Here is a 576,716-nt window from a genome sequence, read left to right as displayed (position 1 = left end):
TGGACTTTATATGACGAATAGCGCTATCTGACAGTCGTGAAACGCAATGATAGTGTTTATCCTACCAATAAGTAATAAATAGCTAATTTGGAACTTATGTAGAACTTATCCTTACATTATAAAACAGACCCTAAGGGTCTGTTTCACAATGTATGGATAAAGTACCAAATGGCTATGCAACACATAAATTATTTGGAAGATAAATTGTGCTGTTTGACATTCATCGGACTCTTAACTTATGATGGACTTTATGTGACGAATAGCGCTATCTGACAGTCGTGAAACGCAACAATAGTGTTTATCCTACCAATAAGTAATAAATAGCTAATTTGGAACTTATGTAGAACTTATCCTTACATTGTAAAACAGACCCTTAGGGTCTGTTTCACAATGTATGGATAAAGTACCAAATAGCTATGCAACACATAAATTATTTGGAAGATAAAAGTTCCGAATAAGAAACTTTGCGTTTCACAATCATATTTTATCCGGCACATAACTATCCGACACATAAGGAAGATTGTGGTAGCAACACCAAATTCGTATGTTCCGTTTTTTTGTTACGAACAAATAAAGTTACAAAATTCTATAGAAAAACATAGAACCTTAACCTTTTTGTTGGTCATTTAATATTACTTGTAATGAAACGGGCTGTCATTTTCACATGGCATTTTTGTTTGTTAGGTTATTGAGTATTTTAGTACATATTTTAGTTCGGTGCCTTCAGCTTGACCTTTCCGTTGTTTCTGTGATTCGAGGTGGATTCTTTAACTTAAAAAAATGTCTACGCAAAAACGTGAAAGAAGCGTCAATTTCAGCCGGGAAGAAGTTGAGCTTCTAACTTCGCTTGTTGCTGACCATAAAAATATATTAGAAAATAAAAAAAGTGACTCAGTCACCTGGCAGGAGAAAGAGCAGTGCTGGAAGACGTTAGAGGCGCTGTTTAATAGCACAAGTGGGAAAAACTTTCGCAGCGCTAAAACTTTAAAAGCTAAATACGAAGGCTTAAAGAGGGCTACAAGAAAAAAGTCTGCCTTGATACATGCTGAAACGTAACGTAAAGGAGGTGGCCCTAGTGCTGCTACTCCTCTTACCCCTATCGAGGAAAAAGTCAAAGACATGATATTGTTGTCTGTCGAAGGAATTGAAAGTCAATTTGACTCCGATCGCATTGGTAAGATATACAATACAAATTACTTTATTTTCTCTCACAAATGAAACAATATTACATACATATTATGATATAATTTTAGAAAGAGAATCTATCCATTCAGTTGAGGCAGACGTTTGTACACAGAAGGAAGATTCTAATGAGGAGCAACCTCCAAAAAGAAAAATAAGTAAGTAATGCTTCAAATTGTTATGCCTCAGAGTTGTTGGTAAGTTAGTCGGACTTTACCTTTTATGTTTCACTTCAGGTGAATGTGGTAGTGCTACCCCAAAAAAATTGGCAATTGAAAAGTGGACCAACTGGAAGCCAAAATCTCTACGTTCCAAAAAACATCCCGCTTTATGTAAGTTATTTGTATTAAAGTAGATTTATTTCATTATTAGGTTTTGCCTATAGTCACCACGCTATATCTAAAACTCGCGGATAAGCCCTAAGTCGCTTTCATCGACACCCACAAGCAAATATTGGGTGGTACTACTCGTCTTTGCTGCCACCACACGGCTAACCAATCAATCTATTTTCAGCTACTCCGAAGATGAAAAGGCCATTCGAAAAAGTTGCTGATTCAAAATTAGAGATTGCGGATCTGCAAAAGAATATTCTGGAGGTAGAGCTTCTAAATAAGAGAAAGCAATGGGCATTTGAAGAGGAAGAAAGAGAGAATAAAAGATAATTATGGGCCATAGAAAAAAATATGTTGTTAAATAAATTAGAAAAATAATCGATTTTGTGCCTGGAGCGAGGATGTATTGTAATAAAAATTTGTATTTTTATTTTAATAAAAGCATTGAATGTTTATTTAATTTATCTCAAAAATTTTGTAATTTATAAAATATTATAGTAATAAAGCAAAATAATCACTAATAAGATTACTTCGCACACTTGCATTTCCCACGTTGTCAATTGCGCTTTGATCAATATCATCAGCAGGTTCATCTACTTGTTGCAGTAGTTCAAAATGTTCATCTCGCATATCAATAGCAATATTGTGCAACACCGCACATGCCACTATCACGGCTTGTACACGAGATACATGAAGCAAAATCTTTTTTGACAAAATGGGGAACCGGTTTTTCCAAACACCATATGTCCTTTCCACCACATTTCTGCTTCGAATTTGAGATTCGTTATATAGATGTTCTGCTGGAGTCGTGGGGTTTTGGAGTGGAGTTAGAAGGTATGAAGTATTTTCATAGCCTTTATCACCAACAATCAAAAGGTTTCCAAATTCTCCATTTATCAGTCTTTGTTTTAGGAATGAATTGTTGAAAATTGTTTGGTCATGTGCTGCTCCTGGCCATCTAGCCACTATGTCTAAAATCTTCAACTTTGCACTCACTACAGTTTGAACATTAAAAGAAAACTGTGACTTTCTGTCTCTCCATTCTTCTGCATTGTCTCCACCTAAAATGACAAAAGTTATATTATACAAACTAGAAACAATAATCGAATAAATAACAAAGTACAAACTACATAGTTTAATAGATAGTTTTTATATGGTTATTGGATCTTTTACCTGGAGATTTTATAGGAACATGGGTACAATCAATAGCGCCAATGAGTCTTGGAAATTTAGCTAAGTTGTAAAACTCTTGCTGTATTTCTTGAGTATCGGTTGGAAATTTGATGAACTCAGGACGGAGCTGTGCAATAGCCTGTGAAATCAAGGTGACAATGCGACTGGCAGAAGCTTTGCTGACACCAGAGAAATCACCGACTACTGTGAGAAAACTTTCTGTTGCATAATATCTCAAAGTCAATAGTAGACGAGTAATCGGCATTATAACATGATTTCTGAAACAAACATGGCTTAGATTTGGTACATAAGGAATTCGTTGGTTAGGTAAATAGATTCCTATTCCTACTTATTTTGTCTAGGAAAACCAGACACAATAGAAAATCTATTGTTAAGTGGATCCAGCAGCGCTCATCTGGTAGCTAAACCAATCATTGCGGGTTGTATGTATGTAGGTACTTACCTTTCTGTAGGAGCAGAAATTGTTTCTTCAATCATTGAATAAACAAACATCACGGCTTCTTTAGTAAGTCTGAACCGTGTCCTAAAGTCCGTTTCGTCCAATGTCTCCATATAGTTGGTTCTATTCTGAAATACGGGATTCCTGCGCGGTGTTGTGATGCGATCAAAGTATTCATCAAACTCATCTTCAAGAGTTTCAAAAACGTCCATCATATTATTGAATCACGACGTTTTCTTGTCTGACATCAGTCAAACACACTTATGTTTCAGATAAATTGTGCTATTTGCCACTTCATCCGACATATAACTTATGATGGACTTTATGTGACGAATAGCGCTATCTGACAGTTGTGAAACGCAACAATAGTGTTTATCCTACCAATAAGTAATAAATAGCTTATTTGGAACTTATGTGGAACTTATCCGGACATTGTGAAACAGACCCTTAGTGTCATTCACTACGCCTTCTGTCTTTTGCAACTCATAAGCCGTTTTTAATTTTTCTCTGGCCAAGTTAGTTAGTTCTGTGACGAATGAGTTTTAAACTCGGCTTTCATTTAAACCTCTGAATACGTTCAACATAGTTAATAGTTATACAAAGTGTGCGTCCTAATAAAAGCCATGTCCACGTATTTGTTTAGGCACTGTCGACCTGTAGTTATCCAAGTTGACATCTGCAATATTAAAAGTTCTATTTGCTCGCAGGTAGAACTAAATAAACAGCTCGAGGTGTGAAGACCACCCTCAGAGGGGGCAGTGATTGTTTATACAAAAGCCAAACTAAAATGTCAGCTTGACAGATAATATAATTTTACACGAATCTTATCTTATCAGTGGCGCTACAACCTCTTTAGGTCTTGGCCTCAGATTTCTGAATCTGTTTCATGATCATTTTTAAATCTTAAAGGCAAGTAGGTGATCAGCCTCCAGTACCTGACACACGCCGTCGACGTTTTGGGTCTATGACATGTCGGTCCTCACGATGTTTTCCTTTACTGTTCGAGCAAATGTGAAACGCGCATATAGAAAGAAAGTCCATTGGTGCACAGCCAGCCAACCAACACTGCTCTCTATATTTTACACGAATAGCACGTGAAAAATGATATGAAAATGTCATTGATATGATTATTCAAAAGTTTGTCTTTAAAATGAATAAAATATGTTTGCAACAATGTGTTATTATTTTTTACTAAACATCAATATAAATGTTACTTACTGTAATAATATTTCTTTATAATATTTCTCAAGGAAAATATATTAAAATATCTTAATGTTAATATCATGTATGCGGGATAGTATTAACATTCCTGCGAAACAATGTTATAGTTAGTAATTGCATCGATTTTACGTTCCTTTTTTACAACGTGATCGGGATATATTTGAATATTAAATGCAATTTACTCCTTGTTGATGGTCACAATCGAGTATTTAAATAGAAGATTCTGTAAATTTTAACTATTTACAGTAATTATGTATTAACATAATAATATTTTTTTTTAAACACAATTCACACCAATTGACCTAGTCCCATACTAAGCTGGTGAAGCTTGTGTTATGGTTACTAGGCAACGGATAAAGATACATATTATAGATAGATAAACATATAAATACATATTTAAACACCCAAGACCTAAGCACAACACCAAATGCTCATCACATCGATGTTCGTCTCAGCCGGGGATCGAACCCGGGACCCATGGTTTCGCAGTCAGGGGTACTAACCACTAGACCAATGAGTCGTCATTTATACCATAAATGTTTATTTCCGAGCAATGAATAAAAATTTCAAAATGACACAGTTAGTTTGACTACTAATCAAAGCTTCATTGCGTTGCCAAATCCGTAAAGGTGTTCTAGTATTCGGAGAGGATTTTTAGGATTGTATTATGTGAGTTCTGCAATCGCAACCAACGCAATGCAATCCAAAACCTAATAATGATTCAAAACATACAATGTAAGTTGGACATTGGACATTATAACTTTAATAACTAATATTCTTAACTATACCACGTAAAAGGAAGTAATTGCCAGCTTTTGTGCCTTCCCCTTCGCTTTTATTATACCGATGTGTCTGGAAAATTGGTTTTTTAATTAGCCAAGTGTTCTCGTTCTCTTACATTCTAATTTAGGGTTAATCCCACCGTATCTTGTAGGGCAGATGCTTTTTAAATTAACCCTCAAATTGTACTACAAAAGGTTTTACAGAGTACATTATTCTGTATAATATAGTTATAAATTTTACTTGCTTGGAGAAATGTAAAAAATATTTGTTTAGAAAATTTAAATTTGCATTTTAACTCTCAGCAGTGTTGGCCTAGTGGCTTCAGCGTGCGACTCTCATCCCGTTCGGTCGCCGGCTTGCCTTAGACCAAAAACATCGACGGCGTGTGTTATGTACAGGAGGCTGATCACCTGCTTGCCTGTTTGACAAATGATCATGAAACAGATACAGAAATCTGAGGCCCAGACCTAAAAATGTTGTTTATTTTTATTTTTTACTTTTAGGAATTATATACTTTTAGAGTTAAGTAAAGCGGCGTTCATCAATCGTCGGGACTATGTTTCTAGAACATTTCCAACTGGTTGAGGATGTCAGTTTTAAACTGGGCTTATAAATTAAGTGGCAAAAACGTGGCAGAAAACCATTATACTGAAAAAGGAACGAAATTATTAAGTCTATTGGAAGAAGCCTTCTAGTGTTTGTAACAAGATTTCTTCTCCTCTCCTCTGCTGTAAGTATCCCAGGATCCATAAAGAAATCTAGCATCGTTCAATGTATGTCTAGTAGTTCACGAAGTACCTTTTTTTTTGTTGTTGTATCTGCTTCATGGCAATCTGCTATCCAGCAATAAGCCACTTGTTTGTTTGATTTTACTCAGTTCATGTTATCCTCAAGAGCCATACTTGTATGAAACCTCTCACACGACTCTCTTGATGTTAAGAGGTAAATCTTTTGTATAGGCTCGGTACGTCCCTTCTTTTTAGCCGCTTATGCTGAAGACCGCCTTCTCCGCTCAGAGCGTGTGCCAGTTTATTTACATGGGAGATCAGCTTCTCTTGGTATTTCAGGCTGTTTGAGCTATTTCCTGCCGAACTGTTTTTAGGCCGAGGTCGAGGTATATGTACCTATTGCTTATACAATGGGGGATGCCAAACATTGTTCTCAGAGCTTTGGTCTGGAATCTCTCCAAGATATCTATGTCACGAAGTACCTAATTTCTTTCCTAGGATAAGTTATTAAAGTACTATTGAATAGTTTTTGTCAAATCTGAACATTATTTGTCATCGCGTGGCCTTCGAAAAGCAGTAGGACCCAACGCATCTGTCTTAGTTCAAGCGACTTCCATATTTCATTTAAAATTGAATATCTATAATTACAAATTTCAACTTTTGATATTTTCATTAGCATTTCGATAACAAATCATAATTCCGTTACTTTTTATAATTTCTATATCAAATCCGAATTAATGAACGCTTCTCGACTATTAAAAGCAAACATAATAAATCATCACGGTGTAATTGTGTTTTGTTTTGCCCGGGGTCATCGTAATCAAAACGGTTTATTTATGTTCCTACGTCGATTTTATATTATCATTAATTAACAATATATTTCATATGTACTATACGTATATAAGATTTGATTTCAGTAAGCAAGTTTTGTAAGTCTTTCTGAATGCTATTACACCGGGCGTCTATGGAATGACGAATATAGCAAGAAAAAAGTATGTTTATAAATGAATAATACATGTTTAGAAACTACAAGAAATTAATCCAAATATATATACACAGCATCAATTAGATTTGAGTATAACAAGGTAACTGGCATTAATCGTAGAGTGAAATTGTTATTTAATTTGAGTTCGTATTGTATTTGAATATGGGTGTGAGTTCAACACTTTTATTACTAAACGGATTACTTTTTTGGCATAGAACAAGATAATAATCGTGAATTGCATTACGTGTATACTATTTCATGTATATTTCATATATATATCTCAATAAATCTACTTACCAAAAAATAGTTGGTTGCTTATAAGAGTACATATGGCATGACATCATAGAATGTTGGTAGACGAGAGTAGACAGCGAAAAACGAGTAGTTCTATTAAGTATGACCAAATTCATACCTACTAGAAGTACAAAGTACAAATATACTTTTAAAAAATACGAATTTCAACACCGACAATTCTATAGAAGGCCATAACTTAACAAATAAAAATCATACAAAAAACTTAACTTTTTTGGCTGTCCACTTCACGTGTAGATTTTAGTGGTGTTTGAGCTAGCTACCTTACTAAAACAAATCGTTCTTCTATATTACTGTAGAAACTAGTCTTAAAACAAAGAAGACTAAAGCTAATTAGGTGTCATGTTACCAAAATGTATCCAACATGTCGTTTCCAAAGGTCATTCTCACATAACTTGGCTAATTAATTCCCAACTAATCCAGTTGATCGACGCTATCCGATCTTCAATCTATCCGTAGCTAACATTGTTAACTATAGGAATGACTGCGGGCGTTATAGTTTAATTAGACTATGTCAACTCGGGGAAATAATGTAATAATAAAACTATATCTTTCGTTTATTAAAACCTAAACATAACAATCAAATGTACGATATTTATAATTTTCTTAACCTAGCAATGGCAAGCGGCCGGATGAGATGTCGTTGATCCCTTGAAAGATGGAACGGGCTTTGGTATGGGATGCTGTTTTGTGGACACGTTAGCCCCGTCTCACATCCCTCGGACAAGCAAAAAAGCTGGGGCGGCCGCAGAGCAGGAAAATAATAAACGGCTCAATTATAAGTGTCTATCCTCCAACTTCGATTTTGTTCCCTTTGGCGTAGAGACTCTTGGGCCTTAGCGCCTGGTAGATAGTACCGATGACCCCAGAGCTGGTGCTTTCCTCGCTCAACGAATAAGTATCGTAATATAGGGACCAAACTTTTTGTTTTTTTTTTGTAAAATAATTTTTAATTATTTTTAGTGGTGCAGACATTTTTTGCGTCTGTGTCATTGATTATAATTTACACTATTCGGCTTCTACTAACCCAAAACAAGAATTGTTGTAGCACCGGAAATTTAAAGCGGGTGGCAACTGAGACACGGAGAAGAATTGACATACTAAAACCAATTTATATAGAACACAATATGATTTTATATGCATTTTCAGATGTCACAAATAATGGAGGGTAGGACGGTCGTAAGTAAAATAAAAGGTAGGCTGTTGGCGCGCTGAGTTTCGTCGTGCTGTGCGGTCGTTACTACATTTGTTGAAAGTGATATTATCTAAGTAAATTTAGCGATGCCGTGGTTTTATTACGTAAATTTGGTTTTAGTGTTTTTTTAATTGTCTTTTTTGAGATTTCTAATAGTGTAATTAACAGCCGTTTATTCCACATTTTACGTGGAATTTATTATTAGCATGAATATAGTTTATAAAATGTTATCTGTATATCACCAATAATACGAATCCTCTGGCGTATAATTAAAATTTAAATCTGTGATATTTACTACCATCAGCTACCATATAAAAATAAAATGGTTATATAGTCAAGACACACAATCCATGGTGGATTACAGACAATAATAAACTCGGGATCTGTCCAATGATTTTGACACATGACAAGTAGTTTTATTTACACTTGTATCTGTCAAAGCCTAAATTGTTTTATTATTTAAATTAAAAAGCGATAAATACAATTATGTCTCAATTAGCAACCGTTAGTTCTGTCAATAGTTTATTGGCACGAGATCTAATCGCTGGCGAAACAATAACATGCCACGGGGTGCCCGATAGTAATTTGTAGCTTAGCTCAGCTGGATGCCGATAGATTGAAATAATTTATATCCTAAATTTACGTGTTCCCTTTGCAGTATGGGGCATCTGGTTTGTGCTGTTGTACGTTGCGTGCTGGTAATGGTTTGAAATTACTCACAAGTTGGCAATCTATAATCTGATTTGGTAACTGCATTTTTATGTTAGATAACATTCCTTGATAAATGAGCTATCTAAATAGATGTTAATAACCGGAAATTATTACAATAAAATATTATAGATATATATATTGGTGCTGTTATACTTTATGTATATTCTTCTAGTAGCATTGCTCATTTTTGTTTACTGTCAATAATCAACCAAATATTCAAAAAATTCTTTTACTGATATAACTTTTACACAGAAAAACACTTTTTTACCGGATTGAAGTTATGTAATTTTTTAAATTTACAATTATTTTACATAATTTTAAATCTAACCGACGTTTCGCGTGCTTTACAGCGTGCGTGGTCACGGTGACTGAAGACAAAAGGTGTTGAATGTCAAAAAGTATCACAGCTATAGAAAAAGTTGTAATATTTGTATTTATTTTCCCGGAGTTGGTATCGACTAAAAGATGGAGGGTTTTGGCAGAAATGGCTCAAGGTGTCCTCTATTTTCGCGGATTGTTTATCTTGAGATTTTAATTTGGATATTATTGGATCCCAGGTTTTTGACAATTTTAAGCCGTCTTCTCTATTGAAATTGGAACCTTAACGTTGTTTCAGATGTTTATTACATCACAACAAAAACCTTCTCTGACAAAGATTTTGTTAATTTACATAGTTTTTTTAGAATGATCACTCAACATTTCATTCAAAAGGGTGTTATATTATTTTTAATCTAAACGTAATCAGTATCAGGGCAATGGTTAAGTATCACTGTGACACTATTTTTCTAACAAAATAATCGGATCAAATCTACGAAATCGATATCTTACCATCACCCCTCTCCCAAATGGCTCATTGTGGACCATAATTAGTTTTTGTCACTTCACGTTGACAAATCCCGGTCGGTTATGGCTTACAGCAGAGGTTTCCAAACCATCGTCGGTTCCGTAGACGTTTAATGAGTTTTATTTAAAAAAATACATCTTACAAACGTGATGTTTTTTAAGTAAACTGTAAGGTTAACTTACGTTTAACGTTTCTAGTGCTAGTTTAGTCAAAGAGAGACCACAAATAAATAAGTAAAGAATGTCATGAAAGTGGATGAAGCGAGAGAGGTATGTCAGGACCGTAGCAATTGGAAATCCGTGGTCTCTGCCTTCGGAAAAAAGGCGTGAATGTATTAATTAAATATTTCTGGTATTTTTGGTAAAATCTAAATAAAATCACAGACATGCCCGCATATATTATATAAGATAATGTTAGATATATTAAGTGTAACTCCCAAGTATAATAGTGATTAATATCTCTCGGGATTCCCATTCAGACTTAAATCTAGAAACTTCACGCTAACATTGAATACGTACGTGACCAATCCACATGTTTGCTGTTTTATCATATACCTTGATTATTTTACTTAAACACTTTCAGAATCACTGACTCGGTCCCTACTTGCCCGAACCGGCTCTTATCAAAGAGAATATTATTTCAAACGCCCCTGTCAACCCTGCGCTTCGGAACCCCAAATCCAGTTTGTTATGAATGAAATTACAGAAATCGAATAAAGTAAACACAACTGAGAGGCAACAAAAGCTTGCTCGAAAAAAAGCTAAATTGAATTCAAATTGGTTCTGTATTAAGAACAGCCGGGGGACTTAGGCCTACGGTGAAGAAGCGTTTGTGTGAACGCGACGAGCCAGAAGTGATTGAATCTAAACAGCTATTATGTTTTTAGATAAACATCAAAGAAGATAGTAGATAGGTAGGTAGACAAGCATGCCGGTGTTGCAAACTTCAATAGAGGTAGGTACAGGTAACAAAGAGAGGTAGAGACAGATATAAAAGCAATCTATTTATTATTATCACACCTCAGTGCATTACATTGGTATAAAGGAAATAATAAGCTATTTTAATTTGTTTTCATATAACATCTAGCTTAATGTTGGGGCACTTAGTTTACTGCGTTTAAAAAGATGGAATTTTAGTATCATATCAGAAATGTGTAATGAGCGCTCCATGGCCGACTTGGGGCTTCACAAATTCAAGTAATTAGCTTAGGAAAATCTTTACAAAAATATATAAAAGTGTTTATTACATATTTATTAGGAAACTTTAATTAGATATCTTATTTAAAAACAATTGTGATAGATATTCTTTGTTTAAAATGAATGCGATGGTAGTCAAAATGTTCATAGCTCGTTTGTACAAATTACAAACTTTCGCCACTACTTTATTGTATTCATAGTTTTTTTTTCCATGACCAAGTCCCATGCTAAGCCGGTGAAGCTTGTGTTATGGGTACTAGGCAATGGATATACATACATATTATTGATAGATAGACATATAAATACATATTTAAACACCCAAGACCTAAGCACAACACCAAATGCTCATCACATCGATGTTCGTCTCAGCCGGGACCCATGGATTCGCAGTCAGGGGTACTACCACTAGACCAATGAGTCGTCATAGTTAATGTCTACTAAAGTAGAATTTTTTTTCTAACACACAAAACAAAAGCACAATTTCGTACATTGCAGATTTTAGTACAATTATCCGAACAGTTTCAACGAATCTAAATCAAACTTGAGACAAATGGAAACTAAGTAATGGTTAAAACTTCAAACACAAAATCAACTGGTATGCAAACACTTTAAAACTGATGTAACATTTGAAAAATTGAAAGTTACTTTGTAACTTGGGAACTTCACCTGACATTTGTGGTTAACCACTCAAAATGATTCGAGTCTGCTTTCTCATTTTATAACGGTTTTGTTGAATTGAATTTTGCGGTTGTTTAACTAAGGGCATTATTTAATATTTGATGATATTTTGGTAATACTTGGTTTGGAGTTATAATAGTGGTGAATAAAAACTTTAGGGTAGAAATAATATCGCTTAATATTGACAAGCTACTAAGAGTAAGTTTATAAGATATATTAAAATCCTATATTTTTGACTATTGGGAATCAGAAGTATCGTTTCTGAATCTTATTACGTACGTACGTAATCATATGTTACATAACTTATGATATAGCGAAGTCTGATGTTGTACAGGTATGTGACAGATATTTTTACGGATTTTTGATTATTTTTCGTATGTAGTATGTTTTTTTTTATATTTTTAAACTTAATCGAACCCATCATCATACATTAGGGTTTACATTAATAACAGATTCTGTGTAGAACTTGATTTTTCATATTCATTAATTAGTCTAGGTGGTGTTGTAGAGCAGTGTTGGCGCTTGAGCGTTTGATCCTTATTCCTGAGGTCGTTGGTTCGAACCTCGGCTGTGCACAAATTATTAAAAATTTGGTCGGGAAGGAGAACATTGAAGATACGGCCTTGTCTAAACCTATAAAGTCGACGGCATGTCAGATAGAAGGCTGATTAGATATTCCACTATTATAAGAAAAAACAATGATTAAGAAACAGATACATAAATCTGAGGCCAATAACAAGGGTTGTAGCTATGTTTTTCTAAAGTCTATTGGACAAATATCTTTCTTTGAAATAATAAGAAATACTATTTGTAGTATTTATCGTGTATAATTGAAATCTATTATATTTTGTGTTTATAGGTCCCAACGCCCATAATTTTGCGTCTTTACACCACCATAAAATAGTAAGAAACAACTCATTTTTATTACTAACATAAATACATACAATAAAATAATTTTGCTCCATACAATTGGAATGGGAACAATGATTTCAATATACCTTATAATTCGTGCTTAAAGCAATAAAATTAAAATATGATCGTCGAAGAATGTTTACATATAAAGAAAATTGTTATTCTCTGATGTGTGTACAAATGTATGATTGGACTGAAAATCAGTTTGTGGTCACAGGGTTTGCCGGAGTGTTCACAGCGAGAGTACTGAGTGAGGACAAATTAACAAAGGTATAAATAAACACGTTTTCTTTTTCTCGCTATTTGTTGTAATGTTTTTTGTATTGATTGTATTTTTGTTTTAACTCTTGAGTTTATAAGGAATTAAAATACATTTGTACTGGGTTTGTCCTTCAGGCCCCAAGGTGCTTAGAATACACCTTTTACTAGAGTTAGTAGACCCCTTAGTGGTTTTTTGGTGTTATCTGTACTTTTAATTTATGTAAAAATGTGTTTGTGTAATTTGTGGGCGTATTAATAAACATGTCTTTATTTTCTTTCTTATTTTCAAATATTAATTTTAACCTTATAATGACAATAGACAATAAATGTTCAATGTTTTAAATTAAGCGTTCGAAAAGATCTAAGACCAGCAAAAGTAATTTGGTTGTATTGCTTCAAATGTTGATTTTATTGGACTTTGGACTTACAGGCTTTTCAGCTCCGCACAAGCAGTTTTGTACACGTACTCAGGATATATGCCTAAGGGTGAGATTCGAAAATCAAAAGCCAATACATTTTTGACGTAAAAGAGTCCGATTAAATTAGTTATTTTCCTTAGTGTCTAAATCAAGACAAGTTAGGGAGCTTTAAACTTAGAAGTATCTTTATTCAAAGTTCACGCGAACCCAGTCAGTTTGCCAGTATGAAGTATACAATAACAGTGTAGTTTAAGAGGATTGCAGTGAGCTAAATAACCAAGTAAGGTAGCATCTGTGTTGCCATAAATAAGCTTATCTCTTTTATAGCCAATTTCAAGAGCTAAAAGATCGTTAAAAGGAGGTACCATTAGTATAATCATTCGAATAACGTCATACAGACATGCAAACGTAAAACCATTACCGACATTTACTGTTCTTTTATCTAACCGGTAACCAGCCGTTGACAGAGGGAAATATAATTGATTTGGGTTTTTAATTAATGGCGGTACTGTGAGATAACAGTCAGTTTTTGTGCAATTTAAACTATTTCTTTGTTAATGGTATGTGTACTTTTTGATGTAACAGGGGGAAATGATAGTGATACCGCGCATAGACAAGAACTGGTACACTCTTTTCTTGAAGGATTCTAAGTCCTATTCAAAACCGTGACTAAATATTGATCATAGTAAATACTACCAGGAATCTTATCATAAATATAGATGTCTAATTGCACTTTTAACTAGGACTCTTTCGTCTCTTTCTCTTAAATTGAGTATACATTGTGGTAAATAGAGACAGGTAAGTTCTTTAATTAAAATGGTACGATTATATTGATTTAGTTGTTATCAGTAAAGGGGGTTTGTAATTACTACACGAACTACTTTAGAAGACTCAAAGATTCAATTGAATATTTAAGAAAAAGAATTCACACAAGATCTTCCAAAATCCATAGACCACTAAAAGCCTTAAGCTGTCATTTAAAAATGTCATGAAAATCGTGGCATCATCGTGGTGGCGAAACAAATGGATGCATTTGCATTTTATTAGTATGGTTGAATTGCATCACGTTTAGTGCTATATCGTTCTGAGTAAATTGCGATTTAAATTTTTAATTAAAAACTCCGCCAGCGCTTGATTTAATCATACTTTTATTACGTTTCATTCAGTTAACGACGGAAAGCTGTCTAAATAAGGATTTTACCTACCAACGGCTTCATGAATATAAGTTAAATTCGTAGAATACGGTCTGGGGTTAAATTTAGTCCGAGTACCAATGTCGCAGTTCTGGCTTTATTTCTCACTTATGCAAAAGTGTGATCGATAAATTGCGTATGTATATTCAGTAATTGCCTTTTTCACACTCAACCAGGTTCGTAGCTTCATTAGTCACGTACTACAATATCAAGATGTTTAAAACATTAAAGGAAAACTAATGAAGTCTCATTGGGATGGCTATAGAGATTACACAGTAGCGGGCAATTCCGCTCTACACAGACAACTTTTTTAATAATTTTTTGTAGGAGGTTTGATAATTTACATAAATAAATAAAGAAGTCATGTATATTAGTTACTTCAATGTTTTATTGTAACAACATTAAATCCTAAGAACAAACATCAATAAATAACTACGCCAACCAACATTTATCAAATCTTTATTTGATGCAAGGCATGGCGAGGAAATCTTTTCTTATTAGCACAGAAAAGTTGGTGATTATATCTATGAGTCATCTATTTTTCTATTCCTAATCTCTTCCCATATAATACGTGCACTAAGCTTACTAAGCAAAGCGATTCAAGCCTGCGCTGGTACTCAGTAACTCTCAATAACTATAGCGATTGCAAATCTTACCTTCATTGTACCGATTCCAAAGTTACAACATGAGTGCTACGGATATTGAGAGGAAATTCCTTACAAAAACGTTAAGATGGATATCGTTATACCTATTGAGTGTTAGCTGTAGGCGTGCCCAGAAATAAGATTTTATTTCTCCAACCTAATACTCTATGACATTAGACAGTGTCCATAAAAGATTTATCATAGTGTTTGAAACTACGAAACCACGATACAAGCAATACGTGACGTCACGTAGTGCATCGGTTTGCCCCAACTGACACGTGTCTAATCCCACTCTGGCATTTCCAATTTATATGGCAAAAATAAAATTATATCTACCGTCAGGAGTATTCACTGAATTTCAGCGCAGTTTCTATTTGAAAGACGAAAAGTAAACGAAATTTTATATTTGTTTAAAAACTAGATTTATTCTTTTTATACCTGTAAATGCATTATCGCTTCTCCCAATAAACTAAAATTATAGAAAACTAGCTGTACCCTGCCAAGCTTTGCTGTGGCACATTGTGATTGAATGGTTGAGAAATGAGAAGCAAAACAAAGAATACATTTCATATAAGTTTAATTTTGTTATACTTCTGGAAAAAAAAGAAAAAAAAAAAAACAATATATAAATGATAAAAAATAGATAAAAATCCTCGAATTTCAGCTCGATCGGTGCAGAACTTTTTATGTTTTTGAAGCGTACACAAACCAACATAGCATTTTTTATATATTAGATATGTCGATCTAGCATCAGTTCAGGGAAACATTGTCTGCCATGATTATTAAGAATATAATCGCGCCATGGCTTCATGCAATATAATACACACACACCACAACACTGACAACTATACTTTAAAACTGTAATAGTACCTAATGCCGTATGACTTAAAATAATCATTGTAATGTCTTAGATTTATTAGATTTTAATTAGGTATCTTTGTAAGATGAATACCCTTGTCCGTAATCCCTATGGATTTTACACTTTAGGGAATGTGTGGGGGGAACTATGTTGTACCATAACTTAAGAACTACAATGCTTTATGAATATAAAAAAAATTGCCAATGGGCATTACAATATACTCTTACATCTAATCTATCTAAACAAATGAACAAAAAGTAATTGCACACTCAAACAAACAAAGCATGCATTAAATGTACTTAAAAACTAATAGAGTACTCAAAAAATAAAAAAGAGTATCTAAAGTAGGTGGTGTTTCAATTCATTAAAAAAGATATTAGGTAGGGGACGTTCCAAGAATCTAGAACATCGACCGCATATAAATTAATAAATAGCAGAATAAATATTGCCTGTTTACTTAATTGTATCTTTCATTGCTCTCGCCAAAACTTCAGACATAATTGGTTCGCGTGCTATTTGCAATTTCGCTGCGGCTTTCTGATTTGAAATTAAGTTTTTATTACTTTACAAACTTTAATACTAGATACTTGAAAGTTGTTCTGTCGTCGAAATCTTTTTAGCTATTACTGTAAAATTCCTTATAAAAACTAAATCGGTCTGATAACACTGTTTTAACACGTTCACTGCGCCATCATTTTCAAAGAACTTTCAGCTGGTGCTTTGGAGACCTAAAGGATCTCGAAACAAGCCTCTCCTTTGATGCGTTTGAGACCTAATCAGTCTCCTAAAAAATACAGTTTTGAAAATAATTTATATCTTCCAAAAAAACAATGACATATATTTTGAAGTTTTTGTGGGAGAAAGATAGGTAATTGCTTTATATTTTGCTAGGTTCGCAGGCAGTTACGACATTTGAATAAACTACTAATACCAAAAAAAATTGATATCAAACTCAAACTCAAACGACAACTTATACGATATTTCATTACTTTCCAATTCTATAATATGTTCATATACCTGAAAACCACACATAACCGATATTACCCGCATCGGTTAACCACATTGTGCGGGCACTATATAATCATCGACGTCTCATATGGGATAAATCACTAATTCAATTTCTCTGTCATATAGTACAATACTTCATTGGTGTAGTGGTTGGCATCTTCACCTGAAGATTGGGTTCAATTATCGGGTGAGAGTCTTGGCGTTTTTTCTAAACAAATTTAGTGGTAACCTTCACCTGTTGAAGATAGAAGTTGCATATTTTTATTTTGTTTTAATTATGATCTCCAATATCACATATGTTAAAACGAGGACAATATACACATATGAAATAAAAGAAAATGAAGAAATAAGATACACACGTTTGATAATGACGGTGGTGAAAAAAAAAAGCATTTTCTTAGAGTAAAATAAAAAAGTTGTTTATCTTAAATCTACCCAGTTGTTATATGATTTAAAAGCTCAACGTGATATCAAACCATTATCATTTGCTTCATAATAAAAACCTATAATATCAATTGAAGGTCCAAATCCCAATATTAAACATAAAGAAACCCCGGGGGGCAAGTGTGTCACCCTTTATTCCTTTATGAGGAATCTATAAAAAATCGTTTATTGCATTTCATCCGATTGATTTATGTTTATATTAAGTATTTTTATTTCGGTATCGTCGTAAAAACTTAAATATTTTTTATGTTAATCACGTGTAACTGTATTAATGCTCATTTGTTTAAGATCGTAAAACTCTGTTTTTAATTAAAAAAACGTTTACGATAAAAACACCCGAATTTATGTTATTTAAGCGAGTTTCACACATTAAAGTAAAATACTGCCTTGAAATTGCGAATTTTTAAATTTTTTACGTTATGACCAAAATTAAGTGATACTTGTCGGTTATTGGCTAAAAAAGTATCTTAGTTCGAAAAAAACGGGAAGCGTATGAATTGCATAGGCGCATCTGAATGCCATGCATTACGCTGAATCGAAATTGCTCTATTCTTTTGACAGCTGCCTCTTGACATTGACATGTGACACCTGATATAGATTTACGTCAGTGAATCATGCAAAATATTAAAGATTATAGCTAATGAAAGAACATAATTGAATTATTTGAAAACTTTCGGATGGCAACACAGAATGTCTTTGAATTTCTTAGATTAGTATGATTTATTGTTTTGATACTTCATGCAATTACTCATTTTTATTGCAATTATATATTTTGTCCGAATATTTAACAGTTATAATAGCCTAAACTTTGTTTTATTGATTTTTTGGATTCTGATTTTGATTATTCTGAATAAAGTTGTGTTTTATAGTAATTATAGTTTTAGTTTTCCATGCAATGCTAGTTTTTAAGTATCAATAGTAAAAGACTAAATACGTATAGTATTTAATTTCATAGAAATACAGTACAGTACATACAGTTACTATCAATGTAAAAAATAATAAAATAAAATCAAGTATCAAGTAAGTTTAATCCACAAAATATATCAAACTTTTAGGGATAGCATACTAAATTTATTTGAATTTGTCGCGCTTTTTCGTTATCTTCTTTCATTAGCCAGACTCTAAACGTACTTTTGATTTCCCTAAAAATGCCGAAAAAGTTTTCTATTTTCTGATTAGAAATGCGCGTGACGGCGCATGCGGTGTATCACTAAACAATCGGTTGATATACCAGCGCAGCATATTGAATTGAGTTATGCCAAAGTTATGCTTATGAGTTCCACTTTATTTACTAAACACACTAAAATGTGTTATAATTTTTATCTATAGCAGTAGTCAAACGAAGTATAATTTTTCGTCTATAGTTTGGTGTCACAGCTTACTACTAAAGCCTGTTTAATACAAATTCTATTATTAAAACTTCTAACGTGAAAAAACGTAGTGGGAAACGCTTCCCACTAAATTTTTCTTCAAAGACTAGCGGGGTTTCGCAAAGGGTTGTGCTATACATGTTAATTAAAAATACACTCATGTTTATGTGAAGGACGAAATTACTTTTAATAATGGAACTACTTTTATTACTGACGAGTATGGGCGATCTAAATTAAATTCCTTAGATGACATAACAGATTCTGCAAATTTTTACTCAATAATCAAGGCACATCATGATGTAAATAACAGGGCCAGTAATAATAAGCTGCCCCGTTTGAGGTCCTCTCAAATTGCTGTTATTACATTCTACGGAAGCTCACCGAATATTGAGGTAATGCATATTTTACGGATATAAAATTATTTTGGCGAAATATGGTAATATTACGAATTTTATTTCAAATTCGGGAACCTAAAGTGCTAACTAACAAATTTATACGACACATTTTGGCTAACATAAGTATTAAGTACATAAGGTACAAGGCGACAGTATAAAATAAAAAAAGAATATAAAATATGTCTATTATGGAACATAAGATACATGTATCACTTATTCCACGTCATTAAATTTGAATTTGTAGGCATCCCTACTCATCGGCAAAGAAGTCAGAGGGTGTAGGCCGAGAGAAAAAGCCGGCGTAAAAAACTCTCGGTACTCTTTTAAAATAGCAAATCATCAAACAACACTTATTTTAAAACAAATATCGCAAATTAATTAGAAGTAGCCTGTCTAGCACTAGTCCCAGGCCCTTTTATCAACTAGATAATCGTTAACTTTATAGTAAGCCTTTTTACACAGCTTTTCTTTAATACATTTCTTAAATTTATTAAAAGGCAGAGATAAAAGAGCGTCTGGGATTTTTTTAAAAAAGTATCCCTTTTCCCAAAAAAGAATTACTAACTTTAGATAGTCTAGTACGGGGAAATTGCAGGCTGCGTTTTTTCCGACTATTAATATTGTGCGTATGTTCTATTCTAGTAAACTTATCACTATTTTTGTATACATATATAATATTTTCATAAATATATTGCGAGGGAAAGGTAAGTATATTAATTTCCTTGAATTTATCTCTAAGAGATTCCCTACATTAATATTATAGATTTAATTTATAGTGCAGTAAGATAACACCCTCAGTTCAGTTCCAGATGAAAATAAGAATAATTTTGATATGGGTAACATAAGTAATACATAAGCGTAAGAAATACCTAGCTATCAATTGTGAGAAATGTGTGAAATTACCATAATTAATTCAATTTTATTTTTCCTTATATGGCAGTTACATAAATAAACTGAAGCCTGCTTATTAGCATCACTTTATATAATGTTAGCTTACCTGTCAAGTAAGTCTCATAAAACTTAACAGAGTTGAAGGAGCGAAAGCAATCAATCACGTTATAAAGGTCTTTTATACAAGTATTTATAAATGCTGTAAACTTTTCCAAAGGCTTTTAAAATGATTTCACCGTCCATAATGAAATTATAATTATTGAATTTTAAATTAATTGGAGTCTTTATAATGTTATAATATAACCGGATTTTAATATGATGACGATCTTTCACATAATAAAAATATTAAATCTATTAGTAGCCAAAACTATGGTATATTGTTGTTCATACATTTCGGCAAATGTATGTAAACAAGAATTTATTGTAAAACTATCACTGTAAAGCTTGCTAACTCAGCTAGGGGCAGATATATTTTTGTGTATCGTAGTTTTTTTTTGTTTTGCAGGAAAGTACTAACCGGCCAGTCACACGTTATAAATTTTTATGTTTAAGACATGTAACCTACATCTTAAAAAACCGTTGTAAATTTTCACCGTTCGAGCCAGTGATAATTTTCATAAAAATTGTGGAGCAAGAATCTTGTGCGCTTCCTCCGACCTAAAGGGCTCCTCGACCAGTCTACCCACTAACTGGTCTGACTAAAGGCCGCATTGTATATATATCCTTAGCGGTCGGAATTTATTTGTTAGCGCGCTTCAGGAAATGACAAATGACAGGAAATGTCTTTGTAGCTTCAAACTATAAGTGTCGCTACAAATTCATAATGTATTAAAAAGCGTACTAGTATTTATATAATATTTTTTTCTTAAACAAGTAGGTGATCAGCCTTCTGCGCTGACTCACACCGTCAACTTTTTTGGGTCTAAGAGATGCCGGTTTTCTCATGATGTTTTGCCTTTGCCGTATGAGTGAGTGTTGAATACGCACATAGACAGAAAGTCCAGTAGTGGACAGCCGGGGATCGAACCAACGACCTCAGAGATAAGAGTCGCATGCTGAAACCACTTGGCCAATACTACGCTATCTAGTATCTATAACTCACACAAACAAGGGAAGAACTGTGTTTTTCATTATTGTTTATTTCTGTCTTCAATCTGATAAAAACAGTATTATTTAAACTTTTCCCAGTTGTTAAACATTAGATACAACTGAAATTCTGTGGGGGTCCAACGCGATTGAAATTCAGAAATTCAAATTGCTTCGCGACTAAGTTTAACACAATTGTGCCTTGTAGTGAAACAGAACAGTACAAAGGCCTTAATTTATTCGTTAAACTTTAAATTTAGGCGTAAACAAACCTCTTTTAAATCTGACGGTTTCGCACTTTTGAATATTTGTTGTTCGAATCACCTTTTTGGTAAAATGTAATGTACTTAGTATTGTCACAACCAACCTTTTTATACCTTAACTATACCTCTATTCCTAGGTTCGAATCCAAGTTCGAACTGCGCTTTTTTATTTAACTACAGTCAATATCTGTTATAACGACATCGAAGGGTCATATTTGGTCGTAAAAACCGATAGCCGTAACAGCCGATGACGTTGTTATTAAGTACCTAATACATAGAATTTAACCGGGACCTTGAATATTGGTCAATATAACCGGTATGTTGTTCTAAACGATGTTGTCGTAAACGGTTGACTGTAATTTGCTGTCGGGCTGTAAGGCCTAAATGAATGATCAAAGATCTCACATGGGATGGTAAAATTTAACTTTTCGTTAGCGTACGTCTCACATGCAACCAGACTTACTCATTCACTAAAATGCACCCACACTCACACACACACTCATGCACATAGGCGTGTTGAAAACAGTTGAAAAAACCAAAATTAAGTTTGTTATGGAAGAGCTGGGAACACTGACACAGCCCTGCGATTCTGTAACTCACTTCACGAACTCACACAGCGGTTTTCGCATCGGCGGTCTCTCTCAAATCAGTCGTGAAGCAGTCATTTTATGATTTGCGAAAACCGCTGTGTGAGTTCGTGAAGTGAGTTACAGAATCGCAGGGCTGGTATTTCTTTACTTAAAAGGGTTCCCAAATCTTACACATTATAATGAATTTTTGTCAAATGAATAAACACATTTTTATTTATTAAATTATAGTTTTCCCAAGCATTTGTATATATTCGATAAGGTTAGCCTTCATTGCTTAAATATAGAGATTTTTCATAGATTTGTTAACAACCCAAACAACATTTGATTAATTGTTTGTTATTCCATTGTTTGTTAATGCCTTGAGAGTTTCAAATTTATACACAACTAGCTGACCCGGCAAACGTCGTTTTGCCATGTATATCATTTATTATAAAAAAATAGGTGTTGATCGTAGAGGGGTGAAAGTTAGGGGTTGTATGTATTTTTTAATGCTGTATCATAAAAAAATAAAAACAGAAAAAAATATCTAAAAATAAAAATAAAAAATATTTAGGGGTGGACTACCCTTTACATTGAGGGGGATGAAAAATAGATGTTGTCCGATTCTCAGTTCTACCCAATATGCATACAAAATTTCACCAGAATCGGTCAAGCCGTTTCGGAGGAGTATGGCAACGAAAACTGTGACACGACAATTTTATATATATAGATAAATAGTTCTAGGAAATTATTCATCTACAACTGTCCTTTGCGTGTATCATTAAACTTTGTATAAAAACAAAAAAACATCATTAATCATACAAAAATTATCCACGCCAACAATTTCATAGTTGACATGTTGCTCGTAAGACAGTCAATTTACATCAAATTACTTCAAGTGTCATTAGTCCTACATTTTTAAATGCATACAAATTTCGACCCTGTTACGTATCATTACGGTTTATAATGCATTAGGAAGTGGGAGGAGGCGATTTGAATCGCCACAATCTAAAAGTGCAGCAAAAACCTGGGCCCAAAATGGAAGTCGGATGACACTGAGGTGGCTTTAATGACAATTTAATAGCAACCTGAGAGGGAACGTGTAATCAAGAATATGATCCTATTATTACTTTTTGTCGAAAATGCGTTTCGTGGAAGCACGGTTTATGTAATTATTTATAAGATATTAGATAGCACTAAGGACTTGTATGAGAATGACCCTGGTTGGTTTTGACTGGACTTATTTTTACCGACTACAATGTATTTATCTACAATAATTATTCTTTTACATCCTAAATACATTACAGTATATTTATAATTTGCAGGCGAACTTTTTTCAATAGAATAATTTTAAACTACAATAACAATTCCTATTAATTAAATATTATTTTACTTACCATTTATAATTTGAGTATGTAAGTTGTATACTATGTATAATTTTAAGTATAACCAACCACTAAAGAGCTATTCAAGTATTGGATTCTATAACACTAATATTATAATAATAATCTGTGGCGCTATAAATTTATCAGGCCTGGGCCTCAGATTTCTGTATCAGTTTCATGATCATTTGTCAATCTAAGCAAGTAGCAAGTAGGTGATCAGCCTCCTGTGCCTGAGACACGCCGTCGACTTTTTGGGTCTAAGTCAAGATGTTACGATGATGTCCTTACGATGTTTTCCTCCACTTCGAGCAAATGTTAAATATGCACATAGAAAGAAAGTCTATTGGGGCACAGCCGGGGATCGATTCTACGACCTCAGGGGTGCGAGTCGCACGCTTTATATTTTAAAGAAAGACTTTTATTTTTATATGCTTGTAACGAATAAATTCAAAACAACTAAACGGGGTTAGTTTTTCATTAGAATGCCCTATTATTCCTGAGTAATATAGATGGCATTTATATCCAAAATTAAAAAAAAGGACGAAGGCAGACTATAATTATATATATGATAAAAATTTGCACAGTGATAAGAATTTAAAATTAATAAATCTATTTATCGGCAGAAATGTTCCCTGCTAAACTTTGTAAATAGTAAATGTGTTCATTCCGAAGATCAGTAATTACCTCAAAGGTCAAACGTGCTCGACTGATCTCGATCAATTCCCTCTCATTTTGTTAAACAAAGATGCGCTCCATAAAACTAAAGGATTTCAAAAGTCCCTAGAATAATATTCTCGTTAAAATAATGTTAGATTCTCTCATAGCGGTACGCCATTTGGAATAATGCCACATTTTTATGCTTAAAAAGTCCGATAAAAGATTTTAGGATAGATAGTACCTACTTGACGTTTTATATTCACTCCAAGTTCCCTTGTCATGCGCGCGAGGTATTAGTATGCAGGTCTTGTTGGGTCTTATTAGTACGAAAAATCCCAAGAATCTCCCTTTTTCAAACATAAAATGTTCGAATTTCAAACTTGTACCTGATGTTTAATACATAGCTGATATTGCTTTTGATAAAGCTAAACGAATCTAAAATTTAAAGTGCGATCGAATAAATGTTTCTGTATCATAAATATTAATATGAAACGAAAAATATGTTTACACTGTTGAGGTTTTTTAGAGTCTTTATCTTAAAAATATGTTTTAAGTATTAGACTGTATTAATAGGGGTTTGTTGCATAGATTTTAAAATTAGAATATTATGCTTAATAAGGTAGATATATATATAACATTTGGTTCTGCACTTCTCGCACGCATCATGTTTCTTTTTTAGTTTTTCTCTTTAACTAGGGTTGCCCAGAAGAGATCGCTTATTAGCGATAAGGCCGCCCGTTGCATCCCTTATAATTTTTATGTATTGTGTTTCTTTTATTTGCAACGAGGTGTAAATAAATAAATAAATAATGTGTTAGTCACCTTCGTAGGTATAAACTAAAGACATTTATAGGCGAGTTAAATTATATTGTTTTCAATATAAACGTAAACATGTGATAACGAAAATAATTATTTAAAAAACAACACTATGTACAAAAGTGCTTGTGGTTGTACCAACTAAATATTATATATAAAAGATATTAATCGTGACATAAAATGATTAATTCAAACATAAATTTAAGTTTAGTAATAATAGCGAATAACAATAATAAAATTGTAAGTCGAATTAAATTATTCAAACTCTTTCATTGTTCTATGATGACCCACGGGTTTAGGTACATCATCGGTCATGTTTTTTAGACAACTAAATGTTAATTCAATCTTGTCGCATTCATGTTATAATGTTGAATAAAAGTTGTTTTGGTCCGCCTCTTTTAGATCACAGTTTGAATAACGATATACAAACATATTCCAAAATGTGTTTCTACTTTCTAGTTGATCGCACCTAACATTAAGAAAGAATAGTTTGAATTTTTTAATACATACTCACAGTTTTTCAATAAATTTGATAAAGTACAAATATTTAAATAAAACTTGGTTTTTACCGGAGTACTGTATTTATCATTCAAAATTACGAAGATGTTTTAGTCTAAGACATTTTTAACTTGCGATAGAAGTTTAGTATGGGTTTACGATTTTCGTGTAGTGTAAACCAGCTGACTTGGCGATCTTCGTAACTCCAAAGTAGTACAACAATAAATAATAGTTTAAAAAAACTAAAAAACACGCTTTTAAAGCACATCAAACTAAAAAGTGAAAAATAATTCCTAATTTAGTTAGTTTTTTAAACTATTATTTATTTTCTATTTTTTTCATTTTTTTTTTCGGATTATTGCATTGTCATCGATCTTTGACAGGTGCGCAAAGTTTGAATTTAATCTGTCCGTTAAAAGTGGGTCAAAATCGAGTCCGAAGGAGTCGGTTACATACATACATACATACATACAGGTGAAGCTAATATAAAGCGTGTAAAAAAGTACAACAGTCAAAGAATTTCGTGTTACAGATTAGCTTAATTTAATTTATAATTTTATAAAAGTACTCAAGGAATAAAAAAAAAATTCACTACTTTTTAAAGAAATTAACACAAAAAGAATATTTTACGTATTAAGATTTTCATATTACCAAATACCAAGACAACAAAGAAAATTTAAGATTAGTTGCTCTTCGGATAAATGCTTCCTTCATATTCATCCACTCTAACCTGACGCCGTCCATCCGTTTTACTTTATTCATGTTAACCATAAATTTTGTAAAAAAATTATGCTGTCCATTAAATAACGAAATAGAAGCAATTATATGTTGTATTCAATATTTGTCTTTAGTAACATGCGAAAGCTTGATAGAATTGTCATTATATGAACTTAGTCAAAAGCAATGGAACACAGCGCTAGCGGAGTAAATCTAGCCTAGGCTTGTGAAGCTGGCGAACACCACCTCTGCCGATCGCGACTTTTAATTATGGGGAAATGAAATAATCGGGCTTAGTCACAAAACCTATTCAATAGTATAGAAAACCCAATAGGCATAAATATAAAAATTTAATCGCTTGTGTGAAGTGTTTCTTTGGAGAATTTTATTACGTTTTTGCAATTTAATACTTACTTTATACTATTGTATTCGGAATTACCTCGTGATATGAGCCATGCAGTTTTAAATAAATATACGTATTTATTAGTACGCAACATAATAGGAATAATAAAACAAGTTATAGGTACTGACTTTCGTGTAATTAAATAAAAATAAACATATGTTTATTATGGAACATAAGATACAGGTATCACTTATTCCACGTCATTATATTTGAATCTGTAGGCATCCCTACGGCGAAGAAGACAGGGTGTAAGCCGAGAGAAAAAGCCGGCGTAAAAAACTCTTGGTGCTCTTTTAAAATAGCAAATCATCAAACAACAATTATGTTTAACAAGTTTTGCAGTAATAACCAAAACTATCCTTTAATTTATTAAATCATTATAACATAAGTTAATATTAAATAATAGTTGTAAAAATTATGACTTTTCCAAATAAGTATAATACACACTTGCACAATGCTCATTCCCGACGCCTTAATTCCCAAGTGCCTCAGTGCGACTCAAACGTGCTTCTAAAACAATTGTTTCACCCGTAACAGTCCAGAATTACTGGAAGCCACACGTTTCTACCTTTTATAATAATTTAGCGATAATGCGAAAAATACGTGCCTCTAGCCGTCTCTGTTACGTGAGTATTATTGGCACTTATTGCTCGCGAGTTCCGAATAATCTTTGTCTTGAGTTCACGGGTATTTTAACAGATTGTTTATAAACATTTTTGAATACAAAAAACCAGACGAGATGGTACTTCACTTCTGGTCACCGCTTGCAACTGTATAAAGCGCAAATTTGGTCCCACATGGAGTACTGTTCTCACCTCTGGGCAGGAGCTTCCCAGTACCAGCTCATTCAATTTCACCGTATTCAACGTACGATTCGCATCGTCCATGACCAGTCTTCACTCAGTCAGACTTTCCGAGAGGCTTGATGTCTTGGCGTTGCGTAGAGATGTGGGGCCTTTCTGCATATTCTAGCGCATTTACTATTTTTAGTGTTCAATGGAGTTGTTCAGATTAATATCGGCGGCTGAGTTTCATCATCGGACGTCAAGGCAGAATACGAAATTTCACCCGTATCACCGTGACGTCCATCGTTTACTGAGCGTTCCTTAAGGCAAAGCGCCATTTTTAATTATATTTTAGAGTAACATTTAAAAACAGTACTGATGTTTATGTTTAACTTAATTCTAATAAAGGAACAGAAAGTTCGCCAATAAGAACACGCACAAAAAACTAGTATCACCAGTTCGAAATCAGAATAATTAATAATGCTAGTGGTTATTAGAAAAAAACCATTAAAAGTTATGTATACACGTAATAAATCAAAATAAAGTGCAAATGCAGTCAATATGGCTATCAGTAGTTATATTTAGACTTTACATTTTATCCAAAGCACTGAGGTAGGTGAGTAATCTGAGCCAAAACGGAATATTTCAATTCAAAGATTGACTTCTCCAAGCACTCTACGTGTCGATCTAGCGATATCTATGATAAATGATTGTATTGATAAGTAGGAAATATCATCTTTCAATCATATCTGTTGCATTTCACTTACTTCTGTTTGAAGATAAATAAAATTATTTGAAACTTTAAGTTCAGTGATTTATCATGCCCGCTCCGCAAAATTAAACATTAGTTATGCTTTAGCTCTTGGCTTACACAAAGAATAAATAACATTTTTATAATTGAAATGATTGATATGTTTGGGATTGTTCATAAGTTTTTTACCTATAGCGGTATAATATTTGAATGTATATATACTTGTATGTTAATTATGTTCTATGATTTTTTCTTTTGTGTGTGAAATATTAATTAAACTTACAGGGTACATTTTAAATGGTACTTGTTTCGTTTTTAAACGTAATAAACTAAGTTCTCTGTTTATACCATTTCAATACAATACGTTAATATTTTTCATTTAAAACTGTCGAACCAAATCAGAATATTCTATTCAAACCCACGCCACATGGGAGAACAATGTGTGATTTTAAGTCGAATGCGATACATTTTTAGTCTTCTTAAATAATAAAATCAGAAAATGTTATAACTGAATTATATATATTATGTTATGTTACGTTACATTTGTGTCTTATAGCTCAACGTCAAAATATAATATAAAACATAGTAACAAAAAAATAAATTTTAGTTCTTTGTTTGATTTATATGAAAATACAAATAAGACCCAGAAAACATTATAATCACATTTCGATCAGCGATTTGTCTTTGAAATATGACAAAGTACATCACGACACAATTTATTTTCGAAACAATACAATGTTATTCTTAAACTTCAAGAATCTATAGCGCAATAAATCTCCACTCATCTATTTTTGTACATTCCTGGCAGAACCTTGCCATAATTTTATATGGAATTATATTTTTAAATGCGTAGTAAGCAATACTTGAAAACATAACAGCATGGCCTTTTAGTTGGTAATAAAACCTCTGGTTTTGAACGCAAACTTTTCAAATATGTCCGTTGGTTGCTTTTTTCCAAATTGTTTCCAAAATTGTAAGATAGTTTTACACATACATTTTTAAGACATTCTGGTTTCCTCATGTTGATTCCTTACCAGGAATTAATTTGCACATAAAAAAGTTCATTAGTCAGTGTTCGAACGCACGGCCTTTGAGTGGAGAGTCGCATGCTTAACCACTCTCACATCTGGATTAGAGAGAATTACGCTATAAGGAAATACCCTTAATATATAAAAAAATACATACAGAAGTTGTTTTATATTGAATAGGTACGATTGAAAGTTGAATAACTATGATTTAGATAATTAACTTTTATCTTTCAATGAAACTTATCTCTCAAGAGAATTATAACCTACCATTTGGCAAGTTATCTTAGACGATCAAAAAGATAACGATTTGTGTGGGATATTAAATGGGTGTCCAATGGTCATAAATCCAAAGACGCTACGGGCTTTTTAACCGGCTGTAGGAGATGGATAAAATTTTAAGCCGATTGAAATATAAAATATACATTAATTAAAACTGCATCAGTCTCTATTTACACACAATTGTCAAACACATTCGTTCATTCCTTTCTATCAAATGGTGTTTTAGCTGTGAGAAAAGGAGACAGTAGAGTACAAAAAAGCCACGACTATTAAAGGCTTATTAGTGCTACTGAATAAATATTTAATAATAACAATGACTTTTATATCTTTTGAGTACTAAAGCGTGCTTTTTTTAAAAAGATATTAAATCTAAAGTTTTATCAAAAAATTTTAGAAATTCTAATGTACGAAATTACACAGGACCAAAAACCCACGACTATTATTAGTGCTACTAGAATAATATTAAGTATAAGGTTACTATGACTTTAAAATCTTTGGAGTTCTTAAGACTGATTTTTAAAAAGATAAGAAATATTTAACATTCTCAATTTTTTTTATTTTTTTTTAAATTAGTAATTTTACAGCTGACAAATATTATAAAACAAATAAGAATTTTCTAGAATTCCTAATGTAATTAATTCAACAAGTAAGTACCTCGATCGTTAAGTTTCAGAACACAAGTCTTGCTCAACTCATGACAGCAGCCTTTATAAGAATAACGTAAATCATTGTTCCACAATATATGCAATATTATAAAAATGTCTCTCATATTTCGTTTGAATATATTTATGGATTCGCTTAACTACAAGAATATTTCTCAGTTTTGTCTACAAAATACTGCAATACAGTCTGCCAGTTGCATCGAATGCATAAAATATGAATCTTCTCTTTGAATTTGTCATAACATAAAATTATTTTATGCTATTTTTACCTTCAAAGCTCTTGGGTATTATCTCTGATAAAATACAGAGCTTTTAATATTTTTTCATAATTGGGATCTATAGAGAGGTGTAATGAGTATCTTGTTGTTATTTTCAAAAATAAATCAGTGGTATACTACAACCTTTTTAGGTCTGAGCCTCAGATTTCTGTATCTGTTTCATGATCATTTGTCTATCTAATAGGCAAGTAGGTGATCAGCCTTTTGTGCCTGACGCACGCCCCCGACTTTTTGGTTCTAAGGCAAGCCGGTTTCCTCACGATGTTTTCCTTCACCGTTCAAATGTTAAATGCGCTGTCACGCGCCTTCGCCAATACTTCTTTTTTTATATGCGGAAGCTAAAACAATTTATTAACAAATCATCAGACGCCGCATATATATGATTATGATAATAATTTAATTCATGTAATTTAATCAATCTCCACCTTTGCTAGGCCGATTTGTAATAATCTATAATTATATTATAAAGAGGAAAGATTTGTTTCGCTATAACGAATTATCTCAAAAGCAACTAAATCGATATCAATTTCTTTTCGTTTTTTCAAAATCTAATATATAAAATTCTCATGTCACGGTGTTTGTAATTAAACTCCTCCGAAATGGCTCGACCGATTTTCGTGAAGTTTTGTGTGCATATCGAACATCTATTTTCCATCCCCTAAATGTTAAGGGTAGTCCTCTAAAATTATTATTTTTGTTTTTATTTTTTATGATACAGCATAAAAAATTAAATACAACCCTTAATTTTCACCCCTTTACGATCAACCCCTATTTTTTAATAGTACCTAGATAGTTACTTTCACTGAACTAAAAAAATGTTTCCAAGAAATTATATAAATATAGATAAATGCTAAATACCTACCTACCTATATAGATGCCTACGTATATAAGACGTCTAGCGGACTGTTTTTACGGTTTATAAATACTACGGTAATATACGCATTTTTTGTATTTTTTAACAATTAAAGTTTATGTTTAAAAATAAGCACCGGTATAAGTGAATTGCTTTTTATTGCTCATAACTTCGACTGGTTATGACAGTATGTTTGTATGCGCATTATTACGCCTTATTATTTCTTCAATAAGGACAACTGAATTAATGACGCTTTGTTCTCTTGTATCTAATTTAAACTGATCGCTCTCAGGTAATTATATTTATTTATATATACATTACTAGTAATAGAGTGGCATTTGTGCAAAAAAATCACGTATGGCATTTTTGCTACATTGTGTAAAATTTATAATTAGTCAGATCTAGTGTTGTTTCTCTCGAATTTTCACTTAGGAAATCAAATATTTATTTGTAACACGCAATCATTAAATTTAAGCCTTATGGTAACACACAATTTATATGTTCTTTTTTTGGAAAGGACCAAAGGGAAGAAGGAGAAAAGGGCGCCCCTAAAAAGGTGTATAGAAGAAATAGAATCTCTAGCAGGAAGGGAATGGAGAAATAAAGACATTAATAGAGATGAAATGAAAAAAGCTGGAGGAGGCTTTTACCCGAAGAGGTTTCGATCAACGCTAGGTACTGAAGGAAGCTAGGATATTAGGATAACAAGAAAAAGAATGTATAGAACAAATGTAAGCTGTCTATTCCACTTTTGTATTTTTTATTATTATTATGTTTTTTTCAATAACGACAGTCAATCAAGTTATTCAGTCACGATATTAACTGTAGATATGACGTTGACTTGAATGTGTACGCATTGTGACTGTTTTTATAGCAGCTATAAGATTGTTTCACATGAATTAAATTCTTCGAAAGTAAATTAGCTGTTTTAATAAAAATATGTTATGTTAACAATGTTCGGCCGTAACAAGTTTTTTGATCATCAATCTTAATCTTGATCAAGTTTTTTCGTGTTGTAATATTTAATGCATGAAGCTTGAGTATAACATGTATTCATGTATCTTTATAGTACATATATAGATCTAAAGAGTCCAAGGCCAGAAAATTGATATGTGTGAGAATTAGAGCTAAAATGCTTAGAGGTGTGTTGTGTGAGTGGATAGACGAAGAACTCTTGAGGCCGTGCATTCAAATCGCAATAAGTACATTTTTCTTGCATTGTTTAAATACATAAATGTAAAATGGTGCTAATAAATACGTTTTCAAGATTGTAAAATTTATCAAACTACTTCTTTGTAGTTGGTGAGTTATTTACGTTTATAAATAAGGGAAAACATAAATCGTTCGTGAATATTGAAATTAATTTCCCAATCTGAAGAACACAATACCAATACAAAAAGCCCAAACAAATTTTGACATTCAATTTTGAATAAAGCTTTCTCGCTATTTATAATCAATTGAAATATTTACGAAATGATTGACAAACGTTTTCAATGTAAAAGCCGTTTGTGGTATACGCCATTCAAAACACGCTATTAAACGCCTCCAATTGTCAATTTTCCTTCAAATGATTTATTAGCTGAGTAGATTTTACGATAATACAAATCTTATACGCCCGTATGACTGGAGACTATGACAATTGATATTGTGTGAGGAAGTTCCGAGTTCTTGAGTTTAATATGATAAAACAATTAGTAAAAAGTAAAGGTATGCATTACTTGATAAGATTAAAAAAGGTATCTTTAAATCAGCGAATTTACTAACGGCAGCTTTCTATAATCTAAAATTATTTTTAATCCAGCTTTTCCCAAATTTAGATTGACAAATGTCAAAATTCGATTAGTCGAGTCGAAGATATTTTACAAAAACAATCCATCGATCGGTTATTGAAAAGTGTTTTATGAGAAATCGATTGAAATATCAATTTCTAGTAGTAAAAATTGGATTTGGATAGAAATCGGCCGTAAGTCGATATAAAATTTAGTTAATGTTACGTATAATAATAGCCCTATTAAAATCATAAGACAGAGTGCGATTGTCAACGTCAAGATCGTTCAAAACACAGGTTTAGACATCTGACCACTACGATAAACGTGACGCAAGTAGCACGGAAACAATCACTTTATTACCATCTCTCTATATTTATTATCTCTTGCGTAAATACTTCACGTATGTAACACTCCGTACATGGCAAGCGATGTTGGTAGGTGATGAAACGGTCTAGTAGGCTGTAGCCTGTATGCTGCTGTCTAACGCGGTCCTGGTATGACATGGTGTAGAGGGCAGACTCCTGAACTCTCGTGCCTTATATGTTGGGCCTAAAATGTTATATTTTGTTTGTATTGTATTTGTATAGATGTCGTAATGGAAAGTAGATAGTGACAATAATATTCGTCAACATATAATCTATCGTAGATTATTCGAACCTATGATCGCTGAGCGTATTGAATATTAAGCTACGGAAAACTCATTAAAATTTTATATGAACAGAATAAAAGATTAAGGTTCGATTAAACATAAAATACTCGCCCGGGCAGCAATTAATATTTAGCGAAACGGCAAATCCAATTTTATTGATCATTGTAAAATCGCACAATTTATGTTCGGTCATTATAATTTAAGACTAAACGCCTACACGTATATATTAAAATCTGTATCGAAGAATCAATTATACTTTCATCATAATTTTGATCTTGTGTTCATTTACTCATCAATGTGTATATTTGAATACAGTTTCATTAGAAATTATTGGATAATATTAGGTTATTTATTAGGTTTTTAGAAAACTATGATTCATTTTATTTTCCCGTTTAGTTTTTTTTTCTTGGCATCACTCTATTTATAAAATTCAAAACGCAGTTTCGCAAAAGAAAACACAATGCGTTTTTGGCTCTCTGAGTAGCGGTATGTTTGAGAAAGACGAACTCTTGAACAAGCTTGGGCAAGCAAACGAAATTTCTAAAAAATTGTCAATAAATTGTCTTTTAACCAACTTCACGGTGAATAGAATTTATATAAAAACTGGCTATTGTCATTAGCTAATTCAAACAAACACACAAAAAAAAATTCTGATATAGATTATATTCTGAATCAAATTACAGCAAAAATCTTAACGCAAAAAATACTGAGTCATCTTAATAGCGAAACCCGATCATTAAGCTTGCTCATCACCAATTTTTGATCGATTTCTTTATCCAACTACAATAACAATGATTAGTCTTGGTTATTATGTAATCTTATTGCAATTTAATTTTATAGAGTTTGTCAGCTTCCGGCTGCAGACCGAATAAAAAAACTATAGACCAGAATTAATACACGATTTATATTATGATTACATCACCGGCGACTTTATAATTTTAAAGAACAATGGTTCTAGCGTACTTTATTACTCAATAAAATAAAAAATACAATAAGCAGTTTGTACTTCCCAAGAATAAAATATTGCAATTTATGACGAGTATAACTTAAAATAAATAATCATAAAACGTATTATCTGTATCAAACTAAAACAGTCAGACCATTTACATAGGATTATATACCGTTATATAAGATTAAACTTTGTATGTAAAACAAAAAGTTATTGAAAATTCAATATTATCCGACAAGCGTAATGTCAGTTTCACGCATCACTGGCGAACCCATTTCAAGGTGAAGGTAAATACCAAAAAGTCTTTAATGTTTTACATACATTGATGCTTTCGTTACAATACTCCCATGTGCCAAAGTAAAGTTTTACAAACAACGCAACGTATAGCACTCTATACGTTTTTGTAAAAGACCTAAAATTTGGGCATCTTGTTCCGGTCGTCACGTGCGAAACTATCTTCACTTTTATTTTTAGCGGATCGAATGAAAAACGTGCTTTGAACTAACAAAGGCGTACTTCGATGTTCTGCTTAGAAAGCGCGACTTTCGCGTTAAATATTGACAAAAACGGTTGCGAATCGATAAAAAGTTATAGGTAACTGTTTCTTCGCGGTATAAAAAACTACCGTGCCAGTAATTGAAAATGTTTCTAGTATTATTTTTATATTATTATCGAAAAATAACATATTCAGAGGGATTGTGGAAACTGCTTTGGTATCTTGGGTCTAACCTATCTCTCAATTTCTCTATTATAACGGTCAACAGAGCTATAGTTTAAAAATTTAAAGTCCTTGTTCTATCACAAAAGCACGAACTAAAAACTGAATATTTTAATACACAATTCACCCGATGAAAGCTTTCAAAGCTCACAATTAAGCTGTGCTGCAGTGGATAGCTAAACCCCACAACTACCGTACTGACCCTAATCCCGTATCTGAAACTACTGAAATTTCATGTATAACAAAATAGTTTGGATTAGATAGGAGCGTGTTGTTATACACCATCAAAAATAAATGCAAATTATAGGTGCAAAATCCCAATATCCCAACAACTACACAGCATATTATGTATGTAGAAATATTTAAATTTCGAATCGTCAGAATAGTCTCATCAACACAAACATAAAAGAACCATGAAACCATCGACAAAAACTCGCCCTGGCTATACAAATAAAATCAAACATTATTTTCAGTCTGTGGCATTTTAAATAAGCCATTTGAATTTGGAACACTTTTTAATCTAAGCCTAGACACGCAGATATATTCGTGGGCACTTATATATTGAGTAATTTTCAAAGTATCTGAGGTATTTCTGATTGAATACTGAAATTGGATAAATGGAACGAATTAGGGCTTAACCAGTCAGTTACAGCAACGTTGTCAATTTATAAAGATACAATCGGGATATTGATAAGGCAACTAACATTTAGAGCAGGTGCATAGTGCCGTTAAATGTAAAATTTATTCACTATTTACATAACTGTATTGCAAATGAACTGGACTATGTACTAGTTAGGCACACGATTACATCTTCGTACTTTTGGAAATACAGTACTTTATCTGTGAAGTCTTCTATCCCCTCACTGTGGAATGGGTGAAATTGGAAAATTGTGCCATACACTTGAAATTATACTTTCGCTAAGATTTGAAATCTGGGCCGTCTGTTTTGACTTCAGCCCTGCGATTCTGTAACTCACAATAAACTACAAGCTCCCACCTTTTTAGAATGCCAAATCATAAAATGACTGCTTCACGACTGATTTGAGACCGACCGCCGATGCGAAAACCGCTGTGTGAGTTCGAAAAGTGAGTTACAGAATCGCAAGGCAGGACTCTGGTCCGTCTGTTTTTAATTCAGTACATAATTAGATATTGTATATTCTATAATGTTCAACGGTCGTAATATATTACGTAATAAAACTTACAATTTAATACTACCATTTATATACCGAAAACTTCCAGTCAACTCCAACATACCTTTACCACAATAGCTTACGCTCTTCCGAAAACTATATCCTTGAAATCCCACCTCATAACTCTTCCTTTCTGGGCGAATCCTTTAAGGTCACTTCAGTGAGGCTATGGAATTCACTTCCCGTCCCTATTCGCTTAGCTCCTTCTCTATCTTCCTTTAAATCTCTACTGTACAATCAACCTACCCACATCGGATCCCTAACTTTCGTGAACTACTGATGTGAAACTGATCTAAAACTATCGTGATTCATGTGCACTTTTTCTTTTTCACGTGTCCTTTTTTAGTTTAGTTTTTTGTTCCTGTTTAATTTTGTTTAAATAACTATATGCAATATGTATTATTGCACTTCTTGCTAACCTTGTCTAATTTAAAAAAAACACAGTAGTTCACTTGAAAGCAATAAGGCCTCCTTTTCATTTAATTATGTCAATTATATTATATTTCTGTATGCCATGAAGTGTAATTAATAAATAAATATATAAATTAAGTAGTTGCCAAATATTTTTTACTGATTAACATTTTGTAATAATTTCCGTTACAGTATCGTCTAAGTACGACATTATTGATTTCAATGATTTCTATTCGATTAATACAGATTACGAATTCACAGTACGAAAGTCACGCCAATCAGCTTAATAAGCAATTCAAATTCTGTTTAATCGTATCACTTTGATGCATTATGTATGCAAGCCCACCTCAACACGGAATATTGTTAATTCATTATCGGATGCTATTTTGTTAATGTACTCAAATTAATCTCGAAGCTCCAAAACCTAGTTTCTATTAATTGTAATTTATAAATTAAGTTTTCTGATGTGAATTGTAATTGAATTGTTTTAATATCAAATGGCCCGATAATAGATTTCATTACTATTTTTATATCATAAAAACAACTATAGAGGCAAACGAGCAAACAGAACAGCCATAAAAGGCAGCCCATGGTCATCCATTTTAGTGGGTACATTGCTGTGCTAGACAGAGGAGTATGCTCTTCTTTTTTAAGTTCGGACGTAGTATAGGTACAATGTAAGAGTTTGATGGAAGAAGAAAAAAAAGTTTGACTGCCCCTTAAATGCAGATTTTTTTACTAGCATACATTTTAATATATGATCGGGCAACATATACAATATACATAGTATTGTCTTTTATTGGCATAACTTTTACACATTTAAAGTAATCATTTTTTACCGGATTGAAGTTATGTATTAGGTAGTATTGACGCCACAGACCCAGCCTGCAGTGTTAAGGACTACAAATATCATTTATAAATCTTCCTTCTGAATTGTTGGTTTATAAATCTACCTTCTGAATTGTTGGTTTATAAATCTTCCTTCGTAATTTTAACTGATTTTTCTATATATTATAGCTTTTCTTTATTTTTCTAATATACTACGAGCAAATGGGCAGGATGCTCATCTGATGTTAAGTGATACCGCGCTCATAGACACTAACATTGACATGGCTCGCAATTACGTTGCCGGCCTTTTAAGAATTGGTACGCTCTTTTCGAAACGACGAAATCCTGGGTTCAATTTCTGACAATACTATTATTATGGTTAGTCACAAAGCCGTCGTAGTAGTACCAATGCGAAGATATTTGTCTGCTCTATACGGAGCTTTTAATACTCATGTATCATAAGCTTTTGTGTTTAAGAGTATTTCATAAAACCAAGAAGTAAAAAGAAACAGTTCATCAGTTTCAAAATTTTCAGTTCAGTCTCCAACCATTCTCGTTCAAAACTAACATGAACAATAGTGAGGTATCAAATACAGTAGAGCCTCGTTAAGTCGAACCTCGATAAGTCAAAAACCTCCAAATCTCGAAAAAATGTTTTGTTCCCTTCCCTTAAAACACCAAAACCTCCATTACTTGAAATCTTGACCCTCTGTTAATCGAAATAATCACCGAGTCCCTCCAAGCCATTTTGGTACATATTTTCACTCTATAACTCGAAAAATTAAATTTGACCTCTGTATCTCGAACATAGGAACGTTTTATTTTACAACCTTTACAACTTGATCATTTGGAATTTATTATCTCTATTGTTCGAACAAAAATAAGTTACCGACTTTAAGAACTTGCCGACAATGTGAGTACACTATTGTTTCTTAGAAAACATTTTAGGAGTATACAATAATAAATTTATGAGTCATGGAAACACGTGTTTGCTTGCTTTGTGTCAGGTGTTCAATTTTTTTAAAATTTATAAGAATAAACCTCAAACTCTTTATGTCGAATCAAAATCCGCCTAAGTCGAAATCCTCCATAAGTTGAAAACTCTATAACTCGAATTTTTTGGCGTCTCCCTTGATGTTCGACTTATAGAGGTTCTACTGTAATTAGATTTTCTCGAACTGGTTCAATTGAATACAAATCGCATCAAAACCGAATCAGTTATGGAATAATGGCAAAAACACAACAGCGTTATATAGAAAATGAATGCAAGCGGCGTGATAACATAATTACTTTTATTACCGGTGAGACAGGACGTTGGCCGCATTCAGGGTTGCCTATTCGAAATTTTACGAACCAAAAATGTTTACAAACGTAATAATTGGAATAGTTGCAATTTTTATTAAACTCAAACTCAAAATATCTTTATTCAAGTGGGTAACCAAGTACACTTTTGAATCGTCAAGTTAAATTAATCGTAAATTTACATTTACTACCAATTAGTATTATACTATTGATCTTTGGCGAAAGATATATTATGTTATATGTTACATCTGAAATAGATTTAAAATACAATTTTATATACCAATAAATTTGGAAGTACCCACACTTTTAAAAGACGTTGGATTACGACACTGAATGATTGAAATGTCATAGTTATTTTTTAAGTAATTATTAATAGTAAGATAAGATGCTCTATAAAATAAGGAATGCATAGAATATTTAATCATCACTTAACTAAATCCTTAAGTGTTTATGGAACAATCCAAAAAAGTAATGAAAAATAAAATAAAAATGTTTTTTCTGAAATTGTATTTTTCTTTTTTTTATTATTTATGCTCTCAAACGTCATACAGGTTAGAACTAGATCAATCAAACACTTTTAAAATATGTAAGAAATAAGTATAAACAATACACGTGTGAAAATAACATGAAAACTTACGAATCAGGCGCAGCAGATGAGGAAATCCATGCAATTTCCTCATAATCGAGTAGCCCGCGATATCGCGGCACAAAAATCCTGTAGGGACGTTTCTTCCGTCCTATTTTTACCGAAGAAGTCACTTGGGTCCGCCAAGCCTTCGTGAATATACAAACAACAATGTTAATTCATAAAAAGCTATGAGTTAGGAATAAAACAAAGCAAAGAAAAAAATAATAAACAACTAAGAATGCTACGACTCAGCGAAAGGTCTCCATGGAGTTGCTGAAAAATCCATCGCTTCATTTTTAATCACAGTTTTATTGTAATCCCGACAAAATCTATAGCCCAACGGATAGAATATAAAAATCAGCTGGTGGTAACAGATGGTGCCCGATCTTCGTATATTTTTCGTATAATTGAAAAGTAAAATAAGCAACGCGACTTAACTCGATAAAAACTGCTTTAGATAACTGTGTAAATTGTAAATTGTGTTGTGTTTGGCGATTAAAAAGAGTGGCGGAAAGTTTCTTGCCAGTTCTTCTTACCCGCTCTACGCCCTTGACTTGCGAAGTGGTAGTAAATGTAAATTTACGATTAATTTAACTTGACGATTCAAAAGTGTACTTGGTTACCCACTTGAATAAAGATATTTTGAGTTTGAGTTTGTAAAGGGTCAAGGAATGATTAAAAATAAAAACATACATTTTTAACCAACTTTGTGTTAGTATGTGGCAACCCTAGCTATGCTCTATAAATCACTGATGCCGACAAAGTAAGGAGGATGCTACTTTGATTGTACAGTGGTTTTTAATTTTCTTTTTTTACTTCTGGTGTTGCTAGATGGCGTAAAAAATTGGGTATCGTGATCATAACATAATTGTGTCTGTCATGTCTGTAACATTATATTTGCAATTTTTTTGTTACACTATTCTTGTACTCCATATTAGATATATCAAAGTTTATAAGTCTATTTGTAGGAAATAAACTGTGAAACTGTGTACAGATAAAAATAATAAATTTTTACAAATTAAGCATATGTATAAGTGTGTGTGTGTAGTGTGTTTTAAATAGAGTAATGCAAAACTTAAATATTTTACTGTACCGCAAACAGCAATTGTAAAGTTATCTTTTTGGGTAAGATTCAAATTCGATACCATGATATACAATACCAATATATATTGGTCAGCTAACAGAAAATAACTTAAAAGTAATCAAGTACCTACACCTTAAAACCTAACTTAGCATACATAAGAAAGTAGACTTAAACTTAAAATATATATATATATTTATACACTAAAATAATATAAAATGATTTCAAAGTTTAGCGCTAGTTTAATTTTGTAAATATGACGAAACTGTGACCAGGATATGGCTCTTTATCAAAAATACAAATATTGTAATTTAATATGCGGGAGTCATAAAGCGTGCTTTGTTGACCTTGAGTTTAACTTTTAGTCTACCGACACATGAAGACAGTTTTATAATGTTCTAAATTCAAAATTAATAATTATATAACTCCATGAAATTGAATATTCCTTGCTTACAACACAAAAAGATCAAACGCAAGTAGGTGCTTTTCTCATGTTATATTTTTACAAATCATTTAATTATTCATACCTTCCCGTTTCGCACAAGTAACAGAGCATGAACAAAATTGTATTTTTATCATTTTGCATGATAAGAATAGCATTAACATAACGAAATCCATGAATGCCTTGTGATGTTTAGAATCTCCTAATTGGTTATAGGCAAACAACCAAACCAAAATAATTATTTCAATGGCAATCGAAGTTTGAACCAGGCTAAATAAAGCTGAACAGCGACAAGAAATAACTTAGCTTTGCTATTACGGTTTAGCTAGTTTAGTAATCTTTAGACGAGAATAGTTAGGAAAATTATCAGTCTAAATCTCATCCTATTCCTCATTTTAATATGTTGTTTTAATATATCAAACTCACTTATCTGAATGAATATCCACGCTTTATCTTATTTATTATGGAAAGTCAAGTAAAATGGCGAGCCCTCGGGCGGATTTCCGATAGAATGTGATCTTGAAAATTAAATGATCTACGCTCTATAGTAGATGTTACTAGTGACTGCCGCAAACGCGTCATTTTATTTCTTATAAACATATATACTTAACAGTTATAATAATCAATCCATGACGCTAAAACGCTCTACGTTCCTGGTTTCGGTTTGCATCTGTTGCTTTGATACTACTGAGTACTATGACGTGCCTATATTGACCCATAATTATATAGAACAGACTCAATTGCGTATAGGGTCAGACAATCTATTATATATTTAATTAAGTATATATTTTTACGGTACACATATAGGATTTGAACTTTCGACGTCAAGGTTGCGAGTTGTTTTAAAAACTATACCTTTACTATCACACTTTTACTGTATTTAAGTGCGTGCTCCTATTTCACCACGCCTCCTGCTGATAGAGGACAAATCTTTGTTTTTAATTAATTTTACTATTATTAATTAACTATTAATTACTTAAGAAGTCATGTGGAACAATGGTGTAATGGTTGCAGCTCCTTACAAACATTGTATAAAACAACAACTTGGCGATTAAAAAGAGTGGTGGAAACTTTATTGCCAGTTCTTCACTTCCGTTCTATGCCCTTGATTTGAGAACTGGTAGTAAAAAAAAAAACATGGCGATTAAAAAGAGTGGTGGAGAGTTTATTGCCAGTTCTTCTCTTCCGTTCTACGCCCTTGATTTGAGACCTGGCAGTAAATGTAAAATTAGAAGCATTAATATATATTTCTTTAATGACGAATCACAAGTGTACATTGTGTTACCTACGTGAATAAATGATTTTTGAATGTTGAATTTAGTAAATGTAAAATTAGAAGCATTTCTATTTCTGTCATATGTATTTCTTTTTTGACGTTTATAAGTATACATTGTGTTACCTATATGAAATAAATGATTTTGACTTGACTTGACTTTAGATATATAGGTAGGGATTGAAGAACACGATACAACCATTGTTTAACAGTGTTTCAGCAATCGCGATGCAGAATCGATGAAATATCGTGTTTGCGGAGACCGCTGATAACATCACTACGTTGCAAGTGCGTGGGTAAGACAGTGTTTTGCTTAGCGATCAGTTTATCGTGTAATCTTTAGTTTTGGTGTTAAGTAATTGGTGTCGTTTACATAAATATCGTCTAAGCATTTAAATCAGCTTATTACAGTCGTCCTACGCCCATGCTTCGAGAATATTCCCACATTGAAAATTGTATTTAACACCTTAAGTTACTCTTGTTATCTGTCAATAAGATATATTTTAGATGCGTCTTTATATTTTCAAAACAATTGATTACGACAGATACATAAACTTCAGACCCAGCCCAAAACCTTGTAGCGCATATTTATTATATATATTTTTGTAGGCAAGACCACCTCTGTAGCTTAAATTTTATATAGTACGTTAAACAAATATTTATTATTTAAGGTAAGCAGTGAGCTAGACCTGGCTTTAATATGGATTTCCCCGTGCTCAGGTCATATATATTTAATATAAGGTACATAACTTAACTTTTCAAGTGTTTTTTATTCCATAAATTATATAAAAAAATATTTAACATTTTCAGAAGTTTTTCGATACAAGTTTCGTTCAGGTTTTCAAAATCAAACGCTTTTGCCAAGCACGTTTTGAAGAGTATTGTCAGTATGCCGTGAACCGGACACGACAATGTGCCTATTTTAACTTATTGTATGAAGAGACTTAATTCAAGCAAATTTAAAAACTTTTGAAATTCATCATTGATTTTAAATACATAAGTGTATCGAACAGAAAATTATGTCCACACTCCCCAAGATCACAAAGATGTCACGTATGTCATCAATTCGACATTTGATAGCTCGTTAAACATGAATTGCTATGAACCACGCCTCAACACGACCATGTCGCCGCCCACAACGCCCATCACTAATTATTATAACCGGTTTTAACTGCCGTAATTAGTGACCTGAGGGCTTACGTATTTGTAGCACCAGGATTCAAATCCCGGAAACCCCCTTTAAAAACTAAATTTTCACAGTATTTGTGGTTTTTACGAAAAAAACACTTTGACAAAACAAGCGAGAGTTTCAAGAGAGACTGTTACAAATTCTCTAATTATAGATAGATAATTTTTTATTATCTTGTCGTTCGTGTTATGGAGATTCAAAGTATTTTGGAGTGTAAATGAACATCTATCACCTTATAAGCGTGACGTACGGTATAATAGGTACTATAGATATTTACTAAGTTTGAATGCTATAATATATACACTATACAGTGAGATATAATGTTTGGTTAGAGCAGTGTTGGCGTAGTGGCTTCAGCGTGCAACTCTCATTCCTGAAGTCGTAGGTTCGATCCCTGCGAGTGCACCAATATACTTTCTACGTGTGCATTTAACATTCGCTCGAACGGTAAACGAAACCATCGTGAGGAAACCGACTTGCCTTAGACCCAAAAAGGCGGCGGCGTGTGTCATGCTCAGGAGGCTGATCACCTGGCCTATCAGATTGATAAATGATCATGAAACAGATGCAGAAATAAGAGGCCCAGACCCAATTAGGGATGTAGCGCCACTGATTTTTTTATAGTCTGGTTGGTTAAAAGCGCTAACCAGGAACTACTGCTGGATAGTCTATTAATGGCAAGGGATAAACAGCATGCTACGACCTATAGGACCAAATCAAAGCTGGTGAAACCGCGACCACAGCTAAATATCTAATAAAGTTCTATGCGCAGTACATAATACATTTTATAAAAAGTCTGTACAAAATCTATTGTAGGATAATCAAGCCCCACAGATGCTTATCATATAATTAATAGAGGCATGCATTTTGAGATAATCTCTGCTTCCGAGAAATTATTGATTGATTGAACCAGTTATTTCAAAGGTGAATGTTCAATGCGTCTAATGCTATAGTAGGTTATGGAATTGAAATTATCTCTGCTTTAGCGAATGTTTGCGAAATCTGTGACTGAGTATGAATATATTCAATTGGTTAATAGAATGGAAATACGGAGACTGAATCTCTTGATCAAATATATTCGAGATATTAGTAGATTAGAGATTCTGACTAATATTATTAATGGATATTGCGGTTGCTTGGCCGACTGCCCCCAATACGGTATGACATACTAGATACTATATAATTCATATCTGAACTATAGATAATATAGAGTTTGGTTCTTGTCAACTGTCAAAATCGAAAACAGGATAGACCGGTGCTGCGGTCTGTGCTATCGGTTATTGGCAAAATGTGTTCGCACGTTAATATACACGCAAATTAGAATAATTACGTTTTAGAAATCACTAAACTTTTTATACTCTTGTTACTGCAACATGTTAGTAGGCTGTACAACTTTACTTAGAAGTTAAGAAGAAGAGTTACGCCGGTTTTGAACATTTTGGACTCTGGAAACTCTTTCTTTGAAAATAATAAACGTGACAAAACATTTCAGCTATGTCTTGCTAAGAGAATAAGCAATAATTATAGAGTAATAAATGTGTATTTCAATGTCGGACGGTGCAAATCGGCAAGTGAATAACTAACGATTTATTTACAATAGCATAAAACAGTGAGAATTGTTTTCAATTGTACTATATTTTCCAAATAGCTATTTGAGTAATCGTTAACCTCATTACGTCGACTATCTCTACATATATAAAATTCTCGTGTCACATTGTTCTTTAACATACTCCTCCGGAACGACTCGACCGATTCTTATGAAATTTTTTATGCATATTCAGTAAGTCTGAGAACCAGCTACTATTATATTTCAAACACCTAAGTGATAAGAGGTGTCCACCCCAAAAAAATTTTTTTCTTTTTTAGACAATTTTTTTTTGTTTTTATTTTTTTATGATACAGCATACAAAAATACATACAATCCTTAATTTTCACCCCTCTACATCCAACCCCTATTTTTTTATTATAGTAGATAGTTTTTTTTATTGAACTAAAAGCTAGTATATGTAGCTTTATAAATAAAATCGCTACTTTATAAAATATATTTAATTAGTCTATCACGAACTTTATTCGAACTTAAAACAAACAGCAATTAAATGATTGGTTCGCCGGGTAACTTTAGCCGAAGCATTGGGGACAAGTAGGAATACAAGCAGTTGCCACTCGAAGCTTGCAGCTTGCAAGCATCCGGCGCGACAGCCTCACATTTTCAAGGCGGCACAAGAAACATCCGCAAACTAAAAGTAGAAGTGGAAACTAAGATTTTTAGTTTGTAGTTTACAACATAACTCGTAATTGAAAATACAAATTACTTACGATAAAAATAAAAGCCATGGCCAACCTGCTAAGATGCAACGATTTCTTGTAATAGATCTTAAATTCAATATAAAGCCGGCGGGTCTGTTTGAATAATTACAGTAATTACACTGAAGACAAATATTTACCAGTATTTACTAGGTGATGTTTAGCGATCGCCCACACGTTGACAGCCGACTATTAAACCCGCAGCTCCCTCGGGCCGAGGAGAGCAAAAGGAATGCACTTCGTGAGTGCAATTAGATACTTGATTGTACAATATTATAAGTCATGCTGTGCAAAGATAGTGTTCTTTTTTAAATTGAACGTAGTGATCTGTGTTTCTCATTAGAGTTCTGTTTCTTCTCTTCAGTTTTGTTTCTATAAAATGTATAATTAAGATACGAAATCTTTTCACAAACTCCCTTTTCAAAATAAGTGACAGATATTGTAAGTGTAGAGGAAGGGTATTTAACAATTATATTTTTAAGCTCAATCAATAACAACAGCTAAAATTAGTAAGCAAAAACTGAATAGTTCATATTGATTGATTTTTATGGAGTGTACTGAACTTACCATAGGTAATTTTGACAAGTTATATAATATTTACCAAATACAAATAAGTTCTAAACACTAAGTTGGCTAACCGACTTCCAGCTTTGACATTTCGTTTAATTATTTTAAAAATTAATATTTTTTTAATTTTAGGTTATTAATTGCGTGACTGAAGGAGTGATGTTCGGTTCCCGGTGAAGTCTAACGTGGCGAGGCCAGCTGTTTTCCAATAAAGAAGTGGTGAAATTGACATTGGTTTACTTATTCAATAGGTACTTAGAACCCAACATAATATTCTCATATAAATAACATATATATTTTTTACTTTACATAAACCAAGATTTAATAGCAAGAGATCTTTTATTGCTATTAAAATACTGCAAATATTGCGAGTGTCTGTCCAGTTGTCACTTTATGAGATATCCTGTGATAAATGTATTGCAAACACTGTGCATCGTAGGCTCAATGTCTACCTGACACTCCTGACACTACTTGCTAGAGCAGTAATTGCGTAACGTGAATTTCCGACACTGCGTCACTATTCCGATGGTCACAGATAATTCTATACAGCCTGAATCTGTGGCCTGTCAGCTTGAAATGTAGCTGGGATATACTCTGGTTCAAATATAAATTTATATTTCATCTAGGTATAAATTTTTACTTTATAGTGTAACGAAGTTGAGGCTTATCATATAATAAATAGGAAAGGAATTTGGTAATTTTTTAATCTGATAAATGTTAGAAGCCTTTATTAACTAAGGATTTGAAAGACTCATATCATACTTTAATATGCTAAATGTTAGATTTTTTTATATTTTTTAACTAAGGATTTGTAAGGCTCATACTGTGAGTTATAATGTTACACTTAGAATATGTTTAAAACTAAATTTGGTAGTCCTTCATTCTTACTGCACTTACGTATAACTTAGAAGTTGTGCTTGTGGTTTGAAATTATCCTGGCTTTTCTAGCAATCTTGTCTATGATAATTAGGTTGTACGCATATCATTCTACTTTATATCATTTGCTACATTGAAAATTTAACTAGGAACAGAAATGACGCAAAATTGTTTCTATGTATTTTGTCGTTTTATTTTTAAGTGCTTACATTTAAAATTACTTATTGGAGATTCGTTAATTATTTAAGATATAATTACCGATTATTGTGGTAGGTTATGGGGTAATTTTTCTTAGCGGAATGTGAGATATGTAACATTTAATAACTTAGTAGTCGTAACCCTGTGTAAAAGAGGATGGAGTAAACACTATGTGTTAGTTTCTATATGTATTTTAGGCAAATTTGGTTCGATAGGCACTGAGCGACGAAGACGAAAGTTAATCTATAGAACTTACCAGTCAACTTAATCTCATTTCTTTTTCTTCTAGCTATAAAAGAATATACACATATAGATATATAGAAATTTCAGTAAGTCAGGAAGCATAGAAAAGACAACAACGACTTGATGACCATACAACATACAAATATAACCGAGTCACTTTCTACCCAGTCTATTTCACTATCATACACGTTAACAAGGGCTGTCTTACAGCCCAGCAATTAAGATAAAATTGACGTGAAATATGTGGATTGCATTTTATATCTAGGGCCTATCTTCGAGGTAATCGTTAGGTTATCCTGTACATTGGTTCAAGTTGTATACAACTTATCTAACACAGAATCAGATGTAGGTATATTTTATCTAGTTGAAAGAGCAATATGGACTTTATATTTGTACTATACAATTATTAAAAACCACGGTCCCTTGAAAAGATTTCTCTTAAGAATTAAAATTGCATGTTTTATTAACATTTAGTGCAACAGTCTCAGGACTGTCAACTTTAAATAATAATAATCTAATATTATATATAAAATTCTCGTGTCGCGGTGTTTGTGGTTAAACTCCAACGAAACGACTCGACCGATTCTCATGAAATTTTGTGTGCATATTGGGCATGTCTGAGAATCGGACAACATCTATTTTTTATCCCCCTAAATGTTAAGGGTAGTCCACCCCTAAATATATTTTTTTTAATTTTAGATAAAAAAAATATTCTTTATTTTTTTTATGATACAGCATTACAAAATACATACAACCCCTAATTTTCACCCCTCTAGGTACGATCAACCCCTATTTTTCATTGTAAATGATATACATGGCAAAACGACGTTTGCCGGATCAGCTAGTTTTACTATAAAAAAGCCGACAGCAGACAACCATTAGTATTTAGACATTTATTGTGAATTAATATTCTTCTTGCAAAACAATGTTCGTTATTTCTTCCTTTATAAAATTCAACTTCGAAAGCTACAAAAACGTAAAACAAACCAAATAGAGTCAAGGTACAGCGCCTCCCTCGAAATTGTTTTAAAGTATGCGTAATTTCGATCCAAAGTATTCAAATTTGAGGGACTATCGAACAGTAGGGAAGAAATGCTCTCAAGTTCTGTAATAAATCTTTAAAGAATGCTTTGCCGTTCCCGAAAGGATCCCTATAGGAGCATTCACCTTCTATTTCCCGTTATTTATGAGCCCATGCCTTACAACGAATAAAACGGGTAACTAAAATAGTGTATTCAGGAAAAACAGTTTTTTGTTATACTAAATTCTTGGTTAGGTTAAGTATTTGTAAAATTGTGTTATGTATGAAAATAAAATAAATAAATCAGTGGCTACAACCTCTTTAGGCCTCAGATTTCTGAATCTGTTTCATGATCATTTTTAAATCTAATAGGCGAGTAGGTGATCAGCCTCCAGTGCCTGACACACGCCGTCGACTTTTTGGGTCTAAAACATGTCGGTTTCCTCACGATATTTTCCATCACAGTTCGAGCAAACGTTAAATACGCACATAGAAAGTCCATTGGTGCACAGCCGGGGATCGAACCTACGACCTCAGGTATGAGAGTCGCACGCTAAAGCCACTAGGCCAACACTGCTGTGTTATATTGTATGATATGAAAAAAATATACTAATATTTTACTTTAGGAATCTCTTAAATCTTCTACAGATTTTCTGTTACTAAGACTGTATAGCGGATTGTGATACACAATTATATAGGATCCGTACATACTTCTCTCCCTTTAATTAATTAAATTACATATCAGTTAGGTGTCAAATTCTTCGTTTGGTGAAGGTATTATAATGTCACATTATTTTAATTAACATGTACCAACCTCAGAGGTGTATAAAAAAGAGCATAATGAATTAACAAAAGCGTTGTTAATGAAAATATATGACTATAGATTTTAAATTTAATTTATAGATGATTAGAATAGAAACAATATCTAATCTTATCTCCAATATTTATGGAGACAGAGAGATGGATTCAAACGGAGTTATCTCCTACACGTCATTTGTAAGAGCTTCCTTCATTTCCATGACCTTCTTAAGTAGTGGCTGGTATCGATTAACCTAATGGATTTCTCAATTTAATGTATCCTTAACTATAATTGGCTTTTAAAAAGATATCGTTTATTTGTATGCGTCGATTACATTCTTGTGAGCAGTTTTTGTCATAAAAATGAAGTTAAACTGGTTTTGTGATAATTGACAGTTAAATTCAAGATAGGTGGTCTTATCTAAAGTCGGCGAGTAGAAAGAAGATTGAGGGTTGCCGTTAAATCTGGACCACATTTACTCATAGATAAAATTGTATTGGAATATAATCTAACTCTGGTAGATTTATTGACTCTTAAGATCTTTTAATAAAATAAATACTTACTAGGAACTAGCAAAGTTTTGCACTTTTTATTTAAATTGCTTATGAATAAGAAATTTGACAATTAACGTCATTGGTCCCATAGATGAGACAGTAGCGTCTATAAGATAGTCACACACATGCTTTTAAACAATGTGACTCTATATTGTGGTTGGGCATTTAGGCAGCTAAAGCTGGTGCAGTGTGGTCTATATCGAAATGTATCAAACACCGCCTCATTGTTGCTTTTAATTCACAAGCGGTATTCATCTGTTTGTGTCTTCACCAATTCATTTTACTTCCATATACTTTTTAAGTTTATTAAGGTGAGTTGGCTGACATTTTTACTGTACATAAATCACATTTGTATTCAAATAATGTTATTCATAATGTCAAAAAAGAAAATTAGACAATTGAAATGGCGCTGGACCGGGCACATGACGAGAGATGGAGATTGAAATGGACAAAATTTATTACAGAATGGCAACCACGCGATGAAAAAAGGCAAAGACGAAGACATAGCAAGAGATGGGCAGACGATACAAAGTGAATAGGAGGCACAACGTGGACAAGAGCTAACATCAGAAAATAATGGAAGCAGCAGAGGCCTATGTGTCACAGGACACGCTGATTACCAAAAACGGGTCATACTCGTATGATGTATTAGATTAAGTTAGGTTATGGAACTTAAATAATTATTAACATATTATTCTGGGTGTCAGCAATACAGGCTTGATAATAATTTAAATTATTCAATCTGGATAAAGTAATTTTTAATTTAAAAGAGGCACGAACCACAAACTTGGTCTAAGAGCTTAAATATTAAAAAAGATTAAGCGCGACGAGACCGTTATTTTAAATCGTTTCAGATTAAAACCTACGCCCGAGTTGACAATTAAAAGGGTTCCTTAACTATTGTTTGACAAATTCGTCGAAGATAATCCCAACACAATGGTCTTTTTCCGCCTGTCAAATGCCGGACTAACATTCCCCTTTTATCAAAGTTAATATTTGTTTAAGGGATTTTAGATTTTGGTTTATTGACAACAATGCGTGTAAATAGAATATGGTTTAGTCTACATCGATGACTCTGTTCTACAACAGCGGGTGTGGCGAGATGGCGAACATTCTGTGAATTGCTTCCATTGAAAGTTCTAAGTAATATTTATAGCAAAATGTTAAAAATAATTATATGTGTTGCATTTGTAGTAATGTGTATTTACTTGCGAACAGTACTCGCAATTTTTAATATAAATAAAATAAACCGTTTCAAACTTAGACTAATAGACTGTTTTTAAATATTTATTGGAACTTCATTAGTTTTATACGTATATTCAATTATTTCTGATTTCAATACCTATTAAATATCAATCAGGTTTGATAGACCATCAATTTTACATTCAGATTAAAATAAAAATCAATATAATTTGGCAGACATATTTATTCATTAAAGTTTAGCTTCATCAATTAGCACTATTTACAAATTCGGATGAAGATTTAAAATAAATTAATTTAACTATCGCTAATATGAATTTGGTCAAAGAACCAAAAATTGTTAACAACACAAAAGTAGTTTTGGCTTATCACCGCTAAAATAACTTTTAAGTACGATAGCTAACATCAATGAAACGAATGACTACTAACAATTTATTACCGACCATAGGACTACACATATGTTCAGATTTTCATTAGACACTACACGACAACTGTGTAGGTCTCCCTACAGATAATTAAATGATACCTAAATATCATTAGATATATTTATGTCGCCTCCAAGAAAAATATAATTTCTCTGTTTTTACAATAAATCACTCATATTTACAAAACACGTATTATTATTGCTGAAGAAGTAGAGTTAGGTCTACGTAATGAGGTCTTAGGATATCTAATTAAATGATCATAAGGACTAGGTGAAAAGAGTCAAACATGTAAAGTTAATCGAAATACTTAACCCCAAAAAATTATACAGTATTAGAACGAATTGTGAATGAAATTAAAAAGGAAATTACTCGATATTAGAATAATTAGAATACAAAATATTTAATCTTTGTAAACCATTTTAGAAATTGGAAAGTAATTATATAATTGGGTTGAACGTTAGATTTGGTTATTTTTTTACATGGTTCCTATATAGCAGAATAATTACCTATAGCATATTATTTCTACGAATCATAGACAAGGATGAAAACAGCACGTAATATTCAATCTTTGATTTTGCATTGCAATACAAAGAAAAGGTGCGAAGGCACCTATATTTACAACACACAAATTGAATAATTAATAATAAAGATAGTATAGTCTTAAATATTTACAACTAAGATTCCTGGTGTTGTCCTTACTGTGTTTCCATAAATACAATTATAAGTACAATTTTTAATTTACAATTTGTCTAAAACTACATACAAAATTTATATAGTATGTTCTCATAATGCTGGTACAGTGATTTAATGTAAGAGTAGTTAATATAGATCACAAAAAATAAAACTTGCAGATAGATATTCGCACCACCACAATTCAAGTTCAAACTACTTTTATCACATTCGAAAAAATCCTTTTTTTTTAAATGACACTACGCTTCATTTCACACTATAAGTCCACTCTTTAGGAACTGAATGCCCGATCCTCTACCGATAACATTTCGTAACTGTGACGTCACACTACTACATCCCGTGGAGGGGGAACGTTGGCGGTATTTTGAGGGGTAAGGACAGGTTGAAAACAATGCGCATTGGGAGTAAAGTCCTCGACGAGCTTTCTCTTTAGGACAGATGAGGATCCTACATAGACATTGGTTCCTGGAAAGGTACCGCGCCGTCTTCGTCTCCAAATGACAGCTGCGAGTACAGCTAATCCAAACGCAATCATGGCGGAAAGACATCCTAGAACTAGTTCTGAATCAGGTGCTCTTTCTGGGACGCGTTCTCCTCTCATTGAACTAACCAAAACAGACATGAGTCGGTCACCTTCACTTACTTCAACATCTTGTACACTTTCCGTTGAAACACGCTGGGCACGACTAGTATCTATTGTCATCATCTCCGATTTTTCATTATCAACGCCCGGCGTGCGAGAAACAAGTTCCACTTGAATATGATAAATTGTATCTGGCCACAGAGATAATGTAACTCTAGTGGAATCTGTGAATAGATTTCCTTTTAAGCCACCTCCATCAACCTCCCACGTTACAAGATACACACCTCGAGCTATCCTCGGTTCCCAAGCGATTTCACCTATGACAAGAACTTTTTGATGAATGAGCGAAACTTCTTTCAGAATCCATTTATGCTCATCGTGATTAGATGTATTGCTGTCGTGTGCTACCCAAGTTTCATCTGGGCTATAAATTGTCACGAGACCTAAGGGATCGACTACTAGGACACGGAGTAAAGCGCCTTCATTGTTTGAGGGTACACGAGTGGCTAAGGATTGGGTTTGTATTATTTGTCGCCAAGGACCTTCTGCAGCTCTTCGCATAACGACGTATACCAGAGGAGCGGGTCTGGCAGCCCTTGGGGTTGGAGGTGGCCAACGAGCAACTGCACCACTTACGCGCATAACACCTTCGCCTTTCGTGTGAATTACGGGTTGTGTTTGTGACGCCCTCGCAGCTTCCGTGTGAAATTCACACGCAACTTTACATCCAGGGAACTGTAAACAAGAAAGTTTAAATTAAATCACTACACAGTTATCTAAATGTGCTTTAATTACACATAATGAATGCTTCAACTTACACAAATGTCTTTCTCATCGCATACCGCACCCCAGACTTGATAGTTTGATTGAAGAAGTTCGCAATTCTCCCAGCACTGCAACAACAAATTTCTTTGTTGATTCTGTTTTTAGAATAAAATGTATATTAAAATAGATAGAATATTGATAAATGTGTTTAATAGTATAAACTAATGACTTTCGACGAAAAATTACAAAAAAAGAGAATAAACAACTACGATGTCAGTCAAATTGTTGAGTATCGGATTGCTCGCGTGTTGATACGATCGTCTGTCATTACTTTCGGAATTGGGACGCGGTCGTTACACCCAACGAAAAAAACGAAAAATATAATAATATTACTTGTGTGTTCACAGCAGTAATACGAATTTCATTCTGCTTTGTATATTTATGAAGATAAACAATTGACAACTATTTATAAAAAGAATTACATTTCATGAAGTCCCAAAGACCACCCACCATTGTATTGTATTAACCTAATTACGTGAAATGTTCTAATGCAGGCAATTGCACCTTATCATCCGCAAGTCTGATGACAAATACGTCCTATTAGTAACGATCTCCTATTAGATTGCTATTCCTTTGGCTTGACAGCTGACGTCTAGAAATCCTCTGATGGTCGGCTCAACATTTGTCATTGGGAACACTCATTAGTTGGAGCTGACGTTAACTTGACGCCCACTCGCCCGAGTAAGCTTTAATAATTATAAGAACGATTAATTACTGGTATTGACAAAACGTTCCGTCGCTCGGAATCGGTGCGTTTGATGTTAATTCTATTGATTTAACTAAGTTATGATTTGCTTTGGCAGTTTCGCGTTTCCTGTTAGCTTGTACTGTGTATAGACATAAATTTTGTGTTGGCTCGCTGAATGCATTACGTTTATTGGTGGAGTAATTCAGTTAATATTCAAACGTAATAAAATTCATTTATGTGTAATGAGTATTTACTGCGATGTTATTGCTAAAAGGCCTTTTATCGGAAATGGCCAATAGCTTTCCAAACACCGAGCCAAGAGCTACATCAATAAATCTTAAATTACTATTTGTGATGATGGCTATTAGTTGCGATGTTATTAAGTTTAAGAATTTATACAAATACACTGCTAACCAAAGTATTTTTTGTAAATTAGAAATATAGTCCTTGTATACCTACAATACCAGTACTTCTGATACGACACTATCTTTGAACGGTTGTTTACATACACAGACCAAAGCTCCTATTTGTCGTAATTCTGAAACGAAACGAATAAAGTATATATATTTTATACGTACCATAAAACAATCAGGGCCTTGCAGACAAGACGACTCCCCGCCGGGTCGAGGCGTCGCGAACTGTGAACAAACATTTCAACCGTTTAATTATGTTGTTATATAGAATTTATGTAATACATAAAGTACATTATAAGCCATTAATTTCGTACATAAACGTTAATAACTATAAAATTTTGTTAACGCGCCGCACTTGGTCATCGTTTTGATGATTGAATGTTATTATAATTTGAAATCACATTGTTTTTGAATGTTTAATAAAGCGTACAGTACGAGAATATTAATAACAAGGGTGTCGCCAATTATTATAAAATATTAATCATAAAACTCGGCGTAATATAAAAAGGTTGCTGACATCATTCGAATTGTTATTAAGTTTCATTTCAGGGTGATCATTAAATAATCTTCATTGTAAATGACAAATAATTGTTTGCAGATTTTTTTTTTTTTAATTTATTAATCCATAATTCACAGGTCGCAAGTTTTTAGAATTATTGTTGCAAATGAGATATGCAAGGTTTCCTACAGAACATATTTTCAAGAATAAAAATAACTAAAATACTACAGTATTATAAAATAAAACCTTTGTAATGAGAGAATCTTTGAGGCAATTGTTATACGATTTTCACATGCGTTTATTAGTGCTAATTATAAGGTATGTTCTTAACAGACTGCGTACATAACTTTTTAATGTCATTAAAAAAAAACGTTTAGAATAAAACCTTCTTGCCATAACCGTCTTGGTTATAATCTTGTTTTATAGCTAGGAATAGACTAGATGGAAATGACAACCGGCAAAATTGTAGGGAATATTTAGTTATGAATTTGATTTTAGAATATCGAGAATTATATCCTTCACGACAGTTTTTAATTACATAGATTATATCACAACTTTAACGAGTTCAAGACTTTTATTTTCGATTACAGAGGTTTGTTCGAGATACATTACATCTTTCGAAGAATAAAATAAAACTCGAATAAGATACAGTTTATCCGTACACTGTGACCGCAAAGTGCCACGACTAGACTTTAAGACTTGTGGTTTATCTTGAGATGAACTTACATAAAATGAGAACCCTCAAGCTTAACCATTAATGTTACGAGTGCTTTTACTTGCACACAATACATTCTTCAGAAGTTATGTTGTCTGTATTAGGAACTGTGTTACTATGCACAAACATATTTTGTTGTAATGCAATTGTTTTATATAATGATCATATTTGTTGTTAAAATTGCGGCCGTAACTAATGATAATTTTAAGAAAAAAAAACAACCCTAGAACAAACGAAGTAAAAAGTCAAACTATATATAACATTTATTTACTTCTTTACCCATAATCATACATATAAAAACAGGTTACATATAGCATTAGGGCGGCTTTGTCGCTTACAAGCGTCTTCTTCCAAGCAACTCTACAACAGAGTAAAACAAACTCTTTTTTTTTTATTCTAAAATTGTAAGTTAAAAAGTATTTTTCATAAGCTCCCCGGTATTAAACACACCATAGGTATCTAACGAAAAACATAAACACGCCATTAAATCTAAAAATTTATTGTTAAAGCAATATTAAACATTAATGAACCTGCACTACGAAATGGTCGTTTAATTATACACAGAAGCAATACATTACTCGTTATCTCACTTGAGAGGTTTTATATGATTAAAAAGAGTCGGTAATGTAGTGATAACAGACAGATGCTTGCTTTAATTGCTTGGGGACAGTGGCTTCCATCTTGTCAAAACCGTGATGAAGGGCTTTTAAGAAATGTCATGGTGACTCAGACGTTTTCAATAAACGACTTTTTACCGACAGTTATTGGAATGTCGAAGATAATTACTTGTGAGCTTTGAATAGTTATACTTTAATGGTGGTTAGCTGTAGGTTATAATTTAAAATCGTTTTGAATTTAACCGGTTTTTTTAACGTCCAAAAAACATAGTCCAAACGACAGTTGTATATTTGTATTCATTTACTTTAAGACGTTTGACCGAAATAAGGATTATTTTGTTGGGTTTTTTTTTAAATAGGATCAACTGTTTCACCACGTTAAACTTATCACAGTAAACCGTAGTGTATTTATCACTTATCATATTACCCAATTTTCAAACCTAAATTACAATAATCAGTCATCTAAAAACATTTTTAATGATAAATAGAAAGTCTCCATACATAAATCATGCTTTAAGCGTCAAGGCGGTAAGAACTATAAATGTTATAGTAGGTCAAAATCACTGTAGATAATGATGGCAATACCTCTCAGTGGCAGCACTGGGTTATTAGGTGTAATCAAAGTAATTTTTCACACAATTTATTTTTTTGGATCACATCACCGTGTGTTCACCTTAATGACAACAAAAAATGCCGTGCTATTTATATAGAAAATTACATTAACCTTTTTTAAGAACGCAAACAGGTTGTCGTAAAATGTAAATATAATGCAAGTGCATTAAGCGCGAGATTATAATGACACGAGAAATTTTTCTATAAAATTCTTTTTCACCGAAGCATTTCTTTTCAACCAATTAAATGTTTATACATATAACTAGCTGACCGGGCAAATGTCGTTTTGCCATGTATATCATTTATAATAAAAAAATAGGGGTTGATCGTAGAGGGGTGAAAGTTAGGGGTTGTATGTATTTTTTAATGCTGTATCATAAAAAAATAAAAACAGAAAATAAATATTTAGGGGTGGACTACCCTTAACATTTAGGGGGATGAAAAATAGACGTTGTCCGATTCTCAGACATACCCAATAAGCACACAAAATTTCATGAGAATCGGTCGAGCCGTTTCGGAGGAGTATGGCAACGAAAACTGTGACACGAGAATTTTATATATTAGATAAACCTCCTTCTATTAAAATATATATTTGTTTTTATTATTAGGCCTTTATTTATTTCTCTCTACTACTCTAGTTTTAAACGTTATATTAAGTAGATACTCTTCAGTGACAGTATAGTTTTTCAGATTGATTAGATCTGCTATTAAACTTTTAGTACTACCAAAATTAAACTATTCTTAGAAGTAAACCGTTTGTAAGTTTGAACTTCCGCCCCGAACCTTCAATTACACATTGTATGAAAATATATCAAACAATGCATTTCGGCATTGCAAAGGGAAGTATGGTAAGTAAATAATGAATGGTGATCGAAATCAGCGCATGCCAACGAAAACAACGAGGACTTCATAATAATAATAAAATCGATTTGTATTCTAAGCATTCGAGTATGTAGATTTGGTTAAAACTGTGGCCCAGAATTGATCACTTGATGGCGTGATTTATGAAGTGGTCTACGAACCTACCACGGCATTATTTACTTTCCCCAGAAGACAATACAACGATAGATTTTATGACGTGAACTACTTAGCTGAAAGTTAATTTTGTAGTTACACACAACTTTCAGTTACGAACACGGTAATTTGTCATTAAACAATAAAGATCAGTCTTTAATAATCTAGCACAAATTAAAAACCGTACAATAGATTGAATGTTTTCCCATCTAACGCAAATAAACCTCAACTAGTTCAGGCTTATGGTATATGAATAAAACCGTTATTATAACTCATACAACTTAATTCTTCTTTGTTTTCTCATGTTCATAAGGCTTTAGCCTTTTTATATGTGCAGTCAATAATAAAACGTTATAAAACAAACATTCATTGATCTAATTAATCTTAATTTCACTTAAGACATCGGTCGAAATTAAAAACGCCCATGAATAATGTATTAGAACTCCATCAATTTGTTGGTTATTAAAGACAGCTATTAGCGTTCCGTATTGAACTCATTTTTAAAACGGGATAAGCTAACATTAATATTCGAAAGCTGTTAATGTATTGGCCTGGAGGCCTTGGAGGTGTACCGGAATGTAATTTCATCCTGAATGAAATTTCGTTGAAAATAATGTGTTTTTTATTAGATGAGTGAATCATTTGAATAAAACACTTTGCCGCCATTAAATACGCTGAATTCATACTATTTATTTTGAATTTAGAATCTTTTAAATTAACAATACATCCATTATAAATTGTACATGAAGTTGCTATTAACAGCCCACAGTAAAATAGGCTTATATCGCAATAAATAGTAGAAGCAAACAAGCAACAAATTTAAATGATTTTCTATCATTAAATGTAATGCCTATTGTCGGTATGGCCTTATTAGCGTGGCTCTAGTATAATCGATTGACGCGCACGCGGCTCTTTATAATCTATCAACGTTTATGTATCGTAAACTACCGATGAACGTCATTTATCATTTTGTTTTTGTGGGTAGCTAGCGCTCTTGGGGGTCAAACGAAGTTTGAACATATCTTACGAAATGTTTAAGTAAATAAAGAAATAAATAATGAAAAAAAGAGTAATGATCTTTACACAATGCGGTACGGCTGAGACGTTTTGACACATTGAAATAGAAATTGGAAATTATTTATATTACAACTAAGTAATAATTTTCTATTTAATTTTAATCTACGAAATGATTTATCATTGGGTTAAATGTATTAACTTTAAAACATGAAAGTATACATAATAAAAGTAATATAACATATGCTTAGATTTATGTCCGTGTAGTATGTCCGTGTTTGTATAAAAGTACACGGTACAAATCAATAAAATATATACCCATAGAATTCTCAAACCAAATGTTTTTAAATCTGTGCAACGGATAGGTCAGTATCTTTATTAGATTGAGAAAATTATATTGAAAAATTAGATGTTTACTCCAATCTCACACAAACGTCTACGGAATAATTTTAGGGATATTTTTAAAAAAGTGGCAACTGACTCATGAGGTTAAAAATAATAGGTAATTTTCATCTTTAAGGTAACAATACTGATATTTCAATTTTAAAATATATTAATTACATAAGTGTACTTTCCTAAATTGAAAACAAAGTAGCTATTTACCAGTGCGTAAAATAAATTTACGCCGATCAAGATATGGCATAACGCCAGCGTGTAACACAGAAGAATCAAAATGTTTTCACGATAGCTTATCTAGCTCAATAAAAGAAATAATATTACTTGTGTTAGGGACATGGGTGGGAACGTTAAACGTATAACAGCCTCGAGTGAGCAAAAACATCATGAATTATGATTTCGCATAAAGATAAAATACAATCTAAGCCACCGCGCCAAATGGCGAAGAAAAAATGTAATTTTCTGAGCAATACACAAGCCATGTCTTCACCTCGAAATATAAAACATATATCATGAGGAAAACGTAAGTGAAATAAACTATTCATTTATATATTTCATATAAACAGTTTCTGCCCTCTCCTTCGCATTTGAGCAATTAACTGAAATTTAAGTAAACAACAAATCGTTCCTTAATTATTAAAAAACATGTAATGTAAATACGCCGATGAACTCTTGATAAAATTCCACATAACTATTAAATAATATAAAGCTTATTAAAGAAAAACTTTGTATGCCTTAAGTACCAATCAAAGCTTCGCTGCTCAGAATACATCAAGCAAGGGGTCTTTGTACAATGATACCGCAGTGATTCAAATGATAATTTTATAATTTAAATGTTAATTCCACTTTGATTGTTTGCTTATCGTACTTTATGAATGTAAATTATAATTGTATAATTCTGAATAATTACGCTACACGACTGCTAATAAGATGTATCACCCAAGGTACATTGACTTTATTTAATAAATGCAGTAGAAATAATAAAAGAGCAATGTTTTTATACCAACGGTATTTAAAGAAATTATAAAGAGAATTAAATTTATCAGATTTTGATTATTTATTCATTAGAGGGTTGATCCTATTAAATTAAGTTTAACGACATAAAGTTGCTAATGCTAATGATATATCCATACAACTTTCTAATATATATCTAATATCGTTATATCGAGGCTTCTATACATAATAGATTCTAATGCAGTTAGAGTTCACAGCAACGACCTTTCCTTACGTCATACATAACGTGTATCAGGTACAAGGTGTCTAAACAAATCTTGATAACTTGTATTGCAATAAATCAATAGAAGAAATAGAAACTTGGTATCTTGTAGTAATAGGAAACAATAATATTTACCACGTTCAATTGCACTTTAATAATTTTCTAATATGGGGTACATCTTAATTCTTACTAAAATCTAGATATAAATTTACAAAAGTTGAATTACGATTGAATATTAAATTACGTTAACCTTTTCTATTCCTATCAATTAAGAAACATTGTCGCCTCGACATAAATGTAATCTTATATTTATTACAAAGAATTTATAGTATTATAATAATAACCAATTTCAATATAAAAACGACGTGACATAATAGTAAATTAATAATGAAAGCATCAGTGGAATTTGAAAGGCAATCAGTTAAGACAATTTATCACTATGGCAGTATAACCTAGTTTCGTCTAAGAACACGGCGGAAGCTCAAATTCAATTTCCACTAAAAAAGGTAGACTACCTTATACCAAATAAGCGGCGTACGGTTGAAATTAAATAAGTACTTTTTGCACTAGGGTTTTGATTGAATTTATCTTTTTCGGTGTGTTTTACTGTGTGTATTTACACAAACTTCGTTTGGTTATCTCCGACAAAACAAAATCATGTGTTTTTAATGTTTCAATATTTGTTTAACGTATGATAATAATAACGCTTTGTATGTTAATACTAAAGAAAATGCAAAATGATTTGTTTTAAGAACAAAAGTGGGAAGCTCCTATAGAATGCATGTTGAAATGGAAGTTGTATGAGGAGAGGTTTGAGGAAAATAACGCCTATGTTTCTACCAAAAAATTATTTACATTCTACCAACGTAGCAATGAAAACGAACGATTAATGAAATATACGTCCCCGTTAGCAATAAAAGATGGCATCGACATCATTAGGCCTCGGTTATGATATGAATTTTTCATAAAATACGACCTACTACGCGTTTATCGTCGGCGGAACCGCGTTCGTATACCATCGATTTCTTCCCACTTTTTACACTCTGACAGACCCTTACAATTTTATCTTGTATTGCGAACAAGGCTATAAAATGTCATTCGATATCGTATAGACGTGCGTAGGAATTCATTAGTATCTCGTAACGAAACGAAGAATAATGTTTGTCGCAATCAACATCTAGTGTTTATCGAATGTTTTATTTATATACCATCCGTTAATAGTTATTATAAAAGCGTTTATCAGACACATCCTGCCAATTTGCTTTATGGATGTTACATTATAGCGTCATTATGTTTTTATGATCGGAGCCTTTTCGTATGTAATTACCGATAGACCTTCTGCTATTAAATTGAGTCTAAAATACATTTTTATGATAAAAGGATAAACGCTTGGGTAACTTGATTGGCACCTTCGAAGCCATAAATTTAAACATTCATTATGTTATTAACCAAGCCTTTGATTCGGTATGCCTTTTGTTGATAGTAAAATGCATAAATTCATAAGTCCGTACTAATAAAGCTTCGCCCGGTGCGAAAGTGTTAAGCATTTAAATCAAGTTGAAACGATGCTATAAATGGTCAGGACACGTACCAAATTTGATCATACAGCGAATAAATTAAATAGGAACACAATCAAGGATTAAATAACTGCTTCATTCAGCATCCCACACAATTGCGAGGCTCGACAAGCGACACTTGCAACCGCGTATGTATGTAGGTGCCTGGGTATATAATATTGTGGCACATTGTACTCGGCGACTGCATATAAATGCATTGAGAGCAAATAAAACGCTGCTATAATTTCAAATCATACGGACAGAGAATGGGTGTGGACGGCGCTCTCATTGTGTGGAAATGATGTAACCACTATTAAAAGTGTGGGCTGTATAGGGTCTCCGACGTAGGGTCATATCGCTATTTTATATCTTGGAAACAATAGCATTTCCAACTTCAAAAACTAAGTGGTCGAATTGTTTCTAGCTTTCTTCATATTCCATAAATATGCACCACCTACGTAAACCAGTAGCAACAAAGACCTCGGGAGGCACGTGAACAACAATAAGAAATTGCATATTTCCAGCTGTCTAACACAACTACTATACGACGCACACTCTTGTGGCCATAGATCGGCTACTCTTGTATCTAATCTTAATGATTTGCTCTTATTATCTTATAGATAAATCATTTTCATTTTCTGATCACCCACTTTCTATATGACACGGGATGAGATTGTAAAGTGATAGAGGATATTATGATGGTTTGTTTAAATCTGATAAACAGTATTTATTCTTGATGATTAAGGAGCTTCTAATCCTACCGTACACGTGACAGATTATTATTTATTTAACCATTCACAATCCAAAACACGCCATTGATTTCTCCTCTCATTCTTTCTTTGCTTATTAAGTTCATGGAGGCTTTTTATGAAACATACACTCCTACACGAAGAATCTGCGATTAAAAAGCTATTCGATTCAAGAAACCTCGAAAAGCACATTTTATTAGTGACAAGCTGTCTCTCAAGATAGATACAATAAATTAAGCTTTATGCGTGCCACATACTCATTCGTGGTACAAATTTTGACCACGAATGAGTATTTGGAATGTGATTTTAGCGGTGACGACACCAAGTTCGTTTTATTATAGTGAAACTTTTATTACGAATTAGAAGAAACAGTCTCTCAATTTAATCATCAAACCAGTTTGACGCAATACTTAATTGGTTTTGGGCATGGAATTATTCCAATTTGACGTAGATAAAGCATCCGCAATATATATTTGTGGTACCAATATAAAAACATTAGAATATTTCTTATGCACATTAGGAAGCGCAAACAATTTTCAGTCCAAATTCTTTTGTATAAAAGTCGTTAAACCCTTTTCATAGCTTAAAGGAATTTCTATAAATCCCAGTAACAAATCAGTTCCTTTAACGAAAGAAAGGATTACGAGAAACTATTATGTTCTAAAATTCCCGGAATATTCCCAATTTAGTCTTTGTGAGATAAAAATATCTTTTTCTTGAGACAATGTGATATGCTTACAGTATTTTAATGAATCGTTCGATGCTATCTATTTCTAAACTCATAATAATTCATTATCTATATATATCATTCTCTTAATGTCCCTGAATCAATTTTATTACCGAGACAATGAAAGACGAATTTCTGCGTTGCCCACTGTTTCATTGACAACTTTGGGCAAAAAAGAAGATCGAAACACGAGCCTTAAGGTAAAATACTACACAATGACTTACCAATACTGATTATATGACATATATTTTTTGCCTATTTATTATATTTTTATTGAAATCAGTTAAGAACCAACTTTAATTTTACTAACATTGTATAATATGCGGCAGGACTACCCTCACTGATTAGTATTTCTATCTCTTTCTTACGCTAGGAAGACCATATGCCTATCTCTAGGCGTCAGTTTTTGTAAGTCTCAAAAGTTCCCTCAAGCATGAGGCAGATGCTCGGATGAGGTTCGTAACGAACCGTTTCGATAATCAATCAAATCTCGATTTGACCGGTCACCGGATCTAAGCTTGTTTTTAAAGGAAATGATGGCTGGCTTTTAAAGATGAAATAATCTATGTAGGATATATAACAGTAGAAAGAGATATAAACATGTTTTCTTAGGTGTTTTATTCCTGCCTACTGTTGTGGGTAATAAATCTAAACATTTGTTTCTACTATTTTTTATTATTGCAATTTGGTACTGCAATATGAAGCATGGTTTACATATATCCTGACCAATGACTTGGAAATGGCAACAATCATTATTGTTTGTCATTGTCGACCTGTCAAAGTGTTGTGTGTGGTCTAATTCTTGGATATTTTGAGTTATAAGTGCGTTTAAATGCCGAAAACTTAATAGTTTTCGGTTCGGTATGTAAACAAAGTATTTCTCGAAAAAAGTCTGATGTAACAAACTATGAATAATGTGTCAAATGGCATGCTTACATGTGTATTACGAAACTTAGTGTTGCTATAATCGTAGGTAATTTAGCACCCTATAGCAGGTTTTTTGGCTTAGCTTTGTATGTATAGGTACCCTAAGTATTAGCATAGATTACTAATAGAGTAAAAAAGTAGATTTCTATTATTTATTTACTGTTTTTTATGTAAATTTAGGTTTTATTTAGCAGGCAAATGGTTCCTCAACATCGAGGATCTGACGCCTCTTCAATTTTTAAAATCAAAATAGTTTTAACTCCCCTATCTTCCAAGTCGAATGCTTGTTAAGAAATTATTAAGTTATACAAAATGAGATTCTCCCATACATTTTCCGCTATTCGAGAAGCCGCTATCCGCAGCAGTGAAAATTGTTTTCACTGCAACTGGGTTATGCTAATAATATTGGATTCTGATTTGAATTCATCATGACTGCTTCAATGTTTATTGTTACTATTGTCCAATGATTGGATTTTATTACAATTTATTAACACTGTTTAAATATTTGTCGTGTAATGAAAATTTGCTTAGCGAATGCTCGGGGAATATCGGAATTTATAGTTAACATCATAAATATCTATATTAGTCAAAAGTCATTTTCTCTTTTAGTTATGTTTTTAATTCGCTCAATATAGTCATTTTTGTTGTTTGTTTTTTGTTTTAGATTAATCCCCACAAGTTTATTTGTATTAATTCTCTCATTTAAAATCGTTATATAAGCTTCAAATAGCTACACAATGTTTTCTCTTTATCTCTCTTCACAATTACTACAAGTGTAAGCTTATATCGTCGTAGTACATATTTAAAAGGCTTTTGTTACAATAAATTATCATTTAAAGTATTCAATACCAAGTACATCTGTAAGATGGCCACTTGGAAACGAATTTGTTTGTCCAGTCTAAGAATCGAATCTACAACACATGCGCACTAGACGTTTTGTAAAAAAGTACAGCCAACAATGTCCATCGTATCACAATAATATAAATGTTCGTATAATTTCTTTTGACTTTTTTATTAATGAAAATACAGACATTGCGGTTTCTACTATCTAATACGTAGTGTTAACAATTATAGAAACAACAATTGATGCATCAAATTTTACTACAAATATAAACATTAGATAAAATCAGTTATCCATGTAAACTAGGGCTGAAGTCAAATACAAAATAATCGTAAATTCAAAAGCACTATGGAACTATTATCGTAACAAGCCGACAACCCTGGCAAGTGCAGCGCGGGCGTAGAACGACATCGAAATGGTTGCGTTTCCTATGTATCTGATTTAAGTTGTGACACGTCGTTTATTCTACTTACAGTTTGCAAGCGCAGATCCGATCGATTTATTGCCATTTCTCTTCTATAATAAGTAATAACGGGTAAACAAATGATATTTTCTGAAATTGTTACGAAACCTTGGAGTTCCTGACACCATAATTTAACGGATATCTATATAACTTCGTAACGCACAATCGTTTGATTATGACCTTCTACAATTCTAAACTATTACGACATCATGCCAAAATATTCTTGTGTTAAATGCGCTGTATCCAACAAAATAATTACAAGGACAGTAGCATTTTATTTCAACAACCATCGAGTATGACGTGATGTTTCAAATTAATAACTCTATACCATATATAGCCTGTGCTTGAACACACGATTAAAAACAGCATAATTACAGCTGATGCGAGTGCCTTTAGCCCCTTTGTAACATACTACCGCTGACATTGATTGTGCTACAATCTAGAGTGACATTTAAAAAGCTCATCTCGCAAGCTCGTTTATTATACTAATTACTAAAGAAATACGAAATTTAAATATTTACTTCGTCTAGTCGTGGAAATTCTTGAAATTGTTGCTGGTAATTGCATTAATCGCAATCCTTTATATTAAAGTCCTTCATCTAGCAATAAATTCACTGCGATACTTTGCCTCAGCATTCTGCTTTAGGATTTATCAATCTAAAACGTGCACGGTACAGACTTCAGAGAAATGAACAGTTACTTTATCAACGCATTATATCGCAAAGGCCCGATCGAAATCGGAGATGAGATACACACGACCCACATCAAACTAATGCTCATATAAATAATATCATTCCACTTATTTTTAACTAATCTAGAACGGTTTTATTACATCGTTTACGATCGCTTTTATCGCGGCGATATTTCAAATAGTAAGTAATTAAAGGGTTCATAACTGAATGGGCAAATGGGTGGTTCAAATATTTATAAAGGTCGAGTAAACAGTAGCGTTAAAAGCAAAGACATGCGTTTAATCCAAGGCAAACAGGCTAAAGAATTACTGGAGAGGGACACAAACAGAGGTCTCTTTACTTGATGGTAAATAGAGTGAAGTGAGGTAATCCTTCCATACAGGCCATGTTAGGGTACGTTAAGGCAAAGTGCCGTGCCTTCAAATGTAAATTACTTGCTTAGAAACGCTCAACGGGATTAAGACATCTGCATATGTATGATAGCTTTTGTGTATGGTAAACCCACCTTAATAAAGACATTCTCATAACGAAATTTTAAGCCGTGATTTCATTAAAAAAATCTATTATACTATCATTTTAAAATCAGTTTCCTATTTTATATTCATTAGGCAATTTGCATTATACGATATCGAATGTGTCAAAGATAGCAAAGGTCAAAATAGTTATAATCAATAAAGAGAAATCGTGAATACTAAATTTATCATTATATGTTAGAGCATAATTAAGTTACTCCGGCAACTACAATGTATATCTAAAAACAAAATGTAGGTTTAGTTAAGTGCTGCAATAAACTGACCCCACCTAAATTCTTAACATCCTGGTAGATAACCCCCTTATCTCACCGATGGGATAGCGTATACAGCCGGGAGCTAACCAACTTGTAAGAACTTAATTTATGGCCAATTAAGGTAGTGTTAAGCTTAACAAACACAAGTATAATTCAAGTAGCTAATACAAGTTTAGCAAACTTAAGATACATAAAATACTCTTATAGCTTTAGATTGGACATGAGAAGTGGATTACTTAGAAACTTATCCCGGGAGTAATAACTCTTTAATCAGTCAAGTATCGATTTAAAGTTATTGGTGATTCGTTTGAAGTGACTATAAAACAAAGGGATCGGCTTATAGTCTCTTTATTGCTTATTGAAATGACTTCCAAATAAGTCTAATAAGGATTTATGTGGAAATAGAATTTAAATATCAACGACAATTCTGTCCAAGCAATAATAACGACGTTATTCACTTGTCAATCATGGAATTGTTTAGGTCTTTCGTAAACAGGTGTATCAATAAATGTATTGAAAATAAATACTTCGTTGGATTTTACAGTTTTACAAAGTAGCTTACAGTCATTTGTAACACTAAAAGACATTTTCAACCGCAATGAACGTATATATAAAACAGAACTGCGTTTGGTTTTAAAATGTACATAAAAACTTCACATAACAAATAGATGCAAAACTTTACTTAAAGAATGATAAAGTTTAGGGTAACGACCGAAAGAAGCCAGATGCTACAGTTTCCAACAAGCGGCAAAGTGAGTTTTGTAAAAAGTTCGCTTTTTAAACAGTGCTATAAATCAATGAAAGAGTACGAAAGAGGATATTTACGATGATGGCCGCTGCTGCGATAAATGAAATGCTTTGTAGTTGCTTATGAGAGCGATTATCAAATAGAACACTTGATTTAGGACAAAGGATTGTGACCCCGATTTTAAAATGCTAATGGTCTGAAGCCCTCGGGTTACTTCCTTTGAAATTTCCGTCAGATCAGTTATTTATCCATAATGGGCCACAAGGTATTGTGCTATTGAAATTCTATCCAAAATTTCTGGGATTCTGAATTTTTTAAATAAAATTTAGTTTATATTGCACCTTCTCATTACTACTCATCAAAATAGGGCCAATAAAAACACAGAACAAATTAACTTCCGCTTTTATAAAAGGATTGGTTGGCCCTTCGTCGAAAGTTACCAACAGGTACCATTGTGTACACAAAATTAAAACAGGTTTAATTTTTTGTCAAAATCGTTACGGTACAGTAGATGTTTTTAGACCAACTATTGAATTTATTTGACCGACATCACGCTGGTCTCTAAGAGTGCATTACTTAATAAAAAACCTTTGAATTAAATTGAATCGAGATACCTTTGACTTGACTCTATAGATGTCGGTAGCCATACCGGTGTAGCGTCGGTTTATGGCCGTAAGTAGTTATGTAACAACAATAACGGAATGCTAATAGCCCAAGCTAATTTCTTTAAAATTAGAAGGCACTTTCAATTGTTTGTAATTTGTACAGTGCGGATAGTTATAACTAGTATAACATGTCAAAAGCTCGTGTTTACAAATCAATAGAGATTTAGAACAATGTTATTGTCTGTACCTAGTGCAGAAAGAACCTCTTGAGAGTTGCGTACAAAATTCGGCGAAATAATGTTTATAATAACGTTAATACAACTCAAGTACGAGGATAAAAATACATATCTGAAAAAACCAACTTATACAACGGAAACCGTTCATTTTTAATAATTACCGCGGTAAACATTAAAATTATCTAAGTAATAATTTCCAAAGATAAGGAGCTCTTGATCCTAAAATCGTTTCGAACATTCGAATGAACAAAAAATGAGTACACTTACGTTATCACAAAAACGATCAAGGTTCTTGGCTCCACTTCAGTAAAAACTTTTTTTATACATATACTTTTTATCTGTAAATAGACCACATTAGAAAGGTATGATATTTCTATATTCTAATTTTGCTTCATCGGAATGTTGCAAAATGTATGGAACAGATTTTTCGTTTGCTTTCATTGCAGTATATCAGGGATTTGGGAAGTAGTCTTTAGATTTATGTACCTACGTTATTTTAGCGAGTCTAAGTCTATAATATACCTATATTAGTAGCATCAGTATAAAAACTGGAGCAGGTCACAAATACGTAATACGTAAATGCTAACAAAACTTGTGATGTTCTTAGGTATTAAGCAAAGCTATTCCAATTAGTATACTATTAATTAAATAAAAATATGGTGGTGGCGAATTTAAAACGGGTCACTCGTAAAGTTTTTAAATGAATAGGTACTTATATTACTAAATGTAGGTTGTATTTCTGACGGAAGTTACTTCAGTAATACGTAATTCAGTAGTAAGTAAGCTTACTATCTTATATCTAATGACAAATTACATAATATGGTCTATGTTATGCAGTATTACTCGTATTTGAATCCAACAAAAGAGTATTTTATTTCAATAACTTAGAAAAGTCGGAGATAGAATCTACAGATATTCAGTTGATAGCAAACAAAACTAAATCCAGCTTTGTTAGATAAGGCGGGTTCAATGCGGCTCAGCCTGACAAATGGTCCTATCTACTACAACTGTTGGGAACTATAAAGAATATAAGTTTTGCGTACATGATGTATTTTGTATAAGTTGAAGATATAAGATGTAATTTACGACCCAAAATAGTGAAATTCATCGCTTGTTCTTAAATATATTTTGTTTTATTTTATTTAAATTGCGACAAAAGACGAGACGGAACCAAAAATGGATGTGCATAACATATTTACGGAACACAAATAAAGAAAAAATGTTATTAAAAAAAGGAATACTAAAAACAAATGTAAAACAATGTTTCTTTTGTTTTTAAAAAGTACTAAATACAAGAGTACACAAAAGTTGCCAGAATTTAAAAATTTCGAAATCTTTACATTAAAAAAATAAATATATATAAAAAAGCTACGTGATAATATCAAATCCATTTGGTGCCAGACAAACACATCTGTTAGACTTATGTGACGTGACTAAAATATCAATGAGCAAATATTAAGTAATAAAATCGTAGTTAACATTTAACGGCTACCCCACCAGGAGGTCTGTCGTCTCGTCACGATAATCGCATAGCCACGTATCAGTGTAATCTAAAGGTTTAGGCGTACATTGTTTACTAGAGGCGTCACGTAATATCGCAAAGTATTAGTTAGAAGATACATTAGAACAATGTGTATTTACGTGTAGAGTATTAGACAATATACTGATGTTTAGACGACCTCGCGAGACTCCTTACTGTATAAGGTACATGGTACCTACGCTTCATTCTGAAACTGCTAAGCTACTTTTAATATTCATAACGTGAAGATCCATTAAAATCATAAGGGTTATAATCCTAATTTTGATTACGTCATAAATTGTATTTTATAATTACTAAAATGTAGATATAATTTAATCCAACGATGTAACTACGACACTTTGAGTACCAGCGCAATGTCACATTTAATGTTAAATGACCCTGACCATTAGTTAGTTTATGTTTTTTTAAATCATAGCGGAAAAATCGTTATCTGTATAATAATATGTATAGGCTACTTAACTGTGCGAATCAAAATAATAGTATTAACCAGCCTCTCGATAGAAACAATTCTAAATGTAATAATTTAACAAAAAAGGGATGTCATAAAAACATCAAGAAAGCTTTTGCGGTATCAATAACCAAACTTGGTGTCGTTAATTCGGATAAATACGGAGTTTGTTAAACTCAATTATAACAGGACAAAAGCACGGACATTGGGCGCGTTTACAATGAACGTATTATAAACACTTGCTTGCTCACATTTCCTGTGACATTGTCGCCTCGCAATAGAATTTTATTGAAATGATCCTATAGGCATTTTATTTGTGGGTTCGACCATTTTTATACAATATCCGGGCGGTCGAAGCTTTGGGTAAATTGAACACAATGTCTTACAGACTTTTGTGACTTATCACGTGTGACAATACTAACAGCTTCCGGTTAGGGTTTACCTGTAACAAAAAATATAATTTAGTATATTACGATTTGTGAAGCGTGCCTAAATTGCAAACGTTTGAAAAATGTATAAATAAGATGAATTGCATTGCGAAGAATTCAAATGCGATACAAAGATCATTACGGTAACAGCTTAAAATAATTTGTGTGAAATATTTTAAACTTTTTCAACGTTATCGATACCCACTTAGTTGTTTAAAGTTCTGTTCCACATATTAGTACTAACACAGTAACTAATTACACCGAGCGCGTGAAAACCTCTCATACCCAACCTATGTCAGTCGTTTTATGAGCTTTCGACACTTTGTTAAGCTCGCATTTGCAGTAAAATGTACGAAAAACGAGCATTACCGTCGTGTTTGTAATATTATGAGTACAGGAGACCTAAAACGTTGATTTTGGTCATTTAACGGAAATTACGGAAACGTGTAATTAACTGTACTGGTTTATGTCTTTTAAAACGAGTCATTTAAATATATTGAATGTTATTTAAACTATAACACACATATATTATTTATTGATTACTTAAAATAAAAACTATAAAAGTAGGTAAGAAATATATATACAATTCAGTGCAACTTCCAGCCTTATTATAAATGAGCGATATTCCAGTTATATAAAGTTAGTATATTTATGAGTTTATTTAAGAGTCAAACCTTTGGAACTACAGATAGAAGGGTATGGGAAAAGTTTTCGTCAGTGATGATCACGAGTGATATTGATTGTAGGTACTATTTAATCGTTTCATACTTTTTTTAATACTGTAAACTTGATTGTAATAAAAAAAAATCGTTTATGTATGACAGTTACGTGGGGGTTTTTAAGAGTAGCGTTTAAGAATTGTCTAATAAAAAATATGTATTTTAAATTTATAAATAAATGTGAACTCAAAATTTAGAATATTTTTACACTAAACTTCTATAAGAAAGTGCGAAAAAGCACTCGAGCATTTAGTTATGTAGGTAATGTAATAAATTCCATTTTATATCCGTTAAATAAGCTTTATTTATACATAAACCAATGACAACTTCAAAAATTAATATAAGCAAGTGCAAATATTGCATTATGACAACGTTCTAGCTAAGAAAATTATGCGTGCATCTGTTTGGTATGTACAGCGTATCTTTAACCACGCAGTACTCTATTGATTATGTATGTAATAACTACTCATTGCCGATATTCAGGTCAACGAACTAGGTACCGTTATCAAGACAAATCGAAGATATAGGACAATTAGTTCAAAAGGGCAGAACTGTTAATATCTCAATCATTAGAAGAAGAGACCTTTGAACTTTGAAGTCTTTGATGTGATCGGTTGTTTCGTATTGGCAGACTTATGGATGATTCCGGGCAGATGCTGATGTGTTTTTGTTTTTTGTGTTAAATTGGCCATGTTCATTTGTTTTTTTATTTTCGTAGATAGTAATAAACAAGGCTTTTACCTATCAGTCAAACTATCAAATGGATTATACATTATCGGAAAGTAATGCGTTAAATAGTCTCTCGTCAAATTGTTCGATAGTTTACAATCGCAGTATATATGTATTAAAATGTAACTTATAATTTTATGGTGAAAAATAATATATACGTAACGTTGCCACGCAATTGCAAAAATGCCCGATCAGTAAGCAACTGATTTAAATAGGTATAGGGCACTAAAGAACCTTTTTTAACTGACTTAATATTTTCAAAATGGCTCAAGCATTCGATCTCTGAGCGGTCCGGCTATATGCGACGTACTGAGAACTCAGAACTATTTTAAAGAAAAACAATAATTCCTCGTATACAAAAAACTAAGCCAAAAGATATACAATTATAGCTTAATGAGTCGATAAACGTGCTCAGCACAAGCACAATCAATCATTACTATGATAGACATTCCATGAAGTACCACAATAAAAACCATGAGAAACACACAGTAACGTGGCAGTAAATATCATAAATACTTAAGTAATCGATTTGTAAGCAAAGCACATACAAGCCAACGTGACGATACGTGCGTGACTCGACGACTGTATGTGCCTTGCCATTCGAATAATCCTAATGAAGTTTTGACGCTTAAATTAAATTAATTTTAAAGCGATATATTGTAAAACAATTGACTACAATATTAACATAAAGGTCTATAACGTTACAAAGGTAAAGCATACATAATGTATATGCAACGAAGTGTTAATAAATAAATAAATAAATAATTGCATTTGTTTCTTTGGTACGTATTATTTATTATTTAATTAGTGGTGTCAATTCGTTCGGCTATCTGGCGTATACGCCACTAAGCCACAGGGATTAAACTATTTATTAACGTAGTAGAATCCAAAAAGCTAAAAACTTCGTATATAATCATCACTCAATGTTAAAAATATGAAAAACAACCTCTATAAAGCTTTGTAACAATACATTTAAAAATATAAATGGAAATAGAACCTAAACGTAAAAGCACCAAGGGGTTGAGATTAAAAATGTAAATCTTTGTGAGCTGTGCAAATTATACCTAAACAAACGTGCTCGCATGAGACCCACAGTTTAAAACCTTAATTAAAATAAAACCTTCAAATAATTTATGCATTGTAAAAAAAGTCGGAGTCACATAAAGTGGGCGAACGACAGTTTGAAAAAAGAACGACTTTTTAATTTTTTTTAAGCAGACAATGAACAAACACAGCTGGCGGAATGCAAAACGATTGCGAATGAAGACACGTGACGCAGCCGAAAGAAACAGTAATTTATGGGAATATCCTCGGTTGCGGAATCGCACTGTATTTTTCGGAAATGTTAAATAATGTTGTACGTAATCGAGTAATAAGCTTTTAGTAAAACTAAAGTAGAAGATGAGGAAATCGTCTTTCTTTGCTGCTAACTGTATCATTCAGAATAGCAGCAGATAGCGCCTAATATGAACTTTAAATACTGTTTGTGATACGGTTGAAAATTGTATTCCTTTTTTAAATTTATTAATATTATTTGTTTTCTTTTATAAAAGAGGTTTAAGTAAAAAACTGAACGGACCATGTGATGTTTGCTTACTTTTTTCTACAGACTAATTACTACAATACAACAGGAATACAAGTGCTAATTTTTCTTGCTAGATAAACAATCCGATTTCTCTGATAGGAGTTCCAATCAGATTATCTTACCAAGCAAGGAAAGGAAACATATTATTGTTGCGACTACTGCCAGCCATAAACATAGCCTGCCTTTAATTAACAAGGAGCGTTCGGGATTTATAAAACTACTAGTTTATTTACAAAACCATTACTCTTATAGATAACGATCGGAACTTTAAGAGGACAATAGTTTAACCAATTCAATTATTTTTAAATTGGGCTAACAATAAAGTACCCATTGCTGCCGCACTAGAATTGATTATGAGATCTCGCAAGATGTTTTTTCCTAGAATAAAGTTCACAAAAAATGCGACTTTACATAAATTACAATCTAGACTATACAATAATTATGGCTAATAAGTAATATTATGTTGCTGATTTGAATGGTTGCAGCTCCTTACAAACGTTGTGTAAAACAAAAACTTGGCGAATAAAAATAGTGGCGGAGGGTTTATTGCCAGTTCTTCTCTTCCGTTCTACGCACTTGATTCGAGAACTGGCAGTAAATGTAAAATTAGAAGCATTTAATGTATATTCCTTTTTTGACGTTCATAAGTGTACATTGTGTTACCTATATGAATAAATGATTTTTGACTTTGACTACATTTTCTACAATACTAATGAATAGCTTCAACTAAGGTAATGTACATTTACAGTCTTAGAGTTCTATAATGTTTTGACACTATGTTCGTGTGTCTAAACATAGTTATTTATACTCGACTCTGGGACATAGTCGTTAACACACATGGGGTATAATCCGAATAACTTGAGATCAATACTCTTGAAAAACAATAGGAGTTGGTTTTAAAAAATTACAATGAAACAAATTCGGTAAACCCAAATGGCCGGTCCATAAAACACAGACGCACCTCCACTTTAAAATATTTCTAGATTTTTAAGTTTGACTCGTGGTGAAAGAATTGTTTCGAGGTGACAAGTATGATCAATCTATCTATAAATAATACGCACAAATGTGTCCACCCCATGCTATCGGACGTCAGGAGACTTCACACAGACCTACACAATCTGTAACACGCACATGTGTTACAACATACAAACTCACTTTACCGAAAGATATATTTTTGTTGTTATGACTTCCATTCCATTATGATATTAATTTTTTGTATAACCACAGATCATTACAAAGATATATATAGACTATAATTAACATTTCAACATGACAATTGTCAATCCTTTTGTTGAATGTGAGAAGGCGTGGTGAAAACAATAGGTGGATTTTATATTCAAATCGTATCATTGATTACAGGTTTACATTTTAATGTATTGTCTAGCATATATTTGTATGTATTATTTTCGAAGATATTTAAAAATGAAAGTATTTTGAATAACTTACATTTAATAGAGAATCAAATTGGTAATGGCACTAAACCAATGGAACAGTTGACGATCTAGTATACTGTTTGTTTTTTGTAATTTGCAGCATTGATTTGAAATGACGTAGGAAGGTAAGATAAGTATGACGATACCATAAGTTTATTTCCCGTATTCTATTAGTTTAACGTTTTGTTTCAAATCAAGTTTTTGTGAGGTCAATTTCTTCAAAATATATTCCGTATTTTACCTTTATCTTTATCGATCTCGTTTGTATTAAAATACAAATGATACAAAGGAAACAAAAAGGAGCAATTTCAAAGCGTTACCACGGCTATTGTAACTCGATATTTTTACGACTTAGGAAGCCATATGAGCTCACTGCGCATTGATGTGGGCTTCAAAACACCGAATACTTGCGGTATATCACTCGGAATAATCGAATATTCTAGTACTAAAATGTTTGGGTACGGTTCGTTGAATAAGTTTGGCAGCATTAGTAGGTTACTTTTGTGATATTGCCAATTCCGTTCTACTCATAGTTCAGGCAATTTTCCTAAGTTTTGTTAAAAATATATCTATATAGTTTTAGCTGTACACAATTCTGGCTACAACTGGTCCTTTCAAGTTTGCGATCCGGTTTCTCAATAGGTTTATTTATTGGAAGGGTTGTATGTAAAATACATTGTAGATAATTTATAGTAGTCAAATAATGATATAAATCATGAATATGACTGTATCAACCGGTGCGAACGCGGGATATAAACTTTATTAATTTAAACGTTTAATAGTAACTGCGAAACGCAAATAAAACCATCGGAAATAATATCCTCAACTCAAAGTATCAAATAAATCGAGTCAAATATGTCACAAAATACCTTTCATTTGTCTCGAACTGAACGAAAAAACCGAAATTACACCGAGTATCGTAAATATTTAAAGAGAATCTCAAGACGTGTCAAATCATCAAGCTCTCCCCTTCAACATATACGAAAACGTCAATTTGTTTACGAATTACGCATAAATTCGTCCCCAAAGACAAGACATCTCGTGCTGCGATCGCTGTAGTGACATTTCAATAAAATTTACGGTTCCGACCACGTCCGTTCAACAAAAAATGTGTTCCGCTTATATCGACTTCGTTAAAATATCTGTAGAGATAATATGTCCTATTATTTATTGTATCCACATCTGGACTGTAGACTATTGAATTTCTTATAATTGTATACAATTTAAGGGACCTAATGATGTTGAATAAACGTGCGAGTTTTGAAAATAGAATAGGTGTTCGAAATTCAAAACATCAAGTATCTTGGCAACAACTACCGGTTAATTGAGAACGAAATTAACCACTTGGTTTGATGACCATAGACCATAGGGCCATTACCTAGTGCCGTTTGATATTCTGTGTAAGCATTAAAATAAATACTAGAGCATAACCTTTTTGAGATTAGCATGGTATTTCAACTAAATTATTCTATAGAACGTTTGGGTGGCCCTTTTTGTACGAAAAATTAGATCTTCAAAAATTTTGGTACCAGCCTTCATTATTTTGGCCCGTTTCTTTTTTATGGAATCATAAATTGTTGGAACAAAATGTGATACTTTGACAACATAACCTTTGCAGTTTTATGTAAGTCGTTTTTTAAGGATTTTATGTGAAGGACAATAAAGGCGTATCTTCGTAGTAATTTTCGTGGAATTTTGACATTAGAATTGAAATACGTACCATTACGTAGCTGAGGGGTTGTTGGTACAGTGCATAGCTGTAATATAATTTTGTTTTTGAATTTAGAACATAACATTTTTGAATAAAATCTTTGATAAAACATGAAACTAACTTTACTGAAAAGTTTAAGGTAGGTACTATATTAATATAAAGAACAAATTTTTACAAAACAGGTTAAATTAATACATTGTTCCCGATAATATATAAATAAAAGTTATATGTATAAAAACAACGGTGTGTTCAAATGTTGCAACACATAATGTTTTCATTTCGAAACCCACAGACTATATAAGACACTATAAAACCATAGACATGAACCTCAATATTCAAAATACTCGCCTGGTATTGTAAACAAGACGTGTAGACAATGTACGAGGGTGAATTCCAAAATTAGTGTGTTCGCTGAGTGGCGTGGCCAAATGCACGGAACATTGATATGTGTTATTGGCCATGACATGCGTCTACGCATACTATTCGTATTTTTGTCACCGATGTTTATTCAGATGAATGTTTAGAGACGAGAATTCGGAAACGAAATTAGTCTTGGATTTATTGCCCCTGAATTTTAAGCAATTCATTTCGACTAAGATATTTTAAATAAGGCAACAGGAGGTGTGTTAACTATTTATTAGATATATTTCACAGTTTATTGATAATGTTAAGCAAACGAAAAGCTAAAATTTTTAAACAATAACATTTCACTAAACTAATTAAAAGTAACGTCGTTTTTTTATTTGACTTAGATTGAATTTTAAAGTAATAATTTAAAGTTATTTGAGTTTGAATTATAATCCATTTTAAGCTGAGTTTTTTGTTTCTTTGGTTAACAAAGACCCTTTCTCGTGATCCATTAAACTTTCCACTAGAAAGTTGTACTTTTTGTCACAAAAAACTAACAAGCTTCAGCTGGCTTACAAGTTAACAAAAAAAAAACGAATAAAAAGTTATATCGATATCAGAAGTGACGTATGTGACGTTTTTGACAGTTAATTAACCTAGACAATTATAAGTAGGTGAACAGAGTTCTATATAATTTAACAACCGTTAAAAATAAACTCTCACTTCTCACGTTACCACTCTTAAAGCAGACTTTAGCTTAGAGTTAAACAAACGCATGATGCTTATTAATTTAATTTATGATAGAAATAAAATCTTATAATATAGAAAATAATTGGATTTAAATCAATTCGAAAATTACCGACGCAAACCAACTTTGAAAAATTATTCTTGTCAAATTTTATGCTTCTTTATTTGTATTCTCATAATGTATTGCCAAATCACACCAATTTGTTTTAAATAACAATTTATATTCTGTTTCGAGTGCCGTTTAAAACAACATTCGGTCTTCAGTTTTATGCGCTGCAGGGTATTTTAAATACGACACTTAAAACTAATAAAAAAGCTTCGAATGGGCATAATTCATTATTTTTTCTCTAAAACACCAGGGTGCCATGTTTTTGTAGGTTTGATTCGTCCCACGCGCACAATCGTTCACACTTTAAGTGTTTCCAGTAGTAAAGTATATTGTAATGTTAAATATAATATTTAAGATAATACTATGTTTTGAAGTCTAGTCAGTAATCAGCCCAATAAAGATTATCAAAGATTTATGAAGGATCTACATACAAATATTAGACTTTTAAATCACAGGACTAAGGGTTGAATACTAACTATAAAATGAAAGTCTGACGTTACGTTTATTACAAAAATTGTTAAAGATATTACGAGAATGTAAACCGAGAAGAAAACTTTTAGAAGAAAGCCAACTGATTTATAATGAACTTGAATTAGGAGTGCTAAGAATCTTGGCCACATATTTCTGCACCAATTTTCTTGATCATTTTACAGAGAAGGCTCAAGCCGATGTTTTGGTTTCCATATTCGTTAAAATCCTTCGGAAAAATCCGTTGATTCACCTAACCCCCTAGGGTGAATGACGCTTAATAACCAGTAAGTTTACTTTAACTATTAATTAACTGCTTCAACTGCTCCAAAATGTCTTACTAAGTTATAAACGTTTAAAAAAAGCCCCCATTAGCTGGAGTTGGGTATACCAGTATATTCCATACGTTTATAGTGCTTTTTTCTTGTATCGACACCTCTAGGAATTTTGATCCGGTATCTAGATAACGTAGCGTACGATCAATTTTGTACAAAATATTTGTTAAGATGGGATCGTTTTTATAGCTTTCAAAAGATTAATGAGATAAAAAGATCGGACAGTTTCGATGGAATTTGAGAAACAATAAATTTTGACACCTTATTTGGATAACAAGAGTCGTTTGTTTTACGATGCTTGTCTTTTATATTATTAGGTTTGTTTGTTTGAAACTTGGATTCAAGTACTTTATTTATTAACATGATAATAATAAGAGAAATGAAAAAATATGACATTTATTATATTGACGACTCATTGGTCTAGTAATTAGTACCCCTGACTGCGAATCCATAGGTCCCGGGTTCGATCCCCGGCTGAGACAAACATCGATGTGATGAGCATTTGGTGTTGTGCTTAGGTCTTGAGTGTTTAAATATGTATTTATTTGTCTATCAATCTATAATATGTATGTATATCCGTTGCCTAGTACCCATAACACAAGCTTCACCAGCTTAGCATGGGCCTAGGTCAATTGGTGTGAATTGTCCAATAAAAAAAAAAGAATATATTAGTTATCTCTCAAATCAAAACACCTGCGGCCTGTATCTCAATGCACAATCTCTTCTTGCGCGCTGTCAAAAATGTCAAACTTAATACAGAAAAAGTTGTTTCACAGATCTTGAGCCTAGATTTGAGTATGATAAACATTTTAAACGGGCCTAAATGATTTCAAAAACTGACAATCTATCAACTAAATCTAAAAAAAAACTAGTAACTAAAAATCTTTTATAATTCAGCTATAAAAATATATTTAATTAACATCGACATTATTACGTCTATAAAGGCGAAAACTTAGATTGAACGTGTAAAATACTACGGCATTGTCTAGCTGTTTGGAAGGGTAACCTAGTTTTTATAACCCTAGACGAAAATCTTTAACTAGGGGAGAAAATATCCCCACTTGAATTGCCCACCCTTTATGTTGCGTGTACGCAGGCCCCGCCTACAACACATCCTACTGGGCTTTGTTTAAATTATGAAACTGGCGATGCGTGAACATACACATTTCTCATACATGTCAAAGAATGCTTGACAAATTATAAATAGCTCGATGTTGTTTTGTTTTTAGCAGCGCTTATAAAAATATAAGCGCGATGATATTTACGCAGTTATATTAAACACAGAAAAAATATTTGAATACTAAGGGTCTGTTTCACAATGTATGTATAAAGTACCAAATAGCTATGTAACAAATAAATTATTTGGAAGATAAATTGTGCTATTTGACATTCATCGGACTCATAACTTTTGATGGACTTTATGTGACGAATAGCGCTATATGACAGTCGTGAAACGCAACAATAGTGTTTATCCTACCAATAAGTAATAAATAGCTAATTTGGAACTTATGTAGAACTTATTACCGTACATTGTGAAACAGACCCTAAGTCATATTTGAAATCAAAAACGTTTCTAAATAAATATAGAATACTTAATATTCAAGGAATCGAAATCACTCTCGAAGTTACGTATTCATAATACATATATCCAATTGAAATATTATGAAATCACTGTCTGAACATACGTTATCTGATAAAACAATAAATCCACATCTATTAGGGGCAGCGAAAAATGTATTGCAGAGATCGCTCTAAGTATTGTAATATGAAACTACATCTTTGAAAAGTAATTTTCTCGAGTGCATATGATGCATCAATTTTTTCACATAACTTGGTCAAACAGCGGTAATCCGATCGGGGAACGGAATTTACGAGCATTAAAACTATCTCCGTCGGAGGCTTCCACTAAAGCCTTATTCGTATCCCAATCAACTTCGTTAAATAGTTATGTATTAAATATGTAATCAAAACTACCGCTTTCACAAAACTATTAAACTGATCATATATTTTGTTAATAATCCATGGTTTATTTATAATTTATGATTGTAATTTCGATTCTGATTAGATTTTATACGTCGTGATTTAATGATTGGAAATCTGTGTAAAAGAAAACGCTCTTATATGAACAAAATTAAGCGACAGTGTAACAAATACGTTCACCTGTGTCTATGCGTGCCTGTGTCTATGAACAAGTTATCCTAAGAAGTATAATACCTTTTTTTATATATATTGTCTCTGCACAAAGACACAGTGTAACATTACAATCTAGCCTAACTTAAGACTAATAAGTAATTAAAAAGTAACCTAATTTACTATAAAGGATATTCCTGATAAAAAAACAGCCAAAAAAATTCGCATTTCTTGCGTAGGTACTTAATATTTTTTAATACAGTTGCTCAAAAAGTGGCGTATTTCAGGGACGTATAGCGTTCGGGATGTGGGCTATTACACACTCGTGCTTTTTCTTTACCATTTCCGAACTAGTGCGTATTCTTTCCCAACTGTCAACATAATGTCTTTAAAAAAGAAAAAACCAACCACGAAGTTTTTACTAAAATAAAGTCAGAATTTTTTATGAGTCATGCAAATATTTCTAAAAAGAAGCTACTAATTTGTTTCAATATCAGATTTAATGATTTGATTCAATGAGTTATGTTAGGTTTCAAATCATTTCATCTCATTAAATTTCATTTTCATTTCATATAAAAAAAATCTACTGAAGACTTGGCTGTATGGGCATAGTTCCCTTTGCCTACCCAGAATGGGTGAAGAAATAAAAAATCTCTGCTTATATTCTTTTACAGTTGGCGCCATTTTCCAGAAATGTTCTTTGCTAGTTTAGTTGTTTGTTATATTATATATATTAAATATAGATGAACAACCATACGAAATTAATAATAGGTTGTCTCAAACAGTAAATAAATATGCAATCTAAAACTTCTCCAGTTAGTATAAAAATTGTACCAATTTCAATGAATATATATATATATATATGAATTATAACTTTTATAAGAAATAAATGATTAGTTAGTTGAGTTTATTGTGTTTTTATTATTTTATTAAATTGCTTAATTTTTTCGCAACTGTATTAAAAATAGTCGTTCAGTACACGTGCGGAACCGTCATTGCAACTTGTTCCGACTGTCAACCCTCACCTTCGGCTACGCCTCGGCTCGGGTAGACATTTGTCGGAACTCTTTGCAATGTCAGTCTTTCCGCACTCGTAATGAAATATACTATTGTAAGCTATAAAATTAGTTCTTTAAAACGAAACACCATTCGTAGCTTAGTACATCAACGGTCCCACGAATGACGCTAGCGATTGATCGTGAGAGATAAGTAGTGATCATTAATAAGTACGTAGGTGTAAGAAAACGGTTATGTCAAAAATTGGACAGGAACACAATGGAAGGAGGATTAAAAGCGAATCGCTGTACCAGTAGCGGACACGTCATTTATCAGGACAAGTTTAAACTCCAAGTTGGTCTGTTTCTTTTAACCATATTTGTTCGGTTGGGGACAGTATTAATTGCTGTGGTAAAATAAAGGGATATATAAATTTATCAACTGAATTTAATATATTTGGAAGAAATTGAGAACGGTATTGCGCAACAGTTTTTTAACCGCGTAGAAGTCAGCCATTCTTTGTGTTGTTTAAAATATATCAGTGACGCTTTTTAGGTCTGGGCCTCAGATTTCTGTATCTGTTTCATGATTTGTCAGTCTCATAGGCACGTAGATGATCAGCCCTCTATGCCTTACACACGCCGTCGACTTTTAAGTCTAAGGCCGGCTTCCTCACGAAGCTTTCCTTCACCGAGCGAATGTTAAATTCGCATATAGAAAGAAAGTCCATTGGTGCCTAGCCTGGGATCGAACACACGACCTCAGAAATAAGATTCGCTCGCTGAAATAAAAAACTAAAATGTTTGCCTTTCTGTTCGTTTATATTTAGGACGAAACTATTAATGTACAAAAAGGATATGATTAAGTATACACGGGTACATACTTATAAAATCGGAATAAAGATCTACATATCTTATTGTATCTTATTTTGTTGCATGCGTAAGAGACACGCTAACAAACAATAATTCAAATCGTGTTTCTTACAGATAATTAGGTGACTTATCAAGCCCAGATTGTATTGGAATCCAGTCACGGTTTTATTAAGGACTCTTGTTCACTTCAGGAGTCGATATTTTCTTAATATGTGTAATAAGAAATAGCAGTTTTCCATATTTAAATTTAATACCGATTTATAAAAAAAAAGTTAACAAAGAAACAGTAAGTACAATTGGAGTTTTTTTTTATAGTGCGATTACTCTTAGGTAGACCAGAACCATTGAGATATACAGTATACCCACTGAATACTGCACCCAAAAGCTCTAGTTTTATGGCAATGATGGCATTGCCGTCCAAATTCTAAACATTCTGATACTTTAAACTTAATTAATGAAAATCAAAATCTATACAAACATTCTTGTCCGCAAAAGAAGCTTTGATTAAAAAGTAATTTCTTTTTAATTCAATGTTTAATACGTTTTTAATGAGGCGTATAAAAAGCTTTTTCTGTGGCACAGGCTTAAAGTGAGCTTTATCGTCGAATTGCGTGACAATACACACTACATCAAGTTTTAACCAACGGTACGTCATGTAATTCCCAGTAACGATGTGTTTCTTTTACTGTCACATAGTGCCGACTTGTTAAGGCACCAACTGGTGAATGTATTGGGAGGTATTTAGTGAAAAATATAGGCTCATTTGCAGCTGTTTCGAAAGAGCTAATTGTGTAAAAAAGAGGTCAAACAGAGAGATGTAAAACACATGTATTTCATTATATGCATTTTACGTTTATCGTATTTATGAGACCGTATGTAATTAGTGTGATTTTCAATTTTCAATTTCGGAAATTCACCTGATTATAAATTTAAATGAAACTATTCCAAATTCGAATTTTAAGCCGTAAAGTACAGAATTATTCATAGGCATGGAAATTGAATAGTCGATATAAATCGACTTCATAAGCGGATTGTAACATCAGCTTATTACCACGAGACAAATAAATTCCATCACCTCCGTTATCTTAGATCTTTAGGAGAAATCCGAAACCGTAAACATGCACTGAGCATATAGTGTTAACTATTCATTCGGCGTCTTGGGAATATATTGAACAAAAGACACAGCATCCGACTACACTATTTCTCACTACTTCGGTGCGATGTAATCAGAGAAGACGACGTGTCGCGTTTATTTATGTATGAACAGGGCGCTGGCGAGGGTGGGCCAAACGCGAGATACAAACAGAATAATATTGATGACACTACGAGGGTCATGAATCATTAATCGTCTGGTCCTCTACGGCTCTATTACGACTGTGGATAAGCCACCCTTCATGAGACACCATACACTTGCCTTTTTCATAAATTATGAACTCACATATTTTTATCGCCTTCAAGATTTTATATCTTTCCGCGAAAATGTTACCTGGAATTTCTAAGGCGGAGGTAAGCTATTAAATAAAGTATATTCTTTTAATAATACTTTGTTTATAAACCTGATAATAAGTTTATAAACAACTATGACAAACCGGCCTTTTTTGTCAGTTACAACTGTGATTGAACTGAGATAAAAAGATTAGAAGTTAACCGGCAGTCTTATACCTGTCCATCGATGAATCCTTTTCACTCAAGTGATCCCATCAATGTCGACTGTTTCCGGTTTCAAGCGCAAATAGAACATAAAAGGAAATGAAAAAACATAAAACTTCATCAGACCCAATTATACTATTAAAAATTTCAACGGCTGTGAAATAATCAAAAAGTATCCTCAAAGCGAGGGCAATTTAATTCAGTAAGCATAGCTACTTCCAAATGAACTCAATCGTAACAAAAACGACAACAAATGGACAAAAACGCAGGTCATTTTCGTTTTTTAAGCGCCCAGAGGACGTGCATCCGAAATTTCTGAACAAAATTTGATTATACGAAACGATGAAATAATAATGCTCTGAGTTGCTCGGAAAAGGGATGCCGGAATGATACTAAATTTCTAATCGGGATTGTTTTGGGATCACGGAGAGCTGGTCACTTTTTGCCATACCTTTAAGCCATTAGCTTGGTTTCCGATATGTTGGTTTCCGACATGGATTACTAAGTGATAGAAATGTCTAGATAATTTTATATATAGAGGTTTATGTCATCTTTGTATTTAATTAAACAAATATGTACTATTATGAAAAGTACTGGAGGTATGTGCATACAGAGTTCGTGTTGCTTTGATCGTTTCTATAGAAGCTCAGGCAAATTAATTATTATTTCGATGGGAGTCGAATCCAGTATCTCTCGAATTATTACCATGCAATCAATATTAATTGTAATATTTCTAGTATTTTTTTGATTTTACAACAAACAAAAAAAAAACAGGTTTACGCTGTGTAAAGGGTAAATGTCAATTGTATTCAAAAGTACATTTTATACGTTAACGTTAATAAAGTAGAAAACTTAAAGCGAAAAAAGGGACCAAAAAAGTATATCGCAGGATGTCGGTGCGCACCTAAATTTTTAATCGGGATTGTTTGAGATCACAAGGTTTTATGAGCACTTTTTACAATACTCAAGGCGAGACGATGTTTTTCAGGTCAATTGCTTTTGCATAACTGATATTTGATACCTTCACTTTATCTACTAAGGGAGAGTTCAAGTATTACGTCACGCAATTTTTGGAGATTATTGACACACCCCCCCCCCCCCATGTTACGCTCCGTAACGTTTTTCTGTACCCAATAGTAAAACGTTTCGTGACCACCCAGTGATCTTTATATACCTAAAAGTTACCATTATGTGCTGTAAAGTACCGGAAAGTCGAAAATAATATAACCTATAACGCGTAATCCAATCCCCGCCCCGCATAGATACGAATGTAAAAAATGCCTTTTATGAAAAAAAAATACATTACATTCAACTTATGTATTAATTTAAATATTTAAGAGGTTCAAGCAAAAATCTTACACAATCCATAGTCTCTTAAAACTTGCCTTTGAATTTTTGACAGAAAGTTAACATGACAAGTCATTTTAGACTAAATATTATCTTACTACTTAGAAGGCATCTTAAAATTCATCACGCGTCCCCACAGCTATGGAGGCACGAACAAAAACGTTAAAAAAGTACGGACATTTTTAAAGACGTCACAAAAAAGCGACCAGTGCATGATAATGACGTCTCAGTTGGGCATGTTCAGTGAATTTTAAAACGTTTTCAAAGCTACACATTTTCAGCAAATTACAAATACACACAAGTACAAATACATCAGTTTCATTATTTTTTTACTGTGGTAAAAAACATAATTCCGAGAAATGTATATAAAATGTAAATTGCATTATGACCTCACATAAGGTGATATAAACATGATATAAAATGGCTGCCAACTTTTTTACAATATCAAAACTACTTCTAAAGCCTCCTAGAACTTAAAATATACAATTACTGATGATTCTTTTTATTGGTATGAATAAGGTTTTAAATTTAATTGAATTTATCAATTTTTAATTAATATTATGTAGTTAAAAATATTGAAAATACTTTATTAGTTATAAAATATACTATTATGGCTAAAAGTTAAATATGTATTTCTAAGTTTTCAAAATGCACAGTTTAAGTAAAGCAAAAGAAGCGAAACAATTTGGATAGCAACAAATTCCCTTGTTAGACGCCAACCCAAACGGAGGTATTTTTTTAGATAATTGGCCCATTTTAAAGATCATATCAGAACAAAGGCTAACTACCTATCCTTCCGCCCTTGGATACATCACGCACATCCCTTCACAAATAAAATAAAAAACCTAACGCCATTGTGTCCCAAGCAGGTAGACTCAAAAAAGAAGGCTAAAAGGAAAAATGCAAAAAGTGGATTCAGGATTAAGAGCAGATGTCAATTTTTGAATAGTTTGATATGGATCATTTTTGTATTGAAAATATTGTAAATACATACAAAAAAATCCGCGCCGCCTTTGGGTATGAAAGCGCCATCTAGATTTAGGAATCACAGTTAAGTAGATATTTATGTTGCCTACGAATGTTGATTTATTTACACCTACGCGTTTAGACTATAAAAATAGGTTAGAGCTAGATTTGCGCTTTTTGACTTGATTTAGTTTTTAATTTTTGAAAAAATACTCACCTTCTTATTAAGAACAAACTTGTTGAACAAAACCATTAAAAACATAAACAATATACTAAAAAGGTCTAACTTACTAAACTAAAAAAAGGAAAGGTCAGGTTTGTTAATTTATATGCTTCTAATTTACGTCCCGATAGCCGATACTTTATGTGCCATTGAAATCAAACTCCCAACTCGTTTTTTAAAGGCCTTTTCTTGAATTATTTCGTCAATAACAGTGGACCTTTTGTTTGTCGTCTAGACTCATTGTTTCTGAGCTAAAGCTCCAAGTTTAAGTTTTAATAGCAGTTTTACGACTTATTAAACCTTTGGCTGTAAAATTCTGGTATGCAGTTGATGAAGCTACGTCAATATGTAATATGTATTATCCATATAAATTTTTCGGATGTTTCCAAAAATTGTTTTAAGAAAGATAGTACGTATGATCACGCCAGTCCAAAAAAAGACCGTACGTGTATCTTGATGTAATATTTTTTTTATTAGAAAACTACTTTTTTACTGGAACTTTAAATAAAACTTCTATAAGCCTCAAGTCTTCTATAGCTTTTGAATGTGTGTAAGGATAAATCCTTACCACTCTCTAGATAATGATAAGGTCACAAATCGGCTGAATTAATTCTAAGTTACATTAGCATGATACAATTATTTCGAATTTGATATTTTAATATTTTACGTAATAAGTCGCCATTAAAATTAATGGTTAATCTATATCTTAGTCCTAAATCAAGGCAGCAAAGCTGGTTTTAGTATAATTAATCAACCTGTTAGTAAATGGAAACGGTCAAATACTGGTTAACATATCTATTGAGCAATGATAAATAATATTCATTAAATTCTGTTTAACAATAATACAAACCTTTAACTGGTGACTACGCCCTTTTTAAATAAAATATGCGTGTACATATCCTGAAGATTCGAGCACTTTTTGTGTGTATTTTGATAAGATTTTAGGTCAAATGACCGTGTGTTACGCTAGATACCTATATTAAAGATAGTCAGGTTTTGTAATATGTACTTTCAAAAGTAGGTGTATATAGAGACATTAAATTAAATTTTTCATGCATTTTCTTTTCTCATTTAATTTATTATAGTCGACTAAATGCCACATGTAATAGCACAAAAAACTGATCTTAATATATTTGATTTTTTAAACATTAAGTTGAATAATCATCGTATCTCATTTTTTTAAGAAAATATTTGTTGGTACAAAAAAAAGGAATATTTTACTATAGAAATAGTACTTTTCAGTTTTAAAAGCTATTCTAAGTCCCACATTAAGAAATCTGTCCAATAGGTGTAACGAAAATAATATTAGTGTATTCTCAGACCTCCCGAATATACACAAATAATTTAATAAAAATCGGTCAAGACGTTTCGGAAGAGTTTTATACAACATAATGCAGTCGGTCAAAAACAAAACTTACGACCATTAAAAATAACTACTACATTCAATTTACACAATGTTTCTGATAGTTTCAAGATGGGTCGTTGCTAAGCGCTATCCTCATGGTAGCTGTACACACTCGGCGAGACACCCCGAGACAGGTCGAGGGCGAGAGTGTACAGTAGAGCTCTCGTCTCGCCTCGCTTCCTCGCAGTCGGTCTCGCCTCTCTCGGTCGCCTGTCGGTTTTTTGCGCACGAGTCAAAGGGTCTCGCGAGTAAAACGAGAGCGACCTGTACACACTCGTTCAATCACTTGCTCGATGACTGTGGTTGTGACAGGACGTATCGCACAATGTGGTCTAACGAACGCGAATTAGAGTTTTTGGAGTGTTACCAAAGGGAATCGTTGTTATGGAATCCGAAGGATGTAGGACACAAAAATAAACAATCTCTACATGATGCTTGGATGCGAATAAGCCGGCCGATGGATATCCCAATTGAGGAACTAAAGAAAAAGCGAGATTCACTCATGGCTACGTACCGTGGACGTAACTTTATGAACCTAATTACCTATTTCTGTTGCGGTGCATAGTAACCATCCACCATCTTCTTCTTCGCCATGGCTTCGTAATTTTTTTTTATGGTAAACGTGAAGAAAATTATAATAACTTATTGCACAAAGACAAACAGCAGCAGCGGTTTCCACGTCCATTATTAACGGTGTTTTAAATACAAATAACGTAACGAGTGTGTACAGGCTGCGCTCTTCTCTCGGTCCTCTCGGTCGAGACTCTCGGCGAGAGGCTCTCGCCGAGTGTGTACAGCCACCATTATAAATTTATAATTATTACAGTACCTTATACTTATTTATTTTCAATCTACCATGAGTCTATCAATTTGCAATGCTACAGTATTGAAAACCATAATTTACTGCATCAAATTACAGACAACCCGTCCGTCGGGAACCAAGACATTGATAACCTAACTTGATTGATTGCAACTGAATTCAATGTTACCAATAATGGAATATAATAATGATAGAAATATAACAATAATAGAAGTATAATAATGATACAAATATAATAATGATAAAAAAGTGAACTATGACGCTTGTAGATTCGGGTAGCGTTAACAATTAACTAGCGATAACTGACCGTTTTTGTGCGTTTTCAAATTTTGCGAGGAAGGGTGGAACGTTAGTTTCTGTGCAATGTGCATCTATCTTCGATTGTGTAATATGCGCAACGAGTATTAAAAAGTATTTTTCAATTAATTTATTGCAAAGCAGTGTTTTCAGTGTATAGAAGTATTTAATCTTACCTTTTGCAAGCACGTTGCGCGACATTGTGCTACTCTCAGGGGAGAAGATACTTCCTCTTCAGCGACCACAATCCATGACAGAACAGAAAACAAGGAAAAACTAAATAACATTTTGGCACACATTTTCTTTGGTATTCCCGATTCAAAAATCCTTATCATAAACACAGTAATCCAAATAATATTGTCATAATAATGTCTCTATGCAAAACTCGCGTTTTAAGTTAACAGTACAATAGCATAATTTGATAATAATCAAATAAGTGAAATAAACGTCAAATAAAAATACGAAAACGCACTGAAAATATCTAACTTAAACTCGCGACACTCGTTCATAGAAGCAACACTCTCCGCACCGCGTTCGAAAGCGGACTAACCACCCCGCGGCTGCATGAGGAAGCTTCCCCCCTCACTCGCTAGTTAATTTTTCTCTCTCCCTTCCACACGAGGGATCTCTCTCACTCACACTACAGAGTATACGTTGTACTAGCTATAGCGTTTTCTCTGTCCTCTCTATAGTGCATATATTTTATTCCATCTCGTTTTATCTCGGTTGTTTTTCCTTGATGCAGTTTAGCGGATAGTAGACAAAGATGGTAGAAATTTAGGGTTGTTCAAAAGGGGTGACAAAGAGGCTAATTCAGGGCTCGAGCTTTATGGGAGCTCGGGCGGTAAAAAGTATCCCGCCTCTCTCGTTTGTTCAAGTTTATGGTCGCGCCATATTAATAATATTAATGGCTGCCGCATAAATACTATTTTGATGTTTTATTAATTTGTAAAGAGTTGTATCAACTCGGGAACAAAATGAAACACGGCTTTACATCTCCAAGTAAAATACGAACAAGATACATTTCCACACAATAGTCATTATCTTTAGTCCAGGATTTTCGAGTAAAGGACTGTAGACAAAACCAAAAGGATTAAATAAGAGTACAGTGAACGTGACAGTACACAAGCTTTTCCACGTCACAGGATTTTTCTTTTTTTTCTAGGCTGTTTCTATTCATCCCAGTGTCTTTAATCTCCCAGCTCCTTGCAGACTTTGTCTAGACGATCTGCGCAATTCTTATATAAATAAAATACTGTTTTATCGTATTAAAAGCAGTGTATTGTTTATAATTATACTAGCAGACCGGCCAAGCGTTGCTGTGGCAAAGGTTTTTGTTATACTACATAGTAGCAAACTATTAAAGGGAAACGGTAGGAGAACACCAGTCATGGGGACCACCATGCTTTTTGGTGGTTATGCCATTAAATTGTGCTATCAAATAATAAACAAATATTTTGCAATAAAATAATATTGCGGGTATAAATTGAGATGTAAGCTATCCTATCTTTTAAGTTAGATCAAACTGCACACGGTGTGCAAATTTGATTGATATCGGTTCGGTAGTTTAGGAGTCCATAGCGGACAAATGTGACACGTAATTTATATATATTAAGATTGGCTACAAGCTTGTTACTAGCTCTTATTATTAAACAAATATGTCACAAATACTCATTAAAACAATACCTATGATCTCCTAAAACATTGCACTACTTTTTGGCGTAAAATTATACGTTGACAACCGGACCCACCTCGATGTCCGACATTCTATATCCTATTTTTTGCGCGTCATTTGAGACGAATAGATTTCCAAGATAACTATTGACCTTTTTAAGTGTTTGCCTAATTAAAACGGACACTTAATTTGTGATCATTCATGCGTAAGAAATTAATCATGTCCGAGAGAAAACTAGACTGGTTTGTTTTATATAACCGCGAGCTTTATCAAATTAATTTTAAGTGTTTATTACTAGAGCCCTGAATTATATTATCAGGAGAATAATTGTTTTAGTTGTGTTGCAGTTTACACCTGGCCTTTAATGAAATTAAAACTAATAACTGTCTGCCCGCTTGTGGATTACGAGACATTTTTTAGATAACATTAATAAAAACGATATGTTTTAAAATAGTTTACTTCAACTTGGATTGGCGGATTCCTTTTTTGATTAGATAAATGGTGGATAGAAGATATAGGAAGCGAATGGAGAAAGAAAGCCATGGATAGAGGAATTTGGAAAAAGCTGGAGGAGGCCTTTACCCTTGAAGGGTTTCCGATCAATGGTACTGAAGGAAGGTAGTATTACGAGTACAACTACAACTCTAAACTGTATAACTTATATTCAACATTAATTGTAACGATTGGAAATAAATGGGCTTTATTTATTATCTTCTTTCTCTACGTGGGGATAGAAATCCTTTTCCCGATTTCAATTAATTTTGGTACAGATAATAGACAATTTCATGATAAAAATTGTATTGACATGTACAGCAATAAACCCTGGATGACATAGTTTTGTTCTTCGTTTAAACAATCTAGTTTATGGCCTGGTTTATAGGCTACTAGTGACAATCCGCAATTGTACGAAATGTCGAAAGGTTTACGATATCGTAAAATGGGGTAAGGGCCAAGGTTGGGCTATATAAAATATTAGGACTGTTAATAAAACTATTGCTTAAAGTAAATAAATCCCGCTGATGTTTAGAAATCGAATATGTACATATATAATATATATAAGTACCAGCAACGCAATCGTGAGCTTTCAGTGTATGTATTTGTAGGTTTTTATAATCATCACTACCATAATATTCGAAGCCTGATATAAAAATATCAGTATTTAAATTAAAACGTCAATCCAAAAATGTGGGTAGAAGATATATTTTTTAAGGTGGAAATATTGTATTAATAACAACGTTTTATTCAAATAACCTATATCAAAGAGTAACTTATGCCTAAATATGGCTTCGTCCTACTGGCCTCATGGCTAAGTATAACCTCTATCTATGGCCGCAACACAAATTATATTAAAAATTTTGATTGTTTCTGGTGTTGTGAGGCCGTTAAATTGTCAACGTATCAAATTCTGTCTTGTTTAGTATTATGCAGAATTCCTGTAGGACTTCGAGGGATACCTTTAAGCAGTTTAGGTATTTAAATCAGTCTGATTTAATCCCCTACAATGCAGATTCATTAGGCAAAATAACCACGTAATACGTGGAGTACATAACGCTCAGACAGTGCAATTTTCAAGCCAGTACGTTGTTGGCATGGTTAAGTTGTACAGCATTTGCCCGTAAGCTGTCCGTGTTCCAGGGACAAGTAAAATCTCTAATTAGCTCTGTAACAAGAACAATATTCTTGCACAATCCGAATGTAACAAACAATAGATTGTATAACGTTGACAATGTAGGACTTTATAATCAACTCTAACGATTTCATTGGAAGAATTTGATATGTAGACCATTTCTGTTATAACAGTAAATATTGTGAAACAGGTTAAGGTCAATGGTCAACAGGTAGTAACGGAAACTGTCACAGATTCTCAGTATAACTTCACAATTAATGTAAAGATCAAATCCTTGTAATAAAACAGCTGAAGAGATGGTTCATTTCCTGACTTTCCAACGGATGGCTTCGAAAGCTCACTGAACAAATTATTAATATAGACATAACAAAGAGTTAAGAGTTGTTAGTTAAGACCTGCAGCTGAGTTTCATCATCGGACGTCAAGGCAGTAGACGAAATACCACCCGTATCACCTCGACGCCCGTAGTTTCACAACTGATCGTTTCTTAAAGCAGTTTTTGCCGCGCACCATCACTATGTGGAACCAGCTGCCCACTGAAGTATTTCCGAACATCGACTTAGGAACCTTTAAGAAAAGAGCCTACCAATTCTTAAAGGCCGGCAACGCACTTGCGAGCGTTCTAGCAATGTGAGTGTCCATGGGCGGCGTTTTTACTTAATATCAGATGATCCTTTTGTTATTTGCCCCCTGTATATAAAAAGTAAATATAGACATATATTATACCTACGACAGTGTTGTTTTCGGGGGTACTGTATATAAGTTGGGGAATTAGCCAAAGAAAATATATAAAAAAATTGGTAGGGCAAAATTTTTGAGCACGAATCCATGCGGGCGAAATTTACAATTCCTCTATGGAGCGTTTTTTAAGTTATGTAATATAAAGATTTACAAAAACAATTTTTAATACTGTTAGCCTATTACAAAATTCAATTTTATCAGTTTTCTAACGGCACCTTACAAACTGCAGCTTGCCTCATAAATTTCGATTCATTAACTAAATTAGTAGAAGTTGGTATCATTCCAAGAGAACACTCCACCTTCGAACTTGTTTGCGCTTTAGTGCTTTAATAAATTTAATCTATTCCATTATTACTGTACTGTCTACATCGTAAGATATGTCTGGAGATTTTACTTCAAAACTAATTGTAAACCTTCAAATAAATATGTATTATAAGATGTTTTTTTTAACCAAGTTTTAAAAAAAACAGTCGCGTACACCCTTTTAGATCTGGGTAATAGTCAAGTCTATCAGTCTTCTGTACCAGATCTTCACCGTCAACTTTTTGAGTCTAAGTTTATATAGGTTTACTCACGATGTTTAACCGGGGATCGCACCTACGACCTCAGGAAAAAGAGTCATATTATTTATTTAGTCTAAGTTTGTACGGAGATGTGGGTCGCCTTTTTAGGAGGATATATTTATGGGCTGTTAGCCCAAGTACAATGTTATGTAAAAGTTAGTTTCATTTTTCAAAATAGTTTATGTTATTTATCTAATTTTGAACACGAATAGACGTCGATAATATGGCAATATTTTTCTTATGTATTGCCAACCTTTAAGTCTTTAGTGACTCGAAGTTTCATTCCGAGTTATAAATAAAATCAGGTAAACATCCGATAAGTATTTTAAGACATTATTTTTTTTTAAATAAGAGAAATATAAATAAACAACTCCATACATTCGTGTCCAAAATCGTCATCAAAATAATGCATACTTTCCTTATTCCTTCAGTCTCAGCATTTTTATTTCACTCGGAGTACAAACGTTTGAGTGGAGAGACATTCTGAACTAATCTGCAGATTAAAAACTGATACTGGGTATTATAACATTTTCCGCTTTTCCTAGACAGTTTTCCGCTTATTGAAATGAATCGATTTATTCTTTACAAATAAAAAGAATATTTCACAAATCTTATTATAAAATCTTCTCTAAAAAAATATTTATTAATTTTAATTTATGAATTTATTTATTTAAAAATATCAAACTTACATGGTAGCTAATCATACAGACGCAATATTGGGTAATATTTTTGGGAAGAGTGATTAAATTTACTGTTCATAGAAAAATAAAATAACCATAATAAAAATAAATAATATGAATAATATGACTTTCACAGTCTTAACTAAATAGTCTATCACTTTTCCTCAAAGTGAAAACACAATTTGACAGAATGAAACAAAAGAGTGTCCATACTTGATTTATATTTTATGAATGAGCTGTCATTTTCTACCTACTTACTCTTCGAAAGCAATATTTTATTACTATGATACAGTTATTCTTAAAACATTGCCATTAGTATTTTAGGCAGAATAACATTTTACAGTCCAATATTCTATTCATTTTCTAGCGATCTATATAACAATGCGTTTGAAAAAAGCTGTCAAAACCTTTTGCAAAAAATGCCATAGCTACTAGTTTTTTAAAACGTTTATGGGTCCCTAAAACAAAAACCTTTTTTAGTTTCCTCACAAACATAATAAAATTACGTTCGTACTTTCTAAGATCTATTTACAATTCGCAAATACTGTATAGCGAATTCTTAAGAGATTTAATGGCAGGCGTGGAACGTGAAACCTATTGTTTTTGCAAAAACTGAGAAATTAGTATTTTATTTTACAAAAAAAATTAAATAAAAAGTATTTATGCGTTCTCGAGCGTCATAATTATATTGGTTAGAAAACATAAAATATACTTGCTAATAAAGAAATATCAGTAGTAAATTAGACGCGGAATTACCTGGTTAATTGATTAGATATTTTAATACTACCTTAACTCGGCCGTCATCGTGAGTTATTAACAATTTTGAAATATCTTCGCCTAATATTACGCTGTAGCAATACAAAATAAATATGCTTTAAATATGTGTATTCGTATAGAATACTAATCCTTACATTTTTTAGACATTTAAACGTCGGCAACACACTTTCGAGCCTTCTGTTAGTGTGTGAGTGAGTGTCCATGAAGACAAGTGCTGCGGTAGGTATCAATGAACATCAGTTGAGACTCTTGTCCTTGCAGGAATAAATTTAAGAACGCATCAAGCACTAAAAGAATTATATATAATAAGAATGCACAAGCTTAGCTTTCAAAAAGAAAGAATGTTCATAAAAGTTTACATCGCATTAAATTATCACAGATTTGTGACAATTTAAGCTGAATTTCAAAATGTCCCAACGGCATTCTGCATTTGTTCGCGTTCGTTAAAATAGTATGGTCTTTTAAATGATACTCACGTAAGTATAAGACACTGTTATACATACAATTAAATATACGTAGAGAGATGTAGAAGACGTGGTATAATAAATAAATTACAAAGAAAGTCATAGCAAAGAGCAAAGCTCACCACCGTGAAAATTAACCCTGAGAAAAACGTGTTTCAACTTTCAAACTTCCAAAGTTCGTCTTTGTGAAAAGAGTTTGTGGCCTCAAAGGAGATGATAGAGACGTTACTTTGATTAGAACTTAGTTACTTGCAAAGTTTGACCGACACGGAAAGTGTAGCCATCTTACATTGTGTTCGAAACATTAATTGAAATTGCAAGGAAATAGAAACGCCTCGTGTCTAAGTTTTTGAGTTAACTGTAAACCGAATTTCACGTATAGTAAATAACTTATATCCTGCAAAATTAAATTTTACGTTTATATTTGTAAATTGTAGTTATTGACTCGATAAGTCATATTTAGTTTTTATCTTTACCTACCCAGGTAGGGTAGGTAAAGATAAAATCTATAAAGAATCTTTGTTTGTAGTCGGTGGGTTTTGCTACATATAAAACCACTGTCATAATAGCAAGTCATTTTTATGAAACGGCCTTTTATTTATCTAGAAAATTCACCCCCTGACGAACTCGTTGTGGAGATGCAATTTCCATAAATTTTACACAACGTGAACATGGGCCCCATCCGAAAAGATTGGACATGACCGCATGATTATGGCTGACGTGTAATGCCTATATTATGAGATTCATGGCAGCGTAACCCCGAATGCATTCTGCAATCAATATTAAAAATATTTACAAGTAAAATTTATGCCATAATTTTTTAGCTTCTCAGTATTCCTACAGCTACGTATTATACAATATCAAAAAAAAAAATTGTAAAGATCAAGAGTTTTTTTTCTTTAGTTGGAGGGTTTAATGTCAGGCATTTTCTGTGGAACTTAAAATGGTCATAGATAGTCCATTTAGGTTATAAGTTATACGGCCAATACTGACCTTGTAAAGTCGCATCTCCGTAGAAGTTTAAATAAATATTTGAAATTACAAAAGCACACCAAAAATGAGTAGCGCGACTGTTCTTTGTCGTGATCATGTTTCTTTCTAATATGCATGTAGGTGATCAGCCTTCTAAGCCGGGCACACTTCTTTGCCGCTCACATAGACAAAAAGTCCATTGGTGAAGAGCCGGAAGCAAGGATATGAGATCCTTGCTCTCTGAACCGAACGAAGAAATCTAAAAATGTATAAGTAAATAACGAATTGTAAACATGTTAATCTTTTAATATACGGAAACTATTTATATATTATTTCGTATGACAATTTATCACTCCTATTTGAAATAAACAAAACAACGCAGTATCTATGTATATGTATAAGAAAGTAGCATCACAAATAAATTATAAAAGAGATCTCGAGCGGAAGCAGGGCTTTCTTCAACAAGTCGTAAATTTAACGGTCGAAAGACTCCATTCTGGACTATTCGCATGTAAGCAAAACCATGCCTTTATGGGGAGTAAAATTTTCTTATCAATGCGACTTTGCTATGTGTGTTAATTATATATTTTGTTAGAAGAACTTAGGAACCAGATCTCTCAAACGGAATTTATGAAACCACATAGATAATTGATTGTTTTTTTTATTATAACCTCTTTTCAAAGTCGAAAAGGTTTACAGGGATAAGGCTGTATTCTTTATAAATATCATAAAATGCCATTGTCGTATCGAATGTTCTAACAACAAACGTGTTACATTTTTTTTATAGCGAAAATAATATTGCGTATAATGTGTTACAACATTGTTAAAAATAACATGATTTTTTACAGATATTTTACTAAAATGTTAAAAATCTCGTTGAATAGGATACCTCCTTCTAGTTTTTTTAAAAGCGGTTAAAAATGTGATTATGTTGTATTCAGAAATATTGTTACCGCGCCAATTAAATATAAAGTTGCAAATGAAAACGCAAAGCTTCAATGAATATTGGTGCTGGGATTTGAACCCAGGACTTTCAGCATGCGAAGCAGACACTCTACCACTGAGTTACACCCCCCGTGAAAATCTTTGCAAAAATAAGCATCGTTTCTAGATGTAAAATTATCGTACAATAAAGTGGGCTGCAATGTACCTAGTATCTACCTCATGACTACAAAAATAAAAGCCTGCCGTACAATATTGTTTTGTTTACGTATAAATATTTGACTACGCATTTATTTATAGGGAACAGACCAAAAGATTTTGACACTATTTGATTGTCTTATTTTGACAATCTTTATGTTGCCTAACTTTAAAAATCGCATTACAATGTATTTATTTATTTCTAGAAAATTCTTGTATTGTACCTTATTGCCTTTATTAACATAAAAAAAGTATGTCAAAACAGTATTCATTTCATTCAACGCATCGTAAAGATAATATCCGTAAAAAATAACTTCATTAAATTGTAACTGCAATAGACTCGACCTAAATCACCGTAATTTTCCAATTCGCCTCAGAAAAAGTCCTATTGTTCAGATTTTAATCCAATATACTACAACTTATCGACTCGCCTGGGTTCACGTTTTAACGATTTTCCTCGAGTAGATATTCCTCAGTGTACACAACAGTACTTTAAGCTGAGCTATAGCTGAGTAAAGCGTCTTTAGTTTATGACAGTTTTTGACAGCTCATATACAAAATGGCAGCCGCAGACGTGGTCCGTGATTTCCTATAAAATGTTCATAGTTTATTACTTCTATTCCAACGATGTATGTTGCCCGTTGCAAATACGATCAAAGAGGAATATATCTATTAGGGAGTCACTCGCCTGTATACCCATACCCATAGAGTATTGCTATTTTCATACAACAATCTATGATACCTATAAAAATAATAATTTATTTTAATTTTGTTTATGATAACACTCCAAGGCACTTGGTATGAATTACAGGCTTCAAGTAATTTCATTTGCTAATTTAGTTTGAATGGTTAAACCGAAGCAAACACTTTAATACACCAGAGAAATTCATTAAATTAAGTGAAATAATTGAGCTCTGGCTTCTTAGATTCAAAGTAAGAAATATGAGAATATTTTGTATGAAGCAAATAGATACTTAATCGCAAAATTTCTTTTTGATAGTTGGATATAAAAAATTCATAACAACTCCTGCTCAACCCAGTTTTATAGACGCTCAAACTATTTGTTGTATTCACACACACCTTTCAATTCTTTTGTATGTATTTATTGGGGAATTATGACTAATTTAATTAAAATATTAATGCCGATTAGTCACACGATCCGTTTGGGCGTAGTAATTTGATAATGGTTTTATAACTTTCCCTACCTCCTACGAATCGGCCAATCACAAGCAAGCTCTTCTAAGGTATCTGACGCCTTACATTTTGTCGGATTCAGTAATCCATTTACGTATAAGCTACAAGTACAAGTACATACCATGATTTGTAGAATGTACAGTTGCACCTTAATTGGGCTTGGGGTATGGGACATAGGGTGTATCGGTGCATTTGTGCGACTTTTGCAATGTCAAAGTCACCTCATAAAGTTTAAATCAAAGAAAAGGTAACTTCGCTTTCCTTCACACATTCACTCACTACACCACCTTTAAGTTGAATTTAATAATATTACTTGCAATTAAAACCTACCTATAAAAGGTTTATGGTTTATCGTTTTCTTTGATATAAAGTTACTTTCTTTAGAATATCAATTAGTCTAGTAACCTTACATTTACTAACAAAAACCAAGTAGATTTCAACAAAACTCCACATTGAATTGTCAAATTTGACATTTCGGCTTCGCCAAGCTTAAGCGAATCAAAGAGACGGGTACACTTTGAATAAGAAGGATGTCAGGCATGTATATAGCCTTATTAATATAGTTAAGTACTTGTGAAGTGCTAATAAGATCCTTATGTCACTTGACTCAAGACCATTATTTTTTAAGATAGCATTTTCAATATAATTGCCCTGCTTCCTTCAAGAGGCTGACAGCTCAAAGGGCAGTCACTGACGTCCTCATTGTCGGAACGCCCAGTATTCAAAGATTTGCAGTTTTTTATTTAAATATTTAATACTGATACTGGTTAATAAGCGTCATTCATAGATTTTGATCGCGTCTCCAAATGCTATTGTTACTTATCTTGTAATTTTACACCTCATTTTTGTGAAAGCAAATTAATAATGAATTTTTATTTGATATGATTTAAATTTGCAACAACTAATTTATCTTAGATGGTATATTAGGAGACAAACGAGGCCACTTAGAGTAGTGTTTCCCGCCAGCCTGGGACACCTGCAATACCAGACTTAGGGTCCTTCAAGAAAAGAGCGTACCAATTCTTAAAAGGCCGGCAACGCACTCGCGAGCCCTCTGGCATTGAGAGTGTCCATGGGCGGCGGTATCACTTAACATCAGGTGAGCCTCCTGCCCGTTTGCCCCCCGTTCTATAAAAAAAAAGCAGGAGATTTGTAAGTGCGTTTTTTGCCGCATGGTTTGCTAAGGTGGTTTCTGTTCTCGTGAAGGCCCCGTGGTTCAGAAGTCAACCCCAAGTCGTAACGGTTTGGAACTACCTAGAGTGGCAGCTGTTTCCATAAAGCGCTCTGTCGTGGAACGCCAAACGTCAAGGTGAAAAAGTAGATTCGCATTCTGAAAATGTATTCAGTTTTAATTTCCTGCCGTAGTAAGGAAAATGCATATGTGTTTCTTATTTATATCTCTTCGTTTAATATATTTAAGTCAGCCTGTGGTCAACGCTTTACTAAGGCTATGTTGTTGTGAAGAGTGTAAAGTATATATTATTTAGGATAATATACTTTACACACTTCACTTCCTCAGTTAAACGGAGGGGTTAATTCCAACACAATTATTTATTCCAAGTTTCAGTGCAATTACAATAAACTTCGCCATTGTCTACAAACGTTTTACAACATAATTTTCAGTTTGACTCTACTTTCAACTTTTATTAGTTTAAATTACGATTCGTAATAATTTCTTTATGATCGGTTGCCGTATAGAAAATTTTCTAATAGTAATAAAATTAAATTGTGGTTGTAAAATTTCGTAATTAGTGAGACTAATGGTTACCGACTTCTTTACTCAAAATGTTTTTTGTTGAATAATTTTAATTAAGCCATACAAATTGATTAGTTCGTTACAAAAAACGAGATGATTTACGAGGACAAACAAGTTTAGTGTGGATTAACCTGTCTTTGATGGTTTAAAAAATATTACATATTCCCTATGTTTACGTATTGCTGTAGTGATTAAAAGTTATTAAGTTATTAAGTTGAAAAAAAACAACTCTTTTATAAGTATACGTTTCTCGGACACATGAACATAGTGGTAAAATACTAAGTCTGTTAATGAACATAACCTTAATTTAAGCTATTCACTAGTATTGTAGAAAATTAAGTCTTCATAATATTACTTATTAGCCATAATTATTGTATAGGCTAGATTGTAATTCATTTAAAGTCGCACTCTCTTTTTTGAACTTTATTGTAGGATAAAAAAATAATACACGTTTGTTACATATGTTACATATTTATTGTTATAATACTCAGTCAAATATAACGTTTTAACTTATGTATTTTTCGGCAAAACCGGTTATACATATTTAAGCTGTGATAAAAACGGAAAATAAATACATTAAATTGTGTGAAATCAGACTGATTAATTTTTATGAATAATCCTTACTAATAAAATGACTTCAATATGCCTCATGGACTCATTTGGGACTAAAGATTTCTTTTTCTATAATTTATGCTAACCTACCTACTTTCCCGTGACATTGTCTAGCATTTTCCATCTTATCAAAACACTAAATTTACAAAGAAATCGTTTGACAGGCACCGAAAAAGAGCAAAGAATGATTCTGTATAGTAATTTGATATTGCTTATTCGGTTGTTTTCCGCCTGTTTGGGTATAAGATTACAAGCCATTTATTTCAATATGCCAATTGAATTTACGAGGCTTTCGGAGACGAGAAATATTTTACGACAATCCTGATTTTGCACTGTGCAGGAGTCGAAGTATTTTAATAAACACATTAACGTACATTGACCTTTATACTTTTGACATTGTGTTGATAGTTTTTGGTATACTCAAACTCGAACTCAAAATAACTTTATGCATATAGGTAATCAAGTACAATTATAAACGTCAATAGAAAGGATGTTACATTGATTCTTAGTTTACAATTATTACTACCAGTTCGCAAGTCACGGGCGTAGAGCGGGCAAAAAGAACTGGCAAGAAACTCTCCGCCACTCTTTTTGATCGGCAAGCTTTGAGTCATACAAATTGTTTGTAAGGCAGAGCAGTCATTAATATTTTAACTTTAGCAATGCAACCCCAAGGATTAGTACAATTTAAATAATCAATTAATATAAAATATAAGTGAAATTTATAAAAAGCTTTATTGATTAATTTACGTTTAACGAGAGTTTTGAATTTATTCTGTAATAATTCTCTAATTACGCTTGGGAGTTTGTTGTAAAAACGTGTTATATAAAAGTGTAAGGCTCCTTTACCGCCCAATGGGCCAAAGGCTGTTGTAGGCCTAAATGTTTCATTGATCTATTTCTGTATAGTACATCAGCCTTTTGTGCCATATGTCTTCGATTATTGGGTTTCAGCAGACATGCCGGCTTCCTTACGGCGATTGTCTTGAACATACCAGTGTTTATATAGACAAAGAATTATTAATTAATCTATGGACGCATAGCTGCAAAAAATGTATTAATGGACGCATAGACTTTAAACAACGAAAGAATACTAAAAAATTGCCAAATAAATTAAGAACGAGAATGTCCCCAAAGTTCTGTGTGTAAGAGATAGATGATGTCAAAATGAAATTAATAAACTTAAGTGGATATGGGCGGGGCACATGGAAAGAAGAACAGACCAGTGGAGCAACAAAGTATTAAATGGTGCTCAAGGTGAAATAAACGCAATAGAGGAAGACAATTTAGAGGGTGGATAGACCAGATTAAAGAGGCAGAGAGTGGCACAGTATAGCCAGAAATGGCGCGATTTGGAGGAGGCCTTTGCCAAAAAACGGGCACACAGATACCTAGGAATGAGATAATAGATAAAGTAAAAGGCGTTTATTATTATTTTCTACTATAGTCTATGCACACTATATCCATTTATATATATAAAAATAAGCCTGTTCATAAACCCGTTCTGATTTCAATAGATATCACACTTCTTCCGTAAATATTTGTAAAGTTGTAATATCAACTATCCTTTTATGTGTTCCACAAAAAGAAAATGGTATAAATTTATTTCACAATAGAAATATATACGATTATAGTAAATAGGAAAACTCGTTACTCCCTAAACCGATTCAATTTAGTTTTAAATCTTCTGGTGGATTCTTCGGTTCTAGGACATCGATATCGGCACAATTATCGGTAGGTAGACGATTGCAATCTCGCTAGGTTAGTTTAATCCGTAGATTTATAGCGCTGGTGACCGCGCGGTAATCTATAAAAACTGAATTCGTTATTCGATTAAGTTTTTACTTACATACATTTATTTCTCTAGTGTAAAGTGATTTGAACAGTATGATTTTATATATCTATATACTTAATATTACAACTAAGGCGCTTAAACTCTTGTTCGTGACTTCATGGTAAGATTAAAAGAGAATTAGCACTGACTCCGGTATGTCAAAAATGTATAAGATTTTGTCATCCGGATTCAGAGTTTGCGCTAAGTCTCCTTTCTGAATCTCTACCTTAGAACTTGTAGTTTTTACAAGTAAGTACCATACCATTGGCATTAGTTTCATCACGGGTTATATGAGTATGAAGAAGTATTAATTGCACAGATATATATCCAGGGTACAAACACTTAATTAGGGTTGAGAATCCAGCAGATATAGACAGTAGACACTATGCTAACACTACTGATATGTTATGACGTAATGAGATAGAAATACTATTTTTATTATATGACAATAATATGTCTTAAAATCGACTTATATTAAATTAATCTTATAGACCCAAGACCATTCGTTAAAGCACGCAATACCGGGGCTGATATAATTAATCGAATTAATTATAAAAAACGGCATCTTTTCTAAGCTTTAGGTAATAACGACGACAGATTTGAATTAATAAAATCACTTTTAAAACCCAAAACTTTCTCACAGTATTCAAAGCGAACACTAATAAGAAAGATAAACCTCGCAGCCTCTTTGTCTTACTAATACTTATAATTAGCGCATTCGTTTATCCGGTATCGTATTTCGAAAAAACCTTATTAGAACGATTTCAAAACCAGAGAACATTCGTTTGATCTTTGAGTACCATAAAGTTTGGTTGTTTTTTATGACGGAGTTGCGTTACGAACTTTACAGATATTGCTAGTATAGTATAGCTTTACGAAGTTTCACTTATAAATACTGGCTATATGTTTTTGATATTATAACGGGAAGATTATACAGATCTCAGATTCTACCTACGTTTTCTGTTTAAGTTGTAGAAAATAATAAATATACATATATTATAACTACATTTATTTGTATACTACATATTTAATGCATTTTCTATAGTATAAGTTACAATATATCTATTCTAAATTACATGAAAATAAACGAACATAAATTTTTGAAAAAATAATAAAAATATTACACTTATTTATTAATATTAATTTAGTTATTCTTGTAATTTTGTATTTAAAAATACTTATTCGCTAACAATGCGGGTTATACTAGAAAGGTGCTTAACGCTTTTTTAATTGTATGCCTATATATTTATTGAACTTTTACTTTAATGTACTAAATATAATAGGTACATAATATATATATACCAAACCTAACACACGTAACAATAAGCTTCGTAAAACATGTACTGGCTGTTAGGTAGAAAAGCCGCACTAATTCTGGAGAATAAACTTCTCATTTATAAAACCGTCATAAAACCAATATGGTCCAATGGGATACAGCTCTGGGGGTCAGCAATCCGCTCTAATATCGAAATCCTGCAGCGGCTACAAAACAAGAGACTGCGAAATATGAGCGGTAGGTACGCCAAGGTTAACACGAAATGCTGAACCCATAAATATTTGGGAATTACCATTGTCGAAGAAGACATTAAAAGATCAACCGAACAATACAAAAGGAGGCTTCAGCAACACGTCAACACCCTAACTTCGGGCCTCTTGGACACGGCTTTTGGACTGCGTGTTGCGGAGGGAAAACAAAATATTATTGGATTTTCATTCCCTAATTGTCTCAAAATGATATCATAAAATCTGATAAAAGAGGCTGATTGCAGATGGTTAAAAAAAACCTTACACGTCGCTTCGAAGGTCCGCAACCGTCACGATTTTTTTTAGTTTTGTAGCTAAAGTAAGAATACACGACCTCAAAGCTTACCACTAAACCACTATGCTAACACTAGTAAGACTTGATATGGCGACGATATTTGAATAGTACTAAGGTAGGTGGTAAAAACATCAGAATAAAAACATTCCAAACAAAAAATAACAGCTAAAAGTCGAAACCAGCGAGCAATTAAAAATATCAAACTAAAGGATCCTCAAAAAAGGTCGCAAAAACTGAGCACGAATCGAATTTGATGGCTTAATAAGAATTTCACGTAATTGGTCTCGCAAATCGCTAAACAAACATTCAGACATATATAATTATTTTAACTCATACATTACTGGAGGCTTACGATGAACGTCCGAAATATTTAAGTGTTTAAACATTGTTTAGTTTTGTTTTTATTGTATTTAACAGGTTTTTGGTCTAAGCCCATGACCCAGAGGTCCGTGGATTGAAACCACGCTCTGCTATGTTCATTTTATTACTCTACTGAATGTTCAATAAAATTGTGTCTTGCTCTTTGACTAGGTTCTATAGAAGCAGAGTGGCGCAGTGGAAGCGTGCTGGGCCCATAACCCAGAGGTCCGTGGATCGAAACCACGCTCTGCTATATTCATTTTATTACTGTACTAAAAAGTTTAACAAAATTGTGACTTGCTCTTTGACTAGGTTCTGTAGAAGCAGAGTGGCGCAGTGGAAGCGTGCTGGGCCCATAACCCAGAGGTCCGTGGATCGAAACCACGCTCTGCTATGTTTATTTTATTACATTACTAAAAAGTTTTATTATACTGTGTCTTGCTCTTTGACTAGGTTCTGTATAAGCAGAGTGGCGCAGTGGAAGCGTGCTGGGCCCATAACCCAGAGGTCCGTGGATCGAAACCACGCTCTGCTATATTCATTTTATTATTCTACTGTAAAGTACGATAAAATTGTGTCTTGCTCTTTGACTAGGATCTATATAAGCAGAGTGGCGCAGTGGAAGCGTGCTGGGCCCATAACCCAGAGGTCCGTGGATCGAAACCACGCTCTGCTATATTCATTTTATTATTCTACTGTAAAGTACGATAAAATTGTGTCTTGCTCTTTGACTAGGATCTATATAAGCAGAGTGGCGCAGTAGAAGCGTGCTGGGCCCATAACCCAGAGGTCCGTGGATCGAAACCACGCTCTGCTATATTCATTTTATTACTCTACTGTAAAGTTTTATAAAATTGTGTCTTGCTCTTTGACTAGGTTCTGTATAAGCAGAGTGGCGCAGTGGAAGCGTGCTGGGCCCATAACCCAGAGGTCCGTGGATCGAAACCACGCTCTGCTATATTAATTTTATTACTTTACTGAAAAGTTCTATAAAATTGTGTCTTGCTCTTTGACTAGGTTCTGTATAAGCAAAATGGCGCAATAGAAGCGTGTTGGGCCCATATTTTTTATATGTACGATTAAGCAATATTTGAATCTTACTTCAGTCCCGTTATACTTAAAATCCGATTCAATGCCCGGTGAAACAATATTTTATTCGGTGAACACTGGCGGCCGATCACAATAGATATATATGAATGTCTGTTTACGCAGAAATATTTCTGACTCATACCCTATTGGAGTGTCACGGAAGTCAAAAACACAAACTGAATTTCTAACAACTTATTTTAAATTCATAAAACCGAATATAATTTAAGAAAAATACTTTTGAAACCTTTTTTTTATGTAAATACAAAGGCCAAAATCAGAATTACAATATTCTGGGAACAAACTTTGAGGTAGTTAAACGCTTTTTCTTGTGTTTTTTTTTATAATTATTAACTTGGGTAAACCTATATCGAGCAATAACGAGAGCAAATATTTAGACTCGTTGATTGCCTCTGCCTTCGTCGGCTCCTTTACATTACGACCTTGTTACCTGACGCACAATATGTCGGCAGTTTCATTAGGCCGGTAATAATGTTTACAATGCCGAAGTTCTAGAGGATTACGTAATATGGGACGTTTTGAAAATGGTTTTTATAACGTTAAAATATTTCATGCAAAAACTGATTGCTGTTATTTTTTTTGTTCTAAAGAAGGTTTAGGTTTAAAGACTTTATTTCTCAAAAAAGACAACAAATGTCACTTACATGAGAATAATACTCTAGATGACATAACATTGTAGTCGTTCTTAAAATAATCACAATAAAATATAGCCGTACATGCAATAAATTTAAAAAATAAAAGTAAACAAAGAAATATGAATTAAAAGTAAGTAATAAGAGATGAATTTAAAAGTAATTTTGTTTAACATATTCACTTAGCTTCGATTTGAATGAATTGATAGAAGTAATATTTTTTATATATGTGGGTAGTTTATTATACAGCTGTAAAGAATGTAATAGTTATTTTTTTAGTTATGGCTACGTTCATGCATTCGTAATGGGCTATTTGACTCTTTGATATATCTATTAATCCGAATTAAACATCACTTTAAAACGCTCTAAAAGAGGATTATATAGTAAAATACCTTAAAAATAATCATTAATTTATCATAAAATCCTTTATTAAAAATGTAGAGTAAAATGTATTTATAAAACTTAACAAAATTAAAAAATATACAATTGTATAGGTTCCATGATGACTCATAAATAATCAGAAATATTAAAAGCAAAACAAAAAGTCCATCATGTCCTGTCTTGAATTGTCACCGAGGTCACTATCCCAAAAATCGGTAATCAGCTAAATTCTAAATCATAAAAGATATAGTTCAGACTAAGTCTTGTTTCTAATCTCACCCTAACTTGCAGACAATCAAAAACTTAGGATCAATAAATCTGGTACTGGTAATAACTGTTAAAAAGTGTTTCTCGTAGATAGATTTTTTTAGAACTCAATTTTATGTCGTTAATATTATATTATACTGTAAAGATAAGCAGCTCAGCTACAAAAACATATTGATATCGCTTTATGTCAATTGTCAGATATTTATTAGAAATATTCTGTGGACTCGAATTCGAATTTTAAAACCAGTCCATAAAATGTACAAAAAAATATATATATTCAAGTATTTCGTATTTATAAATATTATCCTTTAAAAACGCTTAACGAATGGTTCATAAAGTCCAAAGTCCAAATCAGCGCTTTACTTCGAATTATATTTTTAACATAAACACTTTTTTTAAGTGCTTTAAATCTATATTCGTTTCAGGAACTGACATACTAGGCATAGTAAATGTACGGATGCATTATCGACATCCATAAACACCTAAATATAAAAACACGGCAAAGCCATCAGGGGCTTTAATAGATCGTAAATTTGGAGGTTCTATTTCTGCAAAGCTAGCCTTGTTGAAAATAACTTTACTCTTAGAGTAAACTAGACTAATTAAGCATTTCATTTGAATAGAAAAGCATGATAAATAAAACAAATAAAGTAATTAAAATAAATTCAAGAATTAGTACTCTCGACTTGGCTCTGGTGTCGCGATCGGTGGTAGCGGGCAGACTCGCGGCTCGCGGCCCCGCCAGATGAGTCCCCTGGTTGTCCCGCGGCAGGCTCAGCGGTCGAAGCTGCGGTTCCTGCCCTGGGGTCAAGTCTGGTGTTGTCAATACCCGCGGGTACCGTAGACGATCTGGAGGCCAGGAGTGCCACGGCGCGATGTTTTTGAGGGGGGATGCTGAAAGACGTCCGCTCGGTCGAACATCCCCTTCGCGAGCCGTGCGCCGCGGCCGGACTCGTCGATGCACTCGATGGTGGCGTTCCTTACGTAGCGTGGGGGGGCACTACGCCCCATAAGGTTGTGTTTTATACGGCGCGCAGTCTCTGGCGATTGTACTCTTTTGTTTAGGAGTACCACGCCGGTGCCGCGTACGTGAGGTGAGGGTGCACATAGAGCTTATGTAGCGCAAGTTTAGTGCGGAGAAGTAGGTTCCCGGTGAAGAGCGGGTTAATTATAGAAATTGTATGTAATGTCAGTAGTGTTATATTGACGACGTTTTTAGTACATTCCAACAGCACACTCGGGCCCTAAGAGGTTTACATTCCGAAGTGCATGTTTTTGGGTATGTTAATACCTACTTATTTATCTTAATAATAAATATATATTATGAAAATAATAATTTTATTTTTATGACGTATTTTAATAAGTACATGAACTATTTAAAGGTCTTTCCCTTATTTCAGAGAAAAGTTTGAAGCATTGTACGGCTAGGTTTTTTTCGCATTTTATCTGTAAAGCGGTTAGAGAAACGTCATTATTGAAATGTCTGAGCCGGAGACCACCCGCGACACACAGACGGACAAATGGGTGAGCTTTTTTTAATCCAATGATAAACACCTAGTTTAATGGTTTAAGCGGAATCTTAGTATGTTGTTTTAGTAAAGGATTTTGTAGTATACTTATCTATTGTGATATACGTTTGTAATTATTAAGCATACAAAAATAAAAATATTCTGAAATATTATGAGATAATAATATAATATAACATAAAGCGCTAGGACCCCACGGACCAAGGGTCTCGACACCGAATGGGACAAAATCATATTCTGAGCCTAGAAAAAAAGTTTAGTCGACATCACAGGAGACCGAAGATCTGGCAGCTACCTCGGACAAAGAATTAGTCTAGCAATTCAAAGGGGGAACGCTGCCAGTATCTTCGGAACCTTGCCTAAAGGGACTCCTTTTAATAATATATTTTAGTTTATGTTAAGGTTAGTTATATATTTCAATGTATATTATTTTATTATTACGTTTTTTAATTGTAATTTATATGTCTGGATATTAAACATACTAGTAGCTAATATAATGGAGCAGCAGGTCAAGAAGGTCTTTAATTATATAACATATATAAATAATATATCTTTAATTTGATTTTTAGTTATTAATATGATTAGTTCAATTATGTTGAGTGATTAAAATAAAATTCAGCTTTAATTAAAACTTGTAATTATCACAGTTACGGTTATTTTCGTTGTCAAACCATGCTTGCACGCAATACCTCGCGTCATCACAAACCGTTCAAAAGTTATTATAAAATTACACAAATAAACACACTTTAATCAAGTGAAAATTTCCTGTTAAGCAAATATAAAAGTGTTAAAGGAGCTTGTATGCGTGTTCTATTGTATACCTTAGTAAGTCGTAACTATCACCGAATCGAAAATAAAATACCTAGTAGGTGCTCTTTATTCAATTGTTTTAATCAGTAACAAATAAAAATAAAATACTGATACTTTGATTACATTTAAAAATTATCGATGTTCATAGCGTAATCGTAGCATTGATACTATGACCTATACAGATTATTATTTTTCTGATTTTGCGATCGAAAAGTCTGTGTGGCCCAAGAATCGTTGGTGGCCAGCGGGACTATTCCAAATATTTTATAATTTACGAAATTCCCAACAACGATACGACGTCTCGTGTCTAGCCATGCTATCAGCAATTCTCTGAACGACTAAGTAATTGACTGACTTTTTGTGGACAGTTTTTAAATTTGTCTTCTTTTGATGTCATTGATATCCTGTTGGAAAGTATGCGGAAATTTTTGTCTTAACTAATATTATAAAGACGTTTAGTTTATGAGTTAAGTAATTAATCTACTAAACCTATTTGAAAAATTAAGGCCATAGATATGTTATTGCAGACCATAATGTTGATAATTTCCATAATGTTAAAAATTCATAATCTCTGCATATAACGCCCGTTTTAAACTTATTATTGTTACGTATCTTGAACTTTCGTAAGCATTTTTGCAGTGAAACTTCTTTAGGCACATGAGGGTAAAATTTTTACGGAACGTCACGAAGATGTGCAGCGTTTTTGCTAAAGTCAATCTGTCTTCATCTGTGATTTTCTATTAAAACGAGAAAACTCTAGTAAATACGACGATCATATCAAGTATTATAAACTTTTCTTACATTATGAATACACTTCGAACCAGCGTCGAAGTGCTGTTCCTGATTACATCCATATGAAATGGAAGTTTTCAATAGTTCGCTTGAGATAAATCAAATAACTCTAGTTCCGCTGTCGCTGGCAAATGTCTTTCATGATAGCGTCGTAGCTCATCTTTATAATCTACTTAAGAATATCATAATCTATGTTATTATAATCTGTAACCTTTTGACATATTTTAAATATAGAACAGTATTTGCATAGCGCATTGTTTCTTTCAATTTGTCTTCTTAATAGTTCTTGTACAGTGAGCAATTATGCTTGAGCAAATCTGCAAGCGTTAGATAATGATTGTTAGGCACAGTAGGCCGATCACCTATTTACCTAACGAAAAAAAACGTAACAGGAATCTGAGGATAGAACCAGAGCAGCAGAGAATCATTACAACTACCGTAACCATCTTTATTCTATCTTTATTGAGATTCAAATACTAATTATGTGTAAGGCAAGGGATTAGTAACTTTTCTTATTTTTTAATATCGGAAATCGTTTATGGACTTCTGCGCCGGGGATGTGCAATTGGGACTGAGCCCCAAAAGCGGATGCCTATGCTCGAACTGAAACTCCTCTGTCCCGTCTAAACGCACGGGTAATTCCAAAGCAAGAGCCTTTAGATATATATGCCATATATTAAGTGCATTAAACACAGAGACAGCTGCTGATTAAAATGAGAATAGTTATAAATAAAACTAGTATCTAAAATGCATAAAGGTAATTTAAATTTTCCGTATGTGCAATTCAGTGACGGACGTGGACAGCGGTACGTGAAAATAGTCTTGAATACAATCTGACCGACAATGCATTCATTATTGAGACGACACATCTGCGCTGCTTCAATTTAGATTCTGTGAATAGAAAATATAGTTTAGTCTACGGACTGTTCAGTTGACAACTTATGAAATGTGCAAACCGTTTTCTAATTTTCCTTTTTTGTATTGTTTGTTCTAAATTTAAAAAGTGGATAATAATATAAGTAATATTATGAAAAAGTTTTATCTATGACATAATTCATTTTTTACCTTCCTTGCATAGCAAAAATATTTAGAGAGACATAAAATAATTCAAGTTTTATAAACGAATACCACACTTGTAAAGGAAATAAGCAATTCCTTATAAGGTATTTCAGAATGTATTTTTTTTTGTGTCTCCAAAACCAATACACGAATAAACCATATCATATTAGTTACTTATTCGGGGTGCAACGTTTAAATTGTTCGGGCATTTTGTCAGTACCACAATTTCAGCAGACATTGGAACAGCCATAAGTTTAAAAAAAAACCCTATTTCAATATATATAAGTTTCAAAATCAAATAGCAGCTTCCATTTTAGATAGCTATTCAACGTCTACAGCCATTTTATCAATACCTCTCATCTATCCATCGTATACTATGCGGTGCAATCTTAGAACAAAACGCAACAAGAATTAAAGATCACTGTTCGACGACCGAAATAGTATTGGACTGCATTCAAAACTCTTCGGAATTACAATTGTAGATGCATCCGTTCATTCAGTACCTTTGTGTTCTATTGTAAGAGATATTTGCAATCTTTTATTTGTGTAGGCGTCAATTTGTTAATGGAAACACATTTGTGCAAAGAAAGATTGGTTAAACAGAATAAAATCAGGGTAGGTCTTAATGTCAGTTAATGCGACTAATTAAGTAAAACTTCATTTATGAATCCGAATTAATACCGTATGGCTGAACATTGATTTTTTATATTGTTTAAATAAATAAAATTACAAAAATCATAGCAGAGCGTGGTTTCGATCCACGGACCTCTGGGTTATGGGCCCAGCACGCTTCCACTGCGCCACTCTGCTTATACAGCAACTATAGTACGGACGCGGAGCACGAAGAATTTCGTACAATGACCTTTGGGCCTACTGCCAGTGGTTAAAAACATTTTTTTTATAAGTACGAATATTAAAAACGTTAGTTTAGAATTTGAGTTAGCTTTGTAAATAAGATCATCGACATCGATAGCTTTTTACCCGACTGCGCCAGAAGGAGGGTTATGTTTTTCGAGTGTATGTATGTATAATTCTTTGGCACGCTCTGCAGCCTGAACGGCTTGATGGAGTTTCGCTTGAGAGGTGTCGTTAGATTCGTATATACTGTGATAGTGACACTGGGTATATCATAACAGCAAATAAATTCAACGACCAAACACACAAACTTAACCTCAAAAACGAAACTACACACGAGCGTATCCCAGCACGGAATGTTCTTTTATTTCAGGGTTAAAAAAAAGAATTACTACTTATAACAAAACAAACCAAAGTACATGTGCACCACCACAAGTCTTTATGGTTATGACTACAAGGTTTACAATCTCTGAATACGGCGGTCACTGCATCTGTGTGAGCGCAACGGCAATATGTTTATGCGCGAGCGACAAAGACATAAGATGAGGGGTCTATGTACGAAATTCTTCGTGCTCCGCGTCCGTACTATAGTCAAAGAGCAAGACACAATTTTATTGAACTTTTTAGTACAGTAATAAAATGAATATAGCAGAGCCTGGTTTCGATCCACGGACCTCTGGGTTATGGGCCCAGCACGCTTCCACTGCGCCACTCTGCTTATACAGCACCTAGTCAAAGAGCAAGACACAATTTTATTGAACTTTTCAGTACAGTAATAAAATTAATATAGCAGAGCGTGGTTTCGATCCACGGACCTCTGGGTTATGGGCCCAGCACGCTTCCACTGCGCCACTCTGCTTATACAGCACCTAGTCAAAGAGCAAGACACAATTTTATTGAACTTTTCAGTACAGTAATAAAATTAATATAGCAGAGCGTGGTTTCGATCCACGGACCTCTGGGTTATGGGCCCAGCACGCTTCCACTGCGCCACTCTGCTTATACAGCACCTAGTCAAAGAGCAAGACACAATTTTATTGAACTTTTCAGTACAGTAATAAAATTAATATAGCAGAGCGTGGTTTCGATCCACGGACCTCTGGGTTATGGGCCCAGCACGCTTCCACTGCCCCACTCTGCTTATACAGCACCTAGTCAAAGAGCAAGACACAATTTTATTGAACTTTTCAGTACAGTAATAAAATTAATATAGCAGAGCGTGGTTTCGATCCACGGACCTCTGGGTTATGGGCCCAGCACGCTTCCACTGCGCCACTCTGCTTATACAGCACCTAGTCAAAGAGCAAGACACAATTTTATTGAACTTTTTAGTAGTGTAATAAAATGAACATAGCAGAGCGTGGTTTCGATCCACGGACCTCTGGGTTATGGGCCCAGCACGCTTCCACTGCGCCACTCTGCTTATACAGCACCTAGTCAAAGAGCAAGACACAATTTTATGGAACTTTTTAGTAGTGTAATAAAATGAACATAGCAGTGCGTGGTTTCGATCCACGGACCTCTGGGTTATGGGCCCAGCACGCTTCCACTGCGCCACTCTGCTTATACAGCACCTAGTCAAAGAGCAAGACACAATTTTATTGAACTTTTTAGTAGTGTAATAAAATGAACATAGCAGAGCGTGGTTTCGATCGACGGACCTCTGGGTTATGGGCCCAGCACGCTTCCACTGCGCCACTCTGCTTATACAGCACCTAGTCAAAGAGCAAGACACAATTTTAATGAACTTTTTAGTAGTGTAATAAAATGAACATAGCAGAGCGTGGTTTCGATCGACGGACCTCTGGGTTATGGGCCCAGCACGCTTCCACTGCGCCACTCTGCTTATACAGCACCTAGTCAAAGAGCAAGACACAATTTTATTGAACTTTTTAGTAGTGTAATAAAATGAACATAGCAGAGCGTGGTTTCGATCGACGGACCTCTGGGTTATGGGCCCAGCACGCTTCCACTGCGCCACTCTGCTTATACAGCACCTAGTCAAAGAGCAAGACACAATTTTATTGAACTTTTTAGTAGTGTAATAAAATGAACATAGCAGAGCGTGGTTTCGATCCACGGACCTCTGGGTTATGGGCCCAGCACGCTTCCACTGCGCCACTCTGCTTATACAGCACCTAGTCAAAGAGCAAGACACAATTTTATTGAACTTTTCAGTACAGTAATAAAATTAATATAGCAGAGCGTGGTTTCGATCCACGGACCTCTGGGTTATGGGCCCAGCACGCTTCCACTGCGCCACTCTGCTTATACAGCACCTAGTCAAAGAGCAAGACACAATTTTATTGAACTTTTTAGTAGTGTAATAAAATGAACATAGCAGAGCGTGGTTTCGATCGACGGACCTCTGGGTTATGTGCCCAGCACGCTTCCACTGCGCCACTCTGCTTATACAGCACCTAGTCAAAGAGCAAGACACAATTTTATTGAACTTTTTAGTAGTGTAATAAAATGAACATAGCAGAGCGTGGTTTCGATCCACGGACCTCTGGGTTATGGGCCCAGCACGCTTCCACTGCGCCACTCTGCTTATACAGCACCTAGTCAAAGAGCAAGACACAATTTTATTGAACTTTTTAGTAGTGTAATAAAATGAACATAGCAGAGCGTGGTTTCGATCCACGGACCTCTGGGTTATGGGCCCAGCACGCTTCCACTGCGCCACTCTGCTTATACAGCACCTAGTCAAAGAGCAAGACACAATTTTATGGAACTTTTCAGTACAGTAATAAAATTAATATAGCAGAGCGTGGTTTCGATCCACGGACCTCTGGGTTATGGGCCCAGCACGCTTCCACTGCGCCACTCTGCTTATACAGCACCTAGTCAAAGAGCAAGACACAATTTTATTGAACTTTTTAGTAGTGTAATAAAATGAACATAGCAGAGCGTGGTTTCGATCCACGGACCTCTGGGTTATGGGCCCAGCACGCTTCCACTGCGCCACTCTGCTTATACAGCACCTAGTCAAAGAGCAAGACACAATTTTATGGAACTTTTCAGTACAGTAATAAAATTAATATAGCAGAGCGTGGTTTCGATCCACGGACCTCTGGGTTATGGGCCCAGCACGCTTCCACTGCGCCACTCTGCTTATATAGATCCTAGTCAAAGAGCAAGACACAATTTTATTAAACTTTTCAGTACAGTAATAAAATGAATATAGCAGAGCGTGGTTTCGATCCACGGACCTCTGGGTTATGGGCCCAGCACGCTTCCACTGCGCCACTCTGCTTATATAGAACCTAGTCAAAGAACCGTTCAAATAGACAGAACAAAAAAAGGAAAATATACACGCCGCAATATTAAAACCATTCGGTACTTTTAGGCACAATTACTAAATCGCATTGCTGTTTAACATTGTGTTATGTGTATTTGTTTGTTTTCATGCGTCAATAAATAATATATTCATAAAAAATTCTTCAACACACTTTTAAGCCTTTTTGAATTTCACCTTGTTCCTTCGATACAGAAATTTTCTAGATTGGGACGGTACACGTTAACGAATGATTTATCGTCGGCTCGGTTCGAGAGCTTTGATGCTAACGCGAAGTGCAAAATGGAATTCTAGTTTCGCACGCAACAAATGTTTCTACTATCTGATGAATGCCGTACAGTATAATTAAGTTACGAGAGACTTTTCAGCATAATTTACGTCACAATAGAATTGACTGTTTGTTAAATTACGCAATGAAATTATTAATCTTTGAACCATTAGCTTTTAGGGTTATAATATTTTACCAAAAACATTCAAAGATCTCCAAATATAATTTAAAAAAATATAGACTTAATATATGCTTCTTTAAGAAATGTTATTCTATTAATCATTATTTGTGTGAAACTATATAATTAATATTAATTTGATAATGTAATATATATTTTAATAATGATTAATATAAGATGATTGATAATGTAATATGTAACTACTATATAAAATTCTACCTTTGAATAGTGTGCAAATTTGCACGCCATTATGTGTGACAGAATATGCGATGTTTAGAGTGTACCGCCATAATATTTTTATACGAAATAAATAAATTTTATGTTATTATTATGCGCCAAATACTATTCCGAAAGTTATTCGAAGTGCTTCACCGAGTTGTGTATAGAATATAGCTTTATTAATAAATGCAATGCCATCAGTAACATTCAGAACTATACGGAGTTACTATGAGATTTGTTTTCTACAATAATCCAATTCACATTTGTGATTTTGAAATAAATAGTTATCAAATTTGATAATAGTTAAACTTATAAACATAAACTAATAATAATAAAATAATATACATTGAAATAAATAACGAAACTTAACATAAACTAAAATATATCATTAAAAGGAGTCCCTTTAGGCAAGGTTCCGAAGATACTGGCAGCGTTCCCCCTTTGAATTGCTAGACTAATTCTTTGTCCGAGGTAGCTGCCAGATCTTCGGTCTCCTGTGATGTCGACTAACCTTTTTGAAATTTCTTTAAAAAGCCTTAAAGCGCTAGGACCCCACGGACCAAGGGTCTCGACACCGAATGGGACAAAATCATATTCAGAGCCCAGACCCCTGTATTTGCATGCTTTATTTTTTTCAGCCGCTTCACAAGCCGCACCAGCTCTGTAGTTGGTTCCATGTAGATGGGAAGGGGCCAGCGTGTCTGAACAGGTTGCATCCCATACCAGTACCCGACCCATCTTCCATGGAATCAAACTCATACCGTCCGGTCTCTTGCCATCGTCTCTTGCAATACCGCTTGGCTCAAGAAGACTTGGCACGTTGACGGTGGCAAGGGAACGGCGTATGATATCGTTAAGAGCGGCATGTCTCGAGAAGCGGCCTGCACTTTTTTGGCATGACAGGCCGTGATGTCCTAACTTGTCGACATCACTGCCACAGGGACATATATGAGGAGCGCAGACCGGAACCCCAAGCCGTAGACAGGTTGCGATTCGAAGCGTGTCAGGCTCAAGAAAAGTTCCTGTATTTGACGATGGGTAAGCGTGAAGCCAGTAGCCGGCCTCATGCGTACCCACGGCCAAAAGCCTAGCACGCGCCGAACCTGTACTACGACTCAAAAGATCGTCAAAAGTCAACTTGCAGTGTATGTCATCCCAGCTCCTCTGTGAATTTAGAGATAATGGAAAATTTTGACCTGGGCATGCAATCAAGAAAGCGTTTCTAGCTTCTTCCAAGCCAGCAATCTCAAAGTTTGAAGGGGATGCCCTTAAAATTTTACTTATGAGATTTGCTGAACTATGGACAGAAGATAGAAAGGCTGGTAAAGCGACACTGGAAATTTTGCGAATCCCTAAACCACCATAACGGATGGGTAGGGAAGCTTGGGTCCAAGATTGCTCGTTCAGCTGCATATTAAGAAGTGATTCTAAGCTAATTTTGATTAAGTCGTCTAATGGTGTTAAAATATCTGGGTGATTCCAAAAGGAGCAGCAACGGAGCACATACGTAAATTTTGGGAGGAAAAGACAAAATTTTAAGATGCAAAGTGCATAATGTGGACTAATTTCAAGGAGACGGTCAGCAGAATTTTGAAATTTAGTAATTGAAGTATGAATATAATCAGAAATAGATTCATTAAAAATTGGAGAACCTAAAAGGTAAAGGGAATTCCTGTTAACTATTTTAATATTTGGAGCCAAAATTTGAAATTTTTTTTTTACATCATTTAAATTTAAGTCGCAGTTATTTATGAAAAGTTCGCATTTGTTAAAATTAAGCTCCAAACCAATGGCTTCAAATTTATTTTTGATTAAAAGAAGGTCCGAAAACACAGTATCCACATCACCTCCTAGGGTTCCGTCGTCCAAATACCAAACATTGAAATTAGAATTTAAATTTTTGATTATGGGATTTATAGCCAAACTAAAAATTGCAGGCCCAAGGGGATCACCCTGTTGACAACCTACTTCCGAGGAAAGTTCATTAGAACGATATAACAATTTAGTTGGATCAGCGTAACTGAGAAGAAGATAATTGTATATTTCCGGTATATGTTGTTTTATTTCAGTCAGCAGGGTATCCCTATTTACCGAATTAAATGCATTTTTCACATCAATTTTGAGCAACACGTCTGGCTGTCCGTGACTTAGGAAAGAGCGTAGGGCATGGACGGCTGCCTCACACCCTCCTTTCACACCGAAGCCTAACTGTACAGGTTCAAATTCTGAATTTAATTTTGGTAAAATATGTCGAACAGCAATTTTGGAAGCCAGACGTCTTAGTGTTGAACCAACAGCAATTGGTCTCACCCCTCCGTCCTTTTTGGTGAGGGCAATGAGGTTCGCGCCGAAAAGAATGGGAACAATTTCTGTATTGACATCCCCGGAAAACATAAAATTTATTAATTTTGTGATCGAGTTAATAAGTTGCTCGCCTGCATCACCCACAGAATGCGATGTTAAATCTTTCAAATGTTGGGGTGAGATTCCATCCAATCCTGCTGCCGAACCTGGTTTAAAAGATAAAATTGCATCAGTTACATCTTTGTTTCGAATTTGAAGGCATGCTTGCCCTGCTGTTGGTGGGTCGAGAAAATATGGGTTTACTGGAGCTGGGGGATGTTTTGTCCGTAATGCCTCAAGGGTGTCAGGCGTATCTGGTGATAGCACGTCATTGGAGAACAAAAGACGAGCGGCACCTTTAAGATCTCCGTCACAAATTTTGTTCTCGATGAGTTTTTTGCGATTAAAAGGGGCATCATGTTTAATTTGAGGTGCGGGAGAAGGTGAGGAACTTACAGCACAGTTATTCTTTATCTTTTGTGTCAGGGATAAATTCGGTTCATCAGTTTTTATTATGTGTAGTGTACTGTATGAAAATAAAAATAAGTTCTGCCAGTCTTGAGTACAATTGCTTATATAACATTTCTGGATTAATTTTGACAAATGTGTAGCAACAGTTATTCGTGCTCCGCGAGGGATTCTTTTAATAATGGGTATACTATTTTTCAAATGGCTAAGTAATGTATGAAAAGGAGTTGGAGCGTTGGCTGCAAAAGTAGGCGCACTCGGAATAATGGGATGGATTTCTGAAGGTGAACTGGTTTGGCTAATACAGTTCCTGTGTATTTTGGAAATGTGTATTTTGAGGCCTTTCAAAGATTTGAAAGACTTGTTGCAAAATGTACATGTATGGGACGCGATCGACGTGCCATCACAAGATAGGGTCACGGCCTGCATTCACAACAGTTAATAAACTAACATAAAAAAACAATAACTAAAAACAAATTTAAAAACACAAAAAAGTAACTTAAAAAGGACACATAACAAAAAATAGGACAAGATCAAAAATAAAAATGAAGGCTGCTTGTTTTTGTAACTCGTCGTTTCGTCACAGGATGAAAATAAAATAAACACACAGGCATCAGCAGGAGCACAACACAAGAAGAAGCAGGAGCACAAGCAAAAGCATAAAGAGCACAAGCAAGAGCACTGAGAAAAAAGGGTTCAGGTTTAGGCATAAGCAAATTTTGTCTGACCACTATTAAATTGTCCGTTTCTTAGACTTTACGTAATTTTATTTTATTTTGTTCTTGTTTATTTCCATTTTTTACGCATTCAATATCATCATTTTGCATCATATTCCATTTAATTTAATCAATTTTTATTTCTAAATTCTCATAAATATTTTTTTCATGTTGTCACTTTGACAACTTTTACTTTTTAAAATAAATTCTTGTTAGTATAGTTATTCTTACTTTACGGATCAGTATAGAACCTTGTGGCACACCTGCGATCAAACATCACAATGACCAGAGACCAGCTACTGACGCACTTCACGTAAGTCAGCCCACATTTTGTAACCGTAAATGTCCGTAAGGTACGTATCGAGTTTATAAGTATGTAAATATTCTATTACAATAAATGAGTATCTTTATATACATAATTCTTCTGTGAGTGTGTATGTCACTGAACTTCTCTCAAACGACTGGACCGATTTTGATGAAATTTTTTGTGTGTGTTCAAGGGGATCTGGGAATGGTTTAGATTCAGCTTAAATCAAATCAGTCCGCCAGATGGCGCTGCAGTCGGTACTTTCATACTTTGCTTTACTAATCGCTTGAAATATCATGCAGGATAACGTCTGTCGGGTCCACTAGTCCACCTATAATTTTAACACTTCAATCTAAATTAAAACACATCATTTGTCTTCGAGAGAACCAAATACTAGAACTTATTCTAGAAGCCTATAGTTAGATATATACTAGAACTTTCTACCCATAGGATTTCGCCTGTTTTAATGGTAACATAGGATTCTTAAGGATATTCAACTTCATAAAAACAGAACAATGTTTACTGTTGAACCTAAAACCAAATCGCCAGTCACGCGTACAACGTGGAATACAATAAAAATTAATATATTATCTAAATTACCCATAACCTTTCCAATAAACACTTGCCTGTGCCCCTGCGTGACTCGTAGCGAGTTCTCGATTGCGCCGATACATCGCGTAATGGATGTCCATTCCGATGGTCACCTCGAACACACTAAATATCATTAATTCATATTAAACCCTGCACGCGACGCTTAACAAATTGCGGATATTTTGAAGAATATCCTACCATGATGCCATAGGTATTTATTGCAGTATTTATCTCTCTTATGCAATAAAATAATCAATTTTACTGAAATAATAAATCTAAAGAAACTCTGATGTTATTTTAAATAAAACTTCTAGATTTATATGACCACAATGATTATGTAAGTAATGTAAGAAATTCGTGGTTATATTCCTTAAAAAAAACTCGGTTACGCAAAAGATGAAATCAAAAAAATGCTATAGGTGAAATTATTTGTTATGTAATCCAAGTAATACTAGATAAACAAAATAAAGAAATGAAAACGAAATTAATTCCTTACTATCTTCCCTAAGGCAGAGTAGCCTTCATATATAAATAAGTTAAGTAAAATATATAAACCTCGCTCTTGAGGTCTGGGTCTCAGATTTCTGTATCTGTTTCATGATCATTTGACAATCTAATAGGCAAGTAGGTGATCCAGCCCTCTGTGCCTGACACACGCTGTCTCTGGGTTTCGGGAAGCTGTTTTCCTCACGATATTTACCTTCACCGTTCGATCGAATGTTAAATGCGCACATATACAGAAAGTACATTGGTGCATAGTCAGGGATCGAACCTACGATCTCAGTGATGAAATTCGCATGCTGAAGCCACTAGGCCAACACTGCTCTGCACTGCTATAAATGTCTTACATTCCTAAATAATGCATATAAAAAATTACCATAATATAAGAAATTTCGCATGTTGAAGAATATAGTCTATTCTTTTGTAATATCCTAATCGGTTTTAGGAATTCGGTAGCGTTCGCAATATACGCCTCGCGGGCATTCAAAATTAGGGCAAATGAAAAATTTATAATGACCTATACATGCACTTCGAATGGAAATTACTTAAATTACGTAAATTAGTCGAATTATCCAAGATGGTTACGGTGAGGCGAGCATCAGTCAACATTAAGTTGTGCCCTCCGGCGCTCCTTGCATGACAGGAGCAAAATAATAATAATGGAGGAAGCTCGGGTTTTATGCAAAATTAATTTTACATGGCATAAAAATTTAAATTACTGATATACATAGATATGAAAGAGCAGTGCTGGCGTAGTGGATAAGCGTGAGATTTCTGAGGTCGTGTGTTTGATCCCGGCACTGCACAAATAAATTCTAATGTGTTATCACTTGCTTGGTACATATCTTGGAAACCGGCAAGCCTTTGAGCTACTTGTGTCAGGCACAAAATGCTAATTCCCAACCATGTAATAGTATGCATCGAACGTTCAGTGTCGGTAATACTCTTAAAGTCTGCTTACGCTGTAATAAAAAGACACAAGGGACTGACCAGTATGTACAACGAAAGACTAAAAGACTACGCGTGCCGATTGTTTTTGATTGGTCCACATTCTAGTAAGTGTATGTATATCGTTACGTTTGTCCAATCACAATCAATCAAAGTCCAATTTTATAGAAACTTAAAAATAATATAACAGGAATTTAAATAGAAGCAAACAATGAAACTGCACTGTACTTGATATTTTAGTTATTTATAGGCCATTTTCAGAAATTACCTAAAAACAACGAAAATACTGCTGTTATTAACACAAAAACTTAAAGAACGCTCGTTACATGTACCTAATATTTTGAATGCGGTGGAGAAACTGAAGGGATAAATCATTAGCAAAATTGATACGAGATTGTACATTAATTGCACGCGATATCGAATTCCTATATCAAAATAATTGGTTTTATGATCGTTTTTCGAGGAAGTTTTATCTTACAATAAAATCAGATAATTTAACACTTTCCGCAATTTTCCTTTTGTGTTTTCGCATATAAAGTGGTGATAAATATTTATATTCAAAAATTTAATGACCCGTTCTTCATACACTGTACGATGTTTGTTACGATTTCACGTTTACACCGCTAGACTGATTTTCTTTTTTAAACGGTTTTATTTAGCTCACCCCGTTTGTTTTATTTATTCTTGGGTCAAATTTAGTAATTCAAATTTCACCCTCTTCCTGTCAACCGATTAATCTGAAATTTTGTATACACTTTGGATTTTGGTGACAATACAATAAACTAAATAAATAAAATAAAAATAAATAAATAAATAAATATTATATAATATATAAATATATATTATATATACAGGGTGGCCAAAAAGTCGTGGATCAAACGCAAATAGGGGATAGATGAGGTCATCAGCGGCAAAAAATTGTACTACGGGAGGTCTCTAAGGTCAACCCCTGCAGAGTTATAATTTATTTTGCGTTTTTATAAGAAAATTGACTTTTTTTCTAATTATTATTAAAATTCGAAAAAATCTACATCCTGTATCTTTTTCATAATATCCACTAGATTGGTACTGATGAGTTCTTGCGTTAGACATACTATTTATAGTTGTTTATTGAGTGTATTGAAGATAATATTAAGTTATACGATATAATTTTTTTTCAAATCAAAACTTTTTGTTTATTTCGGACCCCACTGTGAAAAAAAATTACTCTACCGAAAAGTGACCCTGTATAACAAGTTTTGGCGCATTTAATATGGATTCTGAAAAGGTATTACACATGGCCATGAGTCGCTCTAATATCTTTCTAGGACGAAAAAACAACAACGATTCGGACTTATGATAGATTATTTACCTACCTGTGACCAGTACTGTGTGAATCGGAATAGATTCAAAAAATTGGACAGATGGCTGGAGGGTTACGTAGGAATTTGATTAGACGGTGCAGATTAAGTATTATGGTCAGAGTCAGGAATTTTGAGCATATTTTATTGTAAAATATTTTGTTTCCCACAAACAACCATTGAGAAATAATTGTTTTAATACAATTATTATTCCACAATCGTTGTTTGTAATTCTTCCTAGAAAGATATTAGAGCGACTCATGGCCACGTGTAATACCTTTTCAGAATCCCTATTAAATGCGCCAAAACTTGTAGTACAGGGACACTTTTCGTTGGAGTAATTTTTTTTCACAGTGGGGTCCAAAGTAAAGAAAAATTTATGATTATAAAAAATGTTATGCCGTATCACTTAATATTATTTTGAATACACTCAATAAACAACTATAAATAGTATGTCTAACGCAAGAACTCATCAGTACCAATCTAGTGGATATTATGAGAAAGATACAGGATGTAGATATTTTCGAATTTTAAGAAGAATTAGTAAAAAAAAGTAAATTTTCATATAAAAACCAAAATAAATCATAACTCTGCAGGGGTTGACCTTAGAGACCTCCCGTAGAACAATTTTTTGCCGCTGATGACCTCATCTATCCTCTATTTGCGTTTGATCCACGACTTTTTGGCCACCCTGTATATATATATATATATATAACATTATATTAAAAACTGTATCTATTTTATTAATTAAATATATATTATATTTATATTATAGAATTGATTTATTTATATAAACTAACGGGCAAGGAACCTTGCAATAATGAAGCACTAAATGAATTAAACAGAATGCGAAATAAAAACTAAAAACTAGAAAATAAAAATAGGTAAAAAAACCTTTTAAGTTAAACGGTTTTATGTTAAACATACATTGCAATGTTTAAGATAAATGTACTAAAAACCAAAAAATAATAAAATAGATACAGTCGTGGGAATTATAAACATATGCATAGACTAGACTAAAATAAAACCGTAGGGCACGTCAATTGTCTTCAATCGTTGATTAAAATGTTTGTTTTGTAATGTTACACTATAATTAGGCAGTTGTTCAACCGAGAACGATGGACGTGTGATAAGTAGGGCTAGAATGTGGAAACAAGCTAGCTAGCAAGCTCGATTATAAGCGAGTTTTAGGGTTTCATAGTGGTGAGCGAGTAGTACTTTTATCATATGTTTTGTCGATTAAAGACAAACTACGAGCAGTGAAACGATTCCTCGCCAGCCAGCAGTGTGAATGTCCAACGATAAACTAGTTGAAACATCTCTTTTATTTACATGGAGTGTATAACTATTGGAATTTCCATGAGCAAGAAAATAGTAAGTAATTTCCTCACCGTCTGCGGGCCAACTGCCTATTTTAACGACGAATTAAACGATTCTTCTATCGCACATTAAGTCGATAATTTGTAGACAATTGACGTGCCCCACGGTTTTATTTTAGTCTAGTCTATGCATATGTTTATAATTCCCACGACTGTATCTATTTTATTATTTTTTGGTTTTTAGTACATTTATCTTAAACATTGCAATGTATGTTTAACATAAAACCGTTTAACTTAAAAGGTTTTTTTACCTATTTTTATTTTCTTTTTTTTTTTAATGGAGCGCATCGTGCAATCAGTCTTCTGACTATGAGCAGATGAGTTGTAGGATGGTTTTTTGGTAGACTGATTTTCTACCGGCTTTAAAATGTTAGATTTTTTTTGAGTTAATTTTGTATTCTTGTAGATAAGTTTCTGAATATTAGCTAAATTGTTACACAAATTTTCTGATATTAGGACATTAGGTTTACCTTTTTTTTATGGCTCTGGCACGATTTGTGCTTTAGCCAGCGTCAAGTATAGGATTTTGTATAATTCGTGCTTGTCTTTAGAAATTCGACCGTGTCCTCCATGTACGGTTTAGGCACTCGCCCGGTACCGTACAACCCTCCCAAAGGCCGAGAACAAATTTAAATTAAATTAAAACTTGCCCTCGAACAGGGAATCGAACCCGGTACCCCTCACCTAGCTGCCACTTAATAAGACCGCTAGGCCCCTAGGTTTACCTTTTAGTGATTAATTACGAACGTAATAAAAAAATATGACGATCATATACAGGTACCAAAGTCGTAATTAAAAGTTTTAAAGTCCCATGTATAAATGATATCAATATTTGCATAATCCAATAAAGAGAAATGAAACAATAAGGACTAACTCAGGTGGATTTCGTTACATTCCCTGAACAATAACAATGGTTGAGGTTCACAATATTAGAAGACAAAAGGAAACGGGAAACCGCCGATCAAATGATACAATGTGTAATGCTTACAAACAAAATACTAACTTACATATGTGGCTTCACTCGACGGTAAAAGCCAGGCGATACGCACCACATTTTTTTTTGAAGTTATACTTCTTTGGCGCGTTAAGAAAAAATATGAGAGTAAATTTTTACCATGTGCGCGCACCATCACAAAAAACCGACACCCTGAAATTAGCAGCATTTTAGTTTTTTCTTTTGTTAGTTTCGTTTTTTCTACAAATATACTTACGCCAAAGAAGTATAACTTCTAACGCGTATACATAAGAACACACACGTTTTTATTTTTTATTCAGTTGCCGTTGCGACTGTAGCTATGGTAAAGAACACAAAAATATTTTCGTAATATACAAATCTAGATTTATGTATTTCATTAAGGGAAGAACATAGAACGTGTGATATTTCGGCAATTTTATTAACATTAGTCGGCTACCATGAGAGCTGTAACTAATCCTACAACCTAATAGTACTTGAGGACATCTCTTTCTATAACAATAGGTCACATTTCAGTAGTAAAATAATACTTGATAAACATGCTCATTTAGTGAACCTGATAAAAATTCATTGCCACAAAAGTCCCATTTAAGTCGTCCAACTTCTAAACTTTTTTGTGTGGTCTGATCGTTTCTGACGAAGATTTACTTAAGGGATTATAACCCGTTTCAAGTTTTGAAAGAAAAAGTTTTAAAGATCACTGACAAATTTGTAACAGAACAATGAATCGGATATAGTATCCTCTTTCATGACACGGGCGAGCGGATGGGATCCTTCGGGCATGTTTATGGTGACAAGAGAGACTTTCAAACAATATACATGTAGTTGTAGTTGTTTATTAGAAAAATTTACATATTCTAGAACTGGTTGCATAATTTTTGTTATTATGAAATTCAAACCATAAATAGTAATAAAAGTTTGCCAAACGGATTATGTTACTATATTGGCCATTTACGAAGGAGACAGTGACCATTAGTCAATCGCTTTCATACTCCGATGTGGACGGATGTTTATCACGGCTGGAGTATCGCAAGAGACAACACCGGTGTATGAACACCTCTTTATAACTTAATAACATTTTTAATCATCATAGTTTTTCACAATACCTTAATAGTCAATATTTTCTAATACGCACATTTAAACTCTCAATAAGCAGTCGCAAAATCATAAATTTCAGCAACCGTAATAAATAATCCACGCGGCCCGAACCAGTTTCTATAAATTCATTGTGAAATATCATCAGGTTGAAAACTGCAGGCAATATTTTATCCAACTGTAAGCTTAGTATTGTCAGGCACGAGACCAGTGCGTGACGTCTTGTAATATCTAGAACTAAATCGTAAAATAATACGATAAATTTTCTATTTCGAGGTAGATTTAGTATTACAAAATCGGAAAAGCTTACCTTGCATGTATTTTACATGTTCAATTTCCATTTTTTTTACATGAACAATTTCCATTTAAAAAATATTAATGTATCGTAGCTACAAAAAATATTTCTCTGCTGTATTAAAGCACCCTAGTTCTAATAATTAACATTTCAACTGTTGTTAATAAAATATATCGTAACTGTTGTTAATAAAGTGAAGGTCATTCGGCGCATCTGTATGAACGAGATAAAATAAAAAGTACTGAATGGATTTTTGTACGGCACCATGTGATTCCTGTTGAAGGTTTAACTGTGTAATTTAATAACTATTGTAGAAAAGACTGAAATATTACAATTAATGAAGCTACAAATGAAAACCAGTAATATTACTTAAAATAATAATTAAATATTAGAGATATTTTGAACAATCTCTGGATTAGTAGTACCACCTAATCAAAAGTTTAGATTAAAAGACAAATTCACCAAAAGGTATAATTTTGTGTGATATTACAAAAATGCATGTATGATATATTTTCGAAAATCGCTCTCGCGTCTCCTATCACCGTACACTCAAACCGACCGTTGATCCTCGTGTTAAACGTATACGTCGCCTTATATCAGGTTACCGTACCTAAGGCGTGGGCATTGACAACTCTTACCTGTTTTATTTTGTTCAGTCGAGCATCTCGAAGGTTGACTCGAGGCATCGGTGTGATTACTTTAACTTTTAGGACACCTGTCATTGTACACTGAGCCGTGAGATTATTGAAAGGTGATCTAGCTTTTAAATATAATTATCGTTGACATTGTCTATTAGCAGTCATTGCTCTGTAATAATCCCACAGAGTAATTAATGTATGATTTCTTTAAGAGAGATATTTTGGTCTATGGCAATACTTGAAATAGGGATGCATGCGAAACCGGTCCCGATATATCTGCGATACTTTGAATGAAGATTATTCGCAACTGTGAGATTATTTTGCACTGCAGAAAGACACAGAAAGACTTGCGTAATCGACTTTCTCGCCAAAACATGAGAATGCTCTGTTTCTTAAACAAAAATCTTATCAATGTTAAGTTTAATTATTAACAGTTATTTATTTTATTTTAATTTAATTATTACTTTTAATTCTTAAATTTAATTCACTTAGCGTTGTTAACGGTATCGACGATATTTCTATAAAAGTATCGGCGTCGGTATCGTATTGGCAAAAAGACGTATCGATGCATCCCTAACATGAATGCACTTAGGGAAAATCAAGTAGTATTTTCTTATGTCAAACCCAACGTTCACGAATCGCCTGTAAATCTGTCTTTCAGAGTTCAACAATTGTTGTTTGAATTTATCTAAATAAATACATAGTAGAATAAAATTTTTGAAAAGATTTTTATCTTGTTACGCGAAGCAAGTATAGCTTCTAACGCATGTACATAAGTACACACACGTTTTTTAATTCTATTCATTATATTTTTTGAAACTTAGATTGAATTCTATTAAATATTTTGTAATCTAAGTAGGTACTTTATTTTTGTAATTCGTGACCTGTTTATATATATTTTTAGTTATGTTATATGTAACGAATAGGTAAATTCCACTGGCGCTGGTTGATCACCTGCTTGGATTGAAAAATAAACAGTGCATCAGCTACGTAATCATTCCGGAACTCAAAGATAGCTTAAAACAAAACAACATAATTATAAAGCACTTTGATTAATGCGTTTGTAACACATTCGGGCAACATACTCGAAAGTAATCATGTGAAAATAATCATGTGTGTACTACGTCATGCTGAGTCGACACGGGCCTTCAACTTATTAAGATGTTGCCCATTACATGTACCATTGTTGGCGAAGATACGCCAACTGATAACTCAGTAAAGTATGGGACGAGTCATTTAACGCCTGTCGCGTCGGATTACGGGATTACGGAATTATAATGTCGCACTTGAGGATTTTTTATTTCTTAGAGATCTCGCTATAGACGTTTTTAATTAGTCGATGTAGTTTTTGAGTGCGATAAATTAATATACTTATTGAATATACCACAGTCATTTGTTTTCGTGTGTATTTGACGGATATAAACGTGAATTTTAACATGATTGATTGACCACAACTGATGTGAAGTATTTAAAATTTAGATATAATAATTCTTTAAATTGTTAAATAACTTTTGTTTGAATGATTGATATCTTTGTCGATAAACCGGTTAAAAACTTCTTAGTAAAAATACAAATATAATTCTTACAAAATCGATTTTTTTTCTTAGCAACCTATCTAATATTAAATAAATAAAAAGTCACTAAAGCTCTGTCAATAGAATTTGCCATTTTAAAGGTCAATAAATGTTTGATTAGTTTTTTTTCCAGTGCCATAAAAATGTGGTTACAAAGATGTCTATAAAACAAAAGTCTTGGTATAGTCGATCAAAATCAATTTTATTAATTGCATTTGCTTATAGGTATTCAATATACCTACGTCACATTTGACGTCAATGCAGCTACAAATTACTCAAGAAACTATTTATTTCTTTGAATTACATCCCATTGTTAGAAAATATTGCATAATAATACACATTTGAATGTGAACTCCAATGCAGTTGTTAGTAACCACCACTATGCGGCGCCACTAGCTACGTGCGACAATTCGTTAGTTTTCCATACAAGTGAACACGTGCAAGTCAACCTTATCCTAATGAGATAAAGTTCAAATTCGCGCGTCAAAACAAAGCTTTAAGCGTATTTACTGGAGCTGAATACATATTCTGATATTACGTTAACATCGCAATACTGTTAGTAGCTAAACGTGAATAAAATTTAATAAACGCAATCAAAGTGACATTACAAGCACATTATGTGTAATAATACTAGCAATTGAATAATGATTTCCATTGTTAGATTAATATTTTATTATTCACTTCGCATCTATTTGATTTTTGATAAAACTAATTCAGCAGAAACGACGGCAATATATAAAGTTTGTAGGATTTAAAGGCTCTATATAATTATTTAATAAAGAAATACTAACAAAATTAGTTTGCTGAAAAAATAAAAATTCAATCATAAATTTTATACGAAAAACACGTCTAAAATATAATTATTGATGTAAAATTATTACTTTTTCGATTGACCGAAGAAGAAGTAACCCAGTTTAAAATGTTTGATAATTAAATCCATTTTGAATACTTTAAAAGTGCATTTTTAACATTAAAAACGTAAACATACATAATGTATTTGAAAACCTATTTATTGTCAAGCATAACTCTTATTGGATCGTTAGAATAAATAACCAAAGCTCAATAAAACCCTACTTGCTTATTCAATAAGCGTTTACAACGAGCGATAGTAAAGTGGGGTATAACTTTGTTCTAAATAAAGTACAGTTATTTGTCAAAGTGCATCTGTATTCTAAAGGCTAAGTAGTGTCGTACAGGAATGGTCTATTCGAACATATTTGAAGTTTAAAATAAATTCGAACGCATGTTGAATTTAAATTCGTTCTAAGTTTAAAAAACGAACGTGAGGGCGTAAGGTCATCTTTCAGGAGTACTTGTGTAATAATTTATGTAAATCATTTATTTCGAATTTTTAGGTGTTTAATGACATATGATCATTAATGAAATGGGTAGGTCATTAAGAAACGAAAGCAGTTTGTATATTTTTCTGATTCCATTATTCATTATATTTTTATGACACATAAGGCTGATCTATAAAGAAAAGGCTACATAGTGTTTTCTAGTATAACGCTATAGAGTGATAGTTCTTTACTGGCCTAGTTTTCACAAAAAATATCGGAAACTGGAATTCAACCCATCGTATCATTGCGTAACGTAAACAAAACATGGACATATTTTAAATAAGAAATGAATTAGTATTCTGAAAAAGGAAAGGATTAGTTTTAAATTTTAATAGTTACTTGAGTCCACAGCGAAAACCTTCAAAACTACTTAACCACACTAAAACAATAAATGTAGAAACGTTATATCCAATATAGAACAAACCATTCGAAATATGAATGTAATATTTCCTTAAGCAAAGGAATTTTCCTCGAAGGTTCTATCTGTGGTAAAACATCAAAAACAACAGGTACAGTCGTGTACTAAAACAAATGGGATTCAATTTTTATCCGTCCCGTAACGTAGGAGCGTATTACATCTAAATTTTACAATACGACGGGCTTTCACAAACAAATTCTAGCCATTCGCGAACAATTTCACGCCCTATTTTATTCCTACGAAATTTCACAATTGAAAATCGACCGTAAAACCGTCAAGGCTTTTGTATTTTGAATTTTATTGCTGACTGGTTGAGATTCTAGTTGGTATTGATTTGATATACGATCATTATATCACTTTTTATTGTTTGTTTGATAGTTCGCATTTTAATATTCGATTTAAATTTGGAACGGCAATTTGTTTAATAATAATCGAAAGTTGTAATATTTGCGAAGCCAATCTAAATTTAAATTTAGAATTACTTTAAGTACAAATGACGGAAATTTTTAATAGAATGAAAACTATGATCGCCCCGGGACTGTTTGGTAAGACCTTTATGAGGTGATTAACCTTTGTGTCATTAAATCTTTTTGAGTTAAGATACCGATGCCATGAACTTGGTATTCAAGAGTAGGATGAGTCCTGCAAGTTCCTCGTCCTCATAAAGAGCCTTGCGAGGTTTTCGGTCACGGTAGTCGCAGTGGAACCTTTAGCCGTTCCTGGTCCCTCTAATCCTCCACAAAAATAGCTCGTAAAACCTCTACTGTCTGAGGGGTTATTGCTTCTAATATTATTTAAATAAATATGTATATCAAATTATACGGTGGCGACATCTAAATAAATTTATGAAAACTAGCAAAATTTTTGAGGGAAACACTGTCGGTAGGCAAATCATGAAATGTTTTAAATTGATCGTTGAAACTGCAAAGATTATAATATACAAAGAATATTCTCGTGAATATATTTTTATCCTTATATAAGCTAACAAGAATGTTAATCAAAAAGTTAAAGAACAATTCCTTTTTAACTTCATGCGAAATACAAAGAAATTAAGCGACTCCGTAAAACTTCCTTTCTACCTATTTAACAAGCTTAAGAACTTCTCGCAAAAATCATCTATATTAAAACAGAAAAATGTACCTACTTAATTTTTCATAAATTTTAAACTACACATTTTTTTATAATTATACTAGCTGACCGGGCAAACGTCATTTTGTATATCATTTATAATAAAAAAATAGGGGTTGATCGTAGAGGGGTGACAGTTAGGGGTTGTATGTATTTTTAATGCTGTATCATAAAAAAAATAAAGAATAAAATTTTTATCTAAATTAAAAAAAAAAAAATTTTGGGGTGGGTTTCCCCTTAACATTTAGGGGGATGAAAAATAGATGATGTCCGATTCTCAGACATACCCAATATGCACACAAAATTTCATGAGAATCGGTCGAGCGGCGAGCCGTTTCGGAGGAGTTTAACCACAAACACCGCGACACGAGAATTTTATATATTAGATAGACGAAGGTCAGGAAGAGAAAACTTGTGAGGAGCAGTTGTGAATTAAATGCTAAAACTAAGCAAATATCTATTTTAAATTTGAAACAGCTTTTCTTGTTCTAAACTCAAACTGTCCGACGTACATTAAGGCAATAAGAATTGTAACTTAAGTCATATTGTATTTTCATATTTAATATTAGTATTCTAACTTGTATTTATTCCTGTTTCTAATATAGTGGTATTTAATAAATACTAATAAGCTTTAAACAGACACACTTATGTATTTAATACGTGTTTTAAATATACCATAGATTAAAGTTTTAAGATGTGTTCGACTTTCGCTTAGGTTAAAATAAAGTTACTTAAAAATAACTACTAATACTTAAAAATATTAACTCCGAATCAGAGAGAGTTTTGTTTATTTATTTCTTATGTCAAAGAAAAAAGATAAAATACACTATACTTATAGGAAAATAAAATGTGTGCGTGTACTAGGTGTACACACGATAAAAATCGATAAAAATTCATTCTAACGCCGATAAAGAAGTTTGACTTCAAAAAGCAACATGGCGCGTAACCGAAAAACGTGACGATTTGCTATAAAATTTCGCCCATACATCGATAAACAACTTTCATTCCAACGCCGATAAAGAAGTTTGACTTCAAAGAGCAACATGGCGCGTAACGTAAAAATGTGACGCGTAACGAAAAAATGTTACACTAAATTTTTTTTCCAACCCCGATAAAGAAGTTTCACTTCAAAAAGTTACTTAGGAACTTATACAATTAATACATTTAGGGTGTAGTTAAAAGCACTGTCGTCGCCGATTTGCCCTTCTGTAAATCAGAATACAGAATAATCCAAGTTTCATAAATTTTATAAATATCATCAAATAAAGATTTAAAGAATCAAGACTATCTTTTTTATAATTTATTTTGTCATTGATATAATACAGTTTGAAATAGTTCGTTAAACGCACACCGCAGGATGCCACTCAACTGCTAAGTGATTTTATTTGTGTACATTCCAATGTGTATCATATTACGTTGCCTTGTGACCAGCTGTTTGATCGATTGCCGATCTGCTGAAAGCGATGTATTCACTAAAATAATTGTTTACTGTGAAATTAACTTATCACAAATATTCATTGTTAATAATTCATACAAACTCATTCGGTCTTTATTTCTTCTCTTGTCTCCTTTTAAATGACGCTATAATAAAAAGACAGATGTCGAACGCTGAAGAGCGCGGAGTCCGATTGTGCCTCTCTGTCGCTTCGCGCTCTCGCTTGCACTTCAAGCCTTAAATGGAATGCCTCAGAGCGAGGTAACGCCTCAGAGCGAGGTAACGCCTCAGAGCGAGGTAACGCCGCATGAGTCATGTTTTTTCGTGCGTGCAGCCGGCTCCATCGATTTATAAGACGTTGTCACGTCAAAACTATAATTGAACGGCTTCAGTTATTATGCATCCATTAGAAGTGTTGACCTAATGGCTTCAGACTGCTACTCTCGTCCCTGAGGTCTTGTGTTCGAACCCCGGATGCGAATGGACGTTCTGTCTATGTGCGTATTTGTATAATGTACTACTAATAGGCTACTATTATAATTGCAATCTTCAAATGGAAGGGTTTATATATACATAGTAAGGCTTTGGTAGTGTAAGCAAGAATTGCCTATAAAGTAAATAGTTGAGGTTAGAAGTAGAAGAACATCTTTAAAGTAAAACTACGTTGTCACAGTGTACAAATAGAGTTGGTTAATCTGATTTTGTATGCTGTATGAGTTGAATATGAACAAGAAATGTCTTTGACATTCATGATGAATCGTCTTTATGAATAAATTGAGTCTGACTCGACTGGGTCTTATGGTAGTTTAAGTTGAGGCTTAACACTAAAGAAATGCAAAATGTCTTTAAATTACTTTTACGATAACTTAGTATGCCGTCTATTCGGCCTATTCGTTTATTGTACCAACATCTTAATATACTATATCTTAATATATATATTATCAGTTTTAAAAACCGTATTTAAACCAGTTTTTTTCATATATATCAAATAACAGCGTTTTTAATTAACTTAATAATTTTTGATACAACATAGTTTTAATAAACTTTACTTATTTTCCTGAAATTGCATTTTGGAATGATAAAACAAGCTTTCAAATAACTGAACCTTATTTGGTCTTAACGCCATCTACGGACAAAAAGTATAACTAAATTAACAAATAAACATATTTGATCATTTTCTTGATTAAATTATTAATTGGCTGACAAGTTTAGAAACCCCAGTTAGCCTAACCATTATTTTGTAAAGCTTCAAGTGTATTTTTTAAATCTAAACTCTATTAAATAAGATTGTGCTATTGAAGCGAGCCATTTGTACAGATTTCTATTCAGTATTCCGTATGCAAATCTTGAACGGCTCCACAAACCTTATCTAGAAATGTCACTCTCAGCTGCAATCGATTTGAGTGTCAGGATGTGTATTGAGACTGACATGCGGTGTACGACACCCGGAGTAATATCTTTTCTTACTTTAATGCTACGCTGAGTAATTTCTTTTATGGATTTAGCTTCCCTCTTCGGTTTTTTTAATGGGATGTCGCCGTTGGCATTAAGGGCCTTTACACGTCAGCACGGGCTGTATTGGCGAGCGTAGCTTGGCCGAAGCCCTCCTCGGCATCACTGACTAATATTAATTATATTTGCGTACATTGCCTTATGTTTGTGGCAATGGTAGTAAAATAACAAATACGTCTTTAAATTTGCTACCATACGGGTTCAATCCAATAAATCCTACTCAATATAGAATCGAAAAAAAAAAATTATATCACAAGATAGCTAAAGGATTCATTACGATAAGTGAGAACAGTGACGCATCGCGGGCATTGGAGGGGGAAGTGACGCCATTTTGACGTTATTTAGCTGCGCATCAAGATTTGTAATTGGTATAACTTTTGAGTCAGAGAAGCTATGTTTTAGTCGTCAAAGCCTATCGATTATATATAAAACATTAGTTTCAAATAGTGACTATAATAGGTGTTAATAAGTTAAAATATTTACATAGACCTATAATTAATAAACTTATATTGTATCACAATAATTATTTGTTTCGTTGTTTTTATTACTAGTACATAAATAAAAGTATTTTATTTAAAATATTACCTATTAAATAAAGGTATTTACGAACCACCTACGGCCGTGTCCATGCACATGTTACATACACCCCTTTTTTATGTTACATTTGGTCGCAGCTCACCATATCACGTTTGGCGTAGCTTTAAGACTCTGAGGTCAATTCATATGACAAAAGAATAAATGAATCGAAGAAGAGTAAGCACTGGCCAACAAAAATAACAAGTAAATATTCTTTATTCAAATTCGGAGAATTAACCCGTTCTCTCCTATCTAAAGGAATTATCTTCATTTACTGACCCTGAAATTTCTGCAAATTGTGCACAGTCTTTGCCGGGAGTCGGATTAAGCAAGCACACTTGACGCCATTAAGATAAACCACTAAACCACGGAGGTGTTCAATGAAATTTATAATGTACCATGTTGTTGCAAAATGTAAATCGGACCAGTTAATCTTAATACATATAAATCTCGTGTCACAATGTTTGTCCTCCATGGACTCCTAAACTACCGAACCGATATCAATCAAATTTGCACACCATGTGCAGTTCGATCCAACTTGAAAGATAGGATAGTTTAAATCTCAAATTATAGTCGCAATTTTAATTTATTGCTAATTATTTGTCTGTTATTATTTGATAGTCACAATTCTAACACATGGCGCTGTGTTGAAAGTACCAACGTTTCACAGAATCTACATTTTCAAAGGCATAACCACCAAAAGAGCACGGTGGTCCTCATGACTGGTGTTCTCCTATCATTTCCCTTGAATAGTTCGCTAACTATATACTATGTAATATAACAAAAACTTTAGCCACAGCAACGCTTGGCCGGTCTGCTAGTAATATTATAAAAACAAATGCATCTCTATACACAAAGAAATTTTAATTTTAAATACATATAATCCAAACTGGCTTTATAAATCCCAATTCCCATGCATTTCACATGGTGCTCGCAGCACATGGTGATGCTTAATTCAGTAAAGCTGGGTGGGCTCGAAATGACGACGGAATTATTGGGAATCGCCCCTACATTGTCAGACATTTAATTGACTCTTGAAATGTTAATATATGTATTCAATTGTTGTGTTTAAACTAAATTGGTTTTCGACTGGTTTTTGCTCGTCTTTATTTTTCTGAGAACTCGTTTATTCAAAACAGCTTTGTACGGTTTGTAATCGTGCTGAAATAATTGCCGCTGTGTTGATGCAATTACTAAAGTATTATACAAAAAATTTAACTATGTATGTACTGTTCTAAGACTCAGAACATTTATAAAAAAATTACTATGACTCCGTTTAGTCACAGCATAAATACAATTTGACAGAATAAGATGATGGAGAACTTCAGTAAAGAGTGCAATTAGACTGATTTAGTTTTTATGAATGTATTTATGTAAAATAATCCTGTATGTAATCCTGGTGTTTGTAGTCTTCTGAAACGGGTCAAACCAACTTTTTTAAACGTTTTCGAACAAAAAACACTTCGACTCATAAAAGAGAATGTATCTTGGAACGAACTATAATGTAAGAAGCATAAAATATATGACATTTGTTTTCCTTTTAGAGAATAATGAAAGGCTACTAAGGGCTAAGTCAGATAATAACTAAAACTTAATAGAAGTCATCAGTTAACTCTAGCAGCAGATTTGCGCATTTGCTGCCGTTGATAGTATGTTATAAGCTATGTGATGTGTAAGTTCATAAGTTATTCTTACAAGTCACGAATTATTGAGTTTCTTAAACTCGAAAATCAATACACAAATTTTACTGAAATATTATCTTTACCCGTTAATAACGGCACGTTACATATAGCACTTTTACAGTGCACCCAAGAGGCTAGATTTTAACTAGACATCCTACACTTCACACGTAAAGCGTCCCCGTAGCAAGCTAGTTTCTGATTGGCGGTCCCACCCCATACGTAACACGTATGAAATTTCACGACGCATTTAAAACGCATACTTTAGGTAGAATATTTTTATAATTTTGTATTAAATATTTATAAGCTCTTTGCTTGGTACATGTGAATATTCATATTGCGCCAACGAAGGCGATTTAAGGTTAGGTATATTGTTTAGATGAAAATTTCTTGTAAAGGTATCTATTTATTGTATTAAAAGAAAGGATACATCTATAAATTGTATCCCTTATACAGGTTAGGTAAATATAATAACTGAAAGAAATAAACGAATACTTTACCTACCTGTATTTTTGGTATGTTTATCTTTAACCCATAGGTTTCAGGCGAGAACAGGTTGTAAATAAAAAAGTAAATATTACACGGTACAAAATTAGAAAACCGAAAAAATTACTTTAATTTATGTTAAACATTTACTTCTGAATTAATTTTATAACTATTGACGGACTTACAATATTTAACGTAAATTAATGAGTCGTGTTACATGTATTTTGTTACCAAATGTATTCAACATATAAAACAAAATCGTTTTGAATTTATTGTCATCGTATAGGGAAATATTATTTTATTATAAATTTGATATGATCAAAGTAACGCGCTCGTAAAGTCGAATGATCGAAAGTACCTAATACCTAATGATTTTTTTTCATAAATTATTATAAAAATATTGGTTGTTTGTAAAGTAGGTTTACGATCGAGATGTTTACGTGATAACGTCTTATTGGTGATATAAGTTTTTGGGAAGTAAGGAATTAATGAAGATAACAATTTTTTCAAATTTTAAATTACATCTATCGTTTTATTCACACTTTTGATGATAAATTTCGGGTGTAATATATCTTTTTATCGAATCATATAAAGCTATGTATATTTTAGGCCCATGAGTAAATAATAGTACTACCATTTGATCACTATACCTAAGCTACTCATGGGCATTTTACGAGACATTTCTAAACGTTTTCAAAATACTCAAAAGAGCTTTTATTCGCTTAGAATTAGTAAAAAATAAATAATTTATTAATAAGGTTCCTGGGAATACTATTATCGAAAGCAATACAAACTAAAATGCAACCTTAAAGGTCAACTAGACAATTGACAATCTAGATCTTATCTAAAATCCAAATGTTAGTTCAATCAATAAGTCATTTTACGATGGTATTTACGAGAATATTGATCTAAAATTATTTCAAAGAATAATATTTGAATTCTCTAACATAATCTTTTGAAACCCCTACATTAAAGATATTTCTTTAGTTGAGTAAGAGTTTATTAGTAATCCACCGCATTCAAGAAAAAAGTGTACCAACTCTTAAAAGGCCGGCAAGGCATTCGCGAGCCCTCTGGCATTGAGAGTGTCCGAGTGAGTCTCCTGCCCGTTTGCCCCCGGTTCTATAAAAAAAATACATATATACAGCATCTATCATCTCTCTGAGTCTCTCTCATCACCTAGGACAGGTACGGAGTGAGGCTGTGCACCAATTGACTTTCTGTCTTTGTGCGCATTTGACAATCACTCGTACGGAGCAGGGAGGAAGAGACGGCGTGCGTCAGGCACAGAAGAAAAACAAATAATCACGAAACAGATACAACGATCTAATGTAGGTAAAAGGTTTTAGAAAAGCGCCACTGTTTATACAAGTTATAGTTTAAAACTGAAAAGGATTACCTACATCATTTTCGTTTATACAACAGCATAAATACAGATTAAAGTAAATAATAAGAACATCAACATAATGTCATAATAGCAAGTTAGATTATCTAAATATTAGATAACAGTAATCATAATTTAACCTAGCTTAAAAGTTTGTTTAAAAAGCTAAAATACAAAAAAAAAGAACAATGAAAACAATAACTAACCTTAAAATATAATAACAAAAATATGTTATTAAAAGGAGTCCCTTTAAGGAAGGTTCCGAAGATACTGGTAACAGTACAACAGTTAGTAATAATATACCATATTCTTCATATTCCGAGTAAATAAAACTAAATACTAATCATGAGCTTGTTGAGATATGGTTCATTGATTTTTTACCCGATGTTTATTTCAGCGTTTATTAGTAGGTTCATCAAACAATTTGTCATCATAAGTTCATTTTTGTAAATCTTGAAAAATATACTAAGCCATTTCGAATCATCCTAGATATTGAAAACCTCCGTCCATTTTTGAGTTTATCGTTATCAAGTTAATATATAGCCTATGTCACAAATAATTATGTACGAGCCAAGGCTGTACATTTTGCTCACTCAGGCTTCTAAGTTTATAAGCGTGGCGACTTCCTAAATCGTCGGAGTTACGCCCTGAGAGCATAGTCAGACGAAGGCACTCTCTTCAACTCATACATTCTATTGTTGTACGCGAGTGATTCATATAGAGTAAAAATAAAATCCTCTATTATTTAAAGCACCCAATGACCCAGGAACATAACCTTTCGATTGGTACGACCCCTTACAACCTAGTTTACCTCTTACCTCTACCGTCGTTATATCAAATTAGTTTTTTAGTGAATATAATCCTTAAGAAGGAATCTCAGATATGCATGCCTAGGCTAAATTAGAGTTAGAATAGCTAACAATATTCTTATGTAATTGAACCTAGTATAGGTAATAAAGAAATAACTAGTTCCATCACTAATAGTTTTTTAATTACAATATTAAAAAGTACCTTGAACCTTCGCATTTCTTACAATTTTATTTGCTAGGAGTAATTTAATTTGATCGCTTCATTGCCAGCGGGCACACGCCAAACTAACATTATGCTTTATAGCGTCACAATAGCGCAATATTTTTTTTAATGAAATCAATTCTAGACACATGTTTACGCTAAATTAGTCATAAGTGGTAGCTGTCTGTTTTGACTTTGATACTAACCAATGCAACTACGAAGTATAGTCTAGTCGACAAGTTGAAAATGGTACAAAATAGAGATACTGCTCTTAAAATTATGTGCGTAAAATATTAATAATTTGTTAAATAGTGGCAAAAAACGAAATGCCCTTTTTTTTTCATCTTTAATTGTTTATAACTTTTGCAATTTTTTATGTGCTAATACACGCTTGGCACATTTTTCTAGACGTCATTCCAGATCCAATGAGCTATCGCACATAATTTTAAGAGCAGTATCTCTATTTTGTACCATTTTCAACTTGTCGACTAGACTAGTAGTTCATTGGCAGCAGCAAAGGCGCTGTGGTTGCAGCAACGTGACCGCGGCTCATGCTAATTTTATTATATTACTGTAATAACTGCGTTTTCGAAATAATAAAGGGGAAAACAGCAATCGTGACGTGGAATCACCATCTTAGTTTAACTTTAAAAATGTTTTTTTTGTACAACGATAGAAATAAATGTATATATAATTTATTACATTAATATACCCAGACCTTAACAGTACTTAAAAATCTAATAAGATGTGATTCATATACACGACTTATATGAATCAATACTTACACAAAAGATTAGAAAATATGGTAAATATCTTTGCTTTTTTTATTAATAGGAAATATATTATTCCAAGATAAGTCAAAGGACTTAAAGAAATTGTACAAAACAATGGTGATCTGTAACTCCCACACAACAGTTTTTAAATATGTAATTCCTTAAAATCGCTTATTCACTCATTTATTCTTTATTAATACAATAAAGATGAGTTATCTTTAGTCCGACAAATCAAACTGTAAAAATACTAAAGAATAACGACCACTAGGCAACATCAATATGATATAAAAACAGTAATAAAGCAATATAGGTCGTTTCACAAAACTTTGGAACATTATAGCCTATTGTCATCGAGACGCGAATACCACACGGCGCGGCGTCGGGATAGAACTATACGATCCGATAACGGTTAAGCTTTATACGGGGCGATTATACATATGAGCAGGACAATAACGTAAACGTAACGTAACATAAGGCAAACGTATATTTTTGCTGGCGAAATCAAATTGCAATTTCTTTTTTTATGTAACTTTTTATATGTATGTTGTATGTTAAGATTAAGAGTATTATGTATGTTAAGATGCAAACGGGCAGTAGGGTTCACCTGACACTTATATTGCCAGAAGACTCGCAAGTGCGTTGGCGGCCTTTTAAGATTTGGTACGTTTTTTTCTTCAAGGACCCTAAGTCAAATTAGTTCGAGAATACTTTAGTAGCCAGCTGGTTCCACATAATGGTGGTGCGCGGCAAGAACTGCATTAAGAAACACTCAGTTGTGGAAGAGCGGATGAAACTCAGCTGCAGATATTAGTCTCAACAACCCTCTGAACACTCTCCATGGTGAATGCGGTAGAAAATTAAAGGAAACCCCACATCTCTACCCAATACTTAAAAAGCCTATAACACTTAAAAAGTTGTGATTTGACAACGTAAGATTATATTACAACATTTCTATACAAAAATTTACGTAGTAATGAAACAATCCTGATAATTCGGAACAACATGCCTATAGAAATGTTCTTCCAATCCGAAGTACAAATGTACAGTTCATTGAAATTCAAATCAGTATTCGCGCATAAAATTTGAATTCAGAATATTATATTACACTTTAATTAACGGTAATAAAAATATCGTATCGTATTCGTGTCGTGACTATAAACGTTATCGCAAGCGATCGGGGCGGATCGATTCTTGATTCGCCTCACGAAATTAAGGAAATCGCTCATGAGGATATTATTCTCGTGATAACATCTGCTCTGGATAAAGAAGATTTACGCAGTGCTTTACGAGTTTTTTGTTCAACTTTGCCAAAGTTTCCCTTAGACTTTTGTTATAGGTACATTAGATTAATTGGCCAATGTATGGAGACTTTGAGACTTGTAATATATCGCCCACATTATCACAAATGAAAAAAACTATTATTTTTGCAATTATTGTCAAACAAATATCTAGTACTTATTAAATATCAATGTTATTACTAACTTTACTTGAATAAGCTTAATCTGTGAAAAAATATAATACATTCTTACCACAGATAAAAACAACCATAAACGCGTATACTATTCGAAAACTAAGCAAACACAGTCGTGGTATAATGTTTCTACAACCGAAATCCTCATTAAAAACCTGACAAATTCTAAAGCGAGTTATCAATATTTATAAAGGATACAGTATTTTAACTTGACAGGTCGTTGACAAGCCGATCCGGGTGGTCCGCTAATTGCCGCCTACCTTTGGTGACAAATCGTTCTATCATAGACAAGATTGCTTATTAAACAGCCTCCGAGGTGAATGGCTTTTGATATATTTTTTATTCAGAGATTCCATATCTATTCAACTCGAAGTTGCCGCTTACGGGATAAATTGCGTTTAATTCATGATATAAAAATAAAATTAATAAATAGAATTCCTCTTTAATTACGACTTTATTAAAAAGTGTATGTTTTTATTGTATTTAATTCATTAATATTAAGAGACAATTTACGTTTTTCGGCGTAATTCGCTAACACACTAAATAAATGTAGTTATATGATAAAGAGAAGTGTTAGTCTAGATTCTAGTAGCTTCATCCCTGAGGTTCGAACATCGGCGTGCACCAATGGATTGAAAAACATCGTCAATAAACCGACATGCCTTAGACCGAATTTTTAGGTATTCCATGCGTCTGGTACAGAAGCTGATAACGTACTGGCCTATTAGAAAAAATCTATCACGAAAGAGATACCAAAACATTAAAAAGTAACGATTGTAGTGCCAAAAAAAAAACAAAAACAGTGGCGCTACAACCTCTTTAGGTCTTGGCCTCATATTTCTGTGATCAGCCTCCAGTACCTGACACACGCCGTCGACTTTTTGGGTCGAAGACATGTCGGTTTCCTCACGATGTTTTCCTTCACCGTACGAGCAATTATTAAATGCGCACATAGAAAGAAAGTCCATTGGTGCACAGCCGGGGATCGAACCTACGACCTCAGAGTCGCAAGCTGAAGCTACTAGGCCAACACTGCTCCAACCGCTACACTGATTGTAGAGCCGCTGTTTTTTTATGTGATAACATATTATCCTAACGTAGCTTAGACATATAATAATTTTAGTAGATTAACATAGTAAAATGACTTTCAAACTCTTGTGCATTTTGAATCATAAATTAAATTGTTCCTGGTACAATGCTAGATTAACTAAATAATTTCTAAATGTAAATTATAGAGTATATTGTCGAATAACTATAAAACGTTAGTTAGCCCCCTTGAGTCGTTTCATAGTCTCATATATAAACGTCTCCAGTCTGAGAGACCGTCAACCCCGTCTGGTCACATTATGAAAGTTGGGGACTTTCGACGAACAGATACTGATCATGACTTTAATTGTACGTGGCGCTAACGTAACGTTTCATCCACAAGTGTCGTTGTGATGGGTTTATATGGCGCTCAAAATGTTAACTGTCTCATTGGAACACAAGATTGTAAGTTGTCTTATACTAGCAATATATAGCTATAAAAGCAATAGCAAACTTTACTGTGATGTGTGTTGCCTATATAAAAGCTTTCGATTAAAAGACAAAATTATCTCTTTTTATTCAGAGGGAGAGTAGGTATTTGTTGTGTTGGAAAATATTTTTTTTTTAGAAAGTTTAAACTAATTCTGTAATTCTTAAAAAAATATATTCAAATCGTAGTAAATAACTTAAAATATAGCACAACTATTCTATTAAAAATTACAATAAATTTAAAAAGCCTAAAAAGTAGGATATGCCCAACTCCAAAACTTATAAAATAGTGAATTTAACAATGTTTTTTGTGATTACTACTGAAGTTTTACATATTTATTTATCTATTCACTCACACCATTTTATGTCAGATATGACAGACTACGGATCAACATTAAAGTCCTAACATACCTCTCTCGGTTCATCCTCTTACATGACATTTACCATGCATGCATATTAATAATCATATCACCATTAGTTCGCACTAAATGAATTGAAAATAAAATGTTTCTTATATAAACAATTGAACCCTTTCTCAAGTATAATGGAGATAAATGTTTCAAGATAAACACAACTTTCGTTACTTTACAATCGATTGTTTAAAGTTACGGACTATTTAACAGACAGTTAAAAGGGGTGCGACGAAGATAATTGAAATAGTCCATTAAAATTATTAATTGAATGTTGCTTGATAAGAGTAACATTATTTATATGAATAATTATGACGTCATTAACTGGTTGGTTAATCGGTTTTCTGTCCGTGATGTGGGATAAATACATGAAAATAAGTTTGGCTTTTGATTGAAATTAATTAACTTTTAAGTAAATTGAAAATATATGCCGATACACTAAGATAAATTCAGTTAACTTTTATACAATATAAAGCTGTTTCGTATATTAAAAAAATAATAATATGCCTAATTAGATGGAAAGCAAATCAAGACATAGAGCAGGTGAAGGCCTAGTGGCTCATGCGCCTTCCAAGTCTGAAATCGTTAATTAAATCATGGCTTTCTATGCGCGCATTTATCACTTGTTAGTATGATAAAGGAAAATATGGATAGTAAACAGGCATGTGTAGATCGCCTATTTAAAAAAATAGAACTCTGAGGCCAAGAGGCAATGCCACTGTTTTTTTAGTCAGCGACATGTAATCCTACCATCGGTTGCGTCTAATTTAGGCCAAGTTGATTTTGTCGTTTTCTCATTACCGAATGCCCGGGTGGCCGCCACTTGACAAGAGGAAATTGTCCTCAGGGATGAATAAAATTTCATTCGTTTCAAATTGTTTCGCATTAATATGCTTTATGTCGCACTTAAAGTTATTTCTTAGAAAGCCGTTTGAAGTTTCAGAGCAGTCATTGAAGTATTATACGACAGATACATATATTTAAATGTTATCTCTGTCTAAATACATTTAGCTGTTCGAATTATGAATATCAAAGAAAAATGACAAGTTACAGAATATCGCAAATAAAAAACATTATAACATCATTGCTCAAGTAACATAATATAGAATATTTTATTAGAACATCTTTCTAAGTAATTTCCTCGTAAATTATTGATTATTGTTGTTTTCTCATTTATTTTATCTATTAATTAGCAAATGTCAACTACTAATTGCTAAGAGGCGACATCTTAGTCTGTGGCTACATTATAATTGGCAATCTCAAATTTCTTGTAATCTGTGCCTGCTTCAGTTTTGGCGCCAATCTTACTTCTTAATTATTAGGTTCAATCTCAATTTATGAGGATAAATAAAGTCGTAGGGGCCTCATAGCCTAGCGGTCTTATTAAGTGGCAGCTAGGTGAGGGGTACCGGGTTCGATTCCCGGTTCGAGGGCAAGTTTTAATTTAATTTAAATTTGTTCTCGGCCTTTGGGAGGGTTGTGCGGTACCGGGCGAGTGCCTAAACCGTACATGGAGGACACGGTCGAAGTTCTAAGGCAAGCACGAATTCAAAAAAGTCTAATACTTGACGCTGGCTAATGCAAACCGTGCTAGAGCCATTAAAAAAAAAAAAAAACAAAAGTCGTGTATGACACCGAACATAACTATTAACTATGTATTAGAATATACGTGATGCTATTAAAAAAGAAATGTTATTATTTCATTCACGGAAACTTATTAACATAATCGTTCGTGTTGATAAATAAGCACCTTATTTGTATTATAAGCCTTAAATAACTATTTAATTTTTTGTCCTTTTCAGTTTCGTACCATATTCAAAATAAATGAACATCCCTTTTTAGCATGTTAAGGGTAATATTACAAAAACATAATTAAGGAATCATTACATTGCTTATTATTACTTTAATGTATGTTTGACGAATAAAAAATTATGATGTGTAAAATAAAAATCTTTGTTCTTTATAGCTTTGATTCTTAGTTACATAGTATGTAGCTTGTCAAAACATGCTTAAAATGTCAGTCTCGTGAATTTCAAACGATTTCCAAACAGCCATAATTGTTTTAGACAAGAAAATTAAGCGTTGAACTATAACATTCATTTCCCGTAATAAAATTCAATTAAAACTTTATATGCAATTGTAATAAAATTCGATGAAAGTTAATTTGGTATTGGTTATGCATGGCAACACAGAACATTAATACTCGTATTATTTTTGGCAGCCATTTTGCGGACGCAATAATAAACGCTTAATGAGTGACTATTTTTGTTACGTGTGGGAATTGAGATTCAAAAAGTATTTATATGTTTTAAAACTATAAATATATCAAGCATATTTTAGGCAGACGGTAATTAAATTATTATTCTTATTTTGATTGAGTTAAACTACTTTTTCTATAATCGATTATGTTATTATAACTGGCACCAAATAGTTAATTAGGGAATTGTCAAATGCCATAATTTAAACTACGTGAACAAATACCAACACTTTTATAACGTGATTTCAAAGAATAAGTTTTTTTTAATATTTTAAACCCAAAAATTATTTTAGTTTTATCTTAATGCCAGAACAATAATGTATTATAGAAGGACAATAAAAAGTATACTACTGCGACAGAATCCTATTTTTTTTATTAATAAACGTCGGCGAATGTCGATGCCGTTTAGGGGGCTTAGTCAAGATGCCTTAACAATAGTGTATGTTTGTCGACTCGAGCTGTCATTTTCATACAAATTTAGTTTTCTACTTTCTATTTACACTACAGCTGTTAAGACATCTTGACTAAGCCCCCAGTTCCTTGACACCACGAGGCTAGAGTCGTTTTAGCAACTACATATAAGTGTAGTGCGTATTAGAGTGAAAAGATAAGGTGCTAATTAAAACTGAAAAGTGTTAGTTTTATCAGATAGTTCTTTAAAGACATAAGTGAATGGATTTTAAATTAAGTAAATACATTAGTAATTTACGTTAGACTTAAAACGATTCTGAGCTTAAATAGGCTAGATTACTATAGAAGTTAAGGCAAAAAATACAATCACGTAATTTAAACTGTACTACTTTTATATTATATTTATAAAAATATATTTTATCTACTTTAATAAACTCAATTTTCAAAGCAATCTTCTTTTCATAGAAATAATGATCGTGAATAAAAAGCTAATAAGAAAATTCCTTAACATTCCAACTATGATTTAGTCTTTTTATTTTGTTTCGTAATAAGTTTATAAAACAAATGGTACACACGATTCAGTATAGGTATTGTGTTAGAACGTAAAACATCACAGTTTAGGAACTAATTACTACGATTTTCCTAAGATCCGATACTGAATGTTACCTTGTCGTATAAGGTATTAAAAATATTATAGATAAATTTATGGGTTTTTGATAATGAAGGCTCTTATGTAAGATTCTACATGAAGTTTACCATACTAACAAGAGTTAATTTCACATTTTGAAAAAACAGTCCAGGGCTTAAAGCTGGTAAACGCACGACCTAGGTTAGTAACGCTTTACCAAAATCCACTTTCACAGTTGACATTTAAGTTTTTTGTCGCACGAAATTGTATTTTATCAACTTTCAATGAAACATCCATATATATACTCGTCTAAAGTTTATATAATTGCTATATTCAAGAGAATCTTATCAACCTGAATAAGTAACTTATTAAAACTAAGATTAATAAATTAGTACTGGCTGAGTATCCTAAACATATTTAATGGTTCAGCCACCTCAGTGTGTTTTCAATAATATCAAGAAGATATTTTCTAGTTTTATTTCTTTTAGTTTTATCACTACTGGATTTAGTGTTAGCAAACACAATATATCAACTCTTACAACGTGTGGTTGTCAAGATACCCTGACCGGCGCTTATCTCCGTGCGCTGGTCGTTATTCAATAAAATGTCGCCCCCATATTCTGTGACATAACCCCTATTTCCGCAACCCGTGGGACAATTGTACTTAAAATACAATTTATTGTTGTACGAACCCCTCTAAGGTAAAACGGGTAACGGTTTAAAATAAAGATATTACTCCTTGTTTTTCTATTAATTCCATAAACAACAGCAGAAATAAATAAATATAGCCTTTATTGAAAATCTTTTAAGTTAAATTTATCTTATTTCTTATTAGTTAATAATGAAATTTAGTTAAAGTTAATGTAAATATTATCATATTATTTCCTATTAGACACCGGTTTCTTGATCGTCTTGCTTTTCAGCATAGGCCTCCCCAAGTGTTCACAAGTGTGAACAAAGATCTATCTTTTGCTTTCCTCATCCATGTCGCTCCTGTCACCTTTTTAATATCATCTTCCCATCTACGATGTTACAGCAGAAATAGTTTAGTCAAATTGAGCGTACGATTTGCAACCATCGTGCACTGGATCCCTAATAGATCCACTAAGGAGTTTAACGTTGGTGCATGAAGGGTGACGCCACAGTATATGTTAAATTACTTAAAAATAAGGAAGAGGAAAGAAGTATTGCATACAAAGACAAAAAAGACATATTGAACATACAGAGAACTAATAAAACCTTTAAACCCATATATATATATATATATATTTCCATCATATAAATATGATAAATGGAGCCAAACAATGAAATCCCAGGTTGCCCAAGAATTAAACATGGTCTTAAAGGTCTTAAAAATCTTCTGCAAACCCACATTTTGCCCGCGATTTTGGCTGGATTCGATTTGGATTTGGATTTTGGCTTAGAACACAATAACTTTAGAGTGAAATGTAATTCATATCATCATCTAGTAGGCAACAGCTTTCATCAGCTATCTGTTCTTTTATTTCAAAGAGGATTTCTTCATGTCAAACATTCAAACCTTTTTTTTTTGTAACGAATAAACTCGAGAGTAAAAAATCTTCTTACTAAAAGTATTAATTTTATATAGTAGTGTACAAATGTAATGAAGTTGAACAAGTTCTTTGAATTATTTAACAAAGTTGGTTGTGGTCGCTATCTAACCACACCTGCAATATTTATAAGATTGTTTTCCAATCCACGATAAATTGTTCCAGATAACAGTACCTGTTAAGCTAAAGCTTTTGAAACATCGGATTAGTGCAGTTTGAGAATCTATACCTACAATAAGATCGGAGTTTGTAAATCGGAGATATTAAATTATTAGAAAAAAATACTAAAAGACTTCATAGATACTTTTTACTGCAGAAAAAATAGTAAGATATAATATATTCGACTTTGTACAATCGAACATAGATTTTCTTTAAATATGGCTTATGGATAATATAAAATTTTAATGGGAAAAAATTAAAGAAATTGATTTAGTATTTTTTGAGAAAAATTCAAATGATTCCTCTTATAATAGAAGTATAGATGTAAAAGATATGTAAGAACAAATATCCAACAAGACTTATATAAGAGAATTTTCTAATTTATTATTTAATTAAATGCAATATTGAAGCCCATAGGAGAAGCAGTGAGCTAAAGTTAGTAGGTACATAAAGTTCTCAATCGTTAAAGACAATTCGACCTGTTTCGAGTTGGCGTACATTTGCGCATATTGGGATCCTTTAATTTATTCCTTCCTAGATCAAGAAATAAATGGATTTTGCTCTAGGAATTCGATGGAAGGAAGTTTTAGACTTAAGACTTATTATTAGATTGTAATATGTAACTAAGCCTCTACGATAATCTAATAAATCAGTACAATTTTTTTTACCATTTAAAATATTACTCCAACGTAGGTCATGTTCGAATGGCTACAATTGAATGCCATTACTGTTGGTCCTCGCGGATGAAGTAGGCCAAAACTCTTTATCAAGAAAAAACGGAAGCAGTTAATTTGTTTCTATGAATTGTTAGAGAATGTACGGTAGATTATGAAACATATTTTACGCAGTTTGGCACACTTTATCATGTTGTTTAGAATTATTGATCATACCAAAGATTTTTTGCTTACTGGGTGCTAACATTGACGTGTAGAAACAGAATAGTTTCGACCTGAGTGGCCAACATGTAACGAAACATTTACAATAGTATAGTCAAGTTTCAGAAGTATACAAGCTAATATGTTTACTAACTCAAATGGGACAAAATACTATCCAATGTTTTCAGGTTCAAACACGTTTACGTAATTTATTATACATTTGAATTAAAGTACTTCTTTAGGAATTGGGAAAATGTGGGATCTCTCTGCATCTTCTACCGCATTTACCATGGAGAGTGTTCAGAGGAGTTGTTCGGTCTAATACCTGCAGCTGAGTTCATAATACGTTCAAATACATTCTAATACGTCATCATCGGACGTCAAGGCAAAATACAAAATACCATCCGTATCACCTCGACGTACGTCGTTCCACAACAGAGCGTTTTCTTAGGCAGTTTTAGCCGCGCACCACCACTATGTGAAACCAGCTGCCCACAGAAGTATTTCCGAACCAATTCGACTTAGGGTCCTTCAAGAAAAGACCAATTCTTGAAAGGCCGGCAACGCACTTGCGAGCCTTCTGGCATTGTGAGTGTCCATGGGCAGCGGTATCACTTAACATCAGATGAGCCTCCTGCCCGTTTGCCTCCTATTACATAAAAAAAAATGGATGTTCCCATTTTGATATAATTATTTGTTTCGTTTTTATCGATCACTTTTGCTAAAGATTGCTTTACGACTAGTTTCAACCCTATACATAAACAGGGCCATACGGATTGAACGCCTTCAACACAAAAATTCATGTCATTTATCGTTTTCGTCTGTATTAGTTGGTACATGGTGTTGTATAGGTATGTTATGTACAACAAAAATCGCTTGCCGCTAGTGCGAGAAATAGGATTTCATTGGAAGAATGGAAGTTATATCTAATAATGAGACACATAAGCCGCTCTCGGAATTCGATTAGACTGTGATTGATTGAAGCGAGTTGTCTTTTGCGACGTGCATTTTATGATCCGTTCTACTTCTTCAATCACCAACTTTAATAATATAGTATATGGGAAAATTAGATTTCTCTTTCTCGTGAGCCTAGGATATCTAAAATCTGATTAGGTTCATGTAATTGAAAGTACTCTTAGATCTGGGTCAAAAACTTAGTCAATAGTAGTAATATTGATATGGATATATTCTAGTGTAATCATAAAATTGTTAATATTAATAGTAAATAATAAGAAGAATTTTAAATATACAACATCAAACTCTGGTATAGATATCTGTGTCATGTCAGTTTTCCAATGTTCACTCTCACAGCACAAAGAAGAAAAAAAACGTTTTTGCACAGCCGTTGTTTTAACACACCACCTCAAAATTGAGAATCGGTCGTATCTAGGCTAACATTGGTATTTTTACTATTATTATTGCCTTTTGAATATTATTGCATACAACTTTTTATTTTAAATTATTATCCATTTAGTTTTATCTGAAAATTTCCTCTATACTTCACCATAGCCACGTGAAGCTTAATGCAATTTGCGGTAATGTATCTCACGAAGCGGCCTCGCGCGCCTTCAATGCACACGTCACTACAATTTCGTACTTCGAAAACATCGAAATTGAACCTGCAATACTTTAATAATATTCGCTCGCTACCTACACTCAGTTAAAAATTGAGGATTCATATAATAATGGAACATGAAAGTATAAAACTGGTACCCAAGGTAATAGAAGGAAAAGAGGAAGACAATTTAGAAGAGAACAATGCAGATAGAAATAGCGGAATTTGGATGAGGGCACACAAATGCCAAGGACTGAATAGTGCTACATAGATGATAGGATAATTAATATATTGAACTATTTAAAACATCACCTATCAAATTCTTTAATATTATTATATGAATGCCGTCGTATTTAGAGACAGGAATAGGATAGACCTAATTCTTGGCCTACTGTTTAAATGCCATGTGTATTAATGGTCAGCAAGCTATAAGTTTTACATTAAGTTATTTCGAATTAATTAAATTTTCTCTTTAAAAAAAAAGCAGTTTCCTTGAATAAGCCAGTAATCCGAATCAGTTTAAGTGTGTCGGGGACTCCTAGGGGCCTTATAAGTTTGTTGTACTATCGTTTCGCTTGCTTTGAAATAAGCATGGTTTAACTAAGGTTGTAATGATGACATTACATTTTGCATGATTGCAGTGTTAGAAATTTATTGATGATACCGCCACTACACTAAATACTTCCTCGGAGGTATTTAGCGTGATAAATTATAGAAACATTGGCATACGGTATTAAAAAACTGGTATATGAAATTCTTTTACGTGTTAATGTTTCTTAAATCGCTATATCTTTATATATATAATTCTTCTGTGTGTGTGTATGTCACTGAACTTCTCTCAAACGACTGGACCGATTTTGATGAATTTTTTTGTGTGTGTTCAAAGGGATCTGGGAATGGTTTAGATTCACAAATCAGCCCGGCAGGTGGCGCTGCAGTCGGTACTTTCATACTTTAATATCCTAATAGCTTGAAATATCATGCAGGACAACGTCTGTGGGGTCCACTAGTTTTTTTATATAATATTAGGTACCTTGAAAATCATCCTAGAAAAGTATATATTACACAGTCTTTATTTATTAATGACAAACACGTAGAATCATTCCTTACAAAATGTAAGGTGAAATTCAACAATAAATTGAACATAAGAAGGATTTGTAGACACAGAAGTATTTTTATATTCATCCCATTGAGTTTACGATCTCCTAATGCGAGTCTTTTATTGCTTTTATTGCTCTATTATATTTTGGATTTAAATAATTTTATTTCAGTAGAGCGGTGAAGGCAATAGGCATCGGCTTAAAGTCGTTCGTTTAGGCATAGTTCAAATCGATAAATTGACAAGGAGAACAAAATATATAGGTATGTATTATATATCAGATTAGAGACGTGTATGTCTTATTTACCTTACCTAAAAACGTATAAGAGGATTTATCTGTAAAAAAGTTAATACTATATTGGAGTACTAACACGTGATAGCAGTAGGCGCTTTCAAACATTTTGTAAAAGAAACCTTGGCGATTTAAAAGAGTGAAGGTGAGTTCATTGCCAGGTTTTCTCATCCACGCCCTTTATTTAAGAACTGTAAATGTAAATTTAGAATCATTAATTTTTATACGTTCAATAAGTTATCTATATAAATGACATTTTGTTTTGTAGATTTTTGTGTCAAGTCTGCATAGATCATGGTAGAGTTATGTACAAACGGACAGGAGGCTCACCTGATGTTAAGTAATACCGCCCTCCATAGACACTCAATGCCAGAGGGCTCGCGAGTGTGTTGCCGGCCTTTTAAGAATTGGTACACTCTTTTCTGTGAGTATAAAATATTAAGACAGCTGTTTATTAATTACTAACTAAATCCAATGAGGTAAAAAGAACTGCGGTAACTTGTCCGCTTATATATTTTCATACGTTGTAAAAGTATTTTAGTTAAAACAATCTAATTTGTCTGACTTAGCATACTAGTATACAGGTGACGTACTTAGGTTTAGCAATATGTAGGGCAATGCGAAAATAAATTATCTTTTAGGTAATCAATCATTTTTATATGAATTTATATACATTATCCAAAAGCATAGTAGTAAATAAACACATTTCAATCCCCTAAAACTGAAACTGACTTTAATCTTATATCTACCGAATTACAATTGTGTTATATAGTTTGATTCGGAGCCGTCCAGATTTATGTGTAGGGCATTTTTCCACAAAAGCACGCGAGGTCAGCTTAAGAGGGAGGAAACGACTTTGGCCTAATCCGCTGACTTTTATTTATTCAGTGAATTAATCTCGACCGGGGACATGGACCCTTACTACCTGCCATTTATTACTATGAGTTCTCGAATAATCTTCAAGCTTTCTCGAAGGTAGAATAGTACAGAAAGAAATGCTTGAAAATGCATATGAGCTTGATAATTTAGTAACATTTATATTATCACTATTTTAATATGACCCGCTTTACTGCGCGGCTTTTTAAATATGGTACAGAGTAACAGCTATAGTATGGTGTTTGATTTTGATGAAAGCCTGTTGTTTAGTTGAATTATTATCTTTGCTAGTTCTTAGTCTGAAAGCTACGATAGAAAATTCATTATAATATAATTTAAGATAAATTAAACCCAATTAAAAAAAAGAGGTAAAAAAGAATTAACGATATAAATGTATTATTTTCTTAGGTGCCTATAATATTATACATATAAAAACGTGTGGCACTCGGGGACTGCCATGCCGTGGTAAAGCTATTGCATAGCATTTTTTTATTAACTTATGCAATTATAATTATTTATTTATTTTTTATTCATGCGGTATTTTCTTTGATATTAATTCAATCTACCACTCTACCAGACGTTCTGTCCCGCTCTATCGCGTATGCCCGCACCTATATTACGTCATCGTGTAGTAGGTTTTTTCGTTACGGAATTTCTTGATTCGGTCGCCGCGCTCACAGCCCGCGACAAAAGCTATGCAATACCTTAAAATATTATATACATATGTCGCAGATAGCATTCTTCTAAACTCGGTTAAAAGTGAATATGACATTAAATTTTGTATTGGTGTTAAGTGGTAGTATTCTCCCTCGAAAAAGCTTCGATAGTAGCTTAAAGCAATCATATCAGAAATACAAGGAAGAAAACATTGCGTGGGCACTGAAATTCTTTTCGAAGGCCACGCAAACGGAATTATATTTAGCTAAAATATTTTATTTCTTTACGGTTTAATTGTGTTAGTCAATAGCTTTAAGTGAGTAATGGACTTTTTGTGTTAATGTTTGTTCTATTAAAAATGAACATAAAATTTATCACAAATAAACTGTACAAAAAGCGTAGGATTTTTTGAATTTATCGCCAAGTCGTAATTTCTTACGAGTATATGATACTAAACCTTGCAAGTAGAATCGTAGAATTCGAATCGAAATGTAGAAAGAAACATCGTAGAAGTTTTTAATAAAGGTTTGTTCCTCTTGATATTACGTTGACCTAGTCTAGTTGTAGGTCTCTTCTTTGAGATAGTGTTCAAGTCACGGCGCTGCACCAATTGATTTTTATTTTAATGTGCATTTTAAACTTGCTCTTGTAGTTGTGGTAAATATTGTGCGGAAACCACAAATCTTTATAGAGCATTGTTAAATCATAAATGCCAAACATCGATGACATTTGTGATACCCTATACAAATGCTCATTATCTACTCTCCTACAAATAAAACTGATCATGATAATAATTGTCTAGAGTGTGACGATTTTTTTATATTTTTTATTCCTAAAATTACTGATACTTTGATAATAATATTAAATTCTTTAACCATTACAATTCTTTATTATTCCTTATTCTATAGATTAACATAGGCTGTATTTATTTTTTCATATATTTTTAAAAAATATACATATCCAGCCGTGCGAAGCCAGTACCGCCGCTAGTAATATATAAAACAAAATGCGGCATCTGTACGTATATAGAACAATAATAATAACCCCGAATGCTACATTAACTGTTATGTCATCAAGAATTAACGAATACATACACCATCTTACGACAGAAGAATTTATGTTATATTATAATACAGATAGAATTCGGTTTTATAAAGAAGGTTCTATTTAAACAATCTCACAATTCTGATTCGGAAATTATACCCAAGCAAAATTAAAAGTATTTAATTTATCGCAAGTGAAGCCTACTTATAAAAGTAGGTACATATTACAAATTGCCTATTTAACCAGATACCAAACAGTAAATACAAAGTATAAGTTTTACTTTAACAACCTGTAATTCTTTGTTTAATCTGCTCAATATTTACTATGTACACATTTCAAGTCATAACAGATTGCAGAAGTAGATTTGTTCCAACTGTTGTTTTAAAATATTGTTCGCAAACTGGGTTAACGTCTAAAATAAAAATTCTACGAAACGCTTGTAAAAGCGAATGGATTGTTGTTGTTGATATATTTATTATCGCAACAGAATCGAAATCTATTCCTGAAAACAAGTTACACTGCTGGTTTTGAAGAGTTTCCGTCGTGTGCGGTCTCTTAGTTGTCAATCGCTAAAGCCATTAAAATATATATCTTAATATATATAAATTACGCGTCACGTTGTTTGTACGCAATGGACTCCTAAACTACTTAACTGCTTTTAATCAAATTTGCACACCGTGTGCAGTTTGATCTAACTTAAAAGATAAGCTTACATCTTAATTTATAGCCGCAATATTTTTTTATTGCAAATTATTTTTATTATTTGACAGTCACAATTCTAACAGATGGCGCTGTGTTGAAAGTACCATCGTTCCACATAAGCCACAATTTAATATTATTACCACCAAAAAGCATGGTGGTCCTCATGACTGATGTTCTCCTACCGTTTCCTTTGAATAGTGTACTACTACGTAATATAACAAAAACCTTAGCCACAGCAACGCTTGGCCGAGTCTGCTAGTAAGTGTATATTTTCCAAAATGTACAGGACAACAGACCTAGTGGGTATAAGTGGGTATATATTTTTGTTTAATTTATATTTTTATAGGCAAGTAGGTGATGAAGCTTCCATGTAACCGAAAACCGAAAGAAAAACAAGACCTCAACTTAAAAAAGCCAAGTGCTACTAAGACACGGTGTTTCAATAAGTATTAAACCATAATTCTAGATTTATCTTAATTGTAACTTAATATAGATTACATTAAACTAAACTTGCAAAAAACTTATAAAAAACCACGCCATAGGTGTAATAACTTCCTGTCTCATTTAATCTCATTACAACTGGACAGTTAAATACAATTGGCGAAATACCAGTAATCATGGTATAGAAGTGATTATAATATTGTGTTGTGTAATTGAATTGAGATTTAGTTGAAGCTTAATTAAGTTTTAGTGTGATTTTAATTTGGTCGCTTTAATACGAGAATTTCTGTTAAGAATATAATTAATTTAAGTATCTTAAACCGTATGTTATTTAATTTTATTTACATGGGAAAGCTTTAGATTCTAAAGATTAACGTGTCAGTTAACTTTTAAATAGCAATCTATTTCACTTCTGCCATCAAAAAATTACTACCACTTTCTGTAGTACCTGACATTGCGAACGAGTTTTAGATAATGATTTTAAAAAACCACTAGTACACAGCAGAAGTTCGAACGTACGACCTCTGCGTTAGAAATTGCTTTCCTAACTAGACTAAAACTGTTACACTCGTGAAATCGCGCTACTTATATTCAACAAACCATATGAAGTGTTCGGCACTTTCTGTTTTTATCGCGTCGAGAGAAATTACATTTATAATGCAAGAATAATATATTAAGCCTGCTATCGCATTAAGATAAAATTGTATAAGGACACCACCTGGCACCCTGCAATAAAAGTAAAAGCTTAAAAGAACATCGAAAAAAAGATTTGCATTTTAATTATATAGTATTTAAAATAATAAAATATAGTCATTTATTTAAGAGATCTTAAGATATTTAAAGCCTTCAATTAAATAAAAATGGGTTATAATAATCAGGCACTGGATGCTGATTACGTACTTGGCTATTAGAAAGATACACGAAATAGCCTACGATGAAGCCGCTCTAGTTCTTTTATAATACATCGGATTATAAAGGAAAATTACATTGTTAAAATTGTAAAGAAATTTCATCATACTTCGTGAATAATTAAAGAACATTTTTATACTAAACTGTACCTTTCATTCATCCGGGAATTACGCCCGGGTACTCCGGTCGAGATATGCATTAAGTAAATTATAACTTAATGAGCTAATATCTTAAACGTAAGAAGAATAAAATTACCTTAGAAATAACACACGAATAAACTGTCAAGTGTATGTTTACCGAGGTTAGCTAGTTGCTTAAATTTAAATGAGTTTAAATTCAAAATACACAAAAGTTAAAGCAATAAACTATCGCAAAGTATTTCATGATAATTTGGACCGGTTACGTAAATTCGCGAATTCGTTTAACGATAATGGCTGTCTCATTTCGTGCAGATAACGAACATTGCCTATAAAGTTGCAGATTTATGACATTCGTCCTAAATAAAGGTAAAGACCGCGCTGCATTTAAGCATGGCTTTAATTCGATTTCAAAAATGGAAATAATTTTTAAAACGTAACACAGAGCACACGTTACATATTGTAAGTAAATGGAAGGACCATGAGAAGGCTTTTTTTTAATGTAACAGGAGGCAAACAGGCAGGAGGATACCGCCGCCCATGGAAACTCACATTGCCAAAAGGCTCGCAAGTGCGTTGCCGGCTTTTTTTTGGTTACTAGTATGCTCTTTTCTTGAAGGAACCTAGTGAAATTGGTTCGCAAATACTTCAGTAGGCAACTGGTTACACATAGTGGTGGTCCGCAGCATAAACTGCATTAAGAAACGCTCAGTTGTGAAACGACGGACGTCGAGGTGTTACGGATGGTATTTTGTATTAAAAAAGTCTATGTTTTTTCAGGGAACATATCTTTTTTTTGATTTCGTACGACACAAGAGATAATTGGGATTTTTGTTTTCATTTTCAGTCGGCTGCTGATATCAACAGAATGGCGCGTTTAAAGAGACACTTGCACAAGTTCCAAATAGCCGCAAATACTATCACAAGATTGACGAAGGTTCTTACGTTTTGGAGGGAACGATTCACAACATTGAAAATTAATCTAATAATGCTTAAAAATATATGTGTGTAACAATGCTGTACATTTTTTTACCATTTGTGGCTATTTTTAAACACCTGTAGTTACTTCCTTTCAAAACCGCAGACTAGTAAATAATTTAGCTGCCGACAAGTGACTTCACCACAGGAAATGCATTAAAGCACTTGTTTTTATAACAAGGAACACCTGCGATTTTTATTTATTATTTTTTTCAAATCCGACCTCAATAATATTTTAGTCACTTCAAACGTATTTTGGGTTCGTATTTAGATAATTACTTGTAAGACCATTTTATAATCCATAGCAATTATCTTTATACTTAGGGTCTGTTTCACAATATACGGATAAGTTCTACATAAGTTCAAAATTAGCTATTTATTACTTATTGGTAGGATAAACAATATTGTTGCGTTTTACGACTGTCAGATAGCGCTATTCGTCACATAAAGTCCATCATAAGTTAAGAGTCCGATGAATGACAAATAGCCTAATTTATCTTCTAAATAATTTGTGTTGCATAGATATTTGGTACTTTATCCATACATTGTGAAACAGACCCTTAGTAAATTGTCATTAATTACTTCATTATTTCAAATGTTTATAGTCATAAGCTACCTTGACTAGCTGATAATAGCATCTTGACTGTAGTGTATTATGATTTAAAAATTTCCTGTTAAAGCTTTAACAGCTGTCAAGATGTCTCGTGGAATATGACTGTGGACTTTTACAGATAAGGATGGAACAAGATTTCCAGAGAGAATTGGTCACACTAAAGAAAATAGTATTGTATACGTACATATAATATGGTACTGTAACTTGGGACATTAAAGTCTATCTTATTTACATATGCGAACTGGTAGTAAATGTAAATTTACAATTAATTTAACTTGACAATTCATAAGTGTACGAGTTTACCTACATGAATAAAAAAAAACTGTTCGAGAAAACTTTTAATAAGACATAACCATTTGATTCATCCTACTATAATATTCTTAGAAATCACAAAATTGGTGAAATCAAAAAAGTGGAGATTGTTTTCCAAGAATATCTTAATACATTTCTCGTACCTTTGTTTTGAATATTGCTTCTTGAAAGAATCGAAGGCCAGTAACAATAAAGCCTTAAATAAAATTAAGATCAAAATTTTATAAAAAAATAATAATCTAGTAATATATTTTTTTGGCCATGACCCTCAGCCAACTAATATCAATAACAAACGGGTCACTTGGCGATGAACAATCAAAATATGCTTTAAAGCCAACTAAATTTAATAATCACTGTATAATTTAATTTAAGACCCCACTCGTGCGTGGATGATGGCCAATAAACAGGATTTTATGGCATTTTTATTATGATGCATAAGCTTGAATATGGGAATGGAGTAAAAACGCAAGCTGGCGTATTTTTAATTCTTGTTAAATAGGGTCGTTTTGGAAAAAATAAAAACTAAGCTGCATTGGTGGTTTTATTACCAGTTTCTGAATACGATATTATTCTGCCGCTTATTTTCGAAACTGGTAACAATACAACTTGAACAAACTAAAACATGTATTTTTATTGTAATTTAAGTATAAATTAATTGTTATTACGTAGAGATTTTAAACCAGGCTATCGTGCTATTTAACCCAATATATAATAATTACAATATAATATATAATTAAACTCTTCGTGATCCGTAAAAAATATAGTATATTATGTAAAGTACTATAATGATAACAACTCAAAAAGATATTTAAGTTACGCACTTCCAGTGAAACTCATAATAACGCATTATTCATTTGAAACCAAAGTTTTTAACGGGAAACCTTTTTAACAAAGTTAAAAAAAGGCAGAGGAGGAAAACTTTACGTTCATAATTAATTCTGCCCTCTAAGGACAGATATTTCAGATGAACGCTCAGCTGCGATTTAGAATCAACAAATTTGTAATCCAAGCAGTAGTAATAATAGACCAGTAAGTCTTCTAAGTTGATCTTTATGCTTTAGATACCAGTATTTTTAAATTATTTTATTATTATTTATTACTTAAGATGTCATGTGGAACATGGTGCAGCTACTTACAAACGTTGTGTAAAACAAAAAACTTGGCGATTAAAAAGAGTGGCAAAGAGTTTATTGCCAGTTCTTCTCATCCGTTCTACGCCCTTGATTTGAGAACTGGCAGTAAATGTAAAATTAGAAGCATTTAAATATATTTCTTGTTTGACGTTCATAAGTGTACCCGCCATCCCGCCAGCGTGTTCGATTTCGACTATGACCTTAGCACCAAATTTGTAGCTGCCCTTTAAAACATATGGGAACCCGATTCATTTAAACTTTCTTAATCTGATTTTATCATTTGAAATCCGGAAACTAAAATGTCACGTACTTAACCAATAAACAGTATAAAATAATGCTTACTGAAAAAACTTTCACATAACGGAATCAATATTATCAATTATGTAATTACTTGTTATATGACAAACCACTACCGACACGGTCTAGCCAATTACGGTATGTGAGAAATATAATAATTTACCGTTCGACAGGCGTAGTTTGCGATCCTTTGTTTTTGTATCCTGTTTAGGTATCGCTGTTCCTATACTTTACTGTTACGTGCCATACCTATTATAGTGTTCGTAATACTTCAATTGTCCATACATTTTAACTCTCTGTTTCTTACGTCCATTAGTGGATTAGTAATAATCCAGCGGCGCGGCGCTACAACTTTTTACAGTGTTCTTTTATGGATCTAATTTTTTTTAGAGCAGGTGCCTATCAACTGTGTTTTGCGTACTTAGTCGAACTTTAAACATACTAGTCGCATGGTGCATCTTTACTGTACGAAATAGTTCTAGCACATCAAAAAAAGTGATGCAAAGCCGACGTCGCAGAAGTAATTGTCGTAATAACGTATGACATTTTAATTGAACAAAATCTTATGATAGATATATGTATATGTAACTTAACTAATGTAAGGTTACATAATTCTCGGCAAGATTTATATTTATATTTTCACTAAAATTTATTACAGTTACAATGAATAACGTTGTGCTACTTTATAACTAGAAGAAACTATATATCATCTAGAAGAAACTGTAGGCAGAAGCTAGTCAGTATTAACCATAACTCAAACCAACATTACAAAGCTAGCACCATTTATCTTAATTCGGATTGTTATACTTACCATTTCTGCGGTTACGGAAGTACATTTATAATGACTTAGAATAAAGGAATGGCAACAATTGCGATATAATCTATACAATTAAAATTTATGTTTTTCCGCGTGATCACATTATTTATTATAGACCAGCGAGCAAACGGCTCACCTGATGTTAAGTGATACGCCGCCCATGGACACTCTTAATGCCGGAGGGCTCGCGATTGTGTTGCCGGCCTTAAGTCGAATTGGTTCGGAAATACCTCAGCAGGTAGCTGGTTCCACATAATGGTGATGCGCAGCGAAAACTGCCTTAAATAATACTCAGAAGAACGACGGACGTCGAGATGATATGACTGGAATTTCGTATTCTGCCTCTAGGCAGACGTCTACGTCTGATGATGAAACTCAGCTACAGGTTCGAACAACTCTACTGAACACTTTCCATGGTGCAGAAGAAGAAGACCCCACATCTCTACTTAACGCCAAGGGCTCGGAAAGTGACTGGTCGAGACGATTTGAATCGCTATTTGTTGAATACGGTCAAGTCAAAGAAAGAAAGAACTCCATGTGGGACCGAATTTGCGCTTTATACAGTTGCGAGCGATGGCTCTGAGTGACCGGGTACCGTCGCGCCCTGCTGAGCACAATTAGCTTCTTAGACGGTAATTTAGCCTTTCATTCAAAATGTCCGCGAAACTTGAATAACGCCGTTCGATATGCCAACGCCAACTACCCTGATGATAGCTGTGGCATGATCATAGGATCACAATGATAACATTGCAAGGTATTAACATGAAATGAAATATAAAATGAAAGCAAGAGACCCTGCCTCGTTATAAGTCTTTATTTATATACCGCTAATAAATACACTGATGATAATTTTTGAAAGTAGAACGAAGAAATAAAACGTATAAAGTGTTTGCTTTAGTAACAATATGAACGTACTCTTTTTTAACAAAATCCAGTGATTTATGAGCAAAACGACAAATCTCACTACTATGAGACTTTTTGGCAGCGTACGGATTACAGCGTAACCCTTTCAAAAACATAGCAACTATCCTTTATAGTAAGACAATGGTAATTTTATAGTTTTCTAATATGCTCTTGGTGTGGCGTATTTTCATATAAACATAGATATCATACCTATATGAAAAGCTCAATTTGAGGTAGAATTTAGCTACACACTTCCTTTTCTCTGTGCAGAGTTGAGTGGTATTCACCTGTATTATTTATCGCGTTACATTATTGCCTGCACATACCCTAGATGGGTATCGTGTGTACACGCCGAACTGAGGTGCACGCGCTTCGAGTACGATACGAATCGCGATGATTTCCACTGTTTGGACGTCATAACACACCCTTACATATATAAAAATATATCTATTAAGTTACAACACATTCAATACAATACAAATTTGCACAGAGTAATAATTTAAAATAAAAATAAATACAAATTACGTTTGTAAGCTTGCTTTGAAAGCATAGATAAATTACGCTGAAATAGGCCCAAATATTATATATTATTAATAATATATATATAGTCAAATCTGTAGTCAAAATCTGTTATAACGACATCGAAGGGCCTACTCATATTCATATGGTCGTAAAAACCGATAGTAGTAACAGCCGATGAATAAGTACCTACCTAATACAATAGAATTCAGGATCTTTGATTTTGGTCAAAATAACCGGTATGTTGTTCTAAACGATGTCGTCGTAAACGGTTTTGATAAATTCTTCATTTCTGCAAAAACACTTAATCTTTTAGTCGATATCAACTCCGGGGTAATAAATACAGATAATATAACTTTTTCTACAGCTGTGATACTTTTTGACATTCAACACCTTTTGTCTTCAGTCACCGTGACCACGCACGCTTTAAAGCACGCGAAACGTCGGGAAAAATTAAATTATGTAAAATAATTATAAGTTTATAATAATATGTACACAGCTTCAATCCGTTAAAAAAGTGTTTTCTTTAAATGTATTATATTTCTCGTAAATAATAAAACGTTTTAATGTAAATCATAACTTTACATAATTATTTTGCAATTTGTTCTAAAAAAACTATTTAATACACTAATTTAAAATAAAAAAATCATCCCGAGTTCTTGGTTTTACACATACGCGTTAGGTAATTAATTTTAGTTTTAAATATGAAATGCCGTTCATAATATCATAATGGAAACATGCACATTTGAACTTCTCACACTCATAATTCTTTTGTCGGAGCAATTATATTTAAAAATATTGATTTCATCTCCTCGTAATAAACTTTTATTGGGTTGCTAGAAAGCAATGTTTTATAAACTTACGTGTAGCAACATCGATAGAAATCAAACCCTTCCTAGAAATTAATACTAACACAAAACATTATATTATTAAAAATACATTAAGGAAAACCCTTCTGATCTGATACTCTGATAATTACCTCTACACGAGTACACTCTGATAATTATACTACAAAATACTAAAGTGTACAGCTATTGACTTCCTTTGTTGGATGTAATGACTTCAGACGACCTGGGCGTGCTACCATCAGTAAATCAATAGAAACCTATCTATTTAATTAGTTTTTAATATTTTTTTTTATTGGACAATTCACACCAATTGACCTAGTCCCATGCTAAGCTGGTGAAGCTTGTGTTATGGGTACTAGGCAACGTATATACATACATATTATAGATAGATAGACATATAAATACATGTTTAAACACCCAAGACCTAAGCACAACACCAAATGCTCATCACATCGATGTTTGTCTCAGCCGGGGATCGAACCCGGGACTCATGGAACCACTAGACCGTCAATTTTTTTATTATTTAGAGCCGTTTATTTTAGACTTCTCATTTTGCCACATATTCTTAAAACCTACTATATTGATATTTCTTAGTCTAATAAAGTCTAAAGGAGCAATATGAGTAACAATACTTCTTTGAATTGTGTATTAAACAACCAAATAGAAAAGTTATAAATTGGATTGTTCAATTAAATTGTAACAACATTTTGTAACGATTTCGCTCCCTGGTCATATTACCAAGTATTTAATTTTGGTAAAAATGTCCCAGTAGCAATATACCTCAAATCTAAATCCATTGAATATCAAAATACCCTAATGTAGTCACGTAATCCTCCTTCAGTCATTCCGAAGGAATTTCAATCGGGTTGTGATTGATTGGAACGAGTGCCCGTCTCGATTGATTTTAAAGTAGACCCAAAGAAAAAGCTTTAGGCCTACAAACCCATGCGCGTACGTTCGCAGCTTTAATAACTTTTCAGTTCAATATACATACTAAAATACGAAGTAGATCTTAAAGAAACATTATCAGCATCCATCAGCTTATTTTTTTTATTTTTTTTTAAAGACAATTCACACCAATTGACTTAGTGGGACTAAGTGCTAAGCTGCTAAAGTGCTTACCTAGATAATAATAATCTCTTCAGAGTAGGTGTTTGATACTTTTACGTATATGATGTAATATTCTTTAAATAAACTACCGCATGATCATCGCACGATTGTCTGCTGACATTAAAATACCCATTTTTGTCTTAGTTTCTCGGTCAAGGTTTAATCATTTGTTCATTTTGGGCGCAAAATAAACATTTGAGATTTAAATATAAATACTCTTTTGAACGCTCCAGTGACTTTTGAAGTTATTGCGTCACCAGAAATGTACGATAAGTTTGTCTATGTAAAAATGTATACACCGCTAGTAAATTATAAAAAAATATTTGTGAAACAGCACTGACTGCATTTATAACTGAAATTGAATATTTGACATCGTCCACCACCGAGGCAGTCCGTGGATAGAAGGCCTTAATAAATTGAGCATTCGATACAAAGTCACAAAGAGATGAAAGTGGGGATTTGAAAGAAATACGATTAAGGATTTGTGAGGTCGTCAAATTACGAATTCAGTTAATGTATGAAAGATATTTGCAGTTCGAAACGATTTTTGTGAATCGTGATATGTTGAATGTTTATTTAGTGAGGTATAAGTGAAAGGGTATATACAAAAATGTATTTGTTTTTTTAATTAAATGGTTTTGGGTGTAATTACTACTATTGGCCCAAACATGTGTTTATACTATACTAGCTGACCCGTCAAACGATGTTTTGCCATGTATATTATAGGAAAATTTTTTTTAGTTCAATAAAAATAACTATCTACAATAATTAATAAATAGGGTTTGAGAGGGGTGAAAATTAAGGATTGTATGTATTTTTGTACGATGTATCATAAAAATTATCGACAAAATAAAAATAAACTTTTAAGGGTGGAAACCCCTTATCACTTAAGGGTTTGAAAGATAGACAGTACCTACCTGATTCTCAGACTTACTGATTATGGAAAAAAAAATTTATAAGAAACGGTCGAGCCGTTTCGGAGGAGTATGGGAAAATTGTGACACGAGAATTTTATATATTAGATTTTAACTATCTTGTATATGTTGCATAATGTCTGTATATTTCTATCGACTGTTTGTATTCTCCGTAATCTTGAATCACACAGAAGCTGATGGGTACAGGACCAATCAAGGCCAAATTAACATTGGGCACTTTTGTGATTATTCTATGCACTATAGTATAGTTTCTATTACGTCTAACGTATAACGTCTCTTTTTTTATTTTTAGTTAATATTACTGTCTCCAAAGCTCAGGCTCACATCAGGCCTAGAAGCAATTATGGGTATGAATCATTAAAAGTGACATAAAATTAAATTTATTCGTAAATGAGTATAGAAACGGGATTCTATATAATGTTTTCAGTAGAGTCGTGGTCTAAATGTATGAATCTTATAATAGATAAACATAAAACTTAATTGGGGTATAATATTTATTTACCCAGGGGCCACATTAGACCACTAACATTAAGGTAGTACCGGAAATAACGGAAATACAGGCCTCAAGGGATTTACGCACGAAACAATGAACTAAATGTATAGGAATATTATTTTAATACGGCTACATGAGTCTATTCGTTAATCGTTAGTATGCTCGTCTGATGATCTGATCTGATCTGATCAGAGTACATTTCTGCGCACACATCTGTATACACTCTCGCGTAAATATGCTAATTATCATGATTAAAATAAAATCAATGGCGCAACCTTTTTAGGTCTGGCCTCAGATTTCTGTATCTGTTTCATGATCATTTGTTAATCTTATAGGCAAGTAGGTGATCAGCCTTCTGTGCCTGACGCACGCGCTTCACTTTTTGGGTCTAAGGCAAGCCGGTTTCCTCACGATGTTTTCCTTCACCGTTCGAACGAATGTAAAATGCGCACACAGAAAGAAAGTCCATTGGTGCACAGCCGGGAGTCGAACCTTCGACCTCAGGGATGAGAGTCGCACGCTGAAGCCACTAGGCCAACACTGCTCAATGCTTTTTACACGCGTTATATTAGCTTCACCTGTTGTGCTATGTATGTAACCGACTTCTTCGGACTTGCTCGATAGACGAAAAATATGGCACAGAGCGCCGCACGTTTTTTCACAATAATACCAGTATTTTTTGTTCATTACCATTTTCAGCCTAAATTAGGAATTATTTTTCACTTTTTAGTTTGATGTGCTTTAAAAGCGTGTTTTTTAGTTTTTTTAAACTATTATTTATTATAAACCAAAATTAATATCGCTTTGTTTATAGAACCTGTGTTTTTTAGTATATCCTTTGATCTCTAGTTTAAATTCTAATATTATAACTTATTATTGTCAAATATTTTTATTTAAAAGTAATTTAGGTCTTTCATGCAAAATTTTATCACTTCTAGTAATATTAACTCAACGATAGTTCCCAACCCTGTAATTACGCATACGTTGGGCCGCAAGCAAAACCGCGTGTGTGCATAGTAAATAGAGGGGATCACGACCGAATCGAGGCGTAAAAATAAATATATCTCGTTTATTTGTACATATTTAAATTAAATGTTTACAGAAAATAAATTTATAATTACAAACATCTATCGGAACAAATATTAATCCTACCAAGTCAAAGCTTTTGGGTTCTATTTTTAATAGAAAAATGCCTATAAACGATTATCATTGAAAATCTCACTCAAATATGTTTCCTAATAAGCGGGTATCATCCTATTTATCGAGTAAATTTATTTCATAAAACAACCTCTTTTATCGCAGAAATTAAAGAAATTTTTTCCTATACAATATGTTGGTTTTAGATCTAGATAACCAACTTTTTTTTGTAATGATACTAGTCAAAGGGTACCTTAATCTCTGGAACTTAAAGCTAGATTTGGACAAGACAAAAGGACACCACAGGGGTTCATGTATAATACAAAAATGGTTAAGGGGAAAATTAATGGAAAAAAAGCAAATATAACCGTAAACATAATAATATTAATTTTAATATGCATAAATATTTAATTTTTATTAACATCGTTCGATTTATGAAACAATCATGATTTATCATGCATCTCTTACATTGATTAAATTTCAAACACTAATATTTTACCGACCAATAAATTATTTATTCATTTACCCAAACAAACAACCAAAGTTACGGGCTAACCGAAGCAAACTAAACAAAATATTCAATGAAGCGGCAATAATTTCAGCTACACTGTATTATTAATAACTATAAGGGTAAGGTTCATCGCACACGACGTTCTGAGTTCAGCCGCTACTTGTAAGACGCAGTTTTTGGTTTGATTTTATAAATTTCGCACCACCACACTGTACTGTATCGGAATCTTAATTTAGAGGACGTCGCAACAATAGTAAAAAAGACTGCTGGAGCCCATTAACATAGGCTCCACCATCACGTGAACGTTGAGGCTACGATATTCAACTCCTTGACAACACGGGCCTAGTAGGAAGACTGAAAAGGACAAAACCATTTGAACTAGGGAATCAGTGTTAGTGTACGTTAGTATTAAGTGCTTAACAGTGGTAAGTGAAAAAAATATAACACAAGAACAAATTGTCTTCCATTTATTAGAGACTGTAAGTTACCTAGTGGACACTTTCTTATGTTAAATATTCTGATTAGTAAATAAGTTTACACTTAAAATACTTATTAGTCTTAAGTTAGGTCATAATTTTCCATGATGTTGTCCATGTTGTCCATGATGTCTTAGTCATTACGAGAGTATTAAAAAAAAACCTTACTGCATAACCTAAGGATGGCTGATATTTGTGGACATTATTAACCGGCTTCAGTAAGTCCCTAAAAAGGGACATTTCAAGATAAAACTCTATCACGCACTGTTAAATGATTTTGCTTTTTTATTTGATTTATTAACAAAATAAGCTACCACAGACTACTCCAATGCGGAAACTATATACATTTTATACAACACAACATTAAACAGTAATAGATTAAAATATTCACAAAAATACTATTTCTTACAGTATAGGAACTGACATGAAGCATTTTGTCAGTTTACTCAACGGACAATTAAAAAATCAGTTAATCTATCTATCTATGCAGTCCATTAATTATTTCTAATAGGTTGTCTTAGGCCTTTTTTAGCCTAAGAACCATTTTAGACCTTTACATATTTGTGCGGATATGATCTGCCGTTTCGTACTTTAAAAGTGGATTCTTACCCAAAAACGATCTTCCAATCGTATTGGTCGACTATTCTTAGTTATACTTAAGCGAATCCAATGCATTTAGGAACGTCACGAAGCAATAGCTGCCTACACACGTCATCTTTGTCAACGCCAAGCATCAGAATCGTCTTATCGTTGACCAAAGAAGGCTGTTGTGAGTAGCTCGTGTGCGCAGAACCTAATGCTAACGCAGACACAACAGTTTTAGCTATAACGCTAGAAAATTTACATACTGCAGTACAAGCGCAAAATACCGTTATGTGGTACAGGGAACTTTATTACCTTGTCTTTGGTGTCATGCAATTCTAAAAGCAGTTCCAATTATATAAATCTTAATTGAAGTTTATTTACAGATTTTTGTTTAGAATGTTACTAATCCACTGTGTACGAAAACTTAGTCGTGTATGAATTCTATCGTAACTATTTTCTTTTAATTACTAATATTGTTACTTAAATAAATATGTTGTCAGAAATGTTGAATGATGTTTAAACCAAATATGACTGACAATTTCCTTTACATCCATAAAACAATGTTATGAAGTATATAGCAGAAATTTCTACAAAGTCAGACAAATATACAATACTCTGAATCTAGCACGAGTAAACAAAGTAATGCTTTCAAGAGAACTCGCAAGATATTACACATCCATCAAGTGTATCATAACAAACTACGAGTGTATTATTGAGATGTAAATTAGGCCAATAAATAATCCGTAAATAGTACTGTAATATATTTTTATTATGTAAACAATGCTGGTACAGTGCGCCCCATTAGTTTGCGGTAGATATTGTATATTGTTGGGACAACCCTAAAGCCACGTGCGTGTTAAATGATCCGAAACAGGAAGCAATAAAGCAATATTTTGTTAGCGTTTATCAATACTTAACAGAGGATCGAACAATAGTTTTCATTTTATTGAAATTTAAAGTCATTTTCTGTGGCTGATAAAAGCGTAATACATATATTTATTGCGTAAAACCATCTTCCAATATTACAAAACACAGAAGGTATACCTTGATAATACGCTATAATTTTCTTATTTTGGTTTAAGATGTATAGGGTTGCCATTGTAAAATAATTCATCGATTAAATTACCAATTTCATTTCTTGCATTTACTTATGAGCTATGTTTTACATCTATCCAGATGTTAGAACACGCTTTCTAGATTCAGTTTTTTACCAACCCAAGTAAAAGTATATAGTACATAAACTATAGAAAACATTGTATGTACTCGATATTGTAATGCATTAAGGCTTATAAAACAAAATAAACGTCTCTGATTGGCCAACCATTCAACCCCTTCTGGATATCAAGTTGCAGACATTGAGCCTAAGTATCTGTTACCAAGATGGCTGCCATGTCACCGTGACAGGTTTGGTGAATCTGTCAAACTCGATTTGTTTCAACGCCTCGATGTTGCCAGTGAAATTTAATATTTGATACTGAATTAAATGTTACTTGTGGATAGATATAAACCTGTAAGTCTTATAAATATGGTAGCAGTGGTTTAACCTTTAGAAAATAAAGTATCAACTAAGTTTATAACAGACTATGTCATATGATATAATATTGATAGTGATTCCTAGCAACTTTCTCTCTGTACTGTCTACAGAGAATTAAAAATATTATTGTATACTGTAAGTGACAGTTTAAATCAAGTTAAACGTTTAAATATAGTTAACTGAAAGAATATAATGCTTATAATCTAGGTACCATGATAGAACATTAACATAATAACATACTTCATTTCCCTATACCAATGGTGTAAGGCACACAAAACACAAGACGAATATTAATTTCGTTAGGGCTCAATAGGCAGGAACAAGACCTAAGGGTAAGGCTAGACTAGAACAATGTGGATGCTAGGGAGCTCCGAACCAATGAGAATGTCAGGATCTGAAGAGTACTTTATTATAATAGCACTACGCGGGATTAGTTTTTAAGTAGTGATTCTAAACAATGCCAGGGTAGGGGAGTTGGACGCCATTTTAAAAAGTGCAGTTAAAAGGTTTTGTGCTACCCTTTGTTTTATTTATGTATTGAATTATATGGTTTTTAAAAAGGATTCTTTATTTATGTCTGAAGTCCCGAAACCTCTAAATGGGGTAGACACATTTGTCAGTAAAGTGTCTGTTTCATTGATTTTTTTAGGTATAGGCAAGGTACGTCATCACTCATCAGACAATTTGTAAGTGTAAAAATATACACAAAAAAATAAATATTTACTCATTATTATTTTATTATTGATAATTGAGAAAGCACTACAAACTCTCTTGATTAGTCAAGAACATGTTTACTACATACAAAGGCCTACTTAGTATCTTTAACCAAACGTTAAAAAAAATATATTATAAAACAAAAGGAATATTTTAAAATTCTCTCTTTTGTTCTGAAGCAACCAAATCTTATAATAATATTGTTTTAGATGTATCCTATTATTATGCGGAACACGAATTCTAAATAACAACGGATTTGGAATTTCGCCAAAGAAAAATGAATTCCACCTGACATAGTTTACGGGTCTCAAAAATTCTGGCGCAATTACATAAGAAAACAAGATTTTAAATTAAGTTTTCAAAATACTCAAGTTACTTGCTTATCTGCAAAATTATGTTTAAGATGAATCCCTCTAGATATAATTATTACTGAGAAACAAACAACTTTCTGCGGGATGATAAAAGACAAAATTTACGGGTGTGATTCAGTCCCAGTTTGTTTTCAAATTTTGAAATAAAATTGTGAAATAAGATTGGTCAGATTTTCAAGACATATTTTTGTGTCTGTCACCACAAAAATTTTAAGAAAAATTACTCTTTTGCCGTTGTAGTAGGCGTTTTTTTATTTATCCAACAGCATTGATACTTACACATCTTTATTTTGTTATAAAGAACTCCACTATATCTGTGAGACTATTTTTATCTTACAAAGATGTGACTACTGGGCTGATTAAAATGTTTCTTTTATTATTAGAATATATTTGACGACTCATTGGTCTAGTGGTTAGTACCCCTGACTGCGAATCCATGGGTCCCGGGTTCGATCCCCGGTTGAGACGAACATCGATGTGATGAGCATTTGGTGTTGTGCTTAGGTCTTGGGTGTTTAAATATGTATTTATATGCCTATCTATCTATAATATGTATGTATATCCGTTGTTTCCATAACACAAGCTTCACCAGCTTAGCATGGGACTAGGTCAATTGGTGTGAATTGTCTAAAAAAAAAATTATTAGAATGCTACTTTCTTACTTAATACGCTACATAATTATTTATACCCTAAAAAGGAGAGGACGCGCGCCAGAAAGATGTCGTGTACTAGTTTATAATTATAACATAAATTTAATCTAACTTAATTATTGTATTAGAATAAAGGCTATATATATTTTTTATTTATTTACACTTTGTTGCTTTATGATATAAAAATTTAACATAATTACATGTAAAGGAAAGGCAACTGGCGGCCTTATCGCTTATTTATTTAATTTACGCATTTCTTTATTTCATCTGATTAAAATATCCTTTTTATAATTTCCTGAATTAAGTAGTTTATCTCGTATATATACTGTGATTTATAAACATCCACGATAAAAAAATTCCTTCGGTCTGTATTATTTCTCTGTATGGCAAAAATTCATATTTCGTAAATGCGCTATCTAAAAACCGCTTCAAAGTGAACTGAGCGATTAGTATCTCCGTATGCAAGAATAAATTTGTCGTCAGCTGGTGACTGTTTGATGAACAGATTAAAAAGTCGTCCCAAATGGTGCATTCTGAGTTAGCACTTTCGAAGATAGTTTTTGCTGCAGTGAAATTTTGAGATAGGTTTTCGAGATATAGCTTCATTTTAGGATCAAAGGCTCGATACCGCATATTTTCTGTTCATTTAATATTTGCTAAATTGAAAACCCGTTAAGTTTGCCGTTCTCCTCGATGAGGCCGAGTTCCTGAAGAGTAAACTTAAAAGTGGACTTGTAGGAACGTTTTCAAACCAAACAAACCTAAAGTTTTAGCTTTAATATGACTTCATTGTGATGTTTTAATTACTATTGAAGCCAAAAAACAATCGTGTCGATTAATTAATTGTTTGATTTTACCCATTCCCTATAAGGTTAATCACTGAAACATCATTATTCTTTGAAAAGTACAGTTTTGTCAAAGTTAGGCTAAATATTATTTCCTATCCGCAGAGTATCAAAAAGTACAGATTTTCTGAGATTACATCATGAAAATGTATAAGATAATTTTGAACGCCAAATCCGAGTAATGTAGGTAACCTGGTTTTTAAAATTTATACGAAAGGAAAATCTTAATCCTCACATGTAGGTTGAGAAATATTTTATCTAGGTTATGTGTGACTAGTGATGGTTTAACCTAATGCTTAGGGAATAACAAAGATGTTTGGCAATTTAATTATTATGGAATTGCATGTGTATGGGGCAGACACATTTATGCTTTTGTTTTTTTACCAATTTAAACACTTTTGTGCCCGACATATAATTTTTCGTCCTACAACATTTTTTGACACTTCTGATATTGACAACGATTGATTTGATATTTCTCAATTCGATAATGTTAAATATGGAAGAGTTGTTCAGATGAATCCCTGCAACTTAGTTTTATCACCGGACATCGAGGCAAAATACAATATTTTTTAGCCACTTCGATGTCCATCGTTCCACAACTAAGCGTTATTTAAGGCAGTTTTTAACACCAGCTACCCGCTGATTTACGGGCCACCGCTAACAACTGTATGAAGTCCAAATTCGGCCCCACATGGAGTACTGTTCTCACCTCTGGGTGAAAGCTCCCTAGTACCAGCTCCTTCCACTTGACCGTATTCAACGAAGAGCTTGTCGAATCGTCGACGACCAATCTTTTTCCGAGAGGTTTGATCACTTGACGTTGCTTAGACATGTGGGGTCACTCTGCATCTTCCTTCTACCGTATTTACCATGGAGAGTGTTCAGCATCTGCAGCTGAGTTTCATGAACGGACGTCGAGGCAGAATTCGAAATTCCACCTGTATCCGACGTCCGTCGATCCACAACTGCGCGGTTTTAAAGGCAGTTTTTCCCGCACACCACCACTATAATATGGAACCAGCTGCCCACTGAAAAAATTTGGTTGCGATGTGTAACATTTAGTTGCAAAAGCATTAAACTTTCCCTGGCACCCGTCTATCATTCGGCATCTAAAATTCTCAACTGGCACATACTACATGTACTACATATAGATTGATACGGAAATAGACATATTGCAAACTGTAATAAAATTTAAAAGAACTCAAATCTTCTGATAATTTAAAAGTTACAAAATCTATTTTATAACTTTAAAATCTATTTTAGAAAAAAAATCTTATTAATAGTCTTGTCACTAGTTAGGTACCTATAGTAACATTGGAGGTGTTCAGTGCTATAATAACCTTTCGCAATATACCAAAGTACCTAAATAACGCTTTGAACCGTCCTCTCGATTCTCAATCATCAAAATTCTAAAGTTTGAATACAAATTTTAACTCAAGGCATCTTATTATGCAAACTAAAGCTACCCATATCCGACGGAGAGCGTAATAAGTAGTATTACTACACTTATTTAATTGTACCAAAGCTGTAAACCACATCAGAGGGTTTTAACTGTTTGAGGGATAATACACTCTCGTATGTATGCCCTAAAGTACCTTAGGGTCCAATTTCCCCTGGCAACTGGTGATTAAGCGAAACACAGGGTACAATATGCAAATTATTTTGCCTTTAGCAAACCATAAGAGCTGTAATGCTTCTACTGTGCAGTATCCTTTGAATTTTAATGCAGTAAGTGGCTATTGGACATAGCAATTTTTGTTTGTAAGGGTGCATGGTGGAACTAATTATGAAACGTAACCTAATATTATAAATGGGAAACTGTTTTGGTTGTTAGTAACGAATTTTTGTTCAACTTTGCTATATGCCTAGGGAAAGGAAATCGGTTTTTCAACTTGTATAAGAGTTCAATATATCTCTAAGTTCAATAAAGTTATTTATATATTCACTGGCCCCTTCCCATCTACATGGAACCAACAACAGAGCTGTGGCGGCTTGTGATGCGGCTGGATAAGCTAAAGCGTGCAAATACAGGGGCTAGGCTCCGAATATGATTTTATCCCATTCGGTGTCGAGACCCTTGGTCCGTGGGGTCCTAGCGCTTTAAGGCTTTTTAGGGAGGAAGGAAATATCAAAAAGGTTAGTAGACATCACAGGAGACCGAAGATCTGGCAGCTACCTCGAACAAAAAACTAGTCTAGCTATTCAAAGAGGGAACGCTGCCAGTATCTTCGAAACCTTGCCTAAAGGGACTCCTTTTAATAATCTATTTTATTTATTATATTTTAAGGTTAGTTATAATTTTTATTTATAAATTTGAATTATTCATAGGAAATAGAGAAAAACATTTGTGATAATGTAACAATATTTTTATTTTCTAAGTCAATAAATATTTTTGGTCTCTGAAACTCGCTTATAAATATCAAAGGAAAGATTAATTTCTATACCTTATACAAAGATTAAGACCGTAGAGTGTTCTCAGTTAAGACGATTACGCTTTTGTTAAGTCCCTGTGAATAAACAATGGGTTGACAAATAATCTCTTTTTGTTAAGATAGTGTTGCTACAAGAAATACAAATGTATATGTTTTATTTAAATATTTTAATAATGTTCTATGAATAATTATAAACTGTGTACCATATTTATTAAGGTACCAAACTGATTTGAAATAGTTTGTGTTGTGTTGCGTTTGTCGTTGGTAACATGGGAGATTTTACTTACTTCAAAAACTTAAAACCCTTTTATATAAATTGACTTTGTATATATCATCAACTTTTTAACTTTTTTGTAAAATATTTACGAAGACTTTAATGTTTACTTGTGTATAGTCGTCTTTATCCATATCCAAAGGACTAGGGATGGACATAAAAGACGTTGGAGCGTTCCGTTTGGCTGTGATTGGTCAACAGTACAACATGCGTTGACACGAGATAGTCTTCATAATATAACGTCCGTTTGTTCAATCATAATAAATCGCGCGGAATCTGTTGTTTTACATTCTCATCCCACAAGAGATATTTTTTGGCTTCTTAGCGCAATTCCGTGTATAGATGACGGGTTAATTTGTTTAGGTCATCATTGCAACTTTTAGAATTCTACATAAATGTTAGTTGAAAACATAAACATTTGAAAGGCCGGCAACGCACTCGCGAGCCCTCTGGCATTGAGAGTATCCATGGGCGGCGGTATCACTTAACATCAGGTGAGCCTCCTGCCCGTTTGCCCCCTGTTCTATAAAAAAAACATAAATAACAAAAATCCTTTAATTTTTTAAAATACGAATCAAGTATAATTGTAATAACATTTGTTTGATTAAACCGTGCTATAAAATATATAGGAATGCCTCGGAATGTACGTAATAACATACGCCATTTAACATTACATGCAAACATAATTTCATTTGGGCGTGGCGAGTGATTTAAGTGACCATTTTACATTTACGGCTTTTATCACGCTTATATTTTGTTAATTGTGCCATTCCGATGTGTTGCCATAACAAATTGTTGAGAAAATACCTATTTATTGGGAACCAAATAGTTAATCTTAACGTGTTTTTGGTATGATTGTATACATTTAAGTGTCCGTAAGTTTTAAGGTTAAATTTTATAACATTTTCATACCTCCTTAGTTATAAAAAGCAAATAATTATGTATTGATTCACTTGTTTCTGTCCAATTATGTTTAAGCTATGATAAAAATTAAAAACACTAAAGTTAAAATAATGTAATAAAAAATAAGATTTTAAGTTTTCAAAGAAAATACTCATATCGTCTGATACGTCTTTTATGACAAGTCGTTAGCAACAACTTTTGCGTGTATCTGTAGATTTACGATGATCAATATACAAAAAAATATAATAATTTTGGCGTAACAAAGGTTTAGATGAACGATATATTCTTCATCGTTCGCATTTATTGCGTTTGAGAGTTCCATTGATATTCAAATACGCATTTTGAGTAAATAACTCAACCAATTCGCGAGGTATGAAACAAAAGAGAATTCATCGGTGAATCGCCACAGAGCGTGAAATTGCCAAAAAAATCGAAATCCATCACGAATCAAATGACACTTTGAAATTGTAAAGCTAAAGAACAAATTGGACCCCGAAAACAATTAACGGTAGCGGGCGATGCGAAACATTGGGAATAATAAACGAACAGTGTGAATAACGTTAAAATTTTAATACAAGTAATTTTTATAACGCGCCCGACACTTGAACGGATTTTCCATCGCAATTGGTCTTCCAATTGGAAACAACGTATCTATATCCATTTTTATACGTTTGTTATTGATTCTGACTTTCAAATAAAAAGTGTGGCAAAACCGAAAACCGTTTTGTAATTAAGTGAAAAAAGCTTTTTTGTACTACTCCTGGGAAAGAGCTCCTCTGTCTAAGGAACTTATCTTAAACTTTATTGAACAAAAACAGAAAAGAAAACTTATAATATGTTGACAATTTGAGAAGTATATGGTCAATATATATTACATATATGTATTTTGTATAATATGTTCGACGTCCTGGTAGACAGAAAAACTGTGTCCAGTTTGGGTTTCCACCACACCACTTCTTTTCAATTTAATATTATGTAAGTATACAAAAAATAAATAGAAACATAATATTTATATTTAGAGGTACTTCCAAGTTAATATTATTAAAAGGAAATATAGATTGTTTAAATGTATCAAGTAAGTAGTAAGAAATTTTACGATTTAATCTGAATATCAAAACAATAGAACTATTGCATAAAACTATAAATTGTAAAGGCATAGAACCGACTTCAATGCTGGAAACTTACCGTTAATTCAGTTTAATTCACAAATAAAACAACATAATACCACATAAAAATAAAATGCAATTAAACCTGTTTAAAAAAACTATGATCGAATCAATTCTTCAATCAATGTCTAGCTGCAAGGCATAAACTCTGCTCCTAATGAGGCTTCCCGCTCCGACGGGCTCAAATAAATCCCTCGATATCAAATTATAATGGTCCATTGCTTTTTTCAACATCACTAGTATTCATAATTAATGTCCATGTAATTGCCTAAGCTGACCCAGAGCCGGCTTAACCAGCGATATTGAAAGCCCCATGAAAGCTCAAAAATTGGGAAAAAAAATTTTATAGCCTATATTTTCAACATCATTGTAGTTAAAATAAAACATATATAGTATTAGTAAACACAAAAGATTAGAACGTGTAGGTACTTTAGACTTTTAAAATCTACTGAGGTTAGGTTAGTAACAAGTCCGTTCCGCACGAAGTCTTGAAATAAAAGTGAGTCAACGCCGGTGTTGCCACGCTTTATATAGCATATCATAGGTTTCTGCTACAAGATGGTGTTAGTCCGCTAACAATAGTATAATTTGCCAATTGACCTTTTAAACCCTTGAGATGGGTTTAGTAAACTTATTTTGACAACATCTTTTAATAAATTAATTTTATAATGTCTCGTCTCCTTTCAACGGTTGAAGTACAAATGAGTTTAAATATCGCGTTTCTGAATATCGATTTGGTGCTTGGACGAAACTATTTTAAAGTGAAACTTTCATTACATCGTCTCAAACTTTTTCGTCTGTGTGTTGCAAGTCGCGTGACGGTCGGCCGCGGAGTAGGGATAAAGTCAAAGGCGCTCGTCATAGCAGCCAAGGGCAATATGGCGGCGCCTATAGTTCGCAGCAGCTGACCGTGTAGTGTATAGACTATTAATAATATGTGTATATAATCTAAATAATTTCACTTTTACCGTGGTTTCATAAAACCACACAATCCTTTTTTTAAATAAGCATTAAAAAGAATAGATTAAACAAGAGCTACAGAGAACTCAGCTAGGGCCCCACCCTAGCTTATCCTAAAACTAAGCTGACCATTGATGTTAAAGGCTTGACGTCCAGGAAATTGAGCATAGCGCTCTCATTAATATTTCAACAAGTTCCTGGCGATTAAAATCTTTAATTTCGACAATCTAGTTTGTATTCTATGCTCATTAGTATATGGTTTGATTTCGAAATAAATTTATATGTGCATGCCGTGACGCATTTCGCGCACCCCAAAGTTGGGCATTTTAATACCCCGGAATTAGAGAGCTCTGTACTCATCGGAAGCCGGATTTACTCCTAGTGTTTCACAAACGCTTAATTAATAATTAATATTCATTTATACTCATTATAAATTACGTAATTAGATTAAGTTTTTCAATCTTTGATTAAACTTTTTCAATTTGCAACACACAGTCGAGAACAGGGTAGAACAAATGGACGAATATTAAAGTCCCATAAAGCCGAATATTATTAATATTGGGCATACTGTAAGCATCTTATAAGCTGTCCTTGTTTTATATTATTATTCACTTCACTAGTCTATCTAAAAAAGGTTCGTTTCTATGCAATTTGACGTGAGGAAATTAATATACTTACCTTTCCCTCGCAATATATTTATGAAAATATTATGAATGTATACAAAAATAGTGAAAAGTTTACTAGAATAGAACATACGCACAATGTTAATACACGGAACAAACGCAGGCTGCAATTTCCCCGTACTAGACTATCTAAAGTTAGTAATTCTTTTTTGGGGAAAGGGATACACTTCTTTAATAAAATCCCAGAGGCTCTTTTATCTCTGCCTTCCAATAAATTTAAGAAATGTATTAAAGAAAAGCTGTGTAAAAAGGCTTACTATAAAGTCAACGATTATCTAGTTGATAAAAGGGCCTGGGACTAGTGCTAGACAGGCTACTTCATTTAATTTGCGATATTTGTTTAAAATAAGTGTTGTTTGATGATTTGCTGTGTTAAGAGTACCGAGAGTTTTTTACGCCGGCTTTTTCTCTCGGCCTACACCCTCTGTCTTCTTTGCCAATGAGTAGGGATGCCTACAAATTTAAATTTAATGACGTGGAATAAGTGATACATGTATCTTATATTCCATAATAAACATATTATTATATTATAGTGTGCTAGTAGAAACTTATGTAGTACCCACGCAGCGTCAGGGGAAGAGGTAGCCATAATAACATTAAACATGATCTTTGTTTCAGATTAATTATTTCTCAAGCACTTAAAAGCTAATTAAAGCGGTCGTAGTCAAACAAAGAAAGTTGTTCGGAACTAGCAAGTCAACTAGAACTTGACCAAGTTAATTATAAACTGAGTGATCAAGTCCTGAGCACAATCAAAAACTTGGATTATGTCGGTGTTAGTTTAAGGACTTTTATGTACTTTGAAAATGCAATACAATTTATGGTACTTAAACTTAATGAGGCAAAATTTCAGAAAAAGTAATTAAAAAATAAAGCTTTTTAAACAAACCTTAGTAGTATCAATTGGCTAATTCAAGTACTTTAGTTTATTTTATTTATTTATTTGATGCACAAAACACATTATAATCTTTACAAAAATAAACTTAAAACTAAGAGTTATGAACATGATTCTAATGTAAAACTATGTGCACACTGCAAAATTCATGTTACAATAATGAAAAGGCTCATAACTATTAAAGGTAACATAGAAAAAAAATAAGAAGTTCCTTGACACCAGTTTAACGTTGAGGGTGGGTCAAGTCATTTAGGTATAGCAACCAGGGCCACAAGGGTCAGCACTTAACCTACGATGGAGGATGTCTTTAATGACACTGATGAATTTATTAATATTGTGACAGAATATGTCCACAAGTAAGTGATTGCTCTTTGCCATCTCGTTATATTGACGAGCCATCCTGGTCAAAGGGTTGTATACGAGATGTTATTTTTATAAATTTGTAGGGAAAATAGATTGACTTCATTAGATCTGCCAAATAGTGGCCTCGCTTTGTTAGCAATTGAAGTATGATTTAGAAAAACGAATTAATAAAATTAATTTTTTCAAATGTTTTAAAAAATTTAATGTTAAATATATTTCCTACCAGAGCCCTTACTCTGACTTTGAGTTTTTATTCCGCGCGATCCCAAGGGTGCGACATCAGCGCTTTGGATATTGAAAGAACTACATTAACATTGCATACAAAAACATCGGGATCACTGTCGCTATTGAAGGTTACAGAGTAAGCAGTTCCCAAATCAAGGGGCGTAGAGCTTGTAAATTAAATGGAACAATTATTTTTTGTGGTGCAAATATATGTCAGTGGCATACGACTAAATACTGCTATAAGTACTATATATGAATTCTCTATACATATGGTCATGTACGTTTCGTAATAGTAAGGTCACTTGTATTGGTTAAAGTCTAAAAAGTATATTTGAAGTATAAAATCCCCCAAGGATTTGTTCCTTTCAAAATGATTGTCTTGAAAGTATTTTGATGCGCATTATTAAATATGCATCTCAAGCACGAACGTAATTTAACAATATTCGGTAATTTATACACAAGTAGTATCCAGCCTAGGAATAGTAAAAGAATTTTAAAAATTATATATGTAGTTGTCAAGATGAGGAAAATAATTTACATACATTGTAGAACTATGTTCTCGAAATAAAATTGCGTCCTCCAACTGACAGATGGGGGAACATTTTTTGAATCGCCTCGAGCTGAGGTTCTGTGAAGCAATTTTCTTGAGTAAATAAAGCCTGTTTCACTAAAGCAAGTTTCCATTTTCTTACTCATTTCAAATTATATTATGCGACATTAATACTGGAGCTATTTGAACTATATGATGCCAGCGACTTCCAGTGTATGATTTATTTTCAAGTGTATAACACAATATATGTATAAACAAAATATATGTTTAAGGAAAATCGTCATAATTTGGCTTTAAGTTGAAGTTATTTTTTGATAACCGAAGTGGATATGCATTTGCACATCCCCTGGTCCCGAAAGTAGCAAAGGTATGTGGGACTCGACTCAAAATCTCTGCTATTCAAAGACTTAGTGAGTAATACCCACTAAAACTACCTCGGGCTCCTACAAGACCGCGTTAGAGAAGCTCCAAGGTCGTTCTTGTATTACTACCGGGGCTGTTTCTGAAGCCTTTTTTTATATCCGAGATGGGAATTCATAAACGCATCCCCTGCACTTAAAAGTTGCAGGGGTATGAGGGACTCGACCCACGCCAAAATCTCTGCTATTCAGAGACTGGGCGATCAATACCCACTAAAACCACTTCGAGTAGTTCCTACAAAGCCACGTTACAGAGGCTCCGGGGTCGGTGTCGCATTCTACCGGGACTAAAATATAAATTAAGAACTTAGATGGATTGGAACCCCAACCTCGCAGTGCAATTTCCACTATATGTCTCTCAGCGACGCGTCGTTAAAAAAACCTATAAATATGCTTGTCGCCCAGGATCGAACTCACTTCGATTAGATAATGCGATAGAAACTTTATGTACAGAGCTGACGTTCGTCTGTTTCTGAAGCCTGCAAACTAGGCGCAATAAATTCTTTATAACATTAGTAATCTCATACTGAAATAAAATGTACAAATCTCAAGGAAATTCGGCAAAGTCATGTTAAAAGTTTAAACCGTCAACCCACTTTTAACATTTCGATGTTTTGGGCGCACAATGCCCTCGGTATGTCCAGGTGCTCGGTACTTTTGAATTTTACTTCTAAATTTTTAGCGTGAGCTCTTGTGCTTTTAAAACGTTTTTAAACACAATAGTGGTGTTGCAAACGCTTTTGACGCCTTTTTGTGAGTTTTATATTGTTTTATTACTTGGTTTGGCACAGAAATATATTTAATTGGTAAAATAGTTTTTAATTTTTACTGAATGAATACGTTTATCACAATATACATTTAGATTTTTTTTTAATAATACTTAATATACGCGATACGAAATGTTAATTTTAACTATAAAAAACAAACTGACGGCAGCTATTTTAGTTTATATTTTAAGTTTAGTTATTGTTTTTTTTTAATATCACGTATTTAATGTTTATGAAATTGAAATAATATGAGCTGTGTTGGCCTAGTGACTTCAGCGTGCGACTCTCATCGCTGAGGTCGTAGGTTCGATCCCCGGCTGTGCACCAATGGACCTTCTTTCTATGTCCGCATTTAACACTTGATCGTACGGTGAAGAAAAACATCGTCGGACATCGGAAACCGACATGTCTTAGACCCAAAAAGTCGCCGGCGTGTGTCAGGCACTATAGGCCGATCACTTGCATATTAGATTAAAAAATGATTATGAAACAGATTCAGTAATCTAAGGCCCAGACCTAAAGAGGTTGTAGCGCAACTGATTGTTTTTTTTTATATTGAAATAATATAACGAGTTTTTTCGACAAAATAAATATTGTCAAACAGTTCTTCTTCTTTTAGTGCTTCTACATTACTGGAGGTTGGCCGTCAGTCTCCTGAAGCGTGTCGTGTCCTGTGCCAGATGCAGCAACTCTTCCGCAGTCGCAATACCCGTCTACTCCCTAACGTTGCGAAGCCATGATTAAATGTTAATTAAACGCAATTCTAGTTCTAGCAAATTCATTTATAATATATGATAAGCGTGAAAATAAAAGGCAAACTTATAATTAAATATATGTATTAATATTATGTATTGTTAACATAATATCAAAAGCCAAAAATCATGTAGGTAACACAATGTACACTTATGAACGTCAAAAAAAGAAATGTACATTAAATGCTTCTAATTTTACATTTACTGCCAATTCTCAAATCAAGGGCGTAGAACGGAAGAGAAGAACTGGCAATAAACTAGGTTTTTGTTTTACACAACATTTGTAAGGAGCTGCAACCAATACACCATGTTCCACATGACATCTTAAGTAATATATAATAATAAAATAAATTAAAAACCAACATTTGTCCTCTATCAGCAGGAGGCATGGTGAAATAGGAGCACGCACTTACATTCTCGTGGTAACAACACGCATAGTCGAAACAACTAACATCACCGCATACACGAATTCAAGTACGACCAGTCACCACAAGTAGCACCCGTTCACGAGTATGACGCATGGAGAGAGACAACCCGACGCATGGACGCCGCCACAAGCAAGAAAAATATGTAATTGAAATGCAGTATAATTACCGACCATTTAACTCGATACCACTAAACTCGATCTATAACGAATAAGTTTTACTTCAGTAGGTTTAAAGAAGAAAATAATGAAATCACATTGTAAACCTCCACTAATGATATAAAACTATTAATTATATCCTATATAGAACAAGTTAGTAGCAATACCATTAATTGTCGCTTAGAAAGTCCCGTCGGAATAGCGCTAATGAAGTTTGAGTAACAGGTAGACGTGCTTTGAAATTAACTTTCGCTATAAGTATGCAGCTTATCACTTGTAGCTTAAGATGCATAATACACCTGGCAATTCTTGTAGAGTTTGGACTAGACGCATGGAACAGCCATATTTTTACGTCTGTCATTTATTATTTTAAGGCAAACCTACGACTATTACTTCATAGCAATTATTGTCTTGCCAAACCATCCTTCAGTTAAATTAAATTCACAATCCAAAACCATTGTTAAAATGCAGCTAAAATGAAATGTTCAATATCAATAAATAACATTTCGTATAGGTTTAAACACAATTAAAACAATTTTAAACAGCTCTTAAGTTGCTTTATAAGTAACGGGATGGATTTTAAGAATACAATTTTCATCTTCCCAATACAACACGTAAGTTCTAGAAATTAATTTGTATAATAATATTAACTGGTGTCCGCCAAAAAATTATGTACAAAATAAAAATAAAAAATATTTATTTCGGTCTATACCTACGTAATACGGTATACGTATATACGGTGGTACCTCGTATATAATGTTAACTATCTAAAAAATTAAAATACCATTTTAATTCAGGCGAATCCATAAACGCAAAAGCACTTACAGTGTAATCCTGAAAATGAAAAAAAGCTATCATTTGTAGACTTTTTTTATTCGCAGCAAAAATAAAGGGAATAATTTTTGACGTTTATCATTTACATCAAAAGGATAGAGTGCCTTTGAGATTAAACAAACGGGAGCTATTTTTTATTCCTCATGAAAGTGGATTGTACTTGTGTACACAAATCCGTCGGTTCGTCTGCTTTGACGTCCAAATGACCGGCCCTCGACCGAGAGCTCTTCAGACCCCGCCGCTCGATATTACACAGACGTTGACTTCACCTGAATATGCTGTAATCTATCTATATTATAATTAAAGTAGTGTTTTTACCATGAGATAGAGCGTAGCAAAGGTCATTGGCTCTGTAGGACAACCTGGGATTGTTGTATCTTATGATTCTATCGATCTGATATAATTTTAAAATTTGGCATTTAAAATAATTGAGTTCAATAATTCTAATACATGATGTATGCCTATCACATTACATTAATAACACTAGTTAAATCATATACCCTACTATACTATTAGTTGGCATTGGCACTTCCCACCTTTAAGAGATTTAGCAAAGCTGACATAAAGAAGAGGCGGAGAGAGCCAGGGAGGTCGATCTCGCAGCCCATCCGCACACCACAGCAGGCTGATGTGAGTATGGCCCTTGCTGTGCCAAGGTCCAATCCACATCAATCATGGCCATAGGTGCCATGATTTCGACGTCTAATCTACGGCGGGATGCAGATAAGTCTACGCTGTTACCGTGTCCTGCTTTGGGCGATTGCTAGTGGCGCCGTGGGCTTTTTGTGGGTATGCACAGTAGTGAGTCCCACATAACCTTCCACCACAAGGCAGTCGCGCCGCGGGAGGGGATGCGCATTTTCCGACGAAAAAGGAGAACTGGCACTTCCTATCCAAGACCTGATATGATAGGTATTTTATTTAAGCCATCGTGTGACAGGATAAGAACGTAGTAATAAAGAAATATACATTTAAGATTTTCGACACTCACGAATCTTGTAGCCATTTATTCCTTAGAAATCGACACTGTTGCAATCAGGGATCCATTCACTGTACACTTGTGCACACGATGTCGGCGGCACCTTGATACTCACACAAATGCGGGTACATTATATTATCTAAATCATTGTGTTATGTAAGACTTTTATTTGTTTTAGTTTGGTGTGTTGAAAAAATTTTACGTGGAAAATTCGTAGTTATTAAAGATATAGAAAATAAAAAGACTTTATTTGTTAAATAATGTTTTTTTTTGTTGTCCTGCCCTGCGATTCTGTAACTCACTTTTCGAACTCACGCAGCGGTTTTCGCATCGGCGGCGGCTGTAAAGGTGGGAGCTTGTAGTTTATTGTTTATCAGAATGCCAAATCATAAAATGACTGCTTCAAGACTGATTTAAGAGCGACCACCGTAATTAATATATTGGCGTCATTTTTATCACACTTGTTTATAATAAAACGAAATAATAAATTTGGTTGTTAAGGTCCAGGTATTGTTAATAATATATTATTCTCATCATAAGTATATTACGTAGGTATAAATTTAATGTTTAAGACTGGATTAATTAACAAACTTGCTTTAATCCAATATAAGTTTAATTTACAAGTACGTGAACGTTTGTACTAAGGAGCTTAAGTTTAATTCGGGACAAAATTTAGCTCAAATTTGCAATATATTTTATAAATAGAATTTATTCTGACTTACTACAAGGCGAAATGATAAAAATTTAAATCTACATACAGATACAAAACTATTACTGAATAAAATACAGTAAATTTTACGAAATCTTTAATTTAATAGCGTTATATCAAATCATTAAAATTCTATCCTTATATCAAATTGAAAGAACATCTTTCTAGAACCCGAAGTAAAAGCAGAGAGCGAGCGCACTTTATGTTTATTAAGATGATGAAATTCTATATTTGAATGATAGCACAGACAGAAAATAGATTCACATTCATTCCTCTATGGATATATTATATCTACAATTATGAAGTTATACTTCTTTAGGTGCGTTATGAGAAATTGATGAGAGTGAAATTTTACGATGCGCGCGCCGTGACACAAAATTAACAGAATAAAGTTGCCCACAGAAGATGCTACGGCATTGGACATAATTTAAAAACAACATTCGAATAATATTAGACTTTATGTTACACTTAATGTAAGAGAATAATAATATATATTTATTTATTTAATTTTTCAAATGTAAACTGAACTTTTTTGACTATAATGACTCCTTTTCCAGTCTTTGATTATTTAATTGTAATTAATTATTTGCATGCAATCAAAAACTATTTTTAATAATGCCAAAGAAGTATAACTTCTTACGCGCGTACATAAGTACACGCACCCTTTTTTTTCTGTTTTTACCAAATGCCTCTGTAAGGGTTACATACTTCGTCGTTTTATAAACAGACGCAGATATTTACGTACATAATTTTAGTTTTAACAATATAATTTACTAAAATAGCTGAAAAATTTCATTAAACAGTAGCTACTGTACTCCTTTGTCCTATTGACTTTGATTGATTGTCAGTCGGCATGTGCTAAACGAGTTGTGCCAAATAAAAGCAAATGTTCACAACCCCTGTCGTCATCTGTCACGTACACGAATCGTTTTATTGAACGCTTCAAACATTATTAACTTTAGGTGACATGGTTTCGATACACTTGGCTTGACTACCCGTGTCAAAAGAATCAGATGTATTGGAGATGTCTTGATCACTTGTTTTTAAACGTGACGGAAAGATAGTCTTTTGTTTTATTTTCATAGAATTATATACGAGTTTGATCTACACAGCTTGTATATAGGTCGTCTTTATTTTAAACCCAGCGGTAAACGGTCTCACTACATATTTCTATCATAAAAACAGCTTAATGACAGCAGTCTTCAGGATTATTGTTAGCCGTAGTGAATTGACTTTTTTTTTCAATGATAACTGTAGAACCGGAAAAACAACGTTGACCTGAGATATTATAACTTTAGTTTTTATTTAATTATTTTTGTTATAATTGTCAATAATTATAAAGCTTCAATAATATTGAAATAACTTAAAACAGTTAATTATCTCGTAGTAATGTTCTCGGAATCTATCGAACTAAAAAGAGATTTAAGATTTTTTTTCATAAAAGTTCGTTGGTTACCCCTGGCCCACTCGAATATAAACTCGAATCGAGTGCAACTATAACAATCGTGATGAAAATAATCGAAGCGAAGAGGGCTTCAGTTTTAAAGTACAAAACGAGGGTTCGATATGTGAAGGATTGTACAGATTAAACCTACGAAACGTATGGTCAAAGACTTTCATAATATGTACTTACATTCTGTAAATTGAAGTAAGAAAGAAAGTTATATCTCATGAAAATTTTATTTCAATAGTATTTTATTAATAACATTGCTTTTGCTTCTCTCATTATGCGGACGTCGCCATCTACAGTTGTTATTTTGTCCATTGGGAATGACAATTCGACGGTTTGTTTTCAATATAAGATAAATCTTTCAGAACAAAATCCTGATCACTAAAATGTTCATTGAATATACAAAATGTATCAGTCAAATGAATTCCTGGAATTTCAAGTAATGTTTTCGTAGTACCGAATCGGAGCTGATTAAATAATAAAAGATTTACGTAACAGATAACAGAATTATTTCATCAAAAAAGTAATCGATTATTTTACTATTTATTATGCCACCCGACTAAGAAAATTCCTTAACATTTTTACCAGAATTATCCAAGGTTGCTGTTCTTTTGGCGCATTTAAAAATATAAGTGCGTTCTTAGAGTAAGATAACGAGCATTGTTGGGCGTCTTCAGACCCTTTCTCGCTTTGACAAGTCACCCGTGAAGATTGCTTAGATCCCTAGCCCTTAACTTGAAACAGCGTTATCCGAGATAGGATTAATTGAGGAAATACCGTAGATAACAATAAAGTTATACCTATCATTAAAACGTGGTTGAAGATCGCGACTTTACGCTTAATTATTTATGTATCTGGTCTACAGAAAGAGTCCTGCATTTCAAAGACATCATTTATAATAAGATGAGGTAAATAGAAACTAAACGGAACGAAAAATAATATCCATTAATAAGCACGCATTAATAGCCTACTAGCTATTTCAGGAACTGTGAGAATGATCCGACGTTCCGCCAAACCTCAAACTATTTGTTAACTATTGGGCCTTAACTCGGGTATTTCAAAATGGAATGTTTTTGATGGAATATTGAAGTCAGTGATAAGTCTCAACTCTGTCTCAAATCTCAACCTAAACCATGACGACGTAAAACCTCGAGTACACACCAATGTCTATCTATGCGTATACTACGGGTAAAGGTAAAACGGGCGCATCTCAGACCCAGAAAACATGCCAACTTATCCTATAGTATGTGCGCTAATTGTTAATTTTTCGTTTCACTCTTTAAAGTTGCCGAGATTTACCAATTATGACTTGGTATTTCAGCTGTACCACATCCGTAATATATTAAATCATTAATAACTCTAGTATCTTAACAGCCAGAATGTTCTGATAAAATCAAATTTAAAGAAAAATTAAGCAACTGTCATCCGCACCATGCTACAGCGAACAACTATTATAACAAAACAAAATACTCTTGCCAATAACAATAAAGAAATTAACATAAATAATGACCTTATACTGTGTATTAATTGACGTTAGTTCTAACATTTGGGTAAAACAGACGCTAAATTATTCGCACAGAAATTCCGTTGAAGTATGGTAGAATGACGGAGTAACAATTTGCATCGCTGATTGCCGGCCCAATCAAGGATATTTAACAAAATTAAGTAATTGAGCGAGCGCCCCTTGATAAATTGACTAAACAAAGCTACGTGTATTGAGCAAATCTAATAAGTATACGGCTATTTTGTGGGCTCGTCGGTATTAATTAAATTTTAATGCGAACAAAATTAGATTTTCGAGGACACCTGTAGCTTTTGAAAGCAAATAAGCTTATACCATTTTGGGTGAAGGTAGAAAATTATGTGCAGATAGATGAACTATTTATATTTAAATCATTTTTCAATACAGATTTCAAATTACAAAGGTTTAATTTGTCACTAATACACAAGTTCTTGGCTCTTCTAATTAAAACGTGTCCCTCAAATATCGAGTTAAATGTAGCTTTTTTTATAGAACAGGGGGCAAACAGGCAGGAGGGTCACCTGATGTTAAGTGATACCACCGCCCATGGACACTCTCAAAGCCAGAGGGCTCGCGAGCGCGTTGCCGGCCTTTTAAGAATTGGTACGCTCTTTTCTTGAAGGACCCTAAGTCTAAAGTTTACCACTTAATTATAATAAATAAGTAAAGATAAGAAACAATGACTTTTTAACAACTTTGAAATCCTTATATATTATGTCAGTAAATATTTAAACCAAGTTTATTTTCCTTTGAGGACATTGGTGAATGGTAGGTCTAATTTAGTTACACCAAATAGTTGTGTTGCACAAACTACGTTAGTATGTTATGGGGGTTCGATGTCTTGCATCAATAATGAAGGGAAACTGAATTAGTGATACCTAGTTTCCTGTTTCGTACCTACAAACATATATTATGTGGTATGTATTTTAATAACATAAATTTTACACATTTAAAGAAAACACATTTTTAACTCCGGGGAAATAAATACAGATAATACAACTTTTTCTACAGCTGTGATAATTTTTGACATTCAACACCTTTTGTCTTCAGTCATCGTGACCACGCACGCTGTAAAGCACGCGAAACGTCAGGAAAAATTTAAAATCATGTGAAATAATTATAAGTTTATAATACATAGCTTCAATCCGTTAAAAAAAGTGTTTTCTTTAAATATATAAATGTTACAAGTACTAATGTAAAGTTTTAGGTAAAATTAATTTTTTACGTATTTTCACTATTAATTCAAAACCTTATAGCTTCAAACTTAGCAGATCAGTTTCGCAAAAGTATTTCTAATTTCATACCTTGACACGGGCAAGTAATATTATTTTATAGTAACAATATCACTAAATATTTTCTTAGAGTAAATTCACGTTGTGCAACCTTATTCCTTGCAGTGGATTCTTATAACGACATTACGGCGTCTAGACTCTCTAAACCTCGTTTTCTACGAGAACGTTGACTTGGTCAAGCTTGCAATATCAACTATTTAGTATTGACTAGTCTCCGTAGAACATTACTAACGCTGCAGATTCTACTTACATTCTTATCGTGATCTTTTCTCGTACGCTCGTAAATGTCTACTAAGACTATTCAAAATCGCGTCAAGTGAAAACATGAAAGTCAATCGAGTTTTAATTTTTTCCAAATTATAAATAATCTAATTGATTTCAAGCTGTTATAAACTATTTAATGTTTAGTAAAAAGTTTAAGGTAAAGAAATTGCGAAGCTTTTTACGTTTAAAATTATCTTAACTTATAAGCTGTAGTTTGTTTTATGGGAATGCGCTAATCTCAGGAACAACCGATTACCTTTGAAAAATGATAGATGCATTAAATTCTATACGTTTTTTACGCGCTTAACACGTAAAATTTATTAGTTCCAAAAAATAATAGTCTTGCAATTAATACCACAGACATATCTACCGTGGTTGCTATATTTGATTAAAAAAATTAACTAGTAAACAAATGTGCTTTTCGTCAGAATATAGCTCATATTGTATTACGTATTTAACTAGCATGTTAGGGAGTTGTATGGCCTTAGAAGCTCCAAACTTAGTTAACAGCCAAGTTACGCTCCCAACCAATTTGCATCTATTTTGAACTATGTAATACTATGTGAAAGTAAGTATGTAAAGAAACATTTTTACAATAACGCTACCTGTTGTGTGTTGTCTACTCATATATGTGCCCCAATGTTTTAACAAAAATGTGTGAAATGAAAATGTGTATTATTTGATTGGGATGTGTCAAATAGTCCAATCACACAATCCGTCTTTTCAATTGACTAAACGTTTAACATTGCGTAAAATGCGTATACTTATTATACTTATCAAAACGCCTAAGGGTAAACAATTTTTGTTTCGTTGGGAATCGAACGCACCGTGTGTTGAATCCCTAAGCAATGGATGTGCTAATCAAACATGTAGCACTGTACCGGGTTTATAATAAATGATGGCCCTACCGTTTTAGAAACCGACAATTGCCAAATACCGAAAATTATTCTTTATAAAGAAAGTGCGTGCGTACAAAATACACATGTCAGAAGTGAAACTTCTTTGAGAAACTAATTTTTAAATCTTGTTCATGTTTATACAAATCTAAAACTATAGATTTCCGAGACTTAGAGGGGGGGGGGAAAGGAAGATATGTTAGGAATTTAATTGTTATAGAAAATTTTAAGTGTCGAAAATTTATACAAATTATAAGTTTAATTTTTTAAATTTATTAATTCGATAATATAACCACGTGGCATTATAATTTATAATTCGTAATTTGAGATTTTAATAAATTATTTTGCATAAAATATATAAAATAATTTAAAATTAAAATAACGCTGCACATCTTCGTGACGTTTCCGTAAAAGTTTACCCTCGAAGTTTCGCTTCAATAAATCACTTCAATTCCACATCCACTTTTAAATAGTCTTTCGTCTCTTTCTATTACATTGTGTTTTCACTGAGATGAAAAAACGCAAATACTAATATTTTTACAAATCATTATTGCTTTAAGGTAGTGTTAAACATTACAAGCTAATAAATTTACAGGTGAGAGCTTTGTGATTTAGCGGTTTAATTCAAAATAAAAATGTTGACATCAAAGAGGTTGATATTCGTGTAAGTGAAAATGAATTGTTATTATGAGGTTCTTTGCAAGCCTCTCTCATTTAGTTGTACGTCACGACTAAGCTTTAACTTGAGTGAAATGTTAATTTTAATTAGTGGATTTTAACAAGGTCGTGACTGCGGACTATTTTAATTATTCTATTACTTTTAACGGTAACTAACACGTAGAAATGTAAAATCCTTTTAAAAGATTTTGTTACTTTTGTAATAATTGGAAAATAGACAGAGTCCACAAAAATCATCGAAAGGAATAAAATGTTTGGCTAGTTAAATTTCGCTTAGTAAAATTGTAAAGATCTTTAGGTTTCAAATGCATAACCATTCTCCTACCTTTTTGCCTATTTACCTAATAGCCTACTACTAATGAGGTGAAATTTCATACACACAGAAAAAAATATTTTTGTATAACCTCAAAATCACTGTCAGAATTAATTTTTTATACAATGTGTCGTAATTGTTTAATATTTGATAGGTAATTGTTTTCTGTTTCATGTTGGCCTAGTACACTAGGCTGCATAGAATCTGATACCAAGGAGGGTTTTAGCACCACAAGAATATTATTATTAATCTGTTTTATTAATATAAAGCTATATATCAAACACAGGTTTTTATCTATTTTTATTTCTAAATCAATTTTCACGAGATTGGAGTCGTGGATCCTCGGTAGAACATAGAAGAAATGAGTTATTTATCGGAACTGAGTCGCATAGCAAAGCCTTATTTTAGCTAGGTTCTATGTCTGAAAGCTGAACGCACTCGGATTTCGGAATCTCAATAAAGTCACTTTGAACAACCGCTGTCCCGAAATTAAAACGAGTAATGTATTAAAAAAATGCAGACAGCAGGAAACAAGTATTATTACCAAAGTGGTACATTAAATTTAAATTTAGAATTGAGCTGATTATTGTATTTTTTGACTGGTGGTAATTTAAGTCATTCGATTTTCAAATAATGTGAATTGATATCGGTTATCTGTGGAAGGTAACATTATCTATACCATATTTATAAATTAAACTAACTATTATAGCATAACAGTGCTATTTATTTGTATCAATAAAAGCAATAACAAAATATATTTTTTTGGTCGGAAACAATAATTCATAATTTTTAAATCATTATTGTTATATTGTTTAACTAATATAGCATAACAGTGCCATTTATTTGTATCAATAAAAGCAATAGCAAATATTTTTTGGGAGTCTATTCATGATGCCATGATGCCATGTGATCCATGTGATGTGATGTCATGTGATAGCCATGATGATCGCCAACCTTCGCAAGATGATGGCACTATAAGAAGAAGTCTATTTCTTATTCTAGAAATATTATAGAACTGTGTTGGTACGTTAAAACAGCTGTGCAAGACCGATAAGCCTGGTATTCTAGATGTCCTTTACTCCATGTAGGTGATGTAGAAACTTAGTAGGTATCTGTTATAAAGCGATTTTCTTCATATAACTATACAACAGAACTTTTAATTTATATCGTGCAAAAAAAACATTTTCCAGCATTCCTAATTGAGATGCAGACAATAAGCTAGATTCCAATGACAAAGGCTGACTACAGCTTTATTTGCTCTGTGGAGCGTTTTGATGGGACTTTTTCTTTTTGTAATGCATAGCATGCGTTCCCCCGTACCACTGAATGAAACGTTTCATTCAGTTAAAAGGATCGATAAAAAAATTAATGGAATGCAGATTGTGAACGATGTTCGAGAACTTGAGATGTCATTTGGAATCTGCTTCTTTAAATATATTTAAGCATGTTTGTTTTCTTTCATTGACAGTTATAAAGGGAAGTTGTATAGTTTGTTCTAAATTCAAATTGTATTACTATAATTGTACTGAAATAAGTTTCACATGAGTAACTGAACAAGTCTTCCTAAACATATTATATGCTTTGAAGCAGAATGACAATCACTACTACACCTCCGTGACCTAACGGGTAACCCCATAGGTACTTGGATCAAAAATACAATCGTTTGCCACAGAAGGTTGCCCAAATTGCTTACAATATTAAAAACTAACGCAGATTTGTATCTGTACTATGCTTCATCACAAATCACGAACCCATTTTGATAATAAACAATGAAGTAGCCGGCTTAGGTTATTGTTATCTTCGATCGCAGTCAATTTCCAACAACGCGACCTTTAAGAACAAAGTCAAGCGCACTCAAAGTAAACGTTGAATGGGAATAATGCAGACTACTCAACCATTGGAAATAAGTGCTTATTTCTGTTTTTATATTTCATTATTGGCCCTCTCATCTCATATTGCACTCTATAGAGGCCGCTATAAAAGATTGAAACGTGAGAGGCTATTTGAATGGAGTAATTGCAAGTGCACCCTTTTTTTTAATTCAATTCCTGTCGGCTTCGGTAAAGCCGAATGATATCGCTATAAAGTAATGAGTTTTTTAATTGTGCTGATTTTTTTCAAAACGTACCAAAGTACGTTGGGAGAACAAAAGTGCGCGCCGTGACTGCTACTTTATGGTGTATTAAGACTTGGAGACGGATAGAACTTTTATAAAATAACTAGCTGACCCGGCAAACGTTTGTATTGCCATGTATATTATTTCTAGGAATCATTTTTTTAGTTCAATAAAAATAACTATCTACAATAATAAAAAATTGATGTTGATCGTAGAGAGGTGAAAATTAAGAGTTGTATGTAATTTTGGATGATGTATCATAAAAAAATAAAAACAAAATTTTTTTTTCGAAAAAATAAAAATTTGTATTTGGGGTGGAAATCCCTTATCACTTAGGGGTTTGAAAGATAGTAGCCAATACTCAGACTTTCTGAATATGCATAAAAAATTTCATAAGAATCGGTCGAGCCGTTTCGTAAGGAGTATGGGAACGAACATTGTGACACGAGAATTTTATATATATAGAGATTAAAATTGTTTTTACATTTAAAGTGTGTTCATGGATTACGTTCATGTTTAATAGAGGTCAAAGGTGGGGACAGTTTTATGAACTAAAAATAGATTATTAGAATAATCCGTTGAAAGTCTTCAATGGCCTAAATATTGACCTAAGTAGGAAAATATATTCACGAACTCTCCACCACGCAAAACGCCAAGTTACATACCGAGAATTAAAGTTTAATAAATTTTGATAAAACCCAATATAATTAAATATATAAAGCTATCCTATAGCTAACATAAAGAAATATAACAAAAAAACAATAACTAACCTTAAAATTTATTAAACGGAAAAAAATGTGTTACAAAAATTAGCCTGTCCGCATTACTTATTAAAAGTATTGTTTTCTTGTTAATTTCTTTTAATTAGCAATATAGATGTTATGTTTATTATATTCGATATATATAATATAATAAACATAAAGGCGGAAACATACTACTAAAACGCGACGCTACACCACGCCATCCGACGCATGTCAGTACTTATCAATCCCATATATTTAATATGGTCAGGTGCACATATACAACACGCTATGTGATCACACGCGGTAACATCCAATCGATTTGGATTAGCGTGTTGTCGTGTTGTTGACGCCGTTCGAGTTTTTGGCACAGATGTCAATTTATATAGGTACTTACATATTTTTGGATTTATTTATTTGGCGAAATGAACGACCAACAATTAACTGAGTTGGTGAAACAATATTCTGTTCTATATGACATGAGATTAGTTCAATACAGCGACCATACTGTGAGAAATAATGCATAGGAAGAAATAGCCGAACAAATTAATACAAGCGGAAAGTTTTATTAAAATATTATACATATTACAAGACTTTTGTATGAGTTGCAAGTTTTTAATTTTGTCTACCTTTCCTCACAATATCAAGCTGCCACGGAACGGCGCCTTCACCACCTAAATATTCCTTAAATTTGTTTCTTACTGAAAATGCATACTGTGTGGAATTTCTTCGAATTGGATTTAAGTCGTGGTGTCGCGTGTTGGTAATGTGCACGATGGACATCGGGTGTCGACACGTTGCGTCGCGTGGCGTTTTAGTAGTATGTTTCCGCCTTAATGCGTTTTAAGGTCGATTCACACATATCAGTGAAGCCACAGTTCCGGCACAGTACCGTTACAGTTCCGTATCCGTGCTACAGTGGTGCGTCAGTGCTTCAATTCACACGTATCAGTACAGATCTCTGCGGGTTTTCGTGCACGACGTTCCCTTCAGACTAGCGTTGACGTCGATTGTTTTGATGGCACTCTTCAATAACACAGAATTAGCTATGATAGCCATTGCTTTAGACGAAGAAGAAGAAGAGAATCAAGGAAAAAAAAGAAAATGGGTACATGAAGCATGGAAGTTAAGAGAATCAGAAGGAGAATTCGTGACATTATACAAAGAATTAATTAAAGACGAAAGAAAGTATGTTGAATATTTTAAAATGCATAATATTTTTTATTTCGATGCAGCGGCGTCAGTGATCCGTGATAAAATATCGTTGTCGCCGATCACGTCCGTGATGGCCGGTGCCGGCACTGACACTGACGGTACTGAGACGACACTGACACTGACAAGTGTGAATACATCCATAGAGAATGTTTGAAAGAATAATTATCACTGATGCGGTACTGTGCCGGAACTGTGATCTCACTGATATGTGTGAATCGACCTTTATTAAACACGGGACGCCATCTAGTGAACTTTTGGCGTTAACAAATAGCAATACAATTTTATTATATAAAACGATTCCATCCCTCGGATTTGGAACTAATTATAGGATCAATGCGATATTAAACAATCGACGTATTGTGCTCAAATTGAAATTATTAACGGTGTACGATCTGATTGATTTCGTTCGTGAATTGGGCCAATGTGAATTCAATAAGTTTCACATCACTAAACATCGTAATTGATGCTCAAATGAAAGATCTTTGTACGTTTGTGTTGGAAATTTTATTGATTGTAATATCATTTGAGTGGGGTTAAAGGGTTTGCAGTAAAGATATTTATTCAGTGACAGAAATATTAAAGCGATGATTTATGAGTGTGGAAGACGAGGGTATATTTCAATTATACAAGTCATTACTAATTTTCTTGATATAATGATTATTACTGTTATATAGTATTACTATCGAACTACAACTTAAGCGTAATCGCACGGATGTTTTTTTTTTGGATTGGCATAATTATTTATTTATTTATTTCGTAATCCTACAGCTAACATAAATTATATATAATAACAAACAGTTACACTGAAAATATAGCCAGAGATGGAATACATAATACATTTTACTACAAAAAGGTTCAAAAATTCACAAAATCAAACAAACAAAAAACAAAATTATTCAATACATTCAACTAAATAATACCTAATTTGGCTGTGTTGTGTGATGGTGTAAAAGTGAGGGTAAGTAAGTGAAGGTGTGTATGTGTAAAATCTGTATAGAGATTAAAAATCATATACAATTATTTTATTATTTAAAGAATGGATTAAAGTACTACTTCTAAAAGCATAGATTATATTTTTTAATAATTTTATATATATTAAAAATTAATTATTATATTGTAATCCTAATTTACCAACACGTTTCCCTACAGGCCGAAAGAAAATAAGCAATTACAAGACGTCGGCATCTCGAGTTTCGCTAATATAATTTAGAATATACGTAATGAACACAAACATCTATGGAGCTGACTAGCAATGGTCCTACTTATTTTATAATTTGGTTCACAAAATATTACAATAACAAACTAACAAAAATCAATTAAGACGAAATCATTCGAAAGTATCATATGTTTTGGACTGTTAACACTCCACTCCAACTCAAATTTTATAGAATATTAAAAAAAAATAAAGGATACATTGCTCAATACCTTTCCTGTCTACGATTACCAGCTAGGACGACTAGGAATCAGACGCTCGGAAAATTATCCTGAAATACAATTAAAGCGTAACGCAATTCGTTTTAATTTTAGCCCTTTACTGCTGTTCCTCCGTACGCTAAAAGATGACTCGCTAGTTATTCAAACTTTTAATTGAAAATTCAACAAAAAATCACAGGAATAGACAAGGATTTTCGTCTATAATCACACTTTCAACTTCTTGACACCAGGTGCCTAGTGAGAAAAGGACAAAACCCTTCGAATTTGTGAATTAGTGTGAGTGCAAGTCTTAAGTGGAAAGCAGATATAACCCCAAACCAATTTGTTAAAGACACTGGAAGGAACTAGCGTTTAAGATACAAGCTAGGCCTAGTTTAAACGCTAGTGCACATAGATTTATTTTATGTACGAGGTTAACCAAAATTAATAGTGAGAACACAACGATTCGTTGCATATTGTTTGTTTATAACCTTTAGAATGTAAGTACAAAATGTAATTGTTTTTTTTTTCGTCAAATAAAGTGATTTTTATTTAAAAAAAAAAAGAAAAAAAAAGTGGTAAGTGGTCAAAATAGTACAAAGAACGGAGTGTCTTCCCCTTAATAGACACTGTTATTGGACACTTACGTTAAATATTGTTTACAGTAAATCAATTTTGTTTTAATAATAATTAATAATATAATTACTTATTAGTCTTAAGTTAGGCTAGATCGTTATAGTAAATTATGTCTTAGTGCAGAGAAAACTTATAAAGAAAAATATTAAATTAGTTTTTCTGTAATTATTTTCTTCTTCTTACTTTAGTTCGTTTATGTTTATGTAAGCAATACATTTATTTATGATAAAATCTGACAAATAAAAAAATATATTGCGTCTCTCAATACACTTGTTTTAATAGACTCTGAAGTTAAATGTTTATTAATAACAATAACCTAGAAACAATAGGCACGCATCGAAAGCCAAATTTTTTTTAAAGTTGTTTGATTGTTTTGTTCAGAGCATGTTGTATTCATTGCCTTGCTCTGTGACGAATATGAAGCAAAAACGATAACAGCAGTCAGCGCCCACATATTAGTAACTTGTCAAATCAATTTCATATCAAACCCATTATGGCCGGATATAAGTAAAGGTTACGGAAACCTCAAAAGTGGTCTGGAGGTCGCAGTGCATATCATGTTCCTCAAAATAGGTTTTAACTAAGCACGTGATTAGCTTCCGGTCAACACGGTTTGCCAATTATGTAGTTTGAGACAAAAAATTAACTAATAGCGCAAGTTAGCGCTGTTAGTATGTCTTTTGTGGCTATTATAATCACAGTTTGGGAATCTTATGAAACGTTTAAGGTCTTCTGTTATGTCTTAATATTATTTATGATGTTATATGTTAATCAAAATAAATTAAATATATGTTAATAATATTAAAAACGTTATAATGTTTTAGAATAGTCGACTAAGCATTCCAATCTAATGTGTTCCCTATTTCAATTTCTGCGTTCACCATTCGACACTTAGTTGAATGATTGATCTGAACTCATTCGGGTCGCTAAATTCAAATTCATTCATCATACATAGCATTGATTGATTAACGTATTAATTAAAAATGATTACGCGTGCAAATTGTAATAGAACTTCTATATTTGAATTCTTTGACCTGTATTTCAACTCGCATCTTCAGACATAATCTAGTCCTGGAGGTATGCAATCTTTATGGGACTTTAACAGAATAAAAATCAATTTTTCTACAATCTGTGGATTAGAAATATATAACGTATAGTTATGGCAATGAGGCACTTCAATATTCGTACTTCGTATCTCTTCTCTAGTTTTTTTTTACATTGACAACATTTTTTTTAACTTGAACGCGCAATATATGTAATATTAACATACATAGTACATCTGCAAATACATAGAACAAGTGATAATTATTAATCATGACTATTCAGAAGCACAAGAAAACCTCGCAAAATTTACTAATATATATTTTATGACTTGGCATGGATATCCAAAAAAATGTCTCATATTCTTTAATATATGAACTAATCAATTCATAAAATATTCAATACTCTTTTAAAAAAGCCCTTTACAATTAAGAAAAGCTTGTTGGCAGTCTATTTAAGGTGAATTACTAACTAATAACAACAATTTATTAGGAGACCTAAACATTTAATCAATACTTTATTTAAATTCAGAAAGTTGAATAACCAATTCGCCATTTTATGACAATGAAGGTAAGTAATTGCCTTCGTATTGACCTTAAGATTCTATTCAAAATTTTCAGCTGTAAAAACCTAAAAGCTTTTGTCTGACATACAATACTCGTACATTTAGTTTGTAAGGACAGGTTTTCTTTGGAAGGTTTGCAAAATGATATCTGTTCTGAATTTACTAAAGGCCATAAATTAAATTTAGAAATATTTTGCGTCACATTCAGCTCTGAACGAAGGTATAAGAGAAGAGTTTTCTCTACGCTAAAAGGCGGCGCCGAACCGACTAATCGTTGGATGGTGTGGATGTTCATGGACTGCAGCCGTTACCGCGCTACCTTTATGGGCTGACCTTTATGTGTTTAACTTTAAATACATTTATTTAAAGTTAAACACATAAAACGGTTGTTATGGGTTATTCTTGTAAAATAAAACAAAATTATCACTAGATATTTATAAAAGGAACCACAATCAAGTTATCTACTACAATACAATAACTAAAATATACTAAATTAAATCTTATAATCAACTAAATAAATAAAAGTGGGTGCCAGGAGGATTTTAGTATATCCTACCAAACCTATGTTTATGTGGTAATGCATAAAACAAATTGTTATTTTATTATCATATAATTGGACACCCGGGCATTTCTCAAAGCTAAAAAAATAAAAAAATTCAAATAACTTCACATGAAAATAAAACTAAACTCTAAATTAATATTTAAAGAAGACTATAAATTAACTAGACTAATAATTTATAACTCAAAAGCATCTCCAATACACGGCAATCACCGTCTGTGTCTGTCGTTTTTTTCCCTACCCTCAAATTGCGTATACCTAATAATAAAAAAATACACAATAAAGAAGCATTAATTTTATATTAGAATATGTTTACATAAAAATGTTTATATAAAATGTTTAAATTATAAAACGCAGCCTCGTTTTTCATACTCTTCTTCTTCTATAATTGTAATCTTCTATTATATAAATAGACAACAACTCTTTTGGATCAATTAGGCTATGTTCAGATGGCAAAAACTTGACGCGCGTTTTCAAATCGCGCGACTAGATATTGTGGTATTTTCATACAACTGTTCACATGAGCGCGCGTTAACGCGCGTCAACGCGGCGCTCAGAGAAAAAGTCTCTTCTCTAGTCGCGCTTTGATATTAATGTACCTAATGTCCGTTTGCTGTTCAGATGAGCGCGCGCTTTCATCGCGATCGCATGTAATTTTGTTAATTTTCGTAATTATATTTTGTTCTCGCATTTAAAATGAGTGAAATTGAAGATATTGACATCGACTTACTAATCGATGAAGTAGAAAAAAGGTCAGCAAGTTGGAATATAGCAAATTTGTGTAAAAAATATAATATAATTTGTATTTTTTTTTCAAAATTGGATGAACCCAATGTGTATGTTTTCTTTTTCTATATTTTTCTTTATAATATAACCACAAAATAATAGCCTCTTCCACGTCCATTTTCTACGTTCTACCGAACTAGACTGACGAGCACTCTCGCAACGCGCGTTAGCGCTCATCATCTGAACGCTCTTCAAATTTGATCGCGCGTTGACGTGCGTTAACGCGCGTTACATGTGAACATAGCCTTATTGTACAATCAATATAAAACTCGTAAATGACTTATACATGAGTGAAAGAAATGTACTTCATAAATTTTTATGAAAATGAAACAGTATAAAATATTCATAATAAAGCTCCTAAATTCTCTTTTGAGATTATCATTAGCAAATAATTGCTCTGCGAAATATTAATTTATTCTTAAGTAGAAAGTTCCAGTTATCTTTGTTTGATATGCAAATATACATTTATATTTTACTTTGTTAATTAAGCCGAAATGTCTTTTCAAATTATATGAATTATTCATTTATACCATTAGTTTATATATTGAAATTTATAATTGTAAACAAGATGTCGCTCGTTGGTTGGATTTTGCCTTAAACTATAATATATACTAAAGTTAGTTTATGTAAAACAGAATTAGCTACATTCGGATTGATAAGAGTTTCGACTAGCTTCAGGATTTGGCTAGCTTTTAGGCAAGTTATAGACTGATTCAAGGGCGTCAATATACGTATATATAATATTGGTTATATATTAACCGATATTATGTCAGTGAAGAAAACGTTTTTAGGTATTAAAAAATACTTTAATCGATATAAAGCATTAGAATAATAAATAGCAAAGTATTAGGGTTCTTCAAGAGAAGAGCGTACCACTGCCTTAAAGGCCGGCAACGCATGTGGTAAAACTGGTGTCGCTGGTGTGCACGGGCGGCTATAAAATAATATAAGCAATCAGCTCTAAGATCGTATGACTTCTGCCCCAATAAAGAAAATCTATTATACTAGACGCTTGGACTGTTTATCTGCGAGGTCAGCGAGAGACTACCACATCAAGAGGTAAATTCGTATGCTGATTTGTCTGCCTTATTAACGCCATCTATCGCTACCAAGTTGCAACACTTTGGGTTTTTACTAAAATTATTGTTATGTGAATTTCAATCGCCACGCATATTAATTAGTTAAGAAAATAATTTTTATCCTTTTGTTAGTCAAAACGTAGACAATGGTTTGATTTGCTAGCTGAAAACCGGCGCATCATCACCGAATAGCGATGATGATGCGAAACAATACCTGAGCGCATCTTCCTCTCCAAGCGACAGCTAAACTCAATACTAAAATACTGTATAATCTTTATTTAAGTGAGAAAATTGTCCTTGGGGATTAAATGTTTTGTTTATATATTCGGTTTATCTTTTGATCTTATCTTAATCACTTAAGTAACTGTTAACTCTTAAACGATTCTGAGAACGGCCGGAACTACAGTATACCTTCTCTATTACCATACCGTGTATACTGGTATGTCCGTAGTGTAATGTAATTGTAAACAAATTAATGTTTAAATAGTGAAATAAATGAAAATATAATAACATCTGCACTCAATAGTCCAGTACATTCAACCTTAATTGCCTTCACGTATCAATATCAGTAAAACCATTGTCTGTGAATTGGCTTAAACGTATATTTGCTTTAAATTAAACGACATTCGCTCAACAACGATACATTTTAAGTGGAAATTTATTTTAACGAATGTATATTCACAGTTATTTGTTTGTAAAATGTTATGGATAGATTAATTAACATACAACTTCATGGCGGTTCCGTAATGAAACGGTTTCGGGTTTGATTCCAAAGCAGAAATGAAATTTGCAATTTTGAAGTGAAAACTTCTTTAGCGTACACTTTATTTGGAAAAAATGTTAAACTCGCGTCAGGACACGTGACCTGATCAAAAATTCGTAAGACGGAAAGAATGTAATATAAATTGTCATGTTTGTGTACGATAGCGCAATATATAAATATTGTATTCTACCACATAAATGATAGTACTTTTAAACTGATAAGATATAGTTAAATGCGCACATAGAAAGAAAGTCCATTGGTGCACAGCCGGGGATCGAACCTACAACCTCAGGTATGAGAGTCGCACGCTGAAGCCACTAGGCCAACACTGCTCAACTTTAGTGGTTATATCACTTTATATATACAGATACCGGTAAACTTCTTGAGCATTAAACAAGGGAGTGGGAGAAAGTGTGAGCATCGTACGGGACGCGCGTTACCCAAACGTCAACTGATTTACCAATCACGCGATCGACACGTCACTCTCCCGCCGCCGCGCACTACACCCCCCCCCCCCCCAGTAGTACAAAAAAAAAAATCGCTTCGGCAAGGACATTTCTTCAAGATGTTTGCCGGTATCTGTACCTGGTGTTTGGCATTGTCTTTTAAAAATGAAAAGTGTCTTAAGAGACGTAATAGGACTTAAAACGAATGATTTTCGAAGAACCACTACAATAACAATTTATATTAGCCAATATAACAGTATTATTACATTTTGCCCTTCATAATTGTACAAAAACAAAGACGATAGTTTAATCAAGACTCGAATTGCTCCTGAAGCCTGAATAAACCACAACGGTTACATTCATTTCGGTAAATCAACAACAATTCCGATAATTGTTTTCAAGTATAATAATTTAATTGCTGTGGTTCACAAAATCTACTATTCACAACATTTACATATCACTCTTTAATCATATCACTCTTAAGAAATTTTAATAACAAATACTATCTAAATAGTCATGATTAAATTTATTTTAAGTAATTTAAACTGATTTTATTTATTTATTTTATTTATTTGCTCAACGGTATTCCTACAGCTACTTATTAAACAATATTCAAACAATTACACTGTACACAAGAGCCAAAAACGGAATACACATTTAAACATACACAAAGCTCAGTTTCACCTATACAAATACAAAAAAATATACAAAGAATATATGTATTTATAATAAATCCTAAGTTCTTAGATTTTCATTGTTCATTATAATATATATTTAATACAAAGGAAGAATTTTTAAATTATTTTTTAAACATTTTTTAGTTACATTAAATATATCTATTTGCTGGTAATTTGTGTTATAATCTGAAGGTAAACGATACATGACTGAGTTGCGTAAATAGTTTGTATTAGATTTTAAATTAAATGTTAAAATTACCTAAACACAGAACATAGAAAAACACTTATATTACCTGCAGTTTATTTTAAACTGGACGAATATTCCATTAATACACAAATTAACACCCGAACGGGGTCACTTCATGTTTCAGAGCAGCTTTAAAGCTCCATTTAGGAATATTGACAAACTATCAATAGGCTATCGAGGCCCGATCCTCTTAATCCTATTAACAAATACCTACTGATTCCCACAAATACATTGCAAAGCTTATATTGTGCAAAGCGCATCAGTAACCCGTCATCACAATTGATCAAAACATACATCTAGGAATATTTTGATACGAAATTAATAATATTTTTTTTGATTATGTTCTACATTTAACATTATAACAAGTTATTTAATAGCTAATTTATAATGCGTATAAACAATATATTACTAAAGTTTTACTTTACTCATTCTATTAATCATTCAAATGATTTTATTTAGATTACTAGATGCAATGCAAGCTTAAAAGTTTCAGACTCGACATATATGTCTTCTGTAAAAAGAGTGGCGTAGAGTTTATTGCCAGTTCTTCTCTTCCGTACTACGCCCTTAGTTTGGGAACTGGCAGTAAATGTAAAATTAGAAGCATTTAATGTATATTTCTTTTTTGACGCTCATAAGTGTACATTGTGTTACCTATAGGAATAAATGATGTTTTTACTTTTACTTTACTTTGGGCCCGTTGTTTACTTCGTAAGTATTTTAACTAAAACCCGGCAATAATTCCTACAAATTCGTTAACGAGGTAATAAATTCAATATTAATAGTTTAGTTTTCACCAATCGATTTAATAATTCAAGGATCGAGTATGATTTCATAACTCGTTGTAACTGTCCATTATACAAAATGGAAGCGCAGGATTTCAAGTTCATTAGACCCGCATCTCGTTAGCGCATAGTCGAGTGCTTTTCCAATATTGGTCTTCTGGACAATCCCAATAGGGCTGCCAATAAAAAATTCAACGCTGGGCTTGTTATTGATCGTCTTGTTTTGAATAGAAAATAGGTTTTAAGTGTAGGAAATATTTCTAATGTTTATATTTATATATCTAAATACGAAATATTTCGCGTCATTAGTATGCTGACTGATTAAGTTAAAGTTAGTACAGATAACTCATAGTGTATTTATGAAGTTGTGAAATGTTTCATTAAATTATTTTTTATTGTGATTTATGAAGAAAAACTAGGTAAGTTTTAAGATCATTTTTAGTCAAAATAATAAAGCGAACAGTATATGTATTTATGTCAGACAAATGTTAGTATTTATTAGTAATAGGAATATTATAAATATATGAAAAGATTAGGTTCGGTTGCAGACAATAAGACCTAGAATTATTATCTGTGTATGGTATGGTATGACATTCCAAGCTAGCTGTTATTAAATACTAATACAATTGTTAAATTTCCCTCTAACATACCTCTTTAAATCTGAATAAAATATATTACGTTTCCAAAAAATAAAAAGGTAATTGCCCGAGGCTTTCCAGTTAACCAACAATTTTAACATAAATTCTGCTTTCGCAAAAATAACATAAAAGCAGATTTAAAAACAACGATAGCTGAATTTATTCTGTTAGAATACGTTGTTAATTTACGAAATAAGGTTAAGCGCACTTCACTTTAAATATTAACTTAAGATGAAACGTGCACACCGCGTTTGTTGAATAATATATATTTTTCATACTCATGCATAAACAGGGTAACAGAAAATCCTTTGAGATTCGTCTATTATTAATTAACCCTTACAAGCCCGACTAGCTCCTATTTGAATATCTTTAAAGCGTTGATGACCCCATTTCTGAATTAGGAAATTGTAACGTTATCTGTCATATAATTAAACATGCCAGGTTCCTATTCAAATAAGATATCTAATATGTCAATATAGGTTTTAAAAGAAATGGAATATCCACAAAAACCAACTCTTAGCAATTACGTAAACGTATTTTCAAATATAGACAATACTATGACGCGTCAACCATTTTAGAGTCTAGGAATCGGTTTTCAATTGTTTTATTGATACAAGTAGTAGCATATCCTCAGAAGGCTGTTACGTCTAATATATACCGGCATTGGCGCGATGTCTTCGCGTGCGTTATAGAACCTATTTGTGCTCAACCGGGAGTAATTTTCAGAAATGAGATAAAATCTGACTTCAGTCAAAAATTGATTCAATTTCAATTTCAATTTCAAAAATTCTTTATTTTGTTTCACAAAAATTTATAGTGCTACATATCCAGTGTACATTATTTCCTGGAATGTAACAAGCTTACAACTAGACACGTTTTTACAGCCATTTTGCTTTTTTAAGAACTTATAAAAATTGATTGGATTTTGACATAAGGGGGTCATAGTTCACGCTAAGACTCGTCTCTGAATGTCAACCTTAGAGTTAAGTTGCGGGCCGTACCTGAAGAAATCATGAGTCCAAAAACGTTAGTCATCGCCTTATTTGTGTAAGATCAAAAATAAAACATTTTATATGTATAAACATCTTACGAACGACATGAATTGATTTGAGTTTTTCTATTGATTACAAAGACGCTAACAATCTTATATTTGCTTAAATTTTCTTTAAAAATATTTCGTACAATAGACGCCGCCGGCATTTCATTTTTATACGCAAAAATTGTTCTTATCTACGCATTATGTTAAATACGCCCTCAATTGTGGCTCATTCCAAGAAAATTTTTACGTGTCTAAATTTTTCAAGCAATTTTTTCAGCACATAATATAGTCTAGTCGACAAGTTGAAAATGGAACAAAATAGAGATACTACTCCTAAAATTATGTGCGATACTACGAAAATAGAGATACTACTCCTATAATTTTAAATAAAAGTAATATTCATGATAATCAAAAAATTTACAAAAAAATTTTTTCTATACTTTGTTATATATGGTTGTTTTTGTTAATTTTAGAAGTTTTAGAAAAAAAATAAACAAAAGTTGAATATTTGTTTATAACAAATTGGTAAGTTAATAAACAATAGAATTGTTGATAAAAAAAATTTTTTTTTCTGTTACTTTATAGAAGACTGTCAATTATGATTTTTAGGAAAAAAAAAATTTCTTAACTAATTATTTAAACAATAGAAAATTAAAAAAAACGATTATAAACAATTAAAAATTGTTATTAAGGAAATTTTTTTTTTTTTAAAATCATAAAAATTTTAATGTAATAAAGTTGTGTTAAAATTTTTTTTAAAAATATTGATTTAATCAATTTGTTTCAAAAAAAATTATCAACAAATGGCGGGAATTTTTTTTTTTGCAAATCAATAAATATCTTGTATTAATAAAAAAACGATTATATGATGATTGAGAAAATAAAAATTTTTTTTAACATCATTACATGGATTTTTAAGTTTTTGTTTAAGTAAAAAAATTGTTATAAACAAAGTATAAATATTTTTTTAACTTTTATGGCACGATCTTGTTAAGTATGTATGTAAGAAAGGCTCTACGAAGCGAAATATTTTTACGACCATTATTTAAACATTTTTTTTCACTTACAATTAAGACGGTCGTTCGAGAAAATTTCGTTAGTTAACAATTATTTAACTTGTTGAAAAATTAACTTTAAGTAAAATTTTCAACGGGAATAAATTAATTATAGTGTTCAGAACACACCATAATTTTTTCAAATTTAAAAAAAAATATTCAATACCTTAAATAAATTAATTAATGTGCCGTAGTCGATTTTGACGCCACGCGCGAATCCTAAAAATGTCACCCGCAGACCTATTTTTAGCGTTAAATTAATATTATAAATAATGGAGATAGAGTTCCGGGAGTCAGGAGTTTTTTGTTGGAAATTTCCTCCTCTTTCAGAATCTTTATTTGAAATTTCTTAAATATTAATAGTTTATTAAATATTGGCAAAAAACTAAATGCCATTATTTTTTCATCTTTAATGGTCTATAACTTTTGCAATTTTTTATGTGCTAATACACGCTTTTAGCACATTTTTCTAGACGTCATTCCGGATCCAATGAGCTATCGCACATAATTTTAGGAGTAGTATCTCTATTTTGTTCCATTTTCAACTTGTCGACTAGACTAATATTAGGCCACTAACAGACAAACAGTTTGTAATAAAAGAACAGTCGCTCAGTGTATTTTATAAAATTATGTTTATGCTATAGTTGATATTAATAGCAATATTATCTTTTCTTTTCGTTGCAAATTTATATTTTTTAAACTATAAATAAAAGTAGTGTTAGTAGTGGGTTCAGAGTGCGACTCTCATCCGTGAGGTCGTAGGTTCGAACCTTGTGCAGCAATGGATTTTCTATGTGCGCATTTAACACACTCGTATGAAAAACATCGTGAGGAAACCGGCTTGACACAAGAAGTCGACGGCGTGTGTCAGGCATAGAAGGCTGATCACCTACTTGGCTATTAGAAAAAAAAACAAATGAACACGAAACAAATTCAAAAATCTGAGGCCCAGACCTTAAAAGTTTGTAACGTTGTAGGTTTTTTATAAAGGGTATTTCAACAAGAAGTTTGTTTTTCAATTGTGGCAACACCGAGAACGTGATAGTTTTGACATTTAGTTTTTGGCGGTATTCGTAGCAGGTGCTTTGGCAATTATTACAATGAATTCAATTTCGCTCGAAAATCGCATTAAAATAATTCAAATCCACTATAAAAATGGTGGTTCTGTTAAAGTTACATTTCGTAAAATTCGTGATATTTTCGGCCAGCATAATCGTCCTTCTGAGACCGCTGTTAAGAATTTGGTCGCGAAATTTGAGTCGACAGGCTCGGTACAAAATGTGCCAACACCAACACGTGTTCGACTGAGTCGTTCAACAGAAAACATCGCCGCCGTGAGCCACAGTGTTGAAGAAGATCAAAATTTGTCAATTTCACGACGTTCTCAACAATTGGGGTTATCCAAAAGCACAACATGGCGAATTTTGCGAAAGGATTTGGCTTTGAAGCCTTACAAGATTCAACTGGTGCAGGAATTAAAGCTGATCGACCATTCAAATCGCCGCAGATTCGCTCAGTTCATTCAGGAACAACCTGCTGGTTTTTCTGAAAAAATCATTTTTTCAGACGAAGCCCATTTTCATTTGTCAGGGTACGTCAACAAGCAAAATTGTCGCATTTGGGCTTCTGAAAATCCTAAAGCAATTATTGAGAAGGCTTTGCATACTCAACGTGTTACTGTGTGGTGCACTATGTGGTCTGGAGGCGTGATTGGGCCGTTTTTTTTCGAAGATGAGGCTGGAAATGCGGTAACAGTCAATGGATCACGGTATCGCGAGATGTTAACCACTAAATTTTGGCCTATTATTGATGACATGGATATCACTGAAATGTGGTTTCAACAGGACGGTGCCACATGTCACACAGCCAATGAAACGATCAATTTATTGCAAACCAAATTTCCCGAGCGCATAATTTCGCGAAATTCAGCTGTTAAGTGGCCAGCCAGATCGTGTGATTTAACACCACTGGATTATTTTTTGTGGGGCTATGTTAAAGACAGAGTCTATACGGAGCCAATCGAATCGATTGCAGCCTTAAAACTCAAAATCCGTGATGTCATTAACGAAATAGACCCTCCATTTTGCCAAAAAGTGATTAAAAATTTTGATGAAAGAATCAACATCTGTCAGCGTGGTCGTGGTGGACATTTGCCAGATATCATTTTTCATTCATAATTGCCAAACTTTTCTCTTTGTAATACAATAAAAATTTTATTCATTTTCCTCTAAATTCTTTGTTTTATTTTGTTTTAGAAAACAAAGTTCTTGTTGAAAAACCCTATAAATGAAACTGTATCCAATAAAATAAATATTCAGTTTTTGTACGTCGTTGTGGTAATATAATAGCATATAGCAATAAGCAAAATAAATAGAATAGGACGTATACAAAAAAAAGGGTTGACTTGCTTCATATTAAACGCTCTTTGATACTAACTATAAAAGAATACCATTTTGCCCCTAGTCGAATTTCCAAAGAAAGGTAGCATTTCTTAAATTTCAATTAGGAACCTGAAGGACGGTGAAGAGTACCCAGACGGTTCATAATGCGGTACTTGACGTGAGAGCCTGACCGTGGCTACTTCGACAGCTCAGCGTTTCATGGTACAAGCGATGAGATGATGATTCATAGGAAACTACCTGATAGTTTTGACGGATTTTAATTTGTTGTGGATTTTGGCACACTTATAAATGATTCCTCAACGATTCCATATTCTTATATGAATGTAAATACAAGCAAGTATAATGATCGGTGAAATAGGTACAGTAATAACAACCAAATTATTATTCTTTTATCGCTCTGGCACGGTTTGTGCATTAGCCAGCGTCAATATGAGATTTTTATATAATTCGTGCTTTTTGCCTTAGAAATTCGACCAAGTCCTCCATGTACGGTTTTAGGCATTCGCCCGGTACCGCACAACCCTCCCAAAGGCCGAGAACAAATTTAAATTAAATTAAAACTTGCCCTCGAACCCGGTACCCCTCACCTAGCTGCCACTTAATAAGGCTACCAAATTTATTGTAAAAAAAAATTGTTCTTATAAATTCATCACCCCACAGTTTGCGAAGAAAATTTTACTTTATGAAACTGTTCGAGAGTCATTCACGTTTTAACGTAATTTAAACATTTGAATTAACATAATTTGAACATATTTATATTACGTGTAAACGTTTAAAAGCATACGCTTATCAATTGGACCCACTCCGAAGTTTTACCCATTCTACAGGGCACTGAATGAAAAGTCATTTAGGGTCGAAATAGCCTTTTAAAATGTATTTTATGTTCTTTTTGTGGTAACAGGTAAATTTTACTCTTAATGACACTCCAATATTGTACATTCTAACTAATTACCTTACCCGAGTTTTCGTTTTTCGGATTCCCATAGACGCGAATAAAACTAGTATGGCAAAAATTTCTTTAGAAACTTCTCATCTTACTTTTTAGCAATTGCTGGCTATTTGCAGAATGCTTTTTGATAGTTTTTATTAGTGGTTAAACATTTTTTACTCAGCTTCTTTTTTTAATGTATGTTATTATAAAGTTAATATATTTAAAGCATACAGAGAGTAGTAGTAGAACAATGACCATGAAATTTTCCTGTTTGAATCATAAGTTGCTGTCAAAAGAACGAATGTAATGTTTCATATAAACTACCATAGTCAAATTCAAGAATAAAACTAGAATGGCCTAAATTTCGTTAGAGATATTTCTTTCAATGTTTTACTTTTTCGCAAAACAACAGCGTAATATTTGTAGATTACTTATAGATAGTCTTTATTAGTTTTTGATTAGTCTTTATTTAAAAAACCGACACAAACACACAATATTAAAAACATTGATCATCAAATTTTGGTGTTGAATCATCAGGTGCTGTCAAAAAAATTAAAGAAAAGTTTAGTATAAACTACCATCTTAAAGACATCAAAAATTTGTTTGGAAATATTTCTTGTCTTTTTCTTTTTGGAAAAAAACTACTGAGTATTTTTGCTGAATACTTATAGATAGTCTTTATTAGTGGTATAAAGTAATTTTTAAAACAAAATTTTTTTTTTTCTCTACAACCGTTTGTCTAAAATTACCGTTTTTTTAAATACGTACTTCCAATACTTTTATTGGAATGTACTTAAAACACTTAATAGAAAACATTGATCATCAAATTTTGGTGTTGAAAAATCAGTTGCTGTCAAAAAAATGAAAGAAAAGTGTCGTATATACTGCCATCTTAAAGACATCAAAAATTTGTTTGAAAATATTTCTTGTCTTACTTTCTGGAAAAAACTACTGAGTATTTTTGCTGAATACTTATACGTAGTCTTTATTAGTGGTATAAAGTAATTTTTAAAACAAAATATTTTTTTTCTCTACAAACGTTTGTATAAAATTACCGTTTTTTTAACTTTATACTTCCAATACTTTTATTGGATTGTACTCAAAAAACTTTATAGAAAACATCGATCAGTTGCTGACAAAAAAGAAACAGAAAAGTTTCGTATAAACTGCCATAGACATCCTGAAGAACAAAACTAGTATGGCGAAAATTTGTTTGGAAATATTTCTTATCTTACTTTTTGGAAAAAACTACTAAGTATGTTTGCTGAATCCTTATAGATAGTCTTTATTAGTGGTATAAAGTTTTTTTTTTTATAGAATGGGGGGGGGGGGCAAACGTACTTGTATTTTTTAAACCAAAATATTTTGTTTACTCTGCAACAGTTTGTCTAAAATTACCGTTTTTTTAAATACACATCATTAAAAGTACATCCAATACTTTTATAAGATTGCACTCAAAAAACTTTATAGAAAACATTGATCATTAAATTTTCGTGTTTAAATCATCAGTGGGTTAAAAAAACCGAAAAAAACTTTAACAAAAACTTTTATCGTTTCTCAACACTTTTGAAGTTATTGAAGGTTTCCAGCACATCGTATAAAACTAGAACCCAATTAGCACAAGCCCCCAAGAACGTCCATAATAATTCATAAGCCCGAATCTTGATATACTAAGATACAATTACCACTTAATCCTTCAGTGTCCCTCTATTCATATGCTAATTCTGACCTATTAAACGTCATAATCTTGGGACATTTGAAATGGTAATGAAGTGATGACAAATTAACACGAACGCTGAGATGATTTATAAATGAAGGATACAATTTAATTCGCTGTACTGAGTACAGCTTATTACTGATAGTAATAAAAATTACACGATTATTATATAAAGACTAGCTGCCCCCGCGAACTTCGTTCCTTCTTAATGAGATTTTACTTGGCTACCTCTCTCTATATAAACCTCTGAGTTCAAGTCATAAGTTTTAAATTAACAAATAAAAATAGGGGTTGATTATAGAGGGGTGAAAGTTAGAGGTTGTGTGTATTTTTATATGTTTTTAGGGTGGACAACTCCTTATCACTTAGGGGTTTGAAAGAATAGTAGCCGATTCTCAGACTTACAGAATATGCATAAAAATTTCATAAGAATCGGTCGAGCCGTTTCGTAGGAGTATGGAAACAAACATTGTGACACGAGAATTTTATAAATTAGATTAAATTCTTAAATACAGTATTTGGACATTTCGTCATTTCTCATCGACTTAGAGTCCTTCAAGATATGAGCATACCGATTCTTAAACGGCCGGCAGCTGCAAGACTTCTGGCAATGTGAGTGTCTATGGGAAGCGGTATCACTTAACATCAGGTGGACCTCCTGCCCGTTTGCCCCTTGTTCCTGCTGTATTTTTGTGCTGGAGCAGGTGAAAAAAAATGAAAATTTATTACATGTATACATTAACATTTTTTAACGTTCACCATTTCAATTGGTGTAATGAATGAAGTAATCGAGGTTAGCAAGACTAACTAGTGAGTTAATTAGTTATTACACAAGGTTTTTTTAAATATCTAGTACTCACTTAATCAAAGATCAATTTTAAGATCATTATCTTTATATATATAATTCTTCTGTGAGTGTGTATGTCACTGAACTTCTCTCAAACGACTGGACCGATTTTGATGAAATTTTTTGTGTGTGTTCAAGGGGATCTGGGAATGGTTTAGATTCACAAATCAGCCCGCCAGATGGCGCTGCAGTCGGTACTTTCATACTTTTCTTTACTAATCGCTTGAAATATCATGCAGGACAACGTCTGTCGGGTCCACTAGTTATCTAATAAAACAATTTTTAACCGGATTGAAGTTATGTATTTACAATTATTTTACATAATTTTAAATTTAACCGACGTTTCGCGTGCTTTACAGCGTGCGTGGTCACGGTGACCTGAAGACAAAAGGAGTTGAATGTCAAAAAATATCACAGCTGTAGAAAAAGTTGTATTATCTGTATTTATTTCCCCGGAGTTGGTATCGACTAAAAGATGGAGGAAACATTATTATCTTCTTATCATATCATAAACTTTACAGAAGGAGATGAATGTGTGCATTAGCCAAATCAATTTAATTTACTTACCAATATATAGGAATTACTCTAAGCAGCTAACATATTAATTAATTCCTTCATCAGATATTCATTTTGTACAGTAGAATGTTTCCTACATATCGCATTATTCTGTTCAAAGCTAATTAATTATACGTCTAAATACTGCATTTTCCATTGAAATCCAACATGAGAACGGCACATAATTTAACCAATGATAATTTAATACCTACCAAGATTATGTTAACTTTATATCTATGCTCCTTATTAAATTCCCACTTTTAATTTTTTTTAAAAAGGGTGCGTGTACAAGGTGTACACACGTAAGAAGTGAAACTTATTTATGACCTTATTTTTCGAAAAATGAAACTATATGCAACTTTACAGAAATTGGTTAAATAAAGTTAAATTAGATAAAGTTTAACAAAAGGCTTTTATTATCATAGACATGAATACAAATACAATTATTTCATGTTACCTTATTACTAATAAGATTATTACAGAATTTCATTAATTGTAATATAATTACTACTATCATTGTTATCGCTATTATATATTTTTGTTATTAATGGCTTCGAATCTCTTCGGATCAACCGTGGTAGAGACAAGAAAAAGATGGCGCGTAACCGAAAAACGTGACGATTTGCTACAAAATTTCTCCCATACGTCGATAAAGAAGTTTCAATTCAAAAATATTTTCTTTTGTATTACATATACCTATCCTGTTTAATGGATCATTACTGCCCCTTGTGATTTATTAAGTCCGAGACACATTCTCCGAGATTCCGAGATTAATTCTTTTTCTTAATAATTTATATAATTCATTAATAATATATAATTTTACTTCTATTTTATTAATAATTTCCCTTGGATGACAGACATGAGTCGTCGATTTTGGTGTTAAGAAATACCGGTTTCCTCAAGATCTTTTCACACTCAACGTGGTACTTATAAAAAGGAGAATTAGTGTACAACCGCAATTAAATGGTATTATATCAGGTCACATGTCAATTTTTAGGTAGAAAAATAACTTTAAATAGGTCTAGGAACATATTAAAGAAACCTTTGCATCTCTATTTACGAAGCGAATTGTGCGAATCCTCGTGAAATAAATAAAAACAAAATGGCTACAAATACAAATTAAATTATTGATATTTACAACATTCGTACATATTCCCTAAATATCTATTAACTGTGTTATATATGTAAACCAGTCTATGTAAATTCAATACAAACTAAACCTCTAACGAATTTTTCATCAAAAACGGAAATCTAAAAGGGACAAATTCTAATACCCAGCTTCGCCGCAGGCATATGTCCTAGTGAAAACTGTAATATCCGAAAACTGTTTTTGGAGTTTCAAAGTATGAGGCTCTTTCGAGTATCGAACAAATATTCGCTATTTCCAATTTAAAAAATGTGTCCCAATTAAATATTTAATTTGTACGATATTATATATGTCACCGTAAAATTGTAAACACCGTTAGATTGTAATATATCTCGCGAGATTGTAAACTGTCGAAAGATTGTGAACCTCAACGAACTGCTTACAATTTAAGGTATTATTATTCGGTAGTTATATGAAATTGTTGGGAAGTAAAATTAATCTGTAATTGACTAAAGAAGTTTCAATGATAACTAAGTTAGTGTAGTACGATCTACCGAATAATAATACGTTAAATTGTTAGCAGTACGCTGAGGTTCACAATCTTTCGACAGTTTATAATCTCGCGAGATAGATTACAATCTAACGGTGTTTACAATTTTACGTTAACATATACGTCAAACTCATAATTGTTTATTTTGGAATATATGAATGAAATGATTTAATGGGTAAATAATTAAACCTTATATACATAATATATACAGGGCTACAAATAAACAGTTTTAGCATTTGTGATATTTCACATATTACAGTTCCAGGATCAATAATCTTTTTAACTATGTACAATTGATATTTTGGTCTCGCTCTGTAATAACCATTTCCCCTTTCGAATCAGTGCAGTATAGGGTTTTGAAGAACAGGTCATAATGACTAGAACAATAAAACTCCACCCCTCTAGAAATAACATGGCGGAGTCTCTAGAGGCTAGGCTTAGAAACATGGATAATTAGTACTTCATTGTAAATTCTCACCCTTTGATTTAAAAGCAAATGATTTACATAAGGGAATTCTCTACTATTAATAGTTAACTGTACTTTTGAAATTATATGCTTAGCTTCTGTCTCTTATTATTCTTTTGTATTGGCATAGCTGGTATTAACGAAACATTTGGTCTTTGTACCATATTAAGATAATTTAATATGGGTTTAAATTAAGCTTTTTTCACGGATATTTAAACGCTAAACTTGACTTCGTTACCGAAAGTATGTGTTCACCTACTGTGGTCGGAGACTGTTAAAAAAGGTTTGTTTAAACAATATTGAAAAAAAAATTATAAAAATATCAAAGTTATATTAGTTAAAATTAAAACAAATAATAATCAGAATCTCATTAGATTTTGTTTAAAACAACAAACGATTGTATTAATTTATAATTGCTTCATAATTCGGAAATGTCCTAAACAAAATCTAAATGGTTCTCCAGCTGTGAACCAATGGACTTTCTTTCTGTGTTGCTCGAACGGTGAAGGAAAACATCGTGAGGAAATCGACATGTCTTAAACCCAAAAAGTCGACGGCGTGTGTCAGGCACTGAAGGCTGATCACCTACTTGCCTATTAGATTTAATAAATGATCATGAAACAGATTCGGAAATCTGAGGCCAAGACCTATAGAGGTTGTAGCGCTGTTTTATTTTATTTATTTTTTATATCAAATGGTAAGCTATGTACTACAAAATGGCAAACAAAGGAAAAGTTAATAAAAATTAGAGCTTAATATAACTTGGGTACTAATTACGAAGCCAGCTGCATCATACGAGATTCACCCTATTGTCTGAAGGGTCGTCTCAAGTGACGTGTTTTTTATCGCTTATTCTTTGAACTATGACACCGCGCATGATCGTATTGGCTTTGCAAATCAAAAGAAAGCAAATTTCAAGATGTGATGTGTGAAACAGAATTTTTGGTAGCTACATAGAACTTAAATTATTTGTAATGATGCAAATTATTTCTTACTACTTATCATTGTACCATGTAAAGTTCAGGTAGGATAACTTCGGATACTATCTCTCTATGTTAGTTGTGGTGAAATCCCTACAGCGGGCCTATTACCGACAGTTTGGAGTTCTGAAGCAATCGAATTTGATTGGAACGACCACTGATATTATCATGAATCAATCAAGCCGCGGTTCAAAATGGAACTAATGTCGATATCGAAGCTATTTATCTCAATCCTAAATACAGAATCAACTCACAAAAATAATACAATGCAAAAAGTATTTTTTGCATTGTATTATTTTTATTATTTATTAATATAAATATTATTTAAATGTCGATATCAACTCTATTTATCTCAATCCTAAATACAGAATCATCTCACAAAAATAATACTATGCAAAAAGTCTGTACTTATAATATCTAATACGAGTATATAAAATTCTCATGTCTCGGCGTTTGTAATTAAACTCCTCCGAAATGGCTCGACTGATTTTCGTGAAATTTTGTGTACATATCGATTAGGTATGCGAATCGGACAACATCTATTTTTGATCCCCCCAAATGTTAAGGGTGTCCAACCCTAATTTATATTTTTTAGACAACATTTTTTGTTTTTATTTTTTTATGATACAGCGTACAAAAATACATACAACCCCTAATTTTACCCCTCTACGATAAACCCCTATTTATTATTATAGTAGATAGTTTTATTGAACTAAAAAAATGTTTCCTAGAAATAATATACATGGCAAAACAAAGTTTGCCGGGGCAAAACCTTGTAATATAAAATAATCTACGATAACACATACAAGGCCAAGTAAGGTGACAAATCTAGTTCCAAAGTGGCTACGCGTTACACCCATGAAGTGTAGGGTGCGCATTAACCCTATTGGATAAACTCTAACTACTTGAAATAGCAACTGAGTTGTAGGTAAGCAGTTGCTTACCTACTAAATTAATGATCATTTTTATCCCGTAAAAACTGATACCAACTCAAAAACATATTAATGAATATTCTAGACTAATGCTACGGCGGCTTACGATTGTACTCTTTTAATACTGGCCATTTATGAGATATTAAGAATATAGTACTCAAATGTGTACGCACACACACACAAGTGCACAATCGTGTCAGACGTGATACACCTTAGATGTTTAAGGTGTCAAAGGAAGACTGAAATAAAATTATTTTGTTAACATAAAAAACTTACTTTGGACTTAGCAAAATAGCAAATAGCCAAAACTATCTTAATATAAGATTAGTTAATAATAATAATAAGAATATAGCGGTGATACTAAATATAACATTGCGTCTTTTCATGAAATATTGACCATGCAGCAGTAATAATACTGATGAGTAAAACACTTTTTAGTATTGGTGAAAAGTACCGTAAAATATTTCATGCAACTAAATTCCATGATCACATTGAGTTTGACCTGGTCATGATATAAAGTACTGAAATAATAAAACTGCGGCGATATTTTTCAATTTTCGATTTAAACCTGTATTTGATTTTAAATCTTCGAGCTAGAGAAAACTTTTACTGGGTTTCATAAGGTTTTAAATTTCAATTTCACCGGATTTTCTACGGACCGCTGCGAACAATGGCAGTATGTTAGAAAAAATTCATCAGGTAAGCAAACTGACGTATAATCTTTGCGTATTGCATCCATTTTAAATTTAAAAAAGGTTTTTAAAATTGTATTCGAACTGATGATGCATTTTGTATATATATATCACACCGGATAAAGACCCGAGAACTCAATTGACTTAATTTCAATATTATTTAACTTTAGCGACCTTTCTCTCTTAGATTTTTCAAATGTCACGTGCTGATGGCTGTCAATCTACCACGGTCCGCTTCACTAGGAACTGTGAAATCGACACCCGGTGAAAGATCTTCCCTGGGATACCAACTTCAATTGTTTAAAAAGAGAGCATACTTCTTCCTCAAAGGCCGGCAACGCACCCACTAAAATGGGTGTGATGGATGCGATGACTGCTCCTTAGGGCGTATCCTAGGTAATGAGGGCAGTATCTGAAGCGGAATTGATGTTTCCAGTTGTTTCTGTTACATAAGCGCTATTCACATTGATGAAACGTCGGGATAATTTATGTCTAAAATAAATAATGAAACGCGATCTTTTGTGTTTGTTTTATTGTGCCAGAATTTAAAAACTGATTAGTCTAAGTCTAAGTGGCAGAGCAGTGTTGGCCTAGTGGTATGACGTGCGACTCTCATGCCTGGGGTCGTAGCTTCGATCCGCACCAAATTTTATATCTATATGTGCATTTAACAATCGATCATACTGAAAACTTAAAACTAACCTAACCTTCCAATTAGAAATTATCCCGGAACAGACACAGAAATCTGAGGCCCAGACCTAAAAGGTTGTAGCGCCATTGGTATAAGTCTATAGATATTATCAAATTTAAATAATAATAACTGTCAAACATTAGATACTTTTGATTCAAGAATTTACGTTATAAAATTAAGTGTAAGACGGGAGCACAAGAAAAAATAAATTGAAACATATATCTGCTCCAATACAGCTTAATCCAGTTCATTTTGAATTTATTTAAGTAACAACGTAAATATATCTTATTATGAATCCGACGGTTTGTTTACTTAAAAAACTCATTAAGCCATTCTGAAATGACTATTTATTATGTTTGAAAACCCTTTTGATTTATAATAAGATAAACTATGAGAAAGATTTATTCGATGTAATGTTTTCATAGGTTTTAAAATGTAAAATGAAAAAAATTATGAAGCAATTAATGTACGCTCTGAAGAGGGAACAATAATAGATCGATTGATTCAGAGATATTAAAAAATATTTTTCTAATAAAAACTATTAATTGGCCAGTTGGATTTTCTCTTTACAATATTCTCTTCAAAGTATTAGTAGTTGTTTATTCCGCATATATGTCACCGTAAAATTGTAAACACCGTTAGATTGTAATCTATCTCGCGAGATTATAAACTGTCGAAAGATTGTGAACCTCAACGAACTGCTTACAATTTAACGTATTATTATTCGGTAGTTATATGAAATTGTTGAAAAGTAAAATTAATCTGTAATTGACCAAAGAAGTTTGAATGATAACTAAGTTAGTGTAGTACAATCTACCGAATAATAATACGTTAAATTGTAAGCAGTTCGTTGAGGTTCACAATCTTTCGACAGTTTATAATCTCGCGAGATAGATTACAATCTAACGGTGTTTACAATTTTACGTTAACATATACACAAATGCATAGGCGCAAAAGTTGCAAATTGCTCAACCAATGGATCACCATAGTACTTTTAAATATAATTTCATCACTCCCTTTTCACCTACAAAACTGCATTGCAAAATTCATTAAAACGTACATGCGTCGCAAAAACAACGTAACAGAATTATTGAAAGTTTAATCCGTTTATTTTTGCCGAATAAAAGTTAAAAGTCCTCGGTAGCCTGTATTTGGTCAACAATTACATTCACTTTGTATATTTTATTTGAGCGTTAAATTTTTTCATTCCAATCTCCCGAAACAATTTTCATTTTCATCCGGCTCCGTATATCCGGCACTGTGTGAATATTTCATCTTTTGATGTGAACCTGCATTTAGATATTTGTAGAGGTATGATTTTTGTAGAGGTATGATTTTTGTAGAGGTACTCTGTAACTCCCAATAGCTGAATCTCATACACGTTGATTACGTCAGCGATATTGAAAGACAGAAACAATATCGCGATCCTAACCGCGACCGCTTTTGCTATTGGAAATTCCAAAGTACCGGTTGCGGTTATACTACTTATAATAAATTCTACCTAGAAAGACATACCTACAACCTTCTAGGTCTTAGCCTCAGATTACTGTATCTATTCCGTGATCATGTCTAGACAAGTAGGTGATCAACCTTTTTGCTTGATACATATCCTCGACTTTTTGGCTCTAAGGCATGCCGGTTTCCTCTATATGTTTTCCACCGTACGAGCGAGTGTTTAATGCGCACTAGAAAGATATAGTCAACAAAAACAATTTGGCTGATACCATTTAATGCAGCATCGTAGTTATTCTTATTATCAGTTATTACCCACAAGTATATGCAGGGGCTGATACTTCGTTAATAAATGAAAACATATATACAACAAAGTTTAGGGGTAGTATGTTACAGATTGATATTGTTCGTTTCAACGATTTTTTCAAAGACTGAAAATCAGTAGATACGAAGTCATTAATAGCTACTTATATGCAAGCCTTCGAGCTGGGAGTAGAACTTGCCTGAACTCAAGCCAACTTTAACTTGTTGGCTGAAGAATGGTCCCATTATGCCACTGACTGATTTATTATTTATTGGCCACTCGTGAGCCTTCATGAAATCATTATGTAGTACCGAACCATTTTTGTTTAATCTCGAGAAAACTGTGTAAAATTTCAAAGTAGTATCATTTATTAGTGTTTTTTTCATATATTTCGCAGTATATGTATATATTTGATTTAACTAAATGTATAGCAATCGTAAACCACACATTTTTTTCTCATATTTGTATTTTAAACGGCTTTAAAACTAATTTAATTGCTATTTGTTTATCTTCAGTAACTGTATTCATTTCAAGACTACGAGCTACGAGTACGTTTGCTACGAGAGCGTAGCGTAATGAATTATGTTGTTTGCTAGGTGTTCTCGTGACACAATAAATAATATGTTCGAGTTTTAGAAAGATTGACTTATATTAACATAAAAACAAAAATGCCAGTCAATGTACAAATTCAGCTAAATATAAAACGCACTCGAACGAACATCTATAGTTTTGTTTTCGCGTAGAATTAAACACGTAATCTTATATGATGTACGTTTTATAGCTTTCTTATTAACTTAGGACCGCAAACCATAATAAATTACAAGTGTCAATACGTAGGAAGCTCTTAATGTAAAGTTCTAAATAACAAGCTATTATATTAGAATGTGGTTCTCAAATTTACGTGTTTTACGGATCAGCTGGTAAAAAAATAATATTGACTTTAGTTTTTAAGTAGGTACTACACATTTAATTACAACGGATTACAGACGAGGTCGAAATACTGTGTATTGATTCATACATTCATATTAATGAAGCTATCATATACAGGAACTCCTCAGGATGACGCGAGCGCTATTTCCTGCAACTGTCATAATATCCACATGACTTGATCAATAAAATAAGAGCAGACCTGCGATTCTGTAACTCACTTTTCGAACACACACAGCGGTTTTCGCATCGGCGGTCGCTCTCAAATCAGTCGTGAAGCAGTCATTTTATGATTTGGCATTCTGATAAACAATAAACTAAAAGCTTCCACCTTTTCTGTGTGAGTTCGAAGAGTGAGTTACAGAATCGCAGGGCAGGTAGTGAAAAAACACTAAAATGGACAATATAAATCACCTTTGAAAAAATAATTCATGATACATTTTCGATACTCTTACAAATAATGCTTAACGAATATCAGTTTTCATTGGCTATATTGCTTTTGTGCAATGAAACGAAAGGATTACTGGTATTGTATAGGGATTAAATGGAACAGCAATAGGCTTCATCACATTTTCAGATGAGGCAATCAATTTTAAAGTTGCAGATGAAATATTTGGTGTTGCTGGCAAATATTTACGCCGGCTACACTCATTGTGTTGTAAATTGTACGCTTTTATTGTTTCTAATTTTACTTTTTTATAATAGATTTGTCAGATATGCTGCAGGTTTACATTTTGATACTTCTAAAGCGGGCCATAGACGGACCGCATGTTGCAGTCAAGACCGACTGCAATATGCGGTTTGCTCAGGAACTGCTCGAGCGGTCCGTGTATTGCGAATATGAATTTAGTATGGAAACTGCAGAACGCCGTGCGGCGACCGCTTAGAGCAGTCGGTATCGGCTGCAACATGCGGTCCGTCTATGGCCCGCTTAAGTACAAGTGTGAACTTTCTTATCATACATTCCTGAAAAGTGAGGTGCCAAGTCCTACACTTGTAGATCTAACATGTAGCTAATAAACTAACGTCCACAGTTAAAAGTTACCACAAATTTATTCATAGCATTTAATTATCTAAATTATGTTATCATATGGGCATCTGTTGGCTTAACGCCGGTAAAAGTAACTATACTTTAAGCAAAACTTTTTGATTACTCAGGATCTTTGCATTAGAAATAATTGTATTTTCTAAATTATATTTGGTAGTAATGTAAATCATTTATCAAACTAATTAATAATAGGATAACAAAGTGCTATAAAAGTGGGTTGTGTAAAATACTCTCACTAAAAGGCTTATAAAAGTGTTATTAGCTATAAAATCGCTTTCAGTGTAATAAATAATACGGCGATTTTCGATAGCAGTAATGTTTTATTCAGACAGGCGTTAACGATCCCACCCGTAATTTATTAAAATTATACCATAGTGTACATTTTTAAATGTTCTTTTTTTTAAAAAATGACGGTGAACATAATAGAGTAAGTGTTAAACAACTTTTTTATTAATAACGCTGATATGGTTATGGAGTCGAAATACCTAAAGCTATTTTCACTTTTATTTTAAATTAAGAATTAAAATCGATTTAGCTTTTGTCTAACACTGCTTGTGTTAGATAAAGAATAAATTAACGGCGTAAGCAATTCAATGCTATGTTTAATTCTTAGATATATAACATTCAAAATCAAGGCCAGTGGTACGCAGTAAAAAGATTAAAAAATATTTCATGAAAAACAAAAGACTGTCATTTACAACTGGCGTACAATTATAACAGTTCCATTTCCAGTATTATCTACAAAATATAAATGAAACTGAGTCTTATTTCTTCTAGCCACGGTCGAAAGCTGTGTATCGTAAAAATGTATGTGGAAAAATCTCTGGTTCCTGTATTTACATTATCTAGATTCGGACAGCTCGCTTTCATCTCACGTTTAGGTTATTCGAAATACAATTTGAGATAGAAGATTATGCTGGGATCCGCTGTGTGGTTTCGTTTGTGTTTTGAAAGGTGTACAGGCACCACGATTTCATTAAACGTGTAAACAAAATTGCTTTTACATTTATAGGCGAAATAAGTCAGTCTTAAGTCTAAGTTATTTTCACTTTGTACATGTTTACCTCTAAGAAACGATTATATTTCCGTAATGTAGTCATACAACCCTATTGATGGTTTTTTTTTATGGCTCTCGCACGGTTTGTGCATTAGCCAGCGTCAATTATAAGATTTTTATAATTCGTTCTTTTTGTCTTAGAAATTCGACCATGTCCTCCATGTACGGTTTGGGCACTCACCCGTTACCGCACAACCCTCCCAAAGGCCGAGAACAAATTTAAATTAAATTAAAGCTTGCCCTCGAACCGGGAATCGAACCCGGTACCCCTCACCTAGCTGCCACTTAATAAGACCGCTAGGCTATGAGGCCCCCAAAAAGAACACGCGACCCTGCCAGGATACAAACCTATTGATGGTTATAAACACGTATTATACGTAGAACATCTTTTAACAGTTCTTTCAAAAATAAAAATAATTCGAGTAATCGATGTACATATAGAAAAGATTCTGGGAAATTGAGAACCTCCTTTTTTAAATTCTATTAAAAATTAAAATACATCACGTAAGTAATAACGGCTACGTCATCGCTAACATTATTAAATAAATAAATCTTTTACGTTCTATTGAAAAAAACATATTGTAAAGAGCCCGTTCTTCCCATATTTTATACGAATTATTGGATTTTCGCCACGAAATAGAGCAATAAGTCATAGAGTGTAGAGCATTGTCGTTGTGACCTACTTTCTAGTATAGTCTCTTTTTAAATTTAATAAAAACTCACTAATGGCGTAATTATACTCAAGGTTGTAATTATTTTTGTAACTTTGTTTTATACCTTATAATTACTTTTCTTTCAATATCTCAGTGAGTTTTGATTTTAATTAAAACTAATTATCATTTGTCTTTTTATGCAGATGGTAAAGTTTTTATAAGGATTTGAAAGCGAAGAATTATGTTTTTTATTCCGGCTAAGATAATTCGTAATAGTAATAATGAAGAAATATTCACGAGTAAAGTACATACCTTTTGTTACGTACGTCCATGATTCTTTAAAATTTACAAATAGATGATTTTCTTTGTCTAACTAATTTCATCTATTCCTTTTTAGCAAAGCTATAATTTTATGCGATGTTCGTATAAGTAATATTGTCACGTCATGCGCTTAAGCTGGTTAGGAGTAAACATAAAAATAACCTTATCCTATTAAAATATTCTCAATTTCGTGTATTCCTTGTCTATCGATAGATAGATCTAATATTTATACATCCTCTGTTTATAAATCTCGTATTATTTATATTTAAGTTACGTCGTAAGCGGAACAAACATTTAATTTAATAAGAAAAGCAAACATTTATATTTATTTACTTGTGATGTATTTGAACACCTATTTCAATATAAATTAATTAAATATCGAAGACTTCGAAAATTCTATTACGCTGATGTTTTATATCATTCAGTAATAATTCTGGCTTACTCAGCGACACTACAATTTATTATAGGAAAAATATGGTCTACATAAAATTATCATACATTGTTAGGGGAAAGTTAATTTCGTTAAAAGCTGAATTCCAACGCCTGGTGAAATATTACGTGCACAGAATCAAACATGGATCTTTGCCCAAACAATTAAGGATTATATTTAGTTCTGTAAATAATATGTTCATTTAAGTTAATTTTATCTGTTACCTATTTACCACAAAACAGGATGGAGAACAGGAAGATGTTGTCTTTTTTATTTTTTGGAGTAGAGACTCTTGGGCCGTGGGACACAAGTGCAGAGGCGCTAATTAAAGATTTAAGTTGGCGCCTGGTAGTACCGGTGATCCCAAAGCTGGTGCTTTCCTCACTTAACGAATAAGTATTGCAATACAGCAAGGTGAAAAGGCAAAATGCTGCCAGCATTAAAGAGGTACACTTCCATAAGGACTTTTTAAATTTATTTTTGTTTTATAGTTATATATAAATTTTTAATTATATTATTTTTATTACTGTGAATATTGTAAATATTCTATATTTGTGTGTCAGTAAATACATTTCTTGTTTTTTTTTTCAAAGCTTAATTAAGTGCTCAGTAATAAATAACACAAAAGGTAACCAAATGCGAACAGATTACAAAAAAGTTCCTACTCTTACATACCAAAATATTTAAACATTCAATTCAAAACGAGTCTTTACGATGCATTCGTACACATATCTTAATTAATCTATATTTTTCTAAATCCATCCATCCAACATGATATTTTGTTTTTATAACTCTCTCGCGTAGTCGTTAAATTGTTATTAACCGATCTATTACGCTACATTGTTGGTAATTTTCACTGCATTTTCCACATTTCCATCGGAAAATAAACTCAAGAACGATACACCTGGTCTTTATGCTATAATTGAAAATTATTGAACATGTCAGGATAACGTTTTATTTCTACGTTGGAACTTTTAGTTTAAGTTATTTTTTAAGCGATTCATTTATCTGCCTTCATTTCGTAATGGTTAGAGTAAACAAATCTAAAGCCTATTCGATTCCCGGTGAAACAATAAATGTGGCTAGTAACAGTAGCAATCTGTCTTATACCCATTTGGGGTGGCAAAATCAAGCATCATGCTTTTCCAAATTATGAATACTAACCAAAATAATTACTTTTTACTGTGTACCTTGTACTTTACTCCGACGGAAAGTTCGTTTTGCAGGGGAATAAGTCACCCACGTAGTCTTGGCATACATGGTTGTGGCTTTTCAACGAGTAGAAATTCACAGAGGAGTGAGAAGGAAGTGCCCAGGAAACTTTAAGGTTGGCTCAATTAATCAGGACTTAAACTACAACGGACCAAATGTGCGTCTAATGTCGGAAACTGAGTCAACCCTACTGCTACTACATTTTACTGTGAAAAACGTTTCTTAAGGTGGGAACTGACCAAAGTTACGATGTGTAATGTAGCATTCGCATCGAGCGTGTCACGCATCGAGCATGTTACGCTGTGTATTAAAATCGGCGTAACATGCTCGTCAAACGTCTGTGCTCCGCTTTCGCCGCCAGTGTTCACGAGATGGCCGACAGCGAGGACGCGTTTGTATCTTTGATTCTACTTAATTATTGTTTCTTCCAAATTAAGAAGAAGAAAAAACGTTACTGGAGATCAAAGTTATTTAAAAACAGAGGCGTATGTGGTGGTTTGTAATTGATAGCAACTTTGAAAAACAAAATGATTACTGAACAGTATAAAAACTATGTACGCATGTCTCCGATCGATTTTGAAGAATTGTTGAATTTATTTGCTCTGGATGAGCTGGGTTCCACAACACTTCCTCTTTTTTTCCATTTTATAGAAAAATACAGAGATTTATCTTTGTTCCACTCCATGTTTGATTGATTGACGTGTGATTACTCGCGACGCGCGTGCACTCGGGACGACTTTTGACAAAGAGCGTACTGACCGAACCGCGTAACACTCAAAGGATTCGCCAAAAAACCGACTGCCGGGTGGAGCACTCAAAGCGAGCAACGAGCGGCTCGTTACTCGCTGGTTTCCCCGTAACACGACGTACTGACTGCACGAATGCTCGCTGTGTAACATTACATTACATGTTACATTACACCTCGTAACGTTGGTCAATTCCCACCTTTAAACGTAGATATGTCACCGTAAAATTGTAAACACCGTTAGATTGTAATCTATCTCGCGAGATTATAAACTGTCGAAAGATTGTGAACCCCAGCTTACTGCTTACAATTTAACATATTATTATTCGGTAGTTATATGAAATTGTTGGAAATTAAAATTAATCTGTAATTGACCAAAGAAGTTTGAATGATAACTAAGTTAGTGTAGTACAATCTACCGAATAATAATACGTTAAATTGTAAGCAGTAAGCTGAGGTTCACAATCTTTCGACAGTTTATAATCTCGCGAGATAGATTACAATCTAACGGTTTTTACAATTTTACGTTAACAGATATATAAAATCGAGTACAAGCGAACAATGATGTTTCGAGGCTTTATCACCGATTTTACGATAAATAGCCCCATTTGCTCACCCATTACGACTTGATGACGGAATTTAAGACGCACTTCAAGAAACATTCCTCTTCGATAGTAGAAAATTAATACTAAATACTCGACTTGCTATAATAAACTGACTGTTGATACTCATAGCAGTTGATTGTTTAAATGCTCCAGAAATGCTGTAATAATTGGTCAATATAATATGTATATTTAAAAACCTATAGTTATTTGTGAAGGTAGACGTAAAATTGTATTCCGCCCATGAAGATGGCTTGATACAACTTAAGTACTAATGTGTGATATTAAAAATGGAATACATTAAAAAGTAGCTATTAACAGCCTGAAATTATCTCATCGATAATTAATTCGACAAAAGTAGAAGTACCCCTAATAGACCTGTAATAACTGCGAACCAACTGGATAAAGAGTGATTTGAACTCAGTAAATTGTCCTAGCTACTAAATCGACTCCAATTTATTCCCCGTCGCCTTTATCACGCTTTTCTGTGTTAATTGAGACATTTGCACAGAAATTACGGGCTGTTATAGGGTGAATGAAAGGTCAGTAGAATAGGGAAAAATGTAACCGCGATGCTTTATGTAATTTTGTTGTACGCTTGACATGCAAATTGGTACTGGCTACACGAAGCAATTTTAATCAAATGTAAAATGTTTTGACTTAGGTTATGCTATTTGAAGAGTGTTGCCTGTGGGAAATTATGTTCTATAACGGTCTGTTGTTGTATATTGATTAGGTATTATTTTTTTAGGGTTACCTGCCCTGCGATTCTAATAAACAATAAACTACAAGCTCCCACCTTTTCAGAATGCCAAATCATAAAATGACTGCTTCACGACTGATTTGAGAGCGACCGCCGATGCGAAAACCGCAGTGTGAGTTCGAAAAGTGAGTTACAGAATCGCAGGGCTGTACTTTTAGACTCGACCTTGAGGTTCGATCTTAACAATAAATGTGGCTAGTAACAGTACAATCTCTATTTTATACCCAATTGGGGCAGCAAAATCAAGGAAAGATTCTAGATATATATTTTCCAAATTATGTCTGTGTCCGCATTTCACGCTCGCTGGTACTGTGAAGGAAAACAACGTGAGCAAACCGGAAATCTTAGACCCAAAAATTCGACGACGTGTGGCACAGAAGGTTTATCACCTAATTGCCTTTTAAATAAATGAAATGCCCATGAAAAAGGCTCAGAAATCTGTGACTCAGACCCAAAAGGTTTTGTTAAGGTAGCGTCACTGGTTTCTTTTTTATCTGTACGAAAAGTACAGTTAATTTTTTATTAATACTTAAAAACCGATTTTTGTCGCTCGCTTCCAAAACAACTTTTGTCGCTCGCTTTAAATTAATTTAGAAAACCGAATTCTAGTCTTATATTTACACAAAACAAAAACCGCTTAACGATTGTTGTTAAATTCATAATTACTTAATACACGTAATTGCCGTATTACATAAGCATAATTAAATAAAAATTAATAGTAAAACCTACCTACCAAAACTAATTAATAAGTCTAAGTTTTGCCGCAGTAGTCCATAAGCGACCATCTTTTAGGTACTTCAGCGTCCAGGCCTGCCTCCCGCCTTCCTTACATTTCGCTAGATCTTACTTATCCGCTATAAATAAAACAAGAAATCCTATTATTCCAGCAAGGTGTTGGAACTAAGTAACCGTGGCATTCACAAGACAGCAATAAATTAGACAAATCCGATTTACACGTGCAGGGGCGGGTCGTTACGCCATTTTGGTGATCGCGTTTGTTTAGACAAAAGACAACATTTGTCCCGCCAATTCTCAATTTCAAATTGAATTCGTCTTGAAACAAAGGGGTCCAATTTATCTTCGTATAGATAATGCAGTGTATTTGTCTGAAGCATTCGGAATTTTGAGGGTTTAGGCCTGTAAAGTTGTTTTATCTGTAGTAGTTTAAGCTCAAGAACCGAAAGATTTTATTAAAACTTGTGATATTAATTATTTTCCTCTTGGAGTGACTAACGTACAACGACCTGAATTTGGTTCCTGCGAAATAAAGATTTCGGTTTGGTACCTCGCATTCACTGACATTGCGTTAAACCAATGTTTCCCAACATTTTCTGTCATATCCCACCTTTCTAAAATTCTTATGCTCCTACGCTACTACGTAACATATATAATTTAATATCAAAAAATATAATCGTTCACTTAAAAACTTAAATGATATCTTTTAGGGGGAAATCACTACGACATTGTTAACACAGTGAGTTCAAAACATAATGAAAAACTGAAATTCAAATACTAAAATATTTTAATTTAGTGAGATTCTTGCGTTTGATACTTGCTGCACATAGATTTCTTCTTCTTCTCAAGTCTTTGAGAAGACTATAACACAACCCAGCTGCCCATAGAAGTATTTCCGAACCAATTCGACGTAGGGTCCTTCAAGAAAAGAGCGTATCAATTTTTGAAAGGCCGGCAACGCACTTGCGAGCCTTCTGGCATTGTGAGTGTCCATGGGCGGCGGTATCACTTAACATCAGGTTAAAAAAAAACCCACGTGGAAACACACGTTGTGTCATATCCAGCTGAACTCGATTGCCCCCCTTAACAATCAAATTGCCCCCTTACGCATAAAATCAATCAATTGGTATCTAGTAGGTCTTTTTTCGCCTTTGTCCTAACATTATAAATATATTCTGAGCATATGATTATATCAAATCAGTATCCTCTAACCATTATAAAATAATTTATAATATTAAATTAAATAGTAGAATACGTATACGATAACACTAACTGATTTTGGCTCAATAAAAACGGAGAAAAAAAAAGAAAATAAAAGCTATGCGGAACACGTTCGCAGCCGATTTCTGTGTCACGTACTAAAGGAACTTTTATAACTCCCGAGTAGCGTAATTGTTATGGAGAGCCATCCCTTATTACTCAACTTTAACCCAAACTAACGTTAATTAAGTGACACGTCATATTTTGTTACTTAGTTTCAGTTTACTTAACATACTACGAGCAATCAACAAAAAAATCTGTTTGGACTGAGAAAGAGTCCTAGATTCTGTGTAACGAGTTTATTATTATGTGTTAGCTTACTTTGTAGTAGTAATTGTTAGTAGGACCGTCCTCAATAATCGTAAATTAGAATCTTCAACAATAATATATTTGATGAAAAACATCGAGAGAAAATGAACTATTTTTAAGACCCAATCGTGTGCCACGCTAATAAAGCTTTATTACCTACGTACATATAAAAAATATCAAATAAATAGGTACATAAATCAAGACCAAGTTAACGCCGTTGTATGTTTTATGTCTGCTAGATACAATAACGCACTTTTTATATTAAGCTCAGTCTAAAACAGCGTGACAAAGTTTGAAGAATTACGAAATAATGTAATACTTACCTCTTGCGCAACGCATAAAGTTTAAAGAACACAGTGAAATATGAGCCAGATTTTGATAAAAAAGCATTCCTATGCTTTTTGAGAGATTTTGAAGTACCTAATTCTTCAATTAAGAAATCAATAGCGTCAGATATTCACAAATTATTTTTCAGCATACAATTTATTTTTTTAAAGTATACACTCATTCGATAAAAATATGTCTCATGTCACTCATTCGATAAATTACAAACAATCAATCATTTAAATTTACACTTAATATAGAAGTACACATTGTTATAAACCTTGCCTGACATTTAATGTCTCGTCCTCCTAGAAATTTAATTAAAATACTTTCAAACTAACTTAGTACCTATCGTAAACCTTCATTACAGTCGACTTAAAATACGTAATTTTCACTGGTTTAACTTACTAACAGCTTAAATAAGTGCTGACTATTCATTACGATGTGAGTCACGCTTGACCTAACTCGAATTCTGATTGAGCAATTTTCTTCAACCACTCGAAATCCGATAACGCTATTAAATTAACACGTAGCTACTGTACACGCTAGGGATTTAGTTTAAAAAGATTTTCTAGAAAATAGCTAAATAACATATAACATAAAGGCATCGCAATTGTAAGACGAAAATCATTCAGGGCTTAGACCCATAGCTTCGTCGCAGAAGACTAGTTCCTAGTTGTCTATAAAAGAAAAAATATCAAAGAAACAAATGCAATCTGTGGCACAGACCTATAGAGGATTATTATTATGTTGGTATCGATCACGCTGTAATACCAACCATGCCAAAGCAATGCATACCTAGTTCACATAACAGACATAATCAATTGGAATTCCTGCATCAGCAAGAATGCTAACTATCCTCTTTAAATGTAAACTTTTCACGAATCCAATCACATGCACTTCAAGTACTACGCTATTCGTGGACCAACTTGCAAAGTTCAATCGTACCTTGCACTTCTGAATTCCCTGTGTGGACTAGGGAATTTCCGATAGCGTCCCGACTTCGATTACTTTTATTTGCATGTAAAGTTGCGGAAGAAGATGCGCTGTTAAGCGTTTACGGAAACCTACATTGTTCTACAGAACGATGCTTTATATAGGTAAAAGTGCCGTGCCATTCAACACGAAACAATATATACGCCAGGAATCAAATGGAAGACTTTCAAATTTCACTTTTTACCATAATAACGATTTTGCAATTTTTTTGACGGCTCATTGGTCTAGTGGTTAGTACCCCTGACTGCGAATCCATGGGTCCCGGGTTCGATCCCCGGCTGTGACAAACATCGATGTGATGAGCATTTAGTGTTGTGCTTAGGTCTTGGGTGTTTAAATATGTATTTATATGTGTATCTATAATATGTATGTATATTTTTTGCCTAGTACCCATAACACAAGCTTCACCAGCTTACCATGGGACTAGGTCAATTGGTGTGAATTGTCCAATCATATATTATATTATATTATATTATATTATATATTATACTTATAAATAAATTTTGATTCTCATTAACTTAATACATATAACCTGTCAGTTGAACTAATGCTGAAAAATGTAATTCTTAAAGTGAAAGAATGCAATGGATTCTATAAATCTTAAAAGTAATACAAAGCACATGTTGGTATCATTGCGAAAATTGAAATATGTTCCGTTGAAAATATTTCAATTTTCGCTTCCAAATTGAATACAGCCGTAACAAGGATTCTTTGTAAAAACTACAATAGATAAAACGTCAAATTTTAATTAAAAATGGATTTAAAGCGTTACCTTTAGAAATTGTGTTTTAATTCATTTATTTATGAACATTTTGTTACATGTAAAATTAAAATAATTAAATAAAAAAGGAGGGCAACTGGCTGCCTTATCGCTTTCGAGCGATCTCTTCCAGGCACTATGAGGAAAGAAAAATTAAATAATGTGAGCGCAACAAGTCTAAAACTACATACGATATACAATTACTTACACATAAAGAATGGAGCAAAACAAAGCAATTAAAACATATGTAGACGATGAAAAGGCCTATAAAATAAAAAAAAGTAATAATTTTAAGAATTAACAGTTGATATAAATAAATTTAGTTCTATTAAATAATTTTAGAAATTTATAATAAATAAAGATGACTACATGTCTACTGTGATTAAATGTATAGATATACACTACATTATACTACTAAGTTCAGTCGAAAAGTACATAGAACATATTATATATATTTCTCGCACGCATCATGTTTCTTTTTTTAGTTTTTCTCTTTAACTAGGGTTGCCTGGAGAGATCGCTTATTAGCGATAAGGCCGCCCGTTGCATCCCTTATATTTTTTATGTATTGTGTTTCTTTTATTTGATATATATTTGATATTTAAAAATAAATAAATAATATAATTATAAGTATTATGTTTGATCAGATATCAACACCCGATTCCTTACACTCATGAGTCTGTATATTTAGTAACTCCTGCAATTATTTGAGGTACCAACAACGTGGCAATTTAAAAACTCGTTTAAAATAATTTAAATCCATATTTTCTGTCCATTAAGGCTCCATTATACGTTTATTTTCCAAAAACGAAATGGAGAGCCGTCAACAAGAGAAACGTTCGAAAAATTTCAATGAAATTCGAAATTTCAATGGAAGCTGAAACATAAACAAAAGCTATGTAATACACAAAGAATTCTTAGTCGTCGTTCTCAAAAAATGCACGAAATGTTGCAATTAAGGTCTTAAGCATTAATGCGTTTTATTTGGCGTCTGCCACACCACTTCAGACATCTTTTGGAGGTTCCAAAAAAGTTAAAAAAGTTACCTGTCATATTTGAGAGGGACGGATCTCGAATGGGCAATGACCCGACGCTGCAATACTTTTTGAAGTTATACTTCTTTAGGCGCGTTATGAAAAATTTATGAGAGTGAAATTTTACGATGCGCGCGCACCGTTACCCAAAATTAACAGAATGAAGTCAGTTCTAGGTGGCATGAAAATCGATAATAACTATGTTCAAGTTGTATATTCTAGTATTTTTATATTTAGAACAAGTGTTTCGTAACAGTACAATGAAACAGTGTGAATAAATAAATATTATTTTGGTGTTTTTATTAAATCAATTTCATTACGACGGTGATAGTATTTACTAATAATAATTTTATTGATTAATTTTAATATTTATCGTTAATCACTACTGCATTTTAGTTATTTTTTTCCATACGCCAAAGAAGTATAACTTCTTACGCATGTACATAAGTACACACACTCTTTTTGTACATTTTATAATCGCGTATTGACGTTTCCCTCAGCGTCCTATTTGAATAGGTGACACGTTATTATCTCAAGTACTGTTACACATCAAAGTTTGATCTACTGTAAGTTAGTTTCCAAGTTTACAATCCTATTTTGAATTGTAAATATGGTAGACAACTATAATATTTTATGGATCTGGTTCATAGATGAATTTATATGAATGTCTATCATGTTGATCATCCTCAATCGCGCACAATTAAAAAGCGCAGTCGGTGTTCGAACGTACGAACTCAAGAGTTGAACAATGCAAGCCATAGACTCTTCTCTTAAATTCGAGTGCTTATAATAAATTCAAATTCAAAAATCATTTATTTACGTAGGTAACACAATGTACACTTGTGATTCGTCATTAAAGAAATACATATTAATGCTTCTAATTTTACATTTACTGCCAGTTCTCAAATCAAGGGCGTAGAACGGAAGAGAAGAACTGGCAATAAACTCTCCGCCACTCTTTTTAATCGCCATGTTTTTTTTTTTTTACACAACGTTTGTAAGGAGCTGCAACCACTACACCATGTTCCACATGACATTTTAAGTAATTAATAATAATAACATAAATTAAAAACAAAGACTTGTCCCCTATCAGCAGGAGGCATGGTGAAATAGGAGCACGCACTTACATTCTCGTGGGAACAACACGCAAACACATAGTCGAAATAATTAACATCACTGCATACACGAATTCAAGTACGACCAGTCACCACAAGTAGCACCCGTTCACGAGTATGACGCATGGCCAGCCATCGGCCCCCTCGCCATATTTTAGGGAGAGAGACAACCCGACGCATGGACGCAATAGAACTAGTGGTTATAATGTAGATTCTTATTAAATAATTGATGAACTTATGCACTGCTATATAGTTTACGTAGGAGAAGCTAACGATCATTAATTCTAGATTGTTACTAATATCTTTTTCGGCCCAAATAGACCTTCAATCATATAAAATCTCTTTACATCCATTCAATGGTCGATTTTTGCCTATTTAATCGATTATTACCTAAGGGTTCAAAATTACCATATCAAAGGAGCATGATCCCATGTTCAACGTCAATTTGGTAAAACATTGGCGCTCAAAAGCGAGACGTAAGCCCTTTATTCCGTTCGGAATGTCTTGGAAATACTCTTTCCATTTGGAATCTCTTCGAATACTTTTTCACTTTCGAAATCCTTTGTGATTGTGAGAATATACTTTGTTACGTATATTTGTATATTTAACTGTGATTATGTTTAATTTATTCGTTATCCAATTTGAGTTAATAATTTGTAGTTTTAATCTTGAAACTATTGAACATGATTTTCAAACATCAGAATTATGGCGGCAATTATGAAAGGGAAAACAACGCCTTAAGACATAAATAAACCGTAGTTTTAAAAGACATTTCATACACTGTTTGACCGCATAATAAACTGATTAAATTTTAATATAGTGACGTCATTCCATTATTGAATGTAGCTTTAGCCGATTTGGAGGTCAGAATCATCTTAACATATTAATTATAAAGCTGTTTTAATTAATCAACCTAGACCAACATATCGAGCAGGCTGAATCAACATATCAATATAGAGAATGTGCATCGTTCTGAACCTCAACTAAAATGAGTACTTGACATTTGAAACGCTTGGCTTTTCATGAACTTAATGATTTTACTAAAGCCGCAAAAGAAGCCGAAACGAGATCATTATATTTGAAACAAGTATTTTATATAAAATATCAAGTTAAAGAGTACTTTATAATACATTATAGTTATATATTACACCGTAATAATGGCATTTAATCTCAAAGGATTAGCCATAATGTATCCAAAATGGCGATGTTAACGCATTCGGTTGTCGCTCAGAGGCACAACAAAGGTTTACCTCACCTCCTGTATTGCGTAATATATAACACTAGTTCTTGACAGCGACTCTGTTTGAGTAGTTTTCAAAGGAAAATGGAAGTTGTGTATTTAATTAATATAAGGCTATGTATACATGCAGTGCCCTATCTCCACCTAACCAACCGCCTTCAATCGTTGAAGGGTGATGTATGCTGTATACAATAATTTCTGAATAAATGGAAACTCATTCAAACCGGTAGTTCCCGAACTAAGTACTTTCACAAAAACTCTTCAGCTTTATACTAAGTATATACAGTATACCTACTCTAGCTGATCTGATACCTGGACCACAAAGTTATACTTATTTTTCGTATAAATAAAAAACAAATTCAAATAGGAACCATTTTTTGTTTTAAATAATTTTGCAGTGAGTTGAATTTTTACCGTTACCGTTTATTTATCAAAGCATTAAACGTATTTGAGGTTAGAGTGGTATTCATAACCTATGCGATCATACCCTTGCGGTGGAGGTAACCGCAGAACATTAGGGATGCCTTTGAAAAACTCTTGTTTGATTAAAATATCCAATATTTCATAAAATATTCAAAGGCCTTTGATGTTTGCAAAGGACGCTGATCATGTACATGTAAACTAATAATTACAGTGCAAACAGGAAGAATGTCCCGTGGTACACGGTCTTTGTCGTGTAGTGAAACTTTTAAATACTGATAGAACATTTTATTAGTACTCCATTACACATGTATGTATTACTCTAGAGAAAATGTGTTGGAATTATATTTTTACTTAAGGTCAATTCCTTTTATATCCAGCGACTTAAGATCGTGTAATATAATGAAATTTATAAAGATTAGTAATTTCATAGGTAGAAAGCAAAATCTTTGGTGTAAAACGGGTCAGTACACAATATACATCGCAAAATTAACCGCGAGTTTACAGCCACATTTTTTTATTATTATAATTTCTATTATAATAGAAAAAAATTTATATTCAAAGCAGTTATGGCCGCAAAAATTCTGAATATTATCAGGGGTGGCACCCCAACTCTCAGGTAATCGACTGACAAATGTCTTAGATATTTTACCAACTTCATTTTGTGAATGCCACAGATAATAGAGAACTCTTTACTCTGTATTCTTCATGAAAAATATCACACATTTTTCGGGCATGATAAATTGGATACTCTATTCTATACGTTTTTTACTGTTATGCAGTATTTTAGTAAAGCTTTATATTACCGGCACATCGCAATAATTCGCGGATATTTTTCTTAGAATAAGATAATGACATTTAAGGTTCCATATATGCAAGCTCGCGGACCTCTGTCCTGTGTTTGATTCCTAGAAATACAATAATTGTTTTAGTCAGTATGCACCAAAACTCGTCACCAACACTTAGAATTAGTTATTCATACAGACACAGAAAAATATATGTCCCATTGAGGGTATTGATAAATTATATTGTTATAGAAAATGTTGCGGTTATTTTTCATTAATGTTATATTATTCAAGATTGCCTAAAAGTTTTTAAAAATATTCAAGAGTTCATCATCCTTTTGTACGTCCAATAAAATGAAAGAAACAAAAATACCTTTTTTATATAATTAAGTTCAAAAATATTATCAGAGCAGACATAATATTATTCCGATTCTGTAATATAAATTCTATTTAAAATCCGCAGTTGGTTAGTGAAAATTTCATGCGGAATTTTCATAAAAACTCCCATTTTCTTACCATTCTAACAATAAGGTGCGAAATTAGGAGAAGAATTAGACTCCTCCGACGAAGATCGTGCCTCGAATACATAAGAAGGGGTGCGGGGTGGAAAATAAAATATAACAACAGTTGGATTTAATCAAAACGCGTATAAGTTATTTTCTACACGATTTCTTGTATATCATTTGAGGTTAGACTGGTACCGAACATTCTCAAAATTTTCACCATAATTTTAACCATAAAATCGTTTTAAGTTCTGCTTTTGTATTAATATCTTATTAAATATATTTTTCTAAGCGCATTTTCACAACGCACAACGTCGAAAATAATGTATTAATTCATTATTGTTTACTATACTTGTCTTTGCTTGCGAATAACCCGTACAACTCCACGAATGAAGCTATGTTAGTGACGGCATTTTCAAATTTTAAATTTGTTGTCAATCGTCTGTCGTTCGTGTCGTCTTTCAATGACCATTATCGCAATATTACTACTGTTCCTTTTATTCTGTGATACAGGGGAACAAACTAAAGCCCCTCTGTATATAACAGCACTATATTAAATTGGCTTATGACGCAAGTTTGTGGATATAAACGTTAGCGTAAATCAATCTAGTGAAGATTTATGTAACATTTAATAATAAATATTTCTTCATTTTCTTTCGCCGTTTTGACTCGCCAAATATTGAGGTAAAAGTTTATACAAGAAATAACCGTAAAGTTTAAGTATAAAAGGGTTGTAAAATATTAGGATGCATCAGCGAATTTCTGAGTTTTGAGACATTTCATTTGACATCATAAAAACTACTTACTCTCATATTAATATTTTATTTATTTATAAATATACTTGTAATAATCTTAAGGTACTACAACTGTGGTTTTATAGCCACAGACCTCAGATTGACGCACAGACACACGTCCTTCCTCATTACCTCACTGTTTCTCTTTGTCATACAACTAAATTGCGCGCCAACTAATTTCACATTCAAACAAAAATTCATGCGCTCGGGATTTGAACTTCTACCTCAGGGTTGCGAGTAAAACGCTATAATCTAGGTCAAAACTGCTATTACCATATACGTACCATACGTCTCGAATGAAATACTTGGCCCTCATTACTTTTGTGTTAGTAAAAACATTGATTCATGAGAAACATTTGCGTAATATTCCGTATATTAAAAGACAGAAATAATTTCAAAATTCGAATTGAATTTGAATTTAAAAAATGTGGCGGAGAGTTTCTTGCCAGTTCGTATCGCCCGTTCTACGCCCTTGATTTGAGAACTCGTTTTTAATGTAAATTTTAACTATAAAACTAAACTTAAGATATACTTTATATAGGTACTATACCTATATAAAGTATATCTTTATTTATTTATTCATAGTTACCAACATGAATAAATAAATGTTGATTAAATTTATAAAATGCGAATTAGGACAAGTTAGCCCGTAGCACAAGTCGACTATACTGTAAGTCCCGTCCATTTTACTTTCCACTTTCATAGATGTTCATAACCATAAAACGTCAAGACAAAGACGGGATAAGAAAATATGCGATAAATAAAAACATTTCAGCGTTGCCTTGTGTTTACTTGCCAGTGTTTACCATCGGGACACAGATGCCGCTCCCCATAATCCTGTCTTATTAGGGATTCTCTTCCGACACGACGATTTTTTGTTTTATTATAAGCTGTAGGGAATTCGTCTGCACAAACGTTTAACTAGTGCATTGTGTCTTGAAGAAGCACTTGAAAACAAAATTACTAAGCAGAACTTTATAAAGTTTTTGAAAGGTACTTAGAACATACGTAGATTAACTTGTCTGCTAAGATATAATAGTTTAAAAGGTAAAATACCCAAAAACATATAAAATTGGAAGAAGTACCAATAACAAAGAATACACCGTAAATGCCTCCGTTTGACTGTAATCCTTATAAAAATATACATTTTAGTTTTACTAAATCTTTAGTTAATATTCATCAAAATTCAACAGAAAAACAACGATGATTGTGATATGAAGATTTAATATTGAATATACTTTTTTTTCATCAGCACTAAAACACTTCAATTGTCTCTAAGTTCTTGCCTATCAAGTTGGTTAGGAAAATTGCCCTCATCAACACCTCTGCATAATCTTATTAGGTCCATAATAAAATATGACATGCATAAAACATGAAGCACCGAAAAAATGAGAATATATTTTACACCCGGTCAGGTGTCGTGGAAATCCTGAGGGAAATCTAACTTTCCCGGAGGCGCAGACAGAAATCGATTCTATTCAAATTTATGATAGAGAATAACGGTTTGAGTACATCATATTGAGTTGTAATACTAACTTTAAATATAGATGGCGCGTAAAATCATAAAAATGCACATTCTGCAGTTGTCTGTACAGTAATTTGGACTTTTAAGTTATTTTTTAAGGGTTGTCATTATTATGGTGTTGTGAACTTATGGACAAAAAATCTTTGGTTCGATCGCAGCTGAAAAATAGATAGTTTTGTCCAAACATTTTTATGTACGCCGTTTAACAAAAGAATATTACAATTTCATTAAGCTTCTTGCATTCACACAGCTGCGTTGTAAAACGAACTAAATACAGTGTTTTGCTTTCTGGTTATTAACTACACAAGCCAAGACTGACCATAGACTAAAAATAGAATTGGCAGGAAATATTTATTAATTTCCTTTTAATATTAAAATTATATTTAACTGCTCTATATTAATACAACACGTGGAACCCTATCAATAGCTGTCTGCAACTGGCAGGTTCGGCGCCGACTTTTCACAAAAATTCGCGCCCTTATTTTATTGCCTCCTGTCCAAGATTAAACTTCGCTCCGTATTATAACAGCCTGTATTCGTGAGATACAGATAAGAATTAAAATACATAAAGATCTTTTGTTTGCGATTTCCCTAATAATTGTATTGTTTTCTATAATTAAAACGCAGATTACATTTTCAGTATTAAGTAACACTTCTACATTGTTTAGAGTATTCTTCAAAGGCCGGCAACGCTTTCGCGAGCCCTCTGGCATTAAGAGTGTCCATGGGCGGTATCACTAAACATCAGGTGAGCCTCCTGCCCGTTTGCCCCCTGTTCTATAAAAAAAAAACTAAATCTTCTTTTTCAAACGGGTTTAGGCCACAATTTTATATTAATCATTACGGTATAATAATTTTTTTGAGACGTATAAATATAAATATATTTTCTTACACAGTAGAGTGAAAATACTATGTTATAAGACTTTATTTCTCTTTGTAATAAACTGTTAATAGAGATTTATAAGAAGCTAATAAAAGCTTTAAACTTTTATAAAATATAACTTCATTCTACTGAAACTAAAGCTTGACCTTTTAAGGCTTTAATTCATGTAGCAATAATTAAGTTTGCTCTCGTAAATATTATTTCTAGGGAAGTGAATAAATTTTTAAAGTAACTAAAAGAATTATGAGCAGCGAGCTACAAATCTCCATTCTGGCGGATTAAGGCTTTACTGTTTTATACAAGTTGGCGAACGGAACGAAATTGTTCACGTTGACGTCATTTTAATTTCCATATGAATTTCTTAGGGTCATTTAGGTCATTGAGAGTGTTCATGGGCGGTGGTATCACTTCACATCAGCGTGAGCATCCTGCCCGATTGCCACCTGTTCTATAAAAATAATGTTTAATATGTTTTACAGAATAGAGAATAGTTATAGTTTAAGTGAAACACATGATCGCTTTTTGTCGGGTATTAAATTTCGTGTTAGGCAATAATCATCAGGCACACCGAAGTTATCTAGGTTGTTTTTGGACCTAACAATGGAACATTATATTTTATATACGGCAATTGTGAAGAGTCGTGTCGGACCATTAGACAGATCTCTTTTGAAATAATTTTCTCGTCACTTCTCAAAGTATCTTATTAGCAGCAACTGCGGTTCTCCGTACCAATTTCCATATTTATTCATTGATACCTTCAAGTTTAAAGGAAACACAATTTTGCTGTAGTTTTTTTAATGTAGCACTAACTAACTTACAATTGATTTGGTGAATAAACTCAAAATTTAAGTCGGTAACTATCTTTTAAAAGTTGGAAATTGTATTCATTAGGGGGGACCTATTTATTAATAACTTCTAAAGTCAAATACATTCGGAAAATACAATAACACACATAATTTGTATGTTAATAATAATAGAACCTAAAATAGGTTGGTGAAGGTAAGTATTATAACATATAGTAGTAATACTTAAATTACTTGTTATAAAAAGTGCGCAGACGGAGCGAAGGGATCGTAAAGCAGAGTGAATATTTTACTGCCTTAGAGTTTCTACCTTAGATTGAAATTGAGGTCATCTTTCATGCCACCGTTGTAACTGAGATATTTAGTGCACTTTAAATTCATCGCCGTGCTAAACTGATTTTAAAGTTCGGCTTAAGAAACCATAGTCAATCTTTGAAATAGTTAATGAAAAAAATATCTAGGACAAATATTTTTATGTAGTACTATGATGACAAGATAAAGACTACGTCATATTTTATATGACTAGTGTGGTGCTATTTTAAACGGTGCAATTGGACTGAAAAAAATAAAAAAACGTATAATTTATTATGTTGTGACAGTGTTAATGCGATTAACTAAGCAAATACCATTCACAAGACGTTTGAACTAGAACTAGCCTTTTATTATTTAAAAGTCAATGTCAAAAAATAATCCTAAATTTATAACCATGAAATGTTAATTAACTTTTCTCAATCCCCTCTCTATTTCAGACCAAGCGTTGGGAAACACAGATATTAGTTTTCTCGTAGTAAGTGTCCCTCTAATACCGGCCTGCTGCTATTGATAACACGTGGTTCTTATCGAATTCCAATACTTTGCTGTTGTGTTAGCATTATGTTGTTACGTATTGGGGCAATGGTGCTTCGTATAAGCTGGATCCAGAGATTTTAAACGAGTTGGAATGTCGAAAAAAATTATGATTTATGAACATTAAACAACGGAAAGTTGCGTACCTGGGCCACGTGTTGCGCCATGACCGCTACCACCTCCTTCAATTAATTATAATGGGTAGAATCCAGGGTAAACGGCGTGTTTTTGTATGAGGAAGAAATCATGGCTTCGCAACTGCCGAAGAGCAGCAACTCTTCTGGCTCAGGACAAGACAAGCTTCAAAAGACTGACGGCTAACCACTAGTAATGGAGAGGCACTCAAAAGAAGAAGTATAGAGGCAAAAGGCTTAAGAGCAATAAAATTACAAAATAATAATATTCAAGAGTTTTATTAAGCATTATTTTTTTACATAATGAATACGTTTCCTTAGGAATGTTTCCATAAATATGCTGGATAATTCAAAAATGTTATTAAAACACATCGCTATTTTTTCATGTATACACGTCAATGTATGTATGTCAATGTATATCATGTGACAAACACATTAACTTTGTGGTCCAAAAAATAATAAAAATAATTATGTAGTGTCATACCCTAAGCAGTGCTTTACCAACTTAGTTGTAAGCTAAGTTTTGCTTTAGTGGTTAGCTTTTAGCATTTGATGATAAAACCATAAAACTCTTTACGTTTATAAGAAACCACAAATATCAGCGACATAACAATCTCGTATGTTGAATTTATTATAGCTAATTTCCAAAACATACCCAATATTGCTCGGGGGTAAAAGAAATTTTTAGACAACCGGTGCTCGGTTTAATGAAACCGAACCGCAATATGCCTCAGGGTACAGGGATTGTGGAAATTTTTGCCTTATATGAATATTTTACGTACCTTATTTACCGATGGAGGGCCGTATTAACTGTACTTTCCGAATAGAAGCTAAATAAAAATATCTTACTGTCGTAATTGTCTTGTGTCTTGTCTGTTTTATTAATAAAATAATCCAGAGGCGCCACAACACTGTACAAATCTCACAGTGGTTGCCTGGAAGAGATCGCTCGAAAGCGATAAGGCCGCCAGTTGCCTTTCCTTTACTTGTAATTTTGTTAAATTTTTATATCATATAAAGCAACAAAGTGTAAATAAATAAATAAATCGTGGCCACAGATCTATCTTTGATATTTTTTAAAGGCGTATGGGCCTGACACTTATCCGATATGTTTATTACAAACAAGAGTTAAACTTAGCGCTAAGTGTCGCCTCTGAATCTACCCTAAGACACAGTTGAGAGCAGGTTTCACGATAACCGACATTCGAAACTATTACTAGCCTACAACAAATTTGAAGACAAAAAGTATAGTTTAGGTATTAATGAAAATATGATGCAGCCAAATACGCTTATGCTTTTATCCACTTTTTAATAAACATTTTTATTGAGTAAATCCAGTTTCCAACGTTTTCCCATCGGGAAAAATTTCCCACGGCCCACTGTGCAACAAAAGAACTTGAAACATTAATAAAATATTGCGAAATATCGCGAAGGAAGCTTAATAGCGGAAGGTGAGCGTAGGAATTTGCAATAAGCCCCAAGCCCCACCTTGCCCCTTCACCTTTGTCTCGCAAAGCGTTCCACCCCCTTTATTTCCCAAGTTCCTTGCATTTCATTCACTATGTACATAATAGCAACTAAACGTTTGCATACGATTTTTATTTCATTGTTGTCTTACGTAATATGTATTGACAGCTGATATTAAATCTTTTGTATGGAATTGCTTTTTCATTCAATTACAGCTAGTGTTACGTGTCTTATCCAGGACGCAGATCAAACTCTAAGAAATTATTATAAAAAATTTATTCAAAGTTTGATGTATATATACGAGTAAAGATAGGTTTTGAAATAGCTTCTGTCTTAGTCTGCGTTTTTAAGTAGAATTTAAAAAGAAGAAAAAGTATTTATCAAAGGTATATCCATAAATACCTCAATTTTAATGGGTATAATTATTAATAATGGGTAATATTATTTGTACCTATCAGCTTAACGTTGTAAATAATTATCATGCTTTATTATTAGCACCTGTTTATCTTTGATTAATTTTTTTTTTATTAAAGTATTAATGTAATGATTGTCGTCGCTACGTGGACGGATAAATAGTGACCAATTTGTGCTACCGTCGCAAATTTTTTTATTTTTTTTCAAAAATAATTAAAATATATCAGTATAGATTCTAAAAAGTATAGAAAATGCCTGAGCCTGTATTAATTAGTCACCATTTTAGTAAACGTATTGCAACAAAATAATAAAACATATCACAAATAGAGATTTTAAAAATGGAACAGATGCAAAATCTTCCGAATACATCATAAATGCAGTTTCACCTAAAACTAGCAAGTTCGCAAGTCATTATACGCCTTTGTCCGTCGAGGTTTGGCTGGATCATTACTTCACGTTCTTCACGATTCGTTAGACATGTAAAAACTTTATTCCTTCGGGATCAATATTGGGGAGTGATTAAACTTGGAACAAGGCGTATTAATAGAAGCCCCGGAGTCGAAACTCATATTGGGCTCATCAAAAATCAGTCATCTGAGAGTTTAGATTGGTATTTCAGATTAAAAATTTCACTGATTACTCTTTAAAACATACATTTCATATAGCATATTGTATAGCGCAGCTTGGCGTACTTTTAATTTACGCAGTAATTATATCCATATAAGTAACTTTTTACATATGTATGATATCGATTGGGAATAAAAGTCTAAAAATCAATAAAATTAACATATATCAAATACATAAGCTGTGTTCAAAATCCCGAGTTGAGTTGTACTCTAAACGATTGAGGATTTAATATCGTGTTTGCCATTTATTTGAGCTTACAATATCGCTTTCCGATATAAATGGTAACATTGAGGTAAATCTTTTCAGGGTTTAGAAAAATAATTGGATCGGTTGAAGAGAAGCAATTACATCCGTTGAGAGCAATTTCGATTTACTCAGGATTGGTTTGGATAAACTTAAAACGACTAACCCTACGATATTGCCCATCTGTATTGCTTTTGTATTCATTGGGGTAAAAATGTGGAAATTAAATACAATTAAAACTTGTGTTATTGGAGTTTCATTGTAGTTGGTTAGATCAATAGATAGTGTATTGCAGAATGGTCCTACACATTCAAAGCTGTTTTAGCTATTGACACACATAGTTTTGTCACACTTATCGTTTAAAAAAGCCTAATAAAAAGCATAGAAACAATTGGTTTTGCTAACTCGTTCCTCTTCCGGTTACATTTTGTTTACGATGTATCAAAGGTACATCCATTAGATCCTATAACTATTTCATACTTTATACATATTTTTATATAATACATATGAAGTGAATAGAGTATTATATAATTTTGATTGTGAGAGAAAAAGCTTCGGTTGTATGTTGTCATGTTTTTTTTAACTGTAGAAACGAAATAGGATTGGTCATTCGACATTTCGTCAAAAATATAAAATTAACGAGAGTTCTGTGAAAAACCAAAATTAAAAAAAACTTGACTCACTCACTTATTTTTACATTTAGAAAAGGACATTATTACAGAGTATTGGCAAAATTACGAACCTTCGAATAGAATTTTCTAAGGTCTCCCAAAATTAGAAAACAGTGCCATATTAACTACGGCTGGTACTCACTTGAGTGGCTTCTCAGTGTGGAAATGGACTTTTTGATATTTCCCAACTAAACTTTTTTGCAAAAAAAACGGGCATCTAAAGAAATTATTAGTTGTCTATATGCTTATAATCGTGTAAAGTAATACGCGTGAAGTAAATTCTGGTATTACCATTATTATGTATCTGGAAAAAATATTAATATAACCTCCTCTAGCCAAAACCACAGATTGAATCCTTCTGGGCATGTTTTCCACGATGTTTTTTATAACATTTTGGGGATTACGCGTATTAATTTACAATCTAACTTATAATTGTGTAAAAAAAATTACACGATTACAAGTATACAAACTACGTCAAACAAGTACATTTCATTTACGAGTAATGAACTGAAAACTTTTTCTTTTTCTTGCAATAGAGTATACCTATATAACTTATAATAAACAAAGTAAAAAGAGGTAAATCTATTTCAGGTTTGAGCTATTTTTAATCCTACAATATTTAATTTTATAATTAATTAATAATAATTGGAACGAAGTTCCTTACGGCAGGCTTAGAGGAGATAGGGATTTTGCTGCGCGACCGAACTGAAAAAAATGTGATAGTAAAACCATAAGAAAGAGTCCGTGGAATAAAACCGTTAAATGAGACGTGCGCAGGCGCGACAGTCGTATAGGTAAACAAGCGAGTATTGCGCAATATTTTTTATGTGTTTCGTCGGCAAGGAGGACACACGCGTGCACGCTTCCCAAAAATGGCAGGTAAAGATAATACGAAAGTTAAGGAAAGAGTTTATCGTTGTTTAGCCGTTGAAAAGGTGGTATTGCTTCCCTCATGTTTGTATTTTTTTTCTCAAGTCTATTAAGAGATTTGCAAATTGTGTCAATTCTACATTAGCCGAAGGAACTTCGTTCCTACCTGGTGTCCCACGACACCACATCTTTTATTTAGGGAGACGCAAATACTGTTTTTACCAATTTTATATAAATTACAATATCTATCATTGAGTGGATCCATGTTAGAGAGCCACGTAAAGATAGAAATTGTATTTGAAGCTTTACAGAAACTTAGGCATTAGCCGCAAACTTTCCTCTCGTAACGCACATGGCTGAGCTGGCACTAATGGAAGTTCTCCCGAGTTTCGAAGAAAAACTCCTTTTCAGGAAAACACAATTAAAATTAACAAGGACCAATACTGCTCTACTGTGGAAGAGCGTATTTTATTGATTTAATTACAGGTCGTTGGAGTAATACAGTAAAATTAAAATAATTAAATAAAAAGGACGTTAACTTATCGCTATCGAGCGATCTCTTCCAGGCGATCACTAATTGTGTAGGCTATATTTTCTATAGGAGTTCAGTACATAAATACTAAATTTTAAGTAACTTCCGTAAAAGATCCTTGAACGACTGAACACATCATAAGGTGCAGCTAAGCTCCATTTCCCCACAGGCAGACGAACAGATTCTTGCCAAACTGTATTTGATCAATCCCCTCTTTCTGGCCGTCTACGTCCATAGCACTTGAAACGTACGTAAATAACTGTTCAACTGAAACTCGAAATCGAATACAAAAATCGATTTTCACTTTTAAAAAATAGATTATTTCCCCTTCCCCCCCTCCTCGCCCTCCGCAACCCCCAATTCGGGTTACCGATTTCTAAATCGTTACCGAGAAAATATTGTTACGTTTCTGATTTTTTATTTTGTTATATTTTTTTTATCATGTGATGTCAGAATTATTGATTACCTACTAATTGATAAATACAAATTTTTGAAGTGCATTCATTTTATTTGACCGATACCCTTGTTTCATTCCTAACTCTATGGACATATAACGGTCTACTATAAAGCCGACCAATCAGGGACAACCTTCGGACAGTTGACAATTTTAAGATTGTAATTTGACGGTGTCACTTCGATAGATTACAATCTACCGAATAATAATACGTAAAATTGTAAGCAGTACGCTGAGGTTCACAATCTTTCGACAGTTTATAATCTCGCGAGATAGATTACAATCTAACGGTATTTACAATTTTACGTTAACATATAGGTACACAAATCGTATTCTTGACTTCATAGCGTACAATTTACTTGTTATTAAAAACTTCTTTCTATCTATGTCTATACTTTTCCTTTTGTACATAGATAGGTCATGAGTACATGAGTATGACAAATAACAACTATTATTTTGTCAGTAAATTTTTTGCACGCTCTATTTTATAGGCAGGGCAGAACATAATAATTCAAACGTCTTAACAATATATTATTCCCAAGAGAAACAATTTCCATGGAAGTACTTCTTATTCTCCGCACCTGACGATAAACAAATATTGGTTGGAACCTCACAAGCTGGGCATAAATTAACGGCTTTGTTTTGACTAACGTTCAAAGGTTCCACAAACTAAATCGATCTTCTAAATGATCATGGATATGTCACCGTAAAATTGTAAAAACCGTTAGATTGTAATCTATCTCGCGAGATTGTAAACTGTCGAAAGATTGTCAACTCAACATACTGCTTGCAATTTAACGTATTATTATTCGGTAGTTATATGAAATTGTTGGGAAGTAAAAATAATCTGTAATTGACCAAAGAAGTTTGAATGATAACTAAGTTAGTGTAGTACAATCTACCGAATACCGATAACCGATAACCGATAGATTACAATCTAACGGTTTTTACAATTTTACGTTAACAGATACACTTGATAACGTATTTACATTAAATACAACTCTGCAATGACAGATAAAGATTCATCATATACAAACAAATGAGAATTTGTTAATAGAATATTAAACAGTTACACAAGGAAACTAATAGGTATAGACTTTAGTAACTTTTTCACAAAATGTTATTGTAAAATGTTGTTTATATTTTTTGAAAAAGTAAACTTAATAATATAATATAATATAATATAATATAATATAATATAATATAATATAATATAATATAATATAATATAATATAATATAATATAATATAATATAATATAATATAATATAATATAATATAATATAATATAATATAATATAATATAATATAATATAATATAATATAATGAATAATTACAGATTCATGCCCACTCCAAAATAGTATATTGCCTACTCTTGGATGACAGGTCACCAATTGAAATTCCAGGCTGGATAACTAATAAAATTAACCCGAAAAAAAAAACGAGATACGCTTATACTAACTAGTAAGGAAACTTCTGAGCTTCTGTAAGGAGCTAGGCTTGCTTAATTAGCCAAGACTTTACGTACATCGGACCAAGTAAATCATACATACATAGCTTCCATCGCTTAGGTGTCGTCCTCTATCATGCTTTCGGTAACGTGGACACGATAACTTCAGTTACTGGACCTTTTCTCCTATAAATAAACTACTATTATAACAAAATTAAACTAATCAAGGCGTCAGATCATTCTAAATTCTATTCACTCCTAGAGTTCATTACTCGGCGCTAGTTATCTTGTCAACAGTAATATAACAATTTAAATACACAGGTGCTAGCGTCAATTCAATTAGTCAAATGTCTTGTCTCGTTACAGAGACAAACAGTTCGACAACTTTACAACACTCTAGAGTAAAATGTACTTTAAATAATATCTAAAATGCATGTCTTATTTATTGAATAAAATACATATATTCAAGTTTTATTCAAAGACAGCACAGAACGAGTCTCTTGTTAGTTATCAGTTCGGGAGGGCTCTTCAATAATGTCTTCGAATATGAGAATATGAAAACAATGGCGCGATTGTGAATCTCTCAAAAATTACTAGTTCTAACCTGGTGCTGAAGGGGTTAGATTTTAAAAAAGTTCAATACATATTAAGTATTTTAAGTAAGTTATGGAAGAAAAATAAATTAAGTTAAAGTTTCCTCTGCATTTAGATAATCCTAAAATGAAGTATTGAGGAAATTTCTAGACGACAATAAATATTTGTTTCCGACAGACCAACTTTACCCCTCACTGGAATCAAACTTTCTAGACAGCTCACAATTTTGTTACATACAGTTTGTCCTATTAAGTTTTTTGTATTGTTGAAATGAATAAGTTATTTGATAATGGCCATACATTCTGTCAATCGTTACCATTATCCTTTTTTGTACTGAAATTTATTACAAAACATATCTCCCTAAATTCAATATATGTCATAGAGTTTAATTTATATTTTGAATAAGCCTTAATAATAGATACTTAATGGTTTGTTTAAATGCAGCTATCTAAATTTGCCGTAAAGTAAGACGTCGTCCATTAAAAATTAAAATATTCTATGCTATCAAAAAACAAAAAAAAATCCTTAAAATTCTTCGTCCAAGTTAGGAGTATCAGAATCAGTTCAAAGCTGCTCAATTCAATTTCTCCTAGTAAAAATGTTTTACCAAATTCGAACTTTGACTTATTTCCCCTCTGTAACGAAAAATGTGAAAAGTTAAACGGTTCAAGTGAAACCATTACAGACCATCCATCACGCTGCCTACTCAATTGACACGCGTGTCAACACTTAACCCTCATGAAGCGACATACGGCCTCAATCGCTTTCTCATATCTTAAATGAGTTTATACTGTGTTTATACACTTGGTATAAAATACTTGTTTTCTTACAGCCAGGAAAAAGCAACTACTTTGACGAATTTCCAAACTAATATCACTAAGGGAAAGAAGAATGCAATATTTTCATTTTATGTTACAGGAGGCAAACGGACAGGAGACTCACCTGATGTCAAGTTATACCACCGCCCATGGACACTGCCAGAACGTTTGCAAGCGCGCTGCCGGGCTTTTAAGAATTGGTACGTTCGTTTCTTGAAGAACCCTAAGTCGAATACTTCAGTGGGCAGCTAGTTTCATCACTTCTGTTTATTTGCTCCCTTTAGCTGTAATGAGAATTTTACGCAGTATTCAACGTCTCCAATTTCAGTTAGTTGTCGACTTTTTAGTTAGCTTCATAGATTCGAGAGCTTCGAGATGACAAAGAACGAGCTGAGCATGACGTACAGACTCAAGCGGTAACGCAAGTTCGGCTATGTACGTCGACTGCAAACAACTTATATGACGAGAGAACGTTGAGGTCTTTGCTAACGCGGCTAGTAAATGGAATACCTAGTCAGTTATTAGATAGCCTAACGTAAACAATAAAAAGTAAGTTGAAAAACTACTTTTTTATGCCTTTGTCGCGTTCCTAAACAAGACGGTTACATTTATACAAAGTACAAACCACAGTGGTGTTCTAATGTTACATAATATCATGGTTTTATTATATTATTCTGTAAAATGAATAAATAAAAAAAAACATGTGTGTGTATTTATGTACACGCGTTAGAAGTTACAAGGTAAAAATCTTTTTCAAAATTTATCTTTCGCCTTATTTAATACATTGAAAGTTTAATTATATCGCATTATCTAGTTAAATAAAGTTTATGTAAATATCACAAAAAAATTTTTTTTTACATAATTAAATCAATGGCCTTTTTTTATTTTAAAATGTTGACTATGCTAACTTCAGGATGACGGTATTTTGTGACTGTTTGCGCACACATCGTAAAAATTTACTCGCATCATTTTTCCCTCACGCGCCAAAAAATATAACTTCAACATTTAAAAAAAAGATTATGAATAAAAATAACGCTAAACTAAGCTTTGTAAATTAAACCACAATAAGCTGACAAACCCATGTCGCTCGTGATAAAATAATTTCCGCCATATAAACCGATCTTTTGGAAAGATTTATGAGCTTTTGCCCTCTCGTCGTCGTATGTCAAACTTCGACTCCTGCCAATCTACAAATAATCGATACTATTAAAACGTTCCATACTTTTCCACTCAGAGATTTACGTTTTGTAACATTGAACTGATCATTATTTTTATTAACAAAATAACAATGAACATAATAAGTTGGCGTACCAAATTTGACAGCGATAAATAGAACGGTCATAAAATAATATAAAAGCGAGGACTTTTTATTTCTTATAGTTACATATTTGTTCATATTAATTCTTAACTGAAACTGTATGGTGTTAATGTAAAAATTCAAAATCACATGCTACAGCAAACAATATATGCAATATAGTAATAAAACAGCAACAGATGGCGCTACAAAATGCAAACGTATTTCCAAATCGCGGTATAAGTATGATCAAGCTGTGGGTCATATAGTCTCGGCTAGTTAGAGAAATCATACTTACCTGGCGTAGGAGACACCGTGATCAATAAGGCGGTTCTCCCAGAGTGAGACTTATTCATTGCACTGCGGATAAGTTGACCTCTGTGATTATCCCTAATGTGGATAACTCGGACGCGTAATTTTTGATAGTGGGGACTGCGTACGCGCCGTCCCCCTCTATTCTCTGTGAATCAATACTTATAACTTTATAGCTGTTGGGCAGATTAAGGTAATAATAACTTTTAGCAAAGGATGTTGGTGGAAATGATTATTGATCATTCACTTAGTATTATGATACTAATTACCAACTGTCTATTTCTTTCCTGTGGCGCGGTTTTACACGAGTTAATATGAATCCCGTACATAAATGCGCGCTTTTCCATTATTTTGTTGCGGACCGTTTTGAAAGTAACAGCCCGTTCCCACTAGTCGAAAGTCGCATAAGACTAAAAGTCGAATGCTCTGGTCACCATACACTTTATATGGAGCTGTTCACATTAGATGAGACGCGACTTTTAGTCGAATACGACTCAAAAAACCATCCGACGGGCCAGCGCCCGTCTTAAGACTAAAAGTCGCGTCGAATCATGCTCGCATAGGTGCCTGCTTGTTGCTGTTCACACTAGTCGTACGTCTTTACGACTCGAGCGCGTTGTTACCTCTCTCCCCGCCCCGCTTCCTAGACACATTCCTACACATTGCTTGCTCACTCCATTCGTGTTTTTTTGTTTGTTGTGTGAAAATGGAGAAAGAAATAAAAGCCGAAGAACTTATTCCATTAGTTGAGTCGATCTTTCTGTTAGGATTGGGTGCATCCAGTATTTTCTTGGAATTGACATTTTTTTCAACTTTTTTAATTTTCTTCGTAAGTAGTAGAGCACAACATCGCGAATTCGCTACGTACTGAATGGCGCGAAACTACGATCTATACGACTCGCGACGCAGTGTGAACAGGGACATCAGACTTTCGACTTTTAGTCTTATGCGACTTTCGACTAGTGGGAACGGGCTGTTACTACAAGACTACTAAGATTATGTACATATTTTTAAAAATTTTGTAATAAGTAATATCAAATTTAAATTATTGATAAACAAAGCTATAGTCAACCTCAGAACTATGACATTCTCATTATTATAGACTAGCTAGCCGTTTCGCGCCCGCTTTGCTGGACGAATTAAAATAAATTTTATGTTTCATTATTTTATTTTTTTTTCATATTTTTATTATTCTTCTTTTTAACTTCCCGCTAAGAAAATTGAAATATTTCGAAAATCGAGTTTTTAACAGATGTTGACGTTTAGAGGTTATAGGAAGCCTCCCCGAATGTTTCCGCGGTGAAGTTCGTATGGATAAATTTTCATAAAAGTAAAACAGCAATAAAAAATGAAGGAACGTTGGAATTTAATAAATAAATAGCCATAAACCATCTAGGATAAATTTCGCATCGAATACATAATACATACGATCAGTGGTTTAGGCGTGATTGAGCCTCAAACGAAGACCATTTTCATTATATATATATAGATTAGCGTGACCTTTATTGTCATAGATATTAATGTTGTACGACAATCTTACCAAAAACACAACCCAGTTTAAAAGAAGATTAAAACTATAAACGTAGTCAGAAATTAAAAACAAACAATATACAGAGCTGTATAAATCGGGAGCGGACGGAGAAACGACTAACTTCACCATTCATTTACAAAGTAAACCCCAACTTGAACCCTCGAAACTCATTAAAAGTAAATCCGGTGCATTTTCTAAAGACGTTGAATTAAAGCTTCTTTTAAGAAATTTTCTTAAACTGAAGGCGCTGCGGTGCGCCTCATTTGCCACTATTGAACCCTCTGCCCTGAATGCAACGCCCTGAACCTAAGAAAGTCCTTTTATGTTTGAAATTATTCGTGATTCAAACTCTAATTGGACTAATAGAATATGTGAGGAAAATATTGAATAGCCCCTTAATGTTGCGGACTGTGTCGTCTTCGTACGATATTATTTTAATATTTTGGAAATAAATATAGCCTGATACTAAGGAGTAATGCAGCTAATGGTGAAAAGATTTTTGAAGTCGGTCCAGGTGTTTTTAAGTTTATTCTTTAAAGAATACAGATAGTACGGATGAGACATTAACATTTACATTTCATTTAACGTTAAATCTTGCGAAACAAAATTGTCATGACAAAGTCTTATTAATATTCTATTATTTTCACAACCACCTTACTATAAAGTTAACAATAATTATCTAGTTGATTTAAGAACCTGGGACTAGTGCTAGACAGGCTACTTCTAATTAATTTGCGAAATATGTTTTACAATAAGTGTGGTTTGCCGTAGTCATTTTGTATGATGATATGCTATTTTAAAAGAGTACCAAGAGATTTTACGCTTTTTCTCTCGCCCTGTAGGGTGTACCCTCTGTCTTCTTTGCCGATGAGTAGGTATGTCTACCGATTCAAATTTAATGACGTGGAATAAGTGATACCTGTATCTTATATTCCGTAATAAACATATATGTTGTTATTTTTTTTTATGCAAATTTCTGTCAAATTTCTTATAGAAATTACCATACCTACAAGTAAATCGTAATTAATATTACGTAACTTTTTTTGATAAGACGTAATAAATAAAGAAATAATAAAAGCAAGGATAAAACAATTGACTTAAATACTATATGTAGATAACCACTAGACTTGATACCCAATACAATTAAGATTCTGAATTATTCAAGTAACAGTAGTTCTGTATTACAAGGGTCTTGGTTCCCTGTTTATTTAATAATGTTGTGCCGCACCGATAAGGGAATTCTATAGAATACGAGAAATCGAGTAGATCATGTAGCATTGTTTCATATAAATTAAATGCTTCTGGTCGTTGTTGATTTCTACACATTAGAAATCGTTCCTTGGCAACGTAATTTTAAGATCACTTTGAACTTATATAGTAAAAAAGATTTCACAGGGTCAAAGTCTCATTCTTCGGTCGTTTTGTTTTGATATCAGAAACTAACCAATAAGGAACATTATCAAGTATTTCTTATAATATTATTATTTAATATACAGTTATATTGTATTATTAAAAAGATAAACCTGCTAAATTCGATTTCATAGTTATTATTAATGATAAATAATCATAGTTACTGTATTATTAGAACAAATATTAGGTATAGTTGCGCACTTGTACTACGAAATGCGCCAAACTTGATTAAAATACTAACTGGTACAAAAAACCACCTTATTCAATTCGTAACTAAGATTATTAGTTTTTAGTCTTCTTTCGGTATATCACGATTAATAAAATACCTTTGAAGAACTTCAATCATGTTCACACACAATTTAACATTGAATGCAATAAAATATCCATTAATTTTGAAGATGGCCATTTTCTGCTACACTGAGCGTTACTTGATTCTTAGGGAGATTCTCAAACGTTTTGATATTTTATCGTTACGATACAGAACCAATGAATTTTTTATCGCATTAACAATTTATTTTTAATTGGACTGGAGGTGTAAATTGGCCGGATATAATATTCACTGATGGCCCCGTATTTTAAAAAAATTGGATCATGGTCCGAATTACTAACGATGTTGTTAGATTATATTTATTTGTGTTGTTGCAGTTGAGACATATTCAGTTTAACAAACTGAATTTACACGAGTGTCTAATTCGTTAAACGGTATTTAAAATAAAAGTAGTTTATCAATTCAACGTGTAACTTTTTAAAATCAATAGCTTAAGGATAGTTTTATTTCGTTTAAGTTTCATAAAAGTCGCTGACGAAGCAAAAGCTTATATCTAAATAATTTATACTACATTAACCAAACAACATGTACCAATTCATTGCGAAGTTAATTAAACATTTAATTATAAAATTGTGTTTCCACTCACTCGTAGGTTTTCATAATTTTCCAGCGTCGAATAAGCAAACACTCGAGAGCTTACCTTCGAAGGTCACCATGTAGGTTATAAAACCAAAGAGGTTTTTATGCGAAGCCTCCTATTATTTTTTACTGCGTAATAAATATACAAGTTTTAATCTAGTTAGTATAAAGTATGTAACAGCTTTGTAAAAGCCTCAGTGACATGCTCAGTTGCAAATATTTAGATAAAACCATAGATATTCTTTTTATACGCTTCCCACGTAAATGACGCCATGTTGATGACGTCTTACAAGTTACAACTTACAATATACATAACAATTAAAAGTAATAATTTTGTGTTTAAAGAAAATGTCAAATGACAAATATGGATAAAACACTATGACGATTACAAAAAAAAAGTAACATTAGACTATTGTAACAGATTAATAATTTCATAATCTTTTTAAAGTGAAACTACTTTTGATTTGAGATAATAGTTAAATCAGTTTTCATTATACAATTATCAGGTTGGTAAAATTGTGATAATAAAATCAAACTTGAAATCAACCATGACTTCAGCACTATTGTTTTTCTAGTAGAATTACATTTAACATAATACTGTTATAACAGTGAAAATAAAATTTAAAATTCTAAGAACTTGAATTGGCTCGTTTCTGCAGTATAAAAGAGTAATGAAAAGAAAATTCGCGTTTCAGGACACATAGATTATTCTTACTGAGCTCTTTTGTACAAAATGTATGAGAATTCGGAAAGAAAATTTTATTCAGACTTAATTTCTCTAAGTAGCTTTAATTTTAAATGTCAAGCGGAAATTGTTGCCATTTTACGAGAAGAAATAAAAGTATTAAAACTTGTCTGAGGCATAGAAATCTTAACAATTAAAAGAAAGGGCGATCAAATTTATTTTTACACTGTACATAAAGAACCTTTTTGAAGATTTTCTTTGACTGTAATAAATAATATTACACTTTTACTATGAACATACAAAAACTATATTTTCAAAAGCTAATGTGAATCCAAATGTCACGACTAAAGTTTAAAGCTATTTTAGAATATTTATTAATTTTTTTTTGACTAGTAAACATATTTAGACAAAACTTGTTGATTTAAAAAGCGTATGTTAAGTGTCACAGAGTAAAACGTTCTCCGCGTCATAAATTGTAACAATAAACTTACTCTAATAATATTTCCCACTATGTAAGATTCTAGATTTTTGTCTTTAAAAATACTGCAGACTGAATCGAAATTATAGGAATTAATATTCACAGCAAACGCCAGTCTGAAAAATAATTAGACCAGCAATTCCAATCAGAGTCTTTGTTTCACCAAAATTCCGTTTTCAAAGGCTTCATTACGGTCGTAATGATTGTCTTCATCAATACAGTTTCCACTATCTTGTCAACAAACAAGCACCCTTGAAAGGGTTTGGGCGACGGCTCCAAGTGGAAATAAAACGAAATGAGCTTTTCTATTGATCCCTTGTACGTTATCTGTTTCGTAAGATACTACATCAGCGAAACTATAGAGTATGTTTTGTATGAGCTTAGTAAAGTGTCGTTTAACAGTGTGTTACCGTAGTGTTAATCAATCTTTACATAGCAATGCGTTGTATTGTGACTACTTCGTTACATTGTCGTATAGAGGTAACATTTAAACCTTTTGAAACAATTGAAAGGACAGGCTAACGATATCTTAATTTTAAGTTTAGGATCTGCTAGGAATCTAAAAAAAAACACTGTTCTTATTATGTTTAAATGTTTTTTTTTTTTAGAAATGTTATACTGGAATGTTTACTTGTATATTATAAATAAGGTTTTAAGAATATGTTATACATTTTTAAGCAAAGGAAAGCAAAGGACATTTGCAGATTGTATAAGCAATATCATTCATACGTCTGAAACGTTTGAAAAACTCATTTAAAATTCTCTAAGTACGTGACTATTTACATAGTTCAATGAACCTTACATTGTGAATTTACTATACGAAATTCCCTCTGGTTTTCGGCGCTCAAGGTGCGGTGCAAAAATGTGTAAACAGGGGCACGGTCGTAAATTCTTTTGACATGGTAATCCGTACTATATCGACGATGTTTTCGTATGTTGATAGGTACAAAATGTTACATAAATAATCTGCTAGTAAACAAAGGTATTTTTGTCAGATGACAAACTGTCTAGATAGAAAACAAAAATTAAAACAGAAATCATGAAAATACTATACTTAGATACTGTTAATAATTGAAATGTATGTAAACAGCAGGTCCCATATTTAAATTTTTATACTTAGTGAATTAATAATAATATCTTCATTCATATTATTTTCAGTTCATGTGTCGAAAAAACCTTATTAGTTTATAAGTCTAAAAAATATTACATTTAAGAATGTATTTTACCACAAAAGTACACATTTTTAGTTTTCAATAGATACTAGCATATCTTTCAAAACTAGGAACTTAATATCTAAAATTAGTAACTAATTCATATCTAGTCAAAATTCAAATTACTAATGACTAGATAAGAATTAGAATCAAATTACGATTATTATTTAAATCTTAAGTAATCCGCCCTCTATCGTCACGTTCATAAACTGTTACCATAAAGTTTAAAGATTTAAAACGCCCTCTAGTTATAATATTATCCAAAACTTAATTAAACGAGGATAAGTTTAATTTTGACATCTGCCTTCTGTAACAAAATAAAAGAACTTTCGGACATTTAAATACTGTGTCTGTAATATCTGTATTTTAGACAGCCGCCCTCTATCGCCTGTATATAGGACTATAAAACAATAATGCTTTAACGCCAACCTTTTCCCAGTACCCAGGCACTTTTTTAGTGCCATTTGGTTAGAAATTTTTTATCTTTCCTCCCTGCCATCTATCACCGAAAATTCAAACTAGTGTGTCGTTTAAAATGATTCATTCTAATAAATTTTACGCTTTCTATAAAGTTTTAATGTAAACTATGTGTATGATAAAGTTGAACTGAATAATATGCAAATGTATTATTAATATTTACAACGTATTACGTAATACATACACTTGTAACGTCTCCTTAACGATTTGACAGATGACAGAAGTAGAAGTCAAAAGAATACATCAAATATCAATGTTCAAAAAGCAAATTCGAATGAATTTAAGTTTTGCTTGTCATCGCCGCTTTAAATTACGGTGAAGCGGGCGGTGAATTGTAATTTTGATTTGAATCCAAAATCTAGCTTTGTGGTTTTTTCATTAAATAAAATCTTTTCAAAACTATTTTCAATAATTTAAGTTTGAACAATGAGTTCCATTGGAACAGGAGTAAGTGTTTCTAAGTTTTTGTGAGTAGGTACACCCGTCCCACAATTTGTTGTAAAATGAATCGTTCGATTATTTAAATTAAAGTGTAATGTATTTATGTAAAAACATTAATTTTAAGGAATAACTTAACTCATACCATGGAATCCCAAATAACAATAGTTTAGAGGTTAGATTTTATAAATTATGCTTAATCACATATACTGATTTCAGTACGATTTATCAGCTTCTCAATTTTCACCCGACGGTCGGGTGTTTCAAGTGGATTATGCTGCGAAAGCTGTTGAAAACTCTGGTACAGTTATTGGCTTAAGAGGAAAGGATGGAATAGTGTTTGCTGTAGAAAAACTTGTAACTTCGAAATTGTATGAACCTGGTGCTAATAAGAGAATATTCCATATTGATGAACATGTTGGCATGGTGAGTTGAGCTCCAGTATGTACATGTATATTTGTTCATGCAGATCTACATCATAATGTATTTACTTAGAAGAACTTTTGGGTTCCATTAAGTAATACATACCTTAGGAAAAGTAATAGAGATCAGAGTGAAGTCTTAGTTTTATGCTTTTTGTAAATTAAAGAAGAGGCTTCAATAATCACTAACTTTTTTCATATTTATTCACCTTAGTAAGTTAAAGTGATATATAAATAAAATAGTTGTGTCTAGGTATGTCAGCATTTTGAAAAGGTTTGTTTACTAACCTTTACCACAGCTGTATCGTAACTTATTAGATTTGCATCTAAACCATTACTGAAAAAAACATTCAAGTTTTGTTATATATTAAGCTATTTATTTAAACAAACTTTAGTTTAGGTCCTATACTATATTTAACTTATTAATTTTCAGGCAGTTTCTGGTTTAATCTCAGACGCAAGGCAGATAGTTGAAACAGCCCGTTCTGAAGCCTCAAACTACAGATCCCAATACGGCATCCCAGTCCCACTAAAATACTTAAATGAGCGTGTATCCATGTATATGCATGCATACACATTGTACAGTGCTGTCCGTCCATATGGATGTGCTGTGGTCATGGGGTCTTGGTCAGAGCATGATGGTCCTCAAATGTTCATGCTGGAACCCAGTGGAGTCTCTTTTGTAAGTTTTATTTAAGCTTTTAGAACCTAAAGAAATTCAACTGCCACTATTTCATACATCCCCATTTTAATTTTGAAATAGTTGATTGAAAATTCCAGTTATCTAAATTTTTGGAAATAACTTGAAGATGGTCTATGTAATAATGGTTAATGTTGTTTATTCTGGTACATATTAATTTTCTATTTGAAAAAAAAAAAATTGTAAACATGGTCACACACACACAATCTGTGGTCCATTTTTTATAAATAGTCAGGATAAGCTAACATAATAATTTGAAGTCCACTCACTGTTGTCCTATTATTTTATTACAGAAATACATATGTATAACATTTTATCAGCATCACACTATGTCGGTCTTCATAATAAAAACAATTTTTTTTCTTGGGACTGACAAACTGAGCTTAATTGTAGTCATCATAAATAAGGACATTTTAAGCATATTAATTACATTAATATTTTCATAACTTTCAGTCATACTTTGGATGTGCCGTAGGAAAGGCAAAGCAAGCGGCCAAAACTGAAATTGAAAAGCTGAAACTTGCTGACATACCAGTCAAAGATCTCATTAAAGAAGCTGCCAGAATGTATGTATATTTAAAAGTAATGGAATGTGTAATACACTTTTAATCGTTTGTCATTTTCTTAATTAACAAACCCAATATTGAAATAAACATATAGCAATTGGGTACAAAAACATTGGGATTGCTATCATTTATCTAGTTAGCCTATAGTAATCCAGCAGAGTTGCTAAACTTGCTAATTAGAGAAATATTTCAAGAAACGGTTGACTTAGTAGTGATCAAAATTTTGAAGTGATTACACATTCTCGGAATAGAGAATGCTATATTACTATTTATGAATGTAGAAAAAATTAAGGGCTCATTCATGACCAAAACTGATGTTTTACAATTTATTGGCTACAAGTGTAAGATGATTGTTAACATTTCGTATGCACTTTTTTTTATTTACATATAAGTCAGTCGTTTTGACTTATGTGTATCAAAATATTCACAATGCATTTGGGCAGTAAAACTCAACAGTCAATAACTTCAACATTAGTATCTCATCTATAAACATCAATCATTTTATGCACATTTACTGCACATATTCAGTTTTTTTAAAACATTATATTAACTTTTTATATGTTTTGATGCTTTATGTTATTTGTTGAACAGTCCACATTGATACATGTAAAAATAATAATTTTATGTACTTGTCGGTCACATGCAAACATGTAAATGTATGTGCCCTGTTATTTTTCCTTTTTGAATTTCCAGAATTTACCTTGTCCATGATGAATTGAAAGACAAACAATTCGAGCTTGAGTTATCCTGGGTGTCTAAGGACACCAAAGGTCGTCACCAGTTGGTGCCCAAAGAAATAGCATCAGAAGCTGAGAACCAAGCTAAACAAGCACTGGTCGATATTGAGGATTCAGATGAAGGGGATAACTAAATAATAAAATTTTGATACATAAATGGCTTTTATTTACTTCATAAATGTTACCTCCATTTATTTTTTAAATACTGCTCGTCTTTTAAATTGCGGTCTTTATGTTCAATGAGTGTTTAATAGAGAATGAGATATAGGCTTTTAATTTATTTTGTGGGAAATATCAACTAGTCATAATAAAAACAATAATTTACATCGAATTAGACAAATTTTATATTTTAGAATTGATGCAGTCACCCTTTACCGTAACAGACTTTTTTGGAAACAAACACCCACCGCACCGAATCAAACAAAACGCAAACCCATATATATATAAGCAACCTAAAACTCGCACTTTCTTCGCCCAACGCTTTTTCTCCTTCGGAGGCCCTTTAATCTTTAACCACTTCATTAAAAACAAAATTCTCACGAACATTCCAAAAATCACATTACATACATTTACTAAACATCTCAAACGATATCTTGTTAACCTGTGCTATTCTGATACTGAAAATATTCTTATTGTGTAAAAATAGTTTTAATATAAATGTGTAGAAATAATTAATATAATTTTTAAAATACTGTTTACGTTTCCAAAGGAAGAGACTGGCTGCCCACAACACAGGGAATCCTAGTGCACTTTACTTTATCCGAATATCTTGTATATTGTGCATAATAAAGTTTTTTCTTCCTTTCTTTCTAACTACGTTAATACAACCTCATAGAACTTGGTGACGACAAAAACAAAGTTCGTTCGTTCGTAAGAATATCGCCAATAACCATATCGCACCACCGATAAAATAGTGTAACATATGAAGTGGAAATGATCAGGCAAAACGAAAATGATTAACTTGTTTCATTGTAACGATTACCATGCTTTTTGATGTAAATAATATGTACATTGTACATGTTATACATTTATACGTACATCTCAATTATTATACAAAAAAATTTTTTCACTAGTGACACTGTCAAGGATTTTATTAATTAATTAGAGGATTATTATATTTGCAGGTACCATAATAAACAATCGAGAGGAAATCGATCTCACCAGTCACAAAGTCACAAATCAGTATTAGTTACGAATAAAGTAATATTCTTCCTTCTTAATAATAGGCTTCCTATTCCCGATTATGCAGACTCATGCACGGCTGATGTTGGTATATGGTGGACTCAGTTTCCGCGCTTAGACTCTCACTAGGTCCGTTGTGCGTAAAGTCCTAGCTAACTTAGCCAGCCTAGCTCCATCCATAAGCACAGAAGTCCCCTGGGCACTTCGCAAGCTTCACGGATCCGACCTCACTGCTCCTATCTGTACGTTGTTTAGCCACAGCCTCGCATTCTAGGACTACGTAGGGGACTGATTCCTCTGCGCTGAAACAGCCTCTGCACATGGGGCTGTCTGTCGCGCCTAGGACAAAAAGATGTTTATTAAGGAAACAATGGCCCGTAGTTTTCCCTGGCATAGCAATACCCCACTGTGTAGGAGATTGCTAGCGTTAAGTTCAGTAAGAGCTCGTTAACTACTAGATTCCACGATAGCGGCGATAGGACACCACCTTGCACCCATAATAATTCGTTACCTACATTGTTTTATTCTACTAGTTAATCTCATCTTTTACGACGTTGCATATTGAGAGTAGTGATCTTCAAATTTGAAATTTGACGGTGCAGAAGTTGATTTATCAGTTAGATGAGGATTTTAACCACTATCCTCTAAATCAGACCTATCAAAAGATCTATTAATGCTCTTCATGCTTCTCTCTATACTTCGTTGAAAACACGATTTATAAAAGTCCTAGTCTGGCACGCGTATGTATCTACCTAATAATTGGTAAAGGCAAACTAGAGTCCATGAATAACTTTTTTTAATTTAATTGGTAGGGAAATGTCTTATGCTCAGGGTATTTAGGTGTCTCTATTGGACTGGCAAAATGATTTTATAGATTTTTTTATTAACATCTAAAAATACTTTTTTTAATTTTAGATCTTTACAATCAAGAAACATAAAAATCCATAGGTAATATAAAATAAATAATACCACTTCAATAAGAACAATTACGTTAAATAGCTTGTAAAGGTATAATTTTTATGATGCGAAATTGAAAAATTGCATGCAAGTGTAGGGTGACAATTTATTTTAAAAAATTCTTTAAGAATTAGTGTATCGACACCTACAAACTTCGGCTACTGGGATGACGTCATACCCTAAATGACGCGCAAAAAGCATTGTCGACGTGTAATATAACCTAAACTAATTTGTATATAATATATGCAATTTCTCAACTTTAGCCACTCACATCATCCTATCACCTATGACACAATTGGTGGTATAACATGACTGTCCTAACTCCTATCATACATGAAGCATGATCGTTATTGCAGGGCGCCGGTCGCCTTCACTGGTCACCCGATATTAAAAGACCGGCATTGCAATTTCGGATTCGGGGCTTAAGTAACCATTACATTTAGCGCCATGTAGAGTTGATTACTTCGTCGATTTCGTATTACTTATAATAGGTAACTTATATTTGTGTTTGCCTAATTAAGTTTTTTGACGTGATAACGTCTTTAAAATCGTTTTAGTCGGGTGACATGTTCAGAAACTTGTGTCACACCAAAACCTCACGAGCGCGATCGCAGGTATAACGAGAGAGAGACGGACCGATCTCCCGTCTCATCTCGAGCGCTGCCAGTCATTCCGTGAATGTATGAAGAAAAATGTATATCATAGTCGAATAAGTAAACTTGTCATTTTACACCCGAAATTTATCATCAAAAGTGTGAATAAAACGATAGATGTAATTTAAAATTTGAAAAAATTGTTATCTTCATTAATTCCTTACTTCCCAAAAACTTATATCACCAATAAGACGTTATCACGTAAACATCTCGATCGTAAACCTACTTTACAAACAACCAATATTTTTTATGGTCAATTTACTCTTGATCTTTTTTTATATATAACGGCCTAATTAGGTACTGATTAATACTAGCAAGAAGTAATAATGTCGTTGAATTATTAAAGGAGAATTGCCATTCATATTGTGAGGATTTTACTAAGTATGAATAATAAAATATATAAACGTTATATCATTGCAATTATGTGTACTATATGTGTTGACAGAAAAGTTCATAATTTTTATTATATGATTGAATCATTGGACCTTGTTTAAATTTAGTAATTTTGTTAATTAATATTTGCATTAAAAAACCCCGTTTTTTTTTCGTTTATTATATTACTAAATTGAACCAAAATAATTATGAACTGTAAAAAGGTAAAACAAAATTGAATCGACTATCCGTACCACAACAGGTCATATTGACTCTTTTCTATTTAAGCTGGTAATAAAAATGTTATATTAAAATTAGTAAAATTCTACCAACAATGTCGGACTTAGATCAACTTCCGAAAAGTTTTGTCAAAACTTTTTATCGTCACATGAAGTATGTTAGCTTTTTGGGAATCGATATTTTTGACAATTCGAAAGCGAATAATTTAAAAAGACAGTGTCAAGTGGCAATAATTTACAGTCTATTTCTATCGACGGTTTGTGGGCAGTTTTTATATTTATTTTTAACAAATGTTAATTTTTTGGAGTTTATTAACGCTTTACCTGCCACGCTTATGGCAACACAAGGTATATATAAAGTTATATTGTCTATTGAAAGACTAAATGAGCGTTTATCTTTAATAAATTTGCCAATGATTACCCTACGTATAATATAGCAACCAGTAACAATTTTTTTTTATAAAAAATAAAGAATAATTATTAATAATTTTAAATTATTGGTAACATGAAACCAATAATTTTTAGGCACTTTCCAATACACAACACAGTTTGTATATATTTTTATCAATTATGCCGAAAGTGAGAATACAATTAAGTTTTGCCTTATATTAAATATTATAATATTTTCTATATAGAGGCATAAATTATACTATAGATACTTCAACTTTAACGTTTCAGATATTGTTAAATTATGTATACTAACGGTTAAGAGACATGAAGTAAGAAAAGTCATTCTGGAGTTATCGAAGTTATGGCCCGTTGACGCTAATTCAAAGAAAATGAAAACAGTTCGAATCTGGACAACGCGTCTATCACTTTTTGAACGATGTAAATATTTTATTATAAAAACACCTTAAATTAGAATTTAAAACAATTTTTTTTCATTGTCATTAAAAACGATATTTGTGCCATTTCCGATGGTCGTTAACTCGTTTAGAGTTCGTAGCGATCACTAATTATGGATGAAAGATAACATTGATGAATCATAAAGGTGACTCTCAGGCGAGGCGAGTTTGCTCTCCCTGCTCCTGAGATCCTTCTTCGTTCCCGATATGTTATGCCTCAATTTACCAGTAATTTGAAAGACCAGTGTATGACGAACGAGTTATAGTAGTTATTAAAATACATTATAACTTTAGATTATAATAAGTGACGCTAATTACCGCGAATCAGCTTCTTTAATAATTTTTATTTGTATGTGATCATCAACCACTAGCCAGCCTGTACTTGACACGTTATACTAAAAAAAAATATGAAACATAATATTCTACAAAAAAAAAACCTGTATCTTCATGATTTTAATTAATCGGCTTTCTTTTAAATTTACTGTCGGTTTCATTTTACCTACCAAATCCAAATCAAAGGGTAACTGTTACTTTAAAAGTACTTTCTAACATTACTTATTTTTTTATAGTTTTTTATTACTGCGGCTACGTAGCTATAACATTCTTTCTTCTTGTGCCTTTACTGATGACAATATACACAAGTTTAACTACATCAAAGGTTGACTATCAGTTTCCGCTACACATTTATTTCTTCAGCTCTTTACAATCTCATTGGGCATATGCGGCCGCTTATTTTTATATTTTTATTGTGGGTAAGGAATTTTTCTACATTTGTATCAGATTTTTGAAATTATACTTCTTTTGCCGCGTTAATAAAAAAAAATGAGAATAAATATTTACGATGCACCACGACAACCTGAAGTTAGCTAAAGTCAACATTTTAGTTTTTTGAAGTTATACTTCTTTTGACGAGTTAGGGAAAAATGATGAGAGTACCTAATTTTTTTTCTATTGTTAGTGTCGTTTTTTCTCTCAACGTAGAATAAGGCGAAAGAAAAAATCTTGTTACGCCAAAGAAGTATAACTTCTAAGGCGTGTACATAAGTACACAGACGTTTTTTTTCCTATATATTGGAGAGTCAGTAAAACGATCTATTATTTCTAGGTGTCTTGATTCATATATGTACTTACATAGCAATAGATTTTATTCTTACATCAATAACATTTGATGTAAGTGGACTGTTAGCTGCATTACAAGTTGATTTAACTGATATGAACGTATATAACGTGGAACCAGAAAACGATTACAGACTGGTAACGGAAATTGTGAAAGACCATCAAAAATTGCTAAGGTATATTTTTTAATTTCCAAGATAAGCTAAATATATTTTTAGCCGGTACTCCAGGCATTTTTATATGACTGAAGTAGGTATTATCATTTAACAGATAATACCTACGAATTATATAATTTTTTGAGTTTGAATAAAATTATTTCTGAGCCATCATGTCACTTAGGGTCTTCTATCTAATACCTATATAATAATAACTGTTTCCATAACCTGAACAATCGTTCTAAAAATCAATCGCACATAGGCGTACGCAACACACTCATTTGACATTCAACATTTAAGATTTCATAGCTTTATTCTGAAAGCAGAATCAATCGGAGAATGCATGTAGACGTCTCGGAATCTGTTTATTTCGATAAAGTATATCGTTTCAGGGTTGTCGATAACGTGAATCTTATCTTTGGACCTTTGTTGTTCGCACAAGTGACGTTTTCATCTATTATTATCTGCTGTTTTGGATTTCTTACTATAGTGAGTACCGCAGTCCGCTAATTTTTGGCCGTATGCAGTTTCAGTATGATTAAATGGATTCTTAACTTCAGCGCAATGCCATTTATTTAACCAAAGGTGCTCCATGATAAATTGTGACAGTACACTATTACCTATAGTGCTTTTCATGAAAGAAGTCCCGCGGTGATTTTTGGAACTAAATTTGACAGGTCGGCAATGTTGTCATTCGTCGATGTTATCAAGTTCGTTTGTTGTGGTAGATTTTTGTGAATTTTTAACTAGCTTAGTGCATTTTAAAGATTGATAACAATGCCAAAAGTTGTAAAAAGTTCGGCTCGAGAAATGATATTAAAGGTGAAAGAGTTCTGTGAAGCGGAACATAAGAATCAAGGTGTTTTAATACCACTAAACAATGTTCGGAAGTGAGTTGCCGCCATAACAGGTACTTTTTAGAGTTGCCATTTAATATTTTTTTGCTGTATTGATGGGACTTTTATGATTTAAATTCGTTTTTGCGACAATATTGAATAAATACATAACGTGATGAAACTAGGTAACTGAAATTAAAACATATATTACATAAGCATTATAAACTTAAAGTTACTATTATTTTTAATTGTTCATAATTTAATTGCAGGTGTGTCAGAGAAAACTGTAACAAGAATTACAAACGAAGGTATAATAGTGGCGTGTACTTCGAAAAAAATTGTAACCCAACAATTATTATGCAATAAAACTCTGAATGAAAAATTGTATTGCTTTTCTTTACCCTATTTTCTCATCTTTTCCCTGTAAGTAGGTAGAACACCGCTAATATAAGTAAATAAAAATATACTTTTTACGTAACAGAAATGCAAACTTTTTACATGCGGAAAATAATATTATTTGATAAATTACATCTGCTAAATGTAAATAAAATAGGTAAATATTTTACTCATAAATGGCAACATTACGTTATGCGATTGCAGCGCCGCGTCTGGGGGACCTCTTTCATGAAAAGGACTATACTATCGATTTCCGGTAAAATAAAAGTTATATCAAACTGACACTGACGGAAAAAAATATGCAGATATGTTTCTCCGGTTATGGCACAGTGAATCTTTTATATACGGTATAAAGAATTTACACTGTACTTGTAAATGAGATTCATAGAATTATAACTTTATTATAAATCCTTCATTAGGTCGGAAAAGATTTAATCAAGAGTCTGCTAGCAACATTTGGAATAATACTTGCCATGTTCAACTTCTGTTGGTCTGGCCAGCTTCTATCAGATGCTGTAAGTATATTATATAGGTCCAAAGAACTATTCTCATAGAAATATAAAAATTGGTGGTAACCAGTATATTCATCATAATCTCCGTAATATTAACATTATTTTATTATGACCTTTAAATGATTAAATTACACAATAATATTTTTAACGCACATACATAAGTACGTTAATAATAACGTTAGTATACTTAATATTATTTTATTAGCTTTTGGATGTGTTCAAGCTCCTGTGATCCCTGGTAAATAATTATGTAAAAATTTCTGATCAAGAAAACCCAAAGGCCTTTAAAATTAAACTTAACTAAAATCATCCTTATCTATGAATATTTCCTTTTAATATTATTCTAGAGCTCTGGTATAGCTGAAGCTGCTTACAACTGTCCTTGGTACAACAAAAGCGTTGAGTTTAGAAAATGTATTCTGATTATTATTATCAGGTAAGTAGAAGTAAAGATGTGGAAGTACTAAACACTGTAATCTTACCCCAAGATTTGCAGTTTATCTCTAACAAAACTACCTATATAATATGAGCTTGCTGCTCACACTGGCCAAAAATACAGGAAGATAATTCTTATTTTCCAGAGCTCAAAAGCCGAGCACGTTATCGGCATTAGGATTCTCTGACGTGACTTTGACCACACTTTCAAAGGTATTCTTTTGTTTGTAATTTTAATAACATACAAGGTACAGCAACAACACAGCTTAAACATATGTCGGAAAATATGTTTTACCAATTCTTGAAAGGCCGGCAACGCACTCGCGAGCCCTCTGGCATTGAGAGTGTCATGGGCGGCGGTATCACTTAACATTAGGTGAGCCTCCTGCCCGTTTTCCCCGTTCTATAAAAAAAAAACAAAGACAATTTTGTGGTATATTTAGTATGGCAGCGCCAACCTACGCGCCGCGTGAATTGAAGCCATAATGTCAGTCACAGAATACTAATCAGCCACTAGTCTATAAGAATAAATTAATAATATCAAAGAATAGATACAATCTGATGCCAATGCCTATATAGTAGGGGCACCATTGTATTCTTAGTAGTTTTAATACGAAATCGTTGTTTCAATCGCAATTTCAATAAATAAATAAATATAAATTGTCTTTTCCAGATATTAAGTACATCGTGGTCCTATTTGTCACTGCTGAATCAAATGTATGAAGATATTGCATAAATTATAGATATATTTGACACATTATAAAACAGTAGACGAGATACTGCACACAGAATATTTTTCATTTTACACACAATTAAGTAGTCGAATGCACTGCAAACAGTGTTTTCCATAGTTACTTAAGATAAGTACATGGAATGGACGTTAGTCTACAGATATATGGATTTTCTTAGTACATATTTATTTTTGATGATCAGAAGGGAATTTCATTTACAAAGCATCCGGATGGAGAAAGAAAATAAGGGAGGCAGCACGCAAATGTCCTCTGAGAGTTAGAGAGTATAAGAAAACAAGAAAATAGTTTGTAATAATTACTTTGTATTGTCAATTTATGTGTAATATTTCACAATTTGCAATTATATTAGGTACAAATTAATTAAAATGACTCATTATTTATAAAATCTACAATATAATCTCATTTGTTTCGAACTTAATTAAATATTTACAAAATATTATATCTCATAAAATTGTATACAATGTAAAGTAAATACATATTATAAATACATAAAAAATAACTATTTACATATTAGGTCCGTTACTTAAGCCATTTTTATTCTTGCTGTGGGGTTACTCTCGGATATAACTGAAACAAATAATTTAAATTAAGATTTATACCTTGTACATTCATTTGCTGGCTCATCTTCCAGTTACGCTGGGACAAACTAATTTAAAAGGCATGACTTCACACCTATAAAGCAAATCGCGTATCAAAAATCATTTGTATATAAAACCATTCTAGCTCCTCTTTTGACTATCGTCAGGTTTTTGTTTTCAAGAACTTAAGAAGATTAACTTTTAATTATTAGAAGAGTAAGAAAGTGTTATTTTTCTGTAAATGAAGTCACTAGTTAAGAATATACTTATGTTTACTCTACAAATTGTCAGATTTATAAAATTTCGGATACATACATTATATAATTTATATATAGTTTTTCTCTTTAACTAGGGTTGCCTGGAAGAGATCGCTTGTTAGCGATAAAGCCGCCCGTTGCATCCCTTATAATTTTTATGTATTGTGCTTCTTTTATTTGCAACGAAGTGTAAATAAATAAATATATATACTGGCCCATCTATAATTGCCATGAGAACAAAGAGAATAGTGCTTTCCTTCAATAATAGAAACCTTCAATAATATACGTATATGGACAAAAATGGTTTATGGTAACATCTACTACGACAACAATAACTTTTACTTACTAGGTAATCTTTTTACAACATTAACGCACTATTTAGTTATTTGTCCCTATAAAAGTCTAACTCACCCCAAGCAAGTTCCGAGGCACGTATCCCTCATGCGTATCATCACGACACCACCACCATTCCCTTTCATTGTCGTCTCCCTTCCTCAGCACCTGAAGCCTCGCGCTCGTCTCGAATGTTAGTTCGTCGGAACGCGACGCCGTATACGAGAACACAGCGTATACTATCCCGCTGTTCATTATACCTAGTTTTTCTTGAACACCTGGAAATTAAACATTTTATTTTTTGTATCTTTAAAATCTACACGAAGTTACTATTCCAAATTGGTAATGCTTCAAAACACTTACTATAAAGGTACTCTGAACAGCCGTCGAAGCCTTCTTCATCTTCTTCACACTTCTCTGCTGCAGTCTCGTGGTCTGATAGTGTCGTTGCAAATATGCAGGCACCTGGAAATACGATAGTTAAAAATAAATGCTTGAAAATATTTAGATAAACTTGATATATTAATAATCCAAACGACTGCAACTATACTTTATTTTCAAAAATAATATAATTAAGAAAAACTACACACATAAGTGTAAACACTTATGCCCAAATTGGCTTAAAAATAGTTATAAATAAGAATTGTGTTATCTTTGTTAAAATAGGGAAAGTCTCTAGTAAATTGTACATGCTTACTCATACATAATACTCACCATTATCGACAAGGAATCGAACCATTGGTAGATTGTTGCACGACGCGGCGCAATGGAGAGGAGTCCAGCCGTCGGAGTCTTGGGCGTTGACATCGCAACCCAACTCTACTAAAAACCTGAAAAATATTTGCCATAAATTGTGAACATTGTATTCACCAATGAAATCAATTTTAGTATTCTATGGTTAATTCAAAAGTCTTAGCAATTTCATGTTATATATTTTTTCATTTAAAACCGGGGCATAAGTATATGTTTGACTGATTCATAGATAATTTTGGTTTGTTAAGCTATTATATATATATATATATATATAACAGCTTAATTTGAACAGTTTCCTTATGAAGGTTTTACCATGCAAGTGGGATATATAAAGATAGTGCACGCCCGGGATCGAAGAGTGAGAATCTCGCACGCGCACGTCCTTTTTATAATATACTAGCGATCCGCCCCGGCTTTCCGATTATATCTTAATATATATAAATTACGTGTCACGTTGTTTGTCCACTATGGAATCCTAAACAACCGTACCGATTTCATTCAAATTTGCACACCGTGCAGTTTGATCTAACTTAAAAGATAGGATAGCTTACATCTCAATTTATACCCGCAATATTATTTTATTGCAAAATATTTGTTTATTAATTGATACAATTCTAACAGATGGGCGCTGTGTTGAAAGTACCAACGTTTCACATAAGCTACAATTTAATGGCATTACCACCAAAAAAGCATGGTGGTCCCCATGACTGGTGCCAAAAACACACACAAACAAAAATCTTAGCCACAGCAACGCTTGGCCGGTCTGCTAGTATATTATAAACCATTGTAGATATTAGTGAAAACAGCAATTATATAATATTAATTGTGTTACAAATTTAAATAATTACTTGACTATCTCGAAATGGCCGGCACATATGGCGTTGTGTAAAGCTGTAATTCCTTCGTCGTTCGCAGCGCTTGCATTTTGCACCTGCAAATATATTGATAGTAATTAATAATGGGGATATATAATTTGATGAAGCACCTTCTGTGGATATATTTTATCATTGAACTTAGTAACTAATAATAGTGTTCGACTTAACAAAAAGGTAATTTTGCTGTGCCCTCAAATCCCACGATGGTGGAAATAGTTCCGCACCTATGAAGATAGATTCCGATTCTATGAAGATATATTTTCAAAACATTATATAACATTTACAATTGAATAAAAAATTACCTGTGTTGCAGTCTTCTTTACAAGTTCCAATTCGCCCTCAAGACTAGCATCTAACAACAAAGCGAGAGGGTCGAAGCTAACTCGCCTCGCGAGCGGAGCCTTACCCCCTTGCTTCAGATTTCCCTTCTTAGATCTCCGGACCACATCATTACGCGACTCCTGGTTAAGATCCACTGAGCTTATTTGCTCCACTATATCAGATACATCTTTATCTTCCTTATCGCTACCATTTGATATGTTATTATTCATCGGTTCCTCCTTTTTTAGCCTCTCCTTGTCATCTTCCATTTCTGGGAAAAGAAATGCGGGAGGCATTTCGATCCGTCTGTTGCTTAGGCCGTTTTTCGCGTTCCTCAATTTTGGTTGTTCGCTTAGCGGTGGTTTCCTTATTGTTAAGGGGCGCGCTTTAATGATCATCTCATTTGAGTTTCCGTTTTCTTTCTGAGAATCGCTCTCTGTTGAGTCAGGTGGGTTCGTTTCGCGAAAACCAGTATCGTTGTTAGCCGACTGTCTCGGTGGAGTCTGTAACGTAATTAATATTAAGTTCATTAGAAACCTTATTAGAATAATACCTGTCAATAAAGAGATTTTAAGGTCTGAAATATACATCATGTTAAATTTTAGCTAGAATTTGATGAGCAACATACCTTGATACTGGGTTTGGGAGGTAGCGCTGGTTTAGGCGATTTGTCGGCGCTCACGTCGGGAGTCGAAAGGGGAGTGCTGGCACTTTGCGGAGGAGACAAAAGCAGGCTTTGTGACAAATTCTGGCCGCTCAAGTTCGAAATGCCCGATGCCGTGTTTCTGATCTGGTTTTGGGAAGGATTAGCGTTAAGGGTCTGTGTCTGAACGGTTTGCGGTTGAACCGGCTGGATTTTTGTCGAGGATGTCTGGTAAATGGGTGATGGTTTGCCGACCTGAACCGATGTAGGGGCTACACTCGATACGGGTTTCTGCAATGAATGATGGTGATATTTACAAATGTGGGTGCACAGAGCGATGATCTGGTTGAGAAGTATATATTATAAAAGTACATAGTTCAATTAGTTTTAATACCACATACATTTGTAGTTTGTATAACTTTTGTCAAACTTTGTATTATATTATATATTTCTCCAGTAATCTACTATAATGATACAAGCACAAATAAAAGCGTGATTGATTTAATGCTACTGTATATTTTATGACGATGACATGAGAATGACACTCACCCCGAATCCTATAGAACTGCTGGCAGAGGAGCTGGACAACATGCTTGGCGAACTTCCTTTCAAATTACCCTGACTTTTGCCATTCTTCGAATCTTGACCATTACTTAACCTAGAATTCTGCTGATATGCATGATTTTCTTTTCCTTCTTGATTACATCTGCTGGATGAATCTGATTTTTGTAGCTGATATGCCTGTTCTTGATATGCTGTTTCTTGACTTAGAGGTGTCGCGAGACTTTTATTTACAACCGAAAGAGGCGTAGAGTGCACCGTCATATGGTTTACATTTTGATTCTTATCTTCTTTTCCGTTCACTTTTCCATTTGGAAATTTGGTGTTATATGGAAGCGTTTGATATTTAGGATCCGATTTGCTCGCAGCAAATTCTGGAGGGAATTCTTGTTCATTAATTTTAGGTTCTTTTGCATTTTGATTGCTGTTTGAACTGCTGGTGCTGTTTGGACTGTACTGTTGTTTTGGGTACTCTGAATATTTGTTGACGTGATCGAATATTGATTTTTCGTAGGAATTCGTTATTCCCTGCTGAACGTGGTTAAATGCATTTGTATCCGGTTTGTTTGGGTACTGGGTGGGATATTGTTCCTGCGTGTGTTGAATGTGATAGTTGCCATTGTATAGGGGGTTCATCAGTGGTTTTTGCTGCAGAAAATGAGCTTCTTGCTGCGTAAGGTGGTTTTGCATGTTTTCACTTTGTGTTAGTTGTTTTAATGGCACATTATTCTGCTTCATAGCCTGAAAATAACGTTGATCGTTTGAATTAACTAGTACACACTACTTGTTAGTAAGCTGTTGTGGTTTAATGTATTATAAAACTTCAAATAGAGGCTAGAGAAAAGGCGACTAATACAAGATCATAAATAAAATCAAACGAGATATCTATTTTTAATTAAAACAAATCTAGCAATAGAAACAATAGAAAAGCTTTCTTTCGAGCGACACATTTAATTTTGCAATCATATTCTATAGCGTGAAAGTTGAAAACGAATGAATCGGTTTTCAACTCTACAATGAGGTTTTTGACCTTATAAGATGTTTGAGATAGTTTATAAAACTTTGTTAAACTGTGTCTCCTTATTATATTTGTGTTAGTGTGCTCTTAAAGTATGCTACGATGAACCATACGAGACTGTTTCTTTCTTGTTACCGTGAAACCCTTACTTTTAGACAAATATTTATTTTGAGAAATAAAGTCATGGTCACTAAAAAGTGCTTCATAATAAATTATTTCATAACTTTTACCTGGAAATTGTTATTATGCAGGCTCTGCGCGTGTGGTATATGGTTATAGGGCTCTACAGCAGCCACGTTGCCTCTTTGTGGGTTCTTTGGTTGGCTGATCTGGTTACCAGCGGGGTAATTGGGCAGTTGCTGCATCGGCGTGGGGTTGCTATTTCTGAAAAATAATTCAAATAGTTAAGCGTATCTTTTGTCTTCGTGTGTTATAAGCGTCTGTTTGAGACGTGACATTAAAGTATAGTGTGTCATAACATTAATGCTTTTTGAATACTACTATAATTTTTAAAACGATTTATATTAGGTATTCTAGTCTACGTAGAGTTCATTTTTTTGCCGAAAAAAATACCATCACATTTGATTGTATACGAAATTTAATTTTTTAATAATATTTTTAATGTAAGATCATTCGAAAACAAAAGCAATTACTTACTTACGTAGCAAGTATTAGTAAGACAAACGCTCGAAGCCTGAACTATTAAAACTTTAGCACTGTAAAAGTTTCCTCACAAACTTTGTTACCTACATAGTTTCTCGAGATAATCTCAGGACTATGTTCAGATTAATTTGCAGAGATAAAGTAGGTATAGACAAGAGTTGCTACGTTACAACTGCATAACATTTTTAAAAGTTTTAATCGTAAATAAGGTTAATTGAAGATTTTTTCTACTTCTACAGGAATGATATATATATATAAGAGTTAAACTTGATATTGTTATAAATATTAATAAAATCTGTTGCATTTATTCACGAGTTGTGGGAAATTAACCTTTTATACAGTAATCCCTTTTATAAAACGGTAGATTGGTTCCGCGTTATAGGTATCGCGTTGTAGGAGTATTCTCGTATAACACGCTTGTATGACCCCGTATAACGCGTTATGTACAAATGATACACGTTTAACTTTTCTCATTAAAGGGGATTTAAATCGATTATTAAGACTGTTATGAACGAAATAAGTGCGTACAGTTATAAATGTCGCAGCACAGAAATAAAACGTGAAATTCCCGTGTTATACGAAGGACTGAAATCGCGTAATATGAAAATGCGTTATAAGAGGGTTCACCGTATTGTTGCTGTATATTGTATACCAAAATCTGGGTACAAATAGGCAAATGTCTAAAAAACTATATTATACGAGGTAAGAGATAATGTACTTATTTTATTCTAAAACTTTACACTAGAAAATTACCTCAATTTATGATTGAAAGATTAACGGTAAAACAAGTTTTTCGGTAAAAAATATTACTCCGAGTGGAATATTGGAGCCTAAAATAGTATTTTAAATCTGTGTTAAAATCGCAAAATAAAATAATAATCTTACAGAGTACTGCTAATTTGATAACTGGCATTCACAACTATATTAAATACGTTGTTAAATATTATGTCTTATACTGGATTAAATTTCCAATTACTATACATATGAGCTCCAACCATTTATGAAATTCTAATAGCCATATCAGGCAGTTTGATCTAAGTTTAAAATGAATATTGCGAATTCCAAAGATAATAGAATAAACATTTTCCTCATAAATCACAGCACATCGCAAACTATAATCGACAAAGTTTCTCAGCTGATGAGGTGGGAGGGTAGTAGCTAATGCTTGTGGCTTTTTACATTATCAATCTTATTATATGTGTGTATATTGAGCATGCTCAGAATTAATTAGGCGCACAATGTAGAAGTGCCTTAAAATAACACATATATTATATTACCTTAAAAGCGTTAGTTTTAGGCATAATTAATACTTAATAGCGCCTGTGAAGTATTTATTATTGGATAATTTCGCTATGTTAAATTTTAAGTAAAGTAAAGATCTATAGAGATATACTTCCGGATCCGACAGACGTTGTCTTGTAACACACGTCTTACATACAAAAAAAACTGTAAAAATGTAAATCATTCTCGACTCCACTTGAACACACAAATAATTTCTTCAAAATCTGTAGAGTCATTTAGGAGTTTAATTGCGTATACATGGACAGAAGTTATATATATATAATATACCAGCTGTTTATTTTCTGTATAGAAAAATCACCTAGATACCACCGCCATCTGCCGGGCTGACTTGTGAATCTAAACCATCCCACCCAACGCATACAAAACTCATTCAAATCGGTCCAGCCGTTTAAGAGGAGTTCAGTGACACGTACAATCGTATTATATATATAAATATATATTGCTCTCAGTTTATTGAGATTACTATATGTCCGTACTAAAGAACCCCGTGACCTGATAACCGTAACCGTGAAGGCTTATTAATTTAATCCGAACAAACTAAATTATTGGGCAGACAGTAAAAGCATACATAACACGCCCGAGTGGTGGCGTAGTCTCTGACGACATCTTAACTTTTTCCAATATACATAGAGAAAGTATTACCTCTGCTGCGGCTGTCTGTGAGCAGCAGTTAGCTGTCTGTTGAGAGCCCGTTTCCTCAAAAGCCTTGCTTGGAGTTCAGACACCCTTCGATCGATGCTCCTCATCTCTTCTTGCCGGGCGCCTAGTGCTGCCCTCTGCGCTGATAACCTCCCATTCTGCTGTTCGTTCAGCTTGTTCCGATACTGTAATTAATAGTCATTTAACTTACTTATAAATATTGCTTTCTTTATATTACGTATGTAACATTTACTTGTTATTTTTAATATGATTTCAAATAATTGTCTTACGATTTTAACTTCATTTTACCAAATAATCGTTATTTTTATTCATAAATAAATCGTTATAGAACGTTTTTACCTTACTGTTACGTTATTAAGACTAAATTGAGTTCAAAAACGTGATTAAATCTCCAAATATAAGCAATATTGTGCGTAAATAAAGCGGCGTAAAGTAAATATTAGCAGGAAGTCAGTAAAAAATCCATTATCCTCGATCACCCCGTACATAGTTCATTTTATCGAAAAGCTATTATTTTACGATTTATCTGACCACCAATTCATTCTTGAGCGAAATCAATTCCATTCGAGCGACTTTTTCCATGTCAACGAATATACTGTAACATACCTTTCAATAATAATTTTTATTGTAGTTCTATCTTTGAAATACCGTATATTTTAATCTACGTTATTGAAATAGAGTTAGTGCATTTTGTGACATAAATAATGAAGTAATAGTGTTTGTAACGACATTTTTAAATTTTATACAGAAAGCAACTTTTATGAAGTATTTCAATATTTGCTAAATAAAATAACCAATATTGTGAGAAGGGTGTTTAGGGGATATTGGTTTATATTATATGTTTTTGATAATATATTTCGTCTTGGGACTTTTCTCCGAAGAACAGCACAGAAAATAGACTGTAATGCAATCCACATTCAAAAAAACGGAAGGTTTTTTATTACAATTACAAATTCTAACGAACAATTATATATTCAAATGCCATACAAACTTGCTTGACTAGATGAAATTAAACACACTCACAATTATTAAACCAACCGTGAAATAGTTGGAAAATTTAACAAAATTTTATTTACACTAATAAATCACACTCGGGAGGTCACATAAGTCCACTGTTGCAACTCTTACTGAATTGTCAAACAGTATTGGCACCTGGCTCCATCCCGTTATAGTAAGAGAGATGAAATAATTTTTTTGTTCTACGTTTTAGGGGAAAAAACGCGTTATTGACAAAAACGAAATGAGTCATCATAATGTAATGATAGTTAGTTCCCTTTATTCAAAATTGGGGTTTGTATACACAGTTTTTATTTAATTTATTAATAAATATAACACCTGTTTACATTTTATAAGTTACAAAATAATATTTAAAATTCCGACAAGTAATGTAGGTATAATAGTTTTTTTTCGATAGCTGATTGTTTTACTGACGCACGAAGGGTAGGAAAATTTCACCATTTTTAGAAATAAAAAAAATTGTGACCTAGACCTAGAATGTTGAAGCTTCTAGATCTGGGCATCTTGTATATGTATCTGTTTCGAGACCATTTGTTTTTTTTATAGGCAAATAGGTGATCGGTCTTATGTGCCTGACGCATGCTAAAGCCGGTAGGCCAACAGTGCTCATGGTGAGGTTTTAGAACTAACATCATTTTATGACATCAAAGGTTTTTTAGTGACTTAAATATTTAAAAGGCAGTCAGCTCTTTGACTATGCGTCCTGTGACGTGAAGATCAGACCGATTTAGACCGTCTCGTATCATTTATATAGGGCAGTGTGTCCAAGTTCATATTATTAAAAATGACTTAACCAAGAAACAAGAAACAAAAACATATATTTGAAAAATAATAGGTATATGAATGTTTAGAAGTATTCTCACATAATATGTGATGTGTGTTCAATATGCCGCTTTGGGTTCTGGCGCTAGTTTTTTTTAATTTCGGAATACATTTATTTATTTAAAATTGTTTCTTTTAAAAAAATTGTAAATACACTCAAAGTAGTTTCCCTGTTTATATCATAGATGCTGAATATAAAAATTTGTAAACAAACTCCTCCGGTACGGCTTCTTCGATTTTTCATTTATTTTTTCTTGTTGATATCAGTACATCTGATTATTATAGGTTGTAAATTATTATTTATACCCCTAAGTGATAAGGGGACCTACCTTGATTTTTTTATGTTAATTATTTAGGCATTTAAAAAAAACGAGCCCTTGATCTTCACCTTTCTACCCCCAACCCCCATTTTTAATAGGAATAAGGCAAGACAATATTTGCAGGGTCAGCTAGTGTTAAAGATATCTTTAAAAACAAAGTTAAAGAAATAGTACTTTAGATCTTAATTAAATCAGTGTATATTATCACTTTGTAATCAATGATTGGCAGTTAGAAGAACAGTAAAACGCGTTTACGAGGTATTCAAGTTTAAGATATTAAATATTTTACTGCGCGTGAAATACTGTTGCAATCTGTTCAAAATGTCTTAATTTGTTTTCACTTGACTTAAAACTAATTCGTTTGATCTAAATATAACAAAAATGTATAATATTTAATTGTTTTGTTCTGCTTTGGATTCTGCCACTAACATCGACCTTTATTCGCACTCCTCTACTGTTTCATTTAAAAATAATTAAAAAAAAAACTTTAGAGGTGTCAAGGGACACCCGGATGGAACGAAATTCCTTTCGATTAATTTATATGTTAATTGGTATGATAGATTTTCTCGACACCAATCTTACGACGAAAAAAAAAGCCAACATCACGAGGTGTTCCCAGGCGGTCACCCATCCAAGTACTGACCTCGCCCGACGTTGCTTAACTTCGGTGATCGGACGAGAACCGGTGTATTACAATAGCAAATAGCAAAAAAGTGTCGTGACAACTTTTCGTAAGAATTTTTTCCGTCTAGCCCCCTTTCACAACGCGCGATTCGTTCCAACAACTATTAATGTCCTAATCCCTATATCTTTCTTCTTTATTTTAGCTACCAGTATGTTTGTCGTTCTCCGGATTTATAAATTTTGTGCTGTCATGTTTTGTTTTGCTTTGCTCTGTATCATATTTGTTATCAGTGAAACTTTTTGTGGATACATCCAATGTGTTTATTATATGTTTTATTTTTACTTTTATTGTATAGAGATGTATCTGTTTTGTTTCCCAAATAAATTAATAAATAAATCTAAAAAAAAATAGTAATATTGGAGTCGATCCAGCTGTGTAAGAGTGGTAGAGGAGCTGCTGCAGCTGAAACGTCTCGTTTCGGAGGCCAAGGCACTTTTTGGAACGTAGAGTAAGTGTAATATTGAAGTAACATTAGTAGTTAATATTGACGGAGAATTTTTGCCAGTTCTTCTCGGAGCTTCTTTAAATCTTTTTTACTGACATCATACATTGTGTTATCTATACGCTTAAATGATATATGATTTCTGATCATAAAGGCTAGGAAATTTGTGAATTCTAAAAAGCTGTCTAGCCCAATGGCTACGAGCGTTTCAAATTTTTGTTTGACCCTTTTTTAATGGAAAAAGGGTCGACCCTAAATCCCGGTGAGCACTTATTTCCATGTATACTTGTTAATATGGTAAAGGAAAGCATGACCGTCCAAGAACCAATTGACAAGTTAACAGGCGGAAGTCTGCTCACCGACTCACCTAAAGAATTTAAGTATGAACGCAGTCCAATGAAATATTGTGCGGTCTCATATTTCTTTCAATAAATTTAAAAGTAATGTAATGAGGCAATAAATAGGACCAATAGAACATTCAACAAAGCCTGTGACGCATTTTGTTCTATTTCCACGAAGTAACTGGAATTTATTGTTCGATCCGCTTAAGGAGGGCTTCGCAACATTTTTGTAAACCCTTTCGGTATTAGGAGTATCAAGTAAAATCAAATCAAAGTTTATTTAATCTGTCTATCAATCTTATGTAGTTATGCACACTTATAAATGTCTATATTAAAAAAAGAAGGATTAGTAATAATATCAATGTTGGCGACAACAACAATACAGCGTTTTCCATAGATATGGTAAAATTTTATTTACGCATACTATTCAAAAGCTTGTGTTCCATTTTTAAAATTGAAATACGCTTTCGCTGTTATAATTTTTCTTACACTAATAAATTGGTGAACAATTTAATTACACAAGTATTTAGTGAACAATTTATGTTGCTATTCAATTTATTCGTAAATTGGAATCTTTTCAGTCATTTTATTGTAAACATAACAAGAAAAGTAACGAAACAGTAAGCCATTTATTTACTAAACTAAACAGCATCAATACCAGGTTACATATTTCTTTATATATAAAATATAAGACGCAAAAATTGTATGTAATGTTGAGAAACCCTGACAAGCTTCACTTCGCCGGCGTAAATTGGACTTTTCAAATACTTATATTTCTAGCTTACGTAATAACTGTATGTTATTTCCCTTATTTGACAATCATTTCTCATAAAGTATTTATTGTCCGATTAGAGAAACAACAACAATTCTGAATACAATTTCGTGAACAACGTTACATATAGAAACTATTTCTATATAAAAAAGGTTTACCAAAATGTATAATTTGTCATTTTCAAAAGGTTATTTAGAGTTAATAGAAAAATCTTTGGATTATTTCAAGAGATTTATTGTAAGTCTACCATTATCTATTTTAGACGTCTCATCTACACTTGAATAAATGAGTCAACAACTTTCATGATTCGGTAATGACTACTTAAATTTGATAACAAAATTGCTTCCGTTTCCACTAAAAAAATTCTTACACCTCCAGAACACCTTTAAAGTTCCATTTTTAAAATGATTCTAATACTTATTTGTCAAATTTACTTAAAGTCAAACCAGTTTCCGTTTATGACAGTTATGCTCATGTTACATGCTATTGTTACATGTAATATTTCTGAATGTTCTTTAGTCTTTTTGTAAGGAGTATTAGAACTTATATTATAATTGCTGCTACATAAAATACGTCAAATAATGCGAAATGTTTCCACACCACTATTTATTGCTTGACTTTATTTTTTATTATAAACTTCTTATACTCTTATAAGACGAAATAGAACACAGTTTTAGTTGCATATATGACTTTTTTCCTAACGTTTCCACAAAAAATATTTTGTAAGAACTGTTAGTCTTCAATTTTACATCTACATTATTAATAAACTGGCATGTGTTTGAGTTTGAGTTTGAGTAAGTGACGTGAGATGTCAGATGGCATTATCAGAATATCAAATGCCTACAATTCTTGGGCGTAATTGAGTGTCGAATTTTAGTTTCTATAAACAATCTCACACGAGCGTTTACGCGGTTATTGTTTATCAGGATGCCAAATTGTAAAATTACTCATTTACGAGTGATTTGAAAGCGGAATCCTCAGTTTGAGTTACAGAATCGCTGTATGTTAACAACGGATTGGATTTTGATATACGGGAGGATTAAGTGCTAAGGTGTCTGTATGAAAAAAAACTAGATAAATTTAGTTGAAATTCTACGTTTTCAATATTATAGATTGACTACAGTTGAACTCTAGGTATTAAGAGCACGGGATGACAGAATGCCCCCAACCTACTTGGCTAGTGGCGAGTGTGAATATTCGGCGCGAACTATGCGATGTCATTGTTGTGGTACTGTGGTGTGCTCATCTATCTAATTGTGATAATCGTCATACGATTAAGTAAAGTGCGGTAAGCACAGTGTCCTCCTATTTACGAGAATACATTATTAAAAATAAAATTTCAATTCTTCAGTGCCAACCGCCGGTATTGCGAATGTCGTAAACGTTCGTTCAATTTAGAAAAATAAAATATTCAATTTTATTCACTTTATTCATTTCCTCTTTCCTTCAATTAAATGTTTATCTCAAATGCTAAAGCTTTTTAATCTAATGGACGGCACCGCCTGAAGCAGCGATTAAACACTTTATCGTACATGAAACTGACTTGTATGTACTGAATTTATATATTTCAATTGTAAATGGCTGTATAATACAGGTATGAATATGTAATTAAACAATTATAAACCGAGTTATTTAAGATATCATAACAGTTATTTGGTGCGCTTTTTAAAATTCGTACGATGAAGGAAAACATCGTTAGAAAACTGCATATTAGGCCCCATAATCAGCGGCGTGTATCAAGAGCATAAGTATGATCTTGCTTCTTAAGGAAGAAAAATTATCAAGATCAACAGATACAGAATTCTGAGGCAAATGCTAAGGGTCTCAGAACTACTAGTTTAATTAATTACGGCACATTAAAAATCCTATTCCTTAACGAAGGCTCGTAGAAACGATTGTGTTATTTGTATGGTAGACGAATAACGTCTAAGCGATAACTAAAATTGTTATACAATATATCTACTGCATTTTATATAATTTTTATACCTACTGACATACATAAGCGATTCTGATACCTGCATTAATGTGACTTAGTATAACTAAGACAGCTTAACTTATTGCTTAGGAAAGATACTATGTTTTTCTTAGTTCAATTTTTTATTAAGACCTTAGAAGACAGCCCAAGCTATATTTGTTTCCATACAGGCTAAGCCGCGGGCACCAATTTTTAATATTCTTTGGTAAAATTGAAATTAAATGAAGCCAGACTTCCAGGGAAAGCATATTGAAATCAATATTTTATAAAGCTCAAGCACCACAATATAAAGTTGCCTTGAGCTTCAACTATACTTCGATATTTGAATTATATAATCTGTATTATACTCAGAATACTTCATAAAGACTTAATGGTTACTTAAGCCATTCCGTAAATGAGTTCACTATAGGCTGTTTAGTCTCTTACTGCTTAGTTTAATCAGTCGTTAACACATAATTTTGTATGGAGAGTACCGCTGTATGGCAAACCGAGTAAGAATTTATGTAAACTGACCGAAGGATTGTCAACCTTAAGTTCGTGTTTTCGAATTCGGCTGGCACATGGATCTAATTGTCCTACAATTGTTCGGTAGAAACCGACCCAAAAAATCACGTGTCTCAGGAATAGAAGCTGATCATCAAGAACATCGGAGACTCATGAAGTATAAAGTCGATATTTGATAAGTGTTACGGGTAATTGTCATAGTACTTACCATAAGCTCTCTTCTCAGTTTGTCCAGCTCATGGGCTGAGGGAGGTGCAGGTTGTACTCTTCCTCTTCTAAGTTCCTCCAGCTGCCGCGTCAGCTCCTCCACCTTGGCCACCGCCACAGACAACTCTTTTTCCTTTTCATTGAAGAGGGCTCGTATTGACTCTAAGTCGCTGGCTGTAAAAATATTTGAAGGAGTTAAGAGAGGAATAAAATTTTAACAAAGCTAACGTGTTATAAGGAGAATACTTAAATTTAAGAGTGACAATAAAATGAAAAGCAAATAAATCAAGTACATCAGTTTTATATGCTGGCTAAGAATTATATAGATTAGTCGAGAGAGTATTATGTATTATTTAAACACATATTTAATTATATAATCTTCTTCATGATTTCAGTATGGGATGAAACAAACTAGAAACTCTTGCTAACTTTTTTAAAGATGATAATAATAAAATAAGAAATGGTTATTAAAATCGCACAACTTATCTCTATCTTCATTAATAGTTTTAAGATTGAACTCTATTTAGTTGCAGTATTAATTACAAGGTTTCAACTTTCAAGTTGCTCTCAATAACGAAGTGTCGGAGATAAACTTATTCTAGGGTTAAATAACCTCTTTGCTTATAATCTTATTTTATAAAATTCTAAAGAATGTATTCCATTTGAATGTCCACGTAATGAAAACCAAAAAAATCTTTCCTGGATAGAAATTATAATAATATATTTTGAGTAGTTTATAAATTAATGTCCGGTTGGCGTATCAAAAACGTGTTAAAAAGTACGTAGAGCGATGAACTTTACGGGTTTATATGATTAGCGTTTTAGTTGTACAACATACAAATAATCATTTAGCAAGTAAACCAACAATAGCATTCAACTGTCTTTGAGAGGAATGTTGTTTATTCTGTTTTCAATTTAAAACTGTTACTTATTTATCAAAAAAAAAACAGAGCACCACAATTATTACGGCAACCAATTGTTTTAAGCAGAAGATTTACCTAAATGCTTCAAAGAAAACACGAAACTTACACAGCAATGTATCTACACCTTTACGATTACACAATATAAAATTATATAGGAATAAAAAACGAAGCATATAAACTATAGAGATCTTCTAAATTTACAACCTAAAGGCTTGTTTATATTCAAGCTAATTCAGTTCCCATACAAATATAGCCTATATAGCTCGCTCGTTATTGAGAGCTCTGTAGGGCTATTCATGGACAAACAGAGGAAGCCAATACAAAACAGGTTCGATTACGTCAAGTAAATGATAGTGAAGATGTCTGGTATGTCTTAATTAAGATATTGTACAGTATTTAACAAACACAAATCAGTATTTGTGTTTGTTAACTTTTCCCAGTGGAAAAGTATATAGTTAGGCTTATAACAATCTTAATCTCTCGGTATTAATGGAAATAATTAAATGTGTTTAAGAGTGCAAAGGAGTTCCATGTTTAAATTATTTATATATTGTGTGTGAAGTGGAAGCTGGGTTTCTAAGACATATTACCAACACGTTTAAAAGAAGATTTGACTGTTGTACTACTAAAAACCGCTATTGGATAGGAGTAAAGTTAATAAAGCAGTAAAATGACTGCAATTGTCTTTGATCGAGCTTTATTTGATTAATCAATTGCCTATACAGTAATAGATCACGTCACAATTACCTGTATAAAATGGATTTTTAGTATAATTCAACAAGAAATAACTTAGTAATTGTTCGTTATGTTGTTTAACCTTATACGTAACTTGGTACTGGATTACTACATCTATATTCTATATATATACATACATATATATATATTATATCTGTTTATTTGATAACATTGTCAAGGCTTAGAAGGAAAGAGCAAGGATAGAAAACCTTCGGTGCTAGCAAGTATATTTGCCATAAAGTGTCCTAATAAAGTATAGGCTGTATTATAGATTTAAAAAATCAAATTTAAAATATTTCCTTTACTTTTATTGCTATGGATAAACCAATATTAAATTCCATTGCGATAGCACTCAATCGCGTTATACTAAAATTGCTCTAGGCAGTCTGCAAATTGCGAAAGGAAAGTAAGTAAAAATTCATAACATTAAAAATTCAAAGACTACCTTCAACATGTACTGTATTTTCAATGCTTGAATACAAAATCAGTTAAAACGGTAATTCAGCACCAGATTACTCGCTATATGCAATTGCTATTTTTAGTAATGAAAACAATTTTATCTTTCCTCAAAAACAAAGAAACTTTTATAAACTAGCTTCTAAACCCATAAAGTATGTACATAAATTTTATTATATTTGTATAAATCATTAATAGGCAATAAATTATGGAGTAAACGCCCGAAAACTGCAATAGAGACAGTTAAAGTTTTTAAATATAAAATCATAAACAATATCAAACAATCATTAGTTGACAGAGCTCGTATTTTTTTCTGGCAATAATTGTAAGTACTCTTCTTGGTTTTAAAAATTAAAATGACATATTAAGCGACTTTATTATATTGAGCACATACAAATGACTTTACAATATACGCCTTTAAACTTCCAACTCAGACTTTGTTTCCGCAAAACTTCTATAGCAATTACGTATGCAATTAACAATTTGTTAGCAAATTAGAACTTTAGTAATTAGCTTAGAATTTCTGTCAAAATAGTTGAAAGCATTTAAATAACTGTTTTAACCCCAAATTATTTATTTATGTATACGTTCTAAAACAATTTATGAAAAAATACAAGAAAATATGACATCACAAATTTAACACACATACACATCAATCTATATCTATATATATGAAAATGAAACCCGTTTTCCGTTGTCACGACAACATGAAAACGGCTTGACCGATTTGTCTGATTTTTTTTTATAATATACCTTGAAGTACGAGGATGGTTCTTACGGAGAAAAATTAAAAAAAATTGAGTGAAAAAGTCTAAAAACAACACTTTTCTATTTTCCCATACAAAATATTCGTAATAATACTTAAAAGTCATTATTATATAGAAATTTGTTGTCTTATCAACTTTCTTTTTTTTATCTTACTAGCTAGACCGGTGTCCCGAATAGCAGAATAAGTATTAAAAAAAATAAAGAATCGACTGTTAGGCGGTACGATGTTCGCCAGGCCAGCTAGTTATAATATAAGAACACTAGCTGACCCGGCAAACGTCGTTTTGCCAGGTATACGTATATTATTTCTGAGAACATTTTTTTAGTTCAATAAAAATTACTATTTACTATAGTAAGGGGTTGATCGTAGAGGGGTGAAAATTTGGGGTTGTATGTATTTTTGTATTCTGTATCATAAAAAAAAAAACAAAAAAAATATCTAAAAAAAAAAAAATGGAGTGGACACCGCTTATCACTTAGGGGTTTGAAAGATAGGTAGTAGCCGATTCTCAAACTTACTATATATGCATAAAAAATTTGATAAGAATCGGTCGAGCCGTTTCGGAGGAGTATGGGAACAAACATTGTGACATGAGAATTTTATATATTAGATAAGTAATCTATCAAAGGAAAAAATTAAACAAACAACCACAAAATAATAACTAAAAATTAATAATAACTAAAACTAAAAGGATAAAATTCTTAAAGTATTCCTCATTTACAACAGTTACTTTAAGGTTTTACTAAAGATAACGTTTAATGACACAGTAATAAATTTGTGAGATTGCTCAAGCCAGCTTTGATACGGATAAGTCTTTCTTTAAGTATTTTTCAATTGGAACCATTACTTTCTGAGATTACAGAGTTCAACTAAGACTACTTTTGATTCTGCTTTATAAAAAAACAGATACTGAAAACCTATAATATGAATAGACATATATTAATGAAAAACGTTGACATGCGTGCATGGCGTCACTGAAATCGTAAAGTAAAAGAAACACTAATTTAGAAATCAAGACATTTTTTAATGATTAAGTTCCTAGGTAGTTAGTCTGAAATAGATTTAACAGAAATATAGATAGTATTGTCTTTTATTGACATAACCTTTACACATTTAAAGAAAAAACTTTTTAACCGGATTAAAGTTATGTATTATTATAAATTTACAATTATTTAACACAATTTCGGTTAAAAAGTTTTTTCTTTAGAAATATAGATGGTTTACAAAACTCATGGCATGCTTGAGACTGCAAAAACCCTGCAGACAATAATAAATGGTCTACGCGTAAACGATTAAAATGACTAATGACACGTCCGATAGGCATTTACGCATATTTTTTGCCTTTCAGGGGAAGTTGTTCAGCTTTGTTTACACTATAATGGTGCTTATGACCCGAAAATGCTTGTTTTGGAAAAGAGAATGTTTGGTAAGAATGAAATGGCCTTCAAATCGATTAATGGTCCTTCGATTACAGAATAAAAGCGACAAAAATTTAATTACAGAAGAGAATATTTTATACATATACATTGAACTAACTTTATTTTGATCATGATTAAAGATGTTTTCATTGCAGGGTTTCCATTAAACTGCATTATTTATCTGACTTTAAGAAACCAGAAGGAAAGGCTAACGATATATTGTATTTTTGTATGTTCATTGATACACAATAAATACAAAATTTGACGACGGAATGAAATTGACGGCTCATTGGTCTAGTGGTTAGTACCCCTGAATGCGAATCCATGTGTTCCGGGTTCGATCACCGGCTGAGACAAACATCGATGTGATGAGCATTTAGTGTTGTGCTTAGGTCTTGGGTGTTTAAATATGTATTTATATGTGTATCTATCTATAATATGTATGTATTTACGTTGCCTAGTACCCATAACACAAGCTTCACCAGCTTAGCATGAGACTAGGTCAATTGGTGTAAATTGTCCAATCATAAAAAAAAAAATCCCAAGACCCCATTTTAATCGATTTAATAAGTTACAAGACATAAAATAGAACTACACGTTAAACATACGTGAGCTAGAAAGTTAAAATAAAGAAAAAGAAATATTCAGTTCCACAATGTGAAAAACGGAATATCTAGAACATTGATTTTCCGAGTGGAGTTGAGCGTGACCGTGTCGTGTCATTTAAAGGCTGGTACGCTCTTTCCTGTCATACTGCTGTTGGACTCGAATTGACTGAAATTTTGTGATTGATCAATATCAGTTAATCAATATGCTTTAACGAATCTAACTTCCACACATAAATACAGTGTTGTATGATGATTTTGCTATTTTAAAAGAGTACCGAGAGTTTTTTACGACAACTTTTTCTCTCGGCCTACACTCTCTGTCTTCTTTGCCGATGAGTAGGGATTAATAATTTAATGACGTGGAATAAGTGATACATGTATCTTATGGTTCATAATAAACATATTTTTTAATTTATTTTTATTTTCATAGCGTATAATTCATAGGTTCATGTGTGCCTTTGCCAGGACAGGGCTTAATACTATTAGTTTAATGCCTTACTATATCTTAATATGTATATTTCAAATTTAAGATTACAAAAAATGAAAACGCCATTTTATTTATAGAATGTTATTTTTTTCTTTAAAGAATGTCAAAATTATAACTATATTAAGATGATGGATTTATAACATTTTCTTGGATCACTTAAAAGCAATCTAGATAACGCGACTTGGTATTCTAAAATAACTATCCGAGTTTTATTTTTATCATCTGGATCGTTTTCGAAACAGAGATTTTCTTTAAGTAATTGGATATTTCGAGAATTCGCTTCAAAATCCTTCCCAAATTGTCTACGTATTCTCAGATTTGAAGTAATCAAAAGAGATTGGAAATACACGATGAGTGTAAAATCTCCTACGACGAACCTCCTAATGAATGAGTACTTTATTATACACATTTTATACGTTATCATTTGAAGTTTAATTGTGTATTGCGTTCATGTTATTAAACTTACATCCTATCTGAATTTCCCGTTTTAGAGGTATAACAATATGATAGCGAATTTCCTTGAATTATTGGATTTATTTTTTTCCTTTTTATTTATTTACGAATCTCGAAATCGGTGAGGCGAATAAAATGATAAGCTGAACAGTATGGCTATTAAAAATAAATGATTTTAAAATAATAAAAAAAAATCGTATTTCGTTATTGAAAATCTGAGAGTTTCAGATATTGAACATCTAGAATTCCCAATAAATCCTGTTACAAAACAGATACGTGAAATTTCCGATGAGTGAACCGTACGTTTGACATTTGAATGTCAATAGCATATTACTATTTAGAATAGACAAAACGTATATCTGGCGGTACTGAATCAGTAGTAATATAATATTTGTTTTAATATATATACGGCTTGACAAATTTTATTTCAAAAATGATTTCCTAATTTAGTTCTATCAAAATTAACGAATCTTTGACCAATTGACTCATGCAGACGGTAATAGGTACTCACATAGCTAGGGAAATATTTACATTCTACAATTAACCCTAGCATTCTAGCCAAAAGCTAGTTTGCATTAAATGCTAACTATGAAAACATCGCATACGAAATATATTCTAATTATACTATTGTTTCTAAATCCAAGAGCAGTGATAAAATCGTGGTAAAAACCTAAAAGATTCTTCTTTCTCTGTGTGCGTCAATAGCACTTTCTCGAAACTCAGTTGAAACACAGTATCTGAAGATAAGATCCGTCTGATGCGCCACTTTTATGGATGTATTTACCTTACTGTGCACTATTAGTGTTAGTGAATGTAAACAAGTCTATGTCGAATAATTTCTTTTCGGAACTGACAACTTTTAATTTCAATTTCACGTAGCTTTATTTTATTCAACCACATCACAAGCACTCGCAATACCGGCGAACGAAATCAAATGAATTTCGCCTCGAGTGTAAAAATCAAATTCAGCCGTGAGATTTTTGACCCATGCCCCATAGCACTCGAACAATTGAATTGTTTTGGAATGACTCGTTTTTCAATTCGCCACCGGTTCGAGTTCAATTATTAGAGTAATTGATAATCGAATGTTAACATATGAATCATCTACGTGGCTCAGATTGTAGCTGCAGGAATTGCACGGTATTTTAGAGGTCTTTTTTCTAAGTCAGTATTGTTTACAATTTCGACAATTATTTTAAACTTCTGAAGAAAATACATTTAGGATAATAATATGCGTTTAAGTTTTACACATTTTAAAGTTTGGTTAACCTAAAATAATACCTACCTTAATTGTAATTCTGGTAAATTAACCCATTTAATCTGGAATATCTTTTTATGAAAATAAAATTTAATATGTTGCATACAGAATTTAATATTAGAAATCTACAGAAGATCGTAATTATATTTCTTTTACCCTAACTCTACTGGGTTTCGTATTTAATATCTACGATTGATACCAAGTATTGAAAAAACCAGTCTATAGGAGATATGAATAGTTCAAGTGTCATAGACAGACGCTCAGAATGGTCTAGATATTAATTGGGATGAAACTCTGGGCAACTGGGATATGAAAGTGATAGCTGATAACCAATACGAACTTGAAAGTCAATTGGAAACTGCACTCGTTATAACTTCGGAAAATCGTTTTCGTCTGCGTTTAATATTATCTTTCGAACTCATCACATAAAAGGAATATGATTCTGATCCATGATAATAGAGGTCCATAATAGTTTAGTAGAGTTTCGATAAATAAGATTTATGGGAAATAATCAATGGCAGATAACAGACAAAAATTACGTTAGCCGAATTGGATTTCGGCAAGACTGAGATTCTAAAAACTAACACAGACACAGCGCACACACACTCATTTACATAATCAAACATTCTCACATACTTAATATGACTACTTTCACTTTACCACGCAAAAAGTTTAAAAAATAAAGTTTTACCACGGAATAATTGTTAACTCGGCACAACACGGACCCTAGCTAGCGATAGATACATTTTGTCACAACCATATTTCTGTCATAAATAAAGTTTTTTTTATTATTATAGGTACAATGGTGTGGCGTTGTTTAATTACATACTATATGTTCCCAATGCTTTATAAATAAAAGTATATATAAGTAGATATAAATAGCGTCATTGTTGTTTATTAAGTCACAGTTGAAAAGGAATTTAAATAACCCTGAAAAACGTGTTTTAACACAAGCACGAGATTACTAGCTGGAAATACTTGGAATCAAAGTAAAAAATCATTTTATCATATAGGTAACATAATTTACACTTATGACTCGTCAGTATAATGCTTCTAATTTTACATTTACTGTCAGTTCTCAAATCAAGGGCGTAGAACGGGAGAGAAGAACTGGCAATAAACTCTCCGCCACTCTTTTTAATCGCCATTTTTTTTGTTTTTCAAAATGTTTCTAAGTAGCTGCAACCATTACACCATGTCCCATGTGACATTTTAAGTAATTAATAATAATAACATAAATTAAAAACAAAGATTTGTCCTCTATCAGCAGGAGACATGGTGAAATAGGAGCACGCACTTACATTCTCGTGGGAACAACACGCAAACACATAGTCGAAATAACCAAAAGAGATATAGAGTCAGTATAAATAAAACGGGTTTAATATACAGCATACAAGACCCTTAATAGATTTTTAGAAGTTCGTCACAATTTGTCACACTTGTACCTACGTTTAATACACTAATAAAATTCTTTATTTCGTCAGGGGAAAGTTAATTAAGTTTCTTTAATTTGGGCCTTCGTAAATAAGGTATATTGATCAATTGTGACGACACTGCCAGGTGTTCTTTATGAGGCTCACGGAATGAACTCTGAAAATTTTTACGTACCTAGATAATAATTTCCAGGAGTCATAACAACTTTTACGCAAGGTTTTGTTGGATTTGTTTCTTGTTTGCAACAAGACTCGCGGTAATTATTTTTCATATTTTTCAACCAGTATGTGATCAGTCTACCTGTTTCCCAACCACCACACCTCCATATATTTGATCTTTGCTCAGAAGTTGTGAATGTGTAATTTAGTGTTGCCCAAAACCGGTCTTGGTCTTGTTCTTGCATTTTCGCAAGACCAAGACCCGCCTTATTGTAGCAAGACCAAGACTGAAACCTGTAAGACTTGAGCAAGACAAGACTTAATCCTGAAAGACTCTTGCGACTTGCAGTTAAGACAAACTGAGATTTGGGCGTTTTTAAGTAGGTATTTGGTTTCAATCCCGATTTTGAGAGACGTTCCCCACTGTAATTTATATGTGTAATATTTATAATTCAGATAGGTACATATACTTGTACTTGTAGTGAACTATCGTGGAAACAAAATATTGATCGTCATATTGAAGCCATTGGCAACACCTACTCATTCAATAACAACTTAACTTAATACAAAATGTAGTTCAAGGTCGTAATTTATACGTATTTATAACTCATCGGGTTTCGGAAATCTGACGGGTTCCTTATATTCTCTCTTAAAACTACGTATGTAATATATAACAAACACAAAATGAAGGATGCTATCTAAAGTGAATGAACATTATGGTTAAGTCTTAAATAAAGTATCGCTATTTACACTTTTGTCCTGAGCACTTTACGTAAATTGTATAGACGTACTTTACATTACGTGAAGATAACCTTAATCATGTTTTGTAAAGCTAAAATGAATTAAATTTAATAATCACATTCCTTTTTCTTGACCCCTCTGTGTTAGCTTGACGTTTGCTGGTAAATATTATAATTACTCTACATAAAAAATAAGGCAAGCTTATTAGTTAAATTTAAGTTACTTAATGTACAGCGAAAATTCAATTTGAGAGAGATAAATATTAGCAGTAGTGAACAAGTCTACGTAATAGACTGTATGATTTATATGGGTAGTTCTTATATAAGAGGTTTTTCGTCTATGGAGGAGACGGCCAAGGAGAAAAGTTGGAGTTTTTCCATTATATATATATATATTATGACTTTTGGCCCGTTTATGTAACTACTCACGTAAGGGCAAGTTACTTAAAACATATTTTGTCACTTTTTAGAGGGCCAGGGTAAATACATCAGACAGGGTAGAGACATTAAGATCAGGGTAGATACGAATTTGACCAGGGGAGATAATTAGAAGCAATAAAACAAAGAATACAATTGAAATAATCAACTTTTATCAAAGATTGTTCTTGAAATTTATAATCAGGCAACATTTTTTATCATATTTATTATAAATCAGACTAAATGCGCCGTTTTTAGGCGTTTCTTTGGATGTCGACGGTTGTTGAATATTCTTTATTTGGTGCTTGTGATCTTATGAAGTTATTATTTGTTCAATGTCAAATGGAGTCTCGTTTTCGGACTCTGAATCGGGGCCGTAAACATCCTCGACTCGGAGACGAGTTTTTTTATTAGATGACTATGTCATGGTACCAAGCTTAAAATGATCGCAATGTATATCTTCACTGCAAAAGCAGCTTAAAGACTTCATTTTCAATGTTGTCGGATCTTCAATGTTCCATGACACCTGATGGACGCGCAAAGTACCAGCAAAAGTCTTTATGTGTGTTTTACCACTAGCAAGCAAAGCGTCTTTGTCTGAAATATCTTTGTCATTTATAACGAAAACATTAATGCTAGGATAGTTTTTCTGAATAGCATCTGACAAATCCCTCAGACAGGCTATATCTTTATTATTATCTTTGCCATAGCTACTAATAGGTCGGCTGATCTTTTGCAAACAGCACCGACACCATCTGGAACACCCTTACCGTGTCCAGCTTCATGGTAATTCCAGGTAGTCTCTAAGAGCTGGGTAAAGTTTTATTAAATGAGTGACAAGAAAATAAAACATGTATTTGTTGCGATATTGTGTTACGGGTCCATCGCTTCAAAAAATAAGGATCTCTACTTCTGGTGGCAAGCTGTTCAAAATTGGCTGTAAGTATGTCCATATAGCTGGAGGCGAATGTAACAAATATTGTGACATCGAACAATAGTATGTTGTCTTTACTTCACCTGATGCCTCTTCTATCGTGTAAGTTACAACTGTGTGCAGACATCTGTTGACGTGCACCTCCAAAATGGAATGCTTGAGTTCTTCTGCGTATTTTGTTTATAGTCACTAAGGTCCACGTGAATCACAGTTTTTCTTACTATCAAATTTGTCTTATTAATTTTAAAAGCAGAATGTTGGTGGACTATATTCAGTTCATGGTGAAGAAAATACTCCAAGTTGTCTTCTAACTGCATAATCAAATCACGTAGATAAATCTGAATAACCTTTTTCAATTATTTAGTCACCTTTCTGGTCTTATTCGTTTTAGGATCAGTTATATTGGTAGTCTTGGATTGCCACTTTCTGCATAAAGTTTGATTACTAATATCAAATTCTTTGTATTGAAGTCCTTTATTTTTATAAATTATACGAAGAAGATTTTGATGGTTTAAAATTGATGTAACTTTGGCTTGGAATAGTGCCGTAAGAATCATATCCATATTGGCGTGTGTAAAACACAGACAATAAATAGGTGGCACAATTACTATAGTAATCTTACCAGGGGAAAGACGCAAGGGGAAAGACGTTTTCATAACATAATACATTATTTTGGTTTATCCAAGAAAGTTTTCAACTTATAATAAAGCAAGCTTTGACTATTACAGTATTACTAAATTAGGACAGGAATTGCAAATAAATAAAATGATAATTATAACTTTTATTACTTACCAGTGGAGAGACACAATGACCTTGCGAAACCATTGCATCGCACGTTCACGTCACAACAACTGGCAAATGGCGTCGATCTAACCGCTTCTGTGCTTAGTATTGCTAACTTCACGTTGTTAAATGTCAATGAGCGAGTTCGGGAATGTGGCCATCTTATATTTTATACTGTAGCAGGGGTGCGAATATTGCCAGGGTAGATACACAAAAAAAGCGGGACAACAATTAAGTTTAAAAAATTATTGAAAATAAGCAAATATTTTTCAATTTTTCTTTAATAATATTTAAGTATATTTAATTAAGTTTGTGGTAAACATACTTTGGTTTAGCAAATAATACAAATATTGTATGTATTGTATGCTAGTTAAGCTAAAACCGGTAAGGGGACAGGCCAGGGTAGAGACTTTTTTAGACTATATAACGAGTTTTACAAAAATATGCTTTAATGAGACATTTAATTATAATGTTATTTAATAAAGGACATTAAAGTGATGTGATTCATTGCACAAAATAGCAACGTATAGATTAAAAAACCACTTTTAAATAGATTGCCACCATAGTTACCTCTTATAAGAGAATCACCCATATATATTACATTTACATGTAATTATGACGTTAAGTATACAACGAAAATAACATCCATTTGCGGTCAGTGTTCCGCACTGACCGCAAATGCTCAAAAAACATTAAACTGTCTAAATTAAAGGGTCACTATAAGTAATTATGTATAAACTATAAACATACGTTATATAAACAATATTTTTCCACATTTAGTATAAATAAAGCAAAATAGAAGACAAAAAAAAATTAAAATAAATAACTGATAAGGCTTTCCGTGCGATTATTCAGTTATGAATAAGTTATAACTTCGACATTAACAATTAACTTCAATTTGATAACTTTAGTTGCTGAGTTTATAACGCTTAAATGTTAAGTATGAGTTTAAACAGTAGTTAATAGTTGGGAGAGTAAATCTGTGAATTAATGGCTTAACCCCGCAAGAGGACGGTGGTTTAGTTAAATATAGTCATATCTTTTAGCTAATGATAATGCTGACAGGGTTTTAATAATCCCAAATGTTATTTTAATTGCCGATACAATTTTCTCATTAGTCCTATGAGTATATTTAAACGGTAATGGTTGCTCTAGGCTGTTCCTGCCCTCTGAGGTATTTTAATGTTTGCAACGAATTTGGGAATGCGATTTTAATTAATAGATAAAGTAACTAAAGCGCAAGGTCTGTCTATATAAGAAAAATCATACGCTTAATAAAGCGTAGAGGTGGGCGGGGAACGCCAATATTTGGCCGGTTCATTTAGAATATATATTTTAATGCAGTAGATAGTATCCAAATGCACAAGAAATTTGCTTTTTATTATATAGATAATTATAACCAATAGCAGACCAATCATAATGATAAAATATTAAGAGCAAATTTTTGCATAGAATGGTGTACAAAAAATCATCAATATAATAATGTGTGTGACTAGTGATTACCTCACTATCAAAGTCATAATAGATCATGGTTAATTATATCCTCAATTAGATCGCATTATATAAATTAACGAGCCGAAACTAAAAGCATATAATACCTAATTCGTAATGACTATTTCGTTTATAACAAAACACATCAATTTGTACCAAATTGCTGTGTAATGTGACTACATATTAAATTCTGCAATTAAAGCGATTTGAGCGGCCAATGCAATTACAATTATTGCGGGAACATTATTTAATTATGCATATTATGTTATATCCATACAATTTGGATAATATGTGTATATATATTTATAGAATATTATAATTAATATATTATATAAAATATTTATAATTTAGAGATTTCTGATCTTTTAAAAATAAAATTAGTAAAAGAGATAGTTTAAAACTATAAATGTTCTAATATTTCTATAGAGATATTAAGACAGTTTATAAAAATTTGATACTGCTTGGGTATTTTTTTTAACATGAGCATACGGACAGGAGTCTCGTCTGATGTTAAGTGATGCCGCCGCCCATTGACACTCAATCCCAAAAGGCTCGCAAGTGCGTTGCAGGCCTTTTAAGAAATGGTACGCTCTTTTCTTGGACCCTGAGTTTTTGACTGTCAGATAATGTGCTTAAAAATAAGAATTTCTACTCACTTAGTGCAATATTAGTTTGTTTATTTCTATCAAGTTGGCCTCGTAGCGCTCGTAGTCGCCGTAGCTTCTGCTCTTGAGCCTCAACGCGCTCGCGTAGCCGTCGTAACCGCTCACCCTCTACGGCTACCTGTAAATAATATAAGTTCAATAGAAATGCTGTTTTTTCATTAAATTATAATATTTTTCAAGACCTATATTTTTTAATTTAATCACAAAATAAACTATTAGACAGTCTGGCAAAAAAGCGTAACACAAAGGAAATTAAATAATTATTTTACCACAATTTTCAATGTAACATGAAATAATACCGAATTCCTTTTAGAATTACCACAAATTCTATTATCTACAAATGACAGAAAAATTAATATATTACTTTTATATTCACAAGTAAAAAATTTCAATAAAACCTACTATTAAACATCTAAGGTAAGTAGTGTCTAGTAACATACAATAGACTAATAACATTTTTTTATGGCTAAGGCAGAAACAAGAAAAGTGTGTTGGTAGTATTTTGTATTTAATATTGGTGAAGATTTATTGCCTAAAAGTATTACGATAAATATCCCATTAGGGTAGGCTTGGCTTTGAGATTTATTAAGTCCGGATTCTAAATTATTTTCACTTTATCGCTAAACTCCAAATTCCGACATCGAATTAACGAATTAAGATACGCAAATTGTATCTTTATTTATTTGTTATTATACAATTTTATTTAATGAAACGTTCCCTTGAGATTGCTGAAATTAACATTCTAATCTTAGTAATTAATGAGAGCTAAAAGTAGCATTCTAGTGTTAAATAATGCTAAGATATATTATTAAAGTTAATAAAGACTAAGTACTGCATTTTAACATGTTAAATCAGATAAAAGCTAGTCATAATCTGTTGGGTACATCTGCTGTACAGCTGAAGTCGTCTGTAATTATTCAGAAAGGATTTGCATTTTTAATTAAGGAAATGAGATCGTAAAGCATAAACATACTTAAAATGAAAAAGGTTTATTGGATTATGGCGCGTGTAAAAATGTATTTTACTCGTAACACTGATCTTTTTAAAAGGCCTGTTGATCAGCCTTCCATGCCTATTAAACCAAAACAAATCGCCGTAAAGGTCATACAAAAAGTTGTTAAAAGAAATAGGTAGTAGTGTTTAATCATCTAGATTATTAATACCATTTACGTAAGTTATCAAATACCTCCGACGACAACTTAGTCGGTGAATTATCTGGAAAATATATTTAAAAAATATTGTTGGGCCAGGAATAGAACCAATGATCTACGTTATACGCCATGTGCGTTGAGCACTAAAGCAATGGGACTCAGATAGTTATAATTGTTTTTAGTCAATGAAGTTGAAATACATACAATTATTTCAAAAAAAATCACTCAAGAATACATTGACACGCTTACAATTTTAACAATATTATTGGAAATTCTTTCAGCCGAGAGTTATTCGTTATTTAAAAGAATCTGATATACTTCCGTTATGAAAGAATGAGAAATTACATTTTCCGTTGTGTATATTAAAGCAGATCCGATATCTCATAAACATTTATCGTATCCCGTGAGATGCCGGCAGGGGTATTAAGGGATTAGGTATTCGTTTTAATACAATAATTAATCCTCCATATAAACTTAAAGATAATTAATTCAATATATAGCTGTGTAAATAGGTAAATTCCTATTAACTTCCTAGAAACTACATTTTGCTAATCAATTCTTATTGATATGTATTGTCAAGCTCTAATATAGCCTGGTCGTTTCATAAACTGATCCACCCTTTTCCCAAAAACATTTACATTGTGATGAGAGAAATACACATTTTATTGGCTGTGGGCTCGTTTTGCAATCAGACAAAGAAGGTATCGATTTTGCCTGATTAAAAGAGAAATCAGTACTTTAGACAAAACGTGATGGACTTTTTATTTTATAACTAGTTGACCTGGCTAACTTCGTTCCGCCCTACAACCTTATAATATCGTTGTTACTTTAATTTAACTTATTTTAGGATTTCATTAATGTTAAGTATTACATTAATACAACTCTTTTGCAAATACAGAAATGTTTTATTGCTTGCCATTGCGAAAAAAGAATGGCAGTTTTACACATTAGGCATCTTCTCTCTAGCGTCAATATGGCGATACTGCATGTTAAGCACTTTCTGATATCCAACATCTTTTGATCAGGATCAAAGCATGGTTATGCATCTCCTCATTCACCTCAAGATCGGAATTTCTTGAACTAACACGAAATCGACGTAAAATGATGCGTAGTTTTGTCAACAGATGGCACCATATGGTTTTTGCATTCGTAAAATTAATTAATTTCTTTATTGTTATTCGATAACTTATCCGATATTTTATTGCTTATTCTGCTATTCGTGACGGAAAAAAATCCAACAAATCAAAAACCATGGCAATCGGTCCAGCCGTTCTCGAGTTATAAGTGTTGTAACAAACACGACTTTCTTTTATATATATATAGATAAGTAATTTATTAGTATTAAAACAAATACATATATACTATAATTTTAAATTCTCCACTGTGGGAATTGTCGATAAATCCGGAGCAGAAATTTGTTTTTCATTTAAATTACCTTAGTTGTTAGTTACCTTTTGTGTTAGTTACTTAGTTTGTGCACGTTAATATTAAGTGCTAAACAGTGAGTGAAAAAATAGAACACAAGAACAGAGTGTCTTTCCTTTAATAGAGACTGTAAGTAGTGTTATGGGACACTTCCTTATGTTAAAAATCCTTTTTGGTAAATTAGGTTAGACTTAAATTACTTATTAGTTAAATTAGGCTAGATCGTAATGTTCCATGATGTCTTAATAAAGACACATGTATAAATAAAAATTACCTGATGCTGTCGCGCCTCCTGTTGCTTCAGGTATCTCAGCCTCTGCTCTTTGGCACACAGCAGTTGGTGTTGTGTGTCGATCTGTTGCTGCTGGCGAAGTGCCATTGCGCGCAGCTCACCCAGTGTCAACTCCACCCCTTCCCCTAACTGAAACAAATAAAAATAACATTAGCTAAAGGTATTCTTTTTATATATACACTTTCGTTTAAATATACGATAACTCATAAGTTTGTATACGAAAACTCATAAGCTCGTTGCTTAATAATATATTTCCCATTTCGTCAGTCTTTGATAGACTTAATAAGAATATGAAGAGAACTCAAAAGAATATAGTTTTCAACTTTTCTTCTGTTAAATAAATTCAAGCAAATGAACACGGTCGAGCATAAGTTTAAAATTGAGATAAAGTTGAAAGGAAATCTTTTTAATTTGAAACTTGACTAAGTTATAAACTAAATCCTCTTGTACCTACGGAATATATTCTGAACCAGTGATGTTGTCATAAAAACAATTTGCATTTAAACCTTAGAAATAGACGTTCAAAACCAATAGACCCAAATAAAGCAAAATACCAATTAATAATACATATAATAAATTTAAATAGCCACGTAATGCTAATATTAATCTTTACCAAAATGTATCCGATATTATTAACGTATTGTGTATATATATACCGTTACAAGCTAAAATAAAGTTTATAGAAATCTAAAAAAATATTACTAAAATCATTTACATAACATTTGATCGCTACAATATTGTCCGTGTGATAGCCTCAGTGCTTTCAGCAAATACCCTAAATATTTAGAGAACATGTATTGCTAAAGATATTTTTTTACAACACAATATTTATTTGTATTAAAGATAACTTTATTTAATTAATTAATTATAAATTATGAAAGTTTTGACACTTGACAATAATTTGTTAAAGCAAATACTGAAAGAATTGTGCTGACTGAAACGCTATTAAGACCAATTTGTACTCGTAAACAGTTTTGTTTTATGATTCTAAAGACGAAGTTGGAGCTTTTAATTCAAAACTTTAAACCTCTTTGTGAATATAATACTAGCGTATGTCTTTGTTTTTCAGTACTGAAAGCAGTGTAACTCTGAATAGGCATGACATTTTATTAAATTCTTTAGTCGTAAATGACTTGAATGAATGTGTGAGGATCATAAAATTTGTATAAGACTGAAACGCTTTGTATGTTATTTTGTAAGTGCTCAAACATTTATATGCTAATATTCAGTGAATAATTTAAAAAACAAAGAAACAAACCTAAAAAATTTTAACATGAAATTAATTGTTTATTTACAATCAAGTTTACAGTATGTACAATTTTCTTAACCTACAAAGTAATATAAAAAAATATTTTAAAGTAGCTTAGAATCTTAACGGAAGGTAGACATATTTTACAAGGCAACCGTGGCTGATGAAGAACGTGCCAATTTAAACAAAGAAAATAATATAATTACAAAATACGAAAATTGGAAAATTTAACTAAGGAAATTCAAGACGTAAAGGTTTTACCTTTCCGTCTAGAAGACTACGGAAGAAAGGAAGAAATTATCTTGTAACCGTCAGTCCAAAGCACCAACATTTTTACTTGATCTCTTGTTCAGACGCGTCCCTTACTATTTGTGCGAACTTATACAATTATACATGATACAGTAAGGTCGGATTTATATCAATAATTTTGCAGTAAATCATTCCTTTGCGAGCACCTTTACATTTATCACAAACATGGGAGAGTGCGTCATCACCAAAAAAAGTGTTTGTGTAGTGTTTACGTTTCTGTAAATCGGTGCAAGGTTAAAAAATTAATTGACTAAAACCAATAAATTGCTTTTAGGCGTAACTACCTTCACTATAAACCGCATACAGCTCACGAACGGTTTGTCTTCAACTGTGGCACTTTAATAACCGTAAGTAAGTTAAATAATCGGAGAAAATGTCAAATATTGAATGACACACCAATAAGCTTCCGAAAAAAATCAAGGCCTCGTAAGCTTATTAAAAACCGGATATGGTTATGATGAAAGGGTAAGGAATAAGTCAGATGATTTCCCGTTTTAGTTCGTTATTCTACAAAGCTTGGAATATGAGTGTCTCTACCGATAACAGACGGGTAGCCTGCGGTTGGCTTATGTCCACTATTCACGGTTTACGTATTGTGAGACGATTTTAGATGGCTCTTACTAGCTTTTCATTTATAAACGTAATAATAATTTTGTCTCTGGGGCATTTCATTTGTCAAATCCTTTTTTTCATGAACTTCATAAAATAAATGATATACATAAATAACAGCGCGAAGAATGTTAAAGAATTATTTAAAACACAACAAATTTGTTAACATCTCTTCTAAATAGTCTATGTGAGATTACAGAAGGACTTTTAGCTTTATTACGAAGTTAATAACATGTTCTTACTTTGGTATAAACGTTTTGAAATGATAAATGTTCTGAGTTTGTTTCTAAGATATAACGGTGTCTTTAAGATTTTGTCCTAAAAAGAATATTTCTATAGTTAATATTTTAATACACGTATTAAAGCATTCACGTAAAGTACGATCGAAAACAAATTTCCGTTCACATCCCACGCAATTCACGTGTCAAATTATCGAAGATCTCTTTGAAACAAGACACGCGACATTCAATTTGGTAGACTATCGCAGTATGCAGCCTTACTTTCAGCTGAAAAGGGTTGTCTGGTTAAATTTATTTTATAATTCCATTTCAAGTTAAAAAGTATCACCTGTGTAAAAATTTCTGAAAATAAAAACGATTTGACAGCTTCTATTTTAATACACGATTATGAAGCCCTCATATAAGCTATATTCGATAAAAAACACAGTGTTCATGTTCACGATTAAAAAATAAATCAGTGGTGCTAAAACCTTTTTAGATCTAGGCCTCAGATTTCTGAATCTGTTTCATGATCATTTTTCTATCTAATAGGCAGGAAGGTGAACAACGTCGACGTTTTGGGTCTAAAACATGTCGGTTACCTCACGATGTTTTCTTACCGTTCGAGCGAATGTTAAATGCGAAAGAAAATGCATTGGTGCACAGCCGGGGATCGAACCTTCGACCTCAGGGATGAGAGTGTCACTCTGAAGTCACTAGGTAACTAAGTCGCAGCTGCTGCCAGTTTATGGTTAACCTTTTAAAAAACATTGCTACAAAACACGTATAGAAATTGTAAAAAAAATGTCAAGTAAGACTTATCTTAAGGAAAATTCAATACAAAGTGATATGCCGACTTCTAAATAGATTCGTTGGCTTCCTTCCGTTTTCACCAAAACCCCACGCCTATCGAAATTTATGTGAACCTTGACACTTGTTGATAGCAGCTCTGACATATTGCAAATGGAATATTTTATATACAAACCCGATTACGTTATAAAAATAAAGAAAATAATAACCACATATGAAATGTACTTCTTTCATGCTAGTTCTATTACATTCCATACAACTGTATAGTATCAAATTGATTTTACAGAATCGTAAGTCGTGTTTATTGTGCTTCAATGTTTTAATTAATTACGACATAAACATCTACGTTATATAGACAAACAGAAAAAAAAATATATAAGCATATGTTCATGTATATATACTGAATCTAAAATATTTTTTCTGCCGGAACTAAACATTGAAAATCTGCTAACAGTATAGATAGCTTTAGTTCCTTAGCAACAAAAATACGTGGTTTTGTGTCAGTGCAGTTACGAGTAAGCAGACTAACGTTGTCCTTGGTTTAAACGATTACTACACATTTAAAGAAAGCTTTTTTTATATAAATACAAATTTATTGCATTAATTTACATAACCCGAGAGCCTTTCAGCAATCGTGGTTAGCGAGACTAGCAGGTAAACTTGATGTAAAGGTGCGTACAGACTATATAACATAACATGTTATACAACATTGCTATACAACATGTTTCAGATAATGTGGACACTGAATGTTATAAAACATGTTATTGATATGTATGCTAGGACGAACCCAGCATCTACGTTTTTTTGTTTTTCTTTTGTTATTTAAAATGGTTATATAACATTGTTATATTGCATTGTTATTCTAATGTTTTATGTTATAATGTTGAATAATAAGGTTACATAATGTGGACGTGTTATAAAACACAAGTTATATAATATGTTACATAGTCTGTACGCACCCTAATAATTTTGCGTGAACTAATTTTTATTTAAATGAACAAAATAGCACCGCTGGTTCCTGCGAGCCTTTGAGGGGAACATGGACCAAGACCGGCGTCCGTCACTAACCATTTTAAATACCCAAGGCGGAAACGACTCTTACGCATCCCCCGTACTTCAGCATGAATGAAAGTATGTTGGACTGAACTTTATTAACCCTGGACTGAGGCGATTCTTAACGGTAATATTCTTTACAAATACGTTAAATGTATGGCGGAAATGTTCACGGTCCACTGTAGATGTAAAGTTTACGGAAAGCTTATTCGGCGAAAAGAGAATTAGGTTAACGAGGAAATAATGCAGGCGATACGAAACTAGTGTAAGGTCCCGCAACGGTTCAATTTGACGACATGCTATATATATGACGTCAGAAGGTCCATTAGGCTCGTTCGTGTATTCTAATAAGTTTAGTTTAGTAAACAAAATACAATTTCATATATTAATAGACTACTTTATATATTTAATAAAATTTGCTGTGGTAAAGAATAAGTAGAACAAGGCGTGTCACAAGAATCATGTGTTGATATCCTGCCTTCCAAAAAGTAATATTATTACTTTTTAGTGCAGTTTTAACTCGTTTATATATTTTTTTTAGAAACGATTTATTATGGATACATGTGTATCCATAATAAATCGTTTTAGATAGTTTTAGATTTAGATAGCTTCACAAACTACGAGTTTTTGTACGTGTACCATGTTTTTAATATTTGTTGATTTAATATTGAATGCATATTCATCTATAATGGCCTTTTGAAGGCAGTTTTGTGTTCGAACAAATAAGGTAAAATATCGTTTACACTCTAACCTCTTTCAAAACTAGACCATTCAAGAGCATGGTCTCGTTCAGGCCAAGGTCTGCAAACGACTGATAAAATATTCACTCTACTTAGGTATTCGGCCTAAATCCTAGACTGTAAAGGTCACTCATTATAGCGACACGCACCACTAGACTCCCTTACGGGCTGTTAAACACCTACTTTGACTAAAACGTAGGTTATTCAACCATTCGGCTTACCACTGCTTACATGTGAATAATGGGGATAACTACATAACTACTTACGAGTTCGTAGCTATTAAATAAGTTCTACGCGAAGCAGACATTTGCAACTTTGGGTGTAACATTATGTGTAAATTCTGAATCGTCATTCGGAGCTTTAATAGTTTTGACTAAGTATATAAATGCATTTATATTATATATAGTGTTTAATACATTATTGATCATCATACATTTTCTATAATATCGTTATTCGGACATAATCAAGGTATCTAAATATAATTACAATATAGATTTAATAATATTCGATGACGCTAGTTAAGTTCGGTGGCGGTCGTTGTTGGATTTAATTGTTAAAACATGAGCTTATAACTAAGATAACATTAAGGGTAGTAGGGTTGCGACGCTGGTTTAACCAAAAACTAACTTGAATTATTGAAGAGTTTGTAAATCTAACTGAAACTTAATGAGTATTGGACATTATTATCGTCAAATTACCGTTTATGAGTGTGGTAAAAAATTAAGGGCTCATATTGGCTTCAAGTGTGCGATGATTATTTTCATTTAGTTTACGCTTTTGATTATTAACTAAAATATATATATGTAACTTAACAGATGTAAGGTTACAGAACTAGCTTAGTAACTATTTTTTTTATTTAAGCGCAGGTATTGCTTGCCTCAAAGCCTTGAGATTTCTCTCACTCGCTCCGTGTTTGCACGTTTGAACCTCGTTGCAGGAAGAACTAACTTCACGTATTTGTGCAGTTCATAAATTACTAAGCGTTTTCCCTGATGCAAGGAGTTCTCAAAGGAACGACCTCTCAAATTAATTGCTCGCTTTAAGCGAAACTGGCGCTCACAGTTTAATTCGGAACTGAAGTGTGATGTACTAATAATGTTATTCCAAATAAACTGTATGAGATGGAATAATAATAAATTCTTATTCAACTTTAATAAACTAACCCTTTAAGCTTTTGAGGGACGCCTTGTTGACTATGTTATATTTGATCTAGTATATTCTGAAATTCCACAGCCGTGTCTGAGTGTCAATTTGAGTTTAAATGTTGGTGTGGTTTTAGCCATATGACTTCTTTGTTGTATATAAATATTGGTGCAGTGTTGGCCTAGTGGCTTCAGCGTGCGACTCTCATACCTGAGGTCGTAGGTTCGATCCCCGGCTGTGCACTAGTGGACTTTCTATGTGCGCATTTATCATATTTTGCTCGAACGGTTAAGGAAAACATCGTGAGGAAACCGATATGTCTTAGACCCAAAAAGTCAACGGCGTGTGTCAGGCACTGGAGGCTGATCACCTACTTGCCTATAAGATTTAAAAATGATAATGAAACAGATTCAGAAATCTGAGGCCAAGACCTAAAAAGGTTGTAAAAGGCGCCACTGATTATTATTATATAAATATTGGTATAATGGATTTTCTAAAAAAATAAATAAATTGAAACTTAGTAGTAACCCCCGTTTCGCATCATTTAAACGGTAGAAAGAAGGTGTATTATTTCATCTGATAATTTTTTTAACTTATAGATTACAAAATATCATTTTTTTTCACGCAAAGAGTTTTTTTACAAATGAAAGTGATAAATGTAATAGACATTTATATACACAATCCTTATTTGCGTTTTTCTATGTGAATGATTTTATCATTCAGAACTTATTCGAAGGATAAAGATTTCGCATCCAAGTTTCGCTAGACTTTCTCATACCAAATCTAGGGAATGAGAAACGTAATAAAACGGACGGCCGTTGGAGGTATAAAAAGGGTAATTACCAATGTAATTAACGCCATTCCAACTTCGAGAGGGTAACGAGGCATGTAAAGCGACCCTTATGAATAAAACAGGACCGTGTGAGCGTGGCATTATAGTGATACTATTGAAAACACTGCCATTTTTTTTAGTAGTTGTAATGCCACTGTAGCATTATTCGTCTTTTTATAAACAACCAGGTGCATATAGCTTTTTAAAAGTCCAAGTTTGTTGCTTTCTTCATTAACTTCCTTGCGACAGTGACGTTTTTGTATGTAGTAGTTTTCTCAATATCCGTAGCTTTGATGTCGCAACCTTGGGATCGCGCAAAACAAAACCTCATTATTGGGGTCAGAATCGCTATTGGAAGTGACAGAGTAAGGCCCTGAAGGCAACAAACTCCGCCTTTTAAGAATATAAGTAAAACGAACGTATAAAGTTATTGTGGTTTATTAATGTCAAGTGGTTGAGCTCTTGTTGCCCCTAAGATCGTGTGTTCGAACTGTACACCCAAAGGAATTAACGAATTTCTTTGAAAGTATTTGTATATTTAAAATGTATATTCAAAATAAGACAGAATTTCCATGAATAACGAAATAGTTTTATTTAAATAGTTTAAAGTGATATAGAATATATACTTATTATATTTATATAAGTTCCTGTATACGAGTATAACGGTCTTTTTCACAATGTACGGATAATTTCTACAAAGTTCCTAATTAGCTATTTATTACTTATTGGTAGGATAAACACTATTGTTGCGTTTCACGACTGTCAGATAGCGCTATTCGTCACATAAAGTCCATCACAAGTTATGAGTCTGATGAAGTGACGAATAGCACAATTTATCTTCCAAATAGTTTATATGTTGCATAGCTATTTGGTACTTTATTCATACATTGTGAAACAGACCCTAAGTGTGTTATAAATATAAGCAACGAAGTAAAAATAAATGTCACTAATTTAAAAATTAATACCCACGACAATTTTAACGGAAATGAGATTTAATTTCGAGGAAAATTTCTTATTTCCTCTCCCTGTTTTAATTGACCGAATAATTTACATTGCAAAATCGAATAAAAATGAATTTATTCAAGAAATGTCGTCCGCCGGTAACATCCGCCTCTGTCTATGTAGAGATGATTGAAGTATACATTTTACATTGAGTGTGAAATTTTATTTATACATAAGTGATAAATAACATTTCTTAAGGTATATAAGACGAATTTTGGACAATTTTACAAAACGATTAAATAATATAATAAACATATTTCACAATTATAAAGATAAAACAAAGGTTTTAGGCACGTGTGTCTAGTTTTCCAAAATAATATGAACAAGTTACATAAAATCTAATGAATATTTATAGGTACGCGTCGGGAAGCAAAGTTTATCAATTAATTTTTGCTACGGTAAGCTGTGCATACGCAAATTAACATTTTCGTATTGTATTTAATTGCCGAAATCCGAAACAATCAATCATCAAAGCATCTAATGTGTAATAATTTTTACTATTGTTGTAAATGTAGGTCCCATTTTTTCTTCTCATAATAAGTTTTTATTACAGGACTATTAATTTTAATGTGCATAGATTACAATGCACAACTTAAATTATATTAAATGCCTATAAAAAAACAACTTACCATCACACTTGAGACATTCTACTTTTCAACTCTACTACATTAGAATCAGTGAGAAACATTTAAATAAAACTTCAGTTATGGATACGAGTAAAGACACATTTATGTTACAAAAATATGTAAATAATGTAATGTACTTCGACATTTCAAGTGCTTTTCAGCATTGGTGGTCAGCGACTCTTACAGTTCTTATGTAAACATTAAAGTGAGATATTTGAAAATGTAATCCTGTATAAATTCCCGCAAAATGTTATCAAACGTATTTCGCTGAGGCAACTCGGGTACTACTGTTAAATAAAATTATTCTAAACAACGTTGACATTAAGCAAGAAATGACTCATTAAGAAATTAAATTTCCTTCTCGAAATTTGATTAAACTCTGTTACGTGTATTACGAGAAATGTATTTTTTAATGGAGTCTCATTAGCAAAGCGTCTATGCAATTTACAGTCTCCCGGCTAAAAAGACGTTTTTCCTAGCTTTATACCATCTGGGTTCTATAAATATATTTCTAGCATAGAACTTTCTGGAAATTATCATTAAATTTTCTGCTTCTCGTGTCGTGTTAGATTTTTATTTCATATCATATCTGTATAACATTTGAATTAAAAAAAACATTCTCGTTTTTACACTGGCGAAGTCGTGATGTAATCAACAAAACGGGTAAACATTTATATGAACAGTTAATTGTAATTAATTAGTATAAAAAAAAACAAATTCTCGTTATCATTACATAAAAATAGTTTAAACATTGTAATAATAACCGTAAACTTTTATTTATTTGAAGAAGCAAATAAAAACATTATTTTTATTATTAAAATCACCAGACACACACAATACAAGAGCAAGAATAAACATTTTCTAAAGACTAAAAGCGCCAGTTTCATAATTTGGAAAGAAATAGATTTTACGTCTTTTAAAATTGGACCATAAAGTTCTTTATAGTGGCGACATAATGGAAAATGAAATATACGCCATAACCTCTAAGTCACCCCATATAGAGCCTTGACCGGGTGACTTACATTGTACTCAGCGCACTATTTCAATCTGATATTTTGATGTTACAATAAAGTTTACCTACATAAAGCCAACCGTAAAATATTTTTTGAAACAACACTAAAGTTACCCGCACAGATGTAGAGATTGAAGTAGGTATTTAATCCCTTATACACTTTTTCTTCATTAAATTATATTCATATACTTTAATTTTTAGTAATGCGCGTGCGATTCTAAACACTGCGTGTTCGAGCTCGGTTTGTGTACGATTCCTTTTTCTTTCTATAAGCACAATTAAAATTGCGTGTGGTACTATCCTTTATACCTTTTATTATTTATTATCACTACTTTTTATGCCATGCAATAAAAAAACTTTACGCCAGACAATAATTGTCTAAATAAATATAATAACAAAGTTAAGGTAACATTAATTTGCCCCAAAGCCTCATGAAAAAGTCTATAGTCGTTATTAAATTCATAAAAGTTCGTTACTAATTCAGGCTACAAAGTTAATTTGGGCAGGCGTGATCGATCAATTGCGACGCGGAAAATTTTCACTACACACGTACACAACGCTCATTATACCTATTGCGGCCAAAATATACGTATATTTTAGACCGAAATAAATATTTTCTTAAAAAAGTAAGAAAAAATAATATTTTGGTTACTTTTATAAGCATTGCATTTTCGTTTGTTTCCAAATAAAACTTCATTCAATTACACCACCACTATGTCTTACTTATTCGCACAAAGTGACGGTTTGACGGTTGGACCAGTAAGACCTCGGTTCTATTCCAGGCGAAACATTAACTATTTTGAATCGGTAGAGACTGATAGTATATTAGCAGTATATAGTAGATGAGATAGTAATCCTATCATAATGATAATCCTTTTATTAAGAATAAATAATTATACCATTATATTTCTTGGCGGCATACATTGTTTCGTTAATCTATATATAATAAATCAAATGAAAACCGCGTGAGTATGCGACAAAATCTTTTATATTCTAATTTTCGCGGCTTTTCATAAAAGGAAATCTCAGCAAAGGGATAAGCGATGCCTTCAGAGGCGTGTCTCCTTAGATCGCATCATCCCATTCAATCAGGCGTTTACTCGTACGTATTATAAAGGAACCGTCTACTGAAAGGATACGTCATTTTATTTTTTAAATAAAATACAGTCAATTATCTAAGGTTTTCCAGCAATACTTTGATATGCTTAACACGATAATCAATTTTAATTAATGCTGGTTTACTTAGTGATATTATCTAATCTAGCATAATATGATTAAGATTCGAGACTTAAGCTGTATGTATGTCAAATACGTAATGTTTTTTGCGACCCCCTTGTCCTCTGAGATGCAGCTTTGGAACTATCTAAAGTCTTTTAAAAAGGTATAACCACGCAAGCAGATATCCTCCATTCTCTGGCGGAATGCCTTCCAAATGCATTCCACCTTGGTTAACGAAAAAATAATAAGTATATTTTAAAGTCACAATATTTCGAAACATTAATGTGAAATGTGAAGTAGATATAATGTACGATAAAACTTCGTTGGCGTAAAACAGAATAAAACTTTCTATTTTATTGTTCTACACAATAAAATTGTATCAGAGACTTGCTTTGAATTGTCTCCTTTCACAGCATATTACATCAGTTCCAGTTAACGCTACGAATCTATGCTTATATTAAGACTATATAAAAGATCTTTGGAACATGAGTAAAGCAACGAGTTTAAAACCCTCTCGGTATAAGCGTAATAATGGTATTTAAATTTATTCTCTATCCTTGAATTTTAGAGCGCGAGCCTTATAAAAAATTCTGAAAATAATTACAAACTTTCGAGGAAGGCCCGCTAAAACAATGGCTCATCCCCACTTCACCTGTTTTGTTCACTCTTGGTGTGTCATTATTTCTCTTTTGTTCGTATGAATGGCTGAGTGGCTTCTTCACGGATTCTCAAATAAAAGACGTTATAATCTATACAATAGGCTTATATAAAATTTCAAGAGATACTCTATACACGAATCTAAGACTCTTCCGTGTACTAGATTTATATAAATCAACACGCTTTAGCAAAGTAATAATATACATGTCAAAGAAATATGACCGGCAATACGCTGCGTTGATTGTGATTTAACAAATCATGACGTGCCATCGTGTCTACGCATAATGGACTAGTGATACTGTTGATTGTTGACCAATCACAATCGGAACACAATCTCACCTCACTGTCTCTTTCATCAGAGCAGACGTTGTCTGTCTAGGGCTCATCAAATCTTGATATTTTATCCTAACATTCTAGTATTAAATTTAAATACTTGTTTGATTTATGCTACGCTTAACCAAGAGTTTCGTATACATATGAGCTTTACAGAACTTAACGTAGTTTATATTCCAAACTCAAATAAAAACAGTCTAATTTCAAAGTTAAAGTGCTTCACTTAAAGTTACAAGCTAAAGCACTATTGCGGTCGCCCTTTGACCGGCGAAGACGTTCCCGGCACTTAGATTCACTCCAAATGAATGTCCCAAGAGATGCCAACATATTTCCTGAGTACGTCTGTCCAAAATAAAGTTGATGCTGTCATTTTTTAAAATAAAAAACGTTGTCTCTATTGTTATATTATGAACGAAAAAGTCTGGTTTAAATGATGAGTTGTATAATGATAATTTTATACAGAAAATCGTAACAAACCAATTAAAAGGACCGTCTTGGTGTATCTTTGAGCAAAGTAATAAATTATATACTACACGTTATTTATTCGCCAGATTGAAAAAAAAAATTATTTACACTAAGTGATAAGATTTAAAGTTTTTAAACTTGATAAACCTTCGCAATGATTATGAACTTCCTGAAAAATTGACATAATTTTATACTGAAAATGACTAGGGTTTGAGAATAAAATAGAATGAAATCCAAAAATGTTTCTCCAAAAGTATTTCGTAAGTAGTTCCGTCCAACATAAATTGCGTCAAAGCCGCCCTACGTGTAGTTGGGGCAGTCAAAATAAAGCCTACTGTTGGTCGCAATTAAGGAAGCTGTAATACAGCTACAGACGATTTATAACTCCTACTTACTTTTCTTAGAATTGAGGACATTCTTTCTGTCGCTACGCATAACGCATACTGATGTTATCCTATCTACACGATAAATCTATATTATTAACAGAAATTTAATAATTGCAATATTGCAATTGCCTTTTTACTCTTTCAAGAAACTTGACAAAAGAGTTTTGTCGAACGTTTTAAAAATGAAAAAATTATAATAACTAGCTGGACCACGCTTCGCTTGAGCACATTGTGATTGAATAGTTGAGAAATGAGAAACATTGGTTTAATTCATATAAGTTTAATTTAGCAATAGGTACCTACTTGTGGAAAAATAATGAAAAAAAGAACAAAAAAAAAAGATAAAAACAATCCTTGATGCGGAAATGTCAGCTCGGAGCAGAACTGTTTGAGTTTTTGAAGCGTACACAAACCAACTATATACATAACTATATATATATAAAGATATAATATGTAATCTTAGATGTTGCTTAATGGTTCAAATTTCAAAATCTCCAATACTTCGCTACAATCGTGTGATGTTTAGAGCGTCATTATGAGAGTAAATATTTTATACGAATATACACATAAGGTCGAGAGTATATGAGACATTAAACGTTCAATGTGCTATTTATTGGCCATTTCGATCGCGGAACGCCTATCTACTTTATTTGTATAATAAAGGTGTGGCATATGTGCTTTTCTATTAAGGCTCTGGAATAGTTATATCTGTAAATATTGGACAATGCATGTTAGATATACTAGAGCAGGCAAACACACTAAACATGCATACAATCGAAAATTTAACAGAACTAATAAAGTGGGAAACGGTAGCATAAGAGGGACATGTTCAATATGTTTTGTAGAAAAAGATAATTCACTGGGTCAAAGAAAATTTATCGTATTGATAACGAAATCATCTAGTCTTTGATACGATTATTCCAAAAAAGCAGTGTGAAAATTAATTTCAGCAGGAAAGCCTCCAATATTAATTCGTTAAAATTTCAAAAGAAAAAAATTAAACGTTTTAAATAAACAATGCCTATTCTGAAATTGTGTGGAAATATTGAAAAGTCGGAGAAAAGTTCTAGCGCAGGCCACTCCTGTAAAATTGGAGAGTGGCGCAAGGAAACGCTTGACACTTTTCCGAGAAAAAGAAATCTCTTTTCTATAGAATGCTTACATTCTAATGTGCTAGTTAGTTCAGTTAAGTTTCGGCGTAAGAATGATCACTATAACTATCAGAGATACTTTTAAGTTTAATTATTTGGAGGCCTGAAGTTTTTTTTAAGTTTTTTTTGGTTATGAGATTTTGGTAGAAATTACTAGTGGTTCATAAAAATAAAATAGAGAATAATACCGGACAGCCTTCGCCAACAAATCGATCGATTAAAATGCTATTTAAACACTTCATAATATATTACTAAAGCGAGTTTGAAACTAAGTACCTACCTACCGCTGAACTAACCTTTTAAAATGAGAATATAGTTTTAAAACCACCTTCGGTTTGGGTATAGACTTGATTATATATTGAAAATAAAAACTATAATAAAACATTCAGTTTCATAATTTTAATCGCACTATTCGCAGTATCTTAATTCGATATGCTGCAAAATTTTAAACCGAAAAAAGGCTTTTAAGCGCTCGACATTGAACTTAAATGAGGCGCTCGTATAGTAAAGCTCTAAAGGCTGCTTTCATTAAATGTATTAGAATTACGCCGTTACATAAAATAAGGGATTACGATGCCTAGATAGAATATAGAACTATCGAATTCATTTTAATAATTTCAGGACGAAAATCATTTTTGATTGAACTTAAGCTTAGGGACATTGAGCTTAGCTGAAAGGTCCAGCACAAGTAAAAGCCCAAGTCATCTATTACTCCTGTTTCTACAAAATATTCGAAACCAAAAGTTTATTTATTTAAACTTCTAAAAAAAACACATTTCTTAACCCTATTTGCAAGGTCTCATTAGAATTCAGAGCTAGTTTGTTTAGGTCTCAGAAAGGATCATTAATAATTAGGTCACTTGTAACGAAAATGTAAGACACGTCTGGCGATTTGTATTACGAATTGACAATTTTTAATGAATTGTTATATTTATGCTTAACTTCACCTTAGCCAGTAAAACTATTTATATTTTTAATATTTAATATACATTAACAACAATTACAAAAGTTCCTTTAAAACATATCACGCAGCCCCTACTTACATACAAAGATCACTATTTAAGCCTCGACTTTTTAAAGCTATTGCGGAATATGCATAACGCTAAATAACCTGCATCGTGCTTATGTACACCCCAAATACATACCCTCACTTTAACACACAGCCGAATTAGGTACTTAGTTAAATGTATTTAATAATTGTTATTGATTTTTTTCTTTTAAGTTTCGTAAATATTATATTTTTGTATATATTATGTTTTCCATCTTTAGTAGAATTGTTTTTGTTATGTATAATTTAAGATATAGTAGCTGTAGAAGCGTACGAAATAAATAAATAAAATAATAATACATTTTAATATATCAAGTAATAAACAATACGTTACTCAGAACACCTTTCTATGTCGGCATTAAAATATCCTTTTGTTTAAAATGTAATCTTCCCGCGAGGAATTTCCTGAAAACCTAATATGTAACAGTGACACGAATCTCAAACATTACATTCCGTTAGGTATTTTAGTACGGAGCTCTTGTTATAAGGTAAATTTAAATAACATAGATGTTCTACTATTTGGGCAATCCGCCCTAGCGCCGGAGAAAATTTTGATATATTATAGCAATTGTCTTTGCGTGCTACTAGACCAGTGCCGATAATTTTTGAAACCAAAAAAAATTACAGTAGGATGAAACCCATTAGAAAAGGAGGGGAATATGATCAAAATGAAAGGAAAAATAAATTACGGTCGATCTGAGGTCGGGAAGGGGTAGGGGGGGAGTTTTAAGGGTAAAAAACGGTTTATCTCGATTTCCGGCAAAACTAAAAGTCCTATCGAAGAAAGTTTAATGGCAAAGTTGTAGGTAATAAAAAGATCTAAAACTTTTGTATTCACACATTTTTCACATAACCTCAAAATTTTTGTGAAAAATTCAAAAAACCAAGTTTTTGGTTTTTAATTTTTATCTTTTACAAAAATAATTTTTATTTAACGAAATTTGGTGAAAACTTACCTTTCTATGTCCCAAATACGCTGTAATTTATTTGATTTAAAATATTTATTTGTTCACCTTATTTTGAATTAATATCGAAAAAACACCCTAATTTTCAATCGAAAATTCTGACGTCAAAATTTTAGCTTTTTTCAAAAAGTTGGTGTGCTTTCAGTTCGTTGAAATCTCTACTTTCCTATGGTAAAAAAATATATATATATTACCATAGTAAATCTTCTCAGAATATGCAAAAAATCGTATGCAGTAACGCCCAGACCCGTCATCCCCTTCCCTACTTCTCTATGAATCTTCTTTAAATTATAATCAGATGCCTATTTATTACTATTTTAAGATAACTTATATATACCTGAGTGACCTAAAAAAAAAAATTAGCCTTTAGATGGGCTAAAATTTTCGTATTTCATAGAGAAGTAAGGAAGGGGATGACAGGTCTGGGCGTTACTGCATACGATTTTTTGCGTTTTCTGAGAAGATTTACTATGGTAATATATATATATTTTTTTACCATAGGAAAGACGAGATTTCAACGAACTGAAAGCACACCAACTTTTTGAAAAAAGCTGAAATTTTGACGTCAGAATTTTCGATTGAAAATTAGGGTGTTTTTTCGATATTAATACAAAATAAGGTGAACAAATAAATATTTTTAATCAAATAAATTACAGTGTATTTGGGACATAGAAAGGTAAGTTTTCACCAAGTTTCGTTAAATAAAAAATATTTTTGTTAAAGATAAAAATAAAAAACCAAAAACTTGGTTTTTTGAATTTTTCACATAAATTTTGAGGTTATGTGAAAAAGGTGTGAATACAAAAGTTTTAGATCTTTTTATTACCTCCAACTTTGCCATTTAACTTTCTTCGATAGGACTTTTAGTTTTGCCGGAAATCGAGATAAACCGTTTTTTACCCTTAAAACTTCCCCCCTACCCCTTCCCGACCTCAGATCGACCGTAATTTATTTTTCCTTTCATTTTGATCATATTCCCCTCCTTTTCTAATGGGTTTCATCCTACTGTAATTTATTTCACTTTTTATTTATTTTAAAGGCTATCTGCACTGGCCTATACCGTTACTTAAAAAAGTTGACTATTTAGAAAGTACCATATTGGATTTCTAAGAAATACATAGGTTTTAAAGGATAAATTATAATATCATAATTATTAAATTTCGGTAGAATGAAATGTATTAGCTTTACTTATACATAATACTCGTATAATATTAATAATATGAATAAATCAAACAAGGTGGACTAAGCTATGAACTTATTTTTTAACAAAATTTTAGACCTGAATCCAAAATTGTGTGGCTTCATATGAGCAAAAGTACATATTTTTAATAAAACTTTAAAAGATATTTTGCATTTAAACTAGAAGCAAACATATAATGTTACAAACAAATAATTATCATTATGGTTATCGATGTATATTTTTACTAAATTCTTCACAGTCAGGCACTAATACTGCTTTTAAAGTTGTAAATACAAAATAAATAAAGACACTATAAATAATGTGTAAGTGAAATATTAATCAGCCAATGAATATTCACTTAACAGGCACTCAAATTTTAATTACCAACTCAACCCGTCGACCCTTGGTGACGACTGACGACGGCCTTTGTCTTCCGTCTTCGGGGGCAGATATAATTGGCCATTTTAATTAGAATTTTTTTGACGTTTATGACACTTGACTATAGTGAATAATTAATGGGATTTAAGATAGTACAGGGATTTATACATAAATACACAGTCAGATTATAGAAACCCGCCGTTACCGGAACTGTCCAAACAATTTTATGCCATGTTTCATTTTAGATTTTGGAACGAAGTTCCTTATCGCGCGTTGTGAAAGGGGGCTAGACGGAAAAAATTCTTACGAAAAGTTGTCACGACACTTTTTTGCTATTTGCTAATACACCGGTTCTCGTCCGATCACCGAAGTTAAGCAACGTCGGGCGAGGTCAGTACTTGGATGGGTGACCGCCTGGGAACACCTCGTGATGTTGGCTTTTTTTTTTCGTCGTAAGATTGGTGTCGAGAAAATCTATCATACTGTTATGATACCAATTAACATATAAATTAATCGAAAGGAATTTCGTTCCATCCGGGTGTCCCTTGACACCTCTAAAGTTTTTTTTAATATAAAAACGCGTGACATTAAACAAAACATTCAAAAAAAGAAATGTTGGGAAAAGAGACCCCACAAGTGCAAACAAAGGGGTGAAAAAGAATCCCATCAAACGAGTGGTAAAGTTTTAATTAGAATATAAAAAGCCATACAAAATTAAATAAAACTTTTGCCGCGACCGTTTCTGTCAATGCGTTGTTTTCAAATTCTTTTAGCGGGTATTTCCTTCATCTATATGGCTGTGAAATTGGAATATTTTTGAAGTGAAACTTCTTTAGGCGCATGAGGGTACGTACGGATGAAGCGCAATAATAATAATATTAGCGTCACGTAGATGTGCAGCGTTTTTGTCGAAGAAAAGGGAGAGAGCGATTGAGACCGATTGAGAGAGAGTGAGACGGGCGAATTACCTTATAGAAATTCTATTTTTAAGATTAAAACTTCGTAAAGAGAATTAATGAAATGTTAGTATTTTATATTTTACGTAAAATTATTTATTGAAATCTCAAATCACGAATTGTAAATTAAACAGCCACGTGTTTTTATTTCGAATAAATAAATTAAAAAAAAAAAATTGTAATTTGTATTAATTTTCGACACTTAATATTTTAATGACAATATTAAATTCCTAACATATCATCCTATTTCCCTCCCTCTAAGTCTCGGAAATCTAAAGTTTTAGATTTGTATAAATATGAACAAGACTTAAAAATTAGTTTGCAAAGAAGTTTCACTTCTGACATGACGTACTTTGTACGCATGAGACATGCCCGTTTTCTTACAATATTTTTCTGTACCGTACGAGCGAGTGTTAGTTGCGTACATACAAAATGCATTGGTGTATTCCCTGAGATCGCACCTACGACCTCTGGGATGAGAGAGTTAAAAATAAAGATATTCTATAGAGAAAAGAGCAAAGCATGGGCGCTAGATTAAAATAAATAGTTTTGAAAAAATCATCTTATTCGTGTTATCAAGATCATGTAGAAATAGCATCTTACGACTCTGATCAATTCAATCGGTATTCCAAAACGTAAACTTAAATCTCGCTGACGTCGAAGTTCTCAACTTTTAACGATCGAAAGAAACAAATAATTTTCTCTGTTAGTATGAAGGTTTAGATTAGTTTTTTTAATTATAAAAATTAAATGATATAATTTTATATTAAGAGCGCCGTAGTTGATTCAACGCACAATATTTGCGATGATTATACATCGGATAAAAGTCTTCAAAAATCAATTTACATTTTGTAGTAAACTTTATTTTACACGATAACTCATTTACTCGGCCACTACGTTGTAATATGATTTTCCTGAACATTACAAAATGTTTATTGTCCCATAATGAAAGCATTCTAGGTCATCACCGACGGCGAAAGAAAATCTAATTTCCGCTTAACGTGATAATGAAAATACCATTGTCTCTTTTCAACTAAACTATTATAAAGACTTTTATGAACTTCAGTTCGGCCTTATTTTTTCGCGCATTTTAAAGTTAAACTAAATTAAGTTGTGATTTCTACTACATTAAGGTAATTTGCAATTTTGTAATCTAGTTAATATGTAATATCAAAGCTCATTAACATATATTTTTTCATCTTAGAATTGGAACATTTTGAAGGGTCCAAGTATAGCACCTTAGAGGAAACGAAAATGATCATTTGAGCCATAGAGTACAAGATAAGGAGACAATGGCATACCATTGTCTGTCAGTGCCAGGGCAAAAATTTTAAGTCTTAAAGATAAAGAAATATTATAAGATAACAAAAAAGGTCTGCCTGTATTGAGAATGTTTCAGCTCATTAACATAGAGATTGAACCACAGCCTGACGTGGACTGAATGCCGTCGATAATCAACTCAATTCAGTATAAGATTGAACATGCATTAGTATTGACTAGGGATAAAATGGATTCCTAAGAGAATTCTCGACTAATATATTAGATTACGAACTGATCGTGCTGGCTTCGTTAACTTTATAAGAACGTATCTCAAATGTAACACTCTTGTAGTCGACGTATGTCCAAATGCGTGCATAAAGCTTAGGCATAATAAACCTATAGTTCATTTAATTATTAATATTGGTGGAATTACGAAAATGCGATTACGTTCAGTCAGAGTAAAAACCATTTTTTTATTATTCGTGAAGTAAATAGGTAATAATCATTACATATTAAAACTTATGATGTTTATTTTATCGCAATCAACACATAGTACCTGAAAACTTAGAATCTTACTATTGTTTTTTGCTAATAATACAAAAATTCAAGCTTTGGACAGCTGCAAAGTAATTAATAATGCATGGCTTACCTCATTTTCTCTAACAAGATCAGTCTTTTCAGCATCCACATCATTTGAAAGCGCGTTATCTGTCATCGTAGACTCATCAACCAATCTCTCCTTACTTGGATGATTTATTAGATCTGGTCGAGTGTTCATTAAGTTCGTGGCGTTTTCATTCAAACAATTCTCTTTACCTAATTTAGTGTCATCATTTGTCCGTTTATCATGGCTTTTTATTTTGAAGCAACTTATGGACTTCTTTTCTTCTGTTGCGCCGTCTCGACGTGCATTTTTATCTGAATCATCGTTCATTTGTTTATGTTTGATTTTAAGGCGTTTCTTCTTTCCTTTCCATTTTGTATTCGTCGATTTCGATGGACTGTCATCGCTTGTACCGAAGCTATCAGAACATACCGGATTCACTAAAATCTTTGTTGATTGAGCTTCCCTTTCAATCTTTCTGAGGTTTAATAAATTTCCAGAAGTGTCTACATAGGCTGGGAGAGATTTTAACGATGCTGAACTATCTTTAGCATCACCCAGACTGTGTACTGATTTGGGTATCATGTTTAATGTTTTCATAACATCGGTGTTATGACGAGATTTGTTTGATCCGAGTGGTCCCATTGTTATCGGCGGTCCTCCTTTAAACAACAATGCTGTCTCCATTGGCTGACACACACAAGCTAACATTTTCACTACTTAATTATCTCACATTTTTGTATGTTTCGCATAAACTTTATAAAATAGTATGCCTGAAAACCAACCGGGAGAATCTCGTAAATGTAAGAACAAGATATGAAATGTACTATGTAATGTGTTTGAGATCTTAGGGGTAATATTGTCGTAAATACTTTGCTGCCGACGTTTATACTGATATTAAACTTGTCGTTTGTGGCTTACTGTCGGCATTATTTCGACATAAAAATAGAAAATATTTTTCTAGGAACAACAATATGTCGTAAGCTCTTTACTTGACTTAAAAGTAATATTATTATTGTTTTGTCCCAGGATCAGATAAAAATAGTTGAATTTTTACCATTTTAGAAAAAAAAACTTTTCATAAGAAAGGTCAATAAACTAGTTATGGTAATTCTCCATAATAACCAAATATTACAAAAGGCAATTGGCTATTGACAACATGAATGGTAAAATCATACAATTGAGGCCATTGAGATAGGAATATGGGATTAAAGCTTTTATACAAACTACGTTCTACCGGAAAATTAACGTTTTCATAAAACAATTACGTTATTTTGATACAATTAAAACTGAAAGGCTTGTTAAAGATCGTCACGAAATCCCTTTAAAACTTAAATTTCCTTAATTGGAGTAATTGTGACAAAGTATTTTATTTCTGCAAAATCGACTTTTAAATAGTGAATATTGTTGTATGTCTATCCCAGTCAGATGTATCGTATCAAAATATTGTATGAATGTGATGTTAACGCATTATAAGATTAAAAATATAGCGTTTTTATGATATCAAATTTGTCTAATTAAATAAATTATAAATCATAACAATCAATAAGTCAAGTTTCGTCATTATATAGAGATTTTGCTAAGAAAATATAGCTAAATATTCCATTGTGAAAGAATTTTACTATGCCTTAATATATCTGAAACTATAAAACGATATAAATTCAATAAATTTCATAACCTAAGATAGGATGAGACGAAAAATACTTGATACAGTGTTACACGAAACATGAGAAAATTTCTATCAATATGTTCGAGTATTTACGATTTATACTCCATCCCGTTCATCTAGAATTTTATCACAATTAAAAACAATTGGACTCGACTTCCACGTAGAATGTCATGGGAAAAAAACACTGTGATTTTTACTTTCGGATTTCATCGCAAAATGATCCTACATTCCAGAAGCCATAATGTCTTGATGCCAGTAGGAATTATTGTAGTATAGGATTATGGTCCATAAGAGAGGCTGTATAAAATCCAAAGTCTTGTAATATGTCCTCACATTAAGCCTTTATCAAATGAGTAAATCAAGAGATAATGATCGGATACAGAAGAGCAATGTATTAAGTGAATGGCAGTGAATCGTCTTCATGAAATATGTATGTTTAAGATATATCCCAATTAGATTTATTTTTTACTTTATACTGGTACGGATGCTGGGTTTGTATTTTGATAAAAACTTGAAGTAAATTAATAATAAACATCACTATATTGGGTCCATGGAATCTTTAAACCCATATGCTGAAAACCAAGGGAACAATTATGATGAATTCGTGGCAAGAGATGCTGTTAAAATTGCAACATTTAAATAGGCTAATTATAATATCAGATCTTGTAAATTAATGTGGCAGTCTTTTGTTTATTGATAATCACTCGAAACGTCGAGTTATGTAACTAATTAATTCTCGTTTTTATACTATACTAGCAGACCGGCCAAGCGTTGATGTGGCTAACTAAGGTTTTAGTTATATTCCATAGTAGTAACCTATTCAAGGGAAACGGTAGGAGAACACCAGTCATGGGGACCACCATGCTTTTTTGGTGGTAATGCCATTAAATTGTAGCTTATTTGAAACGTTGCTACATTCAACACAGCGCCATCTGTTAGTATTGTGACTATCAATACAAATATTTTGCAATAAAATAATATTGCGGGTATAAATTGAGATGTAAGCTATCCTATCTTTTAAGTTAGATCAAACTGCACACGGTGTGCACATTTGATTGAAATCGGTTCGGTAGTTTAGGAGTCCATAGCGGACAAACAACGTGCCACGTAATTTATATATATTAAGATGTATATATATATAATATCCTCTAGTACTAAATAGCATAGATATATGATATAAACTTTGTAACGAAGTCGTACAAAACACTTTAAATTTACAGAAATGATGATAATTTTGCTTGTTCAAAACAGCTTTTCATAAGCTTTTAAGTAATAATGGCATTATATCAAAACATTATCTTAATTAAAGCGGCGTCAAAGGCGAAACTACGAAAATTTTGTCCCCAGCTGAGAGGGGCAGATGGCTTATGTTGAACTTTTATCTGATTTGTGTAGTTACTTTTAAGAATTGTTTTTAATAATATTTTAACACATTAAGTAGTCTTCCTAAATTATACAAGATAAAATAAATAATTTATTACTACGTTTCTTAGATAGTTTAAATATAGACACTAGAAATCTTTCTTATTAAAATTATTTTTTAATATGCAATCTTATTAGAATAATTCATAATTGTAAAGGTGGGAACTGACCAACGTTACGAGGTGTAATGTAACATGTAATGTAATGTTACACAGCGAGCATTCGTGCAGTCAGTACGTCGTGTTGCGGGGAAACACAACGTAACACGACGTACTGACTGCACGAATGCTCGCTGTGTAACATTACATTACATGTTACATTACACATCGTAACGTTGGTCAGTTCCCACCTTTATATAATCTTTATAAAAGTCAAATACGTTCAGTTCGATTTCCAACTAATTATATTAATTAAATATTATTACTTATATACTACGAGTATATGATTAAGGACTGCAAGACATGTCCTTTAACACAATTTAATATGTGAATAATTGTTGCATGTTTCTTTATTTGAATGCAGATTCAAAAACAGAGTCAAAATCTGTTGTACAATCTGACTCTATTACGAGTAAAAGAGTTAAAACTTGCTACTAAGTAAGTAATTAAATTAACTGCAACAAAAATAAATTACCTTGGTATTTACAATGCGTATTAACATTTAATTCTGAAAGTGATTGTGTACATAACTCAGCTTCAGTCTTCAACAAATAAAGCTTTGCTTAGCAATTACTGTGGTAATTGGTTTAATTAAGCTAAATAATGGGATTTTTTAAATATCTATTATGAAATTTTTGCGTGTTTTTATAAGTCACTAGCCGTGTCGCGCCCGCTTTGCTGGACGAATTAAAATAAATTTTATGTTTCATTATTTTATTTTTTTTTTCATATTTTTATTATTCTTCTTTTTAACTTCCCGCTAAGAAAATTGAAATATTTCTAAAATCGAGTTTTTAACAGATGTTGACGTTTAGAGGTTCTAGGAAGCCTCCCCGAATGTTTCCGCGGTGAAGTCCGTATGGATAAATTTTCATAAAAGTAAAACAGCAATAAAAAATGAAGGAACGTTGGAATTTAATAAATAAATAGCCATAAACCATCTAGGAAAAATTTCGCATCGAATGGTGGTAGTTTGTCGATACGATCAGTGGTTTAGGCGTGATTGAGCCTCAAACGAAGACCATTTTCATTATATATTATAAGTCATAAGCCTTGGTCTTGGGGTCTATCAACAGAAGAGCGTACTACGACCTTAAAGGCCGGCAACGTACTTGCTAGGCGGCGGTAAGCACTTAATTCTAAGTAACTTCTCGTGCCCCCCTTCTCATATAAAATAACTGGCAACGAATATTTATGATATATCCTGGAAAAAGGCATTTACTCATTGAGAAGGGTGATACTTTTTCGACTATGATATATCGGGACTAACGAAAATAATGAAATTTATTTTATTCGAAATACTGTGAAACGCAATGAAAACAATCGTTTTATGTTAAAACATACGAATATCGAATTGTTGAGGTTTTTGAAGTCGATTTTAACATATTGTTACAGTTGAATATACATTGCAGTACCTAATGATGACTGAAGAATTAATTCACGTGCATTCGTCTTGTCACGTTGAATATGACATCAATGTTTCATGCTGACATTATTTACCAAACATTTCTCTTCTACGTGTCAAGCCAATTCGCCATATTTTTACTCTATTCAAATATTATAAATAAGTTAACATACTAACCGTTATTTGTTCAGCACTCGATTGCGCTCTAAAATCTGATTTTTTTTGTTAGGATCGTTGTACACAGTATGAAAACGAATAATTAAACTAATTTTTTTTTTAAATTCCTATTGTTTATTAAGAACAGTGTTAGCCTAGTAGCTTCAGTGTGTGAAAAGATATGAGAAAAGCAGCATGCCTTAGACCAAAATGTTGACGGTGTATTTGACGCTCAGAAACCTACTCTCACCTACTTAGAAAAAACAAATGATCACATACAGAAATCTGAGGCCGAGACGTAAAAAGTTGTAGCGCTACTTTTTTTATTATTTATTAACATAAGGTATCAGTCAGTATCAGTAATCTATCAGTCAGAACATACCAACGATATCTAATAAAATAAATTAAACAGCAAAAATCTCGATACATCCAATTCCAATGAAATAAATCGCCCAATAAAACGTAATACGACAAATTGTGAGTAAATTATCGTCGAGAAACTTCCCCTATGTCATCTTGGACAGAATTAGTTTTGCGAAGTTCGGCGTCCTTTGATTGTGTTGTTATGAAGATTTAGGGTTGCCGCAGAAATTTCATAAAGTAGATTTGCTACCTTGTTCAGTGTCTTTTAGCTTAAACTTGTTACGGAGGTGTTATATATATAATATAAATGTCAAATATATGAACTTTTTATTTTGTAATTATCCAGGCGTATATTAATAATTATTGTTTTATAGGAGAGATTATGTCTGCTTCCAGTTCTATTAAGAAAAACAAATAATTCAAATTCTTTTAACCTTTCTAAAATGTTGAGATAGATAGAGAAAGAGATAGTCTTTATTTAAATAAAGTTCCAAAAGAAATATTAAACGTCTAAATTTTTGTGAACATTAAATTCTCAATTAGTAATTATAAAGCTCCACACAAAGCTCCTTCCGTTTCCTGGAATATTCTTACTAACCCATCCTTGTCTTTGTAAAAAGTGTAATTCATAATGTAGATTAAATATTAAACCTCCATTTCAATTGGGGAACCGGAAATTAACTACATCTCAATTACCGCTACATTTTATATTCACATCCTTTAGGTGAAAAGCTCTGCATATAGACTTGCATTTCACATAAGCTCCGAAACCCCAGTGGGTCCTGGGGTAGATGATTAGTTTTGGGACCGGTGCAAAAGGATTCGCTCGCTGGGGAAACAAGTCTTTAATTACTATACAGTATTTATTTTCCCGGAAATTTACCTTGCCGTAAGTATTTACTCCATCCATAAAATAAAATTTTTTGAACTTCACTAAGCTTATAAGAGAAAACTCATGTGAAAAGAATATTCGATATAAGTAATTTATGGTACTCTTATCAAATTGTTAAACCTTTTTAAGGACGGCACAAAGTTAATCATACTTGTGATTGTGTTTAAAAAAAGAACAAAGCAGTTTCAAGAACTGCATAATGAATATGAATACCGCGAAACTAGGTTTACGATCGATATATTTGATAACTCATTCCACGAAGGGCATTAGGTCGAGCCCTGTAATTGTTACACCACTCCTAGTTCCCCACACTGTACGGTTGGTATGAAATAGCTCAAATATGTAGAATATTTGATATTCGCGCTAATATTGTGATTTATTCTCCAATTTACCAAAAATCCGAGGAAGCAGGTTTGAAATACGTATTTTTTTTTCTTTTTAGAAGATTTTAAAATCAGAACGTTTTTTAAAAAAACATCTTTGTCTGGCGAATCGTTCGGGTTCGAATCTGCATAAGTAAAATAGCTGATGGGTCGCCTTTTGTCTTCGCTCAATAAAATAATTTTACAGATTCACTTTATATTTATTTATTATATTTTTACACGGCTTTTGGTCAAAACTACTATAAAGAGTATAGTCTACTATATAGACAAAAACAACAGAGTTAATCAATAATAATCTAAAAACAACATGTAATATTGAAATAAACTTCTCAGACTAATTTTTATTATGTGCATGAATATTTGCCTGACATTATTAACTTTGTTGTTAGACAATAAGTATAATATTTTAGAATATTTTACTTAATGTAATACATCTTTTGGCGCGTTAGGGAAAAATGATAGAGTATTATTTTACGATGCGCGCGCACACCGTCACAAAAAACCGACACCCTGAAGTTAGCTAAAGTCAACCTTTTAGGTTTTTTGAAGTTATAAGACTTTTGGCGCGTTAGGGAACAGTGATAGCAGTTATTTTTTTCTATTTTTAGTGTCGTTTTTTCTACCAACGTAGAATAAGGCGAAAGATACAATTTTGATCTTGTTACGCCAAAGAAGTATAACTTCTAACGCGTAAGTACACACACATTTTTTTATAATTGAAAACATTGACAAATAACCAAGTTTAACGAATCTTGGCTATATTACTGTCTTAAGCCACGTGATATTCAAGTGAAATTACGAAATCCAAGGCTTTGAAAATCCCTAGATGAACAAGACGGGCATAAGTTTTCGGGATATTAATTTGTGAAGAAAATTGCCCACCTATGTGACAAATTTAAATGTTAACGTGTATAAAGGAATCGAGTATTTCTTAATTAATTGTTTAGAACATTAATAATCGTTATGTGTATATGATATTAAAATGTATTTTAGATAATAGACTCATTTATTTCGTCGTGTATAACACATTACCTAGAAAATGTATTACTTAAAGATTTTGTATACTTTAGAGTTCTACAATGGGACATTTTCAACGAATATTTTTTCTAGATTTATCGAACCTCTGTATAGTTAATATTTTTAAAATAGTGAGTTGCTTTCTTTTATTTCATTCCAATGTTGTAGTTACACGTGTAAAGAACTTCCCTGAGATGTATTTGCCCATTTTAATAATGAATTTATATATTGGTATGTATTTATTATACAAAAACGTTTGATTTTACACCGCTATGATTAAGTAGAAAACCGCTTCATGAAGGCAACGTTGCACCCATTTAAAACTCAATTAACACTGCAGTGGTTTCTTTACGAAGGTCTGAATAAATTCCAATTAGGTACTTACAAAAAAATTATACTGCAGTAAACACATTTAATATTTTCAAGCTTTCAATAATTTTCCGCATAAAAAAACTCTACGTGCTTCATTGGAAACTATAGACCATAAATATTTAAGAGGTCGCATGTGGCGAACGTATGAATAGTCTCTATAAATACCTGTTACCACTCCAAAAATGTCGTATCACACAAAAATAACCTTTAACTTTACTTTCGTAGGCCCTAATGTCAGTTGACAATCACTGATTCAATCCGAACCCATATGATCCTAAATGCAGTCGTAGATATTAATTTACCACAATGTACATACATAAATATATATTAATTCATATATTAAAAACAAACTGCATATTTCACGTTTTTAAGAATGCATTTCTAAGAAATAAGACAGCTGTTGCTTACGAAAATATACAAAAATATTTAGAACCACTAAATATGTAAAACCTAGGTTGGTTTTCAGGCATATTTAAATTAAATTTTACTTGTATCGAGAGCGAACACACGGAATTCCCGAAAACCGAATAAGCGGTAACAACCGTCCCCTTCGACGGGTGGAAAGCTACTGAACTAGCGGCGCGACTATGAAAGCTCGAAACCTGCCGACCCCAACCCTCTTCGCTTAATGCACAAAGAACAAAAAATGACAAAAGAATTCTAAGTTGCTAGCAAGTTCCTTTAATTGCCCACTTGACTTTAGAAATTTCTACTCTCATTATAACTACCTGCTCTATTCCGTTTATCAATTTTTTGTCTATTCTGCGAATTTAAGGTTTGCGAGTATAAAAACAAAATCGGCAACAAACTTACGTAGTTAATATTCTTGAAAAACCAACAGCTTTTCGATAAACAGTGAAACGAATATAAAAATGGAATAGAAGGATTTCCATTTAAATGAATTTTTCACGTGTATTGACGTGTGACCACGTACCTTCCAATTTACTGGTTAGCTGAATTTGTTCGCTTGATTGCAGGTAAAGTTTTACAAGATACGAGTCCGACGGCAACGTTGAAACCGTCTGAGATTGAAGAGCGTTTGCAAATTCTGTTTGAATAATACTGGAACTGTGTCGTTTGTTTGAACACTTTACGAACGTTTTCGTAAATGTGTCACTTGTTATGGTAATAATATCCGTTGTGGAGTGTAGAGTGAAAGTGATTATAAAGAATAAGTTGGCTTTATGTATGTAGAAATACAAAACCATTTAAATTCGTAAATTATTCCATTTTTATATTATAACTAGTGGACTCGGCCAAGCGTTGCTGTGGCTAAGATTTTTGTTATATTACATAGTAGTAAACTATTTAAGAGAAACGGCAGGAGAACACCAATCCACCATGCTTTTTTGGTGGTTATGCCAATAAATTGTAGCTTATGTGAAACGTCGGTACTTTCAACACAGCGCCATCTGTTAGAATTGTATCAAATAATAAACAAATATTTGCAATAAAATAATATTGCGGGTATAAATTGAGATGTAAGCTATCCTATCTTTTAAGTTAGATCAAACTGCACACGGTGTGCAAATTTGATTGATATCGGTTCGGTACTTTAGGAGTCCATAGCGGACAAACAACGTGACACGTAATTTATATATATTAAGATAAGAAGCCGCACGATACCGCTATTGGGGCAAAGACGGAACCAACTATCAAGCTAGTTAGGATGCTAGAAATACTATGAACATTGCGGTGTAAAACATCTACTTACGACCAAAAGGAGTTGTATGAAAGGGAACGTATTTGCGATACAAAACCCACTTTGCCAGCTGAATGGAAGACACCTGATCGTAAATCTGATTATTCGCTTTGAAGATGATTCGCCATTATTAGCCTTATTCTAGTTGAAAAAGGTCGAAATTACCACTTCAAAATCTTTGGCCTGTTCAAGAATGTTGTATTGAAAGGGTGCTCTGAGATAAGAGCTTTACCGATGCATAAAGTATGTTATTATGAAGTTTGTGGGACGCCAGTAAATCGTTCTGACCTAAACGTTATATTCACCGAGGTATTTGTGGTATGTCTTTATTCGCACCTGTCGTAAATTTCGTGACCTCACTATAAATTAAGGGCAGGGCGGTAACACTAATAGAAGTCCAGGAACACGAAAATTTTGTTTGATTATGATAATTTGTTTTACCTTAGAATTGGCAATGTAGTAATTATATACGTACCTGAAAAATTGAAAATACATTTATTAGTACACATGTAAATATAGACTTGTATTATGTTAAAATTATATCTTAACAAATGCTTTTATTGGGTGTATCCTAAGAGAAACCGTAATGAAAGGGAAGTCAATGGGCATTTATCCAATGATAAAGTTTCTTTGAATATTTTGTATTTTTAACCTTTTATTCACGTTACAATTCAACTATAGACGATAGAACAATTTTCTAGAATATAACAATTTGATTACACACAATTAATATACTTATAAAATAAAAAGTATACTCGTAAATATAAACGACTATTCGTGTACCTAATCAAGAAAAATCTCCAGTGTATTTCATCATACGCGTATCTTATCTAAGCAATGTTCAAAGGGCTGTTTGTAAGTTGTGAACTAAACGAAACTTATTTAAAAAGACCGATCTGATCCCAGAAGGCTCCCAATTTAGGAAAAGTTTGGTGACTGAAAGCGACATCCATATTGTTTCATGGCAAACAAATCTTTATTTGTTTTTCTCTTGAAATGTTTAAAGTTTATTAGTTTAATACATTTTAGTACGCAAGAGACTTACAACTAATGCATTTAATTGTGTGTAAGTTGCAAAACTTCGACTAATATAAAGCGATCTTACAATTTTACGAACCTTGCGTCAATAGTTCGGCAAAAGCATTGTGGTTAACTTTTTGTTGGAATTTCGTTGATCATATATTTTTAGAGGGCATAATATAATGGTGGAACAAACGTACTTCTTTAAGGTAATCCTAGCAGTCATAAATACTTACAAAGCCAGATTCGTTGTCGTAACCATATACAACATATCATACAGGTCACACACATAATATTTCTGGATCATTAAGTATGTAATCCAAGAGGGCACATGATTATCTGGACTCATCCTCGTCTAGACGTAATGCGAGTGTAAGGGTCAATAACGAGGGTAACTTTACCGTATGAAGAGAGAAATATCCCTTTTGACCAGTTTTCCGTCAAAGTGTAAAAAAGGTTACGATTTAACGATCTTACTAATAATGTCTCAAAGTTGAGAAAAGCTTGGAATGTGAAACTTAACACACTTTACGCCTATAATAAAAAGTCAAACTATTTAGAGATATAAAGATTGATCCAATTCAATTCTTCGACGAACACAACTATACCATATAATTTTTATATTACAGAATAGTACAAAATCAAGTAGTATTGTAGTAATACTAAATAGATGTTCAGGAATTTGTCCTTGCTGTAAGTAGTACTATTAGGGTAGATTCAGAAACGAGACATAACGGAACCTATGACTCCCTTAAATTCAATAATTTTCGACGTACAGGAATATAGTCTTACCGCTGAATCTCTATTAAAATTATTTAGAAACACTAATAATATCAATATTAAAGATTTTTTTAACAATTTTTGAAGTTATACTTCTTTAGGCGCGTTATGAAAAATTGATGAGTGTGAAATTTTACGATGCGCGCGCACCGTGACTCAAAATAAACAGAATGAAGTTGCCCACGGAAGATGCTACGGCATTGGACATAATTTAAAAACAACATTCGAATAATAATAGAATTTATGTTACACTTAATGTAAGAGAATAATAATAAATATTTATTTATTTAATTTTTCAAATGTAAACTGAACTTTATTGACTATAATGACTCCTTTTCCAGTATGTGATTATGTAATTGTAATCAAAACTATTTTTAATAATGCCAAAGAAGTATAACCTCTTACGCGCGTACATACACCCTTTTTTTTGATAGCCGAATTGACACAGCTCGTTGATTAAATAAGAAATTAAATTACGATAGCCTTTTATCTATTGATCACAAGAAACCATGAGATGGGATCACAAATCGGCCGTGTCTCCATGTTTGCAGCTCATTAGATCTAACCTTTCCAACCCTTTAGCTGAGTAAACGAGAAATGTAAACACGACGGATTTTCTATCGCCCTAGTGCAAAATACCTATCGTAAATGTTACGCGTAGTAGGATTATAGAAATTCCCGCGTATAGCAACTACAACTTTTGTTGTGCGTTGTTATTTTATACGAAACGCGACATAATATTGTATTAGTCCCTTGTTCGTAATTTTCCGTAAAAGTTATAGCGAAAAGTAGTAAATACAAAATTCTATTTCAGTATTGGATTAACTAACACAGAGTAATGAGAGTAAAGAATATCTACGCATAATTTGATACAAAAGAATACTACAGACCAAAGAGAATCGAAAAAAAAAACCCTTTTAATATCGTCAGTCTATTTTGGCGCCACTTTCGGGTTCATTTGAAAAGAAAATTGTTCAGTGGGTCACTGTCAAGAATTGGAGAGATTTTTAAAATTTGAATTTCGAACCCCGCTCATTTCGCTTTGACCCTACACGTTTTTGTGAAATACGAGCAAAAACATTAAGACATACCGCGAGCTCGACACGTGTGAGAAAGTTTGTAATTAATTCTCAAGAACAATATTTAAGACCAACTTTCTACTCGTCTACTTGATATCCCCTTAAATTGTTTATTACATTATATTAAAATTGTGTAATATCCTACTATAATTATAAAGTGCGGGTTTAATGAATAGATGTTTTACCTTTTTGTGTGTCCATTTTAACACATCGATATTTTTAAATAATTTCAGTTCTACAGAAAAATAATAACTATCCATGGTTCATGTAGGTTTTTCGGGTTATTAAATAGTATAACTTAGTAGTAATTAACCGCTAGTGACGTAATGCATGTCTTATACCCCATATCCCGGATTCAATTACCGCTGAAACAACACTTTGGAATCGGAAGGCTTGCTTGCTTTTAAAGCGAAGCAATTTGTGAGCCGTTCTCCACTCGATGGGTATTTACAGTACAGTTTATATACGGAGTTACCAATAAAAAATGATAAAGCTTGTGGTATTTGAAAAATTTGAAAAAGTCAGAAACAGGTCTTCGATATCTTAACCCTTATCAGAGTATGGAAAGCCGTAACACTTAAGCTTGTAGGGTCACATCAAAAGCTTTCGAATACGATAGTACTGGAGTAGTATCGCCCAGTAGGTACGATGATCTAACATTTGAATAACAGTTAAATTCTATAATCATGTAGTACATAAGTAAAAACAGAATGTTTATTTGACTTGTGCTAATTAATGTGGTCGATGAGAAAATAATAATTTTTGCCTGTAGGGTATTTTCCTAAAGTACCTACTAATAGGGGGTAGTTTGTAGTTTTTTCAAGCATAGTTCGTTGCTTGTTTCACTTTCATGTCAAGGTTAAATTTTATAGGTTCCTAAAGGTAATTATTAATCTCTCACCAAATTTAATAAAACTTTAAATATACAATAATAATCAAATTATTGTAATTTGTTATATATAGAATTTCTACTCATTATAAACATACAAATTTCATTAGAATGCTAAACACTTAAATAATGAGATTCGTAAGAATAATTATCTTAATTGTTTATTGTGAATAGTTAGTTTATGAGGGCCCAGCAATAAAATATACCTTTGGCAACCCTATAATAAAAAGAGATTCCTAAGGATTCAATAATACTTATAAATAGTTTCGCTTTTTCCTAGTAAGTACTTAAGATAGGATTATCTGTAATGCCAGAAGATAAGCATATTCAAATACAGCCCTTATAAACTTTTTACGAGGCAAAAACTAATGTACCGCACTTTTTAGTTTTTACCCTTATTGCTTTATGGAGTGTATCAATTTTCGAAACAACATATTACTTTAAAAACAGCTTATTTTGATTTGTTAGGTTACTATACAGATATATGGAATGCGATTATATAGTGAAGCATAATTTATTTAAGTTTTGCGAAATTTAACTATAATTATTTTAAGATTTTGGTTAGATCAAAAAAAGTCTATTTCGACAAATAACTCGATTAAAACTCCATTTCCGAAAGCATATTAACAATTTACCAAAAGATAAATCTCCCTAAAACCTTCCAAGCTTTATGATACAAAATCTCCCCATAAAGCTCTTGGTATTCCAGGAATTTTAATCCCATCAACCAAATAGGGATCAATTGATTTTCATGCTTCACCTAATTTATACGACACGTTTGCTGAAACCAATTCTAAATTGTATTGACATAAAGAGTGTCACCGATGAAGGTATGATTTTATTCAAACGATATATTTATCTTCACACTGATTTTCTAATGTTTCTAGACTACGATACATAATTTTGTTTACTTACCTACGTTTTTATTTCTTACATTTATTTTATATTGGCCGTAAGGATGTCGAACTCAGCTTTTAAAAAAAAAAAAATTCCTGTCAGTCTTATTACATACCGTTATTGATTCGCCGGTAATCGAAGACAATATCACCATATTTACGTCATGCACGCTAACCACAGTCAAAGTGCTATCATCTACTAAAAATCGTACGTACAAAAGGCTAGATTTTGGGCTCAAGGTCAAAGTCCAATACGTTTTTGACATACGAAAGTTACACTTTCGACTTTTAATCTGAAGGTAAATCCCATAGGAGCTTATAAAGCCACGTAGACAAAACTGCCTGGGTAAAACGCCACAGAAAAATTAATGAACTTGAATTAAACCGATAAAGGCTATATTGCTTTCAGGATAATTTTTCCATCAAAGTTCAAGAGGATTAGATAACGTATAATGTCTACTTGGCGGAAAAGCCGAGAAAAGCCGAATTAGGGTATAAGCTACTGAATATAATAAATACCTTATAATTAATAATTACTTAGAGGATGTACACTATATCAGAAGCTTTTGATAATAATTCTTAACTTGTTTATTGAATTTTGAAATATACGGGTATGTCCCATTTGTTGGGTTATAAGTGTGCAGCGGTAGTCGCGTGCAGCAGTCCAGTTTATTAATAAGTGACAATATAAAAACATAACAAGACCATAGCAACGCCAACTTTTAAATAACGAACTATGATGATATAATATGTATGCAAATTACCAAAGAGTTTCCTCTAATACACCCCCTTGATTTGCATACACATTTAACAACAAATATGTACTAAATAGTCATTACAAAAATATACAGACATGCAATCTTAATCTACACCTAACATTGAGATGCAGCGGTAATGTTTCTGTCTTTGTAAAGCTTTTGTTAGCACATCCGCCGCCATCTCCTCGGTAGACACATACGATAATTGTATGTCAGTATTCTCCCTTAAAACACTTCTTATAAAATAATATTGAATATCGAAATGTTTAGTTCGGGCGTGGAAGACTGGATCCTCCGATAGAAATAAGGCACCTTGATTATCGCAGTACAACACTATGTTCCCGAAATCGCGCAACCCTATCTCTTTCATAAGACTATTCAGGTAAACTGCCTCTTTTATCGCCAAATTTAAACTAATATATTCGGCTTCGCACGTTGAAGTTGCTACGCATTTCTGTTTCTGGGATTTCCATGAAATCGCAGCCCCTCCTAACAAAAAAGCATACCCGGAGTATGACTTCCTATCTATAGGACAATTTGCCCAGTCAGCATCCGAATAACCAATTAAGCTCTTACCTGTTTTTCGATAAATCAGTCCATAATCGGCTGTCCTCTTAAGATAACGAAGTAATCTTTTCACCGCATTCCACTGTATCTGTCCAGGATTATCACAAAACGCTGCTAATCTTGTCACGGCGTGTGTGATATCCGGACGAGTTCCTGCTGAAAGATAAATCAAGCTTCCGATTAATTCTCTATATGGACATTCCTTCTCCAGCGGAATTTGTGAACCATCGGGTCTAAAATTCACCTCCATCGGCGTGGTCACTGTTTCTTTACAATTCTCCATGCCGAATTTTATCATCAAATCATTAATATATTTTTGTTGTGACAGTTTCGTGGCATACTCATTTTTGACAATGTCAATGCCTAAAATATATTTCGCCAGTCCATAGTCTTTTAAATCAAACTCTTTGGAAAGTTCATCTTTGAAAGATTGTATGAGACCTTTATTGCGTGAAACTATCAGTAAATCATCAACATAAACCGCTAAGTATATAGACGTATCAATGGAGTTACCGTCCAAATAGTAGAGACACGGTTCCTTCAAAGACTGTTTAAAATGCATTGACTTCAATTTATTGTCAAGTCTTTTGTTCCATTGACGTCCAGCTTGTTTCAAGCCATACAGTGATTTCTTCAATCGACATACATCTCCACCTGTCTTCAGATCATTTAACATCTTACGAGCCTGCTCTTTTAAGCTTTCGTCTCTTTCTTCTTTAATAATTCTACCTAAGCACTCTGTCAACAATTCTGGAACCTCCATATAAATTTCCTCGTCAAGATATCCATTCAGATATGCAGTATTGATATCCAACTGGTGTATCTCCATGTCTAATTCAACCGCGAGCGCTGTAAGCAGTCTTATCGTGTCTAGTCGGACGACAGGTGAAAAAGTGTTTCGGTAATCGATGCCATATCGTTGACTGTAGCCCTTGGCTACCAACCGTGCTTTCTTCTTCTCGGTTTTGTCAACGTTAAGCTTCGTTGTCAATACATATCGGCATCCTACCGCTTTTCGATTTCTCGGCTTTTGAACAATTTCCCATGTTTCATTTTTTACAAGACTTTTGACCTCAGACAATATTGCTTCCTCCCATAGAGCACGTTCAGCGCTACTTAGGGCATCCCCTAAGGAAGTTTCCACAGTCAACGCAACATCCTCAGGTAAAGTTTCTTCTGCACGGCCATTATTATCATTGGGTATCATTTTATAGACCTTCTTAGGTCGGCCAACTTGGCCTTTCTGAAGTTTTGGTCTTCCGGGACCTCTCTTATACGTTACCTCTGTATCAGCTTGCGCTATTTCACTATCTTCCTCATGACATAGAGAAGGTGAACCAAGGGGTGAATCAGTCGTCTCCACGATCATTTCTCGAGTTCCTGAATAAGATGTACTTGGTATTACGTCCACCTCTACATATTTCGGCTTCGGTGTATCAACATCAGCAGAAAATTGATCTAGCTGAAAAGGATCATGAGTAATTGCCGATTTCCTGTCATCATTAGTATCGAGCCTCGTCTTGCAGAATTTCACATCCCTAGCTATAATGGTTTTATGGTCTACTGGTATCCATACCTTATATCCCTTTTGGTTCATTGGATATCCAATAAATATTCCATTGACACTTCTGGCAGCAAATTTGTCCTTGGTTGGACTCTTGTCTAGAACATAAACTTCAGCTCCAAACTTCTGAAGATACTCAATCTTCACTGGAGAGCCAAACCACTTCTCGTACGGAATTGTACCACCCAAACTACTCGTGGGACAACGATTCCTAATATGACATGCCACCAATACAGCATCTCCCCAAAAACCTGCTGAGAGATTAGATGAAAGTAACATACACCTAGCCATTTCAACTAATGTCCTGTTCATTCGTTCTGCTACGCCATTCTGTTGTGGGGTTTGAGGTATAGTCAGTCTTCTTATTATCCCCTCTTGTTTCAGGAATTGATCAAACTTATTATTACAGTATTCTCCACCGTTATCAGTTTGTAAATACTTTATTCTCTTAGCGGTAAGGTTCTCAACATAGCTCTTGTATTCTTTGAAACATTCCAGAACACCACTCTTACTCTTCAGTAAGTAAACTTCGCACCATCTAGTACAATCGTCAATAAACGTGACAAAATATTTTGCACCACCGACAGTTTCATTTCGAATTGGCCCAACTACATCGGAATGGATGATGGACAGTTTTTCGTCACATGGTCCACTCGACTTGGAAAATGGGAAAGAAGTCATCTTACCCTGCACACAATACTTACAGTCGTATAAAATATTTATATTTGACATATCAACTTTAATGCCCACATGACCTAATACTTTTATTAAATCCTTCACATTTAAGTGACCTAAACGTTCGTGCCAGGATAGTAAATCGTTCTTAGTTTCGGAAATCGCAGAAACAGAAGCATGGCCCTCCCGCATATAATAAAGGTTGTTTTTTCGATCTGCTATGAACTTAATATTCCCTTCAGAATCGGTTACATAAGCTGAATCTTTCTTAAAAGTTACATTAAAACCTTTGCTTGTAATTTTAGATACGGAAATTAAGTTGCATCGCAAATCGGGAACATATAGAGTGTCTGATAGTTTTATCGGAACCTCCCCATTCAAACTCACAGTTCCTTTACCTTTTGCAAATGTACTCACATTGGTGGCCAAACTTAACTTACTACTGCAATTTGTCAAGGTGTCAAATTTTCCTTTCGATCTACAAAGGTGCGATGTACACCCACTATCTATGAGCCAGTTTCCTCCACATCCCGAACCAATCACTCCGTTACACTCTGAAACAGATAGAACACATGAGTTAAAATTCTCACTAGCACCTAACTCACTAACACATTTTGAGTCCTGCCTTGTTCCTTTACACGGGCATTCCGAAGCTTTATGCCCAAATTTATGACATCTGTAACATTTAAATTTAAACGCTTGATCCGGTTTATAATTCTGCGGATTTTTAGATGTAGAACTCTTCGTGGTTTTTCTCCTAGCGAACATTGCTGACGACCCCCTCTCTGTCTCCTTCCTTTGCTGTCGCCTAGAGGCATCTTCTTCAAGAATTTTAACTTTCAAAGAATTCGGGTCTGGCAATGAATCTCTAGTCTCCATCGCACATCTAAAGTTCTCATAACTTGGGGGCAGACTATAGAGTAAAATAATAGATGCAAGATCATTATTTATATTTATGTCCATGTCTAGTAACTTTTCTTTGGCTTCAAAGAAGCTTAACAGATATTCACGCATGTCGTCCTCCTCACACATCTTGTGTAATATGAGCTGCTTTAACAGTGTCGCTTTCTTAGCGGGACCCGAAGACGCGAAGATGCTTTCTAATTTTAACCAGCATTCTCGCGACGTGCTCGTCCCCTTAATGTGTCGTAGCTCACCTGGACTTATTGAGAGAATAATCTCCGCTCTCGCCTTTGCATCCGCCGCTTCCCAAAGCAACGCCTCTGCTGGCTCAGCTGGCTTCTTAATGCTACCATCCACATAGCCCCACACATCGCTCTTAATCAATAGAGCATGGGCCTGGATTCGCCATGAGTCGTAATTATCACGGCTTAATAATTCTATCCGCACACTCGCCATCGTTACTAGGTTAAGCACTCTAGTTCCCCCTTTTTTTTTATTAATTTACTGGACTATGACTGGGCCCATAACCTTTGTTGGGTTATAAGTGTGCAGCGGTAGTCGCGTGCAGCAGTCCAGTTTATTAATAAGTGACAATATAAAAACATAACAAGACCATAGCAACGCCAACTTTTAAATAACGAACTATGATGATATAATATGTATGCAAATTACCAAAGACCATTGACATGAATATAATCGGGCCATCGATAACCATAAATATAATATTATTCAGATAAATTTTGTTAAGAGGAGAAATAGTTGCCGCTCATCTTTTTTGACATCTTAGTCTCTCCATGATCTTGATGTAAAACACGCAAAAGATAGATGAAATGAAGATAATTTAACGGAAATTAAGCTAAATATTTAAGGTATTTTTTGTGTGATACTTGCGAAAATAGATGACAATATCGGCTTTCATTACTAATAGACCATATTTTGTTATTACCAATAACAATAGGTGTACGATGGTAATAATGTTTAGAAGTTCAATTGATTTTCTCAATAATTTGTTACTAAAGGAACATTTATAAATTATGAAATACGTGGAATTCTCAAATAAAATTTTCTGCAAATTATTTTATATGGCTTAATTACTGGCATATATCGAACAGCATCAAACATACAGCAATATAATTGTATTTCGATATTCCGTTTATTAACTAAACTAAGGTAAATACAGTCAAATGACTACGTTCAGCAAACGGGTAGCCAATTTGCGCCAACATAGAATATAGCTAATTGCAATTTATAGTCGACTGCAGGTGTGGTCAAGAAATATTTACGCCTGCGTACCAAATCAGTTACAATTTCTAGATTGGTATGTATCTATACATTTGTAGACTACCATTGTCTATTAAAATGAATTCTAAAGGAGAATGGTATGCCTCCATTAAAGTTTTGTTTCCCCCTAAAAGGTGAAGTATATATAATCGGTTTATTATTTTAGTTCAAATATTTGTTTTATCTATGATTCTATTTTAAAGACCACATATAAGATTTTTTAGATTTAGAAGGATTACGATTTTTATTATAGTCTATGTACAAGGATTCTTTTGTTTTTGGTGCTACGATGCACAGATTACAAAAGTCAACAGTCATAGAATACATATATAACAAAAAAGGTTTTTAAGCCGTCGACACGACAATTGACAAAAGAAAAATAGTTTTGCCATAGACAACAGATTGTAAAAATATTATCGTATAGGTAAATTAATTACTTATTAACTTAACTTGCGTACGTACAAGGCTAATATATAAAAAATATTAAATCTATTAATTGACAAATTCAATTTGGTATTATTAATTTTGGTAATAATATTTATTTAACTTTTAGTTTCTGTAGAATGGTCAAAATGACTGATCACCAACTTATTGCATTCATAGAAGAATAATTAGAAATAGGAACACGATCGATCATTGCCCTTATTCAAGTTGAAATAAAACTTTTCGCGCTGATTATAAAAATAGTACTGGAAACAATTGCCTTTATAATATCAAATTAGGATTACGAATTAAAAGAACAAGCCATACTGTAAAGTATCCGTTTCATTGCAGGTTAATGTGTTTCTTGCAGCTGGAGCCTCGATAAGCACCTAAATGGCACACTGATGACATTTTAATAGTACTCCAAGACATACTATATCGCGAGAAGCGTATTTTAGGAAATTGAATTTCGTAAATAGCGTATGTTTATTAATATTGTTTGTTGTTATCAGTGTAATTATTTAAAAGATGAACTATACCATGATACCATATCATTTGCTCGTGTCTGCAGTTAAGGCTGATGTTTAGAAACCTAGTCAAAATGAAAATCAGACAAAAAAGGCAGACATCTAAGACTGACTTTTCAAGTTATACATTTTTTAAAGAGTTTTTTAATTTTATAAAAAATATAAAATACCCAGATTTCCTCAGAGTCGCGGACTTCAACTATCTGTAATGATTAAAGTCAGTAAGTAAAATATCTGCGAATTGTTTTTCGAATTTTTGTCGCTTAACAACGCAGCAGCAATTCATTAAGAAAATTTTGTCGTATTGATCCGCACTTTAATTCCTATCACTAAGAAATACGAGCAAATCATATAGGTACTTAAATGCTCGCCAGCTCCTTAGCTATAGTTGGCGTTTTTAAAAGGTACTTAGTTGTAAGGTTGCAATGCTAAAAAATATTTAAACTAAAAACTTTCTTAAAAAATTGACAGTCGAACATCTCTCCACTAGGTTTAAACTTACACTGCTCATAACATTATATTATAATAGTAGGCAATTAAAATTATACCACAGATTCCTAGGCAAGAGGAAATCATTCATGTAAGTATTAAATGGGGTTAAGTAGGTAAGTGGTGTGTTAAGTATGCGGTCTACATTTAAGCAACAGGTTCGAGTGATTTATCTAAGATCTGCGCGCGCTTCTTCATTGATCTCTATTCAGAACTATTCATGTTGACGTAACTAAGTTTTTTTTACTTTTTGTAAGAATTTTTAAAACTTCTGCATCACGTGCTTTCAATGTATTTATACGAATACAAACTTTCTATGTAAAATTTAATTTTAATTCAGTGCTATTATTTGCGTTAAGCTACACTTACTGTCTAGGATTTGGATGGGTAACAATTAAACACATCAAAGATTACATACGTTCCTTTCATATCTGTAATTGAAGCAGTAACAATAGTGATTTTTAATTGATCGACCAATCAAATTACAAACAAAAATATTCAGACATTATCAAATATCATTTACGTAAGCGACCCATAACTGTAGTGTACTTTTCCAAGATACATTAAAGAATTAACTTGCAAAGTTTAAGAAACTTACGTACGTGTATCTCCGTTTTACAGATTTAACTTTAAGATCATCCTCAGCACTTCCAAATTAGATCATTTATCTTACGAAGGCAGCCGTGCTTAGCGAAATTTATGCTATAAATTAACGTCTTTAAAGTCGCTAACGTGTCGCTTTCTCGTTAAAATTCATTGAAAAAACGAAACTTATTAAGATCGTATAGAAAATATGTATTAAAAAACTAAACTAAATTTTAAATGAATAAAACTGGAAATATTTAAGACCTACCATAAAAATAATTATGTTATCTATTTATTTATAACTGTATTGAATCTACAAAAGAAAAGGGTTTGCAAAAAAAAACCTGTTTAATGGGCAATCCAACTGTGGCAAAGCTTGCTGTAGCTTGTGAGTGAATACAATTATGAATTTAATCCGTTAAAAGTATTTTTTTAAATTTATTTCTCACATTAAAGACAATATTACAATTGTAATTAATAAAATATGTCTGGAGGTAGTTTTTTCGATTACCGCGGAATTTTAAACAAAACGAATTACGAGTACAAATGGTAGCTCATACGAGGAAGTAACAGTGCGGTCGTTCAATCAAACTATTGGCGTATTGAATTCTTTGAATCCGTTTTATTGAATGGACCGCATCCGACGACGCATAAAATAACCTTTGTGAAGACATATTTCATTCACATTTATCGCCTGTAGCGATGCACAATCCCTACTTAATAAGAACGAAAAATACTTTGTCGGTAACGTATTTCTGATGGTATAAAGAAAAATAATACGGGCAAGGTCCACTTTATAAATTGAGGACTGAAGAATTTATTCTTAGTGATACTTCACTACAAGACAGGAAACCTTATATTGAAAAAATATGCTTTTAATTTTAATAGACTTCTTTCTTATTTCAATTGTAAGGATGCATGAACTATATCAACGTTCACAGTTGAAATAATATGAAAAATTGTTTTATAGTTACAAGTTAATAATAAAGATTAAATGACGCCTGCTGTGATTTCTGGATTCAAATTTCACGCAAAAATCCTTCTCCGTCAGAATATTGATGTGCTGGCGTTTCTTATTCACATTTTAAAATTCGAATGTCTATCTAAAAATATAGTTGTGTAATTAGAATCTTTAATTCAGTACCAAGCTAAGATTTGTACTTATATATACGAAAAAGCAAAGAAATTTAGAATATATTTTACCTGCATTTGGACATGCACGCTTCTATGCCATAAACAAGGGCTGTTTAATCTCATTCAGTTTAAACATTCAAACATATGACAAGTGACGAATGACTATCCTTGTCACGAAATGACGTGTCATTTAGATAATCCTTACATACCATAGGATAGATGGTGAATGCAGATTATATAATATTCTGTTTGAGATGTGTACACTGTACAATTACGTATGTTTGTAATGAACTAGCGAACCGCCGGCTTCGCACGGTCAGTGGGGAATATAATTGATTTTAATTATTGATTTGCCTGTATTAAGATGTAAATAACAATACTAGATGTTTTCTTGGCTAAGCCGCTTATCTTTGAGCCAAAAAAGGTTTCAGATGTAATAAACAAAAGTAATCCTTACGTAGAGTTAAGTTAAGATTCAGAGTCGAGGCACACGTATCTGAAAAATATATTGGATTTGATTAAGGGATTAGTTATACTTAGTACTAAGTCTAGTCTTTGAATTTAAAGCACAATCTTGCCCGTGAAATTCTTCATCATGTTTTACGCAAAAGATTGCTAAGGCTAAAATTAGTTAATTAAAATTTGGGAGTTTATAAAAATGAGGCTAATAGTACATAATAATAGTCTAATAAAGCTAATAATAGTTAATAACGAAGATCGATACATATACCTAATGTATCGATTCGCAAATAAGATGAAATGGAAAAACACTTACAATGGTTCTCTTTATACGGGGTAATAAAAGCATGAAGTGAAAAGCGAATTCGGTCTTTGACGGTTCATACAACACTATTGCATTCCCTAGTATGAGTTCAAATCAACAAAAACGGAATGACATGTATAAACTTTGTACCGTTTCGTAAGTAATTGGAAGTTGATTGCAAAAGCAAAAGTAAATTACCAAATGTGTAACGCGTCTTGGAATTACGGAGAACAATTGTTAAGAGATACGTCGCATATTACAAAGATAAAGTTAAGAGATCCAAAATATATTAGTTTAGAGTGTTTAACATGTGCGTGTGACATCTCGTAACTGTTTTGTTGATTTTTGTCATACGTAACTTGATTCAGTTTTCTATGCTATTGAAATGCAAACAATTTTCTTTGAATTATTTGGTCGTACCTAAGACGTCCGAACTATACGCCTTGCGCGTCAAGTAAGACATTCTCAAGGGATTGATAAAGTCTGCTTCATATATTAACTTTTTTAATTAAATTACATCGACGTGCATCTTGCTTCTTGTTGTACTCAGCATTTTAAAAATTGAACGTTCAAAAAAGCACGTAGAAATCTAGCATATAATAATCATAGAAAGTTTAACATGTATTTGTGATTATACACTACTTATTCCGTGAACATTTAAAAAAATTAAACAACTATGGTGACTGTTATTAATTTAATTAATTATTTTATTTAAATGATGTAAAAAATTGTTCGACTTACGCTGGTATGAGCTCGTGCTACTATGCCAGAATTTGGTCTTTGTTAATGTACAAAGATCCAACTTTAGCTGAAAACACTTAATGAAATTTAACCCTCGTTTTAAATTAAATTTACAATAAATCATTTATTAGTCTCATAAGGTGTGAAGTGGAAATTCACCGTAAATAAATGGATAAAAATTGAAAGCTTACGAAGTTGTAATTAAGTTACACCAACTACGAGTCTAGTTTATTTCAAATTAAATTGCGAAGTGTACACAGGATAGACACTAAACAAAGATAATATCGTTATGAAGTTTAAGTAAGTTTGTGGTGCTTTGTCTATAATTAATTATTTGCCATTGTATGCTATATTTAAGAATTATATTTAATTTGTAATACTTATATGGTATTAGTGAAAGTGTGCTTGTGTTGCTATGAACGGGACATTTAATGATAGAGTTGAGATGTCCAAGATTTTATTTTTCTTGGCAGCGGATATTGTTGTACTTACGTATATTTACAGTACATACTTGTACAGTTATTTTAAAAGGCACCTTAAGTATTGTTTTTTTTTCTAGCGCTGGATTGGACTCAATCTTTTTTAAAACTATTTTTAAATGAATAAAAGCCTTATCCAACAGTTAACCTATAAAGTTCTCTTGGAATATACGTGGTATTGGTGAAACCCCTTAGGTAAACGAAGTTTGAATGAGAGTTACCGAACCATTTAAACGGACAGTTAACAGTTGGATCATTAAACTTTCAACTGGAGTGGGGAACTTGAACGTCCTCAACGGTATCCCGTGTCATTGTCTACTGATCATGTTTAACTTTAAATTACATATTATGGTGAGGGATAAAAGCTCATTTGTTTTTTATTTTTTTTAAATGGACTCGATGGATATCAGAGCGGGCACAATGTGCGAAGACTACGCTAGCATAGGTGCATGGCCGGATACAGGCTTTGTACAGTGTCACCTTGTGTCTAAGGGACATCTCACGCCTTTTATTCAGGAGGAAATAGAGGCGAGAGAGGACAAACGACGCTCATTTGTTTATCACAATTCGTTATATAGCTATCCTGTTCACACATGGTGCGCAAGTAGACGGAAACGCGACGTTGTAAAATTAGTAATAATTTAAGCTTTCTTATATTTTTTCTAAAAATATTAAGTCAGGCGTGCTAAACCATGTTTGTAAGTACATAATAACAAATTGTATAATTGTAACGTTACAAGTATTTCACTTTTAGAAAGGTCATAAAGTACACACCCTTATGTAATATAAATAAAATACATACCAAGCATAATTCAGTACTCAAACTCTGGACTTACCTGTAATAACAAAAAAGTTGTATTTATTAATCTATAAGGAAACATGACAGATACATCACAAATACGAGATATGTAAAAAAATATACAAGTTATAATTAAAGAAGTAAATTAAATTGTCCCACAGATAAGATGTTTTTAAATGTATGAGTAACACAACTAAAAATAAAATAAAAAAATAGCCGCGAAAATATAGGCACAGCTTTTAATAGTACGTACACAAAAGACAAAAAATTTACAAAAAAATAAAATGGCGCTTGAAAGCAGCACGAAAATATATTATCAACATATACATAACATCAGACTGCTATATAGATTTTATATGAATATGAATCGATCCCTTTAAACTAATCGCGTTTGTTCCTTCGGTTACATATAACACTATATAAACTTTAAGCCTTTGACTTACGGAGACACACGAAGTATCCAGTACATAATACGTATCACCCCTAATACAGGTTAATCCTAAGTGTGTGAAACTTACTCATAAGTAACTGCTCGTGAACACTTGTTAATTTTCCTATCAAATAATATTAGATAATTGATAGTAGGTATACATAATATACCGCAATTAGTTAATTTATAAACAGCCTTAAACATTAAATGTTTCTCAATATATTTGATGTTGTACGGTTCTTGCAGAACGATTCTTCATAAAACGAGAGTATTGTTTAACGCGTAACTAGCAGTCTCAATTTTCAATGGTTGGTTTCAATTTTGAGTCCTAATAACTATCAACACCAGGCGAATAAAGCTAGTACTGTAATCGCGTATAAAAATAAGTTACGATTGTACGCGATAACCAAGCAGTTAATAAAACTTAACTAAAACTAGTGAAACTGGGCCTCTAAGGCTTAACCATAAGACTTGTAAATGAGTAAAAATTAATTAGTTTCGGAAAACGTGCCTTGTGTCGCGCTGACGGAAACCCCCATAATTGGATGGAAATGAAAAATTAGAGCGATTAGTCTGAAGGAAAATTCGTGAAAAGAAAATATCTTCGGAGGCGTATTATTTTGACGTTAACGAACCAACCGATAATATAGATGGTTTTTGGTCTGCCAGCTGTGACCGGAAGAACTATATTTTATAAAAGTTATGAATGGCGTATGTGAGTAATTTATGACAACCTTAAAAAATATGGTAGCATATAATACAAAACATCCGTTTCACTAAATAACAAATCGTTTCGCTTTTTTAAATGTTATATGAAACAAGTTAACGGCCAGTTAAAGCGTCGCCAACTTGGAATTTAGTATTTATTAAATGAAGAATATATTTTATCGACAATATGATGTATGGCCAAATCGTATCTTGGAGTCTATAGTCATCAATCACTGACAAAGAAAATGTAAGATTCTCTTGTGGTACTTTGAGCGATTGAAGACCGAAATATTCTTGAAAACGCTTTAAACTTCTCTCAGATTGTTGTTTTGCTTACAGCTATATAACAGATTGATTTTCTCATGAGTATTACACTTTTGTTACTTATCGATACTAAAATGGCAAATAAGTCTGAAGGAATAACAAAGACTAAGTAGCGCCACTGATTTTTAAGTGAACGATTCCTTAATACGAAATGTATAAATATATTTAGAATAAGCAAAAATTCTTAAAAACTAAATCGGATCTCAGTTAAATTAATTTTTGCTAATTGAAAAACAATTATAATAGTCAACAAAATAAGATGTTATAATGTTAGGTTTCTTCGTTAATATTTTCGGAGTTAAGAGGCGAATAGAGCTACGTATTTTGTAACAACAAAAACTGGGGTAAATGACACAAAATCACCGGATATTTGATGTTTTGCCAAGAATAAAATTAAATCGAACTTCTCAGAAATATGGTTTCAGCAAAACGAACTTCAATAAGAATTATAATTTATTATTTACATTTCAAATCTTGTTAAGTAAACTGAGAGATCTTCACTTAAGACAGGCTTATTTATTTTTAAAATGAATGTTAATTAAATTAATTTTCATAATCAGAAAAATTAAGTCAATTAATTTATTTCAGTAATTAAAAATGATATTATCGAAAATTACGTGTTAAGTAATTAACTGAGACTTTTCTCGTACTAAATACGTAAGTAATATTTTAAAATATATTCATTTGAATTTGGATAATACAATATTTACGACTCACCTCGACTAATACCAAAATTATAATAGATTTAATGTATTAAATCTTAAACAACATTCACATTTATTTTTGCATTTCGTTCACGTGAGAAATCATATAATAAAAATCTCTTGAACCCAAACAAACCAATAAGCATAGCTCAAACGTAAACAGAAATAGCGGATAAATAATCATAAATACAAATGTTAATACTACAGAAGCATTGCAAGATTTTCACAATAATATTATTATTGTCGAGGAGATTGTACTGACTTGTAGTTCCCCTGATGCTGAAGTTACAGATGCATTCGCCGGAAATGCTCTCAAAACCCTTGACATAATATTGTAAGGTTGTGTATAAACTAGCTTTACTAGTAATACATTTGTTACATTAGAATTGGTGAAATAGTTATGATTAAAAAAACATATTCTTGGACAGCCTAAAAGAATGTGAGTAATATTCATCAATTTTGCCGTAAACAAAGCCATCGTTAAGTAATAAATGATATGTCTTAATATTAAAACAGCATATTAAAAGAAAATATCAATTTCTAATTCGCAAATCTCTAAAGCCAGAAAGCATTTCAAATCGGTAGAATTATACGAATATTCTACTATAAGGTAATATGATCTTTCTTGCCAAATACATAGGGTTGTATTTAGGAAGATAAATATCGTGAGCACAGCTGCGGCTTATCCTCAACAGGAAATCCTTGTCATTTTCCAAGCCAAGCGATCTAGTACTTCGAAATTAAGAGCAATTTAATTTTATCCAGATATTTATAAAGAGTATCTTCAATATGATCGTAAATTATCAAACATCGTATAGGTATGCATTTTTTTGCATCATTTCGTTGTCCATCTCTAGAAGCATATAGGTAATCTGTATCTGTCTCTCTCCCTTCATACGCAATTTTTCGGTTCGGAAGCTATCTATTAGTTTTTATTAAATCTAATCTAATCTTTAGTAAATTTAAAAAAGTTATATTCGAGTGAAAGTATCTCGGAAGTTATTAGTTATCCCTTTTCAAAACATGATTATTGATCATGACAATCTATTATGCCATTAAAATTATGGTAAGTATATATATAAAATACCGTACAACTATATCCGTAACATAAAAAATATATAATAAATATCAGATAAAACTCACTATTTAGGAATTCGCTTACAGATAGATTTTTGATAAAACAACAACGGTGGTTGAAAGCCTCTGTAATGTGCGAAAGTAATCCGCAATGCTATAATGTGAGGATGTACGCAAGGAAGTTTTATTGAGAAGCTGTCTCAGTAGTAGAAATGATTGGTCGATACATACAAGCCAGCAATATCATAAACTATGTACCTTGTTCGGTTCATATGTGTTACTTCGAAGAGAAATGTACTTTTAACACGATAGGAAACTTATTATAGGTAGCATTATTATATTACGATAGAAAATAATCCGAAAGTCTAATCAAAACGTTATATAGTCTGTGAACTCGGCAGTTAAACAAACAACTGACTGCATTCGCTACATGTCATGCGTCGTTATTTAATTTCTTTTGTTTTTGTGTAGCATTTTCTCATAGAAATAGTCGGAAATAGTTCAAAGAATCGGGGTCAAGTGTGGGAAGAGTGAATTGAGCTGTCATTGCATAATCTATCCGAGGTTAAGGAAGTGCGGTAACTTTAATCTGAATTTTGAAAGTATTTACTATCGTGATATAATTTGTGTCATTATGCAACCATAGGAATATATTCAGGAAGTCATACAACGTGTATTTGAAAACAGAATAACTAATTTGATGAATTGTTTAAATAGTTGCATTAAATATTTGTTTAAAAGACGAGTGAATCGTTTATATAAAATAAATTGTTATAGATATTAATTTTGTGTTTTATTTTATATAGATTTTTGCATAAAATTATTTTGCACTTAGTTTAATATCTACTCAAAAATGTAAAGAGCACAATTTACTCAAATTTAACAAATATTTATTTTATTATAGTTTCGTAATTGACCAGTCTTACACAATTTAAAAGAAAAATCAATGACGCTACAACCTTTTTAGGTCTGGACCTCAGATTTCTATATCTGTTTCATGATCATTTGTTAATCTAATAGGTAAATAGGTGATCAGTCTGACGCACGCTCCCGACTTTTTGGGTCTAAGGCAAGACGGTTTCCTCACGATGTTTTCCTGCACCGTTCGAGCAAATGTTAAATGCGCACATATAAAGAAAGTCCATTGGTACACAGCCGGGATCAAACCTACGACCTCAGGGATGATAGTCGCACGCTGAATCCACTAGGCCAACACTGCTCTAGTCAAACACAATTAAGTGAGATATTTTTACACTTTTAAAAACTGACTTTTTTTTCGAGGATATTATCAACACAGATTTAGGGACCATAATTTAAATACAATTTTAAATAACGCCTTTTTAAAGACATAATTTAGGCTTCAAACTTCTAGATTTGTTAATACGCTAAAACAATATACAAGTAATTATGGCATTAATAACCTAAAAGCTGGAGCAAAGTTACAATAGACGTTCATATAACTTCATTATAAACTTTTACGAAAATGACTTGGGTATAATGTATGGGCGACTATTTCATAACGAAATTTATATGAATTAGAGACAGTAATTAAAGTTTAATTATTTTTAGCAACAGGCTCATGTGGCTCACGGAGCAGACCTGTAATGGGAGGGTAATGTTAGCAACGCAAGTTTGCCGCAAATGTGTCACACAGTTCAGAAATTAGAAGTTGGGTCTTGGGAGAACATTGGTAACAAAGTAACGATTTCTACGCATTTAACAACAAGAGCCGGCTTATTTACCGGATATTAAGAAGCATGCTATAACCAAAGAAAAGAACAGTGGCGCTACAACGCCAGGTATTGGCATCAGATTTCTGTACCTGTTCCATGATCATTTGTTTTTTTTCTTCTGTGCCAGACACACACTGTCGACTTTTTACATCTAAGGGATACCGCTTTCATCACGATGTTTTCCTTCATCGTGCAAGTGTTAAATGAACTCGTAGACAGTAAGTCCATTGTTGCATAACCAGGGTTCCAACCTGAGGGGTTAGCCAAACATTACTTGCTATAAGGATGAAACTAAATTATTGTTTAATGTGTAAAATTAAATGGTAGCAGTCACCGGTTCCAGTATAACATTCGACCAACGCTATGTAGAAACATGATGTATTTTTTATTACTTCCACTAGCTTCCAAAACGAAAAATTATCTACCAAAGATCACTACACTCTTATCCCTGGAATGCTTGCAATAGGCATTCGATTTCTGTAACTTCCAAGCTAAAACTTAGCAACTTAAGAAATGCATAAACAAGTCACCTAAACTATAAACACGATGAATACAAGAGAAAAATGTGTCGTGTAATTACAATCTTATCTGTTTGAACATAAAATTTTAGTTTCCAATATTAACAACATCGTTGATAGCATGACAGATTATGCAATTTACATAAAAGTCTCGTTTTATTTATCTTTTGAATAATCTTTAATTTAATATGTTGTGCAACGATAAAGCATTTATTCATCGTATCATAGCTAGCTAGTCCTACCTCAATTTGAGAAGCAGTTTTTGGACAAAATGTGAATTTAAGAATCGTAGTTAATTAAAAAACATTAACAAGTTCAAGATTTTAGAACTGGGTCATTAAGCTGTATTTGTATAATTAATAATTTATTTGTATAATTTCTCTATGCCAAACAGTATTACGCAACTAGTAATTACTCTCCTGTGTAAATATTTCAATAATATTTGGGAAGAAGTGTATTGCTCTATACTATTTAATCTAACTTTTCAATATAAATCAATTACTTATACGGGAATCGAACACAATCACATATCAGCACATATATATATATTGTATAACAACATTTAATGTAGAGAACATCTCGATAAAATGGTTGTTAATATTGTCAAGTGCCTTAAAATATTGCATATGCCTGTGTAAAATATAGTAGCATGTATCGTTTCTTTATAGGACAAGTTTCAGTATATCATATTAAATCGAAATCGTTACAACCGCAGTTAAGAAACGGTTAACTGATATGCAGTAACGATTATCGTTTACTGTAACAGCTTGCCCGCGGCACTACTGGGTCCTATCTAAATGACATTAATCGTTTTCATAGTATTCGCTCATTTGCTTTAGGTAGACCTAGGAGATATAATTACTTGTCGTAAATTATTTTAAAAGTAGAGAGCTTGAGACTAGAGCCTAGTGGATTGATCGTGAGACTTTCATCCCTAAGTTCGTAGGTTCGATTGAAGCCATACATTAACACTCGCTCATAAAAACATCGTGCATAGCTTAGACTAAAAAAGTCTACGGCGTATGTCAATTGTCAGGCACAGAAGACCGCTACTTGCCTATTAAGAAATAAAATGATCACGGAACACTACAAAAATCTGACCAAGGGTTGTAACGCGACCAGCTATTATAAATTAAAAAAAACCCATAATCCGACTACTACAAACAGAAAACCATTACGATTTACCTTATTTAATTAGAATGTAAAAACTCTTTTTCACGTCTTTTATCTTCACATTCGCTACTCTGTTTTCATAAAAAGCATATCATTCAAGAACAATTTTTCATAAAATTATCCGATCCGATCTTACAATACAAACTGCTACTGTAGCACGACTACTGTTTTGTATTAGTCTACTTTCTTCATTCGTCCCACTATTCATAAAGTATAAACCTATTTATTTCTTATTTATCTGTAGAAAACAAAACAGTAATAAAACATAAGTTCGTACGTTTCTTTAAATATATTTTTCTGTCATATTTCAAGCTCGAAATTGGTGTCTTATTTTCTTTGACGATGGCTTCGTAATTCACAGGAAGACGAGTCTATACTAGTAAGGTGTTGTTACTATACATTTATAATTTATGACTCGCAAGTTCTTTCTTTAAAAAAATTCTTTTTTTTCTTACAGCACAAATTATTAACTTCTTAAAATTCTAACGACTGTGATTTAAGATATATTGATACGAATTCCAAATATAAGGTTAGATTTAATTATAAACATTCAAATATTAATTTAAAATATTATCTAAAATCTGTGGGATAGAATTTTGTTATAGTAATGTAAAGTAAGTTCTTATAAATCATTCGACCCCTAGTAAAGTTCATAATACAAGGCTGAAGTAGATGGTATTCTTATATAGTATATATGTAAAATCCAATATAAATGTTAAGGAAATTATAAATAACTGAATGCAGCAGAATTATTTTTGGACTAATGGAATAAGATATTTTCCATTCGCGGTTAAACAAATGCTACATACATTTTTGACATACGAATAATTTGTGAAAACGCGTTTGCTCAGAAATCTCAGGAGAAATCAGTTGGTTAAATCTTTAAAAAACGGGAGTAAAAAAGTGAATGGAAATAGGAGCTTTATTTGACTTCAAACGATTTGTACTCTATGAAATATTTATTCCGTGGAGAGCGGTTCCGATTTTAGTTTTATTTGTTTTAACCCTTGACGTAAAATGGGGCTTTATAACTTCGGCATGTCTATCTGTGGTTTTAAAACGGAAGGCCCTTACTTCAATATGTTTTATTTTTGTACCGTTGACTTATTTAGAAGAATCGATTTACGTTTAGTTTTAATTTAAAGATTACCGATTAACGAGAATAAAGATTACCGAGTAAAATGATAAGATAATCTTTTTACTTACCTTCCACAAATATTTCAAGAACATAATTAGCCAAGTCGGTTCGGTCCAGCTTTGTCGAGTTTTGCGAGACAAACGAACAGCATTTCATTTTTGTGTAAAAAAATTAATGTGTAAAACAAATTAATCTATTCCATATAAAAATCACATTCAATGTGTCACTCTTATTAAAATCATAATTTTCATCTTCATCCAGAGTAATATAAATTAAACATAGCGCAATAATTATAAACATCACACGGCGAGGAAGTTTTAACATTAAAATTATCTCATTCATTATAATTGCATTAAAGTTATGTATGTTACATATAATTTTAAAAGCATTTTAATTGAAATGATATATGAGAAGCAACATAATACGACCAAGGATTCGTATGCTTGTTTCATTTTGAATTACTGAACCTAATACATTAACGCACATACAATAATTAAAACACAAGTAAGAAAGTTTGAAATTCAAAAGCGCCAACATTGTATAATTACTGAAAGAGATGTATTTAAAGGGTAAGATTCAGAAACGAGTCTTCCCGCTATGACACCCTTCTGTCAAAATTCAATTCGTTTTTGAGTCCCGAACTTATTAAAAGATGTTCTACAGATAAACAGCAAACTTTTCTAAATAGCGAATAACGAGCTTGAGTTATTATTATCAGTATTACTACATCTTTTTCTTGAATGACAAGAAATAATAAATGAGAAAACCTTTGTTTAATCTACAAAGCTACTTTTATATAGTCAGCATAATTTAGCCGGCGGAAATTAAAACTTAACGTTCTTAATTTAAATTTTAAAAAACCAACCTTTTTAAGTCCGGCCAGTCTCAAAGAGCGCTGCAGCTTCGCCGCTCTAGACGTCGAAAGATAAACAATAGGTACTGCCTCTCCCGTCTCTAACGAAATATCGAAGTCATTAACCGCCCCACATAACTTATAATCCTCGTTTCCTCCTTCCTCTTTGACTTCCCCGGTTATTGGATCAATGTAATAATTAAACTTAGTTTCATCAAAGCTGTTTCTATGACTTTTAATTTCTTCTTCCGACGGATATGATATCAAATAGTTTTCTTCTTGATTGTCTTCGATTGTTATTGAAGGTGTTTTGGAATCGAATGATGAATACGAATACGCGCATTGTAAGTCGCACTCCATGTTTGTATCTGATAAAATAGTGGGCGTTGAAAGGATCTCATTACAAAACAATTACCGATAAATCATCACCATGATTATTTGATACACAATAACTACTTGATAGTACATTTTATAAAATATTATTGTATCTAAAATTGTCTCTTACCGTACCTACTGTACTTTAATTAGATTAACAAAAACGTGTATAACTTTAAATTAAGGACAGCCAGATGATAAGAAAATTGCTTACCGCCAAGCGAGAATTTTTGTAATTAGAACGAGATAAAGAAAAACAGACTTTAAAATTAGAACAGTTGGTAAGAAATACATTAAATGGTTACAAGGACTAAACGATGACTCAGAAAATGAAAAACAAGTTAAAAATGCAAAATTTTGCATGAAAACAGCGAGGTCACGAAAAATTATTTACCCAACGTGCGTGAAAACAGAATTTTTCTAAAATATGACCGGTGTGTGTTTGAATAATTAGCGCAGAGGACCCTCGTCACAACTCTACACCCTTCTTGTTGTCAAAACATTTAACAACTTATACTGATACGTAACGCAATATTTTTGATCCCAACATGTGTTTTCGAAACTATTGGTTTGAAAACGTTACCTCTACTACATCTTTTAACCCGTTTAGTTGCCTGATGTTGGTAGCATAGAATGATATAACCCCAAAATATAATAACTTGTTTTGACTAAAGTGTCACCTATGAAAACTTACGTCTTTTAACTTTAGGTAAGTAAGATATTCCAAGCCGATAAATATCTAAAATAAACATATGTACCTTTTTCGAAATATTTTCGAGATACAAAAAATAATCGGAGGCGATTTCTTAGGCCTCTAAAGAAGTTGACTTCCAACCGTAGTACTACGTCTCATATATTCTTCAGTGAGAATATGCTGAAATGAATTTCCACTTCGGGAAAAGGTACTTACATAGTTATGTACATAATACAGGTATATGGGTGGTATTTAACCAATGTTGGTACACTAAAGAATGTATCCATTGAAACAATCGTTGTTTAACCTTTACCAACAAGGCTATTATTATAAGTTGTATTGCCAAGTTAATAGCGAGTTAAGTTTGTCGTTGCAACGCGCTGTAGCCGTCTTAAATAACATAGACACAACAAGCGTACCCAAGTTTTGCTTTACAACTTCAAATACATACTGAGACGTGAGTTTTGTTCTTGTTTAGTTATGCAAACATATTAAAATGAATCATTAAAATTATTTGACATTTATAAATTACCACAGATTATATACATTCTAGCCAAAAACAAAAGAGAGGGTAACATACATATCTAAATCAATGAAAGACAAGTTATAAAAAATTAACTTCGTAAGACTCGTTTCTGGTATCACATATTTTTTACCATGAGGACGACTTATGATTGTTGCTATGGCAACCATAAATGTAAAACTTAATAAAATACCCCGATTGGAAAAGGAACAGTTTGTAATTCTAAGGACAGAAATTAGTCATGAAGCTCAGTCAGACACAGAAACATACGTGTAATAAACGTACTCTATTTTGAATTGGATCAATGAATGATGGACTGCCCAGACACAATAAGATAGTAACAAAACCAATGCAATGTCGTTGCCCTGCGTAATTGCATTCCAGAATATCAGTTCTAATCATGTTCTAGTTCCTCATTCTTTCTCGAAGATTCTAGTAATACCTGTATAGCAAATGAAGTTTTAACTTAAACGCTTGATTATTCAATACTGTTTTAATACATATAGGATTAAAATTGCTTGATTGCGATGGTTGATTATTAGAGTTTATAATTTTAAATTCAAAATAAACTATTTTGAACTGATTAAAGATTTATTTAAAACAAATATATTTAAAGTTAAAGTATTGGTAACATCAAATTTGTTCGAATAGAACGAGTTTAGTATTTATGCAGTTTCAGAAACGCTATTTGTAGCTTACATGGAATTTCCGTGGCCCACTAGTTTCAGTACACATTTCATTTTATTTCCCGGAATCAAACTCGTAGCTCTGCGTATAAATTTTCATTGGCAATGTGCAATACAAAAAAAATTATTTACTGTGGAAAAGGAACGGATATTTCCGTTCGTTCATGAATGAAACAAAATAAACGAATGATTCTGTGCACCAAAAAAAACCTAATTATAATCATATTCATATTACGGTCCACAGCCCCATAGTGATATGCTAACAAGGCATTTCTATGAACAAAAAGTCCCTAGCGATAAGTTCCCTTTAATATACATTAATTAAAGTGTAATGAGATTCACCTGCGCCGACAGAGGAACTTAAAAACACTTGAATAGCGCTTAGAGTGCAAAACATTAAATAATCGTTTTGCAATTCACGGGTTTGTGAGTAGTTTAGAAGACTTACTTGTTGTGTTTTGATGAACTAGCATACTGCACTAAATACTGCCCAGTCTGCGGCTAATAAGTTCTATTGCAAATATCTGTTGTTTTTTATCATTTAAAGACTTTTGACTAAGACTTTAGTTTTTAACTGCTTTATATTTACTGGCATAAAACTAAACATGTGGGGATAATTTCTCCTAACCTCCATAACTTTTTCGCTTCAACTTTTATACACTTTTTACATCGATTTGATAATGCATCACAAAATCCACCTTAACGTTAAGAATATGTATGTTTGTAAACACATGCAATTGTTTTCATGAGATTGTTAAAATAGCTTAATTGCGAGAGCTTATAATAAGATTTTTAAATTAGGATTTCGAAGAGACACTTAGTTTATGATTAATAAAGATTAAATAACTACTTAAATATTTATATGAATAAGGGGGTTGTGTATATACGGTATCTAAATTAATATCCCAACAATTTACACAGAGTATATAAATAATATATTGTAATACATCTCTCAAGGCATAACTCACACAGATATCTTTAACAATGATTGTCTAATCACCCAATATTTATTTACTTACGCTTTTGGCATACAATTAAATAATAATAAGCATAAACTTCAAAAAACATGGTGCAACGGTAGGCCTTATCGCTACTAAGCGATATCTTCCAGGCAACCCGAATTAAAGGCGTCTATATATTGTGTTAATTTAAGATAGATTTAATTTTAAAGTATTGGTACGATATTCATGAGATGCAATGGAACGATTTGGCTGCCTAATATTAAAACGCTATATTGACTTTTTAAATACTGATTCTTATATTAAAACCGGTATAAAAATCTCCACTGGAAGCATTATCCAGATGTGACACGACAACCAATGCAAGACTTATTTTATGTAATGTGTTCCTTTGTATATAAGTCATAATGTAAACATATAATAGAAATGCGACTTAAACATTCTTGAATTATTTATGTCCGAAGCACCGAAGGACTGAAAAATGTATTGAGAACAAATATCGGTTATATGAAAACTCGAATTAATTAATATTGTTACACGGAAAGAGACAAATTTTATCCTTTCAACACACCACTGAACACTTAAAATTCGCCCAACGACTGCGCACACGCCGCGCGTCGGATTCAGACTGAACGAATCTAAATCTGAAATAAGTGTATTTTCAATTTTCACTTGCTGTCAACATCCGTACTGACTCATTCTCATATATTCTGTGGAATTATAAAATGAAAATACTAATGAATACATAGGTCAGTATTTATTATAACTTACTAGATATCATATGTTTGTATAAGCGACTACGAAGCCAGAACTTGGAAGTTAATAAATCGAAGTGAATAAAAACAGAGCGAACTTATTAAAATATGTACTAGAGATAAACAGCTAGCTTAAATAAGCTATAAATCGCGAAAAAAATATCAATATCGACTAGAAATATATCTCATTAGCTAGTCAAATTTTGAGGAAAGTGGTAACACCAACCGGAAAACCATTATAGTCTCACCAGGACTCAAACTCCGGTCTTCTGGTTGTTAATCACCTTAACCCGTGTTCATGATGGCGAAGTTCTCATACGGTTCTCAAATAATCTTCAAACCACAGGTCAGACCAGATACAATTTAACACCGCTGTTTAAAACCACATATACGTGAAACCGCGACCTTGTCTGCGCTCGCAGCGAATTGACACAGTGCCAAGAGCCAGAATACTCAGAATATCAGCGAGACCATTGAATACCATCAAAGTAAGGGCTATTTGAATATCCGATTTTAGTGTAAATATTGGCATTGATAAAACAAACAACATATATGAAGCACTATATGTTACTACATAATTGTTTAATTAGGCTTAGTACTAAATATTTAAATAAATAAATAAAAATGCCTTTAACTTACTGCTAAAACGTAAGAAACAAAAAAAAAAAAACATTTTTTTTACATACAAAATATTATATTATCAGTAGGAACACAGGTATAGGAAATTTTCTCTTACCGAAGCCCCCTGAAGCCGGTATGAACCAGCAGTTTTCGTCCAGAAAGGTCGTCCTTCCATCGTATTTGGGATCCTCCTTTGCACCGTATTTTTTTTTATAGAAAAGGGGGCAAACGGGCAGGAGGCTCACCTGATGTTAAGTGATACCGCCGCCCATGGACACTCTCAATGCCAGAGGGCTCGCGAGTGCGTTGGCGGCTTTAATTTGCATTAGTATGATCCTAGTCTATGATGTGACTTTTGTCTATCATCTTAAAACCTAGCCACGTGGCCCGCCCACATCCATTTTATTTAATTAAAATAATTTACCATAATAAATAAATCAATTCAAGCTAAAAGGTTACTTAAATGATTTATTAACAAATCGCGCATTAAATATCGTAGTGGAGTTGCACTATTCCTGAGGTATTTAATTATTAGTTTACCACTAGCGAATATTTGACTGTACGGCGGTTAACCTTATTTTGCGAATTATTTATGCACTAATATTCAAATAGAATGTGGGACATAACAAAAGGTTTACGGGTTATATGGTTTCAAAGTTGAATGAAGTCGATAAACATTAATTACCATGGTTAGGTTCGATTATTGAACTATTCGAATATATTTATTATTAATATGCAGGATTAGGTTAAATTCTTCAACTTCCTGTAACTTCGACAGTGCGGGAAAAATTACTTAATATGAACGATGTAGGTGTGGATCAACTTAATTTATATATCGCATGAACATCCTACAACTTCGATGGCTAGACTTCTTCCATAATCCGCTTCTCTGGGCAAAGGTATTTTGCAAACTAGCGAGCTATGGTATGCCTTCTAGTGGAGGTCATCCTTGGGAAATACAACGTCTATACTCCTCTTCATACATACGTGGTAATTTTTATTGCCGTTCCGTAGCCTCGTTTGTTCCTATCATATAAAAAACCCTGAACGAAGCTGTATGATTTCGCTTTATTATGAGTCTGTTTCTATATCGCAATCCTAATACTTACTAAGCATGAAGCCAAGTATGTACTAAATATTCATACCCCTTTTAAGAAGCCATAATACTCATTAGCTAGACAATTAACACGCCATTGAAATTGTGACAATATCCATCCGTTATTACCTCATTTATTATTATAATCGTGTTAGTATTAGGATCTCATTACACATTATGTGGGACGCAATTATGTTTGCTTAATTAAGAAGATTTAATCGTCAAACATAATTATTGTTCGCAAGTAATTACTGTTCCCTTAACCTGTGTAGAAATATGCTTGCTATGTAATCGTAATGTTTTAAAAATACTGAGTTTAACAACAGTAACAACCATGAGAAATGCATGTAAATATTAATTTCCTTTTTATCTAATTTGTTAGACCTAAACGCATATATCAACTCCTAGAAATTCAGGTAAGACCAATGATTTTCCTGTCCATCAATTAGAATAACAATCGAGATCCCGAGCGTCCAATTAGTGGGATTTTCTTTTTACCTCACTCAATGCTCTGAGAAGGAATTAGTGGTGGGATCAACTGGAAATTGAATGGTATTTGTACAGCTTCCGTTATCTATCTGTTTTTAAATTAAAGGTTATGTGTGATAGTAGCCTAAAGGCAAAGAATGCCTTCATACAATTTTTGTATCCCTAAAACTTTGAAATGTAAAATATGACGTTTTAAAAGTTATTACAATTTAATACAACATTAAACAACAGTGAATATTCATGAGTATTTTATTAATTCAGAAACTACATAATATTTTTTTAAAATACATACTTTATTTGCATCACCAAAATTAAATATAAAATAATATGAAAAAGGCGGTCTTTCTACCAGACAACCCAAAACTATAGATTAAAACAAACAAACGTAAAAAAGATAATTTTCTCTTTTATTGACATAACCTTTACACATTTAAAGAAAAAACTTTCACGGTCACGGTGACCACGCTGTAAAGCACGCGAAACGTCGGATAAATTTGAAATTATTTTAAATACATAATTGTAAATTTATAATAATACATAACTTTAATCCGGTTAAAAAGTTTTTGCTTTAGATAATTTTCTGTCCCGTTTTATTTTTACAAACAAATTGTTGCCAGAAACATTGGTGAGGTAGAGTTAATTAATGTTTATCGTGTACACAATAACTAAAGTAAGATATATCTAGAACTGACACTCAATAAACTTAAAAACAAACATAATAATAATAATAATAATATAGCCTATAAATTCCGAAACTCTGTCGTTTTATATATCTGAACTTTAATATATTTTCACTCCAGTATATCTCAGAGTTTGGTGTGCCTCTTGGCAAAGGCCTCCTCTAACTTTTAAAGTCCTAGTATTGAGCGATGCTATCATTATATATTATGTTTTTTTTGTTAGAGGGTGGTGGTCTGATCTTCCCGCGGCGACCAACCGTGGTGGGAAGGCTTCTTGATTAGGTTGTTTTAGAATGTGTTTCTTCCATATTTGTTTTGCTTTTCCGGTTTTAGTTGTTGTTGTTTTTGTTTTGATAGGTTGCTCGCGTGTGTTTGTTAGTTTTTTGAAATGTCGGAGGTCGAAAACGATCTATCTCTTCCTATGTATTGTAGTATGTTTGGTTGTAATATTTCTTTTTGTCCTACATTGTTAGTTTTAGTCGATGTGTTTTCAAACTTGTTAGATGTGTTCTGTTTTTTCTGTGTAGACAAGTTGGGAGATACAGTTTTATCTCTCTTCCTTTTTTCGCGCTGGTTATCCTGCAGTTTTTTAATCACCAATTGGTCTCCTCTCAAAAAAGATTTGTTTCCCTTTTTCCATTCTTCCTCTGCTTTTGGCTGTAGTTGTTTTCTAGTTTCTAGTACCTTCTTGGTGGGGTTCTCTTTTTCAAATGTGCCTTTTAATACTATAAGTTTGTCGTATCTTATGAAGGCAGTATAGCCTTTCTCTTTTTCTTTCTGTAACTGGACTTGGAGTTCCTTCCGCCTGTTAAGGACTTCAATGGGATAGTCCTCCTTAATGTAATACTGAGTATTTTCTAGACAGGATTTTTTTTTCAGAATATGTATCTTGTAACTCATGCTGTTAAACGTTATAACAACTGGTCTTATGTTATCACCTTTCTTTCCCAACCTTCTGACAAGTTCAATGTTATTTTTGTCACATTGAAATTCAAAGAAATTGTTTATTATATTTACTATAATATTCTCTAATTCAAAATAAGTATTCTCACTCTCTTCTACTCCGAACATGACAAGGTTCTTTCGTCGTGAATGCCTTTCTAAGTTATTTAATTTGACTTTTTGTTCTTCAATAGTTTTTTCTAATTGTTCGTTTTTCAATTCAAGGTTTGCAAATTTCTCGTGAATGTTGTTAATTATTATGTTTTTTAAATCCTCTTTCATGTCCAACATATCTTGTTTTTGTTGTTTGATGTCTTGCTGTAAGTTCAGTAACATTTGATGAATTTCTTCCATAGTGTATCAGTGCCCTCTATCCGAAGAAATATGAATTTTTCAACGAAGTTAAAATTATTATCGATAAATTTATATTTTCCTAATTCTAGAAATTTTACTAGATGGCGGTGTTTTGACGTATTTATCCTACAATATTTGTTTTGCATGAGCAAATAAAATCAATAAATAGTGTAAGTCAGATTATTCGAACTTGGACCGCTTGTCACGTAGTCGATACCCTTATATAAGTGGCTATCTGAGATTATGATGAAATGAACCAATGTTTGGTATAGTAGATAATTTTGTAACCAGTTCATATGGATGACTAATGTCTGTTTAATATTTGTATTTCGTTTTGCACTAAGATTTTTCAGAAGACACTTTAGTCACTTTTAGCACTAGACGTCACAACCTCACAAAAATGCAACAGTGTCATGAATCCGTTTGATTGTTGAAAGCGTGGCACGTCAGTTGAAGCCTCGTTAAAACACTTTAAAATCCTGATGTGTTTCGTTCTCTTGAGCACTGACTATACATTTATCTATTACTTTGTAGTATTATTAGACGTTTTAACACTTATTAAAGTCGCATTGATCACAAGAAGTATTTTTTAAAAGAAAGACAGCACGGAGCCTATGTAGGTAGTTGCGCCGCGAGCAACCGTCGACAAAAACAAACATATTCAAGGTTAATTATAATTGACTCATTTACTATTTAATTATATGTTAAAAGTAATAAACCTTGATTTTTTAATTTATAAAAGCTACAATTACGACCCTCGACAATAATCGGATACACTACACGTTGCATGTGCGAATTTCCGATCTCGAATGAATGCATCGTTCAACAGCTTTCAGACAGTAGCCAATAAAAATTAGGTAAATTGCCGAGCGCTTAAATATTTTGTCTCGACACGCAAATTGTTTCACGCGAACTTCAACTTTCGCACGCTACCTTTTTATAACAGAAGAATGTTAACAAATTGATGCGCCTGTATGTATAAGATTATAAGGTCTTGGACTCACTCCTGATAAATATTAAAATACTATTAAAAAACGAAATGAATTTAAAAAGTTGGCGATGGGTATTAAGATGGCAAAATAATATTTGTATTGATAAAAAGCAGTGGCACTAAACATTTTGTATCTGTTACGAGAGAATTTTTTTAGTAGACTTCATTGCCTGACACACGCTGTCGACTTTTTGGGTCTAAGGCGCATACCGGTGTTCCCTCCCGATGTCATCCTTCATCATAAGAGCACCACAGGCACTAAGACTACGAGTCCAGGGATGAGAGTCGCACGGTGAAACCACTAGGCCAACACTGCATACTTACTAAATAGGTAAATACAAATCGAAATATCTTTGTATATATGCGCCCTTCGCTTAACTTAACGTTTTGTATAATTTGAAATTCAATACCTGGACGAAAAAACTGATCAGCGCCGCTACTCTGTAACTTCCAATAGCGACAGCGATTTACCGATTCCAACGTTTATGCAATTTCTCTGTTCTCCAGATACTGATGGATATTGATACGTAGCGATTATGTCACCTAGATCGCACAGTACAAAAACGTATCGCTATTAAAAGTTTCGAAGTAATCCCTGTTCGCGATAAACAAATGATGTGTTCTCGATAAGCAAACGTTTCATCATATACCTCCTATATATAAAGGTCACTTCAAACAACTTTACAAAGAAAATTACTTTAGGGTCAAAGTCCAAAAAGACGGATTACACACATCATACTTTTTACATGTCTTCGAAAATAGAATTACAAATGACCAGACACGAATCGAGTCATTCAATAAAATTGTCGTCGGATCATCAATCTAATAGGATACTTAGCCTAAACTGATTCCATTTATACATAGTATAATAAAACAAGGTATGAAATCGCTGTATATACTACAGTTTTACTACAAGTTGTATTTAAAGATTCGTTTGTTAAGATGAAATTTTTTATTCGCATGTACGCTGATTAATTAGAATTAAACCTACTTTGTTCTGCGAAAAACAGACGAATGTTGGACAATACTTCATCAAGAATAGTTTTTAATGCAAATTTCAACCCTATTAAGCAGGCACAAGCATTTCCATAACTCATTCATAATCAAATATGTTCGTATATCCAATTCCGTACGAAATTTGATAATACCAGCGTAAAACAATAAAACCTTTATATAGAAAATAAATAGTTATATATCTTAAATTAGATTAGATTCTTTAGATTATTGTTTATCTATTTTATGTTAACAAAATATGTTTTATTTCATTTGTTTGTTAGTGTGTGGAAAAGTCGCTAGTTTGATTTGTCTATGTATGCGAGTCAATTAAATTTTGAATACGAAGATTTTTTTCGTTAGTACATTTTAAATTGATTATAAAAGAAATAAGATAAAAGTGATTTTCAAGTTTGTTAAACTCTAAATGTTGATTCTTAAAATACAAAGTTTTTGCAACACATTGAGTTTTGTTCATATCTATAAATCATTAAGACTAATAATACCCGATATTATTGTACACTAATGTACATATTTATGAGGTCTTCGAGTGATCTGCGATTGATGGTCAACCATTCATCAGGCGAAAATCTGTCAACGCGAAACCTTTTGTATCGCTTTTCTTTTTTCCTAAGAATGATGAATGGGCCACTATTACCCCTTGAGACAAGGGTAATATAAATATTTACCACTAGATAACGCTGAATTAGGGATCCCTAAATGTATTACTAAGTAATAAAAGAAAAAAAATGTAATAATGTTCACACACCAATGCACCATAAGTAGAACAAATGTATTCTATAAAATGTTATTATTACACTTATTTTTATTTAACGGGAGTTAAAAGAGTCTGGAACTTTGAATAAAGTGATAACTGCCGCAACACCCGGCCCTAGCGGATGAGTTGCCGACCTTTCATGATACGATCTTTTCTTGAAAGCCCTTGAGTTAAAAAAACGAATTGGTTGTAAAAGTCAAAAATCCATCCATTAATGAATCCAAGAAAAATACCTGAACATAAACATTTTATTTAGATGATATCATGACATCTGCCTTGTAAAATTGCATACACGACAGGTCACAACGCAACCACCGCCCTTCGACACCTGTGATGACAGTTGAGAGTGCTTGATATTCGAACACAATAAGTCAATATTGCAATCGACATTTAACACGAAACGACAATTCTGTCATAAATAAACTGTAAATAAATGTATGAGGCATTTATCATTTTGCAGGCAGAATATTAAGGCAATCGTGTACATATATTATGTATAGCTAAAAATAATAAAACATTAGTGGCGCTACAACCTTTATAGGTTTTTTTTAATAGACAAGTAGGTGATCAGCCTCCTTTGAGTGTAACATGCCGTTGAGGCCCCGGTAGAATGCGACAGCAACCCCGGAGCCTTTAACGTGGCTTTGTAGCAACTACTCGAGGTGGTTTTAGTGGGTATTGCTCACCCAGTCTCTGAATAGCAGAGATTTTGGCGTGGGTCGAGTCCTACAAACCCCTGCAACTTTTGAGGGCAGGGGATGCGCTAATGAATTTCCACCTCAGATATTTAAAAAAGTTGATCAGCCTCAAGTGTCCGACTGACACACGCAGTCGACTTTTTGGGTCTAAGACATGTCGGTTTCCTCACGATGTTTTCCTTCACCATTCGAGCGAATGTTAAATGCCCACATAGAAAGTCCATTGGTGCCCAGCCGGGGATCAAACCTACGAACTTAGTGATGAGAGTCGCACGCTGCCACTAGACCAACACTGCTCATTATGTAAAACAATCTAAATTAAAATAAAAAGCACCAAAGTATGTCGCCTACGCTGAAAGAATTCTCTGTAATTACGGCAAAAATGCTTCGTTTAAACTACTGTTTTCCTAATGAAGATAGACATTCCCTGCAAAATGAAACGGCAGCGTTATTTACGTGTGTTTGTTTTATGAAGTTATTTTTAAATTAAAGTATGTATTAACATTCTTTGATATCTTATATTTATGTATATCGTTCAAACTTATACGAAATATTTACAGAACTCGACAATTCCAGTTCTTTTTAGCAATCGTGTTCAGAATGTTATTATGTCTAGATCGAATTGTTTCCTTCTTTTATATCCGAGGTGGCAGCGAAATGTTGCCCTAATAACGACATCTATTGCCGTGAAGTTGATATTTGCAATATTCAGTTATTTTACAAAATTTACTCTCCACAGCCTTGTTTGTGTATTAGGAAAGTTATGCAAGAATTTATTTATTACAAGATATAGAAAGTACAATTACAGTAGTGATTGGGAAGATTATGGTCGGCACCATTTATGTACCTGACACAGATTGGTTAAAAGTTCTCATTAAAATTTGCATGGGTAAAACAGGTATATGAAAAAAAAAATATTAAGAAGATCAGTAGTAAAAATGTAATCTATGAAACCATCAGAAACACCAATCATCAATCTTCAGTTGATCATACAAAATCAATGCCCATGAACATGGACTCAATGCCAAAGGGCTCGCGATAGCTATGGCAGCATTTTAAGTATCGGTACGATCTTTTCTAGAAGGATCTTAAGTCGAATTGGTTCGGAAATGCTTCAGTGGGATTCCATATATTGGTGGTGCGCGGCAAAAACTGCCTTAAATAACGTGCAGTTGTCGAACGACGGACGGTGATAATACGAATACAATTTCGTATTCTGCCTCGACCTCCGATGATTAAACTCATCTGCAGGTAATAAACGGAATAAAAGTAATGATGACTTTATAATTATGGCTCGCAGCCACTGCGCCTACACGGTTCCACATTAAAGCGGTTTATTATTGGCATAGTTTTCGCACTTCCCACATGGAATATTTAAGTGCACCTCTATTTCATTGCCCTATTTCAAGCTGTTCAAAGCCCTTATAGTTTGAATGCAAATACTCATAATACGTTTGTTGGAAAACTACGATGGTTCTGTGAAAATCGTTTTTCCGTTTACCTTTAATTAACGAGCTCGATCATGAAACGATATTCGTTTTTCGATATAGGTCATAATTTTTGTTTTTAAATACGAAATTGGGTATTCGACTTCATTGTTTAAAATTGGGGCACTGCTGAAATAAAATTTATACAAAAAATATTGAAGATGTCGAGTATTATTTATTTAATTTAATTTAATTAAAATTTACCGCCAATTTATACACTATATCAAATAGAAACTATAAACTATCTTGTATTTGATATAGTTTGGAGTCGGTTATAATTAAAAATGGAATTAATTATTACAGTCCTACATTGTTTAACAAGAGTAAAGTAAACTTGTTTGTATTCCTAAAGGCATTCTGACTATAGCGTCGGGCATTATAATCTACATCAGTTCATAACTAATATTTTTCTTTAAAATTTCCGTTTGCATATAAATTAAAAATAAATTTCATTGCCGGCCAGTCTTTATTAGAAATTTATGAAAAGAATAAAAATACACGGCGCCAGAGATTACCGAAACTCGTCGCAAGTCGGAACATGAATATTATCACTGCTTTGATGGGAATCCTCTTTACTTTTTGATATACCGTTCAAAGGGAATTGTATAAGATATTACCCAGCGCATTAAGCTTTAGGATTTAGTGTGATCATACTGGCTGTATAATTACTAAATGAAAAACCCAAAACAGAGCAGTATACTAAACGCGTTTCACTCTTCATGAAACTCCCGCAAATAATAGACAATATTAATTAATAACAAATAGATAACAATTTGTCTATTTAATTTAAGTTATTGTACTGACTTGATATATAGCTTTTATCACTCTATGTAATTGCAGGTTAACTATGAAATTGACGTGATTATTTTTCCGACCCAAATATCGGCCAATAGAATTGCACCATTCGACGTCACGTGGTACAACCTACATGGTATTATACTGATAATTTTTTTGTGAAAATTTTCTCTGGTCGTTGCTTCAAGAAAAGTATTAAGTAGTTGTTTTATTCATTATGAAATTCTTATTTGTTAACTGTACATTTCGTCTCATGGTGCAATTCTATTGGCCGACATTTGGGTCGGAAAAATAATCCCCCGAATACCACACGAGCTTCAAAATTATCGGGTATTTCCCGATAGGTTCGTTGCAAACAATTAATATAGTCGTCATGACGACTATAAGTTCTTGTGGTATTATAAGTGATAAAATTTGAATTTAACAGCAGATGGCACCATCAATCAAAATTGTCGATACGCGTTCTGTAGTGACATTGACACACACGTTAGAATGGCTTTTTATAACGCTGCAATTCCTGTACTTTAGCACAAACTGTTCGATAGTTTTGTGAAGTACTCGTATACGCTATGATCTGACAGTTATTTGTTAACTTAAACACTTAGATTTCGCGTACATTCTATATCTATTCGTTTGTTTAAAAAAACTTACTGTTACTATTACGTTAATTATTCGATTTTACGTATTGTTTATGATACGGGTCCATTTTGTATAATAAAAATATATGGCCATATAGTCGGTTCGTGTGGGGAATCAACGTTATGAGACTCATGCCGTACACTTTATCTACTTTTTAGGGTTTTTACACAGGCGCCAAGGCAAAAAAATCAAAACAACAAAATGAAGAACGCGACTAAACAAGAGGATAATTCAACGGGAGAGACAATTATAACTGATAGCTTTAAGCTATATTTTGATCTGTAACAGCAAACTATTAGTAATTTATCACTTTACTATGGTTATGTGGTAACAATTGAAATTAATTATTAATTTTCAATAGTTAAAGAGACCGCCGATGTGAATACATCGGTCATGTTGGGGATTGTACGGGTATTTCGAATTACGGTACAGCTAACCGCAAATACAACATATAGCTTTATGTTTTTAACCAATCAAGCCAAACAGATTAAAATAGGTGACTTGAACTGTGCTCATTTAACCAAACTATCAATCCCAGTTTTGCACAGGTAGGTTTTACCCGTATCACCTCGACGTCCGCCGTTCCACAACTGAGCGTTTTTCAAGGCAGTTTTTGCCGCGCACCACCACTATGTGGAACCAGCTGCCCACTGAAGTATTTCCGAACCAATTCGACTTAGGGTCCTTCAAGAAAAGAGCGTACCAATTCTTAAAAGGCCGGCAACGCACTCGCGAGCCCTCTGGCATTGAGAGTGTCCATGGGCGGCGGTATCACTTAACATCAGATGAGCCTCCTGCCCGTTTGCCCCCCGTTCTATAAAAAAAAGGTAGATTGTGTTTCAATGAAATACTTAACGATTTAATCGCGCATTTATTACTCAAGGTTTCAGGAGCAGTGTGGGACTCGCTCTAAAAGCTCTACCCACTAAACCTCTCCCACCAATCACTTCACTGTTGGGGTAACTTGAGGTCGCGTAAGCATTCTACCAGGAGACCCCATGACTACCTGCTACAGCAAACATCTTCCATTAGATTGACATCGCCGTCTTTACAGTAGGGTTGCAATTTCTTGCACCCAACATGTGTTAAAAGAAATGTAGAATTACTGACCACTTATAATTGCCATCCTCGGCCTAGAGCGTATAGCGTATAAATAATACAAATTAATATTATGTACCTTTATGAAGCCAGATCATAAAATTATTAGTTCATCAGATTCTGAATTGTAACTAATTTGTGCCACCAAAATATGTCCAACAAAACTATTTGAATACTCAATACTCTAATGGGTAATCCATTAGTAGCACTATACGTACCTAATGAAATGTTACGATTTGATCACTAAACATTAGTTATGCAGAATTAAAAGCTTATTAAAATCGAACCATTTCATTTGATTTCAATTCAACTGCATAATGTGTGGGATAGGCTATCAAGATTGGGTCATATATTTCACTTTAAAGGGATCTTGAAGATAAATCACGAGTCATATATTGGCTTACCTTCCCTAAACGTTAGGGAGAAAATGCGACATATTTTCACCTTTGATCGACAATTTTCTGACATGTAACACAGATGAACCAATCGGATATTAAACAAATTGATAAAAAATCGGCGATTTTTACGCCACATTTATTTGGTCTGCGTGAATTGTTTTATTGTTTAAAGTTACAAAACGTGATACGTTTTTAATAAAAGTAATAAATATTGAAACGTAATAAATTAATAAGGAAATGATAGGATTAACGCTTAATGCCGTTTCCTTCTATTGGCTAATTCAATTTACTTGGCTATTCAATCCGCTCAAGAATAATTTTTAACGCAAATACGGACTTGAAAGAACATTTTAAAACTGAATACCGAACAAATGGTTCGTGCATGAAGAGATATTGACTTCACAAAATTAGAGATATTCTAGAAATAACAAATGTAATAGTTAATACACACCAATTCCTCAGGTGATCCCGGTTCCTTCATACCATTGCTCTTATCCGCGCTCCCCGTCTCTGTAAACAAACATAAAATCATTAAATACTATCACAATGTTCGTTCCCATACTCCTCCGAAACGGATCGACCGATTCTTATGAAATTTTTTATGCATATTCAGTAAGTCTGATAATCGGACATCTATTTTCATCCCCCTAAATGTTAAGGGTTGTCCCACCCCTATATTTTTATTTTTATTTTTAGACAAAACTTTTTAACATATTTTTATGATACAGCATACAAAAATACATATTAATTGTCACCCCTCTAAGATCAACCCCTATTTTTTTATTATAGTAGATAGTTATTTTTATTAAAGTAAAAAAATGTTTTCTAGAAATAATATACATGGCAAAACGACGTTTGTAGGGTCAGCTAGTTATAATTTATAATAATTAACACTGTCAAGTAATGTTATAGATGTGCAAAAGTCGTTTGTAGGTTTTTGACAAGCAAAAGTAAAAGCGCGAACTTTGCCCTACCACGCACAATGTGGCCAAGATACGTGCCGAGACTAAATACAACGATAATCGGTACTTGAGCATAATTTATTTATTAGATTTTCGCTGTGGCGAAACACGATAATAAATAAAATATTTTTCATCCAAAGACCAATCGTTAGCAGGTTAATTAAAAATTAATTAAAAACGTGAAGCGGCTGCATGCGAATTAATTGCATTTATTCAGTGACATTTAATTTTAAGGGTAAATTTTGCAATCTGCTTTTATTAGTAATTTTCGTCCAATGAAAGATTTGATTGCTATGTAACGTAATGAGCGCTTCATCGAATATACTATAATATTTTAAATTTTCAATAAAGCATTATAAAAGAGTATAGAGTACTAAAGTATAATATTTGTATACCCGTTACTCTTCATGTATCGGCCCTATACATTGATGCGCCTATTTCATAGATCATTTTTATTTCAAGGCAAGTAGGTAATCAGTCTTCAGGTTAGTCAAAAGTCTATTGTTTTGACTGAGACATGCTGGTTTCTTTGCGATGTTTTCCTTCACCGTACGAGCAAGCGTTTATTGTATACATACTAAGACTTTAGGGGAGAGAATGGCACGCTAAACCACTGTACTAACACTGCAATAGATAAAATAATTTACTAACTGGTCGTCTCGTTATGCCCTCGGATTCGTTAGGAGATCCTTTGTAACGTAACGTACACACACGTAACGTTAAAACCGTCAATGTAACTGCATATTTTTTCTACTCTCTATTAGATAAGTTTTCACAAATAACCATACAAAAATCAAATATTTCCTTCAGTGTAGACAAATAAAGGTATAAACAATACTCAGCGATTGCCTATAAATCAAATAAATTGTAGAACAAATTACATTGCTCCATTTTGATGTTCATATTAACTGCATAGTAATTTCTGGACATTTAATTAATTTCGCAGATGAACCAAAATTGCACTGCGCAGTGATATTGAATGATTTATGTTCTTTCTAATTTAAATTATTCTAAAATGGATATCGTAAGAGATGTTTATAAACCGCTATCTTCAAAACGAACGATAATTAAACTAATCTTGAAGAAGAGTATTTTTTTTTCGTGCCTTAATTAAGTTATGTAATAGGCATACAGCCTTGCGTGTAGTAAATTATTAATTTCCTCGTTAAAATCTCAGAGTATAGTCTTAACAACATACAAGTAGTTTTTTTAATTCATTTAAATTCATTGTAAGACAGCCTTAGTTGGTCAATGTTCAGTTAGACTAAACAGTTGGTAGAACTTCAAGTCATCTGATGCAAAAAGTTTTCGCGCGAGAAATGTCTAACTCTAATAGTGTTTTGTAAATTATGTATTTATTGGTGAGCTAACAAAGGTAAGGTAAAAGTCTGTCTTAAAAAAACGTAAGACTAAAATATAAAATGTGTACATGATATCATGTTTAGTTACAAAAACAAAATAATAAGATTTAAAAGTTTAAGGTGCTAGTTTAATTTTATAAGTTAAGAAGAATACAACGAAACTGCGACAAGGGAAGAAGACAAGGTATATCTATCGCCTACTTGTGTTCATTTACAATTCTACATACACGTGGTATAACGCCGTTCGCACTGAGTAGGTACAGTTCGTCGGAAAGGTGGAAGGAAAGACGTTCTAGCATATTGACAAGTATGTCAAATAAGTTATGCTCCGACATACAGATCTCTCTATCTACAGTATACGACGATTTTGGGACATGCTAGGCTGACCCATTTTATGACAGTCTCCATGTCTTCGGGCGTAAGATGCCATTGTTTGGTCAACCAAGTGCAAAGAAGAAATATATATTAAATAGCATATTTGATTTAATATTTGTACCTCTTAATTTAGTGTATTGTCATTAATTTTTATTATTTTATATCTTTTCTCTTTAATAATTGTAATGTGTTTCTTTAAATGTTGTGTACATTGATGCACATGCATGTATTGTTTTTTGTATGTTGTGTGTTCTCATAAATTTAAATAAATCAATCAAATTGGTGTGGTTATCTAGCCGAAACAATAATTATATTTTAACCCAGAACGACTAACTTATACGCCATGTCCCAATTTAACCGCAAAGTAAGCGAGAACTTTTAAACTTTTTTTCCTTAGATCGTTCAATTAGCCAAATTTCCAAATATTTTTCTCGCTAAATTAACCACAGTTGCAGTATTATGTCAGCCACTCTATCAGATTGAAGGGTCACGCGCACGTAAGTTGACATCGTTGACACTTTAATGATAGTTTATGCATCGATAAAATCTATATCGCTTTCGAAACTTTCGCTGTCAACGATTGGCTACTGTTAAATTTGAACTCACGTTTGACTTATGTAAGATCCCTTTGTTACTTTTACTTTTTTGCAATCTGTAAGCTGATATTTCGTCAAACGTTTTTATTGTCTAATATTTGGGCGGCGGCTCTTGCGTAGGCTAAAATCACAATTTTCGATCTTTTTAAAAATATAACATAATTATATATAATTATTATTAGTTAAGTTTCGATTCATATACTTCCCCGTTTCTTAATTGCTGTTGTACTGTTTCTTGCTAATTTGTTTCTAAAGTATAATTTACGCTACTTAAATGTATCCTTGATGATAGTTATCTCTTCAAATGTTAGTGAATTTTATTTAGACATATATATTAAACTCCATATTTAATTTATACAAATGAATTTTGAATTTTTCTATCTTCCTTCATTACAGCGTAGACATAATTTAAGAAATCAAAACAATGAAATACAGATTTAGTTTTTTTATAAATCGTACCTTTGTTATTTATTTATATTGTTATATACGAAGGTGTGCTAGGTTAATGGTAAGTTGTATTATACCATATTGGTGATAGTTATGTTCTGCTGTATGTGTTTAGTTTCTATTTAGTAGGCACGAGATAAATTCTCATCGACTATCAATCGAAATACCTTTTCACTAAACGGACATCTGACACTCATAACACGTTTGCACGACCTGACAATGTTGCCAGATAATTACAGTTTTGGAGATTGGGCGATTGCCTCATGTAATTACAGGCAACTAGCGCCCACGGGTCACGCGAATTATGTATCCGTCACTGTCATGGCAACACTGTTTATCATCAACCAAATTATGGCTATGTGTAATTGACAAAAAATTTAACATTTCATGCCAATGGGAAATAAGTTTTAAGTTTAATCGTTTTTTGTTTTAGTTACGCGGGTCAACATAAACTTTTGTCATTGACCATAGATCATAAAATTTCAATAGCATGAAAAAGTTTGCTTTTGTATTTTGGATAGCGACTGAAGGCTATTTTCAAAAACAATCGTTATTTATAGCGGCAACATGTGAACGTTAAAACAGCACTCTACAAAACTTATAAAAAATTTTAAATGAGTATTGGTTTTTCTTTTTTATTATTTGTACTATCACTATCACACAAACAAATACCAAAACTTTAAATTTTCGTCGTTGCATTGTACTTGAAACGACAAGTACAATGAAACAACGAAAACCTAGTTCGTATACGACTACAAAGTCATTTGAAGTTGTGAATGTCAGCAGCCATTTTTATCGACGTCATACAATTATTATTCTACAGAATCTTTTTAATACAATATTAAAAATAATCACAGATTTGGGATCAGAATAAAAAAAATATATACATATGTTCTAGTTTTAAGATGTAAGAATGTAACGCCAATCATATTTTTAAGATGTACAAGTTTTTTTTTGTCCTATTTTAATTATTATTTTCTAAATAAAACAGGTCTCAAGACAATATTAGAGACCAGGTGTTAATATGAATACCAAGTTTAATAAATAATAGGCTCCTTATACAATAACAATGGTTTACTCTCTCATTAACATGTATGTAGACTGTTTGTCTTTTATTTAGCTAGCAATGTTAAAAGACTTAATCAAATGCTTTGGTGCAATGCATAACTTTTTACCAAACACTTTCATATCATTTCATAATTAAAATTTTAAAGAACATTCCTACGCAATATTAGGAGTTGATAAGTTAAAGTTTTTAAAGGAACTTTTTTCTTTTAAAAACAACTTGGTTTCCACAAACAATATAAATGGATTACCTTTAACCCTCCTTAAAATGTGAGGTAGAAAACTCAATGATTGAGAAGTGATGCGAAGCAGCTTCAATTGTTTTAACTAATTTCATTTTCTAATTAATAATTAATTAAATTATTTTGTGCTTAAAGAAAAAACTTTTTTACCGGATTAAAGTTACGTATTATTATAAATTTACAATTATTTAACATAATTTTAAATTAGTCGATACCAACTCCGAGCAAATAAATACAGATAATGCAACTTTTTCTACAGCTGTGATACTTTTTGACATCCAACACCTGTTGTCTTCAGTCACCGTGACCACGCACGCTGTAAAGCACGCGAAACGTCGGTTAAATTTAAAATTATGTTAAATAATTGTAAATTTATAATAATACATAACTTTAATCCAGTTAAAAAGTTTTTTCTTTAAATGTGTATGGTTATGTCAATAAAAGACAATACTATATTTTGTGCTTTCTATGGCATTTTAAAGTTAGTTTTATTTTTGAAGAATATGTATAGGATAGTGTGTTAAAGCAAACAAAGTAGCGTCCATCTAACAGATAAACAAGTAAAATCGTAGGTGTTAAACCTGTTTCACGTAAAAGTTAAAAATATATGTTTTTAAAGTACGACACATTGATTTATGTACTAACAGGTTTTCAAGGAAATTCGTTTCTTACCAATAATGTGGTTTTTAACAATAAATCCCAAAACGATCAATTAAACCCATGTTCGAGATTATTAACTGTTATTTTTTATCTGTGTACGAAAGTTACCATAGTCAAAAATTTGGAATTTATTGACGAAAATCTAGGTATGATTTGTATGTATATTAAAAACCGTGGGTATATTAAAAATCAGTGGCACTACAACCTCTTTACGTCTTGGCCTCAGATTTCTAAATCTGTTTCATGATCATTTTTAAATCTAATAGGCAAGTCGACTTTTTTGGGTGTAAGAAACATCGGTTTCCTCACGATGGATGTTTTCCTTGACCGTTCGAGCAAATGGTTAATGCGCACATAGATAGAAAGTCCATAGGTGCACAGACGGGGATCGAACCTACGACCTCAGGTATGAGAGTCGCACGCTGAAGCCCTAGGCCAACACTGCTAACTTGTATTTCAAAATTTAAAAGTTAAAATATCATATTTCACATGTGAAGTTGAAAAACTCATTAATAAAAGCAGTATAACTAATAAACTTTTTATCAAATGATTGTCAAAACTGTCAATTTTAAAAATACAAATGCATTCCAGTGAATAGAAACACAAAAAGCAAAAAAGCGCCTGAATATTTTTCTTCCTAACGAGCATAAATTCCATTGGCATTTTATGCAGTGCTTTGCGCTTGAAGCGTACTGAGTTTGCCGCGTCAACGAGTAAATTGGTCCGTTCAAGTTTTTTTGACGTGTGACTTGTTTCTTTTTATAAATAGCGGCAGTTATCTTCATACAAGGATATCGTGTGGCGGGAGATTTATTTCTGGGTGAATTTTAATAAAGCCTAAATATACCTATCGACAGAAATGCTTCATCTCAAAGTATTACAGATTCTGTAAGTTTAGCCGGCAGCAAATTTATAATATTAATAAAACAATCCCGTTTTATAAGGAGTCATATTTAATATAAAATTGCCCTAACCTTAATTGAAATTAAGGCATAAATTATCACGTAAATACTTCAATAGGTCAATACAATAACTACATAAGTGAAATTATGACTAATTCAATTTTATATTCATATATTTAGATATAACGAATTTTTCAAATAATAATTAAATCGGATAAAAAGAAAACTAAAACAAATTTAAAACGTTCGCTTACTGTGAAAGTGTTTAATGCTGGATGATTTTTTTTTACCATATTACACAGTGCAAGTTGCAGTCTTTATAAAGCTTGACTACTCATATTCCAAGGAAATAAACTCATACTGTATTTAAACAACAATAATTCGATCTGAAAATATTATATTACAAGTCGGTAAAAAATCCGCATGTGCCAGCCAGTTATTTCAAATAGAATAAAATGAAAACCTGTTTCGTGTTCCGGAATGCTAGACGCGTCAAAAACATGAACAAAAAATTAAGAGGAATCCGTAATAGGCCGGCACGAGCTACCAAAAAGGTTATTTTAATTTAGCTATTTTAATTATACAGTTTAGAATTTTATTTAAACTGTTACATTTAAAATACCTTTCGTTTTACTTTTTTAACCTTTCAAAAGCAATGTACGTACTTTACAATTATTATTAAATACGTAATTTAAGCGGTTTTATGAAACTGAATAGGTTGACTGAGTTTGAACGTGACTTTTGTAGCTTATATATAATGTTCTCCAGATCAATTTGGACCTCGTGAATAATATATACAGACTAACCATGAATTATTACAAGAGTGTGTATTATATATTACCAGAGTCTAGCTAATAAAAGAAGATAATTGAATTATTTGAAAACTTTCGGATGGCAATACAGAATGTCATTGAATTTCTTAGGTTAGTATGATTTATTGTCTTGATACTTTACCTAGTACTTTACTTTACTCATTTTTATTTCTATTATATATTTTTTCCGAATAGTTAACAGGTTAATAATAGCCTAAACTTTGTTTTATTTGATAGAATATTTCGTTGTTTCGCAGGATTTGATTATTCCGAATAAAGTTGTGTTTTATAATAAATATAGTTTTAGTTTTCCATGCAATAGCATTGCATTTTAAGTATCAATAGTAAAATACTAAATACGTATAGTATTTAATTTCATAGAAATACGGTGACTGTCAATGTAAAAAATAAAAAAAATAAAATCAAGTATCAAGTAAGTTTAATCCACAAAATATATCAATCTTTTAGGGATACCAAACTATTTTTTTTTAATTTGCCGCGTTTTTTCGTTATCTTCTTTCATTAGCCAGACTATTCCTTTTAACTACATCTACTAAATACGTTGATGGGACGGATGTCCAACGTGACCAGAGTATCACGAGAGAAGGCCGGCAAGATAGTTTAAAGTGCTCATCCGAGACACGTCTACTGTCAACCAATGCATCATTAAGTTATTGTCAGAAATCGCAATGGCATTATATGACTATCACCACACTTGAGATTTGATCCCAAACCTCATTCTTATCCGTGGAATATGCTACTACTAGACACTAATGATCCGGACTTTATATATATATAGTCTTCTTTGGGTGTATTTGTAATTAAACTCGCTAACGGCTGGACCGGTTTTGATGATATTTTTTGTGTGTGTTCAAATGAATTCGAGAATGGTTTTGATTTACAAATAGATTTTTTTCCCTATCCGTCCGTCAATCTGATATATATATATATATAGTTTACTTAGTATAAGTGTAGTGTAGATTCTATATCTAAATTAAAAAAAGTAAAGTTTACTGTTTATTCTAGAATAGATATGAATATATATGTATTTCTTATAAGCGTTTCCGTTACAATTGCAGTTTTACAATGAATTATATATGTAGTTCATTTATTCTAAAACGGTAATGTTTCGAAAAACTTCATTTATATTATCTGCAATTGCAACGAAAACCCTTATAAGAAGGAAGTTCCCGTTTCTACTTAGTAGATTACAAAAAATAACAAATTGCCATCATTTAGCTGCTAGTAATGTCTCGGCGTTTTATCAAAAGAATGTGTGAGTACCCTTAATAGTTCTACTCAAGTTTCAAGTTTTTATTAATTGAATCAGTGAATTTAGATCTGTATTTATACGTATATTATCTTCGTAAAAAGCTGGTTATTAAAAAGATAATTGATGGAATAGAAAATGCCAACTTAGTATTAATTTAACTTCAAATTAATACCTAAATATTTATATAATAGCCGACATATAAAATAGAAAATTATACTGTTGTAACAAAAATGACAAAAATACATAGTCGATTATACCTACGTATTAAGATTATAAGTACAATTAAATTAAAAATATATTTTATTAAAATTTAATCATATATTATTTTATAAATAGTGTACTAACACCAACCATTTTTTATGTAACAAGAGGCAAATGGGCAGGAGGCCTGATACCGCCGCCCATGGACACTCACATTGCCAGAAGGCTCGCAAGTGTGTTGCCGCTTTTTAAGAATTGGTACGCTATTTTCTTGAAGGCTCCTAAGTCGATTGCTGACAATGACGGCCCTTGGAATGCCTTCAAGGCTTTTTGTGAGGCCGTCATGACTGAGAAAGAGAATGCGGAGCGTCAGCGTGCAAATAATTCTGATGCTCCGCCGGTAAGAAAACGACGACCGGGGCAGCGACGCCGTGCTTTCGCACGTCTGCCCTAAGTTAAGATGCTGATGATTTGTTCGTGGGAGGAGTCACGTTGATATTGTGGCATTCGCGTTTGGCGGGGGTAAGGATAGGGCTCAGCTGTTACCTGCCTCCGCCCTTTGGCGAGCCGAAGGCATCCGTCAGGTTTTAGTGGGTAGGTGTGAAGATATTATGTGGGACTTTTAATTATGCGTAAAAGCATTTCCTGACGTTAAAAAAAAAAAAAACCCTAAGTCGAATTGGTTCGGAAATACTTCACTGGGTTCCACATAGTGGTGGTGCACGACAAAACTGCCTTAGGTACGCTCAGTTGTGGAACGGACGTCAAGATGATACGGATGGTATTTTGTATTCTGCCTTGGCGTCCGATGATGAAACTCAGCTACAGGTCCGAACAACGCCTCTGAACACTCTCTATGCGGTAGATACGAGGTACCTATAACGCCCCATCTGTAGTAACAATGTTTTCTAATCGTTTGATCTAGTCTATGCCTCTATCTTTATGGACAAGATATTGCAAACAAATACCTACTGTTGAAGGATTGCTCACTTAACAAGGAAAAAAGCTCTTTTTTATATATAGTCGCTCATAGGAACATTCTTAAGAATGTCACTGATCAAGTTGACGTCATAAATATGGATTTAAAGGGACGACTTTTTAAAGTTGTATAGGACCTACGCGTGCGATGACAACTCTAGCTATTTATTGCATCCGGTATCTCCATGGAGTCTTCTGTGGGGCAAAGGGCATATTTATATGTATCTGTACGGTTGTTAACTTAATGAAGAGCTGTATTGCCCAGTTAATTGCATCGTAGGTACAAATGATAGAGTTGATATATGTATTACAAGTATGTATATAGATATATTTAAAGGTCGTAGTGATTGGGATACGTAAGGGCATGCTTAGGTGGTTAAGAGAACGAACATGTAGAACGGATGAATGAGACGCGGCTAACAAGGCAACCGTAAATGGTGAAGTCGCTTTGGGTAGGACTTGTGGAACATACTGGACCAAATCCAGGATGTACTAGGAACAAGTCAAATGTGTCCATAACCGACAAGTATGTATGGTGAATGTCATATAAGTGTATCAAATCAATATCATATCAATATATGTAAAAGCGAGTGTACTCCTCCCTCAAAGGCCGGTAACGCACCTACTAAAAATGGGTGTCTATTGGCAGCGAAGACTACCCTTTTTGGTCGTCCCGCAAGCTCGTTTGCCCCCCTATTAAATAAAAATAGATAGATTGTATATATGTAATAAATAGATAGCGATAGAGATATGTCAGGATCGTAGCAAGTGGAGATAGTCATGGCGTTATTATACGAATTAAAAATAAAATATATTTTTAACTGTCTACACGTTTTGGCCATCGACACGTCCAGGTATGTGTGTCAATCCCAGCCTAAATACACTAAAACCAGTTACCGTGTTCGTGTGTGTACGCCAATTAAGTCTTTGTTAAAAAATATACTTGAAACTATTATGGACACGAGCCATTATTGAATAGATATTGCTTTATTTATTAACACAACATTAAAATTTACATTTCAATATAAATGCTTCGAATGCACCATTGTTCGAACTCTATTGATAAATACCTGAGTGTATTTCTATAAAAATATATGAATCTTTCATTTAATAAAAGCAATAATCGGAGACCTTTTCAAAGTATTTAACTCATAAAGTTTTGTTTAATGTGTTCGCAGAATGAGAGAAGTACAATTTAAAGAGTTTGAAATTAACTTTCATATGTATTATTTGTAAATAACATAAATATTACATTATATAGACTTCAAGTTGCCGGCGTTAACAGAATTGTACTGTTATTTTTAAGAATTAGTTTTTGATTATTATAGTACCTACCATTTTTTAAAGTACTACGAGTATATGTCATATATAGCAAACAACAATATGTGATAGTCACACGCTGGTAGGCCAGAGGCGCTCGTTATATGTATGATTTTATTGGAAAAAAGAAAGAGTAAATTTGAGAAACAGTTGATTAATAAAGTTTCACGACTAGACTATGTTGAAGCGACCAACTCAGTGTGGCTTATGTATTCAACTTAAGGCATTTAACATTCCATTTTCGATTATGAATATTGCAAGCGGCTACTTATACATTAACATGGAATAGAAATATCGATTTCATTTTAGAAAGCGTTTTGTATTAGCTAGGGAGCTGCCGCCTTTTGAATGTATACATACAATCAAACAAGAAAGTGACGCAAAGAAGTAAAGATTACTATAAGCTACATAATATATATATAAACATATACTTATTGTTTTTAAATTTCTGTGTATTTAAGGATATTTGTACTTTCGCAATATAAGAAGAACAAGGAAATATAGACAGCAATAAGTGTGAAGTTAGCCGTAAATGCAACGGAAAAGTTATTTATTTATTAGGATTAAAAACAGAATAAAAGCTTATACTCGCGCCAATTCACTCGGTGGGAAAAAGCAAATATTACACAATGAATGTTACTATATGACTCGGGAACAATGTAGTTGGTGAATCAAAATCGGTGCTGTTTTAGGGATTACATACACGCAGCTAAATACTTGACTTATTTAATAGCATTCAGAACTAAATCAGTGGCACTCCCACCTTTTTAGGTCTGGGCCTCAGATTTCTGAATCTGTTTCATGATCATTTGTCTTAAAGGCCAGTAGGTGATCAGGCTTCTGTGCCTGACACACGCCGTCGACTATTTGGGTCTAAGGCAAGATTCCTCACAATGTTTTCCTTCACCGTTCGAGCGAATGTTAAGTGCGTACATAGAAAGAAAGTCCATGGGTGCACAGCCGGGATCGAACCTACGACCTCAGGAATGAGAGTCGCACGCTGAAGCCGCTAGGCCAACACTGCTCTATGATTTCTCTTTATATATCGCAGAGTTAACACAATTGATAGAAAAAACCGAATACAGTAAGTGTGTAAGATTCAGTCTTTATCGATAATGTACATAGCGATTTCAGAGAACTCTTCGATTCTCATTTTCCTATTACTGATACGAGTAGACATACACTTCGAGCTTTGTTAATTACGTATAATTATACGTAAGGGTAATTTGTTAGGGCACACAAGGATTTCTTTTACCTTACATTATAGGTGATTATGTTAACTGCTAATGCTTAACTCAAGATAACCAGTCCAACTAGTAGTTATAACTTAAAGCTACCACCCGGTTGGTTCTAATAATACTAATCAATGGATTCCTTTTACGAGTTCTATGCGCTTACTTAATAAATCTTGCAAAGCCGATATGTTATAACGAGAACTTCTATAGCCATGAATCATGATAGCGTGATATACATGAGATATGTGGGACGTAGATATGTTCCAAAACCCCAATTGTGTTGTGACATACGAATCAGAAACAATTAATTCGCCAAGAATCGAACTAAGGACACGGTTTTTTTAATGTAACAGGAGGCAAATGGGCAGGAGGCTCGCATGATGTTAAGTCACACCGACATGGAGTTGTCCATGGGCTACACATAGCCAGAAGGCTCGCAAGTGTGTTGACGGCCTTATAAAGCAAAAACTGCGTTAAGAAACGCTCAGTTGTGGTATGGATGGTACGGTCCAATATTGGGCAATCAAAGCCAGAAGCGACATCAATAGTCCGTAACGGGAACCCATCAAGATTAAGACTACGACGAGTGTTGCTTCACTTTGGTAATCGATCAGCGCACCCTATATCACTAAAGTATGAGCCCCTCAAGCTAAGTTCCATACGAGAAGGCAAAGTGCAATCCGATTCTACAATTGTCTACTGCCTATTCGCTTGTAACTGCCCGCGGCCAGGAAGTAATCTGGCGCGTCTAGACAGCTTTGAAATTCCATTGACTATCAATCGTTTATCAATATGATAAATATGTATTGTATGATCGACGAATCGAAGAACAAAGAGCCATTCGTTTTCAGATTGTACTATAACAAAACTAAGTTTAGGTTAAAGTTAGTTAGTTACCTTACCAGCAAATGAAAACAACGCTGATATATTAATATCAGCGATTGGATTATATCCTTGAATATAATTAATTTGCAGTTTTAAAAAAAATTACATGTAAGAAACAACAAGTAATATTTAAAAATACCATTATAATTATACTCTAATATAGGTTATACGTATTATAATAAGTAGGTTTAGTATTTTCTTAGTTTTCGAAGAATGTTACATTAAATCTTCTTCATACATTATTTGGTGTATGAACTTTTTGTATTAAGCTTAATAAAAGTTCAGTATAATGTTATATTTCACATTTGAATTAAGTAAAAACAATGTTTATATTGTCTAAAAATATTAACGATAATTTCTTATATATTTTAAGCAAATAGGAACTATGATATTCGTACCGTGTGAAAATCGTAAAAAATTACTGCATACATAGAAAAGCCATAAAAGGATGCGCGCACGCATGCTCTATCGCCTAAGTAAAAACAGAACGCATCTAGAAATAGCGATTTCTATGTCTAGCTTCATTCCCCCGTCCATTGATCTTCGTTGTAAATATTACTTCGCAATTTATGTTGAAATAACTTCGAACGTCGACTTTACAGTGAACAAATTTACAGAGCAAAGATAACACAAAACAGAGTAAGTAATTTGAAAAAGGATATTGTCAATCGGTAAATAACAGATTTTTACAGTCTTATATATATATAGAACTATTTTTATTGCAAAATACTTGTTTCCTCAAATATTTGACTTACGAAAGCATCTACATTCAGTTGACTGACCATTGGTTGTATGTAATATATATGTTAACGTAAAATTGTAAACACCGTTAGATTGTAATCTATCTCGCGAGATTATAAACTGTATTATTATTCGGTAGATTGTACTACACTAACTTAGTTATCATTCAAACTTCTTTGGTCAATTACAGATTAATTTTACTTTTCAACAATTTCATATAACTACCGAATAATAATACGTTAAATTGTAAGCAGTTCGTTGAGGTTCACAATCTTTCGACAGTTTATAATCTCGCGAGATAGATTACAATCTAACGGTGTTTACAATTTTACGGTGACATATATATTATATATGAGAAAATTGGGAATAACGTCGAGTAGAGTTTAAATTAACATCAAATAGTATCGTTAATATCTTTACGTCGTTAAATCTTTTTTTTATGTTACAAGAGGGCAACGGGCAGGAGGCTCACCTGATGTTAAGTGAAACCGCCGACCATGGCACTCCCACTACCAGAGGCCTCGCAAGCGCGCTGCCGGCCTTTTAAGAATTGGTACGATCTTTTCTTGAAGGACCCTAAGTCGAATTGGTTCGGAAATATTTCAGTGGGCGGCTGGTTCCACAAAGTGGTGGTGCGCGGCAGTAATTGCCTTAAGAAACGCTCATTTGGGGAATGACGGACGTCAAGGTGATACGGATGGTATTTTGTATTATGCCTTGACGTGCATTGAGTGGCACTGGAGTTGATTTTAAAATAAAACCAATTGAATTTCTTCGAATTTAAATATTTCACAGCAGTCGTGGTCTCTTATATGAAATGTGTACCTAATGCTCGCGTACAAACCATATTTATTGTGATGTAGCCTCAGAATATCGTATAAAGTAGTACAGGCCTAGTATTTAGGCGCCTTATGAGTCACAAAGTTTATTGCACTATACATTGTAGTTGTGCAACCCACGTATTCAAATAAATCTGTCGGTGATAACTTGCCCATTGAAAGTAAATCGTCAAGTCACGAACTATTTGCTTAAATGACGTCAGTTAATCCTTTGACAAAAAATAAAAATTAAGTTTTATTTTCATGTTACTCTTGTGTATCAAAATATTATTCTAGTGACGTAAATTTGATTGAGTTCGATGTTTTCGATTGGTTTCCAAAAATAGTAGAACCAATACTTATACTGTAGGAAAAAACAAAACTTATAGTGTAGGAAACAATTTTCGTGTTATTACGTTTAGATAAAATAATCTAAATTGATAGTTAATAATCAATTATTATGAACGACACCTACCCTAATAGTCTAATAGGTTAGAAAATCGATGATCCGATATTATACAAAATAATTTTGCTGGAAATACAAATATGACTAACCTGAAAGCATGTGTGATAGTCATCACAGCTGTGATACAAATAGCACATCCGATGTCCCAACATTATAAGCTTATAAATAGACAACTGCGGACAGACAAATTCTCTTAAGCTAACGAACAACCACAGAAGCATAAAATGCTATAAGCACTATCTGATCCGTAATTAATACAATAATTAATGGTTTACATCTTAATTGGCTGATTATGTGGACAAGGCGTACACCTAAAGCATTCCAGACGGTTGAACGCTTGCACAAAATGCATTTTGTTCGATGTAAATACCCCTTACATATTTAGCATCTTCTTAAATATGTATGTAGTTTTTCTTGTTGCTTAATGAAGTTATTTTTATTGATAAAGTTTAAATATTCGTTAAATTTTTAGATTGTTTGTAAATAGTTATTTTTGTGGGTATTTATATGGTACCTTTACAACAAACGTCTTCAATTTGGCACTATCATAATAATGCTCATTTCTAACAGAAATCATACGATTTATGACATGACGTTTCACTTTATGTTCTGGCAATGTTTTCATAATCCATAAACAACGTAAATATAATCAGGAAGTGATAACAATTTCATCGCTTTCAACGCTTGAGAGTTTACAGAGTAACAATGAGGCTTATAAATGGTTCGTTTTACTGAACCAAAGCCAATTTTATTAAAAAAGGATAAATTACTTTTAATAAGATTCAGGAATCCAGTCTTACTGAAGTGCCTTCAAGAAAGGTACTCGACTTGTTAAAAGGACAACGAGAAGATCATTAAATTTTCTTAAAATGTCAAGATGATGCCAGTCCAAATATCTGTGAACCGGTTATTTAACACGTTTATTGTGAAATATTATTTTAATTTAATTTATTTAATTATAAGTAATCTTACAGCTAACATACATATTATAAAACTAAGACAATACAGAAATCCAAAACAGATTACATAGATAAACAATATATAAACGAAACAGAAAACAAGTAAGTACATTAATAGACAAAAGTATATTTAAAAAAAAACTAAAGAAATCTGAAATTTAACATTTAAAACAAAAAATAATACCTAATATTTCAAATTACTGCTTAAACAAAATCAGAGTCTTCCCGCCTCTTCAAATACTTTCTCACATCTTCTTTGGTGAGGTGGAAAATATCAATATCCTCATAATTGGTGTCATAGTTAGATAAAACCCGAAACATTGGCGAATTATACAGGTAATTCGAGTTCGTAAGAGGCACATGGAACAATATTGTGTATCTTGTCGCATAAGGAGGAGGAATTATTAAAAATTAAACACTTAATATATTATATGAATTTCGTTATTGATCTAGCTAAATTAAATAAATATATGTTAGTTTTACTTTAACGATTTTCAATAAACACAATGTGTGTGACTTGCTTATGAAAGTAGCAATGAGTAATTTAACAACTGAGCCTTCGATATACAAACATTGGTCGATTCAACGCATCGGGGTCATGAACTATAAGCTTGAACTATCAGCTAATCGCGAGTGATCTAATGTTAGGATGAGCGAACCCTGTACATTTTGTTTCGCAAGCTTTTCTTACGCTTTATAAGAACTTAGCTGGGAAGTAACATTTTATCTCTGTAGCATTTTATAAAGTCACATTTAGAATTGTCTATCAGTTCAAGCATAACATTACCCTAACTGTACAGCTAAGAATAAATATAGCCTGTACGCATTTCATACTTTAAGCCTTATATTAAATATTATTACAATGAAGTTTATCATAGAAGGGTTCACAAGGTTTTTGTAACATATTGAAAAGGCACTTGGTCCTAACAGCTCCGCCTACTATAACATTTAAGTGATCCGAATAAACTGCCGGGTATCATACGAAACAAAAAAGGCTGTACACGTACTTGATCCTAAATAAACACGAAGCGTTCCCGTTTTCCTAATAAACATAGAGGCCTTTGTAATTCAACACCAAAGTGCAATTAACATTCTAGGGTTACGGTTTACGCATTTTTGTTGATACAGTGCATAGAATTGAAGACTATGTCTAATTGTATCCGATATATTGTGTAATTAAGTGTTGCGAGAAAATTGCAGCAAATCCTTATGTTAATACGATTTAAGAATAAAGCAGATTTTGGTATTTTAATCGTATAAAAAGTCAAACAATAAAATCAATATATCAAACATCTTAGGGTAAAACTCAAAAGTTTAACGCTAAATCTCCACTCCCCACCCTTAATGCAGAAATCAAACAATGATCTAATAACAAATCATTCAATTTTTGCATCAGATATATTTAATCGAAAAAGCTCGCTTTAAAAGGGTCAAAACGTTTAGTAAGCACTGATAGTTAAATATACTGTAATTGTGTGGGTTTCCTAGACAATGAATGAACAATGCCAAGAACAGTGCGTAACTAATGTGTATGTATGTGTAATTGTTACGTCACAATACAATGGATTCGATTATCTCGAATTCGAAAGTGCCGTGTAGAAAGTCTAGTGGCCATTGTCCATCTGTATATATATAGGCTATAATATGATTGATGATGTAGATTGCAATAATATTTTGTCTGATAATACCTGAATTTTTGTTTCGAATAGTTACGTAAACAGAAATAAAAATATAGTTTAAAAAACTATAAAACACGCTTTTAAAGCACATCAAACTAAAAAGTGAAAAATAATTCCTAATTTAGGCTGAAAATGGTAATAAACAAAAAATACTGGTTTTATTGTGAAAAAGCGTGGGTTGCACGATAGACGAAAAATATTACCAGTATGTTTTTTCATTACCATTTTCAGCCTAAATTAGGAATTATTTTTCACTTTTTAGTTTGATGTGCTTTAAAAGCGTGTTTTATAGTTTTTTTTAACTATATTTATTTTCCACTTTTTAGTCCTAGCAGCAATACGTGTTGTCTCAATTTAATCGTATTGCTTTGTGGACTTAAAAAAATTTCATTGTTTTTTCGAGATAAACCTATGAAATTATTAAATTGTCGCTGATTCTTTATAAGTCTACAAAGTTTGAATTAAATCCGTCCGTTTAAAGTGGGTCAAAATCGAGTCCGAAGGAGTCGGTTACATACATACATACAGGTGAAGGTAATATAAAGCGTGTAAAAACTAAAAAAATTATAATCAGAAATATGCCTCAAAAACCTTAAACATTACTGGAGGTAGCTAGCGTTAGTTCTGAATTACCACTTCTACTGTTGCAATGGGCCATATATTTATCATACATATGGACCCAAACAAATTACTGATGATAATATTTTACAAATGACGAATGATGTTTACTTTTGAAAAGTGTATTCTTTGTTCTTGACTGCGACATCAACATTACAATCTAGCCTTAATTAAGACAGTACATAAAGATTATATACTCACACTATACGGAAAGACACTCTTATGTTCTTTTTTACACTTAAGTATAACTATGTAAAACTCTTAACAGCTAATTCACTAATTAAAAGAGTATATTATATTATTTTGTTTAATCCAACCAAGATCTTACTTCAGAATTGCGAAACAACGGTCAGGTTAGATTAATCCGATAAAAACTAGTATTTTATTTACTACACTGAAACGTAAGTACACTTACGCTCTAAGATACAAACCTTATTAACATTCACCACATACCATTTCCTAAGAGTATGCTAAGGAATCGATTATTCACATACACAATGGAATCACTATATTTAATTGTAAAATACGAATAAAGATTACTTAGAATTTAAGCTATAGAACGAATAAAGATGAAGATACTATTCTATTATTTTTGTTTATGTTTCAACCACAAATCGCCAATCACATGATCTAATTGTTCGTGATGTCATTATCAATTTAATATCTATGAAATATCTGACTGGTCACATATTCAATAATACGTAGTAAAAATAGTAAATGAAAGTAAAAAAATACAAATAGTAAATGTTAACGTAATATAATATCTTTTAACAAATTTATAAGACAAATTTGTCAAAAGTAACAAGCTTTATCGTTAGCGAAAGCCTCTCACTTCACTAAAAGCTGTTAAATGACAAACCAGAACTGACAAGCGATAATAAATAAGCCGTAAGTATACAAATTGAACTTATATTATTATTAATTATATAAAAGTTAAATCTAATATCTGCGTACTATAATATGACAAAAACACCCAAACTGAGCTATCATATGATGCTATAATGTAAGGTAAAACTATGCTACGTTTAATCTAGATATGGTGAACGTAGTTTATAATACAGCAATAGTTATATGTAGTGTCAGCAACGAAGCGTTCTAACCATTCGTGTATATTCAGTAAATTACACGAAAACAAGATGCAATCTATGTCTTAGTAGATTAATAGGTTTAATCTAGATGTTATTCTAGAATCTATAGTTTACAGCTACGTCGTTTATTAAATTGTAAGTCATGCCTTTAGAACTCTTCTTGGGAAAAAAGGAATTAAAATTTAATTCCCTTAATTACCTAATTATGAAACTATACGTTCATTTCACGCGCATAAACACTGTGGATACAAGGTATTTTGTTAACTGTGGTTTCTTGAGTGACAACTGCCGCCCATGCGCACTCCACTCGTGAATAAATTGCCGGCTTTAAAGATAGTTCGCCCTACACTGTATTCATTCATAAGCGGTATATTTGATACTATACAAATAAACTAATATTTATTTGTCTTTTGGAACTACAGTACTAAAAGAACGTATACTCTCACCAACATTTTCTACATTATTTCTTCCTGATCTATGTAAAATAGTGATAAAGTTTTATAAAATGAAGCCTATTTTCCTGAAGTATATGAACTATAAAAAGCTCGTCGGTTGAACTCAATCTAAACTTAAATTCTCTGAAGCTTAAAGTTTTCAAAGCTTTTTGCCTGTTGCTTGTGGAAGATCACGAATTGCTTTAAAATTAAGTTTGTTTCGATACGTTGCATCGTTGAAGCTTTGATATTGACGATGCAAAACGATAGCATGTTACCCCTTTGACAAACCGAACACCAGAAATAGATTTGGCTTGAATATATTCAAAATTCTGTACGCTCTATTTCACCTTAAATTGAATTCAAAACATTGTTCATTAATTTCCGATTCTACTTTTTGCTACAACAAAGTTATCAAGCTTTCTGCACCTAACATATATCGTATAAGACAACAGCCCGTGGTCTTTAACAAAACAAGCCGGTTGCAGAATGTTTCCCTTCACGGTAGGAGCATATGTAGTATTGTCTTTTATTGACATAACTTTCACACATTTGATAATAAAACAATTTTTTACCGGATTGAAGTTATGTAACTAATGTTAACTAGTTATTATTCCGGAAAAGCGGACAGTCTATATGGGGTATATTAAAATATTTCATATGTCGGTATGTAGCTACTAAAAGGATAGGCTAAGTAAAAAAAAATACGGCGAAAAATCAATTTAAAAATCACCCACTATTAGCATTATTACATGTAACAATGACGGTCATAGATACAATAGTAAACCGAAACTGTCATTAGAAGATAGGCACTGCGGTGCAACGACACCGGAAATATAACGGAGCCATTTGCATATTGCACCTGCGCTAAGATTTACCTTTATTACACTTTGATTTTGCATTTCAAATTTTTTCTTGTTGGTCTACTTTTTTTATATATTTTATATTTTCCAGCTAATTCCCCGACTATGTTGTCGTCGGAGGTATTAAATAACTTACGTATATGTACAACTTCAGTAAATGGTATTGGTAACCCGGATGAGCACAACTACCTATTTCTCTTAACAACTTTTTCTATAACATTTACAGCATAATTCCAGAAAGATGCCTCTTAACCTATTGTTGAACGTTATTTATTTTCTTGGTCTACTAGAAATATAAAAATATAGGTGATGCTATAAGAACTTGTGTGGTAATTTAATTCCCTCACATTTAACTAAATAAGGCTAATCCCTATTTTAACAAAATTACGCTTTTGATTCTTTGTCAAATTGTGTTGAAAACAAACCTGACTGACTTTCGCGGGTTTTAATAAGTCTATATGCATTTCATCCTAACTAAAATATTAGCAAATAATTTAACATTAAAAGAATATTTGTAATAGGTATTATAAATATAAAAAAATTAAAGCAGTGTTGGCCTATTGACATCAACGTACGACTCTCATCTCTGAGGTCGTAGGTTTGATACCTGGCTATCCACTTCAGCCTATGTACATACATTATGTAGGTAAAGGAAAAATTTTAAGGAAACCGGCATGTCTCAAATCCAAAAATTTACGAAATGTGTCAGACAGATGTGTCACCTACTTGTCTGTAAAATAAAAAAGATCAAACAGATGGACTCTGAAGACTCTGGACCCACATAGGCTTGTAGTGCGACTAGGTTTTTGTTAATAAGAATATAAAGAAAACATAACAAATTTAATATTGTGCTAATAATTTCATTTTTATTCAAATCGTACCTACATTAACATAATAAGAAATCCCACAGAAAACGCATTGTTTTCAAAATTTAAAAAATAAACAACTGCAACAAAGAATGCACGTAAGGCGTTAACGGATATTTTATATGACGTCATTGCGAGCCATAGAGCGTACTTCCGGTCCCGGGGAGGGGAACAATAACCGTGCACTATGGATACCGCGTGTAGTCTGTGGAACGGTAGTATTTGTTTTGTACAAGGTACACTGAATGGGTTGGATTTCTCCTTGTTGAGAAAACACATAGAAATAGCGTTTTCTTTTAAATAAAGACTTAGTGGTTAACGTTCGGTTCCCGTAAAAACTATTATTGTTTCGAGTTATATGTTAAAGGCTGTCAAAAATATCAATAACGGAATAAATCTATCTGATCAATGATCATGTCCCATTGGGAGTTATGGATTTTCAAATGAAACATAATGTTTATAAGTTTCTTATTATAATATTTTTACTTATGTGAACGGATTATAATATCACTGCTTAGTGCTTTTCAACGTGGGTCCCACGCCCCAAAGGGGGCAGTTTGTTTGTTAAGGGGGGCTATTCGAAAATTTATTAAAATTATTTGGAATTTGAACTTTAGTTTTTCGTTATTGGTTTAGTAATTTCTTTCTAATACTTATCATTTAAATATCTTAAGTGAACAATTAATTTTTTTTATATTAAAAATTATGTATACATAGGGGGGGCATAAAATTTTAGGAAAGGTGGAGCATGGCACAAAAAAAGGTTGGGAAGCATTGGTTTAAATACATTTTAAGAATTAACAAATTATTACACACAACCATAATTTACCATGGAATGCTACCCGGAACAAGTTTACAAAATACCAGTCTAAGACTTCTTTAGTAATCTTAGGTTTAATAGTGTTTACTTATGAAGGGACAATAAAATTAGCGATATAGTGAGACTAGCCGTTTATTATACTCATACAAACACATACCATATAAATCTTTAAACTAACCAAGCAAGTATTGCTACTTTATCGTTCAACCAGTATTGGCATCCGGCTTTGGTCGCTTGCTTTTTTATTAACTCTGTTCAAGACTTGAGTATATTTTTATTTATTTTACACTCACGAATACTCCCTGATCTATCTATCTACTTGTAAAGGATTTATATATATGCTTCTATCGTAATGACATAAAGAATTTAAAAACGCCATAAGCAAGTACTACTTCTTAGAAAAATGTTATTCTCAGAACCTATTTTCTATGTTGAAGCCTTAAGAAATCGTTATAAAAAGCTATAATAAGTGCCTGAGGCAGAATAGCTTTAAACTCGTGACTCTCGCCGACGAAATGCACATAACTCCGTGACTGAGCGCGGAGTTTAGTAATAAGTAATAACTCGAAAAGCGCGGTAATTGCAGAAAACGTTTGTTGGGACTTGCGATTCACTTGCACAACCGCGGTAGGTCTTCTTTTGTTTCAGGAATTGAGCAGTTGCTAAGGTTGCGTCTCGAATTAATCATTCACATTCAGGGCGTTTAGGTTGGAAATATAGGGTCAATAACCGCTTAGGTGTAGGAAAGAAGGCTTATCACACATTTTCATTTGAGGAAGTTTGCCTTCCTTTGTCCGTTAAAACTAATGAACATTTAGTTGGGTACATCTTCAAGGGTTGCTTTATATATACGTCAGTCAAATTATGTAAATCGTTCTTTTATTTATCAATATAGTACGCGGAAAAACCAAAAACAATTTGAAGACTCTGAGAATTGGAAATTGTGACTTGGGAAAATCAAATAATTGTTTAATCAATTTCCCAACCGCATTTCCAAATATTTTTGATCCGAATGTATGTGTGTATCATATAGTCACGATCCGAGTATTTTGTAAAGTTTTGTAATGTTTTTATCAGATAAGTTGATGTATCAATGTAACTATACAAAATAGTCATTTGAATATAATTACATTTAAAGGGTTAAAGAAAATACTAACAAACGATACAAACAGCATTCCATGAATCAAGCTATAACTCTGGCTAGTAATAAAAAATATGTGTTCATGACGTTTTATTTTTTTTTCCATAGCTGGAAGCGTTGTATAATCAGGATAAGTCCCCAAAGGGCTACAAGAATCTAGAACACGATTCTGTTTTCGCATTAACGGACATAATTTTATTTCCCCATCCTTATTTGCATCGTTAGTACCCATTTGTCAGGCAGAACGAATCATATTGGCTGTGATTGCAGTTTTGCGTGTCACGACGGAGGTCATGCGAAATCAACTTTGAATTACATTATTTTCCTATGCATAATTCAGTATAGTTTGTTAAATGGTTTCGAATTATTATATATGTCCTGATTACTTATTTTGTTTAGTGTATAACGGTAAAAGTTTTTAAGTTTTCTGTGAAAAGTCATATTTTAGTCAATCGGCATGAGTTCTTTATCAAATAATTACTTATAAAACAGGAAACTCTACGATAATAATACATAGCTATACATCATTATTATCATTAAAATTAATACAGTTACTCTTTTAAAACGGCACAGTAACTAAATCGATAGTCAATTTTGATTGGACTAATTTTATTGGTTCAACGATGTAACTAAAGTTAAACGAAACTAATCTGAACAGAATGGTCAACACATCAACTTAGCCAGTGACCTAAGCCTTATATTGTCCATTACTTGAGCTATCATTTTGAAAATTCAACAGTATTAAAAATATATTTATGGTAAAATGACTAGTAGGTTATTAGTACACTGAAATTTAAATAAACCGTGCAAAAATGGTTGGTTTCTGTTGGTTGTACATCGCACCTAACCTTGGTGAATCGTGTAAAGACGTAGCACCCTCACGGTGGAACATGACTCACGAAAACGATCGAATTTTCATGACAGGTGTACACGATTAACAACAAAGCCAAAACTTCCCATCCAATTTAGTTCGTTTATTGTTTTCACTTTACACAAACATCTAAATTTTAAGACTACGAGAGTTCGAGTTTTTTTTTATGGCTCTGGCACGGTTTGTGCTTTACCAGCGTCAAGTATAAGATTTTTATAATTCGTGCTTTTTGCCTTAGAAATTCGACCATGTCCTCCATGTAAGGTTTAGGCACTCGCCCGGTACCACACAACCCTCCCAATGGCCGAGAACAAATTTAAATTAAATTAAAACTTGCCCTCGAACCGGGAATCGAACCCGGTACCCCTCACCTAGCTGCCAAAAAGAGTTCGAGTTGTAAACGTGTTACATACATTGTACGTGTGTTATATTCCTTCCATGTTAAAATATCAGTAACCCTGGTAACCAACGTGTATACATTGTACTGTGGTAACCATGGTAACAAGATCTTTAGCCAGTGCTTTTAAATAAGGTTATACTAGGCTTGGAAGGCAGAAACGATTTAATACCTATTTGCTTAAGAAAAATGATCGGTTCTCAGTATACGGATATCTTCCTTTGCAAGGTTACGGGTTAAAGGTTACGGTTATTACTTAACATTATGTCTCGCTCCCGTGAAAAAATAATTAATGCCGCAATTATTATATAATTCATAAAGCTGGATTTATCACGTTTCATTCATTCATCGTTTTTTATTTCGAGGGAGGGTTTAGGTTGTTGTTTTCGTATAGACTTCAAAATCGGGTAAAGGATAAATCTGGCAAGTCGAGAGTCTGAAGATTAGAATTAGTAACGGCCTGTCTAAAAGGTGACACTCAGCAGGATCGAATTTTCGGTATTTGGTCAAGAACTGATGACAATTTGATGGCGTGGAAATTTTAGTCCAAAAAAACAAAAGACAGCTAGTATAGAATAAAATTGGTGCAGCAATTAATGTTTTTTTATTGCACATTTGTATAACGTCCATAGATTAAACATAAATTATGATAAGTTTGTAAAAAGAGGCAGGTGTTGGGCACGTACCATAGAGAACAAGAACCTTACTCTTGAAGGTTACTTGTAAGTTCAAGTTAACCGATGTCCCTTAACTTGTTATGAATAACTAAACGTTTCCAAGAACCCCAATGGTGTCCCGTTTCAAGTCTGGACCCTCGGCACAAAAATTTTACTTAACATGTATAGTGTATACCTACTGTACACTGTATTTACACTGTTTTGTGTTTCAGCTTTAAGCCTTTATCTTTTTAAAATAATATGTAAATAATTAACATTTTACATATGACGTTTTGCTATTGGTAGGCTTCGTAGCATGAACTGGCCTAGCATGAACTGAGGTAGAAATGCCGCACTTAGTTTGGACAATAAACTCCTCATCTACAAAACTGTAATAAAACCAATATGGTTCTATGGGATACAGCTCTGGGGGTCAGCAAGCCGCTCTAATATCGAAATCGATTTGCATTCCCTAATTGCCATTATTTCTTATAAAATCTGATAAAAGCCATGAGGCTAACGAGTTTTTTTTTAAATTCACAATTTTATGTTAGCTAATCATACAGACCCACACTAGGGACATCCTTAGGTGTTGTGTGTGGGAGACACACTCCGTGGTTCATATATAAGTAGAACAATACAACAAAACATTTAATGTCTATATACAGTATAAAACAATTAATATTTTTTATGGAAACAAAATGTAAAATTAAGACTTTAAAACTAGTGGTGTGTGTGTGTGTGTGAAAACTTTTTTATCCATAAACAAAATCTAGGTTGAAATAGTGTTCATTATCGTCGAGGCCGCATGACCTTATTAGTTTTATGGGACCGCTCGATCTACGTCCAAACTGGTTTGTGAACATACCGATAAGTATTTTACGTAACTTGACCCATGCTAAGTTTCCGTTCAAATAACCAAATATGGGATAATTGAAGATAATCTGTTTAAGTTTGCTCTAGTACTTTGGTACATTCTTGGGACGCACGCCATCTTTTAACGCTTTCCTGTTAGACGTTAAAAAATAAAGTGCTTGTATCGTATGGAAAATTTAATATTTATCGAAATATATTCCACATCATTGGGTATGAACAAGCATTAATTTCAAAGTACTTAATTAGTCCAGAATATTTCACTAACCGCGTTTAGATTCACGGAGTAGTTATAGACCATAAATAGTTGTGGTTTTAATGTCGAGCAACGAATACAATTTTCATTCAGCTCAAAATGCCTGAGAATCAGCGGATAGATCTGGCGTTGCTTACCTCATTTATTTATTTTATGCACTCTTTGTTGCTTTATTATAATATAAAGAAATTAACATTATTTTTTTATCATATTTTAATTTATTCTGCAGCTTAAAGCCGAGTTGTTTGCTGACCATCGAGAATACGAAACTCCACACGAAATATCTCGTTGTTCCACAATCAAGCGTTAATGAGCGTTGTCCGACGACACAGAAACGATTGGTTCAACCATTGACATTGGACTGACTATAAACATTGTTTAACGTTGGAGTAAAATTCAAAGTGGCTAAGTTAAATTTTGGATATAAAATAGAACCGTGACTCACAAACATGAATTATTAATTTGACAATTACTGTTAGCAAAATTTTCTATCAACTAAACAATTTATTAGATCAAACGATACTATCAACAGCTTAACATTAATAGATAACAGATAGTTCTTGTATAAATAGACAGCTTTACGCTATTGTCCGCATAACTGTATCTTGTATTAGAATACCGCCCTGGTGCTACTCAGTCTACACGTTGAAGTTTTAATGAACGTAATAATTAAGAAACCTTATTAATGAATTACAAGACATTTACTTTTCTAAATTAGGTTTTAGAAATGCGAAAAGAATGAAATGAATGAACGAATGTTCCAACGAAACACGCTAAATGGACGGTATCTACACAAATCGCTAATCAATTTTGAAAAATCTATCTTAATAAACCTATTAACCGGTCGAATGGAATTCGATGACCACAGACAACTCAATTGTCTGTGTAACTCATTTGATTTGGAAAATTCTTGATATACCTCTAAGTTTAATGACCTTAATTAAGAAAAGAATTAAGATAAGAGTATCAACCTTTATTTCAAGAACCTTTTTACTTCTGTTTTATGGGCCTTAGTTGGTGTAAAGGGAATTCTATTGTAGGAATAGGGTTGGCATATCGCATGCGGACGACAACGTTGTTTCGGGTGAGTAAGAGTTTCTTTATAGACTTATTTATAAAGACAGCATCGATATCTATAGCCAACTGGCACTTAGTAAATCTTCGAAAATGTAGTTAAATTCTTGAAGGTTAGGTCGTATTGTGGACTTCTGTAGTACATTGAATGCACTATAGTGTATCAAAAACCTTTAAAATAAGTGAATGCTCCCTTTTTATTATGGTCTTAGTTTACAAGTACCCAAGAAGCATTGGTGCTTCAACTTAGGATCTTCAATTGAACAACGTTTATTTTTTTACGAAACAGTTACACGAAAATACGAAATACAAAAGTTATAAACGTCTTCATTATGACCTAAAACAGATGGGCAATGGGCGGGGCATATAATATCAAGAGGCACAGATAAAAGATAGACTTTAAAGGCAATTATATGGAAAGGACTAGAAGAAAAAGGCGAATAGAAGATAAAGAAACAGCAGGAAGCGAATGGAGAAAGAAAGTCATGTCTAGAGAAATTTGGAAAAAGCTGGAGGAGGGCTTTACCCGTATGTATAACTGTATTGTTAACATTTGTTATCGTCAAAACCTGGTATATTCATCTCGACAAGTTAGCCAGATTTGCATGGTAAGGGAAAATAGACGTAGTGCTGAAATAACCTCACGACTTTGTGAGCTATAGGTTTACTAAACCTATTTTCGTAAATACTGCGAGTGACAACTGTTTCCATTTTATTTATTTATTGAAAGTTATTGTAGTCATAATATACTTAAATTTACTTATATTCATACAAAAACAAGTTTGGTTCAACCCTAAGTGAGTGATCAAGGCAGTGATTACAAAAGTAACAATTAAACCTCACCATTAGAATAACAATAGCACGTGAGAGTTTTTCCTACATTTGAATAAAACCAGCTACACGGTAGTAAATGCAAAAAGGTAATAAATAATCTCCTAATAAGGGTATTTAGATGTGCGAAGACGAAAGGTTTGATAACCCTCAGTTTATCGAGAGAAAGAGATATTATATATATAGATAACAATTATAGATATTTGAAACAAATGCACTAAACGCGGCCTGTTTTGGCTTGGCACGGCCGGTTACCTGTTTTTAAAAATATTTTAGAAATAATTATAGCCTATGGTAATGGTGATATAATACAGGGTTGCAATCTAATAGTGAAAAAATATATGTTACCTCTGAGTTTGTAGCGGCGTTTCTTCTCAGAGTAGTCAGATAGGAAACGTCGATCTCATCTAGTTTTAAAAAAAAATGTTTGACGTGTAAAAGTGTTTGTAAAAACCTACTTACAGAAATAAATCATTTATCATTTATATCAATCCAGTACATTTTGAATTCATTCGTTACAAACATACAGAAATGGACTAGAGGCTGTCGTAGTAGTGTTGACCATTCGAGATCATTCTAAGAAGAACGTTAAGCTTTGGAGATTTTTATCATTTTATTAAACGTATAATCATAGGAAAAAGGAAACGTTTCCGTCAGTTGTAGCTCAACCACTTGCCGATTCATAACTGGTTTGAATGACCCATCCACTTGATCTGTGGCCAACTTTCACGAGATTCCTCGGGCCGTGGTGTTAGCATAGATTAAAAGAACTTCGAATAGTTAGCAATACTTGACGTGTATTTCTTAAAATATCACTAGATTAAATAATTACGGATCCGCTGGTAAAAAGCACCAATTATCTCTGTTAAATTTATTTAAGCCTTCTTGACAAAAGTGATATTAAAAATTGTGTCATTATGTAGGGCTTCAAAACAAGAGGCAACTGATAGAAAGCCAAAACATCTTTACAATTAAACTAATACGCAATAATTTTATCTTGTAAACTTGCCTTATGAGTAAAACACTACTTTTCATAACATGCTTTTAATTAATTCTAATTAATTTATATGAAAGTAGGTAAGTTCCGCATTACTGTTACATAAATCAAGGTGATTATAAATTTGAAAAAAACTTGTGTTTAACGATAATTACAAAATATCCGTTTTGTAGCGAAGGTAGATAACGCGGAGTCCCCAGTTGGATTACCTATGAAGACAACCTTCTTTAAAACACAATAAAATAAATAGATCAACGCCAGAACAACAAGAACAAAGATTTAACGGGCGGATTAGAAGATATTAATGAAAACAATAGCAGGGTCATTATATTATTAACTAAACTCCAATCGAATGGAAGACATTCTCACAACATACTATACCTACGGTTCACTTTTTAAAACACCTTTTTTAGGTACCAAATATACTTTTATATTTTTCTATTGTAAACGGTTTTCTTAAAACCGACAGCATAGGCCTGATGGAATTCCTGCTAGCACTTCAAAATAATGTAAGCCGTTATAATTGAAAGCTAGTAAATAATTAAAGTCCTCTGAATATTAATTTAGTAATCAGTCAAACAGTATCTCAAGGGTATTAATCTATCAATCTGAGCCCAAACTATAGTATGTCCTATTTACGAAGATATTTTACATTATTTAGAGCTAGAGACAGTTAGGGTAACATTAAGAGTCCAGACCTAAAAACATATTTGAGTATATAGGAGCTAGCAATACGATTTCCGTATAAATCATATATTTAATTTTTTTGCATATGGCGCCTTACATTCGGAGAAAACACGAATTTATTTGAATTTCGAACTGTTACTTAGTTCGAAATTCAATTCGAGTAACATACTTTTCAAACTTAAGACAAATAAAATAAGTAATTCTATGACTTATAGTTACAGCCAACAAGATATAGATTACAATAAATTAACTGTGAAGCAAGCGGCTGTATTTAATATTCTATTCCGGCAAAGGGCTGAATATGAACAAAGATACTGTAGGTCAGTTATTTAATGGGTAAACGCTAAAGTTAGACCCAGACGATACTAAATGTCAACATGGAGCGACCACAATTGGCTTCAATGCTACACTGGAATTCGGATTGTAGATAAGAGGTTCAGTTCAGTAAATGGGTACTCTTACTTAGATCCTACGTACGTCGTCTTACTAAAAGTTTATTAGTGTAATTTCCTTCTTCATTTGTTTTTACGTAATTAAATGTGTTCATGAGTGCCTTTGGTTTAAAAGTGAACAACAGCATTTATTTTCAAGAAAGAGTTAGTTAGTGAGTTATTACAATCATGGTCGGAAAAATGGGAAACCGAGTTTAGAACGTAACGTATATGTAACTTAAAAAATATTGGTTGTTTGTAAAGTAGGTTTACGATCGAGATGTTTACGTGATAACGTCTTATTGGTGATATAAGTTTTTGGGAAGTAAGGAATTAATGAAGATAACAATTTTTTCAAATTTTAAATTACATCTATCGTTTTATTCACACTTTTGATGATAAATTTCGGGTGTAAAATGACAAGTTTACTTATTCGACTATGATATACATTTTTCTTCATACATTCACGGAATGACTGGCAGCGCTCGAGATGAGACGGGAGATCGGTCCGTCTCTCTCTCGTTATACCTGCGATCGCGCTCGTGAGGTTTTGGTGTGACACAAGTTTCTGAACATGTCACCCGACTAAAACGATTTTAAAGACGTTATCACGTCAAAAGGTAATCTCACTTTTCGTTAGTGTTCCCCGCAGAATTTTCAATGTCATATATTCGTGATCGTGACTCTTTATATATTATTATTAATTTTAAATATTAACATTCTAACGAAGTAGCCAACGTTCCACTTCCAAAGTATTTAATAGTTTTTTGTTGTCCTTCATCTACGTTTATATGGAAATGTAATAGGTTTGCCAAATCGAATGCCAACAAACCGGTTAAAGAATAATTTACACTCACCTAAAATGTTTTTAATGTTTAATATTTCTCAATACTTTCAATACGTTAAATAACAAGATGAGAGCCAATTAATAATAAATAATAATACTTGTAGCGTAAAACCTATAAAAGTTGTTTTTTTTTAGTTTTTCTAACAAAATCCTTTAAAGTGGCTAATGTTCTAAACTACAAAATTGTTCAATAGTTTAGTGTGTATATACACTCTTTAGTATTTATTATTTGTAAACGTTGCCAATTTCGTAATCAAAAAGGTCAATAAACCCTGACGATAGTACCCACGTTCTTTTACTACCTACGTAGGTAGCTATGTAGTAAATTGAAAGGTTTAAAAAAAGAATAACCATCCTACTTTATTTGTTTAGCCTTTAAAGTATATAGTCTGTTATAGTATATTCATATGAGTTTAAAACTTACCCATTAATTTAAAGAATAAATTCTCGCTGTCAAACTTTTTAAACAAATAAAGAATCCTATGATATCCGAAGTTTGCATATGACAATATACTCGTAGTACCTAGTAATAATGATGTATGTATATTTAAGCTTAACTTTTCTTTAATTTTTTTCCTCATTCAGGTTAAATAAACGCGAAACTTTATAAATAAAAATATATTCAAACAATTCTTGCATTTACTGGTCATAATATGGGCCATGGTCATAAATGAGCAGCGTAAGGCAAAGCTCAAGAGTAAAGCCTTAGAAAGTAGGCTTTGATATTTTGATGCCTATGTATATTTAAGTTTCAACTATTATAGATTAATTTCATACCCGTTTTAATGATGAACGAACAATCCTTTTAGCACTATCACAAGCACAACACAATACGTCGAAACAAATTCACTGGTTTTAACGAATTTACTTTGAACGGTCCATGGCGTGATTTAAGGCAGCATTCGCGAGATGAAAGCCTGTTGTAGGCTTTACGAACTTACGAAACGAACTAATTTAGGTCACTAGTACATCACACCATTCCACGACACTATACACTCGTTTTCTAATACAAAATCGACTTATTGTACACAAAATTTCCGAATAACTGGCACAATAACGAATAAAACAATCGCCACACAACCGAGGTACATTTGAACTAAGTTGGACTCGCCATAACCGTTGATCCAGTTGTACTGTCGATACAACAGTTTTGAGTTGAACGGCTTTACCGACGCCGCTCGTGACGTATATCGTCGTCTCTTACTAACTATTAGAAGTGAGAAAGACAGCAATACTCGATATGTCAAAGTGGGAGAAGCCACAACCTGCGGTGGCGCAGAAAAGCCTCAAGCATTTTGTATAACGACAGGTGAATTGTTTACTTGTGTGCGTTTTCTTACTAGTTCTCAAGTATGGATGTTTTTCTTGATTGTTGAATAGTGATAAAATATTCGACACCATTAAATTTCTATCGTAACTAGTCGGGTGGTGATATGTTTATGTGGAATTCATTAGCCATGCCACAAGTATTAATAACCTTTGAATGTCTCGATGCACGTTTCGTGTGAAACTTCAATGTTTATTTTATATGCCTAGAAATTATGGTGCATTATAAGTAATTTTTTAAACTTAATTAAATTGACATTTAACATTTGTCCAATGTTCTATTACATTTTATTTTAGAATTTCGTATTCGCATTTCAACGAAATTTTATAGCTAAAAAATCTATCATATAAAATATTAAATACATTTATGGTTTTTACACCTGAGCCGCTATGCCGATTTTAATTAACTTTATGATACGCTTCTTGTTATATATAATACAAACTTGTACGCATTCGGGCTAATCTACTAATGTATTCATTTAAATGTCTTGACTTGACATATCTAACTTTAAAAAAAACAATTTAAAATTATGTCTAATTTGTTTATTAACAAACTAATAGTATGGACAGGCTAAAGTCTATTAAGTTAAAAGATAAAGTTGTCAAACCATAGTTTCGTAACTTGACAATTAACATAAATAATGCAAATTAAATAGAATTTTAACGAAGGCGCGTTAGGCGTTATTGAATTAACATAAAATATTCCGCAAATGATGTAAATTAAAAAAGCCGTTTATATAAGTGAAAGTAGGTTACATAATAATTAATGATAATTGACACTTGTTAAATACAACATAATGAAGGTAAGTTTGACAGTTGACATTGAAAAAATAAGTGTAATTCTGTTGTGTTCCGCTTACATTTAAAAGTACCAGTAGTGAATTAAATCACGTTTCATGATCGTATGTATTTAAAAATAATGATATATGAAACTGCATTTTAAAGATTATACAATAAAGTAAAAGGATTAAAATCCTTGTAATCTGTGTATGATTCATATTAAAAGTTCATAATATGTTTCTAATTGTCATTGTAATCATTTCTTTTGTATTTTATTTATTGCCAAATAATAAATAAAACGCGTTATAATCAGCTCATGTATATTCTCGCTGAAATAAACGACAATAATAATTACACATTTATATTTCCCTGTACAACAAGCATTTTTATTGGATCCCTAATTTAATAGCCCTTAATTGATTTCCGTGACATGTTTATGTGACGTCGATAAGTGTAAACAGTCCAAGTAATTACGCTCAGTGTAAATAAGAGGACAGATTAGCGCCATATTGAGTCGTTATTGAGTACTTGAGCCGATATTAGGAGTAATAAATCGTATTATCTATTTATTTGATGCCAGTTAAGCGTTAATAATCTGTGACGTTCTAGCCGATTGACCGGTAAAGAAGATAAATACATCTTAATACAATAAAGCTACAAGGCTGATATTTTTATTAAAAAAAAATATGTTCAGTAATGCATTTTTAGTTAATGCATAGTTAAAGGTAATATAGTATACCTTCATCAATGTACTTGAGGACAAACTGCACATCAGGTCCCCAAGCAGATGCCACCTCCAATGGTGATTCTGCATCGCGTAACACGTGCACTGGAAGAATGGAAAAAAACAAATTAAATTTATTATTTACAAGCAATCAAATACAATATTATATAGCTTTATATTTTGTATAAAATATACATTTTTAATTCGTATTAACCAGCTAATATAGGTTACTTTTTTGCCAATAGGAGGACCGGTCGTTATAAAAGACTCGCTATCTGTTTTTGTAAGTGACAGATAATTTAATACATATTACAAATTAAAAAAGGTAATAAACGAAGATAACTTTTTATTGTTTGAATTATAATAAATATTAAATTTCAACGTTTATTTAAATTCTTATTAGAACTCAATAGACGAACTTGTGAAAACAAATTTATAAACCCCGCTTTCATTGCCGTTGTCAAAACAGTCTCAAAATGTCAAAGAAAAGTTCTTTCTTTTGAATTGAGCTCATTATGATTAGCGCCTTAAATATCTTTTCAGAAGAACAATTTTCAGATAAGTGAAGATATCTTCGCATAATTATTGAAATTAGCGTCAAATTACTTAACTTCGCACTTGGATTTTTTACATTTCAACATACTCGTCCTTACTCACAAACAAAGAGTCTTACAATATTTCTTTACAAGTATTTATGTTTCGGTAAATTACTAAAGCGTACAAACCACAGCGGTTTTCTAATGTAACTTATTATTATTGTATTATTTTTTTTTTTGTAAAATAAAGAAATAAAAAAAAAACTTCTACAAGTCTATACTTTGTAGTTGTATTTATACAGATTAAGATAATCTATGAAGGCTTGTATTAATTGTTTAGATTGTATTATTATCACACTTTTAAAAATATCGTAAACATGACAAAATTACCCCAACCCAAATAAATCGAATGATATTTCAACATACAGTCAAATGTGCCGACCGAACGCTGGGCCGCCAAATTACCGCTCACATATTTTTTTGAAGTTATACTTCTTTTGGTGCGTTAGGGAGTAAATTTTTACGATTTGCGCGCACACCGTCACAAAAAAACGACACCTGCACACCGTCACAAAAAACCGACACCCACACACCGTTACAAAAAACCGACACCCTGAAGTTTATAGTTAGCCCTAGTCAACATTTTAGTTTTTTTTTGTGATATTTAAATAAACTTTTTTAAGTAGATAATGCGTTATAATAAAACTTTGAATGTATTAAATACCTTTTTTCTATTGTTAGTGTCGTTTTTTCTAGAAACGTAGAATAAAATTATTGAAATGATTTTTATCTTGTTACGCCAAAGAAGTATAACTTTTAACGCGTGTACTTATGCATCACGCTCGATCCGCTCTTTTCTTGAAGGAACCCAAGTCGAATTACTTCGGATTTTTTCATATAACAGAGAGCGAACGGGCTCCATGGATTGTAAGTGATACCGCCCATAGACCCGCAATTGCCTTGCCGGCCTTTTAAGAATGGGTACGCTCTTTTCTTGAAAGACCCTAAGTAGAATCTGTTCGGAAATAATTGGGCCGCTGGTTCCACATAGTGGAGCACGGCAAAAAGTACCTTAAAAATCGCGCAGTTGTAGAACAACGGACGTCGGAGTTGATATGGGTGAAATTTCACATTGGAGAGACCACCAATACTCTTCAAGTTAAACGCGTTAGAAGATGCAGAACCGGGAAAAAGCCGCTGGTCGTCGACAATTGACTTAACAACAATAACACTTCCGGTTTGACTGTCAATATATGGGTGCCCCGTCAAATATGTTGTTTTTGTGAATTAAGTCGAAATAGTTGACATAGTTTTGCGTTTTGATTGGTTTATTACCTCTTATTACCACTACAGGATAAAATAATATATGATTAATTAGATTTTTCCTTCAAGAACTAAGCGAGTTAATACATAAAAATATTGCTTAGTTTATGCAACAAGGATATTTGCTTACCATTTGTTTAACTACTCAGATAGAATGAAGAGGTTTTTTAAAAGTTTATAAAAGCGTACTTAAGTGAAGTTGTGGTTATGACTTAATTTAATTCTCAAAGTATCTTTAAACGTTAAAATATTAATATTTTAGCTTCATAATTCCTGAATTATTCAGTCTCAATACTCAACTTGTAGGTTAAGTACAAGCTGAAAAAGATAACCAAGTTTTGTGTAGATATTTGATATTTTGTGATACATTAAAATTTATATCAAATAGGCCGTTCCTTTAAAATATTAAGTTGATTAAGGTTTAATTTCAGTTTTCTTTTTTTTATCTATTAATGTACTTAATTGATTTATGTTTTCTGTTTCGTACATTTTCTTTAACAATGTAATCTGTTTTGGCTTTGTATATTGTCTAAGTGTTTTCTCCTTTATAACATGTATATATGTTTAGCTATAAGATTACTTATAAAAAAATCTATATTTATACACATTTAGTTTCTTTGGCCAATCGTAATAAATGAATGTAGTTTACTTTGAATTTCTTTTTGTTGTTTCTAATAACAATCAAGCCATTACGTATGTACATAAAAGCGCCTTTATGAAACATAAAAGCAATAATTAACGTCGCCCGCGCAGTCGACTAAATTATTTCAAAGGAACTTTACGATATTATAAAACGATTTTCTCGTTATTTATTATGCATAACATGAGGTAGCCATTATTGTTCTGGGAATAAAAAGACAATTAATTCATATGAGAGTAGCCGCTTTTATGTTTGCATAAGTATACAAAGTTTCTTTGTATGAATATTCGTTCAACATGTTTGTTAAAAATTCATTACATGTTACGCTGCTCTGTTTCTATAATTTCAATTACGATTCAATAATCGTTTTAGGTTTTCAGAACTTTAGATTTATACTTATTTTGCTAAGTATCAAATACTTAGCAAAATAAGAAGTGTAAACATCGCTGATTGGAAATTGAAGTAAGATTTAAAGAATGGTTCTCAACTCCAACATCTGTCAAGACCTAGTGAGTATAAAAAAGCTGAGTATTTGAATTAAGTTTGTGTAAACAGCTGGTGATAATGTAAGTGATCTAAACTTTAGGGTGCAAAAGTAACGCTTGAAATGGTAAACTAGCCGTTACAAAGTTAATAAACGTCGCGTGCGCACTTCAAGTCTTGCAAATATTCATTACGCCAAATTATAGTTGTTAGTTGTTGCATGTACTGATGTGAAGTTAATGCGCGGGAACACTGAAGATGGTCCGTTCACAGATCAAATCTATATTAATTTCCTGTACAATTTTTACTTTAGGGGAGATTTTCAATTTGCGCATTTGTTTGAATTTTAGTGTTAGTTTACGTTTATAAAAAATATCTTGTAGATCTTGAGTTAATTCTTATTCCCGTTATTTAGTATAGCCGACAATTTTTTTCTGTAAAAGTCTAATGTACAACAGTTAATTAAAATACTACTAGTACTAAGAGATTTTGTAAAACGTGTTTATTAAAATCAAAACACAGTACTTACACGTTTTAATTAATTTAAAAATTTACTTCACCACGTAAAGGTTTCAAATATGTAACTACAAGTTTTCTCACATATAAACTTTAATGAGTTGGTTGAAACAAAAGCACCGGTTTCATGTATTTAACGAGAGTTGCATAATGAAGCATCCTTTTATAGCTTTAGAAAATATATGCATGAAACTTGAATTAGGTTTTCCGAGCTAAATTATAACGCTAACAAGTCTGAAGCGGCCAGCTTATAATAAACGATACTTTAGAATATACTTGACAGATGTAAGGAGAATTGTCACTGATTATTTGTCGGGTTCGTTTACAAACGTGACCCGCTGTCGTAAAATAAATTTAGAAATAATTTTATATAGACTTTAGCTCATCTTTAGTCACGTAAACGTTTCCATACAAATTTGGCGTTAATGGCTCACGCATGAGGCAACCTTTTTCAGCTCAGGCCTCAGACCACGTTAGTAAGTTGTACGTGGTGGTCGTCTTCCCCATCGTCGCTCTTACTTTTAATTCTCACTTACAATACATACAGAAATCTTCTTGGTATAATAATGATATTTTGCGCTCCGACTGAAAATTTATCCGTCATGATTCCTCTATAAACAGTGATACAAACAAGATAAAGTTGTATTTATATAGTTTTAATGATCTGTCACGCTATAATTATTTAATTCAATCTTTTAGTGGAAGGTTCGAAGGTTTTCCTTGACCGACGCCAAATGAAAATGAAATTTCGGACATAACTTTCCCACGACATCTCGATAGCCAATTATGGCGAGTCGACTTTTTGCTTTCGAGAAGCTCGCTGATTGGTTTGCAATGACATCACTCATGTAATACCATTGTATCAAGGTAGGAAAAATAATAAAATACCCATCAATAACAAGTTAGTCTAATTGTTTAAAGGTGACTACTTCTTCCCTCTAATTTAGTAACAAGAATTATCACAAAAAAATCATATTAAATATTCGGCTAACGCATCCCTGCTATATGCAATATAGAAAACCTGTATTGTCTATCCATGTACCTGTATCCATAGCTTTTATTCGCCTTCATCACTAGATGTTCTTGAACTATGTACTTTATGTATAACAGATTCCATTTACGAGTAAAAGGATGTAAGCTAACAAGTGCTTGATATAAAAAGTACACCGCTATACAATTTTGTGTCAAGCTGAGAATGTAGGTCTCAACCATCCGTTACGACACACGATTCCCTTAATAGCCCTTAAAACGGTTATGGGCTTGTATCTAAGATTTCTTATAACTTCTTTGGAAGCCAAAACGACCGAGTTCAATAGGTTCATGTAGAGGTATTGTAATTTTGGCGCGGAAAATTACATACTCTTAAATAATAGATATTATAATATTTAATCTATAGGTATTAAAAGAGATGATAAAATAGTTTAAAAAATATAAAACCCTGATCGCATCGCGTTTCAAACACTATATTAATATACATAATAAAATATACTCTATTTGTCAATAGACCAAGTTTTAAAGATGCTATACCTCCATGGTGAGGATGCACGCTGATAAGCAGGCAAGGCTCGTCTCCGGGCTCGCGACAGCAGTCCAGCACGTCCCGGCTGGTGGTCTGTGGTGTCACAGGCACCGCTGTGGGTGACCATCCTGCACCGCTCTCGCACCACACTCTCACTATAATCTGTAAAAGTAAAATTTGTTATATAAAAGGTATGCAAAATTTATTCCAAATTTAAAACAACGACGTGAACGACCTTTGTTGTTCAGTGAGTTTCCCAGTCCAACAATTTCATTTATTTACGCGAGTATCATTATTTAAAGGAAATTCAGTTTTACCGGATTACAACGCAATTATCATAGTATACAATAAATAAAACATTTGTATTTAATATATTACGATTATCGTATATCGGAAACTATTGTTTATGACTTATGTAGGAGTATGTGTACTAAGCTTTTGAAACATCTTAAGTTGTTGAAAGCTCTAGTGTATTTATGTCTTAATAACCTGTACATTCTTGCAAAGACTGACTGACAGTAAATGGCTGTAGGTACTAAAACGGAGTAGATAGTAACATTATATGGAAGAAAACGACTTCTATACACGAGAATATAATAGTTGCTGGTGACTTCGTATACGGTTATAGAATAAAAATGTAGTTCCTTTACAGGCTTCCACGAGTCGGGTATACGGTTATGGGGTGTAAGAATGAAACTTTTGCGTTTTATTATTACTACATATAAAGTAGGCTTACAATTTCTACGCTCGAAACTGCATTTCGGTATCAAGCATAGACAATGTGTAGGTTATAAGTGTAAAAAAGTTAATAATTACTGTTGACGTAATCACCAAATAACAAACCCCCCAACCCACTATAGGGGGTTAGGGGGGTTTGTAGGACTATAGTCCTTACGTAATACTTGAACGGCCCCTAACCAGATTCCTTATTCTACAATGTTTAAGTAATTCGTGTATAAGGTCATAAAATGGTTAATGGGGTCTTACGTTTAATTACTAAATGTAAAGTGAGTATAATAATTTCAACTAGTAATACGTAAATATTCAACTACCTGAACTGTTTCTAAGTAATGTAAAATTATGTACGTAAGCTATATCTAATGTTAACCGCAGTCCCTTTGATACAACGGATTCAGCAACTACTTCCTGTATTATGTAAATGCTATGTCATTTACATTATATATTTGTCATGTATGATTCATGGGATACAACTGACAGCTGAATCTAAACTACATAATGGGACATAACATTAGAAGCCTAAATACATTTAAATATGTCACATATTATTGTCAAGTAATAGATACTTGAGTGGCATTGTTTTACTTTTGGGCTATGTAATCTACCTAATTTTAATATGAGGCAAATTTGATTTATTATTTATTTTTTTAGGGAAAAACTCTAAAAGTACTGGACGGATTTATTAAAAATTACGAAAAGCTATATTGTCACCGAGTAGAAGTAACGCGGTTGAAACCGTTGGACACAGCTTGTCATTTTTATAGTTTCATTATGTGTTCATTACCATTGTAGTACCTAGTTTAGGAGCTTAGAAGCCTTAGGTTTAAGGTTATATGGGGATTGTGGTGCGTGTTTAATATTGTAACTAAATGATAAGCGTTTAATGTACGCATTGATATTAATTTATACTAACATATTTTAAGTTTCTGTAATATTTATTAATAGCACAGGAAATTATTGTTAAACCGATATAATTTGTAAGACACGTAGCATGAGTTGATAATATATAAAAATCATTTGAGAATTCCACGATTAATGCTTTTTTTTATATAGTGTTACTCATTCACTGAAATCAACTTTGGTTAAAAACATAAACTGATGAAACATAAATCTTAATTATTTTTAATCATGCATTCTTTTAAGTCTAGAAAGAAATGAAAGAACGGCTGATTGTATTCATCAAAGCGTCACATGCCCCTCCACAGGTTTACGTTCGCTTTCAAGCTTTCTGTACACATTATGTCGTCTTCAAATACATCTGCGAGAAAATTATCGCAATGCACATAAAACAATCTACTAGGCATCTAACTAGTTTCTAAGAGGGGAGTTTTTGCCCACACTTAAGGGATGACGATTGTGATCCAGATATGGTAAGAACTAAGAATATAATAATGCTGTAGGTATTCAGTAACTTCCTTTAGCACAGCTGCCTGCGCAGATGTTTAAGTAAAGGGGTCAACGTCGTCCGTTATGCAAAAATTACTTTATGAATTTAATATCCACTTTAAACTAATAAAAGTCCCAAAGTTACTTAAGGTCTTATAAGTATTATATATGACATACTTAGAAATAAAATAAGTTGATTCTCGCTAGCATACAGTTGGTATGAAGTAGACAGCTAAGGTTTTTTTATATGATATTATATAGATTACAAAATCATATAAAATTAATTGCTGTTTGTGTGCCTCGTTAAAACAATTCTAGTTTTGTTAACAAATTCAAACTGTTATAAAGTTTAAACTTGAAAAGATAAGACCTTAAATCAACATTTTCGAAAATCAATGCGACACTTTGTGCCACAAACAAAAGCCAAACGCCACGTCAATAAATTCAGTAGTTAAGAAACGAGATATGATTGCAATAACTTATATAATTTATGTTATAAAATAAAAATAAAATAAAATAAAATAAAATAGCCTTTATTGCTGAACTTATTTTTACAGTAATTTTTCTTACAAATACGTTTATAACTTTTAACAGTTTCTTTTCTTTTCATAAATCCGGTATCGGTAAACGGTCGTTTCTACATTTCAGCTTGTCTTTCGACATAGGCCTCCTCTAAAGATTTCCACTCTGTTCTATTTTTCGCTATGCGCGTCCATATTGGGCCCGCCACTTTTTTGATGTCGTCCTCCCATCTTCTAGTCTGTCTGCCTCTGTTTCTTTTACTATCTCGTGGTTGCCATTCTGTTATTATTCTCGTCCATTTCTCCTTCTTCTCTCTTATCATATGTCCAGCCCACCTCCACTTTAAGCACCTGTATGTTGTGTATGCATTCTTAAATTTTGTTTTGTTTTTGATACATTTTAGTTTAACTCGGTCTTTTCTTTTAATTCCTATTGTGCTTCTCTCCATTCCATTCTGACAAACTTTTATTTTCCTTGCTTGTTCTTCTGTCAATGCCCATGTTTGGCACCCATATAGTAAGCATGGTAAGATACACATATTGTATATTCTCCTCTTGTTCCTCATAGACATATCCTGGTTCTTCATGACTTCACTGAGTGACCAATATCTCTTCCAAGTATTAGTTATTCTTCTTTCTATTTCTTTTTGCATACATTCCTCAGTAGATATTAACTGTCCCAAATACACATACTCCTTTACATACTCTATTTCTTCATCATTTACTGTTATGGACTCTGTTTGTGAGGAGTTAGACATTACTTTTGTTTTCGTTAAGTTCATTGACAGGCCTGCCTTCTTACTTTCTTCCGCTAACTGTTGCAACATTTCCTTTAGGGTTTTCGGGTTTTCCGAAAATAAGATTAGGTCGTCTGCAAAGCGTAGGTGACTCAGATTTTCGCCATTTATATTTAGTCCTTTATTCGTCCAATCCAGATTTCTGAATATCATTTCCAGAACTGCTGCAAATATTTTTGGTGAAATTGGGTCTCCCTGGCGTACACCTCTCTCAACCGGAAATTCTTCGCCTATAGATTCTAGTTTTACTTGTGCGGTGCTTTTTGTGTATACGTTTTTCAGTATCCGTATGTATTTTGCATGTACGCCTTGATCTTTTAGTGCGTCCCAGATAAATCTATGTTCAAGTGTGTCGAATGCTTTGTTGAAATCCACGAACCCTATGTAGTAAATTTTGTTATATTCTTTAAATTTCTGGAGTATTTGTCTAAGGGCGTGTATGTGGTCTATTGTTGAAAAATGTCTACGGAATCCAGCTTGTTCTTTGGGTTGATTTTCTTCAAGTGTGTTTGTGATTCTAGATAATATTATTTTTGAAAACACTTTGTAAATATTGGACATTAAACTGATTGGTCTGTAATTTGCTATATCTCCTTTGTCACCTTTTTTATGTAGTAGTATAATTGTAGATTTTGTCCAATCCTCTGGAATGTTTTCCGTTTTGATAATTTCATTAAATATATCTGTAAGTCTTGGAGCGATTACTGGTAACGTTGCTTTTAGAAGTTCGTTTGTAACAAGATCAGATCCAGGGGCTTTATCGAGTTTTTGTGTATTTATTGCTTTTATGGTTTCTTCCTTCATTATTTCCGGTATATATTCTTCATTAGTTATTTCGTCGTTTTCTTTTATAGTGTCTTTCTCTTTTTGACTTTGGTATAAGTTTCGGTAGAATTCTGTAGCGATTTTTAATATTTCGAGTCTTTTACCTGTATTATTGCCATCTTTCTTTCTCATACTTGGTATCCAGTCCTTTTTGTAGTTTAACTCCTTCAATGCCTTTTTTATTCCTCCTGTCTTTTCTATGTAACTTTTCATTGTATTAGATCTTTTAGTTTTTCTTTCTTTCCTAAGTTGTTCACTGATCTTTTTGCTTACTTCTGTTACTCTTTGGCGGTTTCCTTTAATTTCCTTTTGTCGTAAAAGTTCTTTTCGTTCTTGTAATAATTGTTTGATTGTAAGTGAGACTTCTTTCTTGATACTTTTGTTTGTTTTTCTGGTTACTGTTTTTAGTTGATTTAGTAATAGGTTGTATTTTTCTTGTATCGATGGATATTCTTTCTTCTCTAATTCCGCGGCATCTAGAGATGTTTGAAGATTATTAAGTAATAGTTTAGGGTCACCTGAGTATTGTACCGCTAATTGTTTATTTTGAAATCGTCTTGTTTTCTTGAACATTCCTGACATCGCAACTCGAACCATCCTATGGTCTGTGTGGAAGTTTAAATTGTTTATGATCGAAATGTTCTTGAAGGCTTTTCTATTATTAGACATAATAAAATCGATTTCATTCCTATATTGTCCATTGGGTGAGATCCATGTCCATTTTTTTGATGGTTTCCTTTTATAAAAACTGTTTAGAATACTTAATCTGTTTTCCAGTGCAAAGTTTACTAGTCTTGTTCCGTTTTTGCTTCTATTTCCATACCCATAGTTTCCTATGGTATTTTCTTCCCCACTATTTTGAATCCCAATTTGTCCATTAAAGTCTCCCATCACGATGACGTTTTTGTGTGCGTTATCAATAGCGTTTTGGAGATTTTCATAGAATTCCTCAATTGTTTTTACGTCCTCTTTTTTATCAGATTCAGTTGGTGAATATGCCTGTATAATAGACCATCTCTCTTCTTTATCTCCGTTCACGGGCAGTTTTATATTAAGGATTGCAATACGTTCCGAGAATCCACTAAGTTCTTCTATGTTGTTGACTAGATTTGCTTTCACCATGAATCCAACTCCATACAGCCCGGGCGTCTCCCCTTTATAATGTAGTACGTATTTGCCATGGTTTTCTATACCTTCTCCAAATCTGCGCATTTCGCTAATACCTATAATATCCCACTTTAACTCTTCTATTGCCAGCTCTAGTTCTTGGAGTTTTTCAGGTGTTCTAAGAGATCGACAGTTAATAGTTGCTATGTGGATGTCATTTACTTTGTTTTTCATGTTAGTGTTATTTTTCATGTTAGTGTTATTTTTTTCCTTTAGAGGGTCGTGGTCATTTTTCCCCACGATGACCAGTCGGCTTGGGGAAGTCAAGCTATGTTAACGGATCGTAAATCAAACATTTATCATAATAAATAGACAACATTGTACCCAAATGCAAATAAGCATAGTTAGCAAAGGTTTTGTTTGCTTAGTCATAATTTATGGAGGCTGTGTGTACAACTTGGACCTTGAATCAAAATATACCTGATACATGCGTACATGGGTCACATATTGGTTAAATTAGTGTTCAAATATATTTGGAGTCCAAAACCTCCAGGATTAAGTGGAATTGATTGGATATTAAATATAACAACAACGGGGCACAAGCACACTTTTCATAAGACTATTTAAATACGTTCCACGAGATCCCTTTTTAAATTGAACAAATCATAATAGAACATAAATGACGGAGGTATGCTGAAATATAATATTACAGTTTGACAGCTCCCTTAAGACGGTTAAAATTTAAAATTTAAATCTATTAAACTCAAAGAATTCCATTGCAAGTAAATGTTATAAAGATACTGTGTGGTTTGATAACAATTAACACACCTTAAATACTATTTAGTTCGCTGTACAAGAAGTAAGACATAGCAAAAGTATAAAATATGTTTTTAGGAGTGTGACAGTGATAATGTCTCTTCCAGGTTAACTGTCTTTAAATATTTCTCTGAGGTCATTTTTAAATTCGGTGTTAAAGACAATTTAATATCGGTGCGTTGTGTCTTGATAATAGCAAATACTTTAATTGTGTTTGACACCGAATTTAAAAATGAACTTAAAAAATATTTATGGCATAAAGCAAGTTAACCTGGAAGAGTTCATTTATTATCACTGTTACAAGTATTTTATACTTTTAAAAGTTTTTGTTTTTATACATACTACGGAAGAGAGCAGTCATCATTTTATCATAAATTGTATATAAATTAATAAAGAAAAACTTTATTAATTAAACCTCTATCGTGGCAATGACAAGCACTTATATTTGTATATATAAGTAGCCTATATATTTTATTTATTACATAATTTACATGTTCACAATCTTACCGGTATCATTTTTGGGTGACATGTGTAGTCGCAGCTTTATCTTCCTTTCTGAAAAAGAGACACACCGTTATTTATTTTCTTATTAATCACTAAATAGAGAAGTTTTAGACCATGGTTTATACCCCGGCTGTGCACGAATAGGCTTAGGCACATTTAACATTCGCTCGGCCAGTAAAGGAAACCATCGTGAAAAAACCTGCTTGCCAACCGAAAAAGTCGACGGCGTGTGTCAAGCACAGAAAGCTACTAATAGTCCAGATCACCTACTGGCCTATTCCAAAAAAACAAATGAACACGAAACAGATACAGTAATCGGGCCCAGACCTTAAAAGGTTGCAATGGCACTGTTTTTATAATCCACTTAATCATTACGAAAACCTTAATAAAAGGTTATTTATTTCCTTTTATTTCTGTTTCCTTTTTACAAAGAATTCACCTTTTCAAATATGAACCACAGAATATTAGTTATTTTAGTGATAAGCGGTTGTACGGAGTCGTAAAATTAAAAATATAAGTACATGTGCGAGCAATTGCGCAGCCAGTATGAATAAGACAATTAATCAAATAGAAATATTCCAAGTCCTGGTGGCTATTTTCCACCACTACACGTAGTTTCTGGCTTCAATTCCCGAAGTTGTCAAAGTCAAAAATCATTCATTCATATAGGTGAACGTCAAAAAAGAAATATACCTTAAATGCTTCTAATTTTACATTTACTGCCATTTCTGTAATTGTGGGGCTTACCTGTCTTTAAACGCTAGACGTCAAAAAACCATTTAAAATATATGATTGAAGTTAATTAAAATAAATTCGACAGTTTGATCGCGCATGTTTCATCTAAGATATCTATGGTTTAAACAGCGAAATTCCTCACGTATAACAGATTTATAAATAAAGAATATATCACGTACGAACGAGATGCGTAAACGGAACTTGGATGAAATAAAGGTTCACTCTTCACTGTGTATGACTTTTTATACAGTACTTAAATAGTTCGCCAATAATTCATTCGATTACGCAAAATCAATCTGTGTTGCGGTGAAAACCATCCGATTTACATCGACACATTATTTTATTTATTACTAGCTGATACGACGAACTTCGTTTTGCCATGTATATTATTTCTAGGAAACATTTTTTTAGTTCAATAACAAATATCTATTTACTATAATAAAAATTAGGGACCGTTTTGCATTGGAATTCTTTTAACTTTTTTTTTCATAAATATTTTAGTGGAGTCAAAGTCTCGCATTGGTTTTTCCTGTGTATGAGTCCACGTAAGTGAGATCACTGTTATAAGACGTAAACCCTAGAGATGGAAAGACGATTACGAGAATATAATGGCGTGGCGGTTACTGGATGGTCTTGGGAGCCTATGGCAGGAGTCGTTGAATAAACTAAAATTTAAAATATTTCGTCATATCATCTTTATTAATACAAGGTCAACCATTTAATTTTATAATCTTTCGTAAAAAATTAATTTAAAAAAAATAACAATTATTTCGCTAACAAAAAAAGCTTTAAAAGTTCCCTTTCCCTACCTTTTTTCATCTTCACCCAGTTTTCTCAATAAGTTAAACCTCGGCGCTTAATAAGCTAAGCTATGCTCTGTCTCCCGGACCGGTCTACAATAACCGTATTAAGCGTCGTATATTATGCCCTAATCCGTATTAAATCGGGTAACGTTTAAAATAGGCGATTTAAATAGGATTAAGTTCCGCGCATGGCTTAAAAATTTAAGGTATGACTTATATTTTCTTATTACAATTAGTAATTATACACTTCATAACAAAATAAAATGAAAAGGAGGCGTTCTAATCGTTTTCGAGCGATCTCTTCCAGGCAACCAATGTGTGAAAAAATTAGATAAGATAAGCAAGAAGTGCAAAAAATACATAAGACATATACATATATCCGTTGCCTAGTATCTATAACACAAGCTTCACCAGCTTAGCATGGGACTAGGTCAATTGGTGTGGATTGTCTTTGAAATATATATGTAGTTATTTAGACAAAACTAATAGATCAAACAAAGCAATTTATGTAAACAGTAATCAGATCAATATTTAAAAAAAGTACAAAAAAAAAGAAAAGTATTACACTTTTGAATTAATGCTGAATCAAGACATTTTTTGAACTGAGGGTATAAGATTTGTTTTATCATTTTTTGGAAAAATCCAATTTTTGATTGAACTTTTTTGTGAATTGTGTGAAGAAAGAAACAGGCTCAATTTTAGTTAACATATCAATACAGATCTCTATACCACTCCTCAATCTATTTATTAATTTAACATTTAGTAAGACAAAGTAGCGCAGGCTTGGTAATACCATGCAATAATATTATGCCATAGAATAAGGTTTACAATAGCGCAAAGTAGGTATTTTAATTAAACGAAATGCATGTATATGGTATTGCTCTCTTGGGCATATAATTCACAGAACGTGAATAATTATCGTGAATAGCCATTTATATTTTAAATACGAACGCTATATTTGTTATGCTTTCATGATTACGAAATAAAAAAGGCAAGGAATATACTAAATTCCTTTAGGAGAGTTTTAACATTTTAAAATTGTTTTATTCACAAAATGTGCCTGTCACATGTGGGATATTACAGATGAAACATAACAAGATACATATAATTTGTATTTACAATTTTCTTAACCTAAAAAGTTATATCAAAAATTATCGAAAAGAAAATTATAACAAATTTAAAAAGTTAGATCCCTATGGCAGTGTACCTTTAACGCTGACAGCATTTCCTCGCTGTATTGCGATAATTATTCGTTGAGCGAGGAAAGCAACAGCTCTGGGGTCACCGGTACTATCTACCAGGCGCCAACTTAAATTTTTAATAAGCGCCTGTGTACTTGAACTCCACGGCCCAAGAGTCTCTACTCCAAACAACAAAATCGAAGTTGGAGAAAAGACTTATATTTGAGCCGTTTATTATTTTCTGCCTGTTCTATATCTTTCTCAAGATACATTACAAATAAAAACAAGTAAAAGACGTTGGTTCATTTTAATATATCATTTACTTGTTATTATATGAAGGTACGCAGTAACCTTATAGGTAGGTAATACATCTACTTACATTTGTTTTTTGACAGATTTAATTTTTTCACGTAATTTTTTTTATAAACAGGCAGGAGACTCATCTGATGTTAAGTGATACCGCCGCCCATGGCCACTCTCAATATATACTATGAACTCATCACCGTACAAGCCGTATTAACACAAATTTTCATCATCATCACCTTGATAGCTGGAAGTTTTCCACGGTCCGCTTCACAATACACCTTTTGTTTAGCGAACTGTGGAAGGATACAACCTCCAACTGTTTAAAAAAAGAACATACTCCTCCCTATGCTTTAAACACAGACAAGACAATATAGTTTATTGCCTTTTCTTCTCAAGTGCCTAAGAGACAAACGAATCCCTTTACATTACTCATTACCCAAGAATTCAAATGATAATTGTACGTTTTCAACGCATAAGAATTCAACATCTCTCCGCTAAATATTCATACATTCAAATAACATGCGTAGGAGTGACAAGGGCATTATTAAGATTTCAAGATCTCAATGACAGAGAACTGTCTGCAGACGTATTTTGATCAGTAAAGCTCAGACTTCTGAGGAAAAATATATCAATCTGTGGTTAGCACTAAGTCATAGACCAGTGTTTACAAAACCAGTGGTGCTCTTTGCCTCAGATTTCTGTATCTGTTTCGTTTCATTCATTTGTTTTTACTAAATAGCAAGTTGGTGATCAGCCTTCTGTACCGGAGACACGACGTCGATTTTTTGGTTCTAAGGCCGGTTTCCTCACGATGTTTTCACCGTACGTAGGGCATAATATACACTCTCTGTGTTAAATGTGCACATAGAAAGAAGCGTCCATTTGTACACAGCTCGGATTTGAATCAGAGATGAAAGTCGCACGCTCAAGCCACCAGGCCAACACTTCTCTACTTTAAGTTTTATATACCTTTTTGAATATAGTCGAAAAGATGTCTATATGTTTAAATTGGATATATTATGTATTAATTTTTGCGATCAATATTTCAAATATTATTTTCTCGAAAGGTTGCCTGGAAGGGTTAGCTAGAAAGCGACAAGTCCGCCTGTTATCGCCTTATTATTTAATTACTATAATTTGTACTGATTTTTGCAATGATCGTTGGTATTCCAACCAAACGGCAGATTATATAGTCATGTTTATTTTCGAACAAACACAACCATTATTGCTTACGTTACAATTACGTTTAACTTATTCATAGATATGAAAAAAAAAAAAGGGTGCGTGTACTTATGTACGCGCGTAAGAAGTTATACTTCTTTGGCATTATTAAAAATAGTTTTTGATTGCATGCAAATAATTAATTACAATTAAATAATCAAAGACTGGAAAAGGAGTCATTAAAGTCAATACAGTTCAGTTTACATTTGAAAAATTAATTAAATAAATATTTATTATTATTCTCTTACATTAAACAAATAAAACACTATTTATCTTTAAAACATTTTTATTTCATTATACTATTATTTTTAAGTGACTCTAATGTCTTCTTCAGAATTTCGGTTTGTAATTTTAAATTAATCATTACTTGGTTGTGCATCTACGAGGCTTCTCCAAAACTAAAACTACTACTTGCTTTCTGCAACAAATAAGAGAATATTAATTTAAGCTCTGTCCATGCAAAACTTAAATTTTTTTATAATTCATATTATAAATTTTTTAACACATTTATATTAATATAATTATATAAATGTGTTAATAATATAATTTGTAGCACATGCTACAGACCTGGATAGCAACTTTCTTTTATTCTATTTAGAGATAGAGATAATTTAAATATAATACCGGTGTCTTCCTTGTAGGTTTCTTTGGAGTTGTTTGGGGATTCTTGTTGTTCAGTTCGACATGATTTTCTTTAACCTTTCTTTAATCCTACAAAATAATGAAATTGTTAAGTTATGTTGTCACTGTTGTGCACACCTTTGTTTGGCTTTTTTAGTATTCAAGTTATGTCAAAACTGATTTATTACCTTGTCATTGTTGGCTTTTGGGATATCAATTGTTTCTAAAATGATTTTATTTGTAATATCCTGAAATATATAAATAACATCTATTAATTTAAGTATCATGGTGAGTGGTTCGCACTCAGGTATTAAGGTGTATTATACCCACTGTCCATTATAAGTGGGAATGGGCTCACTTCTGGCTGGACAGAGTTTCGGTACTACAAGTGCAACATGGATGTTTTGAGGTATTACAATATCTCTAACTACCTGTAGGGGAATAAAGTACTGTTGTGAGCATATGCCTATGCTTGAAAGGTTGAACCTTGAACATCACCATACATCATATTTATAATTAACATTCCTACCTCGACACCATCACAATCAAATTCATTGAAATCTACTTCAAACCGTTGCGGTATCATCTCTGCCATATCCATTGTGTCTTGAGAAGGTGATGGTGGCTTTGATCCACCTCCAGTTTTAGATGTTTCACGGCGATAAGATGACAACTCTTTTTTTGTATTCAATTTAGTGCACTTCCACTGATTCATCAATTGTTTTTTGTCTCTTGTCCTTATATTTGCTAGATTAAATCTGAAAAATTACATGTTTTGATTAAATAATGTGGTCATTTTTTTGAGATGCAGGTACTTATTAAAATGTTTACTTCTCTGTTATATCGCTCCAAGCCTTCATTTTCTCCTTATTAGTATTCGTGCTTAAATCTTTGTTCTCAATTATTGATATATAGAATATTTCTAAAACGTTGCTGTAACAAACGCAATAAACATAAGCAATGAATAATGGTTCATGTTTCAGTTTTAATCAACAATAATACTCGATAATACCTACGGATAGTTAACCTCAATTGTATTGAAGCACTCAGGAAGGTTGGCACAGTTTTTTCACAAATATTTTATCATATTAATTAGTTTTGATTTAGATATTAAATTTAAATCACTTCTGATTATAATTCAGACGCACATATAAAATTCGCACTTGTATAATGAAAATAACTAGATACATAGATAATCTTTTATTTTAAACAATAATTCAAACTCCTATATTTGTTTAAAAGGTAAATGTCAATGTCAGATGTCAATTGTCATGGATATTCAAAATTCTTGTTAAGCTGCTAAGCTAAGAAATAGAATATGCGTGAAGTTAGCTTATATTCTATTTCTTTTGTAGATTGCGCACGCTATAATCACACTCCGAATTTTGTGTCATAGGTGCGCGCGCATCGTAAAATTTCACTCTCATCAAATTTTCATAACGCGCCTAAAGAAGTATAACTTCAAAAATATCTAAAAATATATTTTATACTTAGCAACGATTTTATGTATTGCAAACGGTACTAAAATATAATTCGCGAGAGATATTGTTTCTTTAATATACATATACTCTTTCTATGAATATAAAGAGTGTAGATTATCTTAAAGAACGAACGGTACTACCGAAATGGCCGAGTCCCACCCTCGATCGTGGTCTTTGTATGCAAATATCTCGCTACCAAATATTTCAAGCGGCCTCTGCTTAATCCGTTTGTTTCTTAGCTTGATCGATGAACTTTGCTTAGATTCACAAACGTTGTTTTTGTTGTACAGAGACCAGTTTTTTGAACTAGCGTTGCCATCTGTCAAAATATATATAACTACCAATAGATAAGCCTATTTCAGACAGCCTAACTGAGGAGGTTAGGATCAAAACTACATCATATCCGTTTTTCTCAATAAGACAGAAATCTAAAAAAACTTAATAAATTGTGAGAGCATGTTTTTGTATTTAAAATAAAAATACCATATTAATGTGGAGATAAATCGGCAATTAAAACATTTTTTTGCTATTTGATTGCTCGCGCTGTTGTTGATAATTGGGCAAAGTTATTTTGGATAAGTGCTGTTTTATGAAGACAAATCAGGATATGTGTTGTTTTGTACCTTCTGCATGGATAAGTGTGGTTTTGAACGTCACCTGTCTGGATATGTAGTGTTTTGTTTTAATTGTTATGGAAATGTGTACTTAATAATAAAAAACTTAAAAAATCAAGTCTTTAATATAATGTCTACATCACACTCTTAATGTTACTGTGTCCGGTTCAATACAATCACATTCATCATCATCATTTTCATCTTTATTTTGTGATAATATTGGTACTGTTTCACACAAAAGTCTTTTGTACCACTCTAATTCAGGCAGCGATTCCCAGTTTTCTCCAAATTGTTTGGTAAGTATATTTTTGACATCTTTTTTTTTGCTGCAGAAATATAACAGTAAATATATTTTACTGTTATATTTAAATATAAACAGAAGAAAAGGCACAGAAAACACGTATTGAAAAACGAGGGAACACTGAACAGAGCTACCTATCGTGCCATAAATAATGACTGTGACAATGACAGTACAGACAGTGGCAGATGACGTTTAATGTCAAAATAATGTTGCCACTTTACACGGCAAGATACTAAGGCAAAGAGTTTTGGGATGGACAAGCCAAAACTCTTTATATTGCGGGATAATTCGAAAAAGTACGGGATATGTGTGGTGTTGATTGTGCATACATTACAGCATAGTAAAATACTTATAGGAGATGTGCGGTTTTGAATCAATTTTAAAATAAAAAAATTTAACACGGATATGTTGAGGTTTTAAACGAATTTTTCTTTTTCAACATCATTTTACAAGGAAAATAGTGCTGTTTTGAACTTGACTGATTTTACTAAATGGTAGAATTTATCTTATAGAGCACGAATTGAAAAAAAAAACAAAAGTGACAATAAATGGATAGGTTTTGGATTTGAACCTAACCGCCACAACTATTCTCAAAGCCTTGTTGTATAGTGTGAAGTCAGTTTCCGCACTTTAGACGCCCATTTTGTTCGTTTCTTAAATTCTCCAAGCCTTTAAGTACAGTATATTATTTGCGTGTATCATTTATAATTTTATACAAGAAAAACCTTTCGGGCTACCTCACGCGGAATAATAATTTTTCCACCAAGCATCGACCCACGACTTCTAGTTAATAAGCACCTCGGAATCGGTGAACATAGAGTTTGTGGCTAAACAATTGTTTACAGTATATTATGACTATTATCAAAATCTCAATGTTATAAGAATCCAGCCAGGATGAATTTTATTGGCAAACCTTTTAATTGAATAATCCCATTGTGTTTTACTCGCACAAGTTTCAGTCAATAGTTGAGGCGTAAGAGTTAATCCGGAAACAGTATGCCGACAAATTTGTCCCTTCCGTTCCGTTGGTTTTGTCACATAAACCTTCGCCAGCCAATTCGTCGGCATAATAGCTCACATGTTAACACTATTGTACAAATATATGGTACTGTTCCCAAAGTCTGTGGTTTTACTACAGACTATACATGAAATAACTGTCACCGACTGTTTATGTTTTATGGACGAATGAAGGAAAGGAGAACAGTTTGAGGAAGATCCGACAGTGCATTTTTCTGTCTCCCCGACTTCCTTAAACTCGCTGCTTACAGGAGATCCTCTCGCTTTATAAGTCAAAAAGTATTAATAAATTTATACCCTACTAACTGACCCGGCAAACGTTGTTTTGCCATGTATATTATTTCTAGGAAACATTTTTTAGTTCAATAATAAAATAACTATCTACAGTAATAAAAGAATGGGTTGATCGTAGAGGGGTGAAAATTAGGGGTTGTATGTATTTTGTATGCTGTATCATAAAAAAATTGGGCACCCCCTATCACTTACAGGTTCGAAAGATAGTAGCCGATTCTCAGTTTTTACTGAATGTGCATTAAAAAATTCATAAGAATCGGTCGTGTCGTTTCCTAGACGTATGGGAACGAACATTGTGACACGAGAATTTTATATATTAAATTAGTGTAGTATGTAATACATATATAATGAGTCTTATTATTTAATAAACAGTACCCACAGGCCTATCTAATCAAATCTGTATTAACCTCTCAGAATTAGTGAGACCACCCTGAACATACACTGTAACAATTTAGATAAGTTCAGATCAGTACTTGAATATTCCGTTAACAGTAAGTGCGTCTGTCTTCTAAGCTCTGTCTTATCTAATTGATTTAGGGTTTTGAAGCCGGCTTTATTTAAAAAAAAGAGGACCAAAACGTATTGTCTTTATTCAGATTAGTTACTTATGCAATAAGCTTACATTTACCTTCCTTGTGACTTAGTAGATAGTGCATTACACTATGTTTGATTGTCAGCAAGAATGCATTCAGAAATTTGCTTATATAAACTACTTGGGACTTCTTCATTACTGTTACTGGCACTTTGCGTTTTTAAGATATAGAATAAACTAGATTATCCGGCAAATGTTGTTTAGCCATGTATATTATTTCTAGGAAACATTTTTTTAGTTCAATAAAAATAACTATCTACTATAATAAAAATCTGTTTCAATAAATATATAATGCAGTATCATAAAAAAAATAATAATAATAAAATTTAGGGGGAAACCCTTAACATTTAGGGGGATGAAAAATAGATATTGTCCAATTCGCAGATCTAACCGATATGCACACAAAATTTCACGAAAATTGGTCGAGCCATTTAGGTGGAGTTGGTACAAACACCGAGAATTGTATATATTAGATATGTCCTCTTTACACATAATTAAAGAGTAAAGTAGAATTGTTCGAATTTTTAGGCTACTGGGAGCTATTTACCAGTTATATTCAGCATCTAAAATATGCCAGAATATATGCCCGCTCATATCATTAAGTAACATTGAACTTCGGAATACGTACAAAAGTACCTATTTGTTTGTAACTGTCACCCATTCTCACTCCGGGGTGAATCGTGCGCAGACGCCAAGCGTAATGAAGAAGAATGCATAAGTACCAAAGCCTTTTTCACACGAATAAATTTTTAGTGAAACTGTGGAGTTGCCAACTTCGTTGCCATGGCAACGCATACGTCAAAATCAATTTGGTTGTTTGCCTTGACTTGGCCGAATCATTGACAACTATGCTAAAATCTTTTTGACTGCGTATAATTAGAACCCAATATAACCTGTGATCATGACAAAGTTTATTTTTTCTTAATTATTCCGTTGGAGCATCAAAGACTCCTTAATTTATAAATATACCCCCAATTTATGTTCTACGTCAAAATAAGAAAACTTTTGTAAAGATTATTAACAGAACTCATACTCGGTATCAAGAAAAGGTGCTCAAATAAAATTAGCATTATTTATGGTTGAACAACGCCTTTAGCAGATGTACAGGAATCTGATACTTATCCAATCATTGTGTCAATCCGTCCGTCCGTGGGAAAAGCCAATCGCCGAATGCCAAGTACACCAACTTAAAATTACTCTTTACATTCATGGTCATGACTTAGGTCATTGCACTTTGTCTAGGTACTCGCAGATAAAATAATATTTGGAATAAAATGAAATTTGGGCAAAGAAATTGACTTCGCGATGATACCCGTTGGTACCTGACAGGTCCAAACTCAAACAGCTTCATAAACTGCGTAATTCGTACCTTGTACTTTTTTTTTTCAAGCTTTAGCGGCTAAATGCTAAAGTAAGCTGCTGAAGCCTACCAATTACCAGCCAGATCATACTTCATAATGTGTTGTAAGGGCTCGACAGAATTTCTTGGCTATTCCTAAATCAGGGCGTCTTCATTAATACAGGTTAACGTGTATAGATACGTTAGAATAAACGTACTTTAAGTCTCGTTACATATAAAGTCATATCAGAGATATGAAGACAATACATTCAATTGGTAGAGAAAAATGACGATCGTGGTATCTACTATACGTATATAATAATAATAAATAAATAAAAATGTGTTTATTCATTTTAAGTACATATGCATTACAATGTGTAAGATTTGTGAACCCTTTTAAGTAAAGAAAACTTCTGTTCCCAGCTCTTCCATAACAAAACATAATTTTTTTTAATCTTATTTATTTTATAAGCCATACATCTAAAGATTAAGGCGGTTAAAAAAATCCTAATTGCTTAATTCCTTAAAATATATTTATATATAATTTAATTACATATTTTATTTTATTCATTTTTGTTGAATAAAATAAAATAAAAACACGCCTGAGTGCATGAGTGAGTGTGTGGGAGTAAGTGTGTAAGTGAGTGAGTGAGTCAGTGAGTGAATGAATAAAGTGTGTAACTACATACTAGGTCTCAGAAGCATCTCTAACACTGCGTAAGGTGTGTTGATAAGCCAGTCCTTTTATGAAAACATTATTTGAATTGATTCAATTTTTTCGTCATGGCTAATACAAATCACAATGTACTTAACATAGGACTGCAAATACCGAGGAAAATGTCTCAACTACACTTTAATATTTGCGAAATGAATCAATGACCTTTGCAATACCAATTACATTACAAATATCGTGGTTTGATTGCCAAAAATTATAGTCTGAGCATTGGCTTAATTATTGCTATTATAAAAGCAAATAATCGTGGCAATATAGATTACTATTGGGTTTTGTAACTGTGGCGACATTTTGAATGAAATATTGGAGGTATTTTTTAAATAAAGAATTGTAAAATAAATAAGTTGTGATCCTCAAAATGTACATTTCAAAACAATCATACGCGTGTAATGCACGGGGCATTATATTATACATACAGCCAAGATACACGATATAAATCTCGAAATTTCCACTAAAATTAAAATACATTTATTTTCGTATTTCTACCTTGATATATTGCTAAACGAGCATCGCCGTTATTCCTTTGAAATAAAGAATAACTTAATTATGCGGAAGCTGTAAGCTAAGGTCATTAGACAGCTAATGAAGATAAAAACTGGGGTTACGGCACTGTAAGAAAAAACGAACAATTAGCTATAAATCCTGAAAGCTATGTGTCAACTGTCAAGTGCAAAAAATATACCCAGACGTTGGGTTGCGTTTTTAGGCCCTCGGTAATTTTGGTCTCATTCTAAAATGGGTGAATTTAAATCTCCTTATCACTCTTGTATCACTTTGCAAATAAACAAAAGTGACAAAACATTTTTTGTCTCAAGAATTATACGTCTATAAATAAGACATTAAATCTAGCCCTTTGTACAACATCGCAGTTCGGTATTCAAATTTTTAAGCGAGCGCCTTTTAAATAATAACACAGTTTGAGCATCGCAATACATCAAAGAAATCCATCATTTAGGACCTACTCTGCCATGGAGACCAAATTTTGTAAATTAATTGTAATTCTCTCTACAACTATTATGTAATATCATAACTAGAATCTTAAATCTTTTTCTCATTCAATCGGCTTTGTAACCACGTAACCATACATTGTTCTCTATGGAACGGTACACTATCATTGATTTTTGTTATGATTACTAACTTGAAAACAAATCAAACCAGTCATAAATGTATATTTAAGGTGTCCTAACGAAGGTAATGACTCCCTCTCAAAGAGTCGCAGAGAACTTTCCATTATTGTTTCATGGTGTTTAATGGAGTGAATATAATAACGTTACCTGTGGTATTCGAGACCAAGTCAGGGTTATCTCTCAAGAATAAAGCGATTCCTTTATAGAATGGTGCGGGGCATTCCACTGATTATTTTTATTTATTCAACCGGTTCAAAAGTACACGCGTTTCAATAGTTAAATGCGGAAGACAAACAGGTAAAATCACCATTGATACTAGTTTGGCCATGAAAAATAACAAAAAAATGTTTGAATGTGTATTGTTCTTATGTATTTCATTTAAGTACTTCCTGTATTGCGCTTGATTGAGATATATTTCGGTGTTTTTGGCAGCATGAATATCACATTATCTTTCTTTTCTTCCATGCCTTCAAGTTACACACTATTTCGGGAACAAAATCCAGCTTCTTTAGATTGTACACATTTAAACCAAATTACTAACTGAGTCATCAAAGCTGAAAATATATAATTTTATTTATTTAGTTCGTAATCCTACAGCTAACATAAATTATATTTAATAACAAACAGTTACACTGAAAATATAGCCAGAGATGGAATACATTTAACTACAAAAAGGTTCAAAAATTGACAAAAGGAAACAAACTAATCAAAATTATTCAATACATTTAACTAAGTGATACCTAATTTGGCTGTGTAATGTGATGATATAAAAGTGAGGGTAAGTATGTGAAGGTGTGTATGTGAGTAATTTTGTTACTAAGGCGACCAGTAAATATTATTTTTTAAACTGTATGTCATCTCTCTGTCACTTTGAAAAATAAAACAGCAGCGACAATTTTAAATAAGTTATCTATAGTCGTGACTAAGAAATTTCTGATGCTAATATCATGTAAATTACCTTAAGAGCCAAATTAACGTCTTAAATTAATTACACAATTAACAAGATTTATAATGCAATTATTTTTTCTAGAAATGTCGTATACTTTAATTAATAATCCTTAACACTTAACACATAAATAACCGATATGTTTTGTTTTATGTAAGCGCCAATGTTTGCCGGAACTAATCGCCGTAAATCTTTTAACTCACTTCACCATTTCAGGGCAAGTAATACCCTTATAGTACCTGAACGCTTACTGACAGTGGCTACTGCTAAATTGCAAACCGGAAGGACAATTTTAAAATACTAAATTCAAAATCATGTTTTTTAATTTACCAAAACGACGTATTAGAGAAATAAATTTTGCTTTTGACATAAAAAAAAATCAACAAGTTATGATGCCTTCTATGAGTCGATAAAATGATTCGAATTATTCAAAATGTTGTCGAACGATTGTCTTTTTTTTAACTACCTCAAGACCTTGTACATAATAGATGAAATGTTTTCCTACAGGTGCGAAACCCATTGTGCCTCTAAAATCTATTTCAAGGAGAACAACTATAGCCAGTTCTCTAGCCTAAATTGAGATGATTGTTCACAAAAAACAACCTTGACTCAAAAATGCTTAATTAATATTTACGCACAACTATTTAGAGTTTTATAAGTCGACCTTTGAATATTGTCGTAGATTAAATCACGTTTCAAATTTTTTAAAGACATATTAATCGACCATATTTTTTTTACAAAAGAAGCATACCTAAGCCGACCTAATATTTTGATATTTATACTCTTTCTTAATCGAGAAGAGACTTTATTATAGATTATACTAGCTGCCCCCGCGAACTTCGTTTCTCTTTAATGTGATTTACTTAGCTTGCCTTTTTAGTACGTATACCAACATGAAACATTTTGCTATCTACCCCAGAATGTTCAGTTTTCTGGAATGAAAACTTTTTAGGGTTTTCTCTATATATAAACCTCAGAGTTCGTCATAATTTTTAAGATTTTAATTAACAAATAAAAAATATGGGTTGATCGTAGAGGGGTGAAAATTAGGGGTTTGTATATATTTTTGTATGCTGTTTCATAAATGTTTATTATCTAAATAATAAAAATAATAATTTATGGGGTGGACCACGCTTAACATTTAGTGGTGTGAAAGATAGATAGTAGCCGATTCTCGGACTTACTAAATATGCATAATAAATTTCATAAGAATCGGTCGAGCCGTTTCGGAGGAGTATGGGAACGAACATTATGACACAAGAATTTTATATTATAGACCATATTATTATGTTGATATCGATATGCAAATCCAATGAACTGCAGATGAAAGCCATCAACTGGCGGAAAGAGGCATAGAATGGGGAGCAGTGGAAGATTCTCGCTTTGGAAGCCCAGAAATATTTTGGGCCCCAGAGTCTGTGGAGTATGTGTTTTTTTATTTTTTTAAAGTTGTGATGTTGCAACCAACCTTAATTATACTACGACTCCAAAACGCACAAAAAATCTATACACGTTAAGTTAAGTAAATTCTTAAATTAAATTAAAATGATTCATGTGCACTTTTTATTATTATTAGTATAATTTGTTTTTTTTAATGTATCCTTTATTAGTTTAGTTTGGTTTTTTTTGTTCTTGTTTAGTTTCTTTTTCTTTACAAGTATATGTAATACATGTATTTTTGCACTTTTTGCCTACCTCATGTAATTTAATACATTTTCTTTTTTTTTCTTTTCTCACAGTGGTTGCCTGGAAGAGATCGCTCGAAAGCGATAAGACCGCCAGTTGCCTTTCCTTTACTTGTAATTTTGTTAAATTTTTATATCATAATGCAACAAAGTGTAAATAAATAAATAAATTGATAAACATCATTTTTTTTTAATCGTTAACTGACACACAAATTTCTAAAATTAAATAATAAAACATCTAATTTGTAGTATTCCGTTCATTCCCACGCAAAGGCTTCGAATGTTCCTATAAATTAAGTCAGCCATGGAATATAATGAGTTATTTTCACAGGCAATGAGGTGACTGCCGATTTCATGACTAAAGTGTACCGCTCACGTGGTATGTAAAAGTAAAATAATAATATCTGCGATGACATAAATTTATTTAACTTTTTTTTCATAAGAGTGTATTGTTGAAGTGAAACTTCTTTATCGGGGTTGGAAAAAAATTTAGTGTAACAATTTTTCGTTACGCGTCACATTTTTCCGTTACGCGCTATCTTTTTCTTCTCCCTACCACGGTTGATCCGAAGAGATTCGAAGCCATTAGTAACAAAAATATATAATAACGATAACAATGCTAGTATTACTAATAATTCTATTACAATTAATGAAGTTAAAATGAAATAATTGTATTTGTATTCATGTCTATGATAATAAAAGCCTTTTGTTAAACTTTAACTAATTTAACTTTATTTAACCAATTTCTGTAAAGTTGCATATAGTAGATCATTTTTCGAAAAATAAGGTCATAAAGAAGTTACACTTCTTACGTGTGTACACCTAGTACACGCACACATTTTTATTTGAATGTAGGTATATTATTATTTATTTCCACTATGATTTAGTATTACAACGCATATTTTGACATCTACAAGCAGTCGTATGATAGAACTATGGCTGACTTAATAAGAATAAGTGAGCAGTGATGACGTAGAGGCTTAACGGGTGTCTCTCATATCTAAGGTCGTAGGTTCGTACTCCGACTGTGCACCAATGGACTTTATGTTTATGCGCGCATTTAACACTCACTCGCAAGTTGAAGAAAAATCTAAGGAAACCAGCATTACCGACTCAAAAAGTGGATGGCGTTTGTCAGGCATAGAAGGCTGATCACCTACTGGCCCATTAGAAAATACAAATGAATACGAAGCAGATACAGAAATGTGAGGCCTAGACTTAAAACGTTGTAGAGCCACTGTTTTTTTTAATATCTAATAATACCACCAGTAATTTTTTCTGTATAAGAAACGTAAATCCCAAAGTTTACTTATTAACATTATATAATTTGATATATATATAAATAATAGAAAATATATGTATGTATATGTATGCGGAGTGCCTTAGCAATACTTCAAACATGCAAACCGCAGAGAAGTCGATATAATGTTAGAGATGACGGCGTGGAGTTGTAAATCTGTCAACGACCAAATTACAAGCGAACTCCAATCAGGACTTGAACAACTGAACATAACTATACACGTAAATTAATCTATTATTTATTTAGATAAACGATGCTTTATTTCTCAAGAACCCATTTCAAAGTATGGCGTCCATATTTACACCAGTGTTGCAAAATATCTAAAGGACTAAGATGTTTATTACCGTGGTTACCTGTTTTCTATGTAAAAAATATCGGAATTACGGGTTATATTTAGCTTAAACATATTGGATTTGACATACGAGGGCATACTAAAAAGAAAAATTTAAATCGTAATTATGGTTACCGTACGAGTCGTATTCTATCATATTAATTTAATATAACTTTGAGAGAATAATATGTTATCTCAGCGCTACGGGTGTTGAAATGACATAGAAGAAGACACAATCGAAGGTCTCGATTAGATAGTGTCATTATTATTGGAAATACAAATTTCAAAAAATTCTTGGGTCAATAATTGGAAAGTAGTATGTCATACCCCTTGCAACTTAACATTTTATATAATACTAGCTGCCCCCGCGAACTTCGTTTCCCCTTAATGTGATTCTACTTACCTGTTTAGTACATACCAACATGGAACATTTTGCTATGCTTACCCAGAGACTGTTCGGTTTTCCGGAATAAAAACTTTTGGTTGTTCTGTGAATTTGTTCCCTATATAAACCTGAGTTCAAACTATAATTATCACTATCAGTTGGGCCAGCCAGTGGTTAGACTGATCGAAGAGCACCTTCCATCCTAGACATGCCCTCAACTTGTAAAATTTGCTTCATTTATTTGAAAGGTATACATTCTGTACTAATTATGCATATTAAAAAGTCCCTCCAATGTCAATGATGTTCGGATTCTCATTGGGAAAAATTATGGAAAACGTCACATTCAAATGGATTGTATACGAGATAAGCAACTTTGTTTGTGGATTGTGAATTATTCAAAAGGTCGATAATAAAAATTCAGTACTCAAAGGCAAATACAATAAATCAGTGGGTTTGATTTTCGATTCTTTGTAACATCTTGCTTATTTTGTACCTTTAACGTTTCGCGTTGTAAAATAAATCAATTGTTGTACAAGAGTAGTGATTAACTTTAACTTACCCTTATTGATTTAATTTATTTGAAAAGCTTACCTGATTAAACACATTTTCGCACTACGCAATCAACGAATGTACAACAATTTTATACAATAAAGAGTTTTTTATTTGTATAAATATAACCTTAAAATAATATGTACCTACGTCCTACTCCCACATTGTTTCTTTTTTTATTTATTTGGAATAGAAATGCCTGTAGCTGTTTAAATCTCACAGACTAGATATTATCTTAGAATAAACTAAGAAGATTGTACTAGACCTTTCATGTCTTTATTGTACCCTGCGCATATTAAGATTAATTTTAAATATTTAGATTATTTACGTCAAGGTTAGGATGAAACTTTAAAGACCGCCGATTTACATCCTTAATTTCTACCTGTTTTATGATATTACTTGTCAAATAGTGTTTATTATTATTTATTCCTTCATTTTACGTAATTTCTCACTGGCTTACACAAAAGGTACACAATTGTTACACATTTATCGAGACATCAAGGCGCCGGCTCACGGCAAATTCCTACTCTGACATTTGGGTATTTTGAAACCTAAGAAAGGCATTCGTGCTCTTACTAATAAGATGGTCAGTGTTTTGCTTTGTTACAAAAGTTCATTATTAAATCGATTTCAATAAAACTGACTACTGAGTTGTCTGGAAAAAACTGCACGTAGTAGTAAGACCGTCAATTTTCTCAACAAAAAAAGGAGGAAGTTTTTCAATCCGACTAGACTAATATATAACTTAATTAAAAATCTTACTAGCAAAGTTATTTGCTAATAAATGTTAGAAAATCAGCTTTACAAATAAAATATGAACTAATTATAAAATTACTTACATACCACGTAAGCAAATTTTTCATATACTATCAAATTACGAATACGATGAAATATGATTAGGCGGACAAAAAAATTATGAAATAATGCAAAATACCGGTGACAGCCATTGAGGCCACCGCGACCACAGTGTCGCTTACATCGTGTTTAGGGTTACCACTGAAATTTTTGCATTTATTCCACAGAATACATACACAAAAGTAATAACCATACATATGTATATTATAAAAATGTTTCTGTAACTTGGTTTTTAGGTTGGTTACTATTAAACAAGTAACAGATTTCTCGTACTAAAACACTCGACCATAAAGAACATCCTCCTCCTTGGCTCACTTTTAAAATCTTTTTTTTTTGTTGTTAAAAACTTGTAGAGAATATTGTTTAGTTCATTTACTCTTTATTTTCCTATAGAAAAAATTGCTTATTCTCTAATCAAATTCTTAAGAATACTTATACAAAACCATATTTTAAGTAGTCAATTACTTTCTTTAGATGAGAATTAGTATGAATAACCCTGCTACTATATTTTTTTTTAAAAAGGGGTCAACTGTCACGGTGACAATGTTGTCAAATCATAATCAAGCGACGCGAACGGTCATTTCAAAAGCGTATTCTAATTTTCTATCTATAATTTCTTTTTTAAATACAAGTAAGGAACAGTATGCTTAAGAATGCATCAAGTCTACGCAGATATTCTCATCAAGTGAGATACATTTCAGAAATGTATTTAAACAAGCAAACTATTACAAGTAGTATTTAATGAATGAGTAATTAGTATCTGCATTCCTGTTCAATCATACTCAAAGTTAGATTGACGTTTACTAATAGGTTATCTATACACAATATCAATCAAGATATGCTCTGTGATTAAGGATTTAACTACTAACAAGGTAAAGCTAAACGCATTGTTAAGGTAACCTGCAATGAATTCAATCGTAATAGAAGTGATAGTTAGTGCTAACTTAGTAGTGTTAGCCTAGTTGCGTGCACCTCTCAACTGTCGTACGTTTGAACCCCAGATGTGCACAAATGGTCATTTTTTCGCTCTTTCGATGAAGGAACATATCGTGAGGAATCTTGCCTGGCTTGCTCTAGATCCAAAAATTCACACAGACGCAGATGGTTAGCAACCAAGTTCAAAGTTCCTGGTTGTTACCAAAGTTTTTTTCTATGTGCACAATTGAATTGCTTGTCTATGTGGGAAAACATGGTAAGGGTACCAGCATGTCTAAGAGCCACATTTTCCTTGGGGCTGGAGATCTCTAAGTAAAATAAAGGAAGCAGACGTAGTAATAAATGTGTCTTATGTCCAAAGCGGTAACTTTTTATAAGCATATAAGTTTGTAAGCGATTGTGTAATATTACCTAAATATAAACAGAAACTTAAACTTCTAACTATAAAGACTACTACTTACTTACTTTACTTACTATTGTAATTGAGTTTTTTACTGATTATTCTATTATTTAATAGTAAATTTAATTAAATAAAAAATAAAATTAATAAAATAAAATTTAATTTAATAGTAAAGAACTATTAAAAACTCAAAGTCGTTTTTTAATATTCTATGTGGCAGCCCTATTTACAGTAAAAGAAGATCAAATTACTCTTGTTGCGGTCTGAAAGTTGATAAAAAATAGCGCAATGCGATGTAACCTTGTAATTTTACTTAACTGTGATTATTAGTAATCGATATAGAATAATTTAAAGTATGTATATTGAAAATAATTGTATTAATTAAAGAAAATACCAAGGTGTAGAATACTCCAAAAACTTTGTTCAAATTGGTTGCATTAATAAATTTCCTTGCAATCGTTGGTAAAATAAAGAAAAATAATATTAGTATTAGTACAGTATTTTGATATTTCAGTGAATAGGCAACCATCCAATTCGTCGAACATGATTCAATTTTCGCACAGGTTAACAGAACTTCTTTTCAGCTGATCATTCCAAGTCAAGGAGACAGATTCGTGACCGCATGATGTATATGATCCTTCTCAGGTTACATATATAAAAGAAAAATTATGACGTGTGCCTCGCCATAAATCAAGTATTTTAAATGGAGTGACATAAATCTGTCAGAATTCAGTTGTAATCTAAAAAAGTATTATTTTTAAAAATAATGGTTACACATTTAATCACAAATAATCAAATTACATTTACAACAATTAAGAATCTAGTAGAAACAAAAAAAACGTCAAAGAATTATAAATTTTACTATAATATGTAATATTGCATGCAAAACAATTGAAACGAAGTATTGATAAATTTTCAACTGTTTGATAGATACTAACCACTAATAAGAGTAGATACAAAAACTGACGTAGTCAGACCATAACTATATTTTTTTTATAGACAACGCAAACGGCCAGGAGGCTCACCTGATGTTAAGTGATACCGCCGCCCATGGACACTCTCAATGCCAGAGGACTTGGGAGTGCGTTGCCAGTCTTTTAGGAATGGAACGCTCTTTTCTTAAAAGACCCTAAGTCGAATTGGTTCGAAACTACTTCGGCGGGCAGCTGGTTCCTAATAGTGGTGGTGCGCGGCATTGCCTTGAAAAACGCTCAGTTGTGGAACGACGGACTTCGAGGTGATACGGGTGCCTCGTATTCTGAATCGACGTACGATGATGAAACTCAGCTGCAGGTATTAATACGAACAACTCCACAAATTATTAGGTATCTCTCTGAGTATGGTTTGTATTTTACAGCTCATCAAACGTTTTGGCAGGCGTTGGCCGAAATTTATTTGAATTTTGCTATGATGTGCCTAAAGGCGTTTTGTGTAAGAGACAGATAGTCTGGGCTTGACACTGACCTGAAGGGTGGATCAGAAGCTGACTGTATTGACCAAATTCAAATCATTCAAATTATAGGAGTCCATAACGAACGGTATAAAAAACGTACCGTATTTAAGATATATTATCACGTAAGTTTATCTTAATAGAAATCCAACAATGTAAAACTTTAGCCAAGGTTGGAGGATCTCATTTTGATTAATATACAAGATTGTATATTAAAGTTTATTTAGTTTCACAAGGAGACACTCGAGTTAGCTGTCGTAGTGTATTGCCAATATTTACTTTGCTTAACATACATATCGTTCGTGTTAATTAAAATTATATAAGTTTCTCAACATGAGGACGTTATTTTAGTATAGAGTCGTGAATGTATAGGTACTTAATATGAGTAAAATAAACATGTTAAAGTTCGCGTGAGGCAAGTAATATATCTTTGTTAATTAATAAGCAATAGTGTTTGTAATAGTATTATCAATAGTAATAGGTGGGTACAAATATGAATAGCAATAGTATTGATTTTGGTAAATATGCGGTATATTAATACCATATGTAAAATTCCTTTATAATATGTCAAATTTAATTTCACGTCAATTTCTTCACCAGTTTTCTTATTAAATCCTCAAAATGAAAAATACTTACCAGGGCAGTTATTATATGCATTAAATATATAAGAAAAACATAGATTTTTTTGTAGTAGGGTTTTGTGAAATACTACGATATTGAGGAAAGAAAGGAAAATTTTTATTCTTAACATAACATACGTTTAAACAAAACACTTCTTTCTAAATTATATTGTTATTCCAAAAAGGAAGTCAAGTTAGTTATATGAAAAAACTAAATTACCATTTATATATATATATATATATATATATATTATATTTTGAATATTGTCCTTATCAGTATAGAGTCACTTTAAAAACAAACGTGACAAAACCTACATGCATCTTATAGAATCGTTTATAAGTAAGACTATAAGATTCCATTACAATATTAGCATTATGTTTTTATCCCCGACGATCCTCCTAAGCCTCGCTGATAACCGAAGCCTTAAAGAGCTTTCCATATATAATCCTTAAATCATACACGGAATCCTATGTACCAATATTTACATATCATGTTTTAATATTACCGTTAAATTTACTACTAGTCGTGTTATTAAACTTTACTCGGTAATAATCGTGATACTAGGCACTTGTTAGCATTTAATAGGTTTTGTGATATATTTGATTTTTAAAAATAACTGTCTATATGTATGTAAGCAAGGCTCCCAAAGGAAATTACACATATATTTAATTACACATATATATATATATTTATAAGTATTTGCTATACTTATATAATCGGTAGCATTCTAATGGTATGTTTTTTTTAATTGGTAGGTTAACAAAATGACACATGTACATTAAAAAAAAACAATATCGCGCTGCAATCTATTAGGTCTGTATCTGTTTCGTGATTTTTTTTATAAGCAGAAGCCTTTTGTGTCAGACACGCCATCGACTATTTGTGTCTAAGGTATGCCGGTTTCCTCGCGACATTTTCGTTTTGATTACGTTTTTAATGGCTAAGTTGCATTTTATTTTTAATACCAATTTAATTAAAAACTGCTTTCGTGGGACATTCAGTGCATTAAAATTACAAACCTTGAATTCAGGCAAAACAATTATTACCGGGTAGCACAATAGAATGATAGCCAACTAAAAAATATGTCCATCAAAGACTACAAGAATAAATTATTTAAATAAAAATTCAACTTATATGCTAGGAACTAAATCAGTAACGTTGCGCATAAAATAACAATCTTTGTAAATCAGTCAGAATTTTTTAAACATTCAAACAATTTGATTGCAATTCATGGCACGGTTCGTGTTTAGATTTTCCCTTCAAGATTAATCTGTCTCGAACGTCAAACTGCGTTTCAATCAAGGACTTAAACTCAGTATTCCCAACGCTACTCAAATTCTGCCAACTGCAATTCGTACTTCTACGTTATATATAGGTAATCTAAGAAGGCCTCATTGATTAATATCCGATAATTTGTTACTTTACATAATTGGAATGCTTAGCAGTAGTTCGGCAAGGTCGGTGATGATATATTTTATTAAATAATGATAACATACGGTTTCTAATATTTGTACGGTAAAAAACAAAGCAAATAAGCGTTTTTCAAGGCAGTTTATGTGGAACCAGCTGCCCACTAAAGTATTTTCGAACCAATTCGACTTAGGGTCCTTCAAGAAAAGAGCGTACCAATTCTTAAAAGGCCGGCAACGCACTCACGAGCCCTCTGGCATTGAGAGTGTCCATGGGCAATTAACACTTAACATCAGATGAGCCTGCCACCCGTTTGCACCCTGTTCTATAAAAAAAAAGTAACTAAAATTAATAATGAAATCAACAGATGACGAGTCGAGCGATGTCGTAATATTTCTCAATAAAAGCAACCCTCTGCAGTATTCCAGGCTAGCTAAGTTCCATTCCAAATAAAATCTACGCATTCAATGTTTGGAGGTTGAGCTCACAAGTGAAGTATAAAATACTATCATCAACAGTTCTCGCAGCGCATGCTATGAAGGATATTTTGTAGGCATTTTTTTACACCTTGGGTAACATTATTGTAGTTTAAGTAGGGTTCCTTTTTTTCTTCTTGCAATTAAAATAGCCTATATTAATCAGTGATAATGTAGCATTTTAATGGTGAAAGAATTTTTAAAATCGGTTTAGAACTTTTTGTGCCAATTCGTTCCAAACATACTTACATGCAAATCTTTCCTCTTTATAATATTAATATAAAATACAACTTAATAAATTTTGTGTTTTTAATTCTATTTTTAGTTTATATAAGTGGCCGATGTACTATGCGCATAGTATAATATGTTATGTATGTATGAACCTTAGTTGTCATTTCACACGGCAAAAGTTTGAATTGTACGCGTACATTTGTGCAATTGCCATTTGTGTACGCGAGTTTAATTAAGATGCATATTATTTTGTTTCTATTAAAATGAATGAGCTTGTTTATATAATAATGAATGGTTTTCATATAAATTAACACAAATATACAGTATATTTTCACAAATCTTATAAACTATGTAACCTTAGGGGTAAACGCAAATGTTGTATATTCCGGACCATCTGAAAGGACTAGAAAACGATAATTGTTTTTGTTTGACAGGCACAGATCAAGTAGGTATACTGTACTTGTCTACAGGAACAGTCATAAATGAGACAGGAGCAGAAATGTCTGCTCTGCCTCCCATTTAGATGTTTACGGGACTATACATTACCGAACTGACAACTTCCTCGTTTTTGTACTCAGCCAAGTCACTTGTCAGGTCAACCGTAACAAATTGCATACAAAACTTTTGATACGAGGTTGTTGACCTGTTCAGGATGTGCACAGAAACAAATAAATGCACGAACCGTATCGCCGGATCACAATAATCTCAGTTAACCGCAAGTTTCATATATCACCCGTATCTGGTTAACTGGAGGTTTAATTTGCAACAACTATCTCCGTTACATAGACGGCCTCAAAATTTTTAGATTCCTTGTAAGCGCTAAATTCGTATCCTAGAAAAAGATTTAAATATTTTACGCGATTGAAAGGTTTGCTAAGGATCTCAAATGTCGGGTAACTTTATACCAATAACTAGAAGAACTATAATAAAAAGTATATAAAATATACAAGACTTATATCATTAGCGTTTAAGGCAATTAAATATAGAGTTCATAGGGATGTCGAATTTAGCTTTTCGCCGTTTCAATTTTTTTTCTTTCAAACAACTGCCTGGAAGATATTAATTACTTGTTGAAGTGAAACTTCTAATGCAACGTCCAAAAAGGTTGCGTTAAACGTTTAACGCTACCATGGAGAGGGTATGACAGCACTGTTGCGTTAAACGTTCAACACTCCAGGGGAGGGGGAATAGAAAGAGACAGAGCGAGAGTGAATGCGTAATTTCGTGTCTTACTTTAGTTATCATAATCCCATTGTAAATGTTATAGATTTGGATATTTCTCCACTCGAAAATGATAATAAAACGATGCGATCAATTGTGAATTGTAAGCAATGTTAATTTAATATCACTAAAAATCAATTTCTACCACTTCCTATCTTTTTAGTCTTCCCGCTGTATTATTAATATGCTTTTATAGTTTAATAGTAATTATAAACTAAAACATCTATAAAATATAAAATTATTCTATATTGAAGAGAGTATCATCATATGAAACGTTATATTTAAAAGCCAAGCTTGTGTCGTTGAGAAAGTTATGTTTTCTCGGAATGAAAAGTAGAAAATGTTTAAAATGGGTCATAAAACCTAGACAAGCATTATTATATATTTACATCGTTTTAAAGACGTTACTCTAAGTAATGTTTATGTCTTCCAACATTTTCTTGAAAAATGAAGAGATCTTTCTTTAGAACTTGCGTTTTAGAATGTTTGAATGAAACACGCAAGTACATTTAAAAGACTCCTTTACAAATTACTCGACAACTCTGGAAGTATTTTTAACATGGTATTTTTATCATAAATAAATACAGCATTTCTATATAGGATTTTGTTTATTATAAATTGGTGCCTGAGACAGATAATGGGAATTTTCTAGCCTCAGAAGATGTGATGTGAGGGCCTGAATGAACAACTATAGGAGCGGTGCTGGGAAACGCCAATCGGCAACCAGATCTTACGTCGGAACTGGAGATAGATCGGGTACACTCTTCGAAGGGAGTACAACCATATCCCTAAAACAGAGACTGACTAAGGAAAAAGGAAACGTGGCCGCCCTAAACAATTCGGCGACGCTCAGTTGAGGCCGAGGCATGAGCCATTGGGTTTTTGTGGTCCGAAGGTAAGTGCGTGTTTCAAGAAAGAACCCGATGGCGAAGTATTGTGGACCCTAGGTGCCCAACGGGTTATACGGCGTAGGTAGTATATAGGAAAATAAGCAATGAGGGATAGTAGTGACGATCTTATCATTTCAAAACCCAAGTTTACACAGTCATCTTTTTCTTGAAACTGAACTTAAAAACTGACATTTTCATTTGACTTGGCTACTAATCTGATATTTCTAAGGACAACAAAAATGTCTTACTGTTACAATTGTCAACTATATTTTTACTATTGATTTAATGACTACCTCCTTCACTTATGATGTTAAAGAAAATGTTGAGTGCGTTCATCTTATTTATCTATAATTAATCAATATAACACTGTTTTAATTAAACCAAAAAAATTAAAATTGTTTGGTTGGATAGGAATGTAATATTCGAATGCTTCGGTATTATTTCATCCGCCTACGAAGTACCTACAGTTTAAATTTTCCACACACAAAGTTATTGATACTATGCTGTTAAGTTATTATTCGATATTATAGTTTCCATTACAATAAATTATCTTTCTTTTATACTACAGGAAATGCAGATATTTATGAACATAGTAGACAGTCTAATTACTCACCGAAACAATGGACCGTTGGCAATTTATTTCCCAGTTAATTTTCATATTATCTCTTTAATACGATCGCAAATCAATATAAATCGGCCACTGTTTCCCGCATATGGGCGTAAACCATAAATTTCACTGTTTTCATTGTAATAATTAGGTGTCGGCGCTATTCAGACAAACGCAGCTGTTGAGCATTCATGTTTAAACCTTTTAGTCTGGGAAACTTTCATTTAACTCCATCGATATTTTCTTTATGCGTGTTTTGTAGTTTCTACCGCTATGGTCGTGTTTCGTATTGTAAAATAAGTATCAGACACAGGAGGCTGTTCACTTACTTGCCTATTATTAGCATCACTGATTTATTTCATTTATTTAGCTTTAATAATAAAGTAAAATTAGAAAAGATGGACCAAGGACAAAACTCAAATTCACTATTTGCACTCTTAGTAGTAAAAATTGTTTTATAAATATAAAAAAAGCAGCTGAAAACCTAACCTAATACTAATATAGCTTAATTTTTCAGTGTGCGATGCTCGAATGAAGCTTTAGCATTTGTTTTTGCTTTCTATATCCGCAATTAACACTTGTTTCTGAGGAGATCGGTGTGCGTATCCAAAAATCAAGTTTACAAGTAAAGTCCAACTGTTTGACCTTTTAGAAGACATTGTGTAACACTTTGTAATCCGACTGAACTTGACCTAATCCCCAATATGTATTGATTGAAATCTATTAGCAAGCCATTTATCGGTTTAAATAGTTAATACAATTTGAGTTCACGTAGGTGTAGGTACATAATACACTTTAAATTAGGTGCAGTACTTAAATGACTTGATGAGTATTCTGTTATTATACGCATGAATAAATTTATGAAGTCACCATTTGCGCATTTTATTAAACGGATTCTATCATTCGTACTCATAGATTTAATAGTATACATCAGTTTATTACATATAAATACTTTACGATACCTACGTATTCAACGCATAGCCTTACAACCTCGTCAACAGCTTAATAAAATTAACAGATTAATTCCCTATAATAAGCTTAGTTCTATAGATAGTAACAGTATTGGAAAAGTTGCAGAATAAGCCTTTGAGGGATTATACACGACTTCATATATGGCTTCATCGAGGGTGACAATTAGAGGTGGGCAACGCTGCGACGCAATTGCGCCGACTCGTGCGCTAGTGTGGCAACTGTTAAATTGCGTGGCGCACAGAACGTGTGCACTAAAACAACCAATCAATATAGAATTGGCTAAGTTTGCTAGTTTTTAATTAATAAAGTATTTGATATACGTATTTTACACGAAAAATAAATTACTGGCGCTACAACCTCTTTAAGTCTGGGCCTCAGATTTCTGAATCTGTTTCATCATCATTTTTCAATCTACACATGCCGTCGACTTTTTGTGTCTAAAACATGTCGGTTTGCCCACGATGTTTTCCTTCGCGGTTTGTGCGAATGTTAAACGCGCACATAGAAACAAAAGTACATTGGTGCACAGCCGGGGATCGAACGTACGACCTCAGGGATGAGAGTCGCACGCTGAAGCCACTAGGCCAACACTGCTCGTACATATACGTATTTTACATGAACAATATTATAAAACAAATCTACGCAACATAGAGTTTTAATCCAAAATGGGCGGCGCCGGAAGCGGCGCTTGAGTTTTTAAATTTCACCCACCTCTAATGAAAATGAAACAGATATGACATTTGAAACCACATAAAATTACGTGTACATTACTCATAACATAGGATATTTGATCCATACAATTGTTTAACAGAAAACCGATAGCGGTTGTTTTATCGATTGATATCGACATCGCACGCTTAACCACTAGGTGCTCAATGCACGAGGGCTTCGTCTAAATCTAAAAGGTTTAGTAAAGGAACTGTGTGGCTTGAAGTATTGGGTTCGATTCCACCTCGTATAATAATTACATTGGTACTATTCTCCAGTTTTGGCTTACACCCAACCAAAAGTCCAACCGCTCAAAAATTGACTCCCCTCACTGTTGAAACAGAACAGCCTAGGAAAACACTTATAGGGCTATTAAATAACGAAGAATAAAAACATTCACAAATTCTGAGGATTTTTTGTAACGACGCTGAAAATGCCAATATGTATTCAAACTTCAACTGAGGATAAGTAGAAACAAAGATAAGGCAAAAGTTTAGTGTATCAAAGTCACATTATAAGTTCAAAGCGGGTCAGGAAATACTTCCACCCACAAACTCAATAATTTACTTGACGCCGTTATACGTGTGGGTTTATTGTTATTGATGAAGTTTTAATGTCGTTTTGCGAGACAATATAAATTTGTCCAAAACGATGTAAACTGAAATTAAATATGTGGTAATATTATTCTTAAATAGTTTGTAAGTAGTTCTGTAGCGTACTTGGACATGCATACTAATACTAGTAATGTTTGTCTACGAGAGGGTAAAATCATCGTAATCTTATTATGTGTGCGTGTGTGAATTACACATCTTTCTTATTATTCTGTCAGGTCATGATCAAGTCGATTATAATGGTAAACATCCGATTTAACAACAATTATATTATATATACAATTATGTACGTTACTAAAATATTGACTTAAAATTTTATTTAAATGAAACATCGAATACTAATGAATTACAATGGTAAATTCGTTTTTCAAACATCCAATTCAACAGAGCAATGTATAAAGTTTGTGATTAATCGAATTTATCAATTCAGTGATCTCTGCTTTTTCCGGTAATTAAAATAGGATAGCATTTTTAGCTTAAAATACAAAGCTTTAAGCTTGGAACAGGGTTTGACTTGTGGAATTTTTTTGTATACGTTTGAAAAAGCTATCTAATTAGATAAAGTAAATAAAAAGCCATTTTCAGCGTCAAACCAAAATCGTTGGGTTAAATGAATGTCTGAATGAGTGCATCGGCTCCTGCTTTTTTATATCCAATGTGTGTCTTCAGCGTATAACCAAAAGAGACCTATGTTGTGTGGAACTCGACACACTCCAAGCTCTTCTGCTTATCAGAGGAGCGTGGGTTTTCTAATTTAAAACCACCCGGGGTACTTCGACCGCAACCGCATCTTAGAGATCTTTATGGCTTTCGAATCCTAGAATAAAAGATTTTAAGAGATCCATAAATTAGCCAATCATATTTTGACAGCATAAAATAAGTTATTTTGTTGTCTCTGAATAATACACTCGTACACCTTTTCAAATAATACAAGACAGTGTAATACAAATGTACAATTGCATCACGGGCTGTATGACACAATAGGCGATTATTCAAACGCACTGAAATGAACATCTGTCACTGATCGACGATCAGAAGGATTAATTTGCATGGGAATCGGCTTTGCATAAATCTGAGCAAGAGATATATACATAATTGTAAAATGCTCGCATAGAACAATTCTTAATGTTTATATATTGTTTAAATATATAAACAAAATATTTTTATATGTTTACCTCTCTGTAATGTCGCTAATCGCTTAAAAATGCTGAAACGGTGATTTTTTTGTACAGTCATTTTTATTATAAAAAACTCGTAAAACATATGGTAGTAACACAATATTTCTTGCTTAAACAAATTTCAGTTGTTTAAGTTTGTCAAAAGACAAATTAAGTGCTACGGTGGATAATAAAATAATACTCAAGAACAGAGTGTCTTCCTTAACCTTTTTAGTAAATTAGGTTAATTTTAAATTACTTATTATAAATAAGTTAGGCTAGATCGTAATTATAAATTATGTCTTTGTGCAGAGACAATTTATAATAAAAAAACGTTTGAATGTTTCCTTAGAATGCTATACGGTACCCTTGCTCTTTATTTAATTCTAAGAAAATTTTAAAACGCTGTTAAATATATTTTACATTCATTAACTCAGACTTCGCAATAAATGCAAATTCCTATACGAAGCACGTATTAAAATTCTCTCATGAAAGTTGATTTAAAAAAAAACACAGTCGCACGCGTTTTTGTCTGTATTAGAATAAAGTTGATATTGTTACTGTAGTTTATTAAAGATTATTATTTATATTATATTTTCACTGAATCTTCTTTTAGGCTTCTTGGTTTTCTCTGCTTTCAAACTAAAACAGCTTCTTTTAGGGTTGACGCCTGAAATATACGAAGAGCTTGACCGTCTTCATCAGTTAAGAGAGAAAAATATCGCAATTCATGTATTGAATAAGACAGAAGGCATGGTCTGCTTCAGAACAACAGTTATAGAAGCATAAATTTTTTTTTTCAGCATAATACTTATTTAATTTACAGGCGCATTTAGTAATATATATAGTCTACTAGCTGACCCGGCAAACGTCGTTTTGCCATGTATATTATTTCTAGGAAACATTTTTTTAGTTCAATAAAAATTGTCCAAAAAAATATATATATATTTTAGGGTTGGACACCCCTTATCACTTGGTATGAAAAATAGATAGTAGCCGATTCTCAGAACTACTGAATAAAATTTGATAAAAATTTGTCAAGCCGTTTCGGATGAGTATGGTAACTAACATTGTGACACGAGAATTTTATATATAAGACTATAATGTTCTACTATGAACATATCAGTTTCGATGATTAAATTTGTGTTTAGTTAAAGTATAACATTACCAAGGTTGTTTAAAATATTTTTTACAACAAGCTATTTCGCCCACGCCAATCGTGAGCTTTTGTAGGTGTGTATTGTTCTAAATCAAGTTCAAGATAAATTCTTGAACCACTCCTTTTTTGGACTGTTTATTAGTTTTGCGACACGTGCTTGGGATACCGTATATGAGTACTTTCCCGTTTCGATAGTTTTTAGGAATTGACGTTTTAGTATTGTCACAATTCAAATAAGAAATGTGCAATTACCGCTGTCTGTATCCAAATAAATACAATAGAGCTGTGTACACTTCACACACAAAAAAATGACTGAATTTTTTCCTAATATCAAACTCAAAATATCTTTATTCATATAGGTAAACAAGTACACTTATGAATCGTCAGACAGAAGTTAAATTAATTGTAAATTTACATTTACTACCAGTTCGCAAGTCAAGGGCGTAGAGCGGGTAAGAAGAACTGGCAAGAAACTTTCCGCCACTCTATACATGAGAATCAACACTAACAATATTGCCCTTTGCAAATATATGGAGCAGAAGTTGCTACTCTCTATATTAGTTTTAAGGAATGGATTTTCGAATCAATACGACAGGTTTAAAGACATTTATTCTCATAACAGACAATAGTCACTTACATGAGAACTTATATACTAAAGATACAATTTATGACGTCGTGGGTCATTGAAGAGCTTCAAGGATGAATTAGCGAAGTAGAACTTGGGACATTCATTTACGTAGATAACTGGGATCACTCAAGAGATGGTCTTTTAGTCTTAATTTAAATATTGCCAGGCTGTCTTTATATTTTGTGGAAGTCTATTATACCGCAGCACTCCCCCAACGATCAATGTTTCTTTTTCTTTACTTGGGTAGAATTAGATTTCAAGAAACTTAGGACTTCAAGAAAAGATTTACCTCCCTCATAGTAACACACCCATGAACACCCTGTGGTTGCAGGTTAGCCGATTAGCAGTTGCTTGTTGGTTTATCTTCTGTCCGATAATAAAATCATTATATTAAAAGCGTATGTACGTTTAGCTTAGTCTATACGAAATAAAATTATTTATTATAATTCCGCTTAAAGCAGCAAACCATTTCATTTTAATAATAATTTTACAAACGTACAGTTATGTTTATAATGTCCAAGTACGTAGACAAATACATAGTGAAATTAAGGGCATACTAGTTAAGAGAAAGTGATGCAAAGTAGGTTAAAAACATATATATGAACAAGGGTTATGGTTACGTAAAATTCTAGTTTAGACAGCTGATATCAAAACTAAGTTGTAAAACTTAATTGAATTTGAAAGTTTTAAAATGATATTGAAATATTAATAATATCGTATGATAAATGTGTTTCGTAGCAAGAAGTTTACATATGATATAAAATAAATTCATGTAAATACTTATTTCTACGTTAAAAGCGGCTAAAAAAATTTCCTAAAAATACATAACCAACCAAAATTACACTAAACAATGTCTCATATTTAGATTTCTTATATTAATTCGAGTATAAATATTGATTGGTTTATTTATAGAAGGGAATTAAATCCCTTGTGATGTTTCCTTAATAAACGATCCACGTTTGGATTTAGTAAAGTCCCTTAAAAATTATACACGTCGTTTTCTACTACATTGGTTCAAACACGGTTAGGCGTACGAGGCCCCTAAACAATTTTATGACATGTTATTTTGAACTGCTACCTATCAATAAAACTCGTCAGTCATCGACCTCTATCATACTCGAGTTAATAATTAAAACAACGGTATTAGAAATTTTTACACAATAACAATTAGTGTCAAGTAACAAGCGTTCATAAAGCGTGTTTACTTTTAGACAAAGTACTGACACACTTCAAAACAACTGTGAGAGCGGTGGCTCTCTTTTATTATTACTACTATACTAGTACCTTCACACTAGTAAGACATACCTAGGCGGTATATTTTAGGTTGGTCGCATTTATTTGCACAGAACGTCCAGCGAAACTATATACCACTTGTTGACAAATGACAGTCTGACAGACTTAATTCAGAACACAAAAACCAGGAACCAATCCTTTGCTAGAACGAAAGCGCAGAGGATGCGGTGAAGCTGAACTAAAACAATGTAAGAAATTACAAAACGATACACATATATATAAACGTATACATGTCACTGTAGCGAAACTTTAACGAAACATTTAATGTATTTCACGTAAATAAGATCTATTCCCCTATAGAAGAGGAGAGTCGCCACGTAGCTCCTCGACGGAGCATGCCGAGAGGCGTCTATTGTTAAAAAAATAATCGGATTAACCGAACAGTACCTTTATTTCTTTCTTAACGTTTTCATACAAGTCTTTCTTCCTAGGCATATTAAGATCTAAACGAACGTATCGAGTACCCTAATGTATGAATTCGTTTACGATACAATATAATTAGTTGTTGGCACTTGGCAGCTTGACTACAATCTTTTCCATTCACTATTCGAAAGGTAACTCTTAGTTACTTCCGTTTTACCAGAGAACCCACTGTCCGGTTTATAATAAGCTGAAGGTTTATTAAATTTATGATTCTATTCCATTATTCCAGTCATACTTTGGTCATGAGGTCAGAAAAAAAACAAGTTTCAAACTAGATTGTATGTAATTTTTTATTAGTGAATTTTATAATTTTTGTTTCAAGTAACCGTATTATAAATTGGTCTCGTATATGTCTATGGGTTCTAAATAATTAAATATGTATACATAAGGTAATACCTGAAAGAAAGATACGATGAATAAGCTTCAAATTTGTGACGTGACTCCAAGCGAAGTTATTTCAAACTTCCAACATTTCTCGAAGTCCAAACTCATACGAAACATGTGCTGGAAACATAAATTCAACAGTTTATGACTTAAATTGAAGTTTACTACGTAAATACGTCGAAACCATTTATTCTCTATATATTTTTATGCTATCGGGGTTCAATATTTATATTTGTAATATATTCGAACTATGTACTTGACAAGTTACGCAGCAAGAAATTGCCTTGTAAACGCTGTTTATCTAACCGTAAAATTAACTTACGGTAAGGAAAAAAGAGTTTTATCAATGACGTCTGGTATTTTACTCACTATATCATGGCCTGTTTAAATGGCCTCACGGACTCCAGGGGCCTCTGTAAATTGTAATACGGCAAGGTTGGAAGTTCCCGAGGTGACTTTAGTAGGCAATTACAAGGTTGAGGTTGGAGAGCTACATATGAATTTTAGCAGTCCGAGGTGTGCCTACCTACATTATCCGCAACGTTCCAATATAAAAAACGTAGAGCAGTGTTGGCTTAGTAGCTTCAGTGTTCTCAAGGGGCCCGGAAGCGCAGGTCGTGAATGAGCTCTCTATGTCGGATATAGGCCCTTTTGGTAGAATGCCTGGCGGACCCCGAGGGCCCATCTTAAGGGCATGTGAAGGGCTGAGGTGGTTTTAGTGGGTGTGGTCTCGCTATCCCTCTGAATAGCAGAGGAATTTGAGTGTAGACCCAGCCCCACAGACCCGCGTCAAGCTCGACATCCATAGCGCGGGCCTGCGTTAGCCCATTTTACCTCATAAAAAAAGTAGCTTCAGTGTAATACCCTCATTTCTGAGGTCATAGGTTCTATCCCGGCCGTGCACCAATGGACTTTATGCCCATGCACACTTAACACTCGCTTGTTCTATGCAAGTTACGTACTTCTTGAGGAATCATAGGTTAAACCGTTAATGCACTCGTATGAAATTTTACCAAAATCATCAGAATCCGATATTTAATAGTAGAAATGTTAATATCGGTCCATTAACCATCGAATTTAGTCTCTTTTTAAAGTCGGTAAAAGCTTTGAGTAACGATAAATTGAGTTCCATTATTCAACGAGAGATCGTGATGACGCATTCAATTTGTAAAAACACAGTTCAAAGATCTGTCTGTAGTGTTAACGACTTCATGTTTTGACATAGCTATTGAAATTAATTCTTTCTTTGTATAATGCGTTTAGTGAGGCCGGAGGTTATTATCGTTTAGATTATAAACAGTTCTGAATGAACAATAGTTCTTTTAAGATTTTTTACGAGTTCAGTTCTAAATTTAATTTTACTATTTTTTTTCTTGAGTATCGTCAAATATGTCGAATGTAATACCTAAATCTAATGCGAATAAAAAATAACTACGAACAGCAAATTCCATTTACGGAAAGTTTTAACCTTTTCATGTAAACACATTTATTGGCCAAAAATGAATAGAATATTTTAACAAAACCCACCCGGCTTTATGGATGTGAAATTTTGTCATCAATCCATTGATTGGACCAAGTTTCAATTTTTCACACGGGAAATTGCCTTCACTGTTTACCAGGAACATCAGTAGAGGTTCCATAGAAACATGTAACTTTTTTGCCGCGCGACATATGAGGTTGACGCTTCAACTATCTATTTCTATCTATAGGTTTACTTATTTATATTGTCAATATTTTTTTTTTGCTTAAACATGAATAAATTGATTTTTTTAAATCTAAACATTGTACCGGAACTTCAAAAAAATGCTGTCACAATATTTAAAAGTTAATTGAATTATGACGAGAGAGCCAAAGCTGTTGCGCGGGCGCAGACGTGATCCACTAATGAGGCCGATCGTATCGGAGGGCTCACTTTCACTTCGCAGGGAAATCAAAGAATATAGATCAGTAGTTATGCATATCTACATTTAATTAGAAAAATAAATGTTATTATTCACTAATATTAAACGAAACACGTGTTAAATAATTAGAAATACAAATGAAATCATTAAATAATAAAGAGTACATGCAAGTATAGCTATAAATTTTATAAAAATAAAAAAGTGTAGATTTTCCTCCCGGCATGACCACGTGATTTTCAAAAAGCGAAGCGGACAACAGGCAGTGAATGGAGATCTAATTTAGTTGGGAACGGCAAATTGTGTCTCCGTGCCCCATATATGGGGTTATGGGGAGACTATATACCTATATTTACGTGTAATACTTGCATTAATAAGTTAGGATCAATACTTTTGATAAAAAAATTTATCAAATTACATTGCCCCGAAAGCAGAGTTTTATCAATCGTTCATCCGATTGAGTACCTACGTTAAATGTCTCATCAAACAATATATAACTTGGTTTATTGATACTTCATAAGTGATTTATTACGATTTTGGAATTAAACGGTAATACGCAAAAATATCATAAATGTCTTTATATGTATTAGTATAAGATTGAAGAATACCTTTCAAAGATAACTTTGATAACCAAGAAGTCGTATTCGAGAAAGTATTTTCAAAGGCCAGAAACGCACTCGTGAGCCCTTTGGCATTGAGTATGTATCAATGTAGGCGGTATGACACCCTCCTGACCGTTCTATAAAAAAAATGAAAATCGTTACACCCGTTTTCCGTTGCTTCATTATATACGCGTTCATTTGATTTTAATTGACAAATAAATTAATTTTAAATAAAGAAAGTAAAATAAATGACTATATACGTATATATGTTAAATGTATAAACATAGAATCATAAAATTGTAATTTCAAGTGCCTCAATTGAGTAACGTTATTCAGGTCATGTATTGTGAAATCGTTTTTATTGAGTGCTGAACTACAATAGGGCTTTGAAATTGACGAAAGTCCATCCATCTCTGTAATAGCAGTAATAATATGCAATTTCAATGTACACGTATTTGCTTTTAATCGTAAGTCAGATAACAATGATATATTGTTATATTAAAAATTTAGAAAAGTTGTCGACGCTTTCGAATCTGCATAGGATTATGCCTGTATCTTTCCAAAGTCCAATTCAAAACAAAACTACGCTCTTCATATTAGATTAACATGAACAAACTGTTGCATTTATAATACATACTTACCAATGATTCTTAGGAGTATGAGAAGGACAACCTTAGCTGTAAAAGAAATAGATATATTTTTCCTTTGTCTGCCTTTTGTATCTATACAAGGCAGTGTCTCATATTTTGTATGCATTCTTCACAGACTTTACACGATGTACATTGTAATAAATATTGCTCTCGATAATTCGGCGAAGCGTGACGTTTTATAAAGACAATGAAGGTGTTCAAAAATTAAAATTTATTTAGCTGTCTTCGCAAAGATAAAAGTTATACGTAACATCTGATACGCAGAAACTTTAAAGTACACAAGACGATTTCCATAGCAAACAACATAGACGTGGGTGAAGTTCCGGTCGGCGTATGGAAAGTAAGTTTGTTTATTTCATTTACAACAATATATGTATGGCAATTCCACGCAGTCGCTTGGTACAGCGCATTTCCTCATCTTTGAATGTTAATTTTAATCTAATACAATACAACATATTTCAGTTTAGAAATCCGTTCTAGCCGTTGGTTCCATAAATGGATGTACAACGTGGCTTCGGTGTGTATTAGTCGATAACGATTGCGAATGGTTAGCCAAATGAACGAAACCGTGAGAGCCGGCTTAGCTCATCAATTTGATACCCTTTAGCTTTTACCACTTCTAATATAGGAAGGTTATTTTAAATATTACTACGATTGTTTACTTGATGATGACGCTTTGTTGTGTCTAGAACCAAGAGGTTCTTTTTAAATATAAATGCTAAAAAGATCTCACCTATAAAAGAAAATATTAAAGAAATATATTTTTATTAGAAATTTAAAAAAAACTAATACTTTGTGCTTCTTACACTACAAATAGAATATTACAAAAATTGCACTAAATATAGCACCGTAGAGTTACCATGATTACCGTTACCACTGGCAAAAAACGCGACACAATCTTTAGTCCATGTTTTATAATAATTTAAGAGACTATAAGGACTTTTTAAAGGAGGCACATTTTTTATAAAATTGTGTATCTTATTTGCACTGCAATACACTAAGTAAGTATTGTGTCAGTATTGGGTACTACAATACACAGAACGAAAAATAAATTTTATAGTAATGATTCTACAGTGTTATGTAGTAATTTATGGTAAAACCTACGTGGTTACATGTATATCGTTAGTAGAAAGCTCGCAGACAATAGACACTGTACATTTGCCACAGAGCAGTCACCTTTTACCTGGTGACCTAGCTAATTTACACCCACCCAGTTTTAAGAGCATTGTGGCTTCCAGCATAGGCTTCTAGTCATTACTTAACACATACATATAGTTTTGTTATTTGAATTGCAAAAAGTAAAAGTCTAGGGTTTTAATAACTATTACTTTCTTTGTAATATCTTTCATTGTGTGGTTTACAGGAAGAAATGGTTTAAATCATGGCTAATCCATATAATACTTAAGTCTACTGGATAATTATTTTTTATTTAAATAATACATTACCTAATATGGCGTGGAGAGTTTAACGTCAAGTTACAGATTATACAGGGTGACCAAAAAGATGTGGATCAAACGAAACTAGGGGATAGAGAAGGTCTTCAGCTGCAAAAAATTGTTCTACGGGACGTCCCTAAGCTCAGTCCCCTGCAGAGTTATAATTTATTTTGCGTTTTATAAGAAAATTGACTTTTTTACTAATTCTTATTAAAATTCAGAATTCCTATTAAATGCGCCAAAACTTGTACTGGGTCACTTTTTGGTAGAGTATTTTTTTCACAGCTGGGTCCGAGTAAACAAAAGTTATGATTTGAGAAATTTTTATATCGTATAACTTAATATTATCTTCAATACACTCAATAAACAATTATAAATAGCATGTCTAACGCAAGGAATTGATACTGACCAATCTAGTGGATATTATGAAAAAGATACGGGTGGATTTTTTCGAATTTCAATAAGAATTAGTATAAAAAAGCAATTTCTTTTAAAAACGCAAAATAAATTATATCTCGGCAGGGGTTGAGTTTAAGGTCCTCCCGTTGAACAATTTTTTGCAGCTGATGACCTCATCTGTCCCCGTGTTGCGTTTGATCCACGACTTTTTGGCCACCCTGTATAATAATTTGCAATAATTGCTAACTGTTAATAATATTTTTAATTTGATTTACAAACGCAATAAGGATTACGTATTTATTACTCATATTAAGTATACCTAGTATAAAGATCGCATAGATCCCTTTTACATAAATAGTAGTTGCGATATCCCGAATCAAATAAGCGTATCGCCTTCCGTAATAAGAGATAAACTACCTTATAATCATTACATAGATTAAAATGCTATGCTTTCCTTGTATATCTAATTGAAGTATATGAGTATTGAAAGAAGTTAATACAGTTATTTTTGATTCTATAACATGCGATATTAATGCACATTATGTATCATAAAAAATCATGTATTTATTTCCTGCACGACTTTGATTGGCCTACATAATTTTGATATTTTTAAGGTAGATTTTGCTTACGCTTGTGATTCAGATGTAGACAGCAGCTTACAAAGAAACTTCACCTCTTTATCATATTACTGCCAAAGGATTCCTAGATTTCGAAGCGATTACTAAAAATATATTAAACGAATCGCATAATATCATATATAAATACGATGTGGCATATATCAGAAAGGTCTTAAAGAATTCAGGGTGAACCAATCGAGCCTGAGCCACTTTATCATTAACAATTACATCACAGTAGCGGACATAATTGTCGTGTAGCATTGGCCGGAAAATTATTCCCTAGACCCGTCTAAGCAGGTGCATAATGCAGGTAGAAAAAGGTTGCAGTGATGCGTTAGTAAACAGATTAATTATTATACTAAGCTGTCGATTTTTATTATCATAACGCCATCTATAATTAATTTTATAAGATCAGTTTGTGAAGTCTACATAACATTTATTAGTATGGTTTGATTTTCTTTTTATTAATAATTTTCATATACTTATTGGATTTGTATATTGTATATCTTACTTTTTATTACAAAACATTAATGATTTTTTTGCGTATTTATGTCTATAAAAGAGTTGAGTAGTGCTGAAGGGTGGCGTAGTGGCTTCAGCGTGCGACTCTCATCCGAGGTTGTAGGTCGATCCCCGGCTGTGGGATGGGACCAATGGACTTTCAGTCTATGTGCGCATTTAACATTCGCTCGAATGATGAAGGAAACATCGTGAGGAAACCGGCTTTCCTTAGACCCAAAAAGTCGACGGCGTGTGCCAGGCACACGAAGCTGATCACGTACTTGCCTATTAGATTGACAAATGATCATGAAACATATACAGAAATCTGCGGCCCAGACCCAAAAAGGTAGCGCCACTGATTTATTTTATTATATACCTACGACATTTACTACGTTTGACAAATAACACCGTCTCAAAAAAAAATATTATTTAAAATCATAACTTAAATTTTAAACATTTCCTACGAAAATGAATTTAAATTAGCCTTAAAATTGCACGTTTAATAAGCAAGGAAAAACTGATAAACGATTTCAGCATACCTCATTTATAACGAGCACAGATTATATCATCCTTACAATGTAAGAACGATAAAAAAAGTTCAACTTTCGGCACGTTACCTCATTAAGTGTCAAATTAAGCAAAATCTCTTTAACTGAATGCAATATCTGTTTAAAGCATGTATGGAATAGTTGGTCAAAGTAAATACCACATTATCATACATACCGTATTTAAAGATCACGGGTTTGCCTCGGTGCTCTACCAAAACCGCAGTATGATAGCGTTTTTGAAATATACTCAGAAAACATATTTTTAAGCATTTGAATGACAGTAGCTTTTCTTAATAATAGAGTCTAATATTTTATTTCATAATAATGGTAGCCGGTAGCGATACAATTTGAAATTGTATACCAAATTATTTTTCACAGCATAGTTTCAACCTTATAGAAATTCCATTTTCAAACTGATAAATTTTATTGCCATTGCTATTCTTAAAGTGTCAAAAGCGGCCGTCTTAGCGTGTCTCTGGTATAAGTTTAAACCTATAATATTTTAACGAGGGCAATTATTCTTTGCTTTACTCCGCACTATAATCAGGGGGTGGTACGTGATGTTTTCATGCCTGCGTCAGTTTCAAGTAAATTGCCAACATTAAAGGGAATCATGAACAACATCAAGGATTCATTATTTTGATATACGTTCCTCAAAAGGCCTCATTATGTCATCTGTCAAAGTTGCAAAACCGCTTTAATGTTACTATTTTTTTTTTATAAAAAGGCCAAATATCGAATATTTATATTACCATACAAGATATCCTAGAAATCAATCATAATTGCATATAGAACTTAATTGAATATAATAGATATATTTATTAAACATAAATTGGGACGCTACTAATCATATACATTCAAGAGGACCGCTTAAGCTTAAAATACATATAAATTGCTATCTATTTCCGAATATTATTTCAGTGTAGAATTTGATCGAAAGTTAAATCATTGTTATCTTTTGACAAAGTATTTCAACTGTACAAGCAGATTAAAAGATATTTCTAGTGAAATGCCAAGAGTTCAGAACATTGTATCTAGTTAGTAGACACCAACCTCAAATCTTACTAAGTTAACATTTCTTGTTTGTATTATACGTAATTTTGTTTTTAATATGTAGGTAATTAAATTCATATTAAAGAACAAAAAGAAAAACTGGGTTACAACTTTCTAGGTTAAGCTATTGACGATTATTGCTATAACTTAATTATTTTTATTACATATTAATTAAGCTATATATGCATTTTGCTAAATCTTAATATGTATATATAAATTTCGTGTCACGTCGTTTGTCCGCTATGGACTCCTAAACTACCGAACAGATTTCATTTAAATTTGCACACCGTGTGCAGTTTGATCTAACTTAAAAGATCTCTTCTCTCAGCTTACATCTCAATTTATACCCGCAATATAATTTAATTGCAAAATATTTGTTTATTATTTGATAGTCACAATTTAATGGCATTACCACCAAAAAAGCATGGTGGTCCCCATGACTGGTGTTCTCCTACCGTTTCCATTGAATAGGTTACTACTATATAATATAACTAAAACCTTAGCCACAGCAACGCTTGGCCGGTCTGCTAGTATTATATAATTATTCTGTCTTTAATTTGTGACCAAACTAATTTTACCTGTGACTCGGCTTCGTTAGTCCATTGAGGGAAAAGTGAGAACGTATAGTTACACCTACGTTTAAATATTCTCTATTCCAGAATATTTAAAAACTACAAACTTGACCCAGTTTCGCACGTTATGTTTAATTAATTTTTTGGAAATAAATATAGCCGATGTTAATCAGTATAGATAAGGATGTCTCAATGTTCCCAATCTCTGGTAGGTACGCACTTTAACTATAAGAGTTGATACATTTCCTCCAAAAACATATTAGTTTCAATTACCATTATCACATTGCATCGAAGTTAATTTAACAAAAAGATTAATTCAATGATCAATGACATGGGCATTAACCCTTATACTATGTATATCATACACCTGGTACAAGCATCTGCGTTCTATAAAAAGATAAATACACAATTAATGAAACAATACATCTGCTTCAACTATGCTCTTGGTATTCGTTCAACTAAGAAGGAGCTATTCATACTTAACTTAATCATTATTAAGAAGTGATAAAATAAACTACGAAAACTTGACTGTGTTACGGGAATTATAGCAACCAGCAATATTTAGAATATTTAGACAATACATTTTTATATACAAATCACTAAAACAAACCCCTTATATATGCAGCGCCATCTGGTTAAGGATACTTGCATTGTTGCTCACAAGTTCCTATCTACATTGTTTAATGGGATCACGTCTGTCAGTCTGACACTTTGAGATGAACAAATTGTCGACACCAGCCTTGACCTGTCAGACATAACAAAAGACTGGGATGGACGCGTATTATACTTTGGAGTGGCTGATATTGTGCTTCTTTATCTGGTGTTAGGACAAACTATGCTAGGTTATCTTCGATTATTTACAAAACAAACAAAGTAGGCTTTACGAGAAGAGTATTTCTTAAATATTTCTTAATACTCAACGACGCGCAAGCTAAAAACAAAATACTGCGTTCATTACACGCATGTTGCTCCTAAATAATTAAACACATATAAAAAAAATAAAGAATATGTATAAAGACGAGTTAAAAATGTATGCGACTAAAACTGGACAGATTTTTCAAATTCTAGTTTTAAGTAAGCTTTATTCAAGGTTTTCCTAAAACGCGTTGAAACAAAATTCAAGTAGGAAGTTAATTAACATTAAAACAGCAAAAACAGGCTATTGCTTAAAATAGCCGTGCTCTTAAACTTGCACTTAGCAAAAACGACTTGTAATTCTCACGGCTACCACTCAATGCGAACGCTTGACCACCTGAAGGCGCCCCTTAACATCTTTTATTGTTTGTTTGCTTACGCGTGTTTTACAATGTCCAGTTTACATTTAAAATAATCAGTTGCGTAAAGTAAATACTAAAGTATTTATATACCAACGTAAATAAAAAGTAGCGAAACTACCATAGACGATTTTGAATTATTGTAATCTCTGTTGAAATTCTACTTATTGTAATCTGTTTGTTTATAACATAGGATTTTGAATGAGATATACTTTTGAATAAGCTTCTGGATAACCTAAGGCGAAAGTATGTTAACAAGTCCGTAACAATTATATTTTTATAACGGTTAAATATATCTTGTAAAAATTCAATATGCAACGATAACAAACGAATTATTAACGTTAGATTACTATCTTCACTCTACCTTATTATATGAATTGCCGGTTTCTATATTCTTCCCCAAGAATTTTAAATTAACCTAATGCTAGCGTTGCAGAAGATTTTATTGACCCTAGCTATATAACATTTGTTTGTTCTGTTTACTTTTGCCACTCTTTATAAATTCGAAATGAAAATAATCGTTTACTTAGCTAATGGTTAGCTTCTCAATTATATTATTTGAAAGATCGTTCCTACATCGCCAGGTTACTCTTTGGCTTAACCAAAAATAACATGTACACTTGCTCGAAAACGACTTCTGCAATGAAACGAGCCGGTTGTAACCACTGGGCATCATGACCAAGAAAAAGTATGAACACCTAACGTGCACGCAATTAGAAACAGTCAAACTAGTTAGTAGGTACAGTTACGAATCCGCGATGAACGAAGGTCGTAACTCAAGCGATTCTAATTCGTTCAATAGATGTGACGATAACTGATCGAACGCTATTCCAGAGAAATGTGTAACTGTAGCTCTATAGTGAGTTAGACAAAACATGCGCGAACGTCTACATGAACTATATGACGCCCAAAACGAAGATTTTCATACAAATTCTTGTTAGAGGTATTTGAGTGCCATACCATGTACAAATATACGGTGAGCCTGCTAATATACGTTCTATCACACTGTAACATTTATGATACTCAACCACATAAATGAAAGATAACATTCCTTAACCATTTGCGTTTATTTTGAAACTAGTAATAAGAACGCTAATGTTAAAATAGTTTTTATAAAAAGGTTAGATATCAAATATCGATTACCATACATGATATCCTTAAGTATCACCAAGTAATACCTAAGAAGTTGGCTAAGGACTATTCAGAATTATAATATGTATTTAGTCGAAATTTTGGGCAAACGTATCGTCTAACGATTTGAATGGTAATAAAATTATAAACATATCTTCTTTACCCTTCACGTTAAAAATATTATCATAACCGTTAAATGGGTAAGAAACAAAACTTTAATTTTATTAAAAGCCACACAATGTTAAGCTTTAAACCTACTAGAATGAGCTACCTTTTGTATATAAAAATAAAAATATTTATCTTATTACTATAATAAAAGCTAGAATGTTTATAAATGGTATGTGATACAAGATGCTTCGTTATTCAGTGATATTTATTATCTGATAATAAATTGTATAAAGTAGTAAAAATTTATAGTAAGACGTCGTAAAAACGATACGAGAGATCGTTATGAATAAAATATTCGTCCCAAAATGGAAGTTGTTTCAATGAACAGGTACAAACAATAAAAACTATAAATTGTAGTATTCTTTAAAGTGAAATTGTTCTAGGCATTTGCATATAATATGAATGTGAAAGTTTTCCCATGTTTTGTTCATTTCTACTGTAAATTATTAAACGAGAATAAATTACGAGATTTTACATGTACACCATTGAAGTCAAGATTAGAGTCTATGGTGTTTGGTATTATATTAGTATGTATACATTTTATCATCCACGTGTTGACAGCAAGATGTTTTGGATTATAGACTGGAGATGGAGCATGCATCCCATGAAATAGGTTTCATTATTTCGCTAAGACATAGCATAGCACGTGTGGGTTGGGAAGTCTCATATCCTTAAATATAACTTTGTGAGTCTGACTCCGGCTTTAAAAATATTAAGGCGTAGAAGAACACCCTTGAAAAATACTTCTTTTTTAATTTAAGTAGAGGTTGTAAACAATATACAATCTTATAATATAAACAGAATTCATGCGTTATATTATTAAGTTCATAATAATTAGAGCTGCTTCAAGCACTATTTTCTTACCTGTCGGCAGACCTTTACAGTTCCATTTTGGTAACCAATCACTCCACTGAGCACAAAAAACTATTAAACCTTTAACACCATTAAATATACTTTAAATTGAGAGGCATTTAAATTGATTAAAAACCGAATCACAAAAGTTGAAACACTTTAATTGATCCAGTGAAAATCACAAAAAATGCTTTTTCACGAGACCTGCGTAATATCGCGAAATACGAAATGCGCGCGCGGCGTACGTCCAACAGCCGGTTCTGCCCACAGCTGACTGAATCGCAAAACAGATTATAGACAATATAAAACAATATTTCTAATGGATTATTATTTTAATAGTTTTAATGCTAGCTAATTTTGATATTGTATTATGAACTTATTCTAGAATTAGACTATTATTGATTGCGAATGTCCGAAAAAATTAAAGGCAAAACAATTTTTTAGCGAAATCAATACAACGGTTTAATTATGGAAACGTAACAAGAAATTATATGTATATATTTTTTTTAAATGTTGTTTTTTTTATAATTAATCAGGTTAGTTACATATTTGTTGTTATTCTTACACAGTCTATGACTCCGTTATACTACTTTTTGATATTAGTATTTTTAACCAAAACTTTTCTGTGTCTAAACGAAGTACCTATAATGCATTTATTGGTTGATTGTTGATAGTAATGTCACTTGCCCTGGCTATTTACGCTAACCCTCAGAGCACTTCTAAATGAGCTGCGTGATCTTTTTGAGTGTTTGGTGATTTGAGAAGACAATTAGGAAAATTCCGTAAAAGTATTCTTATAATTTAACAATATTTGGAAAAAAAGGACTTTCTTATCATTTAAAATAATAGTTGAATTATTTAATAATCACCAACTTAATCCGACTAAGCTACTAATACTCTTACGGGATTCAAACATAGTGCTGAAATACTTTGATCCTTGGCGTAACTATATATAAATATATGTATACGTATATATCTTCAAGGTGATAAAATTTAACCGAAATACGAAATTATTTAAATTTAATTATATTAAGCCAGATTACTCGTGATGTTTTTCTTCACAGTTTAAGGAAGGAGTAAGGGCAGGGCATCTAGAAAGATTTGCTCCCGAAAGCACGGTCTTAGGGTTGATAATCGCACGCTTCACCACTAGGTTAACTCTGCTCTAATACGTAAATTTACTACAATTTTAAGGAAATTATTTTCATTCTGACTTCGGAGGACCTTTCTACTAACAAGACACTTCCAGGCAACTAGTAGGAAGGATAATAAAGAGTGTATGACTTCCTAGGAAACCCATGATGTTACGTAATGTGGAATAAATTGTAGTCAATGCTAACTGCACGTGATTTATGCACGGAACTGTGTCGAATTAACAACTACTATGTTACCGTTATAATAATGTTGATCGATAACAACAAAGTTCAACAGCGCAGTGTTTTAAGACATGGTTATTCGGGACTTGTAATCGATTATATAAAATAAATTTCCAATATATATACGTAATGGGCTATTTATTGCTTATTACAATGCTTTTCTATGCGGTTTTAATTCGAATCAGAACAGAACAAGCCCTCTTCAGCTTTTCAAATATAAATAGATATGGATAACTTTTCTGAATAAAAGCAATCTTTTACAATATAAAAAATGAAAACAACGCTGTATTTTCGCGTGCTTCATGATCGGTTTTAAAAGAACGACTAGACATACGTGGATTGTGTTTTCCCGTACAAAAAAAACCTTTCCTAATCATATGGCCGTAAAAGATTCTGAAAACGAAAGGAAAAACCTAAATTCTACAAGATAATTGAAATCAATTGAAGTAATAGCGATTACAGAAAACCAATTTATCCGTTAAGGCTTTGATTACTTAGCGTAATAAATAGAGCAACATTAATATTGTTGCATTAGACAAGTAGCCTTACATCGATTAGTGCAACGCCTCGGGTGACAGCAGTTTTGCACTTAATTGTAAATTAAGCAACGAAACTACTATGTTCATTAAACTGTCATAAATCAACTCCTTTGCTATTAGATGCCAAAGAAATTTATTTCAACAATACGTTACGTCATTTTATACTTATTTTTGAAGAACAGGGGGCTCAAGACTCATGTGATGCCAGCAGACACGGATGTTGTCGGCCTTTTAAGAATCGGTATACTTTCGTCTTGAAGGATCCTAAAGCCGGAATTAGAGGCATGAAATTAATTTCGTGACATTATTTTTACCAACAGTTTGACGTGTATTTGAATATTTTCGCAATGCATGCATTAATTGAACGAATGCAAATAAGTTTCGTGCCCTGCGCGATTTTTTGGTGAAATTTCTTTCATGCAACAAATTTCATGATGGCGATGCGACGTGAAACTAGTATATTTCACGACGCTAATTAATTCCGGCTTTAGTCAAATTGGGGTGGTGCGTGGCCAAGACTTTGTCAAACTTATGGGTGTAGTGGTAGAGCAGCGTCCTACGATTGCCCAATGAAGTCAAGCTAGAGTATAGGTTATTGTTTAACATAACTTTATAATAATAATCCATTGACCGCCGTTTTTCCGGTCACTACTTAACTGTCTCTGTTACAAAGATATTTTTCTCATTCGAAAAAGGAATTGTAACGCGTGAGTTGTAACTGCCATTTAAGTCGACAAGATTTTGTCTATGGAATGTTTTTTTAACTACATAATTTAATAAATTCTATATTGATAAATTCGAGTTATCGTCAACTCGACGATTATTGTCTTTTCAGGCGGATACGTTTCAATGGGAAGAAAATCTTCGAAAATAAATAAGTACAATGATTTAGTTTACCCATAACAAAAAGACTGACTTGACTCTCTTGAGAAAAATGGTTTATGCATTTGCTTTCTTTACTAACATAAAAATAAATAATATGACAATGTGTAATTAAAAAAACATTTGTATTAAATATTTTAATATAGGAGCTGTAGTTACATTGTTATATAGATAAACAAATTACACTTAAATATATCTTATAATAAAAATTCAGTCTCATAAATTAAATAGCTGGAATGGCATAGTTTAACTATTATAATTCCAATTAACGACATCGTTTAACATAAATTAGCTCAATTGCCAACTAGAGGTCTCATTTTAAACTTAAAACTATTTCCTTCCTTTTGGTATGTCTGACTTTAAATTTAGACTGTCATTTGTCAATTTAGGACGACGGATGACCGCCTGAGAAATGCACAATTGGTTATGACTTGTATTAGATATAGCCTTTAGCTAGCCATAGAGAAATATTTATTGTTGAAATATTGCAGGGGCTCGTTTTCACTGTACAAAACAATAAAATCAATACCAATAAAAACAAAATAAGTATAAATCATTCAAAAAATCATGAGTATGATTTTTTTAGATCTAAATTAATATTACTTAGTAAACGCAAAATAAAACGAGGTGAACGACTAGCTATTTAGAATTATGACATCTTAAATAGTTTTTGGCCAATTAAACTTTTACAAAGCTGTATTTCCGTTAAATATCGCATGTAATGGTTTATATATATCAATTCCAATTAGTTCTCTAAATAGGTGTGTTATTTTACCATTTAATCACATATGTTCTGGCTGGTCATATCAGAAAACTTAACCAGTCCTATTATAGCCTTAACTCATATACTTATTAGTCTCTTAAATTGCACTGCACGAAATGTTAGTTAAAAGTGTAATATACTTAATCTTTGTGGGTTCAGTGGTTACTCCATTTTTACTAACAAGAAGCTCTAGTATACCAATGTGTATCTCAAGTAACAATTTCTTTTTGAGCACTGTCAAATAGGTCTTCTAAACTAGGTTTAAGAAATAAGGGTTTTAATCTTACTCTTGGACTTTTGAAAGCTTATTTTGAGAAACTTCATGTATCATTAGCATTAAAAAATAGATTTTTTGTTTCAAAACAAATTAATATTTTGTATTTATCGTCGAACTACCCAGGAGACTTCTGTGCTTCTGGAAGGAGCTAGGCTGGTTTAGTAAGCCAGGACTTTACGCTCAACGGACCCAGTGACAGTCTAACTGCGGAAAATGAGTCGACCAACCATAACATTGTTAAATCAATCTAATTTACTTTATATCAGATAGATAAAGTAATTCTCAGATTATTGGGTTAGCAAATATCAAATTAAAGCAATACTAAAAAAAACATTTTGACTTATACCAGAAAACAATGGCATGTAAAAAGTGCCTATAATATTAACAAATTAATACTTTTTGTATTTACAAATGCACAAAATGCGTTAGTCTAAATAAAATAATATATTTTTGTATTAAAACATGTGCCAATATACAGGTCATTCCTTTTTTTCAAATTTTGTGCCAATTACTTTATGTAAGCTAATCTTAATTAATATTCATTCCTGTCACTCCACTAATAGTATTAGAACCTACATTAATCAATCCATTAAAACTATTTTCAATATTTTTAACGTTCTCTTCAATACAATCTAATAAATTTTCAAAATAATTTGGAAATGAATCATAACTCGGAAAAACATTTATATCTATTAATGCATGATTACCTGTCCAATTGTCAATAACAATGTCAAATCCTAAGAGTAATAAACCAATTCTGCTTCTCAATACTTTGATAATCATTCTTACTTTATCCTCGTCAATGACTTTTTCTGATTGGGCTTCATTTGGGTCTAAAATAGAAAGTGTTGACTGACTGCATGCTTTACTTACTTCGCCAGTAGTATAGTATATAGGTTCCATATCATCTGATGGGTAAAAATTTTTTAGACTGGGTCGCTGGCATATATGATATCTGGAAACAAAAAGTTATAATTCATTATTTTATAAACTAATATGCAAAATTTCATAAATATAGAACCTAAAACTAATTAAAAATTGAAATATTTGAGACTACTGATATAAAATTCTGTAACTGGTTTGTCACACAGTCTGCCAGACATTTAACATATAAAAACGATAATTTTTAATGATTTTTTGTGCAATCAAAAGCCAAAATTTATACCAAATTATATTTTAAATATACTTTACCTATTACCAACAACAAAAACCTTATACAAAACAGCACTATGATTAACAAAACTTTGCACAACACAGGGTGGTTTGCATACATTTAACCCTCTTTGATTGCAAACCAAAATCATTTCATGGGCTAATTTTGAGCCATGTGCTAAAGTTGGTTTACATATAACTGGGAATGTTACTCCTCTCTGCTTCATAATCTCGATATTTTGTTCTATGTTGTTTGTTGTGAATTTAGCAAATGCTGGTGTGAAAACACCAATTTTTTGTAGAGAGGTCTCTTCTTGTATAATTGAGTAGTATGTATATCTAAAATAGGAAATCAATAATTTAGAAAAATGCCCGTATGGTTACTTGCAATAAAGAAATCTGGATTTTTATGGCTATTGTATAGTAGTGCTTACCTATTTAACAAAATTCTCACATTGTTTAATGGATCTATAATAGTAACATTTGGATGATTTGATATGTATTGCTCCACTCTTCCAATAATACCAGAAGCCTGAAATATATCTCATATTAAATCTAATCATATTTTAAAAGACATAAATACAATTTAATAGTAATTACCATGTGGCTACACAATTCAAATATAATTTTAGTTTTAATAAATTGTAATGTTTATTTTATTTCTTCATTCGTAAAATAAGACAGCCAATAAGGAAAATGTTTAAATTAAGCAGGTGTTCTGAAGGGCACTTACTTTAGAATCACCTTGGTCTGATGCAGCTATAATATCTGTTAATTTGTGTAGAAAAACGTCTAAATTTCCTTGTTCCTCAATAGGCTGATCCAAATTTAACTGCAAGAATTCGTTAAAACTACAATTTAAGATAATGTAACACAGATATTGTTTAATAAATCTCCTATTTACTAACTTTTATTAGATTGTATCCATGTCGCCGGCAAACATTTAATAATTCATTCCAATTGAGTTTATGACTTTTTTTTTCAGATATCCAAATACCAATTGTTTTAGATAAACTGATGATTTCACTCATTTTATTTAGATATATTTAATAACTTGAGAGAATTCTCGGAATTACCTAAGCAGCTGTGACAAGCTTAAGGCAATTTATTAATCACTGATGACTAAGCTCTCAATAGCAACAGCGTAAATTCGCCAACCATCAAGCGTTCTGTTAACATAATAAGGCGTGTAGAATTTCTAAAATAATGAGAATGAAGGTAGTGAATTCCAGAAAGTATTAAAATTTTCAATTTTCATCACACTATACAATTATTCTCATTTTTAAATAGTTTGAAGTTTACTTTACTCTACAGTCTAGAGGTAGAGAGTAGAGTATAGTATACAGTAATCACACAGATCTTCAGAATCATATCTAATATACTAGTATGGTTTGCTAAGTATCTGCATACGAGTTTTGTACGATAGGGCCACTTGCCTTCCATGATCCATCATAATAAAAATGGGTAAGGTTATTTAAAAAAATACTAAAACTGCAGATTTTAGTAGGTAAAATAGCTAACTAAAAAGCCTTCTACTTCTACAGTTTTTATTTGCTATACTATAATTAGCTATTTTACGTTAGTTTATGTAAATCCATATATCGTATATAAGTTAAAACTTTATTGACGTACTTGATGAACAGTGGACGACTATAAATCTATTTAGAAATTTAAATAGAGTGGTAAAATTGGATATGGAACCACCTAGGCAGACATTCAAATGTTTATTTTAGGTATTTTTTGTACATATTTCCAATCCTCTATTTGCTTTATTTTATTTTATGACCTGGGCCTGGGGCCTTAGTCAAGATGCCTTAACAGTAGTGTATGTTGAATTGTTGAAAGTTAGAAACGAAATTTGAATGAAAACTTTTCGACACGAACTGTCATTTCCATTTAAGAGAAAAAGCCTTCTACTTCTACAGAGTTCTACAGTTGGTATTTGCTTTGATCGACGTATAGAAAAGTCACAGAGTACCTTTATGATTATAGATATCAGTATTTTTGTTTTCACTGGCTCACAGAGAATTGAGATAAACAGCCGTGACAACTGACAAATAGACCAACTATTTTTCAAAAATTTATGAGTTTTTTTAATACCAAATATTATATCAATATTGAATGATATTACAATTTACAATATAAAAAATGACCGACGAATCTGTGTTGGGAACAAAAAGCCGAATTTTGGATTTATTTTCAGACCTGAATGAAGCAGATTTACAAAATATTGAATCATGGATTTCGTCTCAGAGTTACAAAAAAGGTACAAACATATTTAGATTATTTAGCTTAAATAAATACATATAAGAGACATACTTTACAAGTACAGTATACACAAAAGATTTTTTCTCGTATTGACTTATGTGCAATGTAATAAATATAATATATAAAGGTTAAATATAACATGTGTTTCAGATTTAGAAATAAAAAAGTCTTTACAAAAGAAAGAGAAACAATTATCTAAGATAGCAAATAGCTTGAAAAAGATAGTTCCATTTATAGCTGAAATGCCCTCTGAAGTTATTATTCCACCTATAGTTGGAGATCAAGCTGATTGTACTAAAGAAAATACATGTCATGTTGATGAGTTTCTTTACGATGACCAGGAAGTAGACAAATTAGTTAAATCAGGAAAGTTGTCACGGTTTTACTGCACAGATTGCATGTCTAGAGGTATTAATGTAAGTGGTTGGGTTATACTTTGATTTAAGTAGTATCAATAAAGATCCCTTACCTTATTAGTGATTTCAATTCCATTTTTTTTAATATTCTGTTTATATAGTATAAATATATGTTATATGGTGAAATATAAACAGAACAGACAATAAATGAATGTGTTAATAGTAACACATTATATTATTATTCTATATAATTATGATTAATTGACAAGAATTTTGTATTACTTACAGGAGCTGATTTTTATTTCACATTCAATGTCCAAACAAGCTCTCATGTATATATTTTATGTACTCTTGCCTAATGATCTAGAAGAGAAGCAAATTTTAGATGTTGGCTCAAGATTAGGAGCAGTTCTTTATGGTGTAAGTCTTGGTGTAAAATTTGTTTTTAACACACCAATTATGTTAATGATTATCATTTACTATTATTAATTTAATCAAACCTAAAATATTGTTTATTTTACAGGCTTATTATCTTTCAAATGCATCTTCAATTGTTGGTGTAGAAATGAATAAAGATTTTTGTGAGATTCAAGAAAAAACGTTAAAGAAGTTCTCAATGGATCCAAACAAAATAAAAATAGTAAATTCAGATATCTTGGAAAGATGTGATATTGTTCAAAATTCAAATATTATAATAATAAATGTATTAGACTTTTTTGTGGACACAGAAAAACATAAAGAAATGTGGTATTTTTTTAAGAAGTATATTAAAAAGGGAAGTTACCTAGTATCAAATAGAAGTATGGATGAAACTTTGAGTGCTTTGCAGATGTCTGAAGACATGATGGAATGGTTAACAATTTGTAAACCAAATCAACTTGAGCATGAAATTTTTTTTGATGTAGAAGGTTATAGTGAATTATTTTTATACACAGTTAATTAAAGTTTTTATCCTTGATGATGTTTTAATTATAAATTAAACTATATATCATTATATTATTTTTTAAATTCTGACTAAATTGCAAGAATAGAATAGGCCTTTACCTATATTAGTACAAGAAATGTTTAGTTATAATTTATTTGAATATTCTTAGTATGGTAGTCTTAATACAGTTTTGACATACCGAAGACTGAAGTCATTGCTCGCGCTAAGTCTACTCTGAATATATGTATCTGAGTCTTACCCTAAATCGTAGGGCTATTCCCCTTAAACTTTGCGCTCGGTAAAATTAGAATACTAATTTTCGTAGGTTTTATTATTTTAGTACTGACTCCAAGCTTAATAAAAAAACTTCGTCGGTTTAAAAATAGTCTGCGTCTCTTCGTAGTTCTATGGACTTCATTACAGAACACTGAACACTTCATTGTCTTTATGATATAGTCTGTGGGCTGTGGCCCTCCCCCTCACTCCTCACTCCTCAGCTTAAATTCATCAGCATTCAGCAATAATTTTCACGTTTCTGTTTTGTAAAATCATAATCTTCTTATTTCAGAGATATTACGAAGCGTTCTTATAAAAAAAAACGTAATTCGTTTTTAATTTGATTTAAAATAGTTTATAAAATGTGGCACGAAGCACGAAGACAAGAGCGTTTAATTCGCGGCTTAATAGTGGACTATCGACGTAGGGCTGAACGACGAAAAGATTTCTATGAAAAAATAGTAAGCGTTTTATATTATAACACTCTTTATTTAATAACAATTACTTTGATGATCGTTTAGGGTAATCAAATTTTTGCAAGATTAAAGAAATTTTAAGGATCACACTAGACGAAAAGTCAAAAACTTAGTATAACATTATTTTAGAAAGCAGAGCCAACTCAATTTTTACAATTACATGGAAGGGTGTGTAAGATACATTTGGATCCAGCTGTGGCTGCAGCGGGAGAAGGGCCAGCTATCATGTAAGAAATTGGTTTTTTTATGAAATTACCACAACAATATATAAATACTTCAAAGGCTTTTTTTCCCTGCTTAAAGCTGTACTTTATGTTTTTCAAAAATTTTAATAAAGAAACCCTTGTTACGCGTAAAGTATTTTTTAAATATATTCACTCCAAATCCTTATGTGCAACCTGTGATTGAAAACATAATTTAAAATAGAAAAAGTACCAAACCATATATCTTTCAGGATGCCCTGGCAAGGTGACACCAGCAATATGATTGACAGATTTGATGTTAGGGCACACCTTGATTATATACCAGACATCAAAGTGCCAGACATACCACCAGATGAACTTAGTCAAGAGGAGAGGCAGTGTAACTATGAGCGATACAGAATCCTTGCTCAAAATACTTTTCTTGGAATAAGTAAGTGGCTGTACCATTTCCTTTGCATTAACACCATAGTAGGATGTTACTAGAGACTACACTTAGGGTCTGTTTCACAATGTACGGATAAGTTATACATAAGTTCCGAATTAGCTATTTATTACTTATTGGTAGCATAAACACTATTGTTGCTATTCCATCATAAGTTATGAGTCCGATGCAGTGTCAAATAGCACAATTTATCTTCCAAATAATTTATGTGTTGCTTAGCTATTTGGTACTTTATCCATACATTGTGAAACAGACCCTTAAAATGTTATATTCTTCAAAATACTAAGAAGCTGAAGTTATTTTATGAAAGTTGGGTTTCAATAATACAAATATTGTACTTATATAATTTAACATATTCTTTTTTTTCCACTTTCCCCAAATTGTTAATTTATTGTTATTTTTTACTAATACTACTAAACTTTTATTATATTATATTTAGGTGAAGATAAGTTCCTTAAGCAACTAGCATTGGAAGAACAGTTTGGCATCACCATTGAGGAGAGAGAGATGCAAAAGGAGCGTTTAAATGAGAAAAAGGGGACAGGTGTAGCAATCGGATACAATTATAATGATCCCGGATCTCAACCATCCTGCTCAAACGGTAGATTCAGCCTTTTAGAAAACAGTGGTGTAACAATAAAACAAAATACAGTGTAGATGCCAAATTTTAAGGCTTCTGACAGATGCTCTAGTTACGCCACTAAAAATCAAGGATTCTGACTAATAGTGTATGTTTTTGTGAGTGTTTTATTACACAAAGTCATATTACAGGCCCTGAACTAACGGAAAGTAAGGATTCTGATGATGAATCTGATTTAGAGATCATTGATGTTGATCTGAGCATTGATGTCAACAAAATGAAGGCTGCACAGGTAAGCAACTTTTAAATAATTTATATTTATTATTAATTTATTTACATACATATATTTTATATAATATAACTGATTTCTTAATTCTTAGTGAGTGGATTAGTGTATTCTTATTTGCTTTAATGTAATATAGATTCTTAATATTTAATGTTGTCTATTTTGTTCGTTAAATACCAGATCCCGCCACTATTCTCTCCTGGATTATCTTAATTTTTTTCATAAAATGTTATGTGCTTGATACTTTCCTTACTATTAGTTTGATTAACTATGAGGTCTTGTTATTTAGATTATTTATTAGTGTAAACACACTGTCAAAATTTATATTTGTCATTAGAGTATTGCACTAATACTAGTTTTAGTGAAATCTAAACAAAATACAGGAAACAGCAAGTTTGAGCTGTTATATTTGAATTAAACATTTTCATTCATAATATTCAGGTAAATAATTCTATTTATATGCATGTAATTTAAAAAATATTTTGATTGTAAATGTATATTAGTAGCAAAAAGGAAGCAGTCAAAAAGTTGACATTTAATTATAAATTTGAATGGTAATATTTAGAGATAAGATTGTGATTGGTTCTTTGTTCGTCCTTAAGAAATGCCATGAAATTTTCATGCCATTAAAAAAAAACAACCTTGAAAAGTGGAAGGAATTAAAAATATTTTTTTCTATGGGATATCACTTTTCGCACTAGGCTCACGAGTTAAATGCTGTGGGACCTCAATATGGTATGACTGGATGTGATCTGTTCTCATTTCTTACTGGTGACGCGGATGAAGCGGAACATCAGAAGCAATTATTGCGAGAAGAGAAGGAAAAAGCATTGTTCTCCGGTAGAAAGAGTCGCAGGGAGAGACGCGCACATCGGTATGTAGTGTTAGTTCAATATTATATATTATGTTAACTATTTTATGAAACCAGCCTTCTTAGTTTGTGACTATATTCGTCAAATCCTTGTTTCGACGTTTGAATGGCGGGTGAAAATGTAAAACTATAGTATTTTAATTGCGATAGTTTCTATTCGGATATATTAACAGAATTCCAAGGCAGACGCAACTAGTTTCCGTTTACAATGATAATTGTTTCAGGATAAAGTATGCAGAGGGTTGTTATTATAATTATAAAGAAAAATCACAAAAAAACTAATTTTATTTTTGACATATCTACATTATGTTGGCTATTTTATAAAAAAAGGGTGCGTGTACTTATGTACGCGCGTAAGAAGTTATACTTCTTTGGCATTATTAAAAATATTTTTTGATTGCATGCAAATAATTCATTACAATTAAATGTCATTATAGTCAATAAAGTTCAATTTACATTTGAATAATTTAATAAATAAATATTTATTATTATTCTCATACATTAAGTGTAACATAAATTCTATTATTATTCGAATGTTGTTTTTAAATTATGTCCCATGCCGTAGCATCTTCCGTGGGCAACTTCATTCTATTAATTTTGTGTAACGGTGATTGCGCATCGTAAAATTTCACTCTTATCAATTTTTAATAACGCGCCTAAAGAAGTATAACTTCAATAAGTGTAATTGTCCATACGTTACGCCACAAAACTTAATAATTAAAACTACCGAACCGTTGTAGGAGTGATTCGTGAATTATTTATTTTAATAAGGCACACATACATAACATACTTACGGAGAACATATAACATAAAAAACACAATAAATGCATGTCTAACAATGGCAAGTAGCTTGAAGATAAAACTGTTGCCATAAAAAAATGTGCACAACATATAAAGGGAAACATAACAATTATAATGAATGATAATAAACTAAACTATAAATAAAATATGCAATTTTAATTTTTATTGCAGTTTGTATACAGTAATTAATAATTATAATCGATGAGGTTTGTCAATTCGGTGACGTCTGAGATTATATTGGAAATATTCGACCACTGTTGAATTCGGCGTAAATACTACTTACATACTAAGACACCCTTTAAGGGACACAATCTGTTTTTTATTCAAATTAATTTGCGATATTTGTTTTAAAATAAGTGTTGTTTGATGATTTGCTATTTTAAAAGAGTACCGAAAGTTTTTTACGCCGGCTTTTTCTCTCGGCCTACATCCTCTGTCTTCTTTGCCGATGAGTAGGAATGCCTACAAATTCAAATTTAATGACGTGGAATATGTGATACCTGTATCTTATGTTCCATAATAGACATTTATTTTTTTATTTTTTAATAAGTTTTGGGTATACCAGGGATAAAAGACTGCCTCCATTACCAACAAGTCCACCGAGTTATGCAGCGCCAGCTGAGAAGTCAAAAGAAGCGTCACCTGCACGTTCCAATACGCGATCGCCTTCTCCTGAGGTGGAGAATATTGAGTTCATCACCTCGTTTGGGCCTGATGAAGAAGATAAACCACGTAAGCTTGAGTATCCTAATACACTGATGTTAATAAAACTTTCTACACTCGCAATTCATATAACTTTTTATACCCATCACCTTTACACGCTTTTTCCAGAAAAACTGGTTTATAACGGTATTTAATTTCCAACTTCAACAACAAAATTCATCGTGATAAATGTGTTGTTAAGGCTTGATAGATCAGCTAAGATATATACATAGCTGACCCGGCAAGCGTTGTTTTGTCATGTAAATTATTTCTAGGAAATATTTTTTTAGTTCATTAGAAAATTACTATCTACTATAATAAAATATATTATTATCAAGGCGATAAGGGTTGATCGTAGAGGGTAGATGACAATTAAGGGTTGTATGTATTTTTGTATGCTGTATCATAAACAAATAAAAACACACCTTATAACTTAGGGGTTTGCAAGATAGATACTAGCCGGTTCTCAGACTTACTGAATATGAATTTCATAAGAATTCGTTCAGCCGTTTCGGAGGAGTATGGGAACGAACATTGTGACACGAGAATTTTATATATATATATATAGAGATTATATTTATAAATTTTATGACCTTGTACACATTAGCTATTGCTTATATTTGAAAAAATATTTTACAGCACCTACACCAAAGCCTCTCTATTCTGAGAAACTAAAGAAGAATCTTAAGAAAAATATGCTCTATTCAGAAATCGTGAGAAAGCGAAGATCCAGGTACGTTTTAAAAGGGAGACATTATTTAGAGTATTTTTTTTTAGTTTCCTTTTGTAAAACGTTACGAATTACGATGCGGGGCGGGGCTTGAATTACGCGTTATTGTTAGTATTATTTTCGACTTTCCAGTATTTTACACCACGTAATGGTAAGTTTTAGGTATAAAGAGTCACTAGGTGGTCACGAAACGTTTTACTATACTTGGGTACAGAAAATCGTTACGGCGCGTTACTTAGGGGAGGGGGGTCAATAATCTCCAAAAATTGCGTGACGTAATACTTGATCGGTCCCTTAAGAATCATCAGGTATATTCCAACTTAATGAACAGTCTCGGATTCATCAAAATTGATTGTCCCATTTTGCGTTAACAGCATTTCTGGTGTCGAACCCAGGTCTTCTATAAATTATGAATACATATATAAAATTTTCAACAGGTCAAGATCCCGCGATAAACCCCGACCTGTGATGGGACCGCGTTTCAGGGACTCGATTTCCCGCTCGAGGTCTAAGTCTTATTCAAGATCCAGGTCCAGATCCAAGTCCAGGTCTACTTCTAGGTCCCGATCCAGATCAAGGTCTAATTCGTCTTATCGAAGGTCTAGATCTAGGAGTTACGGAAGGCGGTCGCGTAGCCGTTCAAAGTTTGTATTTTATCCTTCGTTTTCACATTTAGGTTTTTTTTAATTAAACGCGATTTTATTACATTATTTACTACTTGACGTTTTCAATACTTTCCAGCTGTCTTATAACGACCGAGGAGTAATTTTTTTTTAATATTTTATTTACCTGAATCCCATTTTCATAGTATTTGTGTTAGTAACAACATCACCATACTATATTGTATTGTAATATGTAAGAGCATTCAAATATTTCTGTTATCAACATTGTCGATATAAGAGATAGACAGTGTTCATGATAGAGTCTGCTCTATCACTCATTTTTAATGCAATGACAATAACTATTTGCAAGTTGCAACAAGCTTTTGTCAATCAAGATTCCGTATAAAAGCTATCCAATTCGGTAATTACACAATATAACGCAACTAAAATAAACCGTTCCCCCTTTAATATTCTCTATTCTCGATTCACTTTTGTAATGAGAGAGTTTTAAACCTAAACACGAAACTAATAAAGAAATAAAAGCATATAGTCAAAACTGTCAAATTCATGGAGATTTATGTTTTTTAAATTACAGCTACGGTGGAAATGGAAAACGAAATAGATCAAGGTCGATGTCATATGAAAGGTAAGGTGTAGAGTGTAGGAGTGAGAGAAAGCGAAAATGTTTTGCAAAAATACATCGTTTCCTTGAAACAAAGCACATCACTACGCTGTAATTAAAATATCGTTACGAATTTTCCAAAAATATAACTAATCCTTAAATATATTTTTTTTTCAAATTTTCTATTTAACAAAATAGGGTTTATTAATGATATTAAAATGTAACTTATCATTATAAAATATACAATTATTATAATGGTAACAGTAAGTGCGAGCCAAAAGCCGTGCCGCGTTACTACGGGCGTCGCAAAGAAGACAAATCTTCGAGTGAACTCTCGCTCGATTCTGACTCTAGCACCTCGGATCATAATTATAAGTAAGTAATTTTAAATATAATATATTTGCTTTTATGTAAATACAGTAGAACCTCGATAAGATAAAGTCCAAGGGAAACACAAAATACTTTATGTTATAGAGGTTTTAAGTTATCAAGGTTCTATGTCAGGTAAAGGTTAATATAGAGGTATGTACATGTTTCTATGTACCCTTCCTCCCATTTTAACTTGAATGCATCAGAAGGATGGAAAATTAAATATGTAATCATATTTATTCACATTACTTACATTACATAAAAATAAAACAACAACTAAAGGTTTAGTCTACTTAAAAAATCTGTGATTTTCTTTTGTTTTAAAAAATTCACTTTTTCTAAATTGATTTGATTTTCAATGACAAATAGACAGGAGAATACATTAACACATTAACTTATGATGCAAGTAAGTCGTTGTCACAAAGCTAACCGCCGCAAAGCTTTGAAGAATTTAGATAAAGCAAACAATAGGTAATGTATTGTTTACGTTAACAATACATTAGTAAACACGTGCAAGCAATAAATACCGAAACCATTTGTTTTGACACTCTTATAAAATGACTCATTCACAAACAATTTTATGTTATAGAGGTTGTGGAAACATTTCTTTTAGTTACTGAGGGCCTATACAGAGATTATTTATTTACGTTATAGAGGTTGCGTATTTTAAGTTATAGAGGTTTTGGGCTCTGATGGGAAGGGAACATAGTATTTTTTGAAGTAACAGAGGTTTTTATGTTACCGAGGTTTACGTTATCGAGGTTCTACTGTATGTACTTGAATTAGCTGTGGCTAAATCTCGAATTGAGTTAGCGACTTCAGAATCTTCATTTTATGCATAAATAGTGAAATAACATATGGTTTAATATTATCTGTTACTTCCAGAGTTCTCAAAAAAAATCAAATATATTTTAAAAGTTTTTACTGTAAAAATGACTGTTATATTCTAAAGGTAATCTGTGTTCATCATAGTTGTGCTAATGTGTAATGTACAATTCAAGTTCTAAGGCATCTAAAGTTAATCTTAAAATCTACGAGGGTGAAGTTTGTAGTACCGTAATGACCTATGGTTTTTATTAGATGAGATTTTTATCGTAACTCGTGCCGTGAAGGTTAACATGAAACTGTCATCATACAACCAAAAATCAATCACGTGTGTGAGGGAAGGCCATTCTTATTTGCATAGAAATAATTCCCCGTACGTATAAAAAATGTTTATTTTTTTAATTTCCTTCCAGATCTTCAGTCGGCAATAAATCACAGGCAAACCAGAATCAGTTACGATTAACTGGATCCAGCTCCAAAGTCAGTAAGAATCATTTTATTTATTAACGCTTAGTACCTTTCAGTTTTGTAGACGACGATTTTTAAGGAGAACTATTGATTTTGCTAAGGTAATATTGGCAAGGGTGCAAAATTTTTAAAATTATTTTAATAATTTAACTTGTTTTTACTATAACTAAAAAAATATATACAGGGTGTCCAAGTTCCGCTTTCGAAAACTGGGAGAGTACATATTTCCTTCAAAACAATTTACATAATGAGAATAAATTTTGATTTTTAAAAACTTGTATAACTTTAAATCTTTACCTAATTATACTACATCGTTCCTCGCGTACTTTCCAACTCGTCATGGAATCAACTATCTTGATTACATCCACATTTTTTAAGTATCGAGATATCTAATAATTGTTAGTTAGTTTATACCAAATTTTATTAAGCTTTAGTAAACCCAAAACCTCAAATAATACTTAGAAGCCTTCTCGTGAAATATTTTGTTTACTTAAATAAATATAAATGTCCAAAATAAGTTTGGCTTCATCCAAAGAGCAAAAAGCCTACGAAAAACTACTAATAATAAACTGATATCATTCGTGTTACATTCATTTTAACTTATATTAAAGTATCAAGATTTGCAGTCGATCTGACTATTGACAGCATTGACATAGCTAATTGCGGAACCCAACTCAAATTGTGACAGAGGAATGTTGACACTAGTTTGATGACTGTTGACAAGTGATTGACGTTAATAAGTGAACTTTATGTTTACCTATATGAATAAAGATATTTTGAGTTTGATTGATATAAATTTATGTTCTTAAGTTCAAATAAAAAATTGTAAAGGTAATTTTCTTTACGTGATATACGCTATTATATTAAAAAAAATGGGTTGATAATTGCGCCACGCAGCTCAGAATTACAAGACATTTTTAAATAGTATAATTCAACTAATTAAAAAAAGCATCATACTGTTTGTATTATTCGAATTAATATACATTAAGTTACACCACATAATAGGTAAAAACAGTTGGAAAGTTTTTGATCGAATTCGTATTAGGACTAGGTAAACGTAACTGAAATTGTGACAGCTGATTATTAACACTTGATAAGTGATTGATATAAAATATTTTTTTAAAGTTATGTTACAAATGACGGGATGTGACGGGTGTGGATCCATTCTTATTTATCTATAAATAATACTTAATACACGGAATAGTCCGTCAATTCCCGTTCGTCAGGAAGACAGGGTTTTTGTGTGTATTTTCTGTTTTGTCTCATTTCGTGGACTAAACTACGACTAAGCAATGGTTTATATTTTCCAGGGAACATCGCGTGAGGCGCTGACAATGAAGGAACGGCTGAAACGAAAAATGCAAGCGCAGTTATCGAGACAATGTGAGTTTAAATTATTATTATTGAAGTGAAACTTCTTTAGGCGCATGAGGGTACATTTTTTACGGAACGTCACGAAGATGTGCAGCGTTTTTGTCGAAGAAAAGGGAGAGAGCGATTGAGACCGATTGAGAGAGTGAGAAGGGCGAATTACCTTATAGAAATTCTATTTTTAAAATTAAAATTTCGTAAAGAGTTTATTGAAATCTCAAATGAAGAATTGTAAATTAAAATGCTACGTGTTTTTATTACTGAAGAAATAAATTTATTATTTGTATTAATTTTCGCCACATTTGTATATATATATATGAACAAGACTTAAAAATTTGTTTGCCAAAGAAGTTTCACTTCTGACATGTGTATTTTGTACGCGCGCACTTTCTTTTTGATTATCTATATATTTTGGTCTTTCAATCAGAATAAGCTTAAAGGTAGAACAATTTTAAAATCAACATTTACCATATAATTCTTTCTCGGTGCATTCTTGGCCCCGCGATCGCGGGTTTGATAAATTTAACATCATAAATTCAATTTTCGGTATTTTTATTTTAGGTTTAAAAGCAGACACAACATACGCAGAAGTCGTTTTTTTTATTATTTTTTTTTCGCCAAAACTTTCGCCCACTATTTAAGATGACAAAGATTATGTACTTATAATAAAAGATTGTATACAATCTTTAATGTTTCTTATTTTAGTGCGTGCGGACAAACGCCTGGAAGCGGAACGTCTGGAACGGGAAAGCAGGAGGCAGGCACGACGAGATGAAGAGATGCGGGAACTCGCTATCAAGCTACGAAGGAAGTCAGTATTAATCCATCGTAATTCATTTAAAGGATACTAGTTTTTAATTTAAAAAGGCCTCATTATACGAAATTTCCTTATCAAAATGCACTAAATATACATACATTCAAATAGTTTCAGCGAGTTGGTACCTCTTTTATGTGATCTAGTATGTGATTTTATTGGAATTGGTTGATTTGCGTATGACTCATGTACTAAATTTCGTAAATGAATTTGTTTACAAAATTTTCTGAAAAAAAAAATATACAAAGATATTTCCTCTGAATTTGAATTAGAAGATACCTTTATTATAATATCCAAGTTTAAGTTACTGTTGACTGGTATATCAAGTGTGTTTAATTTTTCGTGATTATTTTTTTTCGGTGAATGATTTTAGTTTTATAATAATAATTAGATATTTAAAAATAGATTACACGTCAATTTCATACCTCCTATACTAATTTTGTTTTTTTAAATCGGTTGAATATATTGATTTCATATTCCAGACAACGCGAAATGCGACACCAACAAAGTCGTCGATCGAGCGAAGACGACTCCGAAAGAAGTCGAAGTGAATCATCGCCCAGGTAATATTTTATTCTAGTAAATTAAACTAAAATTGTCTCAATATCTGTTATTATTCTATTTGCACACACACATTGCCTCAACCCGCAAATTATTAATATGGTGTAATCCATTTATGGTGGATTATTAAACCGTTAAATAAAATGAAGTTAGTAGTAATTCCCACAAACAGTGAATTAACTAAAATATAAATGATACCGGATTTATACACCTTAAACACATAGGTTCTTATACAAATTGCTAAATGGTCAAATACCCTTATTCATTCCCAGGGTTTAAAACCAGAATTTTCTAAATTCCGTCTGCAAAAACCAAGCTAGGAGTACAGGCACCTCTCATTCGAAGTCTTCACGATTATAACAATCCTATCTGCAACTGGATATATTCGGTAGTGGGCTGTTTTGAAAGAAATGATTGTTAAGTGTCTCATACCTAATCCGCTGTTTTACTGGTATTTTAAAGTAAACAATTTACTTGTTTTTTACATTACATATTTTTATTTAAATTTATGTTTACCAAAATTGTCATATATTTTAGAAAATATAGCTTGTATCAAATAATGGAGATAAAGCATTTTGTATGATGTAGTAAACTTCAATAAATAAATAAATATTTATAAGGAAAGACACATTTATTACTAACTAATCAACAATTGGTGTTGCTGGTTTTAGATTAATAAATGGTACTAACGCGATTATCGTTCAAATGAATACATATTGCCGTATTACTTAATTTTTAAGAATTAAATTTGTAGCTCGATACTTGGCACTTGGCTACTGCACTTTGAACCAAACACGTTGTAAACTAAATATCAATTTTTTTTCTTTTTATTAATTTCAAGAAATAAGTAATACATTTAAGTAGTTAATTTTGTTTTTAAGTATTATAATATTATGTCGAGTAGTCGGTGACCAATTTGTGTTCCAACGTTACATAAATTTATGTTTTTTTTATAAAATAATAAATAAATCTGGATTTCTGTTTAGCAAAATGTATAGGCTGTAGAAATAAATGTGACGCAAAAATGTTTTTTACAGAAAATCGCCATCGCCAAAAGAGCGAAGTAAGTCCAAGAGCAAAACTCCAGAGAAACGAATTCAGGTTTGGGAGTCGGATGAAGTGTCTCCGTACAAGCAGAAGTACCAAGAAGTGGATAGGAGACGCCACGAAGAGGAATTCAGGCAAAGAAGGGATAATAGGTGTGTATAGAAAAGTTTCGTACATAGTTCGTTATAGCGCTACGGGTTTTGAAAGAGAATTTCATCAAAATTGCATACAAAAACGATCGATACCGATATTGAAAGAGAATACCGGCACAGGTTTATTTAAATCACAAAATGAATTCCCAAATTAAATCATACTAGCGATTAAATTTAATACATCAGTTAATTTATGTAGATAAAGTTTAGTTTTTTTGGGTTTTTAAACTTATTTTTTTTTCTATACACTTACAAAATAGTACAACATTTAACTTTTAACGTAATATTGACATTGAAGTGACAATATATTAATTACCCACAGAATTAAAACTGAATAAAAACTAACAAAAACAATTTAATCTAACAAATGGCTTTATACATTCTTTTACGCAATACACATCAAAACACATACTAAACGCATCTAATGAGAACGCATTTCCGTCACAAGATGGCTCTGTGCTTAGCACGAATAACTTAAAGCGAATTATTTGATACCAATTCTATTAAAGCATTAGGACAACTAAACTACCTGCCTTTGCACGGAAACACACGAAATAATAATTTAAAAAAAATTAAAAAAAATTATGAAACGAAAAAAAGGAATTAGGTACATTTTACATGTGTGTGTGTGTTGTAACTGGCCCTGGCTCAGCATTCTGCTGTAGAGTAAACGTGTTCCACAGCACTGGTCATTTTACCAGAGACCACACAGTAGTAGTTTTGTAACACCTACCCATGTCTAAGCGACTTTATGATATTATCGTACTAAAATTATTATTTTACTGTTTAAAAACAGTCAGTATAGGATAATCACAAAGGTTACAAAACCTGTAGTAGGCTTTTAGGTAGTAATTTTAATAAAATAGATGTCTTTTTAATAAAGAATAAAGAAAAAATACACCAATAAATTAATCCTGGCGTGACAGCTACCAAAAAAAAACCTTTAACGATTGTAGGATTTTCAGAGGCCGCAAAGATTACAGAGGACAAAGACATGAAGATGGACCTTCAAGAAGAGATGACTCAGATGGGAGAAAAGTGAAGTTGGTGGACTATTGAACTAATACGTGAAGTACGTGTAGGCGCGTATACGTTGATGTTACTTTTTCTTGTAAATATAATTGTGAAATGTATAACTCATATGTTAAGACATCTAATAAAATGTTACCATCGCGTTTTATGAAACATATTTTTTTTTTAAACTAAACTTTAGAAGTACAGTTGAATCTGGATAAGCGAGAGATCAAGGGAGAACAATCTCATTCTCGCTTCTAAAGGTTTCTTACTAACCCGAGTTTCTCGCTAATGCAGGTACATGGGTAGCGTTTCTCTCTAATAGAGGTACGCAGCAATAACAAGTCACGGCATGTACGAATGTAGTAAATATGTAATATGTTATAATTATGTGCACAACATATATATTTTATTTTATTTTGAACTTATTTACACTTAAAAAAATCCGTCAATTTCGTTTGGGTTTCTGTTTTTGTAATTTGAATGTTTTTCTCTAACTCATAAATTTTGTCGAATATTGCTTGATCAAGCTCCACTGTCGCTTATAAAGGTATAGATAAGTAGCAGTCTCACTTACGGAGGTCCAGGAGGGAAAAACGACTCTCTTACAGAGGTTTCTGTTTCTCGCTAATAGTGGTTTTGGGAGCTTAAAATGACGGGTCCCGGCTCACTTATAGAGTTCTCTCACTTACCCAGTTCTCACTTATTCAGGTTTAACTGTACATACATGAATGAAAACTTTTTGCGTATGTACTGAGTGAAAATGAGATATTGTCAACATGAGATGCATACAATATTTAATAGGCGATAATAACTAATAACAATTTACAATTTTTACGTGTAATTGTTGCAAATTCTGATGGCTCTAATCAGATTTTTCCGAATTTATACGCATATTTACCTGATAAGGTGATGTTAATTATAAATATTCACGGCAAAGTGATTTAGAATTAAAAATGAACTCCCTTAATAAAAGTACTAGCCTCAAATAGCTATTACGTCTTTTACGTAGCTTTTCTCATTCTTGTTGCTTTGAACGTTGTGGTATTATTTGACTGTTTGAAGCTCATACGTTCAAACAAACATACAAGGTGTTTAAAGGATCAAAATTCTTTGCAACTTGGGTTCATTTGTATCGAAAGATTTCGAAAAATGTTAGCTAAATTAATTTTATATAGATAATATTATAGTTTCAATACTCCCTTTATGTCTATGTAAAATTGTCAATATTTGTATATGAGAACTTATAAAAGAGCTGCTCGAATGTGTTGCTGCCAACAAATGTACATGACATATTTGTCAATTATAAAATACAGATTAAGGAGTTATACGTTGTTTTATTGTTATCAGTAAGTATAAAAATAACATCCTTTTCCATTTAAATTAATACATATTAAATAATAAAATGAAAAAAAATATAATTACTCTATTAAGTAATGATTTAATACTCTAATAAATATTGATCTCCTAACTAAAACTGATCGGCTTGATTCTCTCTACGTAGGGACATTGCGTCACTATACGTATTTTACCAAGTGTACTGAAAAAAAGTGAAAGTGTTCTTAAAAACTGTTTGGGCTGATCTCTCTCTTGTATCTTTATTGCACGAGCCGGATAAATTCCAGGTTTCATCCGCACCTCCTCTTCCAGTCTTCCAGTTCCTTTTGCGATCTGGCGAGCTGTGGAATCGGCTACCGGTGCAGGTCTTTCCTGGGAGATACGACCTCCAAACCAGTAAAAGGGCATACTCCTCTCTTATAAGCCGGCATCACAACATGTGCGACCATTGCTAGCGGCAGTTGCCTTTTATGGATGTTCTATAGGCTCGTTTGCTCCCCTGACATATAAAATATTACCTACATAAATTTAATATTGTAAATAAACCTTTAAAAACAAGCGACTATCTGGCCTTTGCTTTTTTGAAGTAATACCTACAATGTGACGCAAATATTTTAATTTAGACCAAAACTGCAAAAGCCCTCCTTATTCTAAATAACAAATAGTAATAAACAGTAATTGCACTCTTTTAACTAAAGTACTCTGACTAATTTTGCTTACGCTGTGATATAGATTAGGCATTTTTCTATGAATGGTAGGTATCTAGGTAGATCCGATATTTAGTCTTGGACTGTACAAACTCAAAAAGAAGTACTTACCATGCGTCTGTTATAAAATATGAGACAATAAATATCTTCTCTATTTGAACAAATCCTATGTATCTTAACAGTTGCTAATTTTGCCTAAGAAAAGAGAATTATCGTATAAATCATATTTTTATTTAAGTATAACTAAGTTAATAACTTAAATTTAAACTTGTAAAACTTGACACTGCAAAAGACGTCCGATTGGCCAATTGAAAGGAACTCACTTACCGTAAATAAATTAAACAATTATGAGATTTCGGTGATTAAAATGTAAATGACCGCTATGTTGGCCTGTTTTATATAAATTTGTATTGTTTTACACACATTTTTTATTTTATTCAGTTAATTTAAGTTACGGAATAATAAATACACCTATATAAAGATTTAAATGTACTAATTCCTCATAAACATTCAATTGATTAACAACAGTTTCTTTAGATGCACTTGCATACATTTGAATTTGATTAAAATTCAGTAAAATATGATTTTTGTATGAGTAAAATAAAACATTGTTTCACAATTAAATATATTATATTACTAATTTTATTTGTAAATTTTAATTTAAAAATTTTAAAAGTTATTTGTCATTGCTATTGAAAATAGTTTATATACAATATAATTTAATAATTAGTCTCCTGTCCGTAAACTCACATACCAATATAGTAATTAGAGCGTAGAAAGCGACAGACACAGTCTAGTATAAAAATCTCCCTAATCACTAAGAGTATCTACATCGATATCTTCATTGTCCTCCTGAGCTGTGGAATCTGGATCTCGCCCGCTGCCCACAGAGTTAAGGCCCGCACGACCTTCTTTCGTATGTCGCCATTTCATGCGCCGGTTTTGAAACCACACTTTTACCTGCAACGAGTAATGTTAGGTCTTTATAATTTTTTTAAAGGGAAAAATGTAAGTAAAGAATTTTATCGAAATGTTAATTTATCTGGGTAGAACGTGTCTATAATTTGTTAAAGTTTGATTTACGAAGACGAGGAATATAGACAGTAAGATACTACAGCGAAGAAGATATAAACGTATTATAAAAAAGGGTGCGTGTACTTATGTACGCGCGTAAGAAGTTATACTTCTTGGGCATTATTAAAAATAGGTTTTGATTGCATGCAAATAATTAATTACAATTAAATAATCAAAGACTGGAAAAGGTCTCATTATGTCAATAAAGTTCAGTTTACATTTGACAAAATTAAATAAATAAATATTTATTATTATTCTCTTACATTAAGTGTAACATAAATTCTATTATTATCCGAATGTTGTTTTTAAATTATGTCCAATGCCGTAGCATCTTCCGTAGGCAACTTCATTCTGTTACTTTTGTGTCACGGTGCGCGTGCATCGTAAAATTTCACTCTCATCAATTTTTCATAACGCGCCTAAAGAAGTATAACTTCAAAAATTTGCCGGCAAGTAAATATGATAAAAATATCATATATAATATAACCAGAAAGGTTGTTTTATTTATGGCATTAAATTCTTCCACTACCTGAGCATCAGTTAATCCAAGTGTAGCTGCTAACTGTCGCCTATCTGGCTTTGTTATATATTTTTGTATTTGAAATCTCCTCTCAAGTCCTTTTCTCTGAAGATTGCTGAACACAGCGCGGGACCATGATCGTTTTCTTTTGCCCGTGGAGGTGACGTCACATCGCGGAGTAGAGGAATGTGGAGGCGAAGGAAGTGGTAACCGGTAAACTAAAAAAATAGATATATTTCTAATTCCGCATCATTCACAACAATACGAATATATAGGTCATGGGGAACTACTATGACTGTTTTATTGTTAATTTAATAATGAATTATGTGTGATATGAGTACTTGTATAAAGTTATTAAAGGACACGTAAACTGTAAAGGCTATTTAGTATTTACTAATTAGTAATGCCGATTGCCGTTGGGCGTGGGGGCGGCGCGGCGTATATACTATATATCTTCTATATATATAAAAAGAAAATGGTGTTCGTTTGAGGCTCTTTCACGCTTAAACCACTGATCGTATCGACATGAAACTACCACCATTTTTCCTAGATGGTTTATGGCTATTTATTTTTTTAATTCCAACGTTCCTTCATTTTTTTATTTCTGTTTTACTTTTATGAAAATTTTTCCCGCTAATAAGAACAAAAGAGGCTTCCTAGAACCTCTAAACGTCAACATCTGTTAAAAACTCGATTTTCGAAATATTTCAATTTTCTTAGCGGGAAGTTAAAAAGAAGAATAATAAAAATATGAAAAAAAATAAAATAATGAAACATAAAATTTATTTTAATTCGTCCAGCAAAGCGGGCGCGAAACGGCTAGTGTTATTTATATATTCCTATTTCCTAAGTCGTAAGTCCTAAATTGAAAATTCTTAAAATTATCTTATTATTTATTTTCCATTTATTAAAATGGGGGACGGCGCGTACGCAGTCCCCACTACCAAAAATTACGCGTCCGAGTTATCCACATTAGGGATAATCGCAGAGGTCAACTCATCCGCAGTGCAATGGATGAATCTCGCTCTGGGGGAACCGCCTTAGTGATCACGGTGTCTCCTACGCCAGGTAAGTATGATTTTACAACTTCACTGAGAGTATATATGACACAGCTCGCTTATTTCAATAGCGCGATTTAGAATCAAGAGCATAACATACAGCGCCATCTATCGGCACCAACTTTTTGTACAACTAAATATGTACGAGCACTCTTGATATAGGTACGTAGATTAGGGAGGGACCTTGATCGGTTTTATATGTTTCGGTATTACAAACAGGTTTTGAAATAATATTTGTAAATCATATTGGTTGCGAAGAAGCTGTTTGATTAAAAAAATCATAAATAAGGATTTAAATACTGTATAGTACTCCTTATAATAGTAATGATCTAAATTCTAAATCTATGAAACGAAGCATAAACGGTAAAAAATGGATAGTATTTAAGTATTACCTACATATAAAAGCAAAGTTGTACAAAAGACAATACACTTTTGTCGCATTAAACTCAAGGGCCAGTATTATAAAATTAAGTAATAATCAAAATGTATTGCCATTAACTTAGATTAAATAATAAACATATATCCACGGCTCCAGATGTAATGAGAACTGTATTTCAGCCAGTGTCTTCCAAGTTACCTGTAGGTTACTTTTATTAAAATTTAATTACAATAAAAATTTTAATTTTAATAATGTAAAAATAAATAAATGTTACATACAGTATACGCATATGAATCGAAAAAAGTGTACTTTTATTTTAGGTATTGACCTAACTTTCCTGATTTAATTGTGTATAATATATTTTCCACCTGAAAGCTCAATTAGGTACTTATATTACTAACACCTCTTCTAAAAAAGAAATAAAGGTAAGATACCTTTATTTCTTTTTATTTTTTTATTATTTACCTCTAAAAAAATACACTTTTTTGTAATACAACTTTGGCATTTATTTCTTTACATAAAATATATTTTTTTATAATAGATTAAATAATAAAAGTATTTAAGCTTGTATTGGTTTTTGTTTTTGGAATATAAATTTAAAAAAAAAGGTGACTCTTAAATGTACCTAAGCTTATTAGCTCTCTTCTTCCCTCCAGTCTTTGTTCTAATGTCTTAATATTGATATTGCCTGTTTTTAAAAGAAAGAAAAAGAAGCTTTGAAGGAGCTTTAGTTTTTAGTTTCCCCCCTTAGTACGCACAACGGACCAATTAAGAGTCTAATTGGGGAGAAAGGAGTCCTACTACTACTACCCCCCAACTTAATACAAGGATATAACGTTCTAGTTAGGTACTTATAGAAGTTACCGAATTATTAACTACTTTGGACTTTTTTATCGGGAAAAACAGTAAGATTTTTTCGTTTAAAAATAGAGAACATTCATGTTTTAAGCCTGTTAGTATCTCACCTATTAAAATCTGTATTTATAAACTGGTTTATTGTGTTATGTTACTAGTAATATTTTGTCCTTTTAACGTTGTCAAGATAAAATCAAAAACAAAACGCACCTGAAGTCGGTCTTAAAGCTGGATGCAAGTGTGCATATGGTAGAGGCAATTGCAGTTGAAGCAACGGCTCGTCTCTGCAACACCTGTAAAGGGCCGCCACACATCCTGAACACGGAGGCTCTTGCGGCCTCGCCTCTGACACTTGGGTACTTTCATTATTCCCTAATATACTATCAACACTAAACTTTAACTTCGTCGACTGTTCACTATTCAGCGACGTCATGTCACTTCCTCGCGGGAGTTACAGGAAAACTGAGAAGCTCCGCGTAGCTTTCGTCGCAAGCGCATACTCTGGGCGTGGCCTATTAAACCGAGCGTCCTGATTGGTCCTTTACAAATGGGCGTGGCTATTCATGAAGTGACTGATGTTACAAACAGTTGTTTACAGTAAAGTGGCTCTTTTATGTGTTTTATATGGGCTCTGCAGGCATTTAATTTTATTACTTCGTTCTTTATTACTTGCATACAATCACTAATAAGAGGTAAATTAGATTCAGGTATATATTAGGTACTTGAAACAAAAACAAAACAGAAAAATAGAATGTGTACCTATAGCTAATTCCTGAACTCCAAAGTGCCCTATAGACAAGGTCTCCAACGCCTTCTCTCCACCTTCCAGGTCTATCCACGGCTTTGTTGTTGTTGTTTAATGAAAGTTTGATGCTCCAGTTTAATACTTGTGATGTCGACACTGTGATTATATACCTACCTATACAAAAGCCAATACCTTCATATTTGTTTCCCATAATTGTCTTTGGCAAAACATCACAAGCTGGCAAAATGTGTGGCATACAAAATGTCGATGAAATCGGATATATAACATTTATATTAATCATTATGATAACATTTTTTATGATTTAGTATGTTAGATGTAACATTCGTAAATTAAACTCAGTTGTAAGTAATATTTTATGTATGTATAACCCCTCGGGCTTACCCTTTTACAAGTAGATTTCACCTACATAGATAAGTTAAGCATACAAAACCACGATTGGTTCAAATATTAAATATGGCTACTAAGTTCCTACTCTATGTGGGTTGACCACCAATTGATAATTGGTACCTACGTAGATAAGTCATGTGTTACATTCTAGTTCATTAATACACATTACAAATCTTATTAGTGTGGAAATAGTCAATACAGTATATATTTTTCTTACATCAACCATTTCGAGTCATTCTGGATTCCATTTCGAGTTTATAAATACAGATTTTATTAGATAAGATACTAGGGTTAAAACATGAATGTTCTGTATTTTTAAACGAAAAAAATCTTACTGTTTTTCCCGATAAAAAAGTCCAAAGTAGTTAATAATTCGGTAACTTCTATAAGTACCTAACTAGAACGTTATATCCTTGTGTTAAGTTGGGGGGTAGTAGTAGTAGGACTCCTTTCTCCGCAATTAGACTCTTAATTGGTCCGTTGTGCGTACTAAGGGGGGAAACTTCAAATAAAACAATGTTCTAGTTAAACAAACTACGGATATTTTTAACATCCTTAACATGTTACGTGTTACGTACCTACCAATGTAATTATGTAAAACAATTCAATTATTAACATTCTCATTACTTAGATAAAGCTCCTTCAAAGCTTCTTTTTCTTTCTTTTAAAAACAGGCAATATCAATATTAAGACATTAGAACAAAGACTGGAGGGAAGAAGAGAGCTAATAGGCTTACATTACGAGTCACCTTTTTTTTTAAATATATATTCCAAAAACAAAATCCAATACAAGCTTAAATCGTTTTATTATTTAATCTATTATTAAAAAAAAATATTTTTTATGCAAAGAAATAAATGCCAAAGTTGTATTACAAAAAAGTGTATTTTTTTAAAGGTAAGATACCTTTATTTCTTTTTTATAAGAGGTGTTAGTAATATAAGTAATTGAGCTTTCAGCTGGAGAAGATATTATACACAATTAAATCTGGAAAGTTAGGTCAATACCTAAAATAAAAGTACCCTTTTTAGATTCATATGCGTATACTGTATGTAACATTTTTTACTTTTACATTATTAGTTTTTTTTTTTTTATTGCAATTAAATTTTAATGTAAAAGTAACCTACATGTAACTTGGAAGACACTGGCTGAAACACTGGTTCTCATTACATCTGGAGCCGTGGATATATGTTTATTATGTAATCTAAGTTAATGGCAAAATGTGTGGCGTACGAAATGTCGATGAAATCGGATATATAACATTTATATGAATCATTATGATAACATTTTTTATGATTTAGTATGTTAGATGTAACATTCGTAAATTAAACTCAGTTGTAAGTAATATTTTATGTATGTATAACCCCTCGGGCTTACCCTTTTACAAGTAGATTTCACCTACATAGATAAGTTAAGCATACAAAACCACGATTGGTTCAAATATTAAATATGGCTACTAAGTTCCTACTCTATGTGGGTTGACCACCAATTGATAATTGGTACCTACGTAGATAAGTCATGTGTTACATTCTAGTTCATTAATACACATTACAAATCTTATTAGTGTGGAAATAGTCAATACAGTATATATTTTTCTTACATCAACCATTTCGAGTTATTCTGGAAACTAATATAATGGTCTTGGTTATCCTATAGCTACCAACAAATTTCTGCTGTTACAGTTAAAGTATTTTACAGCTGTTACTCGCAATTTAATATGCAGCCCTGCGATTCTGTAACTCACTTTTCGAACTCACACAGCGGTTTTCGCATCGGCGGTCGCTCTCAAATCAGTCGTGAAGCAGTCATTTTATGATTTGGCATTCTAATAAACAATAAACTACAAGCTCCCACCTTTTCAGAATGTCAAATCATAAAATGACTGCTTCACGACTGATTTGAGAGCGACCGCCGATGCGAAAACCGCTGTGTGAGTTACAGAATCGCAGGGCAGTTATATAAAAAATAACACTATACAATTAATCTAGGTATACGTTTTATATAAATAATGACGTCTTCAAGTAGTAATATAGTTCCTCACAAATAAGGGCAACGCGTAAAACAAAACGGCACGAGGGACGCTAATTTACGACCAATCCTTTTTTACTAGGATTTCAAAGCTATGCAGATTCTCGATCGGGAGCAAAAAATCTGGATTGGAAATAATTTTAGATTATAGAAAGCGGCCGTAAGTAGCTGTATACTCAAACAAAACTTCATCAATTTTTAAAAAGACAAATCGGCCACAAGTTGCCTGAATAATTTTCCTGATATCAATTTTAACGACGTAACGCTTCGTCTAACAGACTACACACAACAACGATCAGTAGGTATTTAGGGAAGGACAAAGTGCAATATCTAGCGAAAAAAATAGTAGGTAAACATAGTAAATTATCTATCAAACCAACGGGGAGGTATAGCTCTGGTTGTTTTCCAAACTAAAACAATAATTATGTTGTTGAAAATAAAAAGTTGCAGAGTAAAACAGTCAACCACTATTAAATATTTAACAAATTATAAGTACCTACCATAAAAATATGAAAAATATGATAACATACAATAATAAGATGCTCATGTGCTGCTCTGGAATGTAGAACGCGTAGAAACGAAAGCGAGATTGAACACCATATAATCAGAGCAGTTATGGTCGGAATAAAAAACTAAATTTTAATATCTTTGGGATTATATTTGCATAATTCAAGGCAAGAGACGGGCTGGTATAGGTTATAGGTTGGTGGACTCATTTCCGAACTTAGACTCATAATAGGTCCGTTGTAGGTAAACACGGGCTGGTAGAAGGAATAAGTCGTGATTGCGGAACGTACGGGAGTAAACCTGGTATCACATCCGCCGAGGAGATAGATACCCGGCAATTCAAGCTAACAGCCAACTTTTAGTAATAAAGTGGCACCTGAAGAAGAAGAAGATCTTTGGCGTAGAAGTTTCCGCACATGAAATATACACCGATGTCTCTGTCCGAAAAGTGACACAATCATTATTTGGAGTTGCTAGGTACATAAACGTCATTAAATACTGACCATAAAATTTATTAAACAATCTCAAAAATGTGTTTTCTCATGCTCCAGTGATAAGGAGGCTTCATCATATATTACACAAATTATATCCTTTCGTATAGAACGTACGGTAAAACAATAAAAATCTAAGTATTTCGATATCAAATAACAACATACTTCCACCATAAAATAAACTGTTCAAAAACTCGAATGCGCTGAAATATTTCTCTAAGAATCTATTATAAACTATAGGATTAGATTCGAATAGTGATTAATTTTAAACAAACGAATGTAAAATCGATTATGCTTGCGTTTATTTTGCCTGTCAGATACCACCTGTGCCCCATCTCGTGGCCAGATATAGACGCAATCATTACACGATTGTTAGGATTACATCGATAGTGTTTACTTCATATAAAGGATCTGAATTATTATATAAATACATATCTGTATTATTTAGAGAATGACCACAGACTTTGCGTGGTGATCTATACTTTAATTAATGTATAATAATATTTGTCACGTGTGTTATCATAAGTATGCACTATGTAAACGGCAGAATATTATAAAAACAGGTATTTACTATTCAAAATCTTTGATAGAAGGGACATTTAATACTCTTTCTTTTAGCGGCTTAAATATATAACGTTTGATATTTTAATAAAATATATGAAATGATTTTATTTAGGTACTAGTAGATACACAGCGCTTATAGTTAGATACTATATTCGTATCCGATCCTAAATTTAAGAATTAGTGCAAAAATTACATTTTTCTGTAGGGTAGATCCTATTTAGTGCGTAGATTTAAAGCAGGGTTAATTTTTTAAATAGATTTCGCATATGTGTGAAATTGTGGTGGACCAAGTGGCGATAAAGATTTAGTACAAAATTTGAAATGCCCATTCCAAACTTAATAATCGATTCTATGAATAATTTTAGTATAATATTTGGTTTTTGGGATTGCGCGTTCGTCTAAACGTCGACATAATATGAAGACGGCTTTTTTATCGGCTTTTGTAGTCTTTTCTTTTTGTAGACTTAATCAAAATTTTGTGTAAACTGATAATGATTACTTTCATACCACGGATTGCGTACAATGTCTGAGTGAATACCTGATCTTCATATCTGCGTACACAATAGTTTTTTTCATGTAACTTTGTCATCTTTCTGTTTCTGAAAAGATGTATCCAGTTTGTTTACAGTTAAATAAATAGAATGTCAACGGATTTGAACACGTAGTAGGCTATAAGAAAAAATAATTGTCAGAGACTTGCGCGTAAAGAACTTTTTAAAGTTTTCGTGTCGAGGAGAATAAAGACTCGATTATGAATAACCAAATCTTGATATCATGATCGAGTTGTTTTTAATCAAAGTAATTAATACATAATTAGCATTACGCTAACAGATGTTTTTTTTATTGTGTCTTGCAGTATTTAAAAAGTTATAGAATTTACCGTATAAGTCCCAATTCAAAACATGTTATAAGGAAATCAGTGTCAGACTGAGATAACCTCATATCCCATATTAAGATTGTACACACAAATTATTTTAAATCATGAGTAGCTATTAAAGAACTCCCGTACAGTGTTAAATTATAAATAAAACCAAATTAAACAAACTTGTCCGGCCATCGATCTCGAAGGATGTTATTTTGTTTGTTGACGTAGCCATCCCTACTGCTGATACAATTGCTACCACGTTCGTATTTTTATGAGGTTTATAGACTTATTGCAACTGCTGTTTATAGATTATATTATCGGAATAAAGCGCGTTTCGTTATTAGATTAATTACTTTGTAACCTACATTATTACGAAAACGGATCTACTCTTAATAACTTCAAGATTTTGTTTTTCTAAGATCTTTACGCGCGGTTCTCTGAAAATTATTTATTTATTCAAGCTTACTACACATTTATAAAATTAATATCCACATTCTATTTCTTTATTTACCTAGACACAGGAGGAACACAATACAATATTACATTTATTAATACAATTTCTACCAATATCTAAATGAATTTGTTTTTTACGGCCCACTCGACCCGCCAATCAGTGATTCCAACTTTGGGATTTTCCCCCCAAATTTAGAGGGAAGATGACCTGGTAATTGTTTAGGAGGTAGATTTATTTGGGGGGTAGGTAATTTATACAAGTTTTTTTTTTAGAAAACGCACAAATCAAAATTAGAACCCAACTAACTGGTCCCAAATACACGAGTAAGATTTATATTTGAAATCTCTCTCAAACCGAGTGTTTAACGAAAGCTTTAGGGGTTTTAAATCTATTTTTAGTATTTAACGTGGGTCCTACAGTTAACAATCCGTAGGAGTTGGCATCACTGCATTATCATCATCAATTGTTTTCTTGGCGCGAACTATGACTCGTATGACATCCATTTTTGACGTACGTCAAATTTGGCGCTAATTCTCCTTTCTGAACCCTAGATCTTCTAGGTCGCTGTGTGCCTACAAAACCACGCCATGCTTTTATTGTCACACAAGCAATAAAACGTACTTCAAATAAATGTGATTTCCTGAAACCCATTAGATTGAGAATAGCACTGGAAAGGCATTCGATGCACCCGGTCGAATCTTTAATAGCGATAAATTCATTTAATTTGTCATTTATTGACGAAAGATTTGTTTTTTAATCCGTCTTTAATGGATTTTTTAAGTATCGCTATTAATGTATACGAATAACAATGGCTACTGTTCATGTATTACACCATTCCTATGTGCATATTATATTATTAAAAATATACTACTAGCCAGACCTAAAAGGTTTTGAGGACTGGGCATGTGATTTCTGTTTGTTTTGAGACAATTTTTTTTCTAACAGGGGAGTAGGTGATCACCGTTCTGTGCCTGACACAGGCCGTCAACTTTTTGTGTCTTAAACATGCCGTATTCTTCACGATATTTTTTTTATCTGTACGAGCGAGTGTAACATGCAAGCATAGACAGAAACTCTTTTTTTTTTAAGTTTATGGCCTGGCCATGACCTTTGGGCCAAACGGTGAAGGACAATATCGTCAGAAATTGCATGCCTTAGTCCAAAAATCGACGGTGTGTCAGGCACTGAAGCCATATTGACAATTAAGAAAAAAAAACGATCACGAAACAGAAACAGCAACCTAAGGATAAGACTTAGAGGTTTCAGCGCTACTGGTTTTTTTATTGTCAAAAAAGAATGAACTAACTAACTATATGCAAGAGTTGCAGTGTAGAAGTGAATCTAAGTATCTATTACTTAGTTTGAGGTTGAAAGGATAACCAATATTTATGAGATTTTCTTGAGCATTGATAATTAAAATCTTACAGAGATATCCATTGAGAAATACCTAAAGATTTTTTTGGGACTGGAGCAAACTGACAAGCGGCTCACTTTGAATAAAGTTATAACCACATCCCGTGGACACCTGCAACGCTGAGAACTAGCAAGTGTGTTGCTGACCTATCAGTTCGCTCTTTTCTTACTAAATACATCTACTGTTAGCAGGCGCTACAAAGAGGTGGTGGTGGAATTTCGCATTCTGCCTCGTCGTCTGATCGTAAAATTCAGCCGCAGGTCCGAACAATTTTTCAGAGCAATCCCCGTGATAAATGTGATAGAAGACTCTGAGGGAACCAACATCTCTACGTAAAGCTAAAGGATCAAGCCGATCAGTAATTCAGGGTCGTCGACGATTCGAAAAGGCCTAACAAATGAAAGGTCTGTAGGTGAGAACAGTACTTTACTACTACTATAAGCTACCATGTGGGTCCGAATTTGCGACCCGGAGTTAAGTACCGTTTCGCCTCACTGAGCACCAAGGTTTTGGAGGCTAATTCAGCCTTCCATATGTCCTGTAGATGCAAAATTTCTTATAAGATACGATTCATTTGTCACGAATTATATAAAAAATATGGTATCAATAAAAGTACGTATTATTATCACTTAGGCATCGGGACCCGGAGCGATTATGTATATAAATCGTTTACTCATATTGGATGTCCGTGTCGCAATAAATATTAAATATCGAAGCCGTTAAAAATATCCCCTTACACTTTACGAGAGCATACCCCGACATGTTTACGTACGGGAGGAGGCAATCAATTCATTCTCTGCTTTTAGGGATCCGTTGGTAACGAAAAAAGTTACAACTTTCGTGTGATAACAAAACGAAGATATGTATTTTTTAAACTGTTAGGTAATACAAACCATCTTTTAATTTTAAATATGCGATAGCCGTACGACGGATTATATTTTACATTTTTGCATCTAAAATTTATTTATAAACACATTGCCACGTTTCCCGTAGGTTTGTTATTATAATTCGTTAGAAATGGTTTTAAAAAATGTGATAATAGTTGTCACCATGACCTATGCGTGAATTATGTTTGTCCTGTACAGAGTTTTTTATAAGGACTATAATTTATGTTTTATGCAGGTTAATTATTTTTGGAGCAGTCTTGGTCTAGTGGCTTAAGCATCTATTAGTCTCATCAATGAGGTAGTAGATTCGAACGCCGGCTGTGCACCAATGGAGTATCTTTCAATATTTAACATTTGCTCGATCGGTGAAGGAACACATCGTGAGGAAACCGCCGTGTCTTTGACCCAAAAAGTCGACGGCATGTGTCAGGTACAGAAGGCTGGTCACCTATTTGTCTTTTAGATTGACAAATGATCATGAAATTTTATATTATATTTTTAAAGAATTTTTACAACAAACGGCGGCATCTTTATCACCGTCATTTTTAAATGTTATGTTCACGAGACGGAACCCACAAAAACAAAGTCGTAACTTGCCTCATTCTTATTTCCTCAATTCTACATATTTATGGATATTTTTAAGCACGCACGCTTTCTTAATATGCATAATCATTCCAATTTGATAGACTAATTGATTGTATTTAATTTATTATTGAATTGCAAATTAGGCTATTAGTGGTCAATAAAATCAAAAAGAGGACCAACGTTCTGGGTATCGACGATTTAAGATAAAACCAATAAAATATTTTCTCATCAATTAATTATTGTCTTACCGATTTTATATTGTATATATTATTACTAATTACAAAATGAATGACCGCGACTCTACCCTTTAGAATACTAATGTAAAATGGAATAATTATTCCGTAAATAATTTGTCGTTCCTACTATAAAACATCATAGACAGGATGTCGTTAACTTTATGTGGCGAAATCTTAATATATTAATATATAAATTACGCGTCACGTTGTTTGTCCGCTATGGACTCCTAAAGTACTTAACCGATTTCAATCAAATTTGCACACCGTGTGCAGTTTGATCAAAGTTAAAAGATAGGATAGCTAATACATATATACAATTCTACTGTACGTGTGTATGTCACTGAACTCCTCTTAAACAGCTGGACCGATTTGAATGGTTTTTTGTGTGCATTTGGAGCCCTGGATGGTTTAGATTCACAAATCAGCCCGGCAGATGGCGCTGCAGTCGGTACTTTCATACTTTGTTTAATATCCTAATCGCTTTTAAAAATCATGCAGGACAACGTCTGTCGGGTCGGCTAGTTATAATATTTAATAAAGTATAAGTGAATTAAATTTGTATACCAGAAGATCACAGACGATAGATTGCGCGATACGCCAAATCCTTGCAGAAAGGCTGAATGCCGTATTAAAAAGGAGGTAAAGACTAAAGAGTTCGCTTTAAATAAGGTTATATTCCGCTATATTGTATTCCGCGTCTATTTCAGAGGATTTTCTCGTCTTTTTTATTGATAATGTCAGTTTAAAGTAAAATCAACCTTATTAGCTGCTGTATATTGGTTTCACCATTCCAGATAAATCGTAAACGCCTACACCCCATATTAATATTTAATTGTAGACCCGATATAATCAAACATAACTAACTGTTAATAAAGTATTGTTGACATGAATTATCCCTATAACTCTACAACGATCGACAAGGCGACTATTCTCCAATAAACGTTATCTGATCGTACATTAAAATAAATTTTACAATATTTATTTTTTTCCTTTTAGGAATCATGTGTGTTTTAATCGATTTTAAAATAAATCGTTCCACAATTCACATCGAATTTTTTAAAGAGTTTTCGAACTTTGTTAGGATTTTTAAAATTACTATAAAATATGCAATGATTTTACAAATAAAAGATGAATGAATTAGTAATCATAATAGAGGGAAGCTTTTCTCGTACAAAAGTTGAAAATATAATCGTCGTATAAATTATATCCATATTTAAAAAATAAACGAATTGTTTAGAAACAATTGTGTAATTTGTTTTACTAATGCTTTGTAATCATATCTTTTGTATTATGTTTTGACCTGTAAAGTTATTTCATTTACTGGTACATCAAAGCGTTTGCTTTTAAGCTAATAAATCTGTTTATCCTCTTGAGAATAAAACTATCGATATGTTATTCTATATAAAAGTGATATTTAGATATATTAAAGATCGACCACGTATTATCGACATAAACAGAATAGGACACCAGTCCGTCGCCTGAGGTAAGTTCGAATCCAATAAACGATATAAATAACACAATATCGCCTTGTTCTCATACAATCCGGATACAAGTTATATTCCTGTACATATTTTACAATAAAAAACTATACAAATAACCATAGATCACTTTTATTGGTTATAATAAATTGTCGGACACTTTTTTTTATTGATTCTAATGCGTTGTAATTAACTTTGTGGCTATCAAACAACTAGGAATACTTTTTAATCTTGTTTTGGTTTCTTAGTATTTTTAGTTATTATCGATAAAGTGCCATTTTGAGTATCAGCAAACTGTCTGTTCAATTTAAACTGTCAAAGTTAATTTCTAAGTAGTTCATTGAAAAGTTGGTGCTATGAAAGTTTTATAAAATTCATTGATATTGAGTCTAGCGTAATTAATCTGAAGAAAATAGCTTTAGGTGTTAAAATAATAACCCATTATCAAAAACAATCCAACAAATTTCGCCGATTTCATAATTTTGTTGTTTGGAGAAGATTGATCTTCGTTTTGTAATAAGTTATTCATTCATATCATAAAGAACACAAAATATGACATTTAATTTTTCGATAATATTCTTGATATATGTTTATTAGTTTCTGATACGCTATTAAACATTTTATGAGTTTTTTATTGTATTGACAGAGCAAATAAATTTTTATTTTTGTATATTCATCTAAAACAAGTTATACATCAGGTTTTTTTGCTTACTTTTAGTAGCTACATACCAACATATGAAACATTTTGAGTTTTGCGCAAAGCAACATATTTTCCATTAATTTTTTGATACTGTTAACAAATCGTGAGAAAGAGACTGACCGACTGACTGACGGAGTGTCATTTACTGACAACCTTTCGTGTACTTAATCTTTCTTTTCTATATATATATAATGAAAATGGTCTTCGTTTGAGGCTCAATCACGCCTAAACCACACGCGAAATTTTTCCTAGATGGTTTATGGCTATTTATTTATTAAATTCCAACGTTCCTTCATTTTTTTATTGCTGTTTTACTTTTATGAAAATTTATCCATACGGACTTCACCGCAGAAACATTCGGGGAGGCTTCCTAGAACCTCTAAACGTCAACATCTGTTAAAAACTCGATTTTCGAAATATTTCAATTTTCTTAGCGGGAAGTTAAAAAGAAGAATAATAAAAATATGAAAAAAAATAAAATAATGAAACATAAAATTTATTTTAATTCGTCCAGCAAAGCGGGCGCGAAACGGCTAGTCTTATAATATAATCATTATAAAAGCTTCACAGACAGGGATTTTCGTTAATTTTTAGTCGCTGTAATGTTTAACTACAACAGTTACGACCTCAGAATGCCCGAACCAAAAAAAATTTAGAATGTATTCAATTAGATATAAACTAGTTTCTTGAATCAACGAATCTATTCATTAAACCCCGATTAAAAAGCGTATAGACTGGCGAAAAGCGAGAATATTATTCCTTAAGTAATCCATAATATAACTTCGACTTTGTTTTGACCGGTACATAGTAACAAATATCGAAGATGTTTTTTACAGCACAGGGGAAAACTCATAGGAGGATCATCTAATGTTTAGTGACACAGCCGCCCATGGACACTGGCAGAAGGCTCGCAAGTGCGTAGACTTTAAAGAAATGATACGCTATTTTATTTAAGGACCCTAAGTTTATTGTTAATATTTATTTATATTTGTAAAACAAAATAACAGTTATACTTAATATTGCAAAAATGGCTATTACATGCTTATACGTGCGTAAATCACAATAAACGTCTGCCGAGACGCCTGCGCCGGCGCGGAGGCAGTTTACGAGTTATGAGGACGTTGTAAACTATGTTCTTGATCTTTGCCAGGCTCTCAGGCTTTAACAGTTATATTATATATACATACATATATATATTAAAGTTAATAATCTTTAAAAAAAAAGATTTTATTATTTCTTGTAAGTAATTTGTTAAAATTTTAGTTTCATAAAACTCTCTATGCTTGAAAAAAAGTATTTAGAATCGATAAACGACAAAATTCTTACGCCAGCTGTCTTTTCACATTTCGTCACACATATACACACATTTTATGCATAAACAAGAAGATAATTCATATTTTTTAATTAATTTAGTTAATTTTTAAATTCCTCATTAGGGTTACAAATGATATTAATGTAACCAAAGTGCGTAACAAACACCTTTAGCAGGTGTTACGAGTCTGAAGGCTTTCATGGCAACCCTAAGGGGGCTTTGTGGCAGCCCTGTGGGGGGAGCGTGGGGGGCGCGAGGTGTCCGGCACGCAGCGTGCGATAAAGCACCCGCCGCGGGGTCCCGGACCTCCAGCATGGAGTAATAGGTGTTGGATTTGTGTGGATAGCGCTTTACAGAGTTTAACAATAAAATATTGATTTATTAAGGTTTTATACATTTTTTTTACAAAAAATAAGCGTGAATTTCAGCATGATATTTAGCAATAACATTATTACTTCTCAACTAATGACCGCGATGATAATAAAAAGCATGACTGACTGATCGTAGAGCGCAGGAAAACATCTTGATAGAACCGACATGTCTTATACTTAAATATTGTCGACTTGTTAGTTAGTCACTCAGGATAATTTTATAAAATTATTTTGTACTTTAATAAGATGTAGAACGGTAGGCCAAGAGCCATAAAAGCACCCGGAATATAGCGCCACTACATAAGTAACTCGAATCGATTCACTAGATTCCAAGTAAAGCTTAAATATGAAACTTAATAACTCATAACTTAATGAGTGGTCTTTGTGAAATTCATACCCTTTATATTTAAAGCGATGAGCATGCATGGCGCATTGTAAGTGGAGATACGTGGTCTCTGCCTACCGCTTCGGGAAAAGTGATAATTTAAATAAATATTTAATCAAGAATATTAAACATATCCACAAATTCTTTCGTCCATATATCTGGCGTCGGTCTCGCCGTGTAAATAATAATTAATTTTATTGTAAATGCTTATATTTTATTGCGGGATTTGTCAACAGAGTCCGCGATGTATTTTGTTGGGTGAAATATTTATTGTTAGTTTCTTAATGTACTGCTTAAATAGGATAAACGCCACACTAGTTCTTGGATATGCAAATATTGTAAGTAGGTATTAGCCGGAGGTGTAATATATGTTGCCTTATAGAAAAATATACCTATAGAAAATAGAGAAGGTTTGTATTTAATTAACAATAGCGATAATTAAACTGATACTGTGCGGAACAAATAGCGAAGCGAGGCCGTCTAGAGATGGTGATGTTTGTCATATTAATTAATACTTTTAAATTCCCGAAATAATTATTGTTTCCGCAATTGAAATCAGAATGTTAAGTAAGAATTTAGAACTCAATTAACTGGGCGATGGAATTATTTACGGAAAATTATGTTCGCTAATGTAAATCCTACAATTCTATCTGTAAAACAAAGCAATAATATACATTTATTTAATTGGTTGAATAGTACTAAAATATAGAGTATTTACTATATTCTTAACTTACATAATAATTAAAAACTGATAAATAGGATACTAAAACAAGTTTAAAAAGTTTGGTCCTGTGGCAGTGTACCTTTAATGCTGGCAGCATTTCCTCGCTGTATTGCGATATTTATTCCTTGAGCGAGGAAAGCATCAGTTCTGGGGTTTAATAATACCAAGACCAATCAATACAAATAAGAAATATTGTTAATTATGCGATTTAGTGTATATATATAACAAGCTTGTTTCTAAAATTAAAACGATACCGGAGAAAGTTTTTTAATTGTAGCCCAATAAAGACTCAAACAGAGAAAGATACTTTTGTCCTGTAATTTGTAGGCGCTCTCCTAAGTACTTGGGGTTGGCCTATCAAAAGAAGTCCAATTTAATATAAGCTGGGTATTTTGGGTAGCGCTAAGCAGCATTTCACTGAAGTACAACGTTTGCAGCTCTACAAGGCTTAAGTAGGGAATATTGCTCACATCTCTGGGCCGGTGCTCCCAAATACCAGCTTCTTTCTTTTGATAAAATTCAGCGAAGCCCTTGTTGGATTGTTAATCTCCAATGTATGACTGATCGGCTTGATTCTCTCTCTACGCAGAGACGCAATGTCTCAAAGTATACTATGGAGAGTGTTCTGAAGAGTTATTTGGGTTGACTTCTGCCTCGTTTTACCACCGTAGCTGTATTAACTTGAAGTTTCATCCGCATCACCTCAATGGCTGGAAATCTTCCACGGGTGGACCGTTCACCAGACATTTGCTCCTAAGAACTAGCAAACTGTGGAATCGACTCCCGGGGCATGGGGGTCTTCCCTGGTAGATCCAATTGTTCCCTCCAATTGTTTAGAAAAAAACATACTTCTCCCTTAAATGCACGCACCCACTGAATGTTTGCCCCTTATTCTATAAAAAAAATATTTCATAAATAAATTGACTTTTTATTGACGGCTAGGTAATATGATTATTATTCCATTGTTTGTGCTGTACACAACGGCGGATCCAGGGGGGGGGTCATGGGGGTCATGACCCCCCCCTGAGCAGGACTTAGGTGGACCACTAATTGAACATAATGATTTTATATATAAATTTGTCGCCATACAGATTATATGTTACTACATACCTTCAATATTTAATTAATTTTTATATAATATAATAACTTTGTATGATGGCAAACGTTTGGGAATGAACGCATCGAAAATTTGAATTTTCCGCGCCATACTTGCGCGCGCTTGTCGCTATGAAACGTCTAGCTAGACCTTACCTCAATCGGAATCGGAACGACTAAACTTCAACATATCATAACATAGTCTTATTTTAAATTGTTACATCAATATGTATCCTAATAGGAAAATTGGATACACTACCCTGTCAGCGAAGCGACAGCAGAAAGGTCTTTCTCTACGTTGCGCAGAATTAAATCGTGACTAAGATCTTCATTGGTTGAAGATCGCCTAATCGGACTGGCACTTCTCCACGTTAATGAAAACGTACCCGTTGACGTAAATGACGTAATAACGCGTTTCCGGAAAACACGTTAAAGAAAAATTGATTTAGTTATTAAAATATATGTGTTTTGTTTGATGGAATCCCTTGTCGTACCATCTCTTCACTTTTGCGAAGTTTAGCGTAATACCCCTCGACATACCTCTAGCTGTTATGACAAATCATTCACCACGGTTATGTCATATAAATAAGCTGCCTCATTCCGTACGTGATAGTCAGGCCGAGCTGAGCTGTAAAGGCCCTAAAGGCCAACACCGAGATTCCACTTTAAAAAAAAAAAGTGATAGTGTTTCTCTGGATGTCTTCAAGAGAAGATGGTAATATGTACGTGTATATAGGTTGGTCCAACTAGTGACGTCAATATTTTTTTTTAGATTCTTCACACCTGGGGGTATACGAAAATACCCCATGTATGTTCCGCGATTTTTTGTCGTTTTCGAGTTATACATATTATTAGGTTTTTTCAATATTTTCTGCCAGCGAGGTTTCAAAAATTCATATCTTTCTTTGTTGTAGGTATTTTGCAGTTTTTTTCTGTTAAATGATTCCAGAAAAAAATCCCAGCTTCTTTAGTTTTTAGTTAGTTAGTTTATTTTTAGTTAAAGCTACTCAAAAAAGGTTTTAAAGTTAGAAGCTTAGTTTTTTGCTGGATTTGCCCAAACATTCGACTTCAATTTAAAAATACAAAAAGAAATTTCCATAGCTTCTGGCTAAGTTTAAAGAAAAGAAAAATAAAAATAAAAGTTAAAAAAAATAGTTTGTATGCTTCTATGATTTTTTGCCTATCCACATTAAAAAGCCGATTAAAGCTAGATTTATTTTACGGGTATTAAAATTAATTAAAATCACATCATAAAGTTTAATTTACCATAAGAATAATAAAAGTTGAAAAAAAAAACATTTTTAATGCTTCATTGATTTTTAGCCTATCCACCTTAAAGGCCGATTACAACAAAAAAATACCAATTAAGTACCATTTTTTTCTATGATTTTGGTAGCTTACAACCCTGCGGAGTTTCTAAACTTAGTCAGAAGCTATGGAAACTTCTTTTTGTATTTTTAAATTGAAGTCGAATGTTTGGGCAAATCCAGCAAAAAACTAAGCTTCTAACTTTAAAACCTTTTTTGAGTAGCTTTAACTAAAAATAAACTAACTAACTAAAAACTAAAGAAGCTGGGATTTTTTTCTGGAATCATTTAACAGAAAAAAACTGCAAAATACCTACAACAAAGAAAGATATGAATTTTTGAAACCTCGCTGGCAGAAAATATTGAAAAAACCTAATAATATGTATAACTCGAAAACGACAAAAAATCGCGGAACATACATGGGGTATTTTCGTATGCCCCCTGGGGGCATGTGAGGAATCTAAAAAAAATATTAACGTCACTAGTTGGACCAACCTGTATGTACACAATATTATGTGTTAAGTTTTTCAAGTGTACAATAAAGAATAAATATTTTTAAGTGCAATACTTACGTACATTAATAAAATACCTACTTTTTACTTGAATCTATTGTTATCAAAATTAAATTATAAGTTCTTTACTTGACCACGACTATGTGACCCCCCCCTGGCACCAAAGCTGGATCCGCCCTTGGCTGTACATACCGCTGCGTGTGCACTGATAATTATTTGTCTGTACTCCCCCAAATGATAATTCTCTAGCGAATAAATCCGTTTAAACGCTTAAAATGAAACAAGTGATCAAAAGAGGAGGATTCGCAAGACATGTTTCAATAAAATAACGTAATGACTTCAATCGACTGTAAATGCTGGATGCTTTACGATGCGATTTCGACTTGAATTCAATTTCGTTGAGTTTAGTAGGGTCGTAAACCTTTGACCCTAAGAAGATGGACCGTAGGACAAATTAAGAGTCAATTTTAAAATTTAAAATATGGTTTTCATTTGTATGTCAGTAATAAAAAATATACTTAAAACACTTTTAATATTTTATACGTTCCTTTTTCCCCCAAATACATATGTTAATTATCTTTATAAATAAAACAAGGATCTTGAGAATAAAATTCTCTTTATTAATAAAATCGTCTTCATGTGGCTCAAAGCTGTAAAACGTTGAATATCTAACGTTTTGTAAACAGCGCGCGAAGTGATGACAGAATGAACACAGATCCTCATTACAAAGCTAACAGAAGCGCATACTTACCAGCAACCAAAATATCATAAAAATCTTTATTTGCGCGAATATAGGCTTTAATATACAATCATTACGTACTATATTTGTCTAATGTATTGTAAAGAAAATGTTCAATTATCTTTTAAACATAGATATAGCTATTATTAGGTGTTATCGTGATTATTTGACAGGTTGAAAACGTTTAGGTATATTGGGGGCAATCTGGTTTCCCGCTTTTAATATAAACACTGTTTTGCTTCGGTTTGAGGTAAAATAATTGGCTTATTACACGAAATATTATGTCGATTAATTTGTGCTGTTCGAATTACAATTTATAAGTGTATGTATTTGTCGAATATGTAAATTAAGAGCAGTATTTAACTAAACTAAATTTCACTGTCAAAATACTGTAAGTAAATAATTGTCTATAGTCTTATTCTGCGAAGCTCTCGGTAATCGCACACGCGATGTTGGTCATGTTGGTCCAGCTCCATAGGACAATCATAGAGTCTTGACAAAATCAAATTGGTTGCTGATCTAATTTTACATATTTTTATTTATTTTATAATACTACAAACTAATTATTTTATTCTCTCATATTTATTTATATATATATATTATTATAAATAAAAATGTATTTTTAACAATATTTTATTATCTCACACACTGTTTTATTGTTTTTTTTATCATTACTCTTGAATGTATAATATTCTACGGTTTCAATAATTGTAAATATGTGAGGAACATGTTACATACTAACAATAGGTATACATAATAATTTGCCTATCCGCTGCATTGCTTAATTTGTAAGTAATACTTCGTGCCTATTTTAGTATATTAGTTTTATTTTATGAGTACATTGTCTTCACATATAATTATTTAACGAATGTATATGTCACCGTAAAATTGTAAACACCGTTAGATTGTAATCTATCTCGCGAGATTGTGAACTGTCTAAAGATTGTGAACCTCAGCGCACTGCTTACAATTTAACGTATTATTATTCGGTAGATTGTAATCTATCGAAGTGAAACCGTCAAATTGTGAAACGGATCGCACCTCGCGCGCTGATTGGTTGAACGGAATATGCCACGCGCCACCATATTTTTTTGTTAATTCGTTAACATTAAATTCCATTTTAGGTGGCCTAATTGAAATGAACGATTTGACTATTGACTATTGAGGCAATAATTTATAAGATAACAAAACTTGCCGATCACGATTCAGTTGGCGAATGCGTAGTGGTTTAATTTCCGGAGAAACAAAATATTCCATTGGTTTGGCATACAAACATAGACTTGGTTCCGCATAATATTGTTTTTATTTACGAGATCACGCATGTAATCCATCGCTGCAAAGCAAAATTATGAGACATTTTATTTACTAAAACATTTATAACTATACGTTTTTAATCAAGCAAAGTGCTTTTTTCCAAATATCCGCTTATTTAATGCATATTATCTGCACTCCACTTCGCGTAACCCTCACACACACGCATCAGTGCCACAAACATCTCTTCTGGCTCCAACAGTTCAATTGCCTCCCGTTTCTTACGGCCATATGACGCAAATTGTGTTTGGGGTCGCTTTATCCCCGAATTCACAAAAAACGTAGGTTGTTGTGTAACCGGGCTGGTTTGTTTCGCTTTCACTGCGTGCACAATGAGACAGAGCAGATAACCGCCAAACGCCAGAAACGCCAGGGTGGTGACGGACATAGTAAATATGTGGCTTATTTTGCTATCTTCTTTCTTGTATATATCCTCGTCTGTGCGCTTAATGGGCGCACGCAGCGCTAGGGCTTCCGCTCCATCGTTTTCAAACGTCGTGCTCACAGTTGTATTATCGTATCCACCCTCGACCATTTTAAGAGAATTCTTTAATTGCATTAATTTTTCCACTGGCAGTTCGTTTAGGAGTTGGATTTCCGTCACTGGTTCACAGAAAGTTTTATGTAAGAGTAAAAAAATTAACATCGTGACGATTTTTCTGTCAGACATGGCGTGTTGAAGTGGTGCATTGGTGACAAGAATTATTTTGGTCTGTTAAGCACGACAGAGAAACGGTATAAGATAAACAGTTATCTAATATCTGTGAACGAAGCTTGATAAGCTGCTGGCACGGTTCTGCAGAAACAAATTATTTTTATAAACCTTCTTTAGTACAAAGTAAAGCGATCTTGACACTCCATTCAATCTTTATTCGCATAATATCCGCCATACACATCTTTGGTTGTAACTTTTTCTTAGAATATCAGCACCTCTATAACTTCCAATAGCAATAGTAATTGCGATCTTTATTTCAATTAAATTTTGTACCGCTCTATCGCAAACTTGCTGACATCAGCGCTACTATTATTGAGAAAACAACATTAAAACTGCATACGTCGAGAACAGTATCGATATTATTGTAAGTAACAGCGTGCGGGCGTGGCTGGTCCAGAAATCTAATAGGTTGGTTGGTCTTTTACTCCCAATCTCTATCTCTACACGTCTTGTTAATGTATCAAGTTCTAATTAACGTTAATTCTTTCCTAAGCCAGGCCATGTTTAACAATATCATACAAAAAACCCTTTTTAAATAAAAATAAAACACTCCCGTAATTGTAATATAATGGAATGGTGATATGTAAAGTTTTCATAAAGCCTGATTTTTAAATGTTTTGGATAAAATGTTCATTCCATTACACGTAGTGCCATCTATTGGCACTCTTGGTCATTGAGTCTTGTTTAGCTGCGGATTTTTTAAAAACAAATCGTCATTACAACATAACATTACTAATTTTGTTAAAATATATTTTTATACGCTTTTATATTGTAGAGAACAACCTGTATAATGATGTTATGGTGACATGCGTTTGAATCATTATATTGAGAGCCGAAGCATAGCGTAAAACCATTGTGATACCATTCATTGTCTCGAGATGGCGTCACTGGTTGTGCTTTTCATTATTTTCGAATTGGTGTCGTGCAGTGAAAATAGACGTGATACAGTTCTTGATCATATTAATAATGGTATTAAAATTGCAAAGGATTTTCTTGGTGAGGATTTTTAAAATAAAAGTTCATTTATTATATTAGTGAAACAAAAGAGAAATCGTAAAGAGTAATTAGGTCCAATTAAATGTTACCCTTTCAGAATAATCTTGATTGCATATATTATTGAATGTTTATATAATATAATTCAAAAGCACTATTAAGTTAAACAATATTTAATGAATGGTTTTAAAATGCTATTTTCTTTTAGTAAATGAACTTAACAAAAAAAATATTTTTGGGATTCAATTGTTCATATGATTTTTGTACACTGACATACTCACGGACAATTCTTTTATTTTACTCTCATATTTTAAGGTTCCGAGTCTGTAGCAATGAAAGTTGCAGATTTTGTAGTTCGAGCATTTCAAACAAATCAAAAACAGACACACTTCAGCGGTCCAGGGTTCTCTTCAGAAGAGTCCAGAGAAAAATACCAAAACGACGTTAATGAGGCACCACAGATTATGTCTCCTTGGCGACATTTGATTAAGTTGTTCGGTCTTCAAACTAATCAAATTAGCGCGGTCGCAGTGAATGCACTTATTTTTGTTGCACAAATGGTAAGGACAATTTTTAATAAATCTCTTTTCTTTTCTACCTTTCACTGACAACTAACATTTCACGATCGATAGATGAGAAAAGAAAATAAAGGCAAACCTCTATTTCCATTTTTCTCTGGCACTGAACTCGTAAAGATATTGAATAATTTTTATTTTATTAAAGAAACTGTAAATGTTTAAACCGTAAGTAAATGGTATATATTGAATAATATCATAATTTGTTTTACAGATAACAACGTTTTTATCCGGCCCAAAACAACCAAGTCGCCAGCGCTCTAACGATTTATCTTCTTATATATTAGAAAAAAACTCAAAACATCTTCAAGATCTTATAGCTGCTGCAAAAAACGAATCTCTGTCAGATTCCCTAGAAGACCTTATGAATGAACCACAGGAGGACATTTCGTGTATAAAATTATTGTTCTGCAAAATAACTCCATTTGTTAGCAAAATGCAGCAATCAGTGTTTGGTAAGGAAGTACCAAAAAACGAATTGAGGGGATCAGCCGTGTTTTACCGCCATCTACCGGCGCAAGATGTAATTGAAGCTAAAAGCGACATCTGTGAACAGCGATACAAGGAGTGTGATTTGCATGAATAATTTTAAAACTCCGTCATAATTGTATATGAAATAAATATTAAACATTTGAAAACTTATTTAAAATATATAATAAGACTCAATACCACCCATAGGTAGTCTTTGTTATGTAGTCGTGAGCAACTATTTGTATATGCACATTATACTTTAGTACATTCGCTATTTAGCCTATTTGTTTACCTTAGTTTTAAAATTGCATTGATGTTTTCTTTGCCCGGTGAAACTGGGTTTAATTTTTGCAAAACTAATAGTAACTAAATTTTAATGATGTACTATGTCGGTTAAAATCTGCAAGGTATAGAACACTGATTACCGATTTGCCTGTTAGTAGGTATGTATAAGTTTTTTTACAAGTTACAGTCAATTGTTCTGGTTGCTCGGAAGGCATTCCACGTCATTAGTACAAAATAAATTATTAATATTGTTACGACGACGGGTTGGCTGCAATGTTTCTAGATTTTTCCACCAGTTAAGGAACTTTTCAGCAGGCTGAAATGTGATTTCTGACCTTTTCAGGAGAAGGTAATTTACACAATGTTACCCTAGTTTTCAGGAGACTGAAACATTTTTTATTGACTGCAAAAATCAAACCTAATTACACCGGGTAAAGAAAACATTAATGCAATTTGAAAACTTAGGTAATCAAATAGACTAAATAGCGAATGTACTGAAGTATAATGTAAATATACAAATAGTTTCTCACGATGACGTAACAAAGCCAATGACCTATAGGTGTCAGAGGTTTTTTTTTTGTTACATCACATCAGTAGACTGCATGGCGTATAAAAATACAATTAGTAGTATACTATAAAGACCAAATAAATGCCTTATTACGTATATTGTCTGTACCGATAAACTCCGAAACTACCGAACATATTTTAATTATTATTTTTAAAATTTATTGTTTATTTTATTTACAATCAAGTACACAGTATTAACAATTTTCTTAACCTACAAAGTAAAAATAATTATTAGATGGAGTTGTTCCTGAGGTAGGTTTAGGTGTATTTATTATGGTTTAATTAAAGTCCAATAAACATATACAATTCAATGGCGTCGCCGGCCGGTTGTCAAGGTATTATATGGAAGTCAGTCCATTTAATTAGAAAATGCGACAAATACGAGGTATATAAAGCAAGTGAAAACTTCAACGTACTTCAAAATTGAATTTTAATAAAAAGCGGCACCTGACCAAACGCCTCCCCTCACATGCCAACGCCTGTGTCGAGTATTCTAAAAAGCACGCGGGCGAAACTACGGGCGGAAGTTGAATCTTAATGTATGTATATAAATAAATAACGTGTAACGTTGTTTGTCCGCTATGGACTCCTAAGCTTCCATTATTATCAATCAAATTTGCACACCGTGTGTAGTTTGATCCAACTTAAAAGATAGGATAGCTTACATCTCAATTTATACCCGCAATATTATTTTATTGCAAAATATTTGTTTCTTATTTAATAGTCACAATTCTAACAGATGGCGCTGTGTTGAAAGTACCAACGTTTCACATAAGCTACAATTTAATGGCATAACCACCAATAAAGCACGGTAGTCCCCATAACTGTTGTTCTCCTAGTTTCCCTTGAATAAGGTTACTACTATGTAATATAACAAAAACCTTAGCCACAGCAACGCTTGGCCGGTCTGCTAGTAGAATATAAAATCATATCTCACAGTCATAGCCCTACGATTATCGTGGTAAATATTTAATACAATCCTTTCATTGTACATTGAGTATTCAAACCATTATGGGAATATTTTTTGTACGTATGGGAGAGGTTTTGTAAATGAATAATCAAGTTTCGTAACAGTTACGTAATAATTAGATAATAGGCAATCGATGGATGTGAATATTGACAGTGAGTGGTGTTACATAAGAAAGTTGATGTTCAGGTATAACTGCATAGAATCGGCTGTTTCTTCTACGAATTAGGATAACTTTATCTTCATAACTTTTTTGAGCGAAACTTCACTTAGATAAAACGATCGTAAAAAAATTGTTTCCCGCGTGACATTGTTCGTGTAAATTGTCAAGATTAACGGTTAACGGTAATTTCCTATAAGCAAAAGAATTTTCAAAATTTTAGCAGGTTCTTTCTTCATATATAAACATAATACATTTTTAACCAAGTCTCTTCTTTTAAAAAATGTTAGTACCATCTTAGCTACAACTGGTAGTAATGTGTATACCATCAGGGCTACTAATTCTACATTCTTGAACTTCATCTACGCTAAGAAAACTGATTGGCTCAACTGGCATTCCAGCGTACCAGATTTACTTAAAAATAATATAGATATAATAATAAAACATGTTCTCTTATTTTAGAAAGAAATCTCCCTGGTGACCTTATTCTTATCTTCACAGATCGGGACAGCAGGTTTAGCAAGCGTTGCACATCTGAGAAAGAACACTTGTTTTGTTTGCATCCCACTTTCATCGCATAAACCCCAGATTAAAGGTTTGCAAGCAAATCAGGAACAATTATTATTTCGCCGGAAATCGAACCCAACCTCCTACATAAACGATTTGAATCTACAAAGCAGTCATAGACTTAGAACATCACATAATACTAACTCGGATATAACATCGTTAGTCTGTTTTCAAATCCAAATCGTAAGAAAATTCAGGTTTTTAATAGTTTTCGGAGAAAGTGAAGTGGTTTGGTCGCACGACCGTAAAAAGTAACCGAACTTAAAAACAAAAGTGCAAATTACGGGCATTCAACTCGGATATAATTTGGATCCATTACTTGACATGTAAATAATTTTTGGGAAAGTTAACCAACTATTAAACCTCAAATAGTTTTCCTTCAATGGTTTGGGAAAATTTAAACACTCTTACAGCTTTATAATCCGTATATTTAATCAATGTAATTTATATTTTAGTTTAATAGAACGAAACCATAAGACGTGTTGCGTGCTTTACAATAACGGGTTAACTTTATTAAATCACTTAAATAAAGAACAGTATTAATTAAGCATGAGTAAAATTATTCCAAGGCATGAAAACTCTATTTAAATATAGAAGAAAATATCCTCACAACGATACAGAACTATTTTACTTTTTACACAGAGTCCATTGGCGTTGCAGGATTAAACAAATAACACGACCGTAAATAAGCCACTGTTTCCCAAAGACTAGAACCATAGACTTGCGATACATCAACCTGATCTACAGTGACGTCACTGGTTCGTTGGTACCTAAGGTACCTGCCGATGATGCGTTCTGCTTCACATTGGGATCAAATTTCACTTTCTTACTGCGACATCATGTTTTCAATGTTAGTGGGCAAGAGAAAATTACAGCAAGTATTAAGTAGGTTTATACATATTACGTTTCGTTAAATAAACGCTTAGATTTAAAACCAACTCAATAATAACAATAAACAGAGAGCAGTTATAAAAATAATGTTACTTAAAAAAAAGGTTTCCAACTGAAGAGTTGTACAAGTCTCGCAAACTGCTCACTAAAAGCTGACTATACGCCAGCTTTATATTCTCCGTTGTGTCTTTAGGAGGAACGTAACCTCTCCACATAGTCCAGACACACCCCAAAAAAGAATTCAACCTAATATAATTAGCTAAGCAATTTGCAAGACTATCTTTGCTCGTAATCAATACAATAATCGCTCAGCCTATCTCTACAATAGTTTAAATAAAACCCTTAACTTGCATAATCTTACATACCACAAATAAAAAATAATTTTAAACCATTGGCTCGGTACACTGAACTATGACAAAACAGAATCATTGTTAAATCCTACATTATAAATTTTTCCTTAATCCATCTTTTTCATGCACACTTTCACTTAGATTTGTTTCGTCTTTCACACACACACAATTACACATTCACATCATCATCACACAGTCATCATATTTTTTTTTCTTTCTTGTTTTAGAGTACCCTCGTTTTTAAACCAATTGTGTTGGCTATTTTTGTTGAAACTTTGTTAATTTAAAGAAGAGCGAGCGAAGATCTTCCCTGTTACAGGTCTCTGACTTACTAGGGAGGCCTCAATCTGATTTTTTTTTTTTAATTTTGAATAATAGGATACGAACGTTTTAAACAATCGCTTCGGACAATGACGTTGAGTGTGTGTGAGTGAGAGTGGCATTGCTAAGAACATCTTTTATATAAAAATTTTAACATCGTATTATAATTTAAGGTATTGCCATATTTTTTGATGCTATAGAACACATCAAATCCAAAACACTTAACATACGCGAGCCACACAAGGCGCGAAGTGAATCAGATTTTAAGAGTTTGAACACTCTAGAATAGCCTTAATGAACAGCTACTATTTAAATAAATAAATAAAGTCTAACTTCCATAATATTACAGGTACTCTGGCTGTTCGGCAATACTTGTTGCCGAAATGGAGTCATTTTACGTTACATTACTACGCTCTCTGTCTATGTATTCGTTTATTCAGTGAAGTTCCCTAAGCGCTCAGTCAATAATTGAAATAAGTAGTATGTTAGCGTATTGGTAATGTTTCTTTATAGGTAAGGTTTTGACCAAATGGTCACGTAGATTATCACGTCGTTAAGAAAATAACAGGTGAATAATTATAAGCCAGACTACTTGTATTGAGCGTAGTGTTTAGCCAGATTTAAAACTAGATATTAAGACCTCATTCAATGCGCCTGCGTTTATAACGAAAGCTAACATTTCGCTGTCCCACTGGCCTACTCTCTAATATTTTGTTTACATGCATTCCTTTTGGACTAAACACGTTTATTCGATTATATTAGTTAACCCAAACTAAACTTAATAGAACGTCATTTGTTTAGAACTTTTGTCCCATCATCTGATTGTAACCTAGGTTTAGTTTTTGCTGTAGTGCTTAGCGCTCTTGGTATGACATTCGATTCCGTGCAAAACAATTATTGTTTCGGGTAAGCAAGAAAGGCTGATCTCCGGTTTGCCTTAAAAATATATCAAGGAACGATTTTATCCCATTCACGACTTACTTCGGACTCCAGTTTGTACAAAAATTTCAATTTTCAGATACAAGTTTCATTAAAATGTGTTAATGTGTAAATAATACGACTATTCAAACGATAGTTTGCCCATTAAACTTTCCTTTGCAATTTTCTCGATAGCGGATCTAAGAGGAAAGCATTTCATAATAAGCGGAACTCGGAATTGTGCCAGTACTAAATGCCTATAATCTTAGCCTTTCGTAAATGTTTTAATAAACCACAAGTTCACAGACCTGTTTCAGGTTCATAGAGATATTTATATAATCTTTACAATGATTTGAATATTTTACTTAAAGATATGTTTCGAAACAAGTGGGTAGAGATGGGTCGAATCGATTCTAAAGTATAATCTAACTCATATCTTGGATATCTTAAACTTTCTTTAAGACTTGTAACTTCACTCTAGACAATATTGTAACGAGCGTTGACCATTGACAAAAATTCAAATTTTATAGAATGATCACTTTTAAACATGATTAAAAGACTTACAAGCTCTAGTCTAAAGTAGGTATAATAATTAAATAGAAATATTTCTTAAACATGAGTCTTTTTTAATTCGGTCGTACGGCTCTGTGATCTTTTATAATCATCTACAAAAGATATTTCTCTTTAAAAAGATATTACCTATAAACATAGCGTTCTCTAATTTATACATTACTATTTTAAGCGGTATAAAATAGAATGAAAGCACATCCGGCCAATTAAAAGATTTCCGTCACTTTTGACAGGACTTGATAATGTACATTTCTGAAGTATGTGGGTCGATTTGTGTGACAAAGATAAATCCATAGATAACATATGATTTTAATATAAGCTGAACAAACTTTTACTATTTCCTACTTTATGTCTGGTCAATCTAACTTTATTTGTTTATGGGTAAACAGGCCCTTTCGGTATTAAAGAAAGTCGTCCGCATTCCGAATTTTACAGTTATCGCGGAAGATGCAAATTGTCAAATATAGGCTCATGCTGTGCTGGTTTAGTGTAAGGTGTAAATTATAGTAATTTAGAAATGCGACAACTTAGCTATTTTCAAAGTGGTAAACAGACTTCATTGATATAATTTACTTTTCTTAGACAGGAATAATTCTAGATCTGCTTATTATAAACTATTAGCTACTAATTCATTGCTTACTAGATTAAAAAGAGAAGTGTTGGTCTTCAGGGTTCAGGTTCCAGGGTGCGTCTTTCATCCTTAAGATCACCAATGGACCATTGTGTGGGCACGTTTATGATGCTCGTATGTCAAAGAAAAACATTGGGGGAAAGCGGAATGTCGTAGACCAAAAAAGAACGCGACCTGTGTCAGGCCTAAACAGTTGATCTGCTATTAAAAAACACGAACACGAAACACGTACAGAAATACTATTGAGGCCCGGGCTTAAAAAGTAGCGCCAAGGTTTTATTTAGTTGAGTTAAAAGCCTAAAGCGTATTGTATATCAGCTTATAGAAAAATAATAAGGATAATAAATGTACTAATAGTCTAAATAGTTGAAGAAAGTGTCAAGTTTTTTTTCTTACAAAGGATATATACCACAATTTCGATGAAGTCTTGTTCAATACGAGGGATTTATTTAAATCTCATCTACTTTGTCCAACGGCTTATGTAATGCATGAATGTAATGCACGTAGCAATTATGTTTATTCATAAAATTAATGTTTATTCCCCGTAGTTTTTAAATACCTCAAAATTTGTTGATATGAATAACTGTGCCTACACTCTAAAATACCAGGCTAGTGTTGAGTAAATAACCATAAAACTTAACTACATATTATAGTTGGAATTTGTGGCTTTGAATACGCAGTTAGGTGTATTGCACGTAATAAAATTTAAATCAAATCATTCTTAGCGACCCATCCTTACTTGTACCAAACACTATTGCTTAACTCTTTATATAGACTGTTTTACTCAACTATAAAACATCGGTTTATATCGAAATTCATATTATCTAATAATCGTGTCACAGTTTTCGTTCCCATACTCGCCCGAAACGGCTCGACCGATTCTTATGATTTTTTTTGTGCATATTCAGTAAGTCTGAGAATCGGACAACATCTATTTTTCATCCTCCTAAATGTTAAGGGTGGTCCCACCCCTAAATTTTTTTAAGACCACTCTCTTTGTTTTTATTGTTTTTGATACAGTATATAAAAATACATACAACCCTTAATTATCACCTCTCTACGATCAACCCCTATTTTATAATAGTAGATGGTTATTTCTATTGAACGAAAAAATGGTTCCTAGAAATAATATACATGGCAAAACGACGTTAGCCGGGTCAGCTAGTATACTATATATATACAATATTTATGAAATAATTAAGTCATACTTTTTAAACTGTGTAAGATAATACAGGTTAAACGAAAGGGCAGGAAAAATTCTCAAAAAAAGTCTCAATATCTGTAAAGCATGATTTATTCTCCACATAAACGAGTCTTATTACAAATGAAGCTTACAAATACAAAAAAAAAAATAGTTTATTTTAGTTATAATTTTAGAGGAAACCATTTAAATATTTTGCTTGGAATACCCCGAAAACGAAAGTTGGTGACGCATACATGTGAGCACGGAATGGCGTCTTCGAAAAGCCCGATCCAAAATTCGATCGTAACTTCGCATCTGAAAAATAAACTAAATTGACATTTTTTGTCTGCTTAATGACGTAGGGCTCAGCAACATGTCTACACTTATTTCATTGAGATTTAACTCAAAACAATTTTCGTAATAAGGTATCGACCCTACCACCGAGTTACAACGCTACTTATCTACATTAAATAGTCATTGTTTATATGCCTATATATAGAAAAAGAACAAGCACTCATATGTAACTTACATCTTTAAATTATATAAGAGTGTATTAATACCGGCCGTTGATAGGTAAGAGATAAGGGTTAATAATAATCTATCAACGGTTTACAGGAATGCTAACTAACCAATTGTTGTATGGATTAATTAATAAAGCTTTAATAATAATAAAACAGTAACTCCGGGGCTAATTCATATATTATTATGAAGATATAGAACAGACAGAATCCGCTGGGAACCTAAGAAATTTTATTTCATTGACATCTGTTTTGAGGAAAGAAATTAAAAGTTGCCACAATTAGCAGGTCAATAAGATGAATCATTGTTTTGGTATCGAAATTCATCACTTTCGCTCAAGGCTTATGACTCAAATGGTACTTATGTAACTTGTTAACTTATATCTAAAGATTAAATTTACTAGTATTTCAGTATTAGTATGTAGTATTGAAAAAGACGTACTGAATGCATTTTTTACGTACAGGTATACATTGCGGGCTAAAAATAAATATGTAACCTCCCAAATTTTGAAGAATCATCGTTATTACTGTTGTTATTATGAAAACTTGAGCAGTGTTGGCCTAGTGGCTTCAGCGTGCGACTCTCATACCTGAGGTCGTAGGTTCGATCCCCGGCGGCTGGACCAATAGACTTTCTTTCTATGTGCGCATTTAACATTTGCTCGAACGGTGAAGGAAAACATCGCGAGGAAACCGACATGTCTTAGACCCAAAAAAGTCGACGGCGTGTGTCAGGCACTGGAGGATGATCACCTACTTGCCTATTAGATTTAAAAATGATCATGAAACAGATTCAGAAATCTGAGGCCAAGACCTAAAGAGGTTGTAGCGCCACTGATTTATTTATTTTATTATGAAAACTTACTGATTTTTAGATGTATTCTTCGTGATCTTGTATTTCGTTGTTCATCGTCTCATTATACCAAAGCGCATATTTTCAAACCTGGAGAAGAATAATCCGTTTTAGAATGTTATAAATTATATCGTATAGCTATAAAATTGATAATTATAAACAATTATTTTTTGGTAGTTAAAACAAGGTGACAAATTCGTATTTAAAATAAGTGTTTACATTTGGTCCACTTTTGCTAATAAAGTATACTGTACTCATCAAGCCATAAATAACCGAGGAACATTACATTTTTGATGATTTTTTGCCTATGTAACTGGATACAACACAAGTATCATAATTTAAAAATTATTTAAAATTTAAATAAACTAAATGCGCAGAAGTGTATAGGTAAATAATAAGTAAGCCATGGAAGACTATAGGCCATTGTCTTTCATTTGATTTCCACGTGCGTCTGGGAAATTGATAACAATACAAGTAATATTAGTGAAAATACCATATATCGTGGCCTCAATCCGAATGAGCTTCCTTGAATGGTAGAGCAATTTTTGCGTCAGTTATGATATCATAGACTTTTGAAACCTTCGTAGCTATTGGTCATATTGTTTTTTAATACGGGAATCTAGACTTTAGATAATAAACAGAATGCCATCACACACCTATTAAGAATAATGATTAGAAACTGATTATATGACTTCTTCATATATTACAAAACTTCGTTTGAAAAGGGTACTTTTCGTTATTTAATTGGATTTGGAACCCAACTGCATAGAATATAGATCATACAAAATAGTGTTGTTACTCTACAATAAATATATTTTTTTATATTGCAATTTTTTATTGAGACGAAAACCAGTCAGATATATCCTATTGTCCTATTTTATAACAAATTTTGTAGGAAAAACTTACTTATTATCATTATCTCTTGCGTATACTTGAGTAGTAGCAGAAAGAATTCCTAGATTCCTGTAGTTCATACTTCTTCCATTTAGAAAACGTTGTCAACTCTCACCCATGCTGCATCTGAAGCAAAATAATCTATTCTTAATTGTCAAATTTTAATTATATAATAATAAACACAAATAAACGATTCATTAGTTTTTTGTGTTTTTATTCGATGTGTATTGTATAAAATATAAGTAACGACATTCATAGCTTATTTTAATAAGATTATTGCAAATTTTGTGTAATGTTTTAATGCTAAACTAAAATTATCCTATAATTAGCGGCATAAAACAAAAATGAATAAATATTCAACGAAAATGTGGAAGAACTAACAAACATTTCCAATGTGTTAGATATAAGAGATAAAGTTATATGTGTTAGAAATTCCTGCTATCTCATCCCATTTGCACAGGAGGTTTTAGTTAGTTAGTTAGTTAGTTAGTTAGAAGTCACCAATATAGATTTTGGTTGCCTAGTTTTAATTATATTTCTGACTTAATTAGGCGTCCCCATTTAACCACCATTATATGGGTAATAAGGTCGATTAACGTCCTTGGCAAGTCCAAGGGGAGCACACCCAAGCAACGGGATGCAGTGGACACTCAAACACAGTTACCCATCAGAACTGGGTCATACTATATATATGTGAAGTTCAAGGCACCACGCTCATTGCAAGTCAAAGCATCGCACAGTAAACACGCACTTTCACCAGTGATAAGTCTGGAAGATAGTGTTCAGTGATTTGTGTTAACCTATTTGGAAGCAAGGTAAGACTTTTGGTTTTTCCTGGAATGCGAGGGAATTTAAATATTTAATTTTAGATCCTGGGAGTGGATTTATTTAATGAAAATAATTTATTATAAAATTAAAGTGAATAAGTAATGTGTAAGAAGCGCGTAAAAAACTAATATTAAAAAATAATATATATATTTATGCATACATATGAATTATTTAAAAAAAATACTTAAAACTTACTATGACAAGGATACTAAAGTTACACATTTTTTTTTAAATTTTTATTTAAAAATTAATCAAAGATTTGATAATATCAATATTCCTTCAGTAACGTTCATTTTTCTTCCAGTTTAATAATTAATGTATATTTGGATTTTAATGGTAAATACTTTAAGCTGTAATTAAATCGGCAAGTGAAAGCTTACGATGCATAATGAAAGTTAATAAGAAATCTTACGTAACAAAAAGCTTCACCGTAACGCTCTTTTGAATTAAATTCAAAACAAAAGGCAAATAATACAAAACATGTTAGTCACGAATTTTCTACGGCTATTAAGATGTCGTCAGCATTAGTTCAGCTATTCTCCTTTACTCACACGTAAAAACCTTCACTTTCTAAAATGTGAAAACGTAGGACCCTGAATTAGGCTGTGTCTATGACAAAACAGGTTTTACATTGTCTAAATATTTTGACAATTCAAAAACGAAAAATGCCATAATCTTCGGTAAAATTTAATCATACTAGTATTACTTGATAGTATGACTCGATACGATGTCGCTTTTTGTTTTCAAATAATAAAAAGCTCGCTGAAGACTGAAAAACTAGGTTTTTCTGTCGTACGGTATCAAGCTACTATTTTCCCGCCATTGTTACTAGCTCATCGCAATAAATTATATCCGTATAATATTGCGGTTAGTTTTACTTAACGGTTTACGATTGTAATTACTCTAATCCGTAAATAGAGCAGAACTAACTTTATGAAATTAATTCAAGTTCAAGGGAATATGTATTTGAAATTTTCTTTTATTTTCATTAATTGAACTTTCATTTACAATTGGTTGGCCTTTTTACGAATAATTTGTATGAGACAAATTTGGTCAATTTATTTATTTTAAAATAATTAAACAAATTTTATTTCAAATGGTTAATGCTTTGCATAGCTTACTTAGAATATTTAGATTGTATAACTTCTTGAGCGTCATTAAAAGTCATGAAACGTCTCCCAACGGCTATAGTGTAAAGAAAGTTTGAATGGTCAATACACTCGCGTGCCAACACTGACAATTTCTCGTAGCAACATACAAATAACGAGTACAAATTACGAAATAATTATGTAATTTGAACGGTCCGAAGTGACCGGATTTCGGCAACAAAAATCTCAACCCTTATAATTAGGGAATCTTGGTACAATCGTGAGATTCTTAAATCAAAGTTATATTTATGTTCAAACAATTTTTGAACATATTTAAAGATTTTATAAATAGCACCTCTTAGGAACATCATATTTAAAACATTTCTAATTTCCAATTATAAAAAGGGTTTAATAAAATGAGGAATTTAAATTCAAATATCACGCTCGGATTAGTATCCATCTTTGTCGCTTACGACTTGAAAAGTTAATCGAAGTTCATAAATCAAAAAAATATCTTATATCCATTATTAAAAAAGTAGATGGATTACGATACCCAAAAAACTAAGTGAAAGTTTTGACGTCTCGTGAGAGGTGCCCACCGGCCGGCGATTGAGTAACCACCTTTCAAACAAAAATTATAGGTTATTCACTTGCATCCTGTATGAAAAAATGAAAACGAGTCCACGACCGCTTATAATGATCTTGAGAAAGTCGATCTATCGGAAACTTTGATGAGAATCGACTTTTGGTTTACATTTTTTAAAGCTGGTAACTTTTGTTACTAATACAATAATATTTTAGTGAAGATGGTATGGGAAAGAATAGAAATATCTAACATTTCATATGATTCACATAGCAATGAAATTTAGCATCTTCCAATCGTGTGGCTACTTCATCGTGGTATATAGGAAACGAGGAAAACGTGATGCATAAATATTACACGCAATAAGGCACGTGTTTAAGAATTTCTGGCATGTGAAGTTAGTAAAATATAATACGCTTAGTCGATTATCTATCAAACACAAGTATGTAATTCTATTAATTGATAAACGGGAACATTAGAGCAACGTAACGGTGTTGCACGCATCCATTGCATTTGTAGAACATTAAATACATGTAAAAACGAATAGTGCAAACACATATATAATACAACAACATATTCAATTGAATCTAACATATTTGCGGTAAATAAGTATGGAAATAAAGTTTTTTCCTTCTATTAATTATTTATACTCAACGAGAGTTTATGCTGTTAATTTTGTACTAACACTAATTAATATTATAACGAAACCTAGTTTAGGGTTGTCATACATTTATATAATTAGAACTGTGCTTTTACGTAATAGCATTATCTGTATAAAAGTATAACAAAAATGTTAAAATGTTTTAAAATATTTTTATCTCCAATATTTTCGCATATTAAAAATATGCGTTATATAGGCAAAGCGCAAAAATATAAATAACCAAACTACAGAATACCAATGAATAAATATTTATAAAACGGTGTTAATATCCGCGTGCAAACACGCACAGAACAGCTCGGTATTAGAAAGCGGACGTCGCGAGTCGGCGTCATCGAGCAAGCGAAAATAAGTCTAAACCTACAAAATTCAAATTATATAACAATTATATAATTGTATATACTCAGATAAATACTATGAAGCCATTACGCAATTCATGTAAATAATATAATAATTGCTTTATTTTGGTTGAAACAGTAAAAATGGCGATATTAACAAAATAAACCGCGCATTTTTGACACTAGTGACTACTGTCACTGTCACATTAATAAATCAGGGATGTGATCACTTTTCCACGACCAATTTCCGTTCGAAAGTTATGTTGATTACGGTGTAGCAGGTTATACCTTCGCTCCGAAATTAGAAAAACGTTAACCTTGCACGGCACACACGCAAAGATATCTGCTTTCACCTATCGCCATGTTTGACTTGCCCAGCGTCTTGTTCTAATACCCACAGCATACAGTACGGTATGAGCATGGTTTGTGCGAACACCTTGGAATAAACTTTTAAAGTTCTATACACCAAAATCAAGCCGTAGCAAATCAGAATAGTTCAGCAATCTTTTTTACAAAAAAAAGTAAAAATGTAGGTGGAACTTTAATTATAATTTAAATTAATTATAGAACCATTAATGTCACAGAGGAAGCAGGTAAATAGCTTGCCGAAAGTAAATTTTTTAATTTAATCACGGTCTTCACAGCGGTGCGCCGGCGCACAAGGTCACTAGGTCAGGTCGATGGCACATTAATTCAGCCATAGCGGTGTCACTTTCTTTCAAAATACATTTTGAATGTAACTAATCATATGTTAAGTAAATTTTTAAATTAAGGATTACTAAAGTTGTACCGAATCTAGTTAGTCGAAATAGAAATTATATTCGAACTTGTATGACCTCGATGGCTAGAAGCAAGTAGAACAATAACTGCTACTTGTTTTCGAAACAATAATCAAAGCAATTAATGTGAAAATGGTAATTTGTCATTTGGTTTTCCCATTCATATTTCCTGCTTTCTCCTCTTCACACGTTAACCGACAAGAAACGATGTATTGTATTTTCAGTAAGTTTCAGTCACTGTTATGTACATACATAAAACATAAGCATTATGACTTGAAACAGCAAATTTCTCCTGCGAGAATCTCGCCGGACACTGTCGCTTAAAACCAGTATAACGCGACAAACGCGTAATAAAAACTTGTAAATGCATAACGAATGCTAGTTAATAAGTTCAAAAGTACTAAGGAAAATTGGAAAGTGTCTAGTTCGTTTACCGTTATTTATAACACCTTATTAACAGGTGCGAGAGGTGACACTACAGTTAGTAAAGACCGGGTCACCTGTATTCGCTGTCGGTCAAACCGCTAGCACACTTCCATACCGGATAGACGAGACGTCTTGTAAATAGATATGCACTATTGTGCTAATTCCTTATTTAATTAACTCAGTTGATATTAAAATTGTCTATTATTTACCGTCGAAGCCACCAAATGAAAACATTAAAGGGCTAACATATTTAATACAACAATTCTAGGTTAAAGGTTCATGGATACTCTTTTTGTGAATACATCCTGTACTTTTATCGAAGCCGTGTCACTATAGGATAATAACTTGACGTGAAAGTTGAATAATTACTTAACGTCAATTATTTTAATTGTACATCCTCTAATTAGTCGACATCCTCGTAAATGAACGCGAGGGGCCACTTTCTACAAGTACCGAACAAGCAATCAATCTACGCGAATCGCTCATCAGAACACTTTCTAATCGGCTGGCGCGTGCTAGCTTCGAGAAAATCATACAGAGTTTATTCGAAGACGTATTTTGAGATAAAATAGGGTTTTTACACATGAACTGTGACGATTTATATATAAACTTACCTTTTTTTCAGAATGCATCAAAAAGTAGCAGGATGGGCGCTTTTGGCCCTGATCAGTTCATCAGCAATTCTTCACACATTGGCGTACCCTCAACATGCACCTCTTATATCACAAGTACGTTATTTATTTTTATCTTTCCAAACATACAAAACCTGAGCGGGAACGTAAGAACTTTTCTGATTAATCTACTTAAAGAATGATGAACAGAAAATTTAAGGATTACCGTTATTAAATATTTAAAAAAAAATATTTTTTTTTAAATTAAGGCAACATAAAAATAATTAATACATAAATCTGCACAGAATTGTAAAGGTTCCGCTGAAAACAATCTTTAAAATCTGAATGATTGCGTCGACACAAAAATATTTTCCTTATATAACCAAATAAATCCTTGGCTTAGACGGAACTATTTTTATTTCAGGCTACCAGCAACGTCCGAACACAAAATCCACAGTACTACAGCAACTCGCTACCTCTGCCCCACGAGCAAATGGTACAAGAGCGCAAGTTTGCTGAAAAACCCAATGCATTGAAAAAAGTAGCCCTTGACGACATCGACGAAATTCAGAACAACTCTATTTCAGATGGCGGCTTTTCGTGGTCAAATATGCTTGGTAAGCAAAATTTAGGTGAATACAAAAAAATATAATAATAATATAGGCAATTAGTGCGTTACGTACAAATTATGTTAATTGAACGGACGACCGCTTTGCGTTTTTGTAATATTTATAGTAAATAATTATAAAAAAATGTTAAGGTTACTGAAAGGGTTGTTTGTGTTTATTATTGTTATTAAATTTGTCATATTAAAAATACGGATATAATATCATCAATGTGAAAATGATTTTCAGGGATGATAATGCAAATGCTTTTCAATCCTGGCACCACTGGCCCAAACAAGAGTGACAACATTGACACAGACTCTGTTGCTCCATCTCCATGGGCTAACCTCCTTTCAATGGGCCTCAAAATCTTAACAGCCATCCTTGGAGGAGGTGCTTCTAGTGACGGAATCGATAAAGTTGATAACGGAAACTCACCGATGCAGGTAAGAAAACCTATATAGCGACGCATGGTCACAAATAGTTGTACAAAAGAATCATCATCACGTCTTACTGATCCACTAACATCGATGTAGATATGCATTTACCTTTGCTACTTTATATTATCAATTTGAAAGCACCTAGAGTACAATTCCTCACCTAGTATCAAGACAAATATCCCGTCGCACCTCAAAACATCCTCAAAAGGTTTTGAGTTTGTTCTGATATTTGATTGTAAATAGTAAAGTTTGGTTATGGATATGGTGTTGCTTCTCGCTTGCTTCAGAGTATTTTGGCTGCGGTTCTGTCGACGATGCTCGGTGCCAAAGATCCCGACCAAGTCGCCTCGATGGCAAAGCAGGCTGGAGAGGTAGGCTCCCTTCCTACTCTAATTTCTATCCCATCATTATGTAGATATTATAATACATTATGCAATCCTCATAAGCCAACTTCAAAATATAGATTTGACGCAGAACTCCATATTCACGAGGACGGGGAAAGTATCCCATTTCAAGCACTTCATTTAAAGTCCATTCATATTATGAATATAGTATTTGTTTATTGTTTCTTAACTCCGAGTTTAACATAGCGTTCTGTTCACTGTCACAGTTTATCAACATCGTTGTGAACCTGTTGGATGCGTTGAAGACATCATTCTCTCACCGATCGCTGACCGCACGCTCCATGGGACGTAAAGACTCAGTCAGTGACGCAGCGCTAGCCGGTATTGCCATGATGAAAACCTATGTCAGGTCCTTCGGTACTAACGATGACAAATGTCTTCAAAAATACGTCTGCGATGCGAATAGCGAATGCTCCACAGATATTGGACCCAAGAGTGTCTTCTGTCAACTCGGAACGTAAGTACATTTTGGTTGAAATAATAATTATATCCAGGTTAAATATCAAAGAGCTTCATTTGGTTGAAGGGATTCATGTAGTTAAAGGGACTGACGATATTACTTTCTCCCGTAAACATACATGTTCAAGTGTCAAACATCAGTTAAAAAATTGTTCTTGAAAATACGTATATAGAGATTTTCGTAAGATATAGTGTCGACAATTTGATTATTTATAGGTACGCTGCTAGTTTCGTCCTAGAGAGACAATCTGGCGCAACATCCCAACAATTCTACGAAGCAGGACGTCGAGGCAGATCTGGCGTTGATTGTCGCGAATTGTATCTTCAATGCAATGAAGTGTAACACGCACATCATGTAAAAACCAAAACGATATATTGTAACGAAAAATCCCTGTAGATATTTTAAAAATTACGATTCCAAACTTTAGACAGTACACCATTTCGCATTACAAAGCTAATGTTAAAAATTTAAATGGTTCGTATAACGTAGTACAGTAATAGATGCTCAACCCATTGTTGTGGAGAAGAAATATTATCATAATTTAAATTATTTATTTATTTAACTTATTTCTAGTGGTATAAACTTAGGCATTTTTAAATTCCACTCCCAGTGAAAACTTCCGTCCATACGATAAAATTGGCAAATAATTTACTTTTTCTTATTGTAAATCCGCCAATTTATATATTGTAACAACGACTGATGTTATGTGTGATATAAAAATATATCACCTCATAGTTTAGAATTGATATTGTATATTATTGTGATTGTGTGTTTGAGGACGTCCTTGTGTGAATGTGATTGTAAAATAAATTAATTTAAATACGAATGTGTTTTCTTTTAATTTAAGCTCTGACAAATACAATACCAAGCTCAATGTGTTACAATAAAGTGTTATTAGCTAAATGATAGCGCATTACATTAATTTCACATGTCATAGTGTCAAATGCGTATCCCGTTATGCATTATGCGGATCTGAAGCACATCAATCAAAGTTATCAGAGCATAGGCATAAGTATGAAATGTCTCAGTATTGTCTCAACCAGTGACAAAAAAACAACTGAAATGGAGAATTTCGTTTCACATTTGGGCGTGGGACAGAAACAGATGGCTGAAAGGTAAGTTTGATAATTTGCAAAACTTGTTAAGTCAGAAATATTTTTCTTTTAATCCCGAAGCAATCATCAATCGAAAAAAAAACCCGGCGATTGAAAACCCGCTTAGTGGCGTTTCCTATATTTATCATCGTAGTGGAATCTCGATAACTCGAACTTCGTTAAGTCGAAATCCTCAGTAAGGCGAAAAAAATGCCATTCCCTTCCGCTGAACCCCTAAAATACGCGGTATCTCGAATTATTTAGACTTTGTAACTCGAATAAAATGTTATTTCTCCTCGAAGTATTGATAATACATATTTACACTCCATAACTCGAATTTCAAAAAGGAGACTGTAAGTCGTCGTTAATAAAAAATAATGACGACTTACTAGGGATTCCCCGAAATTATAGCAATAAAATCCAAAATGAATGTTCGATTTCGGGACTTCTAATACGATTGGTTTTTGTCTTAAACACGTGCAATGAATGAACACATTCATAAAAAAATAAATACTACAAAACTTAAGTTGAATTGTTATTCAAATTCGACTCTACAAATAGAAAAATACACTTAGAAATCGCGCCTCTGTAAGTCGAAATTTCAGCAGTTAAATTATATGTAAGTTCTTATTAACTCGATTTTTTTGCCGATCCCTTGATATTCGAGTTATCGAGATTCCACTGTATAACGACAAGACAATAACTATTTAAACGTATGGTGCGTTTGAATACAGTCGTAATTAATAGGTATAACATACCTAATTTAAAATGATGATGTTATGAAAACCAAAAATATAAAGACAACCCTGAAAAGTAAAACAAGGTTATGTACATTTATGAACTAATATCATATATTTTGTTTTAAACAGATACGCCGACTACCCCACTTCACACGATCAACATGTTTACTACACGTATGAACCTCCTTCACATGAACATACATCATCCAAGCAGTAATATGTTTTGATAATTAGAACAATAAGAGCATACTAATAATAAAAATATCGTAAATTAAAGCATAATATTTCGACGGTCCCTACGTACAAAGCGACATGTCAAAATTATAGGTTTTCAGGAGAGCGTAATGAATGTTTGAATCTCTCTAGAAATTTATCAATCACTTTTTGATATTATTTTTTTCTAAAATGATTTATAAGACATTTCAAGTTTATGATTCTATTAACCATTTGTAAATTTATACATGTTTTGATGAAAAACTCGATAGATGACTGTTTCTACATTATAAATTTTATATAAGCCTGTCGGTTAAGTCTAAGTTAGCCGTTTATACGTAGGAGATATCAAATCAATAATATCAACTAGTTTTTCTTTAAATTTATTTTAAAACGTGTACTTATGTTATTATAATGAAAGGTACGAGACACAATTAAATAGGAACTTAAAATAGAAAATAACGGTAATAATAATTAATGCTTTACAATCAACTATTCTAAAAAGAGATTAACAATAAACTAGTATAATAATTTATTTATGTGAAGATATAACTAATCTAATTATCATTACAGCTTCATTCAGACTGATTAATTATTTAATTTATACACTAATTATTATTTTTTCAACATAAAAATCAAAAATTAAATGAATTAGTTTCTAAGTTATCTAATTAATCATCGGCGTAATATTAAGGTTTTCATTGTTTTCATTTCATTCATGATACAAAATAATCAAGTTCTTGTACTTTGCTTCAGTTATCGCAATTGGCTGTTTGTATAACATCTCTAGTATGATCTCTTGCTTTTTCTTTTTTCTTGCTCTTGTGCATTTCAAATTGTAGTCACAGATCAGTTTTCTATAGCTATCTTCAAATAAATCATATTTAAATTCTAGACCGTCTGGACAGCTCCCTTGAATTTTAACTTCTCTGTTTCCATACCAAATAATTTTCTCAGAGTTCGTATGTTTTAGCCAGTATTTAGTATGTAGCCATTCTTTGAAATCTAAAATTAATCTTGATCCACTTGTAGAAGTGGATCAAGATCGACTACTACGACTGTATAAGGTGTGCATTCTGTTTAGCCCAACGAAGCAGCAGCTAGTATTCATTAGGTACATAAATGATTTTGATTTTTACTGATCTTCCCTTTTCAAAGAAACGATGGCACAAGTACAAAGTTAAATTGGTTGTTTGTAGTACGTAAATACAATACGATTGCGATTCTGGCCTGCGGAGTTGTCTGACCAGAATGTAAAATCTTTAACACCGACTTCAACCTTTTTTTACAAAAATAAAACAAACAACTTGCCACTTCATTAGCGCCGCCTTTAGCAATTCTTTCGTCCCACGTGTAAAAAAACAGCTTCTTTTATTCCAGCACCAAAAATAGTTAAACTATATCCATTATCCGTATATAATTTTACTATTTTTTGTTAGAACACTGATGTTAGCATGGGGTGTGATAGCATTTATTATTTAAAAATCAAACATTGCTGTACAATTTTTTGATGGATTCGATTGAGCTACTAATTAGTCAACGTTTTCCATCTCACTGGCTAGTTTTTTGTTGTCGAAATGTAACATATATTTTATTTTCTCACTAGCCAATGGAGAGGTAGTGTTTTTCATTGAATGACATAAGTCATACTGAACATTTTTAGAGTTAGCAATATCCACTAATAACTTTGATCTATTGTTACTTATGTTTCCCAGTGATATTAATAATGCAACATAACTATAAAATACACCACTTAACTTTATTATAATAGTGCGTTTTAGTAGCGACATGACTCCCGCTCGCGTCGATTGGCGCGCTTTTAATATCATAGTGCAAAGGTATATGTATAGTTATTCGTATACACGACATCAATTCTTTGAAACCAATTTACTTGTTCTCTTATACGATAAGTTTATCTAGTAAACCATAAAATATTTAAAAAGCATCTTACATACACATAAAGGTATAGACAAGATAAAGCCAAAATGAAATCTAAAAAAAATGAGATTTTTGACATGTCTTGATTTGGAGGGACCGTCGATTTATATTATTTTGTTAAAGGTTAGGTAGCGTTCTATATTTTACAAATTCAGTAATTAATTTGTATATCATTCATCAAAAGAAATTAAACAATCAATATTGTTATACAAGAAATAATATTCACAGTTTTTATTATTTTTTGTTCACAGTCACTCCTCAAGCGGCGGCGAACATAAAAGCAAAGCTGCTATGTCCGCGTTGACGCTTCTAGCATTTTTATTCTTCTTGCACATACTTCAACAATGTATCAAGGACCATATGACGGCTATGAGCACATCACCAATCATGATAATGTCAGCCGGAAAAGAGGGTAATGAATTCGAAAAAACACGTTTAAAATTAGATAAAAGTGTGAAAATCGACACCGAAACCGACAAAAATGACCCGACATCTGATGACAAGGAGAAGCATTTGACCAAAATATCAACATATCATCCATTTAGCAACGTCCATAAATATAGCGATAAATCACATTTTTCAAAGTATGTTAACGCTATGGGCCAAAAGTAACGTCTTATATAATTCATGTAATCAATAAAGGGAGCGTTCAAGTATTACGTAATATAGAGATTGGGAGATTATACCCCCCCCCCCCCCCCCCCCCCAATGTAACTCGCCGTAACGTTATTCAGTACCCAAGTACAGTGCAGTACTATTATGTGGTGTAAGTCAAAAGTACAACAATGCGTAATTTGATCCCCGCCGCTCATCGAAACGTTTTACAAAAGGACCCCCCCTCCCTAAATACGTTACGTAATACTTGAACGCTCCCAAAGGCTTAAATAAAACAAATAATTTTAGAATAGCTTTATTCATATAGTGAAATATTTAGCAACTAAATGGAAATTTCACCACTTATTACAAAATAGAGTTTTGATTAAACTAAACCTTTTATTTATATGCAACTGACATTTTGAATACAAATTTAAAATATTATGCAAAATGACTTTACATGCTTATGTGAACCTAGACACTGATCTAATATACTTATTAAAAATATTAATATATTTAATTAAATACGGTTACGATTTTATACGGATAGCTCCGTATAAAACTACGTACCTATTCGTAGATATTAGAACGTTACTAGCTATGCTCTTTTTAGAACTGTCTTAAGGTTAATATTAATACCACAATGTAAGGCCTGAACTTCCGTCAACAACCCTTTTTAAAAAATCATTCTGACTTCTTGAAATATGGTTATTCAGAATGTCTTTTATGTTTAAGTCACATTAAAACTGATGTTCAGACAACCAGACAATAAACAGTCTAAGAGTTTTCTGTTTTAAATTAAAAGCTTCCAACTATAGGACACTGGCCTTACTGACAGCCATTCTACATGAATAAAAAAGCGATGTTATTTGAACTATGAATCCACACGTTTTATTTATATCTATTAAAAAGAATGATTATGACTGTCTAGTTGCGTCTAACGCGTTCAATATATTTAGTCTTAGTGAGCGCACTGGACCCCATGGTGGGGTCAGTCATTCGATTCCAATCAGTTTGACCGACAACAAATCCGATGGCGCGCATCTTTTCCTGTTCTCTTCTTTCTTCTAAATCTGCCCAGCGAACCTGTTTTAATTGAAAAACGATGAAACCCCAAATATAAATTGCACCCACCAACTTCATCTGCTGGATTATAGAAATAATGTGTGAAATGCGAAACTCATACAAAAATCTTACCGGGGGCTATTTGTGGCTATTACAGACTAATATAGTATTACTTGGAACTTACGAATACGTCTTACTACTCCTTTGTTTTATGGTGCATTTTGCAGGGCATAAAAATATATGTAGTACTACTGTATCAGTCACGCAGTAGGCGTTCATAGAAACCGTATTTTTTTTAAATATATAAAATAAATATAGAAAAAAAGGGCTAAAAAAATCGGATACTTATTACGAGGTATGACATAGTTGACTTGTTGGTGCGTCCGATAAATAATGTAAAATAAATTCTGATTGAAATTTATGTTAAATAGAATCTGTTTTGGTGTTATATTTTACAAAACGTAAATTACAGTAGAAACCCATTTTTACGCTGGAGATTCATCACGAGATCTCGTACTCTAGTACACCATAACCTGAGTATTTTAACAATTTGTAGTAGCAGTACTTCAATAAAGAGCTATTATTGCCGCCATATTTTCATAAATAAATCTGTGTTGTAACATTATACAAAACAGTATTCAGTGCCGGAGCGCGACAACCACGAAAATTCAATTTTTAGTATCCACAACGTGGACAATCAAATATGCTCTATCCACAGCCGATTAAAAATCGCGATATTCAAAACGGCTTAACCTAAAATAATTGTACGCAGAAAAATTTTAAAGCATTCGAACTTGTAACAAATCATACTTACAGTTTTCTTCCCAGGTTTTGCCTTATTAGGGGTCCATTCATCTAACTGAAGGTAGTCTTCCATGGACAGCTTCGGTCGGAGTGGTTTGCTCGTGCCATCAAGCCGGGCTGGAACAAGCCCACAACTTTAGTAATACCAAATATTTATATCATTTTCACAAGGGACATATAAGATATCTTTTTAATTGGGATAGAGAAATTATGAACAAATATTTTTGAAAAAGAATCAACCTAAAAATTATAAAAAAAATCGGTTGTCTGTAAAGTCGGTTTACTGACGATAGTTGAACGTGACAACGTCATAAAAAAATATTGATGAGATGGTTGCATTTAAAAAAAAAAATTTATTTGTTTGATAGGTATTTTGTATGGATATAGAGAAGAAGGTAAATGGAAATCACAATTGAATTGATCATGTTACATTTATTTGTACGCATAAATACAATTATGTCAATTTTAAATGGAACGCCTCAGAGCGAGGTAACGCCGCATGCGTCATGTTTTTTCGTGCGTGCAGCCGGCTCCATCGAATTATAAGACGTTGTCACGTCAAAAATTGTTATAGAAAATCTTGCATAATTTTATTTTTGTTGTTTAAATTTCTGTTATAAACAATACACAATAATAAACAATAGATATAAGATATAAGATATAACATATAACGTCCGTCACAAACACCTACCTAGTTGGTTGACATCGTCCATTCTCTCCCACTTTGAGGTAAAACTACCTTCGACCTGCCGGCACATCTTGGTAAAGTTACTTGGCTGAAATACAACTCATTAACCTATCCTGGCAAAATTAACTTCTTTGCATACATCTAATAAATTTCAAATCAATCAAGCTGAAAAGTCAAAAATATAGCTGCTCAAAATGCTACATTTAATCGCGCGTTTCCGTTAAATTTCGATCACATGTTGATGATCTATCTATGAGGTTATGAAGGACTCTCCCAAAACTATCACAAATAAAACTCTAGTAATCAAACGTTAAACTAAAACACATCGGCCATATGCCATACGTTAGTCAACTTCAAATACGTCGGATAAATCGCCCAAAGCCGTCAAAGGGCCTCATACCTCACCTCTGTTTCTTGAACGTCCTCCATAGAAACAGCATCTTCCATAGTAACATCAGTAATAGCGGCACTCTGAAGTAACGTAGTCGGGTCGAGGAGAATATGGTGCGCGGGAGTTTCGAAGAATCGCGAGCAGATAACTTGAATATCTTCGAGATTACGATTGTGTATGTTCCGTTTGTGGCAAATTTGTGGATCTAACTCCATCGTGCAGATGTAAACCTAAAGATTTCGTTTTTAGACTGCTTAACACCATTATAATAAAATTGAAGCATTTCGGGTACTTAGGGTCCTATGGTACGTTACGATGCGGGGCGGGGATTGAATTAAGTCGTTATTGTTAATATTATTTGCGACTTTCCAGTACTTTTACAATTTAATGGTAACTTTTAGGTATAAAGAGTCACTAGGTGGTCACGAAACGTTTACTATACTTGGGTACAGAAAAACGTTACGGCGCATTAAATGGGGGGGAGGGGGTCAATAATCTCCAAAAATTGCGTGACGTAATACTTGAACGCTACCTTATTACACAAGTTTTTCCAGTTTAAGTAAATCGTAAATCTAAAAATCGCTTCTTATGTGCGATCCAAAACAATTGAATAATATGCAAATGGTATTTCTGGAAAAATAATCGTAAAAAAGCTCATTAATTTAAACCTACTTGAAATCCATTTTGTCTGGAAAAATTCCACATATCGGCATAACTTCTTAACTGGTCGTTGACAGCGTCGAAGATCAAAAATGAGAAGTAGCCATCTGTGATGCTCCTCTTAAATGCTCTCTTTAAGGATGCTATGTAAGTTTCCTCCAATTTTTCATCATATTCATATGTTAATAAAGGTTTCTTTACCTGTAATTTTTATTTTGTTTTTAAAATACTTTAATATATGGAATATTACAAATTGTAAAAACGATGGTATTTAAGTTTGTGTTTTCATAAATAAATATAATTCCTAAACTCTCTCATAAAAAAAAATTTTACTATAGTTGGACGTTCACATGTACACAATGCGAAAGGAACGTCAGTGACCTGTACGCTTCTTTTAAAGTGACGTTTGACGTTGTTTGTTTGATCTATCTGTCAAACGTCGCGTATGTCAAACACGTATTGGAATTTGAGATACGGAAGTCATAGATCTTGTAACCTGAACCTAACACTTAATTTTGACTCTGCTACACAGGAATAAAATAATGATAAAATGTATACATAGATAGTAGACGACAAGTCCAAAGAGAAGGCGATATGTTAAAAATACGTTTTATAATATCGCTATTACAAAACAAACGGCGCAATAGCCGTATCTAATTTCATTTAAAATCATTTGTAATTTTAAATTTCTCGAAATTTATCTTACTAAAAGTAAATGCGCAAACTTTTACCTACCACGCCCAACCAAATATTTATTATATAGAGATTATTATTATTATAGAGACTTACATTTAATTTGATTTCATGCAACAAAATAACATTGATACATACAATTTTCCCAGTAATCGGATCCTTTTCCTCTGTTTCCCCCTCTTGCATGAAATAGTCATCAATGGACATAATCCTAACTGTACCACCATGCTCAGCTTCCTTGTCTCGTATTAACTTCGCCAAATACGATTTCCCACTGCCAGGGGGACCTGCAATTCATTATTATGACTCAATCTTTATAAAAAAAAAGTGTGTGTGTACAAAGTACACATGTCAGAAGTGAAACTTCAGTGGCAAACTAATCTTGAAGTGTTGTTCATATTTATACAAATCTAAAAGTTTAGATTTCCGATACTTAGAGGGACGGAAAAAGGAAGATATGTTAGGAATTTAATGAATTTAATTGTCATTAAAATATTAAGTGTCGAATAATAACAAAATAAATAATAAATAATAATAAATAATGTGACGGTAAATTTTTTTCCAACGCCGATAAAGAAGTTTGACTTCAAAAAGGAACATGGCGCGTAACCGAAAAACGTGACGCGTAACGAAAAAATTTTACACTAAATTTTTTTCCAACCCCGATAAAGTAGTTTCACTTCAAATATTAAATAAATAGAGTCAATCATACTACCGATTCCACAGTTTAAGCCTTAAGTAATAAATAAAGGGTATCGTCTCCATGTGTCAAAAACCAATTCATTTTGACGTACGGAGTTATACTTAGCACTAGTTTAAAAAAAAATGGCTTGACGTGTAAGTGTTTGTACAAACATACTTACAGAAAAAAAAAGTCTTGACTCTGTATCTAACCCTAAGATTTATCACACAAAAACGTGGCTAGCATTACTTTGAACAGTCATTTCAGAAACAGATGCGATATAATACCATATTTTCACTTATATACATTCTTAGTGGTAAAATTACTGTGGCATGTGTTACTCAAAAATATAGATTTTATTAAATAACAAGGTTGTTTATTTTAAATCTAAGAATATAAGTTTTAATTTTTTTTAATTTTTAATTTTAAAATATTAAAAAAAAATTGTATCCAGCTATACCTAAGAGTATTAGTATTATTATAATAAATAAATGTAGAAAATGAAATTGATTTAAAAATCTTACCTCGTAAAATAATAACAATTTTTTCTGGCCTCATACTTCGACCTGGTTCCTCCAAGATGTCATCAATCATAACAATCGGCCTTGGGTTTTCAGTTTTAGTTTTCTTTGTACCAGTAGTAATTTCACTGTCTACACTAATAGCCCGTTTTCTTTGCTCACTTTCTCGACTTCTACTATGGTTTCTATCTCTTTCTAAATCTTTTATTCTATCCTTAACGTCTCTATCTCTATGCAGATCTCTATCTCGTCCATAATCAATATCTCTTTCTTTTACATGGTCTACTAGTCTGTCTCTACCAAAATCTCTGTCTCTTCCATATTCTCGTTCCCGTCCTAAATTGCGATCTCTACCTAAATCACGTCCGTAATCACGGTCTCTTGCATCCCGACTTCTAATATCTCTTTCCCGAGCATTTTCTCTATCACGACCAACATCCCTGTCTCTGTCTCTTTCTCTATCCCTGTATTCCTCACGCCTAAACCTATCACGATCATCATGTCTCCTTTCATCTAATCTGTCTTCTAATCTAGGTCTTTCTTCACGGAAAGATAGGTCTTCTCTTTGTAGTCTAGGTCTACATTCTTCCTTAGGCATTTCAGGTCTTCTTTCATAATCCCGTAGATAAGGGTCTCGAAAACGTCGACTGCTTTCTTTTTCAGTTTGCGGCATTCTTGTAAATAGTTCGTCCACTTCTTTTTCAAAATCTCTTTTTTTATCTTCATCTTTTGATTTGTGGTTATAGTCAAATGTATGGACTGGTTCAATAAATTTATGAGCTGAAAGGAAACATTTTATTTAAATTGAATCTCACTAGTACAAGATTTTTGTATCAAGAGTGAATAATTACAGCTTAGGACCGTAATTGGTAGTGATTTAACTAATATCATGATTGTAAAATGCACACAAAAATTGTGATAACTGCACAATTTTTTTACTAAAAAAAAAGTTTTGCTAAATATAATGTAACAATGAAACCTCACAAGTTTTTTTTTTATATTATAAAGCTTATAATATAAAATAAACGAAAGAGTAATATAATAGAAATTACCTTTTAGCCTTAAGGACTTATGCTCATATTCAACAATGATTGATGGTGAAAATAACGGGTCTTCTGCCCAAGACACCTTTGTTGGAACTGGAGCTGATATATCTGGATTCTGGTCAAAACTAGTCACTTTGTTTATGCCAGTATTAATTTCAAGAAGAGGTTGAGGAGTAGGTCCTGACTTGTTCCCTGTATTTCTCCTTTCAGGATGCCCATACTGATCATAACTGTCTATATTTTCATTGTAGCTTTGATCATACCCATCTTGTGATTGTCTAGGAAAAGGCTTTTTATAATTGTTCATTGGCATTTGACTGTTGTTATCAGGTCCATTGAGCATGTTAGACCTATTATCGAAATTTGTTTGTGCTACACCATAATCAGAATTTTGATTTTCAAAAATATTTGGTGGATGTGGTCTATTTTGTGGATTTATTGGTACTGGCCTATTTTCATAGTTGTATGGGGCTGGTGGTCTCTTTACAAAAGTATTAGGTAGTGGTAGTAATCTGTTACCAAAGTTATTGGATGGTGGGGGGGCTCTAATTCCATAATTGTTTTCTGGCTGTTGTTGAACCTGTATATTATAGTCACCACTTTGTGGTCTATTATTATAATTACTACCTTGCACTCTGTTATCATAGTTACCACCTTGTGATTGATTGTCAAAATTACCACCTTGTGGTCTATTATCAAAATTATCCTGTTTTTTATTAAAACCTTTATTCCACTGTCCATCTGAAGGTACTGTCTTTATGTTAACTGAGTTGTTTATATTAGATGTTTGATTTTGCACCATGGAAAGTATATTCATGATTTTTGCATCTCCAAGAATATTATTAATTCCCTGAGAAATTGTCGAGTAATCAGGACCCCTCTCAGTAATTGTGTCTGTTTCCTCTTGAGTAATATCAATAATATCTTGCTGAGGTGCCTTTTCTGGATGTCGGACCAAATCCAATCCAGGAATTCCTTTAGATGCTTCAGTGGGTAGAAAACTTGGTTTTGGTATGTCATCTTGTTTACAACCCTTATTTGCCATGTTTAAGTTACTTTCATTTTTTCTTATAGATGAGAAACTATTATGACTCTGATATGAATCATATCTATCTTGAGAAACAATGCTTATATTGTTACTTCTAGAATCATCTTTATAATTACCACCAAATTGATTATAATTAGAAGATTGATTTGGGTAGCTTTGAGGTTGTTTAGTAATCTGACCTGGTTGAGTCTGTTTAGAACATGTATTTTGATTTAATGAAGAAATTTGTGTATTACCTGTGCTTGATGTTTGAGACACACTATTCATAAGTGTTGCTCGTTTTTGATTCATCTGTTGTCTTCTCTCTAGAAGTTGAGCACGGCAAGCCTCAAACTTTTGTTCATACTCACCATAAGCTCTTTTGTCTGGGTGATTAACATTTTCTTTCTTCCATTTTTCTATTTCTTCTTCCCATTTCTTAAACTGAACATCAAACAGCCTCTCTTCTTCAGCTAGCTTCATTAATGCTTCACTGTTTACTGAATTTGTGGGTTGAAGTTGTGCATCACATTTATCCTCTGTATTGTAAGTCTGATTTTGTTTGTTACTTATATTTATGTTGCCAGCATTATGATTATGAAAATTTTGATTATACTTTTGAGTTTGGTTGGATGGTAGCATTGTCGGAAGGTGGGGCTTGCAATACAAAGGCTGGTCATTTTCATGTGGTGGAGGAGGAGGGTTATCTGGTGGGGGCGGTGCAGGGGGTGGAAGTGTTGTTGGTTGTGGTGGAACCATTCCCAATTGTGGCATTCCTTGCATTTGCTCGGCATACTGCAAAAAATAAATATACTGTTAAAATTTATTAACACTTGAAAGGTACTATTTCATGCCACGTCGGAAGTATAGTGTTCAATATATATCTATACACAGTTATTACTAATAAAAAATATGTTTTAAAATCCATATACATAGTACAGTAAAAATTTTATTGAAATAATGAACGCACTTTATCACCATATTGAGTTTGCCATTGGGCATACTGTTGCTGCCATTGAGCCCATTGCTGCCAGTTTTGCTGTTGCATCAAGCTCCATTGTTCGGCGGTAAGTGAACTCATACCGGGCATATTCATAGTTGAAGGATCAGGTGCCAAAGATAACCCTGGGTTCCATGGACCTGGTATTTGCCAAGCCATATTTAAAGCTTTTCTTGTAAAATATACTTTGAATTGTAAATAATAAGAGTTAGACTAATTAAAACTCTAAGTAGAACATCAATGAAAACTGACATTAGTCTTCAGAGTAGGTACAAAAGTATAACATAGCCGCCATTTTGATTTTTGTAAAATCTTCATGGACTGTACTATCACAGAACCGGTAACGATAGTGGTAAGTGGCTAGTGATGGACGATTGTGTTATAAATTATAAAAGATATGTCACAATTTCGCGATTTTATAAAAATACCAGATAACGTAATCAATATGAATATTAAATAACTTTTGGTTGAAAATGTAAGTTCATTTGTTCTACAATAACTAACTTAAAGTTTTGCACTCATTTTATATAATAAAAAAATTAAAATCTGATTTTATTGTAAGTAAATAAGATGAATAATTTATAAAAAAATTGTATATAATAATAAGTCTTATCAGTCTTGCTTGACTGTCATAAAGTCAGTCCAAAATCTTATTACATTTAGAATAACGATGTTTTATTCAATACTCTTCATAATATATTATTGACTATATTAATTTATAGCCTAAACATAGAAATTGCTATATGTCAAAACAAAGAATATCGATATGACGTAAATGCGGACTTCACTATCATAACTATAAAGTATAAACTAGACACTTAGACAGTAGACAGTAGACACTTGTACAGACGCCATTTTCAGTATTTAATAGTGATTGTTGTGGTTTGTTTCTTAAGTATTTCATATTTTTTGGAATTAAAAATAGTGTGAAAGCATTGATTATTACAAAATTTAAATTCAATTGTTATTGATTGTCATTTAAATGATACGACAGAATAACTGGTGAAATCTTGACTGAAATATCGCCTGCGCGGGAAATGTGGTTATCTACGATCGTCATTCATAACTAGAGCTACGTTTTGATATTTGTAGTTTATTTAAAAAGGTTTAGTGAAATATACCATTATGATTGGTTATAAATCAAGAGTTGGAAGACGTGTGAAAAGTAAGCTAGCGAGAAATTTAGAAACGCTTTATAGAGAAGGAAAATGTCGCGAATGTACAGTAGTAGTAACGCGTATGGATTTTGCCAAGATCCTAGGTAAATTTACTAAAGTTAAAATCCAATACGAAAGTTCAACACCAAAGGCAACAAAATCTTCAAAACAAAACTCAAATATTAAGTTAAAAAACAATGAAAATGGATTAGTGTCTTTGAATAAAAATCCATATAACTCTGCAAAAGAACTCAAAAACAAAAGCAGTAAAGACAGAACCACTGAGGTTAAAAAACAAACATCCAACACTTCTAAATCATTAAATGTGTTAAAGGAAAATAATAACTGTAAGTCCAGTGCATTAAAAAAAGTGAACTTCAATATTAAGCCTACTCTCTCAGAACATAAAGAATATGGCATTATTTTTGTCAATCCAAATGTAAACGGTGCTAATGATGTAAAATGTAAGATAACATTAGCAGATTTAATTCCACATATAAATAAAAGTTTATTGCCGAATGAAGACTGGTGTATAGAGTTTTTTCCTAAAAGCCTAGAACCAAAGGATGACAAAATGTACAATCGTATAGCGGCAGAATTAGAAGATCTTATGTATAATAAAATAAATACCACCACAGATAATAAAATGGATGACTTTCCGTCAATAATGGATATTTTAAATGACAATACTTCTGAAACTAACCAGGCTAAAGACCAAACCCAAGAAAATAAATCTAATCTAAATAATGATGTCGAAGCTATTCTTCTTGGGAATAGTGAAAGTAATGAAACATTAGAAGAAAAAGATGTTATTAATAAGTCAAAGGAAGATATACCAATGACCCCAAGCACTGAAGTTGAGGAAAGTATACTCAAAAATAATATAGAAAAACCACACAGCCCATCCATATTAGATGAAGCTTTAAAGGAGGGAAAGGAACAACATATACCAAGCCAGCCAATATATGATGACAATAATGATGCTAATAAATCTATAGAAATAGCTGTAAAACAAGATGATAGCGAAGATCCTGTTAAAGCTGAGAATCTAGAAGAATCTAAATCACACTCAATAAAGTATGAAGAAGTCACAGAGGTTATATTCAAAAAAATATTAGATGGAAAATGTGTCAAATCTGTTACATGTCTAAAAAACTTAAGGTATAATATACAGATAGAGGAAACATCTGTTGAATTTATAGGTGCACCAAAGTATATAACTAGTATAGAAGACATTCAGGTATTATTGGAGATTGTCAATAATACCACTTTAAATAGTGTGTATGTGTTACATATATAGTCTGTATGAGTATATTGTTTATATGTATTTTAAAGATGTTAAACAATTATTGAAATACAAACCTTATAATTGAAAATTTAAAACAAACCATACTTTAGGTTTACATGTAAATATAATCTTATGCATTCTTAAGAATTTTCCATTATAATTGTTTTGATCAAAGATTATTTCAACCAATATATGCTTAATTGTTACACTGCGGCTATAATTGAATAAGAAAATAATACCAACTAAAAATAACTTAATAATTATACATTATCTCCCTTTGGAATATTTTCACCCTTAACACTTATATCATGTCTATAGTTACTTATCTAAACTTTATAATACAATTTTTCAGATAAGAAGTTATTAAAATAAAAATTTCTTATATGTATCTATATGAAAGCATGTTTAAGAATAAGATATTTATTAATTCAGATTGGTCCGTTGTCCCTCATGGACATTGAGTTGAGTCCTACAATTATAATATTTATTTAATCTGTAAATCATTACAGTTTTTGTAACTAGCAACCCCAAAATTTTTCTAACATTAATTCCTAACAAAATTAGTAACCCCTATTTCTCATTATATCTTATTATATATGTTATATTATAAAAACTTAAACTGTTAAAGAAAATAGTAAGGCTGTCCATACACGACACCACTCTTTAGTAATCGATTACCGTATAAATTAGCATGTTTGATTAAACTAATATTTATTCAAAAAAAGTATGGGCTATTTTGTGTAAAGCGTAAAAATTATGAAGACGCGCATACATTAAATATAAAGTATATTTCGACTTTTTAATCTTACATAATGCTATCCAATTCCACAGAAGCAACTACCTTCATAGATTACTACATTTGGTTACGTCATTGAAGTTCATAACAAAACTACCCTTTTGTCAAGTTTTATATTGTCTATATTAGGTCACTAATATTTTAAGGTCTTACAATATAAAAAGAATAGTAGGAACGTATATTTTATTTAAGTGCGTACAAATACACGTACGTAATAGGGTAGAAAATATAAAGTTATTAATGAGGTATTTACATAATACGTCGAATCACTTACAATTTTCTTATTGTATCTGTGTGCACTATATTTTATTTGGATTAGGATTTATTTAATTAACGTAAAAATTAATATTAGTTATAGTGATTGGGACATTGTTTATAGGAAATAAAAGTCGTTATGGCATTATGGTGATTTTTATTTATGCTCTGGACGCATTTTTGTAAAAGTAGTAGAAAACAATGAAAATGTAAGGAAAAATATAGAATTATAAAATAATGTATTCATAAAGAACTTGAAAAGGGTTATAGTTGTCGGGAAAGCTTGGCTGTGTTCCTTCTTTCATAACTGATTTTGTAGCCACGTCACAGGCGGCTCCAACAATTTGATGCAAAGGAGTTTTCTTATGGCTTACTAGAAATTTTGCTAACGCCCCTACAAATGCGTCTCCAGCTCCCTGTAAATATATGGTTTATTAATTATGTCTTTCTATTTGGTAAAGGGTGTAGGTATCTTTAAATTCCTTTAATAATACATTACTTACTGTTGTATCGACTGGGACAACTCTTGTACACTGTACATGAACATAAAGATCATCGTCTTTCTTACAATATGCAGCACCCTTATTACCAAGTGTGATGATGGCTGTTTGACAGCCTAACTCTAAAAGCTTCCTTAGTGCATTTTTGATATTGCTGTAATACAATAAAAGTCGCAATTGGTGTTATTACTCATTTAAAGATAAGCTGAAATATATAATGTTGCTATGAAAAAAAGGGTGCGTGTACTTATGTACACGCGTATGAAGTTATACTTCTTTGGCATTATTAATAATACATACGGATAGTTAACCTCAATTGTATTGAAGCACTTAGGAAGGTTGATGAGCACAGTTTTTTACAAATATTTTCTAATATTAATTAGTATTGATTTAAATATTAAATTTAAATCACTTCTGATTATAATTCAGACGCACATATAAAATTCGCACTTGTATAATGAAAACACGTGTTTTAAATGTAGAAACTCAAAGCATGTGGATAAATATTATAAATATAAATACACAGTGAACAGAGACGGCGTGCGTGCCAACATGCGCCACTAACAGAGGTTCCATTTCTTTTGTTGGTAGAATTTTTTCCTCAACTTAATGAGCGATTTAGTGGGCTTCATTCTGTTAATTTTGAGTCACGGTGCGCGCGCATCGTAAAATTTCACCCTCATCAATTTTCATAATTCGCCTAAAGAAGTATAACTTTAATACGTGGGCAAATTCATTCTGTTAATTTTGTGTCACGGTGCGTGCGCATCGTAAAATTTCACGCGCCTAAAGAAGTATAACTTCAAAAATCCCTGTAATGATTAGTGATATCTACATTACAGTGTTTATTCCAAGCAAATTGGAATTACAATTTCGTCATAATTGTCTTTCACTGTAAGATACTCGTATACTTCTAAAACTTCTCTGCTACTTCTTGCCTTGTAATTTGTTATAGTACTAAATGTTATTTGGCAATGTAATCTTTATCCACATTCCTTATATTATATCATATCCTTTATACCACATGCAATCTTCCTAGAGTACGTTTACAAACAATCCCATAACCCATTTCCATTATGATGAACAACGGACGTGAGAGAGGACGTCATAACCAGCAAAGATTCTCAACTTTACAATTATTATACTCACGACACATCTACATTAAAGCCGACTAGAAAAGATGCCTCTGGTTCATTTACACATAGTATGTTACAGTGCTCTAAAAGATCTTTTATATTTGTACTAGCCGGTGCTGCATTAAGTAGTCGTATCTGTGAAATTAATCTTTATCAAATCTACTACTATATTGATTTTTGCTGTTCAGTCAAACTACTAGTGTAGCTGAAAACATGAAAGTATTGCTGTACTTACTCCGTTACAGGATTTGAAGGCATGGTACGTTGTCTCAATTGGTGTCTCCAATTGACTTATTATAATATCAGCATTTTTTATGAGTTCTTGGGTTTCATTTATATCTGAGATACTAAGGTAGTTATTAGCACCAGATACAATAACAATTTGATTTTCTCCATTAGCTGATACGGAAATTTGAGCGATACCAGTAGTAATGCCTTTTGTTATTTTTGTATGTTGAGCGTTTATACCGAATTTCGTTAAATTATCAATATATTGTTTTCCCCAGTAGTCGTCACCAACCTTTATTAAGAAAATTATATTTATACTCTAACAGTATTCTAAGAAAAAAAATATTAGGATATATAAGTAGTTAGTACTATAGTGGTATTCTTTAAGTATTAAAAGCATCAAAAATAAAATACTAAATATTGCTTACCCTAGCTATCATGTATGCTTTTCCACCTAGTTTGGCAGCTGCAACACATTGATTTGCACCTTTGCCACCAAAGCTAGTCGTAAACTTTGTTCCATGTAAAGTTTCTCCAGGTAAGGGAAGTCTAGGTGCATATCTTAAACACAACGATTTTGTATTATAAAATTATTTGATGTCATGAATCACACACATATATATATATTTAATTATTATCCAATGCAATAATGCTAGTCAATCCACAATATAATAATGAATATATAAAGGTAGTGGATGGGTATATAATCAGCCTAATTTGAAAGCTAGCTGGTTCCTGTCCTATTGCATTAGACCATTCAAAATCATAAGTCTATTTTAATTTTTATTTTTTAACTTGTGACTTCTTACATAAATAAGTTAGAAAAAGTTTAATTTATTCATTTCCTAAAAACCTTTACCTACTTCCCTTCAAATATGAAAAAATAACCGAATATTCCTTATAATTAATTATACTGCCTGTCTATGGATGTCAAAATAATAATAGGTTGTCTAGAAATTCTGTTTGTTCTAAATTCTAATGTTCTTGAATAAGAACGCCTTACGCGTACTTAAACATACACTTAACTCAATAATTATTTAGGTATGTAAAAAAAGAGCTGTCACTTAAACAACTGTATAAGTGCATGGTAAAGGTTCAAATCCATCACCAACATACGTAGTAAAATCAACGCTGCAAGATCCAACGACTACTATCTTCGGTATTGCAGTCTCCATTTTAATCACTTGTCACAAGTCACAACTCACAAGCGTAGTCAAATCTCTAGAGTCTGGACTCTAACTACAGGACTAATTATAATCCCTTGACAGCTCTAGCCTACACGTATGTTTAATAGAAAAGTCAAATGAGAAATGAAATCGAGAATGTCGCATTTATAGGTAATTAACATTATCTTAGCACACATAGAAACCACTGTAAAAGAAAACAATAAGGCATAATCTAAGTTTTAATCGTTCTCGACATGTAGGTACCTATCAACAGTATTATATTATGTGATACTGTTGAATATGTTCATTGTTATCTCACAAAGGAATTAATTTTATGATATAGATATACCTATTGTATGATAAGTTTAAAGAGCAATATGTACTGTCTATTGTTATGTTTGTTTTTGGTCTAAAATCAAATTAAAATTGTTATTATATATTTTATAAATACGACTGTGGCCTCTCAATCGGCGAAAGGTACTAAAATGATTTGTGAATTGGTTCTTTAAACCAAAATAATGAACTATCTGTAGCATATAGTAAAAGATTTAAGGTTCTTTTTAACTGACATCAAAAAACCTGAAGAATGCGACTACACAATTAATTATATAATATTTTATATAGTCATGTTGTTATATATGAAGCTTATAATTAAGATATAATAGCAATAATGTACATTATATGTACCAAATCAACATAGCTTCCAACAACATGGTTTCAACTAAATCACTACAAGACCTCTGACTGCCATATTATGTCAAATCCACACATAATGAGAATAAATAAGTTGAGATATACACAAGTAGTGCTGTCTCAACTCTGAATCGTACCCTTAGTATTATTACTTCTAGGTTAACATAGGTAAATAAATAAAAATGCAATATTCTAAATTATAACATTAACTATATTTTAAAACTAACACTTCTAATTGTGTTCTATATTTGTGGTTTTAACACTTGAAGATTCTTCTGATTTTTCAATTTTTTCAGCCATTTCAGCATACTTAGCTTGTCTATAGTCATATTTAGCAGCTTCAAGTAGTATATTCTGGAGCAACTGTCGATTATTTGTTTGTTTATTTTGCAAAGAAGGGTAAGGATTTCCTCTTAACTCCAAAACTGCCTTATCTATGTAACGACCATATGCAGGTTTAGGTGCTTTCAACATACGGGTGTATGCTGAATTACTGTTTTCAAATCGAGGAACTAATACTTTAAATAATTTGTGAACAAGCTCCTTTTCCAGGAGCCAAAAGTCAGCCATCTCCATTGTTGGCTTATGACAATCACCATGATTTATTGCTTCGGAAATTAACTGCAAGAAAAGTATTATTATTAGAATAATATTTAAAATTAAAACCAAAATACATACACATATTACAACTTGTTTGTTTACAAATGTTTAAAAAGAAATCAGTTTCAAGTTTTGTTTATTACCCTTTCAGCATACTGTCGGGCTTCATCTCCTCGATAATAATTAAGTTCAATCCTTTCATATTTAATTAAACCGGTTACAGTTTTTCTCAGCTTATTTAATCTGCCCTCTGGTCCTTCAGGACAGCTTAGGCGACGGTGCTTCGGAGGTACTTTGATTCGCAACTTAGAGACTAATTTGGTAACATCTGCTTGGTTCATTTTGACATGGGTGTTTAAATTATTTTAAAGTAAATTCAAACTATTTTAACTTGTTTTAGTAGTTAGTAGCTAGTTGTCCGGTTTGCAAATTAATAAATTAGTATTGAACTTTTAAGGTTAATTTTATTTTATATGTATTTTGTCAAATTCGGTCTTGCTAATCGCCACAGATAGATGTAGTCACAGAACACTATTACTTCTAACGAAGTAGTAGGTGAGTAATGTCTAACACACGATAATATTAGAGTAGTCACAAATGATATCCCCAGATAAATAAGACACTAGGGGCCTCATAGCCTAGCGGTCGTGTGCAGACCGCAAACTATGCGAACTAAGCTATGTGAGCTAACTAAAATATGCGAAGCTAATTTGTGTATGCCGATGCGCAGCTACACGAGCTAAGCTAAGCCCCTCCCGCTAACCTGCACACCATTTGCACATCCTTCGCCACACTGACTGAGCTTTGGCTTAGCTGTTGGTGTGCACGCTATTTATTTCTAGCTTAGCTTAGCCTAGCTTGCTTGGCATAGCTTAGTTTAGCCTTGGCATAGCTTAGTTTTCGGTCTGCAACCGGCTTTATTAAGTGGCAGCTAGGTTAGGGATACCGGGTTCGACTCCCGGTTTGAGGGCAAGTTTTAATTTAATTTAAAATTTGTTCTCGGCCTTTGGGAGGGTTGTGCGGTACTGGGCGTCCAGTCACCAGTGGGCGAGTGCCTAAACCGTACATGGAAGACATGGTCGAATTTCTAAGGCAAAAAGCACGAATTATAAAAATCTTATACTTGACGCTGGCTAATGTACAAACCGTGCCACTGCCAGAGCTATAAAAAAAAAAGAAGTAAAATACTCTATAAAAAGAAGTCGTATTTTTAATTAGACGAAGCCAACTGACAGTAGCTAATGTCACTTTGTAACATAATGTTGCCACATTTAAAGTAATAGTGATGCGTTCCGTTCTTGTTCAATCAGATGAATGAACAATGAGTGTGTATAGTCAATCATTTCAAACAATAAAAGAATATTATTTCTATTTCAAAATTGTATAAAAGTGCTCTGATATAAGTTAGATACTAGTACTATGTAACTACAATCAGTTTTTTGACGTCTTATTACAAAGCGCGGCGCGTCGACTAGTGCCATCACCGATAATTAATTCAGGGGTTTTTACTATGTCACATCACTATTTTTATTTCATTAAAAACTGACAACACCGTAAACGTCAGTTGACTTCGCCTAATTAAAAATACGACTATAGAGTTATTTTTGTTAATATATCAATATGTTTGTTTAATATAATATAACTAAAAGAAGGAAAATACTGAGTTTTACGAATCTTTTATCGACCACCGTATATTTATTATTTTGTGATCTTCAGTAACGAGACAGCCGGCATAAGGTTCATATAAAAAGTGATAAAAAATTTATCATTCGCGGTAGACTCTTCATTTGCGTCGGGCAAAATACAATAAAATAAAAGTATAATTGTTAATTAATCGACAATGAAAGAACCATATACTTCTGGTGAAAATGGAAGTGTCTATAAATTACTCAGCAAACTTTGTGAAAAAACAGCACAATATTATTGTCAACAAAGCAGAGTTTCTGTCAAACAACTTGCTTCGAAAATGAGATCTCAATCATATGAAATTTTATTAAATAAATCGAAAATAGGTGTGCCAATATCTAACAGTGACCCAATTGTTGATTTGCTGTCCTGCCAATTCACATTGCAGCAAAAAGTTACAAATGTAGCTGAGTATAAACATGCAGTTGATCTTAAGAAATCTATAAGTACTATAAAAAAGTTAGGCTTAGAACTTGATAGTGATTATGTATACAGTGTAGTAAGAGTGCTTATAGGTATCCACAGCATAGAAACACATAAGTTATCTTCAGAACTACATCAGGTTTGTATTTTAACTTGTAAAGTAGTAAAAAAGTAAGTAATCTGATTAATTTAAACATAATGACAAATCAAATGGAAATTAATATACATTTGTTTTCAGCGTAATAAATTACAATTATTCTTATAGAAATTATTGGATTTAGATTTTTTAATAATAAATATTATTTTCAGAGACCATTTTCTTTTGGATTGTTAGAAGAAATGCTTCCAAAGCCAAACAAGGAATTTTTTGGTTCTCCACAACCATATTCATTATATCCTTCTTATATATTTCATTTACCATTTAAATTAAAAAGCAAAGACACAGACTTAAATGGTAGAAAGGACAGTTTTATAAAATACACAGTGACAAACATTGACTCTAGTTCTTGTAAGTTTACTTTGACATATTTTTTTTTTTATTATAAATATACACCAATTGTGATAGTAGTGTATTGTACCTAATAAGAATACTTTGTTTCCAGTGGTGCAAAATTGTAATACAATTAAGGATACAGAAGTAAAATCATTTCTCACTCCAATAACATTATCTTCAGCAACTTCAACACAAGTATCACCATATTCTGAATGTGACATATATAATTTACCACGGCTTACTACTCCAAGAGATCTTATAATACCTAAAGCAACTGTGGTACCTAAGGTACAATGAATTTTACATGTTACAGTACAGTAATCTAATTACATTTCAGAGTTTCAATGAAGTAATAAATGTTACTTATGGTATAGTTACAACTTCTGCAAATGAGAATGAGCATCACTGTGGGTCAAGTTTAGAATAATGTACTAAATATATTTCATACAACTTGGTAAAATTTTTTGATACAATCAAAAAGATTTTAGAAGTTTACATATTATAATAAAAAATTTTAACCAATAAACACATTAATAACCAATTGTTATTTCAAGTCCAATCACAGATACGCTATATGACACGCCTTTGTGGTTCACCAATCACAATAAAACAAAATGCGTCTTCATCTTGTCTTTCATATAAAATGAATTTAGGACTAATCTCTGATTAATTCTTAGATATCCTTCCCAAAAACAGAGGAAGTGTCGGAGGCTAACAGCAATTGTACAGAGTTAAATGAATTGAACATTTGGGAGTTAGCATCGCAAGTTGACAAGGACATACCAGTAGATATTTGGAATATTGTTTGTAAGTCATCATTATATGCAACATGTAATATGGTTTACTGGTAGTTTTAATAAATTTAAGCAGATTTCCATATTTTATTAAAACTTATTAAATAGAGCAATATGAGATTTTGTTGAATATTGCTCTATGTAAAACATGGTTTTCAGGTCTAGGATGTGGCCTTTTGTCCTTTAATACTGACAGGTTCCATCTAGGCTTGCACTAGTACTATTATTTTTGCATTTTGCAGTTCCGTCTGTAGAAAAATAAAGCAGAGCCAATTAATTTTTTTGTCACTATAAAGCACACTAAATATTTACAGCAAAAAAATTACAATCGAATAGCGGTTAATGCTTTATGAATCTTAGTGAATTTATGTAACTGCATTACTTAGCAATTTTTAATGACACGTATTAAGGTGTGTCTACATGTAAATTTTTGGGTCTTAGCGTCACCGTAGCAATTGCTAGTTGCGCAATAATCCATTGGTCGGGGTTCGAATCCCTGTAAAACATTCTAATTCATATTAATTTAACTGTATGTTACAGCAAAACTCCCTTCTATAAACGAAAGACAATTAATAGCAACTTCGTCGAGAGAAATGAGATTGTGGCGACAAACATTTGGTTCTATGACTGATTACAATGTTATATCAGAGAGGCAATTTATAAGGCATATCACGTATTTATTAAGTGAGTATTTTATCTATAATCTAACATGTATCTATGAAAATAGTCTAAGAGTCTTCAAAATCATGAATCTATGAAAATAGTCTAAGAGTCTTCAAAATCATGAAAACCGATTATTCTGACTAAAAAGATATATTTTATTGAGATGATTCCAGAATAATATTTTCGTCATTAGTATAAATATTTAAATTTAATTTAGTTATTTAAAACTTTTCAGTTGGCATTGAGACAAGAACTTTTCCACTAAACAAACAAACTAATTCGTTCCGTTTAAAGATCAATTTGGTACTTGAATGTATATCTCGTGAGCTTTTAGAAGGGTATGTGGCGCCCCTGTTGATAATTGGTACATTTTATAGACGATTGTATGAGTTTGCGTTTAATTATTCAGTTGATCACGATAAAGGACTCGTTTATGAGGTAAGTTTTCCAGTTGAAGATCAATCTAATTTATTATCTATGCATTTTGACAGTTTTGACGGTGCTCAAACACTTTTTTTCTCTATGCATTTTGACAGTTTTGACGGTGCTCAAACACTTTTTTTCTCTATGCATTTTGACAGTTTTGACAGTGCCCAAACACTTTTTTCTCTATTTCATTTGACATTTTTGACAGCGCGTATACATCCTGTTTCAATGTCGTTTAAAGTGTTTAAAATATTTATAATTTTTTCAATATTTTCTATTTTTCAAATTGTATTTGCTAATTACTATGTAATAGGAAATATTTAATGGTGCTACTTTATAGTATGTATTTTATAAAAAAATATTTTGTGTATATTTCTAAAGTAGTAAAATAATAATTGCTTTTGACAAATAGGCTGCACGAGAAACAGTGAGGCTATATTTATTAAAATTCCGTCTCCAAGTAACCAATATATTTGAGGAGTTTAGCAACACTATAGATGACGTGAACTGTATGCCGACGTTATTGCACATACTACACCACATTGAACCACTGAAATATGAAATACAGACTGTGGCATCTATATACAAACTAGATAGTTTGGGTAAGAAACAAATTTAACTTATTTGTGTGTTATTTTACCTACTATGGGCAAGTAATACTATTTATTATAAAAGGCAAGCTACAGTATTATGATCATTCACAATCCCAGTGTTGGTCAAACGTCTAACACCAAGGTCCTCAGTATAATAATAATTGTTAGATAGAAGATATATGTGGTGCAATTACTGTCAGCTGTCTCAGTATTAACGGTTTTAAACTGATTACAGATTAAACGTTGTCGTAGTTAATTTATAAGCTCTGTGTCATATAATGACAATGGCAGCTGACAGTATTTCCATTGATCGGAAATATAGATTATATATTAAATACCGTGGGTTTTAGATGCAATCATAATGCCATATGGGGCCGAACTGATGTCGTATCTATTTAACGAGATATCGTTGGTAACACACAAGAGAACTGCCGAAACCCTTTACAACTCGTTATTTATTGTGTGTCGGGTTTATTTCAAGTAAGTATACAATTATGTACTTATACGCACAATTATAACTCGCCGTAAAACCACTTTTAATTTGTGCACCACACTTTGTAAAATATAAACATTCACTTACAAATAAAATTTATGTATAGTCCTTTTCATGAAAGAAGATCCCCAGACGCGGCGCTGCAATCGCATGACGTAATGTTGTCATTTATGAGTAAAAAATTTACCTATTTTATTTACATTTAGCAGATGTAATTTATCAAATAATATTTTCTGCATACTTCGATGAAACAATATTTCTGTTATGTAAAAAGTATATTTTTATTTACTAATATTAGCGGTGTTCTACCTACTTACAGGGAAAAGATGAGAAAATAGGGTAAAGAAAAGCAATACAATTTTTTATTCAGAGTTTTATTGCATAATTATTGGGTTACAATTTTTTTCGAAGTACACGTCGCTGTTATACCTTCGTTTTTAATTCTTGTTACAGTTTTCTCTGACACACCTGCAATTAAATTATGAACAATTAAAAATAATAATAACTTTAAGTTTGTAATGCTTATGTTATATGTAATATATGTTTTAATTTCAGTTACCTAGTTTCATCACGTTATGTATTTGTTCAATTTTGTCGCAAAAACGAATTTATATCATAAAAGTCCCATCAATACAGCAAAAAATTATTAAATGGCAACTCTAAAAAGTACCTGTTATGGCGGCAACTCTCTTCCGAACATTGTTTAGTGGTATTAAAACACCTTGATTCTTATGTTCCGCTTCACAGAACTCTTTTACCTTTAATATCATTTCTCGAGCCGAACTTTTTACAACTTTTGGCATTGTAATCAATCTTTAAAATGCACTAAGCTAGTTAAAAATTCACAAAAGTCTACCACAACAAACGAACTTGATAACATCGACGAATGACAACATTGCCGACCTGTCAAATTTAGTTCCAAAAATCACCGCGGGACTTCTTTCATGAAAAGCACTATACATTAGGATGTTCAGACTCGTATTCAAATTGAAAAATGTGCCCGGCAAAAAGGTTTGTTATCTCTGACCTGTCAAAAAATTATAGCTGTCAGAATTCTACGGAATTAAAAATCAGACTACAAAATGTTTTGTATACTTTAATGTGGGTAGTCAAAAATTTTAATGTATATTTTTTGGGTGGTCAAAGATGACTTATTTTAACTCAATTAACTTTGAAATCTGACTAAATATCATCGTAAAGTCCATATTGTTATAGATTTTGATAAAAAACCTAGTCTTAAACATGTTAAATAATTAAACTACCTTACCTTATTAAAAAAAACAGTGGCGCTACAACCGTTTAGGTCAAAGCCTCAGGTTTCTTGATCTGTTTAGTGATTTTTGTAAAAATTACAGATTTATCGAGAAATTCATCTTCGAGGGCGAGTTGGATGATTACTTTAACGAATTTTTTATACGAAAAGACAATCAGTACGTTAACTCTAGAAGCAAAAGATATTGGGATAAAGGGTTTCATATAACTTTAGGAGTGGCCGTACCTGACTTCTTGAGACCTTTAGCTTCTTGTATACTCTTATGCGGGAAGTCATTAAGGCTGTTAAAGCTTTGCAATCCAACAGTAAGTATATACATTCTATAACTACTATTTCAATTTAATAAAATTATATGCTTACCTTAAATGTCATTGCTTGTGGCGGCGTCCATGCGTCGGGTTGTATCTCTCCCTAAAATATGGCGAGGGGGCCGATGGCTGGCCATGCGTCATACTCGTGAACGGGTGCTACTTGGGGTGACTGGTCGTACTTGAATTCGTGTATGCGGTGATGTTAATTATTTCGACTATGTGTTTGCGTGTTGTTCCCACTAGAATGTAAGTGCGTGCTCCTATTTCACCATGCCTCCTGCTGATAGAGGACAACTCTTTGTTTTTAATTTATGTTATTATTATTAATTACTTAAGATGTCTTGTGGATCATGGTTTAATGGTTGCAGCTCCTTACAAACGTTGTGTAAAAAAAAAAACATGGCGATTAAAAAGAGTGGCGGAGAGTTTATTGCCAGGATCTGGCACTAAATGTAAAATTAGAAGCATTTATATGTATTTCTTTACAGACAAGTCATAAGTGTACAAAGTGTTACCAATATGATTAAATGATTATGATTTTTTTTTGAATTCTATAATTACGATAATGGTAAACTAGTACATGTTGACGGAACTGGTTTAATATGGTTAATAATATGAATTTATGGAGCAAAAATGGTGAAAAAATATATAGTGGCCGATACAAGTTTTGGTTGGCCTGTCAGTCTTCTGTGCCTGACATGTAGATTTTTGGGTGGAATACATGTCGGTTTTCTTATGATGTTTTCCTTTACCGTACACTCACTACTGTTATTCTGCATAAAAAGTCTTTTGCCTAGCCGTGATTCGAACTCGCGACCTCAGCTGCGCACGCTGATTTTTTTTTGCGTTTTAAAACACTTTAACTCAAATTAAAAACGTTATTAGAAGTCTCAAGAATTAAATAATTAGACATTTATAAAAGTCTCGTCAGAAAAAATGATATCTCGATTTATAAATATTTGATGTTTCCAGGACCCGCTTATCTTGATATCAACAGACCATCCGTCCGTTCGCTGTTGCTCCAACTTCGAAGAACTGGAACGAGAACAGCAATTATTAGACGTTTATCGGACTAGGTATTTCATTTTTGAAGTTATATTTCTTTAGGCGCGTTATGAAAAATTTATGAGAGTGAAATTTTACGATGCGCGCGCACCGTGACACAAAATTAACAGAATGAAGTTGCCCACGGAAGATGCTACGGCATTGGACATAATTTAAAAACAACATTCGAATAATAATAGAATTTATGTTACGCTTAATGTAAGAGAATAATAATATTTAATTTTTCAAATGTAAACTGAACTATATTGACTATAATGACTCCTTTTCCAGTCTTTTTTATTATTTAATTATTTGCATGCAATCAAAAACTATTTTTAATAATGCCAAAGAAGTATAACTTCTTACACGCGTACATAAGTACACGCACCCTTTTTTATACATATTAAAGCCAAACAAATCTCAAACCCCCTTAAGGGTCTAAAGTGGGGTGCTTTTGTAGGTGTTTATTCGTGAGTGGTGAGCCGGTGACGTTTGATCAAATATTGCTGAAACGAGAGGCTGAGAGAAAGGCTTTCACAGAAATGGCGTCGTTGAAGCAGGCGGAGACCATGGAGAAAATTGTAGGTTAGTTGCAGTCTAATATGGTTTTATTTTTACTACACGCTTTATATTAGCTTCACCTGTATGTATGTATGTAACCGACTCCTTCGGACTCGATTTTGACCCACTTTTAACGGACAGATTTAATTCAAACTTTGCGCACCTGTCAAAGATCGATGACAATGCAATAATCCGAAAGAAAAATGAAAAAAAATTAACTAAAAAATAAATAATAGTTTACAAAAACTAAAAAACACGCTTTTAAAGCACATCAAACTAAAAAGTGAAAAATAATTCCTAATTTAGGCTGAAAATGGTAATGAACAAAAAATACTGGTATTATTGTGAAAAAGCGTGAGGCGCTCTGTGCCATATTTTTCGTCTATCGAGCAGTTTTTTAAACTATTATATATTCAATATATAAAGATTAAAAAGGCTAAGTAAAAAACGATGACGTGTTAAGCTCGATTGTGATAGGTCAATTTCGTTAAACCAATCACTGATAAGCGACACTTTCCGTTTTACCACAATATTTGACAGTAGTAAAAATAAAGCGGTATTGAGAGTAATATGTATAGTTGTCAGAGTCTGTTTCTGATATATACATAATGTTTAAAGAACTTTATTTCTCATTACAAAAAGGAATGTATTTCATTTACATGAGTAGCTTAATATGTATATACGAGATACACGTCACCATCGGCCATCCCAATTTTAGTCTACTAGGCTCATATTACGAATTTTAGACGGTAATTGATTGAATAATTACTTTACTATTTACTCGATACTATTAGCTACTATGGAGAGAGTTATTTTTTTTTTAAATTAAGATACAGGTCCTATAACTATATAGTTGTTTAATCGTCTTTTTTTGGTTTCTTGGTAGATTTTATTAGTCTGTGTTAAATTTTTTTATCTAAATAGTGCTTTTATTAATTTATTTCGCAGTGTTTGTATGTTAGAAATTTTGTTTATACATTATATTATATACGTAATTTAAAAATGATAACGAACACGGAAAACCTTGTAATTTATTTAATTGTTTACTTGCTTGGTACGTCATAGCCTGTATGGATATGTATTTAGTTTTTATTTCATGTAATTGTTTTTTATTTTTCAATTTCAGCCGAACGAAAACGTCTAGCCCAGCTAATTATAGCGGAGAAACAGCATTCATTAAGAGTACTAGAAGCTGCAATGGCTGAGGCTAAAGCGTCCAAAAACAGGGTAAAGCATCGCGAGAAACATATCTTGCAACTTGAAGAAATCGCCGATAAGGCCACCGAGGAAGTCGACTCTAAATTGAAAGATGATGAAAAGTGAGAACATTCTTCAACTGTTATTGAATACAAATTAGTTCATATATAATAATATAATTATCGAAAAATCTAAATAATTTTACATAGTGTGCCTGTGTAATGTTAAATTTGTCTTGGGCACGATATAAGATTAGATCTTAAAAGTGGAGTATCAAACGTTAACTTTTGTTTTTTTTTAAATTAAGAACAACTTTTTGCTCTCCTAAAAAAAGTAGCTTAGCGTTTGACTTCCATTCATAATTGGTGTAAAGGCACGCTAAGGGAATCGTTCTGACGGTTTTTCGTCGCTTTTAAATAATTTTTACTGATATTTAACTTTAAATGTTGTAGAAATAAAATGCTGGAATACTATTCAAAATTAAACATGGAAGTGGAAAAAAGTAAAATTCACACGGAATGGAAAATAAAACGGCTCCAACTCGACCAAACTCGCATGCAATTGCTTTCCACAGAAGAAAGAAATCTGAAACGTGAAAAACTAGAGTTAGAACACCAGAAAAACGAGGAAATAATGGCTATGTCCATACAAAGTGATTTCAAATCTGAAGATGGACTAGATGAAATGAAAATGGTAGAATCAACCAGTTCTTTGGGTGAAGTAAATTCTGAATCAGAACTCAATATTAATAGAACGAAATCCAAAACATCAAACGATGTATTTACTGCAATGTGTGCTAATAAACATAATTTTCGTGCATGTGATAATGAAATACAACTAGATGCTCAAGGAAACATCGTTAATACTGAAAATAAAGACGCTACGTCAAGTGATGTTATAGGTGGCAATTTAAACGAGGTCTTTGATAATCAAATGTTTTTGGAAGGAAGGGAGGAAGCTCTTAAGAATAAAATGAAAGTTATGACGCATGAATTCGGAGATAACAATAATCCCATAATCGTACTCACTGCTGTTGATGAGGAGAATAATATCAGTACACCATTTAAAGAGGCGCGAAGAAACAAACTTAAAGTGCTGGGTGAATTTGATAAAACAGAACGAAACGACAAAATCTATGAACCTACAACCGATGCGCAAAAGGAAGCTGTTATTAATAAGAAAAAGGTTCTAAGTGCGGAATTTGGTAAATCAGAACCTTTCAATCACCCCGGACCGAGAGATGAAGCACCTATAACCGAAGCGCATAGAGAAGCCATTATTAATAAGCAAAGAGTGCTAGGTGCGGAGTTTGATAAAACTGATTCCATCGAAAAAGAAATTTCAGCCGAACCAAGAAACGATGCACAAAGGGAAGCTGTTTTAAATAAGCAAAAAGTGTTAGGTACAGAATTCGAAAATACCGACTCTGTAACGAAGGCAGATATATCCGAACCGAGAAATGACGCACAAAGAGAAGCCGTTATTAATAAGCAGAGAGTACTAGGAGCGGAATTTGGTACATTCGATTCCGTAGTTACATCCGATTCGAGAGTTTTTGGAGAGTCAAGGACAGAAGCGCAAAGGGAGGCGTTAATAAATAAGCAAAAAGTAATGGGGGTCGAATATAATTTGCCATTAGAGAGATTGGCGGAACGGGAACCGGCAAACATCGCTCAAACAGAAGCTTTGCGTAACAAAAGTAATATTATGGGATCAGAACATTATGGATCTAGATCACGTGTCGACGTCAAAAAATCTGGGTTAAAATTGAATTTGAAACCGTTTGGAGACTGCAGTAATACTGGGGCTGTTACGCCAGGGGAATTGTTTCCAGGGGTAATTATTGATTTTCTGCCTAGAGTAATCTTATTCCCTTCTTTAGAATTCCATGTATTAGAAATATTCTATCCAAATTTGTAAATTAAACCAACCTTTGCATATAAAATACGTTATGTTTTCGATGATACTTTTGGTAACAACTTATAAAAAAAAGAAAAAGGGTGCGTGTACTTATGTACGCGCGTAAGAAGTTATACTTCTTTGGCATTATTAAAAATAGTTTTTGATTGCATGCAAATAATTAATTACAATTAAATAATCAAAGACTGGAAAAGGAGTCATTATAGTCAATAAAGTTCAGTTTACATTTGAAAAATTAAATAAATAAATATTTATTATTACTCTCTTATATTAAGTGTAACGTAAATTCTATTATTATTCGAATGTTGTTTTTAAATTATGTCCCATGCCGTAGCATCTTCTGTGGGCAACTTCATTCTGTTAATTTTGTGTCACGGTGATCGCGCATCGTAAAATTTCACTCATCAATTTTTCATAATGCGCCTAAAGAAGTATAACTACAATAAAATTACGTTTTTAAATATTTTTATTCACAAATTTTATATACTTTTTGTCTATACATTTACGAAACCTTTTAAATTACAGCTAGATTTGGAAACTCCGACCACGGCTGAAATGCCAACGGATGGCCCGATGACAAGTGACATTTTCACCCCACGAAGCGAAGACAATCTAGAAAAACCAGAACAGGATTATTTAAGACCGGAATTCGATTTCTCGATCATTGTCGATGAAGCTCCGTCGATCAGTGACCAGGCATCACCGATGAAAGTCGATGAAAAATCCACACTTAATGTCTTAAACGGTTCATACAGTTTGGAAAATTTTGATCCGTTTGGCGTTAAAATTTCAAAAAAATTGGAATATCATACAGAAATTTCGTATTCGGATCCGGCGAAAATTTTCGCGGAAATGAAGAAAACTCCTTATAAAAATATATATAAAACATCTATTGATGAAGACGAGTGGGTAGTTTGCGATAATATTGCAACACTGACAGCTTGCCTTCAAAGATCTGTAATGTTGCCGCTTACGTATCAATTGGAAGTGGTTAATAATTCGATTTTAACCCATTTTCTGGTAAATTTGGATATGTACGAACACCTGAAAAGTCTAAAGGATTATTTCTTTTTGATGGATGGTGAATTCTCTAGGAGTATATGCGACAATTTATTCGCGAAACTAACTAAGACATTGAATCCTCAAGAATTGTTGAATTTTTCAACATTACATAATATTTTGGATAAGGCGCTGGGATCATCAATTTCGCGTAAGTTTTATAATTTTTTTATTTTCAATACATTACACACAATTTTTGTAATAAAATAATAATAATACAAGCGAACATAATTGTGACTGTAAGAAATCAACGTATATTTGTACCATAACATTATATTTTATCTATGTTCTTTTTTTTTAATTATCTTCTGTGCTTTTCAAACAGAAATAGTGTTCTTGACAGGAGAATATTTTCTACCATTTAGACAAAAGGATACGTATTACGGTACTATGGAAAGATATATTAAAGTTAAACCAATGTATTATATTGTTTGATCTTGATTAAGGACGGGATTGGGTCTTTGATTCGATGTCCGTTGTTATAATGATATGTTGTATAAAAAGATCAATTAAACAGACACAAAAAATGCGTTTATGGCAAGAAGTTTTTGAGAAAATCGCCATAAGAGATATTAATTAAGAATATTTTTTAGACGTGCACAAATTTTCCGAAAACCTGTCGTTTTCCATTCCGGATGTTCCGCTAAGTTTCCAACATAGTTCCCCCGATGTGTTACAATGTCTGTCTCTATCTTACACCGTAACTTGGCCTCTCAATATAATAATATCGCAAGAAGCATTATTGAGATATGCAAAGGTTTTTCAATTTTTGATCAAGATGAGGAGGATATTTTGGGTTTTAAGTCAAGATTTCGAGGTAAGTTTTTTGATAAGATGAGGTTTTGTTGTAGTCATAATAATAGTATTTTCATGATTCCAACTATGTCAGCCGCAAATATTGAGAGAATTATATATGTCACCGTAAAATTGTAAACACCGTTAGATTGTAATCTATCTCGCGAGATTGTAAACTGTCGAATGATTGTGAACCTCAACGAACTGCTTACAATTTAAGGTATTATTCTATAATCTAAAATTATTTCCCAACCCGCTATTTTCGCAAATTAAGATTGATAAATGTCAAAATTCGATCTGTCGAATAAATATTTTACAAAAAATATCCATCGATCGGTTATTGAAAAGTATTTTATGAGTAATGGATTGAAATATCAATCTCTAGTAGTAAAATTGGATTGGGATTGAGTATAGAAAGCGGCCGTTTGAAAATAATCCTCAGTTAGTGAAGAGAGAGAGGAGTGCAAGATATGCTATTTGAATAGATCCATTGTTATTTTGACTGTCAAAAGAGCAGTCTTCGTAGTAAATAGTTTAGTTTAGTCTTTTTCTAAACAACTAAATGTAATACATGTATTTTTGCACTTCTTGCCTTTCTTATGTAATTTAATACTTTTTTTTCTCACAGTGGTTGCCTGGAAGAGATCGCTCGAAAGCGATAAGGCCGCCAGTTGCTCTCCTTTTTATTTAATTATGTCAATTGTACTATATTAATGTATATGCAACGAAGTGTTAATAAATAAATAAAATAAATAAATAATTCTTTATATTTCAGCTATTAAAACTATCCGTAAAACTAAGTTCGCATTCGCGTAAATTACTACGATCGCCACAGTACATATCAGTGCAACTCTACCGACACATAATGGCGTCTTTGATCCGGGCTTTAGACAACTATATAGTGACCACGTGTATCCTAACTTCGTGGACGGAGTTCGAAAAGGACCTCAAGAAGGCCAAAACTTTGGATGATCTTTACGAATGCCACGTTGTCTATATAAAGAATGTACTTTTTAGATGCCTTTTGAATAATAGATCGACGCCTGTTATGAAGCTGTTGAATGATATTTTTACGGTTATTTTGAAGTTTAGTAGGGTTTTAAAGGCTGGGTGAGTATCTGGTAGAATTATATTTGTATATAAAAAAAAATTAAATACCAAAATCCATGATTTTCGAGTTATCAGTTTATGGGATAGCGTAATTATCTGAGTAACATGGTCATGTCTTTGTGTGAAATTAAAGAATTCTGGTCGAATATGTATGGAATACATTTTAGAAGTTTAGTTCAAAAATTAAATTGGTGACTAGCTTCTGCTCGACACACGATCATTACTATATGTTCTTTTACCGTACGAGCAAGATTTACAAATAAAAATTTACTAAATTGTTTTTAAAATAAAAAAGCGTTCCTTCAAGAAAAGAGCGTACCAATCCTTAAAAGGCTTACAACGCATTCGCGAGCCCTCCGGAATTGAGTGTATATATGCGGCCGTAGACATTAGGTCAGCCTCTTGCACGTTTGCCCCCTGTTCTTTATTAAAAAAAAAAAAAAAAACCTTGATTTCTATTTTAATATTTTTTTATAGAGAATGGCAACAAAAAGATGAAAACGGCCACTTCACTCATACAAATTTCGCGCAGCTAGAGGAATTGTATCATTTATATGAAAAACTAACGAAATACTTGCACAAAGTTATCACCAAATTGATGGAGTGTGGATATCAACGCCATCTAGTGGAATTATTGACCATGGTCAATTTAAATGGATATTATGATCCGGAGAGACATGATAATACAAGTAGTGGTTAATTATTTAAGTTTCTGTTATGTTTGCATTTTGTAATTATAATACTTAAGAGATCTGGATAGAATTTTGCTGATACATTTAATCATAATAATGCTTTTACGGCAATAGACGATAGATGCTTGTTAGAACAATAACTAAGTTTTTGTTAGTTACTACATTAATACTCATACTCTAATAATGTTGATAGTTAACAAAATTGTGATATTTAACCCACCTTAATCATGATTTAGCTTTACAAGGTATGGACATTTTATTTTAATGTATTGTAATAAGTATTTAATTATCTAGTAACTGCTTTATTGCGAATAGCGCCATCTATGTTAATTGTAATAATTATTGTTTGATTACTGAAACAATTTGTAATTGTAGAAATAATTTTTGCTTTAACAACATATTTTCAGCATCCCTAGAACGAAAAATACGTACCGTCTCATAGTTAGGGTAAAAAAGTCGAATATATTAAAATATCGCTGAAATATCATTTTAATAGTAAAATATATAATGTCTCATTTTATACATGAAAATATCGAAAATTGCTAAGGATATAAAATCTCAAACGATTTCTGTAGTTATCTTTAGGAAAATATGTAGTATTGGTACAACAAATAAATTATATTGTTATTTTTATAATAAGAGTCACCATACAAAAACATCAATAAGTGCCTTTCCGTTTAATTTTTTATGTATGATTGTGATAATTATGTTGTTTACTTGTTAAAGCGAAATTATTGCATTTAATTATTAATAAAACATATCTATGTGTTTTCTAGTTTTATTTTTCATTTATATTTTGGCATTATAATAAAAATGATTAATGCTTTACTTGCTAGTCGTGACTTAAATATATTTTCAGCCATTGAAAAAATAAATTATTTCTTCTTTCTTTTCAAAGAAGCGTAATGTATTCTTATACTAGCATAATTGTGTATGGTTGCCACCTTATATTACGTAGATGCCACTGTAAGAAACGGGTAACGCCATCTATTGTCGGATAGTTAACTAGGTTTAATTGATAATAGCGCTACCTTACGGGGAGTAGGAAATAAGAAAAACATTACAATGGATATTGATTTGAAATTTAAAGTTTTATTCTATGCAAATATTCATTATTGTATATTTTAGGCGAAGTCTCACTGGGCACTCATTCATTACAAGTATTTACGCAGTGTTCTAATTGTGTTTATCCACGTCGTTTACTCTGACGTCCGTTGCGAGTGTGGCGCCAACATTTTCTTTATATTCAGGACGTGTTTTCACGAATTCTTCATTCCGTCACAAAACGTCCTAAGGTGAACATCAGGGCAACCGGTTCAAAACCTAGTGACATTGAAGTGAAAGTCAAGCCTTTTGCATCAATCATCTGTGTATGTGCTTATTGAAATTTAAATAAAGCATTTAATTCTTTTTTTTACCTTAACAAAATTATTTAGACGAAAGTGAAAGACATAAAACATCTATCGATCGGCGAGTGAATTTCCGCGAAACATAAACAGTTTTGCGCGACGTTATAAATAATACCAAAAACGTTACTCAAGAGCCACCGTTGTCGTCGCCGAGATGGCGTTCATGATGCCAGTAGTGAAGAACGATTGGGATATTTACAACTCCCAGAGATCCCGGCGGGCTTCCGAGTCCGCGGACAAGGCTACAATTGGGGGTCGGATGCGCAAAGTGTCAGAATCGCGTTCGGAAGGACCTACATTTTCCCCACGGACATCCTCTCATGTTTTGAGTCCTCACCGGAGCGCGCCAGCCATGCGATCGGTATCGTATGGTCGCATGCCGCCTTCGCGAGTGTCGCTGCGAGCGCAAGAAAGCGCCAAGGGTACGGTTAGCCCTCCCAGCGCCCGGGAGGACAAGTTTCACAGCAGGTTGGTTGAGAAGTTAAAACGAGCGTTCAGTCGTTCGGACTCCCGGAGGGAGGAAAGGAGCTCGTGAGTTAACGGGGCGTGCTTGTGTGCAGGGCGCGAGCGGCCTCCCCGGAGCGGCCCTGGCACTGCACCGCCTGCATGCCCTACCTGTGACGTGCCGCGCCCGAGACGAAACACCATCTGTGATATCCCGTTAGAGCGCAGTTGAGTACGAGACAAAATCCTTCTAGCGTTTGCGTGACAAATATTTGTATAAACACGACACAAGCATGAGATTTAGAAATTGTATTAGCACGTCACGCGCAGAGGCTTTTGTCTAAGGGTAAATGACAAATAAAACCTTGTATTTTTCCACCAAAGTTCGGTTCGCTTTTCCTAAATTGCATGTTTTGTAAATGTTAAGGTTGTACGAGGTTGTATGGTGATTGATTTAAGACTGTGTTTAGTATAAGGACACCCTAAGGCTACGTTTATATGAGCTTCAGTAGCTTTGGGATAGCAGTTCGCGATTGGATGGCAGTTCGCGTATTCTGTGATTTTGTTTTGTGTAAGATATTTATTTTGTGAAGACAGTAGTAGAATGAATTTCCTTCTTGAGGATAGACAAAATTTCCGTCTTAACATTTATATATTTGGAATATACCAATGTATTGATATTTCGACTGGTCAGTTAGTGAAATAGTAGTGATATATACCTACCTAAATTAAGCATAGTTTGTATTTATATGACTGGGGAGTTTCCCGAATGTACCTAAGTATTATGTTACATATTTTTGCATGATTTTATGTGATGTTACTATAACTGAATAAACGGACCAGCTTTAAGAGGAATGAAAGTCAGTGAAACTGAATATGAATGTGGATTGATGGACATGATTAAATGTTAATAAAATAAGAATTGTTATTTGTCTGATTTCGGAACAATCAAAGTTCCTTTATGTAAAGAACTGCCATATACCTTGATGTAATTATTTCTGAAGCTATTTTATGTAATCCGCAAAATTAGTATTATCAAGATGCATGGAATTTGTCTGATCTGATGTTTTAATCAAAATATATTGCTTATCCAATTATGACTGTGTTTTATTAACCCTCGTGTTGTGTACCGTGTCATTGAATGACTAATTAAGGTTTTTTATGTATTAATCATTTCAGTAAGTAAGAATGACAGCTATTAAAAGTATTGAATTAAAATATTTATACTTACGCAAAATTATCCCATTATTTGATCAACCCAACATAACATTTAGTAGCGTTTTCAAAAGCGTTTGTGTAAATCAATGATAGTTTAAAGTTAATTGTAAAGTGTATTCGGACACAAAATGCTTTTGCTACTTTACGATAAGGCAATTCGTTGATAAGACAATGGCCTTATGAATAGACGGACAATGATATGGTAAATTAAATATATAACAATTATAGGGAAAACCATAATTTGTACTTCATAATTATACTCAAGAAAATTTATTCTTACGTATATTTTATTGTGATATCGAAAACTATTGCTCTCATAAAAATACATATTGATACAGGTGAAATAAAGAATTAATTTATGATGTAACATTGATGAAACAAGGCACTTAAATTTTTAGACATATTAGTAATTCTATACATAATCACTTACTGCCTCATAAAAATTTCGATAATCAATAATGACTATGGCATAAAAGACAGAGATAGCAGAATACATTCGTCCTTAACAAATGTTCCCCAACCTCAGTTTCCCTTCCCTTTAGGGATCTTTCGAGAACGTCATTGTTTGAAACGCTGACAAATACCTCTGTCGACTTTGACAGAAGGGCGGTTTTTGTTTATCCATGTTTATAAGTAGGTTGAGTTGAAATTGAAAACGATAGTGATATGATAGATAAATCACTTCCTAAAAGATATAATATAAAGATATAAGATAAAGGCACCTCAGTTTTCCTCGTATTATTCGTTATCATCAAAATTACGATCACTTATTCAGAAGAACATGTATCAACTCTATAAATTAGTGTACGAAACTAATAGAGTTTTCGACGATATTTATTTCTGAGAATTCATATAGTCTGGGGAAATCGCAATAGTAAAAGTATTGCATTTTCCAATGAAACATGAAATTT

The 576,716-nt window shown here is 32.6% G+C and overlaps 19 protein-coding genes and 12 non-coding genes across 48 annotated transcripts; 16 read left to right on the top strand and 15 right to left on the bottom strand.

Annotated features, from left to right (window-relative positions):
• Nucleotides 1–1,230: 1,230 nt before the first annotated feature.
• Nucleotides 1,231–3,520, bottom strand: LOC125051878 (putative nuclease HARBI1). Its single transcript, XM_047652484.1, has 4 exons — nucleotides 3,151–3,520; nucleotides 2,688–2,965; nucleotides 2,045–2,575; nucleotides 1,231–1,757 (listed from the first exon to the last, which is right to left on the bottom strand). Exons 1-4 carry the CDS (start codon nucleotides 3,360–3,362, stop codon nucleotides 1,696–1,698), a joined length of 1,083 nt encoding a protein of 360 aa, XP_047508440.1. The 5' UTR covers nucleotides 3,363–3,520; the 3' UTR covers nucleotides 1,231–1,695.
• A 48,108-nt stretch (nucleotides 3,521–51,628) lies between these two features.
• LOC125051612 lies at nucleotides 51,629–91,325 on the bottom strand. Of its 2 annotated transcripts, none has more exons than XM_047652054.1 (4): nucleotides 90,941–91,325; nucleotides 55,210–55,269; nucleotides 53,937–54,038; nucleotides 51,629–53,853 (listed from the first exon to the last, which is right to left on the bottom strand). In XM_047652054.1, the coding sequence occupies exons 1-4, from the start codon at nucleotides 91,097–91,099 to the stop codon at nucleotides 52,858–52,860; spliced, it is 1,317 nt and encodes a 438-aa protein (XP_047508010.1). In that variant the 5' UTR covers nucleotides 91,100–91,325; the 3' UTR covers nucleotides 51,629–52,857. The 2 variants fall into 2 exon arrangements, with proteins under 2 accessions (XP_047508010.1, XP_047508011.1); XM_047652055.1 differs by having other exon boundaries at nucleotides 53,937–54,011; nucleotides 90,941–91,324.
• A 7,941-nt stretch (nucleotides 91,326–99,266) lies between these two features.
• Trnaa-cgc lies at nucleotides 99,267–99,337 on the bottom strand. The gene has a single exon. It is a non-coding gene; the product is annotated as a tRNA-Ala (tRNA).
• Nucleotides 99,338–107,159: 7,822 nt separating this feature from the next.
• On the top strand, nucleotides 107,160–107,231 carry Trnam-cau. Its single transcript has one exon. It is a non-coding gene; the product is annotated as a tRNA-Met (tRNA).
• Nucleotides 107,232–107,300: 69 nt separating this feature from the next.
• Trnam-cau lies at nucleotides 107,301–107,372 on the top strand. Its single transcript has one exon. It is a non-coding gene; the product is annotated as a tRNA-Met (tRNA).
• A 69-nt stretch (nucleotides 107,373–107,441) lies between these two features.
• On the top strand, nucleotides 107,442–107,513 carry Trnam-cau. The gene has a single exon. It is a non-coding gene; the product is annotated as a tRNA-Met (tRNA).
• A 69-nt stretch (nucleotides 107,514–107,582) lies between these two features.
• Trnam-cau lies at nucleotides 107,583–107,654 on the top strand. Its single transcript has one exon. It is a non-coding gene; the product is annotated as a tRNA-Met (tRNA).
• Nucleotides 107,655–107,864: 210 nt separating this feature from the next.
• Trnam-cau lies at nucleotides 107,865–107,936 on the top strand. Its single transcript has one exon. It is a non-coding gene; the product is annotated as a tRNA-Met (tRNA).
• A 6,354-nt stretch (nucleotides 107,937–114,290) lies between these two features.
• Trnam-cau lies at nucleotides 114,291–114,362 on the bottom strand. Its single transcript has one exon. It is a non-coding gene; the product is annotated as a tRNA-Met (tRNA).
• An 832-nt stretch (nucleotides 114,363–115,194) lies between these two features.
• On the bottom strand, nucleotides 115,195–115,266 carry Trnam-cau. The gene has a single exon. It is a non-coding gene; the product is annotated as a tRNA-Met (tRNA).
• A 69-nt stretch (nucleotides 115,267–115,335) lies between these two features.
• On the bottom strand, nucleotides 115,336–115,407 carry Trnam-cau. Its single transcript has one exon. It is a non-coding gene; the product is annotated as a tRNA-Met (tRNA).
• Nucleotides 115,408–115,617: 210 nt separating this feature from the next.
• Nucleotides 115,618–115,689, bottom strand: Trnam-cau. Its single transcript has one exon. It is a non-coding gene; the product is annotated as a tRNA-Met (tRNA).
• A 141,645-nt stretch (nucleotides 115,690–257,334) lies between these two features.
• On the top strand, nucleotides 257,335–257,496 carry LOC125052097. The gene has a single exon (XR_007117407.1). It is a non-coding gene; the product is annotated as a U1 spliceosomal RNA (small nuclear RNA).
• Nucleotides 257,497–264,317: 6,821 nt separating this feature from the next.
• Nucleotides 264,318–267,075, top strand: LOC125051805 (proteasome subunit alpha type-3). The gene is made up of 5 exons (XM_047652370.1): nucleotides 264,318–264,502; nucleotides 264,713–264,919; nucleotides 265,349–265,597; nucleotides 266,069–266,181; nucleotides 266,875–267,075. Exons 1-5 carry the CDS (start codon nucleotides 264,482–264,484, stop codon nucleotides 267,050–267,052), a joined length of 768 nt encoding a protein of 255 aa, XP_047508326.1. The 5' UTR covers nucleotides 264,318–264,481; the 3' UTR covers nucleotides 267,053–267,075.
• A 5,121-nt stretch (nucleotides 267,076–272,196) lies between these two features.
• On the top strand, nucleotides 272,197–275,352 carry LOC125052012 (odorant receptor 85b-like). The gene is made up of 6 exons (XM_047652652.1): nucleotides 272,197–272,458; nucleotides 272,830–272,926; nucleotides 274,089–274,184; nucleotides 274,529–274,617; nucleotides 274,763–274,829; nucleotides 275,290–275,352. The coding sequence occupies exons 1-6, from the start codon at nucleotides 272,379–272,381 to the stop codon at nucleotides 275,350–275,352; spliced, it is 492 nt and encodes a 163-aa protein (XP_047508608.1). The 5' UTR covers nucleotides 272,197–272,378.
• A 298-nt stretch (nucleotides 275,353–275,650) lies between these two features.
• LOC125052035 (apoptosis-stimulating of p53 protein 2) lies at nucleotides 275,651–470,040 on the bottom strand. 6 transcript variants are annotated; one of them, XM_047652682.1, is made up of 18 exons: nucleotides 469,793–470,040; nucleotides 424,090–424,137; nucleotides 417,401–417,554; nucleotides 412,391–412,480; nucleotides 378,270–378,328; nucleotides 306,997–307,143; nucleotides 304,138–304,264; nucleotides 290,419–290,591; nucleotides 283,315–283,496; nucleotides 280,938–281,091; nucleotides 279,678–280,430; nucleotides 279,114–279,419; nucleotides 278,467–278,988; nucleotides 278,138–278,220; nucleotides 277,251–277,366; nucleotides 276,900–277,001; nucleotides 276,615–276,814; nucleotides 275,651–275,935 (listed from the first exon to the last, which is right to left on the bottom strand). In XM_047652682.1, exons 2-18 carry the CDS (start codon nucleotides 424,096–424,098, stop codon nucleotides 275,903–275,905), a joined length of 3,210 nt encoding a protein of 1,069 aa, XP_047508638.1. In that variant the 5' UTR covers nucleotides 424,099–424,137; nucleotides 469,793–470,040; the 3' UTR covers nucleotides 275,651–275,902. The 6 variants fall into 6 exon arrangements, with proteins under 6 accessions (XP_047508638.1, XP_047508639.1, XP_047508636.1 ...); XM_047652683.1 differs by lacking the exons at nucleotides 412,391–412,480; nucleotides 417,401–417,554; nucleotides 424,090–424,137; nucleotides 469,793–470,040 and adding an exon at nucleotides 410,323–410,665; XM_047652680.1 differs by lacking the exons at nucleotides 378,270–378,328; nucleotides 412,391–412,480; nucleotides 417,401–417,554; nucleotides 424,090–424,137; nucleotides 469,793–470,040 and adding exons at nucleotides 361,780–362,135; nucleotides 365,576–365,671.
• A 2,659-nt stretch (nucleotides 470,041–472,699) lies between these two features.
• LOC125051573 (inositol-tetrakisphosphate 1-kinase-like) lies at nucleotides 472,700–476,117 on the bottom strand. Its single transcript, XM_047651990.1, has 5 exons — nucleotides 475,678–476,117; nucleotides 475,503–475,601; nucleotides 475,204–475,301; nucleotides 474,809–475,108; nucleotides 472,700–474,572 (listed from the first exon to the last, which is right to left on the bottom strand). The coding sequence occupies exons 1-5, from the start codon at nucleotides 475,798–475,800 to the stop codon at nucleotides 474,146–474,148; spliced, it is 1,047 nt and encodes a 348-aa protein (XP_047507946.1). The 5' UTR covers nucleotides 475,801–476,117; the 3' UTR covers nucleotides 472,700–474,145.
• A 663-nt stretch (nucleotides 476,118–476,780) lies between these two features.
• Nucleotides 476,781–478,349, top strand: LOC125051574. Of its 2 annotated transcripts, none has more exons than XM_047651992.1 (4): nucleotides 476,781–477,035; nucleotides 477,311–477,453; nucleotides 477,682–477,813; nucleotides 477,917–478,349. In XM_047651992.1, exons 1-4 carry the CDS (start codon nucleotides 476,918–476,920, stop codon nucleotides 478,334–478,336), a joined length of 813 nt encoding a protein of 270 aa, XP_047507948.1. In that variant the 5' UTR covers nucleotides 476,781–476,917; the 3' UTR covers nucleotides 478,337–478,349. The 2 variants fall into 2 exon arrangements, with proteins under 2 accessions (XP_047507948.1, XP_047507947.1); XM_047651991.1 differs by having other exon boundaries at nucleotides 476,786–477,035; nucleotides 477,188–477,453.
• A 453-nt stretch (nucleotides 478,350–478,802) lies between these two features.
• Nucleotides 478,803–492,858, top strand: LOC125051571 (CLK4-associating serine/arginine rich protein). Of its 4 annotated transcripts, none has more exons than XM_047651986.1 (17): nucleotides 478,803–479,055; nucleotides 479,200–479,297; nucleotides 479,525–479,703; nucleotides 480,155–480,316; nucleotides 480,487–480,587; nucleotides 481,283–481,455; nucleotides 482,804–482,985; nucleotides 483,595–483,688; nucleotides 484,123–484,329; nucleotides 484,883–484,933; nucleotides 485,174–485,284; nucleotides 486,517–486,583; nucleotides 487,882–487,954; nucleotides 488,648–488,753; nucleotides 489,239–489,319; nucleotides 490,355–490,516; nucleotides 491,473–492,858. In XM_047651986.1, exons 1-17 carry the CDS (start codon nucleotides 478,957–478,959, stop codon nucleotides 491,573–491,575), a joined length of 2,049 nt encoding a protein of 682 aa, XP_047507942.1. In that variant the 5' UTR covers nucleotides 478,803–478,956; the 3' UTR covers nucleotides 491,576–492,858. The 4 variants fall into 4 exon arrangements, with proteins under 4 accessions (XP_047507942.1, XP_047507945.1, XP_047507944.1 ...); XM_047651988.1 differs by having other exon boundaries at nucleotides 478,804–479,055; nucleotides 482,819–482,985; XM_047651987.1 differs by having other exon boundaries at nucleotides 478,804–479,055; nucleotides 491,482–492,858.
• A 1,404-nt stretch (nucleotides 492,859–494,262) lies between these two features.
• On the bottom strand, nucleotides 494,263–498,095 carry LOC125051740 (H2.0-like homeobox protein). Its single transcript, XM_047652275.1, has 3 exons — nucleotides 497,672–498,095; nucleotides 495,179–495,387; nucleotides 494,263–494,535 (listed from the first exon to the last, which is right to left on the bottom strand). Exons 1-3 carry the CDS (start codon nucleotides 497,892–497,894, stop codon nucleotides 494,386–494,388), a joined length of 582 nt encoding a protein of 193 aa, XP_047508231.1. The 5' UTR covers nucleotides 497,895–498,095; the 3' UTR covers nucleotides 494,263–494,385.
• On the bottom strand, nucleotides 496,084–496,245 carry LOC125052095. The gene has a single exon (XR_007117405.1). It is a non-coding gene; the product is annotated as a U1 spliceosomal RNA (small nuclear RNA).
• An 18,600-nt stretch (nucleotides 498,096–516,695) lies between the features above and the next one.
• On the bottom strand, nucleotides 516,696–517,268 carry LOC125052011. The gene has a single exon (XM_047652651.1). The coding sequence runs from the start codon at nucleotides 517,245–517,247 to the stop codon at nucleotides 516,696–516,698; it is 552 nt and encodes a 183-aa protein (XP_047508607.1). The 5' UTR covers nucleotides 517,248–517,268.
• A 902-nt stretch (nucleotides 517,269–518,170) lies between these two features.
• On the top strand, nucleotides 518,171–519,469 carry LOC125051737. Its single transcript, XM_047652270.1, has 3 exons — nucleotides 518,171–518,288; nucleotides 518,601–518,845; nucleotides 519,075–519,469. The coding sequence occupies exons 1-3, from the start codon at nucleotides 518,171–518,173 to the stop codon at nucleotides 519,444–519,446; spliced, it is 735 nt and encodes a 244-aa protein (XP_047508226.1). The 3' UTR covers nucleotides 519,447–519,469.
• A 7,407-nt stretch (nucleotides 519,470–526,876) lies between these two features.
• On the bottom strand, nucleotides 526,877–549,727 carry LOC125051733 (YLP motif-containing protein 1-like). 6 transcript variants are annotated; one of them, XR_007117343.1, is made up of 11 exons: nucleotides 549,353–549,727; nucleotides 547,362–549,177; nucleotides 546,313–547,089; nucleotides 545,245–545,393; nucleotides 544,426–544,614; nucleotides 543,768–543,983; nucleotides 543,366–543,432; nucleotides 542,685–542,791; nucleotides 529,019–529,132; nucleotides 528,125–528,202; nucleotides 526,877–527,056 (listed from the first exon to the last, which is right to left on the bottom strand). XR_007117343.1 is itself a non-coding variant. In XM_047652262.1 (9 exons), exons 1-9 carry the CDS (start codon nucleotides 549,539–549,541, stop codon nucleotides 541,733–541,735), a joined length of 3,669 nt encoding a protein of 1,222 aa, XP_047508218.1. In that variant the 5' UTR covers nucleotides 549,542–549,726; the 3' UTR covers nucleotides 541,109–541,732. The 6 variants fall into 6 exon arrangements, 3 of the variants coding, with proteins under 3 accessions (XP_047508218.1, XP_047508219.1, XP_047508220.1); XR_007117344.1 differs by lacking the exon at nucleotides 526,877–527,056 and adding an exon at nucleotides 527,463–527,481; XR_007117345.1 differs by lacking the exon at nucleotides 543,366–543,432 and having other exon boundaries at nucleotides 526,878–527,056; nucleotides 549,353–549,726.
• Nucleotides 529,697–537,048, top strand: LOC125051735. 2 transcript variants are annotated; one of them, XM_047652266.1, is made up of 7 exons: nucleotides 529,697–529,821; nucleotides 534,332–534,434; nucleotides 534,742–534,934; nucleotides 535,172–535,368; nucleotides 535,650–535,733; nucleotides 535,973–536,223; nucleotides 536,442–537,048. In XM_047652266.1, the coding sequence occupies exons 2-7, from the start codon at nucleotides 534,333–534,335 to the stop codon at nucleotides 536,566–536,568; spliced, it is 954 nt and encodes a 317-aa protein (XP_047508222.1). In that variant the 5' UTR covers nucleotides 529,697–529,821; nucleotide 534,332; the 3' UTR covers nucleotides 536,569–537,048. The 2 variants fall into 2 exon arrangements, with proteins under 2 accessions (XP_047508222.1, XP_047508224.1); XM_047652268.1 differs by lacking the exon at nucleotides 535,650–535,733.
• Nucleotides 537,118–540,875, top strand: LOC125051738. Its single transcript, XM_047652271.1, has 3 exons — nucleotides 537,118–537,341; nucleotides 538,190–538,273; nucleotides 540,463–540,875. Exons 1-3 carry the CDS (start codon nucleotides 537,184–537,186, stop codon nucleotides 540,821–540,823), a joined length of 603 nt encoding a protein of 200 aa, XP_047508227.1. The 5' UTR covers nucleotides 537,118–537,183; the 3' UTR covers nucleotides 540,824–540,875.
• A 477-nt stretch (nucleotides 549,728–550,204) lies between the features above and the next one.
• Nucleotides 550,205–553,026, top strand: LOC125051734. The gene has a single exon (XM_047652265.1). The coding sequence runs from the start codon at nucleotides 550,508–550,510 to the stop codon at nucleotides 551,837–551,839; it is 1,332 nt and encodes a 443-aa protein (XP_047508221.1). The 5' UTR covers nucleotides 550,205–550,507; the 3' UTR covers nucleotides 551,840–553,026.
• Nucleotides 552,187–556,176, bottom strand: LOC125051736 (ribokinase-like). Its single transcript, XM_047652269.1, has 6 exons — nucleotides 555,859–556,176; nucleotides 555,171–555,303; nucleotides 554,750–555,034; nucleotides 554,528–554,649; nucleotides 553,382–553,532; nucleotides 552,187–553,294 (listed from the first exon to the last, which is right to left on the bottom strand). The coding sequence occupies exons 1-6, from the start codon at nucleotides 555,915–555,917 to the stop codon at nucleotides 553,106–553,108; spliced, it is 939 nt and encodes a 312-aa protein (XP_047508225.1). The 5' UTR covers nucleotides 555,918–556,176; the 3' UTR covers nucleotides 552,187–553,105.
• Nucleotides 556,177–556,791: 615 nt separating this feature from the next.
• LOC125051739 (39S ribosomal protein L17, mitochondrial) lies at nucleotides 556,792–557,728 on the bottom strand. Its single transcript, XM_047652274.1, has 2 exons — nucleotides 557,345–557,728; nucleotides 556,792–557,222 (listed from the first exon to the last, which is right to left on the bottom strand). The coding sequence occupies exons 1-2, from the start codon at nucleotides 557,540–557,542 to the stop codon at nucleotides 556,833–556,835; spliced, it is 588 nt and encodes a 195-aa protein (XP_047508230.1). The 5' UTR covers nucleotides 557,543–557,728; the 3' UTR covers nucleotides 556,792–556,832.
• An 832-nt stretch (nucleotides 557,729–558,560) lies between these two features.
• LOC125051631 (gamma-tubulin complex component 6) lies at nucleotides 558,561–573,502 on the top strand. Of its 2 annotated transcripts, XR_007117311.1 has the most exons (18): nucleotides 558,561–559,449; nucleotides 559,620–559,818; nucleotides 559,913–560,091; nucleotides 560,481–560,610; nucleotides 561,138–561,281; nucleotides 561,496–561,698; nucleotides 562,099–562,288; nucleotides 562,630–562,759; nucleotides 564,128–564,350; nucleotides 565,329–565,432; nucleotides 565,861–565,985; nucleotides 567,088–567,280; nucleotides 567,611–568,994; nucleotides 569,604–570,288; nucleotides 570,731–570,954; nucleotides 571,708–572,042; nucleotides 572,520–572,826; nucleotides 572,870–573,502. XR_007117311.1 is itself a non-coding variant. In XM_047652099.1 (17 exons), exons 1-17 carry the CDS (start codon nucleotides 559,042–559,044, stop codon nucleotides 572,740–572,742), a joined length of 5,079 nt encoding a protein of 1,692 aa, XP_047508055.1. In that variant the 5' UTR covers nucleotides 558,561–559,041; the 3' UTR covers nucleotides 572,743–573,502. The 2 variants fall into 2 exon arrangements, 1 of the variants encoding a protein (XP_047508055.1); XM_047652099.1 differs by having other exon boundaries at nucleotides 572,520–573,502.
• Nucleotides 573,503–573,933: 431 nt separating this feature from the next.
• Nucleotides 573,934–575,684, top strand: LOC125051666. The gene is made up of 2 exons (XM_047652152.1): nucleotides 573,934–574,611; nucleotides 574,704–575,684. Exons 1-2 carry the CDS (start codon nucleotides 574,298–574,300, stop codon nucleotides 574,762–574,764), a joined length of 375 nt encoding a protein of 124 aa, XP_047508108.1. The 5' UTR covers nucleotides 573,934–574,297; the 3' UTR covers nucleotides 574,765–575,684.
• Nucleotides 575,685–576,716: the final 1,032 nt, after the last annotated feature.

Source organism: Pieris napi, chromosome 8 (genome assembly GCF_905475465.1).
Source record: "Pieris napi chromosome 8, ilPieNapi1.2, whole genome shotgun sequence".
Taxonomy (NCBI): Eukaryota; Metazoa; Arthropoda; class Insecta; order Lepidoptera; family Pieridae; genus Pieris; species Pieris napi.
Note: the sequence above shows the minus strand (reverse complement) of the source record. Positions and strands in the feature narration are given on the sequence as shown.

Bases quoted from the DNA above. Each gene is read 5' to 3' on its own strand.
- LOC125051571 (XM_047651986.1), top strand. From the start codon at position 478,957: ATGTGGCACGAAGCACGAAGACAAGAGCGTTTAATTCGCGGCTTAATA. The intron at 480,588-481,282 runs GTAAGCAACTTT...TTTTCGCACTAG, and splicing joins ACAAAATGAAGGCTGCACAG to GCTCACGAGTTAAATGCTGT. The intron at 481,456-482,803 runs GTATGTAGTGTT...TTTTTTAATAAG, and splicing joins AGGGAGAGACGCGCACATCG to TTTTGGGTATACCAGGGATA.
- LOC125051878 (XM_047652484.1), bottom strand. From the start codon at position 3,362: ATGATGGACGTTTTTGAAACTCTTGAAGATGAGTTTGATGAATACTTT. The intron at 2,576-2,687 runs GTAAAAGATCCA...TTGTCATTTTAG, and splicing joins TGTTCCTATAAAATCTCCAG to GTGGAGACAATGCAGAAGAA. The intron at 1,758-2,044 runs GTAATCTTATTA...ATTCTTTTGCAG, and splicing joins GGGAAATGCAAGTGTGCGAA to ATCCGCAATCTCTAATTTTG.
- LOC125051733 (XM_047652262.1), bottom strand. From the start codon at position 549,541: ATGGCTTGGCAAATACCAGGTCCATGGAACCCAGGGTTATCTTTGGCA. The intron at 543,433-543,767 runs GTGAGGTATGAG...AACTTTACCAAG, and splicing joins AGGACGTTCAAGAAACAGAG to ATGTGCCGGCAGGTCGAAGG. The intron at 541,892-542,684 runs GTAAGTATGATT...CAATTAAAACAG, and splicing joins CAAAACCTGGGAAGAAAACT to GTTCGCTGGGCAGATTTAGA.
- LOC125051735 (XM_047652266.1), top strand. From the start codon at position 534,333: ATGCATCAAAAAGTAGCAGGATGGGCGCTTTTGGCCCTGATCAGTTCA. The intron at 535,734-535,972 runs GTAGGCTCCCTT...TCACTGTCACAG, and splicing joins TGGCAAAGCAGGCTGGAGAG to TTTATCAACATCGTTGTGAA. The intron at 536,224-536,441 runs GTAAGTACATTT...GATTATTTATAG, and splicing joins GTCTTCTGTCAACTCGGAAC to GTACGCTGCTAGTTTCGTCC.
- LOC125051740 (XM_047652275.1), bottom strand. From the start codon at position 497,894: ATGACGTCGCTGAATAGTGAACAGTCGACGAAGTTAAAGTTTAGTGTT. The intron at 495,388-497,671 runs GTGCGTTTTGTT...CTATTTTTTTAG, and splicing joins AGCTTTAAGACCGACTTCAG to TTTACCGGTTACCACTTCCT. The intron at 494,536-495,178 runs GTAGTGGAAGAA...TACTCGTTGCAG, and splicing joins TTGGATTAACTGATGCTCAG to GTAAAAGTGTGGTTTCAAAA.
- LOC125051666 (XM_047652152.1), top strand. From the start codon at position 574,298: ATGGCGTTCATGATGCCAGTAGTGAAGAACGATTGGGATATTTACAAC. The intron at 574,612-574,703 runs GTTGGTTGAGAA...GCTTGTGTGCAG, and splicing joins GAGGACAAGTTTCACAGCAG to GGCGCGAGCGGCCTCCCCGG.
- LOC125051612 (XM_047652054.1), bottom strand. From the start codon at position 91,099: ATGATAAGGATTTTTGAATCGGGAATACCAAAGAAAATGTGTGCCAAA. The intron at 55,270-90,940 runs GTAAGATTAAAT...GTTTGTTCACAG, and splicing joins GCGCAACGTGCTTGCAAAAG to TTCGCGACGCCTCGACCCGG. The intron at 53,854-53,936 runs GTAAGTTGAAGC...TCTTGTTTACAG, and splicing joins GCGATGAGAAAGACATTTGT to TTCCCTGGATGTAAAGTTGC.
- LOC125051573 (XM_047651990.1), bottom strand. From the start codon at position 475,800: ATGAGTGAAATCATCAGTTTATCTAAAACAATTGGTATTTGGATATCT. The intron at 475,602-475,677 runs GTTAGTAAATAG...GAATTCTTGCAG, and splicing joins ATGGATACAATCTAATAAAA to TTAAATTTGGATCAGCCTAT. The intron at 475,109-475,203 runs GTAAGCACTACT...TTCCTATTTTAG, and splicing joins GTGAGAATTTTGTTAAATAG to ATATACATACTACTCAATTA.
- LOC125052011 (XM_047652651.1), bottom strand. From the start codon at position 517,247: ATGTCTGACAGAAAAATCGTCACGATGTTAATTTTTTTACTCTTACAT.
- LOC125052012 (XM_047652652.1), top strand. From the start codon at position 272,379: ATGAACGTATATAACGTGGAACCAGAAAACGATTACAGACTGGTAACG. The intron at 272,459-272,829 runs GTATATTTTTTA...ATATCGTTTCAG, and splicing joins GACCATCAAAAATTGCTAAG to GGTTGTCGATAACGTGAATC. The intron at 274,618-274,762 runs GTAAGTAGAAGT...CTTATTTTCCAG, and splicing joins ATTCTGATTATTATTATCAG to AGCTCAAAAGCCGAGCACGT.
- LOC125051738 (XM_047652271.1), top strand. From the start codon at position 537,184: ATGCATTATGCGGATCTGAAGCACATCAATCAAAGTTATCAGAGCATA. The intron at 537,342-538,189 runs GTAAGTTTGATA...TGTTTTAAACAG, and splicing joins CAGAAACAGATGGCTGAAAG to ATACGCCGACTACCCCACTT. The intron at 538,274-540,462 runs GTAATATGTTTT...TTTTGTTCACAG, and splicing joins GAACATACATCATCCAAGCA to TCACTCCTCAAGCGGCGGCG.
- LOC125051805 (XM_047652370.1), top strand. From the start codon at position 264,482: ATGAGTTCCATTGGAACAGGA. The intron at 265,598-266,068 runs GTAAGTTTTATT...CATAACTTTCAG, and splicing joins AACCCAGTGGAGTCTCTTTT to TCATACTTTGGATGTGCCGT. The intron at 266,182-266,874 runs GTATGTATATTT...TTGAATTTCCAG, and splicing joins ATTAAAGAAGCTGCCAGAAT to AATTTACCTTGTCCATGATG.
- LOC125051574 (XM_047651991.1), top strand. From the start codon at position 476,918: ATGACCGACGAATCTGTGTTGGGAACAAAAAGCCGAATTTTGGATTTA. The intron at 477,036-477,187 runs GTACAAACATAT...CATGTGTTTCAG, and splicing joins GTCTCAGAGTTACAAAAAAG to ATTTAGAAATAAAAAAGTCT. The intron at 477,814-477,916 runs GTAAGTCTTGGT...TTTATTTTACAG, and splicing joins TAGGAGCAGTTCTTTATGGT to GCTTATTATCTTTCAAATGC.
- LOC125051734 (XM_047652265.1), top strand. From the start codon at position 550,508: ATGATTGGTTATAAATCAAGAGTTGGAAGACGTGTGAAAAGTAAGCTA.
- LOC125051736 (XM_047652269.1), bottom strand. From the start codon at position 555,917: ATGGAGACTGCAATACCGAAGATAGTAGTCGTTGGATCTTGCAGCGTT. The intron at 555,304-555,858 runs GTATGTTGGTGA...GTTGTGTTTAAG, and splicing joins TGCAGCGTTGATTTTACTAC to ATATGCACCTAGACTTCCCT. The intron at 553,533-554,527 runs GTGAGTATAATA...ATTGTATTACAG, and splicing joins GGCTTTAATGTAGATGTGTC to CAATATCAAAAATGCACTAA.
- LOC125052035 (XM_047652677.1), bottom strand. From the start codon at position 327,929: ATGTTAGCTTGTGTGTGTCAGCCAATGGAGACAGCATTGTTGTTTAAA. The intron at 283,497-290,418 runs GTAAGTACTATG...TATTAATTACAG, and splicing joins AACTGAGAAGAGAGCTTATG to TATCGGAACAAGCTGAACGA. The intron at 279,420-279,677 runs GTGAGTGTCATT...CATTCATTGCAG, and splicing joins GCAGTTCTATAGGATTCGGG to AAACCCGTATCGAGTGTAGC.
- LOC125051737 (XM_047652270.1), top strand. From the start codon at position 518,171: ATGGCGTCACTGGTTGTGCTTTTCATTATTTTCGAATTGGTGTCGTGC. The intron at 518,289-518,600 runs GTGAGGATTTTT...TCATATTTTAAG, and splicing joins AATTGCAAAGGATTTTCTTG to GTTCCGAGTCTGTAGCAATG. The intron at 518,846-519,074 runs GTAAGGACAATT...TTTGTTTTACAG, and splicing joins TTATTTTTGTTGCACAAATG to ATAACAACGTTTTTATCCGG.
- LOC125051631 (XM_047652099.1), top strand. From the start codon at position 559,042: ATGAAAGAACCATATACTTCTGGTGAAAATGGAAGTGTCTATAAATTA. The intron at 560,092-560,480 runs GTACAATGAATT...ATTAATTCTTAG, and splicing joins AAGCAACTGTGGTACCTAAG to ATATCCTTCCCAAAAACAGA. The intron at 564,351-565,328 runs GTAAGTATATAC...TGATGTTTCCAG, and splicing joins TAAAGCTTTGCAATCCAACA to GACCCGCTTATCTTGATATC.
- LOC125051739 (XM_047652274.1), bottom strand. From the start codon at position 557,542: ATGAACCAAGCAGATGTTACCAAATTAGTCTCTAAGTTGCGAATCAAA. The intron at 557,223-557,344 runs GTAATAAACAAA...CTTTTCTTGCAG, and splicing joins CCCGACAGTATGCTGAAAGG to TTAATTTCCGAAGCAATAAA.